This window comes from Globicephala melas, chromosome 19, assembly GCF_963455315.2.
Source record: "Globicephala melas chromosome 19, mGloMel1.2, whole genome shotgun sequence".
In the NCBI taxonomy this organism is placed as follows: Eukaryota; Metazoa; Chordata; class Mammalia; order Artiodactyla; family Delphinidae; genus Globicephala; species Globicephala melas.
The window spans coordinates 49249066-49815573 of NC_083332.1; the positions used below are offsets into that span (position 1 = coordinate 49249066).

At 48.7% G+C, this 566508-nt stretch overlaps 13 protein-coding genes and 6 non-coding genes across 48 annotated transcripts; 8 read left to right on the plus strand and 11 right to left on the minus strand.

Annotated features, from left to right (window-relative positions):
* The first annotated feature begins 2722 nt into the window (after positions 1-2722).
* VAC14 (VAC14 component of PIKFYVE complex) lies at positions 2723-101488 on the plus strand. The gene is made up of 19 exons (XM_030863391.3): positions 2723-3108; positions 14927-15077; positions 15384-15551; positions 16360-16422; positions 16961-17068; positions 17617-17726; positions 18008-18114; positions 19112-19246; positions 19713-19865; positions 25920-25983; positions 33567-33711; positions 33938-34003; positions 52770-52926; positions 62478-62610; positions 90138-90312; positions 91695-91813; positions 93004-93083; positions 95017-95167; positions 99837-101488. Exons 1-19 carry the CDS (start codon positions 3005-3007, stop codon positions 99997-99999), a joined length of 2352 nt encoding a protein of 783 aa, XP_030719251.1. The 5' UTR covers positions 2723-3004; the 3' UTR covers positions 100000-101488.
* TRNAG-GCC (transfer RNA glycine (anticodon GCC)) lies at positions 11628-11698 on the minus strand. Its single transcript has one exon. It is a non-coding gene; the product is annotated as a tRNA-Gly (tRNA).
* TRNAG-GCC (transfer RNA glycine (anticodon GCC)) lies at positions 12322-12392 on the minus strand. Its single transcript has one exon. It is a non-coding gene; the product is annotated as a tRNA-Gly (tRNA).
* On the plus strand, positions 20855-20925 carry TRNAG-GCC (transfer RNA glycine (anticodon GCC)). The gene has a single exon. It is a non-coding gene; the product is annotated as a tRNA-Gly (tRNA).
* A 517-nt stretch (positions 101489-102005) lies between the features above and the next one.
* Positions 102006-123239, plus strand: MTSS2 (MTSS I-BAR domain containing 2). 2 transcript variants are annotated; one of them, XM_030863398.2, is made up of 14 exons: positions 102006-102197; positions 107061-107122; positions 107211-107284; positions 108140-108224; positions 108309-108400; positions 108487-108561; positions 109880-110037; positions 110248-110355; positions 111293-111390; positions 113005-113131; positions 118937-119011; positions 119312-119488; positions 119673-119838; positions 119922-123239. In XM_030863398.2, exons 1-14 carry the CDS (start codon positions 102129-102131, stop codon positions 120701-120703), a joined length of 2148 nt encoding a protein of 715 aa, XP_030719258.1. In that variant the 5' UTR covers positions 102006-102128; the 3' UTR covers positions 120704-123239. The 2 variants fall into 2 exon arrangements, with proteins under 2 accessions (XP_030719258.1, XP_030719256.1); XM_030863396.2 differs by having other exon boundaries at positions 102007-102197; positions 112909-113131.
* Positions 123240-123770: 531 nt separating this feature from the next.
* Positions 123771-187441, minus strand: IL34 (interleukin 34). 6 transcript variants are annotated; one of them, XM_060288339.2, is made up of 8 exons: positions 179712-187441; positions 157485-157709; positions 134283-134694; positions 128952-129085; positions 128058-128135; positions 127609-127770; positions 124683-124815; positions 123771-124450 (listed from the first exon to the last, which is right to left on the minus strand). In XM_060288339.2, the coding sequence occupies exons 3-8, from the start codon at positions 134308-134310 to the stop codon at positions 124278-124280; spliced, it is 708 nt and encodes a 235-aa protein (XP_060144322.1). In that variant the 5' UTR covers positions 134311-134694; positions 157485-157709; positions 179712-187441; the 3' UTR covers positions 123771-124277. The 6 variants fall into 6 exon arrangements, with proteins under 6 accessions (XP_060144322.1, XP_060144321.1, XP_060144323.1 ...); XM_060288338.1 differs by lacking the exon at positions 179712-187441 and adding an exon at positions 159252-160685 and having other exon boundaries at positions 157485-158230; XM_060288340.2 differs by lacking the exon at positions 157485-157709.
* An 806-nt stretch (positions 187442-188247) lies between these two features.
* Positions 188248-235063, minus strand: SF3B3 (splicing factor 3b subunit 3). Of its 2 annotated transcripts, none has more exons than XM_030863374.2 (26): positions 234921-235063; positions 232373-232510; positions 229797-230123; positions 228939-229111; positions 228095-228236; positions 225700-225812; positions 223406-223543; positions 222510-222613; positions 214677-214842; positions 212528-212623; positions 209272-209344; positions 203852-204003; positions 203391-203546; positions 202225-202380; positions 201579-201722; positions 198201-198323; positions 197311-197465; positions 193934-194108; positions 193024-193229; positions 192769-192925; positions 191678-191803; positions 191063-191275; positions 190459-190557; positions 189643-189786; positions 188922-189026; positions 188248-188519 (listed from the first exon to the last, which is right to left on the minus strand). In XM_030863374.2, the coding sequence occupies exons 2-26, from the start codon at positions 232440-232442 to the stop codon at positions 188379-188381; spliced, it is 3654 nt and encodes a 1217-aa protein (XP_030719234.1). In that variant the 5' UTR covers positions 232443-232510; positions 234921-235063; the 3' UTR covers positions 188248-188378. The 2 variants fall into 2 exon arrangements, with proteins under 2 accessions (XP_030719234.1, XP_030719235.1); XM_030863375.2 differs by having other exon boundaries at positions 234810-234932.
* LOC115857063 (small nucleolar RNA SNORD111) lies at positions 223795-223885 on the minus strand. The gene has a single exon (XR_004041107.1). It is a non-coding gene; the product is annotated as a small nucleolar RNA SNORD111 (small nucleolar RNA).
* LOC115857064 (small nucleolar RNA SNORD111) lies at positions 229433-229512 on the minus strand. Its single transcript, XR_004041108.1, has one exon. It is a non-coding gene; the product is annotated as a small nucleolar RNA SNORD111 (small nucleolar RNA).
* Positions 235064-235330: 267 nt separating the features above from the next.
* COG4 (component of oligomeric golgi complex 4) lies at positions 235331-265428 on the plus strand. 3 transcript variants are annotated; one of them, XM_030863393.3, is made up of 19 exons: positions 235331-235506; positions 237150-237232; positions 237934-238048; positions 240817-240991; positions 242467-242660; positions 244797-244902; positions 245430-245587; positions 246319-246377; positions 248684-248817; positions 250559-250677; positions 251238-251404; positions 252207-252372; positions 256455-256517; positions 259525-259641; positions 260248-260340; positions 261237-261320; positions 261523-261624; positions 261873-262001; positions 262223-265423. In XM_030863393.3, exons 1-19 carry the CDS (start codon positions 235336-235338, stop codon positions 262355-262357), a joined length of 2370 nt encoding a protein of 789 aa, XP_030719253.1. In that variant the 5' UTR covers positions 235331-235335; the 3' UTR covers positions 262358-265423. The 3 variants fall into 3 exon arrangements, with proteins under 3 accessions (XP_030719253.1, XP_030719254.1, XP_060144320.1); XM_030863394.3 differs by lacking the exon at positions 256455-256517 and having other exon boundaries at positions 262223-265428; XM_060288337.2 differs by lacking the exon at positions 261237-261320 and having other exon boundaries at positions 262223-265427.
* Positions 263040-281424, minus strand: FCSK (fucose kinase). Its single transcript, XM_030863376.2, has 25 exons — positions 281144-281424; positions 280152-280316; positions 277316-277416; positions 276810-276961; positions 275660-275710; positions 274567-274692; positions 274176-274248; positions 273675-273772; positions 273197-273277; positions 272589-272708; positions 272238-272409; positions 271712-271824; positions 270952-271053; positions 270660-270830; positions 270110-270174; positions 269023-269393; positions 268137-268347; positions 267796-267962; positions 267478-267699; positions 266993-267136; positions 266710-266829; positions 264899-265086; positions 264716-264815; positions 263990-264213; positions 263040-263815 (listed from the first exon to the last, which is right to left on the minus strand). The coding sequence occupies exons 3-25, from the start codon at positions 277395-277397 to the stop codon at positions 263741-263743; spliced, it is 3228 nt and encodes a 1075-aa protein (XP_030719236.2). The 5' UTR covers positions 277398-277416; positions 280152-280316; positions 281144-281424; the 3' UTR covers positions 263040-263740.
* A 10680-nt stretch (positions 281425-292104) lies between these two features.
* ST3GAL2 (ST3 beta-galactoside alpha-2,3-sialyltransferase 2) lies at positions 292105-358283 on the plus strand. 6 transcript variants are annotated; one of them, XR_009560191.2, is made up of 10 exons: positions 292571-292809; positions 325276-326668; positions 329015-329208; positions 332795-332974; positions 334563-334608; positions 334899-335018; positions 335872-336580; positions 339308-339401; positions 349608-349800; positions 358088-358283. XR_009560191.2 is itself a non-coding variant. In XM_060289892.2 (7 exons), the coding sequence occupies exons 2-7, from the start codon at positions 326330-326332 to the stop codon at positions 336043-336045; spliced, it is 1053 nt and encodes a 350-aa protein (XP_060145875.1). In that variant the 5' UTR covers positions 292105-292234; positions 325276-326329; the 3' UTR covers positions 336046-337169. The 6 variants fall into 6 exon arrangements, 2 of the variants coding, with proteins under 2 accessions (XP_060145875.1, XP_030719266.1); XR_009560188.2 differs by lacking the exon at positions 339308-339401 and having other exon boundaries at positions 335872-336790; XR_009560189.2 differs by lacking the exon at positions 339308-339401.
* On the minus strand, positions 349946-374510 carry LOC115856832 (ATP-dependent RNA helicase DDX19A). Of its 3 annotated transcripts, XM_030863403.2 has the most exons (12): positions 374361-374510; positions 371254-371302; positions 365433-365483; positions 364281-364416; positions 361873-361965; positions 359436-359538; positions 358926-359040; positions 355559-355736; positions 354948-355185; positions 352219-352381; positions 351568-351759; positions 349946-351132 (listed from the first exon to the last, which is right to left on the minus strand). In XM_030863403.2, exons 1-12 carry the CDS (start codon positions 374415-374417, stop codon positions 351071-351073), a joined length of 1437 nt encoding a protein of 478 aa, XP_030719263.1. In that variant the 5' UTR covers positions 374418-374510; the 3' UTR covers positions 349946-351070. The 3 variants fall into 3 exon arrangements, with proteins under 3 accessions (XP_030719263.1, XP_030719265.1, XP_030719264.1); XM_030863405.2 differs by lacking the exons at positions 371254-371302; positions 374361-374510 and adding an exon at positions 367694-367718; XM_030863404.3 differs by lacking the exons at positions 365433-365483; positions 371254-371302; positions 374361-374510 and adding an exon at positions 363926-363986.
* Positions 374511-381480: 6970 nt separating this feature from the next.
* On the minus strand, positions 381481-405815 carry LOC115856831 (ATP-dependent RNA helicase DDX19B). Of its 3 annotated transcripts, none has more exons than XM_030863400.3 (12): positions 405715-405815; positions 396549-396597; positions 395609-395662; positions 394405-394540; positions 394031-394123; positions 391762-391864; positions 391084-391198; positions 388467-388644; positions 387859-388096; positions 387151-387313; positions 386496-386687; positions 381481-386060 (listed from the first exon to the last, which is right to left on the minus strand). In XM_030863400.3, the coding sequence occupies exons 1-12, from the start codon at positions 405784-405786 to the stop codon at positions 385999-386001; spliced, it is 1455 nt and encodes a 484-aa protein (XP_030719260.2). In that variant the 5' UTR covers positions 405787-405815; the 3' UTR covers positions 381481-385998. The 3 variants fall into 3 exon arrangements, with proteins under 3 accessions (XP_030719260.2, XP_030719261.1, XP_030719262.1); XM_030863401.2 differs by lacking the exon at positions 405715-405815 and adding an exon at positions 403388-403558; XM_030863402.2 differs by lacking the exons at positions 395609-395662; positions 396549-396597; positions 405715-405815 and adding an exon at positions 403388-403557.
* Positions 405816-406182: 367 nt separating this feature from the next.
* On the plus strand, positions 406183-432534 carry AARS1 (alanyl-tRNA synthetase 1). Of its 4 annotated transcripts, none has more exons than XM_030863384.3 (21): positions 406183-406334; positions 414635-414799; positions 417629-417817; positions 418136-418281; positions 420457-420648; positions 421158-421302; positions 421650-421795; positions 422443-422551; positions 422706-422856; positions 423570-423694; positions 424128-424272; positions 425111-425289; positions 425990-426103; positions 427193-427399; positions 427906-428090; positions 429321-429429; positions 430100-430213; positions 430764-430883; positions 431007-431093; positions 431500-431613; positions 432018-432534. In XM_030863384.3, the coding sequence occupies exons 2-21, from the start codon at positions 414656-414658 to the stop codon at positions 432201-432203; spliced, it is 2907 nt and encodes a 968-aa protein (XP_030719244.1). In that variant the 5' UTR covers positions 406183-406334; positions 414635-414655; the 3' UTR covers positions 432204-432534. The 4 variants fall into 4 exon arrangements, with proteins under 4 accessions (XP_030719244.1, XP_060145873.1, XP_060145872.1 ...); XM_060289890.1 differs by lacking the exon at positions 406183-406334 and adding an exon at positions 410891-410975; XM_060289889.1 differs by lacking the exon at positions 406183-406334 and adding an exon at positions 410980-411115.
* Positions 432535-433718: 1184 nt separating this feature from the next.
* On the plus strand, positions 433719-534304 carry EXOSC6 (exosome component 6). Of its 5 annotated transcripts, XM_060289784.1 has the most exons (14): positions 433719-436135; positions 436213-436342; positions 444664-444884; positions 491570-491762; positions 496488-496680; positions 501404-501596; positions 506319-506511; positions 511235-511427; positions 516150-516342; positions 521056-521248; positions 526004-526196; positions 527395-527489; positions 529102-529265; positions 530268-534304. In XM_060289784.1, exon 1 carries the CDS (start codon positions 433777-433779, stop codon positions 434593-434595), a length of 819 nt encoding a protein of 272 aa, XP_060145767.1. In that variant the 5' UTR covers positions 433719-433776; the 3' UTR covers positions 434596-436135; positions 436213-436342; positions 444664-444884; positions 491570-491762; positions 496488-496680; positions 501404-501596; positions 506319-506511; positions 511235-511427; positions 516150-516342; positions 521056-521248; positions 526004-526196; positions 527395-527489; positions 529102-529265; positions 530268-534304. The 5 variants fall into 5 exon arrangements, 4 of the variants coding, with proteins under 4 accessions (XP_060145767.1, XP_060145766.1, XP_060145768.1 ...); XM_060289783.1 differs by having other exon boundaries at positions 433719-436342; XR_009560176.1 differs by lacking the exons at positions 433719-436135; positions 436213-436342; positions 444664-444884 and adding an exon at positions 484856-485036.
* TRNAG-GCC (transfer RNA glycine (anticodon GCC)) lies at positions 439467-439537 on the plus strand. The gene has a single exon. It is a non-coding gene; the product is annotated as a tRNA-Gly (tRNA).
* Positions 453517-468285, minus strand: CLEC18C (C-type lectin domain family 18 member C). 4 transcript variants are annotated; one of them, XM_060289781.2, is made up of 13 exons: positions 468158-468285; positions 467738-467973; positions 467027-467118; positions 464543-464782; positions 458230-458327; positions 457688-457809; positions 457403-457510; positions 456837-456929; positions 456340-456446; positions 455620-455749; positions 455158-455254; positions 454157-454248; positions 453517-453700 (listed from the first exon to the last, which is right to left on the minus strand). In XM_060289781.2, the coding sequence occupies exons 2-13, from the start codon at positions 467874-467876 to the stop codon at positions 453663-453665; spliced, it is 1356 nt and encodes a 451-aa protein (XP_060145764.1). In that variant the 5' UTR covers positions 467877-467973; positions 468158-468285; the 3' UTR covers positions 453517-453662. The 4 variants fall into 4 exon arrangements, 3 of the variants coding, with proteins under 3 accessions (XP_060145764.1, XP_060145765.1, XP_030719233.1); XM_060289782.2 differs by lacking the exon at positions 464543-464782; XM_030863373.3 differs by lacking the exon at positions 468158-468285 and having other exon boundaries at positions 467738-468032.
* Positions 527076-565859, minus strand: PDPR (pyruvate dehydrogenase phosphatase regulatory subunit). Of its 2 annotated transcripts, none has more exons than XM_030863366.2 (18): positions 565674-565859; positions 557737-557879; positions 555953-556086; positions 551978-552059; positions 551719-551882; positions 550794-550915; positions 549858-549975; positions 548957-549106; positions 546620-546812; positions 544960-545084; positions 542946-543101; positions 542608-542741; positions 542088-542236; positions 541512-541624; positions 540041-540135; positions 538529-538618; positions 532988-533170; positions 527076-531922 (listed from the first exon to the last, which is right to left on the minus strand). In XM_030863366.2, exons 2-18 carry the CDS (start codon positions 557763-557765, stop codon positions 531518-531520), a joined length of 2442 nt encoding a protein of 813 aa, XP_030719226.1. In that variant the 5' UTR covers positions 557766-557879; positions 565674-565859; the 3' UTR covers positions 527076-531517. The 2 variants fall into 2 exon arrangements, with proteins under 2 accessions (XP_030719226.1, XP_030719225.1); XM_030863365.2 differs by having other exon boundaries at positions 557592-557879.
* Between the last annotated feature and the right edge of the window lie 649 nt (positions 565860-566508).

Consider the following 566508-nt stretch of genomic DNA (forward strand, 5'->3'; position numbering starts at 1 on the left):
TCTTGTAACAAACCACAAAGTTGTTGTTAAATTCTTGTCTCCAAAATCTAAAAGAAAACTTCAGCAGAACTTACTGGCTTATCAAGTAGAATTTCTTCCTCTACACTTAAGGCAGAGAAGCATTTATGAAAGCTTAGATCTATATGTGTTTAGATACCTGCCAATCCTTTTCTTAAAATTCCATCTTCAAAACCCCCTGCTAATGAACCAGCCAGCTGCATCTTCATCTGGAGAGTCAACTGGGGAAAGAGTCTCTTCCAAACTCTCTCAGTCTGTTGACAAAATTCATTTCCTTGCAGCCATTTGAAGTCCCATTTTCTTGGCAACTGACAACAGGGGACCGTTTTTAGCAACTACAGACCATTCTCAGGTCCTTACCAAATGACCTGTCATAAACAGTTACTGTTGTTACTGTTGACTTCTCAAGGTCAGCAGGAGAATCTCCCTCCCACTTAAAATCTCTTCTAATGGCTTTTAACTCCACACATGATTAGGTCAGACCCAGTCAGAATAATCTCCCTTTTTAGTAACTCACAGTCAGATGATTAGGGACCTCAATTATATCTGCAAAATCTCTTCTATATAACGTAATACTTGTTAGAATGACAGTCCATCGTATTTACAAGACTCAATCACAATTGAAGGGAGGGGTTTTAGGGCATATACCTAAAAGGGAGGGATTCTTAGGGGCCATCTCAGAATTCTACCCACCTATAGCCCCTCACTTGTGTCCCATAGATTCTGATCTGTGGATTGAGAATAACACTCCATTTTCAAAACTGTTATAAGCTTTAAGTGAGTGCTTTTCACTCAGAAAAAAGTACCACCAGTGTTATGTTCACATTGTTAAAAAAAAAAAAAGAACAAGCCCAAACTGAGTCACTCACTTGTGCTAAACCCACATCAGCAAATCAAGACTTAATATCTAACCTAATTGTAGTTTCAGCTTCTCCCAGGAATGTGACTTTTAACTAGTTTATCTGAAATTACCTGATCAGCTCTGGTGAGGTAATCTGCATGATAAACACCCCCCTTCTCCAAAGGATGGTGACATACCTGAACCCATCCACTTCCTTCCCAGCCCCCTCCCCCTTCTGCCTATAAAAGTCTTTGAAGCTCTTTGAAACTCCTGTCTGCTAGATGGGATGCTGCCAGAGTCATAAATTGTTGAATAAATCCAATTATGTCCTCAAATTTACTCAGCTGAATTTTGTTTTTTAACAATATTAGTCCTCATTGGGTTCCACTGTGATATAGCCTTGTCCTAAGTTCCTGTCCGCTGTGGAAGCTTATGATAAGGAACTCTGATGCATCTCCCTGTTACTGTATCTTTAGCCACACTGAATCAATAAAGTGCTTTTAAAATTTTTAGCACATAACTTCAATTTCTGTTTCAGGATTTAGTGTGACACTTCAAAGCACTTGGAGGGGCTGCTTTCTAGTGGATCCATCTGGAGGCCTGCAAGCAACACATTTGGGGCTTCTGCTGTCTGTAACCCAGCCCTCCAAGGTAGCAGAGCATGATAACACATCCTGAGTCCCAAATGGTGGGGTGACAACCACTGTTGGTACCTGAGATTTTAGGTGGTAGTATAAGCAGGTAGAGTAGGGGGTCCCTGGAGAAAGAGTACCAGGCAAGGCTTTCTTGACATAAGAGAAGTGGCCTAAGCTGTTTTGTGACCTAAATCTGGCCACAATGCCTGCCCTGGAACAGGTCTCAGTAATCATTAAGGGAAGTAAGGGAATGCAAGAACAAAGGAAAAGCAGTCAAGTAAAACAGTTCAACTATAAAACAGAGTCCTAGTTCCTCCTCAAGGGATGTACATAACAATCTGATACGGTCTTTGAGTCCTGCAAGAACTAAGGCCCCCACCTAGGAGGAGGATGGAATGATGACGTTGACCCTCGTGACTTCAATCAACTAAAGCTTGGACTCGGTCGACTGTGGCCCGAATTCTATGCTGAATTCTCCACTGCTCAAGCCCCTTCATGAATACCCATGTACCTTTAGCTTAAAACTTCCCCAAATTTGCTGTTGGGAGAGACACTGCTTTGGCAGAGATCACTGGTGTTCTCCTTACTTGCTGCAAGAAATAATAAATGCTTCCTTCTCCCTAACTTTGGCTTGGTTGTGACTTTTGGCTCAATACCCACCAAGAGGTGAACCCACTTTTGGGGTCACAATAGACAGATTATTCTGTTTTTAATTTCAATTCAAACCCATGATTATAGGGCATAAGCAAGGCTAAAGTAGGAATTTAAAATTTTTTAAAATTCGTTGATTAGAGAAAATATTTTTTAAATAATAGTACAAATGGCTAGGATATGGCAAAAATCAAGATGGTGTTACTCTAATTTGGAAATCATTGGCATATGAGAAACTGGCTGGTGACTAAGCAGTGGATGAAGTAGTGGATTCAGTAGATATAGAATAAATTATGCTAACCGAGTCAGGCTCCAAGAGCCCCTTCGTTCTCAGGAACGTGTACAAAAAGAAGCCCACCATGTTCCAAGCCTACCACGTGCAGGCAGTGGAGTACATGGTATTCACGCCCTACTAAGCAGGCCTCAAACCGTGGGGGTCTACAAGCAGGAGTGAGATGGGAGAAGGTGGAGCCTTGTGGGGGCGTGGCTAATCCACCTGCGGATGCGTGCGGGGGCGTGGCTGGCGAGGGGCGGGTCCTAGCGGCGGAAGGCGGAAGTCGGTGCAGAGTCACCTGATCTGAGTAACATGGCCGCTGCCCCATGAGCCCGGCAGGTGCTGGCCGGGAGTGGGTCTCGTGAGCTGTTTGGCGGCCAGGGGCAGGGGTACGGAGACGGGATCCAGGCCCGGGTTCCGAGGCGGCGCGCGGCGGCGGAGCGAGACAGGCGGCCCGGGGCGGCGTGGTCCATGAGCCGGCGCCGGAGGCAGCGCGGAGCCGCAGACTCCCCTAGCCCCGGCGCGGCCCGGGCTGCCGCGGGCTGAGGAGTCGCGGGGCTCCGGGGAACGCCCCGAGCTGCCACCATGAACCCCGAGAAGGATTTCGCGCCGCTCACGCCCAACATCGTGCGCGCCCTCAATGACAAGCTCTACGAAAAGCGGAAGGTGGCAGCACTGGAGATCGAGAAGTAAGAGCCGCGGGCACCCGGGTTGGTCGTGGAGAGCGGAGCCGGGACTCGTCCTGATTCTGCAGGGGTCTCGCTCTTCCGGGCAGCTCCTCACGCCTTTGCAGCCAGTGTTGGTACTCCAGGTTTCAGGCCCTTAGGGCCGTGCTTAAGAGCAGGAGATTGGCAGTCCCAGCTTTGCTTCTGACTGTGTGACGTGGGCCAAATTATTTAACCTCCTGGTACCCCGAAGGGGCTGCCGTGAGAACGAAGCAACGAAATGTATGCGTGGTGCTTTGCACAGTGCCTGGCACATGGTGCGTCCTCAGTGTGGTCTCCATGCAAACAAGCAAATCAGAGAGTGACCTCTGATGGGAGGGAGGTAGGAAGCATGAGAATTTGCTAAGGATGTTGACCTGCCTCATTTCTTACCCAGCTTCTGAGAAGTGAAAGGGACAGTAAGTTGACCAAGTGGAGAAGTAAGCCAAAACCTCAAGGCTCAGAAGGGCTGTTTATCTCTGTCATATCACGCTTCCCTGAAAGTGAAAGAAGGAATTATTCTTGTTTCTGCACTCTTACTACACGTACAGCAGTACCCTCTTATCTGTGGGGGATATGTCCCCAGACACCCAGTGGATGCCTGAAACCTTGGATGATACCAAGCTCTATATATACTATGTTTTTTCCCATACATACGTATGTATGGTAAAGTTTAAGCACAGTAAGAGAATATCCTAATGACTGGCATCACTAGCATTGCACTTTAGGGCCATTATTAAGTAAAATAAGGGCTATTTGAACATAAGCATTGCGATACCGACAGTCGATCTGATGACCCAGAAGCTACTAAGTATGTGGGTATCATATACAGCATAGATATGCTGGAGGAAGGGTGACTGATGTTCTGGTGGGATAGCACAATATTTCATCTCACCACTCTGAACCGCATACAGTTTAAAACTTAGAAATTGTTTATTTCTGGAATTTTCCATTTAATATTTTCTGACCTGCTGTTGACCATTGGTAACTGAAACTGGATAACGGGGTTCCATTGTATTTGTAACCATGATCTGACATTTTCCTTTTTTTTTTTTAATTATAAAACAAGGTATTTAACTGCGAACATTAAGGTTTTTCTGCGGTTATTTTACATTTGTATTTTTTTTTCCAGCCAAATCGTTGTGATAAAGTCTGGTGGGTGGGTAATTTCAAAAGAGTAGAAAGAGGCAGGCTGTGAAACTGAAAGAATGCCAGTCTGGGCGTCAGGAAATATGGATTGTAGTTTTGCCCTCTCTAATTAGGGTAGCCACTGGCCATGGGCGGCTATTTACATTTAAATTATTGAAGATAAAATAAAAATTTTATCCAGTTCCTCAGTCACACTGCCCATATCTGACATGTTCAATAGCCACATGTGGCTGTCAACTGCCATATGGACAGTGCAGATTGTAGAACATTTCCATCACTGCAGAATGCTTTGTACAGCTCTAATCTAGTCTGTTGTGTGATACTCATTCTTTGACCTCCAGTAAGTTCCTTAACTCAGGGTTTCTTAACCTCAGCACTACTGATATTTTTGGACAAATAATTCTTGGTTGTGGTGCGCTGTCCTGTGCATTATAGGGTTTTTAGCAGCATCCCTGATCTTTACCCACTAGACACCAGTAGCTTTCTGTCACTTGTACAACCAAAAATGTCTCCAGACACTGCCTAATGTCCCCTGGGGAACGGACAGTCACCCCGGTTGAGAACCACTGCCTTAACTGCTTTGGGTTTTAGTTTCCTCCTCAGCTAAAAGGTTTGGATTTTACTAAAAGGACCCTCCCCTTCAGCTCTGACATCCAGTATGTCCAGAACCACCTAGCTGCTTCTCTCATCAAGCAACACTTTCTTTTTTTTTTGACTGCACCTTGTGGCTTGCTGGATCTTAGTCCCCTGACCAGTGTCCTATTTGATATGTTCCTCAGAGTATGTGTTTCACACCTTGCTCAGGGACAGAGGGACTTATTTGTGCTTCACCTGGGAGCTTTCTAGTGTCTCTGTTTATAAAGACACTGATCCTATTGGATCAGGGCCACACCTATATGACCTCACTTAACCTTAATTACTTCCCTTATAGGCCCTATCTCCAAATACTGCCACTAGGGTTGTATGAACTGAGGGGTGGGGGGGGACAATTCAGTCCATAACGTTGATCATTTTAAAAAGTGATCACGTGTAAAACACTGTCTGCCTTATTTGGGGGGAGGAGGATTTGGCCCTTGTACATCCCTCATCTCATTTATTTTGCGCAGCTGCCCTACGAGCTAGGTAGTGTTACCCCATTTCACAGATGAGGAAGCAGAGGCTCCTTGAGGGCAAGGAATCATCCCAAGCTTTCACAGCTAGAACCTGGATCTAAAAACTCAGGTTCTTCTGTCTCAAAAGGCTTCCCCATTACAATGAATGGTTTTCCCTTCCGAAAGGGAGACAAATACTTAATAAAATGTCATATTTGAACACCCCCATGGTAGTTTTAACTGCCACTTTCTGTTTTCTGGAAACCATCTATCTGCTAGAGTGGCGAACCAGTACTGCATGGGGTGCTGGAGTGAGGGATTAAAATTCCTAATAAGAGGAGGGTGTTTTATCTTGATGACAGGCCTCTCAGACACTGAAAACGCAGAGATGGATGCTTGGCTCGACTGAAGGACCCCAGACTCTAGACTCTCAAGACCGGGCTGTGGTGGGTGACCAGGATCTGATGGCTAAATGTGTGAGCCTGTTGTGCACAGTCCTGGAGAGCCTTTACCCCACAGCCTGGCTCCAGCACGCCCACACAGCTTTCTCAAGGATAAGGCCCTGAGGCTAAGATTTTAGAATGGCTGTGGCAGGTTTTGCGGGCCCTGGGTGTCAGGGGTTATAGTCCCTGATGAGTCCCGAGGACAGGAATGGTGAGACCCTAGGCCCTGCTCTCCGGGAGAGTCTAGCGTGGGGGAGAAACGCCAGCAGGCGCTCTGATAAGTGTGGTGGGTGCTCCCTCACTGCGGTGACGGGGCCCTCACTGCAGGCTGGGAGAGATGATGCCCTTCGTGGTGACCAGGGATGGGCTCACTGGCAAGTCTCTGGTGTTCCTGAACTTTGAGTTCCTAAAGCCAGCAAATGGAGGTGCCCAGGCCCTGCGCCCTGAGAACACCGAAGCTCAAGGAGGGGCTCCAGGATCAGAGCTCCTGAGGGATGAGTGCCTGTCTGCTGGGGAAGGCAGGGTGGGGAGGGTGGCATGGGGAGCCGGGATCCCTAGGGCTCTGTGATCAGATCAGGGTTGAACTGCTGAGTTTGACCTGGCCTTTTTTAGCCTGCCATCTCTGTAGGGAGACACTGTTTATTACCAAGTGACTTCAGGCAGATTTTGGAGTGTGGGTCAGAATTCCACCCAGCAGATTGCCTCATCCAGGGGTGACAGACTGGCAGCCAGGGGCCGTGTCCTGCCGGCTGACCTGTTTGGTTTGGCCTGGATTGCAGAGTATTTTAAATCAAGAAATTTCACAGTGAAGTTCAGGTTTCTGGCTTCTATTAAAGAATGGGAAGATGTGGCTCTGTGCGGCCCACATTCCCATGTAGCAGTAGGGGACCCAGGGGCCCACCCTCTTCCCCCAGCCAGGACGTGGGCTCCCCAGTTTGCTTCCTGTGTTGGCAAGGTCACTACAGCCTGTCTTACCTCCCTTGGACTTCTCACTTGTGTCTCCTTCTTGGCTCCTGTAAGCATTTGAGTTTGTGACCTTGGGTTTAACCTCTCTGTGCCTCAGTTAACTCATCTTAAGAAAAAATTGCACTTTGCAAACATTATGCTAAGTGAAAGAAGCCAGTCACAAAAGGCCATGTATTGTATCATTTCATTTGTGTGGATTCATAGGCAAATCCACAGAGACAGTGTAGATCAGCGGTTGCCTAGGCCTTGGGGGAGGGGGGTTGGGGGGAAATGGGGAGTGACTACTAATGAGTACAGGTTTTCTTCTGCGGATGATTTTAAAAAGTCTAAAATTGATTGTGGTGCCACTTGCACAGCTTTGTGAATATACTAAAACTCACTGAATTAATTGTACATGTTTAAAGAGTGAATTTATGGCATGCGAATAATATCTCAATTTTAAAAAATAAGAGTGCCTGTAGGTTGTGTTACAGTTGAGGGAAGCGCTTATTCAGTGGTCTATTGTCACCTGAGATCCAAACATGCCTCCTGCTGTCTCCTTTACAGTTTTTCCACTGATTATACCCAGTGGATGGTCAGTATATTTTGCTACTTAACTAACTCTTGGGCCTTTCCTCAGAGGCAGATGTTCTGCTTTTCCTGTTTAGTTATTGGAGAGTAGTGAGCAAGTGGAAACCAGGTTACTTAAATACTCAGCAAAGCAGATGGAGGAGACGTTTACCTGCCAGATTCTCTTTGGGAAATCGCTGCCTGGATATGTTGCCTGATTACAGCGTGTTACATAGAGAACTGGGATGGTTCATCGGACTTGTCAAGAAAAAAAATGGCAGCCCGAAGTCCAGGCTGAAATTTTTACAGCATAGGAATAAACACAACTCTGGATTATCTTTCTGTCCTTCTTGGAGCAAGGAGCAAAGCAGGTTCTCAGTCAGCAGTTAATGAATGAATATGCTCTTGTTAGGCGTGTATAACATCACGGTTTGATTCTGATTTTGCACTAATAATGTTACATGGGCACATGCAGTACAAAACACATTATGTGCATTATTTTATTTAATTCTCTAAAAATAATACAAAGCCACAGCCAAGACTGGCTCCTCTGAAGACATAGGAATGTGCGTGCAATGGCAGAAACCTCTGCCACCTCCTGGCCGGGCCATTTGGACATCAACACATGAAATGAGATAGGGCTAAATGAAATAATGCATGTAAAGTGCCTGGCACCCAGGAGGCATCCAACAGGTGGGAGCTTTGATGTTTGAAGAGAGGATAATGTAACATGGTAGATTTCAGACCTGCTGTCAGAAAAATCTAGGTTTGATTTCTGCACCTCCCATCCATAAGTTGTGTGACCTTGTATGTTTCGTAACATCTCTGAGCCTCATTTCCCCCCATCTGTAAAATGGGTATTATAGTGCCTAGCTCTGTGACTTATTTTAAGGTTTAAATGAGATAACACGTGTAAAGCATCCACCACATTACTAGCATGTAGTAAGTGCTCAGGAAATGGTTACTTCTTTCCTGCCTTAATGGTAGAAAACCAGCCCTAGACCTTCATTTCAGCATCTCAAGTGTGTACCTCATCTGTATGTACACCCGTGTGTGGAGGAGGAATGCTTCAGAGATGTCTAACACTAGACAGTGGCGAAAATGCATGGAGAAAGCTGCACTTCAGTTGGGGCCTGAGTTCTGCACGAGGGAAGCACCCTCTGTAATTGGGTGTGTGCACTTTGCAGCTGACGTGCTTTAAGAAGATGGGCGGGAGGAACTGGTGTACAGTTGAGGGGGCCTGGGCTTTGTAGGTGCCAAGGTTCAGATCCTCTGTGACCTCAAGAAAGGGACTTGGTTTCCCTGAGGCTCTGTTTCAAATCTAAATGATGAGATGATAATAACTACAGAAGGAGGTTGCTGTGAGGAATAACCAACCCCTGGAATACTTAGAGTGTGTTCCTGGGAAGTGGTCAGCTCCCCAGTCCTCATGCAGCCTGTGGTTGTCCCCGAGCTGCGTTACAGAGGCCGAGGGGCCCAGTGCGGGGCTGTGGTTTTGTTGCTGAGACGAGGCCCCAGGTTCTCCTTGGGTGAAAGACACATCCTGGCCTGTCTGTGGCTCCTTCTCAATCAGGGAGAAGGTAGTCGTTGTGGCACTTTGTGAAGTTGAGAGCAGGGTAGAGAGCTTGGAGTTGGCCAGCATTAGGCGTTGTGCCTCCTGGGGAATGGGTGTTGCTACCATCCTGCGACACCTCTGACTAGTTGAGAATGGAGGCTCTGAGCAATCTCTAGAGGATACTTCGTCAGCCAGAGTTTTTAGAGAAATGAAGCAGAAGCAGATCTCTTCTCTGTGGCACAGAACAGCGATGCGTGTGACCCTAATGTCAGCAAAGGTCACTGGGACTTGTGATCTGGGCCAAATATTAACTTCAGAACTAGTTGAGATCCCCCAGCTGTGGCTCACAACGTGGAGATGAAAGAGGAGACGGGTGTTCTTTTGAAGAGACACTAGCCTGGAACTGGGGACGCCTGGACTTCAAACTTCACTTCCTCTGCCTCCCTTTGTAGTTGCTTTTTCTCTCTGCCTGTGCTCTGTGGAGAGACCAGGTCCTGCTGACGGGGGCTATTTGGGGCGCCCCCAAGGGGTTGGTTCACCCCTAGGCAAACGCATGTCAAGTCACATCCTGGCATCGGCATCTGTCCCCAGCCACGGCCCTGGGTACCTGGTCCTTCTCAGTGTGCGTTCTGAGATCCTGGTAGTGGTGCCCTTTGTCCCTCCTAACTTGAATAGTAAACTAGGGGTTTGGCCCATCCAAGTACAGTTCTGATTTACCCAACAGGTTAGGTGTAGATGAGCAGGCCACCCCTTGTCACCAGTACGGCAGCGTGGGGCTTTGCCCGTGTTTCCCTACAGCTTGCCCTGCGGCCCCGCCCACCGGCACAGATGGGTCCCTGGGCAGATGCTTACTGATTCCTCACTTACTGTGTGGGGAGCTCTAGACGCGGGGAGAGGGCTGGCGCTCAAGAGGCAGAGAATCGTGGCACCAGTCTGTCCTCAGGGACTCTGGCCTGGAGCTGTGGAGCTAGAAACATGAAACACGTGAGAAAGAACCCGTGACATTCCATGGTGCAGTGCTGGGCACAGACTGCGGGGTGGCCGAGTCCTTCAGCGTTCAGAGGAGGAGTGGTCCTTCCTGGGATGGTCGGGAAAAGCAGGGGGTTGGATGTGAACTGGACTTAAGGCTGGCTAGGATGTGGATGGGAGTGGGAACTTCCCCACAGGAAGTGTCCAAGGAGTAGCATAGCAGGGCCCAGTAAGAAGCCCTTACTGGAGAGGAAAGTTGTGCTGGGCAGCTGAGCAGTGAGACTGCAGAGGTCAGCCGGCCCTGTCTTGATCACCCTGACTGTCAGGTAGAGAGCGTGGGCTCGGGTCGTGGGACATGTCTTCCTGCTGTGGCCCCACAGGGGGCCACAGGGCCAGGCCCAGTGCTCTGAGAACTGGTGGTTTTGGTGAGAACATGTTCTCAGGGTTTCCCTCCACAGGGAACCACTGTTTGTCATTGTCTCGCTCTCCTGGACACTGATAATATTCTTCCTCCGAGAGCAGATAGAGACTTGGGGTTCCAGGCCCTCGGGAACTGAATGGGCCATTGTATTTGTAGTGGCCTGGGGTGCCCTGAGTTGCGTCCTGGTAAGATTCGGGGTGGGGGGACCTTGCAGCTGGTGTAGAGCGAACGGGAATGTCGGGGGGTGCTGAACACAGATATTCCCCTTGCCCATCTCCTCCCCCTTCAGGAGACCCTGTTACACTTGCCCGCTGTCACCCGTCGTTAGTGCCCCATTCCTCACGCTCTCCCACTGTTTGGTCTCTGTCAGCCTTTGCAGTCTTCAGAGTTCCCTAAACGCTGTTCGAATCCCTACCACCCACTGCTGCAGATCACTCGTACCTTCCGTGGCTGCTCACGGCCACCAGAAGCAAAGGCCACTTCCTTTGCCAAGCACGTGAGTGGGCGCAGCCTCTCTGGCCCTGTCACCCACGTCTCCTCCACCTGTGTCCTTTGTGCTGCCAATCCAAGTGCCTCTCCTTCCTCTGAGCCTTTGTTCATGCTGTTCCCTCTGTCTGGGCTTCCTCACCCTGAATGAACACCTACTGATCTTTCAGAACCCCTTTCAAAAGCTGACCCTCATGAAGCCACACCTAACTCCCTCCCCACGAAAGCTGCCGCTTGTGCTCTTTCTCGCCTGCCCCCTCCTCACCTTGCACTGTCTTCACCAGATTTTTTTTCTCTGTTTTGCATGAAAGTCCTTGAGGCCTCTCTTGTTTCCCCTCCATGGGATTCTGGCAGAGAGCCCCTCAGGGGCAGGGAATGCATCCCCTTTGCTGTCTCTCAAGTGGGGAGGAGGGCCCTTTCCGGTGGCTCAGGGACCGTTTGTGACCTGAAACAAGGAGACAGGCGAGGAGGTGGTTCCAGGACCGGCTACCCTGCTGGCAGGGCTGGGTCTTTGCTGCCCTGCTGGAGCCTCATGAATGTCGTTACTCCCACTCTCAGGGCTGCTCTAACACCGATGGAGCAGAAACACACACGGCCTGGCTTCCCCAGGGGCATTGCAGTTAGCGTCCCCGGGCAGCCTGTCTGGGCAGGAGGGGAGGCACAGCTGCTTGCAGCGGCTTTGGTGATCCCCACATCCTGGACTCCTCAAGAACAAGGGGACGCAAGATCTAGGTCTCTGTGGTAAGGAAACAGTCGTGGAAAACTCAGGCTAGAAAAAAGTCATTCTAGGTTTTTCAGACTGTATCACCAATGCTGTAGGCAGTGTGAAATGTCAAATCCAGTCTCTTAGGATGATAAAAAAAAAAGTTTGCTGCTGCATTGGCTGGGAATCGAACCCAGGCCTCCCGCGTGGCAGGCGAGAATTCTACCACTGAACCACCAGTGCTCCAGCTGTGAACAGCTGTGTGAGCACCTCCCTTTAACCCCAGTCCTCTTGTCTGTACGCTGATTCACAGAATGGAAGGCCACATCAGCACAGCTGCAACGGCAGAGGCTTAGGCTCCAGAGCAGGAGAGAAGGCAGGAGGAGGCTGTGTGTGTGCGCGCACAAGCGCGCATGTGTGTATGTGTGTGCGTTATGTGTGTGCGTGAGAAGCTGATTTGCCTTCAGACGTCAGGACAGGAAGTAGAGCTCAAGTCGTTCCTTCTCAGTAGCAAAAAGCCCACTGAGACTCTGGGGACTTCCTCCTCTCTGAAGTGTGGGTCCTCCCATCCCACATTCACGTGGTGTGTTGAGCTGTTTTACAGCTCACAGGCTTCAGCACAGCTTCCTGCTGGAGACTGGCCAAGGCTGAGGGGGTGCAGCAGGAGTCCCTTTACGGGGGGAAGGGTCCTGCAGCCAGTGGTGCCTCTGTGGAGAAGCCAGCTGCTGTTCGTGCTCACGAAGCAGGGAAGTGCGCTCGGAGATTCGCAGCACCCTTGGCTGCTGCAGGCTGGGCGTGACTGAGGAGCTGGATCCTGCAGCAGGATCTCTGGGGGAGCTTGCCAGGAAGAGGCCAAAAAGCAGCACTGCATTGGCCGGGAATCGAACCCGGGCCTCCCGCGTGGCAGGCGAGAATTCTACCACTGAACCACCAATGCTCTGGCTGTTCTCTGGCACACCTGCAGGGCTTTTCTCAAGAGGCTGTGTCTGTCATGACAGTCAGAGAGCTCTGACACACCACTGGGCCCCGTCTGGCTGGTTTGTCCTGTTTGAGAATACAGCGGGTTTATGTAGAGCCATCCTTGCTGCGCCTTGTTACACTGCTTAGGGAGGGGGCGCTTATGGAACTGGCTTCCTCCCGGGGCCCTTGGTTCATCCACAGCCCTCAGCCCCCTGCGGTGGGCTTGGTGGAATCACACCCTATAAAGATCAAAGCAAGAGGGCCCTCACAGACCATCTGCATAGCCCCTTCCTGGATCCCTGTTTCTGCTCCCACATCCGCCAGCTCAGGAGTCAGGCCTGTTTGATTCACCTGTGGCCACAGTCCCAGGCACAGAATAGATGCCCCCATGACTTGCGGGATTGAATCTTTATCAAGCCCTGTAATCCCCATTGAACAGCCTTTTTACAGGAGTGGTCACAGCCTCACAGGACAGCACATTTAGTTAAACAACGCTAATTACTAGCAGGTTCCTGACACCGAGCTGGAACCACACAAACTAATTAATACCTTTTGAACTTGACTGTCCTTAAAATTCCTTGAGCCAGCTTGAGACCCCCATTTATGCCATAGGCGAGCAGTGTACCTGCTGTGATGGGCACAGAGCAATTAGGCAATGAGTCCAGGCAGCTACTTTGAAAAGTCTGTGATCTCTAGGCCTCCCTCGTCACACCTTCAGCTGCTGCATGGGTCCTAGTCCCTCCCACCTGATGATGGGACAGTCTCCCCCTTCCCATCCATCTCATGGCTTCTTAAAACACCCTTTGACCATCTCTTCAAAACCCGTAAACAGCTTCCCTGTCACCCACGATGTGAGATCCCTTCTCCTGAATCTGAGCTGCCGGGCCAGCTCATCCCAGTTGATTTCCTGCTGTTCTCTGGACCCCAGGCAAATTTGGCTATTTTTCTCTCCTTGCCTTTGCCCACACATTTCCTCCTGCCCGGAACACCTGTTTCCTTCTCTCAGGGTCTCTGCCTCCTCCGAGGTCCAGCTCAGTTCCCACTCCTGGGAAGATGTCCCTGACCCCCAGGCCGCAGCTCCCCAGTGGTTATCTGGGCCCCTCATGCCACCGTTGGCCCTCAGGAGGCTTCTCACTGCAGAGATGCTGTGAGCCTCCGAAGGGCAGAGTGTCTTCACGTCCACTGGGCTCTGAAAGGAGACCCTGGTGCCTGACGGAGCTGGGCCTCCCTGTGCTCGCCTCCATTCGGGCAGGGCCTGCCTTGGGAGCATCCCCCCAGGGTGACCACAGGCGCTGCCTCCCTCAGACCCCCTCTCCCTGCTAGCATCACCCCCCAGGTGGGCACCGTGCAGGCGTCTCTACCCTTCCTGCCCTGTCCCCTCTCCCTGCTGCTTCCCACTGCTTCGGCCGAATTTCAGGCCCCCCTTCCTGACCCTGATAGCTGCGGTATTCTCCCTTGGAGATATTTCAGTCTCCCTCTGTCAAACCATGCCACCCCCACCCGAGGCAGCCTCTCTGGTCAAAACATAGACATAAATGTGTCACCCCATTGCTGGAAACCTTTCACCGGCTCGTCTTTTCCTTTTGTGTGTGTGTGTGTGTGTGTGTGTGTGTGTGGTGTGTGTGTGTGTTACGCGGGCCTCTCACTGTTGTGGCCTCTCCCGTTGCGGAGCACAGGCTCCGGACGCGCAGACCCAGCGGCCATGGCTCACGGGCCCAGCCACTCTGTGGCATGTGGGATCTTCCCGGACCGGGGCACGAACCCGTGTCCCCTGCATCGGCAGGCGGAGTCTCAACCACTGCGCCACCAGGGAAGCCCTCGTCTTTTCCTTTAACTGTCCCCAGCCACCCCTTCCACACACCGGACTCCTCACCCTTCCCTAAATACACCATGTCTTTTCGGGGCCCCCGCCTTTAGCCAGGCTCTTCCCTGTGCCTGAGGTTCCCTGCCTTCCTCTCTTTACCTGGAAAAGGCCTGGTAATGGTACTAAGATCCGACTCAGATGGCACCTCCCCGTCAGCCCAGGGAGACTTAACCTGCGGCGTTCTTGCTTATGTGGTGTTGCTTGTGTCATGTTGCTACACATCCTTGTTTGTTTGTGGATCCCCAGAAACAATGACACAGACACAGAGAACCACTTGGGTGCATGAGCTGCTTGCAACACTGAGCAAGTATTGAATGAAGACGGTGGATCACTACAGTTTTGGGGCCCCAGAAGGACATTCACTTGCATTCTCTCAGATTCCCAGAAGTGAGATTGCTCACTGTTCTTCATTCCGTCATAGACAAAGGGAAACGGAGACCCAGAGAAGGGAAAGGACCGTGACCCAGCCAACGCCTCCCAGTCAGCAGCAGAACTGGGAAAGCCCTGCCCCGAGATGCCTGACTCCCAATTCCTCTTTCTAAACAGGTCATCTCCCTCCCTCACCCCAGCCCCGGGCCCCAGAGCCGGCAGTAGCAGGAGCAGCCTGATCCCACTGGTCCTGCAGCCCCTCTCTGCTTCCTCTGCAGGCTGGTCCGGGAGTTCGTGGCCCAGAACAACACCGTGCAGATCAAGCATGTGATCCAGACGCTGTCTCAGGAGTTTGCCCTGTCCCAGCACCCGCACAGCCGGAAAGGGGGCCTCATCGGCCTGGCTGCCTGCTCCATCGCGCTGGGCAAGGTGAGCCCTTCTCCTGGAGGGACGTACACACTAGCCAGGGCCTTGACCCTGACCCCCGAGCCCCAGCAGGGTGTTGCAGACTTGTGATTTCTTTATTGCCATTCTCTCCACATCTCAGACCTCAAGGCTGGCTCTGCGGCCTTGCACCCAGGGTCCTGGGCGTGATCCCTATCCCAGGAAGCTGACTTGCAAAGGGTCTTTCAGCCCAGCCCTCACTCGAGGGCCTGAGCGTCTCCAAGGGAGCCGAGGGCTGGGTCCCCGAGGTCTGACCCAATCTGAGCTGCTTCTGCTTCTACCCCATCGCAGGACTCGGGGCTCTACCTGAAGGAGTTGATTGAGCCGGTGCTGACCTGCTTCAATGATGCTGACAGCAGGCTGCGCTACTATGCGTGTGAGGCCCTCTACAACATCGTCAAGGTGGCCCGAGGCGCTGTGCTGCCCCACTTCAATGTGCTCTTTGACGGGCTGAGCAAGGTGACCGCTCCTCACTCGACTGGGCTGAGCTCACCCAACACACCTGACTTGACCTTTCGGGACCTTGAGTGCTGGCCTCCCTTTTCCCAGATGCAAGGGGAGCAGATAAGCACATGCTGCCAGGGGTGCTTGTTGTCTGTTCAATCTAATGATATATTTTTAGATGGGCTTGTAAATATTTATGTTTGTTTTTCCCCCACACCTCTATTAATTTATCTTTAGTGCATTTTACAAAAGCATCAGTCCACCACAAATTGGAGGGGAAAAAACAGTCATTTGAGAGCACTGACCTCCCTTATAGAAGGTGAAGGTGGTGATTCCATAGTACAGACTGTATTTCCCCTGCAAGGAGAGCGTAGCCCATAAGCTCTAGAAAAAGCTCTGCTTAGAAAGGCTTTGGGTTCCCTGATAGCTTATCGGCACCTCTCTCATCGTCATGGAGTTCTCCTCCCTGAAGTCGTTTCTAGAGGATTAACCTCACAGCTGATCTGTCCCCTCCTCCAGGAGTGGAGAGAGGACCCAGCACTGTACGATTGGAAAGCCCTGAGGAAGGCCAACGGGAAGCAACCACCTGACTGGTGGCAGCAGGTCCCAGCGGTCCATGAGCAGAACGGGGGTCTGCCACATCTCGGCAGCATTGCCAAGTTCTGCTTTACCCCCTTGCCTCCCCTGCCTGTCTTGCATCTGTGCACTGAGAGGTGCCTATGCGATGTTCAGGCTGCCCCAAGGCCTTTGCTGTTGGACTTCAGTGGATTCCTTGTCTTATATATTGACAGTGACCCTCTCTCCACCTCTGTCTCTCTCATAGTTGGCTGCTGACCCAGACCCCAATGTGAAGAGCGGCTCTGAGCTCCTAGACCGCCTCTTAAAGGTACTTGTACTTGGTCCCCACTCTTATTTTTAGCTTCTGTTTCCTCCATCTGTCTGTACAGCTTATAAATTCTATCATTGGGATGCTCTTCGTAATAAAAAAAAATTTTTTTTCATTTACATACAGTTAATGGAATAGTGTACAGCTCTATGATGAGAGTATACAGTTATGTCAACAGCAGGATCAAAATACAGAACCATTCTGTCCCCCTAATGGCCCCTCATGCTGACCCCACCCTGCCCCCAGTGACAGGGCAGTTTATGCTCAGCTCACCAGGGCTTTCGAGCCAGACCACAGAGATGCAGGGTTTTGCCTTTTGATTAGTTCTCTCGACCTTGATTCCTGCTTTCAGTGCATCCTTTTTGCTGGTCCTTCGGCCTGTGTGAGGAGGGATGCTCCGGGGGCCTCTCCTGCCTGACTCAGGCTCCGTCATCTTCCTCTGTGTCCGCCTGACCCCTGGAGCCAGCCCGGGCCGGGGATTCAGCCAGGTCAGGCAGCCCCGCCCCCAGCAGGCAGCTCTCATGCCTTTGACCCACAGGACATCGTGACGGAGAGCAACAAGTTCGACCTGGTGGGCTTCATCCCCTTGTTGCGGGAGAGGATTTATTCCAACAACCAGTACGCCCGGCAGTTCATCATCTCCTGGGTAAGGTCCGGCCCCGCGACGCTCCTTCTCCAGCTGTAGGGAGCCTCTAGTTGAGTGAGGTCTGCTCTCTGGCTCACCTGGGCACTTCCTGTGGCTGCGGGGGTGCCTCACTGTTATCCCTCTAGGAGCCAATGACATCAGATCATCCGAAGACACATGTATTCAGCTTTGCCCCCAAAGCCCATCACGTTTGCCTCTGCAGAGGATGTGGTTCCTTCCTTGTCTCCGGAAACACCCAGATTTACCTTTGAAGCCAGCTGTGCTCCTCCAGCTGTCACACCTCTTCTAGCCTTGCCCACCTTTCCCATGGGTTCCCTCCCACACCCCCCGCCCCGCCCCCGGGCATCTGAACTGCCCTGGGGTTAAATTGCCGTTCCCCTGCCCATTGAACAGAAACAACAGCTACTAGCACCTGCTCCCCCACGGGACACTGCCGTGAAAAGATGCCTCAGCAGGGCCCCTTCTCGCTGGCCAGTCCAGAGGATGGGCGAGGAGATGCAGGTTCTCTGGCTGGTGACTTTCCCTGATGGTTTCCTCCCCTGGGGCAGATCCTGGTTCTGGAGTCCGTGCCAGACATTAACCTGCTGGATTATTTGCCGGAGATCCTGGATGGACTCTTCCAGATCCTGGGTGACAACGGCAAAGAGATTCGGAAAATGTGAGTGGAGGAGGAGAGGGGCAGGCGGCTGCAGGGGCCCCTCGGCGCGTACGCATACCCCACACCCAACAGACAGGCGGCGGCAGGAGAGCACAAAATTCACCATCCTCTTCCTGGCTCGTGTGCTTCCTGCTTTGAAGAGCTAGGAGATCATCCACCCCCAGCCTCTGAAAAATGTCCATCTGACAAGTGTGTCCCACAGAGCACAGCAGACATGGCACCACTGGTGGAGGCTCCTCTGGCTGCATGAGCTGTCTCCTTTCTCCTTTGCTCATTGGTAGGTGTGAGGTGGTCCTTGGAGAATTCTTGAAGGAAATTAAAAAGAACCCTTCCAGTGTTAAGTTTGCTGAGATGGCCAACATCCTGGTGATCCACTGCCAGACCACGGGTGAGTGTGTAAAGGCCCCAAGGCCACCACCACCTCCTCAGAAGCACCTTTCTGTCTCCCCATCTCAGAGAGAGTCCTCCTGGGAGTGTGAATCAGTGTGACAGCGGGTCCTGGAGCAGTGGGTCCTTGTGGGAGAGATTCTGATTCTGTCAACATGGAGGCCCTTTCACTTGGTCTGACCCTAGAGGGGAGTCAGATCTGGAGGCCTCCTTGCTGGCAAGCTTGCCATTAGCACTGTGATTGAAATGCTTGGAGATTGAAGTCGTGTATCTCTTTGCTTCTACTGAGTATCAAGCCACCACAAAATGCAGTTACTTCACATAGCAGTCCCTTGATATTGTCCTGAGTCTTCGGGTCAGCTGGGTGGCCCTGCTCCCCTGGGCCAGGCTCAGCTGGGCTCAGTCATTTGCCTACAGTCAACTGGAGGGTCGGCTGAAGTGTTACTCATGGTCAGTGGTGTCACTCATGTCTGGCTGTTGCCAGCTGTCACGTGTGGCAACAGGAACAGTCGTTCCAGGTGTCTCATCATCCAGTGGGTTAGCCCAGGTGCATTCACATGGCATCAGTGGATTCCGAGAGGCATGATAGACGTGAGCAAGGCCTCTAAGGCCTAGGCTTGAACCAGGCACACCATCACTTCTACCACCTTCTCTTGGACAAAATAGCAGGGCTGGCCCAGATACCAGGACGGGGGAAGTAAACTCCAGCTCCTGATGAGAGAAGCCACAGAGCTCCATTACAGGGGAGTGGACACGGGGGGGATAGAGAATTGTGGCTCCTCTTACAATCAGCCACAGGGTTGTAATTCCATGTCACCCTGGTACCTGTATGTTCCTTTGGAAGGAAAAAGCAAGGGCGAGAGTATTGGTGAGGCTCAAAGCTGTGCCAGCCCTCAGGTGCCCTCCAGTTCTCCAGTCCCATTTGTGGACATGGTCAGTGGGAGGGGCGCTCTGGCTGCTCATGCGGACCCCCTGGAACCCACCAATTCCCCTTCCAGACGACCTGATCCAGCTGACAGCCATGTGCTGGATGCGGGAGTTCATCCAGCTGGCCGGCCGGGTGATGCTGCCCTACTCCTCTGGGATCCTGACCGCTGTCTTGCCCTGCCTGGCTTACGATGACCGCAAGAAGAGTATCCTTCACTCTGGAGAGAGGAAACAAGAGCAGCCCCAAAGGGGGCCATAAAGTTGCAGGACCCTGGAGTGGGCGATGGGGGCTCCCTTAGGATCCATCATACCTCCACATTTCCCCAGGCATCAAAGCAGCAAGAGGTGGAGCTGAACACGGACAGGGAGAGCCAGGGCAGCACTAGGGACGTGGTGCTAATGCCGCCATCCCCAAACCTCACCTGGTTACTTACAGATCTGGAGAGGCTCTCGCAGGTCCCAAGGTGCCAAGTCTTTGAGCTCACACTGCCCCGCGTTGGGTGGAAGAAATCCTATTGATGAGAGGTGCACCAGGAAGGGCCCCTGTGAGGAGACGTAGGAGCATCTTGCGGGGACCCCAGCGTGGCAGGGAGAGCAGGGACTCAGTTCAGCCTACCTGTCTTCCCGCTAACATACCCCTGGATCAGGCTGCTCCTTACATCAGTGGATCAGGCATCAAGGAGGTGGCCAACGTGTGCAACCAGAGCCTGATGAAGCTGGTCACCCCCGAGGACGACGAGCCCGACGAGCCCAAGCCAGTGGTTCAGAAGCAGGCAGAACCCAACCCTGATGACTCGTCGGCAAAGCAGGAGGGAGCAGCCAGTGGTAAGTGGTCTCTGCCTCCTGCCCCTCACCTCCCAGGGAGGGCCACGGGGACCCAGAGGCTGTAGAACCTGACCTGGGGCCTCACTCAGCCAACCAGGGCTGCTTTCCAGATCTTAACTCCCGATTCCAATAACAGCCCAGTGAGGTGGGAACTGCTGTTACCTTCATTCTACAGATGGGCGCAGGGAAGATAAGTACCACCGCCAGGATCTGGCAGTCTGGCAGCTTTGAACCCTGGCAGTCTGCCTCCAGAACCCATAGCTCTTCACCCTTTCTGCCTCAGAGAGCATTAATGCTTTCTTTACTCTTTTTCTGGGTTCAGCTATAGTCGATGTAGAAAGGTTTGGAGCATGGCAGGAGTACAGTCTGCAGGGTTCACTTGAGTCTTGGCAGTAGACATCCAGTGACTCGGAAGCTGGCTGCCTTTCCTGTTCCAGTCATTCTCAGGGTGGGAGGGTTAAGGAAGCTCCAGCTGTGGTTTATTTGGTCCTTGGGAATTCTGCTCTCCTTCAAACTCCTTTAACATTAACGTCTTGTTTATCCTTAACATGAAGAAAACCACTTTTATGCCGATTGGAGTCTGGAGTTTGACTCTAAATGTTTTCTAGAACTCTAGGCTTTTCTAATCTCTTGGGCCTCTGTCGTCTCTGAGATGTCACCAATCAGCTCTGGAGTGATGTTCTCCTTTCCAGAGTCAACCAAAGAGTAAATTGATGCAGAAACTACTCCGATCTTTAAGGCTAACAGACTGAGGCCTGGAACCTGCCCCGCAGAAGCCAAAAGAATTTCTAAAGCCTTTTCCTCTGTTGCCTTTCATCGGAGCAGAATGTCAGGCATGTGTGCGCCATGGGCCTCCTCCCATGGATTTGGCCGGCAGAATGGAGCAGCATTCCATGCTGGACCATCTGAGGTGTCAGGTTACAGCAGTGCCAGTGCCACTGTGAGCCAGAGCAGCAAAACAGCTGTGGGCAGAGTGGCATTCAGCTGGAGCATTGGTGGTTCAGTGGTAGAATTCTCGCCTGCCACGCGGGAGGCCCGGGTTCGATTCCCGGCCAATGCAGCTCATTTAACCTTTTATTTAGACAGTTTTCCTAAGCATTCCTAAAAACAGCTCCCGGCTCAGGAGAATCTTATCCTAAATCAGGATACATTCAGGCAGCTTGCTTTCAGGTTTTACTGCCTCATAAACAGCACTTCAGCAGATGCAGAGCTCACGTTATAGTAGTTGCTAGAGATGACTGCAGCTAACTCTGGGGCTCCACATCCACTCCAGACGCGCTCAGCTTGTAACTAACCACCACTTTACGAAGGTACCAGCAATCCAAGAGAGTCAGGATTTAGTTACTCCATCCACGGGTTCATCCAGCCCTCCTGCTTACTCTCACTCTGACTCTGTGCCACTCTTCCAGCCTGGCAAAGGCAGGAACCTCCTGTCTGGTTTCCCTCCTCTAGTGCCCCTGTCCCCGACTCAGCCTGCGTTGTGTGTCCCACAGCACGCCGCGTTCTCCACTGCATACCTCCGGGCAAGCCCCACAGTGAGGCCCGTCAGCCAGGCCCTCTGCACGTGAGCACACGCACACACACGCTTGCACATGCACGTGCTTCTCCCTCTCCCCTCACCACGACGCTTCAGGCAGGGCAGGCCCTTGTTCGTGTCACACTGCTCCCAGCCCCCTCCACTTGCTCTGGCTCCCCCTTTGCCCTGCTGCTTGGGGAGTCCACAGTGCAGTATCCTTTCTCCGATTCTGAGTTCCTAGGCGTTTGATGCATCCTCCCAGTTCCCCTCCATGACGTTCCCTGATTATCTCAGGTGTCACAAACTGGAGTCCACAGTCAGAACTGCCCGCCTGTGCATCCTGGCCCTGCTGACTTCATATCTGTTGCCCTTGGACAAGCCACTTGGCCTTTCTATGCCTCAGATTCCTTATTCATTGAATAGGGCAACAGTGATAACACCGAACCTATGTGTGGTTGTGAGTTTCGGAGATTTTTGCATGTAAAGCTCTTAGCACACGGCATAGGCCACACACTCCCAATAACAGGTGCTTTAGTGTCAAGTTGTTTTAATGTCTGTTTATAATGAGACCCACTACTTAGCAAGGTTGTCAGGGGCAGGGCTTTTGCTCCCGTGTCTTTTATCATCAGCTTTGCCCAGGTGGTAATGGGCCCCTGATGGGTCCTAAGTGAGGGATCGGAGAGGGTCAGGGGTGGAACTTCATGTGGTGAGTGAGGAGCAGATCTATAAACACGGTTTCCAGTGGAAGACTGGTGACCTCCGTGGGTGAGCATGAAATGGAATCCACCCATCTGCAAAGCTTTGATGGGACTGCGTGTATCAGCACCCTCTTTGGACACTGCAGATGTAAGTGAATCAGACCCAGGACCTGCCTGCAAGGAGTTCAGGGACAGATCCTCAGATGAGTGATCGTGTGACAGCGGATGTGGTCACAGAGGACTGGGGGCACCGGGCCGGGCTTCGTGGAGGTTATTTGAACTGGATCTTTTCTTTCTCCTTCGCTTCCACTCTCCTCTAACTCCACCCTCATTTTTAACTCTGGTTATAAGAGAAATACACATTCCCTGGAGAGATTTTGGAAAAAACAGACGTTCCTACTGGAAGGTGGAGAGTAAATACATTAAATACGTTGTCTGGTAGATACATTTGGCAGTGTGTATCATAACATTTAAGAATTTATCCTTAGGAAATAAATATAAATGTGGGTCAGGTTTTTCATCTTAACAAGTGTTAGGCTCCTTTACTGTCCTAACAAGCCTCTGGTGCAGGCAGTGGCGTTAGCACGTTATACAGGTGAGGAAATGGGGGCAAAGGCAAGTGACCTGCCAAAGGTCACACAGTGAATGAGTTGGAAGGTCAGGCTCAGACCCAGGCCCAGGGGCTCCTGAGTCTGGAAATTGATACAAAAGGGCAACCAAAGATGCTCAGCTTGCCTGGGTATCCCAGAATTGCAGAGTAAACAGTGTCTCATTTTTACTCATCAACTTGGCAAACACTTTGAAGATTACTAACATCCCAGTGTGAGGCTCTGGGTGGGGGTGGGGGGGATGACTGCTCAGGAGAACGTTCCTAAAGGGCAGCTTGGCGACAGCTATTAAAGCAGCAGGTGCCTGACCCTCCCCCGCAGCAGCCCCCTCTAATGGATCCTGGAGAAGTGCCCACACCCATGTGGAAGGAAGCACAGGTGAGATCTAAGAGTGAAAATTAGGAAATAATCGAAGTCAATTTGAAGCCGGTTTCTGACATCCTATCATTTCATCTATAAATGCGTGTGTTTCCAAAAGGCAGGAGAGAGGGAGGCCACCAGCGGCAGGGAGCCCCAGCTGCTGCTCCCAGCTGGCCCACCCAGGCTACCCCGCATGTCCTCCTCACCTTTCCCCAGGCCTGTTCAGGTGGACGGCGGGCTGTTCAGCAGGCCCAGCTGGCGCCCACAGCTACTCTTGCCTGCTCTGGGCTGTGCCCTGTCCCACAGAGGGCCTCTGGGACCAGAGGGGACAGGCGGCAGCTCAGAGCTTTTCTGTTCAGCGTGGAACTCAAGGCCCCCTTTACTGGGGGACTTCGGACATCCCTAGTCTACAACTGGAGTGGTGTAGCTTGAAGACACAGTAGGAAGTGAAAAAAGCAAGTTACAGATGATAGACTCTGATCCCATTTATGTTTACAAAACAAAAAGTAAGACTGGGAAAAGACGAGAGGGACCTTTGCCTAACCAGTAAATTAGTGAGTTACCTGCCCATAAAGTAAGATTGAAGGTTAAAGAGAGAAGGCGGGGACTTCCCTGGTGGCACAGTGGTTAAGAATCCACCTGCCAACACAGGGGACACGGGTTCGAACCCTTGTCCGGGAAGATCCCACATGCCATGGAGCAACTAAGCCCGTGTGCCACAACTACTGAGCCTGCGCTCTAGAGCCCGTGAGCCACAACTACTGAGCCCACGTGCCACAACTACTGAAGCCTGCACGCCTAGAGCCTGTGCTCTGCAACAAGAGAAGCCACTGCAATGAGAAGCCCGCGCACCGCAACTAAGAGTAGCCCCCGATCGCCACAACTAGAGAAAGCCCGCGTGCAGCAACAAAGACCCAACACAGCCAAATAAATAAATAAATGAAAGAGAAGGGGGCTTTGCCTTGTTGTGTTAGGAATTTTTAGTGTAAAACTATGTGTTACTTGTATAATTTAAAACTTTTAGGAGGCCAGGGGTGATACCATTTGAAAAACAATATAAATAATGATAGTTTTAATGTGTAACCCACAGAATAAAATAAATATGTATGGGTCAGTGATGATATAAATGAATGAATGGATGGATGGATGAATAGATAGGTAAATGACGGAGAAGGAACAGTTGTTCTATATAGAAGAATTCCAGTTAATAAATGTAGAAGGAAAGAGGAATATAGAAATTCACCATTAGTCAAACTCCATAGTACTAATTGTAGGCAACATCTACTGATGGATGATAAAAACAGTGGGGGAATGTTTGAGGGGAAAAAACTGGATATTTGTCTAGTCTTAAGTATCTTCCGCAAGATATTTATTCATTACAAAAAGAAAAATAGTAACTTTACAGGGGAGAAACCTGGTAGGCACTACCGTAAATTGGGTAATAGGGTTAACGTCACCAGTAAAGAGAAAGATAGACATCATGTACCCCTGATTTGATGTACTGAGAAGGCACATCACTTCAGAAGCATTTTTCCAAAAATGCATAGCCTTAGCCTAGTCATGAGAAAACATGAGACAGGCCCCAATGGAGAGATGTTCTACAGAGTAACCGACCAAGGGTTTCAAAAGCATGTTCATGAAAGATATGGAAAGACTGAGGAGCTATCACAGATTGGAGGGGACCAAGGAGACAGGAGAACTAAATGCAATGCAGGGTTCCGGATTTGATCCTGGAACAAAGGACATGAGTGGTGAAATTGGATTAGGTCTGTAGTTTAGTTAGTAAAACTGTTATCAATGCTACTTTCCTGTTAGATAATTGAGCTATGGGTTTGTACAATACTAATATTAGGGGCAGCTAGATGAAGAATATCGAGAATTCTATACTATTTTTGCAACTTTTCTGTAAATCTAAAATTATCTTAAAAGGTTTTTTTTTTTAATTTATGAAAATGGCCATCACACCCTTGTCTCCTCTAGTCCTCAGCAACCTCTAATCTACTTTCTGTCTGTATAGATCTGCCTATTCTAGACAGTTCATATAAATGGGATCAAAATATGCGATCCTTTGTGACTGCTTTCTTTCATTTAGCATAATGTTTTCAGGGTTCATCCATGTAGCCTGATCAGTACTTCCTTTTTATTGCCAAATAATAGTCCATTGTATGGGCTCCAACACATTTTGTTTATCCATTCATTTGATAGACATTTGGATTGTTTCCACTTTATGGCTGTTGTGAATAGTGCTGCTATGAACATGGTGTACAAGTTTTTGATGTGGACGTAAGTTTTCATGTCTCTAGGGGTGGACTGGCTGGGCCATATGGTAACTAACTGTTTGGAGCCTTTTGAGGAGCTGCCAGACTGTTTTCCAAAGCAGCTGCACCATTTCACATTCCCACCAGCAATGTACAAGGCTTCCAGCTTCTCCACATTCTCACTCTCACTTGCTACTAATATCTGTCTTTTTTATTTTAGCCACCTGGTGGGTGTGAAATGGTATCTCATTGGGCTTTTGATTTACATTTCCCTGATGGCTTATGATGTTGAGTGTTCCAGAAGTCACTTTTAACATCCATGGTCCTTGAACCAGCAACACCTTCTGAGATTTCCCAGATATGTTCAGCCCTGGAGAGCCCCTCCTTGAGAGGTCACTGTGCCTAAAAACCTACAAGCATGGGTACTGTCCAAAAGCTTTGGGGAATGAATAGGCATTGGGTCTTCAGGGCTCCAGAGTTACATCCCTTTCCAAGAGCCAGAATCAAGGTGCAGGGGACCAGAGGGTCTGTGTGTCCTTGTGACAGGGGTCTTGTTCATTTGGAAGACTCCAACAGCCTTTCTCATGATGCCTTGTTCCCCTTTCTTTCCCCAGGAGGGCCCGATGGTTCTTGTGACTCCAGCTTCAGTAGCGGCATCAGTGTCTTCACTCCGGCCAGGTAAGTGGTTTGTTCTGGCCAGAGCTGTTTGTGGAAAGTGAGCAGCCTCCATCTTCCCTGGGTGCAGGAGACTGCAGCAAAGCCCTGAGGCAGACTTTGCTTGGGGCCGCTACTTGTGGGACACAGGAAGTGCCTGATGAGGGAGTCCGAAGGATATTAAGAAAGCCCACCCAACCCGGTTCAGATGGACACATGGCCTCTTGGGAGGGATTAGAAGCTGTTTGAGGTGAGTAAATACAAGTTGTAAGAGTGTAGCTAATGCATGATGACCACAGGGAGACGCTTGCAGATGCCTTTGCCCAGCACCTTTCGCTTGTCCAGGATAACACAAGGCTGATGAGACTGAGCAGGGAAATGCCGTTCAAGGAGAGTCCAGAGCACAGGCAGGGAGGGTGCATAGGCTGGGATGCAAGAGCTGTCCTTTCCCCGGTGCCCAGGTCGGCTGTGATGGTGCAGCCTTCCACATGGGGGCAGTGCAGGCTGTAATGGTGCAGCGACGTAATCCTCTTCCTTGCCAGCCCCCGCCATGCTCTGCAGGATGATGACATTCCCCTGGGAGGGAATCATCACCATTCTGTCCCTGTCTGCGTCCCCTGGACTTGCCCCATGTCACTTTTTCCTTGGGAAGGATTGGCTGTGGGGTTGGAATAGATGGAGGTTCTCCTATAAGGGGTTTCTTCCCTCTGAATTCAACATTGAATGTGGACCCTGGGGGAACGGGTCACTCATGAAGAGAAAATATACACTCAACCCCAAGAGACTCTCTTCTCCTCAGACCCTTAGGATCTTTTCTCCTTTTATATCATTTCTTTATTCTTATCTCTAAGGACCTTGTGGGTGTTTTCAAAGTGAGTACTGACTATAAATGTGGTCTGTTCCTAAGACCTCTCCCACATTGTTCAAGCAAGCCAATAAACACTGTTCATTTATGTGTTTTTAGCCAGTCATCACACACGTCCAGAGCCTGTGTTCAGCCCTGCAGGTTCCAAGATAAAGATACGGCCCCTGAATGTGGTCCCTGATATTGAGGTTCTCCAGTGGGGAGGCAGAGAAGTAAGGGTAGTGGTGGTTTTGCTGGGGGCTCAGACGGTGTTGGGGCAAGCGTTGGCGCCCCAGCTGAGGCTCGCTGGAACACTGGCTGACAACCATGAATGCTCGGGGAGGGCTTCCGGGGCCCGGCTGTGCCCAACGCTTTGTGTTGCGTCGTTAGGTTTTGCTGACGTTTAAATCCCGTGGGGTCAGTGGTAGCATTATCTCCACTTTAGGGCTGAGGAGGGACAGGAGGTCGGGGCTGTTGTGTGGAGAATGGATTTAGGAGGGACTCGGGTGGGTGCAGACCGGTCAGGGGGCCACCGCCACATCCTGGTCAGAGGGGATAGAGGCTCAGACTGAAGAGGCGGCAGAATGTGGAGGAAGTTGATAGATTTGAGATCTGTTTTGAAGGTAGAATTGACAGGATTTGCCGAGGGATGGGATGGCATGAGAGGAGGAAAATGAGGGAAAGAAGAACTTCTAGATTTGGGGCTTGAGCCAGATCAGGGCATCGTGGTATCATTTCCCAAGCAGGGGCGGAAGGAGGAACGGGTGTGTGAGCGGGCCCATCGAGAGCTGGGTTCCAGGCGGCTCTGAGCGTCCCCCAGGAGCGGTTAAGGAAGCAGGTTTGGATATTGGGTTCCAGAACTCGGGGGAGAGGTCTGGATGGAGATGCAGGGGGACTGGCCTGTCCTGTAGAGGAATCGCTTTAGTTCTGGAGGCCCTGGGAGTGAGGGGGGCAGACCTGTGGTTTAGAAGCCCCTCTGGCAGCGCCGGGGAGGATCGGTGAGGGAGGGGGCCAAAACTGGCAACAGAAGGGCCTGTTGCAGACTTGTCCCTAATCTAGGCCACAGGGAGGGGATGATCATGCTCCTTGGGGGTTGGGGAGGTCCAGGAGGAGCAGAGACCTCCCTCACGTGGGAGGCGGTGGTCCGTTCGCCTGAAGGAGGCCTCGGTTCCTGTGCTGCAGCCGGGAACCACCTGGCTGGAACCAGTGCCTTGATTTATACCCGTCGTTCAGCAGCAAACACCAGTCCTGTCTTTGAAATTAAAAAACCAAATGAGAACAAATTATCTAGTGCTTTGTTTCCCTCGAACGGAGGTTTCCTCGCGGCAGCTGCCGATCTGAGTCACTAGCTACGCCAGAGAGGAGGGCGGCCTTCAGAGTCGTGGAACCTGAGCCCAGCCCCCCACCCACTGGAGACGGCAGCTGAGGACAGGAGGGTGGGGTGCCTGCTTCCACCAGTTGGTGCTGCCAGAGGGGGACTGAGCTTGGGCAAGATGGCCTCTTCCAGGGACACCGAGAAACATAACCCACCCTGTGGTTTTCCAGATGCGCCGCTCGCCCAGGGCACTGCCCGCGGGTGCCACTTTTACTAAGTTCAGGCCAGCCTAGGGCAGCAGCCCAATTGGGGTCCCCTCCCATGGCAGAGAAGCATCCCCCTCTGGCAGAACACTGTCAGCGAGGTGACACTCAATCTGATGAAAGCTCTGGGCCCTCTCCCTTAGTCACAAAACTCTAAATACACTTTCAGGGGTTCAGGGATCTCCTCGAAGCCAATCCTTGCACCCCAGACTTTTTTTTTTAATCTCTAAATCCTCACTTGGCCCTAAACACAGGGAGAGTAACTGACAACCCAAGAGCATAAGCCTCTTCTTCCTCCTCATGTCCCCTCTGTCCCAAGATGCTGGGAAAGCCCTAGGCGGCCCCGGGTGAACAGTAGCCACAGGGGAGAGCCATCTGAATGAGCAGGGGCTACGAGGTCATCGTAGTGAGGAAGGGCTCCAGGTACCGGAGGCTGGGTTCCTCCACCCTCCAGGAGCATGAGAAATGCATACGGAGCTGGAAACCGGACTCCCTAGGAGGGCAGGGGAAGAGGGATGGAGGCAGCGTGCTTGCAGCTGAGGGAAGGGTTAAGGAAGAATAGTATACACCTCTTTCTCTCTGTCCCTCCCCTTCCTTCTCTCCCTGTCTAATGCTGCTATGTGCACCAGGCACGTTCTTCATCACCGTGAATCCTCTGAGCCGTGGAATCCCACTGCCTGAGCGCACATCCTGACTTCACCATGCCTGGCGGTGTGGCCCTCGGCAAGCAGCTTAACCTCTCCCTGCCTCCGTTTCCTCATCTGTAAACTGGGTGTGATGATCTGCTCACCCCGTAGTATGGAGCTTAAAGGAGTTAAAGCATGTAAAGAGCACAGAATGGTGCCTCGCCCACAGAAAGCACTTTACACACTTCAGCTACAATTATTATTACAAGAACCTTGTCATTATCCCCATTTTACAAGTGAGGATACGGGCCCGGAGAGGTTACTTCTTGCCCAAAGTTGTTCAGCTAGCTAGTGACGAGCTTGGAATTCAGGCTAGTAAGTCTGTCTGACCGCCAGGCCCACACATTTGAGCTTCATTAGTCACAGTTGGAGAGTTGCAGGAGCTTTACATGTTGGCCTGTGACCTGATACAGGAGCCCCAGACAGGCATTGCCATGGGCACAAGCTTCTACTCTGAAGCCCTGGGCCTTGCTGAGGACCAGTGTCATCGGGGACATTTAGTACAGGTCTTCTGGTATAGCTGGCTGCATAAGGCAAGCAGAAAGATCTAGAAATCAGTGCTTCCCAACTTATAGCACCTGCTGATTGAAAGAATTAGTAAAGATCTTTTATAAAAAACAACTTTGAATCCAGCAACAGTTCCCTTTTAGATTTACCTTTGTTCTAATTTGATTAGAGCCGTAGCATATGAGTGCCATCAAGGGTTAGACATTACAGAAATAAAGTGCTGCTTCCCAGAGAGAAGCGCTGGATTTTATCACCGTGTAGTAGAAGTATCAGAAGCCGTAGTCAATAAATCAATATTTTAATAGCCACAGTAGCGCCATTCATTTAGAAGTCGTAGTACATATACTTGTAAGACCTTCATCATGAGATGCTTTATGAGAAAATCCTCCGTGAAAATGGAGTTTTGGAGACACCTTGAAATAACTCAAAAGCCCTCAAGAGTGACTAGTCTAGACATTTTGGAACCAGTGCAGAAATGTGTTTCAAACTGTGTGTGAGCTCCGTTCTGTTCTTTCTGGGTAAAGTAAACCAGCGCGGAGGGAGCGCACCTCCGGCTCCAGCCCAGCAGCTCAGGAGCTGAGCACAGGGTGCAGCGTGCCCGCTCTAGGAGGGGCCCAGGTTCCAGAGTCCTGGCTTCCCACCGAGCACGCGCGGAGCCCAGCACACACAGCCCATCCAGCGTAGCAGCTGAGAGCTGTCCCCTCAGAGGCGGGCAGGATCATCTATCCTCCCTTTCCCTGGTGCCCTGGGCCGTGCCTGCTTCCCATGGCCTTCACCTCCAGCCAGCCAAGGGAAGTGGGAGCCAGGGAGAGCGTCTCCAGCTGAGGGAGTGAGTTCTCCATGCCTCATGGCCTCGGACAGGCCCCATACTGCCTCATCTGTGCATCAAAGGACTTTGACCATCTGTGCATCTGTGCGTGGTCTACATGAACCATGGGGCCTCTTTCAGCCATGAAGTTCTTGGTTGTTTGAAGCTGACCCCTGCCTCACCATCAGTCCAAAGGTACCCGTGTCTGGGGAGGGCTGCTGTGGGGAAAGTCGGAGACTGTTAGCACACACAGTGCTGCCAGTTTATACACCAGCTCCATGAAATCCTTCCTTTGTTATTTGGCCCCAACAGAGCGCCACCTGAGGGAGATGCCATAACGGGCATCGATTTCTGCCCTCAGTAGAGATGCTCAGCTGGCTAGGAGCATCTCTGGACCACTGTGAGTTAAGGAGCCCGGCTGGCCGAGCGACTGTCTATCCTTGGCATCTTGGGATCCTATTTGGGCCACTTGGATTTGGAGCGCCCCCCCCCCCAACAAAGATCAGCACCAGGCTTCCCCAGTGTCCTCTCTCGCGCGGAAATGATGCTGCCGTGGACTGTCTTGAGTGCGGCCCATTAGGAGCCAGTGCCATGCAGTGGGTGAGGCCACTCTGGACTCGGATGCTCGCATTCAGGTTGCCAGCTCCGCCACTCCCCAGCTGTGTAACGTGGAGAGGTTACTTAATGTCTCTGTGCTCTGATTCCCTCATCTCCAGAATGGGAACAGCATTGCTGCTGGCATAGGGCCCTTGAGGGAAGGAAATGCGGCTGTGCAGGTACAGAGCTCAGCATGATGCCTGGCACAGAGTATTTATGCAGAACATGAGTAATCATCGTTTTGAGTACCATCGCCATCATCACTGTTATCATGTGTCATCTTGTCTCCCCTACCCCAGCAAGGTTCATACACCCCACTGGGCCTGAACTGCAGGGTGGATGGGGGAGGTGGGTTTGGCACTGCCTTCCTCCCCACCAGCAGGACACAGCTGTGCTAGACCAGTGCAGCCCTGAGTCCCCCAGGCCTCCCTCCTGAGGGCTGGTTCAGCTAAGAATGTGGCAGCGACCTGCCAGACATGGGGCACTCATGGCACCCTGGGCCCCATGTGGCAGCTCCTGCTGTGGAAAGGGACTCACTGCAGACCTTGGGTTCACGGGGTCAGGGGAGAGCAGGCAGGGAAGGGGCTTCCGTTCATTCCCCACTGCTTTCCGAGCTCGCTTTGTTAAGGCCTTGGGCTGCAGATGGGCATCTGAAGTGTCTCCAGCCATGGAGACACTAATCTCCAAGTTCCTGCCCACCCAAGGAGAAGAGCTTACAGAGCACCCCAGAAGGCGCTCAGTAGGAGGCCAGTGCTATGGGGAAAAGAGGAACTTGGAGATTAGACAGTAAATCCTGGCTATCGGAGGAGGGAGAGGAGTGTCTAGGAAATTGTTAGAGAAGAAAAGAAAATGCTTGGGAAGCCCTGGGATGGCCTGCCAGCCTGCCACTGCAGAGCCTGCCACATGTGCTGCCCAGTGTGTGTGCCGTGGTCCATCTGAGCTGAGGGTGCTGAGGGCATGAAAGACACACTGAGTTTAAAAGACTCCGGACATAAAAAGAATATAATGTCCTTTATTACTAATCTATATATTGATATTTATATTGATTCTGTGTTGAAGTGACATTTGGGGTATATTGGGTTAATTACAATATATCATTAAAATTAATTTCACCTGCTTTCTTTCTACTTTTTAATATAAAACCGAAAAGCATAAAATTCTATATGTGACTCGCATTATGTTTCTGTTGGACAGTGAGTGTGAGAGAGATTAAGAGATTGTCCGGGAGGCTGCATTTGCTACCCTGGACTTGTCTGTCTGTCGGGGAGTTTCCCCATCTGTCTTAGGCTACCAGAGAACCCAGATGCTTGAATATTCTCAGAAGACCCCAGAACTTCCAGACATATGGCTCTTGGGGAGATCTCAGTGGCAGCCCCACCCAGAGGCTCAGGTCTGCTGGGCCGCGTCACTCACACGCCCAGCCCCTCTAACCACCAGAGGATAGAAGTGCCCACTTGCACCCCCGAAACGAGCACCGTGGGGAATCATCAAACTATATTAAACAGCAGTTCCGCTTAGCACTTAACAGAGCTAAGACCATGCCCTTTAGGAATTCACTTCAAATGAGCTTCAGGAAGTCTGCAGGCGAATTGGGAAAGCACAGGCATCGAGTTCCTGATGCAAATGAATAATTGAGCAGCCTGGAAATACCATGAAAGGCCGTTTTGTACAGGCGAGCGATAGTGTCCTGCGTCGGAGGGGAAAGGAGCCCCTGCCTGACATCCTAAGGCCCTCTGTCCTTGCCGTCCCCATCCCTGACAACCCTGGCCAATGCCTGGACACCGTGCTTTGGGCAGAGGGCTAAGTATCAGTGTCCCAGCAGCACCCAACCTTCCCGGGGCTGCTTGGCGGGACTTTTCTCTGCCTGGAGACCAGCAGGGCTTTGGGACAGGGAAGCGGGGAGTCTGTGCCCCACTGGAGCAAAGGCATTCTGAACAAGCTCTGAACAAGGCTGAGGCTGTGTCACCTCTTCCCCGACTCAAACAAGAATGTTACAGCTTCACAGGCAGCTCTCAAGGCCTCTCAACCAGGCCAAACATGGTGCTGAGTGCCCTGGAGTGTGACGAGGTGAAGAGCCACGATCCCTGTCCTCACGGGAGAAGTGTTCTTTGGGTGCCTGGTGAAGGACCTGTTGGATTTAAGGGGTGTTACCAGGGCCATCCCCTGGACCCTCTGGACCTGGTGGTTTTGTTTTATCAACAAAGGGTCTGGACGTAATGCCCTGAGGGCGCTAAACACTCTTTCAACCATGAGGTCTGCTAGGGCAGAGCTCTTTGATATCAGAGAGGTTTTCTCTGGTACAAGCCTGCTAGTGCTGGAAAGAGAAAAAGGGGAAGCGGGTGGCTGCCCGGCAGAACGGCTTTCCTCCCCAGACGTGGTTGTTGGAGCACCTACCTTGGAGAGGGAGGAGGGGAGTGGAGGGAGAGGGGCCCTCTGAGCGCTTTGCGCGGTGTGTGCCCTCTGCCACTGCCCCGGGACAGCGGGCTGAGCGTGCCTTTCTCAGTGTGCGGGGCCAGGGTGCGTCTGCAGCTCTAGGGGCGGGGACCTGATGGGCTTCAACCTGGCTCCTTCCTGGTCTCACCCACAGCACTGAGAGGGCCCCCGTCACCCTCCACCTCGACGGGATTGTGCAGGTTCTGAGCTGCCACCTCAGCAACATGGCCATCGGGATGATGACCAGGATCGCTGTCCTCAAGTGGCTCTACCACCTCTACATCAAGACCCCCCGGAAGGTGAGCCCCCGGGCCCCTCAGCCCTCCAAGCCAGGTGGCTGCTTCTGGGTGGAGTTTGAGGGCCTGCCTGTGCTTGGTAGGATTTTGGTCGTTGCAGTTCTGGAGAAACCGTGACCAGGAGAGAGGTGGCAGGTGCCTGAGGAGCCCTCGGTGTCTTGAGGGGGGTTTGGGAGGTGTTCCCTGCAGTGGGGGAGCTCATGTGGGTCCCTGCTTCTCTGCTCTCCAGATGTTCCGGCACACAGACAGCCTCTTCCCTACCCTGCTCCAGACGTTATCAGATGAATCCGACGAGGTAGGTCACCAGTGCCCCTTCCTCTGTGCCCCGGCTGCCAGCCTCTCCTTTTGATGGGGTTGTGTAGCTGAGGGGTGCTCATTTTGTTGTTGTTGTTCTCGTAAATCAACACCCCTAAAATCACCCTATTCCTCCTACCTGGTGAGGTGTGTCCATGAAGGGAAAAGCTGTTTGCTGCCCTCAGCTTTGGGAATAAGGACGCTGTCTTTGTGGGCCCTTCTGAGGAGAGCGCTGGGTCAGGGCACTGGCGAGGAAACCAGTCTGGCGGGGAGCTCCTTGTCCCTGGAAGGCCGTGGAGAGTGGTGATGGGGAGCCCAAGGGCAAGGTCCATCCCGCCTAGCTGCCCAAACTCGGGCAAGTCACTGCCCGGCTCCGCACCTCAGTTTCCTTCTCTGTCCGACGAGGTAGTAACAGCACACGGGGTTGTGAGAACGAAATGACCCACGAAAAATGCCGGGCGCTGTGCTGGGCACCCGCTGAGCACTCAAGGAGCGTCCGTTGTGACTCATTTCACCTGGACTCCATTTTGACCTCTAGTTTGAAATCTGACCCTGAAGCTTTGCGTTTATTGGGGTCACCGAAAGTTAAAGGGAGAGGCTGGCCCCGTCCCAGGCAGCAGGAGTAACCCCAGGTGGGGGGGGTGTCTCAGAGTGGGGCAGGGGGAGCAGGACCCTGCATCCGGCCATGTGGGGGAGGGGCTCCTCCAGCCGCACCTTTCCCCACGCCATTCCCAGCAGCGTTCTGTTCCGTGGACTTCCTCACCAGGACTCCCCTGCTTCCCAGCCAAGGGGCAGGATTTGTAGTTGGGTGTTGCCATTTGCCGGGGTAGCATCCCTTCCCTCCGCCAGTACCAGCTCCAGGCTCTGTGTTGGCCGCTGGCGGCCCGCGCCTTGACCCGCCCCTCCCTCCCCTCTTCTTCCCTCCTCGGGGCTCCGGGCAGCTGTGGGCTCGGTGAGGCAGCAGGCTCGCGCGCACCTGCAGACCTCCCAGCTGCCCAGCGGGAACGAAGAGCAGACGGGCTGGCGCAGTGGGAGAAAGAGGGAGAGGGACGTGGCTCATGACTTCCCGTGGCAGGAGGCACCTTGGTCCTTCCCGGGCTGGTACCAGGTTTGTGTGGCGCCCAGGGCAGCTGTCCTGCAGCCTGACTTTGCTTCCCTGGACCTGAGCTGAAGAGAGATGCAGACAGGCAGGTGTCCACCTCTAGGTCCTCTCAGGGACTCTGCACTTCCAGAATACTCAAAGCAGGTGGTCTGGGAGTCTGCCTGTGTCCCCTCCTGCCTGTCCACCACACACGCCTGTGCACACACACGCCACCACCCCCTTTTTCCCCCACCACCGCTGCAGTGTGAGGCCCAGGTGGACGTGGCCCAGTTCTGCCTGAGTTAGGACTGACTCACTGCACAGTCACGGCCCTCATTTCAATACAAAAAGGGAGAGAATAGCTTTGCTGATTGGTTCCTTCCCGAGTACTGCAGTGGAAGCAGCTGAGTTTTCAGTCCTTTAAATGGAGTCCTTTAAGCCCATCCAGCCTTCTTTGCTCGCGACTGGTCTTTGCGTGCGTGTGCATTTGAAGGGAGCCGGAGGAGACGCAGTCCATGAAACAGCTCTGTTCAGGTTGTGGCTGTGGGAGCTCGATTTGCTGAAGTGCCAGGTGTTGTGAGGCTTTGGGGCCCATCTTGTGGGCCTCCGGTGGGGAGGGGATTGCAGCTGCTCCTGGGGACAGTGACCGGCGTGGGGTGAGGCGGGAGGGTGCTCCTCTAACAGCCGTGAACGTCCCTGCTTTCCCATCTCTCCAGGGGAGGGATTTAGGGACCTCAGTATCAGTGGCGAGTTGTGGTTTTGCCGCATCCTGGTTCTTCACCAGAATCACGTCCCCAAATGTCCCCCGCCGAATCTGGTGACCTTGAGAGGGTACAGTGTACTTGGCAGTGGAAATACAGCCATGAACAAGACAAAGTCCCTCTTCTCCTGAAGTGAGCTTCCTTTCCAGGGTATCTAGGAAGTGCTGTCTGTGAGAATATCCCAATACTTCCAGGCACAGCCCTGATCTCAGATTGGAGCTCCCTGGGGTGCAAGACCCTGAAAGGCCATCTAGTCAAGTTGGACCACAGTCAGATTGGTGGGGAGGGGCCCCTTCCTAGGGAGGGCTTCACAGAGCCCCCTCGCTGATGGAATGTAACTGTGGCCCACCCTACGCAGGGCCGTACATCCAGCCTGGGGCCTCAAGGCACAGTTTAGCCCATTTGTAACAGCTGACTTGTGTGAGGTCGTTACAGTGCCAGGAACTGTGCTTAGACCCCTTAGCTGTTGTATCTAGAGAAGGTTCAACAGTTCTGTGGGGGAAATACTGTCATCATTTCATTTTACAGTTCAGAAAACACGGCCGAGCGAGGTGAAGTTAAGCTGCACACAGCCAGGGAGTGGTGGAGCCAAACTCAGAACCGGATCTGTTTGACTCCAAAGCCCGTCCTCTTAGTCGCTTAACCACCATGCCTGTGTTTCACCACCTGCGGCCCTGACCGCCCACATCAGAACCCCAGCTCGTGTTTAGTCATATCGTCATCCCCATATGCCTTTTTCTCTTGTTCCACAAGTTCTTGAGAGGAGTTCTCTCAGTGTGGTGTGGAGAGGGGTGTGTGTATTCTGAAAAAGTTCTCCCTCAGCCCCCTGACCCTTTGTCCGCTTTTCTTATTGATTTACAGGCACTCTTTGTATATCGGGGACATTCCATTTATCATGTATGTTGCAAATGTTTTTCTCTCCCGGGATGATTGTGATACACCCACGTGCCCATCACCCTTGGTGAGAGCCACTGGCCCCCGGGGGACAGAGTGTACCCAGGTGTTAAGGATGCAAGAGCTGGGCACAGGGAGGGGCAGAGCCTTAGAGACCTAGCTCCGCCCCCCACCACCATGTTCCACAGTCCCCTTGGCACGTGGCCTCACTGGGGTGTCTTGTGTGCCGTTGTTTCTCTGTCCGCCTCCCCTTCCCCCTGCCCCGGTGGCAGCTTGGTAGTCCACACCCTTCCCCCCGCCCCAGTGGCAGCTTGGTAGTCCATCCACACCCATCTGGCATCCTCAGGTTGTCTCTGCTTTACGTTATTCAGGAGAAGTGGCTGTTTCCTCAGTACCGCCTGCTCCTTGCAGACTTTATCTGAAAATCCCTTTTGTCAGAAAGAATTTGCAGGTGTCAAATTAATATTCTTGGCACTGGAGTAGAAATCCTCCCATTAGCTGGAGATCCAATGACTTGTTTTTAAGTGAAAATGCAACCCCAATTCAACAGCACAGAATGCATGGCACGTGCACAGAGCTTCCTGCTGGACCCTGGTGGGAGGTGGGGCTGCTTCTTCCCCTGCCCGGAAGATGCCAGTTGTCGGCTGCCTCCCGAGCCTGCAGCTGCCGGGGCGGGCTCTGCCCGTGAGCCCCCAGAGGACAGGTCTTCTCCATGTTCCTGGTGGTGCGGCTGGCTCAGTTGCAGGGGGGTGGGGGGAGGGGTGGCTCGGTGATTCCTCATCCTCATCTTACTCTCAAGCACAACTTGCCTCCTAACCTGGATTTAAAATCCTCAGCGGGTGGGGGGAGGACTTCCCTGGCAGTCCAGTGGCCAAGACTCCTCGCTTCCACTGCAGGGGCTGTGGGTTCGATCCCTGGTCAGGGAACTAAGATGCCATGCGGCACAGCCAAAAAGAAAAAAAAAATCCTCGGGGTAATGGTGGGTACGTGTCATGATACATGTGTCCAAACCCACTGAATGTACAACACCATGAGTGGACCCTCACGTCAGCTGTGGACTTCGGGGGATATTGATGTGTCAGCGTAGGTTCATCGATCGTAACAGATGCTCTGCCGTGGTGAGGAAGACTGATAAGGGGGAGGCTGTGCGCATGCAGGGGCAGGAGGTATGTGGGAAATCTCTGTACCTTCTGCTCAGTATTGCTGCGAACCTAAAACTTCTCAAAAAAATAAAATCTATTTTAAAGAAAGAAATATGTAGAATTAAAAATAAAAAGTCTCAGTCTCAGAAGAGACCTGGAAGGATGTCTGGTGCCCCTCCAAGGGAATGTAGCATCCCAGACAGCCAGCCACCAGACCTGAGCTCGAATCACAGGAGCTCTAACCCCTCCTCACCATGGACCGTGGGCAAGAGCCTAACCGCTCCAGCCTGCGCAAAGGGCCATGATGTCTGGACATGCCTCATAGACCACTGTTTAAAGGGACAGAGTAAAGCTCCTGGTCCGATCCTGGCCCTTCCTAACAACCTGTGCATCACCCCAAGTTCTTCAGGGGAAATTGGCATTTCGCTCTGTTGAACTCTTCTGCCCAGGAGCAGGGCTTGTCCCCATTTGAGTCATCTTGTAAAGCTTCGAGGTCTTTTTTGTAGATCTTATTCATTATGAAGTTTACTTTCAGTATTTAAAATTTTGTTGTGACTTTGAGGGGCACTCCTTTCCGGTAATATTTTTTCCTGAGTGACAGTGCAGCCCAGTGGCCAGGCTGTCCAGGAGTCTGGTCCTGACTCTGCCACTTAATAGTTGGTTGGGGGATTCCCTGGCAGTCCAGTTGGTTAGGACTCTGCGCTTCCACTGTAGGGGGCACAGGTTCTATCCCTAGTCGGGAACTAAGATCCCCCATGCCGCATGGCGGGGCCAAAAAAAAAAAAAAGTTGGTTGCCCTTGAGCAAATTACATAGCCTCTCTGAGCCCACTTTTCTTATCTGAAAACCGAAAGTAATGGTGGAACCACCCACCCAGGTTGTTGTGAGGATTAAATGAGATCGAGAATGTCAAATGCTCAGCACAAGACGCAGCACATGTAAACACGTGGTAAACGTTAGCTCCTCCGGCGCTGGTTATAGTTTCTGTGAAAATGGCAGAGACACACACTGAAATCAGGAAGGTGGGCTCCACGTTTGCCCCACGTCCTTCCTGCCTCAGTTTCAGCAGCAGAAGCTGGAATGGAAGCAGGTCTCTGTCCTGTTTCCCTGCCTGTCTCTAGGACCACACAGGCCCTTTGCAGATGTCCAGAGTAGGTGGGGCTGTTGGGGGTTCATCGTCCATTTCCAGGTCACAGAAAAACCAAGAGGAAGGCAGCAGGACCGGTACCCCATCCTGTGCTTTCTCCCCCTCTATCAGCCCCCCAGCAGCCCTGAGATAGCGCTGCCCAGAGCGGGGAGCCCATCGTCAGTGGGCTGTGTTGCAGTGTCGCCGGTGGAGGGGCTCCCAGCTGGCTGCCCCGGGTCCAAGGGAAGGAGGAGAAATGCCATCCGCAGCAGAGAACCTGCACTGGGGCCTCTCACTGCCACAGCTTCTTGCTGATTCCATTGAGATCCAGAGGGGCACACCTCCTGGGGCCACCAGAGGCAGCCTCCCAGAGGCTTCTCAACATCTCGGAGCTGGGGTGTCCCTAACACCTTAGAGCAGACATTCTCAATCCAGGAGAAGTCCCCCCCTCTTTCCCCTCCCCTAGTTGCAAAGTAACTATGAAGAGAAATTGTGGATGGGAGTTTATGGCTTATGTGTTCAAATTCTAGAAAATTTGGAAGGTAGGTTAGTGAGGGCATTACTCACGGCAGTGGTAGAGTTTCTAACTCCGGAATCCATTAACTGCATGGAGAGTGTGGTCTGGCTGTCACACCCAGTGGGACATACAGCCATAACTAGGAGGCCAGAATAATGGGGGGATAGTTAGACGGGTCTAAGAAGTGATCTGGGGGCATCTAACAAAGGTACTTAAAGTCCCCCATGGGAGCAGTGATGTACCCCAGTCCAGAGTAGCCCAGTGCCTTTCCTGTCCTCTACCCCATGGTACATCCCAGAAGTGTCCAGACCCGTGGGCGGGAGTGCAAGAGCTGCCCCGCCCTCTGCTGAGTCCTGAGGGAAGGGGGGGGCCGTCAGCTCTTCTCTCTGGTGCGAGACTTGGCCCATCAACCCACTCTGTCTCGGGGCACTCGGACCCTCACCAGCAGGGGTGTTATCAGGGAACAGACACGACTATATTTGAGGGTGGTGGGCTTTGGGGGACAGGGAGAGGATTTCATTTGTTTTCATGGTCCAGATCCCAGGAGAAATGGAGCAGGAGATGTTCTCAAATCTCTCAGAAGAGAGAGCTCTGCGGGGCTACGCTGAGTCGCCCCAAAGAGAAACGGGCCGAGGCCGGTATAAGGGATGGGCAGAGTGGCTCTGGGATTGTGCTGTGCCTGTTGCCACTGCTGCTGCTGACTGGAGGTCTGAGCCCAGTCCCCCGGCGCAGACTTGGGGCGAGGCTGCCTTTGGCTTCTTCTGCCTCGGGAAGCGGCAGCCATGCTGTCCCGTCATGTCCCTTTCCCTCTCCATCCCTCATCCCACCCGGTCCATGAAAGCACTCCCTCAGCTTTTCCTCTCCCCAGGAGCCCTTGTCACTGTGGTCTGGCGGGTCGGCCAGTTGGGCCCAGGGATTCATCTCTCTGCTGTAAAGGGATTTAGCTGGTGGCAACAGAGCCTTCCGCGTTGGGGGAGGCCCCAAACCCAAGAGCTGTGCCCTGCGGGTGGTGGGGAGGCGCCAGTCCCCATGGGTTCCTCTTCTGACTCACGTTCCAGCATGACGGGCTGTGCTCTCCTGCCCTCAGGAAGGAGGGCCTTCTGTTGGAAATTGGCCATCCCTCAGTGTCTGCCCCAGAAATGAGGGCTGCCACTTATCTAGAGGCCCCTGTAATTGACAGCAGCTTAGAGAGCCAGTGATGGCCTGTCCGACGCCCCAGCACTGGCGTCCTTTGGAAACCGTGCTGGTTGCTGTGTGCTGGACGCCACGTGTCTGGGAGAAGGAGAGGCAGAAACCAGTTTATGGGGTAGTTGCGCTGGTCAGAGTGCATCGCATCTGTTGCCTTAAGGAATCTGCCTGGTGATCTTGGAGTGGCTTTCATTATCCCCAGTTTGACATAAGACGAAATTCAGGCGTGAGGACGATAACTTGCCCAAGGTCACACTGCCAGGAGCCAGAATTGGAAGTCAGCTCTGTCTGATTGCAGAACATCTAAAACCCCGCAGGAGGTCTGACCTCGCTGCACAGCGGGAGTGCCGCCGGGATGGGGTGCGCTTTATTCTTCAGTCTGGACACACTTGACTTTGACCTGCCCCATCAGGCTGCCCTGGGGCTGCTCACCCACCCAGGGCCCCATCCAGAAGGAATGGGCCAGTGGCAGGGACGGCTGAGGGGCGGTGTGGAAGCAGCCTGGGTGGAGAGCAGGAGCACAGGCCTCTGCTCCACGCTGCCCACTCTCCCCATGGGACCGGGCAAGTCCACGGCATCTCCTCACCTCCATTTCCCTCCCTAAATTGAGGTTGGACTGGATTGTGTTAGTCCCTTCCAGCTCTGACTTTGTGTGGTCCTGACTCCACTGCCTAGAATACTAATGCGGCCTGCTCAAAAGTGGACAGTCTTCTGTAAGAATGGGGCTTGTTTTTCCTTCTCATATCCTTGCCTCAGTTTTTATTTCACTCCAATTTTCATTCCATCCACTCTCCAAAACAAACAAAAACAACCCCTCCACCACCCACCACCCCCCGCTTCAATTTCGAAGATTTCTTTATAGTCAGATCACACGATCAGGTCAGATGCCAGCCCGGAGAACCGAGGGGTGAGATGTCAGGGGCCAAGAACTTGCTTCCTCTCGCCGAGAGCCCACCTCACATGGAGAGATGAGCTGAGCCACAGCACAGACAGCCAGAACAAGGAAGGTGTGGACCCTCTCCCGCTGCAGCCTTCCGGGGGCTGGTCCACTCAGCTCTCCCTGGGGCTGACCCTGCGGCTTCCGTTGGAGGCTTTGGAGAGGAAATGAGAGGAGGGGAAGTAATGAGCAGGGAGAAAAGCTGTGGCCAGCAAGGCAGAGACACAGGCCTCTAGTCACAAGCCACAGGGACAGGTGGCCCCAGGCCCCCACGGCCCAGCAGAGGCACTGGCCGTCAGCGCTAGAGATCCTGGGAGGTCTTCTGCAGTGAGCCCTTGACGCAGACGATTGCCGTGGAGGGGGCAGGGGAGAGGGGCGCGTGGTCTCAGTCCCAGAATTGAGCCTATGGGGAGGCCTGCTGCTCTCATCCTTCCATATCTCTGCACTGTGTGCTTTCACTGCCCCGCATCAGCCTCCCTCAGGTAAGGGGGGACCCACAGTACTCGCCATCGGCCGCCATCACCTGCTCTAGGAAGGCAGGTTTGTGTGCCGGGAGGGTTTTCAGTCTTCATCTCTGTCTGGATTCCCTCCACTGATGGGCAAGTGAGGACCCAGAGCTGCACCGTAACTGGAGCACCTGAGTTGGGCAGGGGGCTCCTGGTGAAGGCGAGGGTGGACTGAGAAGGGCAGATGAAGGGGAGGTTTGCTTTCCCGAAGTAGGGCTGGGCGGCACAGGAGGGAGTCCACAAAGGGGAGCTGGTTGCGAACCGTCTTACCCTGGACAGGGCTGGGGGCTCCCAGAGAGCCGAGCTACAGGCCGACTGGCCTCCAGGGATGAGCAGACCGCCTACCGCAGCCCATCTCTCCTTGAACTCAGGAAGTGATCAGTCACCTCACCTAGAAAGGTCAAAGTCCAACAACCCAACAGAAGTGCCCCTGGGAGCCACGCACACCAGGGCCACTGTCAGAATCCTCTGGAGCTTTTGTTTTTTAATAGGTATGTTGTTTGTTTTGGCTGCACCGCGTCTTAGTTTCAGCTTGAGGGATCTTCGTTGCAGCATGCAGGATCTTTAGTTGTGGCACACGAGCTTCTTAGTTGCAGTGTGCGCGTGGGATCTAGTTCCCCGACCAGGGATCGAACCCAGGCCCCCTCAATTGGGAGCACAGAGTCTTACCCACTGGACCACCAGGGACCCCTCTCTGGAGCTTTTTAAAATCCGGCTGTTTGGGCCTCAGCCCAGACCGCCTGAATTGTTCTCTGAGGTGCAGCCTCATGGCCTGGGTGCTGGTATTCTCCACAACTCGCAACGATTTTGTTGCTTGTCTCTGGTTGAGAACAGATCAGCCTAAGATCCTATTGGGAGGCTAGGGGCCAGGCCCCTAGCTCTCAGCCCTGATGCCCTCTCTCCATAGCCCTTGTGGTGGTGGCCAGGTCAGGGGCCCTGTTTTTACCCGCACCCCCAGCCCACTTGCAGCATCTTCAGAAGTCAAAAATTCTCCCAAGATGTGTGTCGATTTCTTCTCCTCCAGAGATGGCCAAAGCTGAATCAACTAAATTTCCCTGACATCTTCCTGTTGGCAGTTTGCAAGGCCCACGGACAGGGCGGGGAGTTCTGGTTGCTAGAGATGCTGAGGACAGGAAGTGTACCTAACGCTCGCTCCACGCCAGACCTGTGCTGGGCATCACCCAGCAGGCGTGGTCTTAGTCCGTCTCCACAGCAGCCCCTCGAGGGTGCGTTCTGCTGTGTCCCCACTTTACTAAAGTGGAAACAGACTCAGGGAAGTGAAGTAACTAGGTCAGGATCTCGGCTTGATGCTCCGTGAATCCACGAAGCCTTATTTGTCACGTACGCCACCCAGTCCTGCTCATCAAGGCCGGCCAGGTCCCCGTCTGTGTCATCATAGCACCCTGTGCCCTCAGACCCTCTCACAGCCCTTGTCACACTCTATGAGGACAGAGGCTGTGTCCAGCACATAGGAGGTGCCCAGACACGTTTCATGAGCAAGTGAAGAGACGGGGTGGGGCAGGTGGTGAGCTGACCCCACTGCGGCCTGCCCCACCCTCCTCCCTCCCTTGCTGGGGCCTGGTTCTGCCTCCTCGGACCAGGGCTGAGTGGCTTGCAAGCACGCTGAGATTAATTGGAGATCTGGTAGTGGGCAGGAGACCGGGCAGCCCCACGCCGCTCTCCTGGTTGCCATGGACTGGTGCCCCGGAGACAGCGGCCCCTCGGCTCATCGCCTGGTAACTGAGCTATAACAGGGTGGGCACTGCTCCCGAGCTGCCCGCAGCGTGGCCGGCCCCTTGCCTGTTCCCTGTCTGGCTCGTGGGGAGAATTTGCCTGCTGGAGGTGCACCTACTGGTCAGGGCCTCTGGGATACAAGTGAGCGATGGCTGGCTTCAGCAGGAAGCCCTGGGAGTGGGAGAGAAGGGGTGGCGGGGGCGGGGGGGACTGGTCTCCAAGTTGTCTCACCCCAGGCTGGCCTTTCCCTCCTCTCCCCTCAGAGGGATGGAGGCTGGAAGGCTTTAGGCTGCCAGAACCCACGCTGTGCTGTCACTGTGGAACTTAATAAGCAGTAGGTGCTGGCCTTTGGCATGTATGGCACATTTCAAACTTCACTAGAAGCAGAAGAGAAGGAAGAAAGAAAAGAAAGCAATCTTGATTCCTAAGGGCATGCTTCAAAGTCAGGCAACAAACCAAGATATAATCCTTTTTTTTTTTTAAGTTGATTTTGCTTTACCAAGCCATACAAGGCTCTAATCTGCGTAGTTTGCTCAGTGGGAAAATAGGTCTAAGCCTAAGCAGTGCTTCTCCCCCACCCCCAAATCTAAGTGTTCTTTTTGGCAGTGCTTTCCTTGCTTGTTGCAGAAGGCAGGGCTGCAAGGCTGCGGGACCCGCCTCCCAAGAGTGCTGGGCATGGCCTGCTCTGACCCCGTTGCAGCGGAAAGCTTTTCTGGGAAAACCGCTCCCTCCTGGGCTGGGTTGCGCTGGGCCAGGCTGGAGCCTGGTCGCTGCTTCCTCCAGCCTAGGTTTGCTCTATGTCCGGGGCAGGGGCTTCCAGCCTCAGTGCCGACTAGTGCCAGGTGCCGTCACCTAGAGCTCCATAGTTTGACTGCTGCGGGGCCCGTGGAGATCCTTTGACCTTCCCTCAGCTCCTCCAGGGGACCCTTCCTGGGGACGGCAGCCTGTGTTCCTAGAGTCAGTTCTCTGGCTGATTCCACCAGCCGCAGAAGCCATTCTATAGGTGTCAGGAACTCAAGAGGCCTTGGCCTGCTGGGCTGTACCCGTTGTGAAGGAAGGAGACAGGCTTCTGTGTGGAAGGAAGCAGAAGGCCCCAAGGCTTCCTGTAGACGCCTGGCCTCGGTGCCTCTTCATTTACTCTTAGCTCCACTTCCCAAGAGTAAGGAGTGGCCTGACCTGATCCAGCTCTCAGGCATGGCCCTGCAGCCCCACTGCTCTGGACAGAGGCATCAGATGGCAGTGGCCCGCAGACCTCAGCCTCCAGGACCTTCAGCCTGAATTCACCTCTCCCACCAGCCCGAGTGCATCACTTGGAAACACTCTTGCGGCCTCCTCCTGGCTGGGACTGGAAAGGGCCCACCCTGGGGATTTCCTTCCCTCCTCGTGGGACTGGAAGGCTGAGCCAGTTGACATCTGGGGCCTAGTCAGCTGACCAGTGGCCTAGCCAAACTTTGGAGAAAGCTTCTTAGAGATAAGTGGGTAGAGAGATGGGAGGCTTTTCCAGCCATCCCCTTGGCAGAAGCTGTCCAGAAGCATCCATCTTCCATCTCCTGCCTGGCACTGCAGGTCAGCGAGAATCTATTCAGTATCTGCTGAGGGCTTCATCTGGGGCTTCATGTTCAGGAGTCGGTAGGAGGAGAGGACGGGCCTGCAAGCCTAGGGAAAGCCTTGACCTTGCAAAGCTCTGGGTCTCCAGCTATTCCCAAGGTGGCGAAAGACCAACAGGAACGCGTCGCGGAGGGGGGAGGGGGCCTTCCGCCCCGAGCGGTTTTCCGGGGCTGGTCTGTGGACAAGGTGTTGGGACACAGAGTGCCTGGATGGACCAAAAAGGGAAGGAGGGAGCAGTCACCATCCGGGAGACTGTCCTTGGCCTACTGGAATGCAGGGGGTGACAGCCTGCCGTGGCCCATCCAGACGATGACTCCCCTCCCACACTGAACTGTGCCCTTAGCTGCTGTCAGGTCACCTCCTAGAAGGAAGGCCTTTCTCAGGAGTCCCGTGGCTTCCTTACTTTGCTCCCCAAGCCACGGAGGGTGTGATACCCCTTCCCCCTCACCTCTACCACCTTCCCCGCAGAGTTGCTTTGTCAAATGTTTTCCTTACCCAGTTGCCACCGACCCTTTCACTTCATCGACGGCCAGCTCACTCGGGGACCAGGGACCAGCTGATGTGCCTTCCCCACCCCCCCAGCCCGTTGCCATGGTGACAGCAGGCACTCCTCCTCCTGCAGAATATTGCTTTCTTGTAACCTTTTTCCCTCCCTCTCTTTCCCCCCTTCTTTCTCTCACACAGAAAGAAAGCACAAGTGTTTTATATTCATTCTGCGAAAAGCTGTGTAGTGCATACTAATTGGTGTGGCTTCCTCCTGCTTCTTTGAGCCTTTCCCGTCCTCAGAGCCAGGACCACAGGCCAGCGCAGGCATGGGCCCAGCCGGCCCGCTCTCTGGAAGGGGGACTGGCTCTGCGTTTCTAGAGGCCGAGCAGCGCGTTTATAGCTCTCGGCCTTTTGTCCAGGCCGTGAGCGTGATCAAAGCTGCTGAGATCACCCTGTCCTTCTCCCCGAGCTTCCTGTCCTCAAGCCAAGGGCTGCGAGGTCTCCAGGGGAGTAGAGCACTAACACCCTGGCTGGCGCAGAGACTCAAAGCCAGGTCCAGCTGGAGGGTGGCTCCTCTGTGGTCTCTGTTGCTCTGTCCCAGGCCCCCTGTTGGCGTTGCCCCCTGGAGCCTCTCCTCACTCCCCAGGCAGAGGCAGAGTCCCAGCCTAGGCCTGCGTCAGGGTTGTGGTTCCGTAGCCTCAAGTCCAGCACCTGGACTGAGTGGTTTTGCTGCTTGGCTGGGGGAGAGCCAGTGGCTGGACTTGATGGGCCTCGGAACCAGGAGCGGCTCCCCGCCAGCTCCCCACTCTGCTCTTCAGGCAATTCCTTGCCCTCCATTTTGATAGCCCCTCTCAAGCCCCTTGCTCTGGAGGCTGAAGGAGATGATGGTGTGTTCTCTGACTCCCACTCAAAGGGGGCTCCCACTGTACGGGACAGGAAGGACGCTGTGTGTGCGCGCGTGTGTGTGTGTACAGCAGACAGTGGGGCTGTCTGTTGGCTCTAGCCCCCCGGGGACCAGAGACAGATCTTGAGGCGTGGCCGGGATCACTGAAGGAACCTGTAGACGACATTTCCAGCTTTAATTGTGCAATTGAAGTGTAATTTGCATTCATTTGCCATTTGGTGTTAAACTTTCTAAAATAAGAGAATTCAAAATGCGAAGTGAGAAATGAGAATTCAAAATGCAGCTTTGCTGGCTGTGCTCTCCAGTGGGGCAGGAGGAGGTGTACAGAGATGGGCGCTGCAGACTCTCTTTGGTGCAGAGATGAAATCTGAAGGCCTCGATGTGTGCGCCGCTGTTCCTGCCCAGTCCCTGATCCAGGGCCACTGACCAAGCTCGGCTGTGGCACCAAAAATCTCAGCACAGAAGTAGTACGTGCAGCATCTCCTGTAATCCTCACAACAACCTTGCAAGGACGAGTCCCCATTGGCACATATGAGGAAACTGAGCCCCCCACATCACCTGCAAAACCAAGTTCAGACCTGCCTCTTTGCCTGGGTCCTAGTTTTTTTTTTTTTTTTTTGCGGTACGCGGGCCTCTCACTCTTGTGGCCTCTGCTGTTGCGGAGCACAGGCTCCGGACGCGCAGGCTCAGAGGCCATGGCTCACGGGCCCAGCCGCTCCGCGGCATGTGGGATCTTCCCGGACCAGGGCACGAACCCGTATCCCCTGAATCGGCAGGTGGACTCTCAACCACTGCGCCACCAGGGAAGCCCCAGGGTCCTAGTTCTTGGTGACCTGCTCCTGCCTGTGGCTTCTGCCTGATCTCTGCACCAGCCCCACACCCCACTCCGGAGCTGGGCCAAAGCCTAGTTTCCTGGAATGTGCCACAGGGTCTGGCCCTGTATCCGTGAAAGGCTTCTGCTAGTTAAGAGAACGCTTTGCGTGCCTTCCTCTAACCCCTGGTTCCCAGGCAAACTGGGGCTCAGGTACTTCCGAAGCCTCCCAGCCCCCCTCAGGCCGAGCTGCTGGCTCCCGTTGCACAGGCGCTGCCTTATCAGTGCGTCAGGACCGCCCGTCGTCTCCCCCAAGGTCACTCTGGTCCGAGGCAGGGCCCAGTTCAGCCTTGCAGCCTTGCATCTCCTCCAACCAGCACAGGCCCCGGCAGTAGATGCTGGGGGATGGGGGGAGGGTTGTTCACTGGTCCACTGGTGATGTTCACTGGTCCAGGGTCAGGTGGCTGAAGAGCAGGGTCAAGATTGGAAGTCAGGGGGACTCCCATGGTGGCGCAGTGGTTAAAAATCCGCCTGCCAATGCAGGGGACATGGGTTCGAGCCCTGGTCCAGGAAGATCCCACATGCCACGGAGCAGCTAAGCCCATGAGCCACAACTACTGAGCCTGCGCTCTAGAGCCCATGAACCACAGCTACCGAGCCCGTGAGCCACAACTACTGAAGCTCATGTGTCTAGAGCCCGTGCTCCGCAACAAGAGAAGCCACCACAATGAGAAGCCTGCGCACCGCAACGAAGAGTAACCCCCGCTTGCCACAACTAGAGGAAGCCCGCGCACAGCGACGGAGACTCAACGCAGCTGAAAATAAATAAATAAATAAATTTATTTGGAAAAAAAAAAGATTGGAAGTCAGGATTGTGACCACAAAGCCCTGTGTAGCTTATTGGTCTCCGGTTTGTGGACTAGAGCTGGGTTTGAAGTGGACCCCCTGGTGCCTTGAGCGGGTGCCTGTATGTGAGACTGAAGACAAGTGAGGGCATTACCTCCAGTTGGGAGCGAGGACAGCTGCCTCTTATGGCCCAGCCCTGGGGCCACTCACAGGGTGGGGACATCTCACGGGCCAGACCTCTCAGGCAGGGTGGTTCTTCCCAAGCATGTTTTCTGTTAGGGAAATAAGTACCTGCTGGACCTGGTGTGGGTCGTTGCAGCCCTCATGGGGGTCAACGTCTGGCCGAGCGCTGGCCTGGCCCCAGCTGCCTTGCAGTTTTTCTCGCTGACAGCATTCGACCACCAGGATTTGCTGCCCACCTGTGCAGCCAGACCTGAGAGGAGTAGCCTGTGGTTCAGAGGTGCAGTCGGCACGAGGGGTGCAGTGGGGCTGGCAGATGCCATGAGATGTAAAGAAACACAGGTTGCCCCCCAGCTCCCTCGGCTCCCCTGTGAGTCCGAGCCAAGTGTGAGATCACGGGGAGTGAGTACGGCCCCGCCAGCCCGAGCTGTGGGCAGAGCAAGAACCGACTGCTCTGCCAGTGCCCCTGGGCTGGGAGTTATGCTGCTGATCTGGGGCTTTGGCTTCTTTTTTTTTTTTTAAGATGAATTTCACATACCATAAATCTCAAACTTTTAAAGTATACTACACCCCAAAAAGAAACCTCTGTGCCCCTTAGCAGTCCCTCCCCCTGGCCCCTGGCAACCACAGCCTACTTTCTGTCTCTACAAATTTGTCTCTTCCGAATGTTTCATATAAATGTATTATATGGGACCTCTTGCAACTGGCTTCTTTCACGTAGCACATGTTTTCAAGGTTCGTTCTTGTTGTAGAAGGTATCAGAACTTTGTTCCTTTTCATTGCCAAGTAGTAGTCCATGGCATGGATATGCCACGTTCTGTTTATCCATTTATCAGTTGATGTACGTTTGGGTTTGTGGTATTGTATATATATATAGTAAGAAATATATATTTGATCTTCCTCGTTTCTGGCACAGAGGTTCTAAAACTGTTGTAATTTCCTAACTGAAGAGAGCAGTAAAGATGTCTTTCATCATCCAGTTCCAGGAAGAGGAGAGGGGCTGAGATTGAATCAATCACCAAATGCCAACGATTTAATCAGTTGTGCCTATGTACTGAAGCCCCCATAAAATCCCACAAGGACGGAGTTTGGAGAGCCTCCAGGTCGGATATTCAGGGAGAGTGTCACCCCTGGAGAGGGCATGAAAGCTCTGCTCCTTTCCCCATACTTTGCCCTGTGCATCTCTTCCATCTGGCTGTTCCTGAGTTGTATCATTTACAATAAACCACTGGCCTAATGAGAAAAATGTTTTCTGAGTTCCGTGAACTGCTCTAACAAATTAAAGCCAAGGAGGGGGTTCTGGGAACCTTTGATCCATAGCCGGGCAGTCAGAAGCACAGGTGACAACAGCCTGGACTTAGGATTGACATCTGAAGAGAGCCTTCTGGGGGGCAGTCTTGTAACACTCTGCCCCCAACGTGTGGGTTCTGACGCTGTCTCCAGATTAGACAGTGGCAGAATCAGGTTGCATTGTGGGATGCCCAGCTGGTGTCAGAAAATTGCCTGGTGGTGTGAGATAAAGACATACATCAGAATTGGTGTCAGAATCTTAGGGCTGTCTCCACTTTCTAGCTATGATGAGCAGTGATGCCGTGAGCTTTCCTGTGGAAGTTTTGTGTGAACATGTCATCAGCCCCCTTGGGTAAAACAGTAGGAACCCATAGCTCTGTTTAGCTGTTTGAGGCACAGTTGGCTTGCTGCTCCCTGGATGGATGTGCCAGGTGGAGGGGCTACTCCATGGTGCGGCACTGCACCATTGCTGCTTTGCTGCCTGTTCCCCTATCCACCTCCTCCCTCTGTGTCCTCTTTCTGCCATTGCTGCAGTAGGCAGCCTTCTGGGGGCCTCCCTTGATGAAGCAGAGGCCTGGACCTCTCTGCTTCCAGGCCTAGACCCACCCAGGCCCTGGGCTCTTGGCCTGGGCATAGGGGCCACCCTTGCTCCTGCCATCTGTCTGGGTTCTTAGCAGCCACGACTTTCAGCCAGCACGGATCCATTCCCTGCAGGCCCAGCAGTCAGAATGTTCTGAAATCACGTACACAGATGCACAGGGCAGGCTAGTGTGGGTCTGCCCGCCAGGCCGTGGCAAGGGCAGGTGTGACTCATCTGCAGCCCCAGCACCCAGCACAGCGCAGGGCTCAGGCAGTGCTGAGAGTCAGCAGAGAGACGAAGGAAAGGACGAGGTTGGACAGATGGGAGGTGGCGTTTGTGTGCATGAGTTCCATGTCCAACGTGGATGGGACCAGGGTGCGGCAGGGTAGGAAGCAAAGCAACAGGTTCTCAGGGAAACTGCATGCCAACCACACCATGCTGCTGGGAGAGGTGGATGGGCCAGAGCTGACAGAGAGGACACCAGGAGGAGAAGTGACAAGGGGGGCAGGGTAGGAAGAGGTACTGGCATGTTACTCGCATTGAGACAAGAATCGCCTTCAAGCTATGGAGAGAGGATAGTAGCATTATCTTTTATTTTTTTAGATAAAATTTGTCCATTTAAAATATACAGTTTGGGCTTCCCTGGTGGCACAGTGGTTAAGAATCCGCCTGCCAATGTAGGGGACATGGGTTCGAGCCCTGGTCCGGGAAGATCCCACATGCTGCGGAGCAACTAAGTCCGTATGCCACAACTACTGAGCCTGCTCTCTAGAGCCCGCGTGCCACAACTACTGAAGCCCACGCGCCACAACTACTGAAGCCCGTGCGCCTAGAGCCTGTGCTCTGCAGCAAGAGAAGCCACATGATGAGAAGCCTGCGCGCCGCAACGAAGAGTAGCCCCCGCTTACCACAGCTAGAGAAAGCCTGGGCGCAGCAACAAAGACACAACACAGCCAAAAATAAATGAAATATCCAATTCAGTGGGTTTTGGTATATATACAAGGTTCTGCAACCATCACCACTGTCTAACTCCAAAACATTTTCATCATCGTACAAACAGCCTGGGAGTAGCCTTATTTTGACTATAGTCACCACGTTCCATGGCTGGCCTGTCGAGCCACACACAGCCCACGCACCGGGGCCCCGTCCGCCGGTGCTCTGCGTCACTTCCCCTGGTTCAGGACTGAAGCCCTTGGTTGCCGTGGTAGTTCTTGGCCTGGGCTCAGGCACAGTCATCCATCTATTGGTTGGTGCCTGTTGGGCATCCACTGGGTGCTAGAGATAGTCTTGCGGGTACACATGTGCTAGGACAGGCACAGTCCCTCTTCAGAGCACAGAGATGAGTGGGGAGCAGAAAAGGGTGGGCAGCCCTGCCTGCAGTGTGGCAAGGGCTCTGCTGGAGGAGCTGGGACAGGTGAGTTACCGAGTTGCGCGCACACACACACACACACAAACAGGGTGCCCTACCCCCTCCCTGGTGAGGCACCACCCTGCTTGCCGTTGATGCCAGGTGAGGAGCTGGAGGAGATGGGTGCTGTGCAAGGGGAGACAGCCCCTAAAGGTACAAGGGCTTTTTGGATTGTGGGGTCTCCCCTGGGGACCTCTCACATCTTCGTATGAATGTTGCAGAGGTAGCCGAGAACTGAACCTTGTGTCTAGAAGTTGGAAACTTCTCCGTCCTGGAGACCAGAATTACACCCCAAATGTGGCAGGTGGCCTGGGGTCACCTCTGTAGAAGGATCTGCCCTGTGGCCTGGTGGTGGGCTGGGCCGTGGCCAGCACCCCCAGGAGTGTGGCCTGGACGGCACTGTTGGACCCTTGCACAGGTCGACATCGAGGCCTGGCCAGCCCTGGAGCCCTGGGGTACACACCGCACAGACTGCACCCTGGGGACCATTTAAAATATACAAGAGGAGTGGTCATGGGAGAGCTGACTCCCGGGCCTTGACTCCGGCTTCCTTCCTGCACTTGCCCCCGTCCACTGCCTGTCTGTGCTCTCCTCGGTCCATGTCCTTTGCAGAACCCTCTGAGTACTGTTAGAGCCACAGTCTTGGCAGCTCTCACCAGCCCCGTCGCCCTCTGCAGACCCCTTCCCACCCCCTGGAGGGAGCTCTCCATCTCCAACCACAGCTCAGCATGGAGGTCCTTGTCCCTCATCCTCTGCTTTTCTCCCCCAGGTTATTCTGAAGGATCTGGAGGTATTGGCAGAAATTGCTTCCTCCCCCGCAGGCCAGATGGATGACCCAGGCCCCCTCGATGGCCCTGACCTCCGGGTCAGCCACTCAGAGCTCCAGGTGCCCACCCCTGGCAGAGCTGGCCTACTGAAGACTCCTGGTGAGTCCTTCCCGGAGGGTTGCAGCCTCGGGGACCCTGGGAATGGCAGTGCTCAGTCTTGTCCTGGACCGGCTGGCCTTTGGGCTGTCCCTCTTTCCGCACCCTCCTGCCTCACACTACAGCAGCCCTCCACCCCTGTAAGAGACCTTCACAGCCCTTTTTCCTCATCTCCCTGCAAGTCTCGGGCTTTTGGGCCTTTGGCTAAATATAAAACCATCCGGGTCAGCTGACTGTCTCTTTCCCTGGGGTGGCGTCTCCCAGTCAGGAATCAAGGGGCTTCGGAGTCTTGGGTGTCACAGGTGGAAGACTAGGCAGCCGCTCCCTTCCTCATCGAGAAGCTAAAAATAACATGGCAGGCAGCCCAGGCCGGAGAGCAGATAATTCAGACAGGATGTTCCCGGGCAGTCCTTCAACGTAAAGGTGGCCGTGGCACTCCTGGAGCTCAACCCTCAGCGTCCTTCCAGACAGCAGGTGGCTCTTCTCCCTGGGCCTGTGTGACTCCCAGGTCCTCCCTCCCAGGCAGACGCCTCTTCCCTCCAGTGACACAATCCTGGAAAATGCCCAGGGATGCGACTTGGAAGGAAAGTACCCAGCGAATCTTGGGCATTTGCCTGGGGTGTCTCTTTGTCCCCTGAGCAGCTCTTGACATCCAGATACAAGGTCCTAGACCTCCTTTGATGCAGAAGCCAAGAGTCAAATAGATCTGGGGCCTTTCAGTGGCAGCATCCCTCCTGCAGCCCCACCATACTGGTCCCAGAAGGCGTCCCGGTACTCGGCCCTGAGGACACCTGCTTGGTGGAATTGGAGGTGACCCCAGGGCTGCCATTCAATCACAGAAGGCCCATGCATTAAAGACATCTGCCTGATGACACTTGAATTGAAGCCCCTGCAGTGGGGTGTCACATAGGACCCCAGGCTTCAGGCTACCGCCACTGTGCACACTCTTGGGCCTGCAGCTGGTCCCAAGTTTCCAGCTGTTTCTGACCAAAGCAAGGAAGGAGTAAGGGGCTCTAGCAGCAGCCCAGCTTCCTTCTCTCATTTCACAGGACACGGTGGTTTCCCTGCCTGTGAGCCGTTTCCTCTGGGCAGTCAGAGGCCACGGCCGGGAGGCTCCCACGTCCTGACCAGGAGACCCCTAGGGAGGAGATTCCTACCCTTTGTCCCACAGCTCAGGAGTCCATTCTCCATCCTGTGTCCCCATGTCAGCACTTGGGCGTCAGCCTGAAGTCTCCGGATGGGAGGCAGGAGTGCCAGAGGTTGAGTGTGAGGCCAAGCCTCGCCGCAGGGGTGGGACAAAAGGGGGAAGAGCAGCAGCTGAGGGAGGGGTTCCCACCAGTGCGGCCAGGCCCCCAGATCTCCCTGCCCAGGAAGCAGTTAGCACACATCCTCAGGGGGAGAAGCTGAGGCAGCATAGCCTCGGGCAGGGGACACCTTGTTCTCCCGGGACTGTCTGTGATCTGTCCCTCCATCTGTAAGGTATCTTTTCTCTTCCTCCCGGGCACAGAGAAGCCGATGACTGTGAAACGCTTACTGGCTAGTGGAGATGGGCCAGAAAACAGCCATGAACAGCTCGGGTCTGTGTTGGAGAGGGCCTGGTCCAGGGAGTTCCGTCAGCAAGCCCTCCACTGCTGGGGAGCAGGGGCTGAAAGGGACTTGGAGGGCAAAGAGGTTGAACCCCAGCTCCTGGCCCTGTCAAGACAGGTGGGCCGCTAGGGAGGCCAAGGTGGTGAAGACTTGCCCCAGCTCACAAGGCTGTCAGACCGGCTCACATCAGCCAGGGCCTCACCCCGAATTCATAGAAAACAGCCGAGTGTGCCAGATGGGAAGAAATTCCATCCTGGAAAGAGCACCAAGGAAGTGCCTGAAGCTAGTAATGCTTCCCTACTTCAAGGATACACAGTGCCATGGGCCCCGAGCTCTTAGCCCGAGACCTATGTGTGCCCTGCAGGGAGTGTGGGAACCACACATGCGTGCTGTCCATAGTTGACCCCAGATCTGTCCGACGGGTCCATGGTTTTAAAAGGTCAAGCTCAAGGCGGTAATAGAAGAGCATGGGAAGCCAGAGCTGTACCCTGTCCCCTCTCCCGCCTCAGCCACCTTGGGGAGGGCACACGCCAGGCCCCAAAGGCCCCAGAGCTGTTAGGATGGTAGGGGTGCTTGTGTGAGTCAGAAAGCACGCAGGAAGTGCGCGCTCATTCCCTGCGGCCGCTCTTTCTCCCATCGCTTCTCAGGCGTGCGAGGGGTTTGTTCTGTCCGCTTCCGTCTGGCTGTGCACAGAGGCTGCGAGGCCAACCCCTCTTCCTGTTCGGTCACTGCCTTCCTCTGCTCTCCAGGGCACAGCTCTGAGAACTTGCGGAGTGCAGAGCTGTGTCCCTTTAAGGTCGTTTGCCACCTTACCGCCACCCCACCCTCCCGTCCCTGTAAAGGCACTTTGGAAAGCCAGGGAGGCTGGGAGCCAAGCAAAGAGGAAACCGGTGGTGTTTGTAGGGAGCTAAGTGGCCCTGCCTTCCTGTCGGGTCTGTAAACTCGGAGGGTGCAGATTGAACGCAGCAGGAGCGGTAGGGAAGCCAGCCCATTACACGCCTGGATAGTTGCTGTGCTGGCCTAAAAGCGCCACAGGAATGGTCCCCAGGGCCACAGGCAGAGTTGTCCACAGGGGATTTTGCTCTCGCCTGGCCTAGCATGAACATCTCTGGCTCCAGCACAGAGCGGCAGGGGCAGAGGTGGTGGTCTCCCTCCCCCCACCACCCCACCCCGGCCTGCCCCTCTTCACTCCTGACCTTGGCAGAGCCCCGGGGCTGGGGAGAGGGCCACCTCTGGGGCAGTCAAGAGGGGAGCTGCCTGGGTGGGCGGCCCTGAGGGAAGCCTGTGGAAGGCTCCCTGTCTCCCTAACTTGTGTTTTGGTGATATGACACGAAAACAACCAGTTGGGTCCCCTGTGACTTGGCAACTTTTGTGCCTTCTCTGTGTGGCTCCACATGGCTGGGGCCCTGCCAGGCTCTGGGGAGAGGGGGTGGTGAGCCCCCTGGAGCAGGCCTGCAGTGGGCAGGCCCAGCAGGAGCAGGCAGGCTCTGGGCTGAGTCCGTCATTGGAGACGGGGCTGGACATCCTGCTGCACGAGAGGCAGGCCCCTGGGCCCCGCACCACAGCAGTGTGGCGATCTGGGACCAAAAGTCACCCCAGGACTGACGTTTGCCCCCAAAACCCAGTCTTCATGACCTTCCCTTCTGGCCACGGGGCCCATTCTTGGGATAAAGCAGCTCTTGTCAATGTGCCCTGCAGGGCTCGCTGGTCCCAGCTCTAAACACACGGGCAAAAATGAACGTTCTGATTCAGTTTCGTTGCTTATAGCCTGGCCTGGCGTGACCAAGTGCAGAAATAAATTCTAGAAGAAACGCGGGAAGCCATCCCTGGTAGTTTTGCCAATAGTAGCGGTGACTGTGATATGCTGAGCTCTCGTTTAGGACTGGGCACCGTTCTAAGCTCTTCTCACGTCAGCTCGCTGAACCCTCCCCGTGGATCAGTCCTTGACCCTTATGCCATCTCTGAGGAGGGCACTGTCATTCCCACCTGGGCTGGGGGATCATGGCAGCGGTGGTGCTGGCCCGGGAGCCTGGCCTGAGAGCCTGCTCTCTTCACCTTCACACTCAGAAGACGGCAACACACGTGAACCCCACCCTGTCCAGCAGTGGTGGTGGAATCGGTGGTCCAGCTTCCTCCTCTGCGTGCTGGGCTGTGGCCTCAGCCTGGCAGTTTTGGGGGGTATCCCTCCTCTTCACAGCGACTTCAGGGACCCCATTCCAGCCTTAAGCCCCTCAGCACCTCATTTCCTGCCCTTCTGCTGCCTCCCCCCTGGCCTGCCCTCTACTTCCTCCGGCCACACCAGACCGTTTCCCAGCCCACATACCCTTTTCGGGCGGCGTAAAAGCACTCGGGTGCTGGGGCAGCTCTGCGCTGCCTGTCCTGTGACCTTGGGCAAGTGTCCTGCCTCGGTGCCACCTCTCCTTCCTGTGTAGATCGGGTGATGGGCCCCTGGGGGGCTTTGTGAGCGCTTGCATGGAAGGGGGTAAGGTAAATGCCCTGTATGTGTAAAGTGCTGCCTTTGCTTCCATCCTTCTGTTACAAGAGCTTACGCGTGCTCCAGGCCAGCTCAGATGGCTTCTCTTCCATACAGCTTTCTAGGATATCCCAGGCCAGACTCCTTTCTCACACTTTGTTCCTTCCACCAGTCACACTGTGGGGTTCACATCTGTTTCCCCCCTGGCCGTGACCTCTTAGACCCCCTGAAAGTGCAGGTTATGCCAGCCTCAGCATCGCCTAGAGCTCATCAGAAATGCAGACACTGAGGCCCACCCCGGAGTCAGAATCACATTCTATCAGGATTGCTGGGTGACTTGTGTGCTCCTCAGTTTGAGAAGCACCAGCTCATACCGCAGGGGCCTGCTATACTCACCTCTGAACCCCCAGCGTCAGGCGCCCAGTAAGGGTCAGCACCCCTCTTTCAGAGTTTCTTAAATTGACAGAAGGAGCGGGTACCAGGACCAATCACCCAGTCCCCATTGTCGGGTCTGAAGCTCCCCTAGCACATCTGCCCAGGCCTTCACTTGTCCCCAGATGGAGAACCTGGCCCCCTTCAACCCAGGCCCCTTCCTGGTCTCTCCAGCGCCCCCTTGGCCCCAGCCCCTGCTCTCCCAGCAGGGGCAGCGCGGCCCCTCTCCACCGCCACATCAGCTGGAAGGTCCTCCCAGGCCCTGCCCTGGCCCATCAGCTTATCTCTTGCTCCGAACCAGGCAACTGGAAAGCCTCCTGGATTTGGGTGACTGCCCAGGGCAGAGGACTCCCCGGCTTTTCCACAGAAAAGAAAGTTTCTGCCCTTTGGATTGGGTCCCGAGGTTGCCGTTGCTGCAACATCTCAACCACCCTTTTGTCCACACAGCCATAGGGTTTGGGCCCTCTACTCAGTGGACTCCACACCCTCTGAGACCCTGCTTCCCGAGTGGCCGGGGCCTCCCTGTCTCCCAGCCCCTGTTCTGTGTGTAGGCTCTCCCTTCCCTGCTCGTCCCCCTCAGTTCCATACCAGCCTCCCAGTCACGCAGCCCGCTCCTCGGAGCACTTCCTGTGCCAGGCATGGCGTCACGCTCCTAACCCCCACGAGGTTCACAGATAGCTACCGGCCCAGAGAAGGTGTCACATCCTCGGGAGTGCCCTGCCAGTCAGCCACAGGACCTGCATCTGCGCCGGGTCCCCGGCCCTTCCCCCTCCTCTCAGGGCAGCGGAGCCAGATGCCCACTGGAGGTGCTGGCCAGGCACACGGCCCAGCCCTCGGGGGAGGTAGCTGGGAGGGCTGGGAGCGGAGCGGGGACCCTGCTGGGCCCAGGCTGGGCGCCTGGTGTTTTTGCATCTGGTTTTGTTGAACTGTAACTCGCGTTGTGTATTGAGGCCAGAGCTATTTTTATCCTGACATGTGAGGCTCCTTCACGTCATAGCCGCAAAGCTCAATCCAAAACATGCCAGGGAAGGCTGTTTGTAAGACGTTCTGCAGATTCTCATGTCGCCACATCAGGTTTCACTTAGTAACATCTGCAGGGCTGGCTCCCTGGCCGCCCACGCCCCGGCCTGGTTTTGTATACAGGGTGCTCCCAGCAGTATCTGTTGGCCCCTCGGCCAGCCGGTGGTCACGTGAACGTCCTGCCAGAGCCCACTCCTCTAAACCAGAAATGCCAGGCAGGCGGCACTGGGACTGGTCCTCGGCAGGAGTAGGGAATGGAAATCCCGCTCTTCTCAGCCCCTCAAAGGGCGCCTCCCTCCTGAGACCCGTGTCCAGGTTGCTCCCAGCCCTCTCCTCACTTCCCCACCTCCTGGGGCCCCGGCCAGAACAGCTCCCCGACCGTCCGCGGCGGGCCTGGAAAACCGTGCTATCAGCAGTGTCTCCTGAGTCGAAGCCTCCCAGCCCTGTCGTCCCAGCAGATCCTCATGTTGGAGGGCGGGCCCTGACTCCGGGCGCCAGGCCCCTCTCTGGCTCTGCCCTGTCCTAATGGGCCGGCAGCATGTAGCCCCGGGCCCCTCCCGAGGGAGAGCTGAGCTGAGTAGGCTATTATGGGCTGCTGAGAAAGGAGGCCGATTCCCAGCCGAGCTTGTCAAGCACGCAGACGAGCGAGAGGCAGAGGCGGCCGGTGGAGGCGCTGTGAGCTCCCCACGGGGAGGAGCAGGCTGCGGTTGGGCAGAAATTAGTTCAGTTGAGAGAGGCCTGTCATTCCCTGTAGTAACACCCCTGGAGCGGGTTTGTTCTCTCTGCACCCCATCTCCTCCTCCCGTGCCTGCAACCTTGCCTGGAAACATCTCACAGGTTCCACCTCAAGCCAGCTGGGCCAGAAGGGCTGGTGAGTCAGAAAAGTGGCCGGTGGGGCCAGTGGGAAACAGGCTGGGAAGGACCGAATAGGCCCTCACCCTGTCCGTGGTGAGCACTGAGATGCGCCCCATCCTTGCCCGGCCCACCTGGCCAGTGTTGCCCTTCCCCCCGAGCTTCCCAAGGCTCCCCACCCTCTCCTGCAGAGGCTTCTCTCAAGGGCAGTGGCCCTGACCAGAGCCCATTCTGGTGGGTGAGAGCCTGAAGGGCCACCGGCCTCAGGCAGCTCCCCCGAAGCTCCCACCCTCCTAGTCTCAGCCTCAGGAAGGCGCCCGGCGCCCACTTCGGTTGCACCCGGCCTGCTGCTTCTCGTAGTGCTTAAGCGGAGCAGCGGAAGCTTTCTCAGTAACCACCGCACTGTGAGAATGGGAGGCACTCGACGTGGCTTCTCCCAGATGTGGCTCTGCCCACTCCTGCCTCCTAAGGGCCTCAGCTCCAGGGGCCACCATGCGGGCCTGGACGTAGAGAGTGGATTGTGGGGCCCAGAGCGGGCTGTGGCTGAGGAGAGCGGCGACATGTGCGGAGCAGCCCCAGGCCTTCTCTTCTGCCGGTCTGTCAGCTGAGGGGTGGCCAGATCTCCCTCCCTGAATGTGGGGGGTGGGGGAGGGGTCCCAGGCGATCCCCTCTCCTCACAGCCTCCCTGCCCCCCAGCAGAGGACTGTGAACTCGTCCCAGATCTGACATTCCAGACTATCCCCAGCCCTCAGTCGTCCAGTCCGAGACTCGGAGAACGGGAACCATTTGCTTCATGCAGTGCTCTGGGTTATGGCACGTTTGCCAGGGATAGCAGCCCCGGTTTACCGAGGTCAGACTATTTAGGAAGCCCCAGGCCAGGTACGTTACATGTTTGTCTCGTTCAATGAGGGCTCTCATTGCCCCCACTTTGCAGATGAGAAAACTGAGACTTAGAGAGGGTAAGAGACTTGCAATTCTGGAGTTGCACAGCTAGTAAGCGGTTGAGTGGAGGTCTGATCTGAACCCAGGTCTGATGGACTCCCAAGCCAAGCTCTAAACACCATGTTTGATGCTTCCCACTGCCTCTGTAGGGACAGAACCACCCAGCACCTCTCCCCAGTGCCTGCCCAAGACACCCAGTCCCTGGAGACTGGAGACTGTGGCCCCAGGTGGGGAGGATTTTGTTTTGGTCAGTCCCCATTTTGGTCCCTTTGTCCTTTGGAACCTAAGCCTGGAAAAGGGGTGGGACAGAGGTGTACGTACAAAAGCTAGAAGGGGACAGGGACATAAGGAGTCATCATGAACGAGCACCCAAGAGAATGCTGCAGGCAGCTGGGCTCCAGTCCACACACACCTCCACTGGGGGGCGTGGGGGGAGCCTCTGCCCTCTGGCCAGGCCACCATGGGGGCAGCAGAATACATATCCTCAAGTATGGGGAGGGGGACAAGGGGCTGAGAGGCAGCCAGGCTGCCTCAGCAGCTGTATCTGCAGCCACCTCTTTGGAGATCAGCCCCAGCTGGGCCTGGGGTAACTCAATCTGTGAGAATGTGACACTTGATTCTGCAAACAGCCCCTCTGGGCAGGGAGCAGAGACTGTTTGCCATTCCAGAGTCACTCAGGACTGCCTGGGCCAGGCTCTTCTGGACAGGGACCCAGAACAACACACTGCAAACAACAAGAAATTCAATGAGGCCTTTCCTTGAACTGGCTTCTCGCCCCGTGCACAGTTCACAGGAGCTGTAAAAGAGGTTCAGGAGAGAGGACAGTATTTTGAAGGTGTGGCTCCTGGTAAGGAATCCTCATAGAGTAATTCACAGCCAGGAAAAACAAAACAGGAAACACCTTTTCCAGTTCCCAGCCACTTCCCCGTAAGGACCACACGAGGATGTAAGGAAGACTGAATTCAGCAAAATGACAGAACTCCTGGGACAAGGTTTTACTGCTGCTTCCTGGCATCTGATGAAGTCAGCCTGTAGGGGCTCCTCTGTAAGGCTCACTTGTAGTGCTCTGGGCGACGCTTCCACACGTTCCTGTTTTATGCTCTAGGCTGATGCTTCTGGGAGCTGATACTCCTTGCACAGCCAAGCTTGATTCCCAGAGACCCCCCACGCTGCCTGTTTCACTAAATCGTACCCTTTAAAAGGGTGAACTTTATGGTATATGAATTATATCTAAGTTAAGCTGTTATTTTTTTAAAAAAATCAGATGTCCTGTTAATGCCTCAGGCAGATGGAATGAGGAGTCCTAGCATCACTGACAGCTCTTTCCAGCAGTGCTGTTGAGGTCATCATGTGTTAGAAAGGAAGGACGGGGGGAGATCCCAAGGGGCGTATGAACAGACACTACGTTGGGATCACCCCGGCATTGTGTCAGCCCCGCCCTCGTCCCCTCCGCGCTGGAGGCCTTACATAGGGGACCATGTGCAGGGCTGGGGCTGGGACGGGGTTGCAGGGACAGTGTGGTGACGGCTGTATCTGGCTTTCAGTGTATTTTCAGCTGGTACACATAAGAGGGAGACCTCGAGTGTGCTTCTGGTTGTAAAGCCAGCTCAGGGTCTTCAAAGTACTACTCTAAAAGAGCGTCTTTGCCTGAAGATGAGGAAGAATCTCTGATTTCAAAACATTGGGTGCAGATGGAAACGCTCGGTCACATTCTGTCGGTGTGTGCTGTCTTCACCCTGGTGGCTGTGTGCATAATTGACTTATTCTTAAGCAGCGGCGGGAAGGGAGTATGGCTTCTGCCTCACAGAATCTATTGGCTTCATGGACCATTGAGGTTGTGTGTCTGCCTTCTCTCTTTCCTCTCTTTGACTTGCCATTTGCTCTTAACCAGTCAAACAAAGCCCAAGTGTATTTTATTTATTAGGATAATGAGTAAAAAAAAAATTTTTTTTTCCAAAAATTTCTGGCACCTAGCAGCAGGTCTCACACGTAGGAGATATTCACTAAGTGATGGAGGGTCAGCTGGAGGGGTGGACAGGGAAGTGGGTGCTTTTTGCAGTAAGTGGAGTTTTATCAGCTTGCGCACACTTGTTTGGTCCTGGCTTTTTTGCTGCCATCGTGGCCCTTGATTGAAGGTGTTCCCTCATCCTGTTACACAGAGACTCTTCCCCCACCTTTTTGGCGTTGATAATTGTTTATATTCTGTGGACGCGTAGAATAAATCCCGGCTCTGTCCCTTTCTCTATAGGTACCAAAGGCTTGGAGTGTTCTCCTTCGACTCCGACCATGAACTCCTACTTTTACAAGTTCATGATCAACCTTCTCAAGAGGTTCAGCAGCGAACGGAAGCTTCTGGAGGTCAGAGGCGGCTTCATCATCAGGTTAGCCTCCGCGTACCTTCTGTGGTCCCACAGCCTCGGCTTTTCATTCTCCTACCATACAAGGGGTCAGGGCAACCATTTTCGCTTCCACTCCTCTCTCCTCCTTTTCCTGACCTTTGAGCTCTTAAAAGAAACAAAGAAGGTTCCCCCTTCACACCAGGTTGCTGGTGCTACTGACATGGGTTAGGTTGATGTCACCATTTTTTGAACAAATGAATTCGTTTTTCACTTGTTGAGACAGCTTTCCTTGAGGCTAAGTATCCTCTCATTGAACACTCTTGTGGGAGTCTTCAGGGAGAAAAGGAGGTGAGCCAGACAGAACATGAACCTGGCTGTGCTGGGTGCCCAGCTGTCAGCACACCGTTTGGCCACAGCTGGGTGGCAGCAGTGGCTCTGGCAGAGCCAGGTTCTTGTGCTGTGTGAGCCCAGCCCCGGACAGTCCCAGGGCACCAGCCCCAGTCCCTGGAGGCCTGCAGAACTGTCACCGCCAGCAGTATGGCCAGGTCTGGCCCTTTGCCTCTTGCTTGGCTCCAAGGAGCAGGGTCACCAGGAGAGTAACCTTAGGCCAACAGAAACCTAGAGGGGACACAGATTTCTCCAGGGTCCCCAGAAAGCCAGGCAGAGGAGTTTCCCAGAATACTCTGAGTGACCCTAGATACTCTACAGCAGTGGTTCTTGGCCCTGACTGCACGTTAGGTCACCAAGGAGGCTTGAAAAAGAAGGTGATGGCTGGGCTGCACCCTGACCAGTGAAATCAGGACCTCTGGGGCGACGGAGGTTAGTAAAGCCATCCAGGGTGCTCAGGGAGCAGACTAATGTCCCAGGAATTGGGGGGCTCCTGATCAGGGCCATCTGGGGGTCGGGGAGTTGAAGGAGAATTCCAGGGGGAGGGTCCACCCTGCACAGAAGCTTCAAGGCAGGAAGGAGGTTGGAGAGTTCATTTTGCTGTAAACCAGAAGGCAAGGGGAGAGGGGCTCAGCCGTGTGAGCTGGACTAAGGACTGGGGCCCTTACCAAGAGGTCAGCGGCAAGCCGCTGAATGGGCTTGAGCAGGGGAATGGTGTGACCGGTTTGCTGCTTTTTATATATATATATAAATTTATTTATTAATTTCTATTTTTGGCTGCGTTGGGTCTTCATTGCGGTGCACGGGCTTCTCATTGCAGTGGCCTCTCTTGCTGCAGAGCACGGCCTCTAGGCACGCGGGCTTCAGTAGTTGTGGCTCACAGGCTCTAGAGTACAGCCTCAGTAGTTGTGGTGCATGGGCTTAGTTGCTCTGCGGCATGTGCGGTCTTCCTGGACCAGGGCTTGAACCCTTGTCCCCTGCATCGGCAGGCGGATTCTCAACCACTGCGCCACCAGGGAAGCCCCAGATTGCTGTTTTTACAGATTACTGTGCTGCTGGGAGAGAATGGGTGGATGTGTGGGAGACCGGCTGGGAGGCTGTTGTCCAAGGTGGCAGCTTGGTAGGGGGATGGGAAGAAGCAGTGCAGTGCGATGCAAGAATTAGTAAGAAGTGTGTTGATTGGTGATGAATTGCATGAGGGAGGGAGGGAGGAGAGAGGGAGTTGGGGGGGGACGGCCAAGACTGTGGTGTGAGCAGCAGGGTAGATAGTGGTAGCTGTCCCTGAGGTGAGATCCCCGGAAGAGTAGCAGAGAGGGAGGGGTTTCAAATAGCTTTGGGAACATCAAAGGAGAGACATTGAAGACATCGCTATGTCTGCTTCTCAAAGGAGGGATCTAGGCCCACGATACAAATCTGCAGGTTGACGGCAGTCATTCATTCATTCACTCTCTTATCCATTCATTCAACAGATATTTACTGAACACTGTGCGGGGTTCCATTCTAGATAATTCTACCTTGTGGATTTCATTCCTAGGGACTAAGAATGGTTGGTGGTCAGAGCGAAGAAAGGCTGCCCGGAGCCGGGCCCTTCAGAGTTCCAGTGTGTAATAGTTGGGTCTGGAGAAGCCGGGAGAGGAGGCTGAGAAGAAGGGCCCAAGAGGTAGAAAGAAGCAGAGGAAAGAGGCGGATGGCGGGAGGCAGCGAGGGGAGAAGAGGCCGGAAGAGGGCCGGCTGGAAGGCGTTGGGGAGTCTGCTGAGCGCGGGGCGAGCTGAAGGAATGGGGGACAAGGAAATGGGGGGAGCAGGCCCAGGGCTTGCCTGTGTGGCGCCGGTGGGTGGAGGAGCCACAGGGCCCCAGCTCCGGGCAGAGGGTGGCATTGAGGCCTCCCTGGGGAACAGGCCAAAGGGTAGAGTCTCAGGAGGGGGCAGGCCTGCCTGGTCAGAAGGACAAACGGCAGGACCACACATCCCTGCCCATCAGGAGGAAGGGGCTTCTGATGGTCTAGACCACCCACAGGCGTCCCGGTGGGGGGCGGGTGGTGTCACCACCCTCTGCCCTCCTGAGCTCTCGCAGAGCGGGGTTTCTCAGCGTCGGCACTGTTGGCATTGGTAATTCTTCGTGGCAGCGGCTGTCCCGTGCGCTGTAGGGTGTGGAGCAGCGTCTCCAGCCTCGACCCGCTGGATGCCAGTGGCACTGTCACCCACCCAACTGGGACAATCAAAAATGTCTCCAGACAGTGCCAAAGGTCCCCTGGGGGGCAGAATCGTCCCGGGTGACGACCACGGTTACAGAGCGACAGAAATGGATTCTTACCGTCACTTGCCAAAAGAGGAAGGTTTCCATGGTTTTTTTTTTCACATCAAGTTGGACGGTTGGGGCTTGAAGAGACCCCCTACCAGGAAAATGACGGACTCTTCCCACACGAGTGGCAGTTAGCTTCATGCAGCTTTCGAAATTGTAGAGGTGTCAGCTCTTTTGATGAGCCCTCCTTGCCTGGAAGACTTTCAGGAAACCAGTGGAGAGAAAGGCCTTTGAAAATGGAATTTGTAGCTAGTTTCCTCTCTGGAGAACTGCGCTGTAATGGGTTTTTCCATCCTCTGTCAGCCTCACGTGCCCTGTCAGGGGCCTGGGGAGAGGATGCTCGGGGAGTCGGGACTATCCCCAGACAGCACCAGGCAGAAGTGCGGGCAGCGTGGGCGCGCATGGGTGTGTGTGAGTGTGCGCGGGTGCTCTCCCCACCCGCTAGGGCCGAGGCTCCGTGGAGCTGGTGCCACGTTCCCATTCACAGCCTCTAGGACAGTGAGGCTTCGCTTGCTTTGCAGTGTCTCCCAGGCATCCTAGGCTGATGAGAATCCTCATTTTGCAGGAGGGAAATGAGAGGAAGCCGCGTGCCTGCCTGGCTCAGTTGGAGCTGGGCTGCAGACCGCTGCACTCTGCTAATTTCGCAGCTGCCCCTCTGTCCCTTCTGTGACAGAGTGTCGAGCCAGGTGCCTTGAGGAGCCCTGCACGGCCTGCAGACCAGGACCACCTGGCGCCCAGCTCCTCAGAGGGTCCTCCCTCCTCATCCTTCTGGGGCTCAGTATCCAGCATGGCAGTCACTCGCTGTTCCAGGGCTCACACTCCCCGTGCACCACACTGGGGCCTCAGTGGGCATGGCACCTGGCCTCCAGGGCACGTGTCACTCCCACCCCGCACGGCCACAGAGGTCTCCTAGCCCTGGGCAAAGAACCCGGTGGGCTGGACAGAAGGAACCTGTGACTGGGCCCCTCACCTTTGTTGTCCCTCCTAGCCCTTCGCTTCATTTGTCCAGCCTGCCGTTCCCCCTGAAGCAGCACCAGCCACTGTCATTTCGAGCTACAGCTTCCTCTGGGCCGCACCAGCTCTGTGGGGCGGCTACCTGCTAAGCCAGCGTGCCACGCCACCCAGTCAGGGTTCTCAGGGTGAGCACAGCCCAGTATCCGACGTGGAGGAGGCCTTGAAGACGTGTGCCTTTCTCCTTCCCGTGGCCAGACGGGCCGAGGCCCTTCAGCAGAGGTTCACTGGGGCCCAGCCCTCGGAGTGTCAGCCTGCCCACCTGCCTTTCGTTTCATTTCCTTGTTTTCTGCTGGTGGCTTTAAAGAGGAGCCTAATAGTGATACATGCAGGCTGAGAAGAAGCCACAGGCCTGATAAGAAACACAGTAAATGAAAAACTTTAAAAAAAAAAAGAGAGAGAGAGTGAGAAGCAGGGACTTCCCTGGCGGTCCAGTGGTTAAGACTCCATGCTTCCACTGCAGGGGTCATGGGTTTAATCCCTGGTCAGGGAACTAAGCTCCCTCATGCCGTGCGGCGCAGCCAAAAGAATTTAGAAAAGAAAAAAAAAAACACAGTAAATGATTCTTAACCCCCTTCTTCTGGTGTTAAGCCAGCTATGATTTGCTCCTCTCAACCCCCAAGACTGAGCAGAGAAAGGAAAGAGATTCTTCTGGCAAACAAGTGAAGAGCCATTGTTTCTGTAGTAGTGTGTTTAGCTCAGGGTCCAGGAACCGCTACTGTCTATAGAAGGACAAAGGCATCCAGACTTCTTGAGGACAAACATCTGGTGGGGGGTCTTGGCCTTGAGGAAGATGCATGACTCTCCTCAGGCCCCGGGGTGTTTCCCCCAACTCGGCTTTCCCAGGCTGCACCTCCGTGGGGCGTGGGAGTAGGGCCCCAAACTCCAGCCAGGCCCCTGGGTGGGTTGGACATCCTCTCTGTGTCCATGTGGCCTCGCTATCTGGTGGATGTTAACAGTTCAGAGGCATGTTGAGTTTGGGGAAGTCAGTGACTCCAAAACCTCGTCTCAGCCAGACTTGCTGTGACCCACTCCGGGCCCAGGCCCTTCTCCCGGCTGCAGGGACTGAGGGAGGGAAGAGAGGGACATGAGCAGATGCCACCCCAGCCCTGCCCACACCCACGCCCCCTCCCCAAGGCTCCACAGGAGTCGGGCAGATGCCACAGGCACTCAGGAGCTGGATTAAGAGGGGAGCTTCTCGAGTCAAACAGCCTTGGGTTCGAATCCCAGTTCCTCTAGTTTTTAACTCTGTGACCTGTTTCCAAGCCCGTTTTGCTTTGACTATAAGACGAAGATAATTGTGCCTGCCCTGTCGTTTTGCGGAGAGGGTTACATAAGCCTGCGTGTTACAGCGCTCCGCACGGCTTGGTCCAGGGGAGCTCGCTGTTCTGCCTCATGATGCGGCCTCGGCCTTCCACAGTGGTCTGTGGGGAGGGGAAACCAGACCCGGGAGGGGGTGAAAGAATTGAACCTTCTGTGCCGAGAGCTGGCTCCTGAGCGCCAGGCCTGCTGCGCCGACACCCAGGGCGCCCACCAGCGGCCTGGCCCTGACACCGCTAAAACAACTCGGCCCTAAGTGGGTGTTCGTGTACATTTCCCTCCTCTGGCCTCTCCCCGCTCCCCCCACCCCGACCGCCACCGCCAGTGCAGACAGAACAAGCACAGAGCTTGTTTTCCCACGAACCGCTCCACTATACTCAGTAGAAAAGGAGAGGAGGGAGAAAACGCAGCCTCTTTGATAGGCTGTGATATGAGCTCCAGCACAACCCGACAGCTGTGATCTTCACAAGGCCTGCTTCTGTGCTGGGAGGGCAGCGAGGCTGAGGACGCTCACGCTGCCGGCCAGCGCGGCCCTCCGACCAGCCGTCCTTCGGCTTCATCAGCTGCGCCTTCCCCCTCCCCTTCCTCCCTGCTGCCTTGCAAAGAGGGCTTGCCAGAGAATGCTTTCCTTTCAACGAGTGACTGTGCTGTGAACTCGAGGGCTCCAGCCCCTTCCAGCCCTGTCCATGGTGGCCGAGCACCCTCCCCGGAGAAAGGAAGCCCCCAAGATGAGGTGCAGGTGGGGGTCCAAGTGAGAGACGGGGCAGCCGTCACGAGGACCCCGAGAGCCCCACGATAAGGTTTCTGGTCCTTCTGGTCCCCTCTTGCCTCTGACACAGGCCTGGCAGCCTCTCCAGTTCAGCCAAGAGCCAGAGTCCCTAACATGTACCCCAGCTACGCCTGCCCTCCCCTCCCCCAGTGCCCCGGCTTTGCATGACAGCCCTGTGTTGGGGGGCAGGCGAGTGAGGTGGGTGGTGGGGCTAGGAAGCCCCCGGACTTGTTTTGAATTGCAGGGTGGGAGGGGGGCACAGTGGCTCAAGAGAAGAAGCTCTCTTTCATGCCCTAATTGGGAAATTCCACTTTGCTGTCCTTGTCCGTTCCTTGGCAGGGGGTCAAACGGCCTCTGCGGCTAGGGCAGCGCACACCACAGATCCTTGCCGACCCCAGCTCCGCCCCCCTCGGTCTCTGTATCCACCGGGCCTCTGGAGTTCATTTGCATCGGGGGCACCCCCTTTCCCCTGTCTCTGCGTGCCACCTTACCTGCCAGGGGGCATCGGTTGGGTCCCCAAAAGCCCATTGTGCTGATGCTAATGAAAGATGAATTGAGTGAAGTGGCAAGACCCAGATCCCTGTTCAAATGGCATTTTAGAAAAGCAGCTTCGCTTCTGGACCCCAGCCTGCGGAGAGCGCTGCTGAGAGGCCTGCTCGACTGTCTTCCTCTCGCCCCTTTAATGGATTGCGTTCATTTGCTCAGAATAAAAACAAATCGCTGTGACAAACACGCACCAACCTAAGTCTGTCTGTGGAAACAGGCCCTGATCCCCCTCCCCAGAATGCAGGCGGATTTGGGTCTTTCATCAGTTGTAGCCGTGTTGACTGGGGTCCCCAGCTGAGGGCAAGGAGACAGAACATTGAACAGGGCTGGAGGGTTGCTTCGAGGAATTTCTTACTTCCCTCTCAGAAGAAGCGTCTCTTCCTGTTAGCTTTAAGTCAGTCTGCCCAGTTCCTTGTGTGAATCTCGTGGAGCCTTCCCCAGTCATTCTTCTCCAGGGGCCAAGGTGCTTTTGTTGAGACGCAGGACAGCAAAGGGAGTGAGTGGCAGAAGCTGCTTTGCACAACCAGCTCTTGGCTCTGATCTCCGAATTGGGACAACGCTGAGGACCTGTGAATGGCAGGGCGGCCCCATCTGACATGCCAGAGAAGATTGCCTGCAAGAAAGCCCTGCCCTCAAACGTGAAAAGGTGTCCCTGGGAGGTACAAAGTGCAGGCAGCCCAGAGAACCCAGCCCGGCCCTTGTCCATTGTCCCCTAATGCACGGCAAAGTGCCAGCACCCCAGCACCTCATAGAACCATCCGTGACCCGGGGGTGGCAGGGAGGGCTGGGGACAGCCAGTGGCTTTGCTCTGTCTCCTGCAGGCAGTCCCCCTGCTGTCCCTGTAGAGCCCACTGTCATACACACTGGCGCTCCCTGCAAGAACGGATGTATTTTCTTCTGGAATATGGAAACCACATGCGATAAGCCTTGCTAGGCCAGGCTGGGATTAACTAGGTGCAGCCGGGGTAGGGGGGGAGGAGAGGAAGTGCTGGCCAGAGGGAGCCCCGTGCAGCGTGCTCTGGAAGTCTGGGGAGCTTTAGAGGGAAGTGGCCCCACGTTTCAAGGGTCCTCCTGGATCCCTTGTGGGCGGAGGGCTGCTGATGGAAGCAGGGGCTGGAAGGAGGCCAGGGATCCACTCGCTTCGAGCCGGGCTTGTGGGAGGTTAGGGGTCACAGGTGAACTGGGCACGGGGAGGCCAGGTGACCCACAGAGCCAGCCATTTGCCCCCACGTCCAGGAGCATCTGTGGGGGGGGGACTCGGGAGCCATCCCGCACCTGCTGCATGGGAGGCCTTAAAAGGCCTCCAAAGACTCATCACGTGGGTGGTGGCACCTGCGGGGCCCTTTCCAGCCTCCAGTTAAAAGCACTTTCTTTGTAGTCTATACACCTGAGACGCCCAGCTCCCCAGCCCTGTTGCCAGGGGCTGAGAGCTTGACAGTGAATTTCTTTCTGAAGCTCTAGAGGTTATGGAATCTGCAGTTGTCTCTGGACCTGTTTATACTTTACCTAAGGATGCCAGGAAACTAGCAAAGCTTTGACCTTGGTAAGTCAGACAGCGCGGTTAATTAGCAAGTAGCTGCTGGAATCGTAATGTAGCAACTTAAAATATCGGCAGGTTTGGAATTGGCCCCTAGAGGTCACTTCCATCCTCCTGCCTCCTTGGAGTTGGGCTGCATCCGAGCCAGGAGAGATAAATGGGCGTCCTTAGCTTAAAAGTGCTTTTAAACTCCTGGAACAGCAGTTGCAGAAATGTGTCCTGTTTGTCCATCGTAGAACGTGGTTCTCAGGAAGCTCTTTATTTCATCCTTTTAACCCAACCTTTTCACCGTGGGTGCCCTGGGAGGCCCCTGTGTGGTCCTCCCCCCTCTCTCCCCACAGGGGTATTCATTTAGCAGGTGGCCACAAAGATCACAGACACACGTGCACCCACTTCCCACCGCCACCCCCATCATCAGAAAAATAACACAGAAGGGTTTCCATCACATGCGGTTTGTGAAAGGCCGTCAGACCAGCTGCCCCTTCCACATAGAAGGAGAGTTTCCGTCTCTGAGCACGTGTGATGGTGACACCTTGCAGGGGCCCTGGCCTGGGGGGACCTTGGCGCTGAATTCAGCCTCAGACGGTGAGCACAAGCCCACGTGAAGTAGCGTACAGCCTGTGGGGAAGGGTGCTTTGTAACCCGGGCTGTGAGGGCCCACCGAAGAGGCTCTTGGGACCTAAAGTGGATAATGGAACTCTCTTTACAAGTATGCAGCCTCAGCTCCCAGGAGAGCATGGGCTTTGGGTCTGTTGCCGTCATCCTAAAATCTTTCAGTGTCTCTGTAGCACCAGCGCATTTGCCCCCAGCTCCCTCACCCCACGTCTTAGGACATCTCCATGGGGGTGCTGTGTACCATCTAGAGATCCTAGAGCTGAGGTTCTTGGTTGTCTTCCAGACTGGGTGCTGGAGGCCATTTGGGAAAACTGCCCAGTTTCCAGTCTGGACTTGCTTTTCCTCAGCCTCATTGGAAAGAAGCTATGTTCTCTTGTGGCGCCTCCCTTTTGCCTGGAGTCATTGACCCACAGAAAATCCCCACCAAGACCCGTCCTGACGTGGCCTCCTCCTCGTCGTCCTCTCCCGGGGCTCTCCTCCTACTGCCTGCCACCTCTCAGAAGTGAAACACTGAGTAAATCTGCGGATCCTTCCCTGTCTTCCTTCTAGGCCCCGGGCCCTCCAGACTCCTGCCTGGCCATCATCCTGGCCCATTTCTGGTCTATATTTAGATTACATAATCTCATTGGAACTGCCTGGCACTTGGACAGTGACTGTCTTTCTTGGTCTAAATCTCTGTTCTGACCCTTGCTCGAGAGGACAAGTCTCCCCCCGCACCCCATACCCAGATCATTTGCTTTCCTTCTGGTTTATCACAGTTGCTCACATCACCCACATTGGCCTCTCTCTCTCTCTGGAGCTGAGCTGAGATGGATTTCAAGTGTAATCCTGAGTCATCTCTCATTTTTCTCTAGTCCTCTGTCGAGCATCCCATGCTGTCTCTTTCGAGCCTTGCCTCTCCCTCTTCCCTTTCAGAAGCTGCTTTCCTAAGCGTGAAGTTTTGCATCTCCTTCTCCGTTTCCACCGGCCGCACCCCCTGCCCGGGCTGCGGTCACAGTCACGCGCCCCAGTGCCAGCTCTCACATGTGACCCGTTTCCCGAACATGGGGCCATCTGAGCCTCCTTGTTTTGCTCCCCCAGAGAGCTGCTACTTTAGCCTAATAATGGCGCTCGTGTCTCCACTTCTCAGCCTTGTCATCGGTAAACTCGTGGCCTCTTGTGTCCCCAGAAGGTCTGACTTGTTTTCTGCGCCGTTTTGCCATCTCTTTGGCAAAACCCTCTCTCTTTCTTAACCACGTAAGCTTAACACTTTTTGCTTCAGCGCCCCAGATCTATCTTTTCCTTCTCCTGATCAGGCCACCATGGCAGCCTTTCCTCCTTCCATGCCTCAATTTCCACAACGCCTTTTTTGAATCTAAATTTTATATTAACAACATACTATATAAAAGTACACAAATCGTAAGTGTACTACAGTTTGGTTAGCTTTCACTAATTGTCTGCATCCGTGTAACGAGCACTCAGATCAAGAAGTAGAGGGCTTCCCTGGTGGCTCAGTGGTTGGGAGTCTGCCTGCCGATGCAGGGGACGCGGGTTCGTGCCCCGGTCCGGGAAGATCCCACATGCTGCGGAGTGGCTGGGCCCGTGAGCCATGGCCGCTGGGCCTGCGCGTCCGGAGCCTGTGCTCCACAACAGGAGAGGCCACAACAGTGAGAGGCCCGCGTACCGTAAAAAAAAAAAAAAAAAAAAAAAAAGAGCATTTCCAGCGCCCAAAGGTGCCTTTCATGTTTCTTCCCAGTTACTACCCCTACCCTCCTCCCCAAGGTAGCCACTGGCCTGAATTCTAACGCTGTACATTCGTTTACCTGGGTTTTTGTTTTGATTTTGGGTTTTGGGGTTTTTTTGTTGACCTGATTTTTTGAACTTCATATAAATGGAATCGCGTAGTTTGTGCTCTTTTACAAACTGTAAACTTTCTTTGACCCACCTCGTGTTTGTGAGTTCGCTTGTGTCCCATGTAGCCGTAGTTCACATTTCTGTCAAGCCCCCCACTGTGTGAAGATGCCGTGGCTCATTCACACATTCTGCTAGTGATGGGCATTTGGGTGATTTTCAGTTTGGCACTATTGTGAATGATGCTGCCATGAGCATCCCTTCACATGTCTTCTGGTGAACATACGTGTACGTTTCTCTCAGGTAATACCTAGGGATTGCTGGATCAGGGACCATATATGTGTTTAGCTTTGATAGATATTGTCTGAGCTGCACCAATTTCCTCTCCCACCCATGGTGTGAGAGTTCCCATTGCTCACATCCTCACCAGCACTTGATATCATCCATCTTTGATTTTAGCCTTTCCTGTAGGTGTATGGTGGTATCACCTGTTGTTTTAATTTGCATTTCCCTGAAGACTAACAAAGTCAAAGAACTTCTCATCACTTTTTGCCTTTTGGGTATCCTCTTTTGCAATGAGCCTGTTCCAGTCATTTCCGCATTGGGTTTTTGGTGCCTTTCTTATTGATTTGTGGAAGTTCTTTATATATTCTGGATGCAAGTCTTTCTCCAGTGTGTGTACTATAATTATCTCCTCCTACCCCGTGGCATGCCTTATCACCCTTTTAAAAGTGTCTCTTGTTGAACAGAAGTTCTTTATTTTTAATGTAGTCCAGGTGACCAGTTTTTCTTCTCAGCATGTTTTATGGTTTGTGCTGCTTTTTCAGGGGATTAGGAGCTCATGAAACTACCCATAAAGCTGCCTGTTTCTGGTAAGCACTCCTAGTGAGCTGAACACTGAGTACAGTCCGCCTAAAAAGGTATTATATCTTCACTCTGGATGGGGTCTTGGAGGCCACCTAGTCCAGCCTGCTTATGCAAAGATTCCCACTCCCTCTCCATCCCCCCACCCAGCTAAATCCCAGGGGCTTCTGGTGCAGCCAGGCCAGTGGAGGTCTGCAGCCTGGAGTTGGGAACCGCTTATCTAACTATGGTGGTCAGCAGGAGGTGGGAACCCAGGTCAAAGGCACCAGTACGAGCAAGGGGGCTTGACCGGCCCGTGTAGCCAGACCAAGGCGGAGGGCTGCAAGGCCCAGGAACCCAGCATCTTCCTGTGGTGCCGTCCGTCTTCTTGGCCTCTGTTTGAGGTCAGCCTCACTGCTTTGGTCTCTTCCAGTGGCAGAGACGAGGTCACCACATCACATGGCCATCATGCCCCAGCTGTCTGTGCTCCGGGGGAGCTCTGGTTGGTTCCCACGGGGTCATGTGTCCCCTGTGGTAGGGGAGGCGGTGGCAGGGTGCTGCAAGCAGCAGCCCTGACAGAACCCCAAGTGGAGTGGGGAGCGGCAGCTCTTCAGAGGAAAGGGGCTCCCACGGGGCAGCTTTCCTGAGCAGTTTTCTCGTGTGAAAAATGGGGACGCTCACCATCGTGATCTGCTGATCCTCGGGAGGTTAAATGATGTTACAAAAAAGTACTCAGAAGAGTGTCTTGCACCTGGTAACTGTGCAGGAGGTGTCCCAGTAGCGACTGTGACAGTCATTGTGAAGAGAAGCATCCACCCTCTCTCTGTGCATGTCAGAGTCAGGGAGCCCGCGGGCGGGTGGGCTGGTGGTCCCAGAGCTGGCCTGGCCCCCGTTCACCCCCTTCCCAGGCCCTTGCCGCTCGCTGCCTCAGGCTCAGCTCCTGGTAAGCAGATGTTCTGGGGTTGACTGTCACTTTCTCTTGTTTTCTAGGGAAGAGTAAGAGAGAAAGCCATTGAGCAAACAAAGACTTGCCCCCAGGTGTCCCCCCTTCCTCTGCCCTTCACCCCCCCCACTGCCCCCCACCGAGACCCCACCCTGTTCAAAGCTGCCCAGTCAGGACTCTTGAGCGCGTGTGACAGAAAACCAATTCTCACGGTTCTGTTGAAAAAAATGAAGGTGCTGTGTAGCCAGGGACCAGGATTGGCAACTCCGCAGCTAGCACCCTCCTGGCGTCCTCAGGCCTCCGTCTCACCTGCTCGCCTCCACAGCAGGCTCTCCTCTCTCCTCTGTCAGCCCCGTGCCCCGCAGGCCGTCTGTCCCGTGACAGGACAGCCACCGCAGCTCTCAGCTCACTCCTCACCCTTAGCAGCCGGCCTTCAGCCGCGGGGCTGTCCTTGAGTCTCACTGGACCCGTCACTGTGCCCTGACTGTTCAGGATGGGATTGTGTGCCCACCCTCCCGCGCAGGAGGAGGAGACATTGTTCGTGGGAAACTGGATCTGGAACCAGAATCCCAGGCTGTGGACACCAGGGAGGCAGACGCAACCAGCGCCCGCCCTGTGGTCAGGTTCAGTGCTGCCCGAAAAGGGGTGCGAAGCAGGCCCCACTGAGGGCCCACCATGGCAGCAGTGGAAGGAGAGACACTCCCTCTCCACTCTCCCAGCAGCCAAATTCTCCAGGAAGGAGGGCAGGGGGAGGGTGGAGCTGTGTGTGTGCCCCAGTGACCTTCCCAGAGACCACCGCGCGGGCAGGTGGGGAGCAGGGTGGCCTCTGAGGAATTAGGCCTCCAGCTGACTCCTTCTCTAGGGCTTCCTTCCATTTGCAACACTGCACCTTGCCAGAGACTAGAAGTTGTCTGCTGTGTCATTGTGTGTGGAGCTGGGGGTTAGACTCAGACCCAGCCCCTCCCAGGACGGCCACTCGTGCCCACGCATGTGCTCCCAGAATGGTAGCCCCAGGCCATGATTGAAGAGAGACCAGGAGAGTCTCGGTCTGGAGTTTAGGCTCAGTTCAGAGTGACCAGAAGGGACCTTAAGGGTCAGCTGAGGTCTTTCACACAGGAGGGAACCGAGGCTCTGATTTTCCCAGTAAATATTTTCCTCGCGCTGCCCCGTGCCCCGCCTGGGCTAGGCCGACGCAGGACCAGCCACCACAGTCCACACGCGGGGCACTCAGGTGTAGCAGGAGCACGGGGGGGGGGAGGGGGGCAAGGAAGAGCTCAGGCTAACCCAGACGGGGGACAGGGGTCAAAGGTTCACTCCCCCTGGTTCATTCCATGGCTGTTCCTGGAGCACCCATGGTGTGCCAGGCCCCGCGCCAGCCCTGGGCACACACATAACCGAGAGCCGGTTCCTGCCTTCACCGAGGTGGCAGTCCGGTGGCACAGGCAGACAGATGACAAGTGACTAAGAAAGGTGTGCCCCGGTGTTGTGATTCCTGCTCTGGAGGAACTGCAGGGGCGGGGGTGTCCTCAGGTTCGGGCCTGTGGGCCGGGGGGTGCCCGTAGCTTCAGCAGAACCAAGGAGCTGTGACCTGGATCTGATGTTTTCTCAGAGCATAAAGGTGCCCTAGTTTTCCCTCTCCTCAGGCTCGGCTGAAGCTACGCCAAGCATTGGCTGTTAAAGGCTGCCTGAGATGTGGTTTGGAGCCAAAAGTCTATAGAGCCAGTGCATTTGTGACCTTGTTGAAAATGCTTACTGAGGAAAATCGGGGTGTGGGGGGTAGGATTTGGGAGTTAGGTTGTTGTGGTTTTTTCCTTTTAAAAAAAAAAAAAAAAAGAATCAGTTTGGCCATCCTCACCCGCATCCCCTTCCCTCTCTGCACAGCCCCTCCTGGGTTGCCTGACTCCTCCAGCCCCATGGCACTCATCCCTCCCGTTCGTCCACACCTCCCCCATCCCCAATCCCTCTCAATCCCCTGTGCTTCAGGAATGAAAAATACCAAGTGGGTAAAATTAAGGAGCCTGGGTATAGCCCTGGAAATTAGGCCACAGCTGTCAGGCCAGGCAAGGGTCCTTGTCTCTGAATCGGAACTGCCGGGAGCAAGCGCTCGGCCCCTCCCCTGTGAGGATGGATAAAAAGCCCTAGCTCCCCCCTCCCCCGGGAAGGGGCTGCTGCCTGCTGGCCTGAGGAGGGCCAGGGAATGCTGTTTGTCACTGAGCAGACCTGTCCCAGTGCCCACCCGCTGGGGCACCGCAGTGGGCAGAGCTCATCCCTGCTCTCCGAGGGATGGTCCCAAACTCGAGTAGCGATGATGCTCTGTGGGCGGGGTGGGGTCGAGGAGTGCCTGGCCCTAATGGAGGGGTCTGAGGAAGCTTCTGGAAAGAGATGCTGTCTACCTGAGCCATGAAACATAAGGAACTGCTGGGGGTGAGGGTGGGAGGAGAAGGTGCTTGTGATGTAGGAAGAGTCGGCTCAGAAGCCCAGGTGCCAGGGCCCGGGCAGCCCCAGGGAGCTGGGAGTGTGGCTGGGACCAGGCCCAGGCAGCCCTGACGTATTCCCAGCGAGCCACCGAAGGGCCTGCGCAGGCTCAGAAAACTCTCTCCACCTGCCCTGGGCCTGCACAAGTCCTGAGAGACACCCCCGACACGTGGCCACCCTGGAGTCCTTGGGATGGCACTGAGCCAGGGGGACTGCAGGGCCTCATGAGGCTACACCTGAGGCAGCTGGTCCCAGAGCCCCGTGCCCTGAGCTCCAGCGAATGGCAAGGAAGTGGGGCCCAGGGCTCACGGTGGCGGGGACACTTGCTCGCTGTCCACAGCTGTGCCGTTAGCCTCCTCCAGCACCGAAGGCTGGTTAAGGAGAGGCTCAGGAAGCTTGCCTGACAGGGCTCTGGCTGCTGCATCACTTTAGAAGGTTCCATGATGCTGGGACCGGCAGTGTGAGCAGATAATCTGGACTAAGTTTAAAACCTTCTGGAGGCTCCAGACATCCCTGCCCTGCTTTCAGCCAGTTAATTCCAGGTGCCTGTGAATTCAGCCAGCTGGCCTCAGCTGCTCCCAGAGAGCAGTCAGCTTTTCCCTTCCTCCCACGTGAGCTGGTCCCCTTCCTGACAGACGAGGCCTGTCTCCTCTGAGCCCTCTCCTGAACGGGACCCCTGCCCACCTCTGCCGGTAGCCCCTGGCCCTAACAGTTGGCAGGTTCCTGGAAGTTACCTCACTTCCTTCCTGCCCTTGAAGCCTGAGCAGCTGCCCCAGTCCAATTCCTTCTGCCTCTCCCGGCCCCCCCAGTAGCGTGGTAATTGGTTTCTCAGATCTTCAGCTGTGCACCCCATCTGTGAGTATTTCCCGGTCCCGACCCTCCACAGGAAGACCTGTGATCTTACTGCTGTGGAGACCCCACGGGGAGGGGGCCGTGAAGAAGGGACTGTGCCTCCCTTTCTGCACCCCTCCCGTTCCTCTGCCTCACTCCCGCCAGTGAGGCCTGAAATAGCACCAGCACAGCCACCTTCTGCCCCCAGCCCCACCGCACAGCCCAAGGTCACACTCCCCCCAGGATGGGGTGCTGGGCCTGGTGTGACGGAGCAGCAGCTGCCTGGTGATATCTGTCCCCAGCTCAGCTCCCGAGATGAGTATCTGTAATTACAGCTCTTGGAAGGTCACAACTTTCGATTCATTTTTGTGGTGTTTGGAAAAAAGTTCAAACGTCCCTATACATGTTTAGTCTTCCCGAGTCAGCTAGGGGTTTTCTGGGAGAGAAAAGACAGCCATCAAAGATGTGCCCACAGGCCAAGCGTAATGGCTGTGGAGACTGGGGGGCCTGGGCTGGGGGAGGAGAGGCGGATAGACCTGGACAGGCGTGAGCGCCCTCGGGGCTGGGGAGGGCGGAGGGTGGCACGGAGCCGCAGCGCTGGCTCACCCACAGCTGAGCCGCCTCTCGAGGGCCACGAGCGGCCTCGGTGGCGGCCACCTCCCTGAGATGTCATCATCTGAGTCCTGCGGCGATGGTCCCCGCCTGCCGTCTGCCCAGTTCGTCCCTGTTCCTCAGCCTCGACTTGGCTCTGACCTTCCCCTCAGAAAGGGCATCTATAAAGGCAGCCCCCAGACCCTCTGTACTTAAAAGTGGAAGAAGGTGGTTGCATGAGACAAAAGCGATTAAAGTAGCAGCCCAGAAGGGAGGCCTCCCCGTGCGAAGCTGTGATCTCTCAGATCTCACCCTGCCTGGCTGCAGCGCACCCGTCATCCCCAGGCCCTCTGTGCGAGGCGGCTTTCTGGCTCTGATGGAAGATGGGGGCTTCATCTCCATTGATGAGACTTTGCTGTTCTGCTGCGATTCTATTTCAGGAGAAGCCTCCCCTGTAGCAGGCACTCGTGTCTCAGAGCGGAGCCAGGCCTTTTCTCCCGAAAGGAGTATTATGCTAATCACTCCTTGCAAACAGGCAGACTTTGTAGGAGGTTTGCCTGGTTTTAGATGAAGCCTACGCCTTTGAAGCAAAGAGCCACCGTAGCTAAAAATATCATTTCCCGGCTGTTGATCCTCTCATTTGTAAGATGCTTGTTTCCATTGTCAGATCTCCCCTGCTCTGTCTCTGAGATCTCCATGAGGGAGTCCAAGATGATCCCCAGATGTGTAGGTTTCTAAATGATTTCTGTATTGTTTAAAAAGAAATTTTAATCCACGTAAGATAAAAATTGAAATAACGCAGAAGAATGTACTGCAAAATGTAGAAGACCTTCCCCACCCCTTCCTCCCCCAGACGTAGCCTCTACTTTCAGTTTCATGTATCTTCTTCCAAAACTTGTCTTTGCATTTATAAATGTATAAGTCTGTTTGGTTGTGGTTAAGGCTGAGGTTTTCCGGCAGAGGATTCCAGACTCAGAATTGTTCCGCAGCTTGCTCTGTTTTCACTCACTCACACGTCACCCGTCGTTCGGCAGGCGAATCTCCGTCAGGATCCCAAGCTCTTTGGGACGCTGCCCTCTAACCTCTAGGCCGAAGCAGAACGGCTCAGGGTCACTCTCCCTTATCAAGGCCTCCACATCAGCGTTAAACTCCATCGCCCGTTTTCTGTGTGCGGCGTCCAGACTCTGCTGCAGGGGCAGTGGGTGGTGTGGTGATGGGGTGCTGGTGTTTCCCCGGCAGGCCCCTTGCCTGGCACAGCTCTGCTGGAGGTCAGAGGGCGGCCTGTTCTGTAACCAAGACCTGGGACTCCTCAGGCACCTGCAGGACACTGTCACATCTGGAGCCCTTTTTCATTCTCGTGCGTTTAATCCGATAAAGATTTCCCGGGCTGGAAAGGGACATTCGGATGAAAAGCCTATTTCATGCGTCTTAAGTTTCCCTGAAAATGACTGATCACAAAAGGAGTTTTTTCAGCCTCCTGACAGGATGGAGGAGGGTACCAGTAAGAGAAACCCCCCTTCCGTTTGGCCACGAAGAATTAAAGGAGTCCCCTCCACACTCTCTTTGTCCATCCCTTCTGCTGTTGACCCTTCCGTCCTCCCAGCCCTTTCACTCTGATCTCTTCACATTGTCCAAGAGACTCAGCAGTGAGGCTGCTGTGATATTTGCTCTTTGTTACCAGCAGTAGGTATTAGTGTTTCACTTCCCGTTCTGTTTTCTGACGTTTATCTCAGTGCCCTTTAAGTGGGCACTTGTAAAGAGCTACAGAAAACAATGTCAGTTCATAAAATTCCATAAAACTCCCAGACTAAAGATTTGAAGGCCAGAAAGGCACTAATCAGTCTAGCTCCTTAATCGGAGACTGTTATCTCCTGTGGAAGCCAAATGTAGCCAGGAAGGCGGGAGAGGCACATGCCAGAGGGTGCTAGAGCTGAGCTTCCTCCCCCAGGGCCTCTGAGGCTGGGAGAGGAGACGCCGCGGAGGAGAGGGTGGTGGTGCAGTCCTGGGCAGGCGGAAGTCCGGAGAATTCATCTGTTCCACCCTTTGGACAGCTCGAGTCCGGGCTGTGCACAAAGGGCTTAGGACCCTAAGGTGGAGACGAGGCAGAAATGCAGGGAAAAACAGGACCCCGGCTCTGGGGAGGTGAGCGTGTGGTTGGGAGAAGGAAAGCAACAGGCCCTTCACCAGAGCTCTGAGGCAGAGCCCAGGCTCTGCAGCCCTTTGCGGCTGCTGGTGAAACCTCCCCATTTCCACACGGAGAGTGGCATCGCTGGGCTTGCAGGAGTGGCAGTTTGGGGACAGTGGTTCTCGGTCCTGACTGTGAAGCCTGTTAGGAATACAAATCGCCCCCTTTCTGGAGTATCCCAAACGGTCTTCGGGTAACTCCAGTGTAAGCCAGGTTCAGGGGTCTCTCAGTAAGGGGCTCTTTCTGGCGTGGAGGGCTCTCCTGGTTCTGGAGGGTCATTGTGAGACCTTCTGGGTGGGCAGGTACACTGGTGGAGCAAGAGATGGGCACTGAGACTGCCACCAGAGCAAAATGGCAGCCCCTAGTGGGCGCTCTTCAAGGCACAGTAGATCCCTTGGGGGAGTCATCACTGGAATGTGAGATAGACGGGCATCTCTGTGATCACCCGGCAGGACCCACACCACGAGGACAGCCCGTCTGCGTGAAGAATTTGAGGAGGGGGACATTCTGGCTTTGGTGCAGTGACCACGTGACCACTGGGCTTCTGGGCCCAGGTCGCGTGCATGGCTTTAAGGGTAGAGGGGCAGAGTTATGGGAGCTCAGGCCTCGGAGTCTGGGCTCAACTCTGACTAAGGTAGAAGGGAGGAGGTGCTCACCATCTGTAAGCGTTTGTGGTCGTATAAGCAGCAGCAGGGAGTGATCCCTTGGCCTGGAACGAAGGACTAGTTTGGGAATAATGGGATGAAGTAAAGGAAATTGTGAACAAGCAGCTTGGTAACAGGAAGACCGTTGGGGCAATCCGCAGAGCCCTTCCCAGGGACGAGGGGGCAGCCCCAGCCGGGCTCCCCGGGCTCCCGGCACTTCGGTTACTTGCCTGCCTCATTTCTCAGAAGGTCACCCCCTTAATTTGAAGGGGGAAATGTCAGAGATTTAGGGGCGCCCTTCCCTTACCTGTCCCAAGACAGACCCTCTACCTCAAGGGACCCTGATTATGGTCACATGTCATGGGGTGAAGAGGTGTCTGTGCCCTGGGCATTCGTCACAGGGAGCTGGAGCCCTCAGGTGGAAAGAGGGGCTGGCCCGGGAGGGAGAGGTCTGTCCTTCTGCGGGTGACACACCGTGTGGGACTGTCTGGCAGTATGAAACTTGAACTCTGGGTCAGGGACTTGACTCCACCACTGCCCTGGCTGTGTGGCTTGGATTTCTTCCTCTGTCCCATGAGCGCTTGATCTCTGAGGGCCTCCATGAGCCTGGCTGGAAGCTGGCAGGGGCGTAGGTGGCAGGCAGGTCTGGGGCCAGGAAACAGTTTACCAGGCTGGCTGTGCGTTGGCGTCGAGGCAGCTCGAAGCCTCTTCCCAGGCCGGGCCACCTCCGTGGGAGCCTGAGTGTATCCTGGGGAGGAAATCCCTCCTGGAAGGCCAGGAGCTCAGAAGACTTCAAAGGGGAGAGAAGTTCCATCCGGTTCTCTAAGGGTCCACCCAGGGCACTCCCAGGCGTGCGGGGCTCAGGGTGCTGTCTCCCTGGCCGTCTCAGCCTGGATTCAGAGCGCCGGGAGTCGTTGTTCTAAAACCCCCACCTCGCCCTGGAGCTCAGGCAGCAGCAGGCCTGGGAACCGGCTGATGGAGTCATCCCCACGGGTGACTCGCCCCCCGCAGGCTCCCAGACTCTGCCTCCTGTCTTACCCCTTGGAGACAGGCCACCACTGCAGCAGAGCAGCCCAAGTATAGGTGCAGATCACCACTGTCCCGACCAGGTGCGGCCAAGTGTGGTCAGTGCCTTCCACCCCCAGAGGTAGCCCCAGGGTGAGGGTGGGGTAGAAGGAGCTGGATTGCAGATAAACTGCCCCAGAGCCACAGGAAGGTCCTGGAGAAACTTGGGCTCTGGTCCATCAGAAGGCCTAGTGATATCTGTAGCCAAGGTGCCCTCCTTCTCCCCAAAAAACCATCCGTCTTCCAGGAAAAGCACTTCCAAGCCCCTGTGCAAGCTGGGCCCTGGATACCGCGAGCTGGGTGTATGGCGAGGCAGCAGCTAAGAGCTGGGGTGCCCAGGTGGGCGGACCAGATGGGGACCTTGGCAAGGCTCTGGGCTTTGCCCTCATCCTCTGTAAAAGAGGACGGCTAAAATGACGCCTGTCCCGTGTTAAAGGGATTTAAGGTACAGGACGTGCCTAATATGGAGAAAACGCTCACAGATGTCAGTTATGTGGGCCAACGCTGAGGAAATGGTGATTCAGCTTGAAGGGAGTCCCTGTGACCGGAGAGGCAAGAGCCCAGCCTCTCTCAAGGGCTTGTTGGAGTTGATGTCATGGAGACAACAGGATTTCCTTTGGTGGCCCACCGCTTTGTTTTCATTTGCCCTGAGGGCTCGAAAGATGAAATACTCTGAAGCCGTGGGCTTCGCTACCCAGGGTTTGAGGCTTGGAGGCCTGGAGAGATGTCCCCCAGGGGTCTTCCCAGAGCCTCCAGCATGGGTCCCACCCCTGCCATCTGACCTGCCCCCAGCCATGCTCAGGGCAAGCTCCATGTGGGACAGGCCCGGAGGGGGCCGGAGAGGCACCTGTGAGTGGACAGTGGGGCCAGGCTTGACCAGGTTGCTTAAGAACACATGGGAAATGAGGCCCAGTGGGTCAGCCGGGCATGCGCAGAAGCTGGCTCCTGTCCTGGGGAGTGGGCAGGAAGGGCCACCGGACCACCCTGGGCAGTGGAGGAAGCCTTGATCCCTAGAGCAAACCCCAAGCCTGGAGAGAGGGGCTGTCTCGCACAGGGTGGCTAAGGCCCCAGCTGCCTCTACAAGACCATTTGGTTTTCCAGGCCGCTGCTGCCCAAAGGAGGCCTCCCCTGAAGGTCTCCGGATGAGCCCAGGTCAGGTGTCTGTGGTCCCCCAGAGTCTGGCCGTGCCGCTCTTGAACAATCAGACGGAGAGCTAAGTGGACAAGAGACCCTTTGCTTCGTCTTCTGCCTCTTCCCCATCATGCTGCGGCCCTCGCTCCATCCCCTTTGCACCAGTTCCCAGCAAGACCCAGAAAAACAAGTCCTCATGCCCCCTCCTCCCACCCCTACCCCCCGAAAAAAAAAAAAAAACTTATATAAGTGTATCAGACACATCGACTGCATTAAACACGATGAATTTTTTAGGCATGAGTTAGCAGGGTTACCATGGCTGCCTCTGCCCTGAGGGGCACACTGCCGAGGATTGATTGAAATAAATAAAACAGATTTACAATTTTCATACTTGGGAAGCAGAGAGCTGGAAAGGAAGAGAAGCAAGGGAGCTGTGGGGGGAGGATACAGTGAAACTCTGGAGCTTTCTGAACTTCCGGAGGGGAGGCCACTTCCTCCTCCCCTATTCTCATGTTATAGGACACGAAAGCTGCTCTCTCTTTAAATTTCTAAAGGATCCCAGCTGTTGGGCAGGGACAAGGCAGGGAGGGCCCTTTCCGGTGGGAATGGCTCTGGGCCCCTGTGTTCTCTGTACTTGACATTAGGCTGCACTTCAGAGTTATGGCTGTGAGGCTCCAGGTGTCTCCCAGGAAAGCCTGTGTCCCATTGGCCTTGGTCCGCTGAGGGGACGTGGACACCAGCTAGCGGCCAAAGGAGAGAGGAAGTGAGGGCCTGGCCCTCCATGCACAGTGTTGGCCTGGTCAGGACACGCGTGGCGGGGGATGAAGACGAAGGAAGGAGACTCAGGCTAGAGGGAGAAGGTGGGCCCTCTGGGGAAATGATCCGGCCCTGCTGTCCAGGATGCCTAGACGAGAGGCGCCTGAAGTGTGGTGTGCACCTTTTCTCACCTGCCGTGCATGCAGCCCAGGCAGGGGGAGGGCAGGGCCCAGAGCCACTGGGCAGGTCTTGGCTTCCACACTGAGACTTGGCCTTGCCCAACCTGGTACAGGTCCCTAGAAAAGAAGCGGCGTGTGGTCCCTTTCCCACACCACGACAGAGCAGAGGACAGCACCAGGCTCCCTGGTGGCCCGGTGGGGCTGGCCTCTGCCCGTGCCTTCACCAGTGAGGCAGCTTCCTCCCACCCAGCCTGGACCACATGGCCTCAGGGCACGACTGGCCTCTCCAAGCCTCCTGCAAGGCAGCTGATGTCTTCCTCCCACCCGCTCTGGCCCACATGTCACCTGAAGCAGGGGCCGTGGGTGGGTACCAGGCTGGGGACAGGAGAGCACCTCCCACCATGGCCACCACCGAGGCCAGTGGGTCTGGTGGATGCTTGGCCAGTGTTTGTGGTTAAAGGGACAGTGACATGAAGCTCACAGCAGCCCAGCAAGTGTGGTGTGGCCACCTTCAGGCAGGCACTGCCCCAGAGTGCCTTCCTCGGCCCCAGCAAGTGTCTTGGCCTTTTGAGGCTGCCCCAAAGAAGGCCTCTCTGTGCATTAGGGAAAGTGGCAGTGCCCCTCTTGCGTCCCGGGGGCTTCAGAGCTGACCGAAGGCAGATTGCTCCTCTGAGAGCTCCTGGTATGTGACAGAGGGACCAAAGAGAGCTGTTCCCTCCCCAGTATGAACCCAGACCCAGAGCATGGGAACAGCTGTCCAGGCAGCACCGGGTGGCTGGAGGAGAGTGAGCCAGAGCCCCATCCGCGGGGCCTCACGGCCACACACCACAGGCCACCTTGAGGCCCACGCACGTGGACCCCGGCCCTAAGGTGGGCCTCCAGGTTGTGCCCCCCCAGACCCCATCCAAGTTCACGCCCACCCCACCTCTGCCTTGTCCCCAAGTATTTTCCAAGCCATTGTCTCATGATGAATAGCACTTTAATATGGGTATTAAAAAATATGGGCAAATGTTTAATGCTTGCAAGCTGTGTTTCATTATTGATGCTCTGCTTGAGAGCCCAGCAGGCAGCTCAAGCCGGGCGGGGGCTCAACAGAGAAGTGATGACGCAGCAGCCCTGCAAGGCAGCCATCTGCCAGGCCCCCCCGGGCGGGGACAGCCCCCGTGCCCGCTCACGACAGGCACCTAGGAGGCAAAGTGGGGAAAGGAACTTGGCCTCTGGGTCTGCATCCACCCTTTCTTGTCCCCCGGGCAGCTGTGTGACTAGGCCTCTCTGCCTGAGGGTATAGGCTTGTATGAGGACTCAGGATGCCGCGGGAGGAGCCCGGGGCCGGGCGCAGGGAGACTGAGGCCGCCTGTGTGGGTCGTGTCACAAACTCAGGGCTGAGTGAAAAGTGGGCCCCTTTCCTTCCTCCCCCACCTTCCTGATGCAGGAGGAAGAATCCTGCTCAGGTGTCCAGAGCTCGCAAGGTACAGCCCAGCCCACCGACGCAGACTCGCCTTCCCCTAAAATGCCCAGATGGTGCCCTGAGCCCGGTGAGCACGTGCAGCCTCTGACCTTTCCATCACCCCCGAACTGCCCCAAGTGGACTCATGTAACACCCTCTGCACGGTGCCCGGCGTGTGCTTAGGGCTCCCCGGGAGCTAATACTTTATTATTCCTGCCTCCTGGAAGCCTCATGACCCAGCAGTCTGGAGGCATCTTCCTTTTCTGCAGTCTACAGTGACCTTGGGATGAGACAGCAAAGACCGGGTGAGGTGACAGGTGACCCCCACCGCCACTCCCCTCCACTTCCTGCCCCTGCCGGTCTGCAGGGCTGGAGCCCCCTTCGATGGAGCCCTATGAGCTGCTGCCGCAGGCTTCCAGGCTCTGTCCAGTGGCCTCCTGGGGCAGGAGAGACAACCCCCCTGAAGCAGGTGTAGCTGCGGACATCCAGAGCCCAGCGGGCGGGGCATGAAGGCTAGATGCCGCTTGTGCCGCCGCTGCCGCTCCTCCATGGTCCCTCTTCCCGGCTCCTCCCGGCCCTCCCCTCCTTTTCCCTCCCCTCCCGTGGTGGTTTAATTAGTGGTGCTCAGGGGGAGACCCCTTGGTGTGATGTGTTGTGGCTGACCCTTCAGGCTGTCCTGGCGGCTTGGGCGTCTCCTGAGGTCTCCCTGGACTGGGCAGCCAGGTCCTGGGTGATAGGCTGAAAATGTACTGTCAGGGCAGCTGCTCTCTGCATACCAGGCTGGCACAGCATGCCGGGGCATGCCCAGGAGCAGCTAAGGGATGTGCTGGAATGGGGCAGAGGAACGTCTCCGGGGCTGTTCATGAAACCTTGGGTGGAGATCAGCGCAGCTCCTCCATGCGGTAATGTGCAAAAGTGATTCTTGGTATGAGGGACATGAGGGTCACAGGCAAGGCCCTGCCCTTTGCAGCTCATGTTATGGTGGGAGAGACAGCAGGGGACCCAGTAAACGAGTCCATCAACCAGATGACTCAGGTGATGAGAAACGCTTAGAAAGAAACAGGACTTCCCTTAGAAAGGGCTGGTGGCAGAGGGGTGCGCATGGGACAGAGGCTTCCCCTGAGGCTGGTGTTGGAGCTGAGATCTCCATGGCTGGAGGGAGCCAGTTGTGCGCTGGTCCCCGGGAGGAGCTGCCCAGGCCAGGGCAGAGGTCAGGAACAGAAGAAACACAGGAGAGGCCTGCACGTCGTGGGTAAAGGAGGACTCATAAGAGCTGAGGTTGTGAGGAGCTGACCAGAAAGTGTGAGGGCCTGGAGGCTGTGGTCAGGAGCTGGGTTTATTTAGATCCAGCAGAAAGCCGCTGAGGAGGGCCATGCTCTGATTAGGACTTTTAAAGAAGCGCCCCAGTTGGTGCATGGAGGGTGAATGGTGGGGTGAGAGGAGACACAGGGAGACCCAATTAGAAGCTGGCTTGGAATTGACCAGGCAAGAGAGGGCTGACCCTTGGCCCAGGGCAGGGTAGCTGAGACGGGCCAGGAGCCAGGTGTGCCCTGCAGGCAGAGCCCCTGGGCTTGTTGGTACACTGGACAGAGGGGCCCAGAGGATCAAGGAGGACTCCTTGGTTTGGGCTGGAGCAGCTGGGTGGGCAGTGATGCCACTTCCTGAGGCCGCAGGGCACCGATGCCCCCCTGAAGGCTGGGGGACCAGAGTCTAAGGGGAAACCAAGAGGTGTGCTTTGGCCCCGCCGAGTCTGAAGTGCCTGTTGGGCAGCCATGCGGGGCATCCACCAGGCAGGCGGTGTCCATCCGGAGCTCAGTGGGGGCTCAAGAGGCACGTGTGGGAGCCGCTGATCTAGAGATGGCTTTGAAGATTTCCGTGGGACCGGACATGACCACCAAGAGGTGCAGACCAGGGAGAGAGCAGAGGAGGAGAGCGCCGTGGTGGCAAGAGTATTTCCGGAATACTCTGCATCCCTGACCTTCTGTAGCTCCCCAGTGTTTCCGGGTTCTTAGGGACACCAGGAGGCCTTGGCGCCCGCCTCTGCTCATCGCCACCCCCTTGCCTATCCCTCCGCACCCTCCTCAGCCGTCCTCACGTGAGAGCACCACCCCCGCCCTTCAGCTGCTGCAGGTCCCCTCAGGCCTGTGGTCCCTGGAGAGCGCGGCCTGGCAGCAGCCTCAGCTGTTGGCCCCGTCATGGAGACGGCAGCAGCTGCAGGCGACGGGCATTTGTGACCATTTGTCAGAACACTCCCCTTCCTCCCCGGCCTGCCCTCCTGAAACATTTCTATCCCACAGCCCTGGAGATGGGGTCGTCTCGGGGTGGGAGGACCACGAGGGGACAGGAAGTGCTGCCTAGGCTCCGTTGAAGGGCCAGGCGTCCTCCTGGGAGCTGGCCCTTGTCCCCCACCCATGGTACCAACAAGGTACCCAACCAGGGGTCCCATTTGCCACATACTGTGCACCCACAGGAGCTGCCACTAGTCTTGATGACCGCCCTCTGAGTAGCCCCCATGGTGCAGGTAGATGTCACCCCCATTCGGAGGTGGAGAAATTGTCACACAGACACACTGGGCCACACAGCTGGGCAGGGGCACCGGGCTCCAGGGCCCGGGCCCCTCCTCCACCCACACCAGGTGAGCAGGGGGGCTCCGCCTGCCCTCCCGCAACTGTGGCAGGGCTTTCCCCACACCACCCGCCGGCCCCGTCCCCCCAGCAGCTTTGTTTCCATTTCTCTGGTGGTTTCTTGCCCAAGCCTGCCGGTTCCAGCTGGGCCTAGGCTGGAGACGCCTGCCTGCTGTTTGCGCCTCGTGGTTTGGCCTCTCTGTTACCAAATGCTCCGGGATTTTTTGGAGCCGGGTGTGGGGAAGAAGCTTCTCCAGTCTGGCCCCAAGGCGTGGCTGGCGTTTGGAAGGAAACGGGAAGCCAGACCGTGATAACGCCGAGTTTAGTGTGAGCTCAGTGACCTGGGGTGGACATACTTCAGGCTCGTGGGCTCCAAATGGGGCTCATTTTGTCCAGCACCTGAGACCTTGAGGCCTCAGACCCGTCGTCCCCACAAGCCTGAGGCCTGGTCTGTGGATGCTTCCCTGGAGCAGAGACCAGGAGGAGATGGGGACGGGGTGCCTTGCTGACACCGGTCCCCAACAGGCAGGGCTCGGGGGCCACACCCCACCCTCCTTCCCAGCCACTTGCCAGCTCCTTGGTTTGCTCTTCTTAGTTTCAAGAGCCTTGGGATCCTTAAACTCCCAGCAGGAAGGCCTGCTCATCCCCTCAAGGCCAGGCCTCTGTGGGCAAGCGGCCACCTAGGGAGGTCAGCAGGCTTCCCTGAGGCGCGTCCTTGATACCTGCCTGTCACTGTGGACGTCACCTTGTCCCAGGGACCCTGGGAAAACTGCTTTCCTCCTCCATTCTCTGGGTTCCCTGTTTTCCCTTTTATAAAATGGAGTCTCCTTTTCACAAAGCCCAAGCCTTATCCCCCCCAAGACTCTTATTAGAGGAGAGATAGTGGGAAGAAGTGGCCCTAAGTCATCCCGTGACCTTGGCCAGGTCACCTGGCCTCCCCACCAGAGTTTCATTATCGAACAGCGAAGGTAGAACTCAGGGTTGCCTTAGGGCTTGTTCGCCCCACGAGCACCTACCGAGCCCCTGCTACGTGCAGGCACCACTCCAGGCGTGGGTGGCACCATGAAGAGCCCACACAAGCTCCTGACCCCGGGCTCTCACGGGGGAGGGCGGGGGGACACCATCCGCGGATGAGCAGAGTGCGGATTTGTCACGTGAAGATAATCTCTAGCCAGAAAAGTAAAGCCGGGAAGGGACACAGAGCGCCTTGGCACATGGGGAGGCGTTGCTATGCTATGTGGGAGATCAGAAAGGTACCTCAGGGCTCCTGGGGCCACACTGGCAGCCAGAGGCCCCGCTGCTTCTCTCGGGATCCCACTTCCTGGCCTGGGGTGGGCCGGGGGATAGATGGAGCCCGTGGGGCTCTGGAGTTGCTGAGAGGCGTGGAGCCAGGTCCGCTGTGAGCAGCCCCCTTGGCCCTCCGCAGGCCCCAGAGCCGGGGTCCCACACCAAGCCCAGGAAAGAGCAGGTTTCCTCAGGAGGGGGCTCGGAGCTGCGGCCCAGAGGCCTCCAGAGCCTCCACTCGGCCCGTTTTCCAGGCAGCTCTGCCTCCTGCTGAACGCGGAGAACATCTTCCACTCGATGGCGGACATCCTGCTCCAGGAGGAAGACCTCAAGTTCGCCTCGACCATGGTCCACACCCTCAACACCATCCTGCTGACCTCCACTGAGCTCTTCCAGCTGCGAAACCAGCTGAAGGACCTGAAGACCCCGGTACTGCCCGCCCACGGGCTCCAGCCTGGTGCTATCTATGTGCCCACGGGCGCGGCCATGCCAGCCCAGCCCTCGTTACCCGGAGGTTGGCGAGGAGGAGACAAGAATGTGACCTGAGGTCTCCCTGGTCCGCCGTCAAATAGGGGTCCCCCTGGGTTGGCTGCGTGTAGGTGCCAGCCATGGGAGGGAGTCACAGCGGGTTTCCTTGGAGCTACCCGCTCTGCCCACAGAAGACTCCAGACCCCACTCCAGGTCCACGTGCCCTCCCTGACACCCTGCACCCCACCAGCACTGCCCCCTCGCACACAGGGTAGGTTGGGTTCTGAGCCCGCCTTGCAGGACCCGCAGAGTCAGACCTGCCGGGCCGTGTCACCCAGTCAGGGTCAGGCCTCTGGATTGCAACCCCACTGGGGATCCGGGGTCGTTGCTCTCCTCACCCTCCTCCTTGGCCAGGACCCCGCTCTCCCACAGAGGGACACATCTGTCTTACAGGATGCCCCGTGTAAGCCAGGGTGTGTCACAGTGCTGCCTGGCCCAGGCTTTCGGTGAGGACCCACCAGGGCTGGTCAGAGAGAGCAGGGAGGCGCTCACCATTCTACCGAACTGCTCTGGGGGACACGGGTCAAAGGCCTCGCTCGGCCCAGAGGAGGGGGGCTGAGCTGCAGAGGGCCCCCAAGGGTAGCCGCCATCCCGGACGTGCCGGCAGCTCCAGCACGTTTCATCTGGGCTGTGGTCACCACCTTCCCATCTCAGACCCAGCCTCGGCCCTCTCTCAGGGAGTCTCCAAGACATCCAAGCCTGTGCCTGAGGGCATCTGGGGCTGAGCCACTGGGAATGACCCAGGCCACACCCCTGCCTTCTTCCTGTGGTTCCTTCCAGACATTCGCAGAGGCCTAAAGAATGTTCCTCGGGGCAGGGGCTCTCGAGTGTGGGCTCAGCTCCTGGGCTGGTTCCCGAGTGTAAGGTGGGCTGCAGAGGAGGGAAGAGATGGCATTTGAGGACGGCGGGAGGGCACTGCCGGGGAGAGCCTGGGCCCTGAGGACGCTTCCTCCCCGCCCCCCTCCGGTCACACCGCCTCCCAGCCCCACAGGCTCGGGACCATGGGCTGTGGAGAGGACGATTACTGTTGTTTGCCGAGGGCAGAAATACCAGCACAAAGGACAGGCTCACTCCCAAGCAGCAGGCCCTCACAGCCATCACCATGTGGCTTTGTGGGACGGAGAGTAATGACAGGGTCTGAGGAGGAGCTGTCAGCGTTTCCTTTGTGACAGCCCTTCCCAGCTGGGCTCCCTGGCGCTCTGAGAGGGGCCCTGAGTCTGGGCCGCGCACCCGCGGGGAAGGAGCAGGGGCTCGATTAACTGCTTACACCTCTCCCCCCTCAGGAGAGCCAGAACCTGTTCTGCTGCCTGTACCGCTCCTGGTGCCACAACCCAGTCACCACGGTGTCCCTCTGCTTCCTCACCCAGAACTACCGGCACGCCTACGACCTCATCCAGAAGTTGTATCCTTCACTCACTGTTCTTCCAGTCCAGCCTCTGGGGGTGGGGGGGGGGGGGTGGGGGGCGGAGCGGGTGCTCCCTTCCCACCCACGTGGTGGCCCAATTGCCATCCTTCTGCCCTGACCCTACGCTCCGCCTCCAGGCCTTAGGCCATCAGGACCCGTGAGGGCACAGTGAGGGGTGGATTCCAGTAAACAGGGTCATCTAGGGCCTCGTAGAGGGGAGCTAGCCCTGGAGAAGCTTTGTGAGCTGGGGATCAGGGATGGGTGCTTACCTAGGTAAGGGTGTCCCGAGAAAGAGGCAGGGTGCCCTCTGCGCGGTGCTGGGGCAGGGTGGGGAGAGAAGGCCCGGGAGCAGGGGGGCTGCCGGGCTGCAGCAGGCCGGTAGGTGAGGAGCTCAGGACCTTTGGGGCCCACAGAGCCAGGGCCCAGCAGAGGACAGGACAGGGAGAAGCAGGCTGGAGGGGAGGCCTCAGGGAGACGGAGCGCCGCTCAGGGCCTGCCTCAGAGAAAGGTATCCATGGTCGGCTTTTTGTTTGAAACACCGTGAAGCAAACCAGCTTCCTCTGTGAACGTCTGGTGTGTGACCCGGATTGGACGGACATTTAGGATGCAAAATTGGTCTCCTTCCCTGATGGGCCAGGAGTTGGGGGGTAAGGAGAGAGGGGCCCTGAGGTGCCTCCACTGAGAGCCCGCTGTGGCCTCGCCTGGCTCCCTCAGGGTGCCCGCTCGCCTTCAGACTACGATTTGCTCCTCTCCGCCACTGGTGTGACCCAAGGACTGCAGGTCCCAGGCTTGCAGCAGCCCTGACCTTGGCCCTGCTGACAGGCATCCACTCAGGCAGGAACAGGGGCCTTTCCTGCCCAGCCCTCCCCCATAGGCTGCAGGGCGGTGATGAGCGCCTTTCAGGGCCTGCAGGACACAGAGGAGAGAGCGGCGGAGCAGAGCCGGAGTGCTGCGCAGGGGGACAGCTGTGAGGGACAGAGAGGCAGGGGGACAATAGGCTGCTGTCCTTTGTGTCCTGATCCTGCTCAGGTGGAAACATGCTCTGTGCCTGCAAGCCAGGGCCCAGTGGGAGGTGTGCTCTGTGCCGATGGGTCGAGCCCCTAGGGCCCAGCTCCCCGGCTGCCCCCGCCCCCAGAGAGGCAGGCTGCCCTGGCCAGTGGTTCCACTTCCCTTGACCACCCACCCAGCGGGGACCTGGAGGTCACTGTGGATTTCCTCACGGAGGTAGACAAGCTGGTGCAGCTGATCGAGTGCCCCATCTTCACATGTGAGCAGGCCTGGAGGGAGGTGGGAGGGAGAGCAGCTCTTGGCTACCACTGGGGAGGGAGCGAAAACAGTCACCCCAGGGATGCTTCTAGAATGTCAAGAAACGTAAGGATGGGGATGACAGGGCTGAGGAGGTACACAGGGCTGGGACATGCGCATCAGAGCGTGGGTCCTGCCCGTGCGCCTTAAGGCAGGGCTCGACACAGGCCAGCGCTGAGGGCAGAACCCACCTGAAGAATAGTGTCACCTCTGCGGGGGGAACTGGAGCAGTGCCGTGGGGGGCAGGTGGAGCAGCCGTCCCAGAGCTGTCCCCGGCCACCCCTCCAAGCACACTGCCCTCCGCTGTGGCTCTTGGAAGCTGGGGGCACCCTGGGCCCACCCGCAGGTTGCTCCCTTGTGCCCAGGATCCACGCCCTCGTCCCTCTGCAAAGCATAGCTGGCGTTTGCCAGGAGCTGCCTGATTGTAACACCCGGGCTGAATGTGCAAAGTGGCAGCTGGCTGGGGTGAGCGCAGCTCCTGGCGCCTCGACACATACAGTGCCCGCTCCCCAAGGCAGGCAAGCCTCTGAATGACGCTCGTGTGCTTACGGCCTGGTAGCGAAGCCGGGAGGCATCCCTGCCGGTGGCCACCCTCCTGCCGGGCTGGTCACCCAGCCTGCTGTGGTGGCGCCCCGATCTGCCCAGGCCAAGCCCGTCGGCCTTCACCCTGGAGCCCAAAGGCAAACCCAGGGGCCGAGGGGCCCCCTCCCATCCAAACAGAAGACAGCTTCTCCAAACAGCCAGCCATCACAGTAACACATGCCCAGGGGACCCAAGAGCAGGAGGGAGACCCTGTTCCCAGGGCAGTGCATCGAAGCCTGTCCCAAATGGCCCCCTGGCCTGACATTTCACTTCCCCAAAGGCCTCCCAGGGCAGCCTGGCACACACTCGCCTGGGGGCAGGTCCAGCCTGACCCTAGAGAAGCCGTGAACACCTCTCCAGGCCCAGGGCTTTGGTGGGGTGACCACAGCAGACGTCCCCTGGTCCTGCCCAGCACCCATTCCAACCCTAGGTTGCCTAGACCCCCCTGGTAGCTGGCTTGGCCCCGTAGCCCAGCTTACCCAAGGCCCAGGACTAGATTCAAAACAGGTCCCCGCCTCTTCTGGAGTCGCTGGGCCTGGGCAGGACTGCCACCTGGGGTGAGGAGAGGGGCTGCTGTGAGAGGCCCCTGCTTCCTGGCTCACCCTGGCCCCAAGGCCCCCGTCCAGCTGCTGGGGTGACACGGTCTCTCCAGAGGTTTGTGGTTTGTCCTCCACCAAGGACGCCTGAGACTGGGCCTCGGAGAAGGTAGAAACGAGTGATGCTCCTGGAAGGGCTCAGAGGAGAGCCACGTGGGCCTGTTTATCTGGGACGGATGCTGGGCAAGACCCGGGTGCGTCTCCCCGCCGTCTGGTGGGGGAGGCAGGGCTGGTGTCTGACATGGATTTCCAAAAGCATCCACCAGACACTCAGGGGCTTGATGGGTGTTTGGTCGCACACCAAAGCGTTTTCCATCCTGCCCTCCCTTAAAGCTGCCCTAATCCAGTCTTTCTCTCCAGCTCACCCTATTTATAGCTCTCTCGTGCTGGCACGTGCAGAGCAGACCCGGGAATCTGTTACGCTACAGGCCCCAAGCCCCCTCATCGCCAGGGAGGCAGTGAGTGCTGGGGGAGGGGACCAGGCCTGGCAGCAGGTTGGGGGTCGCCAGGCTCAGGTGACTGTTGGGAAGATCAGACGGAAGGCAGGTGGGCAGGTCAGAAGAGGCAGGGGGATCATGGGGACGGCTAAGACGCTGCAGGAGGAGAGGCAGGCATGTCTGGCTGAGAGGAGCCCCGGCCACCAGGCTGGCCCTTTCCTGGCCAGGCTGAGGTGCCACCCAGAGCAGTGCCTGACCCCTGCCCTCTGCCCTCCCGCAGATCTGCGCCTGCAGCTGCTGGATGTGAAGAACAACCCGTACCTGATCAAGGCCCTGTACGGCCTGCTCATGCTGCTGCCCCAGAGCAGCGCCTTCCAGCTGCTCTCCCACCGGCTCCAGTGCGTGCCCAACCCCGAGCTGCTGCAGACGGGGTAAGTGCCCAGCTCGTGGGGGCGGGGCTCTGTCAGCGAGCAGGGCCAGGGCTGGCCGGGCTGGCAGGGCCTGGCGAGCGGGAAGTTTTAAAGGGGCTACCAGGGCCCGCCCTCAGCTCGGCATCACACCTCCTGTCACTGCGGACACTGTCCACCCTTCAGCCACTTGCCCGTGGGTTTCCATATCAGAGCACCGGGCTGGGAGATTCTGGGAGCGTCTATGCGGTGGTAGGTAGTTGGAATACCTTCTCCCAGCAGTCAGGGTGGAGTGAAATCAAAAAACCTGAGAGCATGCTGGCGTGACCCAAACAGAGGCCCCTGGAGAGAAAGTCCAGAGGGGAGGAATTCGTGCCCCAGCTCAGCCACTGCGTCCCAGGTGGTACGTGGGCAAGAGAGCTACATAGGGTCCCTCCCGGGCCTCAGACAGCCCTCCCTTCCCATCTGTAGCAGAGGCTCAACGCTTGGCCACTGAGTGACCCTGGCACTGCTAGGACCCTCCCAATCTCCTCCTGACTGGAGTGGGAGGCAAGGGTGCCCCCGTGGCTACCCCGCTTGCGACCTGTCCGCGGGAAGCACGGGTCCCAGGAGCTCTGCCGTGGAGAGGCCCAGCACGGCAGCTTCTGGGGAGGAGGGCTGCAGCCCCTCGGGGGCATCCAGGCTCCCACCCTGAACCCACTGCTGGCCCGGTCCCCAGAGCCTGTTGGGTCATGTCTATATTTGGTAACCCTTGGAGGCTTTGCCTCATCCACAGGCATTTGGCATCAGAGATGGAAAATTTCACTTGTCGGGTCACCATGGAAACAAGCAGAGCCACTGAGAAGATTTACGCTGAATGGAGCGCACCCAGCTTGCATCAGATGCCCTGTGTGTCTAGAATTCCCTCCCAAGCTGTTAGACCCCCTCGGCAGGCCTGGCGCCTCGCCCCCCGCCAAAGGTCTCGAGCCTTTGCCCTTGCAATGGATGCAGGCAGCCTTGAGATGGGCCTGCCCGGCACTCTGGGCCCCTGACCCGAGCCCCTGTGCCCTCCGTCTCCCAGGGTCTAGGCCACCACCACCCCTCCCACCTGACCTGGTCTCTCCAGGGGCTGGGCGTGGGGCCCCTAATGGGCTGTCGGCCTCAGGCCGCTGGAGGGGCTGGGAGCCCCCAGCAGGTGTGGCCTCCAGGCCAAGGCCCAGCTCCTGCCCACCCTGCCCCTTTCCCCAGACGGCAGCGCTCAGGGGTGGAGGGCTGGTCCTTGTCCCAGCTGCTCCTGGTGCCACCGGATAATCCTCAGGGGAAGGCACTCAGCGCACTGAGTGTCCCAGGGAAGCGGGAGCAGCTGCAGAGTTAGGTGTGCATTTTATTCCCTTGGCCGGAGCACCTCTATCTCCTGGGAGTCGGAAAGGCCCTGACGCCACACCTCGCTTTGCTGCCTTGGCCTCTGCTGGCCTTTGCAGTGCCCAAAGGGTGTTAGGGTCACCCTGGCAGCCACTTAGGAGGGAAGGTACAGCTGAAATTGAGAAGGAGGCAGGAACGGCTGCTTCCCTGTGACCTCTGGGCCAGGCCACAGCCCCTGTGCTGCTGAGGGCCAGTCCCTTCTCAGAGCTCTGCCTGCTGCATCTCCTCATATAGGAACATCCTATGGAAAAGGAGGGCAGGCTCAGAGTAGTTGGACTCCTCCCTGCGCTCCCTAAGCCAGAACAGAGCAAGTCTGCAGAGGAAAGCTGGGGGAAATGAGGCTTTCCCCCAGATCTCCCATGGTCAGAGTCAGGAAGTCTTGAGCCAAAGGGCTGAGGCCTCTGGGTCAGTGGATGGTTCACAGGCCTGGACTGGATCTGGTCCGAGCTCTGCTGCGGATTTGCTCTGTGACCTCAGGCAAGCCCCATGCCCTCTCTGGGCCCTTGGTTTCTTCATCAGTAAGTGAGCATTTGGACTGAATGGATCCTTGAGGTTCCGCTCAGTCTTCAAGGCTTTGGGTTCCCAGCCTTTCTTTGCAAGGACCTAGGAAGAGCTGTCATAGAAAAAGGCAGCAGAGCCTTGGGCAAGGAAGGGGCCTCAGGAACAGCTGGGGGCAGGGTCAGGTTGCAGGATTGGGCACAGAGGGACAGCTCCCGCCCTGGAGAGGGGGCTGAGGACAGTCTCAGCCCCGGGAGAGGCGGGCAGCTGGAAGACAGCGTCAGGTTGCCTGACAGGCCCGTGTGCCGGGAACAGCTGGGGGAGTCTCTGCTCCTTGCCCATCCCCCCCCTTCTGTGCACTCAGGGTGCCGGCAGGACTAGGGAACCCTGGCCCCCCGCTCGGGCTTCTGGGCCACTCCCCAGGGACCATCTCCTCAGTGAGGCAAGAGGGAGCCTCTGAAGGAGAGGCTGGTGACAGGTGCGTGGGCGCGGTGGCAGGAGAGAGGGCTGGCTTTGGGTTCTGGAACCCCAGCTCTGTGCTGCTGGCTGGGTGTCCCCTAGCCACTCACTGCCTGAGGGTTGCTGTAAACACACAGAGAACATGAAGGCCTGAGCAGCGGCCGTGCCCACTGTGACTAGCAGGGAGAGGCCCAGCCTCAATGCTCAGTGGAGTCCCCGTACCCATGGACATACCCCTCCCTGCTACCAAGACTTGAGGCCAGGAAGGGTCTGCCCCAAAGGGACGCTGAGTCTTGGGGGGGAAGGACTTCTTGCCTCCGTTAGGGCCCAGAGAGCAAGGTGCAGCCCAGTCCTCCCGACGCCTACCCTCATGTGGCCACATCTGTGCACATCACCCTGGATTTGCCATCCATGCTGGCATCTCCCTGGAAACCCCTAATCTCAGTTTCCCTCCTCTGGATCTAATGCAGAGAGTGTTGCGGAGAGGAGCATACAGATCCGTGGGTGCCCAGCCTCAGACAGCACATTTCAGGATCATCTCTGGGCTGGGGTAGCATCTGGCCACCCTCTGGCGTTAGGGCTCCAAGCTGCAGGGTGTCCTTCAGCATCCTCAGGAGCGGGAGTTGCTCTCTTGGGGCAGTAGCACCCGGGCCACAGGTTACTAGGACAGGGATGGCCCTTCCCCATTCCCAGGGGAGTTGAAAGCAGCCAGAGACCAGAATGCTGCCCGCAGTCTGGCCCCCTAGAGCGAGCCCCACCCAGCTCGTTTTGATCTTTGTTGAATTTGCCTGAGTCCCAGCTCCAGAGGCAGAGCCTGAGGCCCAAGAAAGAAGCAGCCACGGCCACAGTCCAAGGTGTTGTCAGGTGGTGTGTCTTTAGCAGGAAGGGACCAGGCTGAGTAGGGGTACAGGGGCCCACTTCCAGGCTCCAGATGGCATCCCAACCATGGGAAGAGTTCCCAATGCCCCTGGTCCTGGTGGCTGGTCAGAGATGGCTTTCAGGCTCTGACCATTGGTGGGCTGCGCCTTACCAGGAGCCAGGCTCGTTGGTGAGGGTTCCATTTGGGTGAAGCACCGTTGTGATTCACCCAAATGGAATGAGCTGCTGGGCCCCGCCTGGCCTTACCTCAATGGGACAGAGTTGTAGCCACAGTGGGCACCCATCGGGTACCTAGGCTGGGGCTGGGCATCAGGCCAAGTTCTTCATGTCCAGTATGGAGGAATCCTCACCCATGGGGGGGCTCCTGTGGCAGTACCCCCTTACAGAGGAGGATACTGAGTTACCTGCCCAAGGTCAAGTGTCTAGGGGGTGGTCGTGTTACAGTTGGGTCCAGGTCTGTCGAGCTCCTGTGCTCAGCTGCTACCTGGACCTCTCCTGCCATATTGGGGTCTTTTCATGAACTCAAAGGGCCCAAGGATTCTCTGCTTAGCTGATCAGCCCACAGCCTTCATGAGATCCCTTACCAGGGCCACCAGGCCTCAGGGCCTGGAAGCAGATCCTTCCCAGCCCACAAAGATCTGCTTCCAGTGAGGCCAGAATGAGGGAGAAACAGAGTCTTTTCTTGGGACTCTCTGCTGGGGTGATGATTAGGAATGGGACAGGGGCCCAAGTGGATCTAGTCCCCCGGGGCAAGCTCAACCCTGGGCTTGAAGGGGGCAGCAGGGCGAATGCATTGCCCAACTATAGGGAGCATCAGGCCCGTGGCAGTTGTGCAGTGCACAAGCTGTGACGCGGTACAGAGCAACTGCGGAGAGTGCTAGCAAGAGGAGTTCCCGGAGGCATCACCTGCCCAGTGGGGAGACCAGCTCTCCTTCCGCAGGGATAGAGAGTGACTGCAGGCCTCTGGGCCCCAACGTTCAAAAACAGATGTCCTGCCAAGTTGAGGGCCAGTAGACTTCAGCCACCCCTGTGGTCCCCGGCCCTAGCCCTGCCCTAAAGAAAGGGCCAGGCTGCCTCCTCCCCCTTCTCCCTGGACCTTGTTCCAGGCCCCAGCTGGCTTCCTGGCTGGCTCCTAGCCCTGGCTTTCACCCCAAAGGGAGCCACTCATAAACAGGAAATGCTTCCCGATGTGATGCCTGCTCTGGGCACCGTTGCCAGCCCACAGGCTGAAGGCCCTATCCAAGCAGCAGTGTTGACTGGTCCCACCAGCTGTGGGGGAGGGGATGCTCATAGGGCTCCCTGCTCTTTGGGGCTGACTGCTGGGGACCTACACCTGGACTCCCCGCGGTCGAGCTCCCCCAGCCTGTGGCCCTGCTGTGGCTGATGCTTCCCCGCTCCAGCAGCCGCATCATGTGCTGAGACACTGACGCTGAGCCCTTCTGCTCCCTTTCCCCAGAGACGGTGTGAAGGCAGCCCCCAAGTCACAGAAAGCAGACTCCCCGAGCATCGACTACGCCGAGCTGCTGCAGCACTTTGAAAGGGTCCAGAAGAAGCACCTGGAAGTGAGGCACCAGCGGAGTGGGCGTGGGGATCACCTGGACCGGAGGGTTGTCCTCTGATAGGCCTGGCCTGGGGAAGGGCCCAAGGAGTGGTCCCATGGAGCACTTGGGGTCTTCAGGCCCCCTCCCCAAAGAGCCCGAGGACCTGCCTCAGGGGCAGGGCTGGGCCTGGCCACCAGCGCAGGGCAGGGTAGGGGACTGGAAGCTCTGTCCACCCAAGCTCCTCTCACAGGCCCTCCAGCGCAGTCAGCTGCACTCTGGCATTCAGACAGAGCTGGCTTCCTGCCAGGGTGAGGCCGCAGCCTCAGACGCCCCCATTTTCTGGAATCGGGTTCTTTCTAATGCCCTCTTGTAAAAGAGCTTGACCTCCCCAGCGCACCAGAGCTCTGGCCTCCTGTGGATGTGTGTGTACATATGTGTATACACATCTGTGCACATAGGGACCAGCACAGAGGTCCATATGAATGGCGCACCCTCTGTCCCAATAAAGAAACGCAACCCGTGCCTGGCCTGCTCCTTCCCACCGATGCCTGCCCCCGCCTGATGCTGCAGTTGCCCCAGGACCTTGCTGCCTGTCCTAGAGATTTGTTCTCATGGTGGTCCCAGGAGTGCTGGCTCTGCCAGGAGAGGCTGGTTGCTCTCTGCACACTCACCTGACTGGGGTGTGGGCCTTGGGCCCAGCCCTTACCTCTATAGAACCAGCCCCTTCTTCCTGGAGAGCACAAAGCACTGGCCTGGCCCCCTGAACCCTGCCTTCTCAGGCACCTAATCTGACTTTTCCATCCTGACAACCCCCCGCCCGGGGGGCATGGGACATGTCCCCATTAGACAGATGAACTGAGCCTCAGGAGTTTCTGAATGAAGGGGCACACTGCAGAATGTTCCAGGTCACTGGGGATGGAGGGGAAGGCCCAGACCAGTGCAGGGAGTTGGGCGGGGCAGGGGGTGGGCTTCCCACATCCCCACCCCTTGATTTGGCTAAATGAGCCTTAGCTCACCAAACCTATAAGCCAGAGTCCACCTGACCCCAGGCTTTGGGAAGCCTCGGATCTCCCAAGTGGCTCTTGTGGGCCCCTGGAATAGAAGAGAAGGATCTTGTGCAGGCTTTTCCTCAGAGCCCCAGCATAGGGCCGGGAGGGTGGGTTTCCCTGCCTGGAGTCTCCAGAACAGGATGACAGACTGAACTCACCATGGCCAACGTACACACACATGCATCCTCATACGTGGGTACCCTGGCATAAGAGACGGGACAGTGGCCCACCTCTGTTCTGCTGGTCCCACATGGCCCCAACCCGAGGAAAGAGGTTGCTTGAGGACCAGTACACCACCACCCCCAAAGGTCCGGCCTGGGGCACCCCATGCAGGTGGCATCAGCACTGGCACTGCTTGGAAAAGGAGCCACAGAACTTCTGGAGGAGGGTCCAAACCCTTCTGTGCCGGGGATAAAACGTTCCAAGGCGGGTGGCCTCCAGGGCACCGTGCGCCCCTGCTGAGGGTGGTGTAGCCGTCCCACGGGATGCGCCCCGAGGACCCCAGCCTGCCCCCCTCTTCTTAAAGCGCGGGAACACCCACCCCCCGACACACACACACACACACACACACACACACACACCGACACATACACACGCACCCCGACATACACACACACACACCGGCCAGAGACCAAAAGCTGGAGGGGGTGGTGGTGTTGGGCACCTTCCCGGAGCGGGCACCCAACCACTGGTCCCACTCCCGCGGGCAAGCCGGGCAGCCCCGCCCCAGCGCCGCCCCCGAACCGCGCCTGCCGGGCCCTCTAGCCCGACCAGTTCGGCCGCGCCGGGGCTCGGATTTCAAAGCCCGGGCTCCATTCCTGGTGAATGGGCCGGAGCTCGCCCGGTCTTTCCCACAGACCCCTCCCGCCACGGCCCTGCCCCTCCCCACGGCCCTCCCTCCGCGCATCCACGTGACGTCCAAGCCTCGGCGGCTCGGATTACGGACGCCGCTCCAGTCCCCGCGCCGCCCGCCAGCCCCGCCGCGACATGGCCCGCGCCGCCCCGCGGCGGCCCGCGATCCCCGAGCGCGGCGCGGCCGGCCGCTGAGCGCAGCCCGGAGGCTGCAGGCCCGACCCGGCCTCGGAGCGAAAGCCGCCGCGGCCTGGGTCCCCTCGCCCAGCCTGCGCCCCGCCGCCGACGCTGCCGCCCGGCCCGAGCATGGAGACGGCGGAGAAGGAGTGCGGCGCCCTGGGAGGGCTCTTCCAGGCCATCGTCAACGACATGAAGGTAACGGGGCGCGGCGGGGCTGGCCGCCCTGCGGGCGCGCGGGTGCTTGTGCGGGTGCGTGCCCCCTCTGGGGACGCGTGGCGGCGGGCAGCCGTGCCCCGCTGTGTCCGTGCGCCGCCGTGTCTGTTTGTCTGAGCGCCTCTGGCCTGCGACTGCCGTGCGCCCGGGTCTCTGGGTGCCCGTCTTGGGGGGTGTGGGTGCTCGTGTGTCGGGGTGTCCGTGCGGTGCCCTGGGTCCAAGCCCCGGGTCGCCCGGGTCGCAGCGCCCCCTTGGGGACCAGACCCGAGCCTGCGCACACGCGGACTCCCCGCGCCCCAGACCCCCAAACCATGAATGGGGTTTGGCTCCGGGAGCGACTCCACGGCCCTTTAACGGGCCCGGGGTCTCTCCGGCCTCCGCCCCCTACCACCACCATCCCCCCCACTCCCCCGCCCACGACGGCCCGGGAGCCCAGACAATGCTGTCACCGCCAAAGCAGGGAAAAATAATAAAGCAGGGAACCGTTAACTCCTTCCCTGCCGGCCTCGGCCTCCGCACCCGCTGCCCGGGTCCCCAAAAACAAGATCCAGGACTCCAAGGTCTCCACGATGAGCGTTCCTGCATCCCAAGGCTTCTGTCCCCACCTTGGGAGGAGGAGGGAGAAGGTTGGGTTGATGGAGCAGCCCCAGGGAAGGGCTGTCAGCTCCAGCCCCTCCCCATGATTACCCAAGGTCAGGCTGCAGCGGGCCACCAATTCCTGGCCCACCGCTGGCTCACCAGGTGGGGAAACTGAGGCCTGGCTCAAGGTCATTAAGGAGACTGCTGGACACTCCCTGACCTCACCTCTCACTGGTGGTCTAGGGAGTGAGGGGGATCCTCTCCCCCAAAGAGGCTAGGGTTTGGCAGGGCCGCCCCAGGCTGACTAGGCAGAGAGGAAGGGCAGCTCCAACGACAGGACGGGGACCAGGAAGCAGCGTTTTTACCCTTCCCCTCTGGGGCAGGCCTGTGGGGCAGGGGAAGAGCAGGGGAGAGAACTGGGACCTCGTCAGACCCCCACCCTCACAACCTGTCTCACACTCCCAAGTACACAGCATAGAATCCTACTGTGACGTCGCAGGCCCCAGGAGGACACACCACAGTGCCCAAGCAGGCCCTTCGGGGGGCTCCCAGTGCTGCCAGGGGAACAGCCCCAGGGGCAGCTGCCAGATCCCTGCGCCCCCACCCCCACCCTCAAGAGAACTGGAGCCACCCTCACTAGGAACTACAGGGTTAGCAGCATGCATAGGTGCCGCTCACTGCCCCCGTATAGGGTGCTCGCCTGAGAGCTCCATCCCCTGCAACTCCACTCCAAGCTGCTTCTGCCGGCCCCCAAAAGTCCTGGCCTCTCTCTGCCCTCAGCAGCCCCTCCTGCCCTGTGGACATCACAGCCCTGGCACCGGGTTTCCTTCCTGGGACCAAGCAGCCCAGACAACCCTCCCCCAACCATTCCCAGGGCTGGCAGAGGGGGGGACCTTCCCACACCCTCCTCCTTCTGGCATCCTCTCCACAAACACTGCAGAGAGCAGCAGCTTTTGCACAGAGCAGAGGGGCAGGACTGTCTCCCTCCCTCTCCAGGCAATTTGCAAGGCACTTTGGGATGAGATAGAAGGAAATGGGCCCAGATTGTAACAAGTGATTGAGGCAGGATTTTCTGACATGTGGAAGCAAACTGGGAGAGGTTTCACCTGCGGTGATGCCAAGTCCCGATATACCTACGACACATGCATGTGTTTGGGCCAGGGACAGAGCAGGGGACCGGGCCACCTGGAGGTCGATCATCTGGATTTGAGGGACAGCTTCTGGCTGTTTCCTTCTGTGGCCTGAGCCACAGAAGCAGCAGGGTTTCCGTAGAGGAACGTGGCCAGGTTGAGGAGACTGAGCTTACCTGTGAGGCCCCTCCACACAGGGCAAGCACGGCCACAGGCCCCACAACAGCACACCCCGGCCCTCCTGGAGGCCCAGACCCTGGCATGGGAGAGGCAGAGTAGGGGGAGGAGGACCTACACCTGGAGGCTGGGGGGCCTGGAGGAGGACAGTAGCTCAGGGATCGGGAGGGGGCCCTCGGGAGGGCCGGGGTGTAGCTCAGGTGTAGACAGTAGCTCAGGGATCGGGAGGGGGCCTGCCTGCTGTGCCTCATTTAGCTCAGATGCCCATCGAATCCCAGAGAAGGGCAGGGACTTGCCCAAGATGACAGGGCTGGGTGTGGCACCCAGGGCTCTGCCTCAGCCCCAGGCCTCACCTTCAGCAGCACTGGCCCATCCAGAAAACAGGGTCATAATCTTTGCCTGCCCTCGAGAGTGGGGAGTGTCACCCGGACACATAGGCCCTGGCCAGGTGGGAGAGGCTCCTGGCAGAGAAGCAGGGGTCAAGTGTCTGCTCTGTCTGCCAGCATTAACCTAGCATTTACTGTGTGCCGGGCACTGTGCTAGTGCTTTCCATGCAGTCTCCATACTGACCTGCTGACATCGGTACACTTCCCATCCTGACCTTACAGGTGAGCAGACAGGCTCAGAGAGGATGCCCTGGCCCAAGGCCACCCAGAAAGACCCCTCTCTGGGATTGCAGCCTGAGTCGCTCACCTGCACAGTCCAGGGCCCGGTCAGAGATAGTGTCCGGGGGCCAGGGGCCTGGGGCCCTGCAGCCTCCATATCGGTCTCATCCCATCCACTTGAGCACCTCTAGTGAGCATGTAACCTCTCCCCTCCAGAGCAGCCCACTGCTCTGGGGGCAGAGCTGGGCGTCTCTCCCATCCACGTAGTTCCTGCCCCCTACCCACCCTTGATGCCCAAGTATTCGTCTCCGTGCATTCCAGAAGTGGTGGGGGGTGGATCCCTGATGTGTAGTGACCAGTCAGACAAGGGATCAGATCCTGACCCTGGCACTCGATGGCCTTGGGCAAGCCGGTTAATCTCTCTGAGCCTCAGTTTCCTCGTCTGTAGAATGGGGGTGACAACAGTATTCATTTCACAGGGTCATTGTAAGGATTCCATGCGATCACACAGTGCCTGGCCCACCGCACGCTCTTGATCAACAGTAGCAGTCCCTGTCACTAGTGATAACAACCCAGGGTCCTAGAACCTGACAGCCAGGGTGCGGCCCACGTGAGGGCACAGGTCCAGGTGAAGACTGAGGACACCCCTGGGGCCCTGGCTGCTTTGGCCCCTCAACCTCACCTCTGGGGTCCTCATGAGTTACTAGTGGGAGGTGGAGTCTCAGGTCCTTAGAGACCCAGGTGCTCCTGTCCATCTGCTGAGGAGGGACTGGGCCTGGCCTCCCCCATGCCCCATCCTGTCCCCTCTCCACCAGGAAAGCCAAGGCTGTGAGGGTCTGGGTTGGAGCCATCCTGGCTGGGCAGAGGCGTCGGGGTGGGCCCCAGCCGGGGACTTTAATGGGGTAGGGACCTGTGTCTTCCCAGCTTCTCCCAGCCTGCTGCCCTCTGAGACTGCCCAGAGGCTGCTGGGGGTGCTTAGGTTTTCTGGGGGCCAGGACGGTGCCTCTGGACCCCTGTACCCACAGCATCATCCCTCCTCCCTGGAGGCCTTGGCAAGGCTTAGGGCTGAGGGTGTTGAGGTGAGGGAGGGCGCCAGGCCCTCAGGACTGTCAGGGGTGGCCTCCCGGGCTCCTTTACCCTGAGCCGTGCCGCACGGAGACAGCCCACGCACAGCCTCCCCCTTCCCACTCCAGCCTGTGTGAACTTCTCAAATATTTGCTTTCCCTGGCCACTGGTTGGGCTGGGCTGGGAGGGGAGGGAGTTTCTGAGGCTCCCAGAAGCAGCCCTGTTCTCCCCACCCCTGCAGGCTGGCCCTGTCCCTGGGGTTCCAGCCTGGCAAAGCCTCCCTCTGAGGCCTTGGGGACTGGGGTCTCTGCCTTCCCCCTTTCCACCGGAAAAGCCCCAGCTCCCAGCATCCCATCCCACATGGAAGGGAAGGTCAGCAGCACTTTGGGGCTAGGGGCTTTGCCGGCCTGAAGCTCCCCTTCAAGGATCAAGTCTTTCACAGGGCCATTGGGCCAGGACCCAACAGCCATGCGAGGGCCCATTAGCCAGAAAAACCCCTTGATCTCACTGGACAACTTGATCACCAAGAGCCTGGCTTCCCTACTGGGAAACCCCCTCCCAACTCAGAACTTTGGGCCAGGCTGGGATAAAGGCCACACTGTGTCCCCAGGAGGGGAGGGGAGCCGGGGGTGGAGAAAGGTGGCTCTGTTGGCCGCACAAGGCCCCATTCAGCCTGGGGCCTGACTGTCCCAGGCAGGCTGGCCAGCCTCTGAAGCAGCCAGAGCCTCCCCGGGCCTGGGAGCCACCTCTGCTGGCCCGGGATGGATGGATGGCCGGGCTGGCAGTTCCTTCCAGGGCACAGGGTGGGGGCCCCAGAGGCCCCAGTTTAGACCTAGCATGCCTTGAGCCCTGGCACTGTGCCTCTGCCCCCATGCCATGTGGACCATCCTGGGCTGTGTCGGGGGAACATAGTGCCCCTCATGTGGCTCAGCCCAGATTCCCTGCCAGGCCCCTCCCATCCCCGAGGAGACAGGACCTGCCATTCACTGTTTCCATCTCCGTTGAGGATGTGGGCCACCATTGCAGACAGTGGGCCAGAGTTCCTGACTGTCAGGAAGGGAGGAATGGGCAAAGGTGCCTGTTCCCAGGGCCAGGCCTTCTTCATGCCCCAGATCTCTGTCCTTGGTCGCCTTTCCCCCTAGAGAGCCCAGGAGCCTTCCTCTCCGCAGAGGCAGGGCTGCTGTCTTAGAAACTGCCCAGAGTCTGGACCCAGGCATGTGGGGAGCCCAGCCCAGGTAGAGCCCTGCAGTCCTCATGGAGTCTCCCTTCCTCTCCCATCTCCTCTGCAGAGCTCCTACCCCATCTGGGAGGACTTCAACTCCAAGGCCACAAAGCTGCATTCCCAGCTGAGGTGAGGCTGCTGAGGGTGCCCCAGCTGGGGAGGGAATGGGTAGAAAAGCCACCTCACCCACAGACCATCCTGCTGTCCATCTCCCCAGGACCACTGTGCTGGCTGCTGTGGCCTTCCTGGATGCCTTCCAGAAAGTGGCTGACATGGCCACCAACACCCGAGGTAGGGAGGGGGCATGGCTGGAGGTTGGGGATGCCCCAGGTTGGGCTTGGAAGCTGGAAAGGCTGAGTGGAATATGAACTGGGAAGAGGACACCAGGCCCAGAGTCGGGACCTTGAGTTCTGCTCCCTAATGGAATGGGCTTTTTGTGGAGAGAGTGAGCCTCTCGTCATTAGAGGCATGCAAGCAGGAGTGGGCGAAAGATGACAGGATGTTACAAAGGGGGGTTCCCTTCTCGCTTCTGGGCGGCTGGTTTGACCCCTCAGCCACAGTTGTTCATGCTTCCCTATGGTGAGTTTGACTGTGGCTTCTTCTTTTCCACCGCCTTCTGCCCTTCCGAGAGCACAGAGGGCAGGTGAACATTCCCTGTTGGCCTTGGCATCTCCTCTACATTCTGGTCCGAGGAGCAGGGACCTGGGTCCCCGGCTCCTTTGGGTGGTGAGAACCAAGGCAGTGGGCGCATGCTGGCACTCTCACACCTGCATCTGGGCACACCTGGAGGGGGTTCCTGGTAGGGCAGGAGGGGATTTTGGTTGGATCTTTGGATGTCTTTGATGCCAGCCTTTCCCAGCTGGGGTGAAGGGCAGCTCCTGGCCCGACCAGCAGAGCAGCCGCAGCTGCAGGAGGCTGGCATAGCCAGGATGGGCAGGACCTTGGTCCCGTACGGAGGAGGGCCTTGGTAAATACTGAGAAGAGATCAAGTCGCCTGCTGGGGCCGGCAGGATTGCGGAAAGCTGGGGGGCGGGGCGCGGGGTGCCCGCTCGGTCTTCGCGGGCCGGTGCGCCCCCTCGTGGCCTGAGGCCGGGACTGCAGAAGCCCCAGCGGGCCCGTTCACATGCTGCGCGCTTGCCTCGCCAGGGGCCACGCGGGATATCGGCTCGGCGCTCACGCGCATGTGCATGCGCCACCGCAGCATCGAGACCAAGCTGCGGCAGTTCACCAAGTGAGTGGGCGCTGTGGTCGGGGAGGGGGGCGTGTCACGGGGACACCTCCATGGTGGACCTGACCCTCTTGCCCCCGCCCACAGTGCGCTCCTGGAGAGCCTCATCAACCCACTGCAGGAGCGCATCGAGGACTGGAAGAAGTCGGCCAACCAGCTGGACAAGGACCACGCAAAAGGTGGGTCTGGGGCTCGGCCCGTGCTTCCCGCCCCCCAACTGGGCAGAAACCGCCGTCACAGGGCTCCTTTCTCATCCCTTGCACAGAGTACAAACGAGCCAGGCATGAGATCAAGAAGAAATCTTCAGACACGCTGAAGCTGCAGAAGAAAGCACGCAAAGGTAGAGCCCAGAGCTGGCCCACAGAGGCACAGCCCCACGGGGCCCCGCTCTGTATCCCCCGCCGCCCTGTGGGGCACCCCAGGGCATCATCCTGGCCTGAGGGGTCCTATCCCGCACACAGGACCCTCCAACCTGTTGGGTGGGGCAGAGGGAGCACCTTGCACCCCAGACCCGACCCAGGACCTCCCCTCCCAGGGAGGCAGCAGGAGGCCAACAGGCCCAGGCACCCCCAGACCCCACCCCCCCCACCCCCAGGAGTGGCTCTGTCCATCCGGCTGTCTTTCACACATTCTTTCTTTCTCTGTCTCTCCTCTCCTCTCCTCGTCCCAATCCTTCCTGTAGAGCTACTTGGTAAGTCAGATGTCCATCCCTCCAGCTGCTCCTCCCGTCCTTGTCGTCCTTGTCGCATTTGTCTGTCTCCCCCAGCTCAGGGCCAGTGGAAGGAGCCTCTCCAGGCCAAGGAAGAGCGAGGAAGGCGGTCGGTCCAGCGAGGGAGGGGCCTGGGGCACAGTCCCCTTGGGGCCCCTGGGGCCCCTGGCCAGGGATGAGTCCGGGGCCACTGCTGGGTCAGTCTGCCAGGCCAAGAGGGGTTGGACCGGGCAGGGTGGGGACACAGGCCCTGGCTGCCCCGCCCCCGCCAGGCCCTCCCAGAGTCCTTACCTCTTGCCTCCCCACTTCCTGTCTCACTGTCTCCTTTACATCTTCTCGCCTCTCCGTGTCTCTCTCGCCGCTTCTTGGTGTCGCTGTTGCTGTCCTTGTGCATCATTCCCTGAGCTGAGGGGGGACCCACACGGAGGCACCCCGTTCCCTGTCCCCTGGGCCCAGTCCCTAGCCCTCTTGGCCCCTACACCCCCTCGTGGCCTGGCCTACAGCTGTGCCCCCCACGCTCTACTTTGTCCTGCTTCCCTTCCTCCTCCCTGTGCCCTGGGACGTGAGGGGCCACCATCCCGTGGGCAGTGAGGGTATCCTGGGAGGTGGAAGTCTCAGCTCTTGTGGAGGCTGCCACTGGGCTCCCCTGAGCACAGCTGCACCAAGGGCGGCCCTGGGGCTGCCCAGGGCTCTGCTCACCCCAGGACCTGGGTGGCTTCGCAGCTTTGGTATCTTTCCTGTGTGCTTTGTTTATCTGTCCTCTCTGTCTGCTCTGGGGACCAGCCCTTCCACAAGCCCCAGCGTCCCGACTGCCCTCCCCAGTCCCCTGGCCCCCATGGCAGTGCCCAGCCCCACGACCAGGGACACCACCACGGGGTCTGAGCTATGGATGCAGTGGGCCGGGCCGGGCCGGCATCCCCAGCGTGGCCTCTCCTCCCAACCCCTCCAGGGAAAGGAGACCTGCAGCCCCAGCTGGACAGTGCCCTGCAGGACGTGAACGACATGTACCTGCTGCTGGAGGAGACGGAGAAGCAGGCGGTGCGCCGGGCCCTGATTGAGGAGCGTGGCCGCTTCTGCACCTTTATCACCTTCCTGCAGCCTGTGGTGGTGGGTTCCTCGGGAGCAGAGAGGCGTTCTGAGCGTCTCCACCATTGGGCTAGTTGAGGGGTTCCCAAGAACCATGATTTGGGAGCCTCCATCAGCCCAAGCAGCGTTGGTTGGTGGGAAGGGGTGAGGGAGGGGAGACCCAGTGTGGCCTGGCCCTCCAGGGTGCATGGGCAGGGGCGGGGCCGAGAGGCTGACTCACTGCTCCATCAGAACGGCGAGCTGACCATGCTGGGAGAGATCACCCACCTGCAGGGCATCATCGATGACCTGGTGGTACTGACCGCGGAGCCACACAAGCTGCCCCCCGCCAGCGAGCAGGTGCGGCCAGCCCTGGGGACAGGACGGGAGGGGATGGCTTGCCCTTGGTTGGGGATGATAGAGGAGAAAAGGGGACAGCATTTGGAGGAGGCAGCTGGACACAGAGGGCCACCTGTGGGGATCTAGGAGCATCTGCCCAGGTGAGGGGTGGTGTGCCCAGGACCCAATGGGGGCCTTATATCGAGAGCAGACGGGTGGAAGTCCCAGACCCGCAGGATCCCCCTGAGAAAGCAAGGCCTGATGATGCCTACCTGCCATCCACACCCAGACCCGTCAGCTCCCCTGGACCCAGATGCTCCTGCCCCCGTGTGCTGCCCTGCCCACTTCGCCTCACCACCATGCTCCCATTGCACTAGGGTCGGCCCTACCTGACAGCGCCGTGGCGTTGCTCTCGCTAGGCGCCTACTGTGTGCCCAGCCCACACGGAGTACTTCCCATGGGTCACCTCATTCATTCACCCCAGTGGCCCTCTAAGATAGGAATGATCGGCTGCATTTCACAGGAGAAACCCAGGAGAGACCCAGGAACTTGCCCGAGAGCAGAGCAGAGCCAGGATTTGAACCCCGTGGTGTCCTTCATGGTCACTCTGGCCTGGCTCCTCTGCCAGCGACAGTGAGTCCTCAGGATCACCAGGTTCTCCCACGTCCTGGCCTGCGCAGCTTCCCTGAGAAGCAGAGGGGGCAGAATCTCCCCAGGCATCCCCCCCAGCCCTCTGGCAGCCCTGCTTCCTCCCCCTGAGTGAGGAGCTTGTGTTAGGAAAAGGCTGGGGGGCAGGGGGCTTCAGACTCCCAGGGATCTCCTTTGGGGCCCGGTTCTCAATTGGGAAGACAGCAGGGGGCCTCTGGCCCTACTAGCCCTCGGAGGGGAGGCCCAGGAAAAGGATGAGGCTCTCTGCAGGGCAGGGCTGCTTCCAGTGACCCCATTCATGTCCATCCAGGTAATCAAAGACTTGAAGGGCTCAGACTACAGCTGGTCCTACCAGACCCCACCCTCATCGCCCAGCAGCTCCAGCTCCCGGAAGTCCAGTATGTGCAGGTCAGTGGGGGGCTGAAGTGGGGTGCAGGGAGGGGCAGGGGTACTGCAGCAAGGAATCGGGAAGGTCCCACCAAAACTGCATCAAGAATAGCTTCAGGGCCCCAGAATTCACACAACTCCTACGTCACCAAGGAATCTGCAAGCATAGGGGAAACTTCTCTCGTTGCAAGACTGCTGCTAGTGCAGGCGTGTGTTGGGGGCGGGCGGAGGGGCAGCAGCTTCATTTATGGAGCTATAAGTGTGCACCAGGTGCCGTGCTAAATGCTTTATGCATTTTCTTCATTGAATCCTAACACCACCGTATCAGGTATGGTGTTGTCTCCATTTCACAGAAGGAAAAGCTGAGGTACGGAATCCCAGCATTTAACCACTAGACTCTGCCAGGCTCAACACAGTGCTGGGGCAATAGTAAGAATCTAAGATGGGGAGGGCTGTGGAGGCATTGGGGAACATGCGCTGAGGCTACAGGATTATTACCTTATGGACACTGCAGCCTGGCTAGTTCCTGAGAGCTGGTGCCTGGGCAGCTGCCACAGGCCCGAACCTCAGCCTAAGCTGGGCCCCGAGGTCTTGCAGAGCCAAAGAGAGGCCAAAGGTCTTGCTCGGTCACCGGTCAGGCTCAGGCGCAGGAGCACTTCCTGGGTGGGATTGGGAGAGCTATTTAAGATTCAAGGCTCCTCGGCGGGAGGGCAGTGAGCATAGTGCGAGTTCCTGGTGGGGAGACCCCTCTGTGCCAGGCACCCTTTCCCCAGATCCACCTTGGCTGGGCAACCGGGGCATGGGCGGTAAGGCAGGCACAGCAGTCAGCGGCTCCTGCAGGGAGAGGAGGGTCCACGTCAACTGGCGGCTCTTCAGCCCCCGGGTGGGTGACTGGCACAGGAGGGGAGAGTTGATTGCAGGGGACACCCATGACCAAGGGTGGAGGCTGGGGACCTTCCCGGTCATGCTCAGGAGGAAGGCGACCTCATTGCCAGGAACGTTGCCCAGGGATGAAATGGTTGCATAGAGGATATGAACTACAGAGGGCTGGACACCCTTCAGGGGGCGGAAAGGATGAGGGCAATGGTGAGTCCAAGCCCCACACAGACCGTCACCACGCAGTAGACGTTCAATTAGGATTTGATAGCAAATATCAGACTTTGAGAAGACAGTCATGATCAGACTTATGTCTGGCTGTAGCCTAACTGGGAAACTCTTTGATGCTGGGTGACCCCGTTTCTTCCTTGTTAACCTAAGGTCTCCTGTTCTTGATGGCAGAGCAGGAGGTAGCACTGGGGTGCTCCGGGGGCAGGCGCTGGGCCAGCTCTTCAGTGTGGTCCCCTGCCCAGGCCCCACTCTGTCCCACAGTCCTGGAACCCAGCTCCTCTGTGGCACTTTGGTCTCAGGACCTTGTAGTCTGACATTGTCTTTTCCTTCCTTTGCCCCTCACCTCTCTCCCCCACCCTCGTCTGTCACCCTTCCACACACACCCCTGTGTCTCCCTGTCTGGCTGCTGTGCACCCCCCTTCACTTCCCCAGCGCCCCCAGCAGCAGTAGCAGTGCCAAGGGTGGCGGAGCCCCGTGGCCTGGGGGTGCCCAAACATACTCACCTGGTTCCACCTGTCGCTACCGCAGCCTGGCACAGCCGGCCACCGCCAGCGCCCGCCTCTCCAGTGTCTCCTCCCACGACTCTGGCTTCATCTCCCAGGATGCCACCTACTCCAAGCCCCCCTCGCCCATGCCTTCAGACGTCACCAGCCAGGTGAGGGGGCATCTGCTGAACCACCTGGGGTAGGGTGCAGTGGCCTCATGCCAGCCTCAGGCCATCCACGTTGGGGGCCACCTACAGCTGTTGAGACTAGCCCTGGAGGTCCCCAGGGCCACCACATTGAGGACCAACCTCAACTCACTGCCTCAAGGCTAAGGAGAGTTGGAAGGTCTTAGAGCAGCTTACCAGCTCTGGTGCCTTGTGACCCTCCCCCTGCATAGGCTGGCTGTGATGGAGTGGCTGGCCCTAGGAGGCACCCCCGCAGGAGCCCCAGGATCTGCAGACATCCTCCCCCTTCTCCACACTTTGGCCAGCTCATTCTGAACACAGAGACTGGCCCAAGAATCTCTTCAGATGCAGGCTCAGATCCTGCAGCCTCAGTGAGATGCAAACAGAGGAACTACAGCAGAAGACAGAGGGAGGTCAGGCCACATGCCCAGGGTGCTGTCCTTCCCCATCATGGCGAGTGCCTCCATTTAAGCTCAGCATTCTCTCTTTTCCTGCCCTCTTGCCCAAGGATGTCCCCACTGCATTGCCAGTCTCCCCTCCTCTGCTGGCTCATCCCTGTCAGTACACAAACACATGCTCTAGTATCATCCATCTTAAAAGCCCTCCCTTCCTCCATGTTCTCCTCCAGCCACCTAGTCTCTCCTTCACAGCAAAACTTCTCAAAAGACTTGTCCACACTGACCACCTCTACCTCATTCCCCATTCACTCCTGTCTGCTTTACCTATCAGTAATTGAAAAGCTGGAATTGTTCATTTCTCCCATATAGTTCGTTTGCTTTATATATTTTGAGACTATTTTATTAGGTGCATACAACTTCAAAATGTTAACTCTTCTTAGTGAACTGAATCTCCTAACGTGATGTAGTTGATCTTCTGTTACTTTTATGTTTTCTAGCTTAAAGTCTGTTTTGATATTACTACAACTCCTTCAGCTTTATTTTGCTCCATGTTTATGGTATCATTTTCTGTCTCTTAGCTTTTAAGCTCACTACGTCCTTATGTTTTAGATGAGTCTCTTATAAACAGCATATGCCTAGATTTTCTTTTCTTATCCAATCTGACAATCTCTTAATTGACGTTTTTAGTCCATTCACATTTATTATGATTACTGGCATATTTAGACTTCTGTCTTACTTTTTTCTTTCTATTCATTCTGCTTTTTCTGTGCTGCTTTTGTCTCTTCTCTTGCTTTTTGTTTTTTCCTTTCCCCATTATTTTCCTTCTACTGGATTTTAAGTTATACTTCTTATTTCATTTCTTTTACGGGTTACCTTGAAATTTTACCATGCATCCGTAGCAAAGTCACAGCCCCACCTCCTGAATAATTCAAGGACCTTAACGTATATTTTAACTTCAGTCACCCACTCCCTCCCCTTATAAGCTATATATATCTCCTTTTTAATCATCCCCATGATTGACATTTTTCTTCTTAATTTTATCATTATTTTATACATACAGTATCTGTATGTTTAGATTTACCCATATGTGTTTACACTTTTTTTGTTCATTTTTTCCTTGTATCCCATCTTCCTTCTAAGGTCACTTTCCTTCTTTCTGAAGTAAAATATGTCCTTTAGAAGTTCTTTTAGAATGGGTCTGTAGTAGTAAGCTCAGTTTTTGTTTATCTGTAAACATGCTTTATATTTTTCCTCTTTCTTGAAAGTTAGTTTTGCCAGGGATGCAATTCTGGGGTGACAGTTACTCCGTTTCCACATTTTGAAGACATATTCCCCCTGTGTTCTGGATTCTGTGGCTGGTTGTAACGTCCGCTGTCAGTCACTGTTGTGCCTTTGTGAATGATCTGACTTCTCTCTTTGGCCACTTTAGTTTTTCTACAATGTATCTAATTGTTGATTTGTTTTTGTTTAATCTCACTTGGTGTGTTTGTGTTTCTCTATCTCTGTATTCATGTTTTTCATTCGTTCTAGGAATTTTCAACCATTATCTCTCTTTTTTTTCATATATATAAATTTACTTATTTATTTTTTTTTGGCTGAGTTGGGTCTTTGTTGCTGCACGTGGGCTTTCTCTAGTTTCGGCGAGTGGGGGCTGCTCTTCATCGCGGTGCGCGGGCTTCTCATTGCGGTGACTTCTCTTGTTGCGGAGCACGGGCTCTAGACGTGCAGGCCTCAGTAGTTGTGGCTTGCAGGCTCTAGAGCACAGGCTCAGTAGTTGTGGTACACGGGCTTAGTTGCTCCGCGGCATGTGGGATCTTCCTGGACCAGGGCTCGAACCCGTGTCCCCTGCATTGGCAGGCAGGTTCTTAACCACTGCACCACCAGGGAAGCCCGTCAACCATTATCTCTTTATTTTTACTTTCATTTGTGTGTTTCTTCACTGTCATATTTCCCATCTCTTTGTTTCTCTGGATAATTTCTTCAGGTCCATCTTCCAATGTACTTTTTCTCTATTTTATAGCTATTTAACTTATCCGTTAAGGGTTTGTTTTTTTTTTTAATTCTGAAATAATTTTAGCCTTGTAGAAAATCTGTAAAAAGAGTGCAGAGTTCCTACCCACCCTCCCCACAGTCTCCCCAGATGTTAACATCTCACATAACTACCAAACAATTTTCAAAACCAGGAAATTAACACAGGCACAATACTGTTAACTAGTCAACAGACTCTTCACATTTTGCCAGCTTTCTCACTAACGTCCTTTTCCTGGTCCAGGAGTCCAGGATCCAACACAGGACCCTACCTTGCATTTTATTATTGTCTCTCTTTAGGCTTCTCCAGTCTATAATGGCTCCTCAGTCCCTCTTAAATGACTTTTGAATACTGGTTATGTATTTCGTAGAATATCCCTCATCTTGAGTGTCTCTGATGTCTTCCCATAATCAAATGGGCAGGAAGAGCACAGCAGTGGTTTACTGCTATTCCACCTCCTCACCAGACCTTGGTATCCTTTTCATTTGAGCCGTTCTGATAGGTGTTATATCATAGTGCCCTGTGTCTTTAATTTGTATTTCCCTGATGACTAATGAGGTTGAACACCTTTTCATACTTTTAAAGGCCATTTGGATATCCTCTTTTTGTGAAGGACCTGTTCAGATCTTTTGCTTATTTTTCTCTCCTAGGTTGTCTGTCTTTTTCTTGTTGATTTGTAGAACTTCTTATATATTGTGGATACAAGTCTTTTCATCTGATAATCTTCTCTGATTCTGTGGATTGCTGTTTTACTCCCTTGATGGGGTGTTTTAATGACCTAAAGTTCTTAATTTTAATGTGTGTCCAATTTATCCATTTTTTTTTCAATTGTTATTGCTTTTTCTGTCCTGTTTGACGTATTTTTGTGTACTCTAAGGTCACAAAGATGTTTTCCTCCAAAAAAAGCCTTTTTGTTTTACCTTTTCTTCATTTAGATCTGCAGCTCATCTGGAATTCATTGTGTGTGTGTGTGTGTGTGTGTGTGTGTGTGTGTGTGTGTGTGTGTGGTGAGGTAGAGGTCTTTTTTTCCATATGAATATCTAATTGACAATTTTTTGAAAATACCATCTTTTCCTCCACTGCACTGTAGTGTGTTAACCTTTGTCATAAAACGGGTGTCTGTGAATGCATAGCTGTTTCTGGAGTTTGTATTCTATTCCACTGGTTGATTTGTCTGTTCTTGTACCAATACCACACCATCTCAATTATTAATAGCTTTATAAAAAGTCTTGATATCTGGTAATAAAAGTCCTCCAGCTTTCATATTCTTCAATATTACCTTGTCAGTTTTTGGCCCTTTGCATTTCCTTATAAATTTTAATATCAGCTTGTCAGTTTCCACTAAAAAAAAAACAAAAAACAACCCCTGGGATTCTGACTGGGATTGCATATGTCTCTCCATTTATGATGGCTTTACCTTCTCTCAATAATATTTTGCAGTTTTCATGTGAGGATCTTGCACATCTGCTGGATTTTTTGCCCTGGGTATCTGATGTTTATTGTTGCTATTTTAAATTATTTCGGCTTTTTTCAGAGTCTTTTACTTGTTTTTTAGCTGCTGATATTTAGCAATTTGATTTTTTTTCTATGTTGATCTTGTATTCAATAACCTCGCTAAAAACACATATTAGGTCTTTTGAATATTCTATAATACATACACAGTCATGTCTTTTACAAACAACCATTTTCTTCTTTGCCAATCCTTTTGCTTTTTACTTCTTTTTCATGCTTTATTGCACTGCTAGAACTTCCAGTGCTAAATAGAGAAGTGGTCATCCTTATCTTTTTCCAACCTCAGAAAGAAAAGTATTGATATTTTTGTAGATAACTCTTTATCAGATGAAGGAAGTTCCTTTCTATTGCTAGTCTAAGTGTTTTGTTTTCCGTGAATGGGTGTTGAATTTTTCCGCTGTTTTCCAAATACTTTTTTCCTTTTTTATTTTTGTCTTAACAATTATATTGGTAAAATTCTACATGTGTTTATTATTTCCTCCGAATCCTTACCTATAGAGTTTAGCTCCTTTTATTTTAGTCATCTTGGCTCATCATAAACTATTAAAAAGATCTGGGAGTCTAAACCAGGGTGATTTAGAGAATCTTACTTGGCTGGTACAGCATCTGGAGAGGTGCTACTGATTAGTTCCCTTCCAGGTTTAATTTGGGTCATCAACAGGGTGAGCTCTCCACCTTGCCACTTGCCCAGTCTCTCAACCACAGTGCTGAAGCCAGCCTCTGCCCTGGGGACCCTCATGGTCCTGTTTCTGCCCTTGCTTTTTTCTTCATTCTCTGTTGTTGTTGTTCTTTGTTATTTATGTATTTATTTATTTGGCTGTGCCGGGTGTTAGTTGTGGCATGCATGTGGGATCTAGTTCCCTGACCAGGGATCAAACCCAGGCCCCCTGCACTGGGAGTGCAGAGACTTAACCACTGGACCACCGGGGAAGTCCCTCTTTGTTGTTTTGAGTTGGGGGGCCTCCAGGGCACCTAGTTCCTGCCACTGTCCAGAGCAGGAGCCTCCTGGGCACCCTCGGTCCTGTCCTCAGTGGGCTTCTGCCCCACCATTCTGTGAAACAGTTCTGGAGGTCTGCACAGACACCCCTCCGCCTCATGTGCACGGACCCCCAGCAGCCGAGCACAACTGCCCCTCCCTCCTTTGCGTGTCAGGTTCTTCCCCTGATTCTGTGACATCACCTGCTCGTGGTCTTCCTCCACGCCACCAGCAGCTCCTGTCACTCCTGTTCGCTGGGCCATCCTCTTCTTCCAAAGCACTGAATGTCGGCCTGACGTCCTTGAACCTTTTCTCTAACCACCGTCATCCTGACTGCCTAGGTGACTTTATTCTGTCCGACGGCTGCTGGATTTGTGGTTCCAAACCTGACTTCTCCCTAAACTCCAGACTGGAAATACAATTGCCTCCATTGCATCTGGGCATAGATACCTAACAGGCAGCTCAGCTTAACATGTATAGGATGGAACTCTGGACTCCATTCCTCCCTCAGGCCTGCCCTTCTGAGAAAACAGTGGCACATCAACCCGGCAGTTCACGCCAGCACCCCGCTGCCCTCCTGAGTATCGCTCTTTCCCTGCCCACCACATCCAGGCCATCAGCAGCCAGCCTTCTTGTTAATCCTCAAAGTGTGTGGTTATCGGGCTGGGCTGGGGGGCAGGTCATTGCCCATGGCGTGCGCTCTGGGTGCTGCCTTCCACTGCATACGCTCGGCCGTGGCCGTGGCCCTGGAGGGCCTGGGGTGGGGATGCTGAGTCAGCAGGCCCTGCTGCATGCCAGCGCTGTGACCAGATCTGTTCCCTCCTCTCGTCCTGCCTCCCCGCCCATCCTCCTGCCTGCTCGCCTCTGCGTGGCAGAAGTCCTCCAGCTCAGCATCCTCCGAGGCCTCGGAAACCTGCCAGTCCGTCAGCGAGTGCAGCTCCCCTACCACGGTCAGTGCTTCCCACCCGCAGCGGGACACAGGGAGGGCCCAGGTTCAACCAGAGGGGCGTGCACGAAGCACTTGCTCCCCGCGAGACAGGCCTCCTGGGCACCACCTGCAGCCACTCCCCACACGCTCACATCTTTCCCTCCCGGGGCTCCCCATCCTGCCCCTGGGCCTGGCAGGACTGGGGTGTCACAGCACCCTCCGTGCTCTGTCCTTGGCCATGATTGTGAGCCTGAGGCCCCATGTGGGTCTGGAAACCCTGAACTTCAACAACAGTGAGGGCCCCCTTGGCCATGCCCTGCAGGACTGGGCCAAGGCCGGCCCCCACGAGCAGCCCTCAGGCAGCACCCTGCAGCGGAGGAAGGACCGAGTGGAGCTCCTCCGAGACACAGAGCCAGGCCCGGCTGTCGGGGGCACCCTGGGCCCCAGTGGAGAGGAGGCCCCGCGACCCCGCATGTCCCCTGCCACCATCGCAGCCAAGGTAAGCGGCAATTCCCTGGGCAGCCCAACCAGGGCCCCACCTTCACTCCTAGGTCACCTTCAGGAGGCCAGGCAAGTGGTCGCAGGGCCAGCTCAGACTGCTCAGCCTGTTGGGGGCTGCCTGCAGTCCGGGCTGAGGGGGAAGCGGGGAGCAAGGCTTCAGCCTGCAGTCTTACCACCCCCAGCACGGTGAGGAGGTGTCCCCCGCGGCCAGTGACCTGGCCATGGTGCTGACCCGCGGCCTGAGCCTGGAGCACCAGAAGAGCAGCCGGGACTCCCTGCAGTACTCGAGCGGCTACAGCACACAGACCACCACGCCCTCCTGCTCCGAGGACACCATCCCCTCCCAAGGTAGGCCCCGGGGGCCGGGGGCAGGCGGCTGGGCCTTCACAGGCCCCCAGGGCCCCAGGCCCACCGCATCCCGTGCCCCCCAGGCTCCGACTACGACTGCTACTCAGTGAACGGGGACGCAGACGGGGAGGGCCCACCCGAGTTCGACAAGTCATCCACCATCCCTCGCAACAGCAACATCGCCCAGAACTACCGCCGCCTGATCCAGACCAAGCGCCCGGCCTCCACTGCGGGGCTGCCCACCGCCGGGCTGCCCACCACCTCGGGCGCACCCCCTGGCGTGGCCACCATCCGCCGCACGCCCTCCACCAAGCCCGCCGTGCGCCGCACCCTCTCCAGCGCCGGCCCCATCCCCATCCGGCCACCCATCGTCCCCGTGAAGACGCCCACGGTGCCCGACTCCCCCGGCTACGTGGGGCCCACGCGGGCGGGCAGCGAGGAGTGTGTCTTCTACACCGACGAGGCCGCCTCGCCCCTGGCCCCGGACCTGGCCAGGGCCTCCCCGAAGAGGCTCAGCCTGCCCAACACAGCCTGGGGCAGCCCGTCCCCCGAGGCCGCCAGCTACCCGGGGCCGGGGGCCGGGCTGGCGGCTGAGGGCGACGAGCAGCAGCAGCAGCAGCTGGCTGCCAACCGGCACAGCCTGGTGGAGAAGCTCGGGGAGCTGGTGGCAGGTGCCCACGCCCTGGGCGAGGGCCAGTTCCCTTTCCCCACTGCCCTGTCGGCCACCCCTGTGGAGGAGACTCCCACCCCGCCCCCCGCTGCCACCAGCGACCCCCCGGCTGAAGACATGCTGGTGGCCATCCGGCGCGGGGTGCGGCTCCGCAGGACCGTCACCAACGACAGGTCGGCGCCCCGCATCTTGTGATCCCACCCTCTGGCCCAGGCGAGGCAGGTGGCCTGGTCGGTGGGCAGCGGCCACTTCAGAGCAAAGGCACAGTCAGGAGAGAGCAGAGCCAGGCAAGCTTTTTTTTTTTTTTTTTTTTGAAGTCATATGAGGCAAAGCTACTTTATTGGAAAGAGACACCCATCTTGGATTTCAAGGTTTAAACAGGAAATGACTTCTTTAACAAACCTCGCCAGGACGGAGCCTGCGGGCCTGGAACTTGGATTTGGAGCCTGTTTCAACCTTTGCTTGCCCACTCTGTCCCTCCTCTTCCTCCTTCCGGGCCCTGCCTTTTCCTGGTGTGGGTGAGCCCCAGAGCCACGCTCCCTGCCCACAGCAGCAGGGCCGGGCCAGCCTCTCCCGGTCCCACCAGCCTGGGTGGGCCCACAGTGCCACCGCTTAGCTAGCCTGGCCCGGCTTCTCGCCATCTCCCCAGGGACGGTGGCCTCGGGCTCTTCCGGAATGCTAGCCCACCCCGCCCTGACTGAGCCCCCTCCTCCTCCCTCCTCCACCGTCTCATCTCTCTGCCTCTCCAGGCTCCTCTCCTTCGGAGAGCAGGGCCGACGGGGAGCAGCTGTGCAGGGGCCAGGGGCCCAACCGGCTAAGGTATCTGGTTCGCTGAGAAAGCTCTACGGGATGGCTGGCTGTTGGGGACACGGGGTGGGGGGGGTTGGGGAGGTTGCAGCTGGGAGCCCAGCTGCCGTCGCCGCCGTCGTCGTCGTTGTCGTTGTCGGGGAAGGGGGCCTGGGCCCAAGTCAAGCCTCTTGGGGAAGACATGCAGGGGACCTGCTTGGAGGAGGCTGGGGACCCTGAAGCAGCATCCCCTCCCCCCAGGGGTGGCTGGGGTTGGAGGCAGGGCGGGGCTGGGCAGCGGGGAAGGAGTCCAGAGGCTAGGGGTCACCTGGCCAGTCCCCTAGGAGCTGCTTTCGGATGCCGTGATGGTTTCAGCCACCCCTGGGGATGGGGGCTGGAGCTGGGGGTGGGGGGAGGGACGGGAGGGGGTTCTTTTATGAACACACAATAAAATGAGCTGACCGGACAAGGACTGCTTGTGGGGACAGGGTAGACGGTACAGGGTGTGTCCAAGAGTGCCTGAGGGACGGGGTCGGGGGGGCCCACACTGGCGTTGGGCCTGTGGCAGGAGGAGGGCCTAATGGCTCCGGAGGCCAGAGAGCAGCTCTTCTCTCCAGTGTCCGGAGCAAAGCCGCGGTGAGGTTGGAAAGGGCTGGGGGCTGGGCCTCCTGTCAGTCTGCTGCGGACCAAGGGGTGGGGGTGGGGGGCAGTGGGAGGAGATTAGCTTTGACTCTGTTGTCAGAGGAGCCGCCCTCCCAGGATGGTCCGGGCGGCGGGGAGCGAGGTGGCAAGTGCCCCCGCGCCATGTTGCGCGCCAGCTCCAAGCAGGTAAAAGCACGTGTGCCAAGTGCGAGCGGAGGACTTCCTGCGGCCCCGCAAGGCAGCCCAGGGCGGCCAGGGCGGCAGGGTCACGGGGCAGGGGCCCCTCCCGGGGTCAGGAGAGCTGGCTTTTCCTGGTCTGGATGGAGCCCAGGCTCCTGGTAGTTCTTGTGCCGGAAACTGGGGTCCAGGCACGGCAGCCAGGCGGGTGTGGGGAACCAAGGATGCCCCTGAGTATATGGAGCCCCGCGGGGTCCCCGAAGGCGGGTGGAGAACGTACCTGTAAGTCGCTAGGTCGGAGAAAGGAGACTTGCTAAGCGCACCACACCTGGAGGAGGGCCGGGGCGAGGAAGGGGGCGGGAGAGCAGATGGCCTGTATTTGAAGGCTTGGGGCGGGGCTTACACTGCCCCTCGCCACAGGGTTTGCCCAGGTGGGCTGATTTAAGATGCAGGTTATGTGATGTGAGCAGGGTAAGGGGTAGTGGGGTGGGGGGAGAGCTGAGTCCCCATGAGGAAGAGCTTGCCCCTGGGGAGGGGGAGGTGGCTTCGGAGACCCAGGGAGGGGGTGGGTGCGGCACAGCTGCCCCCCACCCACCCATACTCCAGTGGCGCCCTTCCCCTCCAAGCCCCCCCGCCCCAGGGCTGTACATAACTCCTCCATCCCCTTGATCGCCTCGCGTCCATTTAGTGACCACCTTGCAGGCCCACCCCTTTGGGATCCGAGCCAGCCATTCCGCATCACAAACTTTGGTTTGGGGGACTTCTTTACGTTTGTTTCATTTTTCTTTTTGTACAGAGAAATATTCTTTTCAAAAAGTGTCTTTTGACTGAAGTAACTTTTCTGGTGCTGTTAACTTGTTCCTTTTTTTAATTTATTTCCCCACCCCAGGCTCCCCCTCCTGGTTCCTACTCACTTTTTCTTCCCTCCACCACCCCCTCACCACCCCCATCCCATCTGAACCATTTTGTTTCTTTTCTTTCTGTCAGTTTTTGGATAAATGATCCTCTCCTTCCCCCCCCCCACGCCCCTGCAACCCACCCTCTCCTTGATTTAAATAGTCACTGCTACAAGTAACAAATGCACTGTGAAGATTCCAGTATTAATAAAGTTGTACTGTAATTAACACCCCTGCCTCCACCTGGCTTTCTCCACCGCTGCTCACCTGCCAGCACCCCAGCCCTTGCCCATCCCATCTCAGATCCCCGCTGGGGGCGGGGCTCCCTGCAGGGCTCCGTGATGGGGGGGGTGGGGGGGCGTGCAGGAGTCGCCGGGTCTCTGTGCCAGGACCCATGCCTTTGAATGCCTCAGCTCTGTCCCTGCTGGGGGCGGTCTTGGGGCTGCCAGATGGAGGGGAAGAGGGCCGTGGCCAGGATGCACTGTGGGAGATAAACCGCCCCCCCCAGCAGTCAGGCTGGCTAAGGCTTCAGGGGCTGGGGCAGGGCTGGAAGGAACTCCGTCCCGCAAATATCTACCATTCCAGGGCCCTGGCTAAGGCCCTGACCACTCCACATCTGAATCCTCAGACCGAGGCCCCAGGGCCAGACCAGCCCATGCCCCTCCTCCTGCCTCCTGCACCTGGCAGGAGGGGAAAGCGGCCTTCTCCAGGTGGGCCTTCTCCAGGTTCACCCTCGAAGATGCAAAGCAAACCAAAACAAACCAAAACAAAGCAGGTGTTTAATAGAAAAAATAAAGGGAACTGTGGCAAGATGTGGCATTTGGCTATGCCCTCTCCCCAGCTTTGCTGCCCTCTCCCTGGCCTTGCCGAGGCGTGTCCCCACCCCCATGCCCACCTGGTACAGCTCTCACCTCTTTGGGCTTAGGAGACGGTCAGCCCTGCCCTCAGGGAAGAGGGCAGCCCGGGCAGTGCCAGGAGGGGCTGTAAGCTCTGTCGTCATTGACCTTCAGGTGCCCCCAGCGCCCACCGCTCCAGGTGAGACCATGGGAGGTATGGAAGGCGGGAAGCTGAACCCTTCTCAGGCACTGAGTCCCCCTCAAAGGAGAAATGCCCCTCTAGGGTCTCCCCTCCCAAGAGGGGCTCCCCACCACCACCCAGAGAAGCCTCAGGCCCAGTCCGTCTCCTGCAGGAGCTCCTCCAGCTGCCCCACCCAGTTACCATGCAGCCCACTCAGGGCAGGCGGCCTTCGCCCTGTGCCCTCAGCAGCTTCACTGAGCCGGGGCTCCAGCCATGAATGCCGGGGGGTGGGGCAGGGAGGTGGGGGGCTGCTGGCGCAGGGGGTATAGCTGGGCGGCCATACACTGTGACGAGGGCTCCGGGCCGTGAGGCTGAGGCCTTGGCACCTCACAATCCTGCCAGTTTAAGACAGGGCTTTGTTTACCTGCAGGCAACACAAACACACAGACACAAATAAGACTGCAGGACTGGTCAACACCCCGCTCATCCCCAGACCAAGCCACACTGTCCTCCCTGTACCCAGGGCCCATCTCAGCTTCCAGAAACGGCCTGTAGTCCTGGGAAGCAGAGGGCATGCCGAGGAGGGTCCCAGCTCTGCTCAGCGACCTGGGCTCAGACACCCAGTGTCCCACCCCCAGCCCCTCAGAGCTCCTTACAGCAAGAGCAGTACAACAGCTCCATGACCCGCAAGCAGTTGTCCAGCAGAGCTTTGGGCCGCACTGGCTTCAGGCTTCCTGGGGCACTCAAGAGGGACAACACTGCTTCCACCTGGGGGCTGACCTCCACACCCTGAAAGGGAGGAAACCTTAAGGACCACAGGTGCCACCCCCAGCCTGTGAAGAGATCCCAGGAGAGCTCTGGGGGGCGGGGTGGTGGTAGCTGTCCTGCCTGGAAGAAGGACAAGAGATCCCTGTGACCAGGACGCCTGAGAGCCATTTCTCTCCTTCCTGCAGGTGCCATTTTTCCTGGGAGGGGCTCCCTCGATGTCCCTCACTCAAGCACAACACACAGAAGCTTCTCTTTTCCTCTCCTAGGGGCAGGCCAGACAGGGAGGAGGTGGGGGCATCCTTGCTGTTCTAGCCCAGGCCCGGCCACCACCATATGAGAAGTCCCTATCCCAGGGACACTGTCCTTCAGGATGCAAAGACCCACACCGACTCCCATGAAGAAGAGACAGGACCCTCAGGAAGGTCGGTCATATCGTGAGGCGCACTAGGCACACTGACAGGGCTGGGTCTCCGGCTCCAAGCTCGGGGGCTCCTCTCCACAACACTTAACAAAAGGAACTTGGTGTGGGGAGCACCAGGCACCATGGGAGGGACAGAGCAGGGGCCAGAACTGTCGTAGAAGACACAGAGCACGGGACTTCCCTGGTGGCGCAGTAGTTAAGAATCCGCCTGCCACTGCAGGGGACACGGGTTCAAGCCCTGGTCCGGGAAGATCACACATGCCACAGAGCAACTAAGCCCGTGCGCCACAACTACTGAGCCCCTGTATGCCACAACTACTGAAGCCCACGCGCCTAGAGCCCGTGCTCCGCAACAAAGACAAGCCACCGCTGAGAAGCCCACGCACCGCAACATAGAGTAGCCCCCGCTCGCCGTAACTAGAGAAAGCCCGCGCACAGCAACGAAGACCGAACGCAGCCAAACATAAAAATAAATAAATGTATGTATAAATAAATAAATAATACTTAAAAAAAAAAAAAGACATGGAGCAGGAGGAAACACGGGACCTGAGCTGGGGAAGGACGTTCCTAAAAGTGAAGTGTTCTAGGTTGAACTGTGTGTCCCCCTGCCCCACAACCCCCTAAAAAAGCTCTGTCCAAGGCCCAAATCCCTAGTACCTGAGAATGTGACCTGTTTGGAAATGGGGTCTATGCAGATGTAATTAAGTCAGGGATCTCCAGGTGAGATCAGTCTGGATTTATGGTGGGCCCTAGATCCAATGACTGTTGTCCTTGTAAGAGAAAGGACACAGGTCCTTCTCTGGGACACAGAGGGAGAGGCCATGTGAAGACAGAGGCGGAGGGTGGAGTGATGCTGCACAAGCCAAGAACACCACCAGCCACCAGAGGCTGGAAGAGGTGGGAGAGATCCTCCTCTGCAGCCTTTGGAGGGAGCATGGCCCTGCTGACACCTTGATTTCAGACTTCTGGTCTACAGAACTGCGATAGAGTAATTTCTGTTGTTTTAAGCCACCAGTTGGTAGTAATTTGTGACGGCAGTCCCCAAAAACTAATATACAAAGACTTAGAGAGAGAAGTGAGGGTGGCAGGAGGGCCAAGGGGCCCATGCCCATGGCCCTCTCCCTAGAGGGAGGACCCACTGCCCCATAGATGTTGGGCACATATGGAACGGGCCGTCAACCATTAACATTGTGAGAAAGAAGAGGTTAAAAGTTGGTTCAGGGACTTCCCTGGTGGTCCAGTGGTTAAGACTTCGCCTTCCAATGCAGCGGGTGCGGGTTCAATCCCTGGTTGGGGAGCTAAGATCCCACATGCCTCATGGTCAAAAACAAAAGCATAAAAGAGAAGCAATATTGTAACAAATTCAATAAAGACTTTGAAAATGGTCCACATCAAAAAAAAAAAAATCTTTAAAAAAACAAGCTGGTTCAATCTGAAGAGCCCAGGTGGGCAGGGCCTCAGTCTACCCACAATCTCCTTCCCAGCTCAGCAGAGCTCACAGAGCCAGAGACACTCCCAAGAAAAACTGAGGATGGAACACAGTCCGTTCCCCAGGTCAGCTCCAACGCCTCCCCCCCCCCCGCCCACAGGCACAAGAAAGCCACCAAGGAAGTGGCTGGGTCTCCCGGTCCCCGCCAGAATGGAGAGCCTCCACAAAGTTCTCGGCAGCTGCAAAAGCAGGTGCTGGCCCCGAGCCCTGGTGTCAGCAGCAGCTCACAGTTGGCTTCCTGTTGGCTGTTCTTGCTGGGCAGCAGGTGGGGCCCCAGGGCAGTTGTGTACCAGGGTCCTAAGGAGGGCTGGGGGGGTCAGTAGGGCAAGGCGGGGGTGTAGGGAGGGGTCCCATTGCACACACATGGCCTGCAAGGATACACACCGACCCCGTCACCTTACTCTCTAGGCTTTTTGGAAGACGTATCCCCCAGGCCTCCGATCAACACTGCTGAACAGGAAGCGATCGGGAACCTCTATTATTATTATTAATTAAGGTCCATTTACGTTAGGGTTCACTCTTTCTGTTGTACATTCAATGGGCTTTGACAAATGCAATTATACTCACCGTTACAGCATCATACAGAAAAGTTTCATCGCCCTCAACCCCCCTGTGCTCCACCCATCTATCCCTCCCCCTTTCCCTCTTTTCTTAGATGTGGAAATAAAGTGAGAGGGATCAATGACTCGCCCAGGGTTGCAGAGCATAACAGGGTCTCAGGCGCATCTCTTGCCCCCCAAGCCCAATCCACCACCCTGCCCCCCCCATTTCTCCCACACTCTCCAGGACATGCCAGAACTTTCCATGCCTTTACCTTCTCCCTTGATAGTTTTTGGCCACACACACACACACACACACACACGCACGCACCCACCCTGGCCACCTGCACCTCCGCACGGCTCACCGGGAGGCCTTGTTTGACATCCAGCAGCAGCGTATGTACCTCCTCCAGGTACTTCCAGGATGGATGGCCCTCGAGCAGCACCTCCTGCACCCACTCAGTAGCACTGAGACTCACCAAGACCCACAGATACCGCAGCTCCTGTTGGCTCACCCGGGCCCTCTGCTGCAGGGACAGGAGAAATTATTGAAACCCCAGACAGGAGCCTCTGGGCCTGCCCCCCACAGCTCTGACCGCCCCCCACATTTGCCCTGCACAGGGGGCAGACCACGGGCATCCACTGTGGATGGGGTGGGAGGGGCACCTGGGGCCTGAGCCAAGGGCAGGCTTGCTTGAGGGGCCAGGAAAGACCCCTGGCAACAGGATCTTCCCAGACCAATGTGCCTCCAGGCAGGGCCCACAGGATGTCCCAGGAGGCAGGGGCCTCCCCATTCCAGAGGGGGGATTCTCACCAGCCTGGTGACGTTGGCCATTCGGAGTACCCCCTCATAAGGCACACTGACCCTGTAGTTGATGGGGAAGTAGTGTTTCTGGGGAGATACAAGAACAAAGGATGAGATCAGAGTCAGAAATTGCTCAGACTCCCCCAACCTCGGAGAAGAATTTGATGCAGGACCGGCCCTTGATGGCAGCGGTGGTCCTCTACAGAAAACATGTGCTTGGCTCCCAGTTGGGATAAAGACAGCTCTTTCCTCTGGGACACAGGGAAGGTGAAACAAAACAAAACATGTTAAGGCATAAGTCTCGGGCCAAAATGTAGGATGAGAAGCTTACTACTCCTAGAGAATCATATCCTTTAGGAGGGGTGAGGAAAATGACTTTAAAAGATTGCTCTAAATCTTATCATGGTGATGGTTTCATGACTTTGCAAATACACTAAAAGCCATAGAAATGTACACTTGAACAGGTGAGGTGTGTGGTATGTGAACTATATCTCAAAAATCTGTTAAAAAAAAAAAAAAGACCTACAGAGCCACATGTGATGTGGTCCACCCTATAAAAAGAATCAAACATTCTAATTTCTAGGTCCTTATCTCCCCTGCTAAATAGTGCCTGGGGTTCCCCCAAGGTTTCCTGGAATCCATTCCTGAGTCACTGGGTGAGTGCCACGTGGAGGTGGGATCAAAGGTCAGATCAGACAGGAGGGTTGGAGGCCCCAGGGATGGATGGCAGGAACAGGGACAGGAAGTGCAGATGAGGCACATGGGTGTGTGTGAGGGAGAAGGGAGCCATGGCAGGCACAGGCCTGACACAAGTCCAAGGAGAGGGACTGAATTTCCAGGTCCTTATGTCCCATGAGCCACAGGGCTTTGGAAGAGGGACACAACGAGTGCCCACGTGGTTACCATGTACTGAAGGCGGTTCCGGTACTGCAGCTTGTCGCGCAGAAAGCCAGTGATGGCACACTCCTCGCTCCGGGTTAAGGGCCACACCTCCAAACCCTCGTTCCCCAAGGCCATGCCCAGGAGGATCCCGAGATCTGTGGACCGCACAAAACAACACGTGAAAAAAAAAAAAAAAAAAAAACACGTGAGCCACCTGCATGGCCCCCACACTGCCCGGGTACGCAGAGCTGTGCACACAACCTCCCTTTTCCCAGTCACAAGTCCTCTCGGAAGGGTCGGGGTGGGGAGCGCAGCGTCCCAAGGAGGCCTTCCCAGAGCCAGGAATACTCTCCCTGCGGTCCGGGCTGCAGGACAGCAATGCAGGCAAGCATGAACCGTCCAGCCCAGCCATCTCCCACCCCAGGCTGGCAAAGCCCCCCAGGAGCCACGCCCTGGGATTGGTCTCCAGTCTCCTTCCCACTCCTGCCCCAGGGGGCAGGCACAGCCTCCTTTCCATGGCAACCCCTGCCCCTCATCTAGGGCCTACGAGTTTTCAAAGCCTTTCGCTGCATTTTCCATCCAGAGACCTTGACATGCCTCTTAATTAGAGGTACCAGCAGGTTTGTAGCAGCCCTTCCAGTCTGGTCTTTCCGGGATGCTGAGCGAACCTCACTCAGGCTGTTTCTCCTCCCCGCTAACAAACGATACAAACATTACCAGCCTTCACCACTGCAGGTCACTGTGACTTTAAAAACAGTGTGATTTCTGTGTAACTGAACAGACTTACAAAAATTATCTGAGAGAATTTGCAACAAACATGAACAAGGGTTAAGTTGATGGGAGCAGAAAGAACAAAATATAGATGGGCAAGAGATGTATCTGAAACTCAACCTCGCTAACAAATTCACGTTAAAACAATCGATACGTTTCACCTACCAAATGGAAAGACTTTTTTGTTGTTGTTGCTGTTGTTTTATTTTATTTTAATAACATTTGCTGCTGGCAAAATAGTGAGGCAGATGCTCTCATCCTGGAAAGCAATTTGGCAATTTTTGTTATTCATGGACTTAATGCCCACACACTTCGACCCACTAAGCTTTAAAATTGTCCACACCCTTTGACCCATTAAACTCATTTCTAGGAAAAAATGTGAAGGAGAAGAAAAGAGAGACATAACCAAAAGATCTGTGGACAAAGTCTTCCTTTGCAGTATTATTTTGTAATAGTGAACATCTGTAAGTGGCCTAGATGTTCAATAATAACGAATGTAGCCAATAAAAATCACATTGCCAAAGAATACTTATGATATGCTTATATGATAAGAAAAATACTTTTGATGTGCTTAGCAAAGTTTTAAAAAGCATGATTCAACACACTGTATCTGGGTATAAAGCATGACTTAAATTTTGTTAATTATGTATATATGTGCATAGAAAACGCAATGGAAAGAAATGCACCAAATCTCTATGGGAGATTTTTATGTTCTCCTTTATATTTTTTAGGATATATTTTACATTCTATAATTAGTATCTATTACTGTTATGGTCAAAAGCAGTATTTTTTTTTCCTTTCCTCCCTCTTCCTTCCTTCCTCCCTTCCGTCCTCCTCCTTCGCTCTCTCTCTCTCTTTTTCTCTTTCTTCCTTTTTTCCCCCCAGATAGCCAGGCAGGCTGAGTCACCTCTTTGATTCGCCCCTGGTTGTGAGCAGCAACTACTGACTGGACTTTCTGCCCTCACTTCCCCGGCACTTAGGGAGACTTTTGTTCTTAAACCCTCACGGGCCTGAGCCTGCTGACACTCACTTTCCCACCCCCTTCTCGGTGCTGCTGCCATGCCTGTGCCCCTGCTGGGCCAGAAGCTCAGGTTCACTCAAGCCCATGCCCCTTATGGCCTACAGCCCACCAGCCCTTCCCCTCATAGAAGTCTGACACCACATTTTTTGCAAACTTGCAATCCATCTTGCACTTCCTCTGTCTCTCTCTTCCCATATTCTCAACCCAATATTTGGACAAGGGAACAGATAAACCAGTGTTCCTGCTTGCTTTCTCCCTTGTCTCTACATCATTAACACTCTCAGCTTGGCACCCCTGCTGGTCAGGATCATTCCTGCCTCAGGGTTTAGGCTCACACGTTGCCCCTGCCCTGGGTATCCTCTCACATGACAGACCCCTTCCCAAGGTCTCACCAAGACTCCTTCCCTCCCCAGAGGCTCCCCTGCCTACGCCAGCCACCAACCCCTGTCTCTAGCACCATCTGTCCAATTCACTCATTGTCTTTTTTTTTTTGGCTGCTTTGGGTCTTCATTGCTGTGTGCGGGCTTTCTCTAGTTGCAGTGAGCGGGGGCTACTCTTCATTGCGGTGCGCGGGCTTCTCATTGCAGTGGCTTCTCTTGTTGCGGAGCATAGGCTCTAGGCGCGCGGGCTTCAGTAGTTGCGGCACGTGGGCTCAGTAGTTGTGGCTCGCGGACTCTTAGAGCACAGGCTCAGCAGTTGTGGCGCACGGGCTTAGTTCCTCCGTGGCATGTGGGATTTCCGGGACCAGGGCTCGAACCTGTGTCCCCTGAATTGGCAGGTGGATTCTTAACCACTGTGCCACCAGGGAAGCCCCTCACTCACTGCCTTGACCAGACAACGCAGCAGCCAGTGTGTGAATGCACAGCACTGTGAACCACAGAGAGGACGTGTTATCAGCACTTTGGCGTTCATGTCAAGCAGGGAACCGGGATCAGGCATCTGGGTCTCCTGTAGAAGCTGGTAATGGCTCACCCAGGGTATCTGGTTGAGCAGGTATGAGGTAGTGGCAGGGGGAGTGCAGAGAATCTGCATTTCCAACAAGTCCTGAAGTAAAACTGATGCTGCTGGTCTGGGGACCGCACTTGGCAGAAAGTGACAGTTTACAAATTGGTGTCCTTAGGGCCACATTCTGGTTCACAGAGATTTCACATAAAAATCCAAATTTCCATCTTTTCTTTAAAAATCAGTATCCCTGTCCACACTGAGTCTTCTTTCCAATGTGGCAGTCACCCTGTAGCTGCCCACTCCACCCCAAGTCCTACCCCACCTGCCCTCATCTGATTCCCAGTCTGGAGCCTTTGGGGGCCTGGCCACTAGCCTCGTAGCAGAGACTTACAGAGCCTCTGTGCTTCCCAGCCTGGCACACATGGGTTGTCCCCAGAAACTCTGTCCATAGATGATCTGCCTTCTCCCAAACTTAGACCTCCTCCAAGTCTGCAGCCCAACTACCATTCCCAGTTTTAAGCTCCCTTCCTGTTGCCTCCACTCCGAAAAACAGGCCAGCAAACTGGTAACTAGGCAGGGACAGCACAGCTGTAGCCTCACGTACCCTCTGCATTCTGAAAGCCCCACAGTTAGTGCAACCCTGGTGGGGAGGCCCGCCGTGCCCCGCTATTTCCACAGTTAAGAGGCCTGTAAGACAGAAGAGGAGACTGAAGAAAGAGTAACGTCCTGTGCGCAATGACAAATGGGGCTTGTCCACCACCCCCATATCTGTGCCTGTGTGTGTAAATACCCCCAAATTTATGTTCACCAAGAACCTCAGATGCAACCTTATTTGGAGATAGGGTCTTTGCAAATGTTATTAAGAATCTCCAGATGAAATCCTCTTGAATTTAGGGTGGGCCCTAAATTCAGTGACCAGTGTCCTTATAAGAAGAGGAAAGGACACAGAGACACATGTAAGGAAAGACCATTCACATGGCCTTCGCAGATGAAGGCAGATTGGAGTGATGCAGCCACAAGCCAAGGAATGCCAGAAGCCACCAGAAGCTGGAAGAGGCAAGAAGGATCCTCCCCTAAAGCCTTCAGAGGAAGCATAACCTTGACAACTTGATTTCAGACTTCTGACCTCCAAAGCTGTGACAGAATACATTTCTGCTGTTTTAAGCCAAGATTGTGGCAATCTGTTACGGCAGCCACTCCTTTTCTAGCACCCCAGCCCCGCTCTGAGCCCCTAATCCTCAGCCCTCCCTCCCCCTCGCCCCACGGCCAGTCCTTGCCAATCCTGCGCTCTGCTTTCATGAGCTTTGTCCCCTCTGCCAGGCCTCTTCATTCTCACTTCCATCTCCAGAAGGAACCCTCATCACCTCATCACATCCTGCCCAGGAGGTTGTAACAGCAACTCCCCAAAGCACGGCCAGATTGATCTCTCGAAAGCAGAGTAACTCTCAATCTCAGCTCCCACGCCCAGGTCACGGACCTTCCAGGGCTCCCTGTTACCTCATGAATTAGCCACTCTTCACCCTGGCTTTCAAGGCCTCAGCCACCTGAGCCCAAACCAGCTTTCCAGCCTGGCCTCTCACGCTCTCACTGCTGAGCCTTTGCTCCGCTGCTCCCTCTCCCTGGAAGGAACACCGTCCTCACCTCCCCACGCACCTCTGAGACCATTTCAAGTGGCACCTCGCCGTGCTGTTTCTCCTGCTCGCCCTGCTCCTCAGGACTTGGAAGATTCCAGAACACTGGGTCTGGGTCCTTCCACCTGTTCTGAACATCCAGACCCTTTGCAGTACCCTCCACAAGGGCCAGGGTGGACCCAGCTCCTCTGAGAATCCCTCACAGGGTCAGACCCTGGACCTCATGCAAGGGGCACATAGTTCCTAGCACCTAACTCCATGCCAGGTGTTAGAGAGACATGCACGAGATAGCCCAGGTCCTTGTCGCCATGGCAGTGTCTCTCCAGTGGGCATGTGGGCGGCACCAGAAAAAAATATGTTGAATTTAAGTCAATTAAATTGAATCTTGGAGTCTGAAGGGAGCTTGGTCTGGCCTCCCACCAGCAGGCAGGCCTGAGAGACTTGTCGATTCTTTTTCTTTTCTGTCCTCATTTCAACTATTTTTCTTTTCCCCAAGGACACTGTCCTCTTTCTGCCTTTTGATTTAGTTCTTTATGGAGGGAAAGGCAGAGAGAGCAGGTTGCACTTCTCCCATGTGTCTCGGGGCCCAGGCAACTTCACAAGCCCCCACCCCTGGCTGGTCACGCCCAGGGAGGCCAGAAATCATCTCTCTGCCACCTCCATCCCCACCGTACTCCCCAATGAGCACCAATGAGTCTGAGCAGGTGAGACGCTGCCTCCTACCCCCAGTGCCTGCCCTGTCCCTGTGACCCACTGACTGTGCCCACCCAGCCTAAGGCTCATACCCACCTTGCCCGTCTGAGCTGCAGTCAGCTGGAGACAGGGCAGACGGCGTGGGAGTCCCCAAGGGTGCCTGCCATTAAGCTGGGAAGCATCTCAACTTCTCACCAGGAAGAATGCCCTGGTTGCCATGGTTACAAAGCCTGGCTCTGGGCCAAGCTCTCCCTGGGCAGTCCCCACAGACCCCCCCCCCCCAGTACTCACAGCGCAGCCAGGCGAATCCCCGGGGCATGGTGGTGCGCTGGGTCTCCCAGAGAGCAGAGGTGATGTCCCCAGCAATGTGTCTATCCACAGAGGCCTGAGTGGGGCCTACATGGCCTCGGGTCAGCAAAGGTGGCCCAAAGTCGAGGAAGGACTAGCCACGGAGGAGTGGCCCAGCAGGAGGTGGCAGGTGCTCCTGGGCAGGGCTCACCCTTATCTGCCTGGCAGTGCAGAGGGCAGCCGGGGGGCGGTGGCTCTGAGTCCCATGGCAGCCAAGACCTGGCCTGAAACGGCTGCCTCGGGGTCTTCCTTCCAAGCAGGAGGAGAGAGTCCCCAGCAGGCCCCTCGGAATCTGAGGCTGGGTTGTGCTTTCTCTGATTTCTCTGTCTGCAGCTGCTCAGTGTGAAATCTGGCTCTGGAAAGAGAAAGGAGGAGAGAAACTGATTATGTAAGAGTGGTGCTGCCACTCAGCCATCAGCCACAGGCGCGCAGAGCCTACTGTGCAGGCTGCACCCACCGCTGGCCGGGACCACCAGGGAAGGCCAGAGGTGCACAGCCCTGCCCCGGTTGCTGGCTACTTGGGGACACAGGAATGACAGAACAACCAAAGGGCAGCCCCAGCCCAGGAGTAAGTTAAAAGGACACCAGCTGACAGCCTGGGGCCAAAACGAAAGCAGGACCAAGGAATGAATGAGCTGTGTGGGTTAAATCAAGGGAGCTTCCTGAAGGCGGTAGATCACAAGTAAAGTACATGAATGGCTTGAACTGCGGGGAGGTTAAAAAAAAGCCCAGAATCGGGCTCTGCACCCCTCCATGCCCCAGAGAACACTCTCCTAGCCACCTCCTCACTCAGAAATCTCCCAGAAAGGCTCCCACCACGTACCCTAGACCACCAGACCGGGACAGAGAAGCTGAGAAAGTGAGAACTGGGGTCATGGTCACCTTCATGCCACACCACAGAGCCCTAATCCTGGGTGCCATCTGTGGTCCCACCCATCCACTGAAATGGGGGAGATGTGCGGAAGCCAGGAAGGCACAAAGTGGGAGGTACCTAATGGCACAGAAGCCAGAGCCTTCTCCCAGGGAGAGGGGCACAGAGGAAATCACCTAAAAGAATGGGGGTGTCTGTCTGTCTGTCTGTCTCTGGTGGGGAAGAGGGAGGGGGAGGAGTTTGAGAATGGCCTCTCCCACCCCACCCCCACTCTACCCAGGGCTTTGGAACAGCCCTTTAGAAGCTCATGCAGAGAAAAGTTGGACAAGTAAAAGTTGGAATATTATTCTACATAATTCAATTGCAAATAGCATTTTCAAAGTCACAGTAGCAAGTAAAAAGTGAAAGTTAGTTTAACAGAAGCATGACTGAAGGATCCTGGAAGGACAAGGGCCTGGGGAGGGTGCACATGAGTGGTGAGGGAAGCGGGTGACAAGGAGCTACACGTTCCTTAGTGGGAAGGCAACAGATAGTGCCTCAAACGAATGAGCAACACGAGCACATATATAACTGAATCACTTTGCTGTATACCTGAAAGTAACACAACATTGTAAATCGACTATACTTCAATTAAAAAGAAAAAAGTTACGGATGGGGGTACGTGTGAAGAATTAGGGCCACTTTTGCAACCAATCTATTACACCTACACAGAGCATTCTTCTCCCCAAAGTGACCAGGCCTGACCTGAGGCCCAGGGGACAGAGCACTGGACCACCTGCTCCAGCTTGACAGCTTCCCTGTAAGCAGGGCAGGGCCACGAGGGTCTCAGAGACATTCCAGGCAACCTCCACATCCAGAGGTGAGGAAACAGGCCTGGGGGGAGGGAGCTGTCCCAAGGCCTCATGCCCAACCCCATCGTCCTCCTGTGAATCAAGCTCCTCTGCCCTTTGAGAATGTGGGGAAGGACATTCTAGCAACTAGCAGCCCTGTAGAGTGAGTCACAGATGCTCAGTTTACGGAGGAGGTGGATGAAAAATAGGGCTAAGTTGAGGCCACAGAAAAAAGAAGATAAACAAAAGCATAAAAAGGAATGATTTTTTTCTGGTTAATTCCATTAGCCCAGGGTCTATATTTCTGAATAACATTTCATTCACCACCTCTGCTCAGTGGAAAGAGGATTCTAGACCTGGGGCACATGAATAACACAGGACCCACTCTTGGCCACATCTGAGTAGTAAGTCTCATTCAGAGAGATGGGCTGAGTCAGATCCCTGACTGGCTCCCTCGGCTCCCATATCCCATTCAGTACAAGTCCAATCTGCAAAGGTGGCTCTATTTCCACCCCCCTTTAATCTGGGCTTGGCCGTGTGACTCGCTCTGACCAGTGGGATGTGCCTATGCCTTTGGCTTGTCCTCTCTTGCTGCTGGGAGGGCTTCATGTCATGTAAACAATTCCGGGCTAGCTTCCTATAGGAGGCCTCAGGCATTTGAGTGAGACCGTCCTAAACTAGTCCATCTGGCCCCTTTCAAGTCAGCCCAGAATCCCAGCTGCCCCACAGAATCATGAGAAATAATCAGTGTTTGTTTATTTTAAACCACTAAGCTTTGGGGGTAGTCTGTTACACAACAAAAACTAATTGATACAGCCTGAAAGTGCATCATCTCTGCAAATGCTCTGTAAAAAGCCAGGTCAATTCTAAGCCAAAGCATCTTCTGGGAGTGGTTCCAGTGGCTTCTCTCTGAATGAAGCTCAGGAAGCCTTGGGGGCAAAGGTGTGCTTTCATTGCCCTAGGGCCCAGCTCAGCATCTTCTATTGGAGGATGAACTTTCTGGAATTCAATACTAATCCAGACTTTTTTTTCCCCTCTACCATATTTGATTTATGTTTTGAAACTTTATTATAGTATTGTTAAACAAACCCAAATAAGGTAGAATAGGATAATGGATCCTCATACAGCTTCAAAATTCAGCTTCAAAAAATTCAGCTGAAAAAATTCAGCTTCAGATCCTCATTCAGCTTCAAAAATTATCAATATTCTGTCATTCCTGTTTCACCCATCCTCCATTTTTTTCCCTAGAGTATTTTAAAGCAAATCCCAGACAGGCCATTTTACCAGTATGTAAGGATTTTTAAAAAATATATAATCGCATTACTACTATTGCACATTTCCAAATCAATAATCCCTTATATCATCTAATACAGAATCCATGTTCAAATAAACCCACACAACTAATTCACTACAAAGGTACCAAGAACATACAATGGCGAAAGGATAGTCTCTTCAATAAATGGAGTTGGGAAAACTGGACATCCACATGCAAAAAAATTAAACTACACCACTATCCCACACCATACACAAAAATCAACTCAAAGTGGATCAGAGACTTTAATGTAAAACGTGAAACCATAAAACTCCTAGAAGAAAACATAGGCAGTATACTCTTGGGCATCAGTATTACCAATATCTTTCTAGATATGTCTCCTCAGGCACGGGAAACAAAAGCAAAAATAAACAAACGGGACCGTATCAAACTAAAAAGCTTCCGCACAGCGAGGGAAACCACCAACAAAACAAAGACAACCTACCAAATGGGAGAAGATATTTGTAAATCATATGTCCAATAAGGGATTAATATTCATAATAAAGAACTCATACAATTCAACAACAGCAAAAAACAAACAACCTGATTAAAAAATGGGCAGAGAGGCTGAATACACATTTTTCCAAAGAAGACATACGGATAGCCAACAGGCACATGGAAAGATGTTCAACATCACTAATTATTAGGGAAATACAAATCAAAACCACAGTAAGATACTACCTCACATCTGTTAGAACTGCTATCATCAAACAGGCAAGAAATAACAAGTGTTGGTGAGTATGTGGAGAAAAGAGAACACTCATTCAATGTTAGTGGAACTGTAAACTGGTAAAGCCAGAGTGTTACCAGTACAGAGTTTTCTCAAAAAATTAAGAATAGGACTACCATACGACCTAACTATTTCACTTCTGGGTTTTTTTGTTTATTTGTTTGTTTGTTTGTTTGGGCCACGCCATGTGGCTGTGGGATCTTAGTTCCCCGACCAGGGATTGAACCTGGGCCCACGGCAGTGAAAGCACAGAGTCCTAACCACTGGACCGCCGGGGAATTCCCAACACTTCTGGGTATTTTTTTTATATATATAACTTTTTTTTTCTTTTTTCCTTCCTTTCTTTCTTTTTTGGCTGCTTTGGGTCTTCATTGCTGGCTTGCGGGCTTTCTCTAGTTGCAGTGAGTGGGGGCTGCTCTTCGTTGCAGTGCACAGGCTTCTCATTGCAGTGGCTTCTCTTGTTGCAGAGCATGGGCTCTAGGCGTGCGGGCTTCAGTAGCTGTGGCACGCAGGCTCAGTAGTTGTGGCCCGTGGTCTCTACAGCGCAGGCTCAGTAGTTGTGGCGCACGGTCTTAGTTGCTCCATGGCATGTGGGATCTTCCCAGACCAGGGCTCGAACCCGTGTCCCCTGCATTGGGAGGTGGATTCTTAACCACTGTGCCACCAGGGAACTCCCCACAACGTTTCTAGGTATTTATCCAAAGAATATGAAAATACTAATTTGAGAAGAGATATGCACCCCTATGTTCATCATAGCATTATTTTAAATAGCCAAGATATGGAAACAACCTAAGTGCCAATAAATGGATGAATAAATAAAGAAGATGTAGCATATATTATATATACAATGGAATACTACTCAGCCATTAAAAAGATGAAATCTTGCCATCTGTGACAACACTGATGCACCTTGAGGGTATCAAGCTAAGTGAAATAAGTCAGAGAAATATAATACCATATGATTTTGCTCACGTGGAATATAAAAAACAAACGAACAAACCAAGCCAAACAAAAACAAACATGTAGATACAGAGAACAGAGTAGTGGTTACCAGAGCGGAAGGGTGAGAAGGGCAAAATGGGTAACATATGTTGTAACTATATGGTTGGCAACTGTATGGTGATGGATGGAAACTAAATTTTTGGTGGTCAGCAGGCTGTAGTGTATACAGAAGTAGAAATATAATGCTGCATACATGAAACATGTAATATTATACACCAATGTTACATCAATTAAAAATAAATTTTAAAAAAAAGAATCCACATTCAATTTTCCCTGGTTGTTTAAAAAACGTCTTTTTTTAAGTTGCTTTGTTTGAATTAAGAGCCCAGTAAGTTGGTCCACTGATTGATGGGTCTCTATGTCTTTTTTCCTCTCTTTTTAAAAAAAAATTTAAGGAACTTCCCTGGCGGTCCAGTGGTTAAGACTTCGCCTTCCAACACGGGGGATGGGGCTTTGATTCCTGGTCAGGGAGCTAAGAACCCACATGCCTCGTGGCCAAAGAACCAAAGCATAAAACAGAAGCAATATTGTAACAAAGTCAATAAAGACTTTAAAAATGGTCCCCATCAAAAAAAAAAACCTAAAAAAATTAATTAATTAAGATATAACTCACATGTCATAAAGTCTGCCATTCTGAAGGGCATAATTCAGTGGAGATTTTTAGTATATTCACAAAGTTGTGCAACAATTACCATAATCTAATTCCAGAACATTCTCACCAACCTAAAAATAAACTCTATAGTCATCAGCAATCACTGTTTATTTCCTCTTCCCCCTGGCCCCTGGCAACCACTAATCTGCTTTCTATCTCTATGGATTTGCATATTCTGGACCTTTCATGTAAATAGGATCTTATAATATGTGATCCTTTGTGACCAGTTTCCGTCACTTGGCATAATATTTGCAGGGTTCATTCATCATGTAAACTGAATGTTTGTGCCTCTGCCAAATTCCTGTGTTGAAGCTCTAACCCCCAATGTGATGTTATTTGGAAATGGGGTCTTTGTGAGGTAATTAGGGTTGGATGAGGTCCTGAAGGTGGGGCCCTCATGACAGGATTAGTGCCCTTATAAGAAGAGACACCAGAGAGCTTGTTCTCTCTCTCTCTCTCTCCATGATCCCATAAAAAGGAGGTCACGTGAGCACACATCCAGAAGGTGGCTGTCTGCAACCCAAGGGGAGAGCACTCACCAGAAACCAACCATGCTGGTGCCCTCATCTTGGAGTTCAGCCCCCAGAACTGTGAGAAAATAAATTTCTGTTGTTTAAGCCTCCCAGTCTATGGTATATATTCAAGACCCATTTATTCTCTAGTTCTGCCCACATGGAGACACCCTCCTTGAAAAGGCATTGAATCCTTCCATTCACTTTAACACCTTGGGCTGAAAACACGTGTTCCAAGGTTTCAACTATGAGATCCACATTCTTAAAGCACTAATTCTTTTTTTTTTCTGGTTTTATTGAGGTATAATTGACAAATAAAAGTGTAAGGTATTTAAAGTGTACAACGTGATGATTTGGTATACATATACATTGTGAAAGGATTCCCCCATCCATCACCTCACATATTTATTTACCTTTGAAAGCACTAATTCTTAAACCTCATCTAGATTTCTCCTCTTGGATGGGGGGAGATGACCCAAACACAACGAAGAACAGCTTAGGACTGTGAGCTCTGCTCGCCCAGAAGACCTTGCAGCTCCCCTGACCACCCGGCTGGAGCCAGGATTAGGGCCCTGAGACGAGGGGCACCTGCTGGGCTGCCACCACAAGCCCCAACTCCTGTCCTCTTCACTAGGCTGGCTGTCACCTCTAGTTTCCCTGGAGTCTGGGGACTCCAAACGGTCTCTGCTCACACTTCGTATCATGCCTGCTGCCTCAGCACTGCTGATCCACACCAAGGGGGAACAGCACACAGAACTGCTTTTCAACACACCAACGTTCCACACAAAAGTTATTTTATAAGCCTGAAGGTTCTTTTTCATCAGAGGACATTCCCAAGGCCATGACTTCCCCTGGCTCTCCACTGCCCTTGCCAGCAGACTGGACATGCGTGGCCGCAGTGCTGAGTCAGGCACAACCCCCTGGCTCCACTCCGGCGCACTCTCCTGGAGAACTGAGGACGGTGCCCTGGCCTCATCAGCTGGATCTGTCCCAAAGCCAGTCCTAGAGTGACAAGAGCCACACCTTCAGGTCTGTTCCACTGACCAGCCTCACAGGACCGAGCTGGGCCCACGGACCTTGGTCTGGATTGTGTTGGCTGGTCATTCTTGCCTAGGTTCACAGGCCAACCGCCACTGTCCTCCTTTCCTGCTCATCACTGCACCAGCATCTCACTCCTACCTGCTGCCGTCACACGCCTGGCAACCTCTTGTTCCGGGGCCAGCCAAGAACTGAGACCCCATCAGGCCCCTAGTTCCCAGCAGGCCCCATTAAACTACTGCTGCCTAGCCGTGTTCTCGAGGCTTCAGAGCCCGGGAGAGTGCGGAGAGCATAGCAAACCGCGGCGCCCCAGCCCCGGAACGGGCTCCAGGGAGGCGCGGGAACCTCGCCGCACCCCGCCCCCCAACACAGGCGACCTCTTCGCCCGCCTGTCCCGCGGACCCGGGCGCACCTCCGGCCACCGGGACCCAGGACGGCGACGCGGGGCTCAGCTGGTGGCGGGCGCTGGGGTGGGCGGGGACCCGGGCTCCAGTCCGGAGGCCGCGCGGACCGCCGGGCCCACCTCCGTCCCCGCCGCCTGGAAAGCTGTGGTATATTATTATGGCAACCTGAGTAGGCTAAGACATAGCATCTATCGGTACTTCCTTTTTTTATTTTTTATTTATTTATTTTTATTTTTTTATTTTTTTGCGGTACGCGGGCCTCTCACTGCTATGGCCTCTCCCGTTGCGGAGCACAGACTCCGGACGTGCAGGCTCAGCGGCCATGGCTCACGGGCCCAGCCGCTCCGTGGCATGTGGGATCTTCCCGGACCTGGGCACAAACCCGTGTCCCCTGCATCGGCAGGCGGACTCTCAACCACTGCGCCACCAGGGAAGCCCTGCACCTTGCTTTTTAAAAACTATTTTAAAATAAAACATAGAGGTAACAGAAAACAAATGTATAGTTTAATGAATTATTATAAGATAAACAAACTTTATATCTACCATGAAATCAAGGAATGGAACCCAGTCAGCCAGCCTAAAAGGTCCTCCATGAGCCCCATCTCAACTATAGCTCGCCAAAAAAGTAACCAGCATCCTAATTATTACAGCAATCACTTTGTTGGCTTTCTTTCTGGTTTTATCAACCAAGTGTGCCTCCCTAGACAGTATAGTTTAGTTTTCAGCCTTGCCCATTTTTAAAATTTCATATCTTTTAAGCCTCTTTTAATCTACAATCTACAGGATTTCTCCTCCATCCCATCCTTTTACACTTCATCTGTTAAAGAACCCAGGATATGTGTCCCAGAGAGTGCTCCCAGTCTGCACTCACTGTGCAATTCAACACATTCCTCTGTTCTCTGCTTTTGCACACTGGGGGTTGGATCAGACTCAAGCATAAATCCTTTGTCACGACTACACATGGTGCTGGGTTCTCCCAACAGGAGGTAATGTCTGGTTTTCACTCTTTTCTGATGTTGATAGCTATCAATGCTTAATGCCTAGACCCATTAATTCATCAAGGGTTGCTAAGTGTGATATTCTCACTCACATGGCTATCTGATCAAGCCTTTTCCCATGAGGTAAGCAGAGTCAGTAGCAGGCCAGCAGCTTTGCCAAGATATCTGATATGAATGACATAGTGTACTTTCCTCCCACGTCTGACCTATGAAATCAGGAAGTCTCCAGGCCTGTGTGATTTGTTTTCAAATGCCTGCTTCTCAGAAAAAGATTGGCTGGCATCAAGACATGCGCTGCCTTTACCCTTGTAATCCAAAGCTACCTGAATGATTTTATCAACCAAGACTCACTCCTGGGTCCACAGACCAAATGCCTGTAGCAGGCAGTACACTTCTGACAGGTGATGCATGTATGTGATCAGTGTTAGCATATCTGGGAGGCTTGGCACCTACACCAGATCCCTAGGGCATCTCCCAAGCTGGAGTATTGACTTAGGTGAAGCAGAACAAAAAAACCTGGACTTTCCTGGTGGCGCAGTGGTTAAGAATCCACCTGGGGCTTCCCTGGTGGCACAGTGGTTGAGAGTCCACCTGCAGATGCAGGGGACACGGGTTCGTGCCCCGGTCCGGGAAGATCCCACATGCCACGGAGTGGCTAGGCCCGTGAGCCATGGCCGCTGAGCCTGCGCGTCCGGAGCCTGTGCTCTGCAACAGGAGAGGCCACAATAGTGAGAGGCCCGCTTACCGCAAAAAAAAAAAAAAAAAAAAAAGAATCCACCTGCCACACCATTGTAAAGCAATTATACTCCAATAAAGATGTTTTAAAAAAAAAAGAATCCTCCTGCCAATGCAGGGGACATGGGTTCGATCCTTGGTCGGGGAAGATCCCACACGGAGCAACTAAGCCCATGCGCCACAACTACTGAGCCTGCGCTCTAAAGCCCGCAAGCCACAAATAGAGCCCGTGTACCTAGAACCCATGTTTCACAACAAGAGAAACCACCGCAATGAGAAGCCCGTGCACCAAAACGAAGAGTAGCCCCCGCTTACCGCAACTAGAGAAAGCCTGCACGCAACAATGAAGACCCAACACAGCAAAAATAATTAATTAATTAATTTTTAAAAAGAAAAACATAAAAGCCTGCCCAGTGCTGCAGACGACAGAAGCACTGAAACAGGAAGATAAGATACTCAATGTTTCCTTAGAACCAGGCGTCTAGCACAGAGCTATCTGGGCCATATCCACATGTTTGAGGTATATTTCTCTATAGTCACTCACCTTTTTACTGAAATTTATTTGTAAAGAAAACTTCATAACACTTACATTGAGAGGAAAACAATTCTAACTTGCCAAAATGAGAAAGTAACATCAAGGAAAGCAAAATAATGTAAATTCAAGTGAGAAAGCATTGCCTGCTGAACTAGGGATCTGCTCTCTCTTTTTGGAAAAGGGAGACTAGCAAGGGTTAGAGAGGTGTTTGAAATATATTAGCACCAGACTGAGTCTTTCTCCTAGAGCAGTCATTCTCAGCTGGGAGGTGGATTTTGTCCCCCAGGTGACATTTGGCAATGCCTAGAGATATCTTTGGTTGTCAGAACTGGGGGTGGTGGTGCTACTGGCATCTAGTGGGTGGAGGTCAGGATGCTGTAAACATTCTACCCTGCACAGGGCAGCCGCCCCACAGCAAAGAATTTTTTAGCCCCCAAATGTCAGCAGTGCTGAGGCTGAGAAACCCTTTCCTAGAGAAGTAAGAAGGATTGAAAAAGAACTGAAAAGAAATTTCCTCACTTTGGGATTCAATGTTATTTAATGCAGGATCCAAGTACCAGTACCATGTTACGCCATCCAACATTAACTAATGGCACACAATCCACACTTAGAGAAAGCTGTTTAAATGATGAGATGTCTTGGAACGAAAGCACCAGTGCTAAAAGAACAATGTTATCAGAGAGCTCATCTCGGAGAAGTCCACAGATCCAGCGGCAGTACTAGTTCATGCTGTGCTGCACGCTGTTCTTACAGTCAACATTTATTAAGCACCTACTATGTGCAGCCACTGTGCTGGGAACTGGTAAGGTGTGATTCCAGTAAGAGGTATACAGGCCAGTGGGGGAGGCAAGGAGGTAAATAAATGAGTAGAAAACAGTATCATGGGAGTGTGTGCAGCTAAAGGGAAGATGAGAAAATACCCACTGGGGATGGTGGCAGGGGGTTGCCAGGGAAGGTGATGATTCCAGTTCTTAGCACTCTCAAGGAGCTCCCTCTAGTTAGAAGCAGAGCTAATTCAAAAGCAATGCATGGCTTCTGGCTTCTGGCTTCTGGCAGAGTGCATGAATCCAAACACTTCTAACACTAATTGTAGTATGGATTAAGATGTGTAAATATACTCTAAAATAATTTTAAAGAAAAAAAAAGCAGTACGGTTGGAATATCCATTGCATTGCTGTTTACACTTGAAGAAAGAAAACTGGAAACAACTTAAATGCCAAACCACAGGAAAGCAGTTACCATAATCTGAGAACTAATTGCTGTTTATTGAGTCCTGACCGTGTGCCAATGGGTATATATCCAGTGTAGCACAATGATTGTACCTTTTTCTCCTTGTAGCGACTGTGAGAATTAATCCTCCCATTCCCGGGGAAACGTCAGACCCAGAGAAGACATGGAAAGGGAGTCTTTTCAACCAATGCTGCAGAAACTACTGGAAATCCTTACTTAAAAAAAATTAAACATAACCCTTACCTCACACCATGCATAAAAATAACTTGAAATGGATCATAGACATAATTGCAAAACCTAAAACTATAACAATTCTAGGAGAAAATACTTGTGGCTTTGAGTTGGGCAAAATTTTCTTATATTTGACACCAAAAGCACAAACCATAAAAAAAAAAAAAAAGGTGCTGGGGGGAGAAACAATAGGAATAAGTTAGAATAATACTGTTATCAGAGTATTTGTTTTTATAGTTATCATCTATCTTTGGCAAGTGATATGAATCTCCCATTTATGGTAGTGATATAATGTTTCCTTTTTGAATAAATGTGACTAGGTTTCCAAAATGTGAATGACCCTAAGGAAAAAATGTGCAGGTAAGATATGTACAGACTCTGAAGCTAGAACCCTTGAGTTCAAATTCTGGCTCCACCTTGCCTTGGGAGAGGTCAGCATCCTCTTCTTGCCTCAGGTTCCTCATCTGTAAAATGGCCTTGATACAAAATTCTGACCTCAAAGCGTTATGGGAGTATTTACCGAGTTTCTATATATGGAAAACTTAGAACATGGGATGGTATGCAGTAGCTCAGTATTTACTATTTTTATTATTCACTATTATAAATTGCAGTAAAGATGGGTTTTGGAAAACTTAAGCTTTCTTTTTTAAATTTTTTCAAAGCACAGGCTTTTATTAAGTGGTAATTTTACAGTTTTAACTTTAAAGGCAACTTATCCACCCCCACTCCCCACATATATTCCAAGACCAGTGAACTTCTCTCTTTTACTTTTGAATGATTTCCTTTATTGCTGTTGCTTGTGTACCATCAATAGAGATCTGTGAGCAAAACACTTGACTGTGAAAGAAAGAAACAAACAAACACAGTGTGGAACAAGTCACGTGGGAGCCCTGAACACTCTGAACAGCTCCTGCTTCAAGAAAGTTGCTGATGTCCTTCTGAAGGACTCCAACCTCTGACCTCCAACTTCTGACCTCCAACAAGCAAGGAGACTCAAGAGTAGAACAGAGTGTGGAGGGTCCATACTTTTGCTCTTCTCAGAAAAAAGGGACTCCAGCAGACCTTTCTGCCTGAAAGCTTCCTTGGAGCAACACGATAAAAAACAAAACAAAACAAAAAGGAGGGAAGCAGAAGTCAGTAGCTGGAGGGACTTCAGCTCGACAGCTCTGTGGATGGAAACCTCTGCAGAGTTATCCTCTCTATGCATCAAAGAAAATAACTACCACCAAGAAAGTAACCAAGTTCACGAGGATACGAAGCAACCGGAACTCTTTTTTTTTTTGCAACCGGAACTCTTACACATCGCTCTTGGGAGGATACGATCATTTTGGAAGACTGTTTGGCAATTCTAATAAAGTGAAATATACACCTGCCCTATGAAGCAGCAATCCTACTCCTAGTATTAACCTAGAAAAATCAAGATCTATGTCCACAAAAAGAACAAACAAGAATGTGCATTGCTACTATATTCATGCTATGAATAATATGCAGTTCCAAAAGCTGAAAACAATCCAAATGTTCATCAATAGAAGAATGGATATACAAACCGTGGTATAATCACACAGCAGAAGACTACTCAGCAAGAAAAAGGAGCAAACTGGTGATCCACGCAACAACATGGATGAATCTCAAAAACATTCTGAGCAAAAGAGGCCAGACGTGAAAGAGCACATGCTACATAATTCCATTTACTTGAATGCAAGGACAGGCAAAAAACTAATCTACAGTTACAGAAATCAGAACAGTGATTGTCTAGGGTGGGTGGTAGTGGTATGAACTGACTAGAAAGGGGCATGAGCAAATCCATAGTGATGGAAATATCCTGGTTGTTGACTGGGGTGGTGGTCACCTGGGTATACACAATTGTCAAAAGCCATCTGTACTGGGATGAATAGTGTCCCCCCAAAATTCATGTCCACTGGAATCTTAGAATGTGACCTTATTTGGAAATAGGGGCTTTGCAGATTTAATTCGTTAAATTAGAGTGAGGTCATACCAGATTACGGAAGGCCCTAATCCAATGATTGGCATCCTTATAAGAGAAAATAGAGACACACAGGGAGAATACAACGTGACGATCAAGACAGAGATCAGAATGACATGTCCACAAGCCAAGGAATTGTGAGCAACCACAAGAAGCCAGGAAGAGGCAATGAAAAGTCAAAGAAATCATGGCCCTGCTGACACCTTCATTCTGGATTTCTAGCCTCCAGGCCTGTGAGAGAACACACTTCTGTTCTTTTAAGCCACCAAATTTGTGGTACTTTGTTACGGTAGCCCTAGGAAACTAACAAACCATCAAACAGAATGTTTAAGGTCTGTGCCTTTTATTTTAAGTAATTATACTACAATTTTAAAAATTGCAAATAGCTCATTGGAAACAGCAAGCTGGTGATGAGGCCTCCTTTGGCTCCTGCTTCACCAAATTAGACAAAACACCTGAAGGAGAGCCAGGCAATGCTGTTCAGAATCCACATTTAGTGGGAGAACCAGGGCACTGCCCAGGGAGCCCCTCCCTCCCAATGGCTCCCTTCACACTCAACCAACCTCCGCATCTGTTCCCTCTGCCCACAGCAAAATGCCTCTTTTACCCTCTCAGACACAAATACTATGGGGACTACAGGCAGCACTACCTAAGAAAGCCAACTTGCAGATGCCCCATTCAAAAATGAACCAACACACTTCTGAGGGAGGTCCAAGCCTTAGAATTAAAGGCTGCAGAAAAGCCTGATTAGGGGCCAAGAGCCTTAACTCAGCTCTTCAGTAACTCACAAATTTATTATCTGAAATATCAACCTTAAGGAATCTTCCATTCCTTTGCTTTCTGCAGCCCAGACACTTACAAAAGGGGAATTTTTATTTCATTATTTTGCTTCATCTTAGAAGCCCCTGACCCTGAGAACTTGCCAGTCACTTGCCTAAGCACACCGGCAGATATCTGCATGAGGATTGGCATCAGCAAAGGTCAGGAAAGTCACTGAATGCAAAGACCACCTGGCCCAATCCACACTGGATGCTCTAATCTCCATTCCGGATCCCCCACATTTATGGCCAAGGAACTTGCCAGGCATGAACTCACCGAATCCTCACAACAAGGCTAGAGGTAGGACCATTATTATCTTTCATTTTCAATGAGGGCACTGAGGACCAGAGAGGTGATATAACTTGTCTGAGGTCACAAAGCAGTACACAGAGGAGGGATTTGAGCCCAGACAAATTGGCCTGGAAGTCTTAACCACTGGCTGCACTGCCAAGTGGATGCCTCTTCTTTGGATTGGGCACTGGATTCCCCAGTGACTGAGAACCCAGAGGTTTGTTACATATCCAGACTCCTTCAACTTTTTTCCCTTCTTGAGAAACAATAGAGCAGTGAGTCCCAAAGCCTACTGGGACAACCTCCAAAACATTATATAAACAAAAACTGAGTGTAACAGGATTAAGGTTGTTTAATTTTGTTTTTTGGGTTTTGGAATGTTTTGTTTTGTTTTGAGATGAAAGTTAACCAAAGGACAACAGAGCGAAACTGAAAAAAAAGGCTAAGATCAGAAACATGCATTTTTTCCCAACTGGATGGAAAACCCCAGTGGTCGGGGTTTTTTTTGTTTTTTCTTTTGGCTGCACCACATGGCTTGTGGGACCCTAGTTTCCTGGCCAGGGATTGAACCCAGACCCACGGCAGTGAAAGCAAAGAGTCCTAAACACTGGACCACCGGGGATTCCCAAAACCCCAGTTTCTGTTGTCCATTACACCAGGAAGGAGTTTGGAGTTGGGTTTGCTAAAAAAGAATCAAACCAATGGTTCCTCACTTTAGGAAAGGACACTTCAGCCCATATGTACTGACTCTGTACATGTCCCTAGACCCTCTCCAGAGGAGTCCACAGTAGCTGTTGGCTCAGTCAAAGAACCGTCTCCAGTAGGGTGGCACAGCACATTAAAAAAACAAAGGGAGGGAATTCCCTGGCGGTCCAGTGGTTAGGACTTGGTACTTTCACTTCGGTGGCCCAGGTTCAATCCCTAGTCAGGGAAGTAATATCCTGCAAGCCATGCGGCGTGGCCAAAAAAAGAAAGAAAGAAAAGACCAAGGGGAATTTACTGCAGGAATACAGGGATGGTTCAATATTAAAAAACTTCTTTTTTTTTGGCTGTACTGCACGGCTCACAGGATCTTAGTTCCCTGTCCAGGGACTGAACCCAGGCCACGGCCGTGAAAGCCCAGAATCTTAACCACTAGTCCACCAGGGAACTGCCAGAAACTTCTTAATATAGTATAACATAATGATAGATCCCAGGAAATCCATAAATGTTGAATAAGCATTTGACAAAATTTGACCAAAAAAACACACTTTGCTGATAAAAAATCCCAAAGTAGGAATCAATGGATAATTCCTTAATAAGATAAAATATATAAATCTCAGTCAAAAGCCAGCATTTTGCTTAACTAGAAAACACCAGACGCATTCCCACTAAAGTCAGATATAACACACATGTGCACACTATCACTGTACAGAAGGTACTAGCCAGTGCAGTTAGATAAGCTAAAGAAATGAGAGATAAAATAATTGGATGAGGGAATATAATGTACAGCACGGTGACTATAGTTAACAATACTAGGGCTTCCCTGGTGGCACAGTGGTTGAGAGTCTGCCTGCCGATGGAGGGGACACGGGTTCGTGCCCCGGTTCGGGAAGATCCCACATGCCGCAGAGCGGCTGGGCCCGTGAGCCATGGTTGCTGAGCCTGCGCGTCCGGAGGCTGTGCTCCGCAACGGGAGAGGCCACAACAGTGAGAGGCCCGCGTACCGAAAAAAAAAAAAAAAAAGAAAGAAATTAAAACAATACTGTATTGTATATTTGAAAGTTACTAAAGGAGCAAATCTTAAAAGTTCTCATTATACGAAAAAAATTATAACTACTTGTGGTGACGAATGTTAACCAAACTTATTGTGGTAATCATTTCCCATATATACATATATGGAATCATCATTTTGTACACCCAAAACTAATACAATGTATATGTCAATTATATCTCAATTAAAAAAACAAAGATAAAGAACTGCATAGGAGGAATTGGAATTGGAAACATTTCTATTTATAGATGAAATGATTATAAGCCTAGAACAGCTAAAAGAATCAATTAAGAAACTACTACAAACAATAGCCAGTTAGAAAAGACTCCATAAAAAACATAAAATATCTAGGAATAAACCTATCAAAAAATGTGCAAGATCCATACCAAAGCACTGCAAACAATACTAAAGGACACAGAAGATTTAAACAAATGGAAAGACATACCATGTTCCTGGATAGGAACATCCAACATCATCAATATGTCCATTCTCTGAAGTTAATGTATAAATTTGAAGCAATCCCAATACATTTCACGAAAGAGAATATTTAAATAGCCAACAAATACATATTTTAAAGTGCTTAACCTCATTAGTCATTACAGAAGTGAAAATTAAAACCACAATTAATTACCACTACACACACACCAGAGTAAGTAAAATCCAAATGACCAACAAAACCAATTGTTGCAGGAACTAGGAATAACTGGAATTCTCAGATACCACTGGAAGGAGGGTAAGTGGTTACATATCTATTTGGAACACAGTTTGGCAGTATTTTCTGTAGTTGAACATATGCATATCCCATGTATAAGTTCTCTCGTAAGTAAATATCCAGCAGAAATGTATATATAGGGGCACCAAAAGCCATGTGTTACAATGTTCATGGCAGCATTATTCATGATAGCCAAAAACTGGGAACAACTTAATTGTCCATCAGCAGGAGGACAGACTTAGAAAACCTCACAAATACAATGTTGAGCAAAAGAAGCCAAATACAAAAGAATCCATTTATGTAAAGTTTTAAAAAAACATCAAAACTAATCTATGACATAAGAAATGAGGACGATAATTACCTTTTGGAAGAGGGCGATGTAGTAATAACAGCCTGGGGACCGGAGGGGGGCTTCTCCATGCTGGTACTGCTCCAGTTCCAGATCTGGGTAATAGTTCAGTTTACTATATGATAATTTATCAAGCCGTATACTTACAAGTTGTTCCCTTTCCTGTATGTGTGTTATACTTCAGTTTTTATTAAAGCAATTCCAGTAAAAACACCAACACGTGTGTGTGTAATTACATACCAGATTACAAAGTTCAAATAGAAAAACAAATAAGCAAGAGTAGCCTGAAAGAGATCTAAAAATAAGGGGCAGCCCTTCAATACACCAAAAGATATTTTTAAATATTGTAAACCGTAGCAAGCAAAACCATGAGCATGAATGAACATGAGTAAACAGAGAAACCAATGGAAACGAGGAGCAAGTTCTGAAACAGATCCACATATGTATGAGAAAAAAAGCTTATGATAAACAGCTTACAATAAAAGTAGCTTTTCAATTCAGCAGAGAAAAGATAGCCATCTGAAAAAAAAAAAGTTGGATCTATACCTTACAGCATACCTCAGGATAAATTCCAAATGGATCAAAATTTGGATGTAAAATAATAGAAGAAAATAAATAACATGTTATCTTGAAGTGGGGCAGACCTTTGTACCTATGATTCAACATTCAGAAGCCGTAAAAGAAATGACTGATAAATTTGACAGCAAAAAATAAAAAAGCATGCAAACAAAACCAACCAACCATCAACAAAATAAAAGAGAAACACTAAATTAGACACGACTTTTATCAAAGGCAAAAGGCCAACCTTCCCTAATAGATAATCAGTTCCTAGAAATAAAGAAAAAGGCAACCATACAATTTTTTTTAAGATTTTTTTTTTGATGTGGACCATTTCCAAAGTCTTTATTGAATTTGTTACAATATTGCCTCTGTTTTATGTTTTGGTTCTTTGGCCTCCAGGCATGTGGGATCTTACCTCCCCGACCAGGCATAGAACCCACACCCCCTGCATTGGAAGGCGAAGTCTTAACCACTGGACTGCCAGGGAAGTCCCTACAATCCAATTTTTAAAATAAGCAGAATACTAATAGTAAGAGAGTCATAGAAAAAGAAATAGAAATGGCCCGTAAACACATATTCTAAGTTTAAAACTTTCATTACAAATTTAAATGAAGATTCAATTGAGTCACTGTTTTTCACCTACCAGATTGGTAAAAATCTAATGATATGACAATTTAACGAGCTGACAAAGAGGTGAGAAAACAGTAACTTCTCATCCAAAGCTGGTGGAGGTGCACATTGGTACTAACTTAAGGAGGGCAAGTTGGCAATATCTCTTGAAATTACAAATACAGATACCTAGCAATCTCATTTCTGGGAATTTATCCTGCACATATAATAAGCACTGGTAAAATGCCACCTATACAAGCAATGTCTGTGATAACAGAATGGAAACAACTGTTATCACACAATAGAATTGTGTAATATATTCAGTGAAACAAGCAAGGCACAGAACAGCACCATGTATTCTAGTTTGTAACTTGTGTCGGCAGAGGTGACAAAGCATTAAATATATGTGATATATGCTATTATATATAGTTAATATATGTTATATAGAATACATATTTGTATATGCTTGTATTTGTATAAAGAGATGCTGTATTAGAATAATTCACACTAAAGTGTGAGAGAGTGGCAGCTCAGAACCTCTTAGAGATGGTGCATCATTAAAAGAAGATGCTTGTTAACCCAAGTAAATGTGTAATTTGATGGACTTTTTGTCAGGATGATAAAGTGAATTGGAAAAATGCATGTACTGCAAGTTCAGAGATTTTGGGGGTCATGAGGGTAACCATATATCAGGAGATTCCACAGCTTTGTCAAGGATCAGCTTTAATTAGGTTAAATCCAATAAACTAAAAACAGTTACCTGTGGGGGACTTCCCTGGTGGTCCAGTGGGTAAGATTCTGCACTCCCTATGCAGGGGGCCTGTGTTCGATCCCTGGTCGGGGACCTAGATCCTGCATGTGTGCTGCAACTAAGAAGTCCGCATGCTACAACAAAAGATCCCTCATGGCGCAATGAAGAGCCCGTGTGCCGCAACTAAGACCCGGCACAGCCAAAATAAATAAATTTAATTAATTAAAAAAAACAAAAACAGTTAACCTGAGGAGGAAGGTACTGGGTGGTTATGGAACAAAAGTTAAAGAAAAACTTTGATTATAGTCCTTTATTATATGATGTTTAAACCATGTGAACATATTATCTAATCAAAACAAGAAACTGTAAAAGAAGAGCTGCAGTTCATGAGCTCCTAAGCCTTGATCAAGACCCACAAAATCTATCCCAGCTCATGTTCCAAGAGCCTCTGTCATTTATCAACAGGTAATCTTAAATATTTATGAGGAGTTTTATTACCCTGTAACAGCTGACTTTGCCAGAAACATCTTATGTCAATAATGCTATGCAAGACATTGTGAGATAGAAAGATCTTGGGCAACTCACTTAACCTCCCTTAAACTTCAGTTTTCTCTTTGGCAAAGCAAGATAAAGATAAAAGAACATCCCAGAATTGCTGTGGAGTGCAATGTGAGCGCTTCCAGAACCGCAGAGCAGCACCGAACAAGTTCTGTATACAACAGCTGCTCTACAGCCAAGCCTCTGCTAGAATAAATGTTACTTGACTGAGGGTGCTTCTCAAAGGTCAGCATGCTTAAAAGTCACCTGGAGAAGCTGTTAGCACACAGGCTTTTAGGGCCGACCCTCAGAGATGTGATTCAGTAGGTCTGGAGCTCAGGAACTGACATTTCTAACAAGCTTGGGTGATACTGATGCAGCTGGTTTAAGGACTACATTTGAGTGGTCTTGTCCAGAGCAGGGCTCCTCAAACTGTGATGTGTATTGTATATGAATGGCTTGGGAATCTTGTTAAAATATGATTCATAAGGTCTGGGGTGGGACCCAGGACTCTGAATTTCTAACAAGCTCCTAGGTGTTGTAGATGCTCCTGGTCTGCAGACTACACTTTGAGGACCAAGGCTCTGGAATATCCAGCTCCATTTGTTTAGATGAGGAAGCTGTGCCAGGCAAAAAGTAAATGACTTGCCCAAGGCCACTTGGACGGTAAGGTGAAACACCGTCCAGGTGAAACCCCGTCCAGGGAGGCTGCCACTCCTCAGGAGTGCCTTCCCTGCCGTACCCAGACCTATATCACAAACCTGCCTGAGCCAGCAAGTGATGCCAGCCCTTAAGAAAATGGTGTGGAAATTTACTAAATCATAAACAGTCCTCTGTGCTTCTGAGAAATCAGTCACTTACCAGGGAGCTTAGCTCAAATCACCAGTCTGTTCTTTACAAAAATGCACTTTTGGCCAAATTATTTCTTTAGCTGAGTCACTTTCCCCTCCAGTGACTCGCAGCTTTGACAGGCACTGCTGTTGAAACCTGAGGAAGACACCGGCACTTCTCAACGTATCTGACTGTGGGGAAAAGAGGGTGAGGAGAAGCAGAAATGGGGGTGGGGAAGCTGATCCTTGGGAAAGCTGAGGAATTTCCTGATATATGGCTCCCTCATGCCCTCAAAACCCTACAGAATTGCACTGTATGCATTCTTCCAACTCACTTTACCACCCTGGTAAAAAGTCCATCGAATTACAGATTTATTGGGGTTAACAAGCAACTTCTTTTCAGGATGCATTGTCTGTGAGCTGCCAATCTTTCACACTTTAGTGTGAACTACTCTAATACAGGAGGAAGTGGGTGGAATTCTGGACATAAAGTCTCTGGAGCAATTCATGCAGAGGGGGTCTTACCTGAGATGAAGCTTCATCTGGGAGCACAGCTGCTGGTAAACCACAGCTGCGACATTGGCTCTGCACCACATTCACCAGCAGGCCTCACCCCATACCCCTGATGCCTTCTGGCTGTTGGATAGTTCCTGGGCCTGGCCCTGCCACTAACTTGTTGCATGATTGAGTAAATCACACAGTTTTAGGGATTTTCAGAGCTGGAAGTTTCTAAACCTAGAAGCTCACTTTCTAATCCATAAAACACATGGTCTCTAATGGCCTAAGCTTGGTTTCCCCAGAAGCAGAGCCTGGGACAGGGTTTGCTTTTATATGAGTTATTGAGGGAGAGCTTGCCAGAGAAAACTTTCAGGTGAAGGAGTGAGGGGAGAGGATAGGGAAGGGCAGGTCTTAGGGGTGCTAAAGCATTCTTAAATAACACCAGAGGACTTCCCTGGTGGCGCAGTGGTTAAGAATCCGCCTGCCAATGCAGGGGACACAGGTTCAAGCCCTGGTCGTGGAAGATCTCACATGCCGCGGAGCAACTAAGCCTGTGTGCCACAACTAGTGAGCCTGCGCTCTAGAGCCCGTGCGCCACAACTACTGAGCCCGTGCGCCACAACTATTGAAGCCCGCACGCCTAGAGCCCGTGTTCCGCAACAAGAGAAGCCACCACAATGAGAAGCCTGCGCACCACAACGAAGAGTAGCCCCCGCTCATCACAACTACAGAAGGCCTGCGCACAGCAACGAAGACCCAACGCAACCAAAAATAAATAAATTTATTAAAAATAAATAACTAAATAAATAACACCAGAGTCCTCCCACCCTGGGGCAAGGCGGCTGGGTTTTCATACCCCTGACTAGTCAGTGGCCTCCCCCGCCCCAGGGTGTGTGACCCCACCAAGTAACTCTGGCAAGGTGACTTAGAGAATGACATGGTGTCTGCTGTTCGTGACAGCCCGGAAATAGGTACAACAGTGGCTAAAGGGGATCTGGTGGGCACAAATACTTCCTTCCAGTTCTGAGAGTCTCTCAAATATGTTTCCAAACAAGAGGCCCCCCAAATCACAAAAGACAGAAGGTGAGAAAAGAATACAAGCATTTTTTTCATTTTCAGAAGAATCCTGGAATCTGCACTTAGAATAAGTCCTCACTGCTCCCCGTGACTTCCCACACACACTGCAAGGTGACCCCTCCCTCAACTCCACCCACTGTCCAAGCAGACACTGACCTCCAGCTACACATCAAACCGACTCCTCCTTAAGGACTATGTCTGTTATCTCTGTCTAGAACGTCCCACCCCAGATTTCTGCCCAGCTGCCTCTTTCTTGTCAACTCAAACATCACCTGCGTAGAGAGGCTTCTCTGACCTGCCCAGGTCATTCCCTGTCACACTCCCTGCGGCACTTCTGCATTTATCTTGGCCGTGTTCACTTGTATGTTATCTTGTAAGAAGGGCCTCCAGAGCCTTGTTCTGACCTCATCACTGTGTCCCCAGAGCCTATGCACACAGAAGACAATAACATCTGATGAACAATATCTGAGTGAATGAGTAGGACATTTGGGCCAGATGCTGAAATGCCAAAAGAGAAGGAGAACTAGGTCAGCTAAACCCTCAGCCCAAGAAGCTGGAGGAAAAACCCCGCCCAAGGCCAGGATGGGGAAGGACAGAATACACCAAGAGTTTCTTTGGCTACTTGATTCCCTTCTCCTCTCCCAGCTCCCTCTCTCAACTACCCTTCAACGTAGGACCAGAGTTAGCATCAACCCTGGGGAGATTCTTCACATTTTAGAAAGGCACAAACACCTCAAAACGACCAAGGGCATCTGGATTCCAATTCTAGCTCTAGCTCTGAGCCTCTCCTTCCCCGCTGGTACCTGAGTGGGGCACAAGGATCATGCCAGCCTGGCAGGGTTGCTGAGAGCACCAGCCCATGGCACAGCGGCGCCACAAACGCACATCACTGCACGCTTAAACCAGGGCAGGGTGCATTCCTGCCCCTGGCTGCTTCTGTGGCTCCTCCAGCTCCAGAAGAGTCTCCACCGCAGCCGCACCGGCTCTGGGCACCTGAGATGCCCCACATGTTACCCAGCATTTCCCACATGCCAGGCACTGTGCCAGGCGCTTGCTCATCTGCCCGGTGACACCGAATTATCATCGGTACCCACACCTCTTGGTATCATTATCTCCATTTTACAAGTGAGGAGACTAAGGCTGAGAGATTCAGCCATTGGTGGAAAGACACGGCTAGTGAGTGGGGGACATCAGCTTCGAACACAGTCCATCGGCCACTTTTATCTGGTTTATTTAAGTGGTTTGGCACCATGGGTTCACTGAAGAGAGCAGTCCTGGAAGGAAGGATCATTACCTTCATTGCACACAGAAGGGAACTGCCGGCGCGCGTGTGGCCTGGTGGGCGGTCTCCGCTGCACTCAGGAACCCTTCGTGGGGCGCGCAGACTGGCCGCAGCTTGCGGCGTCCTGGATCAGTGCGTGTGCTCTGGCTGCCCAGCCACCACCAGCTCCGTTTCGCAGATGCAGAGAACAAGCTCCAGGAGATGCAAGGGCTGAGCGTTGAGACCCTGCAAGAGAGCCTGAGAGCAGGGACCGCCTCACCCCACGAGCACACAGGCTGTGGGGAGCTGCCGCTGGGTCCCAGGTTGGCCCCTGGCTCAGCTGGGGCGGCTCACCTGAGGCGGCAGACGCAGGCAGCTGTATCTGGCGGTACGTGCTGTCCCCGCCCTTGCCCTCTGTCCCCTCCCTCCTTCTCCCCGGATGACTGGGCACTAAACCCAGTTTACGTGGAGGACAGTCCCCGGGATGCTCTGGAGGAACCTGGATTCCCACGTCCTATACTAATCTCACATGCAGTACCAAGAACGAAGGGTTAGTTTCACATTTGAAAATCAAGCATTGTGAATTCCCCATGTTAGCAAACTAAAAAAGAAAAACCTATAATCACCTCAGCAGATGTAGTAGATTTTGTCCCTTTGACAAAATCCAACATCCACTCTCAAGGAAACTCTCGGCAAATTATGAATAGAAGGGAATTTCCTCAACCAGAAAGAGGGCATCTATGAGAAACTTACACGGTGAACGACTGGATGTTCTCCCCCTAAAATTGGGAACAAGATGAGCTAATAAACGAGCTCAGCAAGGTTGCAGGACACAAGATCACCATAAAAAAATCTACCGAATTTCTCGGGCTTTCCTGGTGGCACCGTGGTTAAGAATCCGCCTGCCAATGTAGCGGACGCGGGTTCGAGCCCTGGTCCGGGAAGATCACACATGCCGCGGAGCAAATAAGCCGGTGCGCCACAACTACTGAGTCTGTGCTCTAGAGCCCACGAGCCACGACTACGGAAGCCCGGAAGCCCGCGCACCGCAACAGGAGAAGCCACCGCAATGGAAGCCGGTGCACTGCAATGAAGAGTAGCCCTGGCTCCCCGCAACTAGAGAAAGCCCGCGTGCAGCAACGAAGACCCAACGCAGCCAAAAATAAATAAATAAATAAATGTTCTTTAAAAAAAACAGTTCTGGAAATAGGGATAATGGTTACATAACATTGTAAATGTGCTTAACATCACTGAATTGTACACTTAAAAATGTTTAAAATGGTATGTTATGTATATTTTACCACAGTAAAAAAAAGTAAAAGTAGCTAAAAGAATATTGCATGTAAGTGGACATGTGCATTTGAGGGGAAAGAGGAGGGTTCTCTGCTTTTCTCAGCCTAAGGGATGTCTGGAACAGTCCTCCTCCCATAGGACCGACAGCCTTCCCCTCTCACAGGACAAGTCTCTCATGATCCTTTGCTCCATGGAGCCAGGATCACCAGGGGGTCAGGCTCTCACACCTGCAGCCCACCCCTTCCGCCCCACGATGACTGACCGGCCTCAATCCCTTTGCTCCTGCTGTTCCCTGAGCAGAATGCCCTTCCCCCTTCCCCTGCCAGCCTAATTCGCCCTCCTTCCCACCTCCCCTCCCCCACACCCATACCCTCCCAGACCCTCTCACATGCTGCCCCTGACCCACATAAGGTAGCCAGTCCCCTGATTGCTCCAGCTGCCCCCTCTCCAAGGGGGCTGTCCCTCTGTACTCCCCCCCATGCCCCCTCCCCACCCTCTTCCTTTGACCTGATCACAGTGTCCTGAACATCTATTCACTGTCTCAGCTCTGGCTGGGAGGTCCTCAGAGTCTCAGACTTCTCCTAATTCTGTCTCCTGACTTTTCAATTCTGGTTTAGGGACAGCATAGCCAATCAACTGCCAGGACTCGGGCTGCGCCAGTCCCTTCTTTACCAATTCAGGAATGTCCCTAGTGGAGAACAATGGAGAAAATAGAAATCTCGGTGAACAGAGCAGCTTTGTTTCTCATTTTTTGGCTCACAGAGGACGGACTGTGAGGACTTGGGCAGGCTGAGCACGGTGCCGAGAAGCCTGGCTTTGGCTTCTCCTTACTGATTTGGGACCTAGTAGAGCAAATCGGTTGCTTCTCTAGGCCTCACTTTACCCACCTGAAAAATGGAGCTTGAGAAACTCCTCTTCAAGCTGAGTTGAGAGGGAGGAGTGGTGGAGGGGAAATGGGGCTGTTTGCAGAGGTCCCCGCTGTGGGGAGCGTCTTGGTCACACAAGGCCCAACTTCCCGCAAATGTTTGGCTTCACACTTGTTGAGTTTGGGTTCAAGCCCTGCTCTAACAAGGCTGCTGGCAGGGACACAGGCCCTGGCACACAGGCTCTGTTCTGGCTCATCATCAAACTTGCTCTGTTACACCTTCCAAGAGCAATGAGGCCTGTGTTTTATAACAGCTACTGCAATTGTGATTAAACATGCATCAGTAGTTTCGCATCCATCCCCACCCCCATCCCCACCGGAACATAAGCCCCACTGAATTCCTAGCTTAGTGCCTATCATGAGGCGAATTCAATCACCGTGTTAACTAATTAATGCAGGGAGGCCCGCAGTGGAGGCCTGGTCTGTCTTTTCTAACACCCATATATCGCAGCTAAAGGGGAATCAGACGCAGTCCCCTGTCCCCAAGCCACTTGGAATGGGGAGGTCTGGGGCCAGGGGAGAGTCGCCAGCCTCCACTCTCATCACACACACCAGTCTGACCCAGGACCCTCCCTGGTTCCACCACGACCCCTACTCTTGCCCATGCCACCTGTATGAGAACGTGAAACTTGTTAAATGAGTCAAAGTTAAAGTCTGTTCTACATGCATTTGTGACCCGAGCCTCTCCCGTGTGCCAGGGGTTGGCATACAAGACAAAAAGCTACAAGCCTAGCCTGGAGCAGCTGACACTGGTGGGGAGGCCTGGTCACAGAGCAGGTGGGCGAGAGAGAGGGAGGCACAGAGAGGACGGGAGGCTGGGAAGGGGCAGGCCTTCAAAACCTTCCTAACACATGATGAGAAGCCACTCAAGGTCCCTCACAAGGGGACCCAGCCTGAGTAAGGAGGGTTCCTCAAGAACTTCCGGAAATGTCTGTTACCAGAGTTGGTGGCCCATAGACTGGGAGTCGGGTCCATCTCGCAACAGGGAGCACAGTGGTGGGCAGCCTCGGGTTCTACCAGCAACCCCCCATTCTCCCCCTACCCTCCCCCCCACCTTTCCCACAGTGGGCCTCAAACCCAAACACAGGCGTGTTCCTAGGAAGAGACAAGGAGAAATCCAGCCTTCAGAGGGAGCATGGCCCTTGATTTCAGATTGCTAGCACCCAAAACTGTAGGAGATAAAATGTCAGGTGCACGTAATGTGCCCCAACTTTACCTCACGTGTCCGGCTTTACGTCAGTTGCCAACACCTGTCCTTCCACACCTTTCTCCTTGCTCACACCAACACATGAGCACATATATACATAGGGAGGAGGTATGCTTGTTTGTATGAATAAAATGGAATCGCCAGATCCATATAACTTGCTTTCTCCCCCACTTCACAGTGGGCATAGCTGCAAGTCAGTATTCTAATTTTTTTATCCTGTGGAAACAAACACACAATCAGTTATCCTACTCTATAAACAGGATCAGAGCAGAGAGGCTGAAGGTTGACTATTGTAGATATTTTCATTTGCACCAAAATCTCTCTTTTTTTCCTTCTTCTCTTCCTTCACCTGCAGCCCTGATGGGAAGCCTTCACCACCTTCTTCATGCTCATGTATCTATACAGAAATACACCGAATACAAGTGTGGGGTTTGGGGTCGTTTGGCTTTATTTGGAGTTTCTTTGCAAAAAGGGGATCATAATAGTACCTGTCTCTATTCCTTACTTTTCTCACTCAATAGTAAAATTCTTCAGGAAAATCCCTCCAAATCTTTTTTTTTTTTGCTTTTTTTTTTTTTTTGGCTGTGCCACTGTGTCTTTCAGGATCTTAGTTCCCCCACCTGGGCCCCTGGCAGTGAAAACACTGAGCCCTAACCACTGCATCACCAGGGAATTCCCCCTCCAAACCTTTTAATGGCTGCATAATATTCCCTGACTGAGGGATTTTTACTTTGTTTCCAGTTCTGGTGGTGGTGGTGGTGTGGTGTTTGTTTGTTTGACAGTAAACATCCAGGGACATTTATCTTCTTTTTTTTTTTTTTTTCTTTGCAGCAAAGAGAGGGTTTATTTGCAAGGCAGCCCAGAGAGGATTCAGAACAAACCTCAAGTCCACGAAGGCAAGGGGCTTGGGGGTATTGATGGGATAACAAATATCAAAGCAGGGCAGTTTGAGGCACAGGAGAGTGTGGGGAAAGGTGATTGGGGAAAGGTGATTGGAGAAAGGTGCATGGTTCTGCACAGACCTAAGCTCTGCATGTTCAAGAAGTCACTGAGGGTACATTGCACATGCCAAGCTGGAGGGCGGGTGATCCTAGCCAGTCCTTAACCGACTCAGCTTGATCTAGACGCAGCTGACTCCAAGTTCCTAGAAAACAACTCGGGCAAACATCTTATTGTTTAGGCTACACGCCCCTTGGAGGACCTGCAAATCTTAAAAAAACCCTTGATTAGTGAAGGCAGGTGAAATGGATTTAACCATGGTTTCAGGGTCTTTACAGAGGTAAGTTAAAATGAGGTGGTAAGGGTGAGCCCTAACCCAGTATGACTAATATCCTTCTGAAAAGGAGAAATTGGACACAGAGGCAGATGCAGAGGAAAGACTTTATGAAGAGAAATGGGAAAAAGAAGAACAACTACAAGCCAAGGAGAGAAGCCTGGAACAGATCCAGCCCTTAGAAGATGCCAACCCTGCCAACACCTTGATTTTTTTCTTTTTGCTGTTTTTTAATTTTTATTGGAGTGTAGTTGACTTACAATATTGTGTTAGTTTCAGATGTACAGAGAAGTGAATCAGTTATACATATATATATCCATTATTTTTCAGATTCTTTTCCCATATAGGTCATTACAGAATATTGAGTAGAGTTCCCTGTGCTATACGGTAGGTCCGTATTAGTTGTCTATTTTATATATACTAGTGTGTATATGTTAATCCCAATCTCCTAATTTATCACATCCCCCCCACATTTCCCCTTTGGTAACCATAAGTTTGATTCTCTTGCTTTCTTTCTTGATCTTGCTGCTGACTCCCTCATGGTGGCTGGCTTCCTCATGCATTTCTAATTTGGACTGTTCATGTTTGACAGGCATCCTGTGGGCAGCCTGAGCAGGCTGGGTTGAAGGTTTTGCTTTTGCTTCTTCCAGGTGTTCCAAGGAGTACCAGGTAGGAGTAGTTTTTTGGGTTTTTTTTGTTTTTTGTGTGTGTTTTTTAAATTGTGGTAAAATATACATAACATAGAATTTACTATCTCAGCCATTTTTAAGTATAGAGTTCAGGAGTGCTAAATATTTTCATCTTGTTGTACAGTCAATCTCCAGGACTCTTCATGTTGCAAAACAGAAACTCTATTCATTAAACAACTCCCTATATCCCCCTCCCCTCAGGTCCTGGCAACCATTCTACTTTCTTTCTCTATGAATTTTCCAGCCAGGAGTAGCTTTTATGATCACTTCCTGGCCTAGAGACTCTAGGATCACATGAGCAGTGTAAATTTGATCCCAAATCCAAAAGAGGGCAGATGTGTGATTATACATTTCTCAGAGGAGGTCTTCCCCTTCTCAAACCAGACCCAGGCCAGGTTAGAAAATCTTCCTTCTCTGCTTCTTCCAGAGGTTGAATTTTTTCTGGCCTAACTGCACTTAAAAGAAGCTTAAACCCTTAAGGGTCCCAGCTGTATGTGGGGGCCTCATTTCTACCTCCCTGCTTCATGTGGGCTCAAAACTTTGGCTCTAGTCCCTGTGGCTATTCAGATCTACTTCCCTGGATATCCAGACCAGGGAAGGGCACTCAGGGAAGGCAAAGCAGTCTCACTCCTTCCCAACTTCCTTTACTGTCTTGCCCAGGGCTATCCTTATTCCCATGCAGCTCAGCTATGCATAAAAAAAATGTGCTGATTGTTTTAGATCCTAAGTTTCTGGATGTTTTTGTAGAGTTTCCCCAAAAAACTATCAAATCTTCCATTCTGTTGAAAAGGAACCTCACTTACATTTCTTTTTCTTTGTACTGGTTTTTAGCCATAACCTTCCATGGAATTTTGCCTTATTTTTCCAATGAAATTAGAGCTCTGGTGTTCACCCGGCACAGCCCCCAGTGGACACACAGGAGGTGCTCAGTGAAAACTAGTAGAATGATGGAAAAAGAGCGAGAGCTCCCAGTCACGGCTGGGGACGGCCATGGAGGTGGTGCTGCCTCTGCTTCAGGGATGTTTGCGGCCCAAAAAATCTGGGTTGACAATGTAGGCAGTGTCCATGGGAAGCTGGGGCTACCTGAGCTTGAATAAAAGGACTAAAGGAACAATGATGATCGTCATCATCATCATCATAATAGCTAATGTTAATCACTTTATGTCATTTAATCCCTCCCCACCACACACACACATCAATACCAGAATTAGAATTCTAATTCTAGCCCTCATATTTTATTTATTTATTTTTAATTTTTATTTTTTTGGCCGTGCCATGTGGCTTGCAGGATCTTAGTTCCCTGACCCGTCCCCTCAGCAGTGAAAGCACGGAGTCCTAACCACTGGACCACCAGGGAATTCCCTCACCCTCATTTTAAAGATGAGGAAAGCAAAGCTCAGAAAGGTCTACAAGTTGCCAAAATTCACACAGCTAGCAAATGGGACAGCAAGCATTAAATCTAAATATGCCTGACCCCAAAGCCCTTGCTGATAACTCTACATTATCAGCAGTCTGAGGGCAGCCTGAAGGCAAAAGGAGACCACATTCCCCCACCCAACAGCTTTATGCAGCTGGAAGAGCCTGACTGTGAGGCCAAGGAAGGCCCAGCATATGGGATGGAGCCCAAAAGAATCTGGAGCTGGAGGGGTAACCTGAGCACCCTGCAACTTCAGAGTCAGGACCCAGAGGTTGCCTCTGTGAATCAGCCTCTGAAGTAGCATATGCACAGAGGACAGGATTATGGAAGGAAGGAATAGCTGAATCAATTCAGAATGATTCAGGAAGCTTCTGGGCCCAATAGGGTACCCTCCCGTCCTTTTCTAGCATTCCCCACTTCTCCCAGCATCCCTCATCTCCCCCAGCATCCTCCACTTTTCCCAGCATCCTCTCCTCATCCCGTGTCCCTTCATCTTTCCCAGAATTCCCTCATTTCTCCCAAATGCTTTTTCCCAGGTCCAATCCAGAAACAGCTATCAACAGATTCTCTCATCAACCAGTAACACCTTATTTCACCAAGTCTAATGCACAATGGATTGCAAAATGCACCAATATTTTACGTGACACTGAGAAAGAGGAGGAAAAATCTATCAGTTAAATTGTGATTTGCCATTGATCCTGATTTCAGAGATGTTAAAATGTGGGGAGTGGGGGAAAGGTGTGAATCAGTGGAATATGGCAACACTAAGAGCCCTACTGCATTTGGTGCCTTGTCTGAGAGTTACAGAATGTTTCCATATACAGTGCCTCGCTATTAATGGCTAGTAAGCAGGCAGTATGCCCAGAACCATCTTAGACTCTCAGGGATTCAGTTTTCTGCCCTTATGGAAATCACAGGCTAGTTGGCAGTCTTGGAGGCAGGCTGAGAGAACATATACAGAATGGTTCAAGGCTAGTCTTTATGGACGATAAATGTAATAAGTGTTTGAAGCAGGGATGGATCAAAGTTGGCCAATGTGATCAAAGTAGGTTTCATGGCAAGGAGAAGGAGACTTAAACTAGAGGATGAAGGCTGGAAAATGGGGACAAGAAAAGACACTGAGGAGGGAGAAGTGGGGAGAAAGTGAACAAAGCATGGAGATGAGGCCCACATGGCAAATGCTCGGGACAGCAGGGAAGGTCCCTTGTCTTGGAGCCGAGAAGCGGCATCAGGGTGTCATGGGAGTCTACTTTGGTCAGGCAGGCCAACACAGGACTACAGAAGGCCTTGAAAGCCAAGCAGCTCTTGAGTGTCAGGCAGCAGGGAGCCAGTACAGGTTGTGAGCAGGGGAATGACCTGGTGAACGCACTCACTCAGGGAACACTGATGTGCAAGATAAGCTGGAGGCCGAAGCTGGAGGCCAGGACAACAACCATTCCTCCAAGCCCTGCAGTGAAGGAAGGTGACCTCTAGAGTCTCCACTGGATGTTCATGTGCCTGGCAGGGCCTGGGGGACAGCTCTTCCAGGCAGTTTGAGCCATGCCTAGATGGAAAGGAGTCCTAGACTCTTTACAGAATTGTCCCTTCAGGGCCGGAGCCACCCGGGCATTTGCCTGGTATATTCCCAGGAGGTACAGCTATGTGAAGAATCATCCTCTACTCAGTAAAACTGGTAACACCTAACAGATGCAGGGGCTCAAGAACACATTGCTTACATTTGTACAGAGTGTAAATCACCATATAAGTAAATCCTTTCTGCCTCTAGGAATTAAAGAGATGTATTTGGTAAGAGACACATATGTCTGATACATGCTCACTGATAAAATACTCCAATTTTTCTGGATTGGTCCTACCTGGCAACTTGTAACAAGAACCATAAAACTAGCTAAACCCTGTGAGGGGGTAACTCCACTTTAAGAGGTGGACGCCTAGGAAATAATCAGAAATGGCCCAAAGCAGTGCCACTTGGGAAGGTGGGAGCCAGAGAACCACCCAAGAACCTAAGAGAGAGGAAAAGGCTCAGCTCAGCCAGGAGGGTCAACATCAGGCACCACCTGAGCTGCCTGAGTGAGGCCTTAACAAACGTGTCAAGTTGGGGAGAAGGACCCCAACTGTGTGTGCTGCCACCCTGGGTGCTGGGACCCTCTGGAGGCAATGCAGTGTTATTTGGCTTCAGAGCTCCCGTTTCCTCATCTATAAAATGGGAACGAAATTTGCAGTTATTGGCCCTCAGCCTGGTCAGTGGTGAACTATTATTACTACATGTATGACACATACAGATAAGAACAGCTCCACCCTCACTGCAAATGGACACAAATAATTTTAGCTGGGCTGGGGGATGGGTAGAGGGTGGCATATATGTGGCTGCAGGGCGTCCCTTGGCTCCAGTGTCTAAGGCAGACATGGGAAATGGGATGCCAGAGAGCCCAGTGCATGTCTAAGAGTGTCACCTCCAGCCTGGGAGGGAGACCCAGGTGGGAAAGCCAACTTGGCCCACATCTGCCACTCAGACACCTTGATCCCAGCAGCTGACTGCCTCTCCCCGGCTCTTCATCATAACCTCTCATGACCACAGTTCCCTCTGCACCTCTGGGGACACCCTGATCACTCCCCTGGCAGGGTTACTCACAGTATAGATAAATCCCTTTCCTCCTGAGGTCATCCAAACAAGGTTAGACTCGACCCCAGAAGAATGTGTCTAAGAAGAAACCGAGAGGAAACAAAACTAAGGAATTAAAATGCAGCCATCTGGGAATAGGAGGGCTTCCAAGTCATTAATCTGATATGAATCTGGCTCCAGACTGGGCTGGCAGCCTCCTTTAGCTGCCTCCTCACCTCCTCCTCATCTCTACCCATTTGCCTTAGCAAGAAGCCCTCCTTTCAAGAACCTGCTTCTTCTGGCCTTGAGCAGCCTTACCCATAGCTCTTGGCAGGACCAGCCTCTCTGCTTGAGCTCTTGGAGAATTTGGTTGGCCCCAGAGAATCCTCCTTCAATCCTGAGCCCTTCCCACAGGGATAATACCTGCTGGGCAGAGTTTTTGTGAGGAGTGGAGATCTAGTTGGTGATGCCAACTGCAACAAATGTAAGCTCCATGAGCGTAGGACTTCCTTTTGTTCTCTGCCCCATCTCCTGTGCCTGGCCCATCGTAAATGCTCATGGATGTTTGTCAAATGAATAATAAATATAAATATGAGCTTGAGTATGTATTTCAATCTCTAGAAGGACCCACAGAACCTAGTAGCAGTGATTGTATTTGGACAGATGAAAACAGAGTCCTAAGGAATGGGATACGGAGAGGAAGTTACTTTTCACTGTAAACCAATCTTATCTTTTGATTTTTTCTGATTTTTCCCAGCTGCGCGGTGTGTCACGTGGGATCTTAGTTCCCCGACCAGGGATCAAATCCATGCCCCCTGCAGTGGAAGCATGGAATCTTAACCACTGGACCTCCAGAGAAGTCCCTGATTTTTTTTTTTTACTGTGCACATATATTATCTACTTGAAATTAAAAACACACCACCAGACTTCCCTGGTGGTGCAGTGGTTGAGAATCTGCCTGCCAATGCAGGGGACACGGGTTCGTGCCCTGGTCAGGGAGGATCCCACATGCCGCAGAGCAACTAAGCCCGTGCGCCACAACTACTGAGCCTGCGCTCTAGAGCCTGCAAGCCACAACTACTGAGCCTGTGTGCTGCAACTACTGAAGTCCGTGCACCTAGAGCCTGTGCTCCACAACAAGAGAAGCCGCTGCAATAAGAATCCCACGCACCGCAATGAAGAGTAGCCCCCGCTCACCACAACTAGAGAAAGCCTGCGTGCAGCAACAAAGACCCAACACAGCCAAAAGATTAAATAAAATAAATAAATAAAAACACAACACCACTTACATTAGCACCCCCAAAATGAAATACTTTGATATAAACCTAACAAAATATGTTGAAGATCTACATGATCAAAACTATAAAGCTGTGATGAAAGAAATCAAGGAAGACATAAATAAATCGAGATATTCCATGTTCATGGATAGGAAGACTCAATATTGTTAAGATGTTTGTCCTCCCTAACTTGAGCTATAGATTCAATGTCATCTCAATCAAAATCCCAGCAAGTTATTTTGTGGATATCTACAAACTGATTCTAAAGTTTATATGGAGAGGTAAAAGACCCAGAATGGCCAACACAATATTGAAGAACAAATTTGGAGGACACATACGACCTGACTTCAAGACTTATATAAAGCTACAGTAAACAAGACAGTGTGGTACTGGCAAAAGAATAGACAAATAGACCCATGGAACAGAATAGAGAGCCCAGAAGTAGACCCACATAAATATAAGTAACTAATCTCTGACAAAGGAGCAAAGACAATTCAATGGAGAAAGGATAGTCCTTTCAACAAATGGTACTGGAACGAGTGGACACCCACATACCAAAAAAAAAAAAAAAAAGAATCTAGGCACAGACCTTATACCTTTTACAAAAATTAATTCAAAATGGATCTTAGACCTAAATGTAAAATGCAAAAGCATAAAACTTCTAGAATATAACATAGGAGAAAATCCAGGTAACCTTGGGTTTGGTAATGAATTATGTACATTAAAAGCACGATCCATAAAAGGAAACATTGATAAGTTAGACTTTATTAAAATTTAAAACTTTTGCTCTGCAAAAGACACAGCTAAGAAGATGAAAATATTTATGAAAGACCTGATAAAGGACTTGTATCCAAAATATACAAAAAACTCTTCAAACTCAACAAGAAAAAACAAAAGAACCCAATTAAAAAGTGGGCAAGAAATCTGAACAGACACCTCACCAAAAAGATATACGGATGGCAAATAAGCATATGAAAGATGCTCAACAACATATGTCACTAGGGAATTACATTTAAAACAACGAGATAGCACTATACACCTATTACTTTGTGGCTAAAATCCAAGAAACTTACACTACTAAATGCTGACAAGAAGTAGAGCAACAGGAACGCTCATTGATTGTTGGTGGAAATGCAAAATGGTACAGCCACTTTGGAAGACAGTTTGGTGGTTTCTTACAAGCTAAACATAGCCTTACCATATGTTATGTCCACATAAAAACCTGCACACATACGTTTATAGCAGCTTTATTAATAATCACCAAAAGCTGGAAGCAACCAAAATATCCCCTAATAAGTGAATAAACTATAGTACATCCATACAATGGGACATTATTAGGCACTGCAAAGAAATGAGCTATCGAGCCACAAAAAGATATGAAGGAAGTGGAAATGCATATTTCTAAGTATAAGAAACCAACCTGGAAAGGCTACATACTGTGTGATTCCAACTGTATGATATTTTGGAAAAGGCTAAACTACAGAGATGGCAGAAAGATTGGTGGTTGTCAGAGGATGCAGGGAGGGAGGGAGGAATAGGTATAACACAGAGGATTTGTAGGGCAGTGAAACTATTCTGACATTGTCACAATTTCATTATACATTTGTCAAAATCCATAAATGTACAACACCAAGAGTGAACCCTAATGTAGACTATGAACTTTAATAATGTTTTAATATACTAATAATAATGTATTAATATTTATTCATCAATTGTAACAAACTTACCACACTAATAACACATGTTAATAACAAGGGGCACTGTGTGACTGGGGTAGGGTGGCCATATGGACCTCTTTATACTTTCTCCTCAATCTTTCTGTAAATCTATTGATAAACTGTCCTAAAAAAAAACCCACTAATTATTTTTTAAAAGCTTAAAAATTATAAAATAAAAATTATGTAGTCAATGTTATGGGCTTTGCCAGCAGACAGCCCAGGGTTTAAGTCCCAGATTTTGAACCAGCCTCAGCTTCCTCCTCTGGGGTTAACAGTCACGCCTTATAGGCTTCCAGGTTCCAGAACTCCATTGCTGCAGCCTGACAGTCAAAAATTATGTTGCCTATGTGATTTCCACGGACAGGGAGAAGAGTGGTCTTCTCTTGGCTGGGAGGGGAACCAGGGCAAGTAGGACCAGGAGGCACCCTCTGCAGAGATGTCATCCAAGAAAGGTTTCCCAGCTGCAGGAAGACACTGGAAAGCACCTGGCCCCAGCCCAGCCTCTGCTGGGCCAGCTGGTCTGCTGGCCTCTGTGCAGAGCTGCTTCACTGGGGCCTGGGACAGACCCTCCAAAGAGATAAGCAGGAGGGCTACATAGCCTGAGACCCAGTGCAGTGGAGGTGGGAAGGGGCCTGCAGAGCAAGGCGGGCCACCCTGCTCTGGTGTACCCCTTCCACTATGGGACCGTGGGAAGCCCCTAATCACCTTCTTCATCCACAAAATAGCACTACCCAGGCCCACTCCTAGGGTGGCAGTGAGGGTACCAGGAGGGAGGAGGAGAGCAATCTTAGATGTACGACTTCTCCACTAAGCAGCAAGTGGCATTAATATTACTGCTATCGGATCAGCTACCAATGCAAAGCCTCCAAGGCAGCAATGGGGAGAAAGAAAGATCTGAGCTTCTGAACATGTGACTTAACCTCTCCAAGTCTCAGTTGCCGCATCTGTAATATGGGAAAATTGCAGTTCTTCACCTCCTGGGCTCTGTGTGAATTTGGTGAGATAGTGCCCGTGTAGAGCTTAGCACCCTACCTGGCACGGAGATGTCTTTAAACGGTAGCTCCCTGCATCTTCATAAGGTGTGAATGGCATCCCCACTAACTGGGTCATTCTGGCTCAATCGCCGTCCCTGCCAGGGCTTCCTCTGTAATTCGAAAGACAGAGGAGGCCACCGTATTGCCACCATTAAGGACAGCATTTATTGACTTGCGGGTGCTAGCCTGGGAACTTGGACAAATTGAATCATGTGGACAAGGTCTTGGCACCCAGAGAGCTGGGCTGGAAAAAACTCAGTTGCAAAAAAGGCAGAATGAACTCAACAGCTATGGGAAAGACTTGGAGCCCTGAAGAGAGTTGTCAAGGAGGGTCCTGTTAAACAGAAGGGGGACATTGAGTGACAAGGAGCCTGGCTCCCAATAAGGCCAGTGTTGTCTGCAGTGTTATCCTTGAACCCTGAAGACCCAAGCAGGTGGGGTCTGGCACCGCAGAGAAACCCGTCAGAGTGAGGGGGGCACCGAGGACTCACAGGGGGAGGTGGCAGCTGCTAAATCCCTACCTGTGAGAGTGTCAGGACCCAGGAACTATCAGCCAGGGGCAGGGTGGCAGGGAGTAGGCAGCTTGCGGAGGCAGATTTGGAGACTTCCACCCAACAGAGAGGGCTAGCACCAGACCACCTGGTTTCAAATTCCAGCTCACTGCCTACTGGCTGACCTTGGGCAGGAGATTTAACCCCTGGGCCTCAGTTCCCAGGAGTAAAATGGGGATGACGGTAGCACCCACCATACAGGGTTGTGGTGAGGATCTGAGATCAAGCCGGTTTAGCATTTAACAGTGTGTACCCAGAATAAATGGCAGCAACTATTATTACTGTTGTTTAGGGGAAGGCTGGCAGCAAGCCTTCTCACCTGCCTGCCCCCTCCCTCTTACTTGGGTCCCACCTTTACACAGGCCTGTTACATATAACTTTGCCGACTGGATCACATTAGAGAGGCGCAGAGCCTAGGAAACCCTCTGACTCCACCCCTACTCCATGCAGGAGTCTCCTCTACATCTTGCCCAGCCTCTCCTCACATGCCTCCTCTAATGGGGAGCTCACCACTCCATGAGGCAGCCTGTTCCACATTTGGCCAGCTCTGGTCACAAGTCCTCTAGGCGGAGCTAAAATCTCCTCCCTGCAAACTGCCCCTTAGTGGAAGTGATTTTTTGCCAGGGACTTTCCGATGTCTGGAATCTACCCATCCCACAAATGCTGGGAACCCTCTGAGCAGGGCCTGTCATTCCTCCAGGAAGTCTCCCCTGATGAGAGACTTCAACCCCATCCTGAGCATCTCATACAGAATGGCGCAACTGCTCCCCACAGGGATACACAAATCTCCTCCAATGCCTGGGTCCATGAGGCAAAAAAGTCTTGGATGTTCCCAGATCTGACATTAATAATAATTCACATTCACTTGTCTCACTCAACTCTTACAAAACCCCTGTGAGGTATATACTACTTTCTCCCCCAAGTTTTAAAATTGTACTGATATACATATAACATAAAATCTTAACCATTTCTAAGTGTACATGTCAGTGGTATTAAGTACATTTACATTGTTGCAACCATCACCACCATCTATCTCCAGAAATATTTTCATCTTGCGAAATTGAAACTCTAAATCCATTGAACAATAACTACCCCCGGCTCCCAGCAACCACCATTCTACTTTCCATTTCTACAATCTGACTACTCTTAGGTACCATACATAAGAGGGATCATACAGAATTTGTCTTTCTGTGTCTGGCTTATTTTGCCTAGCATAACGTCCTCAAGATTCATCCGTCATAGCATGCATCGGAATTTCCTTCCTAAGTCTGAATAATATTCCAGAGTGTGTGTGTGTGTGTGTGTGTGTGTGTGTGTATACATACACATATACATATTGTTTATCCATTCATCTGTCACTGGACACTTTAGTTGCTTCTACCCTTCTGCCTATTGCAAATAATGCTGCTACAAACATGGGTGTACTAATATCTCTTTGAGACCCCACTTTTAATTCTTTTGGGTGTACACCCAGAAGTGGGACTGCTGGGTCATATGGTAGTTCTAGTTTTAATTTTTTTAGGAATTGCCAAACTGTTTTCCACAGTATCATGGAAATGGATTGTACCATTTTACAGTCCCACCAACAGTGCACAAGAATTCCAATTTCTCAATATCCCAGCCAATGCTTGTTATTTTGTTTTCTTTCTACATAACAGCCATCCTAATAGGTATGAGAGGGTACAGGGAGAGCCTATGCTTACTCCTATTTTACAGCTGAGGAAAGTGAGACTGGAGAGGTGCCCTGACTTGCCCAAGGTCTCACAGGCAGCATGTGGCAGAGCTTGGATTCAAGTTCAGGCTGTCTAAGCCTGTCCAGTGCTCTCAACAGCTCCCATCCCTGCAAATCCCTGCAGTCCAACTGATCAGTGACCACTCTGGAGCCTCCAACATCCTCTGAGCTCCATCCAGGGAGCCCTGGCCAGGGAGGAGGTGTTGACCTTGGACATACCCCAACCCTGCCCCAGAGTGCTAAACTAACCCCAGCCCCTGGATCGTTTCAGCAAAGGCCTTACCCTGCATGGCCTGCAGAGATGACAGCCTGGAGGCATCCTCTAGTTGGTCCCCTGCTCTCAGGGCAGGAGAGGGGAAGGGGCCGGGGGCTCGCTCCACAGCTGCCTGACGGGCTGGTAGCTGCTTGGATTATCTTGCACGAAAGCAGGGACAGCCCTGGCAGCGCAGGGCAGCCCGCAGACTCTTGAATCCGGTGAGACTGGGGCTCTGCAGAGGCTGGAGCGCAGGGTAGGGCCTCTCGGGATACGAGGCAGGGCACACGAGGTGACAGCAACCTATGCAGGGTCGGGCGTGTCCTCTGCACTGCCTCATCACGCCTGAGTGACTGTGGGAAGCTAGCAGTCCTCCCTGCACCTCAGTTTCTTCATCTGTAAACCGGGGGAGACTAAGTCAAACCTACCAGGGAGCTGTGGACATTAAATGAGCACCAGACACACACTGCCTGGCTGAAGAGTGGGCACCGACAGTGCTGGCCACCACTGCCTCCTCCCAGGCCCATGTGATCCTCCACCTACCCCACACTTGTCCCACCTCTATCCCACACTGCTCTGCCCCTCACCATTGGTGGGCTGGCAGAGCCTTGAGATTAAGTGTCCAGTCCCCCAGGTGACTGTGAGGACTAATACATTTGAATGTGTTAGTTCTGGCCTGATTCCTAGAAAGACAAATAAACACCATAACAGTAATTCCTTCAGGTAAACAAAGACATGGTGACAACGATGTTTGTGAATGCATTATTTCTAACAGTGATAACTTGGTAGCACCTGAACTTCTTCCATAGGAACTAGCTGAATTACCATCCGACCATGCAATGGGATAATACGTGGCCACTATAAACAATGATGGAGGGCCTCCCCAGTGGCGCAGTGGTTGAGAATCCGCCTGCCAATGCAGGGGACACGGGTTCGATCCCTGGCCCGGGAAGATTCCACATGCCGCGGAGCAGCTAAGCTCGTGTGCCATAACTACTGAGCCTGTGCTCTAGAGCCCGTGAGCCACAACTACTGAGCCCGCCTGCCGCAACTACTGAAGCCCACGCGCCTAGAGCCCGTGCTCCACAATGAGGGAAGCCACTGCAATAAGCAGCCCACGCACTGCAATGAAGAGTGGCCCCCGCTCGCCGCAACTAGAGAAAGCCCGCATGCAGCAACGAAGACCCAACACAGCCATAAATAAATAAATAAATAAATAAATAAAATTAAAAAGAAAAGAATCTGCCTGCCAATGCAGGAGACATGGGTTCGAGCTCTGGTCCAGGAAGATCCCACATGCCACGGAGCAACTAAGCCCATGCGCCACAACTACTGAGCCTGCACTCTAGAGCCTGCAAGCCACAACTACTGCGCCCACGTGCCACAACTACTGAAGCCCATGCACCTCGAGCCCATGCTCCACAACAAAGAGAAGCCACCGCAATGGGAAGCCCGCACACCCCAATGAAGAGTAGCCCCCACTTGCCACAACTAGAGAAAGCCCACGTGCAGCAACAAAGACCCAACACAGCCAAAAAAATAAAATAAATTAAAAAATAGTAAAAAAAAAAAAAAAAGTATAGTATGATCCCATAGGACATAGAGCTGTGTGCGTGTATACTTACAGACCCCTGCTCCTCCAAGTATGGTTTCCTGATCAATAGCAGTAGAATCACTTAAGAGCTTGTGGAGTCTTGGGCCCACCCCAGGCCTTTGTAATGAGAATTTAACAAAATCCTCAGGTGATTCATGTGCAGGTTACAGTTTGAGGAGTGATGAAGTAAGGCACTGTCTGGAGAGTTGCCCAGTAAAATATTATTAGGGAGTGGTTCCCTTTGGGGAGTGGGATTGAGATTTTCTCTTCTTCTTGTGCTTTTCTGAATTGTTGGTATTTTTTATAATAAGCACATATCATAAAAACAATAAAGCTATTAAATGCTTACACAGGCTTAAGATCCAAAACTATAAAACTCCTACAAGAAAACAAACATAAAAAGCTTCATGACATTGGATTTGCAATGACTGCATAGATATGATATCAAAAGCACAGGCAACAAAAGCAAAAATAGACAAATGGCACTACATCAAAACTGAAAACTTTTGTGCATTAAAGGACACAGCAACACAGTGAAAAGGCAACCTATGGAATGGAAGAAAGTATTTGCAAATATGATATGGAGTTAATATCCAGAATATATAATGAACTCCTACAACTCACAACAAAAAAATCAAATAAGCTGATTAAAAAATGGCAAAGGACTTGAGTAGATATTTTTTCAAAGACATACAAATGGTCAACAGCTAAATGAAAAGATGCTCACCATCACTAATCTCCAGAAAAACACAAATAAAAACCACAGTGAGATATCACCTCACACCCATTAAGATGACCACTACCAAAAACCCAGATAATAAAAAGTGTTGGCGATGATATGGAGACACTGGAACACTTGTGCACTTGTGGTAGGATTGTAAAATGCTGCAAGTGCCATGAAAAATAGTATGGAGGTTCCTAAAAGTTAAAAACAGAATTACCATACGATCCAGCAATTCCATTTCCAGGTATATACCTCAAAGAATTGAAAGCAGGGTCTTAAAGAGATATTTGTATACCCATGTTCATAGCAGCACTAGTCACAACAGCTAAAACATGGAACAACCCTAGTGTCCATTGACAGATAAATGGATAAACAAAATGTGGTATATATACAAGGGAATATTATTCAGCCTTAAAAAGGAAATTCTGATGCATGCTACAACACAGGTAAGCCTTGAGGACATTATGCTAAGCGAAATAAGCCAGATACAGAAAGACAAATACTCTATGATTCCATTTATGTGAGGTACCTAAGACTAGTCAAATTCATAGAAACAGAAAGTAGAACGGTGGTTGCCAGGGACTGCCTGGAGGGAGAAAGGGGGAGTTTTTGTTTAATGGGCAGAGTTTCAGTTTTACAGTATGAAAAAGTTGTGGAGATCTGTTTTGTAACCATGTAAATGTACTTTAATACCTTTGAACTATACACTAAAAAATGATTAAGATGGTTTAAAAGTGCATATGAAGAGATGTTAATGATTTGAGAAAGTAGGAAGACAAAGAAGCAGGGAAGTTCTAGCTCTTGGGAAAGAGGGAAAGGCAGATGTGGCAGCTGGGAAGGGAAGATTGAGGAGACCTGTGGGTGACAGATAAAGTCAGAAGTGGGAGCTTGGATGTGGTAAGAGTCCTGGGCCAGAATGTGGACATTCTCATGCTACGACAGATAACAGGCACCCAGAAAGCTTGAAGAGCAGGGCCTGACCTTTCTGAATAGCTGCCCACGTGGCAAGTCCACATCTCTTTGGCCTTTCAAATTCTTCACCTTGACCTCAACGTTGCTAACTGTAGCCACATCCCCACTCATCCACCTCTTCGTCACCTGAGATCGACCCAAGGGGAAAGTTCTGGCTGGTTCTCCAGGCGTTGGCTATTGACCCCTTCCTGGCTGAGATGCACAGACAGAACACTCCCAGCAGCCCCTGGGAAGTTTGGGAGGTACGTTCCCAGGATGTCCACAGCCCTGTTCCAGGGCACACCATCCCCCAGCTGTGGAACAGGGCCCTCAGGCAAGCGTGCAGGAGAGTCGGAGCCCAGAAGCCCCCTGGGATTGTCACAGGGCTAGAGGCCACAGTTCTCGGACTTCCATGGAGCCTCTCAGGTTCAAGGGGTCAGTCCACTTCAGACAAGATGCCTCTTCCTCCCAAGGCCAAGGCTGGGTCATGGACAGCCACCATGGACAGTGTTGCAGGGGTGGGGGGATAGGATGAATGCAGTCTCCAGAGACATTTTGCAGACCTCCAAAAGGCAAGAGCTGTAAGAAACCTGACTGCCCTGAACTCTCAGCTGAGGCAGGAGAGGAGACCCTGGGTCTGATCATAGAAGATCTGGGACCAGAACCCCAGGCCCCAACTTGCAGGCCAGGCTTCCCCAGGCCAAGTCTGTCTTGAGAATCCCACTCTCTGCAATGATTTATCTTGGGTACCATCAAAGCCCCTGAAATGGGGTGGAAGGCTGGGGGCATTCCAGGCCTCGAACATCATCCTCTACCCCCAAAGCTGCCAGAACAGGCATCCCCAAAGCCACTTAAATCCCTATATACTTGAGACAAAGTCCAAATTCTCACCTGACTTTCAGGGTTCTTCAGAATTTGGTCCCCACCACTTCCTCTAATCTCCCTTTGCAGCCCTCCTGAACTTCCCACCCTTTCCCAAATGCCATTGGGCTTTAGCACTTGCTACTCTCGCTTCCTCCCCATCTCTGCCTAACAGATTGTTCTTCCTTCTTAAGGAGGGGGCTGTCCTGAAGTGCCCAGGCAGCTGCAGTCAGTCTCCTCTGTCCCTTGGGATGGGCTGTACACCTGTACCAAGAGCAGGGAGCCTGTGTTATATATTGGGTTGGCAAAGTTCGTATGGAAAAACCCGAACAAACTTTTTGGCCAACCCAATATCTCTCCCTAGCTTCCAGCACCATGACCAGCCAGCCCGATAAATGTTTATTGACTGAGGCAATGAACATGAGTTTTCTGCCTGTCTTTTGTGGCTAATTCTGGTACTTTCTCAAAGGCTCTGGAACATGGCCTTGACCTTCCACAGTAATGGGCCCGTAAGTGCCAGCTGCTTTACCTATATTATCTCATGTAATTCTATGGCACAGGTATTAACATTCCCATTTTACTGCTGGGAATTTGTGCAGCCAGGTTAGAACCCAGCCTATGCGTACTCCATTGTGCCTCCATGTGGCCTCCCAGCAAACTACCAGAGTGGGGAACAAAAGGTGTGTCCACAGACTTCCAAGGAATTCTCCACTCTGTCCAGTGATCCCTTAAACCTGCCCTTTGAGGAAGGTGGCTAAGAGATGGGACGGGTGGCATCCAGATCTGATGGCAGGTGGCTGAGTCTGGGGGACCTTTGGAAAGAGGCTGATCTAAACTGCAAGTTCCCTGATGCCCAGTTCTCCAGCCTTAGCACAGACAGGGGTCCAAGTTAAAAAAAAAAAAAAAAAGAAACAAATAACCTCTAACAGGTGGCTGAATTAGAAGAGGGGAAGGGGTCAAAAAAGGCACTTGAGATGACTCTCAACTCTACCCAGCTTCTAAAATCGCCCAGAGAAAGCCCCAGGTTCGAAAGTGTCCTCCAGGGGTGCTTATTAAGCACCAATGTTGTTTTACAAATACTATCTCTGCCTTTCCTGTACCCCTAAGGAGTTTTATAATCTGTATTTTACATGTGAACTAACTGAAGTCATTAGGTGAGAGTTCAAGGTCAGGCAGCTACGCATACAAACCCAGGCTAGCCTGCCTTCAAAGGCCAAGTCTCAACCACTGCGCTAGACTGCCTCCATCCCACTTCCTGAAAAATCCAGAGAATACAAGTTACCCACCCATTCCCTCATGCCATCATGGTCCTGAAAAGTATTATGAGTGAGCTCATAATACCATGTGTAACATGAGCTGAGCTACATAAATGTTCTTGGGTTTACCTCAAGTATTTATTCTGGATGGAGAATAAAATCCAAGGAGAGATTAAAAAAAGAAATCTAAAAGACAAAGTTATTTCCACAGAGTTGTCCGTAAAAGTCAAATTATTAATTGCAAAACACCTGGAAGCAATCTAATTTCACAATTTAGGGACAAAGGCTGCATATCCTGGAATGGGCTTGTTAACGTGGCAGATACCACATGGACTTTAAAAATCACAGTTAGTTGGTTTATGTGCATTTATTAGGATAAATGCAAAGTGTAAAAGCAGAACACTTCATTTTAATTTCAGAATACCAACTGAATGAGGAAGGCTCATGTATGCCATTCTATTTTTTCCTTTCCATTAAAGAATTTTAAATAAATTTTTGATAGATAATTCATGTACATAATTCGTGCACATAGTACATTAAGGTCTAAGGAACTAAAGCAATATCCAGTGGAAGAGCCCCCAGTAACCCATGACAGCCATTTAAGAAAGTGGGTTTGTTGAATTACAAAACTCAGAAGGGAACGCAGAGAGAAGCAACTTGCTTTATGGTTATTTGGATTTTTTTTCCTACAAGGCTGATGAAAGCAAAGGTTTAAAAAAGAAACCCAGAGCAGAGAATTCACACCACTTTTCTGACACATATTTAAGAGCTTCTTACTGGGACTGTGTTTTTCAAGTCTAGCTCAAATCCCTCTTGCTGTGATCTGTGAAGGAAGGAAGCAGCTAAGTTGGGGTGGTCAAGTCAGGCAAAGAAAACCATGTGAGAGAAAATCAACCCCTTTCTTACCTGTTCACATACCAGGATGCAGTTTTCTAGGGCTTGGAACAGGTACCTAGGAGCTGGGGGCAGTGGGTGCCAGGTGGGAAAAGCTGTGGCTTCCCCCAGCCCACAATCCAGGCTTCCCGACTGATAGGAAGGGCAGGGAAAGCAGGCCACCGCAACTGACTCAGAAACTGGAGCCAGCAAGGGCGGGGCAGGGCCACGTGGCCCCAGCCTGCCTTGGAGAATGGAGTAGGAGGGGGCCACAAACCCAGACGATCAGACCGGAACTCTTCTGACCAAGTGCGCCTGGCAAGTTAACAGTGGCAAGTTAATGGTGGGAGTCCGCAGAACCAAGTCTTGGCTCCCAGGCAGGCTAGGTCGTTTTAAGGAGCTACCCCAGCTCCTCTCCAGAACACGTTTACTCTAACAAAAACCCTTCTACAAAACTTAATAAAACTGGGTGATGTGGTAGTGACTGGGGTACATGTGTACATAGGGGGACAAACATTAGATGGAGAAAAGGCCTTTGATAAATATCATCAGTGTTGAGGACCAGTCAATTACCCAGTCTACAGATGGAGACATGAGCCCAGAGAGATGAAGTATCTAACCCAAGATCACACAGCCAGAGGGCTTCCCTCCTTACATGACTTGGCCTGTCCTGGTGTAATATGTGATCTGGCACAGCACTTGTGGGAGTTCCTGATGACATGAAAGAGAGATCCTTTGCTCAACCCGATCTCCAAGGACAAGGGACACTCTCACTTTGCCTGCGTCAGAGAGCTGAGAATGGTTCTGCTAGCACAGTTCTGTGGGAACTTAAGGGGGAGCTCCATCTCTAACAAGCTCCCTGATGTACTTAGACTATATTTGGAATATTTAGGGGTGGGCCAATTCCCCAAGGGACCCTTTTTTTTTTTTTTCAGCTGCACTGCATGGCTTGCAGGATCTTAGTTCCCTGACCAGGGACTGAACCCGGGCCACGACAGTGAAAGCGCCGAGTCCTAACCAGTGGACAGCCAGGCAATTCCCTCAAGGAATCCTTTAGTTCCCCCACCAGCAGACAAATAGAGAGCAAGGGACAGGGGAAGGGGCTGTGCTCAAAGCATCAAACTACCCAAGATAGTTTGCATGTTTCCCTGAAAGTAAGCACAGAATCCTTTACTAAGGAGTCCCTTATTAACATCTAGGATTCCACAGCACCTGGTTTGGGAAATGCTGGCCTAGAAGATGTTAGCATATCTTATTCTGAATGTCAATGCCTGGCAAAAGTAGTTGTTCAAGAAGTTTCCCGAGAAATGGTTTCTCAGTTGGACTGACAAAACCAGATTCCTGGTTTGGCCAGCAGGACAATAATGCCCACACTGGAATGTACTATGGCTAATTTCCCACCCCTGTGCCCAAGGCCGTGACTACACCGGCCACACCGTCAGCAAGGCCTTGCTGTATTTCTACCAAGCTGATTCATAGTAGTCAAGCAGCCCATGGGAGGGCAAGTGGGGTGGAGGTGATGCGGGTACAGCCACAGCATATCACTGGGGTCTCACAGAAGTCTGAACAAACTCCACTGTGCCCTCTCCGGGACCTCTTGGCTTAGAATGATGCCCCTTTCTTTCAAAGCATCGCATACAGGGCTGCAATTCGAGATGGAAGTGGCTCCAGTTCTCCCAGCGCTTTTGGATCCAAGTTCTGTGGCCACACCTCCTCAGACACCCTGGAAGCTCAGTGGAAAGCACTTTGCTGTTACTACATCCCCTAGTAACAAGAGGTTGGTCTTATTCTCCCATTTTACAGAAAGGAAGCTGAGACCAAGCTTAGAGACTGGTGAACACAGGTCATGTGACTTCATATCCAGTGTTCTATGGACTTCACTCCTACTTGGCATTTGGCAGATGGGATCTTGTTTCTGATTGCTTTATGTGAAGTCGCCTTTCTCCAGTTGCAGCATCAGCTCCTTAAAGGCAAGAGATTCCTCAGTGTGCCCTGTTAACAGCACTAGACCCCCTAATGACTCACAGTAAATGCTAATACTTTTCACCATCACATGTCACACTAGCTTATACACATTTACTCATGACCCCAAATTATTAACTTGTAAAAACTCTCCTCAAATGGCCTAATCAAAAGCAACTCTCATTCCCTGAGATTTTGCTTGCAGTTAGAAAAGGGTAAATTCTGCCGGGTGGGCCTGTGGGATAAAAATCTGAGGACCAGACTCTAATAGACAGAGGCGGGGAACTGGGGTGGGTTTGCCTCTGGGATTACAGCCAAGCCTGACTGGGTGCTGACAGAGCTGCTGGAGTTAGAGGGTGAGCTGGGGCTGACAGGGGCCTTTAGCTACATCCAGTTGAGTCTCCCATCCTTGTGTCTCCTATAAACTTGGTGTTTTCTTTTGCTTCATTTTAAACAAGAGGCAATGTTCCCTCATTCTCCTGGAAACCACCTAGTGATTTCCATGTCTGATTATTATTACCAGATTGTGAAATATACAGATGCCCAGACACCCCCAGCAGAGTAATCTGGAGAACAGAAAAGCCACTGCAACAGATTTCCTAGCTTCCTGACCAAAAATCTTTGGCTGTCTACTCTCCACCTCCTCATTTTTCATACTTGGGACCTTCTGACTTTTCCCAGAAATCCCAAGGCTGTGCCTGTTTTATCTGAGAAAACTAGAGACATGGGCCTTAGGATCCTGTGAAATTTGTCACCAGGCTCTCTGGCAGACTCAACGTCACCACCAGACTCAGAGGGACAGAAACAGCATGCCAAGTTACAAAAACTCCTGGGTGTAGAGCAGATATTCAAGGAGGTAACACACAGTAGGTGCTCAGTAAATATTGGTGGAATAAATGAATGTAGCACCATCTTCTAGTGTATTAGGCATATCTCTTGATGTTGACTTTCAAAGCTTCTATAGAAAAGCTCTTGGTGATGCTAATGCAGAGTGGTGAAGGGGATTCTCTTGAGTGCTGTGTAGTCTGTATCTACTGATTTCAGTTCACTCAAACTTCATACAAGGCCCACACAGTGGGTTATCAGATCCCCAAATATAAATCAGCCACTGACCACAGAGGTGTTTCTTCCCTACCCATACACCCCAGACATCGTCACCCATGTACCCCAGTCATCTGTATCCCTACATTGTTATTTTTTTGGACAAGGTTTGACTTCAGCACCAGAGATCTGGATACAGCCCTTGAATATATTTTAAGGGTGCAATAAACTTAAAATATTCACATACAATATTCCATATTCAAATGAGCAAGTGGATGATTCACACAAACACATGGCATTTCTATTTTGAATAGAAACAGAATTTAGGAATTAAAAAAAAAAAAAAAACTGAAAGCCAGGTTGATTCATTTGAACAATTCTCCCAACATTTCTGGCTTCCCACTAATAACCTCAAGAGAGGCTGCAGTCATGGGAGCAGCATGGATTCTGGAGACCAGAGCTCTCCCCATGAGGTAAGTGAACCCCAAGAGTCTTTCCCAGCCCCAGCAGCTGTCTTGCTAGCATTAAAAAAAACAAAAGCCAACATTCCATCCACAGTCCAACTTGAACCCCCCTCCCCCAAAGGAATGCTATTCATAGCAAAAGATCTTCCAAATGAAACAACATCTGTGGAAACTCCACTCGTGAGGTCAGGGAAAAGTTGAGGCAGCTAAAAACTTTTCAGTACTTTTTTAGACCCAAATTGCAGAGATTTAACAGCAGCAGAATGGGAGCAATCCTAATAACCAAGAGCAAATGCCTTGGTGGGGTGGCCTTCCTTCTCAGTTCTACGGCAGCCTCTAATGTGTTTTGCAAAACAGGACAGAGTTCTCCATTTACCTGGTTGCACAACTAAACCAAAGGAGTTGACGTGGTCCCCTTAACACTTATACAGATGGGATTTGTAATTTAGCTGTATCCAATCACTAAATTTTATTAAACACTTTCTGTAGGTCCTACAGCAACAACTATGAACTAGACAAAACTGGTCTCAACATATTCAAGCCTAATTCCTTGTGCCTGTGCTCCTAAAATTCCACTTGTCAGCGCCCTGTTTTGCAGAGAACAAGCAAACCCACTGATATGCGAGAAAGCTCAATGGTGAAAATTCCTGGATACACCTAAAACACAAAACACAAGCAACAAAATAAAAAATAAACAAGTGGGACTACATTAGACTAAAGTCACACAGCAAAAGAAACAAAGTAAAAAAGACAATCTATGGAATGGAAAAAATTATTTGCAAACCATATATCTGATAAAGGGTTAATATCCAACAATATAAAGAACTCAGACAACTCAAAAGCAAAACACAAAAAATCCAATTAAAAAATGGGGCAAAGGACCTGAACAGGCACTTTTCCAAAGAAGATATATGAATGGCCAACAGGTACATGAAAAGATGCTCAACAAAACTAGTCATTAGGGAAATGCAAATCAAACTACAGCTAAGTCCTCTGTCCTTCAGGTGAGCTAAATCACCTCACCCCTGTTAGAATGGGCATCACCAAGAAAACGAGAGATAAATGCTGGTGAGGATGTGGGGAAAAGGGAACCCTTGTGCAGTGTTGGTGGGATTGTAAACTGGTACAGCCACTACAGAAAAGAATATGGACAACCCTCAGAAACGTAAAAACAGAACTACCTCATGACAGAGCAATTCCACTTCTGAGAATGTAGCCAAAGGAAATGAAAACACTAACTCAAAGAAACGTGTGTACTCCCATGTTCATAGCAGCATTATTTACAATAGCTAAGTTATGGAAACAACCTAAGTGTTCATCAACAGATGAATGGATAAAGAAAATGTGTGTGTGTGTGTGTGTGTGCGCGCGCGCGCGCGCGCAGGACGGGATAAATCTTGAGAGCATTATGCTAAGTGAAATAAGCCTGACAGAAGAAGACAAGTTATTGTATAACGTCACCTATATACAGAATCTAAAAAAACAAAACCAAAAAAGGAAACTCACAGAAAAAGAGATCAGATTTGTGAGGGAAGGGGTGGGGAGCAGAATGGGGGGACAGGACATCAGAGCAAAGTGGTCAAGATATAAACTTCTAGTCATAAGATAAATGAGTACTAGGAATGCACTGTACATGATGACTAGAGTTAACACTGCTGTATGATATATATGAAAGTTGGTAAGAGAATATCCTAAGAGTTCTCTTCACAAGAAAAGTTTTTCTTTTTTTGCTTTTTCTTTTTATTGTATTTGAGATGATGGATTTAATTAAACTATATATGTCAAACCATTATGACGTATACCTTAAATAGATACAATGATGTATGTCAATTACATCTCAATAAAACTGGAGAAAAGAAAACCTTTCCAGCTGTGAGAATTCAGAGAAATCAAATCCAGAGAAGCCCCCTCAGTTATGGAGCTGAAATGCTGTCTATATATCCTTCAAAACTTGTATCTCATCCAGCACCCATTTGGCCACAACAGAGAACATGACAAAGTCAACAGACACATCAAAAGTAAAGCAATGTAAGGGGAAAAGAGAACATCACTGTGATGTGTGAGGGGTGGGAAGGGAAGGAGATCTGCATCCATGGTGACTCCTAAAGGAAAATGGAAGACTTCACTGTGCTGATCCAAGCCCCACATATTAAGGGCTGGGGTTTGGATCAATAAGAACCTACAACATGCTGGGCTGACTGCTGGGTGTTTTAGGTATATGCTCTCATTTTATTGTGACATCAATCCTGTTTATCTCCATGTTATGCACGAGAAGCCAACTGGCCTGACCAAAATCGTGGATCTAATCAGGGGCAGAGACTTGACTGAACTCAGGCCTGTGAGTTCATGTCTAGACTTATTTACAAATTCCATTCCAGATTTAAGGGGGAGACTCCTAGGAATCTGTATTTTTTATTGAGTGGCCTAAGGGATGATTTTCATGATGAGGAAAATTTGGGGAAAAAAATAAAACAAACATACAAACACAATTTGTACTCCCAAGAGATACAGGGTCACTGACTTGTTGATGAATGTTGGGATTCTGAGGAACTAAGATGCTGTTTTAAGTCAGGTTGGGCTACATACTTAGGGACTTCTGTGCAGCGTATATTACATCTCTCCTTTCACTTTCTACAGTTGGGGGAGCCAAGGCTCAGAAGTTTTAACGGCTTGCCCAAATTCACTCAGCTGTTATTTGGCCCAACCAGATCAGACACGTTGCCTGATTCTAGTTCTCTTTCTACTATAAACATATTTGGCTGATTATTTCACATGTATAAGCCTCCTCTCCCCTACTAGAATGTCAAGTTCAGCTGAGCGAGCCTTGAGAATTTCTCACTGTGCTTAGCACGATGCTCAGAATATAAGCTCATGATTTGCTGTCCTCTATCAGATAACATTTTCCAATACACACCCATATTTCTCTGACAATTCCACTGAGTTTGTTATCATTTTCCCCAGGAATGGAAGAGAATCTTGTAATACACTGGAAGCACAAGATGATGATCCAATGTGAAATTCACCCTTGCCTGGCCTACCAGTAGCTCTCTAGTGGAGCAATAATCAGATGACCACACATTCCCAGTTATGGTGTAAGATCTAAAATTAAGGTCCAGTATCTCATGCTATAAAATCAGAAGGGCTTCAAGTGGCCTAATCGCCAAACCTTCCCTCCCCACTCTGTTCTCATGAATGAGGTTCCCTGGCTAAACAATCCTCTGTACCAAAGGACCAGGCACAGGTCCTGCCCACCTCTGGGGAGGTTTCAGCTCCTTGCCAGTCTGTGGGTTTATTCAAACAAGCCAATCACAACTTCCCACAAGAACAAGAGAAGTTCCACCCTCTTGATATTACAAAGCCTGCCTCCCAAAGCCCCTAGTTGTTTACTGGGTTCCTGAATGCAACCCCCATGTTGTCTAGCATGGATCGCATGCAGTATCCCTGAGTGACGTGGTGTCTTCCTCCCCTGGGTTGGACAATAAACTGCTGTCTACATAATAAAAACAAAAAAAGGGTGGCAATTCCTGATTCTATACAGAGATCAAGTTTTCCGTTCTTACATAACCCCCCTACTACTGTAGGAAGAAGTATTTCAGGAGAGAGCCTAGGAACAAGGAGCCACTGCTCAAATATCTATGCTGAGTTTCTCATACTACCGCACATCAACATCATACAATCAATCTGACAGGCTAAATGGAACAAGTGGGCGGGGGGCACAGCAAAAATGAGCCCTGGAATCAAACTATGCAAATGTAATTCAAAAGTACTGTCTACTATGTATACCCATGAACTGAGAAAATGAAGTGTCATTTAGGGATTCAATTCCTGGCAAAACTCAGGTCTCTACTGACTGATCCAAAACCAAGCTGTGATTAAAGAGATACACAGTTCCAGGGATAGCATCAGGAACCCTCTCTGCACTTGGAATGTGGGCTGTTAGAGGTCAAAGATTATATCTAACCACCTCCATTCCTGACTCTAACCCAGTGCCTGCCAGAGAATCTGTTCAATGGAAGTGCTGAGCACACAAACAAAAAAGGGTTTTACTCTGTGAAGTACTCAGAAAACAAATGACTCAGGCCTCTCCATGTTCAATGAAGCTGACGGATTACCTGGAACATTAAGGCTTCCCATACAGTTTGACGTGGGAAGGCTGAATTCTCAAGTGTGAATTGGAACATTTGACACTGGGTCACTTCCAGCTGCTGCCTCCACATACTCCAAAGGCCCTCCAGAGCCCACCTAAGATGTCTGTTGAAGACAGGCCTCCCCGCCCCCGACCCCATTACCCATGTGCCTTTAAAAAGGGACCACATGTACTGACTTTATTCCCAAGGGCAGGTTCTTCTGTACTTACTGATCCTTCCTAGTAGACAGATGGCAAATGATCATTTCAGGAGCTGTGGAAGTAAAAGGAGCATCTATTAAGAGACTAGGCAGCTGGAATTCATGCCAAATCCTTCACTCTAAGGCTTCAAAGTAGAAGGGAGCTAAAACAGGGAAGAAGAAACCAGCCACCCTTCCTCACTATCCAATGGGAAGAGATATGGATGACTATATAATTATTATCAAGCCCAAGTTTCATCTGCATAGTAGAAAAGACTAGAGAAAGCCAAAAACCATCACAGAGTTGGGAGCATGAGGCCACAGGGTGCCAGAAGTCCAAGTTGGTAACTGGAAGGAGGACACTCAGCTCTTCCTGCTCCAACTTGGGCTCCAATCTCCCACCTAGATTCTCAGCAAAGACACATGGACACCAGCCACCTTAAAAGCTAGGTTTGTATTTCTGGTTAGGTTCCAGGGTGGCAGAACTCCGGAGTTGTACTATAGCCAACCTGGTCCCCATCTCAGCTTGTCTCCCGCCTCCCACAAAGATAACATCATACAAAACTATATTTACAGAATAACCAGTTAAAAATTAAGGGTGTATACAAAAGTAGAGAGCAGAGCCAAAAATATCAATGCGAGAAAGCTCTGGGAAAAGGGACACTGTATTCCACACCGGAACCTGGGGGCAATGTATTATGTACCAGGCAAGGAGAAGTGTAGCAAATCTCAGTGCCAATTTTAGGGGAAACCAGTCACTCCAGGGGAAGAGTGGATGGGGAAGAGCTACTAGCTTTAATATTACAAAGTCTTAATTATACAGCCACCCTTCTTCTGTCACATGAATTCAGAACCAGGTGGTGAGGGAAATAAGGTCTCTGAAAAGCCCCATAGGAAAAGGAAGGGCTCAGAAGGCGTAGCGAGTCCGGATGTCCTCAAGCTTCTTGGACACCTCAGGTGGGGTTCGGTCCAGTTCCTCAGAGACATTCTTTTGTTTGTTGGGCTCCATGGAGTTGAATTGCTCACAGAGATCTCCATCAATCACATTCTAAGGCATGAAAAAATGAGAGGAAGAAAAAGGTTAGATGCCCAAAGAAAATGGCACATGCTAAAGCAGCAACTTCAAGGAAAGCATTTTATTCTCCCTCAGAAACCTGAACTACATTTACAGAGCCAGGAATACTATTCTAAGTTGATCCTTAGTAGCCAGAGTTCAGATTAGCAAAACTGGGTGAAAACTTTTCTCTGGCTATGGTCTGCCCTGAGGGAAGAGGTCTCTGAATATCACTAACTACTCCTCTCCCACATTACTGCCTCCATCAATCCACATCCTCAATGCTCCTTCATTCAGGACTGTTCCGATTTTTAAGGGAGGGAGGCCCAGAGAAAAAGACTGGTTAAATATGCTGAGGATCCCCTTTTTCAACTCGAGTTTCCAAGAAAGACCTACCTTAACAGGGAAGTAATAGGAACGAAAACTGAGGTGGTCTCGCCCACAGAGAGGGGGATGCTCGGACCGGAGGTGCATTTCCACATGCTGGAAGAAGTCATGGTCCTGGCAAAGAAACAAAGAATCTGTCACTAAAAGAAAAACGTGATTTCAACTACTAGTCTACAGTTTCCAAAGCACAATGAACAGAGAAGCTATTGATTTTTACCACCAAGGAGATGTTAAGTATCTAATTGTTCCTCATGACCACAGGTTCTCCTGCTACAACAAGATAGCTAAAAAGTGAAAGAAAACCCCTTTGTATTTGCAAAACATGAGAGAAAACACCATATGCAAAGAGTGATTTGTAAAGTCAGATTCCTAACCACAGCTTCCTTGGCAGCAATTACATAAACCAAATCTAGCCAAACCAAGAGCTGACTCTAGGAGGCATTAAGTGCCCAGTCCACACCAGCCCATCATTCCTGGTCTGTGGGGTTTTGTTCTGGGGCTTCAGCCTCTGACTAACCAAACCCTGGTACAGTATAAAACCAGATGGCTTTCCACAGGGGGGAAAAAAAAATCAAGATTCCTCTCTCCCCAGGCACTCCTGTCACCTTATAAAAATTGCACAACACTCCTAGTTACAGATGGAGACAAAATGGATTGCCCTCTTAGGCAGATTTAGCACCAAGAAACAACCTTGGGAAGGCAAAAGCCAGACCAGTGTGGAAGATGTCACCTCATGGGATGTGAACGGGACAAGGATGCCAATTCCTCCTGACAAGGTGGTATAGACAAGCGATTCTGAGCCTCCAGGGATCAGCGTGGTCTTCTGTAACGAAAGTACTGTCTCGCCCACGTGATAGTTCATGATCACTTCTGCCTGCAAGTTGAAACCAGAATAGTGACTATATGTGCCCTCAGGAGCATGTTCTAGATTCCCAAAAGCAAACAGTGCCTCCAAAGGCCAGATTTCACCACTTTCGGAAATTCAAAAATTACTAAAATTTAAAAATACTTTGAAATGTCCTTAGCATTTACTTAGAGCTTAATGCCCTCACAAACATGCTGAAGTTATATCATTTTTTACTTATAACTACAAAACCTTTTTGTTAAATTATCAAGTCTGCAAAAAGAAGAAAAGAAAAGTATAAAAAACAGCAATCTCTAGGCTTGCCCTCTAAAATGGATCTATTTTTAAAAGTCCAGAGATACAGAAGTATATGTCTACAGGAGAAGAGTAAAGCCCAGGGCATACTTCAGAGAAGAGCTGGTTAGTATCTGGAATGAACCTGTGCAACCATCCTTTCTAAGGAACCCACTATGCAGAGATTTATACTGCTAAAATGTCTCAGAAAAATTTCTCTTCTATTGTCATAAAAATGGGATAGTAACTTGGTTACCTTGTGTCAAACCCACCATGCATGGGAGAACACTCAACACAGTCACACGCACTGTGGATAATTCACTAAAGAAATGTTTCCTCGGTGAGGGTCATGAAGAATGTGCTACGCAGGCTTGTGCCCCTCCTTTGTGGTCCCTTCTGCAATCTTACCTTCTGAGAGGCCCCGTTGAGCAAACCCCGGTCCCACAGGGCTTTGTTTCCAGTGGGATCCTCATCCACTTCATCATTGGTGTTAGGTGGGAGCCTCACCTACAATGAAGTGACACAAATCACAGGGCTGGGTCCTGAACCTACTCACCTCGGTCACCAAGCAACGTTTGCCCCAGGTCCTTGCACGCAAACCTTGGGGCCCCGAGTTTGGCAGAGGCCTGAGCCCAAGTCTCCTGCACCTCTTCTGATGTCCGAGGAGTGACGAACTCAAAAGCAAAAAACCCCAAAAAACTAAAGAGCAAAAATGGAGACCACAGAACATAAACAAGAAAAGCCAGACTGGGCTTTAAAAGATAAGCCAAAATTTTGGCAAAAAGTAAAAATAAATATTAATCCTTAGCTCAAACTAAATCTATCATTATTAAATCATGTTGCATGGGGATGAGGGAGGTGAATGGGGTGTGGGTAGGGGAAACTTAAAGAATTTTATACCCATTTTTACTTTCCATATCAGAGATCACAGTCTTGGGTAATTGGCTTTACCACAAACAAACTGGGTCAGCTTTCCTATACATCACTGTAACCCAAGTAAACATCAACTTACGACACAAATGTTGCCAAACTTGTCTGCCCCAGCCACAGTATCGTAGTCCAGGAGGCTAGCTGTTGTGACCCATCGGGGGTAGGTATCATCAGCAAAGATGATAAGCTGGTTCTCATTACGCTTGTAGCGAACCCAGATGAAACTTTCCTGGACATCAGATACAATTACCCTATGTCCAATTGTCTGGATCCCAGAGATGTAATTGGCGATATGCTGGGAAAAACAAGGACAGCAATGGGTGTAACCTTGGGGTGCAGTATCAACAGAAAGTCCAGGTTACCATGACTGCAGCATATATATGGTCTGAAGAATGGCACACACCAAAGAAGAGGAGTCAGCAAGGAGTCAGCAATAAATTCCTAGAAGGTGGGAAAAAGAGCTAACTGGTTTTAATATAGTGGAAATATATGCCTGTCACAGTTAAATTCCTTACAGAAGCAAGGAGAGAAATCTGGCTTTTAGTGTAAAGAAGTCAAGAAACCCACCTATTCCTCCCCTTCTCAAGTCTCAAGGGCCTAATTCTTAACCTGGCATTGGAAGACAAAGAAGGTCCTGATAAAGACATATCATTCTAACAGTTGCTGTCCACCACCCCACCAGGGTCTCCATGTTTACCTTGTTCTCACACTTTCGGAGTAACTTCTTCTTTCCCAGGTCATAGACTCGCAGAAGCTTCCCCACACCAATCAACACCCTCCCCTGGAATGGGGCAATGGCAGCAGGGACCTCTTCCACTGGAGTCTGTGAGAGGAAAAACAGGTGATGCAGCTATTAAAATATACAGCCATACTCCCTCAACCCAAAATGCCTTCTACAGGCATCTGTCAGGAAGACAGACAGCAAGTGATCACTTTTTGCGCAGAGAAAATAAACCACACATACAACAGTCTCTATAAAACAGGGTGTTTGGGTAAACACTCCACTTCCCCAAGTGGATCAATGCCACAAGTGAAAAGAAGTCCTGGTACCTGATGAACACTTCAGAACCCATGTGAATTCAACTGGCACCATTAACTAAACGTGAAGCCTCAATATCAGAAAAGTGACTGTGGGACATGGAGGGAGGGGAAAGAAGTGCTAGTTTAAGGGACATCTTAGTTGTAAGAGAGACACAATGAGTTTAGCACAAAGAAGCCTCTGCGAAGTAACTACTTCCTAGAGAACACTCCCCTTGTGGGACGCCTGGAGAAATCACATTCATGTGCTGTCAGTGTGGAAGAGAGAATAGGAATTTCTTCTATTTTAAAAATTATGGTAAAATATACACGACTTAATATTTAAACCATTTTCAAGTATATAGTTCAGTAACATTAAGCATATTCACAGTGTTGCACAATCATCACCACTATCCATCCCCAGAACTTTATTATCTTTCCAAGGGAAACTGTGTAACCATTAAACAGAAATCCACATTGTCACCCCTGCCCCGAGAATATTAATTCATTAGAACTGCTGAATTTTGGTTACAAATTGCTGCCTACTTAGTAAGACTAGAAAACAAGGGGCTACTTCAGTATGCATCTATTCCCCATGGAGGGTGGTTAGCACACAGGCCTCCTGTGGGACCAGCAAGCAGTGGAGCTTCACTGGAGCATTTTTCACGTGCCACCAAGAGATGGATCAGAAAGACCTGATCCACAACTTACACAAAAGTGGGGAAGTTTAGTAGGACCTAAGAACCAGGAAAACCACTGGCTGGTTCCTACCTTGTGCAAAAACTCCAGTTTTTCCCCATTGTTCACGAGCTTGTAGGTATAGACAAAGCCCCCGGCTACAGATCGGGGATTCAGTATCAGGTCTTTGGCCACACCCACCAGCACATACCAATCATCGCCAGTGTTGGAGAACCTGCACACAGCCACACTGCATTTACAGAGAAAGAATCAGGAGTCAGGTATTAGTCACAGCCCAGAGAATTCCCATTCCAGTCTTCAAAACTCTGTATGTCCTGGGCTCCTTACCTAAAAGCAGCTTCATTCTGTTCCAGCTGGACAAGGTCCAGTGTGTTCCCCTGAATAGGATTCATCACTCGGATCACAGAGGCCCACTGTCCATTGCCAGCCTTAGGAGCTCCAAAAATGGACTCAGGGAGGTTTTCATTGAGGAATGCTGCTGCCATCTCCGCAGCCAGCTCTCGCTCATCCTCCCCTGCTGCTTCTACCATTTCCTAAATCCAAAGAACCAAGGAAGAGTTGGTGTGTTCAGAGGCGGGTGCTGGATGAGAAGTGGACAAGTAGCAAGAACACCTCCAGGGAGTGTTCATAATACACAAAGTAGCCAAATCTGTCCACCAAAATCAGGATCAAAGGGAGAGGTATACAGACAAGGGGAAGAGGAAAGATCACTAAGGGGAAACTAAAGAACTAACATCAGCTGTGGCGAATACTTGACTGGCGGTCTGAGAAACATGAAGATGAAAACACCTTTTTTCTATCTAACCCATCTGATTTCTCTTGCTAAGACTACTTGTTTCCTCTTTTCTAGGCCAGATACAGTTTTATATAGTTGGGACCATTTGTTTTTTGCTGGGAAATGATTTCTGGAAGGAGCTGGTGTTGTGGGAAATACAAAAGCAGTCTCCTCTGGGCCCAATTTCAGGAAACAGATTGTTTTGGAAGTTCCAGGACTGGAGAACCGTTCCAGAGAAGTAGCTGAATACTGAATAAACCCAGCTCAGCGTTTTAGTCCTGTCACAAGAAAGCCTCTAAAACCAAGGACTGTGGCAAAGGGCTCTGCTTGAAGGACCTGAAAAGAGGCTGGATCTTCAAATATAACAAAGACTACAGCCATCAATTACACAGAGGTTTAAACTTTTCAACACAATTTCATAGGAATGCCTTTTTATTGAACCCTGAAGGTTAAATGCATTACCTCTGCCATCTGCTGCTTCCTCTGAGCTTTTGTGGCCTCAGTGTAGGCATTATGGTCAGTCTCAATGATGATAAGGTTGTTACTTTCAGGGTGGATGACAAATTTCCTGGGTGTGTACTGCAGTGGAAAGGCTACTTGATTGAAGACAGCACCCAGCTTCTCCAATGCCAAAATCCTACGGCAAAAGGCAAGGAGTTAATAGGTCACCCACTCAGGACCAAGAAACTGGTGTTGAAATGGTCTATAAGCAGTCACAGCAAACACGTCAATCCCTAAAGCTCTAATGTTGGCATTAGACAACAAGAAACAATAGCCTTCTTATCTAGATGATTACACGTAAGAGACAAGGAGATCAGGGGAGGGCCTTTACTTTAGCAACAGCCCATCACTGTTCATGGTGATTCCAGTTTCCACCCGTGAAACCTACATTAGAACCCTCAAAGGATTTTTTATCCTTCCAATGATAATGTGACAGTGAAAAGTCAAAATTTCCTCTTGATTATTACTGACAAACGCTGATATAAGGAGTACGAATTCCAGGGCTTCCCTGGTGGTGCAATGGTTAAGAATCCGCCTGCCAATGCAGGCGACACGGGTTCGAGCCCTGGGCTGGGAAGATCCCACATGCCGCGGAGCAACTAAGCCTGTGAGCCACAACTACTAAGCCTGAGCTCTAGAGCCCACGAGCCACAGCTACTGAGCCCACAAGCCACAACTACTGAAGCCCATGCGCCTAGACCCATGCTCCGCAACAAGAGAAGCCACTGCGATGAGAAGCCTGCACACCGCAACGCAGACCCAATACAGCCAAAAAAATAAATTAATAAAATTAAATTTAAAAAAAAGAGTACCAATTCCAAATTTGCTGTGAAGCACTGCAATTATCTGAACATATGTGGTACTTGTATGACAGTGTTTCATAAAATAAACTGGATGCCATCCTGAACGAAAATCACCTAAGCTTTAGGAAATCCACAACGACGCACAAAGAGATGGCAAGTATGAGTTCTACAACCTTTGTCAAAAGGGACAGAGATGTGGACTTCCCTGGTGACACAGTGGTTGAGAGTCCGCCTGCCGATGCAGGGGACACGGGTTCGTGCCCTGGTCTGGGAGGATCCCATATGCCATGGAGCAGCTGGGCCCATAAGCCATGGCCACTGAGCCTGCGCTCTGCAATGGGAGAGGCCACAACAGTGAGAGGCCCGCGTACCGCAAAAAAAAAAAAAAAAAAAAAAAAGGGACAGAGATGTGCATTAAGTCAAATTATAAGCAAAATGAGCAGAGAACCCAGATGCTCTTAAAAATATAGACACTTGGTCTCTAACAATGGAGTTTTATTTTTAATTTAAATATTCTTACAGATCATATACAATCTGACAGCAGACCTAAAAAACAATGGAAGATAGGAAAAACCATTTCAAAGTGCTTAAAGAAAAAAACAGCTAATTAAGAATCATTAAGGGACTTCCCTGGTGGCGCAGTGGTTAAGAATCCGCCTGCCAATGCAGGGGACATGGGTTCGAGCCATGGTCCAGGAAGATCCCACATGCCGCGGAGCAACTAAGCCCGTGCGCCACAACTACTAAGCCTGCGCTCAAGAACCAACGAGCCCCAACTACTGAGCCCATGTGCCACAACTACTGAAGCACACACACCTAGAATCTGTGCTCCGCAACAAAGAGAAGCCACTGCAATGAGAAGCCCGCTCACCACAACGAAGAGTAGCCCCCACTTGCCACAACTAGAGAAAGCCCACGCGCAGCAACGAAGACCCAACGCAGCCATAAATAAATAAATACCGAAAGAAAAGAAAGTGAAAAGACAATCCACAAGAGAAAATATCTGCAAATCATATTATCTGATAAGGCAGTTGTATCTAAAACATAAAAAGAACTCTTACAAATTCAATGATAAAAAGACAACCCAATTAAAAAATGGGCAAAGGATCTGAATAGACATTACTCCAAAGAAGAACAAAGAGCCAATATAAGCACATGAAATGATGCTCAACATCATTAACCATCAAAGAAATGCACATCTAAACCACAATGAGATATCACTTCACACTCTCTAGGATGGCTAGAATCAAAAAGTCATATAATAACAAGTGTTGGTAAAGATGTGCAGAAATTGGAATCCTCAAACCTCATTGGTGAAAACGTAAAATAGTCTAGCCACTTTGGAAAGCAGCCTGGCAGCTCCTCAAAAAGTTGAACAGTTACCAACAATTCCACTCTTGCAGGTACATACCCAAGGAAAATGAAAATATACACCCACATAAAAACTTGTACATGAGTGTTCACAGCAGCGTTATTCATAATAACCAAAAGTGAAAGTGAATGGTTCTGACAGTAAGTACTATGGACAGTGGTGTTTAAACTATGTTCCCAAGAATTCTTCTTATATGTTTCACACAGCAGCCCTCCCTGATATTGTTCTGGGGGAAAAATGTTCTGCTGCTACAAAAAGTTTGAAAACCTGTGGAATTGTCAAAATTAATAAGGAATCAAGGAGATAGAGAGCACACGTCGATAAAACAATTAGAGGATACATGGATGAGGCTAGGCCTTGAAAGGCAGAGATGTGTGTGGGAAGCATTCCAAGGACAGCTGCAGAGATAAAAAACCAGGCAGGAATATATGGAGGTATGCAGGGAGAGTAATTCTGCTGGAGCATAAGGTATACAAAGGTGCTGACACTTAGAAAGAGAGCGACAATGACTGAAAAGTTCCAAAAGTTTTTGCAAACAAATCTGGCAGTTCACTTGATTAAGTACCAAGTGACTCATATATCAAGAGGTCAGAGTTCCATTGTAAACAGCCAACAGTTATAACCAGGACATGTATGACCAACAGTTATAACCAGGACATGTATGACACTAGTGGCATTAAAGGGTTAAAAAAGAAAACAAACACAACCAACCGCCAAAACTCGAGACAGTCAAACTGAATAGGTTATTTTCCATCTTGCAATACAGACAGTGTTCACTCCAATGTGATCAGTGTAAATAATGTCAACCTGCAAAAGGCCTAAATAATTTATATTGGTTAATATTTAAGATATAACATTGCAAATGCAAGACAGAGTGAGAAAAGATTATCAGTGAGCCAACAACGCCTGCTCTAAAACCAATCTAATGGCATGGCCCTTGAAAACAAGAATCTTAAAAATCTCAGAGACTGAACTACACTGCTGAGTATAAAAACTTGGCACTGAAGGTCTAAACAGAAGCTAAAACTCCCAAACACCAAGACTTGGCTACCAGGTACTTAAATCCTGAGCCAAATGAAGGTTTCAGTTACAACACTAGTGCCATGGCAAAAAGTCAGCTCTCTGCAGCCTCTTGCGGGGCTTCAACTGTGGGGCTCTCTCACCTCAGGGTATTGGTGGAGATGGCCACAATGCCCTCAGGGCACTGTTCAGAGGCGAAGCCAGATGCAAATTCCAGGGTCTCGTAAGACAGGGGGGTGAGATGGAAACGAGATTGGTAAGAATAGCTCAACCATGAGCGGCTTGACATGGCCAACACCTGAGGAAAGAAAAACATCTCCAATAAGCTTGGGAAAAGCCCAAACATGGTATGCTAACCAAATTATCCTATCCCCAAATTTCAGTGTGCAGAATATCCCAAGGAATTTTAGAAACCTAAAGGGCTACCTTAAGAAAAACAGGCCTAGAGAAGAGGCAGTATGGCTTACTATTTGCTAAAAGCATTGGCTATTAGCCAGATGACCTACTAATCACTCAATCTCTGAGCCCCAGTTTCCACATGTGTAAATTGGGAATACTATCACAAGGCTGGATAGTTGCAAGTATTAAATGCAGTAACAAGTAAAGAACTAGCAGAGCACCCGGCAACACTGATATTCTTAGCTACAAAGGACACAATGTTTCCCAGCCTCTTTCACATTACACAGTAAGCCATGACACTGATACCAGGTTGCTCCTGGGTAGTGGTATCCTACATCGGAGGTTTCCAGCTAACTGTCAGTATACTCCATTTGCTCAGCCTCAGGATTGAAGGGATCAGTATTCTAACTCACCTATAACCAAATCATGGCACAGTGCCATGGAAATCCAGTTAAGAAGCTCTAGATTAAGGGACCCAAGACTTCCCACATGAAGGAAACTAATCAAGATAAAGCTAATGTCAACTAACTACAACACTGGTGAATTAATGACAGCAAAATTTATACCAAGGGGATTTTTCTCAGCTGATGCCACTAACATCCAAAAACACTATCTCGCCCCTTTCATTACTTACTGCCTCCTGGCCTTGCATCCGGACACGAAAGAGTTTCACAGGACGGGACCCCAGGTACCTAGTGCGGGTGTCAGACAGATCCCCAGTGACAGGGTCCAGGACTGTTCTCAGCAACACACCATTCTAATAAAAAGGAGAGGAGTGGTTAAAGTCTATACATAATGGAAGCTTCTTTAGCTACTTAATTTCAGAGCAAATGGAAGGAAATGACTAGGTGGTTTAAATATATACTAATCAGCCAGCCATTCATTCACTCTCTCCTAAATCACTCTCACTCAAATAGCTATTGAGTATTTACTAAGTGAAAAGCACAGTTACTTTTCACTGTGTATCCTTAAAAATATTTTTACCAAGTATGTTAAACTCTTCTTCATAATTTTAAGTTTTAAGATATATGCACAGTTTAATATCCACGCCTATTGTGGTCTCTAAATACCATTTCCCTTAAAAAGAATAAGAATCCTAAGAGAAATGGCTTCTTCAGGTCTGAAGCAAGAATGTTCCAAATGTGTGTGGGGCACTTTGTTGTGCCAGGAAGAAGCCTCCAAAGATAGTGGGGTCATGTTAAAAGGACAAAGGAGCCAACTTGAAAGGGGAATTCCCACTCATCTAAAATGTGGCAATTTAGCATCCAAAACAACTACAATAGTTTGATGCACAAATATTATAAAATCTGCAAGTTCATAATGTTATTTAAAAAACAAAACAAAACAAACACTTCATCAGTCTTCATTGGAGTATGCTACGGCACCAACTCCTTACTCTGAAAATAAGTGAGCAAAGGGGAAAAAAATGAAATATTTATCCTTTCCCTATATGAACTGTACTTCAGGGTAAGCAAAGATATAAAGCAAATTTTGTCTCTAGAGAAAAGTTCCAGCTAATTAAAGAACAAAATAGAAAACCATCACTTCCCAACCCCTAATGAATCTAAGCAATGTGTATCACTGGCTGTTATTAAGTAAAAGATGGACAGGGAGCTTTAAAACAGGTCATTCAAAATAGATACTAACATTCTAACATCACTAAATTAGGTGGGACAACCAGACTTCATACGCCACCGGATATAATAGGAAAACAAATGGCACCTATAAAAATATTCTTGTCCCTCACCAAAAACAAATCTAATCAACCTCTTGGTCTGTGCTATCTAATACTATAGCCATCAAGCCACATGTGGTTAGTCAGAATTAGAAGTGTGCTATTAGGACTTCCCTGGTGGCGCAGTGGTTAAGAATCCACCTGCCAATGCAGGGGACACGGGTTTGAGCCCTGGTCCAGGAAGATCCCACATGCCATGGAGCAACTAAGCCCGTGCGCCACAACTACTGAGCCTGCACTCTGGAGCCTGCGAGCCACAACTACTGAAAGCCCGTGAGCCTAGAGGCCGTGCTCCGCAACAAGAGAAGCCACTGCAATGAGAAGCCTGCGCACCGCAATTAAGAGTAGAGAAAACAGAGAAAGCCTGCGCGCAGCAACGAAGACCCAATGCAGCCAAAAATAATTTTTTTAAAAAAAGTGCTGTTAAGTGCAAAGTACCAAATAGCAGATTTCAGAGACCTAGTTCTCCCCATACCCAAAAAAATAAAAGGGAGAAAACATAAAATATCTTAATTCTCTACTGACTACAAATTGAAATGATATTTTGGATATACTAGGTTAAATAAAACATTAAAATTTAACTCCATCTGTTCCTTTTTTGTGGCTACTGAAAAACTTAAAATTAGACCTGTGGCTTGCATTATATTTTTAATGGATAGCATGGTCTAATCTACCCACCAGTTTGCAGGAACATTAAACACACAAGGAATGACTCTGTCAAATCCAGAAGGTGGGAAATTCCACAAGAAAAGTGATCTGGTTTCTTTAAAAAAATTTTTTTTAACAGGTTGGGACAGTTATTAAAAGAAACATAAAAAGATAAATCAAGCAGATGAAAACTGTGGACAGCTTTATGTAGATCCCGAGTAGAACCAAATGTAAAAACATTTTTGGGAAAAGAAAAAAAAAGGAGAAAACTAGAATATGGGGATATCAGATGACATTAGGGAATTGTTAGGGCCTCCCTGGTGGTGCAGTGGTTTGAGAATCCGCCTGCCAATGGAGGGGACACGGGTTTGAGCCCTGGTTCGGGAAGATCCCACATGCCGCGGAGCAACTAAGCCCGTGTGCCACAACTACTGAGCCTGCACCCTAGAGCCCTCGAGCCACAACTACAGAAGCCCGTGTGCCTAGAGGCCGTGCTCCGCAACAAGAGAAGCCACTGCAATGAGAAGCCCACGCACTGCAATGAAGAGTGGCCCCACTCACCAAAACTAGAGAAAAAGCCTGTGCGCAGCAACAAAGACCCAACGCAGCCAGCCATAAACAAAGGAATTGTTAAATTTTGTTGAGCATGATCATATTAAGGCCTCAACACACACACACCCCTCGGCACAGCTACATTCTCAAGTACTTAAAGATGAAACTATATACCATATTGGATCTGCATTAAAATACTCCAGGAAAAAGAAAAGAAGGGGAAAAGACAAAGTGCTGATAACTGGTAATAAGTACATGGAGGTGCATTACATTAGTCTAACTCCTGCGCATGTTTGAGAAATTCTAAATTAGGAAGTGAAATTAAAAAGCAAAAAGTACCTGGCCTAGATGAAAACGAAAAGTATCAATATATGGTCAAAACCCCTGACAATCTCTGATCCTTAGGTTCCTGCCTTTTGGGCCATGAAGAGCTCAGGTGCTTTGACAACAGGGACCATCTAGGGGCCCTCTTGGAGCCCATTATGAACTGTGAGACCCTCCGTATCCAGGGGTTCTGAATTCACGGATTCAACCAACCATAGATCAAAAATATTTGAGGGGGAAAAAAAAAATTCCAGAAAATTCCAAAAACCGAAACTTGAATTTGCAGCAGCTATTTATATAGCATTTACCTTGTATTAGGTAATTAAGTAATCTAGAGATGATTTAAAGTGTATGAGAATATGCAATTACTATGCCATTTTATATAAGAGACTTGAGTATCCTCAGACTTTGGTATCCAAGGGAGATCCTGGAACCAATCCCCCAAGGATACCAAAGGACAACCGTATTAGTTTCAAAAGGTGCATACTGTGAGTACAGGCAACTCTTAAGAACCCCATCTAGTTCTGCCACAGAACAGCGATTGCTAAGCATTTTTATCAAAAGCTCTTCATAAAAATACTTTTTTCTAGGCCTGATTTGTTCTAATTAGAGGTGAAGTAAGTGGAACACAGAGCAGCATTGCTCACTTCTCATAAGGTGGGTAACTGAAACCATAGGCACAGTATTGAACAAAGGAGTCATGAAAGTAAAAGAAGCCATGACACCAACAATGTGAGTTTCTAGATCTCTTACCTGTAGCCCAATATTCAGGTATAAGAAGCCAATAGAGCCCCTCTCACCCAGCTCATCCTGCTTCTCAGTCCCACCCATTTCCACAATACACAAGGACTCAGGCTGGGCTGGGAGAGCCTGCATGCTCAAAGGTTGCAAACAGTCCTAAGGGGGAAAGAGAAAAGAATAAAACATGGGAAATGACCAATTTTGGAAAAAACCTACCCAGAGAAATCTAATTCTAGAAGTGAAGAACAACTCTTTCTCATGGACAGGGAAAACCTGAAAAAGGAGTTCTATTTAGACTGAACCTTAAAACAATCTCTGGAGAGGATTGTGCTTTCCTTTTTTTTTTTGCAAAAGTGGATAATGGTAAAAGTAAATATGCAAAGGGCACCTCTTTAAAGTCATCCAAGGCCCTTTTCTGTAAACACAGTCTTGGATTTTTTTTTTTTGTTTCTGTTTAAACTAAAAAAGGGAATCAAGCCATAAGCCAAAGAAGCAGGCACTGCAGAAGACTCCTGAGGTGTGCTGCTACAATAATCAGGAGAAGCAGCAGGTGGAGATTTCAGGGTCCAGCCCAGCTGATCTCAGAGAGGGACATCAAAAATGGGTCAGGTGCTCAGGTTCCAAGTGGAAGATCCTTAAAGTTGAGAGTGACACTCACTGAGGGATCCAGGGAGATGATTCTGACAGTATTGTCCACCAGCCCCACAGCCAGGAAGCGAGACCGCTGCTCTCCAGGGGGGACGTTGGCCAGACTCATGCACACCACATCTGCTGACATCTCCTTCCGTTCTGTGTATTCATTCAGCTGTCCTGACTACAGGAATGAAGACAGAGAGAGGTCACAAACCACTCCAACTTGCCCCCAAACCCTGGGCCTGGAGAACAAAGGGAGCTTGTTAAGTTCCTTTTTGCTTCCTCGCACTCTTCTTACTATAATCAATGACCAAGAATATCTCTACCTAAGGTTCCAAGATTAAACTCTACAGGCTAATGGAAAGCAAAATTACTGACAAGAGAATCAAGAGACCCTTGACAAGTATAATGCACCACAAATTTTCTAAGCCAACCTAGCTCTCAGGAAATGAAAATACATAAAATTGTTTATTTGTTCATGAAAATACTCTGGGTGAAAGAGAATTCAAATATGGCATTTAAAGACAAAACCCCTCACTCATAGGTACAGTTGGACTATACAAGTTGGCCACAACCAGAGACTTCTTAAGAACATAATTAAACACACCTAACATCCTTCCATATATAAAAGTAAAATAAGTTTCTGAAATTGATTCAGATTGCAGAAACTAAACATATGGCAAGTATCTGGTGGAAAACTAGAGTGTGCAGGGCAGAAAAAGTGTTTCATTGCTAAGATGGCATTTCATAACTCCAATTAGCATTAAAGACATGAAAACATATCCACCTCCAACCCCCTTGTAAAGGGCTTTAGGACACTTTCCCTTCTCATTTCCCTTTCATTTTTAAAATTTTATTTTTTATGTTTTAATAGATCTTTATTGGAGTATAATTGCTTCACAATACTGTGTTAGTTTTTTGTGTGCACAACAAAGCGAATTAGCCATATGCATACACATGTCCCCATATCCCCTCCCTCCCACCCTCCCTTTCCCACCCCCTAGGTCATCGCAAAGCACCAAGCCTATCTCCCTGTGCTACGCTGCTGCTTCCCACCAGCCAACTATTCTACATTTGGTAGTGTTCATTTCCCTTTCTCATGAATATGTAATCTAGATACCTGGACTGCAACTCCCATCTTCACCTCTGAACCCTACATTAAGTCCCACAGTGAATGGTAAAATAACATACGGGATCCATTTCAAAATAGACCAGTTCTCCTCCTGTCAGGGCGATCACCACTTGTCGTTGGTTCACTGCACATTTCACAATTGTTTTCTTTCCAGGAGTCTTCCACTCATTGACTCTCTTGTCTGCTCGTATGTGCCGAATGCCATCAGGATACACCTTGAGGCAGTAACAGAAAGAAACCCAACTTTAGCAATTTGACTCATCACTCAAGCATGACCCTCACACGTATCAGATCTGTCAGATCTAGAGGCACTGTATTTGAGGCACCAGTTGGGTCAATGACAAAAAAGAGTTAAGAGGTCCCAGGCAAGGTTAACTTCAAAAAAGTTCATGTTTTGCAGCATCCATTTCAAAGAAGTTCAAAGCTCCTTAAATGTGAACCCAGCAATCTACACCATAATGAGGTCAAAGAAAGGACAAAGTAAGGTGAGCAGGTTAAGCAGCTCTCTGAGAATCCTCACCTGCACTAAGGCATCATCTCCTAACAAGGAGCAGGACAAGGTTGGGGTAGTGCCCAGAAACCCAGAGTCAGTCACTTCTTCTACAGTCTCTCCAATGGACAACACAAGTGTGGCATTCACGAAAGACACAATGATGTAAGCATCAAACTCATCTGAAAAGGAAAGAGAAGAAAGAAGTGGGTTAGCTAAGAACTCATTAGTTACAAAGCCAAATGAGACACACTAAACATTCTCTTCAGAAACTTTCCAAGGCACTTCTTCTATGTGTAGTCATCACACACAGTCATGTGGCAAACAGCACAGGATGATCCAAAAGATAATTAAAGGTCATAACAGCCTACAGATATACTTTGCTTCCTTAAATGGCTAAATAGTACATAAACTAGACATGCTCACATCTAATACCTTTGAAAATTAATATTTTCTTGAGACATTTGCTAGAAAAATGCGAGAGAACAAAGAGGAAATTTTGTATACAATATTTATATGTACTGAAGCTACAGTTTCAGATGCCAATCACAATCCATTCTTAAGAGATACTCCCTATAACCAAGGAAGGTCCCCATTTTCTTCCAAAAGTATCTTATGTGAGAACACAAGACCTAATGAATAAAATAGTGATTACTTAAGCCTCCAAGACACTAAGACATTCTAGGGTTGGAAACTGAGAATCCTAGGATGTCCCAAAAGGAATGATGTAAGAACACTGGATAACCAGGGAGGGGGTGGGTGGTGGTGGTAGTTTATATTGTGAGCCCTTGAACTCTCTAGTTTTTCACATTTAAAAATATCACCATTCGATGGTCATGAGCAATCCTATTAGAACTTGCTTTTCATTTAATAAAATGCACTTGGATAAACAAACACCAACAAGTTTTTCAAGGAGGTCAGAGGTATATAGGCAACCCCAAAAGTTTCTCACACAGATCCCACAGTTAAAAGCTGTCTACTTCCTACACATTCCACCCTACAACATAAAACAACTTCTGTATGTATCTCCCACATCCAGCACAATGTTTGGCATAAAGCTTGATAAATGCTGAATAAATGTATGTTCATTTTTTTGAGATGAATTGAGATTTTCCTACTTTACATTTGAATTTTCTGTATCAATTCCCCTCTTCTTGTCCCCTTCACACAGAAATCAGGCAAACAAGGGATAGAATGACAAGCACACAAGGTACTAAATTAGAGTGGCTACCTCAGTCTTAGCAGAAACAGCTGAAGGATCCTGCTTGCCTGAGTCCCTGTCAGAGCTCAACACCATAGGCCTGATCCACCCCACTCACATCAAGGACACAGTATGGATTGAGTGCTCCAAGGGTCATTCAGCTGAACTAAGATTACTCAATGAGTTCAGCAGAATCAGTGCTCTTTACAGAAAAAGGGGCCAGATGAAAATGTATTATTGGTATAACCTATAGTAGCATTCTGACCTATTAGCAGGACATAAAATCAATTTTGTGGACTGCAATCAGCATTTTAAAATAAATATATAGAAATAAATATAATTTATGAGGATGCCTCATAGTAAGGGTAAGTACTATTCTGCAAAACTGTTGCTTTAGTTAATAATACGTGTGCACTGAATGAGTGGCTGAAAGGCAAGGATCAAAGATCTTTCCCAATGGGTATAATCTAATGGCTACACCAGGAATCCAGAGCAAGGGTTCCATCATAAGGAATAACACTGAACAAGCAGATAATTTGTCTTAGATTACTTTACTATAACTGTCAACATGTATCGCATGCCTGGGGACACCTTATAAAATGGCTTTGTAAGAAGACCGCACTGTTCGCCATCATAAAACATGGAGTGTGGACGTGGTCGTCTCTGAAATGGATGCCTTAATAGCGCACAACAAAACCATCTTCACTCTCCACACAACACCAAGCTTGGAAGCTTTGCTCCAGCTCTCAGTTTTTGAACTGGAAATTTCTGGTATGTAAAAGTAACAGGAATTGCTTAATTTTAACATTATATAAATATCGTGTCCTTTCCCATGTTCTCAACACTGAAACCTTGTATCTTAAAAGCTGTGCCAGAGCAAATTAAAGCCAAACAAAAACGGGCTCAAACTGGTCAGGATTTCAGGCTCTTCTTTCAGTCAAGGGAAAAGGTGGGCTTCCAGAAAAGAAACCACACATTTGTAACTTACAAGCAGAGAATGAGGGGAGTGAGGGAAAAAGGACTGCCTGGGCCCTTATCCTTCCTCTGACCCAAGGTCCCAGACTGCTCAGGTATAAAAATAAAGAGATGCTTGGTGGACTTAAATAGGGTCTTATGCTTGCTGGGCAGTTCAACAAGGAGTAAAGCAATGACTGACACCTGAAAGCTCCTTTACATCACGGATTTCCTCAAAATATCCACTACCCTGTAAATACTAAGCACACTGTAACTTCTACCCTTTCCATTCTACAGTCAGGAGGACCAGAAACAGATAAGCTGCTCTTGTGTCCTAGGCAGGTTATAGGTTAAAAGGTGGACTTCAGAACAAAATCAAGCTTCAGTCAAGATAAATGACTATGAACTATGAAATCTATGTTGCCTTCTTCCAGAGGTTTCAAATTTCATATAAATGACCATTAGTTCAACCCTCAGTGAAGAATCTATTAGGATATGAGAACGCATCTTTGTCTCAGTTAAAAAGGACTTCTATCTGTCTGAGCAATACGGAAGCAGCCCACAGAAGAGGGAATGCTTTCTTCTTCTCTCCCCTGCCTTAGTATCTCAGGCTCAAAAAACAGCTCACTACTCCAAAGGGAAAAGTGAGTGACCATCCAGATGATTTAGGCCTCCAATGTCTCACTCTCACTCTATACTCAGACTACTCAGTGCTTGTCTTGCCTCAGCACAGTCTTGCTTATACTCAAAAGAGAAAAAGGGGGGCTTTCTCCAGGACCTAATCTTTCAGTCAGTACATGTGGAACATTACAAAAACATCAAGAGAGAGTATGAAGTTAAGATTTTCTAGCCACAGCCTCTTTTAGCTTAATGAGAGGCAAATTAATCAAATGTTCCATATTCTGTAGGAGAAAGTGATTCCTGCCTCAAACTATTTAACATACAGGCAGATGGGTGTGCACCACTAACACTGCACATGGAGAGCCAACTGCAAAGTTACCCTCTGAAAGATGCTACCAGGGCAGCCTCAATATTTTGTGCAGGTCCCTCTCCCTGGGTAATCTCTAAGACCCCATAGTAGACCCTAGCAATAGGTACAAGGTACACACCTGTGGTGATCAGCACCTTCACCAGCCACCTGTGGAAGAGAAAAAAAGGCTTGGTATTGGTAGTGTGCATCACCAAGTACCAGCCAAGGTTAGTAGTTGCCTGGAAGACTGCAGCATGTGTGGACATGTGAAATAGTAACTTAGGGTATCTGGAAAGAGAATGAACAGAGAGAACTTGACCTGTTTTGTGGGTGATCACCCAAATTATAGTTTCTAAAGAGTAAAATTTATCAGGATGTAATCATTTCCTAGATTTTGGTATCTAGAGGACAAAACTTTTCAGCTACAAGTTCCATAATGCAACATACCACAGATCACGAACTTATCTAACTTACCCCAAAAGCCTTTCCTGATTCTCAAATACATGCCTGTTCCCTCTTCTCTAACCCCTCCTGGCAACATGCTTGTGCCTTTCATCACATCAGAACACACAACAGTTTTCTGTTTTGGTTTTGGTTTTGATTGCGGTACGCGGGCCTCTCACTGTGGTGGCCTCTCCCGTTGCAGAGCACAGGCTCCGGACGTGCAGGCCCAGCGGCCATGGCTCACGGGCCCAGCCGCTCCACGGCGTGTGGGATCCTCCTGGACCGGGGCACGAACCTGTGTACCCTGCATCGGCAGGTGGACTCTCAACCACTGCGCCATCAGGGAAGCCCACAACAGTTTTTTATACTTATCTTCTTTTTTAGATGGCACATGCCCTGAGAGTAGAGTCCTATCTTAATTACAAGGTAGCAGGATGAGAATACTGAACTTATCCTAGAAAACCAGCATGACCCAAACTCACTATAGGGTTAGTCAAATGAACACTGGATTGAGATTCGGGAGACACTGCTTTCAGTCTCTATTACCTAGGTGCCCTATCTTGGGATAGTCAACGCCTGTGATTTTCGGCCTTCTTCATAAAAATGAGGGGTTAACTTTCCTGCATATCTAAATTGATTTTACAGTAAAGTTTAATAAGTGAAAACAAAAACAAACAAAAAAAGAGGAGCAAACTAGGTTTTATCTCAAAGGCTCTTTCTAATTCAAACAGTCTGGGAAATGTTTTCAAGAGCCTAAATATCAACCAGCCAATCTGCCACCAAGCTAAAGCTGAACATCAACAGTGACTAGTTTCTTTATGAAGACATTACACAAAATGGGGAAATCTTTCAAAACCAATCATCCAATAATTACCTTTTCAGCTAAAATGAACCTACTAATTTCCTATTCACTTTTTTTTCTTTCTACTCAACTCAGATTGGATTCCAATGCTTACATGAGACAAAATCCACTAAAATGTGTACTCTATTAATAGAAACGAGATTTCCCTCCTCCACATTTCCCAGCTCCCTTAAATTTGTTCCATACAACCAAAACATCTAAATAGCAGGAAGATTTCCAGCTGTTTTCTTTAAAAAGCTTTGTATATTGGCCAGTCCCACATTCCTGAGGGAACAAGAAGAAAATGAGGTCTAGGAATAGAAATGACCTACGATCCCAAAGAATCAAAGGGAAAATGAGAATTGAGTTTCATCTCTAAGGGAATGAAATTCAGTTGTCACAAGACTTTCCTGCTATTGCACTAAAATGAATTTTCGCATAACTTTCAATTTTTTAGGATGAGGTGACCATTTTTATTCTGGAGCTCAGACTTCCTCTTTCCTCCATCCCTTCTTTTCTACTCACTCTAAAATTCTGATTCCATTCAATCAACCTCCGCTTTCCTTAAACACAACTATTATACCTATTGAGCATTAACAAGCTTTACCAATCTCTTAATACCCAGAATAATACCTTTAATTTCACTGTGATTTCAGCACAATAAGAGAGAAAACATCGTTGAAGAAAAAAGAAGCAAAAACTTTCCCTTACACCATACTCCTCACACAAATGGAAAGAGTATCTTAAAGATGAATAGTCAAAGAACACAACATACGACAGCTCTATCTATGATACTCAAGTGTATATGTACTGAATATTAACAGCCACCCTATGCTCCCCTTACCCATGTGTACAAAAAGTAGTAAGTGAAGGCACCCTGATTGGGAGAGCCTCAAAAACATGGTGTTGAGTCAGAAGAAGTTTCTAGTATATGGTGCTAGATGATGTGATATAGAAGCATTATGAATGCAGTCTCTTAAGCCTTCTATTGTCAGTGGCACCCAGACCCTCATTTTGACTGTTGGGAAAGGGCTGCTTACCTTCAATGTGCCGACGCACTGTCCAGACAGCATTGGGGTTACCGGGTAGCTCTGAGACAGCCATTTCTGATACCTGACAGGGAGAGGAGACAAATCACAGATCCAGTGAGCATGAAACTCAGCCCCCTGCTTACAACTACACTAGATAATACAGTCCCAACATAGCAGGGCTCACACTGTATACTTGATTAAAACACTGGAACCATCTAGTCAAAAAGAATGTAAGAACCAAAACGCTAGAGGCACTGGCAATTCCCATAATAGACTTCAGCAAGAAGTGATGGAACATCTAGGACAGTTGTTGCAGCCAAGACCAAACACTTCCTTTGGGTATAACATGCCTGCATCCTCCTCAAAGTGAGCACGTGGGAATGAAACAGTCCATCTAAGTTAGCATCCCATTTCTTTCTTTTTTGAAAATGTATTTATTTAATTGATTTTATTGTATTCGTTTTATTTTTGGCTGCGTTGGGTCTTCGTTGCTGCACGCCGGCTTTTTCTAGTCGTGGCGAGCAGGGGCTACTCTTCGTTGTGGTGCTTGGGCTTCTCACTGCGGTGGCTTCTCTTGTTGCGGAGCACGGGCTCTAGGCACGCGGGCTTCAGTAGTTGTGGCATGCGGGCTCAGTAGTTGTGGCTCGCGGGCTCTGGTGCGCAGGCTCAGTAGTTGTGGCACACGGGCTTAGTTGTTCTGCAGCATGTGGGATCTTCCCAGACCAGGGATTGAACCCGTGTCCCCTGCATTGGCAGGCAGATTCTTAACCACTGCACCACCAGGGAAGCCCTCCATTTCTTTTCTTTGTTCCCTCAAGGCCAAATTCCATCTCCCTTCACAGAACAATTCAAATGCCACATTCTTTAGGAAAAATCTTCCCTTATTCTCTTGGCTGGCAGTCATCTCTTCCTCATAAGTTCTCACAGGAATCACAATCACCACCTCTTAGGACACTTACCTAAAAAGTGATCTGAGGAATTGTTTTGTCCTTCCTACTAGGTTCTTATGCTCCTTAAGGTCAGAGTCAAGAATCCTGTGAATGGCCTATAGGCTCTCAAATGAGAGTAAATGCAATACATAAGATGAACTCAAAATGATCTAGAGGAGAAAACTAGGTGTGGGTTATACATTAACTGTCTGTAATATCCTTGCAATTTTTCTGTAAATCTAAAACCATTCAAAAATAAAAATTTTATTAAGTGTTTTTTAAATGACCTAGAAATAAAAAATTAGGCAGCCTATTATACTGTACAGTGGAATTACATCTTATAGGAAGAACGCTAGTACATATATGAAAGACATTACCCTTTTGTTGGTTTACTGATGTGATAATAGCAGGAATACCTGATCGTGGTACAGGAGAATCTTGGAAAACTTCACCATCAATAAAACGTAAATGTCAGGTATACCACACTCTATACACCAAATGTAATATCTGACAGTGACCGTGTTCAACTGAGACCATAATCTAGCTAGACAACAAGGTTCAACAAATAGATATACAGGAAAAAAGAAACATCCAACAATTTAAAAATAGTTTTATATAACATAATATTTTTTTAATATAATTGGAAAAAATTAGGAGGAAGCAGATGACTCACAAACAATGATTCTTAATTGGGTCCTTTAACTCTTACACGGTACACAAAATTTTCTGTTAATGCATATATGTATTTTTTGTGTTGAGCACTTGCTTTAATCAGATGCTTGACAGGATCCAATTAGCAGTAAGTAACTAATCAAGAACTACTGGTCTAGGGCTTCCCTGGTGCCGCAGTGGTTGAGCATCCGCCTGCCGATGCAGGAGGCGCGGGTTTGTGTCCCGGTCCGGGAGGATCCTGCATGCCTCAGAGCGGCTGGGCCTGTGGGCCATGGCCGCTGGGTCTGCGCGTCCAGAGCCTGTACTCCACAACGGGAGAGGCCACAGCAGTGAGAGGCCCGCGTACCGCAAAAAAAAAAAAAAAAAAAGAACTACTGGTCTAAATTGGGTTCAAGTCATCGAAAATTTGGTGACCTGATGAATATTTTGGCAGTCAAAATTTTTTGAATTCTCTGAAACTACAATATTAATAGCTAACATTTATTGAACAGTTACTATGTGCCAGAACTTGAGCTAAGCGCTTCACACACATTCTCATTTAATTCACACAACAATCCTTTAAGGTGGGTCCTATAAAGCTTAGTAATAACTATTAAGTAGTAGAGCCAGAATTCAAAACCAAGGTCATCTTCCCTGTCTTCCAATAAAAATTTCCAAAAACAGGCAGTGGGACTCTAAGAGCCTGGAGCCTGCTCAACCACAACCTCTAAGAGCAAAGTGTCAGAAACAGCTTTATTTTACTCCTAACAAAATCAAGTCCAGTGTACTTGCTAAAAGCCATCAACACTAGAACCATGATGAGAAGAGGGTGTGGGATTTGAGAAGGTAATTTTGAGTATTCATATCACCTAAAAAGTCCAACAATAAAGGATTCATTGCAGGAGGTGGGAGGGTGGAGGGATGAACTGGGAGATTGGGATTGACCTATATACACTAATATGTATAAAACAGATACACAATAAGAACCTGCCGTATAAAAAATAAATTATATTTAAAAAGTAAAGGATTCATTAAATAAATTCTAATCTACCCACTGTGAAAATATATTGCAAAAACATTAAAAATGACATGACAGGGCTTCCCTGTCATGTCCCGCATGCCGCGGAGCGGCTGGGCCCGTGAGCCATGGCCGCTGAGCCTGTGCGTCCAGAGCCTGTGCTCTGCAACGGGAGAGGTCACAACAGGGAGAGGCCCGCGTACAACAACAACAAAAAATAAATAAAACTAAAAATAATGACATGACATAAGAGCACACAGTAATCAGGAACGTAATAAGATACAAAAATATATACACAATATTAACATAGTTAAAAATATAAGTATCTAAAAGCTACGAAAAAAGACCAACACTAAAAGGAAACGGAGTAAAATGTGCCATGCAGATTTCCTAACCTCCACGTAATGGCGACTGAACCTGGAACTAACAGACGTGTTTCTCCCCTTTGATTCCTATTTGCCAAATTTTTTAAATGTGCCTACTGTGCTAACATGTTAAAGGATTAAGAAATTTAAACTCTAAACTTTATGGAAATGGGGAGAAAGAAAACATTTTTCTTTCATAGAAACATTAAATACATCTTTGATCTCATCAGAATAAAGCCTTAGGCTGCTTTGTCAATGCTTTCCTCCAAACTCTGCATATGATCTAGAAATTCCAATCTTACCTCAAGTCCATGCCTTAAGACCCTCAGAGATGACCTCGGTCCCCTACCACAGGCCACATATAGCTGTGGAGTGTCTTCATTGGCCAGGTCAGCTATCTGCACAGAGAAAGGGGAAAAAAATGTCTACTTCTGCTACTTTTCCATACCCAACCCTGATTGTTCTCAGGGCGACAAACCACTTTTTAGTTTATTAGACTTAAATATTGCTACTGGCCATGGGGGCACAGAGTGGAAAAGACCCAATGTTCCAAAAAGCAAACAGTTTGAAGCAGCAAGTTTTACCAACCAAAAAAGCTTGTTCTTTTTTTCTTGCCATGCTGCGTGGCATGTGGGATCTTAGTTCCTTGACCAGGGGTCAAACCTGTGCCCCTTGTAGTGGAAGCGTGGAGTCTTAACCACTGGACCACCAGAGAAGTCCCACGTGTATCAGTTCTTGAGTTAACAAAATATTTTTTACAATCAGTGAAATTGTTATATAACCTCAAACTGAAATCTCAGCATTTCCTTCCAACCAAAAATATAGACAATAAATTAATTATCTTTATGTGTGACTTTGTCACCAATATTAAAGTTTATAGACACCTCCAAATTGTCATTTCCCTTATCACTATTTCAAAATTACATTTACTAGATCCGCTGTTAGAACGCACATGACCACAGCTGCCCTATCTACTACAGACGTTCCTATGATGTACCTGACCAATTACAGGGTAACTCTGCACCCGGCTGTTTGCCACCAAATGGGGAAGCCATGTGTTCTTGTACTAGTCACCCCAGATATCGAGCTGCTTTCCAGTACAAGTATTTGTTGATCAACACATGGAAAGAAGTTATTTGTATTGTAGTTTTGTCAAACTGTACAATTCAAATGAAAATTCTTGACTGTAAGGCAGTGCAGCCTACTGTAACATGGATGAGCATGTGGGTTGTGAGTGTATATAACCTTCACACTGACTTCTTTAAAAAATTAACTCACCTATTTTAAATGCACTATCTTTGTTATTTTAAGCCCATTACAGAAGCACATATACTAATTTTTCACAATTTAAAAAATAATTTGCTCTCTTGGCTATCATATGTTTATTACTATATGCATTTAAAAATATCATTCACAGAGGGGATCCAGAAGCCTCACTAGGCTAGTAAAGAGATACATGGCAAAAAATGCTTATAGCCCTGCTACAGATACCTGAACTTCCTGTTAATTTTATTCTTGACCTACAAACTATTTACACAATTATCTCCTCAAATTCCAGTGAAAGCAGAAAAAAAAAAATCAGTAAAAATCCAATTAGGAATTATTCATACTTATTTTCTATTGCCCTCAGGACTAACCGTTTCTCAAAAAGAAAGAACAAAAGCAGTTAACTTCAGAACTGCTACTTTTACCAGGAAGAGTACCTGAATACTGACTGTGTGTCCGTGGCACAGTGAGCAAAACTCTTCCACTAAAAGTGTAATCATCTAGACAGGGTAGGGTGGTGCCTAATGGTCACTGGAACCCCAGGAATCCAGGATGCAACAGCATGGTAAAATTTCTGCTACACTTGAATGCCAGTAGTGAGAGACACAAATCCCATCTTGGGCCACCTTGGGTTCCCAAAAGGGTTCTGTTACTGACTGATCCCAGTGTCTCTGGAGTACTTTACGGAGGAAGTGAGTGTTAAAATGAGATATAGATATTCACAGACTGTTAAGTGATAAAAGGTCTACTTCAGAATACTGTAAAGGATATGAGCATATTTACATTAAAAAGAAAAGTGTAACACACAAATGCTTATAGATGCAGAGAAAATGTCTGGAAGCAATCACAGGAAGCTATTAATGGCACAGCCTCGGTGGAATAGAGGGTTGAAAAGACTGGGGATTGGACTTTTACTTTTTATCTTTTGTACAGTCTGAATTTTTATAAAACATGATTTTTATCATTAAAAAAAATTTTTTTTAAGCCCAAGGATTTATGTAATGGTTTTTAATTACCCAACTACCTTTAGGTGCTTCACCCTTATACTCTGGCAATACCACAGATATGCTGATGAACCTCTTAAACTAGACCTTAATTTAATTGGATTTAAAACTTTAAACTCATTCAGATTCAGAAACAGTTGGCTAGCACTGTTCATTATGGAGTGACTGGAAAGATCCTCACCTGGCAAAACAAAATGGGAGAGAGGCTGTCCAACTCATCAACCAGCACAAGGTTTTTGAGTGGTCTTGGCTGAAAAAAGAATGTATCTCCTTCTTCCAGAGGCATGGCAGATGAAAACTCAGGTTCTTCATCATCATCTCCAAGATGTGCAATTTGATATAAGTAACTAGGGACAAGCAAAGACTTTAGTTAAAATATTTTCTGTCTGATGTACAACATGATAAATATAATTAACACTGCTATATGTTATACATGAAAGTTGTCGAGAGTAAATCCTAAGAGTACTCAACACAAGGGAAAAAATTTTTTTTCCTACTTCTTCAATGTTGTACCAAATGAGATGAACTGTGGTAATCATTTCATAATGTATGTAAGCCAAATCATTATGCTGCAACACCTTAAACTTATACAGTGCTATATGTCAATTATATCTCAATAAAACTGGAAGGAAGAAAGCAAATAGCATTTAAAAAATATTTTCTGTCTGAAGATGTTTGCCATCAACATAATTCTCATAAATCACTTTAATATTGAGTCAGCATCTATAGTTTGAGATCTCTGCTTATCTGACTGGGGTTTTCTATTTCTTTAAAAAGAGGGATAAAGAAAGTAAGACTACTGAATTCAAACTGGTGGCAGGACCTTAGCATCACAGTGGTTAGAGTACTGGACTTGGGCTTCCCTGGTGGCGCAGTGGTTGAGAGTCCGCCTGCCAATGCAGGGGACACGGGTTCATGCCCCGGTCCAGGAAGATCCCACATGCCGCGGAGTGGCTGGGCCCGTGAGCCATGGCTGCTGAGCCTGCGCGTCCGGAGCCTGTGCTCCACAATGGGAGAGGCCACAACAGTGAGAGTCCCGCGTACAGCAAAAAAAAACCAACAAAAAGAGTACTGGACTTCCACTAGAGTGCCTGGGTCTGAATCCTAGCTCTGCCGCTTAACTAGCTGCATATTATTACTTAATCTCTCTTTGCCTCAGTTGCCTCATTTATAAAATTGAATAGTACCTTCCTAAAGAATTCAATGAGTACTTAGAACATTGCATCGCACCTAGTAAGCATAGTTTTTGTCAAATAAAATGAAGTATGGATAAATGAAACCCAAAGAAAATCTATAACCACTTCTTATTTTAACCAGTCACCAGGCCAAATCTAACAAAAAACAAGAATTGGTTATTTCACAGAGGTATGCAGATACTGTATTATTATTCCTGAAACAAAACATAAACATATCCAGAGATAATAAGCAACAAAATCATCTTGCCCTTCTCCTGTCTGTCCTCTGGGGCTCTGTAAACTGATTCAAAGAAAAACCACAAAAAAAAAAATAAAAAAGGGAAAGCAATTTGGGAGTAGATAACCTGTAACAATATACCATCATAAACTGAGTGTGCAATGAGCACACTTTTGGGAAGCAGCTCAATTAAAATAAAATCACACTGCTGGTCATATTTATTCTTTAAGTCATATACCAAACCTTCAATACAAAGCCCTTTGAACAATCCAGTGTAGTTTTTTAGGAGCAAGATAAAATGATTACATCGGGGTCTGAAATACATAAGACCCTCAATAAATGTTAGCCAAATAAATCTCAGCATATAACCCTTCCGGTAAACTCATCAGATTCTATGCTAAATTATGAAAAAGCAAACAGGGTTATTATCCTTGAATGATTTACAAACACACTGAAAAGAAAGAAAAAGTTAAATAATACAAACTTCTTATTCAGGCAAGATGTCCATATACAGATGATAAAGATCACCCGTCAAAGACACTTTCACAGATAACCAAGAGGATGCTGGGTTCACTACCTCCATCACAAGAAAGGTTGCTTCGGCTGAATCTCGATAAAACAGTTTCTGTGATTATAATGTGCTTCAGAGCAGGAACTTTGGAACCAGGTGGTCTGGCTTTGAGTTAGATTTAGTTGTGTGATCAAATTTCTTAAATTCTCTTGTGACCCCAGTGCCCTTACTATAAATGGGTTAACAGCACTGTCTTACAGGGAACGTTATGCATCAATATTTGTAAAGTACTTAGAACACAGTAAATGCTATATTAAGTATCTGATTGATAAATAAGTTTGCTTTATGAGTGAACACCCATAGCACGTTTCTGATGCGCCAAACCTCCACTCTTATGTCTTCCAGATTTCAGGTGCAACAGTAATGGATAATTTCTCACAAGTTCAAACCCGTCTCACTCTAACAAGCATCCCACCTGTGCACTGTAGTCTTTCTATTCTCTGCCCTCAGAACATCTATCCCGTTGGGAGCTGCCTGAGCAACAGGATGTACAGGGGACTTCATGCCCCCAGGGGTAACCTTCAACCCAAGAGGGAGAGAAACTGGTGCTGTTAACTCTCAGGTGGGCAATTTTCAAAGGCATTCTGCATGCTTCTCAGCAGGTCTTGACAGAAGCCAGTTTCCAATGACCACAGCAGGAACCTCAGTAATGGGCCCTTAATACTGGCTTTTCCTCTTTTCCCTATCTCTCCCCACTGATCCCTCACTCTTGCTTCCTGCAATTACCTCCCAATAATCTAGCCTTGTCTCGCGCTCTGCTTACAGGGGAGCCCAAACTGAAACAATATAAGAAAAACGTTTAGAATAGTGCCTGTTACATACAGACAAGTGCTCAACAAATGTACACTATGATTCTTTAGAACAAAAGGAATCACTGTCTGTATTATTTCTAAAAAGACTTTCAGAAGACTTAACAATTAGAATGTGTAAATCCCAGCAAACACACTATCCGCACAAGGTAATGAGCAAGAACAGAATACCTTATATGTCTGCAGCTACTGACTCCACCCACAGCCTTATCAAGACAGGTTATTATCTAAGTTTTTAATGTCTGCCAATCGGCTAGGTGAAAAAACAAACAAAGTGGTTTTCTTTTTCTGTTTTTTGGCCACACCTTGAGGCACGTGGAACTTCCCAGACCAGGGATCAAACCCAAGTCCCCTGCAGTGGAAGGCAGAGTCTTAACCACTGGACCAGCAGGGAAGCCCAACACCTTGTTTTCATTGGCATTCCTTCAATTATGAATTAGCTTGAAAATCTTTTTACGTATTACACTTATAGACCACTAGTATTTCTTTTACTATGAAAAGCATGCTCAAATCCTGCACCCATTTTTCTATTGACTGAACTGCTCATTTTTACTCAATGATTTTTAAGAGCTTATTAACTCTCCCTTTTGCATGTAATGAAAAGAAAAAAGATTTCACACACCATTTGTGGGAATGTAAACTGATGTCATCTTTTGAAGTACAATTTGGCATTCCCTATCAAAATTTTATCCTGCATATAGAAATTTAAACTATGGCTTTATTCAGTTAACATGCAAAGATATACCTACAATGTTCACTATAACACTGTTGGTTTTGTTTTTTTTTTGATAGGTAAGAAGTGGATTTATTTAGACAGAAACACACTCCACAGACAGAGTGTGGGCCATCTCAGAAGGTGAGAGAACCTATAGCACTGTTTATAATACCAGAAGTACAAACACCCTAAATATCCATCAAGAGGGGGTAGAGCCATAAAATATTATGTAGCCATTAAAAATGTCTTCTCTAGGGCTTCCCTGGTGGTGCCGTGGTTGAGAGTCCGCCTGCCGATGCAGGGCACGCAGGTTCGTGCGCCGGTCCGGGAGGATCCCACATGACGCAGAGTGGCTGGGCCCGTGAGCCACGGCCGCTGAGCCTGCGCATCCAGAGCCTGTGCTCCGCAACAGGAGAGGCCACAGCAGTGAGAGGCCCTCGTACAGCGAAAACAAAAACAAACAAACAAAAGTCTTCTCTACACCGAATGCAATGTATGAGTCTTACTGGGATCTGATCCGAACAAATCAACTTACGAAATATTGAGACAATATAGAAATTTGAATACTGACTGGCTATTTCATTATCTTAAGAAATCACTGAGCTTCCCTGGTGGCGCAGTGGTTAAAAATCTGCCTGCCAATGCAGGGAACACGGGTTCGAGCCCTGGTCCAGGAAGATCCCACATGCTGCGGACCAACTGAGCGCATGCGCCACAACTACTGAGCCTGCACTCTGGAGCCCGTGAGCCACAACTACTGAGGCCACGTGCCACAACCACTGAAGCCTGCACGCCTAGAACCTGTGCTCCGCAACAAGAGAAGCCACCGCGATGAGAAGCCTGCGCGCCACAACAAAAAGTAGTCCCTGCTCGCCGCAACTAGAGAAAGCCCGTACGCATCAACGAAGACCCAATGCAGCCAAAAATTAATTAATTAATTAATTTTTAAAAAATTTAATATTATTGGGGGGAGGTATAAATAAAACAAGACTGGCCATGGGTTGGTCTTTGTGGAAGCTGAGTGATGGGCACACGTAAGTTGACTAATTATACTATTCTCTCTTGTTATGTGCCCGTTAGAATATTTCCATAATAAAAAACAAAATAATTTTAAGTGAAAAATACAGACTTATTGACATGGAAAGATTTTTAGGACATACTGCGTATTTGAAATAGTACACTAATAGTTTTTTATAGACTGATGCAGTTCTCTAAAATAAAACTACATATAAATACAAGAAAGTAAAAACACTGTAAGCAGATACAATGTTAAAAAGTAACTATTCTGGAATACTAGGATTATGGGTGATTTTCATTATTTATTTGCTCTTTTATTCATTTTCCAAAACTTTCTTCATTATCAGAGTAAAATAACAAAAATGGGAGTAGTCCACATTTACTAAATGCTTACAACAAAAAGTACTTATTAGTGTTTGGCATTTGTATGAAACACCCACAAAAACCCTCATACATTAGAAATGTAAAATGGTGCAGCAGCCATAAAAAAGTTTAGCAGTTCCACAAGAAGTTAAAAAGAATTACAGTATGACCCAGAAATTCCACTCTTGGGTACATACCCAAAATAATTTAAAACAAAGACTAAAACAGATATGTGCACACCAATGTCCAATGCTGCATTATTCACAATACCAAAAAGGTGGAAAGAACCCAAGTGTCCATTAACAGGTAAATAAACAAAATGTGGTACATACATACATACAATGCATTATTATTCAGAGATAAAAAGAATAAAGTGCTGATACATGCTACTACATATGAACTCTGAAAATATTATCCTAAGTAAAATGAGCCAGACAGAATAAGCACAAATGTTATATGATTCCACTTAGGTTACCAGACACTGGAGGAAAGGGGAATGGGGAGTTATTCCATAATGCGTACAGAGTTCCTGTCCGGAGTGATAAAAAAGTTTGGAAAAATGGCAGTAATGGTTATACAACACTGTAAATGTAATTAATGCCACCAAATTGAACATTTAAAAATGGTTAAAATGGGAAATTTTGTTATATATATTTTCCCACAAAAAAGTGGGGGAGAGAAAAGGTGCTAACAAAAAACAAATGTTAAAGAACTGTACGGGGCTTCCCTGGTGGCGCAGTGGTTGAGAGTCCACCTGCCAATGCAGGGGATGCGGGTTTGTGCCCCGGTCCGGGAGGATCCCACATGCTGCGGAGCGGCTGGGCCCGTGGGCCATGGCCGCTGAGCCTGCACGTCCGGAGCCTGTGCTCCGCGGTGGAAGAGGCCACAGCGGTGAGAGGCCCGTGTACCGCAAAAAAACAAAAACAAAAACAAAAAAAGATCTGTAGGTATCGGTAAAGAAAAATATTTATTACTTACTACTGTATAAAAAAAGCAGGTTACAAAACAATTTATAGTGCATAGTTGCAATTCCGTAGAAACATTTAAATATATACACACACAGGAAGGCTACACAAAAAAAATGTTATCTTTGGGTGGAAGGATTACAGGAGACATACTTGCTTACACGAACTTTCCTAACTTTTCTACAATGAAAATTCCTTGTTAAAAAAACTAAAAAATTAGAAATGGATGAAAATGTCATAATAACAGGCTAAATGAAAAATGCATCAAAACAGGTATATAAACTGGGAAAAGGAGTAATAAAATGACAGCTGGAATAAAGTCAATGAAGAAGAGTAAAAGGCAAGTTAAAGAAAGGGAGAACTGGAGACAAGGCAAAATTGGAATAGAATTGCAGAATTCTAGACAACACCTTCATTTTCATTACGAAGAAATAGCATTAGGTAAGTGATCTGCACACACTTTACCACATACTGGCAAAACCTGAATTTAGAAAGCAAGACCATGGCGGCTTATCTCATAAGCAATTTGGAGTCTTCAATACTGGTCTTAAATTCAAGGCTAGGGTTCAGACTTAAGCCATTTGTCAATGAAAAGCCATCAGAGACTGTAACACGGGATGGGGAAATTTCATCAGGGTTGTGTCTTGTATGCTTAATGAGATGACTCTATAAAGGCCGAGTTTTACAGGAAAGACAATGAACTGCAATAAGCAAACTAGGGAACTAGTTCAGACTAACACCAAAAAAAAAGGGATACAGAAGTAAAAACAACTTGGCATTCAACTGAAAGTTGTAGAGGACAGCAAAATCGAGACTTTACACTCAAGCTGCTGGAACTGCCCCATCAGACATTAACAGAAATACTGAGAATGGCAATAGCCAAGACATGGAAACCAACTAAATGTCCATTGACAGAAAAATGGTTAAAGAAGATATGGTACATACATACAATGGAATATTACTCCGCCATTAAAAGGAATGAAACTGTGCCATTTGCAGGGATGTGGATAGACCCAGAAACTGTCATACAGAGTGAAGTCAGAAAGAGAAAAATATCGCATAATATCACTTATATGTGGAATCTAGAAAAATGAAACAGATGAACTTATTTGTACAGCAGAAATAGAGACACAAACGTAGAGAATGGACATATGGATACTGGGGGGGAAGGGAGGCAGGATGAACTGGGGGATTGGGATTGACATATATACACTACTATGTATAAAATAGATAATTAATGAGAACCTGTAGAGCACAGGGAACTCTACTCAGTGCTCTGTGGTGACCTAAATGGGAAGGAAATCCAAAAAAGAGGGGATATATGTATATGTATAGCTAATTAACTTTGCTGTACAGCAGAAACTAACACAACATTGTAAAGCAACTATACTCCAATAAAAACTTTAAAAAAAAAGAAATAATGCCATTTGCAGCAACATGGATGCAACTAGAGATTATCATACTAAGTGAAGTCAGTGAGAAGGAGAAAGACAAATACCATACGACATCACTTACATGTGGAATCTAAAATATTACACAAATGAACCTATCTATGAAACAGAAACAGAATCATAGACATAAGAGAACAGACTGGTGGTTGCCAAGGGGGAGGGGTTGGGGGAGGGATGGATTAGGAGGTTGGGGTTAGCAGATATAGGCTTTTATATATAGAATGGATAAACAAGGTCCTACTGCATAGCACACAGAACTATATTCAACACCCTATGATAAACCATAATGGAAAAGAATATTAAAAAAAAGAATGTAAAAAAAAAAGTGAGGTTGGAAGGGTTGGTGATGTGGCTGGGAAGCTATGGGTTCTGATGAGCTTCAACTTCAGATTTATACAAGTGAAGTGTCTGTGGAACATATATTTAATACTAAGTAGTTCAATAGATATTTATTCATTGAAATATCCAGCAAAAAGCTTAGAAGAGATCACTTTTAAAGCTGTTTTTTTGCAGCTACCCACAGGTATTGATTGAAGCCACTAAAGTAGAGGAAGTCACCAAGAGAAAGATATAAAAGGGGAAAGAGCAAAACTTTTTCTGAAGAAACTAAAACATTCTTGGGAAAAGTTCCACAGCCTTGAAACTACATCTCCCTTCTGCCAACTTTTATAGTAACCAGGGTGAAATCGAGTAATAAAAGGATTACTCACTGGTTTCCAAATTCTGATGCTACGAAAAGGAAGCCTGTTTTAAGCACACACATGGCAGCAGCAACAGGCACAGTATCAAAATACTTGAGCCGGATCTCAGTAACCTGGAGTGGAAAGAGAAAAAGATACTAGTGCATAGGCAAGTGAAGCCACGCCATGGAAAACAGCCCAGTATTATAAGATAGTGTAATAAGCAAAGTAGCAAATAAAATACTGTCCTTCATTTCCAAACCAGCGGTCAGCAAACTACAACCCTCAGGCTAGTCACACAGTTTACACAGTACTTACGGCTGCTTTTGTGCCACAATGGCAGAGCTAAGTATTTGAGACAGGGACCACATGGCCCACAAAAGCCAAAAATGTTCACTACCTGGCCTTTACAAAAAAAAACTTGGCACCTCCTGAGCTCTTGTAACAGGTATCTAAGAAATCGCCCAGTGTTCAGCACTCCTCCATGGGATGAAAAAAGTAACAGATCATGTATATTACCAGTTTTCAGTAGACATGGAGAGCTTTCTCTTGTTATTCACTAGAAACGGCATTACCCATTCTCACATTATATGGCATCAGACCAAAAATCTGTTAACCAGAGGGAGAAAACCTACATTCATGTACCAGTTCCAAACTTTAAAAGCTTTAACACCTTAGGCAACCACTTTTTAAGGCATTCTGTTTCCATTTTTTTAACTTGTAAATTATCCTTTCTATCTCAGAGAGTAGTTGTAATGAACAAATGGTTTATAAAACCACTCTGTAAACCTTAAATGCACATATCAGTTTTTAAAATAAGGTTACTTAATTAAAATCAGGATGAAACTTTAGAAAGTTTCATTAACTAGACTAACCACAACAAATAGGTTTTTTCATTTTTTTCCCTCACTCCATGGTCTACTTACCATATCTTCATCTGTCTCCAAAGTGATCTTAAAGATATCTCCCTGCTCAGTTTGGGCCAAAAAGAAGAACATTGACTTCGTCTTATGGGTGGCAGAGCAGACAAAAATCATTCCTCTTTCAGGGTCATCCAGGTCATTCTAGCAAAGTCAAATACACAACCAACATCTTGGAAATGAGTACTCCTTTTTTGGAATTCAACACTTTACCAACAAGGATCATACGGGCCATCCAAGGCCTAGAGGCATCTGGAGCCTCTCCATGCAAGCTTTGACCCAGAGCAGCCTGCCGGTCACAGGACTAAAACACAATAACCAAAAATTCTTGTCTACTATAAATACATAATAAAGCTTACGTTTAAAAAAAAAAAAAAAGCCACAATTCCACTCTACAGCCTAATCAGATCAATAAGGCAAGAACTATCTCCAGAGAAAAATGTCAGAGAAGAGACATGAAATTTAAAGAATCATCATTTCAGGCTGTGAATAAAAGACTGTTACATGTTCATGACAATACCATCCAAAGCATCATCATCAGCCCTTATTTCCAAAGGGCATTCCCCCTTGGCTGGACTTTGGTTTTCTTTTTTAATGTTTCCAACGTTTTGTATTTCTCTCAGAGTAAGTTCAAGGGCAAAACATGTTTTATACTTCTTTGCAGCCCCAAAGCCAAGTACAGCACCTGGCAGTCAGGTCAACTAAACGGATCAACTAAACTGATCAACTAAGCGGAATCACTTATCACTCCTTACCAAGAATTTAACTTGCTAATCTTACCAGATATTCTAAAATTGATGGAATCTTACTCAGATACCATGTACTAGATAAACTAAGTCCTAAAAGATTTAACCTCAGCACCTATAAATTAATATTAAGAAGATAATCTGCGGTGAGAGGAGAAATTGAGGAAGCAGACATCAAATAAGATTACCCATGTGCTGTTGATAACTGCTGAAGCTGGGTACACAGAAGTTCACTATATACACAATCATCCCTTGATATCTGCAGGGGATTGGTTCAAGGAGCCGCCAGATACCAAAATCCACGGATGCTCAAATCCCTTATATAAAATGGGGCAGTACAAGGAATAGTCAGGCCTCCATATCCATGCATGAGAACCCTGCAGATATGGAGGCCCAACTGTATGCTTAATGGTTTCCACAGTAAACTTAAAATTAAAAGCAATAAAGCACCATTTTCAACCACCAGTGTAGTAACTGATTGAGAGGAAAACCACTGTGTGAAAAGATTTAGGGGAAAAGAGTATTTACACAGTCTCAAAGTTCACTAGTTTCCACACCAATTACAAAAAGGAAAAGGTACCTTTACAACAAAGAGAAGTAGTATGTGATCAATTTAGCATTACCAATAATGAATCAAATCAGCATTATGTGCCCATAATGTAATGTAATGAGAAATATGTATCAGCACCTAAGTAATAATTCTATCAAAAATATAACATGGATGTTATCATGAGGAAAAAGACTATGGGACAAACTACAAGAAAATTAACCCAAACTCTTAAAAAAAATGTCAGTATCATAAAAAAAAAAACAAAGGTGAGAGGAAATATTCTAAATTAAAGGAGACTAAAGGTAGATATAAGGGATCTTGGGAATACAATGAGAGAACTGTACGAAAGATAACTGTATTACTCAAAATGGTAAATTTCTTGGGCACAATACTGATAGTGTAGGAAAATTTCTTCCTTCTTAGGAGCTACATCTTAGGAAATTCTTGCAGTGTCATACAACCTATCTTCAAATGGTTTTGCCTAAAAAAATTTGTAGAAACATAAGAAAGAAAAGGCAAATGTAGCAAAGCAGTATTAATTGGGGAATCTAAGTGAAAGGTATACAGGAATTCACCATTCTCTCCTTTTAGATTTTTCTGTATGTTGGAATGGGGTGGGGTAGGAGAGAATGAAACACAATTTATCTCCAATGAATACACCTGGATTCTTCAAACTAGAAACTTTCAGGAATTTCAAATTGATAATCTCCATAGGTTCTTCGAGAATGAAAACTGTGTTGGTTTTTTTTAATTGAAGTACAATTGACTTACAGTATTATGCTAGTTTCAGGTGTACAACATAGAATTGTGTTGACTTTTAACTCCCTTTCTTAAAGATTTTGTTTTGCTTTTGTTAAGGTATTTTACTGGCTTTATTAAAAACATTTACAAAGAAACTAAAACTTGATTAATAGATAAATTAAGAGACCACACTGTAATTACAAAAATTAAGTTCATTTCACAAACACAAATATATTTTCTCTTATGGCAAACAAAGACCTTACCCGTCTCCTGGGAATTGGACAGCGGATATCTGGTTGGTCACCAAAGTTCTTATAGGTGATGTAGTTTTCAGAGCAAATCAGCACTCCACTTGGACCATCTGACCCCCCCGGAACTGTCAAGAGAAAATGAAACTCAGCAGTGATTTGACATAACCATGAATTACAATTTAGCCTTCAATTCCTTCCCTCCTTCAGCACAACTTGAAGGTACAGTGTGCCTGAAGGTGATAAACATTCAATGTTTCTTTTCCATGATAGTTATGCTAGACAAGGATAGGGCACCATTTGGGGAATCTCAGCCTGTCCAGATCTCTGATAATGCATCTTAATGTTTAGCTCCAAGCCCAGAACTCAGTTCTTACGTTCGGACCTATAATCCAACTGCCTACTGGACACTCTCACATGGATATTCCATAGCAGCTTAAAAATGAACGTATTCATAAACAAGTGCAGAGTTCCTTCCCAAACCACCTCCTGGGTTCTCCACCTTAAAGAACACTGTCATCGACCAACAGACCAAACCAAAAACAAGAATGTCATCCTTCAATTCTCCCCTCTCCCATAGCCCTATTGATTCTACCTCCTTAGCAGTCCTCATGCTGCGAATCTCTCTTGGTTTAGTGAAACAGCTTCCTGACAAATCTCCTGGCTTATTATCTTCCATTCCATTACCAAAATGAAAGCATGTGATCTTTTAAAAACGTTCACCTTTAAACATGTCATTATTTTCCTGCTTAAAAATCCCTCAGGGCTTCCCTGGTGGCGCAGTGGTTGAGAGTCCGCCTGCCGATGCAGGGGACACGGGTTCGTGCCCCGGTCCGGGAAGATCCCACATGACACGGAGCGGCTGGGCCCCTGAGCCATGGCCGCTGAGCCTGCGCGTCCGGAGCCTGTGCTCCACAACAGGAGAGGCCACAACAGTGAGAGGCCTGCGTAATGCAAAAAAAAAAAAAATCCCTCAGTAGCTACCTCCCACCTCTACTCCAATGATCCAATCACAATGAGCTTTCAGTTCTTTCAATGAACCATGTTTTTTCCTGCATTTCGTCTTTTGTGCATTCTGTTCCATTTGGCCATAACAGAAACTCCTCCTCAACCCCCGTTACACTTAGCTAACTCCTAACTAGTCCTCAGTTCTCAGCTGAGAGCACTTCTTCTGAAACCTTTCTCTGACGCATTGCCTTCCTTCCCTAGGTTAGGGACCCCTCCTCCATGCTGTCATACCATCTGGCACACTCTGGCAATTTTTTTGCTACTATCATATATTCACCACTACATTCAATCTTGCATAAAAGGAGACACTACATCTAACTTTTCATCACTGCAGTCCCAGAGCCCAGTAGACTGATTTTGCAGATACTGATTGTAGAGGCTCAGTAAAAATTTGTTTTAATGAATGAAACCCTCATAAATGAGAAGTACAATAATACATTACAGCAAGTAATTAAATACAATCTATTTTCTAAAATTCTTCTGCTTAATATATAAGAAGTCTCTTCCTAAGATTTAATGCTCAAAGACAAGCACTGTTTTGTATCTTTCTTCTCTAAAATCCTCCCCCAACAACTGACATATTTCACTTTAGACATTAATTCAAGTGCAAATGACTTGAAATAGAAAGGACTGGATCACTGTCTTACTCAAGCCTGATGAAATTTAGATTACCACAAATACAGTTGCCCTCTTTTAGTCTTTTAATATGAATTAAACTAACACTGATTCTTCATAGTGAACATCTTTGAGCTCCTACAAAAATCATACTTTGCTCCAGTGCATCTAAAACACTGTTGATCTGATTTGCTAAAATTTAAGGTTTTTGCACCCATAGTCACAAGTATAACCAGCCTGCAAATTTTTCTTATTACTATCCTTCTCTATTTTTGGTACTGAAGTTATATTAGGCTCATAAAGTGGTACAACAGTTTTTATTCTTTTTTCTAACCTCTGGAGAAATTTAAGGTCCCTGAAAATTCTGGACCTTAAATCTTCTGAGAAAAAGAAACTTTGGATTATTGCTCCAATTTCTTTAACAAATGCTGGTCTATTCAGGTTCTTAATTTCTTCTTGGATCAATTTTGGTAACAGTTACATTTGTCTTTTCACAAAGCCAGGTTTTGATTTTTGTAATGAGTGAAAGATTGACTACAGTCAAGACACCAGAGCAACCAACAGTAATCAATATTCTAAGCTGACTGCTCTCTTTTCTTCCCTGCCCCCATTAGAGGATAAGAGTTAACCACCACATGAATTTCTAACCTTGCCAAAACACAGACAAGGCACTCAGGTTTACTACAAATGGATTATAGTTTCCAAATCATATTAAGCAAACAGTGCTAAGTTTGAACATAAAATGGACTAAGCAAAATGGTACAGAGCAGCTCTAAGAGAAAAGTACCTGTAATAAGGAAGTTTCCATGTTCCTCCAAAGGTTCGCTGTATTTTCGGACCACATGATTTAAACCAAGGTCTAACTCATAGAAAGTAAGTGTCTGCTGGGTATTAGCCGCTGCTTCCCCAGTTGGATCATTGTCTGCTTCCTATAGAATAACAGTGGCACAAAGACTAATCAGTACCATAAAATCAAACTTTTAAAACTGGAAAGTAAAAAAGAGTGGATACATGCGTATGTATAACTGACTCACTTTGCTGTACACCTGAAACTAACACAACATTGTAAATCAATTATACTCCAATAAAAATTATTTAAACAAACAAATAAACAGAGCTGGAAAGGGCATCAGGATTCCTCCATTTCACAAACGAGGAAGCAGAGGTCCACAGATGCCAAATGGTTTGCCAAAGTTCACACTAAGTAATGGCAGAGTGAAAGCAAGAGCCCAGGTCTTCTATTTCTGAGACCAGGGTTAGCTCTACTAGAAGATACTGCCTTCCTCTCAAGCAAAAGAATGGTATGCCCCATCTTTCACTATCTCCCAGTGAAAAAATATCCCAAATACACTTTCACCTCCTTTTTCAGGGAGCTTTTCCCAATAAATACCCTGTTTCCACAGGGAGACTATTCAAATCAGGTAAATTCTGAAACACTCCAAAGTATTTCAGAAAGGTATTTGGAATAGGAAAAAAAAAAATAGTGAGCAAGTAAGATATAAGAAATGCACAATGAAGAAAACAATCTCAGGGAAGCACCAAAGTGAGTGGAAGAAACCCAAAGGAGGGAGACGGGGAGAAGGGAGGGGAAGGAAAAGGTGGGTAGAGAGATTGAGACCCCCCCCCATCACCTCATAATCCATTTCCAGACAAGCAAACATTGGATTTTCAAATCCCACATCTACTCCGACCACATGATACACTAAAGTGTTCGCTTTGTGGGCCTCCAGTGGAGATGAAATGGTAAGCCGGGCTGCAGCATCTCTGTTCAAGATATACACCAATTTCTGTTTCTCAATGGCGCCTGTTGAAGGAGACAAAACATAGAAAAACTCCAGATAATGAAACCAGAGGCTACAGAACAGCTAGATTCACATCACAATTATTTTCTGAAAGATCGTTAATAGCCAGTACTAACTCTACAAGCATATGCATGCTTTAGGATTTTGCTAAAATAGACAAGAGCATAATTTTACCCCCCTCCTTCCTAATAGGGATCTTAATATCCCACTAACTCTTCAAAAATTTTTATGACAAACTAAACAATAATTCATAGAATTGCCAGCTTTATTCTCTGAATTAGATCTAATGATTTTGTGACTGGTCAAAGAAGGTTGCCCTCTGGAAGCCTGATCAGATACACAGAATTTTCTTCAAGATATTTATCAGAGAAGAGACATGAATGTGAATCATCACTTCGGGCTGATGAAAGCAACCATATTCATTGTCTAATAATGTAAAATCTTACAGTGTAGCCTTTTTGCTACACTTAAAGAAATGGAAAAACACCCATTTCCAACTAGATAAGAAGTAGAAAAGGTGTGTTCAAACTTCTCCCATTGTTTTAAAAGGAAAAGCAACTTTAAACATCCAAAATGATCCAAACTTTACCCAGCTGAGTGATTTCTTGGCACACTATCAAGATCACAGCACTGTTATCCTGAACTGAGCTTCTTTAAGAGTCAAAAAGTCAAGAGTAAGTCACTCACTAATCATAACAGCTCGCCCTTTGGGATCCACAGCTAAGAACTGGCCAGGAACAATGCGGCGGCATCCACTCTTGCCAAAGGTTTCTTGGTGAATTTTCTCAAACATATTCTTAGACGGCTGGTATTCCAGAATAACAATCCGACCTGAGTCACTACCAACCACAATGTAGTCTTTTGTGCCACCTGTCAACCTAAAGGCCATGAGTGACCGGATGACACCAAATACTTCCACAGTTAGTAGAGTGTGTACTTTGCCGGTGTTGGGGTCAGGGCGAAGCAGCTCCAAGATCTTTCCCCGGGAAACAACAATTTCCTGTTGTTTGGTTCCTGAAAAACACGAAAAGTAAAGATCATGAACAATCAGAACTAGTAACCTGAATGGATCAAAATTCCACTAAAGGGACTTCCCTGGTGGTCCAGTGGTAAAGAATGTGCCTTACAACACAGGGGACACGAGTTCGATCCCCGGTCAGGGAACTAAGATCCCACACGCTGCAGGGCAACTAAGCCCGCACGCCACAACTACTGAGCTTGCGCGCCTCAACTAGAGAGCCTGCATGCCGCAAGCTACAGAGCCCACGTGCTCTGGAGCCTGTGCACCACAACTACAGAGCCTACGCGCCCTGAAGCCCCCACACCACAACCAGAGAGAAGCTCACGGGCCACAACGAAAGATCCTGCCTGCCGCAACTAAGACCTGCCACAGCCAAAAAAATAAATAAATTTAAAAAAAAAAAAAGCCAAAAAAGATAAATGTAACCGAGCTGGGGGCTTAGTATTTTAAGTTAATTTGTTCTACTTTAAAAGGTACTTTTCCTGGGCTTCCCTGGTGACGCTGTGGTTAAGAATCTGCCTGCCAATGCAGTGCAGGGGACACAGGTTTGAGCCCTTGTCTGGGAAGATCCCACAGGCCACGGAGCAACTAAGCCCGTGCACCACAACTACTGACCCTGCACTCTAGAGCCCACAAGCCACAAGTACTGAGCCCGTGAGCCACAACTACTGAAGCCTACACGCCTAGAGCCCATGCTTCACAACAAGAAAAGCCACCACAATGAGAAGCCCGCGCACCGCTATGAAGAGTAGCCCCTGCTCACCGCAACTAGAGAAAGCCCGCACACAGCAACGAAGACCCAAATGCAGCCAAAAATAAATAAATAAAATAAATTTAAAGGCAAAAAAAAAAAGGTACTTTTCCCAGAATTTAAAACATCTAACAAAAGTGGTATCAAAGAAGAACTTTTCAAAAATGGTCACACAAGTTATTTTTAAACTTCCTTTTTATTTTTCTGAGATTTGCCATCAATCTGCGTAATTCAGAGTTGTCTACAAACGATATTAACATATGTTTTGGGGACTTCCCTGGTGGCGCAGTGGTCAAGCATCTGCCTGCCAATGCAAGGGACACAGGTTCAAGCCCTGGTCCCAGAAGATCCCACATGCCACGGAGCAACTAAGCCCGTGCGCCACAACTACTGAGCCTGCGCTCTAGAGCCTGAGCCTCAGCTACTGAGCCCACGCGCCTAGAGCTCATGCTCCGCAACAAGAGAAGCCACCGCAATGAGAAGCCCGCGCACCACAACGAAAAGTAGCCCCCGCTCGCCGCAACTAGAGAAAGCCCACGCGCAGCAACGAAGACCCAATGCAGCCAAATATAAATAATTTAAAAACAAAACAAAAAAAAAACATATAATGTTTTGCTTCGTAAAATTAAAAATTACCAAAGCCTCTTTCTAGCCCATCTTTAAGGCTATTCTTCTAAAAAATCATATTAACTTTTTGGGCTGTTAGCTGTAATATCTCAAAGACCTTTTAAAGCTACCACCTAATATATGCTGTTTATTTCTAAACTGACTCCTAAAAAGCTCACTTGCTTTTATAACTGCAATCAACACCTCCAAATACGTAACAGTCAACTTGTCCCCATTTCTCCCTGCTATGTAATTCCACCCAGATGAGTTGTCATCACCTTTAAACTAAATGTTTAAAATACCCAAGTTCCTCCTTCCCCAAACACACTCTCTGGTCTCAAGTAACCTGCTATCAACGTTACTGTCATTTTCTCTGCCACCCAGGTTGCAAACTCATATTTTCTCTTTCCTTCTATCCTCACTGCCCTAATACAGATCCTCACTATCTAATGCCTAAATGGCTTCCTATCCTATCTGATATGCCACTCCTACCCACCTCAATCCATTCTCATTTGCTCAATGCCATCACTTATCAGGCCACCTTATTTTCCAAAGGTCCTTTGGAAGATCAAGTACTCCAAAGTGCTTTAGAAACTGTAAAGCATCACATAAATTACAATTTCTCTAATGATTAAAAGATATTTTTCATAATTTGTTTTAGAAAAAAGGTTTGAGATTGAAAAAGCAATTTGAAGCATAAAACTAGTAATATTAAAAATGTTAGGAATTCCCTGGCAGTCAATTGGTTAGTACTCTGCACTTCCACTACAGGGGGCACAGGTTCAATCCCTGATCAGGGAACTAAGACCCCACAAGCCGCGTCATGTGGACAAAAAAATTTTTTTTAAATGTTAAGCTCAGAAAAATAATAATAGAAAAACTTACCAGAGAAGTTGCCATGAATGGCAAAGCTGATGCCAGTGGCTCGCTGCAAGGTCAAGTTGTACAGGAACATGGTAGCAGTAACACTGAGCCACCCACAACTCCACAATCCAGGCCTTGGTTATACCAAGTCAAAGCAAGCTAAGAGTACATAAAAACAGAAAAATATTAGCTGTGCAACTGTTCTTTTAACAGACATTTCTGTATGGGAACTTCTGGCTGAAAATAGCAGAACCAGGAGAGTAAGGCCTATTGAGGAAGAACATACTTATAATTAAGAGTGCCTTCTACATACCAGGCACTATGCTACTATACACTCTGTTTCAACCTCACAAGAAACCTATGAAATACTCAATATTACAGTAATTTTACAGATAAGAAAATTGAGCTAAGAAATTAAATTGTCTGCCTGAGGTCACGTAACAAATAGTATTATCGCTAGGAGCTGGGATCTGTACCATTAAACCAACACTGTCTATTTGACTTTGTCACAGAAACTAAGTAGGTCTACATTTACTTGTATTTGAATAGGCTCTACTTTCACATGGTTCAGAATTCAAAAGCACAGCAAAAAGCTGACTCCATCCATTCCCTAGCCATCCAGTTTTCCTCCCTGGAGGAATCAATTTCACCAAGTTATATTGTGTCCTTCCAGATATTTTCTGTATGTACAAAGAAAAATATATATTAATACTGTCTATTATCCCTTTTTAACTAAAAGTTGGGTACTGTATATCATACACTCACATCATAGTGCAACTGATTTTTTATCACTTTACCTATCTTTTGAGATAGCAACAAACAAAAAGCTTTCTCATTTTTATTTTACAACTACATAGTATTCCATTGAAAGAGTATATCACAACTCATTTAGCCAACACCCTACTGACGAACATTCAGTTTCTTCCCAATCTCTTGCTATTATGAACACTGCTGCAAAGAAAATCTTTCATATATAGGCCATTCATATGTGCATGACTGTATCTCTAAACTGAACTGTCACTTCAGGAGAAAGCCTCCCCAAAGGAGTATACAGTCACAGAAAAGGATTCTTCTCATCAGACAGAACTGAAGACTGCAAACTGATGCACTTCTACCATAAAAGAATTACCAAAACTACACCTATACACAGTTAGTGCTGGAAAATAAACTGAGCTATTTTTCCTCAATTACAAAAAGAAGGGATCTTGAGAAATTCAAAGTGGTCACTGTGTAATTAATGTACGAGTTTGGTTTTGTTAAATGAGAAAAGAAAATTATGAGCCAATGTCCTTATAAATAATAATCATTTGGGGGCTGGGCAAGAGCAGGGTGCCTAAGAGAGGAAAAGATCCTGCAGTCTGGAAACAGGTCCTGAGAGATATACATTCTCCTACTTGAAACCAAGGAACATCAAGGAAACCAAGGAATGTTCTTCTAGGATCACAGGGAAAAAAAGAAAAAGTCTTGAGATGGAACAAGAAGGGAGTGAGAAATGACCTACAAGAAGAAAAATAGAAAAAACATACAGACACAGAGACATAGATACACACACACCCAGAAGGGCTTAGACATTGGGAAATTTCCAGGGAAAGTTGTGCTCAGCTTAAAGTCTGGGTAAAAAATAGGCAGAGAATGTGTTAAAGTTGCTCTCTGAAAAGCAGTGAATGTGATTCTCAGACATGATTTATTCTGTTGCATCTTGCTCTTATTATAAAATTTCAAACATAATTTCAAATCACCAGTTATCAACAACAAAATTTACAATAAAACCCCTACCATGTTGTCAATGTGATCCGTGTTGCAGGACTGATTACGTTAAAAATAAAGAATTTTTTAGAAAACAACAGAGGAAACCACAGGCCACTTCTGAAACCTGGAAAAACTTTACAACATACACTATCCATTACTATCTTTGGAATTCATTTTCCCCAAACCTAGTTGGATCCAGGTTCCCCAAGTATTGTTATCTTGGGTAACGGAGGAAGTTGCAATCTGGAAGCAGACCAGCCAAGAACAATATACCAGGAACCAGTAACGGCCAAAACTTGGTAAATTTTTATTTCCCCCACTTCTATCTCCTGCCGGTGAATACTAGGAAATGAGCCTGTGATTGCTCCCTCCACCCCTTCTCCATGTGCCAAAAGAACATCACCGCATGAGGATCAGAGACGGAAACAAGTCGCCCAAATGCCAAAATACAAATACAAAAGTCTTGACTTCAAACGCTGTTTCCATTATTTACACTTTTAACACCCTCGATCTTTCCACCCTCCCGTGTGTCGTTTACTTTCTCCAGAAGAAGACGTCCCTCCTGCTTGCTCCTTCTCACACCTCCCCCAGCGCCTAAAAGGTACACAGTTTCTAGAAAGCTTATTTTGAGCCAGGCCTGGTGCCCACACTGTGAACGGAAACGGGAGACGATTCCCTAAAGCCGCCCCAAGCATTCCCTTTCCCGTACCTCTCGGGCCTAAGCTGCCTCAGAAACCTCTGCCACAGGCTCGGCCCACCCTCCTACAAGGCCGCTATCCGCCTCCCCGGTCTCGGGGAGGTCGGGGAGCTGTTTCTTTACCCTGCAGCCAGGAGGATGGCGTAGATATCCGACAGATCCTCAGTTTCCTTCAAGCCTTAAACAACCACCAACGCCAAGCCGCCGGCGTCCGCCATTAACTCCTCAGACAGGGACCTTCCGGTTGGCGCGCGACGGAAAAAGGTCCCCAACCAGCGCCTGAAGAATGTATATATAATTTTTTTTTTTACTGCTTCTGTCTTGCTTCCACACAGCATTGAAAATTATTTAAATATACTTTATGACCGTCACTTTTTCCAGGAGAATAGGAAATGAATTGATCTTTTAAAGTAGACTTTAAAAAAAACCCCAAAAATCTACAAATTCATTGGGCACTGCTGTGGGCGGCCCCAAAGACGTGGAGCGCCAACGAGCCGTGGGGGGGGGGGGGGGGTCCTCGCGGGGCCGGAAGCGAGGAATGGGGACCAAGATGGCAGACCACGATTCCGCTCAGAAGCTGTTAGGGTTGCTTCCGCCGCCTGACGGCGTGGGAGGAGGCAGCTGTTCGGGAATCTCCACTGAGCTCATTCGCTCCCTGACCGAGCTGCAGGAGCTGGAAGCTGTGTATCAACGGCTCTGCGGCGAGGAGGTGGGGGACTGAGGTTCTTTTTCCAAGAGGATGCAGGGGCAGTGGGCTTAGGAGCCGTCAGTCTTGGGAAATTCAGGCTGTGGGAAGGTCTCTTCTTGCCGAGGAAACAAAAAAGCACCTACTCGAGAAGCAAGCGTGTAGTTGAGTGTAGTTGGGGCGACCTGACTTCTCTGTTTACTCAGTCTCATGCCCCCAAGCATGTTTTACTCTCATCTAGGGGATCTGCCCCCACTCCCCCGTTGATTTCCCTGGCCCTTAATCTCTAGGTTTCTCCGCGAGAGTGAAGTTAGACTTGAGGGTATACGCCGACTCGCTTGCTTTTCAAAATAAGAGTAAAGGCTCTCTTGCAACGGCTTAGCAATTTTCAAAATTATGAAATCCTTTTACCCCATTATCTCATTTAAGCGAGAAATCATTGCAAATAACCTTGAAGCGTTTTAAGATTTCCTCCTGTGGGGAATGAATTTGGGGGTGTAATTTTAGTGTTTCAGTTAAATGCAGGGCTTTATAGAAGCTTGAGATTTTAAGACTCAGGCACAACTGTTCTAATCTTGGACAAGTCACTTCATCTCTTGTGCCCCTGCGTGGTGTCCAGTGAGGGGCGTGGGCTATATTCTGTCGAAGATTCATTCCTTGCAGGCTGCTTTACTTTTCCGTGCGACTTGATGATGTCAATACAATTTTGAATGCCATTTGGGCTCCTTGCCAGTCAGAAGAAAGATCTAAACTCTAATCTAAAAGTTTAGTAGCTGTTTCCTAAACCAAACTATTATTAAGGTTGAGCACAAAAGGCAATTTCATACTGGAGCAGAGGTGGTCATTGATATCTTGAGAATTTTCAAATATAATATTAACTTATACCAACTCTAGCAGCTTCTAATACGTTTTTCAGCAAGATGTGCTTTATAAAGTTCAGTACTAAGCTTGCATTCAATGAATGGGGGGAAAAAGTAAGTCAGTCTTACAAACAGAACAAACAATATTAGTTTTGTATTTGTATTTGATGACTGTCAAGGGCATGTTTTCCTCTGGATCCTACTGGACTATTTCAGTAGAAACATATAGCTGATACTTCTGTCTTTTGTTGAGCCATACGCGACATGCTATGTTAAGCACTTTATATGTGTTTTCTTGTTTGGCTCACACAACAGTCGTATGGGGTATATATTACTGTCCCTAGTTTACAGATGAAGAAACTCAAGCATAAGAAGGTTACATTAGTTAAGGTAGTGCAATAAATGCTTTGGCTGAGAGAGAATTATATTTATCGCTTCTGGCTACTGACTATACACTAGAAGAGACTTTTTATAACTGCCACTTTAGAAGTTTCATTTGTTTATTTGAGCCTTTATATTTTAAATGCCTTCCTGTGTTAGGCACTATGCTAATGAAATTGAATAAAAGTTTATGTACTCCCTTTGTTGTGTTCATCTCCTAGATGTAATAAGATACGCATAAGGTAATTATTATGTAATATGGTAAGTGCAGAAATGAAGTATTGTTTGTTAAAGTCCTAGAGGAGCTTAGTGAGAAGAAAGAAGACATTTGAAATGGGATTTACCCTTCAGCCAAGTGGTTGGATTAGATAACTCTTAAGGTTCCTTCTGATCATGCTAATGACACGTTGTTTCTCTGTGTTTCAGAAAGTGGTGGAGAGAGAGCTGGATGCTCTTTTAGAGCAGCAAAACACCATTGAAAGTAAAATGGTCACTCTCCACCGGATGGGGTGAGTCTTCATCTCAGCAAGACCTATTGTTAATTCCATTAGGGTCCACTGGATAAGTTATTATTTTTCCTAACATTCTGTTATACAATGCAAGTTGAGTTTGAATTGAAAAGGAGCATTACCTCCAGGTAAAGTGTTTACCTAAGGGTATAGTTAAGCTGTTCTCAAAGTGTCCTTGGACCAGCAAGTATCAACATTTGGAAACTTGTTAGAAAAGCAAATTTTGGGACCTCACCCCAAACCTATTATACCAGAAACTCTGGGGGTGGGGCCCTAGACTCTCCAGCTTAATGTGCATACCAGGTGGTTCTGACATATGGCTCAAGTTTGAGAACCCCTGTTTTTACATATTTTGTATATTTTCTAGTCATAAAAATTGCTCTTTGATTTCATCATCCTCTTAGATTGTTGATTAGTGCATTTTATGCTCACTTAACACTTGGGGGAATCTAAATAGTTTCTTTGGCAGTACTTATTTAGGGGTGTCTTTAGTAGTTATTAAAATTAATTTATTATTAAGTATAGGCCTGAGTTTTCACTAAAACACTCGAGAAAAAGCTGTGAATAGAATGAACAGAGCTAAGAGTTGTAGGGAGGTACAAAAAAAGTAGAAGACGTAGTCTCCATCTGCAAAAAAAATTTTTCCATTTCTTCTACTGTCTACTCCTATGGATATGTGTGCTGACAATGTGTGTCTCCAGTCCCAACCTGCAGTTGATTGAAGGAGATGCAAAGCAGCTAGCTGGAATGATCACCTTTACCTGCAACCTAGCTGAGAATGTGTCCAGCAAAGTCCGTCAGCTTGACCTGGCCAAGGTAATCCCGTTGAGCTTTTGATATTTGAGTTAGTAGAGGGCAGTAGAGAAGCTACCACGTTAGAAATTAGAGTAGCACCATCCAATAGAAACCTAATGCAGGATACCAAAACCAGACGAAGGTCTCACAAAAAAACTCCAGACCAATAGCTGTTATGAATATAAGCATACAAATCCTCAAAAACACTAGCAAATCAAATCCAGCAACGTATATTAAAAAAAAAGACTATACTGTGACCAAGTGGGATTTATCCCAGGCATGCAAGGTTGGTTTAGCCTCTGAAAATCAATGAATGTAACATATCATATCAATAGAATAAAGGACAAAAACCATAAGATCGGGCTTCCCTGGTGGCACAGAGGTTAAGAATCCGCCTGCCAATGCAGGGGACACGGGTTCGAGCCCTAGTCCAGGAAGATCCCTTAGTTGCCGTGGAGCAACTAAGCCCACGTGCCACAACTACTGAGCCCGCGTGCCTAGAGCCCATGCCCCGTAACAAGAGAAGCCACTGCAATGAGAAGCCTGTGCACCACGATGAAGAGTAACCCCTGCTCGCCTCAAGTAGAGAAAAGCCCGCGCGCAGCAACAGACACCCAGTGCAGCCAAAAAAAAAAATAGGTAAAATTAAAAAAAAAAAAAACCATATGATCATCTCATAGACTCAAAAAAAGTATTTGACAAAATCCAGCACCCCTTTTGATAAAAATACTCAACAGACTTGGAACAGAAGAGACTTCCTCAACCTGATAAGCGTCTGTGAAAATCCCAATGCTAATATAGACTAGGTGCTTCCCCCCCAAGTTCAGGAACAAAACAAGGATGTTAGCTCTTGCTGCTACTCTTTAACATTGTACTGGAGGTGCAGTACAGGTTAACATTGTACAGCGCAGTTAGGTAAGAAAATGAAATAAAAGTCATTCAGATTGGAAAAGAAATCTAATATGAACCCCACATGTGATGAAAAATTTCCCAGTGACCGTTTTTAAAAAGCAAAACAGAAATGGGTGAATGTAATTTTAACAATTTAAAAATAACATTTGTTTAACCCATTATATCGGAAATTACTATGAAACGGTATCAGTGAGATATTTTACCTTATTTTGTGCCAAGTCTTTGAAATCCATTATGTATTTTACTCGTATACATCTTCACTTGGACTGGTCACATCTCTTGTCTTTTTTTTTATTTTTTTAAGATACAGTTTATTGCCACATTTATACCTCTTTTTTTTTTAAGTTTTTATTTTTATTTTATTTTTTTTGGCTGTGCCACACAGCTTGTGGGATCTTAGTTCCCAACCGGCAATTAAACCTGGACCACAGCAGTGAAAGCGCCAAATCCTAACCACTAGACCACCAGGATATTCCCCACGGACTAGTCACATTTCAAGCACTCATTAGCCACAGGTGGTTCGTAGCTGCTGTATTGAACACAAGCACAGGATCTGGGTTCTTGAACAAGTCAGTCCCAGCCTCAGATTGCCCCTGTGAAATAGCATAACAATTCCCTATCTATTTGTTCAGATTCTGCCAAAATAATTTACCATGAAACGTTATAGCCACACAGCTACCAACTCACATATTAAAGTTTTCTTAAATGTCTTGCTTCTTTAAAACAAAAATACTGGACTTCTCTGGTGGTGCAGTGGTTAAAAATCCATCTGCCAGGGCTTCCCTGGTGGCGCAGTGGTTAAGAATCCGCCTGCCAATGCAGGGGACGTGAGTTCGAGCCCTGGTCCTGGAAAATCCCACATGTCACAGAGCAAGTTAAGCCTGTGCGCCACAACTACTGAACCTGCGCTCTAGAGCCCACGAGCCACAACAACTGAAGTCCACGTGCCACAACTACTGAAGCCTGCGCGCCTAGAGCCTGTGCTCTGCAACAAGAGAAGCCACTGCAATGAGAAGCCTGCGCACTGCAACAAAGAGTAGCCCCTGCTCGCCACAACCAGAGAAAGCCCACACACAGCAACGAAGACCCAACGCAGCCAAAAATAAATAAAATAAAATAAATTTAAAAAAATGAATACACCTGCCAATACAGGGGACACGGGTTCGACCCCTGGTCTGGGAAGATCCCACATGCCGCAGAGCAACTAAGCCCGTGCGCCACAACTACTGAGCCTGCACTCTATAGAGCCCGCGAGCCACAGCTACTGAGCCCATGTGCCGCAACTACTGAGCCCGTGCTCTAGACCCTGTGAACCCTAGAGCCCCCCACCCCCGCTCACTGCAACTAGAGAAAGCCTGCATGCAGCAACGAAGACCCAATGCAGCCAAAAAAAACACAAAAAACAAAAAACATTGTAAGGACGTTGTAAATCAACTATACTCCAATAAAAATTTTACAAAAAGAATGAAATACTGATAAAGATAATATATAAAAAGTAAATAAAAATACTTTTCATGTATTTTGCATATTTTATTACCTGGTTTACAATATCATGTCCCCAAAATGTCAAATACATTTTGATTGTGTTATAAATTAAACAGTATAAGCCAAATATAAATATGGATTATTCCCGTTCCTACTTCCATTAAAATAAGTGACCTGGTCAATCAAGTAAATAAAATTGTGTGATATCCATCAGTAGCATTGACCATCGTCAACAAGTTTTGTGAGTGGTAGTGGTGGTGCTTTTTAGTTTACCAGTGAAAGCTGAAAAGGACGTCTGGTTAATCACATTCAGCCCCTGAAACTCTCTACCTTCTGGAGAGAGATTTTTGAAAGAATAGGACATTGTTTCTAACCACCAGGTCTTTTTGCAGAATCGCCTCTATCAGGCCATTCAGAGAGCTGATGACATCTTGGACCTGAAGTTCTGCATGGATGGAGTTCAGACTGCTTTGAGAAATGAAGATTATGAGCAGGCTGCAGCCCACATTCATCGCTACTTGTGCTTGGACAAGTCAGTCATCGAGCTCAGCCGACAGGGCAAAGAAGGTTGGCATCCCAAACTGTTGATTTGTAGTTTAGTTACAAGCGTCTGTAATCTAGTTTAAACATCTGTAATTTCTAGTTTAGGTACAAGCATCTGTAATCTGAACTAGGCAGTCTCAACCAGCAAAAGGACATCTGTTAGGAAATTTCTTTGTCTGGTACTAGACCCTGTATAGGTCCTAGACCATCACGAGGCAGAGGTTGTTATTCCTACTTTACGGAAAAGAAAACTGAATCCAGACCTACTACCCGTGGGTTCTTTACACTTGACCATGTTGCCTGCTTATAAAATTTAAATTAGGGACTTCCCTGGTGGTCCAGTGGATAAGACTGCATGCTCCCAATACAGGGGGCCCGGGGTTGATCCCTGGTCAGGGAACTAGATCCCGCATGCCACAACTAAGACCCAGTGCAGCCAAATAAATAAATACATATATTTTTTAATTTAAAATTAAATTTTTAGCTTGGTATTCTGGGCCTTCTATGATCTCAACCCACTCTGTCTTTCTAGCCTTATTTCATGCCATTCAGTTATGCGTCCATCCATTGTGCACACATTTATTGAGCTCCTCTATATACCAGGATATGTACTATCTGCAATACTCTGCATCTTTCTGTTTCTAATCCTTTGCTCATTTCATTCCCCTTGCCTGGAATGTATGTTCCCCCTGCTCAGGTATCAAAATCCTGCCCGTCTTTGAGAGATGGAATATCATCTCTAGGAAGCCTTTTCTGATTACTTCAACCAGATATGTGACTGTGGCACCTTTCTTATGACACTTACCATACACTGAATTTTATTACAGTTATCTGCACACAAATCTTATTTTGTTTAGTTGATTGTAATTTCTCTGACAATAGGATCATGGCTGATTCATCTCTTTTTTTTTTTTTTGCGGTACACGGGCCTCTCACTGTTGTGGCCTCTCCCATTGCGGACCACAGGCTCCAGACGCGCAGGCTCAGTGGCCATGGCTCACGGGCCCAGCCGCTCCGCGGCATATGGGATCCTCCCAGACCGGGACACGAACCCATGTCCCCTGCATCGGCAGGTGGACTCTCAACCACTGCGCCACCAGGGAAGCCCTTCTCTTTTTTTATTTTTTTATTTTTTTAATTTTTTTTATCTTTTGCGATACGCGGGCTTCTCACTGTTGTGGCCTCTCCCGTTGCGGAGCACAGGCTCCGGACGCGCAGGCTCAGCGGCCATGGCTCATGGGCCTAGCCACTCCATGGCATGTGGGATCTTCCTGGACCGGGGCACGAACCCGTGTACCCTGCATCGGCAGGTGGACTCTCAACCACTGCGCCACCAGGGAAGCCCAGGAAGCCCTTCTCTTAATCATCCATATTGTTAGTACAGCATCTTACACACACTAAGTGCTCATTACATATTTTTGGAATGTGTAGACCAGGTGGCATATACCTGACATAGTACCATTCTTTACCTTAATTCTCATTTTCTCCCCATTGTGCAGGCAGCATGATTGATGCCAACCTGAAATTGCTGCAGGAAGCTGAGCAGCGTCTCAAAGCCATTGTCACAGAGAAGTTTGCCATTGCCACTAAGGAAGGGGATCTGCCCCAGGTGGAGCGCTTCTTCAAGATCTTCCCACTGCTGGGTTTACATGAGGAGGGACTAAGCAAGTTCTCAGAATACCTTTGTAAGCAGGTATGACTCCTGATTGCTTGGCAGGATAATGTACAGTTCTCTACCTGCAGATTGGGGCACTGGGTGGATACATTTTCTGTGGATACTTTTTTACCTCTGGATTTGACTCCCCTTTTCTGCTGTATCCTGGCAGGACTGGATGCATACATTCATTCAACACTTACCTATTTCCAGTCTACTGTGTATCAGGCATGGTCTGGACATCTGCTGCTGTACATTTATTTCCAACAGACCAAGTGAAAGTATAGAAAAATTAAAATGCAGACTCTGACAAGCTGAATCACCCTTTCCAGGCTGTCAACCAGGGACTGGCTTCTTTTAAGAGCATTCAGAGAAGTTGGTTAGTGGTTTTAAGACTTCATAACCAAGCTTGAGTCTCAAAATAAGACTTGGTGGTGAGGGGGGAACCCAGGCTTACGTCTCAAAAATTGAGATTAAAACTGAAAAAGAAACAGGCTTCAGTTAGTCTCAGCTCACCTCCGCCCAGCCCATCCTTAGATGGAGAGAAGCAAACATCAGTAGGCATATGCGCACAGGGTTGTTGTTATTTAACTATATGTCACAGTGCATCCTGTCCTCACCCCCTCGATTCTATATAATGGAACATTATTTTACCATTAAGAAAAATGAGACAGTTCCATATGTGCTGACACATTTTACTCTCTAACATGTGGTTGGTTAAGTTAAATAACTGTATGTTATCATTCATGTTTAAAATGAAAGGAGTGGCAGTAAAAATGTATGCTTATATAAACATAGGATATTTTTGGAATGGTTAAGTGGTCGCCTCTCAAGAGGAGACTTAGGAGACCAAGAGACATAGGTAAGATGAAGAACTACTTTTCACCAGACACTCCTTTGTTTCTTTTGAATGTTTAAGTATGTTTTACCCATTCTAAAAATTAATTAACTAAAAATAAAATATAACTGCTTTATGGGACTTTTTCTTTTTAAATTTATTTTTGGCTACGTTGGGTCTTCATTGCTGCACACGGGCTTTCCCTAGTTGTGGCGAGTGGGAGCTACTCTTCATTGCGGTGTGCAGGCTTCTCATTGTGGTGGCTTCTTTTGCTGCAGAGCATGGGCTCTAGGTGCGCAGGCTTCAGTAGTTGTGGCACGTGGGCTCAGTAGTTGTGGCTCATGGGCCCTAGAGCGCAAGCTCAGTAGTTGTGGCACAAGGGCCTAGTTGCTCCGCAGCACGTGGGATCTGCACCACCAGGGAAGTCCCTTTGGTACTCTTATATCACTATTTTTTTTTTTTAATCAGTACTTTGCCATCTGAAACCTGGAAATGGTTTCTACTGTTAATCCCTTAAAAATCCCTTCCAAGTACCCAGATTCCTTCCCCTGCTCAACGAAGCACCATTAATAATAACTTTGAGTTATACTTTGAAACAATTATTGAAACTTGGGACTCTCTCCCCAGTTTAATGACTGTAGATGTTATCAAAGAAAAGGAAAGCTTTATTTATACCTCTGAATGGAAGAAGAGTTAACTGTGTTAAGTTCTTTGTCTTCCCTGAGGCCTGGACAACCCAGAGCCCCCAAGGGATGTTCCTGTGTGCTGCCTAGGCTTTCAAGCATCAAGAGAAAAAGAAAGCCAATGGGAGGTCTTTTTGGAAAACTGAAGCTAGCCTTTGGTCTAAGAAATATATGTGGAGACTTCCTGGGTGGCGCAGTGGTTAAGTATCCGCCTGCCAATGCAGGGAACACGGGTTCCATCCCTGGTCTGGGAAGATCCCACATGCCGCAGGGCAATTAAGCCCGTGCGCCACAACTACTGAGCCTGCACTCTAGAGCCCACGAGCCACAACTACTGAAGCCTGCATGCTCTAAAACCTGCGTGCCGCAACTACTGAAGCCCATGCACCTAGAGCCCATGCTCCTCAACAAGAGAAGCCACCACAATGAGAAGCCCGCACAATGCAACGAAGAGTAGCCCCCACTCGCCGCAACTAGAAAAAGCCTGCACATAGCAGCAAAGACCCAACACAGACAAAAATAAAATTAAAAAAAAAAAGTTGAAAAAATAACTTTAGCATTCTCTTATGCGTATATGTGCATATATATGTTCAAAACAGAAATATGAGCAGTTAACCTTTAAAAAAAAAATGTGTGGATTTTCTACTTTTTCAGGTGGCCAGTAAAGCTGAGGAGAATCTACTGTTGGTTCTAGGGACAGACATGAGTGATCGAAGAGCTGCAGTCATCTTTGCAGATACACTCACTCTTCTGTTTGAAGGCAAGCCCTTTTTCCACTCTCGGGAGACTGGAGACACTTATAACACCTGCATCACTAGCTTTTCTTTTCTCCTCGCTAGCCTGATGCCTTTAATTTAATCCTGTGGTTTGCTATGTGTTGACTTATTGGAGAATTAACTTCCCAATTCAGTACCTGATTAGCAAAGATTAGTTAGCGTCTCTCAGATGTTTTGATTCTCCCTAGTCCTCGAGACCCAAACTCTAAGAGTGAATTTAACCCCAAAATAAATGACTGGGAAAAGTGATGCTTATTTCCAAAGATGCTCCTGTAGAAACTATTAGTATATTTTATCAAATGCCTGCTGGTTTACTAAGCACTGTGCATATTTAATAGACAGATTTGCTTAGCAACTCCTGGCACTGACGAGTACAATTTGTGTTCATTTTGGGAAGTAAAACAGCCAAAAAGGGTTGAATTAGACCCCAGGTCAGTCCTGGATGGAAGAAAGGAGTTTATCTTGTGGGAAGAATATTTGGAATACAACCCTGTCACTTTTTCCCTTCTAGGGATTGCCCGAATTGTAGAGACCCATCAACCAATAGTGGAAACCTATTATGGCCCAGGGAGACTTTATACCCTGATAAAATATCTGCAGGTGGAATGTGACAGACAGGTGGAGAAGGTGGTAGACAAATTCATCAAGCAGAGGGACTACCACCAGCAGGTGAGCAGGGGAGGCTTATAGGTGGTTTAGTAGCAGCATTAGCGAGCAACACTGAATAGAATAAATTAGGGAGGGGAGTGAAAAAAGGTGCAGCTAGGAGAAAAATGGCAAATGCAGACTGGCCTGCTTCTTGCCTCTCACCAGCTACTTTGGACTTGAGGTGTTGTCAAGTTAATGATGGCCTCAGTGCATGACTGAGAAGGAAATAGAAAGGGCTTCCTAAAAGGAACACAACAGAAACGTTAGACCACTTCTCTATCACAAAATGTACAAGAGTGCCTTCTAGTGATTTAATGGAATTTTACTTCTTAAGGTCCTATTCAGTGTTAAGTAATTTGTCTTAGATTTCTCCTTCATTCCTTAAGTGCTAAAGGTGTAACATTTGCTTTTTTAGAACTTTGTTTCTCCATTCCTTTGAGCAGATAAAGTAGGAGTAGGACTTAGAAATAGGAGTAGCCCCATACAATTTTGTTTCTAGAACTCTGGGAGACTCTAGACAGTAGTCCATTGGAACAGCACTAGCATCACTTTTAAGTGCGATAACAGAGGTGAATGTTAGCGTTATAAATCACAAGGAAGTCTTTGGCTCCTCATCCTGAGAGCCTACTTTTGGCTTGTCTGTTAAACAAACTAAACCTAAACATACTTATGCCAGAAGTTTGGAGTGACCAGCGAGGGGCAGAAAGAAGGAGGGAGGGGAAGAGCATTCTCATTTCTGTGTTATATTGCAGTTCCGGCATGTCCAGAGCAACTTGATGAGAAACTCTACATCAGAAAAAATAGAACCAAGGTAATGCGCTTTTCTTCAGCCCATAGGAGTTTGAATTGGTAATCAAGTATCATTCAGAGACTGCTCTCTTACAATGTAGTTTATGTTTTAAAAATACTTTATCTATGACTTTTTAAAATTTTTTTGCGGTATACGGGCCTCTCACTGCTGTGGCCTCTCCCGTTGCGGAGCACAGGCTCCGGATGCACAGTCTCAGCGGCCATGGCTCACGGGCCCAGCCGCTCTGCAGCATGTGGATCTTCCTGGACCGAGGCGCGAATCCGTGTCCCCTGCATCGGCAGGCGGACTCTCAACCACTGCGCCACCAGGGAAGCCCTATGACTCTTTTTTTAAATGGAATATAGCATACAAACAAAAGCATATGTATAACATATTTGTGTTTTGTAAAGAATGCTAGATCATTACCAATACTTTTGAACTCCCCAAAGTGACTCTCCTCCCCCAAAAGTAACTACTATCCTAAAATTTTTAACTTTTACTTTTTTCTAATAAAAGTAACATATGCTTATTAAAAGAAATGCCAAACATAAAAGTGTATTCATTCAATCAGTAAATTTTTACTCTATACTTATTATGTGCCAGGCACTGGTCCTTGGTACTGGGGATATGTCAGAAAGCAAAGTGAACAAAACAGACATAATTCTTTCTTTGTGGCATTTATGGTCTATAAAGTAGACAATAATAGCTAACATGTATATAGTGTGTACTGTTTGCCAGACATTGTTCTAAACACTTAACCAATATTAAATCATTTAATCTAGGGTTTCTCAGCTTCCATACTATTGGCATTTTGGCTGGGTAATTTTTTTGTTGTGGAGAACTACCTGTGCATTGTAAAATGTTTAGCAGCATCCCTGGCCTCAACCCACTAGATGCTGGTAGCGTGATATCACCAGACATTGCTGAATGTACCCCAGGAGGTAAAGTCGCCCCCAGTTAAGATCACTGATTTAATCCATAAACACTTTTTACAGATGAGGAAACTGAAGCCTGGAGAGGTTAAGTGACTTGCCCAAGGTTGTTCAACTAGAAAGTGGCAGAGCCAGGAATAGAATCCAAGCAGTCTGAGTCTAGAGTTGGTGCTGTTAACCATTACAACATACTGAGCATAGAGTACAGGAAAGCATGTAATAAAGGGATGTAACCTAAGCTGATGAAGTTCAAGAAAAAAAATCGTGAGGAAATGACCTTAGATATGAGACTTTAAGAGTAAATAGGGGGACCCCCTGGTGGCGCAGTGGTTAAGACTCCATGCTCCCAATGCAGAGGGCAGGGGTTCCATCCCTGGTTGGGTTCCATCCCTAAGATCCTGCATGCCGCGCAGCACGGAAAGAGTAAATAGGATAAGAGGTGAAATGTGTAACACGTAGAGCAGGGAAAGCACGTGTAAAGACCCTGTGTATTTGAAAAACCCAAAGAAGGCCAGTATAGCTGAAGTGCAGCGAGTTGGCAAGAGCCTGCTATGAGATGAACCTGGTGAGGTTGTTAGAGTCAGGCCATTCAGTGTCTTGTATCCTAAGAGCTATGGAAATCATGTGATTACGGTATGACCAGATTTATGTTTTGAAAAGATTTCTTGGACTTCAGTGTGGAAAATGAGTTAATTTTTTCTATAATGTGAGGGAGGGGATCAACTTCATTCTTGGTAATGTGGATCTTTGTTATCCCAGCACAATTGTTGAGAAGACTACTCTTTCTTCATTGAATTGTCTTAGCATTCTGGTTGGAAATCTGTTGACCATAAACGTCAAGATTTCTGGACTGTTAGTTAATCTGTATGTCTGTTCTTATGCCAGTAAAACCACACCGTCTTGTTTGCTGTAGCTTTGTAGTAAGTTTTAAAATTGCAAAGTGTGAGTCTTCCAAGTCCTTACTTTTCCAAGATTGTTTTGGCTATTCATCTGGATAGATGAATGGGTGTGAGACACAGTTTAAGGATGTACCCTAAAAAATCCCAGCACAGCCACATGAGGACTTAGGGAGGTGTGATTTCTTTCCCATGAAGCATCAATCATTTTTACTAATAGATCATTTTAAACCACTAACAAAAATATGTCTCCCAATCTCTTATTTAGCCCTGGCAGGATTTTAGGGGGTGAATAGTTCAGGTGAAACATGCAAATGGAATATGTGGTTGACAGCTGTCACTGATTATAATTGGACCAGCAGAGCCAGGAAGTCCATCGGGCAGAGCTGACCCTTCTGGGCCCAGGGGGAAGGGGAGTTTGGGACTATGTTTTCCCTGTAGCTCTTATATCTGAAGGAATCCAGTGTCCTGCTTATTCTTTCTGCTCCATGTGTCTCAGGGAACTGGATCCTATCCTGACTGAGGTCACCCTGATGAATGCCCGCAGTGAGCTGTACTTACGCTTCCTCAGGAAAAGAATCAGCTCAGATTTTGAGGTGGGGGACTCCATGGCCTCAGAAGAAGTAAAACAAGGTAAAGGCATTTCCCATGTTCTCTGGGATGGGTTGGGGTATAGTTGGCTCTGTTTTGTAATACTTAAGTCACAGATCTTTTAATAAGGAAATAATTGGGGCTTATTAGTTTGTGGGGGGGTCTGTGGACAAATTGACTCCCAGGAGGAAATCTAGACTTCCCAGATTTTAGAATTGGACTGGCTCTTTGAGGCCATCTAATCATTTTACAGATGAGGAAAGCTAAAGGCAAGAGTGGTTCAATGATTTTCCTCTGCTCTGTTCCCCACACTGTGCTTCCTCACCAGCTCAGATTTAGGGATTGGTGTTTAAGTAGGTGATATGTGCACAAGATAGATAGGTAGGTAGATAGAACAAAAAAATATACATAATTTCATGAGGGAACTTAAAGGAGTGATAGAAATATTCTAAAACTGGATTGTGGCTATTGTTACAAAACTCTATAGAACTACTAAAAAAAATCATTGAATTGTACATGTACAGTGGGTGAATTTTATGGTATATAAATTATACCTCAATGGAGTACTGAGGTATAATATTGAGAAAAGAATATGTAGTATAAAGAGTATATAAAAAGAGTACATGGTATAAAGAAAGCCTTTCACTCCCTCCCTCAGTCTCCCAGTTCCTCCAGTCACAATTTTGGAAGGGATAAATATGTTGAATAAAAAGGTGCGCCATGGTCCTATTTCATGGACAAATTGACTCTCCACGTTTTTAAGAAGACCATTTAATTCCTACTGGTTGAGTATAGGCAGGATTCCCTGAACTGGAGACCTGAAACTGACCCAACATCTGTGGCATTCTGCATGGCTTGTATCAATAATACACGGCAAGGGAATTATTTATATGACCCAGGTGGGTTTTTTTTTTTTTTGCCACGCTGTGTGACTTGCGGGATCTTAGTTCCCCGACCAGGGATCGAACTCATGCCCCCTGAAGTGGAAGCACGGAGTCCTAACCACTGAATCACCAGGGAATTCCCTGAATTGGTGTTTAAAGGAGGATTCATGCTCATTTAGAGTTTGGTGCTTATTGCTGTTATAATAATAACCATGTGTGTTTAGAGTTGCACTGTTTAATACAGAAGCCACAAGCCATTTAATTAAAATTAAATAAAATGTAAAATTCAGTTCCTCTATCATATTAAGCACATTTCAAGTACTTAATAGTGGTACTATATTAGACAATAGATATAGAACATCTCCGTCATCACAGAAAATTCTGTTGGATAGCACTGGTTAGAGAATGAAATGGTCTGTACCCAATATATTTTAGTCTTTGGCTTTGGAAGCTTATGTCTTTTTTTTTTTTTTTTTTTTTTGGAAGCTTATGTCTTTTGAGTCTTACCAGTTAATTCTAAGGAAATAATGGAAAAGAAGTAAAAACTTCTTTGTACAATAACATTAACTAAAATCTCCAATGACTATGATTTTCAGTTATCTCTAATAATGGCAAAATGTTTGGAAATAACCTAGGTGTCTAAAAACAGACCATCTACATGATAAGATATCACAGCCATTAAAAATAAGTAAGCTAAAAAGAAGAACTAAGCCATGTAGAAACATTGAAATATTTGTGATATAATTTCTAAGCAGAATACAAAATTTTCTTGGTACTGTGATTATAACCATGTAAATCATGTACAGATTTGGAACAGAGACTAGAAAGGGACCTGAAAAAAAATGATCCATTTCCCTTGGGGAAGAAGAGTGAGTATTCCTTTCTTGGCTGTCTCCTAGAGCACCAGAAGTCCCTGGACAAACTCCTCAATAACTGCCTACTGAGCTGCACCATGCAGGAGCTAATTGGTCTATATATTACCATGGAGGAATACTTCATGAGGGAGACTGTCAACAAGGTAGGAGAGAGGACACATCCCTGGGAATTGGGGCTTCCTGTCCAAGAAGCCAGGCTGAAGGGAAAGGCCGAGGCATGTCATAGTTCTTGTTCCTACTTTGAGAATACCCTTGCATGCAGACTGAGTATACTGCTTTGAATAGTTAGAGGGCATCTTTGGAGTGATCAGGCTCTTTGTGGACCCAACTGGGACTTCTTTCCCAAGGATCACAAAAGAACACCTCAGCTCCTCAGGGAACCTACCTGTTCCCTGCCTCTCTGGAGGTATGTGAGTGAGGAGCCTTGGGAAAGAAGGGCCTTGCCTGGTGTCTTACAACCTACATAACAGATGTTCCCAAGGCAAACGCCCTAAATACTTAATTTCCTAACGTGGTGATTAGTAGGGAAGTGAGCTATTTTGGCAAGGAAGAACCACACCAAGCTGTGACCAGAATAAGCTATGTTGGGAAAAACACGGACAAGGTACAGAAAAGGGAGCAGAGCCAGGGCCTGTTCCAGAACCATCTAGAACCGTGACATACAGAACTGGGGCCCTCATTGGATGCTTTGCCTTTTGTGTAGGCTGTGGCTCTGGACACCTATGAGAAGGGCCAGTTGACATCCAGCATGGTGGATGATGTCTTCTACATTGTTAAGAAGTGCATTGGGCGGGCTCTGTCTAGCTCCAGCATCGACTGTCTCTGTGCCATGATCAACCTCGCCACCACAGAGCTGGAGTCTGACTTCAGGTACAGTTAACACCCTTTCTGCTTTCTAGGAGGCAAAAAGGTCCTAGTTGTGGTTGCTTCCTGAGGCCCATTTTGTTTTTTCCTCTTTTTCCTTATGATTGTAGTTCAGTTCTATACAGGGTATAAGCTCCCATCCGTAGCACAACATCCTTGACTCCAGGCAGTTGTACAGCAACCAGATATGTTATAGGCCAAAACTGTGTTCCCTGGACTGGATTGGAGGAGTTATTAGCCCTCAGACCTAGGAAAGAGACCAGGCAGCTCAGATGAGGGCAGTAGTTGTAATTTTAACAATGATAATTACCACTGCTACAGACCAGGCACTGTGCTAACTTCCTGCTCCTGTTCGGTCCTAATAGCGACCCTATGAGGTAGGAACCATTTAGCTCTCTTTTGTAAATGAGGAAACAGGCTCAGGGAGATCACACATCTCATAAATGGTAGAATATGGAGTAGAGTGTGACATTCAAAACCTGTTCTCTCAACTCTTACACGGTACTGCCTTTCACTAAGCTGTACTGCCTTCTCGAGTATTTTGGAGCTCAGTGGCGTTAAGTGAAAGCCTCATAGGGAGTAAAGAGTTGGCCAGTCTCCTCTGTATTCTTTCATATCAGTGCCTTTGAGAGGGTGTTGGCCTCTCATACCCTGGCTGCTAAGCGTCTTGTGTGGTGATCTCAAGGATTGGTTATTCCCTGGAAAGAGCAACTTATGCTTCTGGGTCAGGGTAGTGAGCCCTTTGGTGATGCTGAACTGGAGGCCAGGTTGAGTGCTGTCAATCCTCATATGCCAATCTGCCCCCCAGGGACGTTCTGTGTAATAAGCTGCGGATGGGCTTCCCAGCCACCACTTTTCAGGACATCCAGCGTGGGGTGACAAGTGCCGTGAACATCATGCATAGCAGCCTCCAGCAGGGCAAATTTGACACTAAAGGCATCGAGAGTACTGACGAGGCCAAGCTGTCCTTCCTGGTAGGTAGCCCCACAGGTTGTGAGCTGCTCAATTTATCTCAAGGGGTTGAACTGTGACCTCTAAGCCACAGTATAACAAGCCTTCAACTGGAGGCTTTTCCTCCAGTATCTATATACAAAGAAAACTCCTCCTTTAAGGAAAGCTCCTCCTAGAAGGTTGTGAAACCATTTCTTACCCAGGGACCTATTTCAGAGCAGCCCGAGCCAGGACATGCACTGCACTGTTCCCTGCCTGGAAGGCTAGGCGCCTCAGCTCTCCCCAGCACTTGTTCCCAAGAGCACTACCCAGCTGCTGAGGGGCTCCACTGAGTATCAAGCTTGGATTACATCTGTGCCAGGCCCCCAGACTACTTCCCTGAGGACATCCCACAACGGGTCAGTTGGGGCTGACCCGTTAGGCCTACCAAACTGCTTTTCTAGCGTACTTCTCAGGCTCTCAGCTTCCTCAGAAAGGTGACCTTCTTAAAGTCCTGCTACACAGAACGGCAGTCTTACCATTGTGTGACAGCTGGGGAAGGAGAATCGTGGAAGGACGAAGGGATTTATACAGGGTAACAACTAATTTGTGATGAGCCAGAAAGAATGCAGATGAGCCCTGGGCCTGTGATCAGGCGTTTCTGGCACATGGTGTCTTTTCATGTGTGGGTACAGCGCCGTCAGAGGTCATTCTTCTCCACCCCCACACTGGCCAGGCTCTGAGTCTGCTTGGCTCCTGGGGTTCAGAGACCTGACGGAAGCATCCAACAGCAGAGCTCTCAGTCAACAGTCCACACATGGGGTCTCTGAACACCTGGGGGTAGGATGCAAAAATGTATACACTTTTTTTTTCTAGAAGCAAGGTCCTTAGCTTTTATCATTCTTAAAGGGGCCTATAACACCAAAAGAGTTAAGATGTTGATTTCAGAGACAGAAGCCTAAACATGCTAATATCTACTTTGCCCCTATGCAGGGGAGCCCACAGTAACTAGTCCTCAGATCCAATGAAGTCTATTTAGGAAACCTTACTTTCTCCTTGTCATTGAAAATATCTTCCCTGAGCATGGGTTCTATCTTTTTAGGATGTCATGGTTGATGCCAAAAAAGAGGATGAACTCCAAGAAACTATTGCCTCTGAAATATAGTACCTTTGGAGAACTTTGCCAAAATTTCTGGCAACCAACTTCATATGATCATGAACTGACTTAAATTTTTCATTTTGTTTGCCTTCTATTTCATTTTTTATAGAACTTATTTTTATTCTTTCATTTCTCTGCTCAGAAATGACTCCTTGCTACCTACCATATCAAAACTAGACATCTTTGCCTGACAGTTTGTTGAAGGCCTCCAGAATCTGATCCATCCTGTCACTCTAGTCCTATTTTCCATCCCTTGGCTCCACGAGTCCCCAGTAGGCTGGCTGCTGTGTGTTCACACATTCGCTGCTCCCATTCAGACAGCTTCATCGTTTGAGGGCCCAGAAGATAAGGCCAACAAGAAAAGGTGATGCTAAATGCTTGGTGACAGTTTTCTGGTTTTCCTGATGCCAAGTACTTAAAATGTCATCACTCCCACTGTAGGACCTATTTCTTATGTCACCTTGATTCATTTGGCTGTCAAGATGAATTCCCCAACAGTGCTGATGTATCATTCACCATGAGCTAGCGATAAGCCCAGTGAATCCATGCTTACAAGTACTGTCAGTACAAGGAAACTTTGACATCAAAGTTTTTGGTATTTGAAATCAATACCATTTGAACTCAAATCCATTTTTCCCTCATGACGGATTTTACTTATGCCCTCAGGTGCCTTGGAAACATTTATGTTGTGGCCTTCATCCTTGAGCTGTCATGACAGTGCAGTTATTTCTCTGGAAGCTTGCGATGTTAGCAGCCTTGTGCTGTGGCATGCTAATGAAAGACCTCAAGTCTCATCCATCCACCATGCAAGTGGTCTTAGCAGCATTGTCAGCAGCGTGATCTTGCAGTATTAGCTGCAGCACACTGACAAGGGCAGTATTTTTGTGGAAGACAGGAGGGACATCCTAATCTCAATCCCTGGGGTTATGGGATTCTTCTTTCACCCTGAAATCCTGAAGCTTCTGACTCATCTCTTGAAATACTAGCCCCTCCTCGAAGTACCTCACCTCGGCCTTCCTGGTCATGGCACCAGAACACCAGTTCAAAGGCAATGTGATCTTCTCAAACTCTAATCTCTCCTACACAAGGCCTCTAAATTAGTATTCCCAAACAAGAGCTGTGCTCATGTGGCATTCACCCACTTTATATAATCGTCAGTGCCACTCCGTTGTCCACAGGACAGCATAGCTCCCAATTCCCAGTCTGACTTCACCCATCTCTGCAGCTCCACCTCTTGCCATTTCCCTGTACATGTCTGTGCACTGACTCTCCTGGTCCCCAAATACCTTTGGATTTTATGCCACTCTGCATTTGCTTATGTTATCCTTTCTCCAGAAGATAGTCATTCACTCATTCAGTCATTCAACAAATATTTATTGAGAAACTTCTATATATCAGGCACTGTTCTAGGTTTTTGAGCTGCACTGCCCAGTATGGTGTGGCTATTTAAATTTAATTTTAAACTAAAAATCCAGCTCCTGAGTTGCACCAGCCACATTTCAAGTGCTCAGTAGCAACACATGGCTATTGCTACTGTACTGGACAGTTCAGATTTAGAATACTGCCATCATCAAGAAAGTTCTCTTGGACGGTGCTATGCTAGAGATACAGCTGTAGAGAAGACAGACTAGATCCCTGCCTTCTGGAGCTCTCATCCTAGTAGGAAAGGGAAACAAGAAACAAACAAGACAATATCAGATAATCCTAAGTACCATTAAGATAATATCAAACAGGAGACTGGACTAGAGGAGGCCGATGGGGGTGGAGAAATGTACTCACCCTCCTCTCCTATCAGAATTATGTTCCAGCCTTTTAAGTTCCACTCAGTTACCTACTCTACCATGGAGTTTCCTAGAATGCCTCAGACCAAAACATTGTGTCTTTCCTCTAAATGACCATAGCAGTGTTTACCTTAATTGTCACTTTTGTCACATGCTGCTTTTTATGATTGGTGTTTCTGTACCAAACTCGTAAGGCCATTGAGTTATGAAGGAAGGAGCCCTTGGCCTAGAGTGGGGAGACCTAAATTCTAATCCTGGCTCTAATCCTGTCACTCTTTGAAATGCTGTCCTCCTACCCTGCTTTATTTTTCCTCATGGCATTTATCACTACCTGACACTTATTTATTGACTTCCCTTCTGGAATGTAAACTCTGCGAGGGGATGGATTTTGTCTGTTAACTGCTTTCTTCCCAGTACCTAGAACAGTGCCTGGCACATAGTGGGCACTTTAAATATTTGCTGAATCAAAAGTTGACTGACCTTGGTGAATTATTTCACCTTCTTAGGAGTCATGTTTCCACCTGTGAGCTGGCTTGATAATACAGTTGACTCTTGAACAACACAGGTTTGAACTGCACAGGTCCACTTATACGTGGATTTTTTTCAATGGTAAAATACTACAGTACTAGACAATTCACAGTTGGTTGAATCTACAGATGCAGATACGGAGGGCCAACTCTAAGTTACGTGCTGATTTTCGACCACATTCCTAACCCCTGCGTTGTTCAAGGGTCAACTATACTTGTTTTGAAGAAGGTATTCAACAGAGCCAAAGAACTAATGATGAGAAAATGCCTCATAGGTGGTAGGCTCTCAGGAAGCATTTCTTTAATCAATGTCAGCTGTTGCATCACCGACCTGGACTTGGAGGTTTGGAGCCCAAGGACTTCTCCGAGACTTGCATGCCTAAACATGGAACAAAAACACCTGAAACCTTGGGTCACTACCTCTGAGGTCAGATGGCTTCGCTGCCTTTGTGTCAAGCCCAGGAGAAAGGGCGAGCCTGGTTCACCATTCTGCCCACTGAGACCTGAGCCCACTGCCTGATGACACTGGTGTGGGTGGTCCTTAGCGCCCCCCACCCCCACCCTGAGCCTCAGGAGTGCAGCTGTCAGCCAGTCTGGCCTTGGAGTGGGTACAAATAATAGTGATCAGGAAGTCACATTCTTCTGTCCTTGTCTCCCAGGTGACCCTGAACAATGTGGAAGTCTGCAGTGAAAACATCTCCACTTTGAAGAAGACACTGGAGGTACAGGGGAAATTGCCTATCAGCTTTCAGTGGCTGTAGCCTCCCCAGACCTCCTTTTGAGAGTGAGCCCTGTGCACTCTTCCTAGTGGGAGCTATGGCATTCCCTGGCATTGAGCCAGCTCTTCTTCAGAGCATTTGAGGGGATTCATTAGTGAATGACATGGTAGCAGGACATCTCTGAACTATGGGGAGAGCTCTGACCCATGAGTTAGGAGATCAATTCAAATTAGCTCTTCCAGCACATACTTGGCATGTGACCTTGGACAAATCCCTTAACTCCCTGAGCTTCAGTTCTCTCATCTGTGAAACAAGATACAGATCTCCATGGTGCCCTGCTTTGGGTTTGTTGCTTGGCCCGATAAAAAAACAGGATTGAAAGCACTTTATAAAAGTGATAAAGCCGGGCTTCCCTGGTGGCGCAGTGGTTGAGAGTCCGCCTGCCGATGCAAGGAACACGGGTTCGTGCCCCTGTCCGGGAAGATCCCACATGCCGTGGAGCGGCTGGGCCCGTGAGCCATGGCCGCTGAGCCTGCGCGTCTGGAGCCTGTGCTCTGCAACAGGAGAGGCCACAGCAGTGAGAGGCCCGCATACCGCAAAAAAAAAAAAAGTGATAAAGCCCTCTATAAATTTTGAGATGAAGATGATATGGGGGGAATTCCCTGGCTGTCCAATGGTTAGGGCTGTGCTTTCACTGCCAACGGCGCAGGTTCAATCCCTGGTCAAGGAACTAAGATCCCGCAAGCTGCGTGGCGTGACCGGAAAAAAAAAAAATGATGATATAGGGTTCACTTAACCCTATACAGAACCAGTTGCTGTTGTTTTTTGTTTTTTTTTTTTTCAGTACGCGGGCCTCTCACTGTTGTGGCCTCTCCTGTTGCGGAGCACAGGCTCCGGACGCACAGGCTCAGCGGCCGTGGCTCACGGGCCCAGCCGCTCTGCGGCATGTGGGGTCCTCCCAGACCGGGGCACAAACCCGTGTCCCCTGCATTGGCAGGCGGACTCGCAACCACTGCACCACCAGGGAAGCCCTGTTGTCATTTTTTTAAGGAAGGCCATATAACAGTGGAAATTGCTTGGGCTTGGAAGTCACATACCCCTGAGTTCAAGTCCCCACTTGACCACTGACCAGTTGTGTGGCCTGAAGCAAGTTCTCTAACCTCCCTGAGCCTCAGTTTCCTCTTTTGTATACAGGGGTAATGCTCTCTGCCCCACAGGTTTGTTGTGAGAATTGAACAAGAATATAAAGCACCTGGTACATGAGTGGCATGCAGTGGTAGTTAATGATTGTATTAGTAGTTATACATAACATCATGGAGCAATCACTTTGTTAAGTATTAGAAAACGAAGAGCCCAGCTCTCCATCACTCCCCAATTCTGCCTCTGGGAGAAGAGGGAAGCCAGAGTCCTGCCTCCCCAGCGGACACTCATACCAGGGAAGATGCTTGGCTACAGAAGCATGGGGCTCAGTGCCGAGGCTGGTGCTGAGTGTTGGCTTTAGGGCTGGGCGGACTGAGGAGGCCGGGAGCCAGCACGTGAGAAGAGGGCCTAGTTGCTGACGGGGTCCCTGAGGGAGGCTCGGAGAGAGCAGTCAGGTGGGAGTTTACAGTGTAAACTGGACCAGATTAGGAATTCACCCCCAAAAAGGCCTTAAAATGGAATAAAATAAGAGCAATATTCACTAACTACCAGCAGTGTAGTGTCTCTCACGTTATAAGTGTTCAACAAGGTAGTTGTTGTTTTCAAGTCATGGCACGTTAGACTGTATTCCAGATTTTTTCCTTAACGTTAATTAGTCTGTTGGATTTTGAATTAAATTTTTGGGAAATGTTAGGAATTCAGAACTGAGCCAGCAGAATTAGCCAAGTGAATGAAAAGAAGGGTAACAAAGAGCTGGAAAAACAATTCCCATAAATCGCCCCTCCCCCTTAGATTTGCATTTCACATGTATTCTTTCTCAACCCCATCAGCAGTCCTTTGAGATAGGCAGGTCAGGTGGTGTGACATCCGTTTAACAGATGAGGTTAAAAGGCTAGTTAAAGATAGTAAGTATTGGAGCTGCAACAGGGACCAAGGACCTCTCCCGGCTAGATCAGTCCCTTTGCAGCTCTTCCTCACAGCTGCTCCTACTGTAGCCAAAATGGCACCAACTGTTAGGAGGCTATAGGAAATGCAGGCAGCTTCTGCCAACCCAAAGCAGCTCCCCCTGTGGCATTCTCTGCAGCTAGACCTTAGTGTGGGATTAGGAACAGGTGCCCTGGAGCCATAATTCCCAGCTTGAATCCCAGCTTCACGACTTACTGCTGTGTGGCTTTAGGCAAGTTATTAATTTCCCGGTGCCTTAGTTTCCTCATCTATACAGTAGGGATAATAATAGTGCCTACTCCATAAGAAAGGTACTTTAATTAATAAAAGTAAAATGCTTAAAACTGGGGCCCTGGCACAGAGTAAACACTTAAATCTTACCTATGGTCATGACAATATCCCCTGGGCAGCCAGACCAAATTATTTACTAAGCAGATCCTATTACAATAGCTAGTGTCTCCTTAGTGCCTACTACGTTCCAAGCACTGGGCTAAGCACTTTGTGCATCATCTCATCCAACTCTCAAAACCACCATGGGAGCAGGAATGTGTTCCCACTTTATGGCCAAGGAAATTAAAGCTCAGAAGCTTTAAATCACTTGACCAAGGTCGCTCAACTAATACATGGCTGAGCCAGGATTTGAAGCCAGGAATGCCTGACTCTAAAGGTGTGAAAAACTTCTGATATTTGTGTTTCTTACTCACACCCCCTGACACCAATACCCTCATATTACAAAGAGGGAAGTGGGAGCCAAATGACTAGCCACGGGATCAAATCCAGGTTTCCTGAGACCCAGCCAGGGTTCTTGCCTCGGATTGACCAGAGCTGCTCCCAGAGAAGGCTAGAATGTTGGCCTCTTCGCCCTCCTCACACGCCCATGGCCCAGGCATGCTACGAAGCCTGATGGCTGGGTGTTTTCCCCTAGAGTGACTGCACCAAGCTGTTCAACCAAGGCATTGGAGGGGAGCAGGCCCAGGCCAAGTTTGACAGCTGCCTTTCTGACTTGGTTGCCGTGTCCAACAAATTCCGAGACCTCTTGCAGGTAAGCCCCAGGTTCAACTGCTGCCTGAATCCTGGGCCTGTGTCTTGCTCTGAGAATATTGTCACTGGCTTATCATGGGCTTCATGCATATAAGAAAACGGGAGGCGGGGAAGAGGAGGCACGAGGGAGCAGAGTACAAGCCACTGAACTTGTGCGAGTCCCTTGAAGACTAAAGGTTTTTCAGCAGTGCAGCTGTCACGTTGACAAGATGGCATTCTGGTCCTCTAGAATCTCCACAGTGCCAGCACTCCTCAGAAGGGTCCTCAGAGGAAATTGAACCATGTGGGTACTGAGATCTGCTTGGCCTTAGCCGAAGGTGCTGCCTAGTACCAGGCACTCAGAAATCTCTTCTTTCTAGAGTTTAACAGACCAACCCCATGGTCTCATCTCTGGCCTGGACCTGAATCAGAATATATCTGGAAAGGAACAAGTTGTTCCTGGAGTCTTTGATTAGCATTATTTCTGTTAGACTTCAGACAGGGCCTGCAGAAAAGCCTCATGACTGGAAGGATGCCCTGACAGTCAAAGGATGGGTAGAGCAGGAGAAAGGGAAGGGATGGAGGCATGTGCCTTCTGTGTCTGATGCGTCTTTGCCTTGTCCTACAGGAAGGGCTGATGGAGCTAAGCAGCACAGCCATCAAGCCGCAGGTGCAGCCTTGGATCAACACCTTTCTCTCTGTTTCCCACAACATCGAGGAGGTCAGCCTGACCACGGACGGCCACAAAGCCCAGGATTACCCCTCATTCCCTGGCCCACAGCTGGAGTGCAGTGGAGCTGTCTGAACAGACTAGACCTTACATATTTCTCAGGCCCACTTCCCCTGTGCTCGAAGGCTAGGTTCGTCCCAGAAACAGGTGGTTCCTCCCAGAAACAGGTTGTTCCTGCAGTCAGAGGGCTCCGAAAGACACCTAAAGGGAGTTTGCCTTGACCTGACGCATTCTCATTTATTGAGGCTCTTTTTGCCCCACATCTTATAGACTTGGGACCTCCCTCCCTCCCTCTTTCTCTCCCTCTCTCTCTCCCTCCCTCTCTCCCTCCCTCTCTCCCTCCCTCTCCGCATTGAGTCTTCATTGCTGTGCGTGCGCTTTCTCTAGTTGCAGTGAGCAGGGGCTACTCTTTGTTGTGGTGCGTGGGCTCTAGGCGCACAGGCTTCAGTAGCTGTGGCACGCGGGTTCAGTAGTTGTGGCTCGCGGGCTCTAGAGCGCAGGCTCAGTAGTTTTGGCACACGGGCTTAGTTGCTCTGCAGCATGTGGGATCTTCCCAGACCAGGGCTCAAACCCGTGTCTCCTGCATTGGCAGGTGGATTCTTAACCACCACACCCCCAGGGAAGCCCCTCTAGCCTAATCTTTTCATTCCTGTATAACATGAGATACAAGAGGGGATAAACTGCCAGGAACTTTGCCATATTGCGTGGGCCACTGCTGCAGCCCGGGGCTGTTTGCTGGTCAGAAGCGTGATGCAGAAACAGCAGCAGTTTCTGCCAGCCTGATTTTACGCTGATTTTAGGCTGGATGAGTTATAAGCTACAAGGGTGGGGGTGAATGGTCCTTCTTGGAGACGCCCCTGGTGACCCACCTTGCTTCCTGATAATAGGAAGAATTCAATGACTATGAGGCCAATGACCCTTGGGTACAACAGTTCATCCTTAATCTGGAGCAGCAAATGGCAGAGTTCAAGGTGAGCAGGGGCTCTTGGGACCAGCCTATAGAATTACCCACCTCTGCCCCAGTCAGCAGCCTGAGGCTTCTCATCACACTCCTGCTGGGAACCCAGGAAGCTCTTCCGAGCCCCAGGCCATAGAAATACTCCCACAGGAGAAAGACTCCTGGGAGGCAGAGGGGTGAGTTGGGACTCCCGCTGATGCCTAACCTGTTTGCAGGCCAGCCTGTCTCCAGTCATCTACGACAGCCTGACCAGCCTCATGACCAGCCTTGTCGCAGTCGAGTTGGAGAAAGTGGTGCTAAAGTCCACCTTCAACCGGGTAATGTCAAGGAGGCACAGGCCCCCCCGCTCTGTTGCTTTCCCTCTAAGGAAGACAAGTCTGTCCCCTCTGTCTGCCCAGGCCCTGCATATCTAGGCTCAGTCCTGCCCTGAGGCAGTGGGGCCAGCTGAGGCACCATCTGAGGCCCAGCTGGCCTTGCAGCCCAGCACTGAGTGAAATTGGGGGCCAGTTCTGCTTGGCCAGAGGGCCAGACCTTAAACAGTGACTGGGCCCGTGTTCCCTTGCAGCTGGGCGGTCTGCAGTTTGACAAGGAACTGAGGTCACTCATTGCCTACCTCACCACGGTGACCACCTGGACCATCCGAGACAAGTTTGCCCGGCTCTCCCAGATGGCCACAATCCTCAATCTGGAGCGGGTATGTAGGGCTCCCTTGGCCTAGCCAGGGAAAGGTGACTGGGAAGAGAGGCAGAGATAAAATTTGAATCCCTGCCACTCCCTCAAAACCAAGTCTCCACCAGCAACCCAGCCCTGCAGGCCACCTTCTTCCTGGGCACCCCTGCTCTGCCTCTGGTGGAGCCCAAGGCCTTCTCTCAAGATAGCCCCTCCTTGCTGACTCGTCTCTGTTCTTCCCCATAGGTGACCGAGATCCTAGATTACTGGGGCGCGAACTCTGGCCCATTGACGTGGCGCCTCACTCCTGCTGAAGTACGCCAGGTGCTGGCTCTGCGCATAGACTTCCGCAGCGAGGACATCAAGAGGCTGCGCCTGTAGCTGCCAGGGTGACCCCACCTGGCCCATCACGCTTTGGGGCCCATTCCCTAAGTGGCCACAGCCCAGACTGTTCCACTGCTGGCAGCAGGGAAACAAGGCCCCGACGCAGTCCACTCTCTGTTCTCAGACCTGTCAGGGTGCTTTGGGAGACAGTCTCTCCCCACCAAGTGAGGTAGGTCCCCCTTGGCTCCTAATTAGGTGGGGAAGACAGGGCAGGCCAGTCTCCTGCACGGGTAGTCATTCTCTCGTTCTTGGACACTGCAGCAAACGGGCTGCCAGTCTTAAAGGACTTAGGTTTATCTAGGGACCTAAGGAATTAGGTTTATTCCGAGGAGAGGCTGTGATGCTTATGATCACCCTAAATAAAGATACTCCTTGAAGAGATGCCAGTGTGCTGTTGCCAGGAAGGGCTGGATGCTACAGAGCAAGACAGGTCCATCAGTTGCACTGAAATGTGAAGGCAAAAGCCTAAATCCTCAGCCTCCTCCCACACCCAGAGAGGCACATGGCCACCACCAGGACCCACATGATAACAGGTACCTCATCCAATCCCGGACCCTCATCCCATCTCTTGGGCCCTCAGCACCAGAAGTTGGATCATCCCAGGGGCAGTTTCCCACAGTGCCAGGGGAAGTGGGAATTGCTCCCAGCAGGAACAAAAAAGAACTTTATGAGGACAACCTTGAAGAGCAGAGTGAATTTATTCCAAGAAGATTGCAGTCCTGAGAACTCACGGCCCACAGGCACATGGCAGAGTTGCTGGTTAAGGCCACGATTAGCAGTGACTTGCTGCAGGACTGCACTGGCTCTCTGCCACAGACACGAGTGTGGACCCTCATCCCTGTTCCCACTCCCCCATTAAGTCAGCTTGGGAGTGAGTGTGGAACAGGAAGTCTCTACTCAGGCAAAAGCCTGACCTCTAAGGAAGGCCACAGGAAATGCCTCAAAGGGCCTCTTCAGGGTCGGCCTTACCAAGGGAACCCAGCCATCTGCCAAGGCTGGTTGTCATCCCCTTCTTCCAGGCCCTCATGGAGAGAGAGAAGGCCAAGGCCCAAGCTGGGCCATCAGATTTGTAAAGGTCACAGTGGACGCTGAACTTAGGACCTTCCTGTGTCCAGATGGAGCAGACACCAAGCCTAGGCCCCTGTCAACCAGGAGGTCACAGTCCTGTTCCCAAGCACCGTCTGTGCCTCACCAACTTTTAGAAAGGGCTGGGCCTGAGCTCAGGTTGGCTTCCTTTGGAAGCAGATTCACAAAGAAGTGGGTGAAGAGTAGAAGACTGAGCGCTCCCATGGGGGAAGGAAGGGAGGGCCTGCTATAGCTCCAGGCTTTCTCCTCTTGCAGAGGGACAAGCCTCATGAGAAGGGGCATCAGGCTGAGGTCTCAGTCCCCCAGCAGCTGCAGGCTCAGGCCCTGAGTGTCCACTTCTACCAGGTGGATGCTGTAGTTTCCGAGGCCCTAGGAGCAAAGGACAGGAGGTGCTAAGAGGGTCTGGGTGGGTTTTAGGCTTTCGGGAGGCTGGACTGTGGCTGCAGGGCCAAGGGGACTTACACCTGTAGCCGCTGGTTAGCTGGTGGGCCACAGGGAGGGCTCCTGTCCCGTGCCAGATACCATACCCCGACCACACCATACCTCAGTCTTGGCCAGCACAGCCTCCAGAGCCTCCTTTTGCCGCGGCTCCTTGGTCAATAGGTAGAGAAAGCCCCCGCCACCTGCCCCTGCCAGGCTCTGGCCATGCACGTGGGGGGCCAGGACATCCATCATATGCCGCACAGCCAAGGGCTCACAGCCTGGAGCCATGAGCTTCTTCTGCTCCCAGTATGATGTCAGGCACTGGCCCAGCAGAGGCAGGCTCCCTGGGGTGGGGGCAGAGAGGGGACTTGTGTGCCTGGGCCAGGATATTCACTCAGTGCCCCTCTGTAGACTGGATGGGGTGCCAAGAGGCACTTCTTAACCAGTGTCATAGCTAAGAACCTGGGTTCAGTACTCACTGGAAACAGGAGTGATAAAGCCCACCTCACGGGGTTGTTTGAGGACTAACGAGCACAGAGCAGTTGGCGTGGTACCCGGCACAGTGTTCACTGAACTGTGTAACCCGAATCAGCTCTGACTCCCTGGAACTCGGCTATGGAGCCAAGCCTCTTCCCCCATCTGCTTCCTGGTAGGTGGGGCTGGAGGCTTTCCCCAGGATGCAAGTATTGACCTGAGATGTGACTCCCACCTACGTGTGGGACCCTGCAGAGGACAGAGGCTTCACACCTAGGGCTGGTGCCAAGTCTGCAAAGGCCCCGGGCCTCAGACCCACAGGCAACAGGCACTCACTCCTGGTGCCTGAGCTCCGGGGAAGAAGCGCCTTACCTTGGCGGAAGGCTTCAGCACACTCCTCGGTGTGCCGCACCAGGTTGTGGGCATTCTGCACAACGGCAGGCAGCCGGGCATACCAGCTCCTCAGCACGTCCTACAGGTGGGGCAGGAGGGGTGCAGTGAGGCTCAGCTTAGCTGAGCCATCTCGCGTCCCTCCCTTCTGGGGCCAGGGCTCACCTGCAGCAGATTCCGGGCCAGACGGGTCTTGCCAGTGTACACCAGGAGCAGGTGGTCATTGAGCTTCTGGACAAAGCCCGCAGGCACAGTGATCTCTTCCACTTCCACCTTCAGCGGCAGCTGAGGCCGGGAGCGCCCCACCTTGATGCCAGGCATTAGGCCACCCACTTGGTCCTGCCAGCCACCTCCTGCGAGAGCCCGGGCCCCGTCACTGTTGGAGCCTATCTGGCCCAGCTTCCCTCTCCCAGTACAGGCTCCTGGCCTTGCATCCCTGGCAGGGACCAGTGTGGGAAGACAGCTTCCCCCCACAACTTCAGCTGGGCCAGGTGAGCTGTGCAGCTTCTGCCCCCGCCCTGGGAGCAAGTTGAACCCAGCAATGGAAGGGGCTTCATTCTGGAGCCAAGCTTAGAATGCACAAGGCCTGAGTTTTGTTGCAGACCTAATGTGTACTTGGAATTGGGGTAAACCACATCAAAGGATTAAGACCTTACACTAACCTTTCCCCCTGAGGAGGGATGACATAGGACTTTCCCTACACCTAACAGTCCCTGCACCCTGGCTTGCCTGATAAAGGGTGTTGATGGTGGAAATAAGCTTCTCAGCATTTCTTATCAAACTTAAAATAGCTTGTTCACATTTTGCTTTACTAATGAAAGGTACGGATCTCTTTTCTTCTTGCAGCTATATAAAAATGTCAAAACTTGAGATGATTCTGGGATAGGCCTTTGATATTTGGAGAAGGGTCTGCAAGGATTTCGAGTATAAAATGCAAATGGCAGGAGGCATCTGGAACTTTACAGCCAAAATGTGGTTAGCGTCAGGCCTGGAATGTCAAGAACTCCTTAATTGCACCCCTCTCCTTCGGAGCACGTAGCGTAGCTTGTAATTATACATTTATTGGAGTGGTTATTGATCCGTGTTTGTCTCCAATAGACTGTATAAGACTTTTGATGGCAGGGATGCTGTTTTTGCTCGTTTTATCCCCAGGGCCCAATACAGAGAGGGTATTCGATAAATAGTTGTCATTTGACCAAATGAGAGATATGAACAGTGTACCTCAAAAGAAAACTAAAAAAGCTTCCCCATCTGCCCCTTTTGCTAATGACTACCTATTATGGGATGTGAGTCATTACAATGAAAGGAGGGAGCTAGGCTACAAAGTGGCCAGAGAAGATACCATAATCAGGCATCTATACATCTTTGTGGCATTTTCCCTCCCAGAGTCATGCTGAAGATGAGGCCTGGCATCCTGAGGTGACCAGAGCACCCTAGAGCCAGACAAACCTCTGGCTGCTCTCCATTGTGCATGGATGCTAAGGGGCCACAGTGATGAGTAGGAGAAGCTAGTGACATTCTGTATGATCACAGCCATGGTGCTAGTGGTGACATTCTGTATGATCACAGCCATGCACTTGGTACCCCATCATGTGGTGGGGGAAGCGAGGGACAAGTGGCCCTAGCCCAAGAGAGAGGCACGGTGCTGAAGAACAGACTGAAGGTCCTGTCCCCTAATCCAAACCCAGCCCTGCCCTGAGGGACAGCCCTGGGTAGGAACAGAGACATGAGGAATACCTAACACACATGAAAGGTGCAGCACAGACTCTTAACACTTAGTAGGTGCTCCTACATCAAGTCCTTTGAGGTAGAAATATTTCATTTTGAAAACCACCAAAGGGAGAGTGTCAGAGTGATAAGAGGGAAGTTCTAACCATTGTAAGGAGCAGCACAGCTCTGTCTGCAGGTCCAGGGAAGCCCCTGGAGGCCCCTGAAAAAGTTCCAGTGACCTCCCTCTGCCCTGGGGCAGGCCATACCTGTGGTAAGCACCTGCTCCAGATGCAGCACTGCGTGGATCAGGGCCTCCATGCCCACCGCCCGGCCTGCGGCCCGCTGCAAGGCGGCCAGGGCAGCCCCCGCCAGGATGCTGCTGGTGCCTGCAGGGCACAGAGGAGAGTACCAGCCATGAAACAGCTCTGCCCAGCCCAATCCTGCCCCACCCCCTCCCTCTCCACTGGGCAGAGGCTGGGGAGAGGATTGGAGGCAAAGCTGAAAGGGGGAACGGAGTCAGTGAGCAGCAGGGAGACAGGGCCTGCTCACCAAGGCCAGAGCCATGGGGCAGCTCGGACCAGGTATGCAGCTCAAAGCCGCCCCCAAAGGTACACAGCAGCTGCTCACTCAGCGAGAGCTTGGAGTGGACACTCACGATCCCCGCACAGATGAAGGCCGCCTTCAACAGCGCCCCTGTGGAGTGAGCAGCATCCGGCAAGGAATTTGGTCTCCAGGGGTGGAAACAGACACCCCACCCATCTCAGCCTGGCCTGGGGCTCATCTAGGGGATAAAAGCCCAGCAGCGGTGCAGACCCCATCCCCAAGCCACAAAAGGTCCTCTGGGCTCCATAACACCAGCAAATGTGCCAGCTCTACCTCCTGTGCCTGGGCAGCGTAACGTCAGGGCTCCTCCACCAGACTGGCTCGCCCTCAGGCCAGGCACCCATGGCCTGCAGGGTCTCTCGGGTTCTGCCCCCGTCCCCCAGCTGGCTAGGTGTGCCATCCCCACCTGTGCAATTCACAGGTGCCCTGACCTGGGGCATGGGGCTGGCAGTAATCCTGCAGGTCATCCAGGCTCCCGCATACTATCTTCGTGGCCATCTCGTCCTGCCGAGGTCCCAATGCCAGCCACAGCTCGGGCTCTGGGATGCAGCGAGCCCTGGCCCCAATGGGCCGGCGGCCATTCACTCGCACAGCCAGGCCCAGCACTGCCCCACCAAGCTCATAGGCAAGGGGTGGCGTGTCACTCCAGCCCCCTGTGGCAATTGAACAAGACCAAGCTGGTCACAGGGGCTGCCAGCTCAGTTCTGGGGTGGCTACCCTCACCCCTACCGCCCCCCCAAGGGGCTCACCAGAGAAGTCCACTCGAGCCGGGCACTCAGCCACCACCCACTGCCCAGGTGCTGGCAGCTCTACCGGCACCGAGGAGACAAAGTGCTGGGCTGACATCACAGCCTGGCGGATCAGGATCTGCCCAGCCCCCTCGTAGTGGCGGGCAGCTCGTACTAGTAAGGCTGGTCTGCCAGGAGGGAACAGAGAGATGGTGGCATGGAGCCCCAAGCTGGGGGCGGGCTGCTTGGGTTTGGGGACTGACTGCCCTAGGTGACCTGAGGACACTCCACCTCTCTCTGGGTTTCCACCTCCAAGGACGGCAGGGGGCTACTCCAAGGGTTTTGACATCATTAGCACCCACCTGCTCAGCCACTTGTCCCGCTCCTCGGCAAGCGCCGCCACGCCCCGCGCCAGGTCTCCACACTCCAGGTACGAGAAGGGCCGCACCCACTCAGGGTTGGCAGCTGGCCCACTCCGTAAGCCTCCTTGGCCCTCTGCCATGCAGCCCAGGACATCCGCCACACAGGCCAGTGCCCGGGCTGCCACGCCAGGATCTCCCACACCAGCTGCCACTGAGGGACCAGGAGTCAGTAGTAGCTGGGGAGGAGGCCCGCCCTCAATGCCCCCTGCCCTCAAGCACCCCAGACCTCTTCACTTTTGCCCAAGATGTATCCTTGCCTGGGAATGCTCCCCACTCTTCTGCCTGGCAAAGTTCTCATCCCACCAGCCCCAGCCCAGACATGCCTCTGTACCCCCCACCCAGTATGCCCTTAATGAGTAAGAGCTCAGGCTTGGGGGGCAAACCACCTGGGTTCAGTCTCAGCCCCCCACCAACCAGCTGTGTGGCCATGAGTGAATAACTGAAATGGGGAATGAGGCAGTCCCTGTGAGGCTAAGGCTGAGTCCCCACAGAATGCCTGGGTCCCATGCAGGGCGGGCCACATCCCCCGGGCTGTGCTGGAGCTCTTCACCCACATCCAGCCCCCACCCCCACCCCCGCACAGAACGTGCAGCCTTTGCCGATGCTCACAGGACCCAGAGGCTCAGCCCCAGGCCTCCGCCTCTCACCAAACTCCCCACTAACAGGGATGGAGCTTCCCAGAAACCTAAAAGTTAAGTCCATTTGTGTCTTTCCCCTGCTTTAAAGTCTCATGACTCCCTAGTACCCTCAGGTCGATGACCTAGAGGGCAGACAGGGCAGGTGATGCTGGGTCTGGCTTCCCAGCATGGGTGCCCAGCACACTCACCCTGGTCCAGGGTGGCCATCAGGGGCCCAGGACAGCCCTCGCGCACAGCAGCCTGGATCAGCGGGCGCAGGCTGAGGTCCTGTCGGGCCTCCAGCACGTGCCGCGCCTTATGCAGGGCCTGGCGGAAGAACAGGTGCCGGCGGGAGGCCAGTGTGGCAGCCCGATCCAGGCACGGCTGCAGCTGCTCCCATGACAGACGCCAGGAGGCTCGCCAAGTCCGCAGGGCCTTGCTCCCAGCCTCCTGGGGGTCCAGCATCCACAGCATGTCCTGGGGCCCCAGGGCCCTCGAGGGGTGGAGCACGGGAAAGAGACGGGCATTGAGAAGGCAGCACTCAATGGGGGGCATGTCTGGGTCCCACAGGTCCCAGTCCCTGATGTGGGGAGAAAGAAGACACATGAGCAGGAGGAAAGCAAGTGCTCCTGCCTGGTCACCAAGACCTGACCACCTGTCAGCTGGGGGTTGGCTCGTTCATGGGGACAGGACGAACTCCAGAGGCCGCACAAGCAGGCCATTCAGGGAGGGAGGCCCAGCTGCCCTGCCTCCTTCCCCAGGCCATTGAACAAAATCCCAAAGCCTGAGCACGGCCAGGAATTTGGAGTTGCCCAGGGAGAAGAAGCTAGGGAAAATCAGGCTGCTCGAAACTACCCCAGGGGACTTCCCTGGTGGCACAGTGGTTAGGAATCCGCCTGCCAGCACAGGGGACACTGGTTCGAGCCCTGGTCCAGGAAGATCCCACATGCCGTGGAGCAACTAAGCCCACGAGCCACAACTACTGAGCCTGCGTGCCACAACTACTGAAGCCCGTGTGCCTGTAGCCCATGCTCCACAACAAGAGAAGCCACTGCAGTGAGAAGCCCGCGCACCGCAACAAAGAGTAGCCCCTGCTCACCGCAACTAGAGAAAGCCCGCCCGCAGCAATGAAGACCCAACGCAGCCAAAAATAAATGAAATAAATTGAAAAAAAAAAAAATGACCCCAGACTGCAGGGATGGTGGGAAGTGGGGCAGGATGAGCAGAATGAGCCTCCAAGCAGCTACCACCCTGGCTGCCGAGGCCCACAGAGGCCCGTGGGGCCACCAACCCTACCGAATGCCTGTCTTCTGGAAGAACTGACTCCAAGACATGTTGAGATACGTTCCTGTCCCCTGTCTCTGGGGAAAGAGAAGGAAGCAGTCAGGGCTGCAGGGGCCACAGGAAGGGGTTAAGGGCAATAAGGCCAGAGGACCAGAATCTGCTCAAGAGGGGACAGGAAAAGAGACAGGGGCACTTAGGCAAGCAAGTTCTGAAACAGCATCAAGTCCTGGAGCTTCCACATTCCAGCCCGGGTGCCTGGAACCTGGAGCAGAATCCTGGCGCCTGACCCTCCATAACTGGCTCTGCAGCCCAAGGCGGGTCACCTCCCTCTCTGAACCTCAGTCTCCGGCCTGAAAAATGGGGATAAGAATCCCCACCCAGCCTGCGTCAGAGCAGCTGAGGAGGGAGGTAAAGGCCTGTTGAGACTCTACTGGCTACACTCTCCTCACTGCCTATCCCTCAGGTGAGCGCTCAGCGAGCCCTGCAATGAAGCCGCGCTAGGACCCCCGGTGCTCCCCAAAGCCTAAAGAATGGGGGCGAGGGGAGGCAGGTGAGCACCTACTTCCCAGCTGTCGAGACGGCCAACGAGGGTGAAGGCCCGGCTGCGGGCGCCGTGCAGCTGCACATGGTGTCCCTGCAGGACGAGGTCGTGCAGCTCCAAGCCGTGCAGTGCCTCGGACTGGGCCACGTCCAGGCCACTCACGAAGCAGCCAGTGCCGATGTGAATGGGGCCCTGGCAGGAAAGCAGGCAGGCGTCCTGCGTGGGCAGGGGAACCCCAAGCACGCCCACAAAACACACAGGACCCTGGCTCCCGTACCCTTGCCCTCCCTCTGCCTGCCCTCTCAGGCCTCACCCGCAGGTGGCAGTGCTGCAGGACACTCCCAGGACCCAGCTGGACGGGGCCCTCCAGCAGGCAGCTGACCACAGAGCTCCCGGCCCCCAGTAGCTGCCGCTCCTGTGAAGCCAGGGAGAAAGCTGTGAGGGCCCGGGGCGGGGGCTGCCCCAATTCTCCTCCACAGCCAGGGCCAGAATTCCTGCTGCTCCCTGCGCCTGTCGGCCAGCCAGATCCCTCTCGATATCTCCCTGGCCACAGCCTCAGGCTGACTCCCATCCCATCTTTATTTCTGCTGCTCCCCCAGGAGCACACTCTCCCTGCCTTCTCCTCCAAAGCAAATCTGCACCCAGTAGCGGAGGTCCCACCAGATGACAGCTCCCCCAGAAAACCTCTCCCACCTGTCCAGCTACCCCTACCCCTGCCACCCTGAGGGCCACCTATGAACTCTACCTGCCCCATCACCATGAATTTGCCTGAATCCCCAAGCAAACCCTTCAGAAAGGGTGTGTGGGGGGGAATCTTCTCTAGCTGCTCACTCAGACTTGGATGTAGAATCCTGACTTGGCCACTTACTGGCTCTGTGGTCTTAGGCAAGTAACTTAACCTCTCTGAGCCTCCAGTGACTCACGTGCAAAATGGGGATAATAACACCTACACGCATAGATAATCTGTCCCAAGAGTGAGCTATTCCCTCCCCTCCCTGCATCCCCCCCATTCCTATCTGTCTTCAGGTACCCCGTAGGCCCCTCTGCTGGCCTTACCTCCAGGCAGGTCTTACCTCCACCTGGGAGTGCACGACCTGGGCCCCAGGAGCCCCCGGGAATGTGAGACTGTGCAGGAACTCACTGGCTGAGTTGGTCATGTAGTTGTAGCTGCCGTCAGGGACATATGCTGTAAAGATACAAGTACTGACCCCAACACCCTGCATGTTGCAGCTCTGACACCAGGCTGGGCCTCCCACCAGAAGACACATCTTCATCAGGGCCTGGGAGGGCAAGCATGGAAATGAGCCCGCTGTGCCAGTGGGGAAGCTGAGATCCAGAGAGGCTCAGCAACCTGCCCAAAGTCACACAGCTAGAAAGTAGAAAGACCAGGACTGGAGCCCAAGAATGAGACAAAGGAAGAAGAGGAGAGTTACCTCAGCAGGGGACTCGGAACTGGGAGAGGGTAATTGTCCAGTCCATGCACTCACTAGGCCTGCCTGGTCCAGGAGCCTGGGGCCAGGCAGGTGGGGTGGGAGCCTCATTCTGGGGGCCTTCACTCCCATGGCCTCCCCACCCCGGAGAGCAAGAGGCAGTACCCACCCACTGTGAGGGGCTGGTCGCGAAGCTCCCTCCACAGCTCAGCCCGGGCTCCATGCCGATAACCTGCCATGTCCGCGTCACCTTGCCCCATCTCTGGGGGCTGCCCCACCAGGAAGTCCTCCCTTCTCACGTTCCGGGCCATGCAGAGCAGGATGTCAAAAAATAGAGATAGCTGGGACAAGGGTGGGAAGCACTGCTATTAGTGGGTTCCTAGGCTGAGCTGGGGCGGTTCCGTCTCTAGAGACGCTAACATAGAGAGGGGAAACGACTGGCCTGAGGTCACACAGCCAGGCTGCCAGTGTCAGTGCCTCGTGCCCAGGCCAGGACCTGCCAGTCCCCAATCCCAGTCACCTGGACAGGCCGGGCTCCAGAGTCCAAGCCCATGTAGGTGCAGGCGTCCAGAGGCGGGCTCACATGGGTGGCCAGGAGGTGCTCAGCAGTTTCCACAGAGAAGAAGACAAGCCCAGAAACCTGGAGGGGCCCCCACAAGGGTCAGGTGGGAGACCCTGGGGCCAGCCTTGTGCCTGAGTTGGGGAGGGCCATGTGCAGATGGGCCAAGCAAGGCTGACTGCCACACTGGAAAGGATCATTCATCTTCTGGGCCACTCCAGCACCCAGACTCCAGGCTTACTGGAGGCAGCTCCACCAAGGGCCCCTCAGCAGGCAACTTCTAGGACCCCCCTCAATTTTCAGGTCTCCTCCCAAACCCAGTTCTCCATCTTCCCTATAGTCTAGTCCCAGGCTCTTATCCACCACTCGTACCTTTGTCCTTCATTCTAGAAGGATCCCCTGAGTCTGGTTCCAGCCTTTCTCATTTGGGACAAGACCCTGAATTCCAAGGCTACCCCCTCCTCAGATTTTGGCTTCACCTGCTCCCCTGAATACCAGTTCCAGATCTTCCTCAGATTCTGGTTCTAGCCTTCCCCAGAAGGAGTGGGGCTCTGCCCTGGCAGCCATACCAGTGGCACCCGCCCATCAGGCCTGACGCATCGTTGTATCTCTGCCTCGGTGCCTTGGTAATAAATGTCCAAAACAAAGCCCTACGTGGGAGCAGAAAACAGAGTTAGGGAAGGGAGCAACAGAGGATTACGAAAGAGGGCATGCAAGGGTGTTCTCCAGATATAAACCCAGGATGCAAGTCTGACAGGCCCCAGCATACTCCTGGGGATACAAGTGCCTGAGACCTCCCCCACCCTCACAGCAGAGGGCAGGCTTCAAATGTCTCCACAGCCCCAAGCCTGGGCACAGAGCCTGGCACGGGATCAGGGGCAATTCATGTTTGGTAAAAGACTGAGCACAAGAGCTACTGCCATGGGGCGAAACTCCTCCAGATCCAGACCATGCCAGAAAGTCCAGGACGAGGCTGCCCAGAGCACAGGACCAGGAGGCCATCCCAGGATGACTCAGCTGCCCACGCTGCTGCCCCAGGGGCACTACCTGGGAGTCCGTGAGGTAAACACCATGGTTCCGGGCATAGGCCGTGCTCCCCGGAAGGGCGATCACTCTGGCTCCCCGGAAGCCGTCCCAGCTGATCCCTGCAGGTGGGGGAGTCAGGAGGCTCTCCAGGGACCCCAACCCAAGGAATGGGGGAATCCCTTCCAGGAGGAGGGCAGGGGCATCCAGGCACCTCTAAAGAAAATATGGTTTCCAAAGCCAAATGGACATTCCTCTGGGAGAATGACAACACCTCACCCCCAAAGTTTGTCCACAGAGCCCTTTGGGGCAAAGGGGGCAGGGCTGGGTATCTCCACTCTACGGACAGGCAGACTGGCCCAGCAGGGGAAGCCCTGCCTCCTGGTCTAAGCTCCATCCTTCAAACCTTAGAGCTGCCCTTGTGAACAGGGCAGCAGGCCAGGCCCAGAGACGGGGTGGGTGAGGAGAGGCAGAGCCACGTTGGCTGTGGCTAGGGAAGGCAGTCCCAAGCCTTCTCAGGCTCACCTGGGTTTGGAGGAACAGACAGCAGCATGTCAGTGCTGCAAACCCACACGCCTGGCGGGGAGCCTGGGCCCAGCTGTGGGGAGAGAGAATGAAGCTGGTGGCCGGGCCCAGCCCTTCCTCTGCTCCCACACAGCACAGCCTCGGCCTGTTCCAGGGAGACTCGGGCTGCTGAGGTAACAGGGGCCTCCCTATATCCATGGCGCCGATGCCAGCCCTCCCGCCTACTTCCTGAGGCCGTACCTCCCCGCAGTGTGGCCAACGCTAACATCCTGAAGCTCTAACTAACTCCAGGCACCCGAAGCCATTGTTCCTGGCATCCCCTGTCTGAGTCAGCACAGACTATGGCTGGTGGCTCAGCAGGACAAGGCCCCATGGCAGCTGCCTGTCTCACCCGATGGCTCATGATGTCCAGCAAGCAGTCCAAGTTGCAGACCACGGCCTCCACAGGGGCCTGGGGGTTCTCCACAGGGAGGCAGGTGAAGGCCCGGCCACAGTCATCGAAGGGGAAGTCTCGGCCCTGGGGCGGGAGCAGGCACAGGCAGAAGAGCTTGAGGCAGAGAGCCTGGACAGAAAGCCATCAAGCTAGAGGACTTTTACAGAGTGTGTTCTCATGTGATTTTTTAAATTACATGATTATGGTAAAAAATTAGCAAATGCAGATACACAGAAAGAAAAACAATCCCTCAGGGATAATAACCGTTGCCCTCATTTTGAGGTTATGCCCTTTCATATACCTCATATGCATACTTTTTTTTTTTTACAAAAATGAAAAAGACGGAGACAACAGAACTTCACACACACACACACACACACACACACACACACACGAGTACAAGTCAAACTGGAGAAAGATTGGGAACCATATCAATGTCAATATCCTGGCTGTAATTATACTATAGTTTTGGAAAATATGACCATTGGCGAGATCTGGGCAAAGTTTACAGAGGCTTCCCTCTGGATTATTTCTTAAATGTGGATCTACAATGATCTCAATCAAACTTTCAATTAAAAAGGCTGAGATCATTCTAAACAAACTTGTGCGGCTGGCCTTTTTCACTGAACAATGAAAATATATTCACCGATGCTCACAGGGAGCCAGGCCAGGCCCCAATTTAAGCATTTGATGGGTCATCTCAGCACATCCACATGAAGTAGGAACTGCTGCCATCCTCATTTTACTGATGAGGAAACTGAGGCCTAGAAACAGTCAAGTGACTTGCCCCAGGTCACAGAGCTGGTCAATGCACAGGTCGGTGCAGAGAGTTAAATGGACCTTTCTATCATTGTCTAATATTCCACCAGGAGGATATGCTGTTTATATTTAACCGGTTCCCTATTTTGGACACCTGGATTAATTGTATTTCTGATTCTTCAGGATTTGCACAATGCACACTGGCACACAAAGGCAGAAGACCCCTAAAGTCCCATGCAACCCCGAGGACTGACCATCCTTCTGCATGGCCCCTGCCCAGCATTCTACTGACCATGTGCAGGATGAGGATCCAGGCCGAGTGCAGAACATCTGATGTGACCACCTATCAAAAGCGGAAGAGCACTGTTCACAGAGGTCTGGGCGGATGTCACCCTCTTGTGCAGGGAGAGACCCCAGCACAAGTCCACACAAGAACCAAAGGGGGGACTTCCCTGGTGGCGCAGTGGTTAAGAATCTGCCTGCCAATGAAGGGGGACACGGGTTCAATCCCTGGTCTGGGAAGATCCCACATGCCACGGAGCAACTAAGCCCGTGCACCACAACTACTGAGCCCGTGCGTCACAACTATTGAAGCCCACGCGCCTAGAGCCCGTGCTCTGCAACAAGAGAAGCCACTGCAATGAGAAGCACGCACACTGCAACAAAGAGTAGCCCCCGCTTGTTGCAACTAGAGAAAGCCCGTGCGCAGCAACGAAGACCCAACGCAGCCAAAAATAAATAAATAAAATTAATTAATTTTTAAAAAAAAAGAACCAAAGGAACAACCAGCAAGGTCAAGACCAATGGCCACAGGCAGGCACGAGGCAGCCCTGGCCACTCCTGGATAAGGAAGCACAGCAGCTTTCCAGTTGGGCCACTCCCCTGTCCCCTGTTTTTACGGAAGGCTGCAGGCGAGAACGTGGGGCTGGCTGGCGGGTGACTCGCAGTAAGTCAGCTTCATGGCAACCACACAGTGGTCCCCTCCCCTGTGGGTGCCACCCCCACTGCCAGAGCGTGTCCATGCCTGTGACCACCCTCACTGCCTGTGCCAGGGTGCCATGCAGGCAAGGTGACCTCGTGAAGTGGCTGGGTGTGTGTGGGACGTGGGCCCACGCTCTACGCACCGGGGGCCACGGCACCTGAGTTCCAGCAAACCACTGCTATGTGGGAAGGAGCGTCCAGGGTAGCAAGAGGAGATTTCTCAAGGGAAGCCAGAAAGCCTAACTCCTAGATACTGGCTCTGACTTTCTAAAACCACTACAAAGGCCGCCCCTGCCTTCTGCCCTCACCTGGACGAGTCTGCTCAATCTACAGACGCAAAAACTGATGCCAAACCAGAACTGGGTGGGAAAATGGAGCCCGAAGAGCTGGGGACCCCGGAAAGGCTCTGTTTGAAGCCCCCATCCCTGCTGCGCCCAAGGGGGCACTTGAGGAGCACTCACAGTGAAGCCCGCACGGGCACTCAGGTGCTCAGCAACCACCAGCAGGGCGTTGAGGGTGGCTCCTCCACTGCCCACATGAACCTCAGGGTCTTCCACGGCCAACAGCAGCGTCCTGGTGGGGATCTGCTCTCGCTTCTGCCGTATCTCCAGCTCTGCGGTCAGAACATGACTGGGACCTGTCCCCCAGCCTCTTCACCCCGGTCCCAAGCACCTCAAGCAAACCTCCTGACAGCCATTATTTAATCTTCTTTGACTTAGCAGCTTTTCATCTAGTAGCTCATCAGATCTTTGCCCAACTCAGTGAGGTAAGTACAATTACTCCCATTGCACAGATGAGAAAACCGAGTCTCAGTGAAGTGACCTATGTCGGAGGTCACGTGGCTAGGAAGAAGCAGAATCTGGGTTTGAACCCGGGTCTGCCCAGCTCCTGGGGCTGTAGGGGTATGTGACAAGGAAAGGGGAGAGGGTTCCACATTAGGGGCAGAGTGGAGAGGGAGATCAACTACCTCTCTGGAAGACCTCGACGCTGTCCTTGTACTGGCATGTCAGGATGATGACCGTCCAATCAACCCCCTTCGGCTGCTCCATTCTGGCCAAAGTTGAGGGGCTTCCAGGGCAGAGATACGGGTATATGTGAATTTTTTTAAAATTATCATACCCTAAAATTGATTTCTTTGGTTATAAGTAGTTTTATGCATTTTAATACATGTATAGATTCTTGTGGTTACTACCACCATCTGCATCTTAAAAAGCTCCCACATGCTAACCCTTTACAGTCACACCCTCCTCCATCCCTCACCCCTGACAACCAGCCATCTGTTCTCCAAAGCTATAGTTGGAATGTAATCTTTTGAGATTGGCTTCTTTCACTCAACATAATGCCTCTGAGATTCATCCCAGTTGGCTATGCATATCCATAGTTCTTTCTCTTTTTTTGCCAAGCAGTATTCCGTCTCATAGACATCGCACAGTCTGTTTCTCCACCCACCCACTAAAGGACACCTGGGCTGCTTCCAGGTTTTGGTAATCATGAATGGAGCTGCTATAAGCATTCGTGTGCAGATTTAGCGTGAGCATAAGACTTCATCTCTCCAGGCGGACACCGAGGTGTGGGATTGCTGGGTCACGTGATGAGGGTACCTTTGACTTCATCTATCTGGGAGCATGACATTTCCTCAGGAGAGGAAGTAAGGGGAGCGGGGTGGGGTTGACAGGGGGTCCCACCTTAAAACAAGGGGCTGCCCTTTCTGTACCGCAGGCCCCTCATCATCCAATCATTGGCACTGAGCTGCAGGGAGGGAGGCTCTAACTTCTAGGCTCCCGAGGCTGAGGGCAATTCCCCGGAAAAGAGGGAAGCTCTGGGAGAGGTGTACCAGTTTGTTCAAGCGCAGCATGCTAACAGCACCCACTACAGGGACCTCAGAGGGGACCTCCCCTCCCAGAGGCTCCAAGCCAGAAGGGGGCTGCAACCCCACCTGTCAGCCATCTTCCTCCAGGGCACTCTGAGCAAGTGAGGGGAAGGTGAAGCCAAAGCTATGGCTTCACCCACTCCTCTCCCCCAACACTCCTTTCCTACCGGATAAGAAACCAATCTGACTGTAGAGGCCCTGGCCTCCCCAAGACCTCTGTGGACGAGTCCCTAGGAGTGCGCTGGCATCTACCTCTGGCAGGGTCCCAGTTGCTGTCCCATGCAGCAGCCCACCCCCACCTCTTCCCCCCAGCCCCCAAAGCTCAGTGTGGGGAGGGCCGGTGGAGTGAGCTGCATGCCACCCCAGAGGTGCCCTGAGCACACGTCCGTCTGCAGTCAACCCTCACCCCAGCCGGAGCCAACAGGAAACCTGAACCTCAGTAACGGTTCCTTCCTATGCCAGACTCTGCTGCCACCAAGCCTATGGTTAAGGCTGACAGACACGGCCACTTAGCAACGCTCATACTCCCACGAGCTTTCAGGGAAAGCTCCACCACTAACAAAAATTGCTCTGTTCCCTGTTCAGCTCAGGAGGGAAATCCAGAGGGGAAACCTGAGCTAGAGATCTTGGCCAGGCATCTGAGGTCAAAGGCATTCCCCAGGTTACCCATCTGGCCTTCTCAGTTAACGGGGTGGCTGGGGATTCCAGACTGGCCACCAACTCCCTGTGTGATCTTCGGCACCCCTAACCCTCTCTGGCCTCCTGTGGTAGGGAGTGTAACGGATAGATGCCCCCATCTTGTTCGCATGGAGGCCATGCTTCCCACCAACCAATGACATGAAACAGACAGACCCACTGCTACAAGACGGGAATCCTCTGACAGGCACTCTTGGCTCCAGAACTCCCCATCAACCCAACAGAAACTGTCTTACAACCGCACTGCAGTCTGAGAGCTTTCTACCCATACCTCCTTTCTTCCTTCCGGTGCTGTCACAGGAAGCAGAACTGAAAACTGACAGCTCTCCCTGCTTCCTCCAGCTCCCTCCCCTTCTTCCCTCCCCCAATAAATCTCTTGCAAGTCTAATCCCATCTTGTTCTCTGCTTCTCTGAGGAGCTAAACCATCATGGGAGTATATCATCTTCCTCTTGGGACTGCCAAAGGAAAAATTACTGTAAGAACCTCTAAAGTCTGGGAAGTACTTTCTTTATCCTTAAAGATGAAGAAACTGAGGCACAGAGAGATTAAGTGACTTGACCAAGGTCACACAGCTAGCAAGTGGTAGAGCCAAATTTGAACCCAGACACCTTTTTTCCAGAGTCCATTCTCTTAACCCCTACACTGAATCTACTTTGTAGGATGGAAAAAAGAACAGACGTACTAAATATATGTAAAGTGCCCAATGCAATGTGACAATGAAATAGGGATGGCATCAATGATAACAGCCACTAGAAGTGAGCTCATCCACCCATTCTGACCCATAGTTAAGGCACTATGATTTTTCATCTTCACAACACCACTGCCAGGTAAGTATTCTGTCCACTTTACAAATGCTAGTTGATGCTGCATCCGTGACTGGGACCTGGGTGTCTCAGATTCTTATTTAGGTGATGGTGATAATGATGTTTGATCCCAAGCAAACGTGCTAAAAGAGAGCAAGGAAGAAATGCCCCAAGGAGAGTCCAAAGGTCTGAGCCCGGTCTTGGCATAGTGACTGAGAGTCACGAGCAGATGACAGGTCACAGGCAGAGGAGGGAGGACGGCATGATCTGGACTGTACTCTACTAGAAACTGGAGCAGAGGAATAGTCCTGGGCTGGGAATCAACCCCCAGAGGCTGTCCCCAACTCTCCCTCTTCCTGTGTGATCCTGAGCAGGTTACTTAACCTCTCTGAGCCTCAGTTCCCTAATTGAAAACTGGGGCCAAGATACCAACCTCCTAGGATGGTTGCATTAAATAAACATAAAAATATGTGGCACACAGCAGGAGCTCAATGAATGGTAGTTCTCTCCAATGAGGAAAAGCAACAGGAGAGTTCGACTTGACCCTGAAGCAGGTTGGAGCGAAGGCACTGATATATTCTCTGGGTCAAAGATGCCCCTATAGAAGAAAAAAATCAGGGAAGGCCTGGGAAAATCAACCAAGGCTAAGTAGCATGCCTTGCCCGATCAGACTAAAGGGTATTATGAGAACAGAACACAAAAGGTGGAACAGTACTGGTGGCATAGGGAGTGTCTTCTTCAGGCACCACGCCAGAGACACGTTGAAGTATCAGCTCATGTGACCCACTCAACAGCCCTATGAATTGAATTTTACCACACCTACGTTATATTTAAGGAAATTGTAGCATAAAGAGATGAAATAGCCTGCCCAAGGACATAAACAGCTTTTACAGGCAGGTCAGGTGTATCCAACTCCAAGATTCTTGTTCTTACCCACCCTGTAGAAACAAGACATCTCTCCTGGAGTCTTTAACCTCTGTCATACCTGACATTTGTACAGAAACCTTAGATAATACAGGCCTCTATCCAATATTCTGCACACTTCCAACAGAACTTTATCTACTGAGGCCAAGTTGAAATAGTTCTTAATGTCCTCAGCCACACGCTGCCTAAAATTAGGATAGGGAAGGGAAGCCAGGGACAGAATAAAATAGTAAGGCCTCTTCATATTCGCTTTTTGAAGAGAAGTGGGGCAGGGATTGTGCATTTTAAGGGGAAAAAGTAGCCCCACGGAGGAATCTGATTTGTCTTCTGGGAAGCGAAAAAAGGCAGAAGGAAGGTGATTGGGAGTAAAATTACATTGCAAATTACACAAACGTCATATAATTGAGATTTGTGTATAATGACGAGCCCCGATGGGGTAAACGGAGGCAGGAAAAGCGACCTCAAAGGAAAAATCACCAGCGCCAGCATCCAGAGGCCCACCTGCCTATGGTCCCTGTCCCGGGCGTCCCCAAGTCCCGGAGCTCCTGTAGAAAGACCCAGGCCAACGGGTTGAAGGACCCGCAGACGCCCCTTGGAGCAAGTGGGCGCCCGGGGGCTGCTGCAGAGTTCCCCGACGCTCTTCCCTATCAGGAACCAGGCAGCCAGTGGCCCGGCTCAGTCCTGCGGGTCCAAGAGTGTAGGAGGGAGGCGGAGAAACGGCGCAGAACAGTGGTGGTACCGTACCGGTATACGCGCGGTCTGATATTCGTGCCTCCGCCGGCTCTCGGCACAGCAGGATCTTGAACGCGGGGCTGTGCGTGCCTTCGCGGCGCACCCTGGGAAATGTAGTTTCAGCCCTCCTCTCGCCCTGGCGTGTCCTCCCCAAAAGCCCAGCTCGGAGCTATCGCCTGAGCCAGCGGAGATAGTCAGGGCAGCGCTTTCCTAAAGGGCAGTGCTTTCCTAAAGAGCAGTGATTCTTCCCTTCGAGAAGTGAGGTGAGGGGAGAAGGCGGCTCCGCTGGGCAGCAAAACTACAACTCCCAGAGGGACCAGTGCGTTGTAAAGACAAAACTCGTTTTCTGAGACTCGGGGTTCCAGGTTTGTGTTTTGTTCGTTTGTTTAACCCCCTGGCGGGGGGCGTGGTGCCGCCGCGTTTCCCCGAAGAGGAACAAATCAAACCCGGAGGAAAAACCCCCACAGGTGTTCGAGCGTAAGCGACTACCGTTGGATTGGCAATTGGCCATGCTTTCGCGGGTTCATTATGTGGATCCTTCCGGTAGAAACTTTTCAACTCTGTAGTGGGAAAAAGATCTGTGGCTTTTTTGGAAAAGTTATGAATGGCAGCATTGTTCGTAATAGCGGAAAACTGGAAACTCTCTCTCCGGGGTACTGGGAAAATAAACTAGGCACATCCATGCAATGGAATACTATGCAGCAGTTAGAAATAATGAGCTAGATCTACATGTTCAATAGGGAAAAGTGTTCAAGACACTTTGTTAAAGAACATTATGTATGAGAATCTACTCATGTCAAAAATAATGTATGCGGACATATAGTACGTGTGGATAGGAACCGGACTGGAAGGAGCACCCTCTGAGGTGGAGACTGCCAGGGATGGGGATAGGCAGGGAGAACTTGAGCTTTATTTGTATTGTTTGAATTTTTCTTATGAGAATATACTTGCCAAATCTTGTGTCCTTAATAGGGAGCCTGCGGGGCCCAAGCGGTCAGTCTCAGAGAAGATGAGGGATTCTGCTCTAACTCTGTGTAACCTTGGCCAGTCACTTGGCTATTCTGCCTCCTTGTCTTTATCTGTAAAATGGGGTAATAATAGTGTCAAATGCCTAAGATTCTTATGAGGATAAGATAAATAAATTCTTGACTCCATAGTAAATTCTCCAAAAATATTAACCATTATTATGATGATTGTTGTTATTCCCATTCGGACTCCTTAAAGCTGGATCAATGGTTTGTTCACTATTGTATCCTCAGTCACTAGAACGTGCCGAGGACATTGTAGGTGGTTAAAACAATTTGGATTTGTGTTGTTTGTTTTTTTGTTTTTCTGGGTTTTTTTGGCCACACCACATGGCTTGCGGGATCCTAGTTCCCCAGCTAGGGATCAACCCTGGACCTTGGGTCCTCGGCAGTGAAAGCGTGGAGTCCTAACCACTCTCCCACCAGGGAATTCCGAACAATTTGTTGAATGAAGGAATGAAAAAAGAGCAGTCCCCTACTCAGCTCCTACTACCCCGCCTCCTCCCCCAAATCTCTCTCCTTCTCTCAGTCTTCTCCCACTAGAGTCATCCCCCCTCTTCACTTGGCCCAGGTCTCATCCTCCTTCCCCCACTTCAGCACCTGCTCTCTTCTACTGTGAACCCAGCAGGCCTCCAGGGAAGAGATGAGCTGCCTCCCACTGCTGCTCTTCTCAGCAACGCAGATCCCCGCTCTGCAGTGAAGTGGAAGGCAGGGATGCCTGCAGCCGCAGCGTGGCGGGGGCTCAAGGAAAACAGCTCCGAGGAGCTCAGAGGCCAAGGGCCTCCTAGGGCGGGCATGCTGGCCACGTAGGGAGCGGCTCCAAGGCCACTAGCAAAGATACTCACAGAAGGCTTTTTTTTTTTTTTTTTTGCGGTACGCGGGCCTCTCACTGTTGTGGCCTCTCCCGTTGCGGAGCACAGGCTCCGGATGCGCAGGCTCAGCGGCCATGGCTCACGGGCCCAGCCGCTCCGCAGCATGTAGGACCTTCCCGGACCAGGGCACGAACCCATGTCCCCTGCATCGGCAGACAGACTCTCAACCACTGCGCCACCAGGGAAGCCCCAGAAGGCTTTTTAATAAGATAAAGCCCTCAGCAGCAGACACAAAAGCATGTAGCTCTCCACCCCACGGTCTGGGGTAGACAGAGCCATGAAAAAACATTCTGATGCTATAATATAGAGTACATTCTAGTAGTTAAATACAGGGTTTGGAATCAGACAACTCCTCCCCAGTTCTCATCACTTTCTGACAGTGTGAGCAAGCCACTCAAATTCTTTGAGCTCAGCTTTCTTCCTCAGTAAGAACACAACAGTATTTGCCTCACCAGGTTGTTGGGAGGATTCATTGAGCCAATGCATATAAAGGGTCTGGCACGGAGTAGGCATCCAACTTCCTTATTAAACAATCATTCTGCCAAAATGTAAGAGTGCAAGTCTGGAAGGCTTCTTGGAGGAAGTACAATCTGCAGGACCCTGCATGAGATATGAGGCTGCTGGTAGCAGGAAATCCCTCTGGGAGCCAGGACTACCCACAGGGATATCTTAGGTTGAGTTCCCTAGATGCCTTAGGTTGAGTTCTCAGAGCCTGAGAAAGGGATTCTTGTGCAAATGACCTCTTAGGGCAGTGAGGGAGGCAGGATAGGGCAGGGGAAGAAGCCAAGCAAAGATGTCGGTTCAGCTAAGTCTAGCCTCAGTCTGATCCTCTGGGGAGCTCTGGAGCATAAAATACATCACAAGGTTTATCCCTCTTAGAAGCAAGGGAGCTGGACTTTTTACCCCACATCAGTCATTCGTGGGCTGTGGGCAGGCCAAGGGGAGGTAGGGAAAGGAGGGCATCTCCAGACAAAGCAGCTCACAGGGACTGATACCAGTTCTTCAGAGAAGGGTGCATCTATGAGACATTAGCAACCAGCACTCACAACAGCAGGGGAATGGGTGCAACCATCCCTGTAAAGGTATATAACCAAGAGTATTTACTGCCAGGGGACTGGCAAAGAGATGGGAACTGGATGAAGAAAATGGAGAGAGGATATTAAATTCTCCTACTGGGTCTTCCAAGGAGAAATTGAAGCAGCTGATATGTTTTTGTTTGTTTGCTTTTTTTTTTTTTTTTTTTTTTGCGGTACACGGGCCCCTCACTGTTGTGGCCCCTCCCGCTGCAGAGCACAGGCTCCGGACGCGCAGGTTCAGCGGCCACGGCTCACGGGCCCAGCCGCCCCGCAGCATGCGGGATCTTCCCGGACCGGGACACGAACCCGTGTCCCCTGCATCAGCAGGTGGACTCTCAACCACTGCGCCACCGGGGAAGCCCTGTTTGTTTGCTTTTATTTTTTGCCGTACCACACAGCTTGCAAGATATTAGGGATCCCACAGGGGTCGAACCTGTGCCCCCTGCAGTGGAAGTGCAGAGTCCTAACCACTGGACCGCCAGGGAAGTCCCTGGTACGGTTTTATAAATTTATTAATTTATTTATTTTGGCTGTGTTGGGTCATTGCTGTGCGCGGGCTTTCTCTGGTTGCGCCGAGCGGGGGCTACTCTTCGTCGTGGTGTGCGGGCTTCTCATTGCCGTGGCTTCTCTTGTTGCGGAGCACGGGCTCTAGGCGCACGGGCTTCAGTAGTTGCAGAGCGTGGGCTCACTAGTTGTGGTTTGCAGGCTCTAGAGCGCAGGCTCAGTAGTTGTGGGGCACGGGCTTAGTTGCTCCGCGGCATGTGGGATCTTCCCGGACCAGGGCACGAACCCGTGGCCCCTGCATTGTTAGGCAGATCCTTAACCACTGCACCACCAGGGAAGTCCCCTGGTATGGTTTTAAATAACTAAAACCCAGACCTGATAGGATTACCAAATAGTTAACCCTTTCTGGAGAGCTAATAAGTGTACTTTATAATTAAGTGGCCCATCTTCTCCAATGCCTGATTTGCCTTTGCCAAATATCTTATGCAGTATGTTTCAAAAGGTGCTGCTATAGGATGTTAACAAGTGTTGCTGTAAAGGAGGTACAGATCCATTAAACAAAGGTAGAAAGTTTTATTTTCTTCCCACAACTGTTAAACTAATATACTGGATGAACAAAAACAATGGAATATTATTCAGCCATAAAAAGAATGAAATACTAATACATACTGCAACATGGATGAGTTTTGAAAACATTATGTAAAATGAAAGCACTCAAGCACAAATAACTACATATTGTATGATTCCATTTATATGAAATGTCTGGAATAGTTAAATCCATAGAGACAGAAAACAGATTAATGGTTGCCAGGGACTGGTGGGAAGAATGGGGGGTGATCGCTTAATGGGTACAGAGTTTTCTCTTGGGATGATAAAAATGTTTTGGAACTAGATAGAGGTACTGGTTACAAAACATTGTGAATGTACTAAATACGCTGAATTGTATGCTTTAAAATGGTTAATTTTATGTTATGTGAATTTCACCTCAATTTAAAAAAACAATCAGGACAAGCTCAGTATGCTTGTTGCTAATGGGGTGTCACTGTTCTCAGGCCTTCTCAGTGGACACAGCTAAGGAAAAAAATAACTATATGCATGGGGAACCTCTAGGCTAACCTATAAAGCATTTCACAAACAGGTTAGGGAATCCTTTTTTGCGAGCATCTCACAGGACGTATAATGTAGAAGGCTGACCCAGCGCATGGAATGTTGGTGGAAATGTTTTTGTTTGTTTGGGGTTTTTGTTTGTTTGTTTTGGGGGGATGACTTTTGGTTTTGGTCAAGCCGCTGGGCATGCAGTATCTTAGCTCCCCAACCAGGGAACGAACCCGAGCCCCCTGCAGTGGAAGCATGGAATCTTAACCACTGGACCACCAGGGAAGTCCTATGACTCCTGTTTTAATCAGCACTCTTCTTCTGCCTTTTTGTATAACTTTGGAGAAACTGTTTCTCTGAGCTGGGACTTACTTTATACACTAGACCAATGGTCTCCATTGATATAATTGAAAGGACTGTAAAAAAAGTTTAACACTTTTAAAGTCTGTCAGAGTGCTTTACTAGGTTTCAAGCTCCAAGAAGATAGGGTCTAAGTCTTCTATATCAGTAATTTTCACAGTGCCAGCCAGTGGGCTTTCCACATAGGCACACACATAGGAATAGGTAGTACACACATAGGAATAGGTAGTACACATTCTATGGAAGACCGTGGACCAAGCACTTTACCTCCCTGAGCTATCTGCCAATTTAGTTCTGCCAGAGGCTAAGAAATAATTAATTTAATCAACATTTCTGGAAGGTCTGTTTGGACCTACAAAAGCCGGTCCTCTGCTCTCCAATAGTCTGTTATCTAGTGAAGTAATGATAACAAAAGACACCATCAGTTGAAGCTTCCCCAGTTCCATTCTTTTAATCTTTAATCTGGATCATCAACATTTAGATCATTTTTAATCTTTGCTCTTACAATGCTATAACAGATATCCATCTCTATATGCAACTAAGAACATGTGCGGATAGGATATCTTCCTAGAACTTACTAGGTCAAATTGTGTGTGCATGTGCAATTCGAAGATATTACCAAGTCTCTTTTCGTAGAGGCTATATGGATTTCCAGCCACATTGGCAGTGGCTGGAGAATCCTTGTTCCCCACACACTTGCCAAGATAGTATCACGCTTTTTGATCTTTGCCAATCTGATAGGTGAAAAATGATATCTCAGTGTGGTTTTAGTTTGCATTTCTTTTATTAAGAGTGAAGGTCTGAGAAAATAAGTGTTGGTTAGAATGTGGAGAAATTGGAACACTTGTGTACTGTTGGTGGGAATGTAAAATGGTACAGCCGCTGTGGAAAACATTACGGTGGCTCCTCAAAAAAGTTAGAGACAGAATTATCATATGATCCAGGAATTTCACTTTTGGAATATATCCAAAAGAATTGAAAACAGGAACTCAAAGAGATATTTGTAAACCCATGTTCATAGCATCATTGTTCACAATAGCCAAAAGATGGAAGCAACCCAAGTGTCCATCAATGGATGAATGGATAAAATGTGATATATACCTACAATAGAATATTATTCAGCCTAAAAAAAGAAGGAAATCCTGACACATGCCACAACATGGATGAACACTGAGAACATTATGCTAAGTGAAATAAGCCAGACACAAAAGGACAAATATTGTCTTCATACTTACATGCCTTGATAGTCAAATTCATAGAGACAGAAACTAGACTGCTGGTTGTCAGAGGCTGGGAGGAGAGGAAAATGTGGGGAGTTATCCTTTAATGGTACGTAGTTTCAGTTTGGGAAAACCAAAAAGTTCTGAAGATAAATGGTAGTGTTTGTTGTACAACAATGTGAATGTACTTAGTGTCACGGAACTGTACACTTAAAAATGGTTAAGATGGGGCTTCCCTGGGGCGCAGTGGTTGAGAGTCCGCCTGCCGATGCAGGGGACACGGGTTCGTGCCCCGGTCCGGGAAGATCCCACATGCCGCAGAGCGGCTGGGCCCGTGAGCCATGGCAGCTGAGCCTGCGCTTCCAGAGCCTGTGCTCCGCAACGGGAGAGGCCAGAGCGGTGAGAGGCCCGCGTACCGCAAAAAAAAAAAAAAAAAAAAAGGTTAAGATGGTAAGTTTTATGTGTATTTTAGCACAATTTTTTAAAAAAGAGTGAAGCGGACTTCCCTGGTGGTCCAGTGGTCAAGACTATGCACTTCCACTGTAGGGGGCACAGGTACCAGGGAAACTAAGATCTTGCATGCCACGAGGTGTGGCCAAAAACAACAAAACATAAAAAAGAGTGAAGCTTTGCATCTTTTCATGTCACAGCCATTTGTGTTTCCTTCTCTGTGAACTGTCCGTTTTTATTCTTTTCACATTTCCTGTTGTTCCTTGGTCATCTTCTTACTGATTTACAGAGCACTTTGTATTAGCCTTTTACCCTGATATAAATTGCAAAATTTTCATCCATTTTCCTATTGACTTGGTTTTTGTTGTTGTTTTTTTTAAAATAAACTTATTTATTTATTTATTTTTGGCTGTGTTGGGTCTTCGTTGCTGCATACAGGCTTTCTCGAGTTGCGGTGAGCAGGGGCTACTCTTCGTTGCCGTGTGCAGGCTTCTCATTGCGAGGCTTCTCTTGTTGCGGAGCATGAGCTCTAGGCGCTCAGGCCTCAGTGGTTGTGGCTCGCAGGCTGTAGTTGTGGCACACGGGCTTAGTTGCTCCACGGGATGTGGCATCTTCGCGGACCAGGGCTTGAACCCGTGTCCCCTGAATTGGCAAGCAGATTCTTAACCACTGCACCACCAGGGAAGCCCTTGTTGTGGTTTTGGTTTTTAGCTAGGTATGAGGTAGAGATCTGACTAAACTTTTAAAAACCGTTTTATAAATTATAAATTAGGAGTTTGGGATCAACATATACACACTACTGTATATAAAATAGGTAAACAACAAGGACCTACTATGTAACACAGGGAACTATACTCAATATCTTGTAATAACCTATAATGGAAAAGAATCTGAAAAAGAATACATATATATCCATAACAGAATCACTTTGCTGTACAGTTGAAACTAACACAACACAGAACTGTGTACCTTGCTCTGGATCACACAGGCCATTAGGGTGGGAGCTGCCAAATGGGTCAAACAGACAGCCAGGGAGGGAGGGAGCCAGCTCTACTTTGCACCTTGCTACTTAGTAGCTGTCTGCCTCCAAAGCCCGGTGCTCACATCCACCATGTTCACTTCCTGTTCCACTGCTTTCCTTGCTCTGGATGCTCACCAGCAAAGGTAGGCTTTTAAGAGAATGAGGCAAATTCAAGTGCTACCGAGGGGTGATGTTCACCGGTGGCTGTGCGGCTGAGGCGTTGGGAAGAACCTTGTGGAAGAAGGAAAACTCAAGGTAGACTATGGAGAGTCAGGCAGAATTTGGATGGGTGGAGAGGATAGGAAAACACAACCGGCAAGGGAAAATGGGTAAAAACCGATGTGACATGTAACTGGGAGGTAGTCAGGGTGATGATGGGGCTTCCTGTTGGAGTTGAGGGATAAAGAGGGTCTGTCTGTCTTGCCCATGAAAGGACATCTTAATTCTGCCTGGGTAATCTGCTAACAGAGCTTTGGGAGATGGATGTAAATTCAAAAAGGCTAATTACCTTCTGCCTGTGAGGGAATGTTGCCATTGCATGTGACTCAGATACAGAGGCAAAGCCCTTACAGGAAGGGCCTGGCAGCTGGTTTTAGGGGCAGAGCATGGGGTTGCATGTGGATTACTTAGCCCCTCTACGGTCTGTGATGGGGACACACACACACACACACACACACACACACACACACACACACCAAAAAAAAAAAAACAGAAAAGCATTCAAGGGTCAACATTAGTTAGGGCCCAATGCCTCTGGTGGCCTCTTGGCTACTTGCCCAAGGACCTAGCAATAACTTGCCCTTTGGCCCTTGGTGGATGGGAGGAAGGCTAGAGCCTGGGGCCCAAGAACTCATAGCGCATACCCACTTTGTCAAAGATAAACAAAGCCAGGCACTAGTTAAAGTAGTAAGGACAGATTTTAACCAGTATACTATCGCAATAGTATATTGCAACTTCAATTTGCACAGAGGTGACTGGGCCTTTTAAAGGGAGAATGAGGCAGTATGGAGGGAGGTGAGCAGGGGCTCCGTTGAGTCAGGGATGTGAAAAATTACAAAGGGTTGGTCAGTGTAAATGCTGATTAGGCCAGCTGTATTCGTTAGCTGGCAATAATTGAAGTTAGGACTCCACCCACCCACAGAGCCTGGGAGACAGAGGTCCTATCCATTCCAATGATTACATTTCAAGGGAATGGCTTTCAGGTCCTTGAGAAAGACACATAATACATATACATCTGATATACACCTCAAAGGGACAGGAAGAAGTCACAGTTGTAAGCCCTTTTTAGTATAGGCTCTAAGAAAGGGGTGGTGGTGGGGAGCTTATTACAGGTGTTGTCTAGAACAAACAGTAAATTCTGGAGCTTTCTCTGGCAGGCAGTTTAAAGGGGGTTAGGGTCAAACTAGGGATGTGGCCTTGAGGTGTTAGAAACTATATTATTGGGTTTAAGTCTTTTAATGTGGGCGGAGGAGAGTGGATAAAATTATTTGTGTTGAGAGTGTAGGTTTTGTTTGTGGGTTGTTTTGTTTTTTTTTTTTGGCCGCCCCTCGTGGCATGCAGGATCTTATTTCCCCAACAGGGATTTAACCCATGCCCCCTGCAGTAGAAGCTCGGAGACTTAACCACTGGACCACCAGGGAAGTCCCAAGAGTGTAGTTTTTATAGGCCAAGGTTGAGGCCTATTGGAGAAGAGGGCCCAGAGGAGCCTGGCTAGCGTTTGGTGGAGCAGAGAACATTTGTCATCTCACAGCTGAAAGAATCTGAGATCGTGCCTGAGGGTGAAGGTCACCAAGTTCCCCCTTCTGAGGTTTGTAGTTCCCAGAAAATCATGTGGTAAGTAGGGTCTACCTGGGTAGGTGTGAGAGTCACTCTCTGCTACCTGACAAGTCAGGAATCCACCTCCCCACCTCTCAATCCTCCCGCCTGTTATAGATCATCATACACCCAGAAGCAGAGGATACCACTGAGCTGACCCTATCCTATAGGTTTGAGATTTCAACCCCTGGCTTGCACCCAGAGCTTGGGGAGTAGCACCAGGTATACCCCACCTGTCCCTCTTTGAAACAGAAAACTTTCCCAGCTTTGGAGAGAATGCTAAGGGCTAAGGTCTGGAACACCTTTCAGGCCCATGTAGTATTTTCCTTTTACTGCATGAACTGATTTACTTATTTAAATTAAAAAGAGCATTTCTGTGGTAAACTAGCCTGAGACCCCGCTTTCTATAGCCTGGTTCTTCAGAGGCTAATGTTATTCCACAGCCGGCCCATCCTTGAAGGACAATGCCAGAACTCTAGCCAACAAACGCCAATAGCAGCCGTTCTCAAAGTGGTTCCCCAAACCAGCATCGCCTGGGAACTTTTTAGAAACGCAAACTCTCAGGTCCACCCTGGAGTTAAAGAAAGAGCAACTGAGGGTATGGGTCAGCTGTGTTTGAACAAACTCTCCAGGAGAATCTGATAGACGCCAGTTAGAGAACCACTGGTTTACAGGCCTCCCCTCTGCCAGTGGGGATGAAACTTGGAGGGCAACCTGGCGCTTCATTAAGATTGAGGTAGGAGGGCTTCCCTGGCGGCGCAGTGGTTGAGAACCCGCCTGCCAATGCAGGGGACACGGGTTCGTGCCCTGGTCCGGGAAGATCCCACATGCCGCTGAGCGGCTGGGCCCGTGAGCCATGGCCACTGAGCCTGTGCGTCCGGAGCCTGTGCTCCGCAACGGGAGAGGCCACAACAGTGAGAGGCCCGCGTACGGCAAAAAAACAAAAAAGAAAAAGAAAAAAGATTGAGGTAGGTTTGGAAATTGGGGGAAGCACCTGCTAAGAGAAGACATGGAAAAATATTTAAAATGTGTGCGCTTTGCCCTAAACAGTTGGGAGATAAGGGCACCAACCAGAGAGTGAGACTGGAATGAGAAGGTGCCCCAGGGGGTGAGCGCTCCAGGAAACCCACAGACTCGCGGCCCCTTTTTCCCAAGTCAGGAAAACCACACGCCCACGTGGCTCCTGGTGTTCTCTCTTCTCCCGCCTGTGCGCAGCGGCCCGACCGCAGCTCCAGCTTGCGGAGCCCGGGCACGAAGCCAAGCTAGCCTCAGGTCAAGGCTCTTTGCGAGCGCAAATGGAAACGGTACCCGGGGCGCGGTTCTCGGGCCGGAGGCTTCCCCTCTAGTCCCAATCGGCTGCAGCTGACCACAGCCGTGTCTGAGAGGCATCCTCGACTACTTTGCATCTCCCTTGAGATCCAGGTATTCAACCCGGGTCCGGGGCATCGCAGACCCCGCATCCTATTTTCACCATCGCGAGCCCGGCCTTCTGGGAGTGGAGATCTCCCATCCCCCTCTCCCCTCTTGCTCGGTAGAATCCCTGAGCCTTGGCGAAACTACAAAGCCCAGAAGCCCTAAGGCTCACGCGCTATCTTCTGGGAGTAGTAGTTCTGGATGCCGGACACTCCTAGCGGCCTGGCGCAGGCTGGACTCCATATCCCAGCATGCCCAGGGGCGTGAAGGAGGAGGTGGGAGGGGACAGACCAGGAGGATGTGAATGGGGAGGGGGCAGTTGCCCCCCTGCCCCCACCCTTCCCTTCCAGCCGGGCTGGGGTGGGGGGAGGGGCCGGGCTGAGGCGGCGGCGGCGGCGGCGGCTCGGCTGCTCGCTTGGGGAGGGCACGGCGAGCAAGGGCGGGACTGGCCCGCTGCGGGAGGACTGGGGAGCCGCGGAGATAACGGGTCCAGACGCTGGCGGCGGCGGCGGCTTTCTCTGCACTGGCGGAGGCGGCAGCAGGAGCGGCGAGTATGGCCCGCGCGGCGCTCGGCGCTGACTGAGGTGCGCGGGCGGGATGAGGGCGGGCGGGCGGGATGTGGGGCGCCCCGGGCCCCTCTCTGCCCCGAACCCCCTCTGCGCGGGCAGCTGGGTCTGCCAGCGGCCCACACCCTCCCGGTCCACCCCGGCAACTTCCCCTGGGTCGGGGCGCTGGGCTCCCCCGGGGGGGCGGGGGTCCGCTTACATTGGCCTCAATCCCCTTTCCCCGCCTTCTGCTTCTGCACCAACAGCCGCTCCCACGCGTGGCTGTTCCACTCCTTGGTGGCAGCCTCCAGCCCCAGCCCCAGCCCTGGGGAGCGCTCCGTGCCCCAGTCCCGACTTCAGTCCACTGCCTAGTTCGCGCCGCCAACCCCCGCGCGCGCTCCTGGCCTGTGCAGTCCTGAGAGACCCCTGCCCCGCTTCTGTTGGCCGAAGGATGCCTCTGCACCATCAGCACCTCTCTCCTCTTTTCCCTACCTGGCACTGCCCTCAAGCCACCCACAATGGCCCAGTTCTCTCTGATGAGACCTAACTGCTTGACCTCCTTCCCACTTTGGAGAAACTGAGGCTTGGCATAAACCAGGAACTTGGCCAAGTCCATGCCCCAGCCCTGTGGGGCTGGTCTGAGCCCATGTCTTGGCATGGAAGAGTCATTTCCTCCCTCCAGTCGTTCCTAGGTGACGGGACCAAACTTTCCAGCTCCCTGCTGCAGCTCTGGGCTGAGCTCACTTTAGTCTCCCCTTTGGCTTTCTCCCACTTCTGTTTCCCCCTTCTCCTTCCTGTATTTCACTTCTCGCCTACTCTGCCTGTAGGGTCACCCACCTATTGCTCGTTTACTCAAGTTAGCCTTTTGATTTTTATTTCTTGCCAACTGCATCCATCTCCCATTTATAAAGCACTGCAGAACAGAGTCTAAGGTGGTGTTGGGGGGAAAGGGGAGAGAGAGGGGCTTGGTGGTGGAAAGGGAGTGGCAGCCTCTTTCAACCAAAGCTGCCGAGGGGGGTTCAGGGCACTCTGGAGTCCCTGGGTGAGTCAATCCTAGCCAGTAACGCACACTCCCATCTTGTCTTTGGGACAGTTGTCTGGAAGCTGGTTGGTCATCCCTTCCTCTTATTAGGCCTGATGGACTCCAGCGTCCCCCTGAGATGAAGGGAACCTCCTACATTGGTGGAGATGGCCGTGTAAGAGGAGTCTGGGAGACCACACCCCTCAGCCTCATCTTGCTTCTGCTGCTAACTTTGGAGGGGCTTGCCGGTTCAGGGAAGGATGCCTGATAGGTGCCCTGAGCTCTTTGTGGAGGAAGATGCAGTGACTGTAGGTGGTGATCTCAAGTTTAGTCGTGGTGTTCAGGATTTGAAAGAAAGAGGGAGCCAGGGCTCAGAGAGGTGGCACAGACTTGCGTATATAATTCAGTTTTTTGTCTTCCTTCGGCAGATTTGCCTATGGGTCACCCCTTCCTAGCCCAGTCTTTCAGTTTCCCAGTGGGAAGTTGGGGAAGGGAGGGAAATCTATGAGCCATCAGGAAGGCAGGCTCTGGGAGTTCCGCTGAGATCCTGAATGAGCAATCTTGATCTGAACCAGATGGTTCTCTGCTTCAGCACCCCTCTCTCATCCCTCCCCCTTGGCTGTGAATAGGACGCCTTTAACCTTGTAACTTGAGAATGGAGGAAGGGAGGCCAGGGGGCCAACTGTCTGTGTGCGTGTTTATGTCTGCATCTGCACTCACGTGCGAGCTTGCCAGGGACCTGAGGGAGTGACCCTGCATGGGAATGCGGTGTTGTGATGTGCTGTGGCATGCTCACAGCTCTCTAGGAACTTTCTGAGCCCAAACCCTAGGTAGTGCCAATTTCCAAGTTGCTAAGAACCACTAGGTATGGCCTCGTGGGCTATTTCCCCATGAGCCAAACCTCTGGGCCTGAAACATGCCTCAGGGTGAGGATCACTCTTCTTCAAAAAACTAACTGCAATTATGAGGAGTCCGAAATAGAAGCAAGGGGGGACCGGTTTCCCAGAACTGGAGTTATCTTTTTCCTCCGGTCATGGCAAGAGAAGATCTGAGGGGTGGAGTCTGGCGAGAGGGATGGGAAGCTGATTCCGTTGCTTTGTTCTATACCCCATCCTGCCTTGTGTATTTGTGCACTTGATTTTGACCACCATTAAACTATGGAAGTTCTTCAGACGTGTCCTCATTTATGAAATACCGCCACCGGCTTGGTCCTTGGCGCATAGTAGGTGTTCAGTAATTTGAGTTAAAGTGGAGAGTCTTGCAGTTAAAGGGCAGGATCTCTCATACTTGATCAGACATCAGAATCCCCCTGGAGAGCTGTTCAAAGCACAGCTGGCTGGGCCCCACTCCCAGAGTTTTCTGGTTCAGGCAGTCTGGGTGGGGGCTAGGATTTGATTTGATTTCTGCCCAGTTTCTTGGCCATAACACTTGAGAACCACTGGTTTGGGGCCATGACAGTTGCTTGGGTGATTAATCCAGGCAGATGTAAAGTCTTTTTTTTTTCCATTTTTAAAATAAATTTATTTATTTATTTATTTTGCTGCATTGGGTCTTCGTTGCTGCACGCGGACTTTCTCTAGTTGAGGCGAGCAGGGGCAACTCTTCGTTGTGGTGCGCGGGCTTCTCATTGCGGTGGCTTCTCTTGTTGCAGAGCACGGGGTCTAGGCGCGCCGGCTTCAGTAGTTGTGGCGCACGGGCTTCAGTAGTTGTGGCTCGCAGGCTCTAGAGCGCAGGCTCAGTAGTTGTGGCGCACGGGCTTATTTGCCCCGCGGCATGTGGGATCTTCCCGGACCAGGGCTTGCACCCGTGTCCCTTGAACTGGCAGGTGGGTTCTTAACCACTGCGCCACGAGGGAAGTCCCCAGATGTGAAGTCTTAAGAGAGATTTCCTCCTACCTTGCTTCCCCGCTCAGGCTTGTCCTGGCAGCTGCCCTGGATTCGCCTTTTCCTTCCATTCTCATGCTGCCCAGTGTTGGCTAGGTTGATGGTAGGGGTGACTTGTGGGGCCTGAGCTCCCAGTCCCCCTGTAACTACATAGCAGACACTGCCCTATGGCTATTTGAAAGAAGGCCCCACAAAAGCAGGACATTTAGGCCCCAGGGCTTTGGAAAAGAGGTGGCTGCGTGGACATGGAGAAGCAGACGCCAAACCCGGCACTCATCTGCCCTGTCCCTCAGAACGAGCAGGCTGGGGTGCTGGCCATGCTGCACACTGGACAGGATGCCTGGGAATCTCTGAAATTTAGAAAAACAGGAGGAACCCCTTGCATTGTGCTTTTACTTTGCCAAGCATTTTCCACCTGTTGTTCTTCAGGAGGTTGATAAGGCAGATGTAGACGCAGGCGGGGTTACTGAGAAACAGAGAGATGCACTGTGGGTCACACAGCAGGCCCAGGGCTCCTGATTCCAACCCTCTGATGGAGCATCTGCTAAACCAGTCGCTATGAATAGCTGGAATAACGGCTGCTGTTCCCTGAGTGCTTATTCCTCACCGGTCACCGGGTTAGATGCTCTCACATGTCAGCTTGTCAGATCCTCACAGCAGTGTTGTGGAGTTGGCATTATTGTCACTCTTTCATAGATGAAGCACTGAGCCTTGCAGAACTTATGAGACTTGCCCAAGCTCAGACAGCTGGTAAGTAGAGGATACGGAAGTCAGACTCAGGCCTTACTGACAGCACACCCTGTGCTTTGTGTCACTCACTGCCTGTCTTGCCCGGAAAACCTGTAATTGTCCTCCGGGTTGTCTGCCCCCAGAGCCTGGTGAATTTTACTGAGCCTGGATCTATGCCGGGTGTTGTGGAGGAGAGAATGACCAAGTCACTGTCCGCTGGGAGAGGGATAAGACAAGTACACTAGTGTCCACAGTGGAAGGCAGAAGGGGCAGCCAGTGGTTTGTGGGTTTAAAGGAGGCAGAAGTCACCCACGTAGAGGGTTCAGAAGAGGCCTTTGGGTTGGGCCCTGAAGGGGCAGGTAGAGTTGCAGCAGTGCCTACAGGCTGGAGAGTATGCAGGCCAACAGGTGCAGAGAGAGGCCATCATGGCACTTTTAGGGAGTTTTCCCTTTTGGTTGGAGCATAGGAGAGGTACTTCAAAAACAGTGAGAAGATCCTGTTTGGTTACAAGCAACAGCTTGGCTGATTTTGGCAGGAAAGGACTTCATTGGAGGGCTATGGGAACTCCTAGAATTTGAGGGGTGACTCAGGACCCAAGTCCCCTCCAGGGTCTTGGAGTGGGTAAGGCAGGAGCCAAAGTCCAGCCTCTTCAGGGTACCACTGTCGCCAGGATAAATCTGTTCCAGCTGTGCTCTGTAATTTTGTCACCACAGCTTGGGAGTCATATCCCAGGGAGGATATGTCTCTTTGGCCCAGGCTGGGTCATGCTTCTTCCCTGGCCAGGGAAGGGCTGGTGGCATGGTAGGCAGTCCCCCCAGACTGCATCCAAAAGCTGAAGTCCCCAGAAGAAGTGGCAGTGGACTGCAAGAGATCAGTCCAGCAAGGTGCTCAATGAGCACTCGAATCGGCAGACAGCAAAGGGAGGGCTTGGTTCTGAAAGGTTTCTGAGCAGGCAGAGGGCAGGCTGGCAGCAGGGTATAGCTGGGTCATAAGGGGACAAGAAAAGAAGGGAGGGAGGAAACGGAAAACTAGATAGGGTCCAGGTGAGATGTAATGAAGGCTGGAACTTGGCAGTAGAAATGGAAAAGAAGGGACTGATTCTAGAATTGTGAAAGTAGATATTTTCTGGAACAGACACTTGATTGGCTAGGGTTTGACACTTCATTGCTTGGGTGATGAGGTTGGTTCCTTTAGCTGAAATGGGGCAGTCAGGAGGAGAAAGAGTTTGCAGAAGATGATGTGCCTTTGCTTTGGAGGAGCTGCACGCAGGATGCTCACAGCGCCCACGGAACCCTGGTGAGCTCGTTACTCCTGACTCCATGCTGCCTGAGATTTGGGGCCTCAGCCCTGAGGAGGTGGGGCCCCAAAGCTTCCGGGGTCCAGTACATCCTGAAAGCAGCTGGGGCTTTGTTGTCCACGCTCAACATGCCTACATCTCTTCTGTCTCCGCACTTCCACCTGCGTGACCTTCTTCCTCCTCCTTCCCCTTCCCCACTCTCAGTTCCCATGCCCCAGATTCCCCCACCACGTGTTCCCAATACCTGAGCCCTTACCAACTAAAGGACCTGGCCCAGCTCTCTGGGGACTTAGGTTTTAGATTTTCCTCCCTCTGTGCTCAGGATGGTTGTTAACAAGTCCTCACTAACTATTAGGGCAAACATCTCCAAATGACATTTTGCAAGGAGAGGGTCTGAACTTTGCCTGCCTGGGGACAACAGGCTTTTCCTCCAGTTAGGCCGGGCTCACCAGGGACGCCTGTGTGTTTCCCTAAGCAGCCATTCTAGAGCACTTCTTGGTGCTTATTCATAAATCATTATACAGCATGTTGTCAATCACGCTTTCATGTTGCCATTGCAGATCTCTCCTAAGGCCCCAGGGCATAGGCTGGGCTTTGGGCCACCCCAACTTTCTAGCTGAGAACTGGGGAAGTTTCCTCCTACAGGAACGGGAGGGAGGGGACAGGGTCCTCTCTGGGGTGGGGCAGGAGGGGTAGTGCTGAAGAGTACTTATCTCCACAGATTCTCAGAGAGAAGGTCATCTTCCTGGGTGAAGAGGACTGTTCCCCTCAGTTAGAGCTGTTAGCATTCAAATATATGTGATATTTTGTCACCTATGAATGCAGTGCATTCCACCATGGACAGTAGGGTGAACCAGGGGCAAGAGAAATCTAGAGAAAAATGTCACTTTTCTTTATTTTGATGTCGGTGCTAAATTTGTATTTGTGAAATAATAACATTAAAATGAAACAAACAGTTCTGCTATCAGCTGTTGAAAAACATCCTCAAATGGCTTCTTCCTTCAAGGGTATGTGACTCTGCAAATGAGGAAGTCCAGAGAGGGAAAGAGGTTGACTGACATCACCCCACTGGCTGCTGATGTGGGAGGGGAGCCGGCAGCACAGGGATTTCCTCCCTGGAGGGGCATTGTTCTCTGTCCTGTAGGCCTCTGTTTCTCATCTCTTGCTAGTTTATCACCTTTGCCCATTAGCATCCTTTTTCCTTTTTTCTCCTTCTCTTCCTCTCTAGGATCAGGGAGGGAAACAAACCAGAGGGACACAGAAAGCAGCCCTGCTTCTGTGCAGTTGAGGCATGAGGCCCATCCTGTGCTCGAGGGAGGGCAGGAGACCCTGAGGTGTTAGGGCATGACCCAGGGACCCCAGAGAGCAGCCCTCACCCTTTCTTTCCACCCTTCCGCTGTAAAGTCCTAGCACAGCAGGCAGGCAACAGCCTCCCAGCTTGAGCAGGTCTGAAGCCTTCTGAGGAAGAAAATCGGCAACAAATGCGAATAGCTAATTGGTCTAGAGGGAACTGTTCTGGTGAGGAAGAATCAACAAGTTGTTAGTGTGGCTGAAGGGAATTCAGAGGGGCTGGAGTGGGTAGTGAGAGGGGAAGTTGAGAGGTGGATTGTAGGAAGAGGTACAAGTGAGGGAACTGAGGGCGGGAGTGGGGATTGCCCCTCCACACTCATGTCACCTCCCACAGCTCCACCCTGCTTCACTCCCACTCCTTCCTTCCTTTTTTTTTTTTTTTTTTTGCGGTACGCGGGCCTCTCACTGTTGTGGCCTCTCCCGTTGCGGATCACAGGCTCCGGAGGCGCAGGCTCAGCGGCCATGGCTCACGGGCCCAGCCACTCCGCGGCATGTGGGATCTTCCCAGACCGGGGCACGAACCCGCGTCCCCTGCATCGGCAGGCGGACTCTCAACCACTGCGCCACCAGGGAAGCCCCCTTCCTTTTTTTTTTATTGAAACGTAATTGACATATAACCTTATGTCAGTTTCCAGTATACAACATAAGATTCCATATTTGTATACACTGTGAAATGTCTACAAATTAGTTAACATCTGTCACCATGCATAGTTACCACCTCCTTCCTTCCTGGTGGGGAGGGTCCCTCTGGGTTTGCAAGGGACTCTCCCCTGACCTGTCAGTGGAGTGCTCTGCAACCCTCATTCTCACCCAAGTTCAGTTGAAAACAAAATACCTCATTTGATACTGATGGTAAACTGGAACCAGAGTCAGGAGGAAACAAAAGTCTCTGGCCCGGTGCTGAGTCCTCTGGCCGAGCAAGTGGAACAGACAGCAGCCGGCGGGACTGAGGCTGTGCGGGAAGGCAGGGGAGGGGCGAGAGCTCCTGAGCTCCCAGTTCCTGTCTCTCTTGGGTTTTCTAGGGAACCATCTGAGTCCGAGGCGGCCACAAGGGAGTTTCCAGGGATTGGCCTTCTCTCTGTTCCATCCTGTCCCAGAGGGCTTTGTATTTCCCTGAACCCACACCTCTGTAGCTTCTGGCTGATTCCTGGGGCCTCCGGCATGGCTCAGGAGGAGACCCCAGGTACCAGGGGTAGAGGGAGATGGGAAAGCCCGAAGGGGGTTTGGAGAGGCATGGGAACCCCGTTCAGGCTCTTCCAGTGTAGGGGAGCCAGTGTTGGCACTTCCTTAGAGAGGAAGATGCTATGAAATGGGAGCAGGGTAAGCAGCTTATGTCAGGGAGGTCCAGCCCAAGGCCACAGTGGCAGCTGATGAATGAAGGGATTTCCTCAGTGCCTGAAAAGCAATTCACGCTGGACCCTAAAGCAGCAGTGGATAAATGTGAGTTCAGATCTCTCAAGTGGCATTTCCTGTGATGAACACAGAAGATACCTCACCCCTCTTTACACCTGGTTGAGATATTTCACAAGGTGTCTTCTTCCACCCATGCTGCCCACCCACTATCCCAGCAGTTCCTGCCCATCCTGGGTCTGTGGGCCTACCCTGCCATTCATCCTGTGCAAAACAGGAAGAGGAGCCAGCAGACCCTCTGTTGTCTGCCACTGTGGCCAGGGTGGGGCCTGGCCTGAATGAGAGCCTCAGGGCAGGGCTATTTGGCTCTTCCAAAGAGGAAGCAGTTTGTTTGGTCAGGGTGCCCCCCGATGATTTTCATAGTCCAGGACCCAGTCTGGCTGGGTGTATACAGGATTCTCACTGTCTTACTTACCTGCAGGGGGTTTGGTGCTGTGTGACCCAGGGCAAGTCGCCGCCTCTCTCTGGGCCCCAGAGCCCTCATCTGTAAATAAAGAATTTAAAGACCTGTTCAGGGATTTGCTCTCAAGTCGTCTGGTAGACCTGACAGAGGAATGCCATATCCTGAGTGAGGAGATAGTGCTGGGGCCCAGGATGCTGCCATGCAGTCCAGACGTCCATGAGAATCGGTTTGACCTTTCTGCTAACCCGCTTGGATGTACTGAACAGCAGCCAGCCTGCTCCGGCATCTCTCTGGAGAACCTGGGCTCCTGCAGCCAAGGGAGCTGTCCCCGTGCCTCTCGTTGTCCTCATCCCCCCTCCCAACCCTCACTCTGCCTCTGTCCTGGGTTCAGGCAGAAAAACCCAACTGGTCTCTCATTGCATTCTTCCCTTCCTATACTGGCCTATACTGGTTAGGCTTTGGAGTGACTGTTTATAGGCTTCCTGTTTCTTTCTGCTCCCAGTCCCCTCACCTCCTTATACCCTAACTCTGCTCTAGCAAGATTTTTTCCCCAAAGCCAGCATGGGAGGTTGGATGACAGGCTGATCATGGGAGACGCCAGATCGGCAGCACAGACTCCTGGCGGGTCTGCAAGGAGTTGAGAACACGCCTGGAAGGGGGCTGGGTAGAGTTTCTTAGTAGAGGAGAGAAGGAAGATGGTGAGGCAAAGGCCACACATAACATGATGCAAAGGCCTGAACTGAATGGGCAGGGACCACTGGCCCCGAGGAGACTAGTTTGAGCAGAGCATAACATTTCATTGCTCAAGAAGGAGAAGCAGGATGGAGAGGTCTGGCCAATAGATGGGCCCCAAGAACCACCCTGGCAGGGGAGAAGGCCTGGGCTTTCCCAGGGCTGGGCTGGTTGCACACGATTGTGCTGGAAGTATGGGATGGGTGGTTAATGACTGTTTGTTCTCCACAGGCTGTGAGGCTGCCAAGGGTCAGTCTGATAAGAGGGAAGAGATAGGCTTCTTGAGTTTTATCCTGCCGACAGCTGCCTTCTCTCAGCCTGCACCACAGATACTGACAGGCTATTGTGGCCCTGCTCTATCTTCTCTCCTTTCTGATATACACAGCCCCTGGCTTCAGCCCAGCTGGGCTTCCCCTGCCTGGCCTCCAGCTCCCGTTCCCATCTGTGGTTAGATGAAGTCTAACTGGGGGAGGGTCAGTCCTGGCAAGACTGAGCTGTTCTGAGGCTGACCTGGGAGTGGAATGTACTCCAGGGTGCGGCCAGGGCTCTGGGCTGAGCAATGACTCCCAGACCTGCCTGGTCCATTTTGGTCTCAGGGTTAACCTGCCACTCAGCCAGCCAGACCTGGGACCATGGGGTCTTAAGGGAGTCCCACCTTTGCCCCAGAGCTTTGGGAGGGCTGGGTGTTTTGCTGGGAGGAGTGGAAATGGGGATCTGATGGAACTTGCATTTGGAAAGATAACTTTGGCCTTTCTCTGGAGAATGAATTAGAGGCGTGTCTGGTGAGTAGATCTGGGGCTTTAGCAGTTAAGGGGCTACTATTGGTGGAGGGTGACAGTTCCTTGGATAGAGTGATGGTGGCAGACGTGGAGGAAGGTAGAAAGCTGAGAGATTTAGGTGGTAAACAGGTGGACTTTATAAGAGGTTGGCTGCAGGAGGTTGAAGGAAGGAAGGGACATAGATGACTCCCAGGTGTCAGGGTTGGCTGGATGATGTCCCTTTCCAGACACTGGGAATACAAAAGGGAGTCCAGTTTGGGGGGCTTAGAGCGTGCGTGAGTTTGATTTGGAGCAGGGTGAGTCTGAGGTAATTTTGGGTGCCTCTAAGGTATGTCATCAAAGGGGCGGCTTCCAGAAATGAGTGGGATAGATGTGTCTGGAGTTCAGGGGAGTGTCTGACATCATTTGAAAAGCCAGACATGACTCTTAACAGGTTGAGAAACCGGTTTGGAAAGGGTTCCTCCCAAAATCCATTGCCAGATAAGGAATGGAACCTAGGGTCCTGACTTCCTGTTGCGTTCCATGTCCAGGGTCACCTTTTCTTTCCCTGACCACTTCAGCCGGTTCAGGGCCCAGCCAGGACCCTCCAGTCTTGCTTGTGGTGAGGGGACTCTGGCTATGGGCATTCCTGACCCCACCCAGGTCACCCAGAAAGGCCATGCATGTCAGTGGCTCTCTCACCATCTGTACATCTGGGCAGTGTCCGCGGCTGGAGAAGGGTGTGGGTCCTGGCCAGGAATGAGTCACTGATGGGAATCCCAGAATCACTTCTGTTCCTGTGGGCCCATGGGCCTCTGAGTTGGGTTGACCTATCAAGGACAGGGTTTTAGGGCCAGGTTCAGGGCAACCCTTCTGCACCAGATGGCAAGCGATACTATAGTGGCTTTTTAAAATTCCTTTAAATGAAATGGAAAATGGTTGTACATGTGTGCAAGATTGTATCAGTTGGACTTATTCAATTACAACAGCCAAGAATCCAACTCAAAGTGCTTTGATAAAAGGGAATCCGTTGACTCATACCTGAGGGAATGGCTGGCCACATACAGGGAAGATGAGGGACTCAAACAACTCCATCTCACCCCGCCCTTCTCCATGGTGACAGCATTCTCAGTTCCCATGTGGTAGAAGGTGCCTGTCAGCAGTGCAGGCTGACTGTACCTGTCAGCAGTCCTGGGTTCACTTGGAATCAGGGTCCTTGCCCAACCTTGGATCAAGTACGTGGCTGGCTGCATTTGGTGCTCTGATTGGCCAGGCACAGGGATGGAAATTTGGGGAGAGATGACTCCCCAAAGGAAAATGGGGTTGTCATGCATTCTAAAGACTTTGTGTATTGAGGCAGTAGGCAGAGCTAGGTGTGCATGTCAGAATCACCACTGTAGACAAACCTATAAGGATTTATTGCCATGTATTCATTTACCTTGTTAAAAACTGAATGCTAGCATGTAGAATGGGACTTAGAATCTTTGAGTCATTCCATTTACATATCAGGAAGTGGGGTTGAGAAATATGCCTGATCTCCTCAAACCAGTAGGTAGAAGAACTGAGTCCAGAACCCAGGTCATCTGACTTGCAGGCTGAGGCTCTTTCCAGTAGTAAGTGGTGTCTTTTAGGGAGGAGCCCCCGTACCCCGGTTGCCCATCCACAAAGTCATTGATCCCCTGGACTGCAAGACAAAGAATAGACACAGGCAGGTTATGGCAAATAGCCCCTTCCTTGTGGTGGCCTGGGGCCATCTGTCTGAGATGAGGGAGACATTCACTCAGTGTGCGTTCAACCAGGTCCCAGTAAACAGAGGAGGCATTGGCCCAAGTCTGCCCGCTTCTGCCCTGGTGCTGCCTCCATCCCCTCCCCGTCTCCCCTGTCATCTCAACTTCCTAGATGCTCACCCTCCTCTGTGCAGTTTCCTGCTGGGGCCTAGATAAGGATGTAGCTCTAGGGCTGCTGTGCTTTCTGGATTACGTTGTATTTCCTGCTGGGGAGGGTTGTGCCCCTGTGTCTTCTCCCTTGGAAGAGAATGCCCAGGATGGTGGTGCCAGTTTCAGGTACAGAGAGATGAATAGCACAATTTTGGCCTCAGTTCGCGCATCACCTCCAATTTGTAAAGGGTACAGATGTTTGACCCAGCTTGGCAGAGCCAAGAATGGGGTGTTGTACAAAGAGCTCTGAGGGAATTTCCTGGCGGTCCAGTGGTTAGGGCTCCGTGCTTTCACTGCCAAGGGCCTGGGTTCAGTCCCTGGTTGGGGAACTAAGATCCTGCAAGCTGGGCGGTGCAGCAAAAAAAAAAAAAAAAAAGTGCTCGGGGCTTCGAGCCTCACCTTAGCAGGAGGAGACCTCAAGTTCAGTCTGACACAGGTGTCTTGCCCAGAGTGGGTCACTCCCCTGGGGCCCCTGGTCAGAAAGGGAAAGCTGTCCCCTGAGTGTGACATGTATGTTAATAAGATGCTGGAGGTCCTGGGAGCTTGGGGGTGCTTCTCCCCAGCCCCAAGGTGCTCAGTGAGCAAGGCGGGGCTCTTCTGAGTTTGGGACTGAATTCCTTTTTCATTCTGGCCATCTCCTCATGCATCTTTCCTCCCGCCCTTCATATGCGTGTTGACAACCAGCCTTCTCTCCTGAACTGTTTGCCAACCCAGACTGACCAGAGCGCTGTGTCTGCCCTGCATCCTTGGCTCCCGCAGGCTCCCTGGTCCACCTGCTTCTGTCTGGGTTCACGTTCTCAGAGGTTGGCCAGCTTGGGTCCGGCCTCCTGTTCCCTCAGGCTTAGCCACAGTGCCTACTCTTGTCCCCGACTCCCTCTTCTCGGTGAGGCTGAAATTCACTGGTACCTCGGGTACATAGTGCCTTGAAGCTTATAGTCATTGCTTATTTCATCTTGATGGGGACTGTGAGGTAAGCAGGGCAGCAGACATCATCATGCCCATTTTACAGATGGAGGACCTGAGGCCCAGAGCGGTAAGATTTGCCCAGACATGCAGCTGTCGAATAGCAAAGCCAGTCCTGGAATTGAGGTCATCTGGGTTTAGTCCAGAGTTCACTGTAAAATGTTAACTCATAGACACGTGTTGAGGTGGGGCTGCCCCAGTCTCACCAGGCAAGGGGCTTGAAAGGAGGCCCTGGGCCCCACCTCTTGGTGGCCCCCAGGTCACCCTATACAGCCCAAGCCCCAAATAAGCACCATCATGTTGGACATCCCCTTGTAACCCCAGGATACATAATAAAGTTAGCCAAAAGATACCGCTCCCTGGGGACCATGGTGATGGACCCCAGTTGGTGTATTCCTCCCCTCCATGTTCCCCCAAAGTTGACAACAGTAATAGATGTCATGACAAATATTATCTTAGCAGGGAACATATAATGTAGGCCAGGTCCAGGAGGATGAATTGCTCTTTGAGGATGGGACTGGGGAGGGCTCCTTGCTCCCCCACCCTGGCTCCCCTCACCCAGGGGCGAGGGGCAGAGGCAGGGCAAGGGGAAGGCTGCCTTTGCTCTACTCATAGCAGCTGATATCGCCACTTTCCTGAAGGGAAAGCAGATTACCTGCCTAGCAACCTTGGGGATGTTCTTTCCTCCCAGGGGTCCTGCCTGAGTCAGTCACAGCATATTATCAGCTCCTCAGTGACGAGGAAGACGGCTTAGCCAGAGCAAGGGGTGAATGAAAGCAGGTGTGCACTGGCCTCTACAGTTTACCAGCCACCAGCTCTCTGCCTCCTGGAGCTGAATATTAGTGACACAGGGATTAGCGGGGGCACAGGGCAGGGGTGCTTCTTGCGGGATTGGTGCTGGCAGTTGCCCTGTGGCACCAGGCTGGGCACTAGCTCAGGGCCTCTAACTGCACTTCCCAAGGTTTCTGTGGGAAAGATGACTGCAGAGGACACAGGCTGAGCAAAGGGCCCACCTCTGGGCTTCTCTCCACCTCCACTCCCGAGGGAGAGAGGGGACATTGCTCCCTTTAATCTCCTGGTCCAGGCATGGATGCAAACACCTCCTTTGTGTTTTCATTAGCATAGCTGCCACAGTCTGACCTTTCCCAACGACGAAAGACGTTACTAAGTATAAAAGGAGAACAAAGGAAAGCTAAAGATAGGGTGTATGAAGAGTAAAAACAGTCTGGCTCACAGAGGACAGGTTACTGGTTTGTTTCCAGGGTTTTCGGGGTACTCTCCCCACTGGAGATACCCACCCCTAGGGCCAGCGCACCTCTGTATGCCTTTCTGCCAGAGTCTCTGGTCTCCTAGTGCTGACCTGTCTCCCTAAGGACCCCTGGGACCCATCCTGTCATGAGTCCTCTTTAGGGCAGGTGGGCCACCTCCTCTCTACTCAGGGTTGATTGGCTGTGAGGGAATGTAGCTCCTTCCCGAGGTCGCCCAGGGAATTGGCACCTACATGACTGTACCTATAACAGTGTCACCTTATTTATTTTAAGTAAGCCTTGTAACAGGGCCCCATCTCTTTTTTTCTTTCTTTTTTTTTTTTTTGCGGTACGCAGGCCTCTCACTGTTGTGGTCTCTCCCGTTGTGGAGCACAGGCACCGGACGCGCAGGCTCAGCGGCCGTGGCTCACGGGCCCAGCTGCTCCGTGGCATGTGAGATCTTCCCAGACTGGGGCACGAACCCATGTCCCCTGCATCGGCAGGTGGACTCTCAACCACTGCACCACCAGGGAAGCCCGCCCCATCTCTTGACACAGCACTCAGGCCCCAGCTTAGCCCACAAGCTGCCGTAAAGGGTTGGTGGTTCTCCAGCATCTGATCTTGGCAGGAATTATACAAGTCTCACCACCAGCCTCCCTCTTCCCACTGGGCCACAAGAATAGAAACTGATAAGTTGGCCTGGTTGATGGAAGTTTTCGGGTGGGTTGGGGGGAAAGAGTGTTCTGGTTTAAAAAAAAAAAAAAGTAAAAAGAACACTTTGAAGTCATCTAATCTTGATGAAAGAAGGAGCTAAGCGCCTGACCTCAAAGTGGAGTTTCCAGCCTGCAGCCCCACTTCAGCATCCTGCCTGGCATGTAAGTGGTGCCCAGGACGGTGTCCACGCCCCAAACGGCTGCCTGCTGGCACGCAAGGTGCTCCCATTTCATAACCAGTGTTCAGATGAAGCAGCAAAAAAATCAGAAGAACCGCCGCCTGATAAGGAAATGTGGGGGCAGGGTGGATAGAGTAAGGGAGGTTGTCTGCCGACAGTTACAGCCCACTGTTGCTACCCTGCCGAGGTTGGAGCCCTTTAGAGAAATTCGCCCCAGACAAAGTAGGCCTCTGTGCCTGCAGCCTGGACTGTCACCTTCATGATATTGCCTGGTCCCAGAGGCTCTGGCAGACTTCCCACCTGGGTGGCTTGGCTGGGCCATGAGGATTGAAGAGTTCCAGCCATAGGTTATACCAGCCCAGGGGAAGAGGTTTGCACAGTCCTGGCACTGAGGACACAGAGCCCTGTTCTCACTTGCACCTTCAAGTGTGACGCTGGCCCTAGTGGAGTGAGTGTGTGCCCCTGACTTCCGCCCCGGGTTGGGGGACGGAAGAACCCCAGAACGGGGGCTGCTGTGCTCCCAGAAGCACTGTTTCTGGACCTTCGCATCCCAGGAGCTCTGCCAGCCTTGTCAGGGGCCAGAGCTTGCCTTGTGTATCAGAGCTTTGGGCCAGGTCCATCCCAGTATGCCCCCCAGGAAGGGCTGGTGTCTGCCCCCTGGTTGCTGAGGGCCTGGAGTCCTACTGGGTCGTGCACATACAATGACTACACAGACACCGGTCCTGCAGCCCTCCTTTCCAGCGAAGCATCAGTCACCCTGCTTCCCGGGCCCCTTTCCTGCAGGGTCACAGTGCTGGCCACTTAGGTTATGACCTCTTCCCCGGCATTCTCTGCCCCATCCCCCCATCCCACAGAGGATATGGGGATAGATGCCAGAGTTTTAAGTTGAATCCTTCAACTCTGGGCCTGGGCCAAGGCCTGGCTGGAGTTGTGAGCCACAGAGACTATGGCCTGGAAGATTCTAGAGGCACAGCTTCTCCCTTCCCTAGGTGTGTCCTGGCAGGACTTGTATAGACCCTAGCTCAGCCCTTCCCCATCAGCTTTCTTCAGGTGGCCAACCTTCCAGTGCTTACAGTATAGGGAGGAGGACCCTATCCAGAGCCCCGTGCCACAGTGCAGTGCAGGCTTGGGAAGGGGCGAGCCAGGGCAGTGGTGGAAAACAGAAGCACCAGTCCTGCCGCTTCCCCAGTGGTGAGGGCGAGAGTGATCAGATTCAGGATTTCTTGGGGTTGCTGTCTAAGAGGGCTGGTTGGGAGTTAGAAAGGGAATGCCCTGCCTCTCTCTGCCATGTGTATGAATCTGCTCTTTTAGGAGAACATTTGCCCTTTGCCCCCAGCCCCTGGAGCTTCCTTCTCAGTCTGCATGCCCTTGCCTGGGAGTATTCCAGGAAGATGTCTGGGTGTATGGAAGAGGTTTTCACAGGCTCGTCCCCTGCCACGTGGGTGTATGGGTTGGGGAGAAGGGGGTTGAAGGTTACCCGGAGAAACCATTTACTCCTTTCTTTTCACCCATTTCTGGCGGGGACAATGGAATGCAATGAGACTCTCTTTTAAACCTTCTATCTATCAAACCTACACTAGTCCTCCCACCCCAGGGTAGAGGGTGTGTGCGTTTGAGGGAGCCAACATTGCGGAGGATTGGAGTAACCCGTGTTTCTGAGGAAGGAGGACTCCCATTGATGAGCGTGAGTTGGACAGGAAGCATGATCCTTCTCCCCAAGGGGTCTGTAAGTTGAGGATTGACTCACCTCGTCCTTCTTGAAGCCCTCGGCTCTGCCCTCCACCCGTGTTCTAGCTGGTGGGTATTGCTCTGGTTATGCCCCTCTGAAGGCCTCTGGGATATGCTGTCACCAGCTCCCTCCTCTTTAGAGGGAGAGGCTGACAGCTGGGACCTGGGTTGCTGGTCTCTGGAGTCAGCTACCCTTGGCATACCCTTGGAAGGGCAGCTCTCCTAGGGGAAGCCTGGCCGGCAAAACCAAGGAGCCCTGGGTGGCGGGCAGACTAGAGGGGCTGGTGGGGCATCCTCAAAACAGAGGAGTCCCATTGCTCTGCTCCTCGACAGAGCAGGAACTGCAAGGCGGGAGAGAGAAGAGCTTTGCTAAGGGGTCAGTGATGCGGCTATACAAGGAGGTAGAGGCCTGGGGCTCTTCCCATGGTGTCTGCCACTCCCTGGTGCGATAAATATTTGCTGAATGAACACATCCTTTGCTTTTCTCTTGAGATTCGAAGCATCCCCTAGGTATCCTGACAAGGTGCAGAAGGAAAAGGAGGGCCCGGCAGCTTTTCTGTGGCTCTTCATTACATCTCTGTTGTGACTGAGATCTGAATCTTAAACCATGAAGAATAGCCAAGCCTCCCACGCTTTGAAAACCTTATCTTTAGAGGAAATCAGAGCAGACTGTAAGCACCATGGTCTCCTGAACCTGAGTGTGGGTGGGCTAGTCAAGTTTAATTGCCTTGGAAGGGAGAGTTGGGCAATAAGGTCTAGACCTCAGCTTCTCCAGACTCCTCTCTGACTTGCCCTAGGCCACCATTTAATTCATCCTGCTCCCTGCTTCCTCCAGAAGTCCTCAAAGCAGCTTAGATTTCTTTCCCAGTCTCCTCCCTTCAGGGTCTTTCGCCTGTCTCCTGCCTCTCTCTCTCTCTCTTTTTTTTGGGGGGCTCGAGCTGGGAATCTTAAGCCCTGGACTGCCAGGGAGGTCCATCTCCTGCTTCTATTAATGTCAGAGGCTTTCAGCCCTGTAGAGGAACCCCCTTATAAACTTTGTCTCTTCTAGAATCTTTTTTTTTTTTCAGGACCAAGAACAGGTTTATTCAGATCCATGGTCGGTTACAAGTTTGGTCTGATTACTGGTCACAGGCCCCAAATGCCACTATTTTGAGTTTTCATCAAAATACAAAGCCCAATACTTACAGTTTGAAAACTTAAAAAAAGACACCAAAGACTAAGGCTTTTAAAAATCTCGGTTGAAAAGTTCTCCCGGGTGCGTTATCTGTAGAATGAAACGCGTGTGAGAGGCTGTGTGTCTCTTCTAGAATCTTGCTGCCAACTTGTGTCTAGAGAGTCACGGAGGTGGCCAAGTGTGGGATGGACCTCAGTGAGCTGTTTAGAACCAGCTCAGGGCAGGCCTCTGTTCTGTGTAGTGTGACGAAGCCAGGGAACAGGTGAGTCAGGCTCCGTGACCCACAAGCTCTGCCACAGGATGGACACAGCATTGCTCGCTGTGCAGCCTGGGGGTGGGGGTCATTGGGGCAGAGCTGGCTCTGAGACTTCAGGTCTACGCTGCCCACTCCACCTCCCTGGAAGCTGCCATAGTGGGGGGTTGATGGGGTGGGCAGGCAGTGCCTGTGGTTAGGCAGGGAAGGAAGCTCTGGAGCAAGACCCTGGCGGTGCTGGCCTGGGGAATCCGGGCCTGGAGTGGGGCTGAGGGTGCTGAGGAACCGGTGTTGCCTATTCGGGGTCACGGGCCTTCAGCCCAGAAAGCTGGCCAGGCTGGGTCTGGGACTAACCAAACCGTGTCCCTCCACCTGCCCACCCCAGGAGCACAGGCACTGAGGCTGGGAGCTTTCTGGCTCTTGTCCTTCCAGAAACCCTCCAAAGTAGATGGTACTCCCATTTTACAGATCGGGGCATGGATCAGAGGGGCTAAATGGTTGATAGCTGACAAGCAGCAAAGCCAAAATGTGAAGCCAAGTGTTTCTAGGTGCCTCCTTCATTTCGGGAGGCTTGACTGGAAAGGGACTTTGAGCTGCGGTGGATGGTTGTGAGATCTGACAAGTCCTAGCGAAGGAGGACTTAGCCAGCAGCCTGCGGTGCTTAGGGGAGCCACCAGAGAGAGTACTGTCCCTGGCAGCCCTGGTGTGTCTCTGCTGACAGAAGCTTAAGAGCAGTCCACTTCAACTGTTCCCACTGTCCCGGCAGCTTCTCTAGCTTTTGCACACTCACTCTTCTCATTGCCTCCGATTTGTGAAAGCTGGTTTGTACCTGAGGCCTCGTGTTTCTTGGTGGTCCACGAGAAGTTAGAGAAAGCTTTCACTTCTAGAATGTCAAAGCTGAAAGAGTGGGGGCTGATTATAATGACCACTTCCATCTGCATATTTATACAGTGATTTCTGAAAGTGGCTTCAAAACATTTTTTCATTACCATTTATTTCTTCTGCTTATTTTTTATTATTGTTTACTTTTTAAAATTTATATGTATTTTTTATTTTGGCCATGCCGTGCGGCTTGAGGGATCTCAGTTCCCCAACCAGGGATTGAGCCTGGGCCACGGCAGTGATAGCTCCGAATCCTAACCAGTGGACCACCAGGGAACTCCCCTCTTCTGCTTCTTATAACCCTGGGGTTATGTAGAGAGGTGATATTCAGTTGGACAAAATTTTTTAAAATTTTTATTTTATATTGGAGTGTAGTTGATTTACAATGCTGTGTTAGTTTCAGGTATAGAGCAAAGTGATTCAGTTATACATATACATGTATCTATTCTTTTTCAGATTCTTTTCCCATATTATCACGTAGTATTGAGTAGAGTTCCCTGTGCTATACAGTAGGTCCTTGTTGATTATCTGTTTTATATATAGTAGTGTGTATATGTTAATCCCAACTTCCTAAATTATCCCTCCCCCCCATGGACAAATATTTTTTGATGCCTGCTATATGAAGGCCAATGCTAGATAGTGAATTAAATAACATGGTGTCTGTACACTTAGAGCTTAAGTGAAGGAGACAAACATGTCTGTGTCTTTTTTTTTTTTTTTTTTTTTTTGCGGTACGTGGGCCTCTCACTGTTGTGGCCTCTCCCGCTGCGGAGCCCAGCCTCCGGACGCGCAGGCTCAGTGGCCATGGCTCACGAGCCCAGCCGCTTCGCGGCATGTGGGAGCTTCCTGGGCCAAGGCACGAACCCGTGTCCCCTGCATTGGCAGGCAGACTCTCAACCACTGTGCCACCAGGGAAGCCCTGTCTGTGTCTTTTTAGGTTTCGTGTAGGATATTAATAAATATGGGCCAGATTTGGCCTGTGGTCCAAATTAGCTCATAACCCCTGGAGGGTAGGACACGGTGAGAGATGAGGCTTCGGAGGGTGGCCTGGTTTGGGGATCTCTCGATGCTGTGTGAAGGAGCCTGACCTTGGCCCCATGACTGAGAGAGCTGCATCTCCATCTCATAAGCTTTTGAACGCAGGAAGGTGATGAGTTTGTTAAGTCCGAAATGCCACATGGCTAAAGAGGCAATGGAGAATATAATCTAGAATCTAGGGTAGAAGGGCAGGCTCTTGATTTGGAGGGGGATGGGGCACCGTAGAGAGGCAAAGGAGAAAAAGGACTGAGGGCCGAACCTTCAGAATCCATTAGCAGCTGAAAGAAACAAGCAAGGAAGGGTCTGAGCCAAGAAAGCTGATTGTGATGGCTTGGAAGTCAAAGTGGTGGTCAGCAGGAACAAGCAGGAGATAATCAGAGAGGAAGAGGCTGGAGGTGGGATAGCCTTCCTCTGATGGTCCAAGAACCTTGGCCTGGAAAGAAAAAGTGGCTAGCTGCCTGGTGATAGCCTGGACTCGAATGTGGCTCCTGAGTTCACTGCTGTTCTGATGTAATTGAAACTAAAGGCTGGGCCTGCTGCAGGTGGGCTGGGGACTTGAAGAGAGTCAGATGGACCTTTTATCAAGAGTGTCCATGTGGCCAGTATGCATGTTTCCCCAGCCAGGTGCAACACTGGGAAATGCTCAAGTGGTGTGGAAGAGGGGCTGAAGGCAGGGCTGGCCTTCCTCAGTGAAGGCCTGGTCAGACCACATCTGAAAGATCCTATTTGCGTGTCTGCCCGCCCCTGCCTCCATCCCATGGTGGACTGGAATGAAGATGGGGTGGGGATGGGAGAGCAGTTTTAATTGGAACTTTTGATCAGCTTACCCCAGGCTGTCTCAGTCGACTTCGCCCAGTGTATTGGCTGGAGTTCTGTGAATCTCGTTAGAGATGGTTTGATATACCTTCTCAGGAGACTGATATTGGCAGGGATTCCCAGTTCCTTGGTACAAATAGTTTAATCCAACTCATCCAGTCAAGATGGCACTGTAAATTTATACTCTAAACACATGGCAGTAATACATAAAAAGACAAAATGGGGCTTCCCTGGTGGCGCAGTGGTTGAGAATCTCCCTGCTAATGCAAGGGACACGGGTTCGAGCCCTGGTCCGGGAAGATCCCACATGCCTCGGAGCAACTAGGCCCATGAGCCACAACTACTGAGCCTGCGCGTCTGGAGCCTGTGCTCCGCAACAAGAGAGGCCGTGACAGTGAGAGGCCCGCGCACTGCGATGAAGAGTGGCCCCCGCTTGCCCCAACATCTAAATAAATAAATAAATAAATAAAAGAAAAAATGCTGAAAACATAGTCATGTATTCCCCCTCCCTCCCCACACAAAATAAACATCCCTGTGATGAGAAATAGAGCAAGAACACACAGGGGAGAGCAGGGCAGAAGCTGCAGGCCTCCTGGTCTCTGAGACTGGATGCAGGCAGAAGTGGCTAGAAATCTGGGGTAACAGAGCTATGGAGTGCTCAACACAAAGCATGGAATTAGAGCTGGTCCACTGCTCGAACCCAGGGGCTGGGAAAACAGTTGCTGTCACCCATTCCCTGGGGCTATGGCTTATCATGAAGATGCTTACCTACAGGGACAGAACATTAGAGCCTGGACCTAAGCTGAGCTGGTACTACAAGATATGATTCTAGACCAGGAGGCCCAAAGGACCTGGGGAGGCAAAGGTGAAAACCCCCAGATAGGGGAGGGATGAGCTTATATATTCAGAAACATGTGAGGAAAACTAATATGAAGAAAGAACAAAAGCAAAGAAAAAGTTACCCCAGAAGAAATGAAAATAACAGAGTAATCAGAAAATATCTTTAATAGAAATAGGTTAAGGATCCTCAAAGAGATTAGGGAAACAGGAGATTCATTAAAGAAAAGAAAGGGAAATTGTAAAAGAAACAAGAATATGTGAATATGAAAATTTTAAATTAAAAATTCTAGCAGCAAAAAATAGTGTAATTAGAATTTGAAACAATGGATAGCTGTAGCCTGGACATATAGAACTCATGAATTGGAAGCTAATGCTGAGGAATTAATCTAGAATGCAGCATAGACATGGAGGACACGTGACAGGCTTTAGCACAAGTCTAGTAGGAATTCCAGATATGAGTCAAGGAAATGGCAAAAAAATATTTGAAGTGATAATGGCTGAGAATTCTAGAATTGAAGAAACAGCACGAATACCAAACAAAATAAATACCTAGATATAGTGAAACTGCAGATAAGAATAAAGGGAAAATATGGGAATTCCCTGGTGGTCCAGTGGTTAGGACTCTGTGCTTCCACTGCAGGGGGCACGGGTTTGATCCCTGGTCAGGGAGCTAAGATCCTATATGCCGCGTGACGCAGCCAAAAGAAAAGAAAAGAATAAAGGGAAAATATTTAAAACTACCAGAGAAATAACAGAATTCAGAGAAACAACGCGACCGACAGACAACATTTCATCAACATTAGATGCCAGATATGATAGAGGACTCTCTTAGGGAAACTAGAATTCTATATCCAGTTATCATTCAAGAATGAGGTGAAATAAAGATATTTTTGGATATGCTAAGACAGTTTTATCTATAGATCCTGGCTAAAAGAACTGCTAAAGGTATACTTCAGTAAGAAGAAATCTCGGGGGAAGGAGGAGGTTGCTAGCACCAGCATTGAGTGCAGAAATTGAAACAGTATGTTGGTAAATTTAACTATAGACAGTATATCTGGATGCTTAAGTCACTCAAAGTGACTTAAACTCTAGAAAGTATTTAATTAGCTTATAATGAGAAGTGTGGAGGTAGGGAGTGCCAGGGTTGGGGCAGTGGTCTAATACTGACATGAAGAACCCTGGATCATTCCATTGTGCTGCTGTGCCATCTTAAGAGTATAAGATCTTTCTTCTCATGGTTGTGAGGTGGCTGCTGCTGCTCTAGGTAACATATCATCACCCTATAGCTTCCCAAGCAGGAAGGCAGGGAGATGCTAAGAGAAAGGAAGCTTTCTAATGTGCCTCTTTTTTGGGAAGGAGAATCTGTCCAAGAAGGCCCCAGCAGACATCTCCTTATGTCTCATTGGCCCGAGCTGGTTCGTTCTTACACCAATTCCTGGTAAAAGGGAACAGGCTTACTGTGGTTGGCTTTGACCAGGCTTGCCTCATCTCCTGGGACTGGGTTCTTTGCTACCTGAGCAAAATCAGGATTCTGTTGGCAGGAAAGAAGGGGGAGTGGCTGCTGGTAGGCAACCAACAACAGTGTCTGCCACAGATAGCAAAACACACAAACAGAAATCCAGTGTTTAGTTTGTTTTTTAATTTTACAAAAGGAAAACTAAAATTGTTCACCACATTATCAAGGAAGAATAAGGTAAAGTAAGGAAGGGAATTTCATTGTTAAATCACATCAAGTTTCTGCCTTGTTAAACAGAATAGTACTGCTGAAAACGGTAGACCTCATTAGGACAATGTATATATGCTAACAATTTAAGATAACCACTAAAAGAAGAGGAATATAATTTCCAAGCCAGGAGGAAAAAAAGTGGTGGGAGTAGGGGTAGTGTGTCAGTCCAACAAGTCAGGAAAAGAAATAAGAACTAAAGGAAAACTAGTGAAGAGAAAACAAAGGTAGTAACATGAGTCCAAATACCTAAGGGTAAAGGGTTATACTCATGTGTTAAAGAGAAAAAAAACTACCAGATTGGATAAAATGCAAATAAGAAGTGGTCTGGAGCCTGGAGAGACTGGTCAGTGGACACAGGGGCTTAACAGGAACCGACCTGGCCTTCATCATACAGGTGGTTCTGTTCTTTTTTTCTTTTTTTTTTCTTTTTTTGCGGTACGCGGGCCTCTCACAGCCGTGGCCTGTCCCGCTGCGGAGCACAGGCTCCGGACGCGCAGGCTCAGCGGCCATGGCCCACGAGCCCAGCCGCTCTGCGGCATGCGGGACCCTCCCAGACCGGGGCACGAACCCGTGTCCCCCGCATCGGCAGGCGGACTCCCAACCACCGTGCCACCAAGGAAGCCCGGTTCTGTTCTTTAAATAACTTTCTATTTATTCCTCGCCCCATCTCCCTGCCTCTCCTCAACAGTTTCTGTCTGGCTTTGCCTTGCTACTGAGACGGTCGGTATTGTTTTTCTGGATCGCTCCCTGCCTACTGTAGATATGTATAACAAATTCCTGGACGCCTCCCCCGCACCCAACACCAACAAATCACACTGGGACTCCTGTAAGGGGCAGGTGTGGTGCAGAGCTGGGACCCCACATCCCAGCTGTCCCCCTGCCCCACCCTCTCCCCGTGCCTTAGAGCCCAGCATTCCTCCCCTTAGAGCCTGTTTCTTAGGGTGCAACATCGATCCGCTTGCGATGAAGACTGATGGCTTATTTCGCTGGGACTTATTTGAAAGTTAGCCAGAGTGATGATCATAGGCTGGAAGAAATGTTAGCTCTTGCTTTCTGGTTTCCTGGCTGCCAACTCAGGACAGCGTCAGAAGTTCTGGAGCTGAGATCTCAGACTCGACATCAAGGCAAAGTGAGGTGTCCTGCAGGAAGACACTGCCAGAGGGGTTGTAACTGGGGAGCGAGGAGGCCTGAGTCACTAGGATAACTGAGGGGTGTGTGCCAGAGGGTGGTGCCAGCAGGTTGCAATGTGCTGACTTCAGTCAGCCAAGCATGCAGAGGTGAAGCAACCAGTTCTCAGACACATCAAGGATGTGCCTCTCTGGGCTTCAGTTGAGTGTGAGGGAGGGGCTGTCAGGTCTCTTCTTCCAGATAATGACTGACACCCCAGGGCATCTTCTGCTGGTGTCAGCTGTTGCCACACCAGCAAGCAGGGAGTTTGCTGGGTTACTAGGTTGGCAAGGTTCTGGGACACAGGGAACCCTTTGATGGTTGTGCCCCAGTTAGTGGGAAAAGCCTCTCTGGAAGGCAGTGGGAGCTTTTGGAAGGAGCACTGGCCTTGGAGCCATCAGACCTGGAATGATATTAAAGCTCTGTCACTTATCGCCTGGCTGACCTGTTTCAGCTGTCTTGGGACTTTTGTGAATACCAAATGAGAGGCTATGCCTGCAAATGCTTAGAAACTCATAAAACACCATGCAATGTGGGTACAATCTGTGGTTTGATGCCTTTACATTGAGACTCTGGGACACATCCTTAGGCTTTGTGTCAGTGGGAGGAAAGAGGGTGCTTTATCAGCGTCTTGGGCTGGGATTTTTTTCTTTCTCTCCACCCCCTCCAGATTCAAGCAGTCTCCCTCCCCCCATCCTCTGCTCTTTATTTTGACGTTTCTTTTCTCTGCCTGCCAAGAAGATTGTGTTCAGCTGCGCTGGTCTGAGGCTGTGCTATATCCTGTGCTTCATTAGGTTAATTTGATGGGTTGTCTCCTGGGAACTGACCAGAGACTGGTTCTAAAACCATGCTAGCCTCCAAAACCCAGTTCCGTCCATTCTCCTTTGGGGCAAGCTTTGCTGCTCAATCCCATACGCCTGCTTTTCCTTTCTTCCACCTGCAGGCTGGCCAGGGCCTCCTTCGGTTTCCCTTGTTTCCTTGTATTAGCATAGTTGTTCAAGCATGCATCCCCTGATTGGTAGAAGGCTCTAGGGAAGACCATCCGTTCTCCAAGGCTGCCCCTGACCTTCTGGATTCTGCTCTCCAGTTCCTCTGTTCAGCCTCAGCATTTTGAGCTCGGCCAGCCATTCAGGGGGTATTTATTGTTAAGTGGTCTCACCAAATTTGCTAAATTTGTAACCACAAACCTCTCAGAAGACACTAGTATTGCCTTGCCTCCCACTAAATTTACCTCGTTACTCTCCTTCTCTCTTAGAGGACTGTTTCACATCTGATCTCTGTAAATCTCCAACCCCAGCAATAAAGATGCATCCCTCCCTGTGCCTGTGCCCATTCTCTGCTTCACCTCCTGCTAGGCAGGTCAACCCTTTCCGTGCGGGCACTGGCTCCCCCTACCCTCTGCCCCGTTCTTGCTGCTCAGGAACTCTGCTGCTGTTTCTTTTTTATTTATCTATTTATTTATTTTGGCTGCGTTGGGTCTTTGTTGCTGTGCTTTCCCTAGTTGTGGCTTTCTATAGTTGCGGCGAGCGGGGGCTGCTGTTCCTTGCGATGCACAGGCTTCTCATTGTGGTGGCTTCTCTTGTTGCAGAGCACGGGCTCTAGGCTCGTGGGCTTCAGTAGTTGCGGCACACGGGCTCAGTAGTTGTGGCTCGCAGGCTCTAGAGTGCAGGCTCAGTAGCCGTGGCACACGGGCTTAGCTGCTCCACGGCATGTGGGATCCTCCCGGACCAGGGCTCGAACCCGTGTCCCCTGCATTGGCAGGTGGATTCTTAACCACTGTGCCACCAGGGAAGTCCCAAAGACTGTGCTTCTTAATTATCCTTTTACCTGCAGCGTTAACTTCTCCCTCTACTGAACCATCCCCACCAGTATACAAACATTCTGTAATATCTCCCATTCTATTTTATCTCATTCCCTTTATTTAGTAACACTTTTATTGAGATATAACTCACATACCATACGGTTCAGCCATTTCAAGTGTACAAGTGAGTTGGTTTTAGTCTAGTCACATGGTTATGCAATTTGACCACAAACAATTTTAGAACATTTCATCATCCCAGAAAGAAATGCCATACCCATTCTCAGTCGCTCCCCATCTCCTCCAACCCCCAGCCCTAGGCAATCACTAACCTACTTTATGGATTTGCCTATCCTGGATATTTCATATAAATGGAATCACATCATATGTAGTCTTTTGTGTCTGGCTTCTTTCACTTAGCACCATGTTTTCAAGGTTCATCCATGTAGCACGTATCAGTGCTTCCTTTTTATGGCTGAATAAGATTCCATTGTATGGATATTTGACATTTTGTTTATTCATCAGTTGATGGAACTTTGAGTTCTTTCCACTTTGGAGCTGATATGAATAATGCTCCTATAATCGTTTGTGTACATGTTTTTATGTGGATATATATTTTCCTTTCTCTTGGGTAGACCTAGGATTAGAATTGCTGAGTCATACGGTAACTCTTTGTTTAACCTTTTAACTGCCAGACTGTTTTCCAAAGTAGTTGCACCATGTCACATTCTCACCAGCAATGTATGAGAGTTACAGTTCCTCCATATCTTCACTAATAGTTGTTATTATCTGTCTTTTTGATTATAGCCATCCTAGTGAGCGGGATGTGGTGTCTGATTGTGGTTTTGATATGTATTTCCCTGATAACTCATGGTGCTGAGCACCTTTTCACCTGCCTGTTGGCCACTTCTCATCCAGTCAGGTGTTCACCCCCTCCAAACCTCTGGATCAGCCATTGTGAAGGTTACTGCTGACAGCCTTCTCTTATCTATGCCAGGCCTTCCGTCAATAATTTCTTCTGGTCCTGTAGTTTTAAGAATGAACTGTGCTCTGATGACTCTCGGATGTATCCCTCCAGCTCTGACCTCATCCATGAGCTTCAGACATCTGTGTCCTGCTGCCTATTGCCATTTCCACCTGGACATTTAAAGGGCATCTCAAATTTAACCTGTTGTAAACAGAACTCTTGTTTTTTTTTTTCTTACCCAAACCCATTTCTTTCCTGACTTTTCTGTATGAAAGAATGGCACGCCACACACACACACCAGGTTGCTCGGGCCACAAGGCCCTGTGCCCCGGGTTCAGTCTTCCTCTCCTACCCACCACCCTCCATCTCACCCATCAGTTAAACCCTTCAGAATACATGCAGCTGCTTCTCACCACCTCCACTGCCTGGGATATTGAAGTAGCTTCTCTGTGGTCCCCTGCTAGTGTTACACAGCAGCCAGAGTAGTCCCTTAGCAAAAAATGTTTTAACCTAAAAAAAAAAAAAAATTAGAATTTATAATGAAATGCATCACACATTCAGAATAGTATATATCATATAAATTCCTTAAAGACTGGGCTTCCCTGGTGGCGCAGTGGTTGAGAGTCCACCTGCCGATGCAGGGGACACGGGTTCGTGCCCCGGTCTGGGAAGATCCCACATGCCCTGGAGTGGCTGGGCCCATGAGCCGTGGCCACTGAGCCTGCGCGTCCGGAGCCTGTGCTCCGCAATGGGAGAGGCCACAACAGTGACAGGCCCGCGTACCGCAAAAAAAAAAAAAAAAAAAATCCTTAAAGAATAAAAATTTTAAATATTCTGTTTCTACTATCTGGATTAAGGAGTAATACATTCCCCAGTACTTCTGAAGCTCCTATAGACCCTTCTTCTTGTCTCATCTACCTTCTTCCCGTCCAGGGGAATTTCCTGGATTTTACAGTGTTTCCCTGATTTTATCTGTTGTTTTATCATCTATGTATATAGAGGCCTTAAAACAATTTCTTGCTTAGCTTTGCATACTTTTGAACTTTTCATGAACTCATACTGTAAGTATTCATCCCTGACTTATCCTTTTTGTTCAACATAATAGTTTTTTGGTCATATTCATTCCTGTTTATGTCTGAAACTGGAGTTCATTCATTTTTACTGTATTACATGAATGGACCACAATTTATCCATCCTATTCTGATGGACATTTGAGTTTGCAGTTTTCAGCTATTACGCAGTGCTGCCTTGAGCATTCTCATATGTCTCTTGGTACACGTGTTCACGTGTATCTGCTTGTAGAAATACTAGAGTTTACTACATACCCACCAGGATGCCTAAAATTAAAAAGATAGCAGATATCCAGGACATGGAACAAATGGCACTCTCCTATGTTACTGGTGGAAACATAAAATGCTACAGCCACTTTGGTCAACTATTTGATAATTTCTGGTAAAGTTAAACATACTGGTGTATGTACCCTATGGTCCTGTAATTCCACTCCCAGGTATTTACCCCAGAGAAATGAGAGTATGTGTCCACAAGGTGAGTTGTACAGAAAGGTCAGGGCAGTTTTACTCATAACAACCAAAAACTAAAAACAACTCAACTGTCCAAACGTGGAAAAGAATAAACTACTGATACACACAACATGGACGAATCTCCAAAACATTGTGCTGAGCAAAAGAAGCCAGCCAGGCAGGAGTGTTTATATGAAGTTCAAGAACAAGTAAACCTAATCTCTGGTGACCGGACTCAGCAAAGTAGTATAGCAGTGAACGATGACCGGGAAGGAGCACAAGGGAACTTCCGGGGTTGTGGGGTGGTGGTGGAAATGCTCTGTATTTTATACTGGGTGCTTACACACATGGGTAAACATGCATCACGCTCTACGTTGAAAGACTTCTGCATCCTATTATATGTGAATTAAACCTCAATGAGAAAAACAGATTGTCCCAAGTAGCAGCACGATTTTGGGGGAAGATGAAACAGTGTATTGAACTAGTTGTCAGGGTTCAACTTAAGCTTTAAATCTGCTTAATAGGACAAGCAGGCTGAACTCACCAGCTTTATAATTCATTGATTCTAAATATTCAACCTTTGGCTGAGAAACCATTCATTCCCACCCAAACTAGGAGGACTACATTTTCTGAGGATGTCTTCTCACATGGGACATCACAAAGTAAATTAGCTCAGGACAAATGGGGGAACTTTCTAATCTCTCATTGTGTCCCCAGTGTTCCATCTTCTTCTGTGAGAAAGATGTTTTTTAATTTTTCTTTAAAAAGAAATACTGCTGGGATATACTTATGTCCATATTTTTTAAGTAATGCCAAATTAGCCTCCCAAGCATTGTACCAATTTATTTTCTCACCAATGGTGAGTGAGTGTTCTTGATACTCTGCATCCTCTCTAAACTCTTAGTACTGTTAGTTTTAAAAAATTTGCTCCAAGGGTCCATTTTAAAATATAAATCAGGTCATGACACATCCCTCCCCAAAACCCTCCCATCAGATTAATAATAAATCCTAATCCCTTCAAAGGCCTCTGTGTCCGGGCCCCTCGTGCCTACCTCTCTGACACCCTCCCCAGTTTTGCTGGCCTTCCTGCCATGCTTTGTTTTGGTTTTTTTTTAATTAATTAATTTATTTTGGCTGCGTTGGGTCTTCGTTGCTGCGTGCGGGCTTTCTCTAGTTGCAGCGAGCGGGAGCTACTCTTCGTTGCGGCGCGCAGGCTTCTCATTGCAGTGGCTTCTCTTGTTGCGGAGCATGGGCTCTAAGCGCGCAGGCTTCAGTAGTTGTGGCTCGCGGGCTCTAGAACACAGGCTCAGTAGTTGCAGCGCACGGGCTTAGTTGCTCCGCGGCATGTGTGATCTTCCCGGACCAGGGCTCGAACCCGTGTCCCCTGCATGGGCAGGCGGATTCTTAACCACTGCGCCACTAGGGAAGCCCCTCTTGCCATGTTTTTCACAGGTCAGGCTGTTTCTTCCTTGTGTACTCTGTTCCCTCTCACAGCACCCTGTAACTTCCCTGTCATGGCACTTTGTAATCCCCTGTGCCTTGCCTTTGTATTTGCCGCTAGACCAGAAGCTCCATTAGGACAGGACGCGTGTTTACTGTCCCACACTAGCGCCCCCAGCCCTGCGCCGGCCCATTAAGTATCTGTCGAATGAATAAATAAGCCAGCACCAGCCAGGTGGCCCTGGAAGACTGGCCTGCTTCCCTCTGTGGGCACCAGAGGTGGAAGCTGATGCCCAAATGTGTGCCCTTCCCCCAACTCTTTTACATCGGGGTTTGCATGGGCTTAAAGTGAAAGATCAGAGCAGCTGTGAAAGGGAGAAATGAGAATTAGGCATTGGCAACTGGAGGGCACGGGGAGTACCCCAGAGCAAATGACGTGCATAAAAGCTCTTAACCAGGTGACTTCTGGGATTCGGGGTGCATGTCTGGGGCCTCTGACCGTTCTTGCTGCGTTCTGCCCTATGCCCTCAGTTGCCCTCAGCACACGTTCCCAGAAGCAGCCCAGCCTTGGGATTTCCAGAGCAAAGGCTTTTGCCGGTGACCCTTGTTTGGGAAGACCCTCTCTGCTCTTCCCAAACACAGTGACGAAACTGGGGCTTTTCCTCCCCTGACAAGGCAGCCGGTTACGTCAGATGCCCCCTTTGTTGAGACTGCAAGGAGTTACAGTCTTCCCCAACGTGAGAGATGTTTCCTTCAGAGCCTCCTGTGCCGGTTTCTGCCCAAGTCCGCCTTCGGGGGCCACAGTGGGCCACGCACCAGGAACCAGGTCTCCCCAGCCAGGCCCCTCGCAGCATCCCTTGCTCAGCCTGGAAAGTCACCACCTCCTGGGCCGCTTGCCTCATGGCTGGCTCTTCTCAGGTCACAGGATGCTGGGAGCAAGACCCTGCAAAACGGAGTTCTTTTCCTTAGATGTTGGTCATGGATATGAGCAAAGGGAGGCCTAGAAGAGACAGTGACCTGGCTTCTATTTACAGACAGCGCCACCAAAGGCTGTGCATGGAGTCTGGCATGCCAAAGGGTGCAGTAGAACCTTTGGAAGGAGCACGCCGGACCAGTGCCACTGGGTCTGTGGGTTAGAGCTGGGAGCCCCGGTGAGGCCTGTGGACGAAGCTTCACTCTTGACCCTGGGAAGCCGGCTTCTGTGTCTCTTTGCCTCTTACCCTGGAGCCTCTGGGTGGTTGAAGGAACCCATGGGCTTCTTTCTACGCCCTGGCCAGTCACAGGCTTTGGAACTGGATAGACCTGGACTCAAATCTCAGCTACACTCAGGAGGTTGTGACTAGGCAAGTTCCTTCACGTCTGTGAGCATTGTTTCCCCACCCAGAATAATGTCTCCTTATTGGAACGTGTTAGTTCTGTTCCCTGATGGCTTTGTGGTTTGGCTTGGCCCCAGAAATTGGAGCTGCCATAAATGGAGGGGGCGGCAGAGGTTCTTGAACATAGAGCCTGAGATGCCTACTGTGCAGCTGGTGGCAGCAGCCAGAGTTGCTGGAGGAGCTGGCTGGAGCTGGAGCTTTCCGAGTGCAGCTGTGAGGCCCAGGGGCCGGGTCAGCGCCAGGGCTGGCTGGACTTGGAGAGGAGCTGGTGGGGACACGCAGGCCTCTAGGATTAAGTGCTCCCCATGACATGGAGCCAGGGCCCGGGGGCTCCACTCTGAGCTTTGTCCCTGACTCTCACCCCGGCTCCCTAGCACATGGCATGGATTCAGGCTCCTTTCCTTAGGGTGGATCTCCAAAGCACCCTGCTGCCTCTTCTCCCTGCTCTTGCCCACGGCAGCACAGGGTCTCAGGCTGTCAGTAGTCCATGGCATTTATTTGGTAACCTGCAGAGGAAGGCAACTGTCCAGAGGGCTGAGTGGTGGTGGTGCTGAGCGTCCTGACACGGTCAGGTTCTCTCCCTGACACCAGAGCTGGAAGGATTGTTAGCGAATCACCCAGCTAACCCAGGAACGCTTCATCTGTAGCCCACACTACAGAGGGGAGAGGGCAAATCCCAGGGCTCAGGTCAACCGCCCCCCTCACTTTGTGGGGGGCTTCTCTACCTCTTCTCAGGGGTAGAGAACGCCCGGGCAGGGGCTCATATCTGCAGTCCCCTACGATCTTTTCTCTGGGCCATTTTCTCTTAAGTTTGCTGAAATTAACCTCATGTCACTGGAATAGGAACTTCCTAAACCTGGCTTTTCCAGCGACTTGCCCTGTGGCTCTAGGGAAATCACTTTCTGTCCTTGTTTACCTTCTGACTAATGAGTGAGGGTGGCGGGCTAATCTGGTCTTTAGAGGCCCGAGTTAAGGAGAGCAGAGTGATGCTATCTGCAGTTAGAGGGAAGAGCCCTTTCTCTTGTCCACCCTTCAGTTAAGTGGGCATCTCCTCTACTGCCAGCTCTGTCCCCTCTGGGACTTGGGGGCAGGGCTGGGGGAGAGCACGTGTGCATGTGCGATCTGTCTGCACATTATTTTTCCTTTCTGCAATTTCAGAGTCATGCTGCGGCAGCCTGGTGCCTGACGAGTGAGGGGAACCTGCCAGGGGATTACTGCTAGCTCAAGGCAGGACAGAGGCCTCAAGGGAGCGGAGATGGGCAGAGCAGCCTCCAAGCCTGGGCCAGCAGCACCAAGACGGAGGCCTGGGCCCTGGCCTGGAGCTCGGCTCACACTCGCTCGGCTGACCCTGATGGCGTTCGAAGCAACACCCTGCTGAGAAGCGGCTGTTCCCAGGCCCCAGAGGACCTCAGAGCAGGAGCTGGAGTTTGACCACCCCTACACAACTGCAGTTGGGGCTGCGACCGTCGGGGGAAGGGGCTGGCGCCTCGGATGGGAAGTAGAAGGGCAGAACCTAACGCCAGGAGGATCTTGGTCTCTGAAGAGTTTTCTGGAACCCACGGAGCTTCCTGGGTTTCTTCTCTCTGGATTGGGGCTTGGTTCCCTCTCCTCCCCTGGCAGAGGGGTTGGGCCCTGAGGGCCAACTGAGAGAGGGAAGACTCTTAAATGAAATTCAGGCTGCCTGAAGCCCACGTGCTCTCTGCTATGATTGGGGTTCAAGGGCTTCCCTGCTGCAGGGGACAAGGGGCCGCCTCGGCATCTGCTCATGAGCCACAAGGACCCCGAATGCTCCAGACTGGATCGTTTCAAGCCGCCAAAGAGGGGGACCCCCACAGCTGGCAGCCAGCAACCCCAAGGGACTAGAGGGCTGGGATGGACTGACCTCCCCCTTGCCAGGGCTCTGGGAGAAGCAGAGCCTCTGTGGCCCAGCTAGTGACGGAGAGACCCAATGAAGCCATAAGCAGGGCCAGGCGGCTCAGGGACAGGGGAGCCACTGCTGCCGACGTGCTTTTTCCTGACGCTGAGGGAGGGCGTAGTGTGGGACCTCTGCCCCTGTCCCCTCCCTGGCACTTGCCCATATGCCCTTTGCGTGTGGTGCCAGAACAAGCAGGCTACGCTGTGGCTGGCCCATCAGCGGGCTGGGAAAGGAGTGGCCACGGTGACACCTGCCTGACTGCCGGGCTGAGGCCCCAGCTCCCCAGGGCGCCGAACCATGAAGTGCTCCCTGCGGGTGTGGTTCCTCTCCGTGGCCTTCCTGCTGGTGTTCATCATGTCACTGCTGTTCACCTACTCCCACCACAGCATGGCCACCCTGCCCTACCTGGACTCGGGCGCCCTGGACGGGACCCACCGGGTGAAGCTGGTGCCCGGCTACACCGGCCTTCAGCGCCTCAGCAAGGAGGGGCCCGCCGGCAAGAGCTGTGCCTGTCGCCGCTGCATGGGCGACGCCGGCGCCTCTGAGTGGTTTGATAGCCACTTCAACAGCAACATTTCCCCGGTCTGGACCCGGGAGAACATGGACCTGCCCCCAGAGGTCCAGAGGTGGTGGATGGTGAGAAAGCTGTGGCCCTTCCTGCCTCCCCTTTGCTGCCGCCTCTCCGGTGGTCTGTCCTGCCATTTGGGAGTCACCCTTAGAGCCCCCTCTTGGATTGGGGCTGTCTATCTTCTGGCCCCCAGAGCCTTGACAAAGTGTGAGGTTCACTGGACCAGAGCCAGCTCCTAGGATCACAAATTGTGAAGGGGGAGCGAGCTGTGGCCTGGAAGGAAAGAGAACTAATATTTTCTAGTGCCTGTAGAGGCCAAACATAGACCAGAGATGCCTTGCTGGGCCAGGGAGGTGAAATAGCCAGGAGAAACAGGTTCCCCAGGGAGAAGATGGCGAGAAGTGAGCATGGCAACAGGAAGAAGGCCTGCCCTTTATAAAGGAGGCAGCAGCTCAGCTCCAGTGATTGTTGCTATGCAGGCAGTATCCTAATTTGTAAATGTTTGCTCAAAATAATTTGAAACACCATGCCACTCACTTGGTTCCTTCCAATTGCTGGAAAAGCCTTTCTTCTGGGTTGGGATAGGAAAGCATTAGCAACTCCTCTGGGGGCTAAGGGAGGTGAAGGGGAGGGGATGGGGGGACAGGTGTACCCAAGCCTCCCCATTCTTCCAGATCCTGTCACCTTGCTGCCGCTTTAGCTCCCTTCACCTTGTCCCTGTCATCTCTGGAGCGTCACTCCCTAGGCTTTGCCAGGGCCATCTGGTTGCCACACATGTCAGAGGTGGAGCAGCATCAGTACTTGACCCGGGGGGGCCTGCAGACTGCAGGCATTTCCTGCTGGGGGACTTGGGAGGCAGCTCATGGTCCCTGGTTTCCCCAGCTGGCACATGGGGAGGGTGATGACTCTCCCTTTTTCTCACAGTTAGGACAGCTGTGAGGATGAGCTCCTGCAATCAGGCTTATGAGAGCAGCTCAGAGATCCTGCTTCCCAGCCCGGACTCTCAGAGTCCCTAAGGATGGGGAGTCTACAGAGCAGGAGTCACCAGGAGCCACACACGCCCTTCACATGTCAGACTGGAGCCCTTGAAGGGTCCTGCCCGTTGCTCATAGTCACACCCTTCATTTTACAGGGAAGATCGAGGTTCAGAGAGTGCCCTGAGCTTGCCTTGGTCATAGGTCTCAGTGGTGGCCACGAAGAGCCAGAACAGGCCTCTGGGCAGGGGTGGACCGAGAGGCAGGCCAGGCCCCCTGCTCACGGGGGTGGAACTCAGGGCTGTTTAAGCCCCAGAACCACCTCTCTGCTGCTCCCCACAGCCACCCTCTTTCGCTGTGAACTTAGAAATTCTTGTCTCAGGGCTAAGCTGCTTCTCCACACTGAGTTCATGTTCTTGTGCTCAGGGGCCCTTCCTGTGCTCAGAGAAGAGGCAGAGAAGCAGGCCCACCCATCCCCTCCACGCATTCTGTCCCCTGAGCAGCTCCTGCTTAGCCGCAAACCCACAGCATTGCCGCTAGGACCACAGAACATTTTAAAGCCCTTACAGATGGTGGCCCAGGGGCCGAATCCAGCTCACTCAGTGTTCTTAAACTATTTGCATGAGTTACCATCATTTAGGACCTCTGTTTTTTCAGCTTCTCTTGAGAAACCAGAAAATCTGGTCCTTCTGGGCTGACAATCCCACAAGGCGACAGTTGGTTGGAGCCACCCCTTTTCGATGGGAGCTCCTGTTGGCTGTAGGCCCCACCTGCCTCTTCACTCCTGCACATTACCTGCCTGGCACTATAGGCGTTTAAGTGCTGCCCTGGCCTCATTTCATGGTCTCTTGCATCACTGGTGGTGGGAGGTGCAGGGGACCAGTTTCATTCCAGCTGTTCTGACTTTGAAAGAATATCTGTGCCTCTTTGCCTTTTCCCCAGGGCTCAGGGCTCCGGATATCCTGTGGATCTTGCCTGGAGTTTCAGGCTGAGTCCCAGAGGCGCCCCCTGCAGGCTGCTTGGGAATAAGCCCCTGAAGCTCCCCGGGGCTTTCCACATTAACTGCACCTCAAAATGACTATGAGACTAAGAGCTGCCCCGAGAGGACAGCAGAGCAGGGGCCTCTCTGCTTCGTGGCACAGGCCTGCAGACCCCTGGAGAAGGTGTTGAATAGCACCTTGACCCCCCGAGCCCAACCAGTACCTTAGAGCTACTCCCGAAAGCAGGGCCCTCCCTGGTCTGGTCTCAGTAGGGAAACTTCGCTATTGTTGAACAAGGTCCTTACTGCTCAGGGAGGATTTCCGCCCCGTGACAGCCCGGGGAGGAGGCCTGCGCCGGTTGGACACTGGAGGGTGAGGGCAGGGAGGGAGCAGGGGGGAGTTCCCTCCCCATCACACCCCTCCTGCTTTCTTCTCCCCTCCGCTCCCCTCCCCTCCCCAGATGTTGCAGCCTCAGTTCAAGTCACACAACACCAACGAGGTGCTGGAGAAGCTGTTCCAGATAGTACCAGGCGAGAACCCCTACCGTTTCCGGGACCCCCGCCTGTGCCGGCGCTGTGCTGTGGTGGGGAACTCGGGCAACCTGCGGGGCTCTGGCTACGGGCCGGATGTGGACGGGCACAACTTCATCATGAGGTAAGTCCCAGGGAGCTCAAGGCTGGACCCAGGACCGGCCTCCAGGAGGGGGCCCTGGCCTCCTTGGCCTTGTGCAGCCGCGTAGGAGCGGCCAGCTGCCAGGGGTGCTGTGACGGAGGCTCAAGTCTCTCGCTTGTGTTTGTCGGGGTGGATGAGGAGGCAGAACTGTCATTCTGAACTTTGCTTGAGGCCCGCGCTCAGCTTCCAGCTCTGAATGCCTCTGCGAAGAGCTGAAACTAGGCTCCTGGCTGATGTCTTGTGAAAACTCCCCCCAGAGGCCCTTTCACCTGCCTGGTCCCTTTTAGCAGTTGGGCCAGGAGTGTGGGCCCCAAAATAGTGTCTTGCTTAATAGCCACAGGTGATGCCTCTGGCAGACTCGCAGAGGAGGGGCGTCCTGGGCAGAAAAAGGAGCTGTCGGTGCCTGCTTTGGGCTCCCATCCCTTAACCTTTACCTCATAGCATTTCGATTGTGCAGGGGCTCATTCATTCTACAGACGTCTGTGCCCAGCGTTGAGGAACAGAGAAGGGCTGGGAGGGCACTCATTCCAGACGAAGACAGGAGCAGGGACCCCAAGCGTGAGCAGGGACTAGAGGTAGATTTGTGACCCGGACATGGGCTGCTCATTCTGCTTCTGAACTTCCGTGTTTTCAGACTTATCTCCCTAGACTTGCGGCAGGAAATGCCACAGTGGGGATCCTTCCATCCCACTCCTTGGTGGAGGAAGAGCTCTAAGAGTAAAAATACTGAAAATGCCCAGTTTTCACTAAGCATCTCTTAGGATGAGCACTGCAGAAAGACCAGGTTTCCCAGGAGGCAGGGGGAAGGGCTTTGTCTTAGAAACTGTTGCTGTCTCCATAGCAACACCAAGGCAGCAATATGTCTCTGAGGCTTTTAACATTCCTTGCAGAACCTTTCTCATGTTGAGAATGGTTGGGGGGTGGGGGGAGAGGGGGATGCTAGGCCAAATCCAGGCATCCACAGCCACCAGCTGAGAAACACCGTCCCCATTAAGGCTTCCTCTCCAACTGCTCTGTTCCTGCTCTGTTCCTCACAGACCCCAGGGCTGTCATGGCACAGGCAGATCCAGACTGTGGCTTTGGTGACAATAGGACCAATACTGTGTGTGGAGCTGTAGCAGTCCCAGCAAACTGTTATTAATGAATGGGAAAAATACTTCTCATCCCCTCTAGGAGACAGTATTTCTGAACCCTAAAGACCAAGACATCAGAGGGGTACCCAGATGGTAGGCAGACTGGCAGTTCTAAAGAAATGGATTTGGGAGAAGAGAGGCAGGATCTTAATCCCTGTTCGGGGGCCAGAGCACAGTTGGTGCTGTAGGAAAGATTCTAGGCTTCTGCTTGAAGCAGACTGGAACTGAAATGGCTGAGAACACAGACTCACTCTCTAGTTCCAAATCAGGCCACTCCTGGTTTCCCAGCCCAAAGTACCCTCCAGTCCCTCAAGGGAAGGGAACCAGAGAGGCATGAGGTACAGCACAGCGACCAGTGTGGGGGGGGAGGGGGGAGGGGCAGGCATCCTGGACACACTGTCACCACATCATGCCATCAATGGGAGATGGGCAGGAGGGAGCCAGTAGGGGAACCCCTGTGACACAGGGCCCAGCTAGGGGGTGCTGGCCACTCTATGGACAGGGAACGTTCAAACGAGCGTAAAAAAGCTGGGAGAGCGTGTGGAGGAGACTTTGCTCCCTCTCTCCCAGATCCCTGTGTCCCCAGTGGAAGCCCAGGTTACAGTCACACGCCTAGATGGTATGTTTCTGAATTGTGATCCACACAAGATAGGAATGTTCTCACAATGCGTCACAACAGAAAAGGCCAACAGGTTTTTGTTTAAAGCTGGATCACTTGTTTTTAAGATGCTCACCAAAAAAAGGGAGCTTTGATCCTGTGTTTTGCACCACTTGAAAGGAGTTAGAAGTTGTGTGTCACAGCCTGGGGGATGGGCAGGGGGGAGATTGCTCTGGGGTTCCAGGTTCTTCTAAGACAGCAGAGGAGAGACAGCCCCACATTGCACGTCAGCCCGGGACAGCTGAAGGTGGGCTCTGTCAGAACGCGGGCATCCCTCTTGGCCTTGGAGTGGAAAGGGAGACAAGAACTTAAAGTGCAGGGACAGGGTGGCTGGGACGGGCAGAATTGAGCCATCTGCCCAGGGGCCGAAGGGGTGCTTCAGCTTCTTGTCTTGGTTCCATGTCTTCTAGGGAAGAGGACAGAACAGCCAGGTGAGCTGTAAGCTGTGAAAGGCTGTCTTTTCTTTTTTAAAAAAAAAAAATTATTAAAGTAATATGTGGGGCTTCCCTGGTGGCGCAGTGGTTGAGAGTCCACCTGCCGATGCAGGGGACACAGGTTCGTGCCCCGGTCCGGGAAGATCCCACATGCCGCAGAGTGGCTGGGCCCGTGAGCCATGGCCACTGAGCCTGCGTGTCCGGAGCCTGTGGCCTGCAACGGGAGAGGCCACAACAGTGAGAGACCTGCGTACCGCAAAAAAAAAGTAATATGTCCTTGTTATTGGGGAAAAAAACCCCAGAAATGTACGCACTAAAAAGTGAATTATCCAGGACTTCCCTGGTGGCACAGTGGTTAAGAATCCGCCTGCCCATGCAGGGGATACGGGTTCGAGCCCTAGTCTGGGAAGATCCCACATGCCACGGAGCAACTAAGCCCGTGAGCCACAACTTCTGAGCCTGTGCTCTAGAGCCCACGAGCCACAACTACTGAGCCCACGTGCCACAACTACTGAAGCCCGCGCACCTAGAGCCCGTGCTCCACAACAAGAGAAGCCACCGCAGTGAGAAGCCAGCACACCGCAGCAAAGAGTAGCCCCCGCTCACCGCAACTAGAGAAAGCCTGCACGCAGCAACAAAGACCCAATGCAGCTAAAAATAAAACACATTTTTTTAATAAAAGTGAATTATCTCATTCCCTAAGAGTAACCATTGTTAAAACTTTAATACTCTTCCAGATTTTTTTCTATTCTTATACAAAAGTTAGTTTTTATTCTTCCTCCCTTCCCTCCTTACTTCATTGCTTCCTTTCTTCCTTCCCTTCTCTCTCTCTCTGCCCCCTCCTTCTATCCTTTCTTTTTTTTTTCTTTCACAAAAAATAGAATCACACTATCTAATTTTCAGTTTTCCTTTTCTGTGTTGTAATTTCCTCTGACTGCACAGGTATTCAAAAGATATGTGTTAAAAGGAAAGAAGTGAGATTCCTCACGCCACTTGGTTTTTTTCACTCAATAGCTCTTGGACGTATTTCTTACCAGCACAGGTAAATCTACTTTGTTCATTCTGGTGACTACATGCTATCCTGTTACATGAATGTACCAAAATGTATTAACCAGTTCTCTATTGTTTGATTGGTTTTCCTTTTCACTATTGTAAATAATACTGCAGTGAATATCCTTTGCACACTTATGCAACCATTTTTATAGGATAAATTTTAAGAATGGAATTGCTGGATAAGTGCATACCTATTTACATGTTTGATGGCCAGCAACAAACTGTCCTCTAAAACTCTTGTACCAGTTTCCACAGTGGTGTCTTCTCACACCACCCTCTTGTCCCTGCAGGATGAATCAGGCGCCAACCGTGGGCTTTGAGCAGGATGTCGGCAGCCGAACCACCCACCATTTCATGTACCCCGAGAGTGCCAAGAACCTGCCCGCCAACGTCAGCTTCGTGCTGGTGCCCTTCAAAGCCCTGGACCTACTGTGGATCGCCAGCGCCCTGTCCACGGGGCAGATCCGATTGTGAGCTCCTCTGCTGGCTGGAAGTGGGATATGGGTGACAGGCCCACCTTGGGAGGAGTTGTCCAGGGAACGGATCTTAGAATTCCTTTAATTGAATATTTTGGCCAAGAGGGGCAGGTGAGGAGAGAAACAGTGGTAGGGAGGGCCCAAAACGGTGGTTAGCTGAGGCCACAGCTTGTTTTGGGTCACTCCCTGCATGGTGGCAGCCAGCACACTGGTGGTAGTAAGGTGGAGAAGGACACTTTTCCAGGTCTCCTTTCTAGGAGGTAGCTCCTACTGTGGGAGCTCTGCCTTCTGAGAACTTTCTTTGGAGGCAGTTGCCCAGTCACAGCTGGGAACCTCAGGAAATTCAATTCACCAAGTAGTTTTTTTTTAACAGCTTTATTGAGATATAATTCACATACCATACAATTCACACATTGAAAATGTACAGTTCAGGGGCTTTTAGTATGTCTACAGAGTTGTGTAACCATCACCACAATTAATTTTAGAATACATGCATGTTCTAAAGATGAAGATAACCTGAAGATACTCCTGTACCCCTTGGCCATCTCCCCCACTCCCTCCACCCCTCCTCCCTCCCAGCCCTAGGCAACCACTAATCTACTCTCTGTCTCACCAAGGTTTGTGTGTGTGTGTAAAAATGTATGCGTGTAACAAAATATACTATTTTAACCACACAGTTCATTAGCATTAAGTATATTCACATGGCTGCGCAAACCTTACCACAGCCCATCTCCAGAACTTTTTCATCATCTCAAATGAAAACTCTGTACCCACTAAACAGTAACTCCTCATTCCCCCCTCCCGCCAGCCTCTGATAACCACTATTCTTTCTGTTTCTGATTTGACTATTCTAGGTACTTCATACAAGTGGAATCATATAGTGTTTTTCCTTTTGCGTCTGGCTTATTTCAGTAGCATAATGTTTTCAGGGTTCATTCATGTTGTAGCCTGTCAGGATTTCATCCCTTTTAAAGGCTGCATAGTATTCTAGTGTATGGATATACCAGATTTGTTTATCCATTCATCTGTCAATGGACAACTGGATTGTTGCCACCTTTTGCCTGTTGTCACCACGTATTTTTTAAACACGGAAGTATAAGTTACAGTTTTCTGACTTTATCTTACATTTGGGAGTCACAAGGGCTAAAATAAGTGCTGTAGAGTTTAAGTCCCATGAATACTCAGAAATGGGAGTGTAGGTTACAGGCACCATGGCTGACTAATAGGGAAGGAGGGATTTGTGCCAAATATGAGGAGAGTAGCAAGAGGGCTATTGTGGGCAGAGGTAAGAGCACAAACATGGTGAGTGTGAGATGATCACAGCAGAGCCTTGTGGGAAGAAAAGTTGGGGCTGGGTTATGGAAGGCCCCAGTGCTTGTCTAAAACATCCTTATTTCATCTTGAAGGACATAGGGAGCCACTGAAGGTTTCTGAGCGAGGAACTGCAGTGATGTGCTATGGGACAGCAGTCTGGAAGCAGGGGAGCCTGTCGTGAGGCTGTCATCACTTGGGCCTCAGTGGGAGAAAAGGCATCCCTGGGTCCATGGAGCCACTTCAGTGTTATTTTTCTTTCTGCTTTCAGCACCTATGCCCCAGTGAAGTCCTTCCTTCGAGTGGACAAAGAAAAGGTAAGTTTCCTCCTCCCCCTTCTTCATCCCCACCCCAGAGGAAACAGTGCAGACCTGACTTGTGCTGTGCCTGGTCTTGTGGTTCAGATACCCCCCAAACCCTTCTAGAACCTTCAGAGTGCCCATCTGCTGGTATGCCTGACCCCACACAGAGGCTGCAGGAACCAGAGAACCCTGATGAACAGGTCCACTGGCAAGCATGGAGGAACTGGCAGAAGCTGCTCAGAGCCTGGCCTGAGCCTCCAGGCCCCCAGAAGCCCTCACGTGCTCATTACACCTTCTCCTCTCAGGTCCAGATCTACAACCCAGCCTTCTTCAAGTACATCCACGACAGGTGGACAGAGCATCACGGGCGGTACCCTTCCACGGGGATGCTGGTACTCTTCTTTGCTCTGCATGTGTGTGATGAGGTGGGTAGTTGATAAAATAGCGGGACCCATAGATGAGAGGGAGTCCGCCCTTGTTGGGGCTTAGCAGTGCCTCAAGAGGAATGTGTTTTTGCAGGAAGAAACAAAGTGGCTTTCAGTCCCCCAATTTCTAGGTTGTAAGGTATAGATCTGCATTTCCCAGACTTAACTACTTTCATGATTTTACCAAATCTGAAATCATTTCATTGAAACGTTAAATTTATTTAAAAAGGAAATTGAATACTACTACCATAATTGATATTACTTGCCATAAACAATAAGCATAAACGTAAATGGAATGGAAATGACGTAGTTAAGTAGTTAAGTTTCAGCAGGATGGTGTCTCCCACAGCTGTGGGCCCCAGGCCTACTCTGTGTTAAAAATGGAGGTTAGTCATTCAAGGAGCCCATCTCTCTAGCAGGGGGAGCTACTGTGCCATACACGGTAGTGCTCATGCCCAGCACACCCACTTTTGCCAGTAAACTCTTCAGTGTATGGTACTGGGTACTTGACCAGCTTTCAATAAAAGTACTCCATTAAAAAAAAAAAAAAATTAGCAAGGGTTGGAAAGCTGTCACAGACTAGCCCCAAACTGAGGTGTTCTTGATGTAATCAGAGGGTGGTTGGAAGGAGAACCGGAAGGGAGCAGAAGTCTCCCTCTGGGACTGTGTCCTTAGCGTCAGGGCTGGGTGTCCCCGGTCTAACTGCGCGCTGTAAATTGATGAGCTGCCGGCCTCTAGCTGGGGTCGGCTCGTCGCGGCTCCCCTCTCCTCCCGCACCACGACCCGAGGCTCTTCCGCGCCCTCTGCTCCCTGGTCCCCGACTTGGGGTGACTCGCGCCGCCCTCCCCCGCAGGTGAACGTGTACGGGTTCGGGGCCGACAGCCGGGGCAACTGGCACCACTACTGGGAGAATAACCGGTACGCGGGCGAGTTCCGGAAGACAGGCGTGCATGACGCCGACTTCGAGGCCCACATCATCGACATGCTGGCCAAGGCCAGCAAGATCGAGGTCTACCGAGGGAACTGAGCCCGACCCAGCCGTGACTCTTCCGCCCCTACCGCGAAGCGCCGGCAAGCGCTCCAGCCGGGACTCAGAGTCAGCCTGGGGGTGGTGGCCTAAGCGCGGGCGCGGCGCTCTATTGGGCGTCAGCAGGCAATCGGGAGCGACGCCGCCGCAGTCTGGACCAATCATGCTTCAGTCTAGCGAGCGCCGGCTATCCTCCGCCAATCACGAGACTCTGGGCGCTGGCCGGGCCTAGCATCAATCAGCGCTGGCGACGGCCGGAGCCTCTGTTTCTCACAGCCAATCATGCGACTCAAGGAGAACTTCCGGCGCTGGGGCCCGTCTCCTCCAATCAATGGCCTTCGGAGGCGGGCCGGCGGCCGATCAATCCCCACTCCCGTATGCTTTTGGGTAGGATTTTATCGATTTTTCACGCTTTCAAAGGAGCAGAAGTTTGTTCCGGCCCCGAGAAGTACTTTCCTCAGGCTCGGGCGGAGGCGGCTCAGTCGCCGGCCGGCCTGACCCCGCAGGGGGCGCGGAGGAGGAAACGGTGGGGAAGGTGAGGGACAGTAGCGGCCCGGCCTCCCCTTTCCGGTGGTCCCTCGTGGCGGAGGGGCGTTCGCGGAGGCTTTCGGGAGGTCGGCGGGTGGTCAGGTGGTTTCCAAGGAGCGCGTTTTTCCCCAGGGGAAAAGTTAGAGCCCTCCCAAACCGCTCTGGACTTCCGAGAGAACTAGACCTCACATTTCCTTTATCGGTCAGGCGCAGATGGGTGAGTGCAAACCCACCAAAGAAATGCGGTGAGAATCCAGAGGGTACGGGGGTCCCCTCCTCCTGCCTCCTCCCCTCCCGCCTTTGGCCACCCTATGGAATGGCCTTTCTGACCATGGCATTTAGTGTCTCACCAGAAAACTAGAATTGTTTTCACGTCTTGCTGGGGGCGGAATTCGCCTAGGGCTTAACTCTGGAACACAGGTGAAAGAATAGGGCAGGAAACAAGGAAGCCCCGTCACATCAGATGTAAGGTACACTTACGTGTACTCTCTGCCCCTGTTGTTCGCCCACAACCTTTTTTAAGTGTCTCTCCCTAGGTCCTGGGCCTCCTCCCCAGCCTACTTGTTGCTCTGGGGAAAAAAAAAAAAAAATCAAAACTTGCCCTGTGATTGGGGCACTGCTGCTCCCCGCCCTTCCCCCTTTGTCTGGCTCTAGGGAAAGGGAGCAACACGTAGGAAAGAAGGCTGGAGATGCTTTGGGCTCATGATTTAGCTAACCTGAAGTTACTAGGGGTGGCTGACCAACAGATTCTTTGCAAATAGTAAGCTGGCCATGCAAATAGCTGGGGAGGAGTAGACTTGCCCCCTGCATGCCTCCTCCCCTGCCCACACATCCCTTCCCCCTTGCTCACCTGCTGCCTTTTCCCTCTAACCCACTATCCATTTCCAGCTCTAGAAGGGCTGCGAAGCTAACAACCAGAGGTTACAGCTGGACGCTACTTGCATGACTGAACCCAGCTTAAGTCCCTAGGGGAAGCTGCTGAGGGTGTTCTCACCTTTCAAGGTTGGGGAAGTGTAGGAGGCGTGAAAGGGCTTCTGTGAAGCTTCCAAACCACTAAAAGGATCCCCCTTCCCAACAGTGACGAACACAAAAACCACCCTTTTTTCTTGGTGAGTTGATACCACCTGGTAGCCTCCTGGCCATTGGTGTAGTTCCTGCAGCTGGCTGGGGGAACAGTAGCCAGCAGGGGAGTGTATTAGAGGGTTAGGGCAGGGCAGTGGGCACCCCTAAAAGTTAATATATTGAGAACTTAGATTGAGTCTGTCCTTTCCCAGTTCCAGAAGTAGGAGGAGTAAAGAATGTTTGTGGGTTAGGGGAGCCTTTAGTGGAACGCCTCTCTCACCACCTCCTGTTGTCATTTTAGAGAGTCAAGGTACCAGTTATTCTTGCCAGTCTCATCTCAGTGCTTCCTGAAGAGGCTCTTTTGAGTGTTTAAAAGATGAAAAAACAATGCAATATGCCAAACAGTATTGAGCAGAATAATTTATTTCTTTTCTGTTCCTTTTTCTTCTTTTGTTTGGATTTTGTTTTGTTTAAAACATTAATAAATCCCCATTCTGGAAGAGGTAGGTCCCAGCATCCGGCCCAGATCTTTTCTACAACAATTATTTAAACAAATGTTGTTTTATTTTCTTCCCTTTTTCTCTGAATTAAAAAGAGCAAAGAAACTATATAGTCGTTTGTTTGTTCTGAAATGTGTTTGCTGGTGAAAAGAAGGTGTATCTGTCAGTGGGAAGTTGTGACCACGTAATGGCTAAGACTGTTGTGGGTGGATGTGAAGAGTGGAGGGCACGACTCCCACCCTTTCCTTATACGTGAGGCTTCCCAACCCCCAACTGCCAGCTATGCCTTCTGGGAGGGTGGCCTTCACCACTGTCCTTCAGGGCCCCTGAGTCGATCAGCAGGGCAGACACTGTCCGCTGCAAGGCGCCAGCACAACATGCAGATCCAGCAGGCACCAGGATGGGGCTTTTCTCCCCTCCTTTTCCAGGTTCTGTGGAACTTCCCATGATGCCATAGGTGTGGGTTGGCAGGGAATTGGCAGAATGGTAGGAGCTGGTGCCACAGGGGTCTGCGGTAACTGCCTGTGCTGTTAACTGGGCTGTCTGGACCCACTCAAGCCTACCTCCATCATGCAACGGAATGCCACTGAATGTACAATTTTATAGTCTGGTGGATCAGATAATGTGGGCCTCAACGATGGATCTCTCTTAGAGTCTGTAGTCACTTGGTGTCCTGCAATCCAGTTTCTGTCAATGCTCAAGAGCAAGCCCAGAGTTGCTTTTCAAATGGAGAATACTTTTTGGTGGAGGAGGGCATAGGTCTTTTTCTAAAACCCTAGGACTCTGGGCTGTAATTCTCTTATTTGGAGTTGCCGTAGGCTCCATATGACATCTCTCTTTGCCACAGACACTCTCCAATAGCATTTGGTTGGCTGAGTGATAAGGTCCAGCGTCCGGATGACGTACACATAGCCTGGGCCTCCGAGAATTGTTTCTTATCTGGGCCCCAGTCTTACGGGTTGTGGGTCACCACACTTTGTGGGACCAGCACTCCAGATGTTGTACCTGTTACCTCCAGAATCAGGAGTCTCACCAAATCATGTGTCTTTTTTTTAATGTTGGCCAAGGACTGTGTTGTTTTGATTCAGCAAAGATATCACATCTAGAACCACAGGTTAGCATTGCCACTTGTTTACCTTTGCAATAAACTACTATCATTCTCCATGATTCAGATGGTGAGTGAATGAAACGAGGAAGAAGTCACCCACCCTTCCATAACTCAGTTTGGATGGCAGCACCAATCTCTGCAAATCCTGCTGGAATGTGGTATTGAGTTTGACTTACCATGTTGGAGATAGTTCCAGGGACTTCTATTAGGCCTATCCCATCATAATCACCTTCCCTCCACGGGTCTGGTTGCCAATATGGTGATTTTGCCAGGTAGTAAATATCTCTCTTTCCTTTTGGAACTAAGGAAATTACCTTAAAATGGGTCTGTGGTCTCATTGGACCCACCATTAAATGGACTTGGACCAGAGCTCCATCTATCATTAGCCATAGTAAGCTCCAACTCTCATAATAAGGTGGACTGCATTGGCATTTGGGTCTCAGAGCCAGTGTCTGATAACTCCTGATGGTCTGGGTATTTCCCTTTCCCCAGTGCACTGTCACTCCAGGAAATAGGTTCCTCGGGAAAAGCTTGGGGGAAGAGCCACACTACATACCTGCTACATCAGAGAATAGTTCCTCAAAGGACCCTGAGATCGCCTTGAAAAAGGCTCCAGGTGTGTGACCTGATTAGGTCTGGGAACTGGGTAAGAAGCCAAAAATTCCCATCATTGTGACTCAGGTTTCTTCTCGGCACTCCTAGAATGTTCCTTCCCATACACATCAAGCAGTACCTTAGAGGGTTGCCCAGCATCTGTTTTACTTCTGGGGACCTTAATGGTCGATTAACTGTTGTCCCAAATGCTTATAGGTCAGAACTCTAATTGACAAACTGGGTTGTTGTGGTAAATGTGCCTCCCTGTGTCACGTAGGGAGGCACGGCTTTCTCGTCTTTGTCAGGCTGAGATCCATTCTTTTCTGACCCTCACATAACAGCCACCAGAATTCTTTAAAGATGGTGCCCCAATCACTACTACATTAAAAAAAAAATTATTGAAGTATAGTTGATTTACAATATTGTGTTAATTTCTGCTATACAGCAAAGTGCTTCAGTTATACATATATATTCTTTTTTTTTAATTAATTTTTTTTTTTTTGGCTGCTTTTGGGTCTTTGTTGCTGTGCGTGGGCTTTCTGTAGTTGCAGTGAGCGAGGGCTACTCTTCATTGCAGTGCGCGTGCTTCATGTTGCGGAGCGTGGGCTCTAGGCATGTGGGCTCAGTAGTTGTGGCACACGGGCTTAGTTGCTCCGCGGCATGTGGGATCTTCCCAGACCAGGGCTTGAACCTGTGTCCCCTGCATTGGCAGGTGGATTCTCAACCACTACGCCACCAGGGAAGCCCTACATATATATTCTTGTTCGTATTCTTTTCCATTACGATTTATCACAGGATATTGAATATAGTTCCCTGTACTATACAGTAGGACCTTGTTGTTTATCCATTCTATACATATAATAGTTTGTATCTGCTAATCCCAAACTCCCAATCCTTCCTTTCTCCCACCCACCTCCTCCTTGGCAACCACTAGTCTGTTCTCTACGTCTATGAGTCTGTTTCTGTTTCGTAGATATGTTCATTTGTGTCACATTGTAGATTCCACATATAAGTGATATCATACAGTATATGTCTTGTTCTTTCTGATTTACTTAACTTACTATGATAATCTCTAGTTGCATCCATGTTGCTGTAAATGGCGTTATTTCATTCTTTTGCATGGCTAAGTAATATTCCACTGTATATATGTGCCACATCTTCTTTATCCATTCATCTGTCGATGGACATTTAGGTTGTTTCCAGGTCTTGGCTATTGTAAATAGTGCTGCTCTGAAGCATAGGGGTACATGACTAATACATTTTTTTTTAAAAGACATTGTTTTGAAATTATGGGTTTTTGTAATTTTTGTTTTTTGGCTGCATTGGGTCTTCGTTGCTGCGCGCGGGCTTTCTCTAGTTGTGGCAAGTGGGCGCTACTCTTCGTTGCAGTGCACAGCCTTCTTGTTGCAGTGGCTTCTTGTTGCAGAGCATGGGCTCTAGAGCGTGCGGGCTTCAGTAGTTGCGACATGTGGGCTCAGTAGTTGCAGCATGCGGGCTCTAGATTGCAGGCTCAGTAGTTGTGGCTCACGGGCTCTAGAGCACAGGCTTAGTAGTTGTGATGCACGGGCTTAGTTGGTCCACCACATGTGGGATCTTCCCGGACCAGGGATTAAACCCGTGTACCCTGCATTGGCAGGTGGATTCTTAACCACTGAGCCACCAGGGAAGTCCCGACTAATACATTTTTTTAATATAAATTTATTTATTTATCTTTGGCTGTGTTGGATCTTTGCTGCTGCACACGGTTTCTCTCCAGTTGCTGTGAGTGGAGGCAACTCTTCGTTGCAGTGCCTGGGCTTCTCATTGCGGTGGCTTCTCATTGTGGAGCATGGGCTCTTGGCGTGCGGGCTTCAGTAGTTGCAGCACGCGGGCTCAGTAGTTGTGGCTCACGGGCTCTAGAGCACAGGCTCAGTAGTTGTAGCGCACGGGCTTAGTTGCTCCGCAGCATGTGGGATCTTCCCGGACCAGGTATTGAACCCGTGTCCCCTGCATTGGCAGGTGGATTCTCAACCACTGCGCCACCAGGGAAGCCCCCCAACTAATACATTTTTTGTTTGTTTGTTTTGTTTTGTGGTACACGGGCCTCTCACTGTTGTGGCCTCTCCCGTTGCGGACCACAGGCTCCGGACGTGCAGGCCCAGCGGCCATGGCTCACGGGCCCAGCAACTCCGCGGCATGCGGGATCCTCCCGGACTGGGGCACGAACTCGTGTCCCATGCATCGGCAGGCGGACTCTCAACCACTGTGCCACCAGGGAAGCCCGACTAATACATTTTTAAATTAATTTTTGAAAACTATTTTTGGGGGCTTCCCTGGTGGCGCAGTGGTTGAGAGTCCGCCTGCCGATGCAGGGGACACGGGTTCGTGCCCCGGTCCAGGAAGATCCCATATGCTGCGGAGCGGCTGGGCCCGTGAGCCATGGCCGCTGGGCCTGCGCGTCCGGAGCCTGTGGTCCGCAACGGGAGAGGCCACAACAGTGAGAGGCCCGTGTACTGCAAAAAAAAACAAAAACAAAACTATTTTTGTTGTGGGATATAATGCATAAACAGAAAAGAGCATAAGAATAAATGTACAAAAATATATAGCTTCATGAATTATTATTTTTTAAAAGCTCCATAATGGACATTTATTTCATAAAGCAAAGATGGAATACTATATAATACATATAGATTATAGATTATAAATAGATAGAATTATATAATTCCTGTGGTAAAGGAAAAGCAATTTCCACTGCCATTTGGTTATCAAAATGGACTGAAGAAAAAAGAGGTAATTGAACATGTTATATGGAAGAACTGGAAAAGCTAGAATTTTATTTTTCCAGCTTTATTGAGGTACAATTGACATAGAAAGTTATATATGTATGTAAGGTATACTCATAGTGATTTTATGTGTGTGTATATTGCAAAATGATTACCACAATAAGATTAGTTAACACATCACATCGTATAGTTAAAATATTTGTGTGTGTGATGAGAACTTTCAAAATCTACTTTCTTAGCAACTTTCAAACATACAGTAAAATATTGTTAACTATAATTACCATGCTGTACATTACATCCCCAGAGCTTATTTATCTTGTAACTAGAAGTTTATACCTTTGGACCACCTTAACCCGTTCCCCCACCCTGGCAAGCACCAATCGCTCTCTGTTTCTGTGAATTTAGTTGTTTTAGGTTCCATGTAAAAGTGAGACCATACAGTATTTGTCTTTCTCCATCTGACTTATTTCAGTTAGCATAATGCCCTCAATGTCCATCCATGTTGTTGCAAAAGGCAGGATTTCCTTTTTTATGGCTGAATAATATTCCATTGTGTATATATGCATGACATTTTCTTTATTCGTTCATCTGTTGATGGACATTTAGATTATTTCCATGTCTTGGCTATTGTAAATAATGCTGCAGTGAACATGGGGGTGCAGATGTCTCTTCAAGACAGTGATTTTATTCTTTTGGATGTGTACCTAGAAGTGGAATTGTTGGATCATATGGTAGTTCTGTATGCACATGCAAAAGAATGAAACTGGACCCATATCTCACACCACTCAAAAAAATTAACTCCAAATGGATTAGACTTAAATGTAAAACCTGAAACCAAAATATATAAAGAACTCACATAACTCAATAGCAAAAAACCCAATCTGATTAAAAAATGGGCAGATATGAATAGACATTTCTCCAATGAAGACATACAGATGGTCAGCAGGTACATGAAAAGATATGCAACATCATTAATCATCAGGGAAATGCAAATCAAAGCCATAATGAGATATCACCACACTCCTGTTAGAGCAGCTGTTATCAGAAAGACAAGAGATAACAAGCGCTGGTGAAGATGTGGAACAAAGGGGACCCTTGTGCCCTGTTGGGGGAAATTGAAATTGATGCAGCCACTATGAAAAACAGTATGGCGGTTCCTTAATGAATTATTTTAAGATGAACATTCATGTAGCCACCACTCGGGTTGTGCAAGCACCCCAGAGGCCTCTCTGTTCCATCTTCCTTGCCAAGCACAGCCCCCTTCCTTCCCCTGAAGGTGACCACCGCCCTGACATTCCATATTCACTTGAGTATTTCTGGATACTCAATTCTCTTTCATTAGTCTGATTACCTAGACCCAAGTCCGCATGGAAATTTGGTTTATAATAGAGATGGCCTCTCAAATCACTTAGGAAAAGATGGATATTTAAATAAATTTTATTGGGATAACTAGATAACCATCTGGAAAAAGATAAAATTAGATCCATAGCCTAAACCATTCACCAAAATGCCAAGTGAATCAGAGCTAAATGTTAAAAATAAAACCCTAAAAGTAGTAGTTCTTTGATATATTCAAACAGAATATTATCAGCTTTGTAGCTGGTTTTTGGATTGGAATTTTTTTCATGCTCTATATAGTTCCCTGTATTACTAAAAATTGGAGCTTTTTCATTCATTTTTCTGTGTGTTCCAAACATTTTGTTAAATTCCCTCTTCCAATGTAACTGCTTCCATTTTATTTGTCCATGTGAGTTTATACCTTTTTCTTTCCTTCCCGATAAATTCAGTGAACTCTTGGAAAGGAAAATTAGGTAAGTGTGGTGTTTAATCACATACTAGCAGACACCTTTTTCTTCGTCTGTTTTCCTGTCTCCACAGAGCTGATTTCTTGTGGTTGTTTATTTAACCCCTCTCTGTCATGATGGAGGCTTTTTAAATAATTGGGAATTGGAAATTTTTCTCTCCTCTGTATTAAGTGGATCAAGAAGCTGCTTGGGAATTTTGTGTACCTAGATGGAGCATATCTATGATCTGGATTGACCTTAGGGTGACTGGACAGGGAACCAGCCGTTCCAAGGCAGGGAGGGTGGTCAGGATAAGCTAGGTTGTGCTACAGTAACAAACACCCTTCAAACTCGCAGGGGCTTAAAACAACAAAGTTTGTTTCTCACTCAAGCCACTTTTCCATCACGGGCTGTGCTCATCATGGTCACTCAGGGACCCAGACAGAAAGGAGTGCCGTCTGTGGTGGATCTGTTGTTTCAGGGCCAGGAAAAGAGTGTCTGGTGAGCCACAGCCTGGCTCTGAATGCTTCTGTCAAGAAGTTCACATTTCCTTGATGTCAAAGAAGTCCCATGTCCATGCCTCAGTCTAGCAGGGATGTGTGTTCCTCTGGGAGAGGCACCGTGTTTGAGTGAGCAGTAATACAGTCTGAACACAGACGGCTCTTTGGAGAGAAACATTACGATTTATGGCCTGACCAGGGGTGGTGGATACACACTTGGCTGGCACTCTGGCTGGATGCTAGAGGAAGGGCAGGAAGCGATTAAATATTTTACCCATCAGAGGAGTGAACGGCTGAGGGCTGCCATTCAGCAGGCGAGGAACTGCTGCCTGTTACATATCTGGCAAAATAGGAAAACATTCCTGGCTTTGTGAGGGGAAGGGTGAAATCCTGAAACCCTTTAAAAAATCAAATTATTCCTTTCTGAGTGAATTAGGAATCAATGCTCCTTCTCACTACCCTTCCAGAAAAATCACAGCTTCTGCGGTGAGTTTGTCTGTGTGACAACTAACGCACAAAAATGCAAGATGGCCCCTCCCCTTACACTTGCCGAACTGTGGGTATCAGGACCAGCCTGCTCCCCGAGAATATAGAAACAACACCTTTCATCTAACAACTGTTTCTGCTGAGAATAATACAGGCTCTTTCTGGCAACATGGCTTCTCTCCAGGGAGAAGGCTTGGTGAAGTAGAAAGAACATATGGTGTCTGCATTCAGAAGGATCTGAGTTCAATCCTTCTTTTGCTATGAGGTAACTTTGCCTTTTCTTTCTATACACTTAAAACTGTTCTAAAAAAATCAATTCTATTAAAAAAAAAAAAAAACCCACTCTTTTCAATGGAAAGAGTCAGGGGAAAGTGTCCAGAAGAGCCAACCAATCAGGAACATCCAGTTTAGAACTTATGGGAGCAAGAAATAGTTTTATTGTAAATGTAATCATTTCGCTTTCTCTTTCTCTACTGAAATTCGGTTGTGTTCTTATTTTTGTCCTTAAAATGAGAGTATAATTAGGATGTAAAATCTATGATTCCCATTTACTCAGTTTATTTCAATGACTTTCTCATTTCTAAAATTTCTAATCTACCAGTGGTATGCTGGTAAACTGCCTCTGAAAACAAACTAAAACCCCTGATTTATATAGTGTTGCTGATTTCTGTGGTATAAATATTCCCAGCACAGCCAGTTTCAATCTGCCAGTGATTTACCAGCCAGCTTGTGTGAGTTTCAGCACACCACTGCTCTTGTCCAAATTTACTTCATAGTTTCTTGCTCTTTTCAGTGAAATGTAATCATTTCACTTTCTCTTTGAGCATCCAAACATACTGTAAGCCTCTTATGAGGCCATTCCATAAAATAAATTTTATCTGGGGTGAATTTGGTACCTTTTTTTTGAAGTATAGTTGATTTACAATATTAGTTTCAGGTGTACAACACAGTGATTCAATGTTTTTATAGATCATGCTCCATTTAAAGTTATTAAAAAATAATGGCTGTATTTCCCTGTGCTGTACAATATATCCTGGCTGCTTATTTATGTTATACTTAGTATTTGTATCTCTTAATCCCATACCCCTATCTTGCCCCTCCCCACCTTCCCTCTATTGTTTGCGTCTTTCTTTGCATTCAATTTCTTCTCTCCCCACAATCCACAGGTGGGTTTGCTTTTTTAAAAAATTTTATTTATTTATTTTTGGCTGCATTGGGTCTTCGTTGCTGCGTGCGGGCTTTCTCTAGTTGCAGCGAGGGGGATGCTACTCTTGGTTGCGGTGAGCAGGTTTCTCATTGCGGTGGCTTCTCTTGTTGCAGAACACAGGCTCTAGGCGCGCAGGCTCAGTAGTTGTGGCTCGCGGGCTCTAGACCACAGGCTCGGTCACGGGCTTAGTTGCTCCGCGGTATGTGGGATCCTCCCAGACCAGGGCTCGAACCCGTGTACGCTGCATTGGCAGGCGGATTCTTAACCACCGCGCCACCAGGGAAGCCCCACAGGTGGATTTAGCAATTGGCTCCATCCAGCTCCCCGCCCCTCTCGCCCTTATTCTAGAGCCAGGTGCGCTGATTCAGTGAGATCAGAGGATATCAGACCAGGCAGGCAGTTGACAGGATGGTGTGGCTTACCGGTTGCAGCGGGGATCCGCATTCTCCTGTCTCCTTTCTGGGCCTGCGTCTTGATGAAAGTCTCTGTCCAACTGGCGTGCAGGCGAAGCTCCAATCCAGCGCCCTCCAAGCGGCGAGGCTGCCTTGAGTTCTGGTCTTGTGTGCAGCGCTTCGCTTCCCAGCCCCTCTGCTGAGCGGGACCTAACAGCCTGCAGCTGCTCGGTCCCCGGACGGGAGCCCAGCAAGCTTTGGCTTCAGCCCTGCTCTCAGCTTTGCATGTTTCCCCATTACTGGTCCACAGAAGTATTCATCTCGTTTTTCGGGTCAGGCGGTGTTTTGTTTTCTAGTTTTACCTTTTCTGTATCACTGTTGTGTTTTGGGGTCAAAGCGGGTGTCACTTATCTGGAATGCTGGCACTGTACACGACCTCCTCTCCCTCTTTGCCTGTCTCCCTTCCAAGCACCCTGAGCACTGCTTCCTCTCTACCCCACCTCGCCTTGTCCCCGGCCTTTCTGGAAACTTGTTCCAATTCTCGCTCCCACTTTTCTTCCCAGAACCCCTTCCCGCATCAGTGGCTTGCATGCGCCCCTGAGACACCTGCAGTCACCGTAGCTGCTGCATCCCCAGGACACTCAGTCTCACTTTCTCTCACACGTGATCCCAGCTGGACCCTGTCGCTCAGTCTCGGCTCCAGCCCAAACACCCACTCACCCGGAGGTAACCGCCCGTAATCGCTCACAGCAAATCAGGCAGGCAAAACGACACTTCAAAACCTACAAAAACATGAGTAAATAATTTATAATACTGGGCTTCCCTTGTGGCGCAGTGGTTGAGAGTCCGCCTGCCGATCCAGGGGACACGGGTTCGTGCCCCGGTCTAGGAAGATCCCACATGCCGCGGAGCGGCTGGGCCCATGAGTCATGGCCGCTGGGCCTGCGCGTTCGGAGCCTGTGCTCCGCGGCGGGAGAGGCCACAGCAGTGAGAGGCCCGTGTACCGCAAAAAATATATATATAAATAAATAAAAATAAAAAGTAATAATAATAATAATTTATAATACTGAGATGAGGAAAGGTTTTCTAGCCATGACATGAAATCCAGATTTCTTAATAATGAAGTCTGAGCAATATTAATTTTTTTGTTTTTGTTTAACATCTTTATTGGAGTATAATTGCTTTACAATGGTTAGTTTCTGCTGTATAACAAAGTGAATCAGCTATACATATGCATATATCCCCATATCTCCTCCCTCTTGCGTCTCCCTCCCACCCTCCCTATCCCACTCCTCTAGGTGGTCACATAGCACCTGAGCTGAGCTGATCTCCCTGAGCTATGCGGCTGCTTCCCACTAGCTGTTTTACATTTGGTAATGTATGTATGTCCATGCCACTCTCTCATTTCGTCCCAGCTTACCCTTCTCCCTCCCCGTGTCCTCAAGTCCATTCTCTACGTCTGCGTCTTTATTCCTGTCCTGCCCCTAGGTTCTTCAGAATCAATTTTTTTAGGTTTAGATTCTATATATATGTGTTAGCGTACGGTATTTGTTTTTCTTTTTCTGACTTCACTCAGTATGACACTCTAGGTCCATCCACCTCACTGCAAATAACTCAATTTCGTTTCTTTTTATGGCAGAGTAATATTCCATTGTATATATGTGCCACATCTTCTTTATCCATTCATCTGTCGATGGACACTTAAGTTGCTTTTGTGTCCTGCCTATTGTAAATAGTGCTGCAGTGAACATTGTGGTACATGACTCTGTGAATTATGGTTTTCTCCGGGCATATGCCCAATAATGCGATTGCTGGGTCGTATGGTAGTTCTTTTTTTTAGTTTTTTTAAGGAACCTCCATATTGTTCTCCATAGTGGCTGTATCAGTTTACATTCCCATCAACAGTGCAAGAAGGTTCCCTTTTCTCCACACCCTCTCCAGCATTTATTGTTTTTTGGTTTTTTTTTCGGTACGCGAGCCTCTCACTGTTGTGGCCTCTCCCGTTGCGGACCACAGGCTCCGGACGCACAGGCTCAGCAGCCATGGCTCACGGGCCCAGCCGCTCCACGGCATGTGGGATCTTCCCAGACAGGGGCACGAACCCGTGTCCCCTGCATCGGCAGGCGGACTCTCAACCACTGTGTCAGCAGGGAAGCCCTAACGTTTATTGTTTATAGACTTTTTAATGATGGCCATTCTGACTAATATTAAACTTTTGTGCAGTATTAAGAAAAAATGATTTTGTAAAGACAAACAAAAAGGAAAACGTCCACCACTCAAGACAGTCTAATTTCCCTAAAATAGAAAGGTGGCTAAAATTCAATGAAGACTAACAAGCCAGTAGCAAAATGGTGAGATAGGAATGGGCAACACACCAAAACAGAAAAGTCAAATACCAATAAACTGAAAATTTGCCAAACATCACTAAATTAAAAAAAATGAAGCAGTTATATAATCTATTTTTACTACTCAGACTGGCAGTTTTAAAAATTGATAATAGAGGGAGTTGGTAAGCACATAATAGGTATCTTTGTTATCACTGCAATAACATAAATTGGTAAAAACTTTTCGGCAGGCTATATTAACAATGTGTTAAAATGTTAAGGGTCCCCACTCTGACCCAACAACTCTACTTCCAGGTATACATCCTGAGTGAGTCTCAGCTGGGCTCAGAGAGGAGCGGGACTGGTATTTTCACCGTGGGCAGCAACACAGTGGAAGCCCCCATGTGCCTATCACTAGGAGCCATGATGTAATGCTGGGGCAGCTACACGCTGGAATGATGCTTGTTGAGAGTGAGGCACATCCCTGGCACATGTCCAAGATACACGGGTAAGTGAAAAGGCAGGTCGCACAACAGCGTGAGTAGAATGTTCACATTTTTGTAAGAGAAAAGTGGGTTGATATATGCAAACAGAAGGCAATATACTGAATGTTCACCAAGCTGCTAGCAATGGAGATCCCAGAGAGGTGGGGATGAGCACTTATACTTTATATATATATATACACACACACACATTTTTTAATGAGCATATATTAGTCTAATAAGCAGAAAAATACAAGTAAAAACAAATCATGATTAGTAAAGCATTTCATAATTATTTTTAAATTGCTTAACATAATGAATGATGGGTATAGCTCTAATTTATCCATCCTTATTCATACAGACAATGTATGAATTAAAGTTCATCTATGTTACGGATGAACAGCATAATCAGAGTTTTCACTTGGTCATAACTTCCTTTCCAAACTCTGCTGCTCGACTCCAGGCACAGTGTGACATCCATGGGTGAGAATCAACTCACTTGGCCAGGCGTGTGTCAGAAAACCACCCGGTGTCCCCTGGCTGCTCTGACACCAGGTACCTGAGCAGACAGAACAACTGCGGGAGGAGAAGGCAGCCCTAGATCATCCACTCTTGCCAGAGCATTCCCTCTGAAGATTCACTGACTTCCGTGGTTCTCCCCAAATCTGAGGTTTACAAAGTAGCCAAGATGCTCACACAGGGAGAGAGAAGCATATACTCTGCACAGAGAACAGAGGTAAAAGGGATCAGCTGGGACATCTCTGGATTTGAGGAGAAGGAAGGTGGCCAAGGGCAAGAGACATTCGTGACAAGTCCCAGTCAGGGATGGGGGTGCTGCTCTCAGGCCTCTCTGCTGCCGCCCACACGCTCCACCCACGCACAGGAGCTCACACGGCTGAGTTGCCCAGGACTTTCCTGTCCTCTGCCTATACCTCTATCATTTCTTCAGCAGCTAGAGGCTGGTCTCAACACCCCTAGCCAGAAAACAGGCAGGGGATCCTGGGGCCAGCGATTACCAATAGTGAGCACGTTATTATAAAGACGGAGGAAACCGTGGCTTTGAAAAGGGATGGGAGGAAAAGGACTAAATTTTCCAAAATGCAAATTTTTTCTTCTACCTTCCCCCATCATTTGCGCAATTTTTGTCAAGTCCAAACGTAATTTAAAATGAGGTAGGTAGTTTCTCTCTACTCATGCCTTCATCTTTGTGTTGACTGTTGAGGCCTGTGCCATGAAAGCACTAGTGTCCCGTGCAGGGGGAGCACCAAGGGTGGCACCAGTGACTGCAGGAGCTTCTCAGTTGGCTATTTTCTCAATCTCATCCAAGTCATCTGTGTCCAGTCTTTCTATTTTCTTATCTGGGGGAAAGAAAAGAGAATTCAAAGAGAGACCAACATGGGGTTACAGAGACACACACTCAGGGAAGGGACAGCACAGCAGGGAGGGAGGAAACACAGGTCTCTGCTGCCTAGGAACGTGCTGTGCCTCTGGCCACAGAGATCCTTCACTGAACCCCAAAGGCTTCCAGTGACTGAGCAAGGGACACGGACAGCAACAGCCAGAGCCCCAGGCCCCTCAGCCTGGCCGGGGGGGGACTGTCATTCAAGTCCCTGAGCCCTGAGCTCTCCAGTTGTGCTCTTTGAGAACTTCCACATTGTAGGGAAGGAGGGGAATGGGACAGAGACAAAGGCCTCTCTCGGGGCCACAGGAAAACCTACCCTTCACCCTCCCCTCCCGCCCTGGACTTGCCCTGTAAGGTAAGGGCCCAGCAGGGGACACTCCCAGGGACTCACTGAAATGCTCCTGGATTCTGTTCAGGATGTTCATGCTGTGCTTGCTGTCCACCATGTTCACGGCCAGGCCCCTCTTGCCAAAGCGGCCGGTGCGCCCGATCCGGTGCAGGTAGGTCTCGTTGTCCGGGTTCCCATCCTTGTCCACGGGAAGGTCAAAGTTGATGACGACAGACACCTGTTCCACATCGATACCTGCATGAAGGAGAGTTGGACAGGAGTAAGGATGGGAGACAGAAATCACTGTTGTCCACAGTCAGGCCTACACACACCTCAGGTGGAAGGAACAGTCTGGGATGGGCCAGCTCTGGGATTCAGACAAAGGGGCAGGTAGCAGAACCCAGAGGGAGAAAACAGAACTGTGGCAGGTGCTGACCAAATTATGAAATCAGCCATCAGGCTCCAGAGAGCCTCTGCTGGATACCAGTATCTGGAGAAGCAGCTAAAGCCTCACTGGGGGCCCCAAGAAGAGCAGGTGCCGTTCTAAGCCACCAAGTCAGGACTCCTGGCTTCTGTGAAAGTTCTCCTCTGCTGAGGGAATACAAACAGGCTCTTCTAGAAAACAGGATCTCCCGCAAACCACCGGAGTGTCCCGCAGACGAGGATCTCTCCCACTACCCCGAGCCTGCAGACCAGGACACAATCTCTGCTCACCGCGGGCACACACGTTGGTGGTGACCAGAACCTTCTCTTTGCCCTCTCGGAAGCGCTCAATCACTGCAGCCCTCTGCTCCACCACCATTTCACCACTCAGCAGAGCCACCTGGTGGCCTTCTTTTGAGAGCTCTGCTGCCAGCCAACTAGCTGTTTTGCGGGTCTGGAAGGAAGAAAACATTTCAGAAATATAAGTACCTTAAAAGAATATTTTTGATCTGGAAGACTACTAAAACTTAGCAGTTAAGCATTATGTGTCTTAAAATTGTTAACGTGATGTGGTATAAAGAAGTAACCATGTCACCTGGGTGCTAATCTTAGAAAAATATTTAACCTTAATATAATCACAAGGAGGGGGGAAATCAGAGACATTCTAAAGACTACTTACTAGTCTGAACTCTTTTTTTTTATTTTTTTATTTTTAAGATTTTTTGATGTGGACCATTTCCAAAGTCTCGATTGAACCCGTTACAACATTGCTTCTGTTCCATGCCCTGGCCCCTTGGACCCAAGGCATGTCGGATCCCAGCTCCCTGACCAGGGATCGAACTGGCACCCCCTACACTGGAAGGCGAAGTCTCAACCACTGGACTGCCAGGGAAGTCCCTAGCCTGGACTCTTCAAGATGTCCATGTCATGAAAGGTGGAGAAACTGTTATAGATTAAGGGAGTCTCAAGAGAGACTAAATGCAACAGACATTCTCTGATTGGCTCTTAGGTTTAACAGCAGCAGCCAAAAGCAATAAAGGCCATTTTGGTTCACATGGGGAAAGTGGCATATGATGGACTACAGAGAGGACACTCGCTGCATCACTGTGAAAGGTGTGACAATGGTCCTGTGCTCGTGCAGGAGCACGTCTCATCCTTAGGAAGCATTTAGGTGGAAAATGTCCTGATATCTACAACTGACTTTAAAATGATTCAGCAAGGGACTTCCCTGGTGGCGCAGTGGTTAAGAATCCACCTGCCAGAAACTAACACACCATTGTAAAGCAATTATACTCCAATAAAGATGTTGAAAAAATAATAATAATAAAATGAGCAAAAACCCTTACCCTAAAAAGGGACACAACAAATTTAAAATAATTACATTAGGCAAGATTTGTTTATATTGAATTTCTAATTCTTACTGTTTAAAACTGTCAGGTGCTTTATTAATTGATACTTTCACAAAATGAGAAATGCGTAATTTCTTTGATGGAAAATCATTAGTGCTATATGGTGCAAATCACCTGATAATTTAATAATATAAGGTGGCATGGCTTCTATGAAGTTACATTTCAGTAGAGGAATAACATGCTTACAAAAGGGTTTTTTTCATAATAAGTATTTATATATACACATACTTTCTAAATATACTGAGTTACATTATGTCTGGAATAAAACAGTGAATCAAAAGGATCTATACTGCAGTTTTCTACCATATATGGCATTAGATATATATCCCAAAGCAAAATGACTGAAAGTATTTTATTAAATAAAAAAAAAGAATCTGCCTGCCAATGCAGGGGACATGGGTTCGAGCCCTGGTCCACGAAGATCCCACATGCTGCAGAGCAACTAAGCCCGTGTGCCACAACTACTGAGCCTGCGCTCTAGAGCCCCTGTGCCACAACTACTGAGCCCACGTGCCACAACTACTGAGCCCATGCACCGAGAGCCTGTGCTCTGCAACAAGAGAAGCCACTGCAATAAGAAGCCCGCGCACCAAAATGAAGAGTACTCCCACTTGCCACAACTAGAGAAAGCCAGCGCGCAGCAACGAAGACCGAACGCAGGCCAAAAAAAAAAAAAAAAGATTTAGGAAAAAGTACAGATATCCCCCACACAAAAGCTTATGGATAAAGCAAATGTTGACAATAGGTGAAGGGCATGAAAGTGCTCATTTTGTATTTTTTTTCATCTTTTCTGTAGATTTGAAAGTTTCAATTTGAGTTTGGGGAAACAATGCCACTGTAAAAAAAATTTTTTTTAATCTACAAGTATTCCAATAATAGAGTAAGAGTTCTTTTATTCTTACATCACTTAACAGAATTTTGATGTTTTCTTCAGCGATCTTAACTATTCCTGAAAAATTATTTTGGCTATTATAAATGGGGTCTGGGCTTCCCTGGTGGCGCAGTGGTTGAGAGTCCGCCTGCCGATGCAGGGGACACAGGTTCGTCCCCCGGTCCAGGAAGATCCCACATGCCGTGGAGCAGCTGGGCCCGTGAGCCATGGCCGCTGAGCCTGCGCGTCCAGAGCCTGTGCTCCGCAATGGGAGAAGCCACAACAGTGAGAGGCCCGTGTACCGCAAAAAAATATATATATAAATAAATAAAAAATAAATGGGGTCTATCCTTCCATTTTCTGGGGTCTATCCTTCCATTTTCTAAGTGTTTGTGTTTGACACTGGAAAACTACTTATTTTCTAGTAATTTTCTAACCAACCGTCCTGTTTAGTTTCTTATTTTTCCTCCAAATATCAGTTGATTTACTTGGGTTTTCTAATGTATCACCTACAAATGATATAAAGTTCAGGAGACTCCATGCTTAGACTATATATATGCCTCAGGATACTAAGAAGAAATTGTTTCTTACATCTTCACAAACCACTTCCTTTCCAGCCACAGGGAAGGAACCTGGTCCCCCAGCACGAAGTGGAGCTGGCTGAGAGGGAGGGCGCAGGGCCACACCCTCCAGTGGAGCTCCCCCCCCCCAGGCCTCCTCCTGCTGCCGCTGCTACTCACATGGCAGAAGATCATGGCTTGAGCAATGGTGATGGCCCCGTAGATATTACACAAGGCCTGGAACTTCTCATCTCTGCTATTGCACAGGACGTAATACTGCTTGATGGTGTCCAGTGTCTCCTCCTCGCGCTTCAGTTTGATGATGTTTGGGTCTGGAACCACTTTCTGGGCAAATTTCCAGACAGAGTCTTCGAAGGTGGCAGAGAAAAGCAGCATCTGGCAGTTCCTGGGAAGCATCCTGCAAGGGAAGGCCCAGGTGTTCGACATGACCCCGACCCAGTGTTTCACTGCAAGGAACAGAAGCACAGCCTCCCCAGGCTTGGATGACCTGCGTCCCCAGGAAGGTGGCAAAGCAGGGAGGAGCACTGCAGGGAGGAGGGAGGAGCAGACGTGGGGCAGGCATGGGTGGTGGTAGAGTCCCTAAGTCTCCTTCCTCAACCCAGGCTGGGGGTATGGTCAGTGCGACATGGAAATGGCCCACCAAACAAATGCCTCTGAAAGCTGCAGAGTAAAGAACTGGCAGAGCCAAGAAGACGAGGAGGGTGAAGTAAAAGGAGATGATGCTGCAGATCAGGAGGCCGAGAAGCTCCTCCTGGCTCAGGAGTTCCTACCTCTGGATGCGGATGCTCTGATCTTGGTGGCCCTGAGTGGCTATCATCACGTCAGCCTCATCCAGAACAAACACCTTGATCTTCTTGGGGTCAATGAACTTGAGCTTGGAGCACCAGTCCAGAACGGTCCCAGGGGTGCCAATGACAATGTGCTCACTGATCTTCTGACCTCTTTCCACTGTGGAGACAAGATGTGTTCTGTGGGTACTTCCGTGGCTAAACCCGCTTTCAAAATGAAAGCCTCCTTGCCCATCCTTCCAGAGCTAGAACAAGTTAATTCCAGATTTCAAACCACAGGAGTGTTACCCAAAAGTTTTGTGTTCTTCTACTATAAAATGGGCATAATGACACCCATCTCACTGCACTGTGGTCAGGATTAAATCCTACACAGTCAACCCTCCATGAGTGTTAGTTTCCCTTTTTCTACTTTCTCCTGTAATTCCCCATCACCCAATTCTTTCTCTTTAGCATAACACTTATTCTTTTTATACCATCCCTTCACTCATGGTTCATTGATTTCCTTATAAATTGGTAGTTTTTAGTCCTAGCATCCTGGCCCAGTGATTTTTTGCTTTGTTAGATATTCTAATTGTGTAGACAGTTTTCCTAAGTACAAATTCTCTTTGATTGAAAAAAACACATTACTCTCAAACTATAGCTGGTGGGAGTTGAAACTGATATAACCATCTATCAAAATTACTAATGCATGTAGCCTTTGACCAGTGCTTCCACTATTACGAATCAATCCTGTATGTACATGAATATGTGTGAAATAACATATATGCAAGGATATGCATTCATTAAAACATAACTAAGCAAAATATGACGCACCGAATGGATGACACCAACAAAAGTATAAAACTGTTTAGGAACTGATGTGGAACAGTCTCCAAAATACATTATTAAATGTGAAAAAGAGGTTGCAGAGCAATTTGTATACCAATAGGGGCAAAAAAGAATACATGTAATATACGTACATGCGTGTGTGAGTGTTCTATCTATCTATTTCGTCTATCTCTACTGCTGTGCCATGAGGGATGCAGGATCTTAGTTCCCCGACCAGGGATTGAACCCGTGCCCCCTGCAATGGAAGCGCTGAGTCTTAACCACTGGACTGTCAGGGAAGTCCCTACACGTTATCACATTATCACTTGCCTGTAGCCACACAGACTATCTCTGGTAGGACATGTGAGGAACGGGTTAGTACTGGGTGCCTTTAGGCAGGCAGAACCAGGTGGTTGAAGGGTATGGGAAAAGAAAAGTTTCTACCATATATCCTTTTCAATTTTGAAACATGTGAATGTCACCTATTTTCAAAACAAAATTTAAAGTTCGAGGAGAAAGGGACTTCGGTCAGGAATTCATTAACTTCACTGGAAAAGTTTTAAATGAACTCTTCAATACCTTGTGGTTCTCACTGTCCACTGCCCATCAGTCTAAACTGAACTTTAAAAAAAATGATACCTTAAATAGTTAATATACTAATCCTTCACACAGTGAAGTCCCCTGTAAAACAATCTAGAGAAGATCCATGTTGTCTCAAGCTTCTGGTACACTACACTTAGCTGCACCTATCAGTGTAAGACATCAAACACACAAAAATACTAATAATTTCTGGTTAAAGTACTCTTTCTGCATGCTGAAACATGATGGTTTCCTCCAGGAAAAGCCCTTTTGTGATTATTTGTGTGCTAACTGTACTAGGCGTTTTTGTTTGTTGAACGACAGACAAACTACAGAAAATCAAACGGGGAATTCCCTGGCGGTCCACTGGTTAGGACTCTGCGCTCTCACTGCCGAGGGCCCAAATTCGACCCCTGGTCGGGGAACTAAAGTCCCACAAGCTGCACAGTGCGCCCCCCCCAAAAAAAAGAAGAAAGAAAATCAAGTAGGGAATTTGACATACACTTTCTTGAAAATGAACAGAGACCCTATCATTTAAATGAAAACAACTGACTGTTATTTGTTGTCATGATAATGTTTCAGCTTAAGGGAAAATTAGAATTTTGGAACACTTCTATGTGCTGCTGTAGGTTTGAGAGTTTCTCCATGTATAAACTCCTCTGAGTTGGTTGGTGGTGATATTAATGCATTTTAAATGCTATTTAAAATTTTGTATTATGAAATATGTCAACATTTGGAAGATCAGCATAACTCAATAAGACAGTATTTTCCAAATGACCAAGATATGATGTTAGAAAACCACAGTTGGGCAAAAGATGCATTCAAAGTGCAAGGGAGACCAAGGAATTTTAATGTAACAGTACGAAGAATTCATTAATATGATTTCAGGTATCACATGGCAACTAACTTTTAATTACCATTTGTTAATAAGTTTTGGCGTGGCATCCAAAAAAACAATATCTAAAATTATAAGAAAGGCTAGATTTTCTTCATATTCTTCCAAAGTAAGTACTTGGGGTCCTCAATAATGTTTAAGAGTGTAAGAGAGCAAAAAGTTTAAGAACCGCTGCTCTAGGCGATTATAAACTGCTGGGTTGAAGGGATATCTCTCTTCCATTTTTCTAGGTAATGCCAACTGCTTCTGGAAGTCGGTGTGCCAATGTATACTCCCCACTGGAGCACGTGAGCCTTCCAGTTCTTCTCCATCTTGGTCAACACTTCGTTTGCCAGACTTCCTAATTTCTACCATCTGAGAGGCATACAGTGGTTTCACTTGATGTTTCCCTGATGACTAATGAAGCTTATCATCTTTTCACGTTTACTAGCCATCTGAATTCCTTCTTTTGTGAAGCGTCTGTTCAACTGGGCCTCTCTTGTCCATTCTCCTATTGGAATGCTTACTTTTTTCTAATTGATTTGTAGTTTTTTATATTCTGATAACTTCTCCATTACCCATTTTCTACCTGCCCCTCCTCCCATCTTAACCCATATTTTCTACATACTACAGAACACATGAAAAAAGAATTGGTGGAAGGATTTCTGATTTGGTAAGAGCAAGTGAACTGTATGTGCTCTTAGATTACTCTTACTAAAGCTGTGCTTTACTTTTAAAGAAAGGGAACTGACCCAACCTACCATCTTCAGTGCTCATCCCTCCCTCGTAAGCAGCTTCCGGAACTCTGGGTGCTGAATTCAAACCCTGGCTCCTAAGTGAAATACTCCACACTGGAAGAACCCCATGACTCATGCAGGGATTTTTTTTTTAACAACTAAAAATCTTATTTTAGGAGTGGAGAGAATTTTTAACAAATCAGCAAGTATTTAAGTAGATTTGCTAAAGGCAACACGGGGCTCCAAGGTCAGACTGAACTAGAAAGTTGAATCTCATCACCTCATCTTCAAAATTCATATACCCAACCACCCGCCCCAACTCATGGCCTAGGCCTTGCCCCTTTATACTCACGTTTATTGCCTCGAACAGCATAAGCAAGCTTTAGTTCTGGATGAAATCTGCCCATCTGCTCAATCACTTTTCCTGTCTGAAGCGCCAGCTCATATGTTGGGGAGAGGCACAGACACTAACGGGCAGATCATAGGTCAGTTTAGGAGAGCCTTGTAGTAACAGACAACAGGCTCTAAAGCAACAAGTACACCGATGTCATTACCACTTGAACAGTGCAGGAAACCACATCCTCGTCAGCCAGGCCCACATTTCAGCTGTAGACAGAAGCCTTCAATAGGGAGCCCTGGCTTGGCAGATGCCTTCAGAAGCCACTGTTTAAGGCTGCTGCTTCCAAAGCAATGCTACCCAGGTAAGGGCCTGGTGCACCACTGGGCTTTGCCTGAGCAACAGTCTGAGGCATCAGACCATTCAGACTGTACCAGGGGCACCCTCGTTAGACAAACCCCCCCCAGATGGCGCAGCCATTCCCAGGACGAGCAAGCCAGGGCCCCCAGGATTCCACCCCCTCACCTGGGGGTATCTCTCTGCTGGTTCCACTCGGCTGAGCATGGCCAGGACGAAGGCAGCTGTTTTACCAGTACCAGACTGAGACTGGGCAATCAGGTTCTGTGGGCTGGATGAAGGAAGAACAGAGATGAAAATAATATGGGTTAATAACAATCAAGTGTCGGGACTTCCCTGGTGGCGCAGTGGTTAAGAATCCGCCTGCCAATGCAGGGGACACAGGTTCGAGCCCTGGTCTGGGAAGATCCCACATGCCGCGGAGCAATTAAGCCAGTGTGCCACAACTACTGAGCCTGCGTTCTAGAGCCCATGCTCCACAACAAGAGAAGCCACGGCAATGAGAAGCCTGTGCACCACAACAAAGAGTAGCCCCCGCTCGCTGCAACTAGAGAAAGCCTGTGCACAGCAACGAAGACCCAATACAGCCAAAAATAAATAAACAAATTTATTAAAAACAAAACAAAAAACAATCAAGTGTCCAAACGTTCTTTCTGGGTGGTAGGAATAGGGATTTTCCCCCTTCATGCTTCTATTATCCAGGTTTTCTGCACTGAGTACAATAATAAACTTTTTATATGATGTTAAAAAAAACTGCTTAAATATTAAGTGAAATGATTATTTTAGATGGGCTCACACTAAGAAATCCTCATTCTAGGCTCTAGCACAGCTAGAGTGCCCTAGTTTTATACCCCAAGGGGCCTATGGAAATTAAGACTGCAGAGTAACATCTGTGCCCAGACAAATCCCTGAGCCATAATGTGTCTTCAGGACTCAGCTCCTACTATGTGCTCCCTTTTCTCATCTTTATGGAAAATTTAAGAGAACAAGTCAGATGCTTTAGAGGGAACTTTCACATTTCACTTCAGGTAACCCAATGTCATGGGAATAGGTGGCATTTTTTTTTTAAATTTATTTATTTTTGGTTGCGTTGGGTCTTTGTTGCTGCGTGTGGGCTTTCTCTAGTTGCGGTGAGCAGGGGCTACTCTTTGTTGTGGTGTGTGGGCTTCTCATTGCGGTGGCGTCTCTTGTTGCGCAGCACGGGATCTAGGCGTGTGGGCTTCAGTAGTCGTGGCACGCGGACTCAGTAGTTGTGGCTCATGGTTCTAGAGCGCAGGCTCAGTAGTTGTGGCGCACGGGCTTAGTTGCTCCACGGCATGTGGGATCTTCCCAGACCAGGGCTCGAACCCGTGTCCCCTGCATTGGCAGGCGGATTCTTAACCACTAAGCCACCAGGGAAGTCCTAGGTGGCATTTTTATCATTAAAAAAGAGGGACTTCTCTGGTGGTCCAGTAGTTAAGACTCTGAGCTTCCACTGCAGGGGGCACAGGTTTGATCCCTGGTCGGGGAACTAAAACCCCACATGCTGTGTAGTGCAGCCAAAATATAAACAAACAAACAAACAATACAGTTGAATGAAAAAAGTTGCTACCTAAGTATGATACCATTTATGTAAGGTTTAAAAATATGCAAACTTGGAATTCCCTGGCAGTCCAGTGGTTAGGACTCGGCGCTTTCACTACCGAGGGCCGGGGCCCGGGTTCAATACCTGGTCAGGGAACTAAGATCCCACAAGCCACGCAGCGTGGCCAAAAAAAACCAAACAATGAAAGTAAACTACGTAGTAAAAGGATAAAAAAACATGAGAGAAGGCTTCCCTGGTGGCACAGTGGTTGAGAGTCCGCCCGCCTATGCAGGGGACGCGGGTTCATGCCCCGGTCCAGGAAGATCCCACATGCCACAGAGCAGTTAGGCCCGTGAGCCATTGCCGCTGAGCCTGCGCGTCCCGAGCCTGTGCTCCGCAACGGGAGAGGCCACGACAGTGAGAGGCCCGTGTACCGCAAAAAAAAAAAAAAAAGAAACGAGAGAATAATGACCCACATCAGCGATGTTCACTTGGGAGGGGGAGGGGGAGGGGAGGGGGAGGGGAGGGGAGGGGAGGGGGAGGGGAGGGGAGGGGGAGGGGAGGAGAGGGGGAGGGGAGGGGGAGGGGAGGGGAGGGGAGGGGGAGGGGAGGGGAGGGGAGGGGAGGGGAGGGGCCGTGAATGGAGGGAGTTACATGGGGGCTCCAACTGCCGACTACATTAATGGCAGCTTTATTTCTTGGCAGGATGGGGTTACGGAGATGTTCCTGGTATTGCTCCTGATATTTTTTGCAGGTCTCAAAAATTTTTAAATTATTAAAAAACAATAGCAACGACAACAACAAAACAGTTTTTAAAACTGCATAGAATAACAGCACTAACTTTTTCTATCAGTTTTTATTAAGTGGAAAAGGCAGAAACTGTATTGAATTGCATCTGACTCTCTCTGCACCTGTCTAAGCTGTTCCCCTGAAGAAGCACATTGCTCTCAACGGCCCATCTTGTGCTCAGGAACACTACAGCTCTTGGTGGAAGACGTTTAACCCAGTTCTGAAGAGGTGTGCCAGGGTCCATATACTTACGGCTCAGCAAGCATCATGGGTAACGCATTCTCTTGTATCTTGGATGGTCGATTGAACCCCATGGCATAGACTCCCTGCAGAAGCTGTGGTTTCCTAGGAGGCCAGGGAGAGAAAGATGGATTCCTAGTTGTTGAAACTGTTTTAAAAGCCTAGAATTTTATTTTTCCCTATATCTAGCAAAGAATGGTACCTCCTGTCAGACATATTTTCCTATGCCTTAAAGAATACTCACTAAAACAAAACCAAACCAAAATCTTTCCCTACTAAATCTTAATCTGAAACTACTATGCAATTTATAAAATCCAGGCTAGTTTCCTTTCTTGGAGAAATTCATCTTTCAGGAGACCCACAAATTTGGCTGGCCTTGGATGACAAACATTCCCAGGATACTGGAAGAATGGTACTTATTAATTCATAGTATAAAATAAATTATAAAAGACATATCTAAAAATAAACACTGCTTACTATGCTGCTAAGATACAGAAGTCCCTTTAGGGAATGACATTTCAGTTTTCATTTCTCAGTGCAGATGCTCCACTGAACCACAGTCATTTTGTGTTCCATGGGCCTTCCAAAGCCAGCTGTGCAAGAACTCGGGACAATTGAGAGGTAAGAAAATTGATTCAGCCAGTTTCTAGTAAATAGGTAAAGGGAGTTCAGTTATCATACTGAACTTTATGAGCGATTAGATTTACTTATTATGTCTAGTCAAAATCAAAACTAGAAAAGCACCAACTTCTTACATAAGTAGCCACACAACAAATATCAAATAAAGCTGCTTTTGTAGTACATTTATAATAAGCTCTCTGCTACCTCTAAATTGACAGGGTGTTTAACAAAAATCCCACCACACTGTTTTTAAAGTAAAGTCAAACCAAGTCAAGAGTGTTCTCTAAGCCTTCCTTAGAGTTTAACAGGCTCTCTAAAAGGCAATTCTTCTGGCATATGGTGGTTCTCAGACACAAAGAACTTTGAACAGTAACATCCATTTGGAAGAAAAGGTTGTGAAGCTTAGCAGATTCTGATTTGGTTGCCAAGGAAACAAAGTCACTACTGAAAGAGGACTCAAGTGATACAAGAACTTTCAGTGGCTAATTATTTTTCTTTTATTTTGCAGATCTTTTCAGTAAAACATAGACCAAGTATATTAGGTGACCTAGGTTTTATTCTTTGTTTCCTTTGGCTACTAACAATTAAATCAGAAAGAACTTGCCTTTTCAAAGAGGACAGTTCATCACTGGTTGACCTGAGAACTCCAGTCCTTTAAATGAAAGGAACTTAAAAAGACCACTGATACTTGGAAAAGCAAGCTGTCAGAGCACACATAGCTGCTCGGACAGAATTTATGAATGGAAGCAGAGATGACAGATTTGCTGAAAAAAGCCTTTGACAGAGAAAATACACATAGAAAAGTATTATGTCCTGAAAATATTCAAAAAAAAAGGCCACACTTTAAAAACCTTGCTCTTAGCTATTGCTGCATTAACAACTTGATTTGGTTCTAGTTAGCTCTCTTATTTTAAGTGTCTCTTACTCTCAAGTGGTGGCAATAGTTGGCAGAAATGTGGCCCCTATTTGCCTACAGTGGGCATATGATAGATTTTGCTGAACAAAGGCAAAGAATCCATTCATTCCACCACTTTCTTATTCACTAGCTGTTTTCTGTCTATGATTTGAGTCCTGGCAGGCAGCAAGAAGGGTAGCTATGTCTGTGTTACTCATAACACCCAGCACAGTGTCATGTACATAAACCAACAACCCTAAATACCTCTTTACTAACTTACTGAAGGAAACGAAAAACTTGGCATAACATTACATAATTCTCTGCCTTTAGAACAAGGACATGTTAGAAGTCATTCTCACCACAGTGCATAAATGTGCATACGTAAGGCTTAATTCTGGGTTTTGGATTTTTTAAAAAATTCTGCAACAATGAAGGCTGATTTCCACTGCAGTTACTGGGAATCCTGCACAGGCTTCTTGGACAGATTTTAAAAAAGCAGATAAACTGTTCTTAACACTGTAAACCCTATAGTCTAACAAAAGGGCTTACCTAATAAGAAATGTTCCTGACATCCAGAAATCACCTGTCAGCCAATATTTTATTGAAAGTTCTAAGAGCATAAAAGAAAAAAGACTTTCAGCTATGATGAATAAATTTGTGGCATTTAAAAATCCCTAAGGAGAAGAACTGGGTAGCCAAGAGACAAGGGTGGAGGGAGACCATCACTTTTTCATACTTTTAAACTTTTGAATCATGTGAATTATTAACTAGTCAAAGAAAGTAAATATATTAAGATTTTTAAAAAATAAAAGTAGAAAGTAAAATTCCCACAAGATCTCTGATATGCTAAGTCTTATAAAGGAGGGCTAGCAAGGAACAGTTGTTCAAAGGAACGGATACTCACAGCCGAAGCTCCTCGAAGGACTTCACTGAGTAGAGAGGGGAGTTTGGATCTCGCTGCAGGACTTCCACTTGGTTGGTGTTATCGACAAGGTTGCTTCTGATCAGCTTGTTGAGTAAGGACTGGGCGGCTCTGTCCTCTGTAGGAAACAACCAGTAGATCTTCCTCATACTCACTTGGCAAACCCCACCCTTGTGAAACCTCTCTCCCCATGTCTGCACCCACACCTGAATGGCCCAGCAAGGTGGGAGAAAAACATAATCACACCAAAAGGTCTCACTTTAAACTCCTGACTGCTAGACCCAAGTGGTCTGAGCTGCCCAGCAAGACTTTATGTTTCTATACGCCACTTATTCACTCTTCTTCTCTTTTCAACTTCTAACCTCTCCACATTCTCACTCATCTAATGACCCTGCTACTCACTTCCCTGAGAAGTGAACGTAATCAGAAGCACCTCCAAGTGCTGCCGTGACAACCCACACACCCACTTGCATTTGTGAGCGTCCTTTCCACCTTCCCTGCTGTAACTGTGGATGGACCGCCATCCTCCTGAGGCTAGCCCCTCTACTTATACAATGGGTCCCATTCCGTCTTTCAGACAAGGATATTTCTCCCAGCAGTGACCTTCTCTCTTGCATGATCAGTTTCTCCCTCTAATGGATCATTCCCACCAGCATGTACACACGTTGTAACACCTCTCATCATAAATGTGCTTCCTCCTTTATCCCACATCCCCATCCAGTTACGGTCCCAGTTCTCTGCTCCCTTTTATGGAACATTCCCTGACAGGGCTGTCTATACTCATGTCTTCACTTTCTCTCACTGAAGAGGTTTTTTTAAACTAACCTCCCCATCTGACCTCAACAGCCCTTGTCAAGCTCACCAATGACTCTACACTCTAAATCAACTGAACAATTTTTAGTTCTCTTAACCAACTTATTACCTATATATGACTCCCTACTTTTGAAACACTTCCTTCTTTTGGTTTCCGGGATACCACTCTCTTTTGGTTCTCCTTCTATCTCACTGTTTTCAATTTCCTTGGCTGATTCCCCTCATCTCCTTGATCTTATAACTCAGAATGCCTCTGGCTCCAGAGAGGCACGTCCTAGGTGATACTATGTCTCTTGCTACAGGGTTTCAAAGATTAGTTACCTTTCTCTTCTTCATCTGTTTTCTCTGGAGTGGCATTAGTTTTGATAACACCTACACAAGAAAAGAGTTATCATAATCAGAAAGGCAAGTATCAAATCCACTCAAAAGGGGACCTCCCTGGTGGTGCAGTGGTTAAAAATCTGCCTGCCAATGCAGGGGACACGGGTTCAAGCCCTGGTCCAGGAAGATTGCACATGTGGTGAAGCAATTAAAGCGGTGCGCCACAACTACTGAGCCTGTGCTCTACAGCCTACAAGCCACAACTATTGAAGCCCGCGCGCCTAGAGCCTGTGCTGCACAACAAGATGAGCCACCACAATGAGAAGCACGCACAATGCAACGAAGAGTAGCCCCCACTCGCCGCAACTAGAGAAAGGCCGTGCACAGCAACCAAGACCCAACACAGCCAAAAAATATATAAATAAATAAATTTATTAAAAAAAAATCCACTCAAAAGGTGGGACAATATAAATATCAAACCTTATTTAAGTGATCAAAATTTAAATAGTTGGCGTTTCTATACGTTTAATGGATTTTTATTCCTAGGAAGTTTAGTGCATAAGAAATGTTCAAATTTCTAGAAATGCTGGCTGACTTCAGAGTGATCAGATATGTCACCTCTGACTTACTTATTTAAAATATAGCATTATAACTATATTTAAAATATAGCATTATGTTAGCAGACACAATTAGACATGAGAAAGAAAATAAAGGTATTAAAAATTAAAAGGAAGAGGTAAAACGATCATTTTTTTAAGAATACAAAAGATTGTAGGGGCTTCCCTGGTGGCGCAGTGGTTGAGAGTCTGCCTGCCTATGCAGGGGACACAGGTTCGTGCCCCAGTCTGGGAAGATCCCACATGCCGCGGAGCGGCTGGGCCCGTGAGCCGTGGCCGCTAAGCCTGCGCGTCCGGAGCCTGTGCTCCGCAACGGGAGAGGCCACAACAGTGAGAGGCCCGCGTACCGCAAAAAAGAAAAAAAAAAAGATTGTAAACTTGCAGGACTAAGAATATCAACTTGGGCTTCCCTGGTGGCGCAGTGGTTAAGAGTCCGCCTGCCGATGCAGGAGACACGGGTTCGTGCCCCGGTCCGGGAAGATCCCACATGCCGCGGAGCGGCTGGGCCTGTGAGCCATGGCCGCTGAGCCTGCGCATCCGGAGCCTGTGCTCCGCAACGGGAGAGGCCACAATAGTGAGAGGCCCGTGTACCGCAAAACAAACAAACAAACAAACAAACAAAAAAAAAGAGTATCAACTTAAAAATGACTACAAAATAAGATATCTCAGTAAAAGATAAAAGAGCTAGGTACAAAATAAATAAATAGAAATCAGTAGCTTTTATAAATAGAGATATTATTGAAAAAATCCTCTTTATAATAGCAACTAAAAAGATAAAATATTGCACCTAGAAATAAAATTAACAAAAAATATGTGAGACTTATATGAAGAAAACTTTAAAACACTCATAAACTAATGCAAAGAGATAAAGCTAAAAATCTCATAAATAAATTAAAATGGAACTCTAAGATATTCAATTAACCCAAAAGAAAGCAGGAAAAGAGCCAGAGAAACAAAATATAAAGCGACAAACAAACAGTAAAATTGCTAACCTAAACCCATCCACATCAATAATTACATTAAATGCAAACAGATAAAATACTCCAGTTAAAAGACAGAGATTATTAGAATGGCTAAAAAAGCAAGATCCAACTGTCAGCTGTCTACAAGAGGCACACTTTATTTTTATTTATTTATTTTTTTTTTTGCGGTACGCGGGCCTCTCACTGTTGTGGCCTCTCCTGTTGCAGAGCACAGGCTCCGGACATGCAGGCTCAGCGGCCATGGCTCACGGGCCTAGCCACTCCACGGCATGTGGGATCTTCCCGGACCGGGGCACGAACCCGTGTTCCCTGCATCGGCAGGCAGACTCTCAACCACTGCGCCACCAGGGAAGCCCCACACTTTATTTTTTTAAAATTGAGGTATAGTTAATTTACCATATTGTATTAGTTTCAGGTGTACAACATAGTGATTCAAAAGTTTTATAGATTATACTCCTACAAGAGACACACTTTAAATATAAAGACACAAATAAGTTGAAAGTCAGTGGATGGAAAGAGATACATCACGCAACCAGTAAGCATACGAAGGCTGGAGTGGCTCAGGTAATGCAGATTTTTAGACCAAAATCACCACCAGAGATAAAGGAGGATATTTCTAATAAGAGGTCCATTCATCAGGAAGACATAAATGTGAATGTACCTGGCAACAGATCTGCAAAACACAGGAGGCCAAAACTGACAAAATTAAAGGGAGAAATAAGACTATTCCACAACTGTCGTTGGAAATTTTAACACTCCTCTTTCAACAACTGGAAGAACTAGACCAAAATGCAAACAACAAAAAACAGTTAAGACATAGAAGATCTGAGTTAACACTATCAACAACGGTGGCCTAATTGACATTTAGAGGACACTATACCCAATAACTGCAGAATCATATTTAATGGTTTCTGATCAAAATGGAGTTAAATTAGAAATTAATAAGATATCTAGAAACCCCCCCAAATATCTGGAAATCAAACAACACACTTCTAAATTATCCATGGGCCAATGAAGAAATCAAAAGGGAAACTGAAACTATTTGAAGTATATGATAAAAAAGAAGAGGAAAGTAAACCCAAAGTAAGTAGAAGGAAAAAAATACAGAGTAGAAATCGATGAAATAAAAGACAAATATTCAGGAAAATTAACATTGCCAAAGCCTAGCTCTTTGAAAAGATAAAAAAAACTAATAAGTCTCTAGGCAGACTCATCAAAAAAGAACAAACACATACTGCCAGTAATAGAAATGAAAGAGGGGACATCACATATGCTACAGTCATTAAAACATTCCTAAAGGACACAAAAAGGGATGTGAAAAAAATGGAAAGACTTAATCATAGGTTTTATAAAAAGACTCAATAGCATATAGATGTTAAGTTATAAATGTAACATGGTCCTAGGGGAAATACTAAAAGATTCTTTGTTTTCTTAGAACTAGTCAAGTTGACTATAACAGAATACGTATGGAAAATAAGAATAGCCAGGAACACTCTAAAAAAAGATCAATGGGGACTTCCCTGGCGGTCCAGTGGTTAAGACTCTGCGCTTCCACTGCAGGGGGCATGGGTTTGATCCCTGGTCGGTGACCTAAAATCCCACATGCTGTGTGGCACAACCAAAAAAAAAAAAAAAATCAGTGAGTGGGGACCAGCAGTCACAGACATTAAAGCATGTCATAAAGCTCCAGCAATCAGGAATATGATCCTGGTACATGAATATGCAAAATAAGCTTGACAGGATAGATGAGAAAATGCAGAATTTGGTATATAATACAGGTGGATCTCAAACTAGAGAGGAAGAATGGACTATTACAAAAGCGGCACTGAAACAAATCTGTAGCCATCTTGACATTAAAAAGGTGAAACACACTAGAGAAAACACTTTGGATCCATACCTCACAATCCACACCAGGAAAAATTCCAAAAGGATCAAAGACTGGGCTATGAAAACTGACTCAAATTCCAGAAATAATAATGTGAAAGACTGATGCGTTTGACTATATAAAAATGTTTGCAGAGGGACTTCCCTGGTGGTCCAGTGGTTAAGATTCCATGCTCCCAATGCAGGGGGCCCAGGTTCCATCCCTGGTCAGGGAACTAGATCCCGAATGCAGCAACTAAAGATCCCACGTGCTGCAACGAAGATCCTGCGTGCCGAAACTAAGACCCGGCGCAGCCAAATAAATAATTAAAAAAAAAAAAGTTTGCAGAGCAAAAATACACAAGAAAAAAGTCAAGAGACAAAACTGGCTGAAGTATTAGCAACTTCTATCACAATCTTAAAATATGAAGTTCTTCATATTTCGAAAAAAGACAAAAAGCTCAGTAGAAAAGGAAACAAATTCCTTTATACTTATGAAAATATTCAGCCTTATTAATGAAATAGAAAAATGTATTACACTGATCCACCAGGTTTTACCTGTCAGATTAGCAAAATTTCAAGTTTTTGACTAAAAATTCTGTGGTGGGGCTATAGGGAAACACTTTCATGCTTTACTGATAGAAATATAAATTGGTATAATACTTATGGAGGGTACCTTGAAAAATACTGATAAAAAGTGCAAGTGCATATGCCTTTGACCATGGATATCCATTTTGGGGGAATTTATCCTACAAATGTATTTGCATACATGTAAAAAGAAGTAAGTTCATGGTTATTCCATGAAACATTTTATAACACCAAAAGAATGTGGCCAACCCAAGTATCTATCAAAAGATGACTGGTTAAATAAATTATGGTCTATCAACACAATGTAATACTATGCAGTTACAAAACTGAGTGAGGAAACTCCATTTACTGGTAAGGGAAGCTTGCCAAGGTATGTTGTTGAATGAAAAAAAGTAAGTACACTGTGTATACTCTGCCATCTTTTGGTGAGAGAGAGAGAGGGAGAGAGGGAGAAAAATCTGTATTTGTTTTGCATAAAGAAACATTGGAAGTGCAACTGAGATTATCATACTAAGTTAAGTAAGTCAGAAAGAGAAAGACAAATACCATATGAGATCACTTATATGTGGAATCTAAAATATGACACAAATGAACCTATCTATGAAACAGAAACAGAGTCACAGACATAGAGAACAGACTGGTGGTTGCCAAGGGGGAGGGGGTTGGGGGAAGGATGGAGTGGGAGGTTGAGGTTAGCAGATGTAAGCTATTATACATAGAATGGATAAACAACAAGGTCCTACTGTATAGCACAGAGAACTATATTCAATATCCTGTGATAAACCATAATGGAAAAGAATATATAAAAAAAGAATGTGTATGTATGTATAACTGAGTCACTTTGCTGTCCAGCAGAAATGAACACAACATTGTAAATCAACTATACTTCAATTAAAAAAAAAGAAACTTGGGAAGAATATTAAAAATCCAATAACAGTGGTTACTTATGGCATAGGGTGGTATATGGGTTGAACTGTGTCCCCCCCAAAATTCACATGATCAAGTCCTAACCCCCCAGTATCTCAGAATGTGATCTCCTTTTGAGATAGGTTCACTGCAGATGTAATTCGTTAAGATGAGGTTGTTAGGATGGGCCCTAATCCAGTATGACCAATGTTCTTATTAAAAAGGGAAATTCTGGATGTAGACATGCACAATACCATGAAGGCAGGGACTGGGGTGATGACGGCAGAAATGCCTATAAGCCAAGGAATGCCAAAGATAGCCAGCAAACCATCAGAAGCTAGGAAGAGACATGGAATAGATTCTTCCTCACAGCCTTTAGGAGGAACTAAACCAGCTGACACCTTGATCTCACATTTCTGGCCTCCAGATCTGAGACAATAAATTTCTGTTGTTAAACCACCTAGTTTGTGATACTTTGTTGTGGGAGCCCTAGCAAAGTAATATAGGTGGGGAGTGGGATCTGGGTAAATGGTGGTCCAGGATGGGAAGGAGGCCTTTCACTTACTTATACTTTCTGAATTTTGAACCCAGATTAACCTTCCAAAAAATTAAATTAAAAAACTTAAGGAAACATTATCAAGTGAACAGTGACTCTACAATCCAATAGTGATTCTTGATTTTAAGGAGTCAGAAGCTAAAATGTGGAAAACTAATCTACCTCCATCATTAATGAAACCAAATTTACTGGTTCTCAAATCCAGTGCTGACATTTGCCAAACGTGCTAAATGAAAGCTCCTTTCCACATCGCACCTATGAGTGCAAAGCAGAAGTGCACATGTAGCTTGTAGTTACTAGTGACTCACCATTGGTATCTGGTTTGACTTTCTCTTCCTTGATCTGCAAATTACTCATCTGAATGGGAATAAAAGGAAACATTTAAGAGTAGAGACACCTGATAACCAAATACCATGAATTACACAATTGACCGTTAAACACAGGTTTGAACTTCAAGGGTTCACTTATTCAAGGATAAATGCTACAGTATTACTCAGCCCATGGTTGGTTGAATCCAGAGATGTGGAACCACATATACGGATGGACAATGTTAGTTATTTGGGGATTTTCAACTGCAGGGAGGGTTGGGGGCTCATAACCCCCAAGTTGTTCAATGGTTAACTACATTTATTAAGCTCATGTACACAAGTCTAAATGGTAAAACAAAAAAGGGGGGAGGGTCTTACCCAACTGTTAGAAAGCAATGTTTATTTACTTATTTTTAATTTTTATTTTATTTTTTTGGCCGCGCTGCACGGCATGTGGGATCTTAGTTCCCCAACCAGGGATCAAACCTGTGCCCCTTGCAGTTGAAGTGCGGAGACCCAACCACTGGATCGCCAGGGAATTCCCAGGAAGCAACATTTTAAAACATTTACTTATATCAGCCACCCAATAAGCAGAGTAGTTGAAACCAGATACCAAGTATCTTTAGGTCTATATTTGTGTTATTCATAAGAACACAGCTAGATTAGGGTTGTAGGTTAAAAAAGATTTGAAACCAATTCTCAGTAACTGTCTTTTAGGGAATATCTGATGCTAAATACTAGATTTAAATTCTAGAGTACAGAATCATATCCTTTATAATAGTTTTTGATTTATTTGTGGCTGTCAATTTTATACTTCTGACCTGATTCCTCCTGAACTCCAGTGCCGCATTTCCAAATGCTTGATGGGCACTGTATAGAAAAGAGTTAACACAGCAGGTCTAACTGCTATCCTTAGGAAAGCCAGCTTGCAAAGTTGGCCCCTGGCTGACACCTGGAAACTTGGATTTGGAGAGAGTTCCCACCATTCCCAGAACCGCTGAGGGGTTCACTAACTATCTTTCTAAAAACATGTGGTTTATGATAACACCTGGTTTCCTTCCAGGGGTCTGGAATTTTGGTACCTGCTAGGCAAAGAATGACGATGTGATAGACCCCTAATAAAAACCCTGAGCACTGAGTCTCCAACAAGCTTCTCTGACAACACTTCATATGTGTTGTTACAATCTGTGGCTAGAGGAATTAAGCAGGAATTAAGTGGAGCTTGTGACTCCTCTGGGAGAAGGTTCTTAGAAGCTTGTGCCTGGTTTCCTCTGGACTTTGCAACACGGGCCTTTTCCTTTTGCTAATTTTGCTTTCCATTGTAATAACTCACAGCTGTGAGTACAATCATATGCTGAGTCCTGTGAGTTCTCCCAGGAAATCATTGAACCTGGACACCTCTTGGTGATTCCCAACACAGGTACTTACCAAGTTGTCCTCCTTACCTCAAATTCAGAACAGCCAAACATGAACTCATCACCCTACATATCAAATCTGCTGTTCTTCCCACTCCCCTAATCCTGTTATTAGCACTATATTAATATCACCTTGTGGGATCCAGGTTGAAAACAGTAATCTTTGCCTTTATCTCCCTTCTCTTTTTTGTAAATCTTCACACCTCCACAATTATCTCTTGAATCCATCCCCTCATCTTTACTTTCATCATTCAACATAGGCCCCCTATCTCTGGGCTATGAGAGTAACTTCCACATTGATCTCCTTTCCTTTAGACATCACTCCTAATATATTCTGTTCTCTGAAGTCCAATAAATCTTGCTAGCTCTCAGATCGAATCTTGTCAGTATCCTTCTTAAAAACCTCCAAACAAGCCAAATAAAGCCTTTCATTTTCAAGTTCTTTGTTAAGGGCCAAAGTACACTCCTACGATATTTTCAGTACTGCTCCTACTACAACCCGATAACCTTAAGCTGCAGCAAAAATGAGTTCTGATTCCTGTTCTCTAGGCAAGTCCAGCACTTCTGTGCATTCTATTCTAAAATGCCGTTCACCTTCATCTCTATCTTAAATGATTATTTTCTAATATCCAGCACAAATATAAACTTCTTCATGAGGAATTTCCCTGACTTTCCTACTCATAAACATCCTCTCTCCATTCAAAGTTCATTTCTCACATTATTCTTACCATTTTCACAGCACCTCCCACATTCTAGGCTTCCTAACTAGATTGTAAAGCTTCTTCCTAAACTTCCCTGGATTTAGCCCATTTCAACAATCTGCTGAGAAACTGACAATCCTCCCAAGGCAATAAAGGGTGACCGGAGAAGAAATGTAATTTAGGCATTAAAAGGTTACATAAGACGTCAGACTACATGGGACTTCCCTCGCGGTCCAGTGGTTAAGACTCCACGCTTCCACTGCAGGGGGCACAGGTTCGATCCCTGGTAGGGGAACTAAGATTCCTCATGTCGCACTGAAGGGGGGGTGGGGGGAAAGACTTCTGACTACAAAAAACCCCTATATTCTTAAAATCAATGGTCCATTACCACCAAACAAAGGTAACTTAGAGATAAGAACGGGGAGTCACAGTTTACACTATAGTTAACTTCCCACTGAATGGACCTTCATTAATCAAAGAACCAGTATATGAAATTAAATGTCTCTTTAAACACAGATGAAACAATTTGTAGTGCCTCCCCCCGTTTGCAGTAGATTGAAACACTAAATATAAACCTGAATCTGTTATTCTGCAAATTGCTACAAACCGCCAACCATGTTAAGCACGCATCTAAAAAATGGTAAAATAAGAGTAGCAGACAATCACTCAGAAACCAGATGAAAAAGAGAATCAGCATCGCGCCTTTTCTTACAATGCCCACTGAGGAGGTGCAGTGCAGAAAAGACAGCATACATAGCAGGGACAGATTTGCCACAGGATAAAAGTCTTTAACTGGCCCAGATCAAAGGAAAAGGCTCCATACTGGTCTCTTCTGCCTTAGCCGCAAATCAAGGCTAAGAGATTCCTCCCAGCAAACCTTTAGGGGTGTGTGGGCCACGGCCTGCCCAACCCAGGGAGCTCCCTGGACTCCAAGCAGGGTCGGCTTGGGCCCTCCAGTACGCTCGCCCCGCCTGGAGCTGAAGCCACTGACCGACTTGACAGCCGCTTCCTGCTTGTCCACTGCCAGGGCCCACGAATCGGTGGCCATAGTCCCGGAGGAGGAAGGCCGACTGGCGAAAAACACAACCGCACGAACAGCAGCACCAGCCCTAAACTCTGCAGGCGCAGGAACCACACTCACTCGGACCGGAAGCGGCGATGCGCGAAGGTGACGTCAGTTTCCGTCCGGGGCGAGACGTCACCGTCCGCGCGGCGCCACGCAGGGCCTAACATCGGGCTTCGCTTCCACTCGTCGTGCCCCGCTTCCTCTCGTCGTGCCCAGCTTCCTCTCGTCGCGCCCATACCCGCTTCTTCTGCGGACTTCCCCGGGAGCCACCTCATCGTGCTTGGAAATCCGTAAGTTCTATGGGGTGAAACTCGTAGACCTCACTTCTTTGCCTTACGTCACTCTGAAGTAACCTAAATTTTATTTTTACGTCTGCCACGTCTCATAATAAATGCGTTAAGTCTCTGAGCTGTAAAGCCTTGCGCAAAGCAAAGTCCTAGGAGAAAACGATATGATGCCAGTTTCTGCTGTTAACGAACGAGATAACGTGTAAGACAGCAAAAAAGAAAGCGAAACCAAACGCCCTAAACCCCCATAATTCCACCACAAAAAACAAAAACAAAAAAGCCCCCAGCGTTTTCTTTACCTTCTGGGTCCTTCTAATTTCTGTACATATGCATCGTAGCACAGGTGTTTTACATAGTCCTAAACAAAGTACACATACAATTTTAAATTTAACTTTTTATAGGGCTAAGTATTTTTTAAAGTCATTTGTCGATTTAATGTCATTGTAGTCCGTCAGTCTCATATCACGTAAATTACCTAAGTCCCCTTTCTCCCCGCCCGTTAGGGATATAGGTTTTTTCCATGTTTTATTATTAATTGATAACACTTAAGTGAGCATTCCCACCCTGTCAAAAATCATCTTACTTGTTTGCTTCCAGTTTACTTTTTGTCTCTCCCCACTAAAATATTAACTCTTCAAACAAGAGCAAAGATCTTATCTGTCTTAATCACAGTTGATTGAAGAACCTAGAAAAGTGCATGACACATGGTAGACACTCAATAAATATTTTTTAATGCATGGCTGAATAGACTAATGAAGATTTTAGTTCAAAATGTGTTACTCCTGACACATTTCTAATCATTGCAACATTTATGTCAAAATGTATGAATGAGGGACTTCCCTGCTGGTCCAGTGGCTAAGACTCCGAGCTCCTAATGCAGGGGGCCAGGGTTTGATCCCTGGTCGGGGAACTAGATCCCACACGCATGCCGCAACTAAAAAAAAAAAAAAAAAAAAAGATCCCACATGCCGCAACAAAGATCCCACGTGCCACAACTAAAACCTGGCGCAGCTAAAATAAATAAGTAAATAAATATTTTTTAAAAAAGGATAAATTGTCAGTAAGCACAAGAAAAAGAGCTCATTAAAAATCATTAGTTATTAAGGAAATGCAAATCAAGGTCACAGTGAGATACCACTGCACACTGGATAGAATGGCTGAAATTAAAGATTGACCCACCACGTGTTGGTAAGGTTGTGGAATGTTAAAAAAAAAAATCAGAGGCACTTGTTAAAGATGATAATGCAAACTTTACTTAGGACCATTGCCATAAGTATAAGGATGACTGCAATGGGATTTTGCACCAGAGGAGAAAAATTTGGCTCAATTCTAAATACAGCATGTGCAAGTGGGAATTTATAGCCAAGGAACAGGGGAGTGGATGGAAAATTACTAAGAGGAAACATCAGGGGTAAGGAGAGTTTTTGTTAAACTGATGTAACAGGATTCTTGCTGAAGACAGGCCAGGATGATCAGATGACACCTGGGAGATGGTGGAGGATGAAGAACCGGACCAGATATTGAGGGCGATCAGATATCAAGGGTGGGCGGTTCTTGTTAAAAGTAGATTTTACAAGTGCACAGATGGTCCTAGGAGAAGTTTCAGGAGCCTGACTAAATGTTGGTCAAGCAAGGAAACTGTCAGGAGCAACTGGAACTCTCTTAAGCCTCTGGAGAGAAGGTAAAATGGTACAATGGTTTTGTATAACTGTACTGCAGTTTCTCAAGATGTTAAACGTATACTTACCCTGTGATCCAGCAGTTCTACTCCTAGTTACTATCCAAGAGAAATGAAACATAAAGACTTGTACACAAATGTTCACAGCAGATTTACTCATAATAGTCCTAAACTGGAAAGAATCCAAATGTTCATCAACAGGAGAATGGATAGGGGCTTCCCTGGTGGCACAGTGGTTAAGAATCCACCTGCCAACGCAGGGGACACGGGTTCGAGCCCTGGTCTGTGAGATCCCACATGCTGCGGAGCAGCTAAACCCGTGCACCACAACTACCGATCCTGCGCTCTAGAGCCCACGAGCCACAACTGCTGAAGCCCGTGCACCTAGAGCCCGTGCTCCGCAACAAGAGAAGCCACTGCAATGAGAAGCCCGTGCACCGCAATGAAGAGTAGCCCTCGCTCGCCGCAGCTAGAGAAAGCCTGTGCGCAGCAACAAAGACCCAACACAGCCAAAAATAAATAAATAACAGGAGAATGGATAAATAAATTTTGGTATATTTATTAAATGGAATACTTCTCAGCAATAAAAAGGAACAAACTACTGATACACATGATGAAATAGATGAATCTTACAGACATTATGTTGAAGGAAAGATGCCAGACACAAAAGATGCATACTGTATAATCCATTTGTATGAGAGTCAGTGTAAGCAGCTCTTTGCAGGAGACCGCCCTCAGCAGGAAGCCCCTTTTCTTGTCACTTTAGTAAAGCTGTATAGTAACTAACTTTTAAGCCCAGCACCCCCATGCTCTACTCATCAACGGCCCAAGCACACCTTTCAAATCTTTTAGTCGCACAAAACCTTGCCTAACTTGTTGGTCCTTTCCACAGATCAAAGAAGTAGAAAAGAAGAATAAGTGATTAACAGACGACCAGATCTCTTCCCTAGCTTCCCCTTCAGTAATCTCCCAAATAAACTCTGTGACCAAACTGTGTGAACACGATCACATCTCGAGGAAGATCACAAGAAGCTGAGGAGCCGGCACACAGTGGGGGATGGCGACGACCCATCTCAATGATTAACTGAGATTACTTCCCTCCTTTCCTTTAAAAGTTTCATGAGCAGAATCTTTGGAGGTGGTTTTTGGGGTACGTTGAGTCCACCATCTCCCCAGATTGCTGGCATTCTGATTAAAGGCACTTTTCCTTTTTACCATTTGTTAGTATTGATTTTGTAAGCAGCAAGCAGCAGGACCCCCATTCGATAACAGTGAAAATGTTCTGTTTTTTTTGTATAATGTTGTGTATCTTAATTGGAGTGATGGTTACACATGTGTGTACAATTGTCAAAACTCAGATTTATACACCTAATATTTGTGCATTGTACATCTATGTATAATGTCAGTTAAAAATAAAACAAAGCAATGTAATGAGAAAAAGTGTAAAAAATAGAGGTAGTAATAAATTTATTTTTACTTAAAAAAGTGGGGGGAGGGTAAGAATGTTTTGTCAGTTCTTAACTACTGATCAAAACAGAGGGCATGCACACATTATGCTTACAGAAGTAAGAATGCCAAACGCCATATTGTCTTCCCAAGTGACTAGTCTAATTTCCAGCACATCACCAATGGAGTTACTGCTTAGAGACTACATTGTTTATTAGGAGACAGCACCACAGTCTAACTCCACGTAAGGCAGCAACACTGAGGGAGACTGCTAGTTGGTTATCTAAGGGGAAAATGCTCCTTCTGTCTTACTATTATAACAATCGCTTAAAAAAAAATCTAGATCTTGAGGCAACTATCCCTCTTACTCTTTTTTATCTCAAACACAGCAAAACTTTTCATGACAGTCAAAAGCAGCAATATCAAGACTCAATTTAAAGTTATTATGGAGGCAGAGGATCTTGCTTAGAACAAATATTGAAGTTTGGGTGCCCACTACCCTCTTTCCACTGCTGTTTCATTACGAAGTGCAGCTGCTCTAGCACTGAGAGGGTGATTCCTACATTGCTTCCACTGAAACAATTCCTAGAGATAAACGTGGTCTCTGGGGGAACTGAGGATAGGATTTTTCCTTGCATTTGATTTTAGGGTGCTTACTAAACAAATTTTTAAATTTATTTCACTGCCTGCACCTCTACTGGAAGGGTGATTGGCATTTGTTTAATCCAGGTGAGTGTTCTCAGGGAGGTGCAGGCTGAGGCTCCAGCCAGCCTGAAACCAGCCAGCCTGTTTGGAGCAGCTCTGGGCAACAGGGAACTCTCTGCCAAGGCTGCCAATACCCTGGTCAGCTGAGGTTTTTATCCCTGAAGGACAGCATCCCGCTGGTAGCCACTGAGAATCCCATTCCTCTTCAGATCCGAGACCAACAAGAAGGGCACGTTCTCATGAAGCTGCGAACTAGACAGCCTACCCTGAGTCGTATTCAGTTAAACTGGGCAGATGACAACAAGAGCTAACATTTTAAAAATGCATCCTACATGATCTACTTGAATTCTCACAACAATCCTGTTTTCTCCATTTTACAAATAAGGAAATTGACGTTCAGAGAAGTTGACTTTCCAAGACCATATGGCTTAATAAGTGGCAAATCTGGGCAACCGAATTCCAGAAAACTCTCGGCGACAAAACCCAAAACCAAGGGCGGAGTGAGGGGCAGGCTTTCTTGGGACCGCTTTACTCAAGTTTCGAGCCGTGACGGTATCCGATTGGTCGAGGCCGGGCGCTCCAGCCAATCAGAGGTGGGCAATAGCCCTGCCCCAGGCACTCTCTAACTGGGCCTTTGGGCCCGAACCCCGGCTTAGATGCTGACTGGGTGAGCTCGCACTGCGCCTAGTTTGGAACTGCTGGGTCACGTGATGATTTCGTCTATATCAGTGAATTGTATGTCCCGTTGGCAGGGCCCTTACCTCTTGATCCCGAGCATTTCGCACATAGCAGAGACACAATAAACAACTGTTGAATTAGGGAGTGAACGTATCAGTAAGTCAATTAAGGGTCGGCAAAGAACATCTCACGATCGTGCCTGATTCTGTGGCGCCATCATGTGTTCTCAGCCGAGGCGTGCGGGCACTCGCATTGCTTACGCTTGCGGTGGGGGTGGGCACGATAGGATGGCGGCTCTGCTCTGGAATGACTGCTCTTTCTCGCTCGTGATGCCTCTGTGTACCGGAAGTGACGGGAAGGGGAAGAGGAATGCCGTAAGATTTAGAAAATAATTTAGCAATAGTGGCAGGAGCCAGACCAAGTTTGTATTTGGCCCGCAAAATTCTAATGACTAATTTATAAAGATCAATTTGTAAAAACTGTATGAAAAAGTGATTGGGGATAATTTTTACAGAAAATTTGTAAAACATACTCCACTGTTAACACACATTAACAAAGCAGCAACACGCCTGCTGACAGCTAGGAATTCAGTGATGACTGATTACACACCTCCTACCCTTACTGGACTTCACCTCAGGGAGGACAGACGCTAAACAAGCAGTCCCAAACATACACATATTTGTATATGAGGCAAATACAGCCTAGCGGTTAAGAAGGTGGGTCCTGGAGCCAGACTGCCCAGGCGTGTAGTCTGCCTTGCTACTTCTGACCTGTATGTGGTGGGACACATGACTTATCCTCTCTGTGCCTCTGTCCTCATCTGTAGAATGGGAATCATAACACATTTGTTGTCAGGAGTAAATAAGCTATCTATGTAAACCCTTTGAAAGTCACCTGATGCAGTAATGTCAATAAGGGAAGTGGGGACTCCCCTTGTGGTCCAGTGGTTAAGACTCCCGTGCTTCCAGTGCAGGGGGCACGGGTTTGATCCCTGATCGGGGAACTAAGATCCCACGTGCTGTGCAGTGTGGCCAAAAAAATAAAAAAATAATAAGGGAAGTACAGGCACCTGTACAGGGCACCCTGGAGCTGATGACAGGGGACTGAGGCACACGTTCCTGAAGAAGTGGTTTTTACCATTGAAAAAGGAAGGACTAGGAGGAGTGAGACAGGAGGAAGAACTGGGAGAAGAGTTCCAAGTAGAGGTGTGACCGCAGCAGTTGATGCACCCGGTCACTGGTTGTTTGGGACCCACTTGGCAGAGGGGAGAGGTTCCCCCTCCAGGCTTCTCTCCCCACACGGAGTACCGAAATCTCTGGTGCTCTGCTGAGAGGGAGGACTTGAAAGAGACAAGGACTGTTGAACAGGAGGTTGGCCACAGGTGATGCCCTGGGGTGGCGTGAAGAAAGTATCCTCTGAACTTCTGCTCTGCTCCCTGACCACCTGCAGCCTCTGAGGACTCCCGTTTTGAGTTACCTTCTCTCTTTCCTCATGCCCATCTTAGCTAGAATCCTGGAGGTAAAACATTCTTAACCTCATCCATACGTCCTGGCAGTTTCTTTGAATTTTTGTTCCTGCTTCAAAGTGGGCTGGCTGGGGGAGGAAATAACGATCTCAAAATGAGAAACTGGAGAGGGAAATGCACAGGATCACCAACCTCTCCGTGGCGTGGCCTAGCACAAAAGCAAATTTTGGCGAGGGTGGAATTGGAGCAGAGTACAAGGGGGGAAGTAAAGCAAGTGAGGCTAGAGACTTGAGGTGCCTTATCTGGAATGCCTACTACATAGATGTGTCAGAGGTATATACACATGTTACACGGTTTGCACTTAAGGAAAATGGAAAGTAATGGGGGGCTTAAGCAGGAGAGTGGGAAAATCAGACTCAAATGTTACAAAGATCACACTGGCTGCTGTGTGACAAATGAACTAGAGGAAAACCCAAGTAGAGGCAGGAGCACCTGTTAGGAAGCCAGTGTAGTAGAACAGATGACAGTGGTGATCTAGACCAGGGTCTAAGCTAACTTAAGACTATTTGGCATTTCTCCAATTGCAGAACTCCAAGGATGCTGGAAGCCTATGGATGAGAATATAACAGTTGTAAAGACTCAAAAAATGTGTACTAGTACTTCCAGGAGAGTTCCATTTAAACAGCCCCCCTCCCCAACCCTGCTTCCTCTGGAAGTAGCTAGCTGTAGTCCTGCATAAAAGAAATATCTGAAAAAAAAAAAAAAAGGAAGATCTGCCACCCAAGCACCTCTGCCTATGAGGTATGGAGAAAGCAGAGACTATAAGTGTCTCACCTGAGCAGCTGACATCCCAGACAGCGACCACTCTCAGGCTTCATCTAATATTTTTTCTCCGCCTACTCCTATTCCCCATTTTACAATTAGGACTACTAAGGAGAAGCCCCTTGCTCTGCTGAATACTAATGCCAGAACAGTTTCTAAGCCAAAGCAGAAGCATCCAACAACAGGGGCTCGAGAAAGAGAGGACAGAAGGTAGGAGTGTGACAAATATCCTCCAAGCAGATCCCCACCTGCCCTCTTAACTTCCCACTAGGTGTTTGAAGCTCTTCCGGGAAAGCCCTGTTCCAGACTCAGGATTAGGAAAGCAGGGTACTGGAGCCTCCTAGCATCAGCCCTACAGGTTCCCTCACCTCCACTGTGTCATTTTTGGAAGATGCTGCAACCTGAGTCAGACAACAGAATAAAGAACATTTATTCTCAAGCAGAAAAGCAAAGTCAGATAAAACTGCAGGGGGTTCCTAAGAACCTGTTTTCTATGTTCAGGATCAAGAGAGACCTGAAGAGGGCCTCTGAAATTTACAATAGCTTAGGGGTGTTGGTGACGAAGGCCCAGTCCCTTCTTGCAAAGGTGACAGGCCTGACATCATTCATGAGTCATTCATTCATGACTCAACCCTGATGTCATTTGTTCTTTCCAAACCTTCCCTTTGGATTTCTCCCCAGAATTATTTGTGTATAGTGTGTCTAAATTTTAAGAGCCACAGATTCTTTTTGGAATAACAACAGTAAGCAGGTATAAAAGTCTACCATTCCTCCTCTGCAGCACCCCTCCAGTCCATTTCTTCTTATTTTTTTCTTTTTTTGGCCATGCCGCCTGGCATGTGGGATCTTAGTTCCCTGACCAGGGATTGAACCCACGCCCGCTGCAGCAGGAGCGTCAAGTCTTAACCACTGGACTGCCAGGGAATTCCCCATTTCTTCTTTTGTGTTCTCAATACGACCAGTGACATCCTGGCACTTACTGTGTGATGGGACCAATGTAATAATCTAACTGGTTTCTCAGATGCCAGCCTTTTCCAGCTCCAGTATATCCTGTATATCTCTGCTAGACCATTTTTCCCAAAACCCCATTTCATCACTTCCTGTGATCCAAGAATCTATGACAATTCACTACTAAATCCAAATACTGTTCAAATAATCAAATCTCATTTTCTACCTAACAAGACTTTTCTCTGCCCATGTGGCAAGGCTGCTCCCTTCACTACCCTTCCAGTGTACTGCATTAATCCTAGTGAAGTTGCTTTGGTCTTAACAGGGCCTCATCTGCCTAGGCCACTCTTCTTGTCACTTGGAATCCCACCACTTTTCTCTCATAAGCAAACTCAACCCCTTCATGAAATCTTCTCTAGCCTCAGAAATCCTTACCTTCTGAATACCAGACACTGTGAATGAAACAGCCTTCACGTTAAATAATAAACAAGATGGGAACAAAAAAGGGAGAAGACCTGTTTCCAAGCCCTATTTGTATTCCTTTCCTAGGACTAGAAAATCGAATGTAAGGCCTTTGTAATGCAGACATCTACCTTCTTTCTGATTAGTTAGCCAGCATACTCTGGTTTACCAGCAGGAAAAACAGGAAGGTAAGGAGCCCTCTGGCAACTGAGTAGGGCCCTTGGCCTATGGTGACATCCCAACTGCTTATGTTGAAGCAATGTCAACTCTGAAATGGAACAGTAGTATCAGGTGATGACTAGTCTATGGAATAATAATACATAAATCTTCACTAATACCAGCAACCAAAACGTGCTGTTTTCTTCTTATACTCAGAAATGATGTCTTAGTAACATGAACATGTCATAATTCAGTTAAACATCAATAAAGAATACATTAATGACTGATTAGTTCTTATGCATACAGCCAATGAACACTCCAAAAAAACAATAAAATCCATTGTTTATGGATAATGAACATATCCAGAATTTTCCACTGGGCCCAAATCTCCTTTTCTCAAGCAAGTTTCTTTTTGTAGGGCACAGTTTATCATTCCATACATAGGAACTTACTAAAATCAGCAGAAGAAACTCTGGGGACTGAAGCTCAAGGGCTCCATACATTTTTACATCACTGATGTCTCAAAATGGCACAAGGTCACAGAAGCAGCTATGGACCATTACGCCCTAGAGGCTAAGCACTGGCAGGAACGAACATGGGCTGCAGTGACACTGGGGGGACTTTCCAGAGCCATCCATACAGTGAGTCTTTCTTACCTTTTAAAAAGACACATACTCGTTTGGGAGTTTCTCCCCAGGAAAATACATTTAAACTCAAAACACTGCATAAACTTCATAAACTCCATAAAACCCATCCAGTGAGTTCTTAGGGGTCTAGCCCCAGATAAGGAACTGTTAATCTAGATTTCTACCAGATACCCATTTATTCCTACTATTGAAGAGTCTGAAGCACATCGCTTCCCATTTTCCTGCTCAGATTTAGGGCTACTCAGTAGATAGGTTATACATGTTGTGAGAAGGTGGGATGTACTCAGCCTGCAGCCTCAGGAGTCCACACTCCTTTAATTATTGCCTTTGTTTTAAGTTATTCCAGGGTTGGTCCACAGGACTTTGCGGGGGTTGGAGGGGGCATAAAATTTCTTCCCTTCTTACAAGACTCCCTAGGTGGGTCAGAGTTGGCCAAAAGTACAAACAAGACTCAACACAGTCAAGTGCCCCCAGGGGAATGTGGCAGGACTGACAGTCTGCGGTTCTCTCTGTAGCATCTGTAATGTCAGATTAGGGAAACCACCTGGGAGGCTGACTTGGCCCCTTCCCTTCCCAGGAGACAAATCTGGCCCTAAAACACAGAAATGCCTACAAGGAAGGTCTGGGATTGGAATAGTTCTCATCACAGAAAATCCCTCTTTCAGGCCTGGTCCTAGATAAAGTGGCCCTTCCGTATCGAAGTCAAAGAGCTGAAGAGGACTCTCAGCTGGGGTTTCATATTGCTCTTGTAACTCAGTTTCATCTCATCTTTGCTCTGTCACTCTGTGGGTACCAACAGCTTTGGCCAGGCATGAGGAAGTGTCCATTACTATTATTTGCTCTGACTGCTCTGCACAAAGATGCCAAGTAAGGGTGGAGCAAAGGCCTTGGCAGTTACTCTTGCCTTGGACAGATGAATGGCTGTAGTCCACCTTGTCCCTTAGTTGCACCTGTTTGTATTCCAAGCACTGTGAACGCAGATATTCAGAATCCCTTTATAATCAAGATGCCTAAATTCTGAAATCATTCCCCAGCTCCGATAAAAAACTTGCCTTCTGTGATCTGGAGGCAAAGCAAGGATTTCTGACTACTGCTGATCGCTTCTGGAGCCCTGAGACTGGCCATTAGCAACTTGAAACCACAATTTTCACTGAGGATCCAAACCTCAGAGCACCTTTTATTTGCTAACGGCTACTAAACGGTCAAGGTGATGTTAGGGATGTAAAAAAGATGCTGCAGGGCTTCCCTGGTGGCGCAGTGGTTGAGAGTCCGCCTGCCGATGCAGGGGACACGGGTTCGTGCCCCGGTCTGGGAAGATCCCACATGCCGCGGAGCGGCTGGGCCCGTGAGCCATAGCGGCTGAGAGCCTGGTGTCCAGAGCCTGTTCTCCGCAACGGGAGAAGCCACAACAGTGAGAGGCCCGCATACCGCAAAAAAAAAAAAAAAAAAAAAAAAAAAAAGATGCTGCAAGTGCCCACAAGGTCAGGTTTTGTGGCAAGCCAGGACCACCACTAATTCTCCACGATGACTTCTCCACAGGACTTGCTCAAGCACAAGCACAGTTATCAGATGTGCATTCTGCACAGATTGCACCCACTGAGAAGAACAAGTCATGGTCTGCAACACAGACTTGCATACACCAGAGATCCCAGGTTGGCATTGTGGTCCATGCTTAGCAGATCTTCCTGCTCTGGCCATCAGGACAGCGAGGACCGACAACACTCAGACGAGCTGTCCCAACCCAAATCCAAAGCAGCAGCTCGCAGGTCTCCTCTGCTGTTTCATGCCACACTCCAAACACGATGACTGGCTTACACACCTAAGCTACTCGGTCTCTCTCTCTCTGTGTTCCCTCTTCACCTCTACTCTATCACTTTCACAAGGGCTGGAGGCTGGCCTGAACAATTCTAAGCAGAGAACAGGCCGGGGCTGCCACAAAGGCTCCTGAGCAAGCGATCAGCCACAACATCTAGGTTAGCGTAATGATGTGGGAAAACGCTGGCCAAAAGAAAGACAGAATTTCCAAAAGGTAAATTTCTATGTATTCATGCGTAATCTTCAAAAGTTGTGTAAACAATTTTTTTCTACCTTCCCCCATCACTTGTACAATTTTTGTCAAGTCCAAACGTAATTTAAAATGAGGTAGGTAGTTTCTCTCTACTCGTGCCTTCATCTTTGTGTTGACTGTTGAGGCCTGTGCCGTGAAAGCACTAGTGTCCCGTGCAGGGGGAGCACCAAGGGTGGCACCAGTGACTGCAGGAGCTTCTCAGTTGGCTATTTTCTCAATCTCGTCCAAGTCATCTGTGTCCAGTCTTTCTATTTTCTTATCTGGGGGAAAGAAAAGAGAATTCAAAGAGAGACCAACATGGGGTTACAGAGACACACACTCAGGGAAGGGACAGCACAGCAGGGAGGGAGGAAACACAGGTCTCTGCTGCCTAGGAACGTGCTGTGCCTCTGGCCACAGAGATCCTTCACTGAACCCCAAAGGCTTCCAGTGACTGAGCAAGGGACACGGACAGCAACAGCCAGAGCCCCAGGCCCCTCAGCCTGGCCGGGGGGGACTGTCATTCAAGTCCCTGAGCCCTGAGCTCTCCAGGTGTGCTCTTTGAGAACTTCCACATTGTAGGGAAGGAGGGGAATGGGACAGAGACAAAGGCCTCTCTCGGGGCCACAGGAAAACCTACCCTTCACCCTCCCCTCCTGCCCTGGACTTGCCCCTGTAAGGTAAGGGCCCAGCAGGGGACACTCCCAGGGACTCACTGAAATGCTCCTGGATTCTGTTCAGGATGTTCATGCTGTGCTTGCTGTCCACCATGTTCACGGCCAGGCCCCTCTTGCCAAAGCGGCCGGTGCGCCCGATCCGGTGCAGGTAGGTCTCGTTGTCCGGGTTCCCATCCTTGTCCACGGGAAGGTCAAAGTTGATGACGACAGACACCTGTTCCACATCGATACCTGCATGAAGGAGAGTTGGACAGGAGTAAGGATGGGAGATAGAAATCACTGTCGTCCACAGTCAGGCCTATACACGCCAACCTCAGGTGGAAGGAACAGTCTGGGATGGGCCAGCTCTGGGATTCAGACAAAGGGGCAGGTAGCAGAACCCAGAGGGAGAAAACAGAACTGTGGCAGGTGCTGACCAAATTATGAAATCAGCCATCAGGCTCCAGAGAGCCTCTGCTGGATACCAGTATCTGGAGAAGCAGCTAAAGCCTCACTGGGGGCCCCAAGAAGAGCAGGTGCCGTTCTAAGCCACCAAGTCAGGACTCCTGGCTTCTGTGAAAGTTCTCCTCTGCTGAGGGAATACAAACAGGCTCTTCTAGAAAACAGGATCTCCCGCAAACCACCGGAGTGTCCCGCAGACGAGGATCTCTCCCGCTACCCCGAGCCTGCAGACCAGGACACAATCTCTGCTCACCGCGGGCACACACGTTGGTGGTGACCAGAACCTTCTCTTTGCCCTCTCGGAAGCGCTCAATCACTGCAGCCCTCTGCTCCACCACCATTTCACCACTCAGCAGAGCCACCTGGTGGCCTTCTTTTGAGAGCTCTGCTGCCAGCCAACTAGCTGTTTTGCGGGTCTGGAGTAAAAAGAATTGTTTTAAGCGAAGATACCTGTAAAAAAAACAAATGAAGACACCTGCAGAAAAGTGGCTTGTTGCCATTAATATATATGAAGGCTCTACTGAGTTCAGTCAGCAGGTTAGGCTTAAAGTTTCTGAATATTTTTTACCATGTGATTTTTTTTGGACAAATTCCTTCAATGATCTTAGTGTTTATCTATAAAGACTGGTTTGAGCCAAAGGTCTTCATTCCTAAATACCCTATATTATTAAAACTTTAAAATTATTTTCCTGGATGTTATTTGGAGGTTTTTTTCCCCAAGTTATCTCTAAGAAGTGGGACCAAAGAAGGTTTAGATCTTCAGTCTTCCCCTTACAACTCATTACAACCTGTGAGAATATGTCCTGAGGCAGATGGAGGTGATTCATTTCCTTTCCAGCCACCGGGAAGGAACCTGGTCCCCCAGCACGAAGTGGAGCTGGCTGAGAGGGAGGGCGCAGGGCCACACCCTCCAGTGGAGCTCCTCCCCCGCAGGCGGCCTCCTGCTGCCGCTGCTACTCACATGACAGAAGATCATGGCTTGAGCAATGGTGATGGCCCCGTAGATATTACACAAGGCCTGGAACTTCTCATCTCTGCTATTGCACAGGACGTAATACTGCTTGATGGTGTCCAGTGTCTCCTCCTCGCGCTTCAGTTTGATGATGTTTGGGTCTGGGACCACTTTCTGGGCAAATTTCCAGACAGAGTCTTCGAAGGTGGCAGAGAAAAGCAGCATCTGGCAGTTCCTGGGAAGCATCCTGCAAGGGAAGGCCCAGGTGTTCGACATGACCCCGACCCAGTGTTTCACTACAAGGAACAGAAGCACAGCCTCCCCAGGCTTGGATGACCTGCGTCCCCAGGAAGGTGGCAAAGCAGGGAGGAGCACTGCAGGGAGGAGGGAGGAGCAGACGTGGGGCAGGCACGGGTGATAGTAGAGTCCCTAAGTCTCCTTCCTCAACCTAGGCTGGGGGTATGGTCAGTGCGACATGGAAATGGCCCACCAAACAAATGCCTCTGAAAGCTGCAGAGTAAAGAACTGGCAGGGCCAAGAAGAGGAGGGTGAAGTAAAAGGAGATGATGCTGTAGATCAGGAGGCCGAGAAGTTCCTCCTGGCTCATGAGTTCCTACCTCTGGATGCGGATGCTCTGATCTTGGTGGCCCTGAGTAGCTATCATCACGTCAGCCTCATCCAGAACAAACACCTTGATCTTCTTGGGGTCAATGAACTTGAGCTTGGAGCACCAGTCCAGAACGGTCCCAGGGGTGCCAATGACAATGTGCTCACTGATCTTCTGACCTCTTTCCACTGTGGAGACAAGATGTGTTCTGTGGGTACTTCCATGGCAAAGCCAGCTCTACTCTCTGAGCAGTTCTAAAGCTATGATGTATTTTAAAGCAATTGTTTTGATGTTTGCATTAATATTTTAAGGAAAGGTTAGGATAGCACTACAGTATTTAATGGACATACACACACAAAACAGTAATGCTGAAAAGATTTGGTAAGAGTATAAACAATGAGATGGAAATGGTATTCTTTTACATTCTCTATAATCATCAATCCTCTTTCAAGGATTTCTTATCTTTATTTCTTCTCTGTCAACATCATTCTCCCTTGCCTGGGTTTGCATTTCCTCACAAGTAGACTTTTTCAAAGTTCTCACTCCAGTATACTCTGCCTCTCAGTTCTCCCAGCATCTATGTCAAATGAGTCAGTTGCCTTTACGTGCCCCTTTCCCAGGTCAGTAAATAAGATTCATTATGAAAGGTTTTGTCTTTTCCAAGAAACAAACTGCCTCTCTTAGAGTGCTTCCCCAGACTAGGCCTGGCACAGCATGGCACATTCTTGGCCCTGTGCAGCCTGAGATTGAGAATTTGGCTCATTTTGGGTTAGATGGTACTTACTGATTCAATTTTTAGTCCTTTAATTACAGTATAACCTTAACCAAATACATACAAGCTCCCATAGAAGTCACAGCCAAGGGACTTCCCTGATGGTGCAGTGGTTAAGACTCCACGCACCCAATGCAGGGAACCCAGGTTCAATCCCTGGTCGGGAAACTATATCCCACATGCATGCCGTAACTAAGAGTTCACATGCCACAACTAAGGATCCCATGTGCCGCAACTAAGGAGGCTGTGAGCCGTAACTAAGATCCAGTGCAACCAAATAAATATTTAAAAAAAGTCACAGAGAAAATTTTGCCTTAACACGAATGTTGAGTCAATTTAAAGCTAACAAATGCTCCTTTTTACTTCAGTTAACAAACCGATTACTGCCCTCCACAAACAAATACTCAGAATCCTCTGTCATTCTAACTCAGATACAAACTGCAATATTTTAGATGTCTTAAGACATCTAATCTAGACTTAGATTTTCCACTAAGTTTTATTGTCATATTTAACTTTTCTCTTCAGAACTGACATAAGAGGACTTCCCTGGTGGCACAGTGGTTAAGAGTCTTCCTGCAAATGCAGGGGACATGGGTTTGAGCCCTGGTCTGGGAAGATCCCACATGCCGCGGAGCAACTAAGCCCGTGTGCCACAACTACTGAGCCTGCGCTCTAGAGCCCACGAGCCACAACTACTGAAGCCCCCGTGCCTATAGCCTGTGCTCCGCAACAACAGAAGCCACTGCAATGAGAAGCCCACACACTGCAACAAAGAGTAGCCGCCGCTCACTGCAACTAGAGAAAGCCTGTGCGCAGCAACGAAGACCCAATGCAGCCAAAAACAAATAAATAAATTTAAAAAAAAAAGAACTGACTTAAGTTGGCATTAGGACATGTACACCAAGTGGACTTCTGCGAGTCATCAAGTCACAGGTCTGTGTTAAAGATCCATAGGACTCAACCAAGATTCCAACGAATTTATAATTACTTAAATATTGTAGTTTTTTGTAAAACAAGCAAAAGTAGAAAGAATGGATAAAGAAAAAATAATAATAAAAGTATCTCCCAGGGTTAATTGCCATGAACATTCTAGAACACTTTTGCTCTTCCAATGACATTAAAAAAATATCAGGCTATTTTTTAAGTAATTGGTCTGCTCAAAAAGTCAAATGTAACGTAGTGGAGGGGATGTGAGGAGACTATTGTAGACTGAAAGAAAGAGATATAACAACCAAATGCAATGCATATACACTGACTCAGTCTTGGTTCAACAAAAAAGACATAAAGAAACAGTTCTGGGACAATTAGGGGGAAATGAAATGGACTAGATGTTAGTTATTTTCTTGGTTGTGATAAGGATATTGTGGATATGCTGCAGAATGTTCTTACTATGAAGTGCACACTAAAGTACTTAGGAATAAAGAGCCACAGTGTCTACAATTTACTTTCAAATGATTCACCAAAAAAAAAAAAAATATGGGGCTTCCCTGGTGGCGCAGTGGTTGAGAGTCCGCCTGCCAATGCAGGGGACACGGGTTCGTGCCCCAGTCCAGGAGGATCCCACATGCCGCGGAGTGGCTGGGCCTGTGAGCCATGGCCGCTGGGCCTGCGCGTCCGGAGCCTGTGCTCCGCGACGGGAGAGGCCACAACAGTGAGAGGCCCACGTACCGCAAAAAAAAAAAAAAAAAAATATGGACACAAACACAGGTAAAGCAAATATGGCAAAATGTTTACTTTTCGAATCTAGGTGGAAGGCACATGTGTTCATTGTATTATTTCAACTGCATACATTTTGAAATTTTTCAAAATAAAAAGTAATTAGCTTAATTAACAAGGATCACATATTCATACTCACATTTATTGCCACGAACAGCATACGCTAGCTTCAGTTCAGGGTAAAATTTGCCCATCTGCTCAATCACTTTTCCCGTTTGAAGAGCGAGCTCGTAAGTTGGGGAGAGGCACAGACACTGGTAGGGAAAGAATACAGAGAGAGAATTCAAGACACTATTATGCAACAGGGTATTACCATTAGAACTTAATGATTCCTCCAGCTGAGGCTGAAGCAAAGAATATATAAAGGGCACACCATTTGACTCTTTAAGCTGCAGTCATAAGCTGTAATTCTCGGGGGTCAGAACTCTGGCTGGGTAAAGACAGTTGAGAACAGCTATTGGCCACTGGAGTACCAAAAGCCCCATGTGAGTAGGGATCTGAAATTCCATTTGGAGATAAGCTTCCTTTTCTCTTACTCAGAAGGTTCTCAGAAGATCCTAATGGATGATAGTTGTAGATTAAGGAGGTTCTTCTTGCAACTAAGGAAACCAAGCCTATCAGCAGTATCCCAGGACTGGCAAATCATCGAAAGGGGAACAGGATTTTTGTTATTACTGGAAGATCAACCATGCTGTTTGTGCTCAACTTACGGGGTTCTAGTTTATGTGAAAAGTAATACAAGCTCAGCTTTTAATCCATCAAATGGCATTTCCCTTCCAGCTATGAGTTAGAAAACCCCAATTCACCAAGCCCTTACCTGGGGGTATCTGTTTGCAGGTTCTACTTGGCTGAGCATGGCCAACACAAAGGCAGCTGTTTTACCAGTACCAGACTGAGACTGGGCTATTAAGTTCTGTGGGCTGCACAAGAAAACAAACTGTTTAGGAGTATAAATCTCATGCATTCTTTCAGTGAATAAAAATGAAGCATAAAGCTTAATTAAAGAATGAATATTCCAACTTAATTTACAGAAGGAGGCCTTGGATTCTGTAGTAAAGTTACATACGCTAGCTTCACAAATAGAAGATTTTATGCTTTTGATTTGAAGTACTCCTTCCTTATCTTTTATCTATTCTTGACATAGCAGTGAGTGATTCTTTTAAAATGTGAGTCAGCTCATGTCACTTTTCTACTCAAAAACCTTCCAATCACTCCAGATTTCATTCACAGCAAAAGTTAAAATTCTTCTAATGCCGTACAGGGTCGCACCTGATGTGGCTCCCCACTAGCTCTCTGTTTTCCACCTCACCACTGCCCTCCCCCTTCCTCACTCCACTCCACCACAACGGCCCCGGGGCTGCTCTGGAAACATGCCAGCCATGCTCTTGTCTGAGGGCTTCTGCACCGGCTATACAGTGCCTGGTACCACTGTCCCCAGATGATAACATGCCAACTCTCTCCTCTCCTTCAAGTCTTTGCTCAGATATCACCTATTTAATGAGATTCTACCCTAACTACTTGATTTAAAATTGCAACCTACTTTGAAAAGCCTTAAAAAAGATGTACTGGTAGATGGATACATGATAAAGCATAGTAAATAGTCACAGTAAAATGTCACTGAAAGAATCTAGGAGGTGGGTATATATAGGTATTCACTATAAAATCCTTTCAACTTTTCCATAATAAAACGTTGAGAGTAAAACTGCAGTCAGGTCGTTGGTATTCCCAATCCCCCCATCATGCTCTGTTTTTCTCTTTAGCACTTATCACCTTTTTAAAAAAGACCTTTATTGAGATATAATTCATATACCATACAATTCATCCATTTAAAGTATACAAGTCAATGATTTTGGTATATTACATTAATGATTATTTTAAATTGTGGTAAAATAGATAATATAAAATTTGCCATTTTTAAGTGTACAATTCAGGGGCATTAATTATATTTACAATCTATCACCTTTTAACAGACTATATATTTGATTTATTTTTAATAAAAATATATCATCTATACTCCAAACTAGAATGTAAGCTCCTTGTGAGCAAGGATTTTGGTCTGCTTTGTTCACTAATGTATCCAAGTGCCTAGAATAGTATCTGTTACAAACCAAGCCCTCAATAAATATGTTAATGAAGAAAAAGTACTACAAAATTCTCTCAGATCTCTTCTAACATTGACAATCTAACACTGAGCATCTATGAAAGCATCAAGATCCATAAATACAAGTGGCAAATGTGAAACAATCTAATAAACATTCAATTTATTCATTTTTAAGTATGCTGAAAAGACATTATCCATCTTGAAAAATACATTATGACACAGAACAAAAAAAAACTTTGAGAAAATACAGACCTAAAGTATCTATTTTCAGACAAATAGGGAAAGGGGGATTTAGGATTATATGCAGTACAAATTTAGATAATCGTATGTGATGTAGGGATCAGTTTTTATAAAAAGTTCCTCATGCTCTAGAACCTTGTTCCTCAAAATGTGGTCTGACACCAGCAGCACCAGCAACACCGGGAAGCTTATTAGAAATGGTGAACCTCAGTCCCCATCTCAGACTTACTGAAATCAGAGTCTGCATTTTAATAAATTCCTATGAGATTCAAACACCTGTGAAAGAGTAAGAAGCACTGCACCAGAAAATGACCTTAGCAGTTGTACTATTCTGTTCTCCTAGAACCCTGTTTGGTTTTTGTCTTCTACATTTGACACATATATTTTACTTATCCATATAATGAAATCATGGTGTATATAAATGATATAAATGTATTTACCAACATAGAAATATTATTATGTAATTATCGTATCAAAAAAAATTTAAACATTTTATATGGTTCCTTTAAGAAAAAAGTATACATATGCAAGTTTACATAGAAAAACATCTAGAAGTCTCTACTCCAAATATTAATAGTGTAGGGGAGAGGGAGATTACAAATTATTTCTTTTTTCTTATTTTTCACTGTTTTCTAACTTTTCTAAAATGAGCATGTAATTAGTAGTATAGTTTTTTAAAATAATAAAAGTTAAAAAAAAAACACGGGAGGTTAAAAATGGGATAGAGTTGCATTAGGACACGTACGGCTCAGCAAGCATTAAAGGCAATGCATTCTCCTGTATCTTCGATGGACGGTTGAAGCCCATGGCGTAGACTCCCTGGAGAAGCTGTGGTTTCCTAGAAAAACAGTTAAAGATGAAAGTCACAGTCTCTTTGGTTAAGGAAAGAAGCCACATATCTAGCTAACAGTACTAGAATTGTGAACTGGACACAATGTATGAGTGCAGCTAAAGCTTTTACAAATTACCTAGAAATTTTACTTACTAGCCCAAAGCAGCTAAATTCTTTCATTAAACTTGTGTTAAGTAAAAATGTTCTGTAGTGATGAAAAAACACTTGTAACAGGCCTAGGATTTCTATCTAAACACAAAGGGGAGAGACAGAAAGTAGATACTCACAGCCGAAGCTCCTCGAAGGACTTCACTGAGTAGAGCGGGGAGTTTGGATCCCGCTGCAGGACTTCCACTTGGTTGGTGTTATCAACAAGGTTGCTTCTGATCAGCTTGTTGAGTAAGGACTGGGCGGCTCTGTCCTCTGTCAGGAAAAAAAGAGTGTGAAGATTTTAAAAAGTCCATGAAATCCAGCGTGATGATCTCATCTGAATTCAGCTGCCATTGGTATTTTAAGCAATAACATGCATTTGTACTGGGGCTCCTAATTCAAGGTATAGCTTAGTTTTGATTTATAAATGCATTTAAAATAGTTTTATTAAAGGGAAAAATTATGATACTCGTATCATCTGTTGGGGCCTCATATTCTTCTCCAGAACTCTATTCCTAACAACTATCCTTTCTTGAGGTTACTGATTTCTCCTATCCAAACCCAAATATTTACTCCCCAATTTACACTCAATATAAATTTAAAATTATGAGCTTAAGGGACTTCCCTGGTGGCGCAGTGGTTAAGCATCTGCCTGCCAATGCAGGGGACACAGGTTCGATCCCTGGTCAGGGAAGGTCCCACATGCTGTGGAGCAACTAAGCCCGTGCGCCACAACTACTGAGCCCACGTGCCACAACTACTGAAGCTTGCGTGCCTAGAGCCCATGCTCTGCGACAAGAAAAGCCACCACAATGAGAAGCCCGCGCACCACAGCGAAGAGTAGCCCCCACTCGCTGCAACTAGAGAAAGCCCACGCACAGCAGCAAAGACCTGATGTAGCCAAAAATAAATAAATAAAATAATAAAATAAAATTATGAGCTTAAAAAACACATCACAACAATGGAAAAAAAACCAAATTAACAAAGTCTGTATCTTGATGTTGGATAAGCTGTTCATTAAATGTGTCAAAATACCAACAAATATATATAATTTTATTAGGAAATGGTGACGCAAGTTAAAATTTCTTTTATAAAGACCAATACAAGATAATCATTCAGGGAATATTTCCTGCTGCTGCTGAAGTTTATCAGTTGTTCAAAGTAAAATTTCTCTAAAATGTAAAGAATTAGAATTCCTTTACCAATGACTATATTGAACTTTTATTAGCACTGTGACTCCCATTAAAGTCCAGCCAAGTAAGGTGTAAAAATGAAACCTCATAACATTCCATTCTCTTAGACTGTAGAACTTCATGTATATGTAACTCTAGGCTAAGTTACCTTTCTCTTCTTCATCTGACTTCTCTGCATTAGCATTGGTCTTGACCACAGCACCTTTATCAGACACAAAGCGGCCGTCATTCAAAATCACATCCCATACCCAACAGCTGAGACAATTCAAATTCTATGAGACACTAGAAATGTAAAGGCCTGGGGAGCAAAAAAATAAATGAGGAAACCAAGCCACAGATAAAAACATTTTATTGTTCCTATATAAACAAAGGTATGAAAACTGTCGCTTATATTTCAGTTCTTTCCAAGTCCTCTCACTTTACCTCAAAAACTAATATTAATCCCTCACACCATCAATATTTCTCTCATGTTACAGAAAGATGGTTTTAGCAATGACCAAAACCACCTTGATGCTCAACAGAGGAATATCTATATCTATGCAAATCATATTTCGTCAATATACAAACACCATAGTGCCATTAAGACTCTTTGTATATAAATTGTTGATTAATAGAAACATATATTCAATGTTGTAGTACTGTAAAAACATACAGAAAAATAATTCAGAGTGAGGTGTTACAATTTCTCCCCTATAATGTTAAATACATCAACAAAAATTCAATGGACATCTTAGGTTTTTGGTAGCTACGATTTCAGAATAATTACAATAGGTTAACCCTCAGGTTGTTCATACTTTGTCTACCTCATCTCAAATTGAGGAATATTTTAAAAAACAAATAATCATTGGCAGTATATTTTCATGGTTAGTAATACACTTTATAATTTATAAGCCAATTAGGCATCCTCATGCTTATATGAAGCAGAACACCAAACAATCCCGTTTGTTGATTCCCAAGTCAAATGACTGCCAATATCTGCCGGCGCCCTGTCTGGTACACATATAATTTTTTTCCAGACAGTTGTTATGTTAAAACATTAATACTAAAGGAAATTATTTTTGTTTTCAAACTAGCATTTAGTTACTCACCATTGGCATCTGGTTTGATTTTCTCTTCCTTAAGATGCAAGTTGCTGAACTAAATGGAGAACATGGGGGGTAAAGTGTCAGGAAAATCACTTAAAAGATTTTGCATCAATAGTGCCTCCCCCAGTGAAGCTGGGAAGAAATGAACCACTCTCATGACCTATTCGTTAGGACATAGTCATTAGGTTGTTCTGCTGGGCTCCTTTTGTTTACTAAATGTTAGAGTGAGAATAAACAAAATATCCCACAAAACCAGAGGAAAAAAACTGGTTACACAACAGCTCAAAATCCATACTTCCTAACTACAATCCTTAGAAAGAATTATAATAATTTGTGAGTTTGCTTAATGCCCGGATTACACAGATTCTCTCAATCTCTCAACAGAATACCATTTAAGTTGTCACACTCATTTTTCAAACAAGAGGAAATTTAGAGACATACTGGAAAATGCAGTCATTCTTCAGAGAACACTGAGGTGGGAAGACTGCAATGAAAAGCATCTGTGGGTGGGAATCAGTCATGCTGCAGGCTATGTTGGAGTGACAGGGCCACAGCACGCCAGTATGCATCCTCACATTCGGGTTGCCTTGTGCTAGATGTCTGGTATTTTAAATTGGGAACAGCCTAGAGCATCATGGCACACTATGTAATCAAAATACCCAGCAGGATGAAGTGGGAATAGAAAGGAAGGGATAAAGGAAAGACATTTCAAAGAAAGATTTATTAGGACTTTGATCAAACACTGTAAGTTAGGGATATCCTGGAAGGACTTATCTCCCCTATTAGTATGAAAATTTGTCAATTATACCTCAATAAAGCCAAAAAAAAAAAAAAAGAAAGAAAGAAAAGAACAGAACTTAAAGACAGGGGATATTTTTATTTTTAGTTGACCTTTGGATCTAGCCAAAGCAGGTGCTCTAATCATAAAATATTAAGTGGGGCTTAAGATACCATGTAGAGAAGGGAAAAAGAATGAAAATCACCACCACAATCAAATGGCTATTGCTTAAAGCACCACTTGCACAGGTTTTCTATGTCTTGAGGTTCATTTCTGCTCTTCCTCTAAGTCCAATAAAGGGGAAAGTGGAGGGAGGAATGAAAAAACTGTTTTAATGGGTAGTTAGCTGGGAATGGAGGAACCTAACTTCTATTGATGGAAACTGAAAAGGGAGTTTCTGGTGTCTGTCTACTTCGCTGTTGGGGTGGATGGAGGAGGAAGCAGGGGGCGGGGGAACACACTGGAGAGACTGGCAAGACAGGGAATTGGCAAAAAAAAAAAAAGGAAATCACTATGAAGCAGTAAAAATCCTTCATTAATTCTGAACGACAGAGAGCACACTAATAGATAATGAATGAGGCAACCTGCACCATGTTATGATATATAGTAGGCGTTCAATATATTCTAGTCTTCATTAAAGCACTCCTCTTCCACATCCTGCCAATGAACATGGTTTAAGCCTAATATTCAAGGCTGTTAAAAACAGAGACAGACAGACTGACTTACTGGCAATATTTACAAGAACAGGGTTAATAGTACTCACTCCTAGGGTGATAACTGCTACCTAAAATAAATGATAGGGTTGAGGTATAAGTGAGTTAGAAATATCCTTTACTGTAATAATCAGTGATAAATGGACAACCTATTCTTTTGTTGGTATACTGTTAAAATTGAAGCTAACAGAGTAAATAAACAGTTAAAATAAATAAAATGCAACGTACAGAAAAAGTTGATAGCAACAATGTAAATGAAACCAAGAAATGTTGTTTTGATTACAATGTATCAGAATTCTGGAGAGGTTCCAGCAGATTCTGAAAACATACTCAGCCCTCACTTTGCTGTAAGGACCTCAAAGCCTAAACAGCAAAAGCACCAGGACAGTGAAGTTCACATCACCTACTGCAGTGTCAGTGAACTGAACGCTGAAACTTACGTTGAAAGTCCAGTTAGTTCCGATTCCTTCCTTTGCTCCATTTACTTGGACCAAAAAGGAGAAACCAATTTCTCTTGCAACTTCATTCAAAACTATTTTGCAATCCAAAAAATTAACCAAAAGGCAAAAAAGCCAAAACATCCGCCTTATAATATCTACATTTTTTCAAGGCCTTTAGTTAATATTTTCGCTTTTAAGATGTGTTAAAATAATTGGAATCTATACAGTTACACACTGCATTTTATTCAAAAGCTACTTGAGAAAGGATTCTTGAGACAGAAGAAGGAAGATTAAATGGTTATTCAGTTATACTGAATAAGGAATGCCTTAGGCACAATGGTGAAGTAGGAGACTTAAGAGTCTTACTCATTAGAGTTTCCTACTCCCTTTGCCCTTCTCTAAATTGAAATTTCCTAAGGAACAAGGGGAACAAAGAGGAACCACAGGGGAATGAGGAAATAAACATAAATAGGATTTAATATTTTCTTTTCTAAAATGAATAAGAAATGGAGCTTGATGAATATTTAAAACACAGTAACCTTGCACTGCACATGTCAGAGTCACCTACATCACACAATTCCTGTGGAGATCCTCAGTGGGAGTTTCACAAGGCAGAAGGAAAGAGCTGTCTTTACTCATTTGTTCAGTTTTAGAATATTGGGATCTATTATAATTTACCTGTGCAAGATTAAGTAAATTCACAAAACTTATCCAGGTTCAACTAATCTGTACAATATGGATAAGTAATTCAAGATTCCTGCAAAGAAAATGAATTATAGATAACAATAACTATAATAATAACAATCACTTATATAGCACTTATTTCAGGCATGTCCATAAATCAGTGAGGTAGGTACTATGATTATCCCCATTTAATAGATGTGGAAATTGAGGAACAGAGAAGTTAAGCAATTTGCCCAAGGTTATAAGTGTTGGGCCCAGAATACAAATCCAAGTCTGTCTGGCTACAAAGTCTTAGGTCTTAACTTCTACACAATAGTGCCTCTCATAGATGATACTAATCTCAAAAAAATAATAATAAACTTAAAGATGATACAATGATGCAGTCACTTTGGAAAACAGTATGGCAGTTCCTCAAAAGTTAAACACAGTTACTATATAATCCAGTGATACCACTTTTAGATAGATACCCAAGAGAACTGAAAATGTCCACACAAAAACTTGTACATGATCAAGTACATATGAATGATCACAGCAACATTATTCATGATAGTCAAAAAGTAGAAACAATTCAAATGCCCATCAATGGACATCAATGAATAGATAAATAAAATGTGGTATCTATACAATGGAATATCATTTGGCAATAAAAGTGAATGAAGTACTGATACGTGTCACCACATGGATGAACCATGAAAACATGCTAAGTGAAAGAAGCCAGCCACCAAAGAGCACATATTATATGATTCCATTTATAGGGAATGTCCTGAATAGGCATATCTAAGGGGACAGAAAAAAGATTAGTGGTTACAAGGGGCTGGGCTGGGAGGTTGAGGAGAAATAGGGGTGACTGCTGACAGGTACAGGTTTCTCTCTGAGGTGATGAAAATGTTTTAAAATTGACTGTGGTAATGTTGATCTAATCTTCCTATTACATAAAAAAATTAACTCAAAATGGATCACAGACATAAATGTGACATTTAAAGCCATAAATCTTCTAGATGAAAATACAGGTGAAAAGCTTTGAGGCCTTGGGTAAGGTATATTTCTTAGAGAGAACACAAAAAGAACTAATCATGAAAAAATTGACAAATTAGAATTAGCCAAAATTGAAAATGTCTCCTCTTCAAAAAAGTACTGTTAAGAAAATTAAAAGGCAAGCTCCAGTCAGGGAGAATATTTATGCAAATGACATATTTGATAAAGGACTTGTATCCAGAATACATAAAGAATTCTCCCAACTCAGTAATAAGAAAACAATCAAAATTTTTAAGTGGGCAAAAGATTTGAAAAGCCACTTCAAATAAGTTATACAGGTGGCAAATAAGCACATGAAAAGACTCTCAACATCAATAGTCATTAGGGAAATGTAAATTAAAACCTCAGTGACGGGCTTCCCTGGTGGCGCAGTGGTTGAGAGTCTGCCCGCCAATGCAGGGGACACGGGTTCGTGCCCCCGTCTGGGAAGATCCCACATGCCGCAGAGCGGCTGGGCCCCTGAGCCATGGCCGCTGGGCCTGTGCGTCCGGAGCCTGTGCTCCGCAACGGGAGAGGCCACAACAGTGAGAGGCCTGCGTACCACAAAAAAAAAAAACCCAAAAAAACAAAAACAAAACCTCAGTGACATACTATACACCTATTAGAATGGAGGGAAAAAACTGGCCATGCTGTGCTGGTGAGGATGTGGAGCAACTAGAGCTCTTAGCCATTGCTGGTGGTATTACAAAATGGTACAGCCACTTTAGAAAACAGTTTGGTTTGTAACTTATAAAGTTAAACATACACTTAACATATAACCCAGCAAATCTCACTATTAGGTATTTACCCAAGAAAAATGCAAACATAAGTCCATACAAAAACCTGTATCCTAATGTATATAATAGCTTTATTCATAAATGCCAAAAACTAGAAAATACACAAATGTTCATCAACAGAAGACTAAGTAAGCTGTGGTACACCCATGCATGGAATACTACCCAGCAATAAAAAAGAACAAACTACTGATCCATGCAACAACATGGCTGAATCACAAACGCATTATGTTAAGTGAAAGCCAGATTTTTCAAAAGGCTACATATTATATAATTCCATTTATACCACATTTTGGAAAAGGTGGAACTAAAATGACACAAAACAAATCAGCAGCTGTCAGAGATGGGTGGGGAGAAGGAAGTGAATGCAAAAAGTTTGAGGGAACTTTTTGGAGTTGTAGAAACGTTCTATATATTGATTGTGATGGTGGCTACACAACTGTATGTCTCTGTCAAAATTCACAGAACTGTAGCACTAACAAGGGTGAATTTTACTTTATATAAACTATATCACAACAAACTTGACTTAAAAAAATTAAAAGGCAGTCCAAGAGATCCAACATTCAACTGATAAGAGTCTGGAAAGAGGAAATGAAGAAAAACCAAGGGGAAGAAATCAACAATGAAATTTTTCAAGAAAATTTCCCATAACACAAGGACAAGAGTTTTCCAGATTGAAGTTCCCACCCAGTGCCTAGTAAAATGAATGAAAATAGACCCATATCAAGAAACATCGTCATGAATTTTCTGAATACTGGAGACAAACAGAAGATTCTTCAAGCTTAGAAAGGGAAAAAGAGGTCACATCGGGAATCAGAATGGTCTCAGACATCTCAACAACAAATACAGAAATCTAGAAGGCAATACAACAATGTCTTTAAAGTTTGGCAGGAAAATAATTTCCAACTAACAATTCTACACCCAGCAACACTATTGTTCAAATGATAGGGCAAAATAAGCTAATTTCGGAAAGGCAGTATCTTAAAAAATTTACTTCCTATACACCTTCAGAAAGCTGATAAATGGCTCCACCAAATCGTGAAAGATGAAGAGAGGGGATACAGAAAGGGAGGGATCCAATACAAGAGAAGAGGAGGAAGTCCCCAGATTGAGGGCAAAGGGAAATTTGCCCTGTTCCCCTCCAGCCCCCAAAATGAACTGGGGCAACTAGTACAGTTATTTTGTTTGTTTGTTTTTTGCGGTACGCGGGCCTCTCACTGTTGTGACCTCTCCGTTGCGGAGCACAGGCTCCGGACGCGCAGGCTCAGCGGCCATGGCTCACGGGCCCAGCCGCTCCGCGGCATATGGGATCTTCCCGGACCGGGGCACGAACCCATGTCCCCTGCATCGCAGGGGGACTCAGAAATGGAATTGACAGATCACTTGATGTGTGGGAACATCCTGAGATAAACTTAGACAATTAGCAAAGAGGCTGGGGTTGAATTGGTGATAAACACAAGGAAAAAAAACGGCAGTTACAAATTCCAAGGGAAAAGTTGTATAGGAAATAAAGGTATTCCTGAGTTACTAATAATATAAGCACAGAATACTGATCTAACTAAAATCACAATATAATGGAAAGATGGGGAATGGGAAGGTGTGCTTTTGTGGTGGGGAAAGGAGGATGGAGTAAAGTGTCAAAATCAATAAACACCTAAACCGGAAAATTCAACAAGTAGCAAAGCAAGCATGTTATTCAGGGAACAAGGAGGTCAGTATCGTAAATCAATGTCAAGAGAAATAACAGTTTTCTTTGGGGAGGAAGAAACTGGCGGGAACCACTTTCTGAAACTATTTGACCCTTTATCTATGTGCATATGAAACATTTTTATCAGTTATAAAAAATAAGACCAAGTCCTTGTTCTCGAGAAATTAACAGAAATAAGTACCAACAAAGCGGGTTCAAAGCACTATGAGAACTCGAGTGTTTAGGCGGGAAAAATGAATTCCATATAGTAACGTTTAACCCATATCTTGCTTACTGTGTGTCAGGCCCAGAACAAAGTTAAGCGGATCACGAGAGGATTTACTGCCAAGCCTACACAGTCAGTCATTCATCATCACTGAGCAAGCTGAGGAAGCACACAAATATGAATGAATAAGCCATGGTTCCTGAGCCCAAGCAGCTCAGAATCGGAAGGTGGAAAATGACACCTACATAGGTGATTATTACAATTCAGGGTCCTGACTCCAGGAAGACAGGCGGGCGCCTGGGCTCTTTAGCTATGGGAGCGCTCACCTGCGCTTACGTAATCTGTCGGGGGCTGGCGGGTGGGTAAACAAAGCCAGCTCAGGGTCCAGGCTCCATCCCTACGCGCACTCCATCCTGGCCCAGACCAACCTAGGGAGTGTCTTTTCCCAGGCATCTGATCCCGGCCAAAACGGCCCCCTGACCCTTTTACGGCTGAAGCCAACTCACCGACTCGGCTGCCGCTTCCTGCTCGTCCACCGCCAGGGCCCACGAGTCGGTGGCCATGGTCGCAGGCACGGCTGGGACGCAGGTGCCGGCAAACTAGCCGGCTGGCGCGGCGCGATCCGCGATCTGGATAGACTCCCGCCCCAAAGAGGGGGGAATTCTTTCGCTCAGGCGCTGGGGATCGGAAGCGGCGCGCCGCAGTGACGTCAGAATCCGCGCCGGACCGGCCGCCCCTCACCCGCTTTGGACTGGCACTTTTGTCGCCTTCAGGCCCTCACCCCTTCATTGCTCTTGGTTTCTTATCGAACGTCCAGAACCACAGACTAAGGTAGTATCTTAAAGTGCCTAAGGTCAACCGGCTCTCCAACCAAAGAGCAAAACCACGTTTTGCTCTCTATTGCCACCGTGCTGGGAGAGATGCCACATTCTCTCTCAGCACGGTGGCATAGAAGATGCTCATATAGATTGAATATACCAATACACAAAACCGTTACGGATAGTGAGCAAGATGAATTTGAAAGAGATTTTTAACTTCGCTTTTCAGGTTGGTAATTTTAAATGTCCAGGTATTGGATAGGGTGTTGGGAATCAGCCCTCTCAAACACCGTTTGGTTAAAAATTTGTCCCACAGACTATGTGCCAACATCACTTACAGGAATTTGACCTTGAAAAATACTCAGAGTGGGTGCTAGGGAAATGTGTTCCAGGTAGAAAATCAGACAAAAAGCAAGCAGGTTTGTGGAACCAAACACAGTTTCTGGGATGATGACAAGAACCAGGGATGAAGTTGATAGGAGGTCCATGAAAAGGGCCGTGCAGAGCAGCTTATGAGCAAATGAGTTCACTCGAGGGATCGCCCCACTCTGGTGTAACATTTAGAGTTAGCCTTGCCTGGCTAGAATCCCAGCTCTCTTATGTAAGGGTTCTGTGACTGGGAGAATTAAAAATATGTGTGTGTGTGTGTGTGTGTGTGTATACATGGCTTTTAGAAGAGGTAAAATAAGGATTAAGTGTGACACTTTCCCTTAACTGGGATCAAACAAGCTTCTCTCTCCTTGCTACTTCACTAGAAAGAAGCTGGGCACTTCCCTGCAACCTGAGTGAGAAATGAATCCCCACTTCTTTCACTTTGCCAGTAATCCACTACAACAAATTAATTTCAAGTTAACAGTGGGGTCTATGGGGAATTTTACTTGTAGACTATAAGTAAAAATGTTTGGGAAAGGGTAAAGCAGTTCCTACAATCCTCTTCTTGCCATGATTTTTTTCTCCCGCACTCTTTACAGGGTTAATTTGGGGGAGATTTTTTTGGACCCTACAGGTGACGATGTGCAAGAAGAAAAAGGTAAATATGCATTATGGCAGGCCATGACCTACATCTCCTCATGTGAGAAGCAACCCTGGGAATGTCTTGCCAAATTATATTGATCACAGGGCTAAAAGAGGTTAAGGAACTTTTATGTTTAATGAGGTTAAAAATAAGCCATTAAAGGTGCAGAACTGTATACAATAGGATCCACTTGTGCAAACAAAACAAACTCATATATGCTTGTACATACTACAGAAAATGTATAAGATACCCACAAAACTGGTATCAGTGGCTGCTTCTAGTGAGGGGCTCTAGAAGTCTGGGGTGGGAGGAGACTTCCTTTTCATTGTGTACAGCTAATCCTTTGAAAATTTTTCCATGTGCGTGTTTTCCTTTTAAAATTGTATTTCAGACAAACAGGAAAGGGAATACTAAACAGACACCTAGATTCCCACCTCACGGCTTAAGAAATAAAACAATTAAGATTCAAATGAAGCCCCTGCATTGCCATCCCAAGAGACAGAAGCTCTCCTGAATTTTAGTGCTTATCTTTCCCATAAATGCTTTTAGTATGTATAGCTTTTCCTATTTAAAAAGAAAAAAAAAAACTTAAAAATAAGCCCCAGGATTCTAGACTTTTATGTGTCCACCCCCAACACCTGCACAATGTGAGACTCCTGGTAAGAAGGAAACTGGTTCCCAAAGTGGGGCTGTGGAGAGGAATCAAGGGAATAAGAGCCCCTGGATTTGAATTCAGCCTCCTGCATTTACTCCCACGTGACCTTAGGCAGCCCGTCTCCTCTGAAATCCTGGTAAGCACTCATCTCACGGTTCGAGGATTCAACGACATCACAAGGTTAAGGGCCATCGGCCCAGTGCCTGGCCCTTGGCGAAGGCTTGATTAAATATACGCTGTTATTATTATTCCTGTCCCTCCCTCCCGTCCCAGCCCGGGGTGGGGGCGGGGAAGAACCCTGAACGTGGAGAAAAAGGTCTTGTTTCTACCCTCAGAGATACTCACGTCGCCCACAGGCAGGGCGAGCGGAAAGCGCCCTACGGCGCGACCTCGGAACGGGCTAGCAGCCCCAGCCATCGCCCCTCAGCATTGCGGTTACCACCGCCAACGGCCGCTCACAGCCCGAGCCTCATTGGCTGAGGCTTAGAAGCCAGTCCCGCCAGCCAATCAGAGAAGGGGAACGGCAAGCCTGGCGCATGCGCACCAAAGTACCTGGGTGCAAAAAGGCTAGGTCTAAGTTTCAACAGGGGTAGCCTTTGGGTATTGAGCTTTTTTTCCCCCCCTCCCCCCGCCTTGAGTTTTTTAAACCGAGTTGTTTTTTGCTGAATGTCAGGCTCCCGCCTTAGGTTGGAAACTCCATAAGGACAGGGCAGTGCTCTCCTTAATCTTGATCTCTAGGGTCTAGCGCATAATAGACATTCACTTGGTGAATAAATAGATGAGGAATGCACATCCCCCCTCCCTGACCCCCAGATCAAACATTTTTATTTTTAATTTATTTTTTAATGAATATTTTATTTTATTTTTCGGCTGCACTGCACTGCAAGTGGGATCCCAGTTCGACCAGGGATCGACCCCTACCCCCCTGCATTGGAAGCGCGGAGTCTTAACCATTGGATCACCAGGCAAGTTCCTATTTTAAATTTATTTTTAATCTTTTTTTTTTTGGCCAGGCTCTGCAACATATGGGATCTTAGTTCCCTGAACCCGTTCTCCCTGCAGTGGATGTGGAGCCTTAACCACTGTTCTGCCAAGGGAGTCCCTGTAGATAAAACTTTTTTTTTTTTTGTGGTACTTGGGCCTCTCACTGTTGTGGCCTCTCCCGTTGCGACGCGCAGGCTCTGGACGCGCAGGCTAAGCGGCCATGGCTCACGGGCCCAGCCGCTCCGCAGCATGTGGGATCTTCCCGGGGCACGAACCCGTGTCCCCTGCATCGGCAGGCGGACTCTCAACCACTGCGCCACCAGGGAACCCCAGATCAAACTTTTTACTCTTTGCCTCTGAACAAATAGGTGAAGAAGCTCATTCTCTAGTTTAGTCCACTGCTACTCCAAGTGTGATCCCCCAGTAATAGCACAGATAACACGTGGGAGCTTATTAGAAATTCAGAATCTCAGGCTTGGCTCCAGACCTACTAAATTGGGTCTGCATTTTAAGATCCTAGTGAGGCAGGAGATAGATGGGCCCCAGGTTAGACATTTACAACTGGCCTCCGTTTACGTTTCATGAGACAGAAAAAAGTGGGTCAGGCTGGATACTTACAACTAGCCTCCTGTTTGCATTTCCTGAGACAGGAGATAGGTGGGCTGCAGGTTAGGCATTTACAATCAGTCTCCTGCTTGCTCTGAAATAGAAGCAATGACAGGGACAGGGTAAATAGCCAAGCTTTGTCTCTTGTGGATGCCTTAAGATAACAGTCATGGCAAGAGCAAAGAGGGGCAAAACCTTGTTCGAGTAAAGGACCAAGGGATCTCCGCTTCCCCTCACCTTGGGGCAAGGGAGACACTACACATGGGCACAAAGGCTCCTTGGGGGTCAAAAGTCAGGGGACAACTCCAGGCCATGGTGACTCTTGCTTCTCCCAGACAGCTTCACGTCGGGATCCATCTTGACTGAGAGGTGCATGCGCACCTAAGGGGAGGGTCCTGAGACAAATTAGCCAGGGGAGAACAAAACAAGATGGTTGGCCAGAAGGAAGACAAAGCCTCGGAAAACTGCCCCTTTATAAAGAATTTAAGAATTTCCCAAAGGCGCAACTCTTTCTCTGAGTTCGCCCATGTGTCTTTCTGCATGTACTTTGCTTTTCCAGTAAACTTTTTCCTTTTCTCTTTACCTTCTGCCTCCTCGCCTGAATTCATTCTTGACAAGGCAGGCAAGAACTAGGGATCCAAGCCCTAGCCGCTGGCCCCTGTGGTCTCGTGGTTAGGACTCCCAGTCCGGGAACTAAGATCTTGCTTCCAGCTACCACTCGCTGTTAATTGCTGCAAGCTACTGCTTACTGCTGCATGCATCCGAAATCACTAGGTGACTCCTATGGTACTTCATGGTCTGAAAACTCTTCAGTCACCCCCATTTGACCTAATAGCAAATAAATGAACATTCAAAGTTCATTTTATAGATGATAAAAGTAGCTTACGTGCCATGGAAGAATTAGACTACATCCTTCCAAAACTAAGTATTTTAGCTGTACTATCTTGAGCCCCTGCTATCTTCTTCATGCCCCCAGGTAAGGTTCAACCAGTATTCTACTGCAGAGCAAGCCATGTGTATAGCACTCACTGCTACCTACAGTCCTAAGCAATTAGCCCAGAATAAGTTAGTAGTTTCCTAAAATAGACAATTTGCATGTTGCATTAAGATAGTTTTCCTTCTATTATATAGTTGACACTATCTGTCAGGGAAAAATATTGTAACAGGGAAGAGCCAAATCTGACTACATGTTGGATCTGTTTCTTTTACTTTAACCTTTGCTTTCCGCTGCTGTGTTCACTAAAAGGATACTGTCTATACATAGTGGCCTGCCTCAGGGAACCCTGCCCCTGAATGTTAAACCAAAGCACCTTTGTTCAGGGAAATAGCCCGACCCTGTCCACCTGTGAATGGCTGCAAGAAATAAGAAATTAACACAGCCCTGAGGTTGGCCATTGCAGGGGATATTTGCAAAATTTACGGTCTTTTTACTTTACTTCCTCATCTCCTCCCCCTCTCTACTATAAAAGAAACTGGCATCCACACCCCAATAAGTGGTTATTTTGAGACTTTAGTCTGCCATCTTCTCGGTCTTCTGGCTTCCTGGATAAACTTGTATTCCTTGCCTCAACACCTTGTCTCTGATTTACTGGCCTGTTGTGTGGCGAGCAGAGCGAGCTTGGACTCGGTAACAGTATCATAGAGAACTGGGTAATTATCTGAATAATTCATGTAGAAAATTCATTTTTAGAAGAATGTGACTTTTGGGCTTCAACAATTTCTCTTCATGTGTACTGAACCAATCACTGGGGAATAAAAAAACATTTTTTAATCTATCTTCAATTCTTTTGTTAGTGAAAGTGCTATATTAACAGCAACAACTATGGCAACATAGCTAAGTTATTAAGGCTACAACCAATATTACTTTATTTTGAAAGTACAGTTTGTACAATTTTGGCTCTCCATTTTAAATGTGCGGGTACAAAAGTCTGACCCATTTCTCAGGTTGTTGTGACTAAATATGCTATTTGGGGCCATTTTGTTAAATATCTTTTTTTCTTTTAATTAATTTATTTTTGGCTGCATTGGGTCTTTGTTGCTGCGCGGCTTTCTCTAGTTGCAGAGATCGAGGGCTACTCTTCATTGCGGTGCATAGGCTTCTCATTGCGGTGGCTTCTCTTATTGCGGAGCATGGGCGCTAGGCGCGTGGGCTTCAGTAGTTGTGGCACGTGGGGTCAGTAGTTGTGGCTCACGGGCTCTAGAGCACAGGCTCAGTAGTTGTGGCGCATGGGCTTAGTTGCTCCGCGGCATGTGGGATCTTCCCACACCAGGACTCGAACCCATGTCCCCTGCGTTGGCAAGCGGATTCTTAACCACTGCGCCACCCAGGGAAGATCTATTTTGGGCCATTTTGGATCAGAACAGTTGTCTCTCTTGGTTTTGACCTTAGCTGTCTTAACCTCTGGGTGCCTAAGTTTCCTCAGCTGTTAATAGCAGGTAATAAAAGTAACTCGTAAGGTTGTTGTGAGGATCAGTGTCTGCTGCATACTAAATGCTCAGCAAACATTAGGTGTGATGATGATTATTAATGCTTTGCTGTGAATTGGGAAATTAAGTGACTTCTTGCTAGCTTTTGAGCTTGACCTTCTATTTGTGTAGCATGCTCTTTTACATGAAAAGAGTAAAATTCTTCTGAAGTATTGAAACAAAGCAGGACCCTGTGGGGCCGTCCTGAGCACAAAAGCTTTTCTAGGAAATAGGTTTTATTCAGCCTCCTTAACCTTCCCAGAGTTCCAAAGGGCAGATTCAGACAGTTGCTAATCAGGGAAGAGAGGGAATGCAGAAACAAGGGAAGAGCAGTCAAGAAACAATAGTGCAGCCTTGGGGTAGGGTCCTGGTTCCTCCTCAAGGAATATACATATAATATCTTTTAAGTTCTTCTGCAGGAACTAAGGCCCCCCACTCAGGTGGAGGACGGTAACTTCAGGCTGAGTGCAAGATTCCTGGAGCACCACCCAGTTACCTCACCACCAACCAATCAGAAGAAAGTCACACACCCTACAGCTCTCACCCTAAATTTTACCATAACCCCCCCCACCCAAATCATCAGGGAGTTTGGGGTTTTTGAGTACCAGTCACCCGTTCTCCTTGCTTATCCCTGCAATAAACCTTTCTCTACTCCAAATTCCCACTTTTTGGGTTGTTTGGCCTCACTGTACATCGGGCATATGAACTTGTGTTCCGTAACAATATCTTTAACCCAGTTATGACCAGCAGCACAATTTTATACCCTTGTATTTAGATATACAAGATGATGTAGGTTAATAGTGAAGAGGTTTAGGTCATGGGCTTTGGCGTTGAACAGAAACGGGTTTGAATCTTGGTTCTTTAACTTACTTTTCAGTGTGTACTTAGGCAAGGCAGTTACCTCATCTGTAAAAGGTATGCCAGTTGGCCTGCCTCATACACAGTTTAAAAACTAAACGAAATAATGTAGGAAATGTTTAATAATGCCTCACATATAAACATTAACTATTACTTTTCAAAGGCAAATCGAGGACCAAATGCCAAATTGTCTCTCATAGAGTATGTTATTTTTTCCACACCAAATCCAACAAGGTCTAAAGGACAAGTGTATCCATGAGCACAACGTATCAGAATCTGAGGCCTGCATACCATTCTGCAACTAAAACGAACATAACTAGATACTAAGAGCTGTGACCTCTACCAAACACACATCACCATTTCCCCCTTATTAATCATGCCAACGACTAGGATTTAGAGTATGGATACTAAAATGTCGGTCCCCAGAAGTCCACATCCTTACTTGTCACGTGACGTGCCCCAGTCCCTTCTTTCCCTGCCATTGCATCAGCCGATTTAGACCCGCCTTTCCAGAAACCAACTAATAAGCTGATTCGTGCTCCAGTTGACTGGCATGTCGGATGACCAATAATTTCTCGGAAAGGTAAGGCGCGGCGGGGCACGTTCCATCCGCGCGCTCTGGTTGGACGGGGCGGTGCGTGCTGCCAAGGGCAGTGGTTTGGCGCTGGTACCTCTGCGTGTCTGCGGGACAGGTAACCGTGGCTCCGGGCGCTGGGCTTTGAGGGAGGAGTTAGGAGCTGCGACCCTCGGGAGAAGCAGATTGACCTCTGAGAGAGTTCTACGGCGCCGCGATAGCGGCTGTGCTTGGCGTTTGGCCCCTGGGCCAGGCCCTGTGAGTACTCCGGAACGGGGAGCGGGCTGGAGCCGGGGTTGAGGCAGCCGCTTGGCGACACGGCAGCTGGAGAGTGGCCTTTTGTCAGACCCTTGGAGCGCTGGGGGTGAAGTGGCCTCGGGTGGCCTTGCTGAGGACCGAGACCTTGGAAGGATCACTGTTGTCGCTGACCATCCGCCCAAAGCTGAGGTTTTATCTCCCCTGGTTTTAATCCCCTAGGGGCGGGCGGGGTTGCGGGCGGGTAGAGTGGTCAAGACGGGTGGAATCAGGCTGTGAGCCGTTCCCTAAATTCTTAAAATTAGCTAATAACTGATACTAGTCCGGGCCTACCTAGAAGCAATTTCCGTGCTCCATCACGTTTAGCTATTACTTTTTCAGGGTCTGCGTTTCCAGTGTGCTTTAAGTTCATTCGCAGTTCGCTACTAAAGGGTTATTAATTATACCATGAAATACTTAGCAACCACTGTGCTGGATGCTGAGGACATAACCGTAATGGTGAGCAAAAACCACCAGTCATGATTCTCACTGGGCTGGAACTTACAGCCTGTTGGGGAGATGGACCTCCAGCTGTCAAATGCATGTGCAAATTATGACGGGAGACACCTGGGGCTATGAGACTAAAATAGGAAGAATCTGATTGAGAAGGAGAAGCCTTCCTTAAATAAGTCTCTTTGAAATTGAGATGCCAACAATGAGAAATTAACTAGGAAAAGGCAAAAAGGGAGAATAGGGTAGTCAGCTTACCTGGCAAGTGAAGAGCATGTTGAAAGGTCCAGTGGCTGGAGCCTTAAACCCAAAGGCCAGTGAGATTTAAGGTACTTAAGACCTTTACAGTTCCTGCTGGGAAATGGAATCTGACCTCCTTTGTGCTACCTCTGTATCCAGTATAGCCTTCCTGTGTATTTATATTGAATAAATGAATGAGTGGTGATGGTGACACAGCCTTTAATAGTCCCAGCGTCCATAGGGCCTAACAGCAATATATTCGATCCTTTTACATCATACTGCAGTTATTTCTGTGACTATCTCCCTATTAAGGGCATGAACTCTCTTTCATCTTGGTTCCCAGCATACAGTATGTATTCAGTACGTTGAATGAATAAACAAAGATGGAAAATTCATGTGTCTTTTGGAATGGAACTGCTTATTTTCCTCAGGTAACACATTTAGAGGAGGAACAATGAACATTCTGAAACAGCTGTGATGTCGCTGCTCAGTCAGGATTAGCACCGTACGTTCATTGTTGCCACCGTGATTAATATTCATTGAGAGCCATGATGAGAAGGGTCGAGGAAGAATGTGGTGTGACAAACTTTCTAGAAACCGTAGCCTTGACTCCTTAGCGTGAACAGAAAATCCTCAGCTGTGGGGATTTTAGTCAGCTCCTTGGCTCTGTCTGCCAGTGTTTCACCATCTTTTTGCCCAAAGGGCTTTTTGTTTGCGTAATGAGTTGATTGAGTTGTGAATAAATCAATTGAAATTGTGATTAAACATAAATCTAAGAGTTACAGTCTCATCATGTTCGTTGTGTACATCTTTCTTTGTATCTTCCTCCTAGGAAGGAAGAAAACTTTGAGCTAAGTGATGTAAAGTAATAGTATCCAATTTGTTCCAGGTTACAAGTTGCTTCCAGATACAGGATGGCTTTTGGCCTTACACCCCAGGTGGCGTAGGCAGAGTAGATCTTACTTTTTTACAAAAAAGGAAACAAATTTAGGACAAAGTGCCTTTTTATTCAATTGTTTAAAAATTTTTTTGGCCATGCTGTGAGGCATGTGGTATCTCGGTTCCCCCACCAGGGATCGAACCCACGACCCCCGCATTGGAAGTGCAGAGTCTTAACCACTGGACCACCAGGGAAGTCCCAAAGTGACTGTTTTTTTAAAATAAATGTATTTATTTATTTGTTTGTTTTTATTTTTGGCTGCGTTGGGTCTTCATTGCCGCGTGCAAGCTCTCTCTAGTTGAGGCGAGCGGGCGCTACTCTCCGTTGCGGTGCGCGGACCTCTCATCGCAGTGGCCCCTCCCGCTGCGGAGCACGGGCTCTAGGCTCACAGGCTTCAGTAGTTGTGGCTTGCGGGCTCTAGAGTGCAGGCTCAGCAGTTGTGGTGCATGGGCTTAGTTGCTCGGCAGCATGTGGCATCCTTCCGGACCAGGGCTCGAACCCGTGACCCCTGCATTGGCAGGTGGATTCTTAACCACTGCGCCACCATGGAAGTCCTCAAAGTGACTTTTTAAAGGTTAGAGCTAGGTCTAGAATTCTAGAGACTTTTAGATAATGTTGTGAATGAGATGGTTCCTATTTTTCTAGACACCCAGTGCAACATGGCACTACAACTCCATGCCAGTGATTGGTACCCTCTACCAAGGCCTGTCAATTCTCTCTAATCTGCTTGTCATAGAAGCCGTGTAATATATGTGAAAGAGCTCTGAAACTGTAAAGCTGTTTTATTCCTAATTTCCCTCTCTTCTGATTCCCTCTCTCTTTCACTGGCTCTTGAGCTCTACTTCCTCAGTGTGGCTACAACGTCCTTACTCCCTAGCAGTCAAATAGCTGGGAAGGCAGCAGTTTAGCAGTTGGGTTCTGGAGGAGCTAAGTGGAGGCAGGTACATTCCTGCTACTTGCAGGGCAGTTCCTTGTACAGATGGGCCCATGCCCAGGTCCACTGTTGCCTCCCCTAGATGGTCACGCCAAACCTAGAGGCCCTGGCTTTGGGGATAGTGGAACTTTGCACTGTTCTAGGCATGTGGGTTAAGACAGAGCTGGAAGTGCCCTTAGAGTTCATCTATTATGGCCCCCTTTTGTTGAAGTAATTCCCTTAAGGACTTGGAGCCAGGACTGGAACCTGGGTCTCCTGAGCCTCCCTCATCTCCAGGGGGCTCCTCTGCTAGACTGAACTGTGAGGTTTTATTCCCATTTCTTTTGTGTTTTTTTTAAATTTATTTATTTATTTTTGGCTGTGTTGTGTCTTTGTTGCGGTGTGCTGGCTTCTTACTGCGGTGGCTTCTCTTGTTGCAGAGCTCGGGCTCTAGGCGCGCGGACTTAAGTAGTTGTAGCACAAGGGCTCAGCTGCTCCGCGGCATGTGGGATCCTCCCGGACCAGGGCTCGAACCCGTATTCCCTGCATTGGCAGGCGGACTCTCAACCACTGCGCCACCAGGGAAGCCCTATTCCCATTTCTTAATTCCTGACCTAGGGCTTGGAACAGCGGACGCTCCATACATTTTTGCAGTGAATGAATGCATGAAGAAACTACCTCCTCCGCTTAATGTGTTGGTGTATTGAACAGATAGAGGTTGGCCCGGGAAGGAAGAGCATGTGGGGTTGCTCTCTGCTACTGCAGCAAGTTTTGCTTCGATGATGATTTTAGCCTTGGACATTACAACATAGAGGTTTTAGGATCAAACAGCTTACCCGTGTCTTGCTTTGACATGGCCTGAGAAGCTAGGAGTCTTGTGTAATGTTTACTTATCTTAGTTTCAATTCCCCTAATTTTCTTTCATTTTTCCTCTGGTTAGTTCCGTAGAGTTACTTTCGAGATGGACTCAACCCTAACAGCAAGTGAAATCCGGCAGCGTTTTATAGATTTCTTCAAGAGAAATGAACACACCTATGTTCACTCATCTGCCACCATCCCTTTGGATGATCCCACTTTGCTCTTTGCCAATGCAGGCATGAACCAGGTAAGGGTATTTTCCCTTCCCCTTGGCTTTTTTGTCCACAGAGGCAGCACAGCAGCCCTGGAGTCAGTCAGAATCCCAGTTCTGTCCTTCCTGTGTGATCTTGCAGAATCTACTTTATGTCGTTGAACCTCTGTTTCTTTGTCTGTGAAATGAGGAATAATGATAGTGCCTGCCTTTAGATTGTAGTGAGGAGTAAATAGAATAATGCATTTAAAATGTTTAGTACAGTATTTGAAGTAGGTACTTGAATATTAACTATCATTATTTTTAATTATGATGAGAGACCCCGATACTCATGGATTAAACTTGTATGCCTCTCAAGAAAAATACAGCCTACATCTAGTCTGTAAAGTTTTGCCTTTTTTTTTTTTTCTCCTAAGGAAATAGCTGTGCTTTATTAAAATCAGAGGCTGGGTTAATCTTGCTGAGCTCTGAAGAGACTTGTTAGCTCAGCTGTTGTGGTTGTCCTTCATCTTTTCATTGTCCTTGTTTTTTTCTTTATAAAATGTCAGTTCTTCAGGATTCTTTTTTTTTTAAAGGAGCTTTTATTTTATTATTTTTTAATTAATTAATTTATTTATTTTTGGCTGTGTTGGGTCTTCGTTTCTGTGCGAGGGCTTTCTCTAGTTGTGGCAAGCGGGGACCACTCTTCATCGTGGTGCGCGGGCCTCTCAGTATCGCGGCCTCTCTTGTTGCGGAGCACAGGCTCCGGATGCGCAGGCTCAGTAGTTGTGGCTCACGGGCTTAGTTGCTCCGCGGCATGTGGGATCTTCCCAGACCAGGGCTCGAACCCGTGTCCCCTGCATTGGCAGGCGGATTCTTAACCACAGCGCCACCAGGGAAGCCCCTCTTCAGGATTCTTTTAAGGCTTTGCTTTCATTCCCATTCTAGGCCATGCACAGTCTTATTTTTTTCTTTAATTAATTAATTAATGTATTTATTTATTTATTTTTGGCTGCATTGGGTCTTCGTTGCTGCACACGGGCTTTCTCTAGTTGTGGCGAGCATGGGCTTCTCATTGCGGTGGCTTCTCGTTGCAGAGCACGGGCTCTAGGCATGCGACTTCAGTAGTTGTGGCACGTGGGCTTCAATAGTTGTGGCTCACGGGCTCTAGAGCGCAGGCTCAGTAGTTGTGGCGCATGGGCTTAGTTGCTTCGCAGCATGTGGGATCTTCCCGCACCAGGGCTCGAACCTGTGTCCCGTGCATTGGTAGGCGGATTCTCAACCACTGTGCCACCAGGGAAGTCCCATGCACAGTCTTATTGATTTTTTTCTTTTTTTAAACTTCTTTCTTGAAGCTACTGCCACGAATGCCAATTCGGATCTACTGCTGACGAAACTTTATTAGTAGGATTTGTGTTTGGGGCAATTGAACTATAAAAGATATTTAAAAGTTTTATTTTTGGAGACAAGCATTTTCTTGTGAAGTAATGAGAGCATCACAAGTTTATAAAGGTGTTTAAAAGGAGTTTTTCACTATACCTGTGACATTGAAAACTATTTAATTGGCTGGAAGTGGATTCAGGTTAGATGGGGCCCTCAGGACTTTCCTTTGGAGGTTCTTTGGGTGACTGCTTAGCCTGGTGGACCCACCAGCCCTTAGGATGCCCCTCACTGTGGGATAAGTTGACATTTTCTGTTCTCTCAGGTCTCTTCTCTGGCATGGAAAATTAGAGGCACTGGGAACATTTTCCACCTGTATTACATGAACCATGAAATTATAAAAGTGTTTTCAGTTGTGTGAGTCCCATGCATACACCTGGAATTGAGGGCACTAATTTTAGGTGGACTCTTTCCAGGTGGTGAGTTTTCTGGAATACTGAAACAGTTTTGTTCTACTCAGCCATACCTAGGCTTTGTCTTCTCCCACATGAACTGAACGTACTTGGCAGAAGCCATGGAGTCCAAGGTTTATAAACATTCCCTGAATAACAGTAACTAGTAGCCTGCATGTAGCACCTCCTATACACCAGGCATTGCTCTGTGTCTTATGTATATTAACTCATTTAATCCTCACTCTGTGCCATCCTACTGAGGCACTGAAGGCTCAAGTAAACTGCCCAAGCTCACGAAGCTGGTAAATGCTGGAGCATGGATTTGAACCCAGGCAGTCATTTGCTTATGTGCTGTATGCCTCTTAATCAGAAATACCTTGTGTTTTTTGTTTTGTTTTGCTTTGTTTGTTTTTACATTTTGAATTAGTATTTATTGAGCATCTGTTCTTTTCAGGTACTTTTCTAGGTGCTAAGTAAGATAGTTTCTGCTTTTAAGGAGTTTACGGTCTAGCGCAGGACTGTACAATGTACTTTCTGCAATGATGGTAATTCTATATCTAATCACACACCAGCCATGTGTGATTATGGAGCTAGTGTGACTTAGTGTGACCAAGTGGTGCTAATTTTACTCCCTGAACAGGTCTCAAATTTTTTTCTTCCTTATCACCTTTACTACCAAGCCAGCACATTGGTTTTAGAATATGTTCTTCCAGAAAGATGGTATAAGCCCTGACTGCAGAGACTTGAGAGGAAACACAGGTTTCACTGCATCAACCTTGACTGTTATCCCAGATCTGGCAGGGCTTTCCTTTGTGCAGTTGGTGTTACTGGCAGTGGTGGAGACCGTTGGAGAACTAGGACCAGGGAGGAGCTGCTCCAAGACAGGCTGCCTCTGCTGCAGCACACAGGGCCACCTGCCTCTGATAAGTTTCTGTATTGCAGGCTAATCAAATCCGGAAATGAATAGTCTATGTGTGTTCTCTTCCTGCCAGCCTGTAAACACCTGATATATCTGCAGCTTTTTAAAAGTTGAAATGTTCCCTTTCTTTTTTAGTTCAAACCCATCTTTCTGAATACTGTTGACCCATCTCACCCTATGGCAAAGCTGAGCAGAGCTGCCAATACCCAGAAATGCATCCGGGCTGGGGGCAAACACAATGACCTGGACGATGTGGGCAAGGATGTCTATCATCACACCTTCTTTGAGATGTTGGGCTCCTGGTCTTTTGGAGATTACTTCAAGGTAAGTTCAAAGAGGAGATCTCTGAGCAAAGATCAAAGGAATTTTGAGCAAAACAGTCATTTCTACTGAGGGAAATGGGTTCTAACTTTGATGGTTTCATGATACAAAATATCATCTAGGAGATTCAGAAGTGAAGGACATTTATCAATTCTAAGACTTCTTGGAAGCAGTACCTGTAATTTTATGATTTCAGTTTACATGTGGATTTCTTGTATAAATTTGACTGTTTATGGTGAAGATACTGTATTGGACCTCTCCTACTCATATTAAATAGATTCTGGTTTGGTCATATTCCACATCTTTTTGATCGTTTTGTAGGAATTGGCATGTAAGATGGCTCTAGAACTTCTCACCCAAGAGTTTGGCATTCCAGTTGAAAGACTCTACGTTACTTACTTTGGGGGGGATGAAGCAGCCAGCTTAGAACCAGACCTGGAGTGCAAACAGATCTGGCACAACTTGGGGTAAGAATGTAGCTCGCATGTGGAGAGTATGAGTACGGAGGAATAAAATGGTTCCTACACTCAGTGCCAGAGTGGGGTCTTAGGACTTGGGGTGCATTGCCATTTCCTATTTTGGGGTGTGTATGTGGAGGTGGAGGTGGAGGTGACTGGGAGTAATTATCCTTTGGTGCATCCTTTGCTTCTTAGTAGGTTTACTTGATCATTCTGTCGTTGAAAGCCAACATAAAGAGTCTCGTGTGGTTTTTTTTGTTTTGTTTGTTTGTTTGTTTTGCGGTACGCGAGCCTCTCACCGTTGTGGCCTCTCCCGTTGCGGAGCACAGGCTCTGGATGCGCAGGTTCAGCGGCCATGGCTCACGGGCCCAGCCGCTCTGCGGCATGTGGGATCTTCCTGGACCGGGGCACGAACATGTGTCCCCTGCATCGGCAGGCAGACTCTCAACCACTGTGCCACCAGGGAAGCCCTCTCATTTTTTTTTTGCTTTTTATATATTTTTAGAAATTGTACATAGAGTGCATATGTTGTGAAATTTCAAACTGTATGGAAATGTAAAAAATAGGAAATGGAAGATCCCTAACATTAGTCCTTGTTAATAGTTTGATACCCCATATACAGTCTTTCAGGCCTTTTTTCATATTTCTGTAGCCCTGTGTGTATGTGTGTGTCTTTTTCAACAGAGTGTATTGATATGAAACAGTTTATTTCTTATAGAAATGTAATGGCATCAAACAGGTCTAGGACAAAGGAAGTTGTGGGGGGTTTTTTTGTTTTCTTTTTTTTTTTGTGGTACGCGGACCTCCCACTGTTGTGGCCTCTCCAGTTGCGGAGCACAGGCTCCAGACGCGCAGGCTCAGCAGCCATGGCTCGGGCCCAGCCACTCCGCGGCATGTGGGATCTTCCCGGACCGGGGCATGAACCCGTGTCCCCTGCATCGGCAGGCGGACTGTCAACCACTGCACCACCAGGGAAGCCCCGTGGGTTGTTTTTTTTTAATGTAATATAATTCTAATATAAAATCACATAGCATAAAAGGTAACATGATAGATGAGCAATATGTGTTCTGGGCTTAGAACATAAGAGAATTTATGAAGCTTTGTATCAAGAGGAATCTGATTGTGGAGTGATGTTCCCCTGTAGATAACAAGAATGCCCATGATGTCCTTGTCTCATTTTCTTTTTACTTAAACTCTCTTGTCATTTAGTGTGTAGCTTTTTATATACTTAAGCACTGCTACTTCTCCTTTATTTTTAATTTTTTTTTAAATTACTTTTACTCAGGGTATATTGTTTCAATCCAGCTTCCCCTTGTACTTGGTCTGAAATCCCTCTTTGGTTAGACTCTATAGTCTAAATGTACTTGGATGTTTTGAGTAGTAACACATGTGAAACTTAAAATACTAATCTTGACTTTTTGAATCCTGTTTTACTTGGCTTGTATATATCTGTACTTTGATTTCAAACAAGCATAATCTTTTTTGAGTGCTCTGTTATCTAGCAACTCTCAGCAGAGTCAATATTTTGGAAATGTTTTAACCTTAAATTCTTTTTGGTATCATTTTAAGGTAAAAGACAGATGACTAAATTGGGGCATAGAGAGGTGACTTTAAATGATCAGCTGCTTTTTTTCAACACTTATACTGTCATAATATAATTGTTTTCATTTATAAAAATGAAGGAACATTTGCAAAGAAACGTGCAAAGAAATTTGTTTAAATTCTGGTCGGGAATTCCCTGGCGGTCCAGTGGTTAGGACTACGCACTTCCATTGCAGGGGACACGGGTTCCATCCCTGATCAGGGAACTAAGATCCCACAAGCTGGGCAGCCGATAGATAGATAGACAGACAGACAAACAGACAGATAGGTAAATTCTGGTCATATTCAGCATAAACGTTTTCATTTTTATGTGTTCCTGTCTAGACTTTATCTATATCTTTGCATGTTTTTATTTATTTATGATCACAGCATATGTGCATTTTGTATTCTGTTGTAGTCACTCTTGAAAAGAATCATGTTCTGCTTCTTTATCAGGATTTGAATGCAGACTCAGCACTAGTAATTGCCAAAGAGTGAGCCTTCTTTCTAGAAATGCATAAGGATCTCCTTTTTTGGTGGATGCAAGTCTGTGCAGAATCCTGTCACTAGCTATAAATGGGCTTATCTTCCCGCTCTCTGCAGGCTGGATGACAGCAAAATCCTCCCAGGCAACATGAAGGATAACTTCTGGGAGATGGGTGACACGGGCCCTTGTGGTCCCTGCAGTGAGATCCACTATGACCGGATTGGTGGTCGGGATGCGGCGCACCTCGTCAACCAGGATGACCCCAATGTGCTAGAGATCTGGAACCTCGTGTTCATCCAGTATAACAGGTGGTCTTGGGGTCCTGATCTGTTCCTGCTAAGAGCAGCACCTTTCCTCAAGCTGCGTAGAGCGAGAGGAACTCGGCGCATGGCTGTCTTCTCATCCTCGTCTTTGGGGACAGTGAAGAAGTGCTAAAGGCATCATGGGATCTTGTGGACATTTGTTCAATTTTATTTCTCAGGTTTTCCCTCTGATCTCTGGGACAGGGCTGGGCCTATTCTTTTATAAACTAGTTTTATTCCACATACTGCCTGCTTAAGGACTATTCCTATAATGTCATTTTTGCTGTAATTTGAACTGCTGTTTTAAAGCTCATTTCCTTGAAGCTTGCCTCACTCTTTAATGAACCCCAGAGTATTTCTTCCCGTTCTCCCTTCACGCCCCACCTCCCACCAAAACAGGCAGAGGCAAATGGCAAATAGTCACAGCCTGCAAACTGCAAAGTGAGTTCTGCCCAGCAGGGAGAGGTGGCAGCCTGAGTCCGTGTTTCATCCTCCTCTTTCTCTCGATCTTGCAGGGAAACCGATGGCATTCTGAAACCTCTTCCCAAGAAAAGCATTGACACAGGGATGGGCCTGGAGCGATTAGTGTCTGTGCTGCAGAATAAAATGTCCAACTATGACACTGACCTTTTTGTCCCTTACTTTGAAGCCATTCAGAAGGTAATGGTCCTATTGCAGACTTCTGTGGAGGTTTCCAGGCTGGACCCTTAGTACTGTCAAAGATAAAACAATCATATGCTTTGCTGGGTGAGGGTACCTGTGACCATCTACCAGCTTCACTGTTAATAACACAGGGGTCTAAGCACAAGGCACTGTATTTTATTGTGTGCAGGGGCCTAGCTGGAGGCTCTTCACTCTTGCTCCTGTTACCTTTTTTGGGGTTATAGGATCTGGTAAGAGGTCATCCTTTCGATTTATGCCCCGTCAGTCCTCTCTGAACCTCCTGGGGTGAGGCAACACTAGAAGGGCTGCTTCCTGATGAGCTGCCTCCTGGTTTTTATCTGTAGGGCACAGGTGCGCGGCCATACACTGGGAAGGTTGGTGCTGATGATGCTGATGGGATCGACATGGCCTACCGGGTGCTGGCCGACCACGCTCGGACCATCACCGTGGCCCTGGCTGATGGTGGCCGACCTGACAACACAGGGCGGGGGTAAGTGTGTTACACGTGGGGCAGGGTGAGGACTGACGCTGTTGAGTTTTATGGCTCTCTGTGGAACTTAACACCGTACTTCATTATTGTTTGTCTTCTAGGTAGTTGGAGGGATCCTTTTATTTTTTTTAGGGATAAAGGGAGTTTCAGCTCACTTTGAAGAGTTCACTATATTAAATTTCTGCTGCCAAGTACAAGATGATAAGGGTTGTATTTAGGGTTGTCTGATAAGATATTGGCAGGGGCAGGGGAGATACTGATGAACCCCAGGCAACTTCATTACTGACAGCCGGGACCCGGAATTGGATTGTGGGCCTCACGTTGGCCGTCTGGTCTGTACTTCTTGCCTTCATCTCTGGTTCAGCAGAACAAGCTTGGAAAATAAACCAAGGTTACCCCAGGTTATCCTTGATGCATCTTTCTGGATATATTACTGAGTTTTATGCTGGAATTAATGTTAATGACTTTGGGGGAATGCAAAAAAAAAAAAAAGAAAAAAGAAAAAGCAGGCTTAGGATAAAAGAAAGAATCTGAAAGAGAAAGACAAAAAATTGGTCATGTTGCTTGGGTAGAATTCCAAAGGACCCACTACCAAACGCTCGGCTGGGAATGTTGTCTAGCAGGAAACTGGGTTCTGCCTCTTATAGGTATGTGTTGAGACGGATTCTCCGCCGGGCTGTTCGATACTCCCATGAGAAACTCAACGCCAGCAGGGGTTTCTTTGCTACATTAGCAGATGTTGTTGTGCAGTCCCTGGTAGGTGTATTTCCTGTTCACCTCTTCTGTACTGAAGCACATACCTTAAAAGTCGTAGAGTGGGAGATATCACACTGTTAATGAGAATTTTTAGAGGAGTCATAGTATAGTCCCTGCCTTCATTGGGCTCATATCTGTGTCTCCCGTTTACCAGGGAGATGCATTTCCTGAGCTAAAGAAGGACCCAGATATGGTGAAGGACATCATTAATGAAGAAGAAGTGCAATTTCTCAAGACGCTCAGCAGAGGGCGTCGCATCCTGGACAGGAAAATTCAGAGCCTGGGAGACAGCAAAACCATTCCCGGTAAGGACCGGTTTGTTCCTTTCTTCAATAGCCTGGTTCATCTTTCTGGAAGAGGCAAGCCCTTTCTCACAAACTGACAGTGGACTCCTGTGTCTCCAAAGGCTGAGCATAGCTTGGTTAGACCGCTTTTGGTGTAAAATGGGGTTTATAGTAAGATTATAAAAGTAACGTATTATTATGGCAAAGTATTCAAACAGTACAGAAGTAAAAAGTGAAAATCCTCTTTCCCAAACTCATTTCTCAGAAGTCACAACTCTTTGGAGTTTGTTGTATAACTATTCAGGACTTTTCTGTATTTGCATACAAACGTATATAGGGGTGTGTGCGCGTGTGCAAGCAAAAAATGGGAACGAGTAGTATGTAGTGTTTTACAACTTTAATTTTTTACCAGACAGGAAAATTAATTCCAGAAGTTTTTACTTTTTATGGAAGTATAATATAATGTGCAAGGTGAAAGCCTGATGAATTTCCACAAACTGAACACACTTGTGTTCAGATTAAGAAACAGAACTTTTCCAGGGACCTCTTGTGCTTCCCCCAGGTTGACTGCAAAAGATTTGATGGATTTTCTGACAAATACACAGAACCATTACTAACTTGCCTGGCTCTTTAATCCCTCCTGTCACTGCCAGTGTCCTCCTGGGAAGGGGTTGGGATGGAAAGGAAGGGGGGCCATCCCTGTCATTCTTATGTGATTCCTTTGTGCTGTGTAGGGGACACTGCTTGGCTCCTCTATGACACCTATGGGTTTCCAGTGGATCTTACTGGACTGATTGCTGAAGAGAAGGGCCTGGTGGTAGATATGGATGGCTTTGAAGAGGAGAGGAAGCTGGCTCAGGTAAAGCATTTGGGGAGTGAGCAAGAAACTCAGCCCCAATCAAGGCAGGACTTGGCTGCAAGGCAAGAAAGAATTTCCTTCCATTAAAGTCTTTGAAATTCTGTTTTTCCCAAGACCAGTGAGTCTCAAGTGGGGGCAGTTTGCCCCCCTTTCCCCAAGGGATATTTGGCAGTAGCGTATAAAGGTAGTTTTTGGTTTTCACAACTGGGGATGGATGCTACTGGCCTGTGGTGGGTAGAGGCCAGGAATGCTGCTCAACCTCCTTCAGGGGACAGCCTCCCAGAACAAGTTACCTGGCCCCAAATGTCAGTAGTGCTGAGGTCAAAAAACTGTTCTAGAGCTTTACATTGGGCATAGTTTAGCAATTTCAAGTCCTTCAGAGTGCTTTTTCTTTGATATTAAGGTAACTTATGCTTATTTCTCTTACTGGCAGCTGAAATCACAGGGCAAGGGAGCTGGTGGGGAAGACCTCATTATGCTGGACATTTATGCTATTGAAGAGCTCCGAGAAAAGGGTCTGGAGGCAACAGATGATTCCCCAAAGTATAATTACCATTCGGACTCCAGTGGGAGCTACGGTATGTTAGTGTGCTCATCTGGGGTGGTTTTCAAGCAATGAGTCTCAAGATTAGGAACCCAGGATATCCATGGTAGCCTTGCCTGCAGTGCTGTGTAGCCGTGCTGTGTAATTTTATACTCAGAGAGACCCTTGGTGATTGACTTTCTATTTATTTTGGAATAATTATAGGTTCACAGGAAGTTCTAAAAGAAATTTACCAGGAGATTCCTTGTACCTTATACCCAGTTTTCCCTAATTGCAACATCTTGCAGGAAATAAGGAAAATGACATTGATTTATAAAATTCCCTGTGGCTGTTGAATTTTGCATCGGGATAGTAGCATTCTAAAGTTAAGACAACTCAAAAGAAATATACTGGTGCTACATGTTTTTGCTTTTTTTGCTCCAGCAGAGATACCTAAATCTATGTAAGGAAGCCCACAAAAGGAACACATTCCTTATGAATTGACCTTGGAGTAGGGAATTTATTACTACTCTTAAATACCTACTAATCAAATTCATCAGGTTTCTGTTCAGTAGCTCACAGTTAGGGTGACCATCTGTCCCATTTTCCCAGAATTGTCCCAGTGTTGACACTGAAATTGTCCCAGTGTTTTCCTCACACCTTGGGAAATCCCCTGGTCCCAAGCAAACTGGGACAGTTGGTCACCCCTACTGAGTATTATATTCTCCAGTAGAAAACCAGCATGTTAAGCCCTTTTGTGGAGTCTAATAGGCTTCTTCCAACATGAAATTAGACAATTAGGACCTAAGGAGAGTTTGAGAAATAGAATCCGATAAAAGCCAGCTAAGAATGTGTGAATGAAGTCATCAACCATGTTTTCCCCTTGTATGCAGTGTTTGAGAGTGCAGTGGCTACAGTGATGGCTCTGCGCAGGGACAAGATGTTTGTGGAGGAAGTGTCCACGGGCCAGGAGTGTGGAGTGGTGCTGGACAAGACCTGTTTCTATGCCGAGCAAGGAGGGCAGATCTACGACGAAGGCTACCTGGTGAAGGTCGATGACAGCAGCGAAGACGTGAGCCAACAGTTCTTCTTCATCAGTGGGGAGCGGGGGCCCAGCAAAGGGCCGGGCCTGGGCGCCGGGCAGCTGCTCTGGCTTCTTGGTGCTCCCAGCCCTGAGGGGCAGACACCACCGATCTTTGGGTCGTGTTCTGTGGTCAGTGTTTCTGAAGCCGAGGGAGCTGCTTCTTGTACTGTGTTGCTTTCATCACCGTTAGGTCCCCTTGTAGCAGGATCCTTGCAGCCAGGCTGCTTAGGTTGATCCCTGGTTCCTCCAGGCTTTCCTTGTAAATAAGGAGAGATAGCTCCCTGGAGGGCAGACATCCTTGTAGAAGACGTGGCCTGTAGCTCAGCCACTGCTGTCTCTGTGGTCTTGGATGAGTTACCTTGTCTCGGGCTTGAGCTTCCTTACAATGGCTTTAATTCTCTAAGATGCTCCTTAATGGAGAGAGTGTGTGTGTGTCTGTGTCTATGTATATATACACATGTATTACATGTTTAAAGTGTTGTGTGTTTGTAATGATAAATATTTATATAGTGGTCCATATATATATATATGTGTGTATATATAATGGTATTAATGGTATGTGTGTATAGTACATAAAGGGAGAATTCATATTTATGTCCATTTATATATATTTATATATATACATATATACACACACATATGTATTTGGATTTATTTATGTATTGGTCTCCTCCTTGACTCCTCTTAGAAAACTGAGTTTACGGTGAAGAACGCTCAGGTCCGAGGAGGGTATGTCCTGCACGTAGGAACAATCTATGGCAGCCTGAAAGTGGGGGATCAGGTCCGGCTGTTTATTGATGAGGTGAGTTTGAGTTGCTTTAGGCTGGTTAGTAATCATCTTTCCTTCCCCTTTTAAAAAAAATGTCAGCTTTATCGAGGCATACCTGGCATGTAGAATTACAAGAGTTGTTTTAAAGTGTACGTCATAGTGATTTGATGCAGGTTGTGAAAGGAATTCATCTCCTCCTCTGGCTTTCAATTGGTCCATCATTACTGTCCCTCCTAAGTGAAATTATAAGTAGATGATTGCGTGTAAGGTGCAGAAGTAAATTTTGAGGGATGTCACTGAGAGTTAAATCTGTTCCCAAGTTAGACCACAGTGATTTCAGTTGAGATCCTATAGCTTCATTTTCACGGATGGCCTTTCTCCAGCTTAACCTCAAATACTTCTTCAGGAGCCAAGGATCCTGTGTTAAGAAATAGGTTCTGCTGCACGTGCCAGAGCTCCAAAATAATAGTAGCATAAAACAAGACGGAAGTGTGTTTGTCACCTGAAAGTCTGAGCTGATGCAGAGGCCCTCCCCACAAAGTCACAGGGCCTTGCTCTTCCTTGCTTTTGTTCCACCATCATTCCTGGGGTGTTGCCCTTGCTTTCATGGTCCAAGAAGGTAGCTATGAGATCCATTTTCTAGGCCAGGCGTTGGTGGACTTTTTTTGTGAAGTGCCAGATAGTAAATATTTTTGGTTTTCTGAACCATACTGTCTCCATCACAGCTACTCGACTCTGCGGTTGTGGCACAAAAGCACAAAAGCACGTAGGCAATACGTAAACACACAGGTGTGGCTATGTTCCAATAAACCTAGATATAAAAATGGATTGCAGGACGGGTTCGGCCCACAGGCCATAACTTGCCAATTCCTGTTCTAGACAGTGGGAAAGAGGAAGGGGAGGGTGTGTTCCTTTAAGGGTACACATCACTTCTGCTCACAGCCCACTGACCAGAATTTAGTTACATGGCCACAGTTAGCGGCATGGGAAGCTGTAGGCTTTATTCTGGGCAGCCATGGGTCCAGCTAAAAACTCTAGTACTTGGGAAGAAGAGAGCAGGTGCTGGGGGCCGAGCAGCAGTCCGCTGCAGACCTCTCCACCAGCCTGCTCTGCCCTTTATAGCCCCGACGGAGGCCTGTCATGAGCAACCACACAGCCACCCACATCCTGAACTTCGCCCTGCGTTCCGTGCTTGGGGAGGCTGACCAGAGAGGCTCCCTGGTTGCTCCTGACCGCCTTCGGTTTGACTTCACCGCCAAGGGAGCCATGTCCACCCAACAGATCAAGAAGGCCGAGGAGATTGCAAACGAGATGATTGAAGCAGCCAAGGTGGGTTGCGTTACATGTGAGCTCTTGGGTCATGAACTCCACTCCTTCCTGCACCATCGCTTTCTATGTATGGAGCCGCCCCCGCCCAGATGCTCTCACTCTGTCGAGCCATAGTCTGTCCGGTGAACACATGTGTTCAAAGCAGTGATTCTTAACTGTGCTGGGTAGGAGGCAGTGCTGGTGTTCAGTGGGGGACCTCAGGGAGGTCTTTGGTCCGCCCCTTCTTTAGGACAACCAGAGCTCTTTTAGTTAAATCTGTTTTACATACAGCATGTCCATTTAAGGTTTGGTTCACTGTTCAACAAAGTAGTTGGAAATTCCTATTTTGAGCCCCTTGACTTTACACATGGGGCTTTATTTTGGGAGGCTCAGGGCACGTGATGGGCAGAACCGAGATCAGAAACCCAGAGCCATGCCTGCAAGACTGCACTCTCCCTGCTGCTTCCTACTGCACATTCAGAGAAGATCTTTTCCCAGCTTTTTTTCCTATCTTCTTTCCGTGGCAGCCCGTCTACACCCAGGATTGTCCTCTGGCAGCAGCTAAAGCCATCCAGGGCCTGCGGGCTGTGTTTGATGAGACCTATCCTGACCCTGTGCGAGTCGTCTCTATTGGGGTCCCGGTGTCTGAGCTGTTGGATGACCCCTCCGGTCCTGCTGGCTCGCTCACTTCTGTTGAGTTCTGTGGGGGAACGTGAGTACCTCAGGGGGAGCAGTGGGTGGACTTGCCTTTTGTTAATTTGCGTTACCCTCGGAAGGTGTGGGTAATAGGCTAGACCAGCTCTCACTTGTCTAAGGATGAAACAGAGTCCTCAGAAATGCAGGTGCCAAACAGCATTCCCAGGAATCAGCATCTGCGTGCTCCCATCAGACCCCTCCGTGTCTGACGCTGACATTTACTGGGTGTGTGATGAAACGTTCTTCCCAGGAGGGAAGGTGAAAAATGTCATCCTAACACTTACAGCTGCTTGCTCTCGTTCCCTGGACGGATGATGACAGAAGGCCTGGGAATTCATGATTCCGCAAGGCGCTGGAGCTTCTGATCTGGTCCTAGCCCCTTTTCGTTCCCAGGGCCTCACATAGTTCCCTTTGCAGGCTTGAGTAGCATCTGTGGAATTAACCTCATCGTCTCAGAGCCCCTGAGTCAAGCCCCACAGTAGACCTGGCTCAGTTTGGCTGTGGGCAGCCACGTGTTTCTGCCAACTTGGAGTCCTCCATAGCCCTTGGGGTCTTTCTGGGACTGTCTGGTGGCCTGGGAAGTTCCTGCCTGCCAAGAAATCAGGGGGAAAAAGACATTCTTAAGGCCATGATAGAGCCCATCCAGGGCCTCCTGTGAGCCTCAGGCAGGCAGAGAGCAGGTGGGTGCATGGAGGATGGGGTAGGGATCTGGGAGATCACATTCCAGGCCTCCCTCTGTCCAGTAGAATTGGGCCTTCAAATGAGTCCCACCTCTGCCTTGATACCTCTCTCCATGACACTCTAGAGCACTGGAAACAGCTTTCGGAGACTTTACATCATCCTTGCGGAGTGGCTGAGAGTAAATGAGCGTTTGAGGTTCTCTGAGCCCCCGGGGTTGTCTGAGGTGCTGTGGTAAGACTTGAGAGGGAATCCACAGATACTCTCAGGCTGTTGAGCAGGGACAGACGGCAGCAGTGTGGTGAGGGAGAACTACCCACATTTCATGCGTGAGAAAACTGAGGCTCAGGAACGTGGCGCCTCGCTCAGTGTCGGCCCCAGCCAGGCCTTCCCTGACTGCCTGCCCCTTCCAGGCCACAGCTGCGTTCTGAAATAAACACGAAGGGCCTTTGCTCATCATCCCTTTGAGGGAGCTTCCCTGGGCGCGACTACCACTTAGGGCTCCTGCCTGCCAGCCAAGGGCTCCTGGGTGCTGTGAGGACCATGAACTTTGCCTTCTGCCATTCAGGCATCTGCAGAATTCGAGTCACGCGGGAGCTTTTGTGATTGTGAGTGAAGAAGCTATTGCCAAGGGCATCCGGAGGATTGTTGCTGTCACAGGTGCCGAAGCCCAGAAGGTGAGCAGGTCAGGCTGGTTTGTGGCTTACTTGAACAAGGCAAGCGGGGCCCAATCTGTGGATCCACAGTGCCGATGGTCACGTGGCCACTGCGGTCAGAATCGGAGGTACAGCACTCCCTCCAGGGTGTCCTCCCGTTACCCCGCCTGGCGGAAGAAAGCCAGCACCGCACGAAACGTTCTAGCTATCTTACATTTAATCTTCTAAAATATAGGTAGATTCTGCCATAAGATGTCTGTGTCTAGGAGGGTAGGCCATAGTTTTGCTGTGGCTTCTGTGCCCCCAGCACTTAGCCACATCTCCCTTGGGGTATGTACCCAGTTTGAGACGCATGGAGTACGGGGACAGTTGCTCTGGGGGTGGGGACTGTAGCTCACGCCTGACGTGTGCCGAGGCTTGAGGAGTGATGATTTCATAGGTGGGAAGGGCTCCTGGCTCATGAGTTCTCTGTCACCCCCTGAACCTGAGTTCCGCTGGCCAGGTGTGTGAGGAGGGTGCTCCTTTCTGGGGCATGAGGCTGCAAACACTTGCCCCTGAAGGAAGAGAAAGTTCTGGTGTTCTGGGGGTGTGTTGTTCCATAGCCTGCCATTGGTGTCTGCCACCGTTCACAGAGTCGTGAAGCTGAAAGTTGCCTGACCCACAGTTTACAACTCTGATTGCCTCCTCCCAGGCGCTCAGGAAAGCAGAGAGCTTGAAGAAATCTCTCTCTGTCGCGGAGGCCAAAGTGAAGGCCCAGACTGCGCCAAATAAGGACGTGCAGAGGGAGATCGCGGACCTTGGTGAGGTAGGGGCGGCCTCCCTCCTCAGGTCCTGGTTCTCGGTGCAGTGGGCCTTTGGACTGACTTCGGATGTCCGGCAACCTTGCCAAGGGAGCTTCCCGGATCCTGGCCTCCGGACCCCTGGAACCAGCTGCTGCCCCCATTGCCGATGGCAGGGCAGCCCCTTCTGAGCACTAGTGGGCACCGGTGTTGAGGGGGGTGGGAGAGGCACTGTGGGAGCCCACTGTCTCCAGGTCTCTTGGTGTTTGTTAACATTCGGGGGCTTCCCATTAGCCCATCACGGGCTGTGTTCACTGCCGTGGGGGGACCAGGTCTAACAGGGTCCCAGCTCTCTTTATTCTGCCCCTTTCTCTCCAGCCCTGCTCCTTACAACTCATGCAGTTGCTCATAAAGTGACTCGTCTCAAGGCCAGTGGATTCCTTTTTGTTCTTGTGTTCTCTCTCCTTCTGGACACTGGTTGGGGGACTCTGGTGTCAGAAGCCAGAAGGGTGGGGTGGGCTCACATCCTCGCTCCTCGTGGCCCAGCTCCCAGTGGAGTTCCTGTTCTGGTTCCAGGCTCTGGCCACCGCAGTCATCCCTCAGTGGCAGAAGGATGAATTCCGGGAGAATCTCAAATCCCTGAAGAAAATCATGGATGACCTAGACCGGGCTAACAAAGCCGATGTCCAGAAGCGGGTGAGTCCTGGCAGTGCAGGAGCCGGGAGGATTTACCCAGCAAAGGCTGTGCAGACTGCTCTCTGGGTTTCGGAGTCTGAGCCTTTGACCTGAGGCCTCTCCTCTGGACTCCCTTCCTTGCAGGTGCTGGAGAAGACAAAGCAGCTCATTGACAGCAGCCCCAACCAGCCCCTTGTCATCCTGGAGATGGAGAGCGGCGCCTCGGCCAAGGCAAGCCGGGGTTGGGGCTCCATGGCACCACCCTGTGCCTGTCTGCTGCTTGTCTCCTCCTCTCGGGGTCTCAGCCTTCTGGTGGCTGAAGTGGGAGCCTTGTGGCTCTGAGCAGAGTAGTTGCCTGACGGCCCACTCTCTGGGACTGAGGTTGGGCTGAGCCATGGAGAGAGCTGGTGGCTGGAGAGCTGTGGCTCCTCGAGGTGGAAGGCGAAGCTCCGAGCCAGAGCGTGGGCAAGGCCCTGTGCTTAGTCCTCCATCCAGGCTCCCGGGACCAGCACCTGCTCTTAGAAGGGGGTAGGGGGTGGGAGCTCTCTGAGAACTGAGCTCTGCAGACCCGCTGCACTTGTGGAGAGCGTGGCCCCCTTCCCCAGGGCCATGGCCTGATGCCAGGTTCTCCCCACAGGCCCTGAACGAAGCCTTGAAGCTCTTCAAGACGCATTCCCCTGAGACGTCTGCCATGCTCTTCACAGTGGATAATGAGGCTGGCAAGATCACATGCTTGTGTCAAGTCCCCCAGGTCAGGGTGCCCTGCAGTCTTGCTCACAGCAGCTCTGTGCCAGTGGCCATAGCTTTTCTCAGGGAGCTTGGTTCTTACACCTGTTTGCCAAGACCCATGTGTGTTTGTGCAACCCCTGTTAGAAGTGGCCGTTTTCCTGCTCACCTGTTTGTCACCTCCCCAGCACGCCTTCCCCTCAGGCTCTCCCCTCCCTGGTGGATATATTTAACCGTGCTGGCTTTGCTGCTTGGTATGCCTCGCCCGGGCTGTCATACCCACAGTAGGATCTCTCTTAGCTCTGGCAGCACCACCCAGGGCAGGATTGGGTGTCAGGTTCCCCCATCCTTTTTCCATCCCACCCCTCTCCTTGTCTCCCTCAATCCCATCCTCTGTCCTGACCCCCACTTCTCCTTCCTGTCTTCTAGAATGCAGCCAACCGGGGCCTGAAAGCCAGCGAGTGGGTGCAACAGGTGTCAGGTCTGATGGATGGCAAAGGTGGTGGCAAAGATGTGTCCGCTCAGGCCACAGGCAAGAACGTGGGCTGCCTGCAGGAGGCGCTGCAGCTGGCCGCCACCTTTGCCCAGCTCCACCTGGGAGATGTGAAGAACTGAGGGGGAAGGGCGGCTACCACGAGGAGGCATCTCCCCCGCACCCAGATGGATCCGTCCAGCCAGGAGCACTCCATCCCCCACAAGGACATTCTAATCTTGGGACCTTTAAACAGCCCCATCTGTCCTCCTAACCCAGCAGTAACTGGAACTTAGCCTGGGAGCCAGTCTGTGACTCAGTTCCCATGTTACGCTTCTGCCCCGAGCACATCAGCGCCATCTGTCTAGAACCACTACCCCAGGATTGTCTGTAGAGTTCTCTGCAGACCCAAGGCTCTGGGCCTGCAGGGAGGAATCGTTTTTGCTGCAGAGAATAAAAGGACCATGTGCAATACTCGATAATGCCGTGTGATTTCTTATCTTCTCCTCCCCTCTCTTCCCCACCCCCCACCCCACGGGTGCCCCCAGTGTGACAGCCCGTGGCTCCCTAGGTGTCTGTAGAATAAATGCTGTGGCTCCAGCTGGCTTCTGGTCGCAGTCCTTGCCGAGTCTCGCCCCAGACCCCTGAAGTTCGGGAATAATGGCCGCTGGATTTTCCTCGACATCTGTGGAGGTGGCCCACAGAATAGAGCCCCTTGTAGGAGAATACCTTCATTTCTTAGGCCCATATCCCTTTTCCTCACTTGATGTGCAGGTTGGGTGTGAGGTCAGAGGCATTCTTTGGTATAGGAGGTGTTCAGGGTACATCAGTTGCCTCCCCCCACTCCTTTGACTGCCATGTCATTCCTGGTTCCAGGACCTCACTTGGACGGTGAGGGTGGAGACTCTGACCTGGTTCTGTGTCCATTCACCCAAGTCTGAAGACAGTTGGGTTTGGTAGTAGTGTACGGTACTTGGTTGTGCCCGCTCTGGCTGATTTCATGTCCCCTGAGTACAGCAGGCTGGCTCTGGGGCCCTGGGTCATTCTCAGGCCTGCGGACTTTGAGGGAGGAGGAAAAGCAGGTCTATGCTGAGAGAAGAAGCAGAGGCCAGCAGTCACAAGGCCTGGGGGTGAGGAGTATGAAGAGCAGACGGAGGGTGCTGAGGCCCTTGGCTGCAATATGTGCATGCCAGGTGAGGAGTGTGAGGGATACAAAGAGCTCACACAATCCAGGGCAGGAGAGACATAGTTCCATTCATTCACTCGACAAGCGTTTATGCCAGCCAGGGCACTAACAGTACAGGAGTGACCAAGACAGAAGGTCACTGCCCTCTTGGGCAAGACAGTGGGGAACATGGATAAAACAGTCACACACACATAAGTGCAAAATTAAAATAATTACAGCTTCACAAGTGAAAGGAAGAAGCCCTACGCCCTGAGCGCAAAGGCTAGAGGTCAGCCGAGCCGGCCTAGGTGCCACTTCTGCAGGCCTGCCCGGTACATCCGTCCATCCATCCACCGAGCTCTGGGCGTCCTTGCGGCGGCCCCAGGACTCTGCAGCGCTCGCCGTTCTACCTCCGAGGCGGCAGGGGGCGGTGCGGGGCGGCCTGCCGCTATCCCGACAGTCCTCGCGCGAGCGCGCGGCTTTGAGCGGGCGGAAGAGCCGGCGCGAGGCCGGGCCGACGGGTGAAGGGGACTCGTGCGCCAGATGCCGCCATGCCCGGGGACAACCGCCGCATCCGCGGGCCCGAGGAGTCGCAGCCGCCGCAGTTGTACGCGACCGACGAGGACGAGGTGCCGGCCGCTCGCGACCCGACGCGGCTCCGGCCTGTGTACGCGCGCGCCGGGCTGTTGAGCCAGGCCAAGGGCTCGGCCTACCTGGAGGCGGGAGGCACCAAGGTGCTGTGCGCAGTGTCCGGCCCACGCCAGGTAGAGGGCGGTGAGCGCGGTGGCGGCCCGGCCGGAGCGGGCGGCGAGACCCCGGCCGCGCTGCGGGGCCGCCTGCTCTGCGACTTCCGCCGCGCGCCCTTCTCGGGCCGCCGGCGCCGCGCTCCCCCGGGTGGCAGCGAGGAGCGTGAGCTGGCGCTGGCGCTGCAGGAGGCGCTCGAGCCGGCCGTGCGCCTGGGCCGCTACCCGCGCGCGCAGCTCGAGGTGTCGGCGCTGCTTCTCGAGGACGGCGGCTCGGCGCTGGCCGCCGCGCTCACGGCTGCCGCGATCGCCCTGGCCGACGCGGGCATCGAGATGTACGACCTGGTGGTGGGCTGCGGCTTAAGCCGCGCGCCGGGGCCCGAGCCCACCTGGCTGCTGGACCCCACGCTGCTAGAGGAGGAACGCGCCGCCGCCGGCCTCACCGTGGCGCTTATGCCGGTGCTCAACCAGGTGGCCGGGCTGCTGGGCAGCGGGGAGGGCGGCCCGACCGAGAGCTGGGCGGAGGCCGTGCGCCTGGGTCTCGAGGGCTGCCAGCGCCTCTACCCCGTTTTGCAGCAGTGCTTAGTACGGGCCGCCCGCCGGAGGGGCGCCGCCACGCCGCCCTGAAGCAGAACCCTGAGCAAGGACGGACGCCGAGGACAGCTGCCGCTGTCCCCGAAAGGACCTGCACCGTCGGCTTGCAGACTGCGTGCGCCAAGCTGAGAACTCGGAGCACGGGAGAGGATCTAGGGAGGCGTGCTCAGAACTGATGCACTGGACAGCTGTGTTGGGATGATATTTTAAAAAAACTGTTCCGTTAAAGGAACTTTTCGAATTGAGTTGGCTTCCAGCCACGACTCAGGTGAAGAAACCTGCGAATGCAGCTTGACCCCCCCCCCCAAGTTGGAAGGGACTTCAGCTGGACTTACCTGGAAAGTGGAACCTGGAGCTAGTGTCTCGTAAGGGATGGACCCTATGCAGGCCAGCCAGTGACCCCCTCCTATATTATTGGGCTGCTTTTGAGAGAATGGACAAGGGGCCTGTGCTTTCCCACTTAATATCTGAGCTAAAACAAAAACTCTTTTATATCTGGAAAATTCTGTTGTTCTTGATACAGGATTTAAGAGAGCAAGGCTCTTCCGAGCTGGGTAGTGTGTTCTCAGACTCCTGGTGTCAAGGGCTTGGGACAGCATTATATGTGTCCTGGGTCCCTCATCTAGTCTTGGCTCCTGGGAGAGGGCACTTGAATTGCCAGGAGTGAGAGTTTCTGGATGTTGGAGATGGAGTCTGGCCATTTTGTAGGGCAGAGCTGGCCTGTCTGACCACAAGGGTAAGATCTTCCCTTTGTGGCTCCTGAGTCCTGCAGGTTTGTGCTCAGGTCTGGTTTGGAGAAAAGCGGGGCAGCTTGGTGCCCTTTCTGCCCTGGCTTGGTGTGAGCTTCTGAGCTTGTGTGTCTCGGGCCTGCTCAGCTTCTCTAGGAAGGGTTGGCCTGGGACAGCCAAAGGGCCAGAATAAGGCTTGGAGACCACACCGAGAACCGCTGATCAAGAGGAAAAAAATATAAATTTTATTTCCCCCCAGTGACATAATATATATTTCCAAAGCAGATCTGAAATACATGGTATCACATCAGCAAGAAACAAGATAGAAATGACACAAAAAGGATACCCCTATTGACACCCAGACAGGACTGAGGGCTTTGAGAGGGAGAAGAGCCGCTGGAACAGTACCTGCAGTCAGAGAGGACTGATGGTGCTGCCGGGTGGGCCCCGTTCAGCTGCCCCTTCGACGAGTGGGCCTCAGCTTTCTAAGAATGGTGAGCTGGTGCTGGGCAGTTGCAGCCTCTTCCCTTCCCTGCCAGTCCCCAGACTGTCATCTGGAAACATGACCAAAGCTAAAGCCAGCACTTGGGGGGAGGCTTCCTGGCTGGTCTGGCTGAGCCGTGCCTCCATTTCTGTTGCCCTTGCTCCAGAATGGGTTGCATGGGTGCCACTGAGAGGCCTTTGGAAAATCACTCAAGGCAAGGAAAGGAACCACTAGGGAAGGTGCCTGGAGCTGATGAGCCTGGAGGGGTTACAACCTTCTACTGGCTGTCTTCCTGGTCTGCTGCATGATTCTTCACCTGTAGGAGAAGCAGAAGCAGGACTCTAGCCCCAAGGGCTGAGAGGTGTGGAATGGCTGGGAAAGGGAGGGCCATCTGCTAACAACTCCCAGTCTCTCACCCCCACCTCCCTTTCTTGGCAGCTTTAACATCTCAGTGCTACTGTAGATTCTTCCTGAGACTTGGGAACGGACCCAGGACCACCAGACAGAAGAAGGCATTTTCTGCACCTACCCCAGTCTTTTCCTAGATGTGATACAGTCTTGGGCAGCAGTAAGTGTCCCCTGGAGCCCACAGGCCATAGCTAGGCAAGTGGAGGAGAGGAAGCTCCTCACTACTAACCCCCCAGCAGCCCCAGCCTTGCTGAGATGGCCCTAGCAACAGTAGGGGCTTGGCCCATCTCAGGGACCACCAATAGGAGAGGAGGAAATGGTAGGGCAGGGAACATTTGGGCCCTTTGAAGCTGCACAAAAGGCTGTTATCAGATCCAGGTTTGGATATTCTCAGTCCAGGAAGGTCAGTGTGCTCCAGCTTTCCTGGGGAGTATGGTACAATGCAAGACAGCCCAAAGACTCTGGGGTAGCAGGTGGGCAGGGGCAGGCTTACCAGATGGTTTTTGGGCAAGGGATCTGGGGCTATGGGGCACATCTGTGATATTCCCTGTGCAATGCTCAAAGCCCCCTCCCCACCCACCTTCCAGGAGGAGATGGTATTTCAGCCCAGAACTGGCTCAGCTGCCCAGCTGTAGCCCCTGGTCCATTTGAGCCGACCAAGCCCAAATCAGGAGGGGAGAAAAAACAGGGCAGGGCCCCATCTTCTCCTGGACATTGGCTGTGATGGAAGTCAGACACCTCCCCGCAACCACCATTGTGGTCTCCCACACAAACCCAAGTCCCTCCTTTGCTCACAGAGAGGCCACAAGGAGGGTGAGAATGGGGGGAGGCGCCAGGCCACTCACTGCCTCCTCCAGGTCTGTGTTCTGGAAGCTGTCCGCCTCTGGATGGGCCCTCTGGCCCCTGGGCTCCTGCTGGGGATCAGTGGTTCTGCATGAGGAGCCTTTACTTCCAGAGCCCCTGTTCTGTTCACAGTCCTCTGTCCCTGCACAGGGAGAGTCACTGGTCAGTGGCTAGATTTGAAGGCCCCAGCTAACCCCAAAGATGCCACTTGATGCCCAGCACTGATCTAGGGAATCTAGGGCTCGAGAGGACAAGATGGGGATGGGCTGGGACACTGCTCTGGCTCCAGACAGCTGCTGAGTGGGTGGGGGTCATAGAACAATCTAGAAGCCAAAAAGGTCCTCAAGCCACAGAGACACTCAGAGGGAGTAGGGGGAAGTGAACTCCAGGGAGGGTGAGGAGGAGCCCTGCACCCAGGGAAAGCTGGAGGCAGGACCCCCTGGTACCTTCAGGAGTGGGAAAACCTGGAGCCTGCTAAGGGTGTGGCCTGGGCCCACACCTGGGGGGACCTGACCTGAAAGCTGGTCCCTCTGCTGGTCCATGCGCTCCACACTGTCCAACAGGCGGTCCACCTGGGCTTTGATCTGGCTCAGCTCTCCCTTGATGGAGTGCAGCTCCTCAGTCTGGACTGCTGGGAGAGGGGCCAGCGTTGGTATCAATCAGGTTCAGGAGGCAGAGGGCAGTGCTGCGAGGACTCCTGAACCCACCCTCACTGCTAAGGGCCTCCCAGTTCTCCCCTAGCCCTGCAGCTGAGGGCTGTGCTCCCTCACTCACGCTTTATCTTGGGGGTCAGCTGACTGTTCCTGGGAGCCTTGTGGGGACTGAAGTTGCTCTTGACCCCCATGCCCATATGGGTCCTCCGGATCTTGATAGGCACACGGTTGATTGGTGGAGGGATCCTCTGGTATTCATACACCCTATGGACAGGATGGAGAGGGAGTCAGGCCAACTAGCCCCACCTGCTTGCCCAGAGGACTGAGGGGGCAGGACCCACCTACCTGTAGGGGAAATCTTCCCTGTATAGCTTGTAATCCAGGTCATAGTTGCTGTTGAAATAGAGATAAATGAGGAAAGGGTCATTGTCCAGGGCCAGAATCCTTGCCTCGACTCCAGTTTAATTTGGAGAAACTGATGTATGCAGCTTTTCCTTAGAATCCCAGGATTCTTCACCATAAGAGCCCCTAGGGACTTGACCAAGGTCACTTTGGGAGACCACAGCAAACCAGCTTCCCCATAGCTGGCCTCTGTTAGGGGCACGTTCCGGGTGCCTCCAGGTGGCAGGAGGGGGCGATTGCCCACAGGCTTCTGGCCAACCAGGTCTGGGCTGTCCACAGGCTCCTCTGCCTGACCCAGGCACTGCTGATCTTATTCTGGTTCTTAGTCTGGCAAAGGATGAAAGGGAAGAATTAAGTCAGGGCTCAAAGCCACGGAGAGAGCCTTTAATCCTTGCATGGGAATCGCCAGGATGCAGGGCTCAGCGCTGGCAGGGCCAGACAGTGGGGGTTAAGGGCCGTGCCCAGGCCACCTTCCCCTCGCTCCAGGCCCTGGGAGAGAGGCTGAGTCTGGAAGGTCCCAGGCTGTCACTGCCTGGCCTCACGCCTGCTCTCATGCACCATGCACCTCCAGGGAACTGGTGCCTAGGAGGGAAGGGAAGATGGGTGCAGAGGGACAGCTGGGTCTGGCTTGGGCAGGAATATCCTGTGGGGATACAGCTGCAGGCAGTTCGGGTGCAGCCTGAGGCTTCAGTTAAGGCAAGTGAGGAGCTGAGGGGGAGGAGAGGGGCTGCAAGCTGGGGGCAGTAAAGTTTCTGAAATAACTTTCTGGGACTGTGTGCCCACACCACCAGCTCAGGCCCAGCTGATGAGGGGCAAGGCCTATGGAAGCCACTGGAGCGGAATAGGGAACATTAGGGGGCCCCTTCCCCTTCATGCCGTGAGGTCCCCAAGCCTGTGGATGAGATTTCCGGCCACCCCCGTCCCCGCTTTCTGGCCTCAGGAAGTCCGGTGGGCGGCCCAGGAACCACTGGGATGTTGATTCCGGTGGTGGGAGGCCCATCCTTGGAGAAAGGAAAGCGAGCCAGTGGAGCGCGGGAGGGCAGGTACCCATCCCTTCGGCGCTCTGGGGTTGGGGTCGGGGTCCGGGGCATGGTGCAGGAAACAGGCAGCCCCCTGAGGGTTGGCAACAACCAAGCTGGGACAGCTGGGGGCCAGGACAGAGCTCAAGGTTACGAGTCTCAGCTGAGTACGAGTCTCAGCTGAGCATGACCACTCCGGGAAAATTCTCGCTTGTCTGGCCCACCTTGGGTTGGCCATGGGGGCCCCCTCTCCCTGACTGGGTTGAAACCTCAGCAGAGATCAGACAGCTGGAGAGGAGGGGAGGGCGATGGGGAGGGACCAGTAGCCGACAACCTGAGCTACCTCGATGAACCCTATTCTACAACAGCATTGGTGATTCAGTGGTAGAATTCTTGCCTGCCACGTGGGAGGCCAGGGTTCAATTCCCAGCCAATGCAAGAAGCACACTTTTCTTTAAACACCTCTTCCTCACTTTTTTTCCTAAAATGACTTTTTAGAGTACCTAAAAATTAATGGTAAAGGAATGGTAATTCACTGACTGCTGAGCACAGACTCGGGAGCTACCGGAGTTGAGACAAAGGCAGGATGAGTTTGCGGGTTAGAGGTTAGGCGGTATTCACTGCTCCAGCTTGCTGTAGGTAGAGGGTCCCTCCCGGTCTGGGGTCATCCCTGCTCTGCCCCTGCCCCCAGTCATCAGCCAGGGCTGAGGCCTGTGCCCTGGGTGTGTGACCTTGATTCTCTCTTCCTAAGGGGCAGTGGCCTGGTCACACAGGGTCTGCAGTCACATCTGTCCCCTGGTCTGGGCTAATGATTACAGTGCAAGCTGGGACTTCCCACAGTAAGAGAAATAAAATGCACCATCAGTATGACTCTGTGGGCAGAGGTCAAGCCACCTCCCTCAGTGTCGTCAGGGGCCAAGTGGGGGGAGGTGGGGGGGGAGGGGACCTGGGGCAATCCTTCCACCACAAACCTTTCCCTCCAGGTTGACAAATGCCATTTTGAGACCCAAGACACAAGGCCTGGACTTGACCAGTTCTCATAGAGGAGTCATCCAACAACTCAGGGGCCACCAGAACCCCATCCCGAACCACCCCTCTTTGGGTGACTATCCAAAGGGGCCAGAGCCACAGCAACAGCCTGCTGCTGCTCCAGACATGCTGCCCTAGTCCCCAGAGAAGGGTTTCATTCTCCCCACTGGAGTCCCCTAGGGACACATGGGTCTTAAGGAAGCCACCCCTGCCCCAGGCCTTGAATGCCAGGCACCCCTCCGAATGGAATCTGAGCTCCTGCAGGACAGCTGGCATCACTCCCCATTGCTTCCCTGTTCTCCCACCTGCACCTACAGGACTGGGTCCGAGCCTGCTAGGCAAGGGGGTGGGGCGACATGAAATCTGGAGAAGGCAACTGGAACTGAAGAACTGAGAAAGGGTTAACGCAGCCTCAAAGCGGCCATGTGAAAAAGCACAGCAGAGAACTATGGGAAGAAACCACTTACCTCCCATCAGATGGATATTTACCAAACCATATCAACTCCCAGATGAGAGTCTTGCGCAGAAGACTCGAGGCAAACCAACACACCGCATATGCAATTCAGCATCACTGAGGAAACGCAAGCTTAAAAAACTACGAGTACACATCTACTCATCAGCCCAAAACAACACAGTGAAAAAGCAGTCCATGCCGGCAAAGATGATGTAGACCTGGCTGCCGCAGGCAGGGAGAGATTTGGCCTAATGACTCTTGAGGTCAGCCTGGAGGTACAGAGGCTTCTCAGAGTAGCCCCTACCCATTCCTGCCATCGCACTTCTGAGGAGATGAGACCCAAAAGAAACCAGAACCGGACTTCCCTGGTGTTGCAGTGGTTAAGAATCCGCTTGCCAATGCAGTGGACACAGGTTCGAGCCCTGGTCCAGGAAGATCCCACATGCTGTGGAAGCAACTAAGCCCGTGAGCCACAACTACTGAGCTCATGTGCCACAACTACTGAAGCCTGCTCGCCTAGAGCCCATGGTCTGCAACAAGACAAGCCACTGCAGTGAGAAGCCCGCACACTGCAATGAGGAGCAGCCCCGGCTCGCCGCAACTAGAGAAAGCCTGCACGCAGCAACGAAGACGCAACAGAGCCAAAAATAAGTAAATAAATAAGAAAAGTAAATTAAGTATAAAAAAAATTATAAAAAACCCCCACAAACAAACAAAAACCCAAAAGAAATCAGAACCTTCGGCAGCAGGCTGTTTACACAGTGCTGTACCTAACAGCAACCACCTGACGCACTGCCTCCCTGCCTCCCCCACTGGCAAGACAGAAACCACTCATATGCCCACAGACAGGCCAGGAGCTGATCACAGACATCACAGGCTACCAGCTGAGGGGACTAAGGGGCCACCGGTTCACACACACTGGTTACGCCTGTGAAAATGGCACGTTGGCTGGCAGAAGTTGGTGAGCTCCTTTCTAAACATGTTTAAAGGTTTCTTTAAAATTCCTTGAAGCTTTCCAAGTTAGAAGGAAGATTTCATCCAGAAGGGTTCCCATTGTCTACTTCCCAAACATGTATACCCAGAAAAAGGCCCCGAGCACCCCACAGGTGAGGCTCCCTTTGGAGGACTCACACCCCCGGGTCCAGGCGAGAGGAGAGGGCATCACCAGCAGGAGGGTGGCTGGGTTGTGTCAGCTAGAAGGGGCCTTGGAATGAGCTGGGTTGACCCCCCTCCACCCCACCCCCCCCCACCCCCAGTTTACAGACAAAACCTGTGGCCAAGGGAGACCGGACCTCCTCTGGTACCACAGAGAGTAAGACGAGCAGCCTGGCCGGCTGGGCGGGCAGCACACTGAGCAAGCCTTCTGGGGTTCTCATTCTGTCTCAGGGGAGCCCAGAGCTCCAAACAAGCTGGTGATCAGACTCCCTCCCCGGTAGGCAACCCCAGGCAGACTCACCAGGAGATGGCTCTGCCCCATGGCCTCTTCTGGCCTGGCCGGGAAGGGCCGGGCTTGGGCTCCCGAGTCATGTCTCAATCTGAAAAGAGAGCCAAAGAGTGGGACAGAGCAGGAGAGAGAGAGGGAGGGGTGCAGGAAAATGGGGCCAAGTGCACATAGGCCCCGCTTGCCTCCTGGCTGGCCCTTCCCTGCTCCTCCGCTCTGAGGCGGTGGGCAGTGCCCCCTGAGAGGCAGTGCAGTGGAGCGCCCATCCCCAGTCAGTGGGCAGCCCGACCTGGCCTCCAGACCCTGGGCCCACGTATTCAGAGCTGGGCTCCAGCTCCAGAGGGCTCATCTCCATCCTCAGGGGACCATGGTTCTGAGACAAACAGTCCCTTTGGCTAACTTCAAAACGAAAAACCCCCGAGGCTGGGGAGGCTGCTCTACTGTTTCCCCCAAATTACCACGGGAATCAACCCCATCGCCCAGGCCTTGGAAGTTGGGGATGGTACCGTCAAAGGGCAGGAGAGGGGATGTCTATGATCCTCTGAGGAGACACCCGTCCCTGGTTGGGTTAATTCTTGAGTGTTCTCCTGCTGCCTGTCTGCCCGCCCACAGGCCTGCCTGCTGCCAGGCCCACGCCCCACAGCTGCCTCTGGTCTAAGCTCCTGGGCTGGCTGCGTCTGAAACAGCCAGGGTGGCTCTGAGAAACAAAGCAAGCAGCCTGCCTGGTCTGGGGTGGGGACACCCCGCTGCCCTCTCTCTTGGTGGCAGGGGAGTCAAGAGTCAGCTGAACCCGATTTAGAGGAGGACTGAGAAGTCAAGCAAGGCAGCTGTCTGTGCACCAGTCACGGGCAGACTGTCTCCTTTCTGGGCTCCTTCAGTGTTCACCACTTGAGCACATAGCTCTATGCTCGTGGGAGACAGAGGAGAATCTGCTTCTTGCCGTATTCCCGCAGCTCACTTGGGGCCTGGCCACTTAATAGGTGCTCAGTTGCTATCTGCTGAATAAATGAATGGAACTCCATTAAATAAATTCCAGCTTTTGCCTCTGGGTTTGGATCAGACCCCAGAGTTTCACCTGTGACCTCGAGGCCCCTCCCTGAGCCACCCCCGCTTTCTTCCTGAATCTATGATCATCATCCGTGGCCCACTTTTAACTGCCAAGACAGCAACAAATGCGAGCCTTCTTTTCCTGTTCACAAGACTTCCTGCAACACAATCACCAAGAGCAGTTATCCAGCATCTGCTTACTCATGGTGAGGAACAAGGAGACCAGCAACGATGTCCCTGAGGCATTGACAATCCAGATCAAGTGTTCATTTGGGAGGAAGCTGGCAATTCTGTACCCGCACCCTCAGCCCTTCTCTTCCATTCATGATCCTGCCTTATCCAATTATCCACTCAAGAACACATTAAACAGATATACATGCACCAAGAAAACAGCTGTACTTCCATGTTGTCTGGCTTTCTATGTCTGTTTCTTTGACTTTTGTATTTGCAATGTCCGGAGAGGACAGAAAAACAGACCCATGTCCACTGTGTAGGGCAACAGTGCATGAGCACTATGAAAATATATAAAGAAAATCTCATTTAAAACGGACTTGGGAAGCTCTGAAGAGGGAACTCGCACACATGTACCATTCATTGCAGTCTGTATAACCAGCAGGAAGAGGGAAGATAAGAATTATTTTGACGGAGGAGGACATTAATCACATGGGGATTTTATCTTCTGCCTTTTTTTTTTTTTTTTTAATATTTATTTAGGACTTCCCTGGTGGCGCAGTGGTTAAGAATCCACCTGCCAATGCAGGGGACACAGGCTTGAGCCCTGGTCCAGGAAGATCCCACATGCCGCAGAACAACTAAGCCCGTGCACCACAACTACTGAGCCTGCACTCTAGAGCCCGTGAGACACAACCACTGAGCCTGCATGCCACAACTACTCAAGCCCGTGTGCCTAGAACCCGTGCTCTGCAACAAGAGAAGCCACCACGATGAGAAGCCCACACACCAATGAAGAGTAGCCCCTGCTCACCGCAACTAGAAAAAGCCCGTGTGCAGCAACAAAGACCCAAAGCAGCCAAAAATAAAATTAAAAATAAATAACTTTAAATATATATATTTATTTGGCTGCACCAGGTCTTAGTTGTGGCACACAGGATCTTCATTGCCTCATGTGGCATGCAGGATCTAGTTCCCTGACCAGGGATCGAACCCGGGCCCCCTGCATTGGGAGCATGGAGTCTTAACCACCAGGGAAGTCCAGCTTGTGGGATCTTAGGGATTAAACCCAGGCCCTCAGCAGTGAAAGCACGGAGTCCTAACCACTGCCAGCGAATTCCCTCTCCTGCTTTAAAAAAAAAAAGGAAATTTCCTCCCTGCCCCAGCAACAGCTCTCTTACCACCACTTGCAGCCAATGAGAAACTGCCACAGCCTTGAATGCTTGTTCTTTTCCAATGAGGTTTTGTTCAAAACAGCTCTCCCCAATTTCCCCCTAAAACTTAATAAAAGCAAGTGCCTCTCCTTTGTTCTCCAGGCTTGCCTATGATACATCATAACATACTTGTCCCAAATTGCAATTCTCTGTTATTTCTGAGTAAGCCTATTTTGCCAGTAAAATAACTGGATGTTTTATTTTAAAGGTTGACATTACATGGTGTCAGAAGTGGGATCCAGAGATGCCCTCTAATGACCTGGAGGCTGGTGAGCAAGCAGGTGTTGGTACCCATGAAGTTCATTGAGCTCACTGCTTTCTTGTCAACCCTGGAGTTTGAAGCTAAGTTTTTTCCTGAATCCAAGCTCTGCTCTCTTTGCATTTTGAACTCTCCAGCTTTACTGGAATCTGTTTTCATGAAGCTTTCTGGTAAGTCACCCTTCCTGTTCAAAGTGGGGAAAACATGGGATTCCTAGTATTTTTTGTTTGTTTTTTAAAAAATCTATTTTATTTATTTATTGGCTGCATTGGGTCTTCGTTGCTGTGCATGGGCTTTCTCTAGTTGCAGCAAGCGGGTGCTACTCTTCGTTGTGGTTCACGGGCTTCTCATTGAGATGGCTTCTCTTGTTGCAGAGCACGGGCTCTAGGTGCGCGGGCTTCAGTAGTTGCAGCATGCGGGCTCAGTAGTTGTGGCTCATGGGCTTAGTTGCTCTGCGGCATGTGGGATCTTCCTGGACCAGGGCTCGATCCAGTGTCCCTTGCATTGGCAGGTGGATTCTTAACCACTGCGCCACCAGGGAAGCCCCAGTGCTTATTGTAACTTCTTGTTTTTCAAATTGTGATCACAGACCATTGGTGAATTTGATTAACGTTTAATTAAATAGAACATATACATATTGTCTGTACCTACATAGATAAATTAATAATATATATCTTCAATTTTATCTATAATTTATAGATAAATTTATTATAGATTTGTTTATTATCTATATATAAATAGAAGAGAATAGTTTCATAAAATGCAAAATAGAGTGCATGCATGACATACACTGAAAATAGGAAATACAGTTTATTTAACTTTTATTTCAGTTACTTATATGTTTTTATATACGTAAGTATATGCTGGGCCATAATATTTCTTACTGTGGAATGATCCAACACATTTGAAAGCAACTGCTCTTATACCACAGTAAATGGAGCAACAAAAGGGTCTTACAGCCAGCTGAAAAGGCCAATACAAGAACAACCACCCTTTCTGCCCTGGACACACTCAGTGATAACTTCTCAGTGCCAGGCCATAATCACTAGTTGATAGGCTCATACTTTGTTGCCTTGTCTTTTCAAATTTACAGCCAAGTAGCAATCCTTATTTAAAAGAACATACCCCATTTCTCTTTTTCTATTCTATTTTTTAATTGAAGTATAGTTGATATACACATCCCGCATTTCTTTTTTTTTACTTCAAGTATAGTTGATTTACAATATTGTGTTAGTTTCAGGTGTACAGCAAAGTGGTTCTTTTTTTATATATATACGTATTCTTTTTTGTTTTTTTCCCCATTATATGTTATTACAAGATATTGAATATAGTTTCTTGTGCTATACAGTAAATCCTTGTTGTTTCTCTATTTCATATATGGTAGTGTGTATCTGCTAATTCCATGCTCCTAACTTATCCCTTCCCCCTTCCCCTTTGGTAAACATAAGTTTGTTTTCTATGTTTGTGAGTCTGTTTCTCTTTCGTAAATAAGTTCATTTGTGTCATATTTTATTTTTTATTTTTATTTTTTTTGCGGTACGCGGGCCTCTCACTGTTGTGGCCTCTCCCGTTGCGGAGCACAGGCTCCGGACGCGCAGGCTCAGCAGCCATGGCTCATGGGCCCAGCGGCTCCGCGGCACGCGGGATCCTCCCAGACCGGGGCACGAACTCGCGTCCCCTGCATCGGCAGGCGGACTCTCAACCACTGCACCACCAGGGAAGCCCCAGCAAAGTAATCTTAAAAAGGGCTTAAATGAGGGAATTCTGTGGCAGTCCAGTGGTTAGGACTCTGTGCTTTCACTGCCAATGGCCCGGGTTCAATCCCTGGTTGGGGAACTAAGATCCCAGAAGCTGCATGGCCAAAAAAAAAAAAGCAGCACTATTCTTGCTGTATTTTTGTAAATAATCAAGCCAAATTTACTACAAACAAATTAGTTTTACTATGATTATCTTTGCTAAAAAGGGTAATAATTATTGAGAGAGAAATTGTGTTTGCAACTTTGTAGATATTAGATTCTTGTCCTGTTAATGATAAAGTTTCAAGGTTTTTTTATACAGCTGTAAGCTGAACTAAACTCTTCTAGTTTCCTCAAATATCTGACTATAAACCTCCAAACTGTTTCCAATTTTCTCCCACCCTTCTGATTTGAAATCAGTAAGAACAAAGACTGCCCTTAAATGTCCTTGGAAGGGACTATACCAGGTCCTCCTCATTACCCAGATGGCAGCCAAACTTGAGACTCAAGCCTTGGGTGTACATCTCACAGTTAAAGAAGGCTGTAACTGACATCCAGTCCGATATAATCAAGCACTGGAGACCTCTGGATCAAATTTCACCAGGAATTGAAGCAGACAGCAACTGAAGGAGACAGCTTTCCCAAGATGACCAGAACAGGACTGTATACTCTTTCCTGCTGTTACTTCTTCCCTTATCCTCTCCCTCTTCTTCTTGGAAAGACCAAATGCTCTTGTCCGCATCACTCAATCTATTACAAAAGGAGGAAACTTATCAGTCCACTGATTCAAATGTTAATCTCATCCAAAAACACACTCACAGACTCACCCAGTATAATATTTGGCCAAGTGTCTGGGTACCCCATGGCCCAATTAAGTTGACACATAAAATTAACCATCATAGGGACCAAGAATCAGGAAATGGGGTGGAGGTCTTTGCTCCATCTTCACCTCTCACAAAGATTCCCAGACAGATTTCCTAAGGGACACCCTCCTGTATTCCCCCAGGTTGTGAGTGCTTGACTGCACAGAACATGGGTAGGACAGTTAATGAATGGGAGTCATAATGAGTGACAGCAAATGACGCAAGGATGGGGAGGTTGGCAGTCCGGTGGGAAGACAGAAGAAGGCTGAAACAGAGAGGCCAAGCTGACGGAAGGACAAGAATAAGGAAAAAGGAGAGGAGCAGAAGGGGGTGGACATATTGAACAACTGGTCCCCAGAGTTCCTAGAGTTGACTCCCAGACACATCCACCCTGAATTCATGAGATGGATACAAAATAGTTCACTTATTTGCAAAGAGCTCCCAGAAAGAAAGAAAAGGGTAATTGTATCATCCCCAGTATTAAAATTGCAGTCGGCAGCTAACAGTGATTGAATTCCAGCTATTTGCCAAGCATTGTGCTACAAACTTACATCCATCGTGTCATTTAATCCTCACAACAACCTTGCAGGGTAGCTGCTCCCCATCTTATAGAAAGGCTACCGAATGTGCCCAGGGTCACATGGAGAGCCACTTGAGAGGAGTGATGAGATCTCAGTCGCCTGCCTGGCAATCACTACGTGTTCCAAGAAGTTGGAGGACTTACTGAAAGACACTTACTGGTAGGCTTGGCTACAAGCATAGCCTGATTCTGTCAGGACCTCCAGGCCACACTGCCTTTGTACGGGATGTTCCATTACCCACCTTACCCTGCACAGACTCCGAAGGCTGGCGAGGCCCCTGGTTAGAGCGTGGGACGACAGGGCCAGTGCTGCAGGCCAGGGGCCCAGGGGCCCAGGTGTACCAAGTGGCTTCTTGCAGTGGACCTGAGTCATTCTCTTGGCCGTCCCACATCGGAGTCCCATTCCTGTGTTAGAGGTATCCCCCAGCTTGAAGACAGAGGCTGCCTCCCTGAAAGAAGCTGTAAATGCCCCTTTCTGCCTCCTTTTTCCAACCTCCCTTGAAGCAAGGTCCTGGGCACATGACGTGGCTCCTCCAATTAGAGCTACGTGCTCAACTTCAAGGTAAAGCTGCCAGTGGGAGAAGCTCATCTCAGCAATTGATGGCGGCAGTGGCAGCAGCTATATCCGGCTTTCAAAGGTGATGGCACCTCCATCCCTCGTTGGTGATGCCTGTTGTGGCATCTGTGCCCAGCAGAGGCAGTAGGGTCTCTTCCAGATCTGATCCTCCGACCTTCCAGAACTCCTGGGAGCTAACCAGTAACTTGGACAAGTTCCTTTACTGCTTAGAGTCACCAGACTCTGTTGCTTACAGTTAAGAACCTTGATGGATACAAAAACAGGACTAGAGGTGGATGGAACAAGAAGCCCTGTGGGAAATGGGGGTGATGGAAGCCTGGCAAGTGGCCAGAGGACAGTGAAAGTTCAGCTAGTATTAAGGGACAGGATACCAGTAGCCCACAGCATGCCATGGCGAGACAGTTAATCCTGTGGTCCTCAGAACAAAGCGCCCATCAAGGGCAAGGCTTTCGGGACCTGGTGGCTCTTGCCATAGAAGAATATAAAGATTACCCTGAAGTCAAGGGCTGTTAGGCAGGCTGTGTGCTAACAGCACCAACAGCATAAAGGAAAGACAAGATCAAAGTCCAAATTTGTGGCTCAAGACATGGTTAGAAAATCAGGGAATTTTTATATCTTGTGGCTGCAAGGCTGAGAGAGTTACAACCCAAACTTAAGGCTTCATCAGTGGTTATAAAATGACACCATGAGGTGGCTTCACACTCTCTCTGGGTCTCTAGTTGGGAAAGAGTGGAGAGTGGGGAGCAGAGAGAGTGGAGGGCTTTGCGGGAAGCTGTGGAAGACTCAGGACCCCCACTGCTACAGAGGTTCCCTTGCCAGCCAAAGGGACTCTTCTTAGTCATTCTGAAGGTACTGGTAGCAGAAATTCACTAGCTCTTTGCCAAACCCAGATCCCTTTCCTCCTGGGTGCACATCTAGGTGGAGTTGCCCACCCTCCCTCGCAGTTAGTGTGCTGCATGGCTGAGGTGTGGCCAGTGGCAATGGGAGGGCGGGATGTGCACCGCTTTCATGCCTGACCCATAGCATCCTCCAAGTGGCCATCAGCCCTCCTGCTTCCCAAGTTGGCCACCTGAATGCCAGTGCCCTGGGTGAGCCGGGAAGCCATGTGCTGTTGGTGGCAGGGCCTTGCTCAGCCTGGGTTCCCCCGCTCCACGGCACATGTGCAACCAGGCCAGCAGATAGCATTTCCTTAAAAAATATACTCTGTAATGACCTTGCCCTGAAGGAGACCCCTTGTGTGTCCTACCCCATCACCCCTCATTTTCTCCAGACTTAAATAACAAGTCATATCGCAGCAGACCCCAGGGGGCTGATGACTTCAAATCTGGGAGGAAGATATTGAAACACCAGAAGAACCATGAGATTTTGCTAATTTATATTGACAAAACCTGCAAAATGATCTGGGAATGGATTCTGAGGGTGGAGAGTGGGAAAGGAAGAAAATGTTAAATGGGGTTGAATTTTTTTTTTTTTTTTTTTTTTAATTTGGCTGTGCCGGTTCTTAGTTGTGGCACGTGGGATCTTTAGCTGCGGCATGTGGGCTCTAGTTCCCTGACCAGGAATTGAACCCAGGCCCCCTGCACTGGGAGCACGGAGTCTAAACCACTGGATCACCAGGGAAGTCTGGTTGAACATACCGATATTTAGGATTCTATGGGGCTACCTTGAGTGGCTGGGATGGTTCCAATTGTTTGCTCTGATGTTTGCTTAAACCCTGGACTCAATTGTGGCCGAATAATATTAGCTAAAAGCTAATAGATAATAATAATAATACAAATAAGAACTGGGCTTCCCTGGTGGCGCAGTGGTTGAGAGTCCGCCTGCCTATGCAGGGGACACGGGTTCGTGCCCCGGTCTGGGAAGATCCCACATGCCGCGGAGCGGCTGGGCCCGTGAGCCGTGGCCGCTGAGCCTGCGCGTCCGGAGCCCGTGCTCCGCAACGGGAAAGGCCACAACAGTGAGAGGCCCGCGTACCGCAAAAAAAAAAAAAAAAAAAAAAAAAAAAAAGAATAGCTAAAACTTACTGAGCATTTACTATCCTGCCAGGGACAGTTTTAAGCACTTCATTTATTTAACAAATTTACTGAGTTAACGAGTGAAGTTTAGATAGTCTAATGTTGATGGAGGAATAGAGAAATGAGGGCGCTGGCTCAGCCCAGCTGATATTCATCAGTGTTTACTCTCCCCAGGCTTTGTTTCAAACACTTTAATGTATTAACTCATTTTATTATCTTCATTTTACAGAAGAGGATCATGAGACAGAGAGATGTTTTAGGGTGACCAGCTGTCCTGGTGTGTCTAGGATGGAGAGGTTTCCCAGCATGTGGGAATTTGAGTGCTAAAACCAGGACAGTTCCAGGCAAACTGGAACAGTGGGTCCACCTAGGAGTTAATAACTTGACCAAAGTCACACAGTTAGTGAGTGGCAGAGCCTGTCCTCCAATTCAGGTAGCCTGACTTTAGACCCGAACTCTGCTTCTGCTAGTGGTTCACACACCTGAGCCTGCATCTGAAGTGGCTGGAGATCTTGTTAAAACTCAGATTAGGTTTGGGGCAGCTGAAAATCTGCTCGTCTAACAAGTTCCCAGGTGATGCCGATGCTGCTGGCCCGTGGACCAACATGGAGGACCGCGGCGTTCGGCTACCTCACCTCCAGATGAGAATGTTGGAATGGACTTTTCAGGTAGGACCTGCTCACTGACACCCCAACCTAGAAACCCTGGGACGGCCCCAAGCGCGTCCTTTGCCGAGGCACTGAGAAATATATTGGTGAGGGAAGCACTGTAGCGCCAGGAGTGCTGATGGGAGAGGCTGCAGCTGAATGGGAATCTGGCGTCTGGGGTGTTAGAGGCTCAGAAGGGCATTGGATTGCCAACCTTAGTTGCCATAAAGGTGGCTCCTGTGTCGCTGCTGTCAGAGCAGGCTCTGCATTTCCTGTGCCTGGCAGCAGCGGCATGGGAGTCTACCCAGATGGGCTTTGCAGCAGAATTTGGAGCACTATTTCTGGGCTACAGAGGCCCCAGCACGTCTCTCTCACTCTCCCTAGGATCCTGTGACCAGCCATTATACTTAAAAAAAAAAAAAAAAAAGTGAAATTTACGTAATGCAAAATTAACCAATTCAGTGGCATTTAATACATTTACAGTGTTGTACAACCACCACCTCTATCTAAATTCCAAAACATTTTTATCATTTCAAAATAAAACCCATACCCTCATTTTCCTGTTTCCCTTGGCAACCACCCGTCTCTGCGTCTATGGATTTACCTTTTCTGAGTAGTTCAGATAAGTGGAATCATGCAATATGTGACCTTTTGTGACTAGCTTCTTTCACTTAAAATGTTTTCAAGGTTCGTCCACCTGGTAGCATGTATCAGTACTTCATCCCTTTTAATGGTTGATTTAATATTGCATTGCATGTATACACCACGATTTGTTAGCTACTCATCCATTGATGGACTTTTGGGTTGTTTCTACCTCTTGGCTATTGGCTATTGTGAATAATGCTGCTATGAACTTTGTGTTTTAAGGATTTATTTGAGCACTTGTTTTCGTTTCTCTTGGGTACATACCTAGGAGTGGAATTGTTGGGTCATATGGTAGTTGTGTTTAATTTTTTAAAATTAATTAAGTTATTTTTTTTTGGCTGCGTTGGGTCCTCGTTGCTGCGTGCAGGCTTTCTCTAGTTGTGGTGAGCAGGGGTTACTCTTTGTTGTGGTGCGTGGGCTTCTCATTGCAGTGGCTTCTCTTGTTGTGGAGCACAGGCTCTAGGTGCGCGGGCTTCAGTAGTTGTGGAATGCGGGCCCTAGAGCGCAAGCTCAGTAGTTGTGGTGCACAGGCTTAGTTGCTCCGCGGCATGTGAGATCTTCCCGGACAAGGGATCGAACCTGCATCCCCTGCATTGGCAGGTGGATTCTTAACCACTGTGCCACCAGGGAAGTCCTGTTTAACTTTTTGAACAATCGCCAAACTATTTTTCACCATGGCTGCACCGTTTTACATTCCCCAGCAATGTATGAGGGTTCCAATGGGTCCCCACCCTCATCAACACTTGTTATTGTGTTTCGTTGCTAACAGCCACCCTAATGGGTGTGAAGTGGTGTCTCACCGTGGTTTCTATTTGGGTTTCCTAATGACTAGTGATGTTGAACATCTTTTCATGTGCTTATTGGCCATTTGTATATCTTCTTTGGAGAACTGTCTATTCAAGTCCTTTGCCCATTTAAAAATCATTGCCCTTTTGATAAATTCCTTTTCTGCCATGACTAGCCAGGGCTGTTTCTATGTTTCTATTGGCTGCAACCAAGAACCGTGACTGATCTGCTTCTCCCGGTTCCATGGGCCCAGGCCACACTTGTACTGATACTTCCAACCAGCAAAGCAACTCGATGTTCGCACATAACAGTGTGCACTCTGGACGCTAATGGTAGCACCTCCCATTCTTGCACCTGCCTGGACTCACCCTCTCACCACTATAGGGAGAGGGAGGAGATGGCGCCATAACAGACCCCAGTTCAGATTATCACAAAGAAAGAAGAGACAAGTAGAAGCAAGCATAATTAATAAAGGAGGAGGTGTGAACAGAAACACAAAGCTGACAGAGGCGGTGGTGAGAGGAGCTGGAAATTAGGGATGCAGACAAACAAGGCTTCTAAATCTGTGCATTATTCAGGACTAAGAGTCTGAAAACCTCCAGAGGGTGGCCTGGGTCATGTGGGCGAGCAGGGATGGGACTGAGGTGGCTGGGAGGAAACCAGTCTTCCTGGGATCATTCTGGGTTGTCTGAATTCCCCTTCACAATGAGCATTCACAAGTCCATCTGATCCATAACTTAGTTTAATCCTTTGTGGGGTGCATCCTGGGCAGCAGGGAACCTCTGTCTGCCCCAGAGGGTCCAGCCCAGATGGAGGAGAGTGGTCTCTTCTGACCACTGCCCCGGACTCCTGTTTCAGTGCCTAATTAAGACCAATCTTCCCACTCAAAAGCAGGCTGGGGGACCCCAGGCTCCCCTCCTCCTATACCGGGCTCTCCATCGGCCTCACTTGTACCCCCTGCCCCACTTCCTGCAAGGTCTGAGGCCTCTTTGGCTGTTGGGCCTGCAGTCCTAGCCCAACCCTTGTTCTAAACAGGTGGGCAGAAGGGCAGGTAGGGCTGTGCATCCAGGTGCTGGCAGGGGAGAGGCATGGGTGAGCCTCAGGGCCCTGGGTCCCACCGGGAAATGTGCTCCTGAGCTGGAAAGGAAGAGAACAGAACAAGGGTCAGTGACAGCCCAGGCGGTCCTGGGATGGGGACCCTGCTACACTAGGTCCAGAAATAGCCATGATCCCACTTGCAGCTCCAGATCCTTCTAGCAGGTGCTGCTGGGGGCTGATTCTGGGCTAGGTCTCACCTCTGTCCCCACCATAGTTCACTGTGCTCTAGGGAATCAGGGAACGCTGAAGAACCCGATGGGTCCCCATGTGGCAGCTTTAGTGACAGGAGGAAAGGGACCTTGGTGAAATCCCCAGCCAGGCTGTAGTTCTGGTCTTGCCCCTGCGTGGCTGAGCCCAGGCCAATCTCCCTCTCTGTGCTTCAGGGGCCTACAGGTCCAGCGAGGCCCTGAGCAGGATGGCCCTGTGTGCTCAGACACTCTAGACTGTTCATCTGGATATCCCCAGGGGACAGGGGAGCCGTGGGAAGGCCCTCACCAAACTGGCAGATGTAACGGTTTCGGGTTTTACAGCGCTGGTCGTTCCAATTGAAGGCGGCCGATGCCTGCAGTTCCACACAGTTGCCAAACCTGCCAAGATTGTCGAGTGCTCAGGGTGGAGGAATGAAATTATGAGTCCTTAAATCCTCCCCCACAGTGGGCCACCTGCACCTAGGGAGGTGCCTCTTGGGTGCCCCCTCCCACATATGGGGCTTCTGGGAGCCAGCCCCAAGCCCATGCCTGCACTTCACAGCACTGCAGCTCCTCTCTTCTCGGGGTGCAGTGGGGACAGCTCCACCCACCGCTGCAGCCCTCAGCCATGCCGGCCACTGCAGGTGGGGGCAGTGGGGTTGGAACAGACAGGCCCACATCTTTCCTCCCAGCAGGAGAAGGTATGCCTGGGGGCCCACCAAGCCGGCTTCCTCTAGGGATGGGCCAGTGGCCTGGGCATGGCTGCCATCAAGGAGGTCAAAGGAGAACTGGGCGGGGTATCTGGAGCCTTGGTGGCCACACAGCCTGACCACCTACCCCCTGCCCTGGGCATTCCTGGGCTTTGAAGACCAGGGCTGGGCCTCAGTGCAGGTGGGCCAGTGGGCAGATGTGTGCAGGAGTGGACGCAGGTGGGTGGCCAGCTAAGGAGGGCAGAATCAGTGTATTGATACAGGCAGAGGAGGCACGGTGTGGGGGAGGGATGGATAGATAATAGAGAGATGGAGAGACAGCTGGAGGGATGATGGGGACTGTGGATGGATGAAGCCTTCTTGGGTTCCCTCTCTTTTATTTGAGCCCCTGGAGGTCAGGGATGTACCTCATCTCAGCACTGGGCCCACAGCCAGCTGTGCCCAGACTTCCTGGCACCTGGGCACCAGGTAAGGCCCAGACCCTCAGGGCGCTCAGCCAAGCAGCAGGCAGGGTGGAGGTGGTTCAGCGGTGTCTGAAGGCTCGGCCAGCAGGCAGGTGAGAAGTGGGCACAGGGGAGGGAGGGCACCCCAGACTCACCCCTGGTTGTCAGGCTGCCCAAAGGCAAAACTGGTGAAGGACTGGTGCTCCCCGGTGGTCCAGCGGAAGGAGTCCTTAGCGGTCTTGTAGGTGAGCCCTGAGTCACAGCAGCCAAGGCTGGCCTCACACCCGAGATCCCTGCCCCGCTGGCAGCCCAGGCTCCCTGCGATGAGGGCCTGAGCCCAGAGCCTGCTGCCCAATGCCTGTCGACCCCCAGCCCTTAAGCCCCCTTCCCAGCACTTCCAGCCCCTCTGGTGGCTCTCCCTCCCTTCAGCTCTCTCTGAAAGGAGTCACCAGCTTGACTACTGGCCCCATTCTGGGCCCCAAGCCCTCACCACACCCTTACTGCCCGCTGGTAGGTGCTCTGGGTTTCCACGGCCCAGATTCCTGGAGCAGTGTGAGGCATCCCAGCCCCACGCTCACTGCATCCCTTCCCGCTCCACCAGTCAGCCAGGCACTCACCGATCCAGAAGTTCCTGGTCTCAAAGTCATTGTTGGTCACCTCGTTGGTGGTCTCCAGGCGGCCCAGGTAGAAGGCGAGGATGTCCTGCACTTTCTGGCTCTCAATCTGGGCTAGCACCCCGCCCTTTCCCTGTAACCCCCGCTCCGGGTCATTCTGGCCCCAGAGCTCAGGCCAGCCCTTCCTTTCCATCCTGCCACCCATCGTGGCCATGGATGTCCAATCTGTGTGCTGGCCGGGCTGTCATCAGCCCCCCAAAGCCTCCTGCCTCTTAGAGCAGAGTCCGCCTTCTCTTCTCTGCCCACAGCTCCTCTGTCAGGGTCCCACACTTGGAAGGGTTTTGTTTCACCTGCTCAGTGTCTTTAATACATTTGGATTGGTTGCCAACATTAATAAATTGAGAGCTCAGTGAAAATCTGCATTTCTGGTTCTCTTGAGAAATTCCAGGTCCTGGCCTCCCTGAACTTGCATTCCTGCCCGGCAGCCAGCAGCTCGAGCTGAGTCAAGGTGGCCCCTTAGATGGGGGTTGAGTGGGGCCTTGTCCCTGGGTCCCTCAGCTCATTAAGTGACCTCCTGGCTTCCATGGGCCTCTGAGTTGTAACCCCTGCTTTATACTAAAGATGAGAGTCAGGAGAAGTCAAAGGAATTCATCTCTTAGCCCAGGGTCCCTCTGTTAAGAACCCGGGGGGACGGTCCCTGGGAAGGCAGGGGCCAACCATTACCTGGCATTTCATCTTGGCTCCGTAATAGGTGTCTGCCTCTGAAGACACCATGAAGCAGTCTCCATCGATCCTCAGGTCACAGGTGTGGAAGGGAAAGTGCACCTTGGCTGGGAGGAGGGAAGCCTGATTTTGTGTGTGGGTGCCTCAGAATCATTACCCTTCCGGTCCTGCCAAGATGTTAAGCTCAAGGTACCCCTTCCTCTGGCCACCAAGCAGGAGAGGGGGTTGGGGTCAGTGGTGTGCTGGTAAATGTGTAACAACCAGCTCTCCCTCAAAAAAAAAAAAAAGTCTATGATTTTAGCATTGCCATTCCTGTGCTGGTGTAAAGACCCCCACCATGGCCAAGTTCAAGCTACCACTGTGACGTCACTGATCGGGGAATGGGGGAGAGGTGCGTACGATGGACTCCTGTGAGCTGGTCCGAGCCAGACCCAGCACCAGCTGAGGGGGTCCTGGGAGGGGCTCGTCTTGTCGGGGGGCTTTGCGGCAGGACTCACTGGCACACTGGGCTCCCCCATAGCCAACATCACAGACGCAGGAACACTCCTCTTCCCGGAACCGGCCATGCACGCACTGCACGCTGCACCGCACTGCCAGGATGGGGCAGGGGAGGGGACGGCACTCAGCTGGCAGCCACTGGGCCGCAGGCTGCCCCTCACAGGCCACGGATGTGCGCAGAATGGCCAACCACAACAAGAACAACCCCTGCGCCCCAGAGATGGAAACCATCTGGGCTCCCAACCGCTGCCACATTTGGCATCTTTGGTTTGATCTTGTAGAGAGAAGCAAATCGGGGTTTGGGAGTGGACCTGCTCATGGTCACAGAGCTGGGGGGTGGGGGACAGTGGGAAAGGAATCCACTTCTGGATCCTAATACTGTCCTCCTCCCACCATCCCAGGGCCTGAGGGGCCGATCTGATTTCACTTTGAATTCCCTGCACAGCGCAGGGTCTGGCAGACCGTCGGTGCTCAGTGAATGCTTATTGGATGAGGATAGGCTGTGTGAGGATCCCTCCCTGGGTCCCCCGGGTGGTCACAGTCCAGAACTCCAGGCGCCCCTCACCTTGGCAGTATCTGCCTGTGTAACCCGGGGGACAGTGGCAGTGGCAGGTGCTGAGGTTGAGATGTCCGTGGTTCCGGCAGCTCATGCGACATGGGTTCCTGGGGACCTCTGGTCGGATGAGATGGAAACGCTGTGAGGGCACCTCTCCCCGGCAGGCCAGGCAGGTGCCTCCCCGAGTGCTGAGGGCCAGGGCTTCTGGGACAGTCCCTCAGGATGCTGCCTGCCTCCTCCAGGATCACCAGATCAAGCCGCCCCTGCCAGAGGCAGGCAGGGTGGGGCACTTACCACACAGCCCCCCTGCGTGGTCCCAGGCTTTGAAGCAGCCCGAGACGCTGGCTGTGCAGAGCGAACACCAGGCGCCCTTCTTGTAGGGGACGATGGTCTTCCCGTTGACCTCCCAGTTGCCTCTGTGAGAGCAAGCAGCAGAGGCTAGAAGGACCTGGCTTTGGGCCTTGCTGCCTGCCCCACCAGCCCCTTCAGCTCTTTCCGGCCCAGCCAGGAAGGCAGGGAGCTGGGAGAGAGAGGGAGATTTCCTAGGAAAGAAAAGATGACCTCCAAACTAATACTGGGCAGATGCCCTGAACGCTGGGTGGTGCCTCCAGGAAGGGGCGTCTGAGAAGAAGCCACATTCTGCGTGGCCAGAATCTTGGGTGCTGCCCACTTCTGCACCCTCTCCCTTTCCTCCTTTTTCCCTCTCCCAGCAGGGGTGCAGACCAAGGGGTAAAGGCCTGTGGGTGGGTGGGTGAGTGTCTCACCCTGGGTGACAGCATCCCCTACCCCGCAGCCCAGCAGGGGATGGCAGGGCAGCTGCCATGGAGGAGGCTTACCCGGGAGAGTAGGCACAGACAAAGGCTTCCATCTCAGCCTGGGCCCCAGAGCAGGGATGCCGCCCACAACCCAGCTGGCTCGAGGTGGCCCACACGAGCTGCAGGAGACACAGTGGCTCAGAAACCCTCTCAGGGGTCCCCTGCACTCCTAGTCTGGGGACCAACAGCCTAGATGATGCTCCCCTGGGAAGGGTGGACACAGCTCTTGCCCCAGGCCAAGCAGATAAACAGTTTTGTCACCTCCCTGGGGACCCCAGGAGCAGTAGCTGTGCTGGGCAGGAATATAAGGATAGGTGGGAATAGTCTAGAAAGGCCTTCTGGGTCGGGAAGTGAGGGTCAGCAGATACCTGAAGGGAAGGGAGATTGTGGATAGTGGAGGAGAGTGGGAAAAGAGACTTGGACATCAAAGGCCTTGTGATGACTGAAAAAATGGCCACAACGCTTCACTTCTCCCTACAGCCCCCTCTTTATAAAATGTGGCTTTGCAGTTCTTTGCATCAACAGGAGGAATCTCTTTCCCACACCTTGAATCTGGCTGGCCCTGTGGCTTCTGTTGGCCAACAGGATGCAGGAGAAATGATATTGAACCATTTTAAACCTAGGCCTCAGGAGACCCTACAATTTCCGCTCATTCTCATAGAACTCTCATGCTCAGCCACCACGTGAACAAGGCTGCTGGAGGTTGAAGAACCTTATAGGGCAGAGATGAACCAGTTGAGGCCACTCTAGACAGCCAGCTCCCAGCCAACGCAGCAGCTGACTGCAGTTGCAGGAGTGGGCCCAGCGAAGACCAGAAGAAACTGTCAGCTGAGCCCAACCCAAACTGCCAAGCTGCAGAATCGTAAGATGCTATATTTGGGAGTAGTGCGTCATGCAGCAACAGCTAACAGATACAGATCTTTAATAGTATTCAAAACTAAGATTTAGAGTTTTAGAATCAGTGACAACCTGGAAATAGCACAAATGGTCAATACACAGGAATAGCCAAGCAAACTCTGGTAGCCACTAAAAATGACCAGCATGAGGCAGGGAGAAATGCACATGTAGTCATACCTATGTATCCAACAATTAGAGAATATGCATTCTTTTTAGGAGTGCGTGGAACTTTTGCAGACACTGACCCCTCAGTAAGCCACAAAGCAAGATTCAATAAACACTCAATAACCAACATCCTACAGGACACATTCTATGAATTCAATGCAATAGAATGTAAAGGAAATAATTTACTATTATTATTATTAATTAAATTTAAAAAAAAATTTTTTTTGGCTGCGTGGCTTATGGGATCTTAGTTCCCTGACCACGGACTGAACCCAGGTCCTGGCAGTGAAGGCATGAAGTCCTAACCACTGGACCACCAGGGAATTCCCAAGGAAATAATTTAGAAGTAAGTAAAGGAGAAAACATAGTTTGGAAATTTAAATATACACTTCAAAATCAAAGACAGCATCATAATGGAAAATAGGAAACTCATAGACCTAAGTGACAATGAAATCACTAAATTCCAAAACTTATGGGATGTAGCTAACAGAGTTTAGAGGGAAATTGATAGCTTTAAAAGGCATATACCAGAAAAGAAAAAGGAGTTAAAATTAATGAGTTAAGAAAGTAGATGAAAGAAAATAATAAAAACAAGGGCAGAAGGACTTCCCTGGTGGCGCAGTGGTTAAAAATCCTCCTGTCAATGCAGGGGACATGGGTTTGATCCCTGCTACGGGAAGATCCCACATGCTGCGGAGCAGCTAAGCCCATGTGCCACAACTACTGAGCCTGTGCCCTAGAGCCTGTGAGCCACAACTACTGAGCCCACGTGCCACAACTACGGAAGCCCATGCGCCACAACTACGGAAGCCCGTGCGCCTAGAGCCTGTGCTCCGCAACAAGAGAAGCCACTGCAGTGAGAAGCCCGCACACTGCAACGAAGAGTAGCCCCCACTCTCCTCAACTAGAGAAAGCCCGCGCACGGCAACGAGGACCCAACGCAGCCAAAAATAAATAAATTAATTTTTTTTAAAAAGAGCAGAAATTAATAAAAAGAAGAATAAAGTTGTGGATGGGTGGAAAAAAGAGAGAAGGAAAACAAACAAAAAACTGATTCGTTAGAATAGACAAACCTATGGGAAGACTGGTAAAGAACAAAAGAGAGAAGGCACAAATAAATACAATCGAGAATTTTAAAAGGACATACCTGCAGACACAGGAAACATTTAAAAAATCTGTTTAATTCTAGTTTAAAATCTCTGTTAAATGACAGTTAGCACCAACAAACTGGAAAATATAAAATGGATAGTTTCCTAGAAAACAGAACTTGGCAAAACTGTCTCAAGAAGAAATAGAAAATCTGAAATGATCTACGACCATTTCTAAAAGTTGAATCAGTAATTAAAAATCCATGGATACATACACATGCACACAAAACAAACAATCAAAAAATAGAACAAGGCCCAAATAGTTTTACAGAACAGTTACAGCAAATATCATAGAACCTATTCCAGGAAACAGAAAATGAGGCAAAACCTCCAACTCATTTTATGAGGTTAATATAAACCAGGTGAGGGCAGAACGAGAAAAGAAAATCAGAGGTCGATTGCACTATCAAATAGTATTTAGGAAACCAAATATAGCAATTAATTAAAAACAACAATAACACACACACACACACACACACACACACACACACACACCCTACATCGCTTTATTTCGCATCACATCATATACACAATGGAATACTACTCAGCCATAAAAGAGAATGAAATTTTGCCATTTGCAGCAACAAGGATGGACTTAGAGGGTATTATGCTAAGTGAAATAAGTCAGACAGAGAAAGACAAATACTGTATGATCTCACTTATATGTGAAATCTAAAAAATACAACAAACTAGTGAATATAACAAAAAAAAGAAGCAGGCTCACAGATATAGAGAACAAACTAGTGATTACCAGTGGGGAGAGGGAAGCGGGGAGGGCAGTATAAGGGTAGGGGAGTAAGAGCTACAAACTATTAGGTATAAAATAAACTACAAGGATACATTGTACAACATGGGGAATATGGCCGGTTTTTTTTTTTTTTGGCTGTTTGCGGGCCTCTCACTGTTGTGGCCTCTTCCGTTGTGGAGCACAGGCTCTGGACGCGTAGGCTCAGCGGCCATGGCTCACGGGCCCAGCCGCTCCATGGCATGTGGGATCTTCCTGGACCAGGGCACGAACCCGTGTGCCCTGCATCGGCAGGCGGACTCTCAACCACTGCGCCACCAGGGAAGCCCAAGGCCAGTATTTTATAATAACTATAAATGGAGTATAACCTTTAAAATTTGTGAATCACTCTATCGTGTACCTGTAGCTTATATAGTACTGTACAACAACTGTACTTCAATACAAATAAATAAATAAATATGAGTCATGAAACTGTGAGCTGATAATTGTTGAAGCTGGATGATAGGTAGATGGGGGTTCATTATATCACTTTGACTGCTTTGTATATATTTGAAATTTTCTATAATAAAATGTTTAAAATACGTGACCAGGAAGATGTAGTGTCATGTAACAGCTTTGTACACACACAAAAAAATTATTCATGTATTTCATCACTGTAAATAGTTAAGGAAAAACCTTATAATTATTTCAATAGATGCACAAAAGGCATTTGATAAAACACAAAACCTTTCCATGACTTTAAAAATCCTTAACAAACTTAGATTAGAAAGAAATGTCTGGGGCTTCCCTGGTGGCGCAGTGGTTGAGAGTCCGCCTGCCGATGCAGGGGACACGGGTTCGTGCTCTGGTCCAGGAAGATCCCACGTGCCGCGGAGCGGCTAGGCCTGTCTATAACCTGATAAAGGCTACTTATTAAATTCATATGAAAGAATCAGGAGAAAGAATCAAGAATAGCCAAGAAATTTTTGAATGATAATAATAACATGGGGGATTTTCCTGTCAAAACTTTTTATAAAGCCATAATAATTAAAGCACATATATGCAGGAGTAAACAAAAAAAGCAACAAAATAGAAGAGAGAACTCAGCAACAGACCCATGTGGATATGTGAGCTTGGTATATGGCTGAGGTGGCATTAGAGTCTGTGGGGGAAAGATTCAGTTCTTAATACAAGAAGTAAAAAAAAAAAAGATAAAATTGGGCTTCCCTGGTGGCGCAGTGGTTGAGAATCTGCCTGCCAATGCAGGGGACACGGTTTCAAGCCCTGGTCTAGGAGGATCCCACATGCCGCGGAGCAACTAGCCCCGTGAGCCACAGTTACTGAGCCTGCGCATCTGGAGCCTGTGCTCTGCAACAAGAGAGGCCGCGATAGTGAGAGGCCCGCGCACCGCGTTGAGGAGTGGCCCCCACTTGCCACAACTGGAGAGAGCCCTCGCACAGAAACGAAGAGCCAACACAGCCATAAATAGATAAATAAAATTTTTAAAAAGGCAAAATTCCTTTAAAATAAAAAGATAAAATTAACTCTAATATCACTAGATGGCTTAATGACTTCAATATGAAAAAAAGGAAAACATTTGAACTTTGGAAGAAAATACAGGAAGAATATCTAGCTGATGTCAGAGTTGAAAAGGATTTATTTCTTAAACATGATACAACAAATGGATGAACTATAATGAAAAACAAGAGAAAATTGATTACATTAATATTAAAATCTTCTGAAAGATTTATCTTATAAAAGATAACATAAAGAGAAAATACAAGCCATATATTAGAAAAAAAGTATCTGCAACCAATATGACCAACAAAAAGTACAAAGCATATAGCAAAGATGCTTACAAATTAATAAGGGAAAGATGAAATTAAAAGGCAATGAAAAGAACAGAAAAGAGGCTCAGTCCCACATGTAATCAGGGAAATGCAAATTAAAAACAGAATGAGGTAGCATTTCACAGCCTTGAGTTGGCAAAAATGAAGGAGCTGACAATACTCCTTAATGAATGGAGTAAGAATGGGGAGTGAGAACTGGTTTGTGGGCAGGAGTAGAGTTGGCGACATCACTTTGGCAATAGCTACTAAGGTTGTAGGTGCGTGCTCCGTCTGACCCAGCCATTCCCCTTCCAAGTGTGTCCTAGAAAAAGTCTGGACACATATGTACAAGAGGACGGGAACTAGAATTTGTGCATTTCGGTATGACTTGGGATAGTAAAAAAAAAAAACATGGAAGTAACCCAGATGCCTGTAAATTGCAGTTTATTCATAGTGAATCACACATGCATGCTCAGATCAACGGAAACAAATCTTACAAATGTGGTCTGAAGTGATAAACACAAATTGCAAAAGGAGACGTACAGAGAGAGCACTTAGGTAGGATTTAATAACACACAACCCACTTGCACAAGTAGAAAAGGTATCAAAACCCTTCCACGTGTAGTAAAGGTATTAAAACATGCTTGGGGAAATTCCCTGAGGGACCAGTGGTTAGGACTTGGTGCTTTTACTGCTGGGGCCCTGGTTCCATACATGGTCGGGGAACTACCCTCGGCCCCCCCTTAAAAAAAGAAAAGAAAAACAAGGAATTCCCTGGTGGTGCAGTGGTTAAGAATCTGCCTACCAATGCAGGGGACGTGGGTTTGATCCCTAGTCCGGGAGGATCCCACATGCCGCGCAGCAAATTAGCCCATGCACCGCAACTACTGAAGCCCACGCTCCTAGAGCCCGTGCTCCGTAACAACAGAAGCCACCGCAATGAGAAGCCCACGCAACTCAACGAAGAGCAGCCCTCGCTCGCCGCAGCTAGAGAAAGCCGGCACGCAGCAATGAGGACCCAACGCAGCCAAAAATAAATAAATTAATTAATTAATATAAAAAATGTTAGTGTCATGCAAAACAACAACAATAACAACCCTCTACCCTGCAAGTTGACACATAAAAGTAACCATTAAAAAAAAGAGAAAAACATGCTTGGGATTTTGCCTGTGTTTTCCAGTGCTGGATCCTAGTACATAAACGATGCCAGTTACAGAGAAGACATTCAACAAATTTTGTTGAGGGGGAAGAAAAGGAAACATGGGGTGTTTCACCTGGACTTCAGCAAGGTTACCTCGGGAGAGACAGAGGAAAGGGCAGAAGGAGGGCTTACGCTTAGTTTTGTTTTTTTAAGAGATGAGAAACAAATATAGTTAACATTTTCTAATGCTAGGTAGTGGATAAGAAGGAGTCCATTATTTGATTTAGCTTTGAAATATTTCATATTTAAAGCTGAAAAAAGTAAAACTAAACAAATGGGAGGAAAAGCAACCACCAATTTTAGGACAAACTGCAGACCTCTGAACTAGCCCAGCAGGGCAGGGGCCTCAGAGCCGGTACCCGGGGCTCACCTGAGTGTAGTGGGTGCAGGTGGCATTGGGGGCACACTCGGCCGCTGCCTGGCTGTACTGCTGCCCCTCTGAGAACCACAGGCCCACCACGTGGATGAAGGACGCCGAGCTCACGGGCAGCAGCTGCACATTCCAGCCCACTTGCGGGGTAGCCCGGGGGACAGAGGCTGGGCTTGGGGCTGGGGCGCCACAGAGGGCTGCCCTGGTCTGGGCCTGTTGGGCCAGGCTCTCGCTCCAGTCCTGGGGGAAAGGAGCGCAAACAGCAACATCAGCAGGGGACCCTGGCCCAGGCCATAGTGATCCAGCCCCCCCACCAGCACATCCAGAGGTGCTGGTCCTGCAGGGAAGAGACCCCAGCCCAAACAGGGGTGCTGCTTGGCGGCTTGAGTGCTCTGAGCTGCTTTCACCGCCTTCACTGGGGCCAGGGAAGGTCAGACAGGACCTGCAAGGGGCGCTCCAAGGTGGTGTTGGAAAAGCACCTGTCCTGTCTGGACCCCCCACCCAGAGCCCGGCTCCACCCAGGACTGACGGCTTCCGTCCTTCTGATCCAGTGGCGTGTACCCTCAGGCCCCGCCCACTAAGGGGGATGGGTGTTCCTGGGCGCGAGGTGCCAGCCCACGTGATAGGATGGGCCTCTGCCGTAATTTTTCCCGTCTGGTAATGGGAGCCCTGGATAGTGCCCAAGCCTTTCAAACTGGTTCTGTGTTAGGTAAAACTGACCCTGGCCATTGTCAGAAAGGCTCCCTCTTGGCTTCCCTTCTGTGATGCAAAAAGTCGCAGCAGCCATACCGCTGTGTCTTATTCCCTAAATCTGGTTTTGGAGTACACAGGGGCACCAGCTGGGAGTCAGGACCGGAGAGGGTGTAAAGGTCTCCAGGGCCTCAGCGCTTTGGTCTCAGCAAGCAGAGTTCTCTGGAGTGGGCCTAATCTGCTCTTCCCACCACGTACCAGCTGCCCTTTTCCCTACCCCCATCCAACAGCTCCCCGTCCTCTGAAACGGGGGGCTTAGCAACCAGGATGACATGTGTCACCCGATCGTCATGCCCTGGTCCAGCCCAGCCACCTCATTCCAGCTCTGTGACCTCCAGCAGTCTGCTAATCTCCATGAGACTCAACATACGCTTCTGTAAAATGGAATAATAGCTTCTGTAAAATGAAATAATAAGGTGGGTGTTCCCTGGTGACCTAGTGGTTAGGATTCTGGGCTTTCATTGCCATGGCCCAGGTTCAGTCCCTGGCCGGGGAACTGAGATCCTGCAAGCTGTGCCGTGTGGCCAAAAAACAAAACAAAACAAACAGATAATAAGGTACCCATAGGGTAAGATTGTGTGAAGATTAAATGGATGCAGAGAGAAAAGTGCTGCACTTAGGGCCTGACCTGCAGCAGCCCGGGCAGATGGTGGTTGTGATTTTACTGCTGACGGGAACTGGAGCTGGGAGCAGCGGGGACTGCGTGGGGCGCCTCAGCAGCCCGGACCACCCCCAAGGGCCTCAGCCTCCACTGGGGTGCCCAGGGCCAAAGCTGTGGGTGTGACAGAGGCTGAGTGGTGGGGCTCCAGTTGCATTTTTTATGAAATGCTGTTTTCTAAGACTTTGGCAACAGGACCATGGGAAGTGTAGAAGCTGACCGGAGCAGCCTCACACCGGGCACTAGGGCTGGGAGTGTGGGGATGAGAGCCAGGACCTGGGCCTGAGGAGGGGCAGAGCCGCCGCGAGCAGGGAAAGGGGGAGAGGCGACCCCCCTCCTGCCCACCCCACCCCCACCTCCTGGGAACCTGACCCTGGAGCTCTCAAGGTCGCCACTGCTGCGCCAGCCTCAGAGGAGTTTATGGGAAGCAGTCATGGGGAACCCTGCCTGCCCCACACTGCCCCTCCCTCGCTCCCTCGACTGTTACCATGGGAGGGCGCAGCTGGGGTCCCATACTACGGGGCAGTGTTTCTGGGCTCCAGGATGACACCTTCAACCCTGAAGCCCCGAGGGAGTGGTGGGAAACCCTATACCCCACTCCCTGGCCCCCAGTGAATGAGCTGGGAATTGGGGAGGGGGCCCCTCCTAGTCGCCTAGACAAACTGCTGAAGAAGCAGTGGATCTGGTCACACACAAGCCTCACCCCTCCCACCCCCAGCAGGATGCTTCTCCCTCCCTGACTAGCCTCCAGTCCTGCTGGGACTCTTTTGTGATGCTCCTGTTTCTTGGAGGAGGGGACCCCAGCTCTTTCCATGTCTTCTGGTCTCCGGGGCAACGGGAAGGGATGCAAGGAAAAGCCCAAGGGCTGCCTTTCTGGGGGAGGGGGAAGCAACGGCCCCCCTGCGCCCCCCCCCCCGACCCCGGCAGCCAGGCGTGGTCCCAGAGCGGGAAGTTGGCTGGCCGCTGCCCCACTCTGCCAGGTGAAAGGGCACCTGGCACTGGCATGGCCTCCTCAGTCCTCTTCAGGGTTGCCCCTCCAGGTGCCCCCTTGGCCAGCCCGGGTTGGGGGTACTCACCATTCTCTGCATGTTGGCTGCAGGGGGGTGGACCCGGCTGCGCAGGCGGTTGTGCAGGGAGAGGATCAGGAAGCTCTCCTTCTTGCTCAGGGCTGGGGCGGGAGACACGGTCAGGCTACCTGAGTGGTGGGACCTGGGCCCGGCCCCTGGCGATGGGGCGGGCGTCACCACGGCAAGACGAGAATGCAACCCTGCACTTATGGAACGAGTGATGGGACAGGACGATGGTGGGTGTGTATGGGAGGACCCGGGGCAGAGGCATGGGGGCATAGGGAGTTGTGGAGAATGCAGTGGGGCTGAGACAGAGAGACAGATGTAGGCGTAAAGGAGCCTTAGGCTGAGAGCTGGGGGTGGGGTGATAGAAGGGAATGGGGGCCTGGGGGCTAGGTGTGAAGAGGGGTCCAGTCCTGGGCTCGCAGTGGGCCCTCTGGCTGGGGCTCCTCTCAGCCACTGAGTCTCTTCTGGGGTCCCTGCTGCAGGCTTCCAGTGTTCTTCCTTCACCCCCAAGCCTGGGCCCACTCCCCTTCATCCTTCTGCCCCAGTCCCAGCCTCCTCCATCCATCTCCAGCCCCTGGACTGTTCGAGGGTGGCTCTTTAAATCACACCAGCCTGCCCAGGGCTCAGGCCTGGGAACTGGCTTCCAGAAGCCCCCTGGGACCCTCTGCAGAGCTCATAGCTCCTCCACTCTTTCCTCACCCCGCAGCCCCTTACCTCCAGGCACTGGAACCTGCTTCTCCTGTAGCTGGAGTGGGCGCACCTCTGCCCAGGTCATGCCAAGGAGAGCCAAGAGTACGGGCAGGAGGCCAGGCCGGTGGCCCCCCAGCCCAGGGGAGGGCTCCAGCCTCAACATGGGCCTGCTGGGTTCTCTGGGCTCTGCCCGGCTCAGCTGTCCAGCTCGCTTCCCAGACTGGATGGAGCTATTCACAATCTCTAAGAGTCAGGCTGGGCTGGCAGACAAAAGGGGGAGGCTGGTGAGTAATCGGTGAGTCCAAACAGCCTCCCTTCCTTGGCGCTGGCATGAAAGGAGACAGACAGCTCCAGTCCCGGGACTCCCTCCCTCCCTCCCTCCTCTGGCTGCTGGCCTGGTCAGCCCACCCGCCCGCCCGCCCGACAGCCAACCGACCAACCCACCGAGTGGTTCGCAGCGACCCCGTGGCCCCTGCTAATCATTGCAGGATTATCAGAGCCCTCGGGGAGCCCTCGGAGACCCTGCTGATTGGCCCGCAGACATTCCAGGGCTGCAGATTAACGAATAATGGCTGTGCCCACGCTGGAACAGTGTCCTCCAGGCCCATTGGCAGCTTCTCCTCCCAGCCCCAGGCCCAGGCAGGCTGCGGCCATGTGCCCTGCGGGCGGGCAAGAACTGGGCAAGACCCCAGGGGAGTTCTTTCCTTTCTTGGGAAGCCCCGTCCCAACCCCCAGCCATGAATTAAACATAGGCGGATGGTAACCGCACACCAGTCAAGCGCCACTGGTGGGTGGGGGCACTGGGGCAGTGGGTTTGTAGGGGAGTGGGCAGGGGCTGCCCCAGGGGGAGGAAATGGGTACCTTAGGACAGTCTGTCTGGGTCGTGTGCGGGGCTGGGTCCTAGCCCTGCTGCCCCCCCAGGCCCACCCACGTGACTGCAGGCTAGGAGAGGGCAAAAGTGAGAAGAGAGCACGTGATGCCCTTGGCTGACTCGAGTCCTGCTGGGAACAAGTCGGCCTCCGGACAAACAGGCAGCAGGGCAGCCAGTTGCCATGATGCTCCGGGGCCTGGCTGCAGCCAGCACAGTCCCACTGGAATAAGCTGAAGAAGATCTGCACCATGGCCCACATTTCCTAGAAAATAAAATTTGTCCCACAGGCCACAGCCAAATGCCCACATTCCCCTCAGGGCAGATCAGAGGTTATTCAGCCATCCCAAAGGACAGCCCTGAAAGCCAGGTACTTCTTCCTTCTGGAGTTTGAGTGACCCCTGACCCCTGGGCCAGCACTCTCTCAGAACCAGGTGTCAGTTCCCTGGAAGCTCTGCTGAGAGGCAAGTGGGCTTGGCTTTTGAGGGGGAAACACGGATGGAATGTGGATACCTTTGTGGATGTTGGGGAGTGGAGACAGGGCCAGGCACAAGGACCCCTAAGCCAGTCTGGGCTTGGGGATCCCCCTGTAATACCCAGGGCCTGAGGAGTTTCTTCTCCCTCAAACGCATGACCAGACAACCTCAAATTCACCCTGTCTGGGTCCCAGCAGTGCTTAATAAAACGGAGTTTACAAAGCAGCTTCCAATATGTGAATTCAGTTAATTGTTGCAATGACCCGGGGCAATAGAAGATGAGGAGCCCATGTTTTAGATGCGGAAGCTGGGCTCAGCGTGCCTGAGGGACTTGCCCCAGGTCACCCGGCAGGCACATGGTGCATCCCAGCTAATCCGGGGGCTCTGTCTTCACATTCATTCCCAGACCCTGGTGCAGATCTGCTTTAGTTCACATCACGGCCCTTTGAATTCAATTCCCACAGCCCTGCTCTGCACCAGGTAACAAAAGACCCAATTCCTCCTCCTGGGCTTTGAAGATAAATGTGGCTAGTTTTCCTGTAGTACAATGCTGGGCACATGACACAGGTGGGAGGAAAATATATTTTGGGGCCTGGGGTGGAACAACTTTTGAGCGGCCCTGGCTCACTGTAAGAGGAGGCCGGGGCGAGCCCGGCTTTCAGGAGCCAGAAGAGGAGAAGCTGAGCAGAGAAAATACCAGACCAGACATCTGAGGGCCTAGCTTCTATCTGAGGTGCTGTCTGTGACCCTGGAATTGTCACTTCCACCCTGGGTCTCAGTGTCCAATTGTGTAAAGCAGGGGTGACAATCTCTCTGGACTCCCTAACTAGGGCATTGCACTTTGGTGTATGTAATATTTCCTCCTGGGTCCAAACTTTTTACAGGAACCTGCTGAGTAGTTGTAGTGGGGTTTGAGAATGGGCATCCAATTTCTTGCAAGACAAATTTCCCCGATAAGCAACTTCTATTCTGATTTCTATCACCATAGGTTAGTTTTATTTGTTCTGAATTTCATATAAACAGACTCATAGAATATACACGCTTTGAGGCCTGGTCTCCTTTGCTCCATGAAATGTCTGTGAGATTCATCCATGTTGTTGTTTAGTATTAGTAGGTTGTTTTTGCTTTTGTCATTGTTGTTGCTCTAATTGATGGTAGTGTTTCATTGTATTTTCATTCTCCTACAGATGGTTATTTGGCTTGTTTTAAGCTTTTGTTTATTATGAATAAAGTTGCTATAAACATGATTGAACAATTTTAAATTTTCATTTAATAAACATGTATAAAAGAAAGAAAAGACAAAATTACCCAAATCCTGAAGGAAAGAGGGAACATCATCACAACTGATCCTACAGAAATCAGAAGGGTTGTAAGGGAATATTAAGAGCAACTTTATGTCAACAAAATAGACAACATAAGAACAATGGACAAATTCCTAGAAAGACAAATTATCAAAAGTGACTCAAGAAGAAATAGAAAATCTAAAAAAAAAAAGAAGAAGAAATAGAAAATCTAAGTAGATCTATCACAACTGAAGAAAGAAACTGAATGAAAAAGACTTCCCACAAAGAAAAGCTTAAGTGCAAATGGCTTCACTGGTGAATTCTGTCAATATTTAAGGGAGCAGTAATACCAAACATACATAAACATTTTCAGAAAGCAGAAGAGGAGGAGGATTTTCCAACTCATCTTACAAGATCAGTATTATCCTGCTACCAAAGCCAGACAAATATATCTCAAGAAAAGAAAACTATAGATCAATATCACTCATGAATACTGACACAAAAATCCTGTGAGGGACTTCCCTGTGGTTCAGTGGTTAAGAATGGTTAAGTGGTTAAGAATCCACCTTCCAATGCAAGGGACGTGGGTTTGATCCCTTGTCGGGGAGCTAAGATCCCACGTGCCGCAGGGCAACTAAGCCTGCATGCCACAACTACTGAGCCCGCATGCCACAACTAGAGAGAAGCCTGTGCACCACTACAAAAGATCACGTGTGCTGCAACTAAGACCCGATGCAGCCAAAAATAAATATTTAAACAAATAAGCAAAAAATAAATTTAAAGAAATCCTCAATGAAATATTATAAAAATGAATCTAGCACCATAAAAAATGATTAACACCATGACCAGGTAGGATTTATTCTAGGAATGCAAGGTTGGTTTAACATGTAAAAGTCAATGTAATGCACTGTATTAATAGAACAAAGGACAAAACCCATATGATCCTCTCAAAGACACAGAAAGAGCATTTGATAAAATCCCAAACCTATTCCATATGATGATTCTCAACAAACAGAAACAAATAGAAAGGAAATTCCTCATCCTGTTAAAGGGTCCCTGTTATGGACTAATACAATCTGCATCCCCCCAAATTCGTATGTTGAAATACTAATCCCAGTACCTCAGAATGTAACTACATTTGGATATAGTTTCTTTGGTTTTTTTTTTTTTTTTTCTGGTTTTTTTTTTTTTGCTGCATTGGGTCTTTGTTGCTGAGCACGGGCTTTCTCTAGTTGGGGCGAGTGGGGGCTTCTCTTGTTGTAGAGCACGGGCTCTAGGTGTGTGAGCTTCAGTAGTTGTGGCACGTGGGCTTAGTTGCTCTGCGGCATGTGGGATCTTCCTGGACCAAGAATCGAACCCATGACCCCTGCGTTGGCAGGCGGATTCTTAACCACTGCTCCATCAGGGAAGTCCTGGACATAAACCCGTGCTCTTATAAGAAGAGGAGGTTAGGATACACATACACACAGAGGGAAGACCATGTAAAGACACAGAAGATGGCCATCTGTAAGTCTAGGAGAGACCCTCAAAATAAACCAACCCTCTTGACACCTTGATCTTGGCTTTCTAGCCTCCAGAATGTGAGTAAATAAATTTCTGTCGTTTAAGCCACTCAGTCTGTGGTACCTTGTTATGGCAACCTAGCAAACACATACAGCCCCTATGGAAACCCTACAGCTAACATTGTACTTAGTGGTGAAAGACTAAATGCTTTCCCCACTAAGATCGGAAACAAGGCAAGGATGTCTACTCTCACCACTTCCATTCAACACTGTACTGCTGAATGTGCAATTAGTGCAATAAGGCAAGAAAAACAAATTAAAGTCATCTAGATTGGAAAGGAAGAAGTAAAACAGTCTTTATTTGCAAATGATATGATCCTGTATTTAGAAAATCCTAAGCAATGTTTTAAAAAAAAAAACCTACTAGAACAAAGGTCTCAGGATACAAAATAAATATATAAAAATCAAGTGTATTTGTGTAAACTAGCAATAAACAATCCAAAAATGAAATTGAGAAATATTTCCTTTCACAATGGCCTAAAAAAGCACAAGACCTAAGTGCATAAGGCTATAAAACATTGCTGAGAGAAATGGAAAAATATCTAAATAGATGGAGAGACATTTCATATTTATGGATTAGAAGACTCAATATTGTTAAGATGCCAGTTATTCCCAGATTCATCTACTGATTCAATGCAATTCCTATCAAAATCCCACAACCTTTTTTTTAAAAAAAATATTTATTTTTGGCTGCGTTGGGTCTTCATTGCTGCACGTGGGCTTTATCTAATTGTGGTGAGCTGGGGCTACTCTTTGTTGCAGTGCGTGGGCTTCTCATTGCGGTGGCTTCTCGTTGTGGAGCATGGGCTCTAGGCGCGCGGGCTTCAGTAGTCGTGGCTCGCGGGCTTAGTTGCTCCGCAGCATGTGGGATTTTCCCGGACCAGGGCTCAAACCCATCCTGCATTGGCAGGCGGATTCTTAACCACTGCACCACCAGGGAAGCCCGCCTTTTTTTTTTTTTTTTTTTAAAGAAAGTGAGAACTGGATCCTAAAATGTATGTGGAAAGGCAAAGGAATTGGAATAACCAAAACAAATCTGAAAAAGGATAAGATGGGAGAACTTATACGACCTGATTTCAAAACTTGCTATGAAACTATAATAAACACAACTATGTGGTATGGATAAAAGATAGATATATAGATAAAGGGAAGAGAATGGACACTCCAGAAATAGTTAAATTTATGGTTAATTGGTTTTTTAAAAATTTTCTTGGAGTATAGTTGATTTATAATATTGTGTTCAATTTCAGATGTACAGCAAAGTTATTTGGTTACACATATACATATATCCATTCTTTTTCATATTCCTTTCTCATATAGGTTATCACAGAATATTGAATAGAGTTCCCTGTGCTATACTATAGGTCCTTGTTGGTTATCTGTCTTATATATAGTAGTGTGTGCATGTTAATCCCAAGCTCCTGATTTATGCATCCCCCAACATTTCATCTTTGGTAACCATAAGTTTGTTTCGATATCGTAAGTCTGTTTCTGTTTTGTAAATAAGTTCATTTGTATCATTTTTTAAAAATTAGATCCCATATATGAGTGATATCATATGATATTTGTCTCTGTCTGACTTACTTCACTTAGTATGGTATCTCTAGGTCCATCCATGTTGCTGCAAATGGCATTATTTTGTTATCTTTTGTTCTTTATATATATATATACACACACACACACACACACACACACACAATGGAATATATATACCATGAAATATATGCCAATGGATGCCAGTGGAATATATATACATCTTCTTTATCCATTCATCTGTCGATGGACACTTAGGTTGCTTCCATGTCTTGGCTACTGTAAATAGTGCTGCAATGAGCATTGTGGTACATGGCTCTTTTTGAATTATGGTTTTCTCTGGATATGTGCCCAGGAGTAGGATTGCTGGATCATATGGTAGTTCTATTTTTAGTTTTTTAAGAAACCTCCAGACTGTTCTCCATAGCGGGTGTATCAATTTACTTTCCCACCAACAGTGTAGGAGGGTTCCCTTTTCTCCACACCTTCTCCAGCATTTATTGTTTGTAGATTTTTTGATGATGGCCATTCTGACCGGTGTGAGGTGATACCTCATTGTAGTTTTGATTTGCATTTCTCTGATAATTAGCGATGCTGAGCATCTCTTCATGTGCTTTTTGGCCATCTGTATGTCTTCTTTGGAGAAATATCTCTTTAGATCTTCTGCCCATTTTTTGATTGGGTTGTTTGTTTTTTTGACATAGAGCTGCATGTTTGTATATTTTGTATATATGCATTTGTATATATTTGGAGATTAATTCCTTGTTGGTTGCTTCATTTGCAAATATACATTTTCTCCTATGGTTAATTGATTTTTGACAAAGATGCCAAGACAATTCAGTGGGGGAAAGGATGATCTTTTTAACAAGTGGTGCTGGGACAGTTGGATATGCTAAATCATGAGATTACACAGCTACTTCACATCATACACAAAATGAATTTCAAGTGGGTCATAGACCTGAGTATAAGAGCTAGAACTATAAAACATCTAGAGAAAAAATTGGAGAAAATCTTTGTGACCTTGGGTTAGGCAAAGAATTCTTAGTTATAATACCCAAAACACAATTCATAAAATGAAAAATTGATGAAATGGATTTCATAAAAATTTAAAACTTTTGGCTTTGAGAAGTCACCATTATGAAAATGAAAAGACAAGCCACATAGAATATTTACAAATCATATGTCTGATAAAGGATTTATATGCAGTACACAAAGAACTCTCACAGTTAAACAAAGAGAAGACAAACAACCAATTAAAAATTGGGCAAAGATTTTAATAGACATTTCACAAAAAAGATATATGAATGGAGACCAAGCACATGAAAAGATGCTAAACATCATTAGTCACTAAGGAAATGAAAATTAAAACCACAGTGAGGTACCACCACATATCCAGTAGATTGACTACAGTCCAAAAGACTGATGATACCAAGTTTTAATGAGATGTGGTCGAATTGGAACCTGCATGTATTGCTAGTGTAAATTTTACAGCCACTTTGGAAAACAGTTTGGCAGTTTCTTAAAAAGTTAAATATATACTTATCCCCAAACCCAGAAATTCCACTTCTAGTTATCTGCCCAAGAGAAATAGACACACATGTCCACACAAAGACTTATACACAAATGATCATAGCATCATTCGTAATAGCTCAAAGCTGGAAAAACCCAGATTTCCATCAAAAAGGTGAGCTGATAAACTGTGGTATATCTATATAATAGAATATCATTCATCAATAAAAGGGAACAAACTTTCCCCCCAGCTTTATTGACATATAATTATCATATAAAGGAACAAATTTTGACACATGTCACAACATGGAGGAACTTCAAATGCCTTTAGCTAAGTGAATGAAGTCAGACACAAAAGATGATATATTGTATGAGTCCATTTATAGGAAATTTCTAGAAAGGGACATCTCTAGAGGAGAAAGGTCAGTGATTGGGGATGAAGATGGGAGTAGGAACTGACTATAAATATTTATGAGAGAACTTTTGGGGATGATAAAAGTATTCTAAACCTGGATTGTGGTGAAGGTTGTACAGATGTATAAATTGACAAAAAGTCATTCAAATGTACATATACAGTGGGTGAATTTCACAGAAGATAAATTACATCCTAATAAAGCTGTTTAAAAAGCAAACAAATAGTAGGAAACACTTACCAAATCGTTTTATGAGTCCAGCCTTACACTGATACGAAAACCAAAGATATTACAAGAAAAGTATGTAGGGTGAAGTGGACTGATGTCCACAATTTACTTTGAAATGCACCAAAACCAGGTTAAATTAGTGAATTGATATCGGGATGAATAGATGAATAAAGATCTGATAAAGGATGTTTAGAAAAATGGTAGAATCTAGCATTAAGTATTTTTATATTCATTGTAAAATGCTTTTAACTTTACAGTACATTTGAAATCTTTAAAAATAAAATGCAAAAAAGGAAATGAATTCATATGGCTCAGCTGAGAATAATTTTTATAAAGACAAAAATGCAAATAATATGGATTTAATCCAAAAGGAAAATAAAAACAAAGCTTATAAAATTGGTGGCAAGTGGAAGGAACGAGTGTGTGTATACAGCGTGGGAGCTAAATCATCTTCCAAGTCAGCAGAGAATATCTGAAAACTGGAAAACCAATAAAATAGCAGGATAAGCATGAATTAAGAAAAAAAGTGTTAATCACCAGAAGAAAGACCTGTAAGAGTCAGACGATTACCCCTGGGGATTGAGAATCACTTGTAGTATTACTTGACTTAAAATTTGTGTTGGTATTACTTTGATGAAGGTCAAAATTAAACTTAAAAATCAGTCATAAAAAGCTGATACTTAAGTCATAAGGAAAGTAATAAGCAGGTCCTATGTGAGTCAGCAGCCCAAGACCTTCGCCTGGTTGGGTTGCATGGTTGAGCTGGAGACCAGAGTCACCCAAGGGTGGTTCCCTGAGGTCAGGACTGCTCCTTCGTGGAGGGTTCCTGGCTGCTGAGGGTGCTGGACTGGCCCCAAGCCCTCTCGAGTCTCCAGAACCTGCCCCTGCCTCAGGTGGTGCAGTGGGGTTAGAGGTTGCAGGAGCCTGGAGGTGGCATCCCCACCTGCCTCTCTTGTTTTCTGTTCTTAGCTCCTGACTGGCTGGGCATCTGCAGGTGGAGATGCTGGAGGGCTGCCTGGAGGAGGAAAGCATGGCCTGGCTAGGCAAAGAGAATTTTACATGTGGGATGGGGTGTGTCACCAGGTCATATGGAGAGAGTCTGTGCCTAACCTTTAATGAGAAGGGTATGTGGACCAGACATTTAGAAAGCATTTGGAGGAGGAAAGGTGGAGCCCAGAACAAGCAAGCGTGTTGTAGGCCCAGAGCTCTGGCACTGAGCGCGAGTGGAGAGGAGAGTGGGATCCTGCTTTTAAGGCCCAAGTCCTCCGTGCTTGTTGCCACTGGTGTGTCTTCCTCCCGTGATTCTGCTGAGCTTCGGTTTAAAAAGCTGCCAGGATAAGGGGAATGAGTCACAAGTGGGGGCCCTCTGCTTGGGTGAGACTCTGGCCAGGCTCCCCTGAATCCACACTCTCCTCTGTGGCCAAGGGTCCTGGCTGCCTTTGCTCCTCAAGGAGCAAGGCCAGCAGGGGCTTGTGGCAAGGGGCTGAGAGACAGGACACAAGTTTCCTGGGAGGCTGCTGTGATGTTCCAACCTAGAGCCTGTGGGAACAGAGGTTGGGTGTCCAAACTGGTCACCCAGGGGAGGAGGTGTAGCCAGCAGAGGGGGGCCAGCTGGTCCAAGTGGGAATGAAGCACAAACGTCTAGCGCTACTCAGACCCCCGGAAAAGCTGGAAAGCACAGAGGCCAAGTCAGCCAAGATCACCGGAGGCCAGAGTAGAGCTGCTCACAGGTCATCCACACACATGCATCCCTGGGCCTGGAAAGAGCTCACTCAGCTCAGACAAGCCCACTGGATTCCCAGGCTGCCTCCTGAGTGAGTGAGTCTCCACCAAGCCCAAGTAGCTCGTAAACAAGTCATAATGAGCGCAAAGCATCAGCCCCAGGGGCACCTGGGGACTCCCGCCCAGCTCCCGCCACAAGCGTCAGGCTCACAGGCCTGGGCACAGGTCTCTGCTCTTCAGCTGCGTGTCACCAGCCTGCGTGGTCATTCAGTTTGGCTCATCACCCACACCTCCCACAGTCTGGAGTCTCAGGTGCCAGGCCGTGCAGCTCACTTTGCCAGAATAATAATAAAAGTAGCTGTTGTGTAAAATATTTCACAAATTTTGGGCCAAGTATTTTATACGCATTATTTGAGTCTGCAAAAACAAAAACCAAAACGTATAATTGCCCGTTTTACAAGCAAGTAATCGGAGGCTGTGATGATTAATTTTATGTATCAACCTGGCTAGGATATGGCGACCAGTTGTTTGGTCAAACACCAGTCTACATATTGTTGTAAAGGTATTTTCTGGATGTGAATAACAGTAAAATCAGTAGGCTTTCAGGAAAGCAGATTCCCCTCCATAATGGGGGGGGGCCTCATCCGTTCAGTTGAAGGTCTTAAGAGAAAAGACAGAGATCCTGTGGAGGAAGAAGGAATTGGGCCTCCACACTGCCTACGAACTCGAGACCCCCAACATCAGCTGTTCCCTGGGTCTCCAGCCTGCCCGCCTGCCCTGTGCATTTCAGACCTGACAGCCCCACAATCCCATGAGTCACTTCGAGATAAATCTCTCCTTCTACATATATACACATCCTACTGGTTCTCTCTGTCTCTCTTTTTGCCTATTAAAAAAAATTTTTTTTTAAATTATTTATTTTATATTTGGCTGTGTTGGTCTTCGTTGCTGTGTGCAGGCTTCTCACTGTGGTGGCTTCTCTTGTTGCAGAGCATGGGCTCTAGGCACCCGGGCTTCAGTAATTGTGGCACGTGGGCTCAGTAGTTGTGGCTTGTGGGCTCTAGAGCGCAGGCTCAGTAGTTGTGGCGCACGGGCTTAGCTGTCCTGCGGCATGTGGAATCTTCCCAGACCAGGGCTCGAACCCGTGAACCCTGCATTGGCAGGAGGATTCTTAACCACTGTGCCACCAGGGAAGCCCTTTTTGACTATTTTTGAAATTTCAGGTAAATAAACATATATCAGCATGTATTCTTTGGGGTTTTGTTAGACATAACAATATTATGTCCACGAGACTTACCCATGTAGTTAGGTTTGGCAGTAGTTCTTTTCCATTGCCGTGAATATACCACAACTTATGCATCCATTCTACTTAAGTGAAAGACCTGTTAATTAACAAGACATGTCTTCTGCCCTGTTCTGCCTTTCCTCCTCTGCCATCCAGCAAACAGGACAGGATCACCACAGTCAACATTCCCATTGGGAAAAGGAGAAGATGGGACGCACACAGCACTCTTTGTTTCAGAGTAATTCTGAAATCTTGGGATGCAAATGTTACAAGAGCCCTCTATTCTCCAGGTGGAAAATATTCTATGGTTAGATTTTCATTCTGGCTTTGGGGAGCAGGCCCCTAGCACATTGTTTTCTGTAGCTCCTTACTCTGTCCTCTGGGCTCTTCATTCTACCCCCTTCCTTTTCCTCCTTGGCCACATCTGAATAGGCCACATCTCTGAGGGCTAAGCAGTTTTCTCATCCTGCTTTGATCCCAGAGAAGATTGGGGGCCCAAGTTGGTTTCAAGCTCAAACAGTCACTGCCAATGTTTGTCCAAGGTGATATTCCTTGGCAGTAAAACTTTTTCAAATACATAGTGTTTTTTTTTAGTAAGTTTATTTATTTTATGTTATTTTTTAATTTTTGGCTGCGTTGAGTCTTCATTGCTGCATGCAGGCTTTCTCTAGTTGCGGTGAGCGGGGGCTACTCTTTGTTGCAGTGCATGGGCTTCTCATTGCAGTGGCTTCTCGTCACAGAGCATGGGCTCTAGGCATGCAGGCTTCAGTAGTTGTGGCATGCGGGCTCAGTAGTTGTGGCTAGCGGGCTCTAGAGCGCAGGCTCAGTAGTTGTGGTGCACGGGCTTAGTTGCTCCGCGGCATGTGGGATCTTCCCGGACAAGGGCTCAAACCCATGTCCCCTGCATTGTCAGGCGGATTCTTAACCACTGCGCCACCAGGGAAGTCCCAGTTTTTTGTTTTTCTTTTCCATTATGGTTTATTACAGGATATTGAATATAGTTCCCTGTGTTATACAGTAGGACCTTGTTGTTTATCCATTCTACATATAATAGTTTGCATCTGCTAATACCAAACTTCCAATCCTTCCCTCCCCCACCCCACCTCCCCCTTGGCAACACAAGTCTGTTCTCTATGTTTGTGAGTCTGTTTCTGTTTCATAAATAAGTTCATTTGTGTCATATTTTAGATTCCACATGTAAGTGATATCATATGGTATTTGTCTTTCTCTTTCTGACTTACTTCACTTAGTATGATAATCTCTAGGTCCATCCATGTTGCTGCAAATGGCATTATTTCATTCTTTTTTATGGCTGAGTAGTATTCCATTGTATATACATACACCACATCTTTATCCATTCATCTGTCAATGGACATTTAGGTTACTTCCATGTCTTAGCTATTGTAAATAGTGCTGCTATGAATGTTGGGGTGCATTTATCTTTTAGAATTCGAGTTTTGTCTCGATATATGCCCAGGAATGGGATTGTGGGATCATATGGCGACTCTGTTTTTCTGAGGAACCACCATACTGTTTTCCATAGTGGCTGCACCAATTTACATTTCCACCAACAGTGTAGGAAGGTCCCTTTTCTCCACACCCTTTTCAACATTTATCATTTGTAGACTTTTTGATGATGGCCATTCTGACTGGTGTGAGATGATACCTCACTGTAGTTTTGATTTGCTTTTCTCTAATAATTAGCAATGTTGAGCATCTTTTCTTGTGCCTATTGGCTATCTGGATGTCTTCTTTGAAGAAATGTCTATTTAGGTCTTCTGCCCATTTTTTTGTTTGTCTTTTTGTTATTGAGTTGTATGAGCTGTTTGTATATTTTGGAAATTAAACTCTGTGGGTTGCATTGTTTGCAAATGTTTTCTCACAGTCTGTAGGTTGTCTTTTCATTTTGTTTATGGTTTCCTTTGCTGTGCAAAAGTTTATAAGTTTGATTAAGTCCCATTTGTTTAGTTTTGCTTTTATTTCTGTTGCCTTGCGATACGGACCTAAAAAACATTGCTACGATTATATCAGAGAATATCTTGCCTATGTGGTCTTCTAGGAGTTTTACAGTGCCATGTCTTATGTTTAAGTCTTTAAGCCATTTTGAGTTTATTTTTGTGTATGGTGTGAGGGAGTGTTCTAACTTCATTGATTTACATGTGGCTGTCCAGCTTTCCTAGCACCACTTGCTGAAGAGACTGTCTATTCTCCATTGTATATTCTTGCCTCCTTTGTCAAAGATTAATTGACTGTAGGTGTGTGGATTTATTTCTGGGCTCTCTATTCTGTTCCATTGATCCATATGTCTGTTTTTGTGCCAATACTATGCTGTTTTAATTGCTGTAGCTTTGTAGTATTGTCTGAAGTCTGGGAGGGTTATGCCTCCTCCTTTGTTCTTTTTCCTCAGAATTGCTTTGGCAATTCTGGGTCTTTTATGTTTCCATGTAAATTTTAGGATTATTTGTTCTAGTTCTGTGAAAAATGTCATGGGTAATTTAATAGGGATTGCATTAAATCTGTAGATTGCTTTGGGTAGTATGCCATTTTAATAATATTAATTCTTCCCATCCAAGAGCATGGGCTATCTTTCCATTTCTTTAAATCATCTTCAGTTTTATCAATTTTTTTTTTTTTTTTTTTTGCGGTACGCGGGCCTCTCACTGTTGTGGCCTCTCCCGTTGTGGAGCACAGGCTCCGGACGCGCAGGCTCAGAGACCATGGCTCACGGGCCCAGCCGCTCCGTGGCATGTGGGATCTTCCTGGACCGGGGCACAAACCCATATCCCCTGCATTGGCAGGCAGACTGTCAACCACTGTGCCACCAGGGAAGCCCCTATCAATATTTTTATAGTTTTCAGCACATAAGTCTTTCACTTCCTCGTTCAGGTTTATTCCTAAGTATTTTTATTTTTCTGATGCAATTTTATTTATTTTTAAATTTATTTTATTTTATCTTTATCTGTGCTGTATTGCTTGTGAGATCCTAGTTCCCCTACCAAGGATCGAACCTGGGCCCTCAGCAGTGAAAGTGCAGAGTCCTAACCACTGGATTGCCAGGGAATTCCCTTGATGCAATTTTAAAAGGGATTTTCCTTTCCTTTTCTCATATTTCATTATTAATGTAAAGAAATGCGACAGGTTTCTGTATTTTAATCTTGTATCCTTTTACCTTGCTGAGCTCGTTTATCAGTTCTAGTAGTTTTTGTTTGGAGTCTTTAGGGTTTTCTATGTATAGCATCATGTCATCTGCATATCATGACAGTTTTACCTCTTCCAACTTGGATACCTTTTATTTCTTTTACTTGTCTGATTGCTATGGCTAGGACTTCCAATACTATATTTAATAGAAGTAGTGAGAGTTTTTATCATGAATGGATATTGAATTTTATCAAATGCTTTTTCTGCATCCATTGAGATGATCATGTGGCTTTTGTCCTTTCTTTTGTTGATGTGGTGTATCACATTGATTGATTTGTGTATGTTGAACCATCCTTGTGAGACATTTTGCCCAAGTGAAAGTATTAACTGGTTACTGTCATAATCAATTTTTTAAAATTAATTTTATTTATTTATTTTTGGCTGCATTAAGTCTTCGCTGCTGTGCGTGGGCTTTCTCTAGTTGCGGCAAGCAGGGGCTACTCTTCATTGTGGCTCGTGGGCTTCTCATTGCGGTGGCTTCACTTGTTGCAGAGCACGGGCCCTAGGCACGTGGGCTAAGTAGTTGTGGCTCATGGGCTCTAGAGCGCAGGCTCAGTAGTTGTGGCGCACGGGCTTAGTTGCTTCGCAGCATGTGGCATCTTCCTGGACCAGGGTTTGAACCCGTGTCCCCTGCATTGGCAGGTGGATTCCTACCACTGCACCATCAGGGAAGCCCTATCATAATCAATTTGAAAATTGATTTAAATCAATTTAAAAATTGCTCTTTCTCTTTAGATTTAGTCTTTGTTGGTGACTGCTACAGAGGTCCAGGAAAGGTAACCACCTCCCTGGGTGGCTACCTGGGTCATACACTAAGGAAGAGGCAGTGCTGGCCAGCTCTAAAGTTGTACTCTTAACCAACCACCACAACAACCCTTTCAGCCTGGACTCTGAGAGGCTCCAGTCAAATGATGCCGCAGATCCAAGTGTCTGAGGGTCCCTAACTCTACAGAGCCTCTCATGGGAAAGACAGCAGAGGGATGGGCACACCCCTCTTTGGGAGGCTACACCAAAGGAGCCTCATTCGCTCCTGTGTCACAGGGACCACGCTGGGTTATCAGTTATCATCTCTCCGGGGAGATATTAGTCTGACTTGGGTTTCTAACTAATCGCCACAGTGTGTCCTCCATATGAGGGGCTTTCTGAACCCAGGAAACCCCATTTCATAGGCCACAGCGCCACCTAATGCTGGTTTATATGAACAAAGAGAGTGACTGAATCATGCTGATCTGAGACCACTCCAGCATCAGCCCCATTTTACAGTTTGGCAAACAGAGGTTCTTTAAGAACCAGCTCAAGTCCTGCCTCATCCACAAAGCTTTACACAACTACTGTTTCTCCTCCATACTCTTCAAGAGTTGGCACCCAGGGGATTCCAGATACAAGAGGAGTTCGGAAAGCTCTTTAGAAGGACGGACATGTCTCTCAGCCTTGCTGATTCCAGTTCCTGTGGAGGATATGGGTTTAGATTCCCCAGGTGATTCTAATGCACCACCACTGTCTCTACCACATGTCTTAGCACTGACTTGAAGAGTTCACTACTTCATAGAGACTTAGATGTGAGGCCTGGTTTTTATTATCTGCAACTTGAGAACGTGCTTCTCTAGGCCTCACTTTCCTCACAGGTCAAGCAGGGATACTCTGCTCTAATTCACACAGTTGTGGTGAAGTTTCAACAAGGCAAGGCAGTTAGGGCACAGGAGCCATTTATAAAATTACTCTGTCTTATAGGGACTCTGAAATAGCACCCTGCACCCTGCACAGCACTGAGTCCATAGCAGGTGTTTTACTGCAAAACTGCACCATGATTTTTGGGTGCAGGTTGGTGTGGTGAGCGCACTGGCTGCTTCTCAGACAGTGAGCATTTTCCCCACAGGTGTGAAAAAGAGTGTAGGCACAGCCCTGGTTTCCACACAGACATGGGCTCACAGGTACGTGGGGGATACGCCCTGTGCCAGGTTCTTACCATGGAGTCAGTGTAAGGCTGGATGTCAAGTCCAGTGACAGCGATAGTAACTTCAGGGGGAGGAATGGGGTTTCTCCCCCAGCCATGCCCCCACTGCATGGAGAGTAACACTTGTAAACGTTTGTGTCGTCGCTATGTCAGTTCTCAAATTCTCTTTTACACTTCGGTAACAGAACCATGGTTTTATGTGCAATGTTTATCCCATCACCCAGCAGGATGCCCCGCCACAAGAGGCCATCCATTGAACGAAATCGGCTTGTATGGTGAGATGGGCTTGAATCCAAAGAATGGGAACTAGCGAGTTGGCCCAACACGCAGGGGAGGCTGTACCATTAGATCGCTATCCATTCAAAGAATATGTACTTTGTGCCATTCTCTAAGTGCTGAGAACATGGCCCTGCACGAGATTTAGGTTCTGTCGTCACAGGGCAGAGCTTGCAACTAGTGGGAAAGGCAGTCAACAAACACTGATCTACTTCAGTGCCAAGTTCTATAAAGGAAAGAAAACAGGGCGATGTGATAGTAAGCAAGGTGATGGGGGAGCTTCTCTGAAGACGGAGTGAATGATTCCTCTTCCTCTGGTCCAGACACGCAGACAAGGCGCAAAGAGTAAGGTCCGGCCCGGAGCTCAGGTCTTCTTATCCTGCCTCCGAGGTCTGGCCGGGCCAGCAGACAGGATTTCCCATCTGCTCTGCTAGCGATTCGCCCAAGAAGACCCGGGCGACTTCCAAAAAACAAAGCGGCTGTCAGTCCAAGAATCTTCTTTACGCCCTGACTAGTGTCTTTGGGCGGTGGACCTCGTGGGACCAGGCCTGGGGACTCGCATAGAAGGAAGAGAGAACCCCCGCCCTCCCCACACTGCAGTGGGGCTGCCGCCATCATGGCGATCCCGGCTGCACCTGGACAATTTAACAGGGCCCGAGGCTAGAGTCCTAAAGCGGCCCTGAAACACCACGCCTGCAGCTCACCGCCATCTTGGCAGAGGCGGTTCCCCGCTACACACACCCAGGGGCGGGGCCTCGCGAGACCCAAACAGGCCCCACGTGTCAGGGGCGGAGCCCTACCCTGACGTCACGGCGCGCGTCGGATGGAAGGAGGACTAGAGCCGGCAAACCCTAGCTGGCTTCTCGCGTCACGGGAACTTTTTCCTCCCTCCTGTCCCGACCCCTTCCTTGTCCTTGTCCCACCTTCCGGCCCCCGGGAACCCCGGCAACGGTTGTGGCTGCTGCTCCGCTTCAGGCGGGGTGTTGCTGAGCGCGGAGCCCGAGGGCGCCCGTGAGGTAAGGAGAAGCTGCGGAGCCGCTCTGGCGTCCCCGTCCACGCGGACCTTGGCGGCCCGGGACCCACAGCGCCCCCCCTTTCCTCTGTGGTCTCGGTCTGGGGGCTTCGGCGTCCCTCGTTTCCCGTCGGTTCTGCCTGGTCCTCGGAAGGCGCGTCCCGGCGCCGGGACTCCGCCCGCCGGGGCCGACAGCGCGTCGCCCGGTCTCCCTCAGCCTCTCTGCGGCGGTGGCGTCTCGCGGACCCGTGCCCGGCTGCCCAGGGCCAGCGCACCGGCTCTGGCAGGCGCCCGCAGCCGAGCCCGGATGCCCAGGGCGGCCGGGATAACCTCGCTCCTGAGGCCCGCCTCGGGCGGGCAGCCCCACCCCCCACCCCCCAGCGTGGGTCGGGCTTGCCCAGCTGGGTCGTCTCTGCAGGCGTAATTGTTTTCCCGCGTGGCAACGTGCGGTCCGCTTGTGCTTAACTAACTAGTAGAAGTTCTGCAGAGTCAGCGGTGAGGTTAGGTGGAAACGTCCATGCCGGGGCGGTGAGCTCTCTTCCCAACGTTTGACCCTTTGGGCCTGATGTGTATGACACCGAGATTTGATTCAGGCATCTTCACGTCCGTTTCGCCCGTGCTGGGGGGCGGCGAGGTAGCCGGGCTGAAGGGGACACGTTCCTAGGGCTAGAGATTTGTGTTAAGTTCTCAAACTTGGCTGATCACCTGGTGCACTTGTTGAAAAATATAGCACCCTGGACCGCAGGATCAGAATCTCCAGAGAGGGAGCCTGTGTGTGTGTGTGTGTGTGTTTTAAAATGTGTCCCAGGTGGCTCTCATTTGGAGGCAGGTGTGGGAAATGTTGTGTTAATCCGTCTCTTCTCACCCAGTCTCCCTTGTGACCAGCAGCCGATTTGTACAAGGTGTTGTGACCATGCAGAGGAACAGCTCAGAAGGAGTTAGAGCTGTCCTCTTGCTCTTGTTGGTGTAAGCAGATCTGAGCATAACCAGCGTCAGTATTGAGATTGTTTAGCAGGAATTCTTCTCCTTAGCAGAAATTAAACACGTAATTTACTTTCAACCAGGTGTGTGTTTTACTTTGTTGTCTTTGACATCTTCCGTTTCTTCTCTACTGGCTTTATCTCCTCTGATCTCACTCCTTTGCTATCGCTGCCAAACCTACTGGAATAGACTCTGATGCCATTGTTTCCTATACTGTTTTTTTTTTTTGTTTGTTTTTTGGTGTTTTTTTTTGGATGCGTCCTCGGCATGTGGGATCTTAGTTCCCTGACCAGGGATCGAACCTGCGCCCCCTGTAGTGGAAGCGTGGAGTCTTATCCACTGCGCCACCAGGAAGGTCTCTAGAATCTTCATTTCAGAGATGTGCTCAGGCCTCTGTGTGAAGGCTGTGGGGCGTGGGGAGAATGGTGTGCAGATTAGAGGCGGGAAGCCCAGTTGGGAACCTTCTGCAGTAAACAGGATGGCGGGCTGTGCTCAGTTCAGGGCAGTGGAGATGGAGAGTAGATCCACTGGAGGGAGATTTACGATGTAGGGTTGTTGGTTAGGTCTTGATGATTGACTGGAGAGAGGAGATGAGAGAAAGGGGGGAATGTGGGATGACACCCAGGATTCTAGTGTATGGTGTTCCTAGGGGACACAGGAAGTGGAGCAGAGTTGGAGATTGGGGAAGATGGCTTTACCTTTTGGATGTGCTCAGTTTGACCTGTGGGAGTCCAAGTGGAGGTGGCCCTTCTTCCACTAGACGTGCGGGTCTAAGGCTCAGGAGTGCTATGGGTTAGGCCATCAGTCATGGCAGGAAAGGGAATCACCCGGAACAGTGGTGGATGGGGAAGCGAAGCTGGCCTCAGGGAACCCTGGGGGACGTCAACACAGAGGGAAGGGCAGAGGAGAGAGGCCAGTGATCGGGGCTGAAGGTGCCACAGAAAACAAGGAAAGAGTGTGTGGATAGGAGGGAGTGAGATGGTGCCCAGAAAGTGCCCTTGGAAAGGAGCAACATTTGCGTTCCTGGTGAGAGGAGTGCAGTGGCCTGGTGGGGCAGAAGCCCGACCACTTTTGGTTCAGAAGAGAGTAGGACGGGAAATAAAAAAGACAGGTTGTGAAATACAAGTTAGGAAATTTTTGCTTAAAAAGTCCACAGGCCAAAAAAAAAAAAAAAAAAACAGTCCACAGGCCAACTATGCCACCACCAAGGTAATAAAAGAAGGACTTAAGGGCTTCCCTGGTGGCGCAGTGGTTGAGAGTCCGCCTTCCGATGCAGGGGACGTGGGTTTGTGCCCCGGTCCGGGAAGATCCCACATGCCGCGGAGCGGCTGGGCCCGTGAGCCATGGCCGCTGAGCCTGCGCGTCCAGAGCCTGTTCTCCGCAACGGGAGAGGCCACAACAGTGAGAGGCCCGCGTACCGCAAAAAAAAAAAAAAAAAAAAAAAAAAAGAAGGACTTAAGACAAAGGTGGTGGCAAACATCAGGGCAGCTCATTGCTGCAATAATAACATTCTGGGAAAATATAATTGATACTGGTATTGGTGACCTTTGAGTGGAGGGAAATCTTCCTTCTGTTTTTGATGTTTCGCAAAGACCATCATTTCATAATTTAGAATTTTAAAAATTAAAAATTGCTAATTGAGTGTTTTGGAGCTTTGTTTTATTTCTGAAATCGCCTGGGCGGGGGGAGGGGGTACTTGAGCACATCTAAATGCCGAGGAGAAGGAGGTAAATGTGAGGGTATGTGAAAGAGGGAGGACAGCTGATGGAGCTCGGTTCAGGGGAAGGGGGCAGGAAGGGGGATCCAGGCCGTTGTAAGGGATTAATTTCTGACCCTGTGAAGGAAGGCAGGGATGGTTTGCTGATGCAGGGAGGTATACAGGTGGTGTTTTGGGGAACAAGGTGAGACAGGTTATCTCCTTTGATGAAGGAAGAGAGGAGGTGGTGTTAAAGGTTGGGAGAAGAGCCATGCTATGGGTTCAGAACCTGGATGTAGAGAGAGCTGTGCCTGTGGCTTAATAGGAAGTAGCCCGGAGCCAAGTAGGGGTGCCTGCTAACTTAAGGCACAAAGGAACAGGGTCTTTCCCAAGTGTGACTGAGTGGTAATGGTTCAGAAGCAAGGAGGATGCCAACAGTGCCTCTTGATGGTGTCAGTGGAACAGGGCTGGCTGTGTGACAGTGACAGTTCCCTCAGGAGAGCTGCATTTCCATTAAGACAGAGGGTGGAGAGAACATTAGTGAAGTGTTACCAACCAGGGATCTTGGCCTCCTTAATCAATAGAAATTGATAAGAGGCCAGACAGAAAATTCAGGCAGGGCTTTATTGGGCTCCTGCTGCAGCAGGCGGGAGTGAAAACAAGTAACAGTTTCCCTTGATTGCTCCGAGGAGGCCGGCAGCGAGCTGGTTCCTTATGTGGGGTGAGGGCAGGGGCGGGTCCAGGAGTCAGGCCAGAGGGGTGGCTTGGGTGGTCTGCCCGCGCCCCCCCCCCCGGTGGTGGTGAGTGCAGGGGGCATGCACAGGACCCTGCTTTTGCTCCTGACTCCTGCTTTTGCTCCCAGCTCTTCACAAGTGGCAGTTGGCTTTTTTTTTGGTCTTTTTGTATCTTGTCTATAATTTCCCCCAGCTGTGCATGCATGCATATAGTTATTTTTAGTCCCTTATAGTTTCTTTGTATTTTGTTTGTATTTCATTTGTTCAGGTGTAAGCACTGCAGCAAAGGGTCCCAGGTCCTAGTCTGTCTCATTATCCCCTGAGGGATTCTACACCTTTTATTCTTAAGGGGTAAAGGGCCAAGGGTCTCATCTTCTGGAACGTCTTCCTGCCAGACAGGGGCTGCAGACCCTGGCTTACACCTAGAGGTGTAGAAGTCCCTCTCTGACTGTTCCAAGGACCTGTAGGGACCTGGGCCACCCTCTGCTGGAATGGGTTGAATTCCTTGAGCCCTCATGAGTCTTACTTGAAACTCTTAGAAGCTAGAAGACACAAACTTGCCCAGAAGGCTAAACAAACAAGGGCCAAAAAGAAGAACACCAGTAGCCACTAAAGGGCCTAGAAAGGGAAGGAGCCAGCGTAACTTCAGGAGGGCTTCCTTAACTGTTGACCAGGCAGTGGAGGCGATATTGCCGCTTCTAAAATTATGAAGCCAGTCTGCCTGGGCATATATTTCCTTAATGTTAACTTCCACCTGTGCTATCACACTAATTCAGGTGCAGTAGGAAGTATTATCGCACAGACTCCACCTTGTTCTTCCAGAAGGTTATCAAGAGCTAGACGACTGTCAAGAACTAAATTCGCCAAAGAAACGAGAGGTCTTAAGTCCCATTAAGGCTTGTCTTGTCTGTTCCATCATATAACCAAGCTGTCTGATCTCAGTGTTGCTTCATGATAGGTAAAGCCTCCCCATGGAGCTGCCAGTCCTGTGGCCAGCTCTGCCCTTGCTAAGATCATTCCTAGGGGACTTCCCTGGTGGTCCAGTGGTTAAGACTCTGTGCTTCCAGTGCAGGGGGCCTGGGTTCGATCCCTGGTCAGGGAACTAGATCCCACACGCATGCCGCAACTAAAAAAGATCCTGCGTTTCGCAACTAAAGATCCTGTGTGCCACAACTAAGACTCCGCGTAGCCAAATAAACAAACATATATAGAGAAAAAAGATCATTCCTAGTGCTTTCTGGGTTTGGTGGTGAGCCTGACTGGTTCTGTTACAGATAAAAATCCCTCTTAACCCTGTAGTCCTTATAGCACACTGTCCTATGAAGTGAACATTGTCAGTGCATTTATACGCTATGGCTTGGTTGGAAAAGACAGGGTCTGTCGATAATTCCGTAACATATGATGGTTTGGGTGTCCGCAGAGGAAAACAAACCCTTCCGGGGGTGCAGACCTGAATGTCTGTCTCACAGCTGTTAAGACCGGATAGCCCTTGAAGGACGTAACTGTTGTTAGTACTTAAACAGTTAGGGGACAGCAGACTATTATGTTGATGATTAAGCATATAAAGCTCTACAGCATTTCTAACAAGATGTTCACGTATGATCCGCTGAGTACAACAGCAAGAATGGCAAACAGGAGTCCAACCCACTACATCATTTTACTTATCTGTCGATGGTGCCTGTCTTTTGAATAGGTATCTCAGACCTTCCACTGGCTTACAGGTGTATTGCTCTTCTGTTGTAACCTGCGGGGTTTCTGGAGGTAAAAGCTTTAGTCTGGAAAAATGTACCCAACTAGATATCCCTTGCACTTTGACAGCAGTGGGAGTGGTTCAGATTACTTTATAGGGGCCCTTCCATTTTGGCAATAGTTGGTCTTCGGGGGACCCCGTTCCAGGTTTTAAGAAGAACTTGGTCCCTGGGATTTGTGAAGGAACAGCTCCTTCCTCTGTATTTTTAGTGGGAGCTTGCAGTGCCTTGTGGGTATAGTTCAGGATTGTCTTTTGAACTTGTCCTAGATTAATAATGTATCTCAGGGCCTGGTTCACTTCTTCATCCAGTAGAATGTCAGTAGTAAGAAAAGGTCTCCCATAGGTCCTTTTATTGTTTTACTTGTTTATTTTTTAAGGAGTTTTTTTTTTGTTAATTTATTTTTGGCTGCATTGGGTCTTCGTTGCTGCGCACGGGCTTTCTCTAAGTTGCGGCAAGCGGGGGCTAGCTACTCTGTTGTGGTGCGCGGGCTTCTCATTGCAGTGGCTTCTCTTGTTGCGGAGCACGGGCTCTTAGGTGCACAGGCTTCAGCAGTTGTGGCAGGCGGGCTCAGTAGTTGTGGTGCACGGGCTCAGTTGCTCGGCGGCGTATGGATCTTGCCAGACCGGTGCTCAAACCCGTGTCCCCTGCATTGGTAGGCAGATTCTTAACCACTGCGCCACCAGGGAAGTCCTGAAGACATTTTTTAGAAAGCAGAATTGTGTTAATACAGTCTTTTATTCAATTTTAACATAATTTTATTTATTGCATAGTTAAGACAGTCACATTCCAAATTCAAAATATATGAAAGGGTCTATAATGAAGAGTTTTCCTCTTTCTACTTGGACTTAATTTCTGGGAAATTTCAATCTTTTAAACGTGGAGAGAATGTATAAAGAACCCATGTACCCACCAGCCAGCTTCAGTCTGGCTTCATCTATTGCCACTGTTCCACTGGATTATTCCCTGGTGTTGGCCTTATTTTAAAACAAGCTGAGACTCTGTCTTATGCAGTAAAAGGCAAGGATTTCCTAAGTTGAAATTGCTGCAAATCTCCTTGGGGGCCATTTAAGAGCTCTTTTACTACCACTGATCACTTTAAGATTTTATTTTGGGGCCACATACAGTATTTGCTTTTCCAGAGCTCCTTTCCTTTCTAAAGAGTATCTTTTTTCTCCATCTTTATGCCAAGAACTCTGTAGGAATGCCCCATACTTCCCCAAGGCTTCTGCTTCTGATAGATGGCCCAGTTGGCTCATCTTAGAAAACCTCCACAAGACGTTTTCCGAAAGGAGAGGGAATAGAAGAGTGTAAGGGGTAGGGAGTTTTGAATCCCCTAAAGCTGACGACTGTGTTTGGGTCTGTTTTTGTTGCTCAGAGCCCCTGTTGAGTTCCCTGCTGCGTAGGATGCCAGAACTGGAGACTGTGGAGATCATGAAGTTGGTGAATTGCCCCGAGACCTTCACCCCGGACATGAGGTGCATCATGGGCGAGTCCCCTTCAGTGCGGGGCTACTTCGTCCTGGCGGGAATGAACTCTGCTGGCCTTTCGTTTGGTGGAGGAGCTGGAAGGTAAGTCTTTCGCACTCAGGTTCGGCTTGCGAGGCTTCTTCCTTTCTGGAATTACTTCTGGTTCATAGGGTTTGTGACATACCTAATCCAGTATGTTCATAAGAAGAGGAAGACACATGTCATGAGAGAGTCGTCCCCTTGAAAGTACTTGCCATGGGAGGCACTCCCCGTGTTCCAGACACGTCATTGTACAGAATGTTTTTGGAACTCCTCTTTTGGAGTTAGCCTTGGAGCCAGTGGGATGTTCTTCTGTACTACTTCAGTCATAACAAATGTTGGTCCTTTGAATATGTATTTGAGTTTGGAAATAGCCAAGTGTGGTGAGTGAAGTAGAAGATCATGCTGATCACGCAGGTTTTTATTTTCAAATTTGGTACTTATAAAAATTAAGCGAGGGGGCTTCCCTGGTGGCACAGTGGTTGAGAGTCCGCCTGCAGATGCAGGGGACACGGGTTCGTGCCCCTGTCCGGGAAGATCCCACATGCCGCGGAGCGGCTGGGCCCGTGAGCCATGGCCGCTGAGCCTGCGCGTCCAGAGCCTGTTCTCCGCAACGGGAGAGGCCACAACAGTGAGAGGCCCGCGTACCGCAAAAAAAAAAAAAAAAAAAAAAAAAAAAGAAGGACTTAAGACAAAGGTGGTGGCAAACATCAGGGCAGCTCATTGCTGCAATAATAACATTCTGGGAAAATATAATTGATACTGGTATTGGTGACCTTTGAGTGGAGGGAAATCTTCCTTCTGTTTTTGATGTTTCGCAAAGACCATCATTTCATAATTTAGAATTTTAAAAATTAAAAATTGCTAATTGAGTGTTTTGGAGCTTTGTTTTATTTCTGAAATCGCCTGGGCGGGGGGAGGGGGTACTTGAGCACATCTAAATGCCGAGGAGAAGGAGGTAAATGTGAGGGTATGTGAAAGAGGGAGGACAGCTGATGGAGCTCGGTTCAGGGGAAGGGGGCAGGAAGGGGGATCCAGGCCGTTGTAAGGGATTAATTTCTGACCCTGTGAAGGAAGGCAGGGATGGTTTGCTGATGCAGGGAGGTATACAGGTGGTGTTTTGGGGAACAAGGTGAGACAGGTTATCTCCTTTGATGAAGGAAGAGAGGAGGTGGTGTTAAAGGTTGGGAGAAGAGCCATGCTATGGGTTCAGAACCTGGATGTAGAGAGAGCTGTGCCTGTGGCTTAATAGGAAGTAGCCCGGAGCCAAGTAGGGGTGCCTGCTAACTTAAGGCACAAAGGAACAGGGTCTTTCCCAAGTGTGACTGAGTGGTAATGGTTCAGAAGCAAGGAGGATGCCAACAGTGCCTCTTGATGGTGTCAGTGGAACAGGGCTGGCTGTGTGACAGTGACAGTTCCCTCAGGAGAGCTGCATTTCCATTAAGACAGAGGGTGGAGAGAACATTAGTGAAGTGTTACCAACCAGGGATCTTGGCCTCCTTAATCAATAGAAATTGATAAGAGGCCAGACAGAAAATTCAGGCAGGGCTTTATTGGGCTCCTGCTGCAGCAGGCGGGAGTGAAAACAAGTAACAGTTTCCCTTGATTGCTCCGAGGAGGCTGGCAGCGAGCTGGTTCCTTATGTGGGGTGAGGGCAGGGGCGGGTCCAGGAGTCAGGCCAGAGGGGTGGCTTGGGTGGTCTGCCCGCGCCCCCCCCCCCGGTGGTGGTGAGTGCAGGGGGCATGCGCAGGACCCTGCTTTTGCTCCTGACTCCTGCTTTTGCTCCCAGCTCTTCACAAGTGGCAGTTGGCTTTTTTTTTGGTCTTTTTGTATCTTGTCTATAATTTCCCCCAGCTGTGCATTCATGCATATAGTTATTTTTAGTCCCTTATAGTTTCTTTGTATTTTGTTTGTATTTCATTTGTTCAGGTGTAAGCACTGCAGCAAAGGGTCCCAGGTCCTAGTCTGTCTCATTATCCCCTGAGGGATTCTACACCTTTTATTCTTAAGGGGTAAAGGGCCAAGGGTCTCATCTTCTGGAACGTCTTCCTGCCAGACAGGGGCTGCAGACCCTGGCTTACACCTAGAGGTGTAGAAGTCCCTCTCTGACTGTTCCAAGGACCTGTAGGGACCTGGGCCACCCTCTGCTGGAATGGGTTGAATTCCTTGAGCCCTCATGAGTCTTACTTGAAACTCTTAGAAGCTAGAAGACACAAACTTGCCCAGAAGGCTAAACAAACAAGGGCCAAAAAGAAGAACACCAGTAGCCACTAAAGGGCCTAGAAAGGGAAGGAGCCAGCGTAACTTCAGGAGGGCTTCCTTAACTGTTGACCAGGCAGTGGAGGCGATATTGCCGCTTCTAAAATTATGAAGCCAGTCTGCCTGGGCATATATTTCCTTAATGTTAACTTCCACCTGTGCTATCACACTAATTCAGGTGCAGTAGGAAGTATTATCGCACAGACTCCACCTTGTTCTTCCAGAAGGTTATCAAGAGCTAGACGACTGTCAAGAACTAAATTCGCCAAAGAAACGAGAGGTCTTAAGTCCCATTAAGGCTTGTCTTGTCTGTTCCATCATATAACCAAGCTGTCTGATCTCAGTGTTGCTTCATGATAGGTAAAGCCTCCCCATGGAGCTGCCAGTCCTGTGGCCAGCTCTGCCCTTGCTAAGATCATTCCTAGGGGACTTCCCTGGTGGTCCAGTGGTTAAGACTCTGTGCTTCCAATGCAGGGGGCCTGGGTTCGATCCCTGGTCAGGGAACTAGATCCCACACGCATGCCGCAACTAAAAAAGATCCTGCGTTTCGCAACTAAAGATCCTGTGTGCCACAACTAAGACTCCGCGTAGCCAAATAAACAAACATATATAGAGAAAAAAGATCATTCCTAGTGCTTTCTGGGTTTGGTGGTGAGCCTGACTGGTTCTGTTACAGATAAAAATCCCTCTTAACCCTGTAGTCCTTATAGCACACTGTCCTATGAAGTGAACATTGTCAGTGCATTTATACGCTATGGCTTGGTTGGAAAAGACAGGGTCTGTCGATAATTCCGTAACATATGATGGTTTGGGTGTCCGCAGAGGAAAACAAACCCTTCCGGGGGTGCAGACCTGAATGTCTGTCTCACAGCTGTTAAGACCGGATAGCCCTTGAAGGACGTAACTGTTGTTAGTACTTAAACAGTTAGGGGACAGCAGACTATTATGTTGATGATTAAGCATATAAAGCTCTACAGCATTTCTAACAAGATGTTCACGTATGATCCGCTGAGTACAACAGCAAGAATGGCAAACAGGAGTCCAACCCACTACATCATTTTACTTATCTGTCGATGGTGCCTGTCTTTTGAATAGGTATCTCAGACCTTCCACTGGCTTACAGGTGTATTGCTCTTCTGTTGTAACCTGCGGGGTTTCTGGAGGTAAAAGCTTTAGTCTGGAAAAATGTACCCAACTAGATATCCCTTGCACTTTGACAGCAGTGGGAGTGGTTCAGATTACTTTATAGGGGCCCTTCCATTTTGGCAATAGTTGGTCTTCGGGGGACCCCGTTCCAGGTTTTAAGAAGAACTTGGTCCCTGGGATTTGTGAAGGAACAGCTCCTTCCTCTGTATTTTTAGTGGGAGCTTGCAGTGCCTTGTGGGTATAGTTCAGGATTGTCTTTTGAACTTGTCCTAGATTAATAATGTATCTCAGGGCCTGGTTCACTTCTTCATCCAGTAGAATGTCAGTAGTAAGAAAAGGTCTCCCATAGGTCCTTTTATTGTTTTACTTGTTTATTTTTTAAGGAGTTTTTTTTTTTGTTAATTTATTTTTGGCTGCATTGGGTCTTCGTTGCTGCGCACGGGCTTTCTCTAAGTTGCGGCAAGCGGGGGCTAGCTACTCTGTTGTGGTGCGCGGGCTTCTCATTGCAGTGGCTTCTCTTGTTGCGGAGCACGGGCTCTTAGGTGCACAGGCTTCAGCAGTTGTGGCAGGCGGGCTCAGTAGTTGTGGTGCACGGGCTCAGTTGCTCGGCGGCGTATGGATCTTGCCAGACCGGTGCTCAAACCCGTGTCCCCTGCATTGGTAGGCAGATTCTTAACCACTGCGCCACCAGGGAAGTCCTGAAGACATTTTTTAGAAAGCAGAATTGTGTTAATACAGTCTTTTATTCAATTTTAACATAATTTTATTTATTGCATAGTTAAGACAGTCACATTCCAAATTCAAAATATATGAAAGGGTCTATAATGAAGAGTTTTCCTCTTTCTACTTGGACTTAATTTCTGGGAAATTTCAATCTTTTAAACGTGGAGAGAATGTATAAAGAACCCATGTACCCACCAGCCAGCTTCAGTCTGGCTTCATCTATTGCCACTGTTCCACTGGATTATTCCCTGGTGTTGGCCTTATTTTAAAACAAGCTGAGACTCTGTCTTATGCAGTAAAAGGCAAGGATTTCCTAAGTTGAAATTGCTGCAAATCTCCTTGGGGGCCATTTAAGAGCTCTTTTACTACCACTGATCACTTTAAGATTTTATTTTGGGGCCACATACAGTATTTGCTTTTCCAGAGCTCCTTTCCTTTCTAAAGAGTATCTTTTTTCTCCATCTTTATGCCAAGAACTCTGTAGGAATGCCCCATACTTCCCCAAGGCTTCTGCTTCTGATAGATGGCCCAGTTGGCTCATCTTAGAAAACCTCCACAAGACGTTTTCCGAAAGGAGAGGGAATAGAAGAGTGTAAGGGGTAGGGAGTTTTGAATCCCCTAAAGCTGACGACTGTGTTTGGGTCTGTTTTTGTTGCTCAGAGCCCCTGTTGAGTTCCCTGCTGCGTAGGATGCCAGAACTGGAGACTGTGGAGATCATGAAGTTGGTGAATTGCCCCGAGACCTTCACCCCGGACATGAGGTGCATCATGGGCGAGTCCCCTTCAGTGCGGGGCTACTTCGTCCTGGCGGGAATGAACTCTGCTGGCCTTTCGTTTGGTGGAGGAGCTGGAAGGTAAGTCTTTCGCACTCAGGTTCGGCTTGCGAGGCTTCTTCCTTTCTGGAATTACTTCTGGTTCATAGGGTTTGTGACATACCTAATCCAGTATGTTCATAAGAAGAGGAAGACACATGTCATGAGAGAGTCGTCCCCTTGAAAGTACTTGCCATGGGAGGCACTCCCCGTGTTCCAGACACGTCATTGTACAGAATGTTTTTGGAACTCCTCTTTTGGAGTTAGCCTTGGAGCCAGTGGGATGTTCTTCTGTACTACTTCAGTCATAACAAATGTTGGTCCTTTGAATATGTATTTGAGTTTGGAAATAGCCAAGTGTGGTGAGTGAAGTAGAAGATCATGCTGATCACGCAGGTTTTTATTTTCAAATTTGGTACTTATAAAAATTAAGCGAGGGGGCTTCCCTGGTGGCACAGTGGTTGAGAGTCCGCCTGCAGATGCAGGGGACACGGGTTCGTGCCCCTGTCCGGGAAGATCCCACATGCCGCGGAGCGGCTGGGCCCGTGAGCCATGGCCGCTGAGCCTGCGCGTCCAGAGCCTGTTCTCCGCAACGGGAGAGGCCACAACAGTGAGAGGCCCGCGTACCGCAAAAAAAAAAAAAAAAAAAAAAAAAAAAGAAGGACTTAAGACAAAGGTGGTGGCAAACATCAGGGCAGCTCATTGCTGCAATAATAACATTCTGGGAAAATATAATTGATACTGGTATTGGTGACCTTTGAGTGGAGGGAAATCTTCCTTCTGTTTTTGATGTTTCGCAAAGACCATCATTTCATAATTTAGAATTTTAAAAATTAAAAATTGCTAATTGAGTGTTTTGGAGCTTTGTTTTATTTCTGAAATCGCCTGGGCGGGGGGAGGGGGTACTTGAGCACATCTAAATGCCGAGGAGAAGGAGGTAAATGTGAGGGTATGTGAAAGAGGGAGGACAGCTGATGGAGCTCGGTTCAGGGGAAGGGGGCAGGAAGGGGGATCCAGGCCGTTGTAAGGGATTAATTTCTGACCCTGTGAAGGAAGGCAGGGATGGTTTGCTGATGCAGGGAGGTATACAGGTGGTGTTTTGGGGAACAAGGTGAGACAGGTTATCTCCTTTGATGAAGGAAGAGAGGAGGTGGTGTTAAAGGTTGGGAGAAGAGCCATGCTATGGGTTCAGAACCTGGATGTAGAGAGAGCTGTGCCTGTGGCTTAATAGGAAGTAGCCCGGAGCCAAGTAGGGGTGCCTGCTAACTTAAGGCACAAAGGAACAGGGTCTTTCCCAAGTGTGACTGAGTGGTAATGGTTCAGAAGCAAGGAGGATGCCAACAGTGCCTCTTGATGGTGTCAGTGGAACAGGGCTGGCTGTGTGACAGTGACAGTTCCCTCAGGAGAGCTGCATTTCCATTAAGACAGAGGGTGGAGAGAACATTAGTGAAGTGTTACCAACCAGGGATCTTGGCCTCCTTAATCAATAGAAATTGATAAGAGGCCAGACAGAAAATTCAGGCAGGGCTTTATTGGGCTCCTGCTGCAGCAGGCGGGAGTGAAAACAAGTAACAGTTTCCCTTGATTGCTCCGAGGAGGCCGGCAGCGAGCTGGTTCCTTATGTGGGGTGAGGGCAGGGGCGGGTCCAGGAGTCAGGCCAGAGGGGTGGCTTGGGTGGTCTGCCCGCGCCCCCCCCCCCCGGTGGTGGTGAGTGCAGGGGGCATGCACAGGACCCTGCTTTTGCTCCTGACTCCTGCTTTTGCTCCCAGCTCTTCACAAGTGGCAGTTGGCTTTTTTTTTGGTCTTTTTGTATCTTGTCTATAATTTCCCCCAGCTGTGCATGCATGCATATAGTTATTTTTAGTCCCTTATAGTTTCTTTGTATTTTGTTTGTATTTCATTTGTTCAGGTGTAAGCACTGCAGCAAAGGGTCCCAGGTCCTAGTCTGTCTCATTATCCCCTGAGGGATTCTACACCTTTTATTCTTAAGGGGTAAAGGGCCAAGGGTCTCATCTTCTGGAACGTCTTCCTGCCAGACAGGGGCTGCAGACCCTGGCTTACACCTAGAGGTGTAGAAGTCCCTCTCTGACTGTTCCAAGGACCTGTAGGGACCTGGGCCACCCTCTGCTGGAATGGGTTGAATTCCTTGAGCCCTCATGAGTCTTACTTGAAACTCTTAGAAGCTAGAAGACACAAACTTGCCCAGAAGGCTAAACAAACAAGGGCCAAAAAGAAGAACACCAGTAGCCACTAAAGGGCCTAGAAAGGGAAGGAGCCAGCGTAACTTCAGGAGGGCTTCCTTAACTGTTGACCAGGCAGTGGAGGCGATATTGCCGCTTCTAAAATTATGAAGCCAGTCTGCCTGGGCATATATTTCCTTAATGTTAACTTCCACCTGTGCTATCACACTAATTCAGGTGCAGTAGGAAGTATTATCGCACAGACTCCACCTTGTTCTTCCAGAAGGTTATCAAGAGCTAGACGACTGTCAAGAACTAAATTCGCCAAAGAAACGAGAGGTCTTAAGTCCCATTAAGGCTTGTCTTGTCTGTTCCATCATATAACCAAGCTGTCTGATCTCAGTGTTGCTTCATGATAGGTAAAGCCTCCCCATGGAGCTGCCAGTCCTGTGGCCAGCTCTGCCCTTGCTAAGATCATTCCTAGGGGACTTCCCTGGTGGTCCAGTGGTTAAGACTCTGTGCTTCCAATGCAGGGGGCCTGGGTTCGATCCCTGGTCAGGGAACTAGATCCCACACGCATGCCGCAACTAAAAGATCCTGCGTTTCGCAACTAAAGATCCTGTGTGCCACAACTAAGACTCCGCGTAGCCAAATAAACAAACATATATAGAGAAAAAAGATCATTCCTAGTGCTTTCTGGGTTTGGTGGTGAGCCTGACTGGTTCTGTTACAGATAAAAATCCCTCTTAACCCTGTAGTCCTTATAGCACACTGTCCTATGAAGTGAACATTGTCAGTGCATTTATACGCTATGGCTTGGTTGGAAAAGACAGGGTCTGTCGATAATTCCGTAACATATGATGGTTTGGGTGTCCGCAGAGGAAAACAAACCCTTCCGGGGGTGCAGACCTGAATGTCTGTCTCACAGCTGTTAAGACCGGATAGCCCTTGAAGGACGTAACTGTTGTTAGTACTTAAACAGTTAGGGGACAGCAGACTATTATGTTGATGATTAAGCATATAAAGCTCTACAGCATTTCTAACAAGATGTTCACGTATGATCCGCTGAGTACAACAGCAAGAATGGCAAACAGGAGTCCAACCCACTACATCATTTTACTTATCTGTCGATGGTGCCTGTCTTTTGAATAGGTATCTCAGACCTTCCACTGGCTTACAGGTGTATTGCTCTTCTGTTGTAACCTGCGGGGTTTCTGGAGGTAAAAGCTTTAGTCTGGAAAAATGTACCCAACTAGATATCCCTTGCACTTTGACAGCAGTGGGAGTGGTTCAGATTACTTTATAGGGGCCCTTCCATTTTGGCAATAGTTGGTCTTCGGGGGACCCCGTTCCAGGTTTTAAGAAGAACTTGGTCCCTGGGATTTGTGAAGGAACAGCTCCTTCCTCTGTATTTTTAGTGGGAGCTTGCAGTGCCTTGTGGGTATAGTTCAGGATTGTCTTTTGAACTTGTCCTAGATTAATAATGTATCTCAGGGCCTGGTTCACTTCTTCATCCAGTAGAATGTCAGTAGTAAGAAAAGGTCTCCCATAGGTCCTTTTATTGTTTTACTTGTTTATTTTTTAAGGAGTTTTTTTTTTGTTAATTTATTTTTGGCTGCATTGGGTCTTCGTTGCTGCGCACGGGCTTTCTCTAAGTTGCGGCAAGCGGGGGCTAGCTACTCTGTTGTGGTGCGCGGGCTTCTCATTGCAGTGGCTTCTCTTGTTGCGGAGCACGGGCTCTTAGGTGCACAGGCTTCAGCAGTTGTGGCAGGCGGGCTCAGTAGTTGTGGTGCACGGGCTCAGTTGCTCGGCGGCGTATGGATCTTGCCAGACCGGTGCTCAAACCCGTGTCCCCTGCATTGGTAGGCAGATTCTTAACCACTGCGCCACCAGGGAAGTCCTGAAGACATTTTTTAGAAAGCAGAATTGTGTTAATACAGTCTTTTATTCAATTTTAACATAATTTTATTTATTGCATAGTTAAGACAGTCACATTCCAAATTCAAAATATATGAAAGGGTCTATAATGAAGAGTTTTCCTCTTTCTACTTGGACTTAATTTCTGGGAAATTTCAATCTTTTAAACGTGGAGAGAATGTATAAAGAACCCATGTACCCACCAGCCAGCTTCAGTCTGGCTTCATCTATTGCCACTGTTCCACTGGATTATTCCCTGGTGTTGGCCTTATTTTAAAACAAGCTGAGACTCTGTCTTATGCAGTAAAAGGCAAGGATTTCCTAAGTTGAAATTGCTGCAAATCTCCTTGGGGGCCATTTAAGAGCTCTTTTACTACCACTGATCACTTTAAGATTTTATTTTGGGGCCACATACAGTATTTGCTTTTCCAGAGCTCCTTTCCTTTCTAAAGAGTATCTTTTTTCTCCATCTTTATGCCAAGAACTCTGTAGGAATGCCCCATACTTCCCCAAGGCTTCTGCTTCTGATAGATGGCCCAGTTGGCTCATCTTAGAAAACCTCCACAAGACGTTTTCCGAAAGGAGAGGGAATAGAAGAGTGTAAGGGGTAGGGAGTTTTGAATCCCCTAAAGCTGACGACTGTGTTTGGGTCTGTTTTTGTTGCTCAGAGCCCCTGTTGAGTTCCCTGCTGCGTAGGATGCCAGAACTGGAGACTGTGGAGATCATGAAGTTGGTGAATTGCCCCGAGACCTTCACCCCGGACATGAGGTGCATCATGGGCGAGTCCCCTTCAGTGCGGGGCTACTTCGTCCTGGCGGGAATGAACTCTGCTGGCCTTTCGTTTGGTGGAGGAGCTGGAAGGTAAGTCTTTCGCACTCAGGTTCGGCTTGCGAGGCTTCTTCCTTTCTGGAATTACTTCTGGTTCATAGGGTTTGTGACATACCTAATCCAGTATGTTCATAAGAAGAGGAAGACACATGTCATGAGAGAGTCGTCCCCTTGAAAGTACTTGCCATGGGAGGCACTCCCCGTGTTCCAGACACGTCATTGTACAGAATGTTTTTGGAACTCCTCTTTTGGAGTTAGCCTTGGAGCCAGTGGGATGTTCTTCTGTACTACTTCAGTCATAACAAATGTTGGTCCTTTGAATATGTATTTGAGTTTGGAAATAGCCAAGTGTGGTGAGTGAAGTAGAAGATCATGCTGATCACGCAGGTTTTTATTTTCAAATTTGGTACTTATAAAAATTAAGCGAGGGGGCTTCCCTGGTGGCACAGTGGTTGAGAGTCCGCCTGCAGATGCAGGGGACACGGGTTCGTGCCCCTGTCCGGGAAGATCCCACATGCCGCGGAGCGGCTGGGCCCGTGAGCCATGGCCGCTGAGCCTGCGCGTCCAGAGCCTGTTCTCCGCAACGGGAGAGGCCACAACAGTGAGAGGCCCGCGTACCGCAAAAAAAAAAAAAAAAAAAAAAAAAAAAGAAGGACTTAAGACAAAGGTGGTGGCAAACATCAGGGCAGCTCATTGCTGCAATAATAACATTCTGGGAAAATATAATTGATACTGGTATTGGTGACCTTTGAGTGGAGGGAAATCTTCCTTCTGTTTTTGATGTTTCGCAAAGACCATCATTTCATAATTTAGAATTTTAAAAATTAAAAATTGCTAATTGAGTGTTTTGGAGCTTTGTTTTATTTCTGAAATCGCCTGGGCGGGGGGAGGGGGTACTTGAGCACATCTAAATGCCGAGGAGAAGGAGGTAAATGTGAGGGTATGTGAAAGAGGGAGGACAGCTGATGGAGCTCGGTTCAGGGGAAGGGGGCAGGAAGGGGGATCCAGGCCGTTGTAAGGGATTAATTTCTGACCCTGTGAAGGAAGGCAGGGATGGTTTGCTGATGCAGGGAGGTATACAGGTGGTGTTTTGGGGAACAAGGTGAGACAGGTTATCTCCTTTGATGAAGGAAGAGAGGAGGTGGTGTTAAAGGTTGGGAGAAGAGCCATGCTATGGGTTCAGAACCTGGATGTAGAGAGAGCTGTGCCTGTGGCTTAATAGGAAGTAGCCCGGAGCCAAGTAGGGGTGCCTGCTAACTTAAGGCACAAAGGAACAGGGTCTTTCCCAAGTGTGACTGAGTGGTAATGGTTCAGAAGCAAGGAGGATGCCAACAGTGCCTCTTGATGGTGTCAGTGGAACAGGGCTGGCTGTGTGACAGTGACAGTTCCCTCAGGAGAGCTGCATTTCCATTAAGACAGAGGGTGGAGAGAACATTAGTGAAGTGTTACCAACCAGGGATCTTGGCCTCCTTAATCAATAGAAATTGATAAGAGGCCAGACAGAAAATTCAGGCAGGGCTTTATTGGGCTCCTGCTGCAGCAGGCGGGAGTGAAAACAAGTAACAGTTTCCCTTGATTGCTCCGAGGAGGCCGGCAGCGAGCTGGTTCCTTATGTGGGGTGAGGGCAGGGGCGGGTCCAGGAGTCAGGCCAGAGGGGTGGCTTGGGTGGTCTGCCCGCGCCCCCCCCCCCGGTGGTGGTGAGTGCAGGGGGCATGCGCAGGACCCTGCTTTTGCTCCTGACTCCTGCTTTTGCTCCCAGCTCTTCACAAGTGGCAGTTGGCTTTTTTTTTGGTCTTTTTGTATCTTGTCTATAATTTCCCCCAGCTGTGCATGCATGCATATAGTTATTTTTAGTCCCTTATAGTTTCTTTGTATTTTGTTTGTATTTCATTTGTTCAGGTGTAAGCACTGCAGCAAAGGGTCCCAGGTCCTAGTCTGTCTCATTATCCCCTGAGGGATTCTACACCTTTTATTCTTAAGGGGTAAAGGGCCAAGGGTCTCATCTTCTGGAACGTCTTCCTGCCAGACAGGGGCTGCAGACCCTGGCTTACACCTAGAGGTGTAGAAGTCCCTCTCTGACTGTTCCAAGGACCTGTAGGGACCTGGGCCACCCTCTGCTGGAATGGGTTGAATTCCTTGAGCCCTCATGAGTCTTACTTGAAACTCTTAGAAGCTAGAAGACACAAACTTGCCCAGAAGGCTAAACAAACAAGGGCCAAAAAGAAGAACACCAGTAGCCACTAAAGGGCCTAGAAAGGGAAGGAGCCAGCGTAACTTCAGGAGGGCTTCCTTAACTGTTGACCAGGCAGTGGAGGCGATATTGCCGCTTCTAAAATTATGAAGCCAGTCTGCCTGGGCATATATTTCCTTAATGTTAACTTCCACCTGTGCTATCACACTAATTCAGGTGCAGTAGGAAGTATTATCGCACAGACTCCACCTTGTTCTTCCAGAAGGTTATCAAGAGCTAGACGACTGTCAAGAACTAAATTCGCCAAAGAAACGAGAGGTCTTAAGTCCCATTAAGGCTTGTCTTGTCTGTTCCATCATATAACCAAGCTGTCTGATCTCAGTGTTGCTTCATGATAGGTAAAGCCTCCCCATGGAGCTGCCAGTCCTGTGGCCAGCTCTGCCCTTGCTAAGATCATTCCTAGGGGACTTCCCTGGTGGTCCAGTGGTTAAGACTCTGTGCTTCCAATGCAGGGGGCCTGGGTTCGATCCCTGGTCAGGGAACTAGATCCCACACGCATGCCGCAACTAAAAGATCCTGCGTTTCGCAACTAAAGATCCTGTGTGCCACAACTAAGACTCCGCGTAGCCAAATAAACAAACATATATAGAGAAAAAAGATCATTCCTAGTGCTTTCTGGGTTTGGTGGTGAGCCTGACTGGTTCTGTTACAGATAAAAATCCCTCTTAACCCTGTAGTCCTTATAGCACACTGTCCTATGAAGTGAACATTGTCAGTGCATTTATACGCTATGGCTTGGTTGGAAAAGACAGGGTCTGTCGATAATTCCGTAACATATGATGGTTTGGGTGTCCGCAGAGGAAAACAAACCCTTCCGGGGGTGCAGACCTGAATGTCTGTCTCACAGCTGTTAAGACCGGATAGCCCTTGAAGGACGTAACTGTTGTTAGTACTTAAACAGTTAGGGGACAGCAGACTATTATGTTGATGATTAAGCATATAAAGCTCTACAGCATTTCTAACAAGATGTTCACGTATGATCCGCTGAGTACAACAGCAAGAATGGCAAACAGGAGTCCAACCCACTACATCATTTTACTTATCTGTCGATGGTGCCTGTCTTTTGAATAGGTATCTCAGACCTTCCACTGGCTTACAGGTGTATTGCTCTTCTGTTGTAACCTGCGGGGTTTCTGGAGGTAAAAGCTTTAGTCTGGAAAAATGTACCCAACTAGATATCCCTTGCACTTTGACAGCAGTGGGAGTGGTTCAGATTACTTTATAGGGGCCCTTCCATTTTGGCAATAGTTGGTCTTCGGGGGACCCCGTTCCAGGTTTTAAGAAGAACTTGGTCCCTGGGATTTGTGAAGGAACAGCTCCTTCCTCTGTATTTTTAGTGGGAGCTTGCAGTGCCTTGTGGGTATAGTTCAGGATTGTCTTTTGAACTTGTCCTAGATTAATAATGTATCTCAGGGCCTGGTTCACTTCTTCATCCAGTAGAATGTCAGTAGTAAGAAAAGGTCTCCCATAGGTCCTTTTATTGTTTTACTTGTTTATTTTTTAAGGAGTTTTTTTTTTGTTAATTTATTTTTGGCTGCATTGGGTCTTCGTTGCTGCGCACGGGCTTTCTCTAAGTTGCGGCAAGCGGGGGCTAGCTACTCTGTTGTGGTGCGCGGGCTTCTCATTGCAGTGGCTTCTCTTGTTGCGGAGCACGGGCTCTTAGGTGCACAGGCTTCAGCAGTTGTGGCAGGCGGGCTCAGTAGTTGTGGTGCACGGGCTCAGTTGCTCGGCGGCGTATGGATCTTGCCAGACCGGTGCTCAAACCCGTGTCCCCTGCATTGGTAGGCAGATTCTTAACCACTGCGCCACCAGGGAAGTCCTGAAGACATTTTTTAGAAAGCAGAATTGTGTTAATACAGTCTTTTATTCAATTTTAACATAATTTTATTTATTGCATAGTTAAGACAGTCACATTCCAAATTCAAAATATATGAAAGGGTCTATAATGAAGAGTTTTCCTCTTTCTACTTGGACTTAATTTCTGGGAAATTTCAATCTTTTAAACGTGGAGAGAATGTATAAAGAACCCATGTACCCACCAGCCAGCTTCAGTCTGGCTTCATCTATTGCCACTGTTCCACTGGATTATTCCCTGGTGTTGGCCTTATTTTAAAACAAGCTGAGACTCTGTCTTATGCAGTAAAAGGCAAGGATTTCCTAAGTTGAAATTGCTGCAAATCTCCTTGGGGGCCATTTAAGAGCTCTTTTACTACCACTGATCACTTTAAGATTTTATTTTGGGGCCACATACAGTATTTGCTTTTCCAGAGCTCCTTTCCTTTCTAAAGAGTATCTTTTTTCTCCATCTTTATGCCAAGAACTCTGTAGGAATGCCCCATACTTCCCCAAGGCTTCTGCTTCTGATAGATGGCCCAGTTGGCTCATCTTAGAAAACCTCCACAAGACGTTTTCCGAAAGGAGAGGGAATAGAAGAGTGTAAGGGGTAGGGAGTTTTGAATCCCCTAAAGCTGACGACTGTGTTTGGGTCTGTTTTTGTTGCTCAGAGCCCCTGTTGAGTTCCCTGCTGCGTAGGATGCCAGAACTGGAGACTGTGGAGATCATGAAGTTGGTGAATTGCCCCGAGACCTTCACCCCGGACATGAGGTGCATCATGGGCGAGTCCCCTTCAGTGCGGGGCTACTTCGTCCTGGCGGGAATGAACTCTGCTGGCCTTTCGTTTGGTGGAGGAGCTGGAAGGTAAGTCTTTCGCACTCAGGTTTGGCTTGCGAGGCTTCTTCCTTTCTGGAATTACTTCTGGTTCATAGGGTTTGTGACATACCTAATCCAGTATGTTCATAAGAAGAGGAAGACACATGTCATGAGAGAGTCGTCCCCTTGAAAGTACTTGCCATGGGAGGCACTCCCCGTGTTCCAGACACGTCATTGTACAGAATGTTTTTGGAACTCCTCTTTTGGAGTTAGCCTTGGAGCCAGTGGGATGTTCTTCTGTACTACTTCAGTCATAACAAATGTTGGTCCTTTGAATATGTATTTGAGTTTGGAAATAGCCAAGTGTGGTGAGTGAAGTAGAAGATCATGCTGATCACGCAGGTTTTTATTTTCAAATTTGGTACTTATAAAAATTAAGCGAGGGGGCTTCCCTGGTGGCACAGTGGTTGAGAGTCCGCCTGCAGATGCAGGGGACACGGGTTCGTGCCCCTGTCCGGGAAGATCCCACATGCCGCGGAGCGGCTGGGCCCGTGAGCCATGGCCGCTGAGCCTGCGCGTCCAGAGCCTGTTCTCCGCAACGGGAGAGGCCACAACAGTGAGAGGCCCGCGTACCGCAAAAAAAAAAAAAAAAAAAAAAAAAAAAGAAGGACTTAAGACAAAGGTGGTGGCAAACATCAGGGCAGCTCATTGCTGCAATAATAACATTCTGGGAAAATATAATTGATACTGGTATTGGTGACCTTTGAGTGGAGGGAAATCTTCCTTCTGTTTTTGATGTTTCGCAAAGACCATCATTTCATAATTTAGAATTTTAAAAATTAAAAATTGCTAATTGAGTGTTTTGGAGCTTTGTTTTATTTCTGAAATCGCCTGGGCGGGGGGAGGGGGTACTTGAGCACATCTAAATGCCGAGGAGAAGGAGGTAAATGTGAGGGTATGTGAAAGAGGGAGGACAGCTGATGGAGCTCGGTTCAGGGGAAGGGGGCAGGAAGGGGGATCCAGGCCGTTGTAAGGGATTAATTTCTGACCCTGTGAAGGAAGGCAGGGATGGTTTGCTGATGCAGGGAGGTATACAGGTGGTGTTTTGGGGAACAAGGTGAGACAGGTTATCTCCTTTGATGAAGGAAGAGAGGAGGTGGTGTTAAAGGTTGGGAGAAGAGCCATGCTATGGGTTCAGAACCTGGATGTAGAGAGAGCTGTGCCTGTGGCTTAATAGGAAGTAGCCCGGAGCCAAGTAGGGGTGCCTGCTAACTTAAGGCACAAAGGAACAGGGTCTTTCCCAAGTGTGACTGAGTGGTAATGGTTCAGAAGCAAGGAGGATGCCAACAGTGCCTCTTGATGGTGTCAGTGGAACAGGGCTGGCTGTGTGACAGTGACAGTTCCCTCAGGAGAGCTGCATTTCCATTAAGACAGAGGGTGGAGAGAACATTAGTGAAGTGTTACCAACCAGGGATCTTGGCCTCCTTAATCAATAGAAATTGATAAGAGGCCAGACAGAAAATTCAGGCAGGGCTTTATTGGGCTCCTGCTGCAGCAGGCGGGAGTGAAAACAAGTAACAGTTTCCCTTGATTGCTCCGAGGAGGCCGGCAGCGAGCTGGTTCCTTATGTGGGGTGAGGGCAGGGGCGGGTCCAGGAGTCAGGCCAGAGGGGTGGCTTGGGTGGTCTGCCCGCGCCCCCCCCCCCCGGTGGTGGTGAGTGCAGGGGGCATGCACAGGACCCTGCTTTTGCTCCTGACTCCTGCTTTTGCTCCCAGCTCTTCACAAGTGGCAGTTGGCTTTTTTTTTGGTCTTTTTGTATCTTGTCTATAATTTCCCCCAGCTGTGCATGCATGCATATAGTTATTTTTAGTCCCTTATAGTTTCTTTGTATTTTGTTTGTATTTCATTTGTTCAGGTGTAAGCACTGCAGCAAAGGGTCCCAGGTCCTAGTCTGTCTCATTATCCCCTGAGGGATTCTACACCTTTTATTCTTAAGGGGTAAAGGGCCAAGGGTCTCATCTTCTGGAACGTCTTCCTGCCAGACAGGGGCTGCAGACCCTGGCTTACACCTAGAGGTGTAGAAGTCCCTCTCTGACTGTTCCAAGGACCTGTAGGGACCTGGGCCACCCTCTGCTGGAATGGGTTGAATTCCTTGAGCCCTCATGAGTCTTACTTGAAACTCTTAGAAGCTAGAAGACACAAACTTGCCCAGAAGGCTAAACAAACAAGGGCCAAAAAGAAGAACACCAGTAGCCACTAAAGGGCCTAGAAAGGGAAGGAGCCAGCGTAACTTCAGGAGGGCTTCCTTAACTGTTGACCAGGCAGTGGAGGCGATATTGCCGCTTCTAAAATTATGAAGCCAGTCTGCCTGGGCATATATTTCCTTAATGTTAACTTCCACCTGTGCTATCACACTAATTCAGGTGCAGTAGGAAGTATTATCGCACAGACTCCACCTTGTTCTTCCAGAAGGTTATCAAGAGCTAGACGACTGTCAAGAACTAAATTCGCCAAAGAAACGAGAGGTCTTAAGTCCCATTAAGGCTTGTCTTGTCTGTTCCATCATATAACCAAGCTGTCTGATCTCAGTGTTGCTTCATGATAGGTAAAGCCTCCCCATGGAGCTGCCAGTCCTGTGGCCAGCTCTGCCCTTGCTAAGATCATTCCTAGGGGACTTCCCTGGTGGTCCAGTGGTTAAGACTCTGTGCTTCCAATGCAGGGGGCCTGGGTTCGATCCCTGGTCAGGGAACTAGATCCCACACGCATGCCGCAACTAAAAGATCCTGCGTTTCGCAACTAAAGATCCTGTGTGCCACAACTAAGACTCCGCGTAGCCAAATAAACAAACATATATAGAGAAAAAAGATCATTCCTAGTGCTTTCTGGGTTTGGTGGTGAGCCTGACTGGTTCTGTTACAGATAAAAATCCCTCTTAACCCTGTAGTCCTTATAGCACACTGTCCTATGAAGTGAACATTGTCAGTGCATTTATACGCTATGGCTTGGTTGGAAAAGACAGGGTCTGTCGATAATTCCGTAACATATGATGGTTTGGGTGTCCGCAGAGGAAAACAAACCCTTCCGGGGGTGCAGACCTGAATGTCTGTCTCACAGCTGTTAAGACCGGATAGCCCTTGAAGGACGTAACTGTTGTTAGTACTTAAACAGTTAGGGGACAGCAGACTATTATGTTGATGATTAAGCATATAAAGCTCTACAGCATTTCTAACAAGATGTTCACGTATGATCCGCTGAGTACAACAGCAAGAATGGCAAACAGGAGTCCAACCCACTACATCATTTTACTTATCTGTCGATGGTGCCTGTCTTTTGAATAGGTATCTCAGACCTTCCACTGGCTTACAGGTGTATTGCTCTTCTGTTGTAACCTGCGGGGTTTCTGGAGGTAAAAGCTTTAGTCTGGAAAAATGTACCCAACTAGATATCCCTTGCACTTTGACAGCAGTGGGAGTGGTTCAGATTACTTTATAGGGGCCCTTCCATTTTGGCAATAGTTGGTCTTCGGGGGACCCCGTTCCAGGTTTTAAGAAGAACTTGGTCCCTGGGATTTGTGAAGGAACAGCTCCTTCCTCTGTATTTTTAGTGGGAGCTTGCAGTGCCTTGTGGGTATAGTTCAGGATTGTCTTTTGAACTTGTCCTAGATTAATAATGTATCTCAGGGCCTGGTTCACTTCTTCATCCAGTAGAATGTCAGTAGTAAGAAAAGGTCTCCCATAGGTCCTTTTATTGTTTTACTTGTTTATTTTTTAAGGAGTTTTTTTTTTGTTAATTTATTTTTGGCTGCATTGGGTCTTCGTTGCTGCGCACGGGCTTTCTCTAAGTTGCGGCAAGCGGGGGCTAGCTACTCTGTTGTGGTGCGCGGGCTTCTCATTGCAGTGGCTTCTCTTGTTGCGGAGCACGGGCTCTTAGGTGCACAGGCTTCAGCAGTTGTGGCAGGCGGGCTCAGTAGTTGTGGTGCACGGGCTCAGTTGCTCGGCGGCGTATGGATCTTGCCAGACCGGTGCTCAAACCCGTGTCCCCTGCATTGGTAGGCAGATTCTTAACCACTGCGCCACCAGGGAAGTCCTGAAGACATTTTTTAGAAAGCAGAATTGTGTTAATACAGTCTTTTATTCAATTTTAACATAATTTTATTTATTGCATAGTTAAGACAGTCACATTCCAAATTCAAAATATATGAAAGGGTCTATAATGAAGAGTTTTCCTCTTTCTACTTGGACTTAATTTCTGGGAAATTTCAATCTTTTAAACGTGGAGAGAATGTATAAAGAACCCATGTACCCACCAGCCAGCTTCAGTCTGGCTTCATCTATTGCCACTGTTCCACTGGATTATTCCCTGGTGTTGGCCTTATTTTAAAACAAGCTGAGACTCTGTCTTATGCAGTAAAAGGCAAGGATTTCCTAAGTTGAAATTGCTGCAAATCTCCTTGGGGGCCATTTAAGAGCTCTTTTACTACCACTGATCACTTTAAGATTTTATTTTGGGGCCACATACAGTATTTGCTTTTCCAGAGCTCCTTTCCTTTCTAAAGAGTATCTTTTTTCTCCATCTTTATGCCAAGAACTCTGTAGGAATGCCCCATACTTCCCCAAGGCTTCTGCTTCTGATAGATGGCCCAGTTGGCTCATCTTAGAAAACCTCCACAAGACGTTTTCCGAAAGGAGAGGGAATAGAAGAGTGTAAGGGGTAGGGAGTTTTGAATCCCCTAAAGCTGACGACTGTGTTTGGGTCTGTTTTTGTTGCTCAGAGCCCCTGTTGAGTTCCCTGCTGCGTAGGATGCCAGAACTGGAGACTGTGGAGATCATGAAGTTGGTGAATTGCCCCGAGACCTTCACCCCGGACATGAGGTGCATCATGGGCGAGTCCCCTTCAGTGCGGGGCTACTTCGTCCTGGCGGGAATGAACTCTGCTGGCCTTTCGTTTGGTGGAGGAGCTGGAAGGTAAGTCTTTCGCACTCAGGTTCGGCTTGCGAGGCTTCTTCCTTTCTGGAATTACTTCTGGTTCATAGGGTTTGTGACATACCTAATCCAGTATGTTCATAAGAAGAGGAAGACACATGTCATGAGAGAGTCGTCCCCTTGAAAGTACTTGCCATGGGAGGCACTCCCCGTGTTCCAGACACGTCATTGTACAGAATGTTTTTGGAACTCCTCTTTTGGAGTTAGCCTTGGAGCCAGTGGGATGTTCTTCTGTACTACTTCAGTCATAACAAATGTTGGTCCTTTGAATATGTATTTGAGTTTGGAAATAGCCAAGTGTGGTGAGTGAAGTAGAAGATCATGCTGATCACGCAGGTTTTTATTTTCAAATTTGGTACTTATAAAAATTAAGCGAGGGGGCTTCCCTGGTGGCACAGTGGTTGAGAGTCCGCCTGCAGATGCAGGGGACACGGGTTCGTGCCCCTGTCCGGGAAGATCCCACATGCCGCGGAGCGGCTGGGCCCGTGAGCCATGGCCGCTGAGCCTGCGCGTCCAGAGCCTGTTCTCCGCAACGGGAGAGGCCACAACAGTGAGAGGCCCGCGTACCGCAAAAAAAAAAAAAAAAAAAAAAAAAAAAGAAGGACTTAAGACAAAGGTGGTGGCAAACATCAGGGCAGCTCATTGCTGCAATAATAACATTCTGGGAAAATATAATTGATACTGGTATTGGTGACCTTTGAGTGGAGGGAAATCTTCCTTCTGTTTTTGATGTTTCGCAAAGACCATCATTTCATAATTTAGAATTTTAAAAATTAAAAATTGCTAATTGAGTGTTTTGGAGCTTTGTTTTATTTCTGAAATCGCCTGGGCGGGGGGAGGGGGTACTTGAGCACATCTAAATGCCGAGGAGAAGGAGGTAAATGTGAGGGTATGTGAAAGAGGGAGGACAGCTGATGGAGCTCGGTTCAGGGGAAGGGGGCAGGAAGGGGGATCCAGGCCGTTGTAAGGGATTAATTTCTGACCCTGTGAAGGAAGGCAGGGATGGTTTGCTGATGCAGGGAGGTATACAGGTGGTGTTTTGGGGAACAAGGTGAGACAGGTTATCTCCTTTGATGAAGGAAGAGAGGAGGTGGTGTTAAAGGTTGGGAGAAGAGCCATGCTATGGGTTCAGAACCTGGATGTAGAGAGAGCTGTGCCTGTGGCTTAATAGGAAGTAGCCCGGAGCCAAGTAGGGGTGCCTGCTAACTTAAGGCACAAAGGAACAGGGTCTTTCCCAAGTGTGACTGAGTGGTAATGGTTCAGAAGCAAGGAGGATGCCAACAGTGCCTCTTGATGGTGTCAGTGGAACAGGGCTGGCTGTGTGACAGTGACAGTTCCCTCAGGAGAGCTGCATTTCCATTAAGACAGAGGGTGGAGAGAACATTAGTGAAGTGTTACCAACCAGGGATCTTGGCCTCCTTAATCAATAGAAATTGATAAGAGGCCAGACAGAAAATTCAGGCAGGGCTTTATTGGGCTCCTGCTGCAGCAGGCGGGAGTGAAAACAAGTAACAGTTTCCCTTGATTGCTCCGAGGAGGCCGGCAGCGAGCTGGTTCCTTATGTGGGGTGAGGGCAGGGGCGGGTCCAGGAGTCAGGCCAGAGGGGTGGCTTGGGTGGTCTGCCCGCGCCCCCCCCCCCGGTGGTGGTGAGTGCAGGGGGCATGCGCAGGACCCTGCTTTTGCTCCTGACTCCTGCTTTTGCTCCCAGCTCTTCACAAGTGGCAGTTGGCTTTTTTTTTGGTCTTTTTGTATCTTGTCTATAATTTCCCCCAGCTGTGCATGCATGCATATAGTTATTTTTAGTCCCTTATAGTTTCTTTGTATTTTGTTTGTATTTCATTTGTTCAGGTGTAAGCACTGCAGCAAAGGGTCCCAGGTCCTAGTCTGTCTCATTATCCCCTGAGGGATTCTACACCTTTTATTCTTAAGGGGTAAAGGGCCAAGGGTCTCATCTTCTGGAACGTCTTCCTGCCAGACAGGGGCTGCAGACCCTGGCTTACACCTAGAGGTGTAGAAGTCCCTCTCTGACTGTTCCAAGGACCTGTAGGGACCTGGGCCACCCTCTGCTGGAATGGGTTGAATTCCTTGAGCCCTCATGAGTCTTACTTGAAACTCTTAGAAGCTAGAAGACACAAACTTGCCCAGAAGGCTAAACAAACAAGGGCCAAAAAGAAGAACACCAGTAGCCACTAAAGGGCCTAGAAAGGGAAGGAGCCAGCGTAACTTCAGGAGGGCTTCCTTAACTGTTGACCAGGCAGTGGAGGCGATATTGCCGCTTCTAAAATTATGAAGCCAGTCTGCCTGGGCATATATTTCCTTAATGTTAACTTCCACCTGTGCTATCACACTAATTCAGGTGCAGTAGGAAGTATTATCGCACAGACTCCACCTTGTTCTTCCAGAAGGTTATCAAGAGCTAGACGACTGTCAAGAACTAAATTCGCCAAAGAAACGAGAGGTCTTAAGTCCCATTAAGGCTTGTCTTGTCTGTTCCATCATATAACCAAGCTGTCTGATCTCAGTGTTGCTTCATGATAGGTAAAGCCTCCCCATGGAGCTGCCAGTCCTGTGGCCAGCTCTGCCCTTGCTAAGATCATTCCTAGGGGACTTCCCTGGTGGTCCAGTGGTTAAGACTCTGTGCTTCCAATGCAGGGGGCCTGGGTTCGATCCCTGGTCAGGGAACTAGATCCCACACGCATGCCGCAACTAAAAGATCCTGCGTTTCGCAACTAAAGATCCTGTGTGCCACAACTAAGACTCCGCGTAGCCAAATAAACAAACATATATAGAGAAAAAAGATCATTCCTAGTGCTTTCTGGGTTTGGTGGTGAGCTTGACTGGTTCTGTTACAGATAAAAATCCCTCTTAACCCTGTAGTCCTTATAGCACACTGTCCTATGAAGTGAACATTGTCAGTGCATTTATACGCTATGGCTTGGTTGGAAAAGACAGGGTCTGTCGATAATTCCGTAACATATGATGGTTTGGGTGTCCGCAGAGGAAAACAAACCCTTCCGGGGGTGCAGACCTGAATGTCTGTCTCACAGCTGTTAAGACCGGATAGCCCTTGAAGGACGTAACTGTTGTTAGTACTTAAACAGTTAGGGGACAGCAGACTATTATGTTGATGATTAAGCATATAAAGCTCTACAGCATTTCTAACAAGATGTTCACGTATGATCCGCTGAGTACAACAGCAAGAATGGCAAACAGGAGTCCAACCCACTACATCATTTTACTTATCTGTCGATGGTGCCTGTCTTTTGAATAGGTATCTCAGACCTTCCACTGGCTTACAGGTGTATTGCTCTTCTGTTGTAACCTGCGGGGTTTCTGGAGGTAAAAGCTTTAGTCTGGAAAAATGTACCCAACTAGATATCCCTTGCACTTTGACAGCAGTGGGAGTGGTTCAGATTACTTTATAGGGGCCCTTCCATTTTGGCAATAGTTGGTCTTCGGGGGACCCCGTTCCAGGTTTTAAGAAGAACTTGGTCCCTGGGATTTGTGAAGGAACAGCTCCTTCCTCTGTATTTTTAGTGGGAGCTTGCAGTGCCTTGTGGGTATAGTTCAGGATTGTCTTTTGAACTTGTCCTAGATTAATAATGTATCTCAGGGCCTGGTTCACTTCTTCATCCAGTAGAATGTCAGTAGTAAGAAAAGGTCTCCCATAGGTCCTTTTATTGTTTTACTTGTTTATTTTTTAAGGAGTTTTTTTTTTGTTAATTTATTTTTGGCTGCATTGGGTCTTCGTTGCTGCGCACGGGCTTTCTCTAAGTTGCGGCAAGCGGGGGCTAGCTACTCTGTTGTGGTGCGCGGGCTTCTCATTGCAGTGGCTTCTCTTGTTGCGGAGCACGGGCTCTTAGGTGCACAGGCTTCAGCAGTTGTGGCAGGCGGGCTCAGTAGTTGTGGTGCACGGGCTCAGTTGCTCGGCGGCGTATGGATCTTGCCAGACCGGTGCTCAAACCCGTGTCCCCTGCATTGGTAGGCAGATTCTTAACCACTGCGCCACCAGGGAAGTCCTGAAGACATTTTTTAGAAAGCAGAATTGTGTTAATACAGTCTTTTATTCAATTTTAACATAATTTTATTTATTGCATAGTTAAGACAGTCACATTCCAAATTCAAAATATATGAAAGGGTCTATAATGAAGAGTTTTCCTCTTTCTACTTGGACTTAATTTCTGGGAAATTTCAATCTTTTAAACGTGGAGAGAATGTATAAAGAACCCATGTACCCACCAGCCAGCTTCAGTCTGGCTTCATCTATTGCCACTGTTCCACTGGATTATTCCCTGGTGTTGGCCTTATTTTAAAACAAGCTGAGACTCTGTCTTATGCAGTAAAAGGCAAGGATTTCCTAAGTTGAAATTGCTGCAAATCTCCTTGGGGGCCATTTAAGAGCTCTTTTACTACCACTGATCACTTTAAGATTTTATTTTGGGGCCACATACAGTATTTGCTTTTCCAGAGCTCCTTTCCTTTCTAAAGAGTATCTTTTTTCTCCATCTTTATGCCAAGAACTCTGTAGGAATGCCCCATACTTCCCCAAGGCTTCTGCTTCTGATAGATGGCCCAGTTGGCTCATCTTAGAAAACCTCCACAAGACGTTTTCCGAAAGGAGAGGGAATAGAAGAGTGTAAGGGGTAGGGAGTTTTGAATCCCCTAAAGCTGACGACTGTGTTTGGGTCTGTTTTTGTTGCTCAGAGCCCCTGTTGAGTTCCCTGCTGCGTAGGATGCCAGAACTGGAGACTGTGGAGATCATGAAGTTGGTGAATTGCCCCGAGACCTTCACCCCGGACATGAGGTGCATCATGGGCGAGTCCCCTTCAGTGCGGGGCTACTTCGTCCTGGCGGGAATGAACTCTGCTGGCCTTTCGTTTGGTGGAGGAGCTGGAAGGTAAGTCTTTCGCACTCAGGTTCGGCTTGCGAGGCTTCTTCCTTTCTGGAATTACTTCTGGTTCATAGGGTTTGTGACATACCTAATCCAGTATGTTCATAAGAAGAGGAAGACACATGTCATGAGAGAGTCGTCCCCTTGAAAGTACTTGCCATGGGAGGCACTCCCCGTGTTCCAGACACGTCATTGTACAGAATGTTTTTGGAACTCCTCTTTTGGAGTTAGCCTTGGAGCCAGTGGGATGTTCTTCTGTACTACTTCAGTCATAACAAATGTTGGTCCTTTGAATATGTATTTGAGTTTGGAAATAGCCAAGTGTGGTGAGTGAAGTAGAAGATCATGCTGATCACGCAGGTTTTTATTTTCAAATTTGGTACTTATAAAAATTAAGCGAGGGGGCTTCCCTGGTGGCACAGTGGTTGAGAGTCCGCCTGCAGATGCAGGGGACACGGGTTCGTGCCCCTGTCCGGGAAGATCCCACATGCCGCGGAGCGGCTGGGCCCGTGAGCCATGGCCGCTGAGCCTGCGCGTCCAGAGCCTGTTCTCCGCAACGGGAGAGGCCACAACAGTGAGAGGCCCGCGTACCGCAAAAAAAAAAAAAAAAAAAGAAGGACTTAAGACAAAGGTGGTGGCAAACATCAGGGCAGCTCATTGCTGCAATAATAACATTCTGGGAAAATATAATTGATACTGGTATTGGTGACCTTTGAGTGGAGGGAAATCTTCCTTCTGTTTTTGATGTTTCGCAAAGACCATCATTTCATAATTTAGAATTTTAAAAATTAAAAATTGCTAATTGAGTGTTTTGGAGCTTTGTTTTATTTCTGAAATCGCCTGGGCGGGGGGAGGGGGTACTTGAGCACATCTAAATGCCGAGGAGAAGGAGGTAAATGTGAGGGTATGTGAAAGAGGGAGGACAGCTGATGGAGCTCGGTTCAGGGGAAGGGGGCAGGAAGGGGGATCCAGGCCGTTGTAAGGGATTAATTTCTGACCCTGTGAAGGAAGGCAGGGATGGTTTGCTGATGCAGGGAGGTATACAGGTGGTGTTTTGGGGAACAAGGTGAGACAGGTTATCTCCTTTGATGAAGGAAGAGAGGAGGTGGTGTTAAAGGTTGGGAGAAGAGCCATGCTATGGGTTCAGAACCTGGATGTAGAGAGAGCTGTGCCTGTGGCTTAATAGGAAGTAGCCCGGAGCCAAGTAGGGGTGCCTGCTAACTTAAGGCACAAAGGAACAGGGTCTTTCCCAAGTGTGACTGAGTGGTAATGGTTCAGAAGCAAGGAGGATGCCAACAGTGCCTCTTGATGGTGTCAGTGGAACAGGGCTGGCTGTGTGACAGTGACAGTTCCCTCAGGAGAGCTGCATTTCCATTAAGACAGAGGGTGGAGAGAACATTAGTGAAGTGTTACCAACCAGGGATCTTGGCCTCCTTAATCAATAGAAATTGATAAGAGGCCAGACAGAAAATTCAGGCAGGGCTTTATTGGGCTCCTGCTGCAGCAGGCGGGAGTGAAAACAAGTAACAGTTTCCCTTGATTGCTCCGAGGAGGCCGGCAGCGAGCTGGTTCCTTATGTGGGGTGAGGGCAGGGGCGGGTCCAGGAGTCAGGCCAGAGGGGTGGCTTGGGTGGTCTGCCCGCGCCCCCCCCCCCGGTGGTGGTGAGTGCAGGGGGCATGCACAGGACCCTGCTTTTGCTCCTGACTCCTGCTTTTGCTCCCAGCTCTTCACAAGTGGCAGTTGGCTTTTTTTTTGGTCTTTTTGTATCTTGTCTATAATTTCCCCCAGCTGTGCATGCATGCATATAGTTATTTTTAGTCCCTTATAGTTTCTTTGTATTTTGTTTGTATTTCATTTGTTCAGGTGTAAGCACTGCAGCAAAGGGTCCCAGGTCCTAGTCTGTCTCATTATCCCCTGAGGGATTCTACACCTTTTATTCTTAAGGGGTAAAGGGCCAAGGGTCTCATCTTCTGGAACGTCTTCCTGCCAGACAGGGGCTGCAGACCCTGGCTTACACCTAGAGGTGTAGAAGTCCCTCTCTGACTGTTCCAAGGACCTGTAGGGACCTGGGCCACCCTCTGCTGGAATGGGTTGAATTCCTTGAGCCCTCATGAGTCTTACTTGAAACTCTTAGAAGCTAGAAGACACAAACTTGCCCAGAAGGCTAAACAAACAAGGGCCAAAAAGAAGAACACCAGTAGCCACTAAAGGGCCTAGAAAGGGAAGGAGCCAGCGTAACTTCAGGAGGGCTTCCTTAACTGTTGACCAGGCAGTGGAGGCGATATTGCCGCTTCTAAAATTATGAAGCCAGTCTGCCTGGGCATATATTTCCTTAATGTTAACTTCCACCTGTGCTATCACACTAATTCAGGTGCAGTAGGAAGTATTATCGCACAGACTCCACCTTGTTCTTCCAGAAGGTTATCAAGAGCTAGACGACTGTCAAGAACTAAATTCGCCAAAGAAACGAGAGGTCTTAAGTCCCATTAAGGCTTGTCTTGTCTGTTCCATCATATAACCAAGCTGTCTGATCTCAGTGTTGCTTCATGATAGGTAAAGCCTCCCCATGGAGCTGCCAGTCCTGTGGCCAGCTCTGCCCTTGCTAAGATCATTCCTAGGGGACTTCCCTGGTGGTCCAGTGGTTAAGACTCTGTGCTTCCAATGCAGGGGGCCTGGGTTCGATCCCTGGTCAGGGAACTAGATCCCACACGCATGCCGCAACTAAAAGATCCTGCGTTTCGCAACTAAAGATCCTGTGTGCCACAACTAAGACTCCGCGTAGCCAAATAAACAAACATATATAGAGAAAAAAGATCATTCCTAGTGCTTTCTGGGTTTGGTGGTGAGCTTGACTGGTTCTGTTACAGATAAAAATCCCTCTTAACCCTGTAGTCCTTATAGCACACTGTCCTATGAAGTGAACATTGTCAGTGCATTTATACGCTATGGCTTGGTTGGAAAAGACAGGGTCTGTCGATAATTCCGTAACATATGATGGTTTGGGTGTCCGCAGAGGAAAACAAACCCTTCCGGGGGTGCAGACCTGAATGTCTGTCTCACAGCTGTTAAGACCGGATAGCCCTTGAAGGACGTAACTGTTGTTAGTACTTAAACAGTTAGGGGACAGCAGACTATTATGTTGATGATTAAGCATATAAAGCTCTACAGCATTTCTAACAAGATGTTCACGTATGATCCGCTGAGTACAACAGCAAGAATGGCAAACAGGAGTCCAACCCACTACATCATTTTACTTATCTGTCGATGGTGCCTGTCTTTTGAATAGGTATCTCAGACCTTCCACTGGCTTACAGGTGTATTGCTCTTCTGTTGTAACCTGCGGGGTTTCTGGAGGTAAAAGCTTTAGTCTGGAAAAATGTACCCAACTAGATATCCCTTGCACTTTGACAGCAGTGGGAGTGGCTCAGATTACTTTATAGGGGCCCTTCCATTTTGGCAATAGTTGGTCTTCGGGGGACCCCGTTCCAGGTTTTAAGAAGAACTTGGTCCCTGGGATTTGTGAAGGAACAGCTCCTTCCTCTGTATTTTTAGTGGGAGCTTGCAGTGCCTTGTGGGTATAGTTCAGGATTGTCTTTTGAACTTGTCCTAGATTAATAATGTATCTCAGGGCCTGGTTCACTTCTTCATCCAGTAGAATGTCAGTAGTAAGAAAAGGTCTCCCATAGGTCCTTTTATTGTTTTACTTGTTTATTTTTTAAGGAGTTTTTTTTTTGTTAATTTATTTTTGGCTGCATTGGGTCTTCGTTGCTGCGCACGGGCTTTCTCTAAGTTGCGGCAAGCGGGGGCTAGCTACTCTGTTGTGGTGCGCGGGCTTCTCATTGCAGTGGCTTCTCTTGTTGCGGAGCACGGGCTCTTAGGTGCACAGGCTTCAGCAGTTGTGGCAGGCGGGCTCAGTAGTTGTGGTGCACGGGCTCAGTTGCTCGGCGGTGTATGGATCTTGCCAGACCGGTGCTCAAACCCGTGTCCCCTGCATTGGTAGGCAGATTCTTAACCACTGCGCCACCAGGGAAGTCCTGAAGACATTTTTTAGAAAGCAGAATTGTGTTAATACAGTCTTTTATTCAATTTTAACATAATTTTATTTATTGCATAGTTAAGACAGTCACATTCCAAATTCAAAATATATGAAAGGGTCTATAATGAAGAGTTTTCCTCTTTCTACTTGGACTTAATTTCTGGGAAATTTCAATCTTTTAAACGTGGAGAGAATGTATAAAGAACCCATGTACCCACCAGCCAGCTTCAGTCTGGCTTCATCTATTGCCACTGTTCCACTGGATTATTCCCTGGTGTTGGCCTTATTTTAAAACAAGCTGAGACTCTGTCTTATGCAGTAAAAGGCAAGGATTTCCTAAGTTGAAATTGCTGCAAATCTCCTTGGGGGCTATTTAAGAGCTCTTTTACTACCACTGATCACTTTAAGATTTTATTTTGGGGCCACATACAGTATTTGCTTTTCCAGAGCTCCTTTCCTTTCTAAAGAGTATCTTTTTTCTCCATCTTTATGCCAAGAACTCTGTAGGAATGCCCCATACTTCCCCAAGGCTTCTGCTTCTGATAGATGGCCCAGTTGGCTCATCTTAGAAAACCTCCACAAGACGTTTTCCGAAAGGAGAGGGAATAGAAGAGTGTAAGGGGTAGGGAGTTTTGAATCCCCTAAAGCTGACGACTGTGTTTGGGTCTGTTTTTGTTGCTCAGAGCCCCTGTTGAGTTCCCTGCTGCGTAGGATGCCAGAACTGGAGACTGTGGAGATCATGAAGTTGGTGAATTGCCCCGAGACCTTCACCCCGGACATGAGGTGCATCATGGGCGAGTCCCCTTCAGTGCGGGGCTACTTCGTCCTGGCGGGAATGAACTCTGCTGGCCTTTCGTTTGGTGGAGGAGCTGGAAGGTAAGTCTTTCGCACTCAGGTTCGGCTTGCGAGGCTTCTTCCTTTCTGGAATTACTTCTGGTTCATAGGGTTTGTGACATACCTAATCCAGTATGTTCATAAGAAGAGGAAGACACATGTCATGAGAGAGTCGTCCCCTTGAAAGTACTTGCCATGGGAGGCACTCCCCGTGTTCCAGACACGTCATTGTACAGAATGTTTTTGGAACTCTTTTGGAGTTAGCCTTGGAGCCAGTGGGATGTTCTTCTGTACTACTTCAGTCATAACAAATGTTGGTCCTTTGAATATGTATTTGAGTTTGGAAATAGCCAAGTGTGGTGAGTGAAGTAGAAGATCATGCTGATCACGCAGGTTTTTATTTTCAAATTTGGTACTTATAAAAATTAAGCGAGGGGGCTTCCCTGGTGGCACAGTGGTTGAGAGTCCGCCTGCAGATGCAGGGGACACGGGTTCGTGCCCCTGTCCGGGAAGATCCCACATGCCGCGGAGCGGCTGGGCCCGTGAGCCATGGCCGCTGAGCCTGCGCGTCCAGAGCCTGTTCTCCGCAACGGGAGAGGCCACAACAGTGAGAGGCCCGCGTACCGCAAAAAAAAAAAAAAAAAAAAAAAAAAAGAAGGACTTAAGACAAAGGTGGTGGCAAACATCAGGGCAGCTCATTGCTGCAATAATAACATTCTGGGAAAATATAATTGATACTGGTATTGGTGACCTTTGAGTGGAGGGAAATCTTCCTTCTGTTTTTGATGTTTCGCAAAGACCATCATTTCATAATTTAGAATTTTAAAAATTAAAAATTGCTAATTGAGTGTTTTGGAGCTTTGTTTTATTTCTGAAATCGCCTGGGCGGGGGGAGGGGGTACTTGAGCACATCTAAATGCCGAGGAGAAGGAGGTAAATGTGAGGGTATGTGAAAGAGGGAGGACAGCTGATGGAGCTCGGTTCAGGGGAAGGGGGCAGGAAGGGGGATCCAGGCCGTTGTAAGGGATTAATTTCTGACCCTGTGAAGGAAGGCAGGGATGGTTTGCTGATGCAGGGAGGTATACAGGTGGTGTTTTGGGGAACAAGGTGAGACAGGTTATCTCCTTTGATGAAGGAAGAGAGGAGGTGGTGTTAAAGGTTGGGAGAAGAGCCATGCTATGGGTTCAGAACCTGGATGTAGAGAGAGCTGTGCCTGTGGCTTAATAGGAAGTAGCCCGGAGCCAAGTAGGGGTGCCTGCTAACTTAAGGCACAAAGGAACAGGGTCTTTCCCAAGTGTGACTGAGTGGTAATGGTTCAGAAGCAAGGAGGATGCCAACAGTGCCTCTTGATGGTGTCAGTGGAACAGGGCTGGCTGTGTGACAGTGACAGTTCCCTCAGGAGAGCTGCATTTCCATTAAGACAGAGGGTGGAGAGAACATTAGTGAAGTGTTACCAACCAGGGATCTTGGCCTCCTTAATCAATAGAAATTGATAAGAGGCCAGACAGAAAATTCAGGCAGGGCTTTATTGGGCTCCTGCTGCAGCAGGCGGGAGTGAAAACAAGTAACAGTTTCCCTTGATTGCTCCGAGGAGGCCGGCAGCGAGCTGGTTCCTTATGTGGGGTGAGGGCAGGGGCGGGTCCAGGAGTCAGGCCAGAGGGGTGGCTTGGGTGGTCTGCCCGCGCCCCCCCCCGGTGGTGGTGAGTGCAGGGGGCATGCACAGGACCCTGCTTTTGCTCCTGACTCCTGCTTTTGCTCCCAGCTCTTCACAAGTGGCAGTTGGCTTTTTTTTTGGTCTTTTTGTATCTTGTCTATAATTTCCCCCAGCTGTGCATGCATGCATATAGTTATTTTTAGTCCCTTATAGTTTCTTTGTATTTTGTTTGTATTTCATTTGTTCAGGTGTAAGCACTGCAGCAAAGGGTCCCAGGTCCTAGTCTGTCTCATTATCCCCTGAGGGATTCTACACCTTTTATTCTTAAGGGGTAAAGGGCCAAGGGTCTCATCTTCTGGAACGTCTTCCTGCCAGACAGGGGCTGCAGACCCTGGCTTACACCTAGAGGTGTAGAAGTCCCTCTCTGGCTGTTCCAAGGACCTGTAGGGACCTGGGCCACCCTCTGCTGGAATGGGTTGAATTCCTTGAGCCCTCATGAGTCTTACTTGAAACTCTTAGAAGCTAGAAGACACAAACTTGCCCAGAAGGCTAAACAAACAAGGGCCAAAAAGAAGAACACCAGTAGCCACTAAAGGGCCTAGAAAGGGAAGGAGCCAGCGTAACTTCAGGAGAGCTTCCTTAACTGTTGACCAGGCAGTGGAGGCGATATTGCCGCTTCTAAAATTATGAAGCCAGTCTGCCTGGGCATATATTTCCTTAATGTTAACTTCCACCTGTGCTATCACACTAATTCAGGTGCAGTAGGAAGTATTATCGCACAGACTCCACCTTGTTCTTCCAGAAGGTTATCAAGAGCTAGACGACTGTCAAGAACTAAATTCGCCAAAGAAACGAGAGGTCTTAAGTCCCATTAAGGCTTGTCTTGTCTGTTCCATCATATAACCAAGCTGTCTGATCTCAGTGTTGCTTCATGATAGGTAAAGCCTCCCCATGGAGCTGCCAGTCCTGTGGCCAGCTCTGCCCTTGCTAAGATCATTCCTAGGGGACTTCCCTGGTGGTCCAGTGGTTAAGACTCTGTGCTTCCAATGCAGGGGGCCTGGGTTCGATCCCTGGTCAGGGAACTAGATCCCACACGCATGCCGCAACTAAAAGATCCTGCGTTTCGCAACTAAAGATCCTGTGTGCCACAACTAAGACTCCGCGTAGCCAAATAAACAAACATATATAGAGAAAAAAGATCATTCCTAGTGCTTTCTGGGTTTGGTGGTGAGCTTGACTGGTTCTGTTACAGATAAAAATCCCTCTTAACCCTGTAGTCCTTATAGCACACTGTCCTATGAAGTGAACATTGTCAGTGCATTTATACGCTATGGCTTGGTTGGAAAAGACAGGGTCTGTCGATAATTCCGTAACATATGATGGTTTGGGTGTCCGCAGAGGAAAACAAACCCTTCCGGGGGTGCAGACCTGAATGTCTGTCTCACAGCTGTTAAGACCGGATAGCCCTTGAAGGACGTAACTGTTGTTAGTACTTAAACAGTTAGGGGACAGCAGACTATTATGTTGATGATTAAGCATATAAAGCTCTACAGCATTTCTAACAAGATGTTCACGTATGATCCGCTGAGTACAATAGCAAGAATGGCAAACAGGAGTCCAACCCACTACATCATTTTACTTATCTGTCGATGGTGCCTGTCTTTTGAATAGGTATCTCAGACCTTCCACTGGCTTACAGGTGTATTGCTCTTCTGTTGTAACCTGCGGGGTTTCTGGAGGTAAAAGCTTTAGTCTGGAAAAATGTACCCAACTAGATATCCCTTGCACTTTGACAGCAGTGGGAGTGGCTCAGATTACTTTATAGGGGCCCTTCCATTTTGGCAATAGTTGGTCTTCGGGGGACCCCGTTCCAGGTTTTAAGAAGAACTTGGTCCCTGGGATTTGTGAAGGAACAGCTCCTTCCTCTGTATTTTTAGTGGTTTGTGAAGGAACAGCTCCTTCCTCTGTATTTTTAGTGGGAGCTTGCAGTGCCTTGTGGGTATAGTTCAGGATTGTCTTTTGAACTTGTCCTAGATTAATAATGTATCTCAGGGCCTGGTTCACTTCTTCATCCAGTAGAATGTCAGTAGTAAGAAAAGGTCTCCCATAGGTCCTTTTATTGTTTTACTTGTTTATTTTTTAAGGAGTTTTTTTTTTGTTAATTTATTTTTGGCTGCATTGGGTCTTCGTTGCTGCGCACGGGCTTTCTCTAAGTTGCGGCAAGCGGGGGCTAGCTACTCTGTTGTGGTGCGCGGGCTTCTCATTGCAGTGGCTTCTCTTGTTGCGGAGCACGGGCTCTTAGGTGCACAGGCTTCAGCAGTTGTGGCAGGCGGGCTCAGTAGTTGTGGTGCACGGGCTCAGTTGCTCGGCGGCGTATGGATCTTGCCAGACCGGTGCTCAAACCCGTGTCCCCTGCATTGGTAGGCAGATTCTTAACCACTGCGCCACCAGGGAAGTCCTGAAGACATTTTTTAGAAAGCAGAATTGTGTTAATACAGTCTTTTATTCAATTTTAACATAATTTTATTTATTGCATAGTTAAGACAGTCACATTCCAAATTCAAAATACATGAAAGGGTCTATAATGAAGAGTTTTCCTCTTTCTACTTGGACTTAATTTCTGGGAAATTTCAATCTTTTAAACGTGGAGAGAATGTATAAAGAACCCATGTACCCACCAGCCAGCTTCAGTCTGGCTTCATCTATTGCCACTGTTCCACTGGATTATTCCCTGGTGTTGGCCTTATTTTAAAACAAGCTGAGACTCTGTCTTATGCAGTAAAAGGCAAGGATTTCCTAAGTTGAAATTGCTGCAAATCTCCTTGGGGGCCATTTAAGAGCTCTTTTACTACCACTGATCACTTTAAGATTTTATTTTGGGGCCACATACAGTATTTGCTTTTCCAGAGCTCCTTTCCTTTCTAAAGAGTATCTTTTTTCTCCATCTTTATGCCAAGAACTCTGTAGGAATGCCCCATACTTCCCCAAGGCTTCTGCTTCTGATAGATGGCCCAGTTGGCTCATCTTAGAAAACCTCCACAAGACGTTTTCCGAAAGGAGAGGGAATAGAAGAGTGTAAGGGGTAGGGAGTTTTGAATCCCCTAAAGCTGACGACTGTGTTTGGGTCTGTTTTTGTTGCTCAGAGCCCCTGTTGAGTTCCCTGCTGCGTAGGATGCCAGAACTGGAGACTGTGGAGATCATGAAGTTGGTGAATTGCCCCGAGACCTTCACCCCGGACATGAGGTGCATCATGGGCGAGTCCCCTTCAGTGCGGGGCTACTTCGTCCTGGCGGGAATGAACTCTGCTGGCCTTTCGTTTGGTGGAGGAGCTGGAAGGTAAGTCTTTCGCACTCAGGTTCGGCTTGCGAGGCTTCTTCCTTTCTGGAATTACTTCTGGTTCATAGGGTTTGTGACATACCTAATCCAGTATGTTCATAAGAAGAGGAAGACACATGTCATGAGAGAGTCGTCCCCTTGAAAGTACTTGCCATGGGAGGCACTCCCCGTGTTCCAGACACGTCACTGTACAGAATGTTTTTGGAACTCCTCTTTTGGAGTTAGCCTTGGAGCCAGTGGGATGTTTTTTTGGAACTACTTCAGTCATAACAAATGTTGCTCATTCATGAAACTGGAAGTAGAGCAGGTTTGGACGATAAGATGATGAAATTTTTGTTAGACATGTTAGCCTACCTATGGATTCCCAGATGTGGTGACTCACAGAACAGTTGGGTAAAGAGAATAGAAGTCCAGTGACTAAATTTCTGTATGGAAGCTAAGTATAGTAAAGGATCACTGGCTGCTTCTGTTTTTCTCTTCTACTGCTGTAAGCAAAAATACACACACAGCTCGTTTTCCACACAGACATGGGCTCATGTTACATAACATCTTACAGAAAGACCCGAATGAACTTTTTGGCCAACCCAATACTTGTGTGATGAGTCAAGTACCAGGTTCTTACTACTAAGTCAAGTGTAAGGCAGGATGTCAAGTCCAGTGACAGTGATAGGGACTTCAGGAGGAGGAATGGGGCTTTTCCCCCACAGCCATGCTGCCCATTGCATGGAGGGAAGGGATCTTATTTACCTGTTTTCAAATTCTCTTGTACACTTTGGGAACAGGTACAAATGGTTTTATGTACAACGTTTATTCTTAGTGATGGCAAAAACATATCTGGTTACCACAGATGCAGGACATTTCTCAGGCAGACACAGCAAGAGTAGTGAAAATGTCCATTTATTCGTTTACAAACTTAGTAACATAAAATAAAATTGAAATCTGACTTGATAGAAATACAGTGCACAACGTTAATACCACATTCGCAGAGGGCAGAAATGCTCTGTCACCCTGTGTGCCTGTCATCACCAGGGCTCGTGAGAAACATCCCATTTACTAAAGTGCCTCGCACGTCTTCAGGACCACATGCTGATGCTACACATGGGATAGAAAAGGGCTGAGTTGAACTGCACGTTTACAAATGCAAAGAACGAGTTGTAGCCTTTACAGTAATTACAATGGCATTTTCTTACATCCCAAGAGTTGACCAGAGAGTAAAGTGTTAGCTGTGCTGCTGGAAGACCCTTCACTGAAACGAGCTGCAGAAGCTTTCGACCCTACACCCATCTGTTGAAGGTACTTTTTTTCGTCTCCACCCACCATGTGACACTCTGGAGTGTAAGGCACTATAGAACCTGGCTTGGAGGAAAGGGGTGCCCCAAGCTCCAGTTCTTGGTGTGCAAAGGAAATCTGGCATAGATCCATAGAAACAGATGCTAAAAGTATCCTCTCCACTTCTTAAAATTTCTGTCCTTGAGAGACAGAAAAATGAGAAGGTAGAAAGTCTGCAAAGGATGAAAATAGGTGTATCTAAATATCATGAGAAAAATGGCCCATGAAGAAACGTGTAATTCCCCAAAGGTTCTGCTCAGAGAAGTCACGAATCATACACAAGGAACTCTGGTGTTTAATGGATAAAGAGAAGGCAAAGACATACAAAAATACTCAGTCCTCTTGAAAAATAGTGTATTTGTCATGGTAAGGGACTGCATATGCCAGCCCCGTGATGACAGTGAAGGAGCCTTACAACTAACGGAGCACCTTAATGTGGAGGGCGGTGGCGGTGGGTGTGGGGAGCGGCTCCGATACGTGGCTCCCTAGCTCCCTCACGACTCACTGCAGGACGCGGCTACTGCCTGTTACTTCATCTGCCGTCTCTTCCACTCAACTGTGCTGCTCCTGAGTCCATGTGCCTGCACATGACATGTGCCAGATGAAAATTCCTTACTCATGAGAAACTTTTCTCTACCTCCTGTTGATAAAATGCTGCTTATATCAAAGTTTGTGAGGGATGGGGGGGTGTGTGTACAGAAAGAAAATGAACACAGTAGGTTATACTTCAGGATTGAGCACTGTTGACCAAATCTCTATCTTAGATACTAAAGATACTTAGATCCTTGCTGCCTACACTGGCCAAGAGGCAACAAAGATATAAAAAGGAACTTGTAATGCCTGAAAGCCAGCCAATGCAGTTGTTTTACAGAGGCAAAAATCAAGGCGGAGGGGTCATCCCTCCAGTGAAGCAAAATCACTTTAGGAAGCTCCTATCATTCCTGCCACATACATGGTGGCAGTGGGGAGGGGTTAATGTCGCAAATGCATGCAAAGGCAGGATAAAGGAGAAAGCTGAAGAGTTAGTTTCATGTTGAGTTACTTTCTGGGAAACAACAGCCTAGGAAAGAAGAGATACAGCTAAAACTCTGTACAAGGACGTAGAATCCAGGGACAGCACACCTCCTGATGAGAATCAAACAAGTGACTTGGTGCAGAAATGGGAACTTTGGGGCCAAAGTTGAGACTGGGGTTAATCACTGGGCTAAATGGCATCTCTTGCATTTGGGGGTACAGGGACTTCTCAGAAAAGCACTAGAATGTAGTGGGAACTGTTCAGTTTTCTCTCCTGGAGCTTGTCCTGCCCATGCAGTGCTACGTGACCAAAACACAAGTTAAAGGACATCACATTGTGCTATCCAAGCAGGTAGGTCTTGTCTGTCCCTTTTTGCTCTAAAAACTTTCTGAATTAGAGCTTTTATCACAGACAAGAAATCTTCAATGTCAGTCACATGACCATGGGATTTACATGTGGCACAAGTAGCTAGGGGCTTATCTCAAGAGAGGAGAAGGCTCACAGGAGACTTGCAACCTTGATTCTCCATCTGTTTGAAGCCAACACACTTTGTGTTTCTAGGTGCAAAATGATTCTTCAATTGCATATGCTGAGAAGATTGTGGAGCCCCTCTCCCAAGACAGCACAAGTGGTGATAACATCATTTCAGAGAGAAGAAAAAAGTACCAACCACCTAAAACGAGTCCAGCTACTCCTTGAACAATCCCTGCAACCTCCAGGGAGAGGTGAGTTGTCACAGAAAGCAAACACATGCGGTCCCGGTGCCCATCGGGGATGACACAGAAATGAAGATGTTTTGATTGTCAACTATGCTTGAGGCAGGAAAGAGTCACCCCCTTCCCTTTAGGACCAAATAGAGAAACCTACCAGATTCATATTGCCTATATTTGAATGAACCAAAGGAGACTTGAAAGATGAATTGTAAAGTGCTGGAAGATAAATATGTAAGTTTCAGGGTACTCAATAAACAAGTGATTTCCCCCCAGAATCTTAACATCTTGTCAGTCTTAGAAGTGTGACCCCTATTTATGGACAAGATGTGATTTATGCATAAATCTAGATTTTCTTTTGGATTCAATCCCAAGTAACTTTCCATTTATAAAGACGACTTTGCAGTGGTGTGCATGGGATACCTTTAGTTCTACATCTGTTTCCATCTTCTTGGGTCAGTCGGCTCCCTGCTGGTAACACCTGCATTGTCTGGTGCCAGTTTCCTGCTCTCCCAAGTTTCACAGCTGCTGTTCACTGCTCTCCAGCTGGGCAGCACCTCTCCTCTTTGCCTAGAAGCAGTATCTCTCAGCTAGTTAAATTCACATTTGCACCAAAATACCAAGGCCCCCCGACAGAATTCTAATCACATACTCCCTCGTTAAATCAATGAAGACCTCGTAAGAAGGTGGACAGTAAAGTCAGTGATCAAGTGGGTAAACAGAAATCCCAGAGAAATGCCAGAGCAGGCAGACACCTGAGAATTGTAAGCTGCTCTAATAAAATGAAAGGATTGTCTCTAATATACTTACAGACCTATCAGACCTAATGCATGCAAGATACCAAGATAACAAAGGCTATGGTTAATTAAAATCTCTAGCAGCCATTTGTTTGCAAGGGGAAATTAAGTGTGGGGATGGATACCACAGTCTGTGCGATCCAAGTTCCACCCTTAGAAAATAGAGACACTGCTTAAAAGTGCGCAGGGCGCTCTTACCCAAAGTTACCTTCTATTCCAGAAAATGTGGAGAGATGTCTGGAAAAAGAAGACGGAAAGCAGACCTTGGGCTCAGGTAACATACGCTCTCCACACTGGGAACTCTCAAGGGACCCAAGTGGGTCATCTCTGTGTGGATCTGTGTCTTTTGTGCGGGGGAAGCAACCCTGGGGTCCCAGTAGCTCTCTTCAACTCAGTGTGGCCACAAGGTTTAGTTACTCAGCCAGGATGCTTGTCCTGCCTCCCCCGCCCTAAGGGAGAGAGCGTGCACTGAGCCAGTGGGCCTCCTATGGAAGGGACACATGTGGCTGAACTGAAAGTCACATGTGCTCGGAGAAGAGGAACATCAAGGTGGGGTGACTGAACTGTGAGTAGCTGAAAGAAAAGCAGCACTGTTTCATAGAAAACTCAGCATCGCTGGAGCTTAGTTTGAGGTTAGACCCTTTCAGCTAGGAAAAGCAACACTAAAGGCAACATGGTCTTTCCCTTTCAAACACTGTGGCTTATTTGTTTAGTCGGTTAAATAAACCACAACCCCTCTCATAATAGAGATTAGCAAGAGATGAAGAAAATTATAGGCAGGTGGCCCTAGCCCAACAGTCTGATAACTGGGTCACAGTCTGATAACTGGGTCAGTAGGGAGGCCCAGGATGAACTAATCTGTGCTAACCCCAGGTAACGCCCACATGATGCCTCTCATCAGCGAGGTAGATGGTCATCCTCCTGCTAGAGGTATCAGGGTGCCGACCCACAGCACAAAGGGATGGGAGAAGGACCTGCCTGGCTAAAAGGCATAAGCTATTCCACACGGCTGTATCACACAGACAGCAGCTAGCCAGAATTCACAGGTTACTCGAGAAAATTTAGCCCCACAGAGAGGGACTCTTACCCTGAGGCCTGCACACCACAAGCCTCCCTTGCTTCAAGACCCAGCATTAAGTGAGGCTGTCACTGTAACCCACTTCCACAAGTGGAGTCTGCCTCTGTCCTGCCTTCCTGTCCCCACAGGAACCTGAGATGGGGGGAGGGATGACCAGCCCAGAGTGAGTATCAGGAGATGGGAAACTGCAGAAGGAGGGAGGAGAAGATGGAGGGACAAGAGAGGGTGCAAAGGAAAAGTTTTAAATGCTTAAAATTATATCAAGGGAAAAAAAAATTATATCAAGGAGATAAGAGGTGGGAGGCAAAGGTTAAATCAAGAAGAGGGATGGGATCAGGAAGTGGAGCTCCTAAGATGACTAGAAGGTGGGAAGGTGGCGGGACTGCCTGGCATTACTTCCCGTGCAAGTCACTGAGCTCCACGTCATCCTTTCGGCGCTTATGGGTGAAGAGGGAGGTGACCGGGTAGAGCTTGGCCTTGGCCTGGAACCGGTGTCCTGCGATGTCAATCTCATATTCTCCCCGGTTGATGAAATCTGCTGTCACCACCTGCTCTTCTCCGGTGTCCTCGGAAAAATTGTGCACGAAGCCCAGGCACACGTGGCGCTCCAGGGTGTAACCATATGCGCTGCTGGTGGTCTTGCCCACGTACTGCCCGTTTCGGTAAATGGGCTCCCCCCACCAAGGCCAGAGGTCCAGGTCTGTGTCGTGGTCGTCCAGGATGAACATAGTGAAGCGTTTGTACACCCCGTTCTGCTTCTGCTGCAGCAGGGCATCTCGCCCAATGAAATCCATCCCCTAGGAAAGAGCACAGAGACAGCATCACTGCTTGGGACCCGGTGTCACTGCAGTGGGCTGCCCACTCCCCACCACACCCCTGCAAGCTCTGGAGAACGTGTGCTTCCCCCATGCGGAAAACTGCATTCACAGTATGAAAGACACCTGCAGAGAATTCTTGTAACAACACAGGTAAGCATCACTCTCTTTTCTATTTTATAAACACATTTCAATCACAAGACCACACAGAACAAAAATAGGAAGAAAAATCAACACTTGAAAATGCTTGCTAGAATTATTGTAAAAAAACAATGTTTTTATATAATCTCAAGCAGCAGTCCATGCATATATATCCATATTCTATGCATAAATATTTACATATATGCATATGTCCAAAAAAGAGCAGGATAAAATAAACTCTTAATGCGTGTCGCTGAAAAAATATTCTTTATGTTTTTCCCTATTTTCCAAATCGAGTATTCTTTACTTTTATATCAGAGAAAAATACTTACCTAATTGCTCAAAAAGAACATCAGAGATCTACTATACTGATAGGGAATGACTGTTAAGATATTTTAAGTGAAAAAGGCAAGGTGCAATATACCAAGTATACAGTATCCAACCACCAAGGTTAAGAACGTGGTGAGGGGAAATTACTCATCTGTTTGCACTGCATGGAAGCTCTCTACAAGGAGAGGCAGGACACTGCTGCTTCTGGTCAAGCTGGCAGTGGGACTGGGTGGGCTCAGAGGTGGGAAAGAGCCTTTTCATCCTCTTGAATGGTGATTACGAATAAATTAGGCAGTTGAATGTAAAGTGACTCATTTGTACATGTGGCATATTAATGAATTACCACAATCAACTCAGAAAAACTGCCCAGAAAGCACTCAGGCTAAAAGAGAACAAAGTGCCCCAAACAAGTGTTGTCTATTTATGATGTTTCCATATTAAGTGTTTTATCCCATAGATACATTTGGAGGTCTCAACACCTATACACTTTTGCTCCCACCTCAGCTCTTCCTGTTCTCATGCAGGCTCCCTGCTCAGGAAGCTGAGGGCAGAGTGGAGTGTGCATAGGTACAATACCTTGTCTAACTTCACCCGAGACTCTCGTCCGCATTCCAGGGGTGTGGTGAGGGTGTTTAAATCCTGACCCCAGAAGGCAAAAAACTTTTCAATTCGGAGACTACGAAGAGCATAATACCCAGCATTCCGGATTCCATATTTCTGTCCAACACTCATCACTTCGTTGTATACGTGCAGGGCGTACTAGAGGGAGAGACAAAAGGTCAGTAACCAGCAGACCAGAATTAAACACGGAATCTGTCTGGCTGTGCCTGACGGCTGACACTGTTACCTGGACAAGGGAGAAGGTTGTCTACAATCCTCAGGAACCAAAGTGCTGCAGCCCAGGCTTAAGCTCCACGAAAGCAGCACCTTTACCTTTTTACTTCTCTAAAAAGTCTAGGATCTCAGTATATAGCACTTATTAAATAATAACTCACAGAAGCTCTCTTACCACTCAGTAAACGACCAGTCTCGTAACTGCCTCTCCAACAGCCATGCATCCTCCACTGGCTTTGGCTTTGTTTTTTTGTGCCAGTTCCCTGAACTTGGTCCTTCCCTTATGCAATGGCCTATGCTGTGAAACTGGTGTTACACGTAACTCTAGACATGCACGCACAACTCTGATTTGTCACACTGATTATGGCGTATCTTAAAGAGACCTAGAGTGAGTCACAGAGGACCCCCAAAATCAGAGCTCTCCTACCCGTGTCCCACAATATCCAGTCTCTCATGTTGTTCTGTTCTTGGTTCCAGACACGTTTAAGTATCACATAACTTAAATGAACAAAAGTTTTCCAAATTGAAAGCAAATACTCAAATACTCTGTTAAGTCTAAAGCCCAACAACAAACTACACTGTTTACTTTAAAAACTGTAAAACAGAAAACAAGACAGAGGAATGAGGAAGACAGATACTGTATAACCTCACTTATATGTGGAATCTTAAAAACAACTATTAAACAACAATAAAACCAAAATAGCAACTAAACTCACAGACCAAGAGATCAATTTGTGGTTACAGTTGGGGATTGGAGGAAGGTGGTCAAAAGGTACAAACTTCCAGTTATAAGGTAAGTACTAGGGATATAATGCACAACATGATGACTAGGTGACACTGCTGTGTGATAACATGAAAATTAAGAGTAAATCCTGAGAGTTCTTCTCATCACAAGGAAAAAAAAATTTTTTTCTTTTTATTGTGTCTATATAAGATGATGGATGCTAGTAACTTAACACTGTGGTAATCATTTCACAGTCTATGTAAGTCAATCCATTATCCTGTCCACCTTAATCTTATACAATGATGTATGTAAATTATATCTCAATAAAACGGAAAAGTCAAAAACAAAAATCTGCTTCATTGGTATTGCAATTCTTTATCCTGGCAATGTATGTTGCTCTATAAACTGCACTACTGCAGCCGAACAGGCACTGGCTAAGCAGACTGCTGTGATCAAGGCAACTTTAGATGTGGAAAAGGGAGTCTGAGCTATTGGGTACAACATAGCCTGTGGTATGTGTGTAAGTGAAACACTGCAAATAGCAAAGGTGGGTGGAGGAGACCATTGGAGACTGGCTGGGAAACGAGAGTAAGAATCTCGGGCGGGTTCAGTGTCTCAAGCTGAATGCTCCATACTTGAATTAAGAAGACAAAGGTTTAAAGCAGGTGAGTAGTCTTGGGCTAGAGAAGAGCAAAGCGAAAAGTGGGTCCCCACTACTTACTCATTTTCTCACCAGATGCCAGGGATTGAGTGTGAACAAACCAATCTACTATCTGCCACCATGCTTTGGAAGGCAGCTCCTCAGAGACAAGTATAAGCTTCTTGACAAAAGCCAGCTTGAAAAGAACCCAAGCAGTGCACAGGTTACCTCTTGGACTCACAGAAAACCATAAAAATGGGACCAGCCCAGGAAAATTGGGTAGAAAACAGGGCTTCTCCCTCCTGATGGGCTTGGCTGATTAATGACCCAGGAGCAGGTGGTAACACCTGAATGACCATATGGCACTTCAGTACAGGCAAAACATATCAGCTACATGCATACTAACCCTTCTCAAACCATGAATAATCCCTTCACCTTAATATTGTTATAATACTCTTGAGTGTGGAAAAGCAGAAAAAATTTCATGGGCTGGTAAATCCGTGCTTCATTTAATAATTAAAAGGAAACCTAACACCATGAGTAGTATGACTATGTCAAGAACATGACGAGGTTGAAGATCACTGCTACTTGTCACAACTGGACAAGGGAAAGAAAATGCAGGAATAAAAACTGTTAAGAAACAAAAACTATTATTGTTTGTGTATGGAAACCCTGGAAATTCCAGAAATCAACTAAAAACCAGCTATAAACAGTAAGATAGTTTAGGAGGGAAACAGGTTAAAGCATTAATATACAGGGAAAAAACCTTTCATAAATCAGAAGACACCAGAATAAAGACACCCTTCCCATTCACAACAGCAACACCACCAAAATATTCATATAAATTTAAGAAATGTATACCATCTACATGAAGAAAACTTCAAAATGCCTCTGAAGGTCACCAAAAAAAAAACCCCGCATAAAGAAAGGTATATTTTGATTGTAAGATTCAACACATATAAAAATGTCAATTCTTCCTAATTTACAAACGTAACAATCCAACAACTCAGGGTGTTTTTGTTTTAACTAGATGATTATAGAAGTTTATAAGGAGATCAGCTCGGTGCTTTGTGACCACCTAGACGGGTGGGACAGGGAGGGTGGGAGGGAGGAAGACGCAAGAGGGAGGAGATACGGGAACATATGTATATGTATAACTGATTCACTTCGTTATAAAGCAGAAACTAACACACCATTGTAAAGCAATTATACTCCAATAAAGATGTTAAAAAAAAAAAAGTTTATAAGGGAAAATAAGGAAACAGGAATTCGTCTTTTCCAGAGTTTTCCAAGCTATGAGGGAGGATAAGCATTACCAAGTATTAAAATATACAATAAAGACTCAGTAATTAAAACAATGTGATACTGGATACACAAATAGAATAAAAGTCCAGAAATAAATCTAAATATATATAGAAACTTAGTATGTGCTAAAGGTAGAATCTCATATCAACTGGTCATCCATGTTAGAAAAAATAGTTTGATCCATAGCTCATAAAGTACCAAGAGACAGTGCAACAGGTTGGAGCATTTAAATATGAAAAAACAAAACACACAAACCCATAAATAGCAACAACACAAACTATAAAAGCACCAGAAGTGGAAAAATTTTTTAACTCTGGAGTGGGGAAGCCCCTTCTATGTATTAAACTCTAGAAGCCACAAAAGATTCATCAATTCACCTACAAAAAAAATTTTTTGCAACATATGAAACATTTCCATAATAAAAAGTAAAATTTAGAAAACCCTTCTGGGACTTCCCTGGTGGCAGAGTGGTTAAGAATTCACCTGCCAGGGGACACGGGTTCCATCCCTGGTCCGGGAAGATCCCACATGCCACAGAGCAACTAAGACCGTGTGCCACAACTACTGAGCCTATGCTCTAGAGCCCGCGAGCCACAACTACTGAGCCCACATGCCACAATTACTGAAGCCTACGTGCCTAGAGCCCGTGCTCCACAACAAGAGAAGCCACCACAATGAGAAGCCCACGCACTGCAATGAAGAGTGGCCCCCGCTCACCACTAATAGAGAAAGCCTGCGCCCAGCAACAAAGACCCAACACAGCCAAAAAATACATATATAACAACCCCCCCCCCCGCCAAAAAAAAAACCCTTCTATGTAGCAAAAAAAGCAAATCAAGACAAATGATAAACTGGAAAAAATTTTACAACTTAATAGTAAGGACTGGCTGGCTGATTCAGAGAATGCCTAGAAATTGGGGGAAAAGACCAATAATTCAATACAAAAATGGACAAAAGATACTGCCAGGACATTCATTCATGCAACATTTATTAAGCGTTTACTATGTGCCAAGTATTTCTCTAACTGCTGGGGATACAGAAGTTAAACAAATATCCCTGCCTTTAGCAAACCTACATTTAAACGGGTAATGTGATGAACGAGATAAAGAAAATATATATTCTATGAGACAGTGGTAAGCACTCTTGAGAAAAATAAAACAGGGAAGGAGGCTAGGGAGGAGGGGGCCAGAGACTGCAACTTTAAATGGTCTCTTCAAGAAGGTGAGGTGGGACTTCCCTGGTGGCGCAGTGGTTAAGAATCCGCCTGCCAATGCAGGGGACATGGGTTCGAGCCCTGGTCCAGGAAGATCCCACATGCTGTGGAGCAACTAAGCCCGTGCACCACAACTACTAAGCCTGCACTCTAGAGCCTGTCACTCTAGAACCCGTGAGCCACAACTACTGAAGCCTGCACGCCTAGAGCCCGTGCTCTGCAACAAGAGAAGCCACCACAATGAGAAGCCCGCACACCACAATGAAGAGTAGCCCCCGCTCGCCGAAACCAGAGAAAGCCCGCGGGCAGCAACAAAGACCCAACACAACCAAAAATAATAAACTAAAAAAAAAAAAAAATGGGGAGGTGTGGGGACCTCCCTGGTGGTCCAGCGGTTAAGACTCCGTGCTTCCACTGCAGGGGACGTGGGTTCAATCCCTGGTTGGGGAACTAGGATCCCACAGGCCATGCAGCGTGGCCAAAAAGTTTTTTTTTTAATTAAAAAGGAAAAAAAGGTGAGGTGTGAATAAGACCTGAAGCATGTGTGGCTGTGAGCTTGGGAGGCTCTACAGGGGGGAGGGATATGCCAAAGAAAGGGGAAGGGCAAGTGGAAAGGCCCTGAGGTAGAAACATGTCCAGCAAGGAGAGGCAAGGAGACAGGGTGAGATGAGGAGCAGCAGTGTGGAGGAAGGTCGGCAGAGCTGTGTGCGCCCTGCAGATGGGCTTTTACTCGGAGTGAGATGGGTTTTGACAAGTAGCTTGATCTCTTGCATGGAACTGCACCCATCAGCCCAAAGTTTGACAACTCTGTGTGCTGGTACAAGCAATAAAGAAAAAGACACTCTTGTACACTGCAGAAGTTTTTATAACAGCAAAGGACTAGAAACCCTATAAATGTCTATTAGTACCAGACTGGTTAAATAAATTACGATTCAACTATATAATGGCATACTATATCGTTTTCATTAAAAAATAAAGAAAAAAGAAAAAGGAAGCTCTTTCTCTTTAGGTACTGGCAGGGAAAAATCTCTAAATTGCTAAGTAAAAAAAATCTAGATGAAGAACAGCAGTAAGCCTCCATTTGTGTTTCTAAAAAAAAGGGTTATGTATACGTCTTTGAACTTGCTTCCATATGCACAAAAATCTCTGACATGATATAAACTAACAATTATATCACTGGTGGTGGCTGGTGGGAACTGGTTGGGTGGCACTGAATACTTTTTAGAGGTTTTTAGTTTTAGACCATGTAAATATTAATATTTACAAAAAAAGTACACAAAAAAAGTACATAACTTAGCTAAAAACGTTAAAATCTCTTTAACGCAGCCTACCTCAGTGACCAAGGCCCGGTCAGACATGGCGCTCTAACCCTGCCAGCACCCATCCTCTCGTGGTTCTCACCTCTATAGGAATGTAAAGCATGAATCCTGGCTCGCCCGTGTGAGTCATGCTCATCACCCGGATCCCATTTGCGTAGCCCACACTCATCTCCTGTGGAAACAAAGGGAGAAGGTCATCGTGGAAACTCGTTAGGGGAAGTGGGCCCCTCCATGTTTGTTAGAGGAATGAATGCCTGAGGCAACCCCTCTCATTAGCTCTGTACCCTGTGTTGGACCCTAATGGAGATACATGTGAATGAAAATTTCTTCCTCAAGACAGTCTGTTTCCAGGCATTGGGGTCATTAGGAACAGAGCACAGCCTTTCCAATGCTCTTCTCATGAACAGCCCCAGTTCAGGAGTGCCAGCCAAGCCAGTGGAGGGAAGTGGAGGCAAAGTCTTTGAAAAGCATGAAATACTTCTTTTTACAAAGTCGTGCTAAAGATTTGTTTTAGTCAGCGACGCCGGGAATGAAGACCAGGCAAATGTGTTCTCTGGCAGACCTGGCAGACAAGTCCTGGGTACCTGCCCCACAGAAGATGATGCCGGATGACCAAAGAACACCGTTCACCTGCTACCCTGGGGGAAGAGACTGGGCTTCTCACGTTCAAAACATGATTCCAGCAGCTCAGTTACCCAAAAGGGGCCCCTGACTCAATCACCGTTCCTGCAATGGGAAGTGGTAAGCCCCAGACGGCCCTAAAGCAGACTGCTTCCATGAGGAGCAGGCATTGCAGCACAGTACGCTGTAGGCACACGCATGTGGGTTACTTCTTCAAGGAGCAAAGAATGTACTGTGACAGGGTCTGCTGCCAGCTAACAGAGTTTCCTGTTGCTTTAACTGTGCCATGGAGAAAAAGGAGAGCTGTAAAATCACTTAAGAGGTGGATCCTGACTTCGGTTTGAACTTCAAAGAGCATCCCATCAGTAACGGTCCCGAAGCTGCTTGTTACAGGCTGCCAAAACATGTCTGTCTGGACCTCTCTAATCAACCACTTCCCAGAGAGTGTGTTCAGTTATCATTCCTTTTATTCGGTTACAATTTGTTTCACTCAGCTCTAGTTGCCAAGTATAAGAAAGAAAATTTATAAGAAAGAAAGAAAATTAAGTAAGTTGTTTAGGGATTCACCTAAACCATTTCTTACCTGAAGGTGCCACATACACAGAAGTTACTTTGTGTATGGAAAAGAGGAAGCACTGCATGGAGAGAAGGGACCTGACCTTGACTGGCATTTTTTGGCATCCGCATCATAATACTATAACTTAAAAATTTAATCCACCTCTACAGAAATCAATAAATATATAGAACTGATACTCAGAGAAATTAGGTCTTCAAAGATATCAATGTTTATTAAACAAGAAGAACATGAAGATTGAAAAATAAAGAAATGGATTTACTCAGTCATTCTGTTTGCTTAATAAAAGTCAGAACACACTTTGTGGGTATTAACACCATAGTAAGAACATGTAATTGCCATCTCTATAAAAGAAATATTCCTTGCTTATTTAAAAACTACAACTTTACTAGTACCCACCTTGCAAAACAGACTTGGGAAATGGTCTGGAGTCATAGGGGCATAGGACAACTCAGACAGCACATCCACAGCTCGAGGACCAATCAGATTGAGGGCTAAACGGAAAAGAACAAGAGATGTCTGGCCGCTCCAGGTGAATAGCTGAACCAATGGGAAAGGTCTGCTCTGACTTGCTCACCTATGGCCAGGTGTGGGTGGAAGACCATGAAAATGTCCATTTGCTTAGGCAATCCTAGGGGGGACCTTGATTCTGGCAAATACACTTCTCCTGACAGGGCTGCTTAATGCTGCTACTGACTCCTGGCATCTGACAGCCTGGCTAGTGTGTTGCCTCTTCCTGAACAAAGGAAGACAAAACTCCACAGCCTCCTTTGCAACTAGACTGGGATCATGAGGCCAGAGGATAGGAGCCCACTCCCAGGGCTGGCCAAACCACCCCCTGCACAATTCCTGTTCCCTGGGACTTCCCTGATAGTCCAGTGGCTAAGACTCCATGCTCCCAATGCAGGGGGCCCGGGTTCGATCCCTGGTCAGAGAACTAGATCCCAGATGCCGCAACCAAGAAGTCCACATGCCGCAACTAAAGATCCCATGTGCCGCAATGAAAATCCTGCATGCCTCAACTAAGACCCAGCACAGCCAAATAAATAAATAAATATTTTAAAACAAGACAAAACAAAAACAATTCCCATTCCCCTCCTCTTCCCAGTGTGGCTACATGATGGAAAAAGCCCCAAACCCAAATCAGTACCAGGAGAGCCCTGAGGAGAGCTGCCCACCCAGCCTGGATTCTGTCACATTTACGACAGCACCTAAGCTAATTACACATCAAATACCCTTAAATGGACTAGAAAATAGGCTTGCTTCAATAAGCTTCTATAGTTTTCTAATCTGGTAGCGAGAAAGTAATCATATTTGCTACCATGATGAACTGAGGATGAGGGCCTGGTGGAGGCGAGGGGCAGGGGTCCATTGCGGGTAGGGAGGGGTTAAAGCTGGAATCAGGTGGCAGAAGAGGAGGGGTTGCTCCCTGAGAAGACTGCTGAGGAAGAGATAATAAGGAAATTAAGTTATCTATCCTTAAAAAGTATTTACTCATTAAAGAAAAAATAAAAACTAAGGGGAAATTTTGAAGAAAATAATACTTAGGTAATAAATATAAAAATACTTTAATAATGAGTCACTCATTCATTCAACAAATATTTGCACTCTGATATGCTGGCTGTAGGGGACACAGCAGTAAACAAAACACAAAGAAACTGAAGCACTAACTCATTCACACTTCACTTATAAAAACATGGGGAAGCATTAGAGATCAATTTTCTATGACCAGGAGCCTCTTCCAAGATTCTAATTCTGACACTCATTTTTGAATATCAGATATAGAGAAGGCAAATGGAGAAGACAGATCTGGATCAACTTCGATCAGCTGGCTTTTCCTCGCTCAGCTGACTGCAGAGGGCCCCCTTACCAGTGTATTTCCAGGTGACATCCTCCAGAATCAGGTTGCTGTCTTCTGGCATGTATTTCTTAAGCCAGGCCCAACAGTGGACCTGTTGGTCGGTTGGAGAAATCATGAAGAAACTGAAAGTGAGACCCAAAAGTAATCAAAACCAGGCAGGAGAATGATCAGGAGGCAGTAAGTTCTCAGCTAGTTTCAAAGCAACGAACAGAACACTGGTGAATGATCTCTTAGCTTTTAGGGAAGGCCAACTGCACATACTTCTAGGATATACCACATAATGACAAAACAGAAGATTCTGGCTTTCTGCTAGTGCCAAGAAATTATACAGACCTACTAACATAAGATAAGGCATTTTTCCTAAATAGAGTAATTTTTCCACACCAAGTTTTACATAATCTGGTGGGTTTCTTTTTTTTTTCCTCCTGGTGCTTTTTGTGTGTGTGCTGGGCTGCTAATGAACTGGCCATGACTTTGAAATGTTTTATTGTCCTCAGTGTTATTACAGTTTCCTGGAGAGGTGAGCTGAGCGCTCGGCTCCGCCACAGCCGTTAGGCGGAGGGAGCAAAGTGGCAGCCGGCTCACCTGCGCTTGCTCAGCCGTGCTATGCTGCAGTCATTTTCGTACCCTCCGCCCTCGTTGAGCATGCCGGTATGCACGATGTGGCCCACGGGCACGTCAAGGTCATTGGAGAAGAGGTATTGGAGAATTTCTAATGCCTGATCCCCGGTGGACTGTAGGGTTAGGGAACGAAGCAGACAGAACAAACATGAGAACCTCTGGCCGGTAATGCGGCCTGACAAGCAAAGTCACTTGCGGAGAAAATTCAATTAGCTGGTACTCGTGCAACAGTATTTGCAGATTTGCTCCACTGCAACGAGCTCCAGAGAAAGCTAGCTATTGATTCTAGTGTCAAATGAGCCTCTGCAAGCAGATAAAGAACCAGAAACAAAGCGCTAAAAATTCCAGAAAATGTTATAATACAGGTGAAACACTGAAATATATCAGAGTTCTCAGTCTGCTTTGAAGTGACAGATGAAAAACAAGAGGCATTCAATAAATACGCAAGTTTCCAAATCTGTTCTTTTGGTTCCCAAATACTTACTGTTATTTCAAACTTTGTGAAAGAGGACATGTCAATGACACAAACGGCCTCCTTACAGCACTTGACTTCGGACTCCACAATCTCAAACCAGTCTGGCTTGTAAAAAGTCTTGCTCTGCTCCAAGGCCAACAGGTCTACAGGACAGAGAAAACCAAAGGAAGACAGAAAAGGAGGGGACTTGTACTGGTGAGTCTCCTTGATAGATCAGTAGAGTATAGTAGGTTTTTATTATTTATTCTCCTAGGAAGACAAACTAGCTATGCACATTTAAAAACAAGGTTTACTATTCTTAAGACAAAAAAACCCCAAAAAACAAAAATGAGAACGTGCCTTCCTACCCTTGTCTGGTGGCACAAAGTACTTTGGCCTCTCAAATCCATGTTTCTCCATCCACCTGGCTCCTTGTGCATCCAGCCGGTCATACAGAGGAGATGTGCGTAACTGCCTTCCTGTCTGGAAGTCCCAGCGGGGAACCTTCAGATCGTACAGCAGAGCTAGGAGAGAGAAGAGCAGTCTATGAAAGCCCAAGGCACAGAGCTGAGCACCAATATCCATGGGCCTCTGGAGCTGCTCCTATTCAAAAAAGCATGCTTTCAGGCTGCTGTAGCCTAATTGCCAAACAGTACCCAGTGTGACACGAATGTTCCAGAAGAAAGGATCACATTGCAAGAGCTGGTAACACCCCTCCACAGACTTATATAGCTGTGAGTCACATAACAACTCTAGATCTTTGTTTATAATTACTGTTCCAAATTAGTAGGTAGAAACAATGGCAGAAAAGTCAGAGTTCTAAACCTTGTTAAGCTCCCAGCAGAGATGAAGGTTATGTCTACACGGGACACAGGTGGTTACAAAGTGTGAAAAACTGGCACCTGATTCTTTCCAGTGCCTGTGTTGTTGGAGTCTCAGACCTGTTACACACTTTTCCTAATATTTAGCCATTTCTGAAGCAAAAGGGCACACAGCATACCTTGATTTGGTGGTTCTGAAATCTGACAGGTTGCAAAGTATTGTCCCAGTGACATTATTTACATAACAAAGGGAGGGTCAGAATTCATTTCTCCTAATGTCCAATCTGCAACAGTGAATAATTAAAATACCCAGAAAGAGTGTGGTCTCTAGTCTCTTGCAGAGAGAAGACCGGACTTCACACCAGGCCAAACAAGAGGTACGTCAGCGTGGGGGGAGACTGGGAGATCACAGAGAAGGAAACAAAGCTGGCGTCCCTATACTGTGACAGTCTCCTCTGGGCTTTAGGTTCTACTTTCCCTTTCCCCGTTTTCTATCATGCCTGCGACTTCCAACTCATGAGAATCAGAGGCGGCCACCAAAAGTACTGCATCATCAAGAAGCTCCAGCTCATTTACAGTTTGCACAGCTTCCAAAGTAACGATGGATGTAGAAACCTAGACTCTTAACGGTTCAACACTGTAACCAAAATAGTCACTAAATAACCTTAGCAGTTACACATACTGCTTCCAGGTCCTTTAACTCCCATGGATGTGAATTCTCTGCCCCAGACCAAAAGTGAGCACAAAGGTGTGACAGGTCATCCAAAGGCCTCATTGCTAATGGAACCTCCAGCTACTAAACCAGCAGTCTGTCCTTAAACAAGAATGCTGGTCACAGCCAGTGCAGAATCTTAGTCCTGAGGATAACTATTCCCCAAACAGATATATTTGGTCAAGTCTGAAAACAGTTCCTCAGTATACAAAAATGAAATTACAATCTGATTTGGTTCAATTCCTGATTCAAAAGCTATCTCTAAAGGGCACACTGGAAAATAAAGCCAAGACAAAGTAGTAACAAGTTAAAAGCGTCCTTCAAAGTCAGAGAGAAGCAAAAACAAGGAGAAAGAGCAGGAATGTATGTTTGGTATTTACATGAGAAATGGTTTCCTATCTTGCTAGCATAGGATGGGTTAATGACGAGAGTCACTCAAAGGAGCCTGAAGCTTTGAGACTAACTTGGCAAATTCTCTGCCTTGGAAAGCAAACCATGATCTCAAAGACCAAGTGGGGAGTGAGAGCATTCATTCTGACACAGCAAAGTGGAAAGGAGGCAATGCTGGGAATGTTCAAGAAGCTGCTGCCAGGAGTCTGACAGGAATCACCACCTGTACGTCCTAGTCCACTTTCCTGGTCCCCGAGGTAACTAAGATACAATACACTAAAGAAAATGTTCCATAAATGTCATGTGGGCATAATGCCCCCAACACAGGCCTGAAACAGCCAAACTCAGATGCCCAACTTGAAGCAATTACTAAAGAACCAAGGAAGAATCTGCCCCTCTGGATGACAGAACCAGTCAGATGCCTGCAACGATGGGCAACGGGGATAAAGCTTCACTTACGCATGACTTCCATGACACGGTGGCGCAGGAAGGTTCGGCTGCTCTGGAGGGCTCCAAAACGCTTCAGGTCCAGTTCCCAGACACTTTCTGAGGGATAGCCATGCACCATCCACTCAGCGAGGTACCTGTGTAGATGGGGGAAGTTGCTGGGCCTCTCAGCACCGTGATACTCTCAGCGCTGTACTAGGAATCAAGCACCAACAGAATTGAAAGACTCTATCTTGTCAAGTGTGGTTGAGCAATTCTGGGCAATTTCCTTAACTTCTGGAAGAAACAAATTATATACATCTACTGCTCTCACAAGACCACTATGAGGATATGAGCTCTAATGATAAGATTCCCTAGAAAGTATAGAGATAAGCCACATTCCATACAAATGTACTCCATACATCCAATGGGTTTTTTGTTTGTTTGTTTTTTCCTGTAAAAAGTCACCTCAGGAGGTTATACAGTTATCTGGCCATATCGCCTTTGCTCCAAACATTTTTGGTAACTTCTACTCCATAACTGTCTTCAGAGCCATTCTACAATTCACTCAAGAACACTGGTCAATTAAAAAATGTTTTTAAATTGTGGTAAAAAACACACAACGTAAAATTTACCATCTTAACCATTTACAAGTGTATACTTCAGTGGTATTAAGCACTTTCATATTATCTGTAACTATCACCACCATCCACCTCCAGAATTCTTTTCATCAAACAAACTCTATATCCACTAAGCAGCCCCTCCCTACTCCCTCCTTACCCTAGCCCCTGGCAAGCACCATTCTACATCTGTCTCTATGAATTAGACTACTGTAAGTATTCATATGGGTGGAATTATACAGTATTTGTCCTTTCAACACCGGCTTAATTTTTAATTTATTTATTTTTGGCTGTGTTGGGTCTTCCTTGCTGCGTGTAGGCTTTTCTCTAGTTGCAGTGAGTGGGGGCTACTCTTTGTTGTGGTGCACATGCTTCTCATTGCAGTGGCTTCTTGTTGCGGAGCACAGGCTCTAGGCATGCAGGCTTCAGTAGTTGTGGCACGTGGGCTCAGTAGTTGTGGCATGTGGGCTCTAGAGTGCAGGCTCAGTAATTGTGGCGCATGGGCTTAGTTGCTCCGCGGCATGTGGCATCTTCCCGGACTAGACGCGCAGGCTCGGCGGCCATGCCTCACGGGCCTAGCTGCTCCGTGGCATGTGGGATCTTCCCAGACAGGGGCACGAACCCGTGTCCCCTGCATCTGCAGGCGGACTCTCAACCACTGTGCCACCAGGGAAGCCCCCTTGCTTAATTTTTATAAGTACCAAATTTGAAAATAAAAACCTGTGTGATCAGCATGATCTTCTACTTCACTCACCACACTTGGCTATTTCCAAACTCAAATACATATTCAAAGGACCAACATTTGTTATGACTGAAGTAGTACAGAAGAACATCCCACTAGCTCCAAGGCTAACTCCAAAAGAGGAGTTCCAAAAACATTCTGTACAATGACGTATCTGGAACACGGGAAGTGCCTCCCATGGCAAATACTTTGAAGGGGACAACTCTCTCATGACATGTGTCTTCCTCTTATTTGAACATACTGGATTAGGTATTTCACAAACCCTATGAACCAGAAGTAATTCCAGAAAGGAAGAAGCCTCGCAAGCCGAACCTGAGTGCGAAAGACTTACCTTCCAGCTCCTCCACCAAACGAAAGGCCAGCAGAGTTCATTCCCGCCAGGACGAAGTAGCCCCGCACTGAAGGGGACTCGCCCATGATGCACCTCATGTCCGGGGTGAAGGTCTCAGGGCAATTCACCAACTTCATGATCTCCACAGTCTCCAGTTCTGGCATCCTACGCAGCAGGGAACTCAACAGGGGCTCTGAGCAACAAAAACAGACCCAAACACAGTCGTCAGCTTTAGGGGATTCAAAACTCCCTACTCCTTACACTCTTCTATTCCCTCTCCTTTCGGAAAATGTCTTGTGGAGGTTTTCTCAGATGAGCCAACTGGGCCATCTATCAGAAGCAGAAGCCTTGGGGAAGTATGGGGCATTCCTACAGAGTTCTTGGCATAAAGACGGAGAAATAAAGATACTCTTTAGAGGGAAAGGAGCTATGGAAGAGTAAATACTACATCTGGCTATAGAATCTCAAAGGGATCAGGACTCACGGAAAAGCTCTTAAATGACCCCCAAAGAGATGTGCAATAAAAGGCAATGTTTTCCTAAGTTGGAACAGCTGCAAAAGACAGATCCTCAACCTGTTTTAAGGTAAGTCCATCGTCAGGGAATGATCCAGGGGGACAGTGGTAAAGATGAAGCCAGACTGAAGCTGGCTGGTAGGTACATGGGATTTCTTTATATTATTCTCTTCATTTTTAAAAGTTTGAAATTTCCTAAGTTTAAAGAAAAGAAATTTTAAGTCCAAGTGGAAGGAAGGACACTCTTCACTACAGACCCTTTCATATCTTTTGAATTTGGAACCATGTGACTGTATTACCTATTCGATAAATTAAAATTATTTAAAAATTGAGTAAAAGAACATATTAATGAAACTGTTTTGCTTCTTAAAATTCTCTTCAATTTTAAATGAAGTCCTATCAAAAGAAGGTTTCCTCCCAGCCTAAAATTTCAGCAATGATTTTAGGCGAATAAGTGATAAGCCAAAAGTCCCTTAAACCAAGATTTTAATTTTAGGTCCCTGAATCTGCTCACCAGTAACTGTATCCTTAGATCAGACAAATTCTGTGGACTACCCTCTGTAACCACCAAAAGGGGTTGTTACAAAGATCAAATAAGGAACTACGGGTATATCTCGGTTCAGTTCTAGACCACCGCAATAAAGTGAATATCGCAATATAGTGAGTCACGTGAACTTTTTGGTTTCTCAGTACATATAAAAATTTTGTTCACACTATACTATAGCGTACTGTATGTACAATAGCATTATGTCTAAAAAACAATGTACATAACCAAAAACAATGTAAATTAAAAACTACTTGGCTAGATATGCAAGCAACCTAAGTGTTCATCGACAGATGGCTAAAGAAGATGTGTGTGTGTGTGTATATATATACACACACAATGGAATACTACTCAGCTCTTAAAAAAACTTTTACCATTTGCAATAACATGGATGGACTTGAAGGGTATTATGCTTAGTGAAATGAGTCAGAGAAAGACAAACACTGTATGTTATTACTTATATGTGGACTCTAAAAAAGAAAAACTAGTGAATGTAAACAAAAAAGAAACAGACTCACAGATAGAGAACAAACTAGTGGTTATTGTTGGGGAGAAGGAAAAGGGGAGGGACAAGATAGGGGCAGGGAGTCAAGAAGTACAAACTACTATGTATAAAAAAAATAAGCTACAAGGATGTACTGTACAACACAGAACGTAGTCAATATTTTATAATAACTATTAGTGGAACATAACCTTTAAAAATTGTGAATCGCTATATTGTTTGTACGCATGAAACTTGTATACTGTACATCAACTGGACCTCAAAAAAAGATCATTTAAAAAAATTTTCTACTTAGACTTCAGTGTATTATTAAAAACTTCTAAAAAAAGTAAAAAACAAACCAAAAAAAACCTTTACTGCTAAAATATGCTAATCATCATCAGCCTTCAGCAAATCATATCTTTTGCAATAGTAACAACAAAAAGCACTGATCACAGATCCCCATAACAACCATAACAATTAAAAAGCTTGAAATATTGTTAGAATTACCAAAATGTGCCAGAGACACAAAGTGAGAAAATGCTGTTGGAAAATAGTCCCAACAGACTTGTTCAACACAAACTTCAATCTATAAAAAACTCAGTATCATACAGCAGAATTTGACATGACACTAAATCAACTATACTTCAAAAAAAAAAAATTGAAAAACGAAACCAAGAAAAAACTCAGCACGTGCGAAGCACGATAAAATGAGGTATGCCTGTGTTCCTGAAAAGGCTTTAAAGTGTAACATCTTAGACAATATAAGGCAATCTTGTTAGAATCTAGTTCACACACCAAAGTGATCCCAGTCTTCCTGCAGATTCTGAATCTCCAGCTGGTTCTTGCCCTCAGTGAAAATTGGCTTTGGGTTCTTCTCAAAGCCCCCAGACAGGATGCCACCCTGCCAGTTCCGAATATAAATTCTTCCATCGGCATCCACAATAGCTGAGGAAGAGAAATGACAAGGGGGTGGGGGGTAGAGGAGAAGACAGGGTTGAGCGACAAGCCAGCTGTCTAAATGGACAGAAAAAGCAGCAAAACAAAAACACCCAAAATTGGACTTATTAACCAAACAGCATTCAGTGAACACAGGCGTTCATTAGCTTTAAAATACTGTTCGTGGTCATGGGGGAGGATCCTCCCTCTCAGATTTACAGTGGAGACTGTTTCTCAGATTATCCCTAACCAGATCACTTACCTAGAAGCTTTGACTAGTTCTCAGAATCAAACTGCTTAACTGCCACTGTGCCACGTGAAAGCCAGAGAGAAGGGGGGACTGTGGAGCCCACTCCAGGGATGCAGGCCTCCAAGTGGTATCAACCCCTCCCTACAGCGCTGGGAGTCTCTGAACAGCCCGAGTTTATAGCTCACCTGTGACATCTCCACAACGTGTAGCATTAAGTCAAGAACTCTAGGTTACATTCCAAACACTCTCAGTTTAGACCTGTTTGAGACTACCCGTTAGCTTGCAAACAAACAAAACTGCTTAAGTGCAATGCCCAATTTGGCCATCCTTTCATAAAGAGTTATTAAAGTCAAGTTACAATGGGGTCCACCTCCCTGTACCATGCTCCAGAAAAGAAACAAAAAGAAAAGACTCTTCCGGGCGCAGTCTGTCCTTAGCAGAAAGCCTTCCTTTGCAGAGGACAGAACAGGGGCAAGGAAACAAGATTAAAAACAAAGTGCAAGTCCTCACTTGGTGTGTTGCTCTGCAGAGGGGTCTCCCAGGGGCGAGTCAGAAGGTAGAAGTGTTCGCAGGCATGTAACGGGATACTAACCGGCTCCTCGTTGGACAGACCCAGCTCGTATGCCCACTACAAACGGACAGATTGATTTGTGGGTGGAAGAGGAACAGAAAGACAAATGAGCAAGTGCAGCCTCTTGAAAAGAGTTTAATTTCAAGTGGCTTCTGTGCGCTCTTGCCTCCACGTCAGCTGTGGGAAGCCAAGTTCCAGCCTGCTTTAGTTCAGTTATTGGACGGGGAGCAACACTACGCCCTTTAAACCACAAAGTCTGCTTTTCTAGCAGAGGAAGACAGATTTACCAGCTCGTGAAAGGAGCTCGTGGGGAGCAAGGGAGGCCCTTCTAACAAAACGCCTGGCCTCAACCACAAACCCCAAATACCAATCATAAAGAACTGCACATGGCAGCAAGTACTCCTAGGTCCCCTTAAGACTGTGGAGTGGGAGGCAAGGGACCAATCTGCCTTCAAAGCAGCAGCAGTTTAGTGTCCTGGAAACTGAATCCACACTCCTGACACAATAAAACAGCCTAATACTCATCTGCTGGGTGGTAGGATGAAACGAAACACCACAGACAGACCCGACGCCAAGGACTGATTGCTGTCAATGCCCAACTCTCCTGGCCTTCCTGACCAGGACAGCGCCAATTAGCCAGGGGGGAGGAAGGAAAAGGTCACCCAGGCTTCTATTTGAGGAATAAGAACAGGCTTCCGATTTGGAGTGAGAGATTCTGAGTTTTCCTGTCCAAACAAGAAACAGTGTGGTCCCTGACATCTGCTTAGTCCACCACAATATTAACTGTACATCTGTACCGCCCCGCCACCCCAAAAAAATCCTGGAGACAAAAGTTAAATAAGAAAAGCAGTAACCCAGTACTGTCGCTAACCTACCTGACCCGCACAGTTGACAAAATAGTGGCACTGGATCTGTCCTTTATCAGTCTCCACACCAGTGACTTGACCTTTCCTCACCATAACATGAAGAATACTTGTCCGGTCATAGATCTGAACACCTGTTCCAATGTAAACGAAGAGTTGGGGCATCATCATCTGATGTTTCAGAATTAGGCATGTGCAGCAGACTCACAACAAACACGGAAGAGGCCAGGTCGATGCTGGCCTTTAATTTTAAAAACCAAAAAACTCCTGGAACCGCAACCTGAGACTGTGTAAATGGACCTTTCCCAAGACTGAAAATACCAGGCCAACTGAAAAAACTGACTTTAGTATGTAATCAAATTCCAGGAATCATGGGAATTCCCTGGCGGTCCAGTGTTTAGGGCTCTGTGCTTCCACTGCAGGGGGCACAGGTTCGATCCCTGGTCAGGGACATAAGGTCCCACATGCCACGCAGCATGGCCAAAAAAATTCCAGGGATCATAAAAGGGGTAGGAGAGAAAAAGTGCCATTGGGCATCCTTAAATCCTAATCTACGTACATCATGAATCAGTTCATCCAAAGTATATAACACCATAGACGCTGATTAGTCTTCCCCCCATTCATTCCAAGATCAGGATATGATCCAAGCTGTGGATTAAATCCCCAAGGTGTGTTTCAACCTTAGAGCTTCTCAAGTCCTGTGGGGGAGAAAATGCCCTTACATCTGAAGTGCTTTAAGCAGGACTAAAAGCAGTTCCTTGGACCTTAATAAGAAAAATGTGGCCCTGAAGAAAAATATTAACAGATACTATATTAAGACAAAAATTCTAGGAGCCAGGAGCCAGTGTCCCAATATGGAAGTTGGTTGGTATTCCTGCCCTACTGAGAGATGCTTTCTTAGACGACCTCTTCCTTCCTAACCCCAAAACGTGCTTACCATTTTGGGAGGCAGCACTTGCCAGGGCAAGAGCCACATCAGCAGAGGACACCACTGCATCCTCGGGGACATGCATGGCCCCCACCAGGTCGTGCACATTGAGGAGAGGGTGAAGTTCGGCCACTTTCTTGGGGGAGATGATCTCGGAGGGGATGCCTATAACACTGCCACAGAACACAGGGGGACAATGACATTCACTGCCCTCCGGCAGAGGTCAGGTGACAGTAAAGTCAGGACAGGCTTCTAGCCTCATACGTACTTCAGCCTTGAATTGATGCGCTTCAGGGAGATCAGCCGGTCCTGAGTTTGGGCCAGAAAGATCGAGCCTGTCCTTATGTAACCTGGAAGAAAAAACAGCCCAAACTGAGACAGAGCAGGCCAAATGCAGGGGGGCGGAGGAGCAAGCCCACTAGACTGTAAAGTGGAAGACCTGTGATGAGTCCTGGGCTGCCACCTCCCAATCATTCTCAGCTCACAGTTTTGTGAGGATCAAATGAGTCTAACGTACATAAAATCACTCTTACACTAGAAATGAAGGACACCAATGCTGAACAAACCTTTGTTTTTTTTTGGGGGGGGGCCGAGAAGTAACTGTGACCCATCAATTCTTCACTCCTTTATGCAATTATAATTAGACCCTTTCTCCTCCTATTGTTGGTGGGAGAGTAACCCTTGGTGAAGGCCACTCAGCACATCTTCCGCCTCAGTACAGTCAGCAGGCCTGTGACCTAAGCTCAGCCAATCTGATCCTCCTGGAATACTGAGTCTTGAGCAAGGAGGGGAATGGCTGGACGTCCCTCATCTCGGGAGCAGCAGCGTCCTGGCCACATGATTCCTGTTCCAGCTGAGGGACTGGCTGCTGTTGGGTCCCTACAACCTGGCCTCCACCCTGCCTCCAGCTGGCAGCCTCCTGTCAACTCTACAGGCCCCAGTGGCCTTCCAACAAACTCCTTTTGCCCAAGTTAGCCATGGTCAATTCCTGTTGTTTGCAATCAATGTACTGGATATGACCACTATTACACAATGACAATCCTCCCAGAATGCAATGAGTCTTAGCTTTTATGAAGAAACACTCGCATCAATCAAGTGTCTTTTTAAAAAGGAAATACAGTCACGATATTTAAATATTTTATTGTTCCTTCTGAAATCATCAGATAAATATGCCCTTCGCAGACATGACAAGATTGCCAAGTTCGGAAAACTGAAATTTCAGAGCCTGATTTTATAAGTGGTAAATTTATCCTCAATATATTTACTCCTTTGCTCAATCCTGGGGTACACAGAAAGCAGAACTGTCCATACCACTGTGAAAAATAAACTTGCTAATTATGGCTCAATGTTTGTTCACATTTCCTTTTGTCTTGACTGAAGGTGGAGTCTAAATACTGTGATCAGAAGTCCCTGGGTTTGTTCTTTTTTCCCCCTATAGTAAAGCTGTTATTCACATGAAATGCAACTAGATTATTTCGGATAGTGTTCCACTGAACGTTCCCCCCTTTTCCTGATGGTTTTATTCTATATTTGAATATGCAAAATGTTTACATTGTTCTAAAAGTCAAAACTATACAAAGTCAGGCCAGAAATACCACTACCCCCCAGGCCCCCACCCTGCACCCTGTTTCCCACCTACCCTGGGAGGTAACCAACCTCAGTACTTTCCGGTTTATCCTTCCTATGTTTCTTTCTTTGCAAAATTAAGTATACATTTGCATATTTTCTTATTTCTTCTTACACAAAAGTAGCACATTTTATATACTTTTTAACACCTTGTTTTTCTTCTCATTTAACAATTATCACAGAGATCACTCCATAGCAATTCACAGACATCTTCCTCCTTCTTTTTACATCTACCTAATAATCCTTTGTGGGGATGTTCCATTTTATTTTACCAATCTCATGCACGTATATTTTTGTACAAGATGTTCTTAAGTGGAAAAAACAAAGTACATAATATGCTTAATACAATCTCATTTGGGTTAAAAAAAGAAGTAGACCTGTATATACATACAAACTAACCACAGACTAGTAACCTTCTGGTGGGTATTCAGTGGGGAGGATCACTTTTTATTTTCAGATTTCTGTATTGTTCACATTTATTATAATGAGTATATAACTTATTACATATGTTTAAAACTTTTTAAAAGTTCCTTCTAACCCACAAAGTAATTTTTTAAAATTGATTTGGCACCGACTTAGTAAATTAATGGTTTAATCTATCTGCATCTAGGTTTTTCATCTGTAAAAGAATGATCTGAACTTCCCTGGTGGTGCAGTGGTTAAGAATCCACCTGCCAATGCAGGGGACATGGGTTCAAGCCCTGGTCTGGGAAGATCCCACATGCCACGGAGCAACTAAGCCCGTGTGCCACAACTACCGAGCCTGTGCTCTAGAGCCTGCGAGCCACAACTACTGAGCCCCCATGCCACAACTACTGAAGCCCGCGCACCTAGAGCCCGTGCTCTACAACAAGAGAAGCCACCATAATGAGAAGCCCGTGCACTGCGACGAAGAGTAGCCCGTGCTTGCTGCAATAGAGAAAGCCCACGCGCAGCAACGAAGACCCAATGAAGCCAAAAATAAATAAGTAAAATAAATTTAAAAAAAAAGAATGATCCTTCCTTATTATAAGATCAAATAATATGTGGAATACTTTCAAAGATTATTAAAACTTTTAGATTATCATGTTCAATCACTTGACAAAAATTACATCATGTGCAAAAGAAGCACTGCAGAAACTAGTAACTGCATAATGAGGACCCTTGGAGTGACCCAGTAATTCAGAGTAGAAAGCAGTTAACATACACCTCACATGAATGAACTATTTTCAGAGGATTAGCTTATTATATGTTATCATCAAATCTATGTTGTACACATGTCACCTATTTAATATCTCAAAGCAGTCCACTGAATGACAGCAGTCATTGGAATGCACACCTGTATATTCTGCTGGACAACAGAATTCTCCAGCAGGGAAGTCCCTACATCATCTTTCACTGCATCACTGGTGAACTACAATGGGGGTGACAGATTGAGAGGGATGCCCTTACTCTCTGTTGCCTGACTTCCTCACTGCCCCACAGACATCAAAGAGAGATCAGGCCCAATAAAGGATTCCAGCCAGTGACCTCAAACAAAAGCTAGACTAACTTACCTTACAGAAGCCTGCAGCCCTGATTCCTCTGGAATCTAACCAGCTGAGCCATGCAAGGCTCAACAAAGCACGAGTAACTGAACCAAAGGACCAGGACTCAGCAGTTCCATTTCTGGGCTCATTATGTGGACCCTCTTCTGACTCAAATACTGGTTAGTATCTGATTCAAGTACCTTGTTGTCATTAAATTAAATCCAACCAAAAAGGACTGAAATACAGTTAGGTCCATGTCTGTCATATTCAAGTTATTAGAAAATCAGTCTTAAGTTACAATTTACAAGTAAGGTTTACACTTCGGTTGGAAAAAAAAAAGCTACCATTTTTTGTCCGTATTAATCTTGAAGTATCTGTGATCTGAATTATGCAAGGTCTGCCTCATATAGGCATTGTCCTGAATTTCATCACTGGGCCTCACTACCCTCTCATGATTATACTGTGGTCACCAAACTGCTTAATCAGCCACGAGACTGGGTTTGACTCTGGGCTTCTAGCTAATCCATCACCTTATAACAAAGCGCTGCACTTTCTTTCTACCTTGTTACCACATGGGACCATAGCGTGGCTTTGTCTCCCTCTTCTTGGGACAGTTCCTACTTACTCCAGTATTATTTAACTTACAATTCTGTGTCCTTACCCCCATGATTACACAGGTAAGGAGAAATACATGTTTATGCTTTCTAGGTAGAAATATCCTTAATATCAATTTTTGAAGTGCAGTGGGTCAAACTATTTAACTACCAAGCACCTAAAGTTGAGTTGTTTCTCCTCCTCTTCATTCAGGAGCCAAGTGTTGCCACTTACTAGACTTCAATGAGTGAAATATATAGGAAACGGCCCAGGAAAACTTCCACTCTATAAGAATTATAGAATCTGAAAAGGAGCTAGGATGCTGACTGAAGGCCCTCGATTTACAGATAAGGAAAGTGAAGATAGCTCAACAAGCTAAGTGACTTGCCCAAGGTCATACCCTGACAAGTGGCAAAACCTGTATTAAAACTCAAGTCTGAATTACCAGATCACAAGCTGACTTGGTATAGGACCAAATACAGTACTGAGTAAAAGAGTCTAGATTACCTGCTTACCTGTATGGATCCCTGTTTCTTGCTCTAACTGATGGTAGAGTTTGTTTGAGTAGTCTGCCATCTTTTGCTCAATGGTCAAGTGCCTGGCGGTGCTTAGGATGCCAGCACAGAACCTCGTAGAGCCAGCAGCTAGCCTGCAGGATAGATGCAAATGCTATTAGGTAGACGCATATATCGGTGAATACAAGAAGTTCAAGGTTCCTCATTATACCACTGTTGTAACATCCAAAGATGGAAACAACCGCAATGTCCATCAACATGAGAATGATTTAAAATTTTGGAGTTCACCTATACAACAGAATACTTTACGGCCATAAAAAATAAATGAACACTTTTATGCACCAATCCTAATGGAACAACCCTAATGAAAAAAGCCAGGTGAGGAACACTGTTTAAGGTATGCTACTACTCGTATGAAAAAGGGAAAAAAAAATAAATGAATATGCATATACCCACATACATACCTACCAATATATATCTGATTATACATGGAGAAGAGTATCTGAAATGGTACCTAAGGAACTTAACTGGCTTCCAGTGAGGGAAACTTGTAGCTAGAGGTCAGCGAGCAGAAGGAGACTTTCCCCTGTACACTCTTTTACACATTTTCAAGTTTGAACTATGTAAATGTATCACCTATTCAGAAATAACCACACTTTAAATTTTTAAAATGTTGTCCAATTTGCGGTAGGCAACAGAACATAAACAGCATGGAACAGAAAAAGGACACCAGGTGAAAAGTGAATAAATTCGAATAAAGCAGCAATGTTAGTTTAAAATAATGTATCACGGGCTTCCCTGGTGGCGCAGTGGTTGAGAGTCTGCCTGCCGATGCAGGCGACACGGATTCGAGTCCTGGTCTGGGAAGATCCCACATGCCGCGGAGCGACTAGGCCCGTGAGCCACAACTACTGAGCCTGCGCGTCTGGAGCTTGTGCTCCGCAACAAGAGAGGCCGCGACAGTGAGAGGCCCGCGCACCGCGATGAAGAGTGGCCCCCGCTCGCCGCAACCAGAGAAAGCCCTCCCACAGAAAAGACCCAGCACAGACAAAAATAAATAAATAAATGAATTAAAAATAAATAAATAAATAAATAAAATAAAATAAAATAATGTATCACAATTGCGTCATTAATTGAAACATTAATCCTAATATAAGATGTTAATAGTAGGTAAACCTGGATGCAAGGTATATGGTAACTCTGCACTATTGTTCCAATTGTTCTATAAATCTAAACTGTTCTAAAGTAAGTTAATCAACTGAAAAGGAACAGATATAAGAAATAATGTAGCCAATTTCATTTTGGCTCAAAGAGGAAGCACCTGAGTCGCAGGATTTATTGCTGTATTATTACAACAAAGAGAGCAAGATGATAAGATGTGCTTTGAACCGGAAATAAACACATCTTTTAGCTACTTGTTATGTCCCAATCTGCCATCTCTCTGAGAACCAGAAAACAGGAGTATTAGGCATCGCAAAACAAAGTACCAAAGATTTCACTTTTCTGTAATTCTACTTATGCTACTTAGTGACACTTACATTAGCTATTGCTGAGTCAGTATTACTGAAATGAGAGGGATGAGGGAAGCCCATATAATCAGTGCAGCACAGCCCCAAGCCATGTCCAGCTTGATCCCTACCTGCCCTGCTCCAAAAGGACGATATCCTTCCACCCCATCTTGGAGAGATGATAGGCCACAGATGTGCCCATGATTCCACCACCACAGATGACCACCTGTGCCTGGGCAGGCAGGGCCACAGAATGCGCTTTGGCAGCTGACGCACCGCTTCTGGCTGAGGACCACTTCTGCCATCCTCGGCTGCTTCTTGGTCTTCGGACCACCGATAGCAACTGGTAAAGCATCACGTCTGTCAGCAACTGGGAGACGTGCTCTCACTCAGCAAGAAGCGGATCCCAAGAATTCAAACTAGATAGAGAAAACCAAGAGCATAAGATTAATGAGAAAGTGTCAAAACACAGAACAATAATTGTACATTCAGCAAATGTCTGAGGACTTACTGAGTTCCAGACACATTGCTAGGTATAGATACAGCAATGAAGACAAATGAGGAGGTCCCTGCCTTTACACAACTTACATTTGAGACAGAGAGACAAGCTGCCAATATACAAATAAAACAAGTAACAAAGCTAGTACGATGGAGTCACTAGGGGCACACCAAAATATCATGGTCAGAAAGGTGACATTTGAAAAGACTTGATGGATGAAAAAGAACCCGCTACGTGAAGAGTGTTCGGACAGAAGAACCAGCATGTGCAAAGGCCCTGAAGTGAGAGAGCTTGAGGAGTCCAAGCACAGAAAAGAGGCCAGTGTGTCCACAGCACGTGAGGGAGAGGAGGTGACCTGAGATCGAGCTGGAGGTGGCAGAGACCAATCGTACACAGCTCTTGGATGCCACCACGAGGAGTGGGATTTATTCTACATGCAAAGGAAAACACTAAAGCAGGGGAATGACATAATCTGGCCTGTTTTTCCAAGATCAGTCTGGCTCCATGGAAGGCTCCCAGAAGGACAGGGAAAGCAGGGGTGAGTCAGGAAGCTACGGCAGTTCTCCGGGGGGACACCATGGTGGCTCAGACGAGGATGGTGGCAGCAGAGTCAGAGAAATGACTGGATTGTTTGGGAAGTAGAAAACACAGAGCTTACTTGCCAACAAACTGGATGTTAAAACAGGAAAAACGGAGAAATAAGGATGATGGCTAAGTTTGTGGGGTAAGCAACTGGGGCCACGGACTATGTGAGATGGATCAGACATAGGGAGGGAGGCTGTGAGGGTGTGCATGCGTGTGAACAGTGAAAGGTCCCAGTCTTAGATGTCAACAGCCAGAGACCCAGCAGGCAGCACGTGAAAACAGGGAGCAGCAGCTGGGTTCCCAAGCCTGAAACCTGGGGGTGTGGTCCGGGAGTCATTAGCATATGTACAATATTTGAAGCCCTAGCATCTGGAGGAACAAGACCCCCAAGGCTCCCGGCATTTACACACAAGGAAGAGAAGGAAAGGACTACAAACAGGACTGAACGCTGTAGATGCACAGAGCGTCCTGAAAAAGAAAAGTGGCTGAAGAGATAGAGACGGAGTGGCCAGTGAGGAAGAAAGAAAACCAGGCAGAGGGCACAGAAGCCAACAGAGGAACGTGTGTGAAGAAGTGGTAACTACAGAGGGTGCTGAGGGGGGAGCAAGACGGCCACGTGTCCACCAGATGTGACAGCACAGAGCCCCAGGTGTCCTCAAAAAGAACATTCTCAGGGGAATGGCAGGGATAGAACAGAGACTAGAGCAAACTAAAGAGTAAGCGAGATGAGGGAGCGAGGCAACCGCTACCCCGTGCTCTGAGGGGAGCAGAGGAACTCGGAGCCGAGCAAGGCGGTCTGTGTTTAGGGCCGGGAGCTATTAAGCATGTTTCACTGCTCGGGGGATGAGCCAGTAAAAAGGAAAGAGACGGCAGAGAAAGGAGAGGCAAGAACAAAGGATGAGGCCCAGGAGAAGGAGAGAGAGAGACGGGATTCAAAGCTGCAGGGAAGGACAGCTGGCCTCATGCTTCCACGGCGATGGGGGGAGTTGAAGGTACCAGGTGTGCGCTCCTGAGAGCAGAGGACGATGAGTCCCGTCAGGCTGATCACTTACACACCAGTCACAGGCTGTAACCAAGACATTTCTACAAGACAATAAATATCCTACGTTAGACAAGGAAAAGCGTGGAGGCCAGGTCCACGGGGATGAGGATCGTGTACAGAGTAAGACCTAAGCTGAGCCTGGGAGGGGCGAAATCGGGACAGAGACGGGAAGCACACACCATCAAGCTGCAGAACAAGCCTGGCCCTAACTGCCTGTGAGACAGGCTGGGACCTGGGACCCTTTGTTGCAGTGCCTGCACCAAGACAAACATCTCCTGGAGCAACAAAACACAAAGAAACAGTAAGGGACTAAAAATAACTGCATGCAGGGCAATGGGGGCAAAGAGAACAAAGATACAAAGAGGCCAAAACCCACCTGCCATTTCTGAGGTGCCAGAAGCAAAAGCAGGCTCCTGGCATGACCCCCGCGCACAGCACCACCACGGGGGTGGGCAGACCACCCCAGCCACCCCCGGCCCCACCCACCGATCTGCCCCCACCCCGGGGGAGTGAGCAAGGGAACCTGCCGCTTGCTTTTGCTCCCTCGAGTCCCGATAAAGCCTTGCCTCAATTTCTACTGATTAGAGTCCAAGAACCCACTGGTGGATGACAGCGAAGGACGTGGCTCAGAGGCCGTAGCTTCTATGAACGCTGGGTAACAGCAGAAACTGAAGTACGGTGAAGCCAGACCATGGAAGCCTCTGATACTTGGTCCAGTACCACAGGCTGAATATGACAAAGGCAGGCTTTTAACAAAATTAATCTAACAGCAAAACAGGGGACTGTTCAAGTTTCAAGAAACTGAAGAAAGACCTGTTCGCAGACTATGCCGTCACAGACGTACAGGAAGACGAGGTCTGAAGACCAGAGTGGGGGTGACAAGCAGACATGAGGGTGGCTAGCAAGTCACCAACAGCACGTCCACCAGCAGCCTCAGGACCCAGCACGCTCCACCATCAGCCTGAATCACCTAAGGCCACGTATCAACACCCACCTGTCAGAGGACTCTCAGATCTGTGACGAGGGCAGGCACAGACTGCATCCCAGGAGAAATCCCAACCAACTAGGGACTAACTTTTCTGGCCACCTTGAGGTCCCACCACGCCTCATGTCCCTGTCAAACTCTGTCTCAAGATGGAAGCTTCTCCACACAGCTAGTCTTGCTGTAAGCTCATCTCCACGTGACCAATTTCTCTCCCCAGTTCCAAACCATCTGTTTTCCTCCCTAAAACCTCTATGGGCGCTCTAGAACACCCTTACCAAAGTGACGCACCCACCCCTTCACGAATGTTCTCTCCACCCTCTGTCTTAATGGAAATGCAGCTCTCCTGAGGGAACTGTCGCTGTCACACAGCCAGCCCTGTTCCACTGACACCATCAAGAGGCACTGTTGGCATCCTCCTTGCTTCTGAACCATTACCACTCAGTCACACTTGGGAAAGACCCTGTTCCTTTGTGCCTTAAGTTAGCAGGCACCCCTACTTGGCTCCGGGCTACTTCCTATTAAGCCACAGGCACAGCTCTCTCTACATCCGGGTTCTGAACCCATAACATGGCTCTTCTCCCAACCTTTAACACCACCTCCTCTCTTCCTTCATCAAAGGAGATAACCTGTCTCACCTTGTTCCCCAAAACCCCACCTGTAAACCTCCCTGCATGAGCAAACCATCTCTGCCTTCCTTCACAGGGTCAGAAGTTAATCCCTTACAGTGGCCTGGATCCCCCTTCCTGCCCCCTTCCCCTGAACCGAGCTCCATCAGCTGTCCTCCCTCTTTCACATACCTTCACATTTACCTCCTTCTCCTCAGCATTTAGATGTGCTCAAGTACCCCCTCCCCCCGCCCAGGCGATTTCAGAAATAAAACAAAGCTCCAAAACACTCTTCAATTAGCAATTTTAAAAATTCTAAGTTATAAAATGATGGTCTGCAAAAAATCAAAAACAGAGGTAAAGGGCTTCTCTGGTGGTGCAGTGGTTAAGAATCTGCCTGCCAATGCAGGGGACACGGGTTCGAGCCCTGGTCCGGGAAGATCCCACATGCAGCAGAGCAACTAAGTCCATGCACCACAACTACTGAACCTGCGCTCTAGAGGCCACAAGTCACAACTACTGAGCCCACGTGCTGCAACTACTAAAGCCCATGTGCCTAGAGCCCATGCTCCACAACGAGAAGGCACTGCAATGAGAAGCCCGCGCACAGCAACAAAGACCCAATGTAGCCAAAAATAAAAATAAATAAAATTTATCTAAAAAAAAAGAAAAACAGGAGGAAGTTAAGATTTCCCTCCACTCAAAGATCACCAGTACCAGTGTCAATTATATTTTCCCAGAATGTTATTTTTGCAGCAATGAGCTGCCCTGACGTCCACTTGTTTGCCACCACCTTTGCCTTAAGTCCTTCTTTTATTACCTTGGTGATGGCACAGTCGGCCAGTGGACATTTTAAGCAAAAATTTCCTAACATGTATTTCACAACCTGTCTTTTTTATTTCCCGTCCTACTCTCTTCTGAACCAAAAGTGGTCGGGCTTCTGCCCCACCAGGCCACTGCACTCCTCTTACCAGGAACGCAAATGTTGCTCCTTTCCAAGGGCACTTTCTGGGCACTCCCTCCTATCCACACTTTTTCCTTGTTTTCTGTGGCACCTTCAGCCCCGATCACTGGCCTCTCTCCTCTGCCCTTCCCTCTGTGTTGACGTCCCCCAGGGTTCCCTGAGGCCAGCTTCGCTTCCCCATCCACCACTGTTCAGGGTGATTCCCTTTCCTGCCATGACTGATGGCCTAACCCATAGCACTCCTGAGCCTTAGACCTGCACGTCTAGTGGAAGAAGGGCCACCTCCACTTGGACTCCCACAGGTCAAACTGAGCACATCCAAAAGGTAAAGCCATCTTCCCCGATCTCCAACTCTGCTCCACTTCCTGTGTCCCCCAGGAACACCATACACTAGAATCCTGGGTGTCATCCCACATTCCTCCCTTGCTCTCATCTCCTCTCTCCAGTCAATCATCAAGGCCTAACCAACAACCCTACATCGTAAATCTCCCTCCAGTGGGTCTACTCTCCATCTCCACTGCCCTGAACTGAGCACAGCCCGCCATCCTCTCTGTTTACTGCAGAAGGTTCCCAACTGGGCTTCCCGCCTCTAATCTGCACACCATTCTCCCCACGCCCCACAGCCTTCACACAGAGGCCTGAGCACATCTCTGAAATGAAGATCCTATTTCGTGCCCCTGCTCAAACCCTTCAATGACTATCTGGCGCCCTCAGAAAAAGTCAAATTCCTTAATAGGAAGTGCAAGACCCTGCTCACTTCTTATCTCTGATCTAATTTCTCTTCTCTCTCTCTCCTCTCACACTCGCATCAAACCTAAACTACTTTAATTCCTCACACGTGTCAGGCATGAACTTTCTCTTCCACCTCTGGGATTTGTGCAGACTGTTCCTTCTCAGTGGCATAGTTCCTGCCACCCCTCCCCCCAAATAAAGATAATCCCTGCAGCTCTCAGCCTGTCTGACATCTTATTTCTTCCCACTCTCCCCCCAACACTCAGGTAACTGTTCTGTATTTCCCCAAACACCCTGCACAAGCCCCAGCTCAGAGCCAACCACACTCTGTAACGGTCTGTCTGCCAATCAGGGAAGCAAAACAGCAAGCTGCGTGAGGAGGAAGCAGACTTCAGAAGCAGACAGATCTGGGTCTGATAATCTCCCCCACCACTCATTAGCTGTATGACTTTGAGCAGGTTGTTCAATCTCTGTGGTTCAGGCTGCTCGTCTGTTACATGGGCTAGGAATACCTACCTCACGTGGCTGCTGCAAGACTAAAGCAGAAATGCAGGAAGAACATGGCAAGTGGCACCTCAGAAGCACTTGGAAAGTGGTAGCCTTTAGCCCCCTGGGATAATGGAGCTCTCTGAGAGCAGGGACCACTTATAACTTGATCAGGGTTGTCACAGTAGGCACCCTGGAAATACAACCTGACAATTAAATGAGAACAGTGAACAAAGGAGATGGGGAAAAAATTCAGTGATGACTCAGATCTCAAGGCTAGGCCCCCAGATGTGAGGAGATCTCTAAATAACCTGATATAATTTTTTAAAAAAGGTTATATTCTTATAGGTAGTTATGATGTGCCAGGCACTGCTTTATGTATACAACTAATTTAACCCTCACAAATCTAGAAGATGTTACAATTTTTATTTTACACTTGAGGTAAAGGAGGCACAGAGACGTGAAGTGACTGATCCAAGATCCTACAATACTGGTGAGTGGCAGAGCCTCAATTCAAAGCCCGCCAGTTCAGCATTAGAGTCTGCCATTGAATCATTACTTCTTGCTACCTGTAAGTTAGGATTAGATGATTAAAACAGGGTAGCTGAGAGGCCAGAACCACAAGGCACTTCCCCAAATAGAAAAAAGGAATTGCAAAGGTAGCATTAAAAAACGTAACAACAGGGACTTCCCTGATGGCGCAGTGGTTAAGAATCCGCCTGCCAATGCAGGGGACACAGGTTCGAGCCCCGGTCCGGGAAGATCCCACATGCCGCAGAGCAGCTAAGCCCGTATGCCACAACTACTGAGCCTGTGCTCTAGGGCCTGTGAGCCAGAACTACGGAAGTCTACGCACCGCAATGAAGACTAGCCCCCGCTCACCACAACTAGAGAAAGCCCACGCGCAGCAATGAAGACCCAACACAGCCAAAAATAAATAATAAAAAAACCCCAAAAACATAACAACAGATGAGTTTCAAGATGGAAGAAACAATACTAAAAGGCCAGGGTGATAAGAACCAAGAAAAGGATTTTTGACCTTGTGCTCACCATGACCTTCAAGAGTCAGTGAAGTGGTGAGGACAAAAAAAGAAGGACTTACAGTGGATGCAAACAGTGAAGGTACAGAAGGCATCACAGTCTATTCCAGTAGGTTTGGCAGCTAAAGCAAAATAAAACTTGAGAGCAAAGGAGATAAAGCCAGTAGAGAAGAAACGGAAGATGTCAAAGACAACAAAGTAAAACACACACCTGGTTGAAAGTAAATTACGTGTTTAATTTCTGCTAAGGAGAAGAATTCCTGCTAAACAATCTCAATACTGACGCTGGTTATGCTCAGATCTGCTTACACCAACAAGAGCAAGAGGACAGCTCCAACTCCTTCTGAGCTGTTCCTCTGCATGGTCACAACACCTTGTACAAATTGGCTGCTGGTCACAAGGGAGACTGGGTGAGAAGAGACGGATTAACACAACATTTCCCACACCTGCCTCCAAATGAGAGCCACCTGGGACACATTTTAAAACACACTCACACACACACACACAGGCTCCCTCTCTGGAGATTCTGATCCTGCGGTCCAGGGTGCTATATTTTTCAACAAGTGCACCAGGTGATCAGCCAAGTTTGAGAACTTAACACAAATCTCTAGCCCTAGGAACGTGTCCCCTTCAGCCCGGCTACCTCGCCGCCCCCCAGCACGGGCGAAACGGACGTGAAGATGCCTGAATCAAATCTCGGTGTCATACACATCAGGCCCAAAGGGTCAAACGTTGGGAAGAGAGCTCACCGCCCCGGCATGGACGTTTCCACCTAACCTCACCGCTGACTCTGCAGCACCTTTACTAGTTAGTTAAGCACAAGCGGACCACACGTTGCCACGCGGGAAAACAATTACGCCTGCAGAGACGACCCAGCTGGGCAAGCCCGACCCACGCTGGGGCGTGGGGGTGGGGGCTGCCTGCCCGAGGCGGGCCTCAGGAGCGAGGTTACCCCGGCCGCCCTGGGCATCCGGGCTCGGCTGCGGGCGCCTGCCAGAGCCGGTGCGCTGGCCCTGGGCAGCCGGGCACGGGTCCGCGAGACGCCACCGCCGCAGAGAGGCTGAGGGAGACCGGGCGACGCGCTGTCGGCCCCGGCGGGCGGAGTCCCGGCGCCGGGACGCGCCTTCCGAGGGCCAGGCAGAACCGACGGGAAACGAGGGACGCCGGAAGCCCCCTGACCGAGACCACAGAGGAAAGGGGGGGGCGCTGGGGGTCCCGGGCCGCCACGGTCCGCGCGGACGGGGACGCCAGAGCGGCTCCGCAGCTTCTCCTTACCTCACGGGCGCCCTCGGGCTCCGCGCTCAGCAACACTCCGGCTGAAGCTGGGCAGCAGCCACAACCCTTGCCGGGGTTCCCGGGAGCCGGAAGGTGGTACACGGCTTGGGAAGGGGGCGGGACAGGAGGGAGGAAAAAGTTCCGGCGAAGCTTGATACGGCGACCTTCCGCGCTTTACGGTGCCTAGCAAGGGTACGCCGGCACGTGACCTCACTCGCGCACGCGCACCATGACGTTAGGTGGTAGGGCTCCGCCCCTGACACGTGGGGCTTGTTTGGGTCTCTGGAGGCCCGTCCCCTAAATGGGGGCCGCCTCCGCCAAGATGGCGGCGACCTGTGGGACTGCCCTTTGAGCCTCGCTTTAGGACTCTAGCCTCGGAGCCTGCTATTTATGCAGGTGCAGTCCTGCCGGCCGAGGTGGTGGCAACCCCGCTGCAGTGTGGGGAGAGAGCGGGGGTTCTTTCTTCCCTTGAGGCGCGTTCCCCAGGTCTTGTCCCACGTCGTCCGCTGCCCAAAGACACTCTAGTCCAGGGCGTAAAGAAGATTCTTGGACAGCCGCTTCGTTTTTTGTAAGTCGCCCGGGTCTTCTTGGGCGAATAGCTATCAGAGCAGATGGGAAATCCTGTCTGCTGGCCCGGCCAGACCTCGGAGGCAGGATAAGAAGACCTGAGCTCTGGGCCGGATCTTACTCTTTGCGCCTTCTCTGCTTGTCTGGACCAGAGGAAGAGGAATCATTTCATTCACTACATCCTCTGAGAAGCTCCCCATCACCTTGCTTACTATCACATCGCCCTGTTTTCTTTCCTTTATAGAACTTGTCATTGAAGTAGATCAGT

What these genes read in the sequence shown, in the direction of transcription:
- CLEC18C (XM_060289781.2), bottom strand. Translation starts at nt 467,876, where the DNA reads ATGTTGAGGCTGGAGCCCTCCCCTGGGCTGGGGGGCCACCGGCCTGGC. An exon ending in GTCTGTGCCTACTCTCCCGG is followed by an intron (nt 457,810 to 458,229) that starts GTAAGCCTCCTC and finishes TTGCTCTCACAG; the next exon opens with AGGCAACTGGGAGGTCAACG. An exon ending in GACCAGGAACTTCTGGATCG is followed by an intron (nt 455,255 to 455,619) that starts GTGAGTGCCTGG and finishes GCTGTGACTCAG; the next exon opens with GGCTCACCTACAAGACCGCT.
- MTSS2 (XM_030863396.2), top strand. Translation starts at nt 102,129, where the DNA reads ATGGAGACGGCGGAGAAGGAGTGCGGCGCCCTGGGAGGGCTCTTCCAG. An exon ending in CCATCGTCAACGACATGAAG is followed by an intron (nt 102,198 to 107,060) that starts GTAACGGGGCGC and finishes TCTCCTCTGCAG; the next exon opens with AGCTCCTACCCCATCTGGGA. An exon ending in CATGGCCACCAACACCCGAG is followed by an intron (nt 107,285 to 108,139) that starts GTAGGGAGGGGG and finishes TTGCCTCGCCAG; the next exon opens with GGGCCACGCGGGATATCGGC.
- LOC115856831 (XM_030863400.3), bottom strand. Translation starts at nt 405,786, where the DNA reads ATGGCTGGGGCTGCTAGCCCGTTCCGAGGTCGCGCCGTAGGGCGCTTT. An exon ending in AATCAAACCAGATGCCAATG is followed by an intron (nt 395,663 to 396,548) that starts GTGAGTAACTAA and finishes TGTCTGATAAAG; the next exon opens with GTGCTGTGGTCAAGACCAAT. An exon ending in CTGCAAACAGATACCCCCAG is followed by an intron (nt 391,199 to 391,761) that starts GTAAGGGCTTGG and finishes TTTCCCTACCAG; the next exon opens with TGTCTGTGCCTCTCCCCAAC.
- COG4 (XM_030863393.3), top strand. Translation starts at nt 235,336, where the DNA reads ATGGGGACCAAGATGGCAGACCACGATTCCGCTCAGAAGCTGTTAGGG. An exon ending in GTCAGCTTGACCTGGCCAAG is followed by an intron (nt 238,049 to 240,816) that starts GTAATCCCGTTG and finishes GTCTTTTTGCAG; the next exon opens with AATCGCCTCTATCAGGCCAT. An exon ending in GAGCTGGAGTCTGACTTCAG is followed by an intron (nt 251,405 to 252,206) that starts GTACAGTTAACA and finishes TCTGCCCCCCAG; the next exon opens with GGACGTTCTGTGTAATAAGC.
- FCSK (XM_030863376.2), bottom strand. Translation starts at nt 277,397, where the DNA reads ATGGAGCAGCCGAAGGGGGTTGATTGGACGGTCATCATCCTGACATGC. An exon ending in GTGCCCGTGCGGGCTTCACT is followed by an intron (nt 275,711 to 276,809) that starts GTGAGTGCTCCT and finishes CGCTTTTGATAG; the next exon opens with GTGGTCACATCAGATGTTCT. An exon ending in TCGTGCACTCCCAGGTGGAG is followed by an intron (nt 271,054 to 271,711) that starts GTAAGACCTGCC and finishes CTGGCTTCACAG; the next exon opens with GAGCGGCAGCTACTGGGGGC.
- VAC14 (XM_030863391.3), top strand. Translation starts at nt 3,005, where the DNA reads ATGAACCCCGAGAAGGATTTCGCGCCGCTCACGCCCAACATCGTGCGC. An exon ending in GATCCACTGCCAGACCACGG is followed by an intron (nt 18,115 to 19,111) that starts GTGAGTGTGTAA and finishes TTCCCCTTCCAG; the next exon opens with ACGACCTGATCCAGCTGACA. An exon ending in TATCAGATGAATCCGACGAG is followed by an intron (nt 34,004 to 52,769) that starts GTAGGTCACCAG and finishes TTTCTCCCCCAG; the next exon opens with GTTATTCTGAAGGATCTGGA.
- EXOSC6 (XM_060289783.1), top strand. Translation starts at nt 433,777, where the DNA reads ATGCCCGGGGACAACCGCCGCATCCGCGGGCCCGAGGAGTCGCAGCCG.
- AARS1 (XM_030863384.3), top strand. Translation starts at nt 414,656, where the DNA reads ATGGACTCAACCCTAACAGCAAGTGAAATCCGGCAGCGTTTTATAGAT. An exon ending in ACTTTGAAGCCATTCAGAAG is followed by an intron (nt 421,303 to 421,649) that starts GTAATGGTCCTA and finishes TTTTATCTGTAG; the next exon opens with GGCACAGGTGCGCGGCCATA. An exon ending in ATGTTGTTGTGCAGTCCCTG is followed by an intron (nt 422,552 to 422,705) that starts GTAGGTGTATTT and finishes CCCGTTTACCAG; the next exon opens with GGAGATGCATTTCCTGAGCT.
- PDPR (XM_030863365.2), bottom strand. Translation starts at nt 557,815, where the DNA reads ATGCTTTACCAGTTGCTATCGGTGGTCCGAAGACCAAGAAGCAGCCGA. An exon ending in TCTGCAGAGCAACACACCAA is followed by an intron (nt 549,107 to 549,857) that starts GTGAGGACTTGC and finishes TCTCTTCCTCAG; the next exon opens with CTATTGTGGATGCCGATGGA. An exon ending in TTTGGTGGAGGAGCTGGAAG is followed by an intron (nt 545,085 to 546,619) that starts GTAAGTCTTTCG and finishes CCATCTACACAG; the next exon opens with GTACCTCGCTGAGTGGATGG.
- LOC115856832 (XM_030863403.2), bottom strand. Translation starts at nt 374,417, where the DNA reads ATGGCCACCGATTCGTGGGCCCTGGCAGTGGACAAGCAGGAAGCGGCT. An exon ending in CACCAACGTGTGTGCCCGCG is followed by an intron (nt 351,760 to 352,218) that starts GTGAGCAGAGAT and finishes TCCTTCATGCAG; the next exon opens with GTATCGATGTGGAACAGGTG. An exon ending in CAGAATCCAGGAGCATTTCA is followed by an intron (nt 351,133 to 351,567) that starts GTGAGTCCCTGG and finishes TCTTTCCCCCAG; the next exon opens with ATAAGAAAATAGAAAGACTG.
- IL34 (XM_060288340.2), bottom strand. Translation starts at nt 134,310, where the DNA reads ATGCCCCGGGGATTCGCCTGGCTGCGCT. An exon ending in TGGCCAACGTCACCAGGCTG is followed by an intron (nt 127,771 to 128,057) that starts GTGAGAATCCCC and finishes CTGTCCCTGCAG; the next exon opens with CAGAGGGCCCGGGTGAGCCA. An exon ending in ATGTCAAACAAGGCCTCCCG is followed by an intron (nt 124,816 to 127,608) that starts GTGAGCCGTGCG and finishes CCTCCCTTTCAG; the next exon opens with GGTGTGGAGGTCAGCCCCCA.
- ST3GAL2 (XM_060289892.2), top strand. Translation starts at nt 326,330, where the DNA reads ATGAAGTGCTCCCTGCGGGTGTGGTTCCTCTCCGTGGCCTTCCTGCTG. An exon ending in TCCACGGGGCAGATCCGATT is followed by an intron (nt 332,975 to 334,562) that starts GTGAGCTCCTCT and finishes TTCTGCTTTCAG; the next exon opens with CACCTATGCCCCAGTGAAGT. An exon ending in CTCTGCATGTGTGTGATGAG is followed by an intron (nt 335,019 to 335,871) that starts GTGGGTAGTTGA and finishes CCTCCCCCGCAG; the next exon opens with GTGAACGTGTACGGGTTCGG.
- SF3B3 (XM_030863374.2), bottom strand. Translation starts at nt 232,442, where the DNA reads ATGTTCCTGTACAACTTGACCTTGCAGCGAGCCACTGGCATCAGCTTT. An exon ending in ACCTGAATATTGGGCTACAG is followed by an intron (nt 198,324 to 201,578) that starts GTAAGAGATCTA and finishes CCTTTTTATTAG; the next exon opens with AATGGTGTGTTGCTGAGAAC. An exon ending in TCCGAAAGTGTGAGAACAAG is followed by an intron (nt 191,276 to 191,677) that starts GTAAACATGGAG and finishes TGTTTTTCCCAG; the next exon opens with CATATCGCCAATTACATCTC.